The following is a 576716-nucleotide window of genomic DNA, read 5'->3' as shown; positions in this document are numbered from 1 at the left end:
CACCATGGCATATATTTTCCCTCATAACATAACAGGCAGGTAGAATTGAAAAACCTCAATTACCTTCTTAACCCCTAATGAGAGCTACTATGTTCATAATGAAAAGAGGAGTTGAGCTAGTGTATGAGCAGTTAACTAGTCTCAATATCCAAACTTATTCATTCATTGAGAAAAAAAATTATTGAGCGGTTAATTGTAGGTGCTGTTTTGGGTCCTTTGAATATAGAAAAGCTGTTTCATTTTAAAAAAAAATCTATCAGGGACTTTTATCAATTCAGAAAAAGTCCTTGTTCCTACGGAGTTTCATTCTTTCATTCTTGTGTGGAGGACCAGAGCAGCGGAAAACCAAACACATAATGTGCAAACAATATGAAGAAAAATTAAGCAGGGTAAGGAGGACAGAGATTGGCAGGGAAGGAAATGATATTGGGGTGGTAAGGCAAGATTTTTCTCCAAGAATGTGATATTTGGGCATAATGAGATGAGGGGTAAGTGTTTCTGACCTGGAAGGAGAGTTGTTAAATCTAAAGGCTGAAGAAAATAAATGGCTCCTTTTCATACTTCTTGCCATAGACTTCCAGGGTTGCTTACAGACTGTCCCAAATAGGAATATTAAATTGGAAAGTTTAGGAAGTTTTAAAGATCATAGACACCCAGAAAAGGTCTCAAAATCCTAAAACGTTATGTAACTATCAAGGTAGAAGTAAGTTCTGACGCTTATACACATCTCAGTGAAATTAAAAATATAATATGCATAAAATTTAAGTCAAGTCTAGACTCCAATCACTGATACATAAGATTAGTGCTAGCTTCTGTTACTTAGATAAACTATAAACTACTAAAAATGACACAAGTCCTTTTATCACCTTTGTAAAGGAGGACATGTTGAATCTGATGGAAATTTCTTTGATGACTGAAAAGCTTGCAGGACCTTGGATTCTCACTTGGCTTGCACTATCTGCAGCAGTATAAGGTATAGAAAAATTGCACTGAATTTACACCCAAAGCAAGATGTGAGTTGGAAGTTTGAGGCTAAAACTCTAAAATAAAGCCATTTTTTAATAAAATTAATTCAGTAAATTTTCCAAATTGTATTCTCGGGGTCTAAGATTACTCAGCTTCTAGTGAGTCAATTCCATTATATAACAATTATTTTATTGCTAATCTGGGAACTATGTCTGGTCACTTATGATGGAGCATGATAATGTGAGAAAAAAGAATGTATTCATGCTTGTGTACAAACATGCTGTACAGTAGAAAATTGACAGAACACTGTAAACCAGCTATAATGGAAAAAAATAAAAACCATTATATAAAAAAACGCAATTATTCGAAGTTATAATTTTCATTTCTTTCATTTCAAACTTTAGTAATTATAAAAAAAATCACACCAATTTAGCTTAAAATGTGAAAAATTGGGGTGGCTCAATATTTTACACATGTTCTATTTTCCACTTCACTTTCACAGCACCGAAATCACATACTGCCTCTTTGTCTTACGGTGTAAGTAGAATGGTGAAAGTTAAATGTTCTCAGTGCAGAGCTATCATCTGTGAAACTTCCTTCCCCAGGAGATGCTGCCTTGGTGTTTCATCTAGAAAAGCCTCTCCAGAACATCTATTTGGTAGCTTTGTTTATCCCTAACTAAAATAGTGAGAAATTAAATTTATTCCAATAAAATAAAAACCACTTACTTGCCTCACTGCTATCACTATAAATTTCTTAACAGATTTTTATTCTTTTCTGGATCCCCATACTTTAAAGAAGTGTCTGATGTGCTTACCCCCAAAATTGAATTCAACTAAGCCAGAACGAAATACCCAGAAACACATATTATCCCTACCTCTTAAGTCTCCATTGTTTGCCCCTGACATGATTTGGGCCAAACTTTATCCAACAGCTTTTGTCTTACTGTATATAACCCCGTGTTCACTATTTTTATGTCAATAAAAAAAAAATAATGAAAGTAGTAAAACATGTCTTAAATCTCAATATCCCTTAGCTATTGCTCCCCAAACTGTCTCTGTTTTTAACCTATCTTGATTTCAGGGATATAGCAAAAATTAAATGCATGCCTGTCTATAACTTAAAGCTCATGCTCTCCACTATATTCTCTTGATTAAGCTTCATTTATGAAAAAATAAAACAGTTTATGTTGCATTTAGGTGATTTTCCAGAATAACAATTTTTGATATCAACTTGTTCACAAGCTAAAAAACAAAAAAATATGTATTTTATCTGGAATTGAATTGCACTGGTCTTGATCATTGCAGGTATGTGTTTTTAAAAGATGGTTTTCATATATTCTTTTTTTCTGTTGTATTCTTGTAATATGCAAGACATTATTGTCCACATATGAACTAAAACACACCAGAAAGAAGATTTATTCACCTAACTTTGAAGTTTTAAACAATTAGCTCACCTTTGGAATTTTAAAAAAAAATATTAATTCCTCTATTCAGTAATATTTTCACAATGCTTTAGAACTATTTAACAGTGACCACCATTATTTTTGATGCTAAATTCTTGTATTAGCAGAAAATTAGGGGTTTGTTGATTTTGTTTAAGGCTGTGCTTTTTTTTTCTTTCTTTTTTTTTTTTAGCTGTACCCAAAGCATGAAAAACAATGCCAGTTCCTAATTAATTTAATTTTCTACTTATATCCACACACATCTCTTTGTGTAAGATCTCCACATCTCTTTGCCTCATCCTGGCTATCTGGCAGTCCTCAAAACTATGTTCTGCAAAGACTCCATTGTGTTATCAAATCCCAACAAGCATTTTTCAAGGAATAGAGTCACAGTTACGCTACTGCCCCAAAAGTGGAAGGAAGAAGTACATCAGACATTTAAAATGTCAGCAGCAGAATTCTCCTTCCCTTTGTGTGGGATTGAATCATCACTGTCAGTATTCCACAACCTCTCTTAAATAGGTTTATACATCCACATCCTTTGCCATGACATCTTAATTCTCCCACTGGAGGCAGAGTGTGTTTCTCCACTCTGCTGATGTTGGAAATGTTATCATGGAATCGTGCAATGTGGAAGAAGGGAGGATGTTCTGGTTCCACAGAAAACATCAATACCTCTACTTATCTCCATTCACTCCAATAATTCATTGTGCTAAGAGTTAAGTCTCAGATAGTCTGGTCCAGAAGAAAGTATATGGAGCTGACCTATCCCAAATTTAGTCTGGAGACACAATGACCAGCATCCCAAAGGAAGGCTGCAAATAACTCTCAGGACTAGAATGAAGAAAAATGAATGCTTATTGTTATAAATCACTGAGTTTGGGTATTTTTATCATGCAGCATTATTGCAGCTATCACCAACTAATACAGATAGTGTGTCCACATTAAGAGAGAAAAAGAAAGGAACAAAATGCTTCCCAGAAAAAAATATCTAATAAAGCGATATATTAATTTGAGTAGCCAGTCATTTTGACCATGACAATAATGGCATTTTTCTTTAGGTTCCAATGGATGATCTCTTTTAAAAGATCCAAATAAAAAGAACTGATAAAGGTTTGACTGAAATATCTTTCTGAACATAAAATGAAGTGCTGAATTACAGACTTATTTATGAATAAACATGTGAAGTTAATAATATCTCATTCTCCAGCATGTATAATTATAATTTATAAGGTCCTTGAAAATATAAATTAAGATAGATATGCTTGATTGGAAGAATCTGAAAACTTCGTTTGTGTTTGCCTTGTACCACAATGAATACCTAGGAATTAAGCGATGCCCCATTCCAACCTGACTAGAAAAACATGCTTTCTCAAAACTTGTGTGACCTCTAAAATTGTAATTTTCCCATCTCTTTTGATCCTTTGCTTCTCTTCTATACACAAAACCTTGGCAAGACTGAGTGGGATCGATAGAAGGAAAATCATTGGGATTGGGAGATCCCAAAACTTTCCTGCTTCTTCTAGGGGGTGCCTGACTATTCTTCTCTAACTTTTATTACAACTTCCCAGAAAAGAGAGAGAGAGTTGTTTTTTGTTTTTTGTTTTCTGAGAGAAATTTGTTCTATTTTTCTCCTTAAAACCAACTGCAATCATACATACATTATCTTTGGGTTCTGTGAAAAAAACATGGTATCCTTAAATTGAACTTCCCCTTTCACTTACAAAATATGGTCAGTATTTTAAATTGTACTCCCGCTGCTTGAAAATAAGTAATGGAGAAACTGGTTCCAGGAGTGGGGATTGCAATTCACAAGCTCAAAATTATGAACCTGGCTGAAGTAAAATTAAATAGGAAGCACCCAGAACTGGAGCCAGTCATCTTTATGAGAGAGAACTTATCATTTAAACTCTATTCTTCAGTTTCTCAGGAATTAAACTACAACCTCTAGAAGATTTAGTAGAAAATGCCAGAATACCTGAGTAAGTATTAATTTTCTATATGTATTTTGATACTATTTAAGTGCACAAAATTCTTGACTGTTAAAAGCTCATTGTAGGGAGTTCCCATTATGGCTCAGCAGGTTAAGGACCCTACTAGTATCCATGAGGATGCAGGTTTGACCCCTGGCCTCTCTCAGTGGGTTAAGGATCCAGAATTGCTGCAAGCTGTGGCATATGTGGCTTGGATCTGGCATTGCTGTGGCCGTGGTACAGGCCAGCAACTGCAGCTCTGATTCAACCCCTAGCCTGGGAACTTTCATATGCCACAGGTGAGGCCATTAAAAAACAAAAAACAAACAAACAAACAAAAAAAAACCTTTGTTGTAGACTGTACTTTTAATCAATAATAAATAAATCTTATCTTTACATTTAATGCATTTTTACTTCAACTATATTTTATCTAATATGAATACTGTGACTCTAGTTTCTTTGTTCACATTTGTGCAATATTATTTTACCCATTCTTTTAATTTTCCTGTTCTAATTTTTGTATTGATTTTGTGATTAGTAACTCAATGCTACTTGGGTTAATATGGGACAAGCACATAACTATCAAAGTCAGTCTTCATAAAAACTGAAAGGGGATAGCAGAAGAACTGTATATGTCTCTTAAGAAAAAAACTATTTCTGCCACAGTCAAAGATCTAAGCCCTGATGAAGTTTAAATATTTAAATAATAAAAAGCCTCACTGAAAGCTGTCAGTCTCATACTCTATTGTACTCTAAAGCCAGAGCACCAATTTGGAAATGTGCAGAGACAGACTACCTAAAATGTGCCCCCAAAGTGACCAAGTTACAATAGGAAATGCAACACCCAAAGGCAGATTAGGAAAAAGTGTCTTCCATACAGTCTATACCAACCTATGGTTTCCTATCTAAGCTCTGAGGCAGGAACCAATATTGTGAGAACTGGAAGAATTCACCAGCCTGGTTCTAGGAATTAGAAGTCACACAGATGTGCAGTTTTCATGGTGGTCTAGAAAGCAATGACTCCACTGGCTAATAAAGTCCCAGCAAGGTGAAAGTAAGGGTCAGTCACTTATGGCTTGGAGAGCAGCCTCAGGCTCACTGAATAGAGAGTGCACTTGATTGGAAACAAACTCGCCTTCATTCACAATCATGCCCACTCACCTTCAGGCACAATCATGCCCACTCATAGTCGATAGACTACACAGACAGCATGAGAAATCCTAACACAAAACCATCTCAGGACTGACCTTCAAAAGCACTGAGAGAAGAAAATCCTCCCAGCAGACAGAATTGAAGCAGCTAGTTTGACTCACCCAGCTGCCACCACACCTAGTGTTTGGCAGTAGGCAAAAATCTCTTGACAGGCTTTGCAGCACGTTGCAGTTGAAGGAATGGCAGCATGGCAGATAGCTCCCAGGGTTAAGAGATATAGAAAAATCCATCAGGGTACATTACTTATCCAGGAAACTCAGAGTTTTCAGGAAGACTGTTCCATTCCAAAAGGTATGTTTTCCCCAAACTCCAAAAATACTTCAAGAATTATATTACAGTCTTGTGGTAATGCTATATTTCATCTAAATTTTTCTGAATAATGTTACAAAATGTCAATATTTTCACATTATTAGTCATCATTACCCACAGCAGCTTGCTTCTTTGAGCCTCCTCACCTCTCTTTGTCTCATTTATAATACTTTAATTGCATCAAAGGACATCACTAGGGTTTTTATATTTGTATACATGCTTGACACATCTGCTAATTATTTCAAATTTTGTTTAGTCTTTTGGTTCCACAAGAGAGGTGGAATCATAAGCAATATTTAACTTATAAATCTTAAGTATTCAGTCAAGCACAATTTCTCTGTGGCAGACATTACCTAGCCTAATTTCTTTTCCTTTTTTTTTTTTAATCAGAAACCTCTTCCATCACTATTTTATATCTTGGCCAAAGTGGGAAATTGAGGTATCATTAGCTCAAATTTCAACATCTTCCTAGAATACCCCTGACATGAGAAAGGGCTTGGCTGAGAATCTGGCATCCCGATTCAGCTGTCACTCTATATAAGTAGGTTCTAAATCTTACACAAAAGATTTGATGTGTTCATCAGAAAAAGGAGTGGGAGTTCCTGTCGTGGCCCAGTGGAAACGAATCTGACTAGCATCCATGAGGATGCAGGTTCTATCCCCGGTCTAGCTCAGTGGGTTGAGGATCTGGCAATGCCGTGACCTGTGGTGTAGGTCATAGATGCAGTTCAGATCTGGCATTGCTGTGGCTATGTGGTAGGCCATAGGCTACAGTTCTGATTCGACCCCTAGCCTGGGAACCTCCATATGCCATGGGTGCGGCCCTAAACAGACCAAAAAAAAAAAAAGAAAGAAAAGAAAAAGGAGTGAAAGCTGGGGAATTAGTCCTATCTGCATGTGCTCATGTTGAGTCAGTGCTGCTTCCAGGACCAAGGGGCACTGAACACAAGGAATAGTACTTCTATGACAAGTAAGGATGGTACTGATGGGCTTGAACCAGATGTTTAATCTTTTATATCTATCTGAGGAAGAGTATTCTATATAAAAGTACTATTTTCTTTAACCTCAGAGGGCAGATGACATTCCTATTAAACTTTTAATGCTCTTTTTTCAGTGTCTATGATACATATGAAAAGAGTTTCTTTTCACAGTGTGGCAATGAGAGTAGAAATACTTGTACAAAACAGTGAGAAATTGGTCCTAGACCAGGCTTGTGTCCAGCAAATGGGTAGTGAGGTCCATAGTTTAAAATTATTGTGATGGAATTTCCCATTGTGGCTCAGCGGGTTAAGAACTTGACATAGTGTCCATGAGGATGCATGTTCAATTCTTGGCCTCATTCAGTGGGTTAAGGATCCAACCTGGGGCATAGGTCACAGATGTGGCTCAGATATGGTGTTGCTGTGGCTGTGGCATATGCTGGCAGCTGCAGCTCTGATTCAACCCTTACCTAGCCTGGACACTTCCATATGTTGTAGGTGCAGTCGTAAAAAACATAAGTAAAATAAAACAAAAAAACTATGATGGAAGAATGTTTGAAGTCTGTACCATAGAGAGGGGAATCACAGGGCATTGGTGGTGTTCAAGTCTAGGTAGAGTGAACCTGAGGTTCAAATGCAGATGAAGATGCAGGTGTGGTTCTCTTGGAAAGAAAGTGAGCTTGTTGATGGCAGATTACAATTCATTAGATTATGGAAGTGGATCCCGGGGATGGGTGGGGGAAATCATAAGAGAGCAAAAAATGTGGAGTTTTTAGAAGATCAACAATGGGTGATATAGAATTGAGATATTCCACCTAAAGGTAAAATTAGAATAGAAATATTACCGAAAAGGCAAAGCATCATAAGGGACTGTGTAATACAAGGAAGAACAGAGGGTCTATGGTACAACATACAGGATTTCCATGAGAAAAGTTAGTCAGAGGGCAGCCAAAAGGAGAGATGGCAATAGGAGGGCAGGGTGAGATTAATTACAAATCAGAACAGAGTTAAGATCCTCTCCTTGAAAGGTGAGCTCGACTATTTTGTTTTTACAGATAATTATTCCTAGTGAGACTTGAGATCCAAGTTCTTCCAGGCAGGCACTTATTCTAAAAGGGAAATACTAAAAATTTTACTAAGCCAGATCTTTCCTGATGCCTTCCTCTATTTCGTCAGGTGTACACAGTTTGAAGGGAATAAAGGCACCCTCAGCCAAGGGAGATGGAGGAAATGCGGCTGTTCCTGGTGCAGGGCTTGCTGACTGCAGAACAACTGGGCCAATTCTGTGTGTCACAGAATTACAGTGATTCTGGTAGGAGATTTTCACGGCCTCATAAGAACTTAATAGTAATCAAAGAGGTTTTCCTTCATCTGTTAAATAGAAAAAGTAGGGGGCTGAGAAGACACGGGAAATCTTTCACCTGAGTGTTAGATGGGAACACTAACCATTAGCAGGCTAGTCCTGCTGGACCAGTTCATTAACCATGACTGCTTTGTTCCTTCCAGAATGTTTTGCAGCCCTGATGAGCTTGTCTTTGAATGCCTCCCTGGAGGGGGGAGGACTTAGTGTTGAGAACACAGCAGGCTAAGCCTGTGTTCTAAGGAGAGTGTACAGTTGCTAATAAAGTGTTTGGATTTTTCTTTTCTTCTTTTCAGGTGCCGAAAGCTCTGGTGACCCTGATGTGCTGCTTGAATATTTTGATCTCTGTCTAAATCTATGCAGTTTTTGTGCATCTAAAAATAGGTTCTTCAAGAGAATGTATTACTTAATATGTATTCAGAGAAAGTAGAGGGAAAAGGAGGGCATTATATCAAAAAAGTTAAAAGTAAGTGGATCTGCAATGACCTTATGCCCAAAAGATAGAGAATCATAAGATCTAAAAGCACTGAATAAGACCTCAAGAGTCCAACTTTCCATCTTATTCAAATCACCATCTCAGAAGCTAGCCTCCTCTTGAACATACAGAATCACAAAGGAGGGCCCATCGTCTAAGAAAAATAAAATTCTTGGCTGTTCCCAATTATTCCATCTTCTAACAACTGGTCTCAATTCTGCCATCGGTGGACTGTTAACATAAGTCTAAATCCTCAGCCATATCTATTTATTGAATTTTGGAAAACACCATGTTTTCTGTCAATTTTTGTTCGGTCCAAATATTCCAAAATCTTTTTGCATTTGTTATATGGTTTGAAGTCTTAAAAACTTTGTGCTAGCCTACTATTTAAGATTAGTTAGCATATTAGTTAACACCTTAGTTACAAGTGACTGAAATCCAATGGAAACTAGTCAGGCAAAGGGGAAAATACAACACTGGGAGGTTTCAGAAAATGCAACAATTTTGAATCAGTTATCTTCTAGACATTCTTTTGACAGTAAAGATTCTTTTTAAGGAGTTTGAGGTGTGCTCAGTAGGTAAGAACCTGACACAGTATCCGTGAGGATGCTGGTTCGATGCCTGGTCTTTCTCGGTGGGCTAAGGATCCAGTGTTGCCACAAGCTGCAGCCTAGGTCACGGCTGTGGCTCTGATCCAGTGTTACTGCTGTGGCTGTGGTGTAGGCCAACAGCTGCAGCTCTGATTGAAGCCCTAGGCTGGGAGCTTCCATATGCTGCAGGTGAGGTCTTAAAAAGGAAGAAAAAAAAAAGATTCTTTTTAAAATATGATGAAAATAGCCTTAGTGATTTCTGACCAGTTCAAACTAAAGCCTACTTGTTAAGTCCTCTTTTCTAACCTGTGTCTCTTTACTAATGCAGCAGTTCTCAGCGCGGGCAGTGCAGCTGTAGATGGTGCTTTCCATGGAGAGGCATCCATCCTCTCATGCCCTGGGTGTACTGCCAGCAGTAGTGGGTAGGGACTGCCGATACTAAATCCCTCGCCAAACAAAGACTGTTCTGTATTTAGGAAAAGTTATCCTTCCCAAAATACTAACAGCAGGACCAAGGAGAAACACTGTCAATGGAGCCAAAGTTTTTGGAGTTTGGATTTTGACAACAGTCAGAGTTTTTTGTCATTTCACATGAAGCTTCACTGAGTCAAAGCTCTGTATCTTCTAAATTTTGCATTCGGATTTTTTAATCAAAGTGCAGGTCTCATTTACTTTACTTTACTTTTTTTTTGCTTTTTAGGACCGCACTGGTGACATATGGAGGTTCCCAGGCAAGGGGTCCAGTCGGAATTGTAGCTGCTGGCCTATTCCACAGCCACAGCAACCTCAGCTCCAAGCCGGGTCTGTGACCTAAACCACAGCTCACAGCAATGCCGGATCTGTAGCCCACTGAGAGAGGCCAGGGATCAAACCTGCGTCCTCATGGATTCTGGTCAGATTCGTTTCCACTGAGCCACGATAGGATCTCCTTTATACTTTATTTTAATTCACTCTTAATTTTGTTCATCATGTGTTCCAAGCTATTATTTATTATTATTGTTACATTTAAATGTTTTATTACTACTTATGGCTGTCCCTGCAGCACATGAAAGTTCCTGAATCTGAGCTGCAGCTGCAAACCATGCAGGAGCTGCAGCAATACCAGATCCTTTAACCACTGCTCCAGGATGGGGATCAAACTGTGCCTCCGAAGTAACCCAAGCCGGCGCAGTAGGATACTTAAGCCACTGCACCAGAGCAGGAACTCTTCAATTATTTTTATGTATGTATGTATGTATGTATGTATGTATTGTCCTTTTAAGGTCGCACCTGCAGCATATGGAGGTTCCTAGGCTAGGGCTCAAATCAGATTTGTAGCTGCTGGCCATACCACAGCCACAGCAACACCAGATCTAAGCCACATCTGTGGCCCACACCAGAGCTCATGGCAACACCGGATCCTTAACCCACTGAGAGAGCCCAGGGATTGAACCTTCATCTTCATGGATGCTGGTCAGATTCATTTCCGCTGAGCCAAGACAGGAATTCCCCCTTTTTTTTTTAATTTTTAATTTTGAGCAAGTCATACCCCTAGGCACTGTAAAGTCCAGGCTATATCATGGGCTGAAACAGACAGGCATAGGATGAAGAACTGACTCCACCATGTTTAAGATGAATGATTGAAGACAGACTAACCATTCAAATCATGCTTCTGCCAAGTGTGGAGCTAATGGTTAGCTCATTATTTGGTTGTACAAATAAAATGAGAGAGCCTGGGATAAAAATGTTCAGTGCATGGTGGCAGTAGTTATACTGGTAGTAATTATTGTGAAAATTAACAAATTTGATATAAATGCCTTATATAAGCTCGCCACAATATTGATAAAAATATTATCATATACCTGTACTCTGCCTTCAGCTTAGGAGGCCTCCACTTAAAACAATCTTTGCCCATTGAGCACCATCCCCAGAAGACTCACTTAACATGACAAGCAGCTGTTGTGTTGTCAATTATTTTTAGCATCTTAGGTCATAAATTGTCCCTGTGTATGTTTCTTGAGCTTCAGTTCCTTCTAAATCATACCCTGCCATTTCTAGTCTTAAAATAATCCTCTAACTAGAGAAGGAACAAAATCTGTTTCAAGTAATCCAGGATTCACTATTTTTCCAATGGAAAGCTAATTAGGAGAGTAAAGTTGGAAGTTTAAAAAAAAAAAATCATTCTGTTCCAGCATATAGTTTAAAGTATTCACAGAAATCCTAAAATTTAGGCATAATTATAAACTCTTCAAATGCAATCTTCAAATGCAATCATTTACATTCCCACATCAAAGTTTATTGACTAGGCAATTATCTGTGGATCCAAATAAATGATTAAATTCACCAAGCCCTGAGGCAGCATAGATCATTGCTAGAGCACATGGTTCTCCTTTAGCTTAGGATCTAAATGAAAGAGACATATGTTAAATATGTTTAGGGGGCGGGGGAAAGAAGAGACTTGTAAATGTTGCTCAGATTTAAGGAAAAATTAAATAAAGAAAACATTTAAAGATCCAAGCATATCTCTGTGTCTTGACTTGGCATCTTGGAACCAATGAGAGACTTAATTTGGAAAAAAGCCCTATGAACTTAGACTAGTGACAGGTTCCTTAACCCTCTCATGGATAGAAATGCTGCTCATGCAGCAATAATTACTTCTTTGAGGAATGCTTCACCAGGGTTATATAGGAATAAGTGTTGTTTCCTATGTCCTGAGACCATGGTATTACAGAAGTGTGCCATGTAAATATCACTCATTAGACTAGTGGAGAGTATGGCCTGAAACAGAGTGGAGGATGTGGAGCTGGCTGCCCTGCCGTATTGCATGTAGGTACACATGCATCCTGTCCCCAGAGGAAGGCACTGACAGCAGCCCAGACCCTGCATCTTTCTAGGAAATTGAATGCCCAAGAGTTATGAGGGCTTTCAGGTGATTCCATCATCTGCTCCTTTCCATAACAGTGTTACCCTCATCATTTAAATTTTGCAGAAATCTGGAATTCCCGGGAGGTTCAGCAGGTTAACGACCTGGCATTGTCACTGCTGTGGCTTAGGTCACTCCTATGGTATGGGTTTGATTCCTGGCCTGGGAATTTCTGCCCGTACATATTAACAGTATTTGAAATAGTAATTGTAGTAACAACTGCACATAGTGTTTTAAAGTTTCCTGAGTATTTACATGTATTGTGTTAAATGCCCATAAAAACAATACCATTATTAATAGTGACTTTTTACTGTCAAACATTCTGTTAGGTACTTGGGTATATGTAAGTTGATTAAAGTATATTTTATTTTCACATTTTGTAAATGAAAAACTAAAAATGTGAGACCTAAAACAACTTGCCCAAGATGACAGAGCAAATAAGCATCAGGCTTAGCCAGAGCTCAAATCCAAATTTCCTGGCTCCAAAGCACATGTGCAATGGAATATGAGTGTGAGTAGAAATTTGACCTATTATGAACTTTATGTTTGATCACCTTCCTCAACCACGAGGAAAAGTATTAGAAATTATCATAAGAAAAATATAAAAGGGGGGGGTTCCTGTCCTGGCTCAACGAAAAACCAATCTGACTAGTATCCATGAGGACACAGGTTTGGTCTCTGGCATCACTCAGGGGGCTAAGGATCTGGTGTTGCCATGAACTGTGGTGTAGGTTGCAGATGCGGCTCGGATCTCACATTCCTGTGGCTGTGGTGTAGGCTGGCAGCTATAGCTCTGATTCCACCCCTAGCCTGGAAACCTCCATATGCCACAGGAGAGGCCCTAAAAAGACCAAAAAAAAAAAAAAAAGAATAAGAAGAAAATAAATTATCATAAGCCTGAAAAATAGCTTATACCACTGAAATGTTGTAGGAAATGTTTAAAATTCAACAGTGGCACGGGCCCTGAAATTTCAGTTTCGGCTGCACAGGCTTTAGTTGGGAAATCTCTATTCAGGACTGGAAGCTGTAACATTCTGAGTCAGGCTAACTGTCCACATGTGGAGCCAACCCAGAACCATGCACCCCCCACCCCCACCCACCCCATGCTCTCTGCACAAAAGGTTAGGAATGAAATATTTTTAAACATCATTTCCTTTATGATGTTAAATCACAGATTGTCGTACTAACAAGCAACCAAATGCATAGCATGTTACTAGTGTAGATTTTAAATACTTCAACATGTAAACATCAGAATATAACTACTATCTAATGAATTTGGGTTGTTTTCACCTTTTATTGGTCAAAAAGCACACGAGATGCTCCAATACTGGAAACCATGATTTGAGCTCCATAGTTATTTTCATGGATTGGGATAACTTCCTAACAAGGTCAAGGAACTGGTTTAATCATGGCATAATCATTGCAAAATTAAAATGTTGATTAACAAAACATCTAGCCGAAGAGAAGTTACATGCATTGCATTCACGATCTGCACTGAACTGTCTCACTGACAGGTTATTTGAACAAAGATTTTAAGGAGCATTCTAACATCAAAGAAGGCTTAAAAAAAATGAAATAATATTTAGACAAATACCTGGCCTGACCTGGCATGAAAATTAAGCAGGGATAGAGTAGTTACACAGACTGTGCCTTCTATAATCTGACTATGGCTGGCTTCAAACTGCATCTGTATGTTGATGGCAAAGTTAGAGGGAGAAGACAGAGTAACTGCAAGCTTGGCTTTTCTTTTCTAATAACCTTTGCTCTGCACTAGGATGCCTGACTTCTGTGGTGGTGGTAGGGCTTTATATTTTACAGAGTGAGATCATTTAAAAAATACTGTTATGCAGGCAATTAAGATTAAAGTCAACTTCCCCTTCACACTCCCTAGTAATAGGCTTCTGTAACCAAAAGATAAGAACTTGAGAAATGGCTCACTGGGACAGGCCAATGGGCCTGGAGTCCAGGACTCCGTTTCTGACAGTGATGGCAAAGGGTTTTATAGGGGATTGCATGGCTACCCTCCATGACATTAGCCTGGAGAAGCAGGAGATGGATATTAAGAACACGTGATGACCTTTACTCATCTGTTATGAGCCTGACATCTAAGGATTTATCAAAATTGTTTGTGAACTTCTACAGTTTTTGGCCTCTGATGCCTTTGTTGTATTAGGCAGCCTTGGACCAGAAGAGAAACATCCTTTGTTTTAGTCCAAACTCATTCGCCTACCAGGTGAATGGACTTGGCAAATCTTCACTTCTCTCAGACTGATTTTTTTTCATCTGTAAAAAAGCAACAATGACTGTCCTGCCTATGTCATCAAATTTCAAACAGTGATTCTAAAGAAAGGACAAATGAGACAATTAACATGAGCATGCAAAGATCCCAATGTAAATAGTAATGTTCTAATTACCGTACTGGATCCAAAAGCTTGTCCCCAAAGGCTGACTATTGACTACCTGGAGGAAATTATTGGCATCTGAAATTCGGAGTTCTCACTAGGCTGCTCCTCTTTCAGATCATAAAGAATGCAAAATGAGGAGTTCCCTGGTGGCCTAGTGGGTTAAGGTTCTAGCTCCATCACTGCTGTGGTAAGGATTTGATTCCTAGCCCTGGGCCTTCTGCATGACAAGGGTGTGGCCAAAAAAATGCCAAATAAGAGCAGCACGGTGTTTATTCTTGAAACAGACAATGGTTAATTTATATCACCCAGGGAAGTGTCCTTTAATCCTTGCCTTTAGTTTCTAAAATTAAAAATAATCTGTTTGAAAACAATGATTACTCTCTATGTCCACAGGCTGCTCTTCTGATGATAAGTAATTTTTACATTGTTTTATATATACCTACACGTACTGCTGTTTTTAAAAACAGATTTTTTTTTTTTACTTTTTAGGGCTGCACCCATGGCAAATGGAAGTTCCCAGGCTAGGGTTCGAATCAGAACTATAGCTGCTACCCCACACCACAGCCACAGTAAGTGGGATCTGAGCCACGTCTACGACCTATACCACAGCTCATGGCAATGCCAGATCCTTAACCCACTGAACAAGGCCAGGGATTGAACCTGCTTCCTCATGGATATTATTCAGATTCATTTTTGCTGAACCACAACAGGAACTCTGAACTCAATTTTTTTTTTTAATATTCACAAACTTCTTCTTCCCTCACATGTTTATTCACCACTCAAAAATTCCAGTAACTGAGTATCAGATCCTTCCCAAAACCATGTCATTTTTCTACAAAGTGAACATAAGAACTTTACCATTAAAAAAAAAAAAAAGACATCTAAGGAAAGAACAAATCAACTTGTGAGAAAGAAGGAAAAAAAGGGGTAGAAGGAGCCCCTTAAAGAGAAATATGTGATTTGATCGATTTCCAAAAGATTCACAATGATTCATGTCATTAAACAAATTTTAAGAAATTCAAATATATTGAACCAGTCAACATGTATTTTTGCCTTCCTCAAAGCAGTTCCCAATTTGTAATTTTCTATCAGTTATCCACACTCTACTATTTCTGACATGTGCTGACCTTTCCATATTAATATGTTCTTACTAGATTTACAATTTTGCTAATACAGCTGTCAGGAGAGTGTTGTTTGGAGATGTGAGGATGGAGAGGTCAGCAGTTTCGGTAACATCCTTTTTAGTAAGATCATGAATTTATAAAGACGGTACAGAACTGGAGACAACTCTCCCAGATCATTTAAACTGGGATATGTGATAGGAGACAGTGAAACACTGCAAATAAGGTATCTGAAAGAGCAGATTTAAAGAAAAGGGGAAATTAACAATTCCTGAAAAGATGAAGCCTTTTCTCCTTCAAAAAGTAGTTCATTTTGAAAAAAGTGAACTCCAGAAATTTGCTTTGTTAGTCTTTACCTTTACCAAGACCGTCACTCTTTTCTAAGTCAAGTACAGTATTTTGCCCCAGGTGACTTACTCTGTAATTCCACTTTGCTAGTGATCATCCCTCTCTACTTTCTTTGAAACATTTATGAAGTAAACTCAGAAAGATAACAGGAGAATTCCTTTGAAACCCACACAGTACCTACCATGTTTTAAGTTCCCTTCTATTAAGTCACCCTGTGTGATGAGTTGACACAGGATATCTGAGACAATTAGATTTAAAACATGCCAACTGTGTTTTCTCATTTTGTCATCATTATCCAAGGAGCATTTGGCATCATCGTTTTGGTTTCTTCATTCATTTTAGGACCAAGTCACAAGAACAACCTTATTTGTTTTTAATTGTCCTGCCCAGTCCCTAAAATATCTGTAATTGTTTTACATTTGAATCAAATTTATTAACAGACATATGGTTATAACAGAGAAAGCACTCCAGCTGGTGAAGCCCTAAGCTAAAGCCCACAATAATTTGATCATTTGCAAATCATTGTCACTTGAATGTTTTCTTAGTACAGCTTAATTATGACTCAACCCGGCCCAGAGTACAATGCACTTCCTGGGAAAAGAAGAAATTGAGAGCTCTCAGTACAAATAGGGCAAGTTTTGTTATTCATGTACATCTCTCTTGCACAGCTAAACATCTGCTAATAAATGTGTTTCTAGTCTCAGTGATAGCTTTTGCCTTCATCACTCAAACCTGGCATAAAATTTACGTCAACTGAGAATTCACGTTATTTACTCATTGCTAACTATTACGATCCCATTAAAATTTTAGCCTATAATACCCTCTGGAAAATTAGAGATGTTTATAAAAATAAATGCACAAATAAGACAGAGAGACGTTTTGCCTTTTTTTTTTCCCCAGAAGCTCTTTGACAGGTGGTCACCTTGAAATTATGCTACAATAATACAGTCGATTTTTTTTTTAAAATGATCTTGATACAGAAGGTAATCAAGAGCTCTTGGGAGCCACCTCTGCACTTTTCCAAGCAATCTTTTCTCCAGTTTAAATGTGTTCATACAAATCCTAAATGACATAGAAAGCAATTTTTCCCTTCAAACTATGTAGATCAGTCATAGCATTATAATTAAATGTCACAGAATGGCAAATAATTATCTTACTTAAATAGTTAATATAGGAAAAACCCACTAATATCAGTCCTGAATATGTAAACACAATGCTTGTAAATCTATTGATTCACTTAAAATTAAAAGCAGATTCGATTTCCATGGTTCTGCCTGCCACTGACAAATCAAAGTTGAGAACTGATACTTGACTAGAGGTCACCAAGTCCAATGATTTTGGAGTTCCCACTATGGTGCAGCAGGTTAAGGATCCAAATTGTCTCTGCAGCAGTGTGTATTTGATCCCTGGCCCGGTGCAGTGAGTAAAGGATCCAGTGTTCCACAGTTTGTGGCCTAGGTCACAGCTGCAGCTTGGATTCCATCCTTAACTTAGGAACTTCTGTACGTAGCAGGTATGCCCAAGAAAAGTTAAAATAACAAACAAATAAACAAAAAACAAGCCAAATCATTTTTAACACCATTTTAACCTACCCCTACTTAGATAAATATTCAAACATAAAAACCTCATAGTCTCTACTTGGTAAAAAAAAAAATATCAGGATCAACTTTTTTCCATGTGAGTGACTCGTAAATGTATCATTAGTAACAGCCTCCTTGCTATGGCCTGTCTTTCTCCTCCAACTGTTTCCTACTATCTTGGAAGATTCTTGGAATTTACTCTAACGCAGGACCTGTCCACCTCTTCCAAGGCATCAGGGCTAAACTAAGCTCATGGCACACTCCTGGCAGAAAAAAAAAAAAAAAACAAAACTTGCACAGTTTCTATCTTTCAGAATGTTCCTTCATTCTTCAAACCTGCTGAAAAATTCAGTAATTGTGATTCATCATAGTACCACACTGTCAAATCCTTAGCATCCTTTCCCCCTTGGCTGCACTAGAGAACATTATCATCCAACTCTCTTGCTCAGGGTGGTTGCTTTATTCCCCTAGAGCGTACACTTCTAGGAAGAAATAGGGAGTTTGAGAGCAAGTCCCTAAAGTCTTCATAACCAATTCTCCTCTGACAGGGCCTAGGGCCCTTCAGCAAACTTGATGCACTCATGCTGCCAGGGGCAGCCAATGTAAATTCAGGGCAGGTAGGTCAATTAGACAACAGGGCCCCAGTGAAAGGATATGGCACAAACTGCCCATTTCTGTCCATTCTTCTGCTCTTGATGCCTCTGTATTCATTGGGACAAAGGATCAGCAAATAAAAACTGAAAGGACACAAACGAAAATATTACTCAGAACAACAACAACAACAAAAGACCACATTTCCCGTTAGTCATTCCTGTTGAAAACTTTGTATCAATCCACTGGGAAGGAAAGATAGGAAGTTAAAACCTGAACCACACTCTTAGGAACATGTACAATGTGTGTGTTACAGGTATATTAAACAAGCAAGACTCCTGGGTATAAGAGAAAAACAATGTGGTCCTTTTTCTCTCAATAACTCTCTAAAATGTATTTAGTGAGAAAACTTTCTTACCCGCTCCTGGATGAAAATTCCCTTGGTCCTGAAATTTTTTGATCAATCTTAGGTAAAAAGAAGTCCTATGATTTAATCACAATTTAATTTCAATGCAGTTATTTAAATATCTAGCCTTAAAATCAGGAGAAATTCTAAACTTGGTATGAAGTGAAATCTTTCCTGTGGTGCTCTACCGGGATCTAATTCAAGCAGTAGGTCCAGGAAGAGGGTTATTGTTCTTCTCTCTTCCCTTCCTTGTACTTCAACCCTCTCCTTACCTCACCCATCCGAGTGTCTGATCACATTCCATCAGGGCAAATGCAGAGCGAGGAGAGGTAAAAGCAGAAAAATTCCTGCTTGATGGGTATTTTGTTAAGTTGACTTTGTGCTCCCCAGACTTGGTGTGTATTTAAAGTTGACTGCGTCTTTGATGGGTTTTTCAGAGAAAATCTCTTACCTGTAGTCTCTTCAGTACAGTTAAGGCAAGTTACTCAGTTTGGTCTATTAGAAATTCTGTATAATTTTGTCTTTTTTCTTAAGGTTTCTTTGTTCCTATGGGTAGCCCTCCCAGACAGGATACCGTAAACACTATGCTGTCTGTCTGCCTCTCTCTCCCTCTCTCTGTCTGTCTCTCTCCTTCGAGTGTGCATGTGCATGTGTCTGGATGGCTGGCTGGAAAGGCCCCTATTATGCACAAAAAGCACACACATACTATTACTTTAAACAAACCAGGGGAGGACAAGCCAGCTCTTCACAGAAGCTAGCTTTATCATCACTCCCACCTCCAGAGCAACTAACCAGGCCATGCCTTCCAAGCAGGAGACAAACACTGATCCACTGGGATGGCCTCATTGCAGGAGATACATATAAATTACTCCAAGAAATCCCAGTCAAGTCTTCTTACTAGACTTGAGTTGAGCAGAAGTCACAGTGCAGCTCTTACAGGAAAAAAAAAAAATCCTCCTCTTGTCTTTTTCCTTACTCTCCAAAATCCCAATCTTTTTATACTCTTGTATCTGGTTCTGTGTCAGGGTCCCCAGCACAGCCTTCATGCTTCTGTGACTCATTCATATGACTCATACATCTCTGAAAGGGTGTTATAATCTTGGTTATAATTTCTTAACATAAAAGGAGAGAGATCCAGATCATTGAAATGAAAAGGCATGTAGACAAAGTCCAGGAGAAAATTGGTATAAGCCTCCAATGTCCCCTCCCAGTAGACTTGCTTGGGAACAAGCTTAATACTCCCAGCAATGATATGTGACAACACATGGGAAATACTGACAACTAGAGAACTCATTCAAGACTTAGCATCCAGAGATTTTATTAAACATGTATGGGCATAACTGGCCCTAGCTACTCAGTCTCTGATGCCCACTTTGAGGGTTCAGATTGACCCAGTGTGACCCAGAGCCTCAGACACACAGAAACAAGCATTTACTGATCACTTTGTTAGCACAAACTATCCGGTCAGATAGATGCAGCATGGCCCAAAGCCTGAGGCACGCTGTCCTTCTATTAGTCAGGATCATCCAAGGGTTCAGAGATTATATTCCCAAGAGCAGGGGAAGGGCAAATTCTCCTGAAGAAAGGCTTTTCTTTGAAATGTGCATAGTTTGAGAAACCCCAGCCTACTGAGTTAACCCTTTAGTTCACATGTCCTCATTCAGATGGAAAATCAGTAAGATGGGCTACTGACTCCTTCCTTTCATTCAAACTTGAGGAAATTAGAGAAACCAGAGAAAATCATAGATCATAATAATCGACAACAACAAATTTTGCAAAGCAAAAACTCTAAAGAACCTGAATTCTGCCATAAAGTTACCATAAATTAGTAGAGATGTAGATTTAAGAGGTGGATGAAAGAAGAGGAGAGGACTCAAAGTCAGAGCCGTGGGTGGCCAGAGGAAGCAGTGAGAATATACATTGGAAGAAATGTTTTTATTCAGCCCTTCCCTCTCCCCACATTGCAAACTGCATTGACTCTTCATTCTTGATGCCAGGAGGAATGGTCCAAGCTACAGCCTCAGATGTATAAAATCTAGTAGCACCAGAGCCCTGCTGAAGTGGGGATTAAAGCAAGATGGATGATGATTAAGTAGCTGCTTTCTGAGTAAATCAAGAAAATGAAGACTGAGAATTGGCCCCTGATTTTAACAATGATAGTAATAAATCAGATCCAGAACCGTTATAGATAAGTTCTGTCAATCTTTGAAGGACCAAAAAACCCCTGCTTAATATGCACCATTCCAGAGAGCTGTAAAATAAGATAATTCCCCTAAAAGTCTATGTGAATTCCATCCTAGAAAGAAAAGTGTAGGCAAATCTCCCTTCCCAAACTAGCTGAAAAAAAATCCTATAATAAAATTAGTAAACTACATCTACCAATTATTTTTAAAATTACAAGAAGGCAGAATTTATCAAAGGGATACAAGAAAGGTTAATGACATGAAACTTATTCACCATATTAATAAAGGAGAAAAATAAAAAGCTTATAATAATCTCTATAGATGCCCAACATTTTGATAAAATTCAACACCCTTTAATGATTAAAAATAGCAAACTAGGAATAGAATGGAATTTCTTTAATCTGAAAAAGGTTATCAAAAGCCTGCAGCAACTTTTATTCTTAATGGTACATCATTATATGCATACATAACAAGTACAAGGATAAGCACAACTCTTTGGATGCAATCACCAAATGATTTCATTTTGCTTTACAATCATCTCTTGGCCCTTGACTCTTTTATGTGAGTATTAGATTCCATTTTTTCAGTTAGACTTTTTTTTTTTAATTCACATTAGGCATTTTAAACAAAATTGCCTCAAATGTGTAGCTGTGTTTGTTCAAAATCTGCTGCCTCTGCACAGGGACAGAGCAATCAAACTTAATTGGGTGCCCTTCAAGTAAGGAGTCTCAGTTTCTTATAGCCCACCAGTGAGTCCCAATGGTTTTCAAATAAGATAAGAGGTTCATCATCCTGGTGTTGGACCCAGTTCTGGGGTTCCTAACATAGGGCCTGCTCTCTCACCCCTTAAGGATGATTTCCAAGCCTATGATATACCCATTCTCTTCTTGATCACCTGTTAGGGGTGTGGGTGCTGACTAGATCGATTCTTCTCAACTCCCTATCAGACTCCATTTGATTCTTTCTTTACAGTGTTGGTTACAAAGAGCAGTTCTGCAGCCTTCAGGTCATCCACAGTGAGAGTTTCTCTATATGTTGTTATATATTTGATGTGTTTGTGGATAGAGGTGAACTCAGGGTCTTCCTACTCTGCCATCTTTTTCTTTTTCAGCTATGCCCACATCATATAGAAGTTCCTTAGGCCAGGGATTGACTTAGAACTGTAGCTGGAACCTGCACCATAGCTGTAGCAATGCCAGACTCCTTAACCCACTGAGCCACAGAGGAAACACCCTTACTCTGTCATCTTGATTTCATCTCAAACTACATTTCTTTTCAATGAAGCTACAAAATTCAAAGATATTCCATTTTTTTCTTTCTCAGCAGAAAAGTAGCTGCTAAGATACTAAAAATGCCAGGCAGATTTTTTATATATATATATATATAGTTTAATGGAGCTAGAGAAACCAACATTTGTATTCAAGACCAGTCAAAAAGGAGTGGCCATAATAAATATTCCAAGCCTTCAGTTGAGACTTCTGAAATGGGCAGATTAAGGTGATATGCTCATATTTTGCTTGCTTTCTAGACGAAGGCTGAACAATCTCTGAATGAGCATAACATCATCCAGAGCCTCTACACTGTTTCATGCTCATTGTCCAGCATACACTAAAAGGTGGCCATGCGTGCTAGAAAATAGAAGAAAATTATTAAAGCCAAGAGAAAATATGAAATTAAAATATATCCATAGATTATCTAGATATTGTGTTCATCAGAAAGGAAGTATAAAATAATTGTGAATGAGATAATAGAGAAAATTTGGAGACTTTTGCCAGAAAACTAGAATGTGTAGAAGAAGAAAATAAAAACCTCAAAAGTAATTGAATGAAACTAACACTTAAATAGGTGGATTTAATAGCATATTAGATATAGAAGAATGTATGATTTATAAATTCAAAGGAAGATGAGTAAATATTGAAATACAGCCAGCTTTAAGCATTTTTTACCATTAATACATAACATAAATCTTTAATAGGTGCTCTCTTCACATTTGAATGATAGACATGTTTTTAACTTTTTGAAAATTTTATTTGGACAGTGTTTGGAAGCTCCACCGAGATGCTCAAGTGGATTATCCCATGAAGTAAGCCGCCCAGACTATCTGATGTAGTTGAGAGTAAGGGGAATATAAAAATGGATGTGAATGAAGGGAGATAATATGTATCACTATGGCCTTGGGACCGATGCAGCAATGGAGGTTGTTGCTTGTCCTATTAATTGTGCTTTTAAGGATGCCCAGAAATTGTAATTAGCAGGAACTTGGAGAGCTGAAACAGGATGGGATAAATTTAATGTAAGAAGCAAGTGCATATATGTAATTCAAGGCTTAGACTATGGAAGTTACTATTGATGACTTGCCCTTACATGCTTGGATTCTTTTAACCAGGTTGATGTGCCCATCATCCAGATGCTATGAGTGCCACTGCTAACAGCAAACACCTGCAAACTTCTCAGGAGGATTATCACCTCACCAAAAGTGCCTGAAAGCTACGACTGCCTTCCTCTAAGGGAGATCATATTTAACCCCTGATTGCTGTAAGAAGGTACAGAAGTCCTGCACAATCTCCAGTCTCTTGACTTAGGTATGTGTGAATGGACTTTTGTTTGTTTGTTTTATGCTCCAGAACTTCCCAAATGATTAGGTTCATGCTGGATTTCACCTAATTTCCTCATTCTCTAAAGGGATCTCCTTATAAATTACTTGCACAAGAATATAGCATAACTCATTTTATTGTGCTTTGCTTTATTGCACTTCACAGATACCCCATTTTTTACAAAGTTTGTGGCAACCCTCACAGATACCCCATTTTTTACAAAGTTTGTGGCAACCCTGCATTAAGCAATTCTATCAGCCACTTTCCCCACAGCATTCTCCTACTTTGTGTCTCTGTGTCAAATTTTAGTAATTCTCACAATATTTAAAAGTTTTTCATTGTTATTGTATATGACATGGTGATCTGTGGTCACTGATCTTTGATGTTTCTATTGCAAAAATATTATGACTCGCTGAAGCCTCAGATGATAGCATTTTTAGCAATAAAATATTTTTATTAAAGTATGAACACTTCTTTTAGAAGTAATGCTTTTGCACACTTAGTGCAAACATAATTTTTTACATGCACTGAGAAACCAAAAATTTCATGTGATTCACTTTATTTCAGTGGTCTGGAACTAAACCTGTATGACCTCCAAGGTTTGCCTGTACTAATATCAAAATCTGCTTAAGATTCTGGTGATACCAATTAAAGAAAAATAGAAATGGCAGACATTAACATCATAAAAGAAAAAGAAGATATTAGTCAGTTCTAGTAACCATTATAAAGATAGCAAGACAATAATACAAACAACTCTTTATCAATATGTTTGAAAATTTAGATGAAATGCACATGTTCTTCAAAAAAATTACTAATAAAATGAACATTAAAAGAATAGAAAATATGAATAATCTTATATCTATAAGAAAATTAAATTTTTCACTGAAAACTTTCTCACAATGTAAGCCTCATGGTTGGTTATATGGCTTTATAGGAGAACTTATTCGAACATTTAAGGAAGGATACCAACCTTAGAAAAACAGTACCAGAAAATAGAAAGATAGAAATATGGTCTTAATAACAAAACCTGGTAAGGACACAATAAGAAAATATAGCGATAGTCCAATACTTTTTATGAAAATAAATACAAAATCATAAAGAAAATAATAACAAATTGGAACTAGAGATAAGCAAGATTTATAACACAGCACTAGGAAAATTGCTTCACTCAAGAATTTAAGGTTATTTAATACTTATTAGTAAATCAGTGTCATTCACCACAGTAACCAAATAAAGGTAAAAATCATATAATTACCTCAAAGGTAAAGAAAAAAAAGAATATTTATTATAAAAATTATTAATAAACTGAAGATAGAAAGAATGCTTCCCAACCTAATAAGAGAAACCACTAAAAATGTATCTATACAAAAAAGAAAACAATAATGATAGAAATTGAGGAAGATCTAAATAAATATCTATACTATAATCATAGTTTAAAAGATTTAATATTTAAACATGTAAATAGCTTTAATTAAAATAGCCAAGACATGGAAACAACCCAAATGTCCATCAACAGATGACTGGATTCAGAAGATGTGGTATATATACACAATGGAATACTACTCAGCCATAAAAAAGAATGACATAACAATTTGCAGCAACATGGATGGAATTAGAGACTCTCATACTGAGTGAAATAAGTCAGAAAGACAAAGACAAATACCATATGATATCACTTATAACTAGAGTCTAATATACAGCACAAATGAACATTTCCACAGAGAGGAAAATCATGGACTTGGAGAATAGACTTGCAGCTGCCTGGGGGGAGAGGGAGGGAGTGGGAGGGATCAGGAGCATGGGGTTATGGGATGTAAATTATTGCTCTTAGAATGGATTTACAATGAGCTCCTGCTGTGTAGCATTGATAACTATGTCTAGATATTTATATCGCCATAGAACAAAGGGAGGAAAAAAAATGTATACATGTAAGTGTAACTTGGTCCCCATGCTGTACAGCATAAAAAAATAAAAAAATTTAAAAAAAAGAAAATAGGAATTCCCATCATGGCTCAGCAGTAATATACCCAACTAGTATTCATGAGGACACAGGTTCAATCCCTGGCCTTGCTCAGTGGGTTAAGAATCCATCATTGCTGTGAGCTATGGTGTAGGCTGCAGATGTGGCTCTGATTTATGGGACTGTCATGCAGGCCATCAGCAACAGTTCCAATTTGACTCCTAGCCTGGGAACTTCCATATGCTATGAGTACAGCCCTAAAAAATGAAAAAAGGAAAAAAGAAAAAAGAAAATATACTTCCAGACATCGAGTGATAAAACTATACAAATCAAAATAGGGTGGAATTCACACAAGGGTGGATAAATTGAGCAGTTTTCAATTCAGAAATAAACCCACGTATACACAGTTGCCTGAGGGAAGGAATAATCTTTTCAATATTTAGTTATGGGACACTGGACTATTACCAAATAATAGTAAATGAGTAACTATATTACATTGACTCTATAATCTTTTTTTCTTTTTGTTGTTTTATATTCAGGGTCTATTTGGGGGGGCCATGCCTGTGGCATGCAGAAATTTCTGGCCCAGGGATCAAACTCATGCCACAGCAATGACCACAGCAGTGACAATGTTGTATCCTTAACCCACTGATCCACCAAGGAACTCCTATCTAAGTGTCTATTTTTATTCATTGTTTTTTTCCTCCTGTTTCTGTATTGGATATCCTTGCTTCTTCATATGTCTAGTAAGTCTTTATTGTATTCTGGACATAGTGAATATATATTGTTGAGAATCTGGGTTAAGTTGTCTTCCTTTCAAGAGTGACTTGTTTTGATAGGCAGTTAATTATTTGGTGACTTTGTTTTGAGGAAGTTTAATTTTAGGCTCTGTTAGACTGAATCTACATCAGGGTTTCTCAACCTTGGCACCATGACATATTGTACCAAGTACTTGTTGTGAGGAATTGTTTTGTACATTTTAGGATGTTTAGTAGTTTCCATGAACTTCGTCCACTTCAGCCCGATAGTGCATATCTTCCAACTGTGACAATCAGAAAAGTCTCTATGCATTGCCAGTTGTCCCTTGAAGGGCAACATTCCACCAGTTGAACTACTGGTCTAGAAAGGCCCTCACTCTGAGGCTACAGTAGCCCTATTCCTAGAACGTGGACTTTTTGAAGTATCTTTTTAATGTCCTGAGTGATCAATGCTTCTCTATTCTGCTTAGTTGCAATTCCAGCTCCTCACATCCTGCCCCAACCCCTCTGAGTCGATTTTTCAAAACCTAATAGAATTTCATCCTCTATATATTTAGCCTTGTGTTTAGCCAAAGGCCTAAGAAGATGTTCCTCCTCTGAAAAACTGCTTTTACTCTGGTACCCTGCCCATTCCATTTAGGCCTCCTTAGCTTGATCCCTGCTGTCTGTTTGGGCTCAGTTTCTCTTTGCCACAGTTTGAGAACACCCCTCACAGAAAAACAAAAAACAAAAAACAGGACAATTACAAAGTCTGTCTTGTAAGTTTCTTACTTTTAAGGATCAGCACTCTCAGCTATCTGTTGTCAAATATCTGAAAACTAATACTTCTTGTATGTTGTCCAGTTTTAGGCTTTATTAAAGCAATATAAGTCCCATATTTGATATTTCATCATGATTAGAACCAGAAGTCTCTGATTATATAGACAGAGAAAAATAAATAAATCCTGATACCTAATTCATAGCATTCATAAAAATCAATTACTGATGGATTATGGATTTAAAAATGAAAACTAAAATAATAAAATTTCCAGAAGAAAATAGGAGTGGGCAATGATCTGTATATGTAAACCAAAACACATGCTCAAGAACTTCAGCATTATTGGTAGTATTTCCAAACTGTAAGCTTCTCAAATTTTGACCAACAGTAAATTAATTGTGGTTTATTTATCTAAAAGTGATGAAAAATCATAACATAGTCAAAAATATGCACAAGTTTTACAAGAAAGTAGGCACATCTATGCTATATACATATTATATATCCCATTTATTTAAAGTTGATAAACAGACAAAAGCATGTACGTAGTAATAAAAATAAATATGGTGACTGAAGCAATTACCTTTTGAAAAATAAAAACTAGAAGAGAACATGAGGGTTGCTTTTGGAGTGCTGGTAATATAACTTGGTGTGGATGGTGAGTACACAAACTTAGCTTTGCCAAGACTCACCAATATCTACAAATAAATTTATGCACTTTGTACCTCATAAAATCATAACAAATATTAAAACGAATAAGGAAACAAGACAAAGAGTCATTCTTGGTCCATATCTTCTTCTAAGTCCAGGCCATCATCTTATTCCCTAGCATCCCAACTTTGCTTTTGATATTTAGAGCTATTCCTTCATTTCTTTTCTTTCCCTTTCTTCCTTCCTTCTTTCCTTCCTCTCTTTCTTTCTCTCTTTCCCTCTTTCTTTCTCTTTCTTTCTCTTTTTCTTTCCTTCTTTCTTTCTTCCTTCCTTCCTTCCTTCCTTCCTTCCTTTCTTTCTTTCTTTCTTTCTTTCTTTCTTTCTTTCTTTCTTTCTTTCTTTCTTTCTTTCTTTCCCTTTCTATTTTTTTTTTAGGACTGCACCCCATAGCATATGGAAGTTCCCAGGCTAAGGGTTGAATCAGCACTATAGCCACCAGCCTACACCACAGCCATGACAACATGGGATCCAAGCCATGTCTGCAACCTACACCACAGCTTATGGCAATGCTGGATCCTTAACCCACTGACAGAGACCAGGGATCAAACCTGCATCCTCATGGATACTAGTTGTGTTTTTTACCACTGAGCCACTGAACTCCAAATTTCTTACTAGATAATCCACACATTATATGGACTATATGTTTACCAGGACTTTAAAAAAATATGTGTTAATGGAATGGCTCATTCTTGCCTGGTAGTCCGTTATTTCTGGAACATAAACTGCTTGTGGGACTGTACATTAGTTTGACAGTTGCATCAAAACCTGACAAAGATTCTCCTCATTCATTTTTCACATCTCCTTTTATAATCCCACTTAGGATTTGTCTTGTACATTGAGTAATTATTTGATTATGCATCCTGGTATGCATATTATCAAAACAAAGCAAGTTATGCTAGTGACAACCACATTATCAAGACAAAAATAAATTCTGAATACAGCCTAAGTGTCCAGCAATAGCATATCAGTTAAATAAATTATGATATATACTTAAAGTCAATGACTAGACTAACATTAAAGTGATGATGTTGAGTTATATGCAGTGACATGATTTTTCATGAAATAGTGTTAGGAAAGAGAGCACTGAGCATCATGTATTGTAACAGTTCCATTTCATAGAAAAAGATAGAGATAAATATTAATGAAAGATGCATATAAAAAAGCTGACAATAGTACTTTTGGGTAGTATACATTTGAGAAATGTTCTTAGTTTTCTTATTTTGCATATTTTTGCCTTGTAATTTTTATGCAATGAATAAGACACAAATGTTTTTATAACCAAGAGTTAAGTGCTAATGTGCTGATTTATTTTTTAAGGGAAAATATTTTAAAAATAAATATATTAAGGGTAAGAATACAATAAAATGATTCCATAGTCCCAAATCCTAAAGAGCCATATGTAATATCTGAATGCCATACCCACCAAACTCACTAAGTTTGGGGAGTTCCCGCTGTGGCACAATGGCATTGGTAGTGTCTCTGAAACATGAGGACAAAGATTTGATCCCTGACTGGCACAGTGGGTTAAAGGATCTGGTATTGCTGCAGCTGTGGCCTAGGTTACAACTGTGGCTAAGATCTGATCCCAGGCCTGAGAACCTCATATGCCACGGGGAAGCCAAAAAAGGGGAAAAAAAAAAACCCAGTAAGTTTGGCTTCTGCACTATCATGACAAAATAAGTATGTGAAAGAATATAAACTGTTTCATAGTCAATTGAGTTATATTAACATCAGTAAAAGTTTATCTTACGACTATTCTTATTGTTTTCAATTTAAACACAAACTTTCGCTACGATTCCATGCTGTGTGTTTCCATTGTTTTAAATTTTGCCACTGTTTCGGAAAATATAAATTTTCCCACTGTAAATTAGAAGTTAACTAACAACTTGGAAGTTTTGTGACGGCGGCCTCAGTGCCTAGTATATACTATTTTCTCCCAAGTTTTATACAGATGAGGAAGTAGTAAAATATAAATTGGTGAATTTATTTCATCAAAAGCATGAGGTGATTAAAGAGTAATTCATGAAGATAATTAAAAACTAAAAAATATCAAAAAGTCTTTTTTCTTTCTTTCTTTCTTTTTTTTTTTTTTTTGTCTTTTTGCCTTTTCTAGGGCCGCTCCCGTGGCATATGGAGGTTCCCAGACTAGGGGTCCAATTGGAGCTGTAGCTGCCAGCCTACACCACAGCCACAGCAATGCAGGATCTGAGCCGTGTCTGAGAACTACACCACAGCTCACAACAATGCTGGATCCTTAACCCACTGAGTGAGGCCAGGGATGGAACCCGCAACTTCATGGTCCCTAGTCCGGTTCGTTAACCACTGAGCCACGACAGGAACTCCAAAAAAGAGTCTTTTTCATCAGACCTAGTAGGAATTTACAAACTTGGATAGATAGGAATTTTATTAAATTATCTCAAGTGCAAGTGTTAGGAGGTCACAGTGGGAAGAAGGGTAATTCTCTATATTATTTGAAGGATATGCACACACAGCACACACACAAAGTCTACTTATTTATGTACAATTAGGACTCCAGTGGCTTTTTTAGTGAATGCAAAATAAAGAATTTTTTTTTAAATTTCTAAATCACCTTCACTTTCATGAAATATAAAGAATAGTGGGGACTTTAAGTCCATTGTATGCAGCTATCTATTCATTATCACTGGCTTTACTCAGATAGGTCCTTGCATCCTTTCAAAATTGAAAAAACCACAACAACAAAAACAAACAAACAAACAAACAAACAAGCAAAAAAACCTGGTCTAGAGGCCATTCTCTATATAATAAAGCTAGGAGATATTTAAAGTATCTTCCAAACCTGAGAGTCTACAATCTTTGGAAAAGCAGAAGACATAGATAGTACATTAGTGTATAGGTAAACCTTTTGGCCTAGATGACCAGTGTGGTGTCATTTCATCTCCCTGTAGAAGGATGTGCTGCTCTTTTTAATTTGTCCTTGGGTTGCTATACATCTGTGCTCTGTAGGGCATTGCTGGCAGAGAACCACCAAGGAGGAGAACTCACTAACAGCTTGAAGATCTGAATTCCTTATGGAACTCTTAGACTGGGAGTGGTTTCTGTGAATTATTAGATACAATGGGCTTTACCATAAGCTCTCAGGTAGTTGCAGAACTACAAAGGTGTCTATTTTTAAAAACACAAATTTTATTACCATCCATATACCCCAACTTCCATGTGCTTAACTTTTGATGATGCTTAAAATCTCTATAAGTCATACTGTCGTGGATTTGTCCAAACACACATTGTTTCCAATATCCAAGTCTTATGTGTCTTCTTAAATAGAGCTATGGAGAAAGAAATGAAATGAGATTGGGCTGACAACATATCCAATAACCTCTCTTATTATTGTCTGCAGCACTGTGAAGGCCGTTCAAATAAAATTAGAAGATCTGGCAGCCCCTGGAAATATTAGCATAAGGCTAACATTAGGGCAAATTTTCTATGAACCCGAAATACTCCTCTCCTCCTTCAATAATTGGAATACAGACACTGATTAGGAAATATCTTTCAGTTATCAAATTCAAGAAAAATATAATTTTTGTCAAGAAATCAAGAAAGCAATATTTTTCTTGCACCAAACATAGATGAAAATACCCAATATTCTGAGAAAGCAATCATGATTAGCTATTCGATCAGACTTAGCTCAACCTCCATCCAGAATCCCAGCTTCATACACAGAAAATAAGAAAATAACAAATAAATACATTTCATTTTCTCTTTAGAAAGCAAAGAAATGGAAGAATTTACCACTGAAATGTTTTTCTAACTACTCAAATTGCATTTGAATTTAGTTTTACAAAACATATTTTAAAACTTTAGATTTTTTAATAGTTTTTATTCGGGGGGAGGGGGAACGTTGTTTTGTTTCATAGCAATTACTACCATAGTCCTGTAGCAGAGATTAAAGTAGGACCAATATCTGGGGTTTATGGTCATGTTACCTTTAATCAAATTTCAATAATGGGAGTTCCCTTTGTGGCTCAGTGGTTAACAAACCCAACTAGTATTCATAAGGACGCGAGTTTGATAACTGGCCTTGCTCAGTGGGTTAAGGAGCCTACCTTGCTGTGAGCTGTGGTGTAGTTTTCAGATGTGGCTTGGGTCCCACGTTGCTGTGGCTGCAGTGTAGGCCAGCAGCTGCAGCTCCAATTCAACCCCTAGCCTGGGAAACTCCATATGCTGTGGGTAGAGCCTGCATATGGTAAAAGACCAAAAGAAAAGAAAAAAATTTCAGTAATGTTTGAGAGAATTCAGGTCTAATTCTAATTCACACCAATCACCTTTCCTGTATGTTGTGGAATCCTAGAAAGAAGTTAGAACATGTGGACTTTTTTAGCCCAGAATACTCAGTTGAGAGATACAAGGACTCACCCTAAATACAGAAGAACTAGAGTGAGTGACTAGGGATGTGCTTCATTGTAATTCATACAACACACACTCTGGCATTAAAAAATTAGGAAGTACTCACAGATGACTTTCTAGGAGCAGATGTAGCACTTCCATAATTCTTTTACTCACCATGCAACTTCCCAGACATTGGCTCGTAAATCTGATCAACTCCTTTCTTATGCCACAGGCCTTTGTACTCCTAACAAACCGCACTTGACCTGGAGACACTGGAGTAATCCTTTTTACAGTTCACATTATTTTAATAGTATAACAGTCAAAAATCTTCACAAGCAGGAGCGCCACATTTTGTGACTTATAATTTTTTCTTTATATGACAAGACTACCTAAAGAAAAACTGCTTAAGAAAAATGTAAAGGTTATTCCCGCATAGCTAAGAAAAAGAAAATAAGTTGGGTGTTTGAAATTAAACCATTCTTCGCTCTCTTTTATCTATCGCCAACACTACTTTTATAAAAGACCATGCTATTCCCCAAGGTTTGTATAAAACAAATAGCACAACTTTTTCTTTTCTCTCTCTCCCCCTTACCTCTTTTCTCTATTTTCTCCTCAAAATGGAAGCATTTTTATGCAGAGACCGTGGTTTTAGAAGTAGAACAATGGCTAGGAATTTAGAGTCTCAAACACTCTGCACTGGGAATTCCCTTAGTGTCTCAGCAGTTAACCAGCTAGGATCCATGAAGATGCAGGTTTGATCCCTGGCCTCACTCAGTGGGTTAAGAATCCAGCGTTGCCATGAGCTGTGGTGTAGCTCCATCCCCAGCTGCTCCCAATCAACCCCTAGCCTGGGAACTTCTGGATGCCACGGGTTCAGCCCTAAAAAAATACTCCGCACTGTTATAGCTGTGAGATTTTCCTTGGGTTCCTTAGTATCTGTGTCACTCAGTCTCTACCTTTAAATTTGGAATTACAATGCTTATTCTTACTTAGTTTACCAAAATATGGTGAGGACTAAATAGGGTTAAAGAGTTTGGGAAATACAGTTGCTGCATAAATCAAGATATGATATTTTGGAATAATTACTATAGCACATCAACTTATCATTGACAGCTAATAAATCATTTAGCACGTTAGTAACAAAAACTACTAATTATGCTAAGTGAACAGCGTCCTGATATAATTCTGTACTTTATTCCTGGTAACTCATTTAACATAGATGGTCTCTCCTTCTCCCACTCAGTGCTTTGCCAGCATTTTCTTTAATCTTATCAGATCTCTTTGATTTAATTGAGAAGTCACTCTAGAAGAATGTCATTTTTCTTGCATCTCTTCAACAAAGTAATATAATTAAGATTATGCAAAACAGAAAAGATTCCCTGAGTGCCAGGCAAGAGTGAAGGCCTGTGAAATCCCAAAATTAGGAATAGCTGTAGTCAACATAAATAATTGACATTTAGATGACCTAATTAAAATAAATTACATCTCTGTAGGGGAAAGTTATGATTTTTAACACAGGATAGTCTTAAGAAATAATAGCAAAATATCTGAGATAGCTGTGTCTTATATTTCCTAAAAAATCATGAAAAAATTGGCTTTATTCTTGACAAAATAATACTCAATGTGTGGGAAAATTGTGGAAATTGGAATTTTATCAGAAAGAGAATATTTGTAACTACTATTGAGGCAAAATAGCATTGCAGTTGAACGGGACAACTGTAGAGCCAGACAACACAGTACTTGCTCATGTCTGCAAATTCCTTAATCTCTGTGCCTCAATTTCTTTGTCTGAAAAATGGGAACACCCTGGAGTTTTTGTGATAATTAATTCATTTAATGCAGGTAAAATATCTTGAAGGGTGCTTAAAATACTAGAAGATTTTGATAAACCTTCAATTTGTGGTAATTTTCAATTTTTTTTAACATGACCATGTACATTGATGATAATAGGATAATCCAGAAGCATTATAAAAATAAAATGGACAACTTACCTTAATATTTTTCCAATTAATCTACTTTTAGACTTTTTTAAGAACAAAATTATATTTTTTCACAGGAACATTACACTCTTATTCTAGGAGGACTTTATTACCTCTTTTTACTCATGAAGTAATACATTTTTAGACAAACTCCCTCAGACATTTGGAAATGTGCTCTCATTTTGAAAATGTATCAGTTATGCTCTAATGCTCTAACAGCTTTGAATTTTGCTCATTGTGTCAAATTGCCTTTAATACAAAAAAAAAATAGAATTATAGATGTTGACACCATAGGGGAAAAGCACTTTCAAATTCTTTTTAGAAGGAATTTAGTCAACTCACATTAATGGAACGATACCTACCATATCTCCTGATGAGTGTATTTTTTAAAGCAAAGAACCTGCTGATAAAACTTTGTTAAAATTTTATCAGAATCCTATTTCAAGTGTCCGTACCAAAAGCACTTCTGTGTGATAGAGTATCTGCAAAATGGTGAATTAAAATGATTATCTGTGGGTTATTTTCAAATGTTTCTTTTTCTTGTTGAGAGCAGAAGGTCATTTTGAGTGAAAACATGCCAAAGTCAACTTTCTCTATTGCAAAATGTAAGATGAAAAGCAGATTGTCTTCAGAAAGCATCAAATCTCTACAGCATGGTGATTAAGAACAACTTTTTAAAATTGTACTGCCTGAGCTCAAAACACAATGCTGATTATTAGCTGTGTGACCTTATAAGAATTATATAATGCCTCGGTGCCTCAGGTTCCTCATTTGTAAAATCAGGAACATAAAAGTATTTACCAAAAGGAATTGTTGTGAGGATAAATGAGATGACACATGTGAATATTTGGGATAGTGCATGGCACTCAAAAGCTTTGTCTTTGTCATCGTAAGTATGCACATTTTCTTATCAGTAGCTGGTATATGTGTATTAAATAGTACTACAGAGGAGTTCCCTTGTGGCTCAGTGAGTTAAGGATCCCACGTTGTCACTGTGGTGGCTCAGATTGCTGCTGCGGTGGGGTTCAATCCCTGGCGCAGGAACTTCCGCATGCTATGGGTGTAGCCCCCCAAATAAATAAATAAACAAATAAATAAATGGTATTATAGAAATCAATCCAGCAATGCAACAAGTTACAGCATTTTCGGAGTGTTCTCTTCGTATAGAATTCCTCTTAATTGTATATTTGGAAACACTGGTATAAAAACTTTAAAAAAAAAAACCATCTACATTAAATACTGATTAATACAAGATTATAGAAAGAGTACCCAGAACAAATGAATAACAAACATGGTATATTTGAATTATGTTTAAAGGTTTAAGTTTTTCCAAAATCCCTTTCTTACTAGAATGTTTATTATTTTAAAAATCACAGCCAAGAGAAAGAGAAATGGGTGGGGACACAAACATAGGCAGGTTAGGTTTCCTGAAAGCCAAGGCTACTGTCCAATCAGAGCGGACAGCTTTACTATTAATGCCTTGACCCTTATTTATTTACTCCCCCTACAAGAATGTTGCTCTACTTTTAAAAATAAATAGAAATAGCTAAAATTAACTCAACTTTATAAGTCAACTATATTCCAATACAATTAAAAATATATATAAAATAGTAATATCTATCACTTTGTTGGCAACTATTAAATATTAAACTATTCTAAGTGCTGCAAAGATTATTTCAAATTCTCTCAACAATCCTCTGCAATGGTAAAGAAAGTTCATAAGAAGTCAGATGTAAAAAGAACATGTAATTCATTTTTCATAATTAATTGCGAGAACATCCCTCACCTGGTTAGCATAAAAAACTAAATGCCCAATTGAAATGTAATCCAATCTGATTATATGAACAGCTGTTTTAGGGCCTGGTCTCTTGCCGGGGTAAAGTGTTCACTCCCCCAGTCTTTTCTCACAGAGAAGGAGTGTGTGGATGATTCGACCTTGCCGTTTTCGGGGGTGGTAGAATGCCCTGACTTTGTGCTAGTCACTGGGTCTACACTGGTGTTATCTACTGGATTCTGAGGCAATGCTTCCTGTCACTTGTTAAATATAAAGGCTTCAATCTGTGGCTAGTGCATTCATGATTCTTTATTTGGAGCTTGGTAACACTCCTGGAGCAGCCTGAATTAGCTCTCCTGATTGTGGACCCATAGACCCCCACCGCCCCCCATATCCTGTGGTCCACCCAGACTCTAGTGAAGGATAGGTGCAGGCATGTGGAGAGCCCACTGGCTTTCAGTCAGCATGCACCCCACACAGGGGCTGCAAGTCTAGGGAAGGCCAACCAGATTCTCTCCAGCCTGATCACAACATCTCACTCTTTGAAGAGGATTGGGTTGCTTGATGTTAATCCTTCTAGAATCCCAAAGAGAGAATGAGGAGAGAGATATTTCCAAGCCAGATACATCCAGGAACTTATCTAATATGGGTCCTCACCAAGCCCAAAGAAATCATATTGATCCATCCCATCCTCTTACACTCTCTCTCCCATTTCTTTTCCTCTTTCCGTAATCCTTCAGGACCGAAAGCTTCTACTTTTCTTTTTCTGTATTACTCTATACTACAGAACAGCAAACACTATGGCTTTGTTATTAAAAGCAGAAAAGCCATTTTTTTCTACACTCTGAAGGAACACTTTGACCTGGGTCTCCTCCAGGTTTGGTTAATGAGATAAGAGTGAATAAAAGGGTGAGATTTCTAAAGGAATACGTCTGCTCTCTCCACAAAGCCCAGGTCTCAAGCATATGGTTTTGATGGGGGCTAAAGTACCAGTCTCTCCTGCTTAATGTTGAGAAGCTGAAATTTTAATCTAAAAATTAAAATTAATTTCTGACACAATGCTATCCACTTTTACACTTGTAACATTTATTATTAATCCCAGAAGACTGAGGCACAAAGGAGCTAAATCACTAGCACTGGTCAAATTCCCACTTTCCCTAACTGCATAGATGCTTCATTTGCCTTCATTAATAAGATGCTGACACCTTGGCTGAACGCTTAGTTCTCTTTCCTTTGCAGAAACACCCCACAATCTTTGCACACCACATTTCCTGGTAAAACTTGAACAGCATTCCTCCTGATGAGCTGATGAACTTTCTTTCTAACTTTCTATAAATATGACGTAAAATGCAAACCTAAAACATCATTAAATACAGTATGTCTTCATGTCTCCAAGTTAGATTGAAAGCATAATTAAATATGGAGTCAAATTAAAATGGAACCTAATGCTATAATGTTTAAGGACAAAACCTTATCCCAAGGAATACAGAAAATAACTTTTTTAAGTTGAATTTTGTATTAAAGTATCATTGATTTAAAAATAAACTAAAACTTTGAAATAACTCTCGCAGTCCAAATTCATTCAGTTAACAAATTTTTTTGGACTTCCCATTTTGTCTCAGGCGTATTTTAGGCATGGGAATTATGGCTCTGAACAAAACAGACTTCCTCATAGCACGAGATCTACATAGATTCTGAAATGAACCCAACCCATGGGAGCATGGGAGGTGGATAATTAACCACATAACTATAAAATATTTCACATGGCGGTAAGTTCTATGGGGAAAAATAAACAGGATGAGATAGCTGTGGCAGGGTGTCTACTTTACATACAGCATTGGCAAAGGCCTTTCTATAGTTACATTTAAGCAAAGCTGTGAAGGAAGAGGTGATGAATGCAGGTTTCCAGGGAAAGTCTGTTGTTTTAGGTACAGAGTACCCCAGGGCACATACCTGAGTGGGGAAGATGAGAGATGGGTTCCAGGAAGAGCACAGGCACCATGGTAGCTGGAACATGGGGTACCAGGAGAAGAATTATGGCCTGTGAAGGGCAGGGGCATGAAAAGTAGATGATGTAATGCCTTTAGAGACATCACCTTTCATTTCATGAAAGGTACAATGCCCCCAGAAGGTTTTGAGAAGAGTGGAATCCACTGACTTGAGCTGCTAGGTGAAGACAGTATCAATGGTGGGAGAGCAGCAGTGAAATCAGGAAGAGCTGTGAGGAGATGATTGCAATTGCCCAAGAGAAGGATGATCACAATCATATGAAAGATGATCATGAAACTAAGCAACCTCAAGCTTGAGAGTCATACAAGAAATAGCAGAATCTATTAAAAGGCATTTTCTGTGGCTCTTTTTTCACCAAACACTTTACGGATATACAGTTTTAAAATACCATGTTTCTTTTTATCCCCTTGGAAAATAAATTTTATTCAAGCATAGGACTTAAGACCTTAGGCTCACAACACTGTCAAAGGTGTAAATCATTCCTGCATCACTTCCTATCCATTTGACCTTGGACAGGGTATGTTTTCTCTGAACCTAGGTTTTCTTATCAGCAAACTGTCAATAGTAATGAATAGGGTTTTCGAAAGTGTTAAATGTGGCAATGCTTGTGACATTATTTAGAAGATGCTTGAATTTTAGCTCTTATTACACCCTCCCTTATATTTTGATATTTGGAAAATATGGCAATGTCACCTGAAAAAAAATGCACAACCTAAAAATTGAGAGTTATGTGTTATTCTGCAAACAGACTGAGGATGTAAGCTCAGGAGGCAGCCTCTCAGAGCACTCTGAGGGACTGTTCCAAAAAAGTAAGTGAGGTGCTAGGCAACATAGGAATTTTTGCAAAAAAAAAAATAAATAAAGGCAGTAGGACCATCAAAACGTTTCTGTTAGTTAAAGAAAAACCAGATATCTCAAACTAATGAACTTTAGCACTTCCCTAGTATGAGAAAATCCAAGAGTCTGGGCTCACTGAAATCATTCCTTTGATATGCACCTTAACAATATAAAGCCAATCTTCTGCTTTTTCCATCCTGAATTCCCTCAGGGTGCACGTGTGGGTGGCAATAGTGGCTGAGAGCTTGGTGGCTGCAACATTCTTTGTTTACTGATATGGCAAGCAACTTTCTTTGTCCACAGTAATATAGAGAAAACAAAAAAGATCAGGAAAGATACCACCCAGAGAAATGTCTTGTGATTCCATTAATGTATCAGCATAACCTGAATGTGAACAAAATTAATATATTTTATTTTCTTTACAGGTTTCAGGGTCTTTTTGGCAACAGAGCTCTTTTCTTGCAATCAATTTCTGAATATATATTTATTAATTACTACACATACACACACACAAACGTACGTAAAGTAAGAGGCAAAAAAAAAAAAAAAGGTATATAGATTTGCCACAGCCAGTGAGGCTTTGCTTTGTTCCAAAAGTAGTAAAAAAAAACTGATTTAAAGTGAATGGGGATTAAACGTAGACACAGCCTAGGCTAAATAAAATACAAAAATGAATTCTTCTCAAGGTGCTATTCATTCAAATAGAGGATTTGAAATTCGATCAAATGCCAATGCAAAGGCACATAATGCTTGAATGACATTAATTAGTTGAATATTGAGTCCAGGAGCAAGTGAGGCTCATCCATTGAATATGTACATAAGATTTTCCTATCAAGGAGAACCACAGAAAAAAAATATCTAGAGCGGCTTGCTCCTCTTATTTACATTCTGGTTCCTATTAACATTTTCCTGAGAAAGAATTTCATGCAAATACAAGCCTTCCAACTTAATAGCAAACTGATAATAAAGCCAGCCAGCACTTTCTTTTGTGAGAAAATGCCTTTAAAAAGCATCTGAACCATGAAAGTATTTAAGAGACTATGATTTTAACCAGACTATGTTTTAAGACATCAACTGAAAAGGATTTCAAATATCCCCTTATATGCTTAATTCCAGAGAACTTTATAGTTCCTAGCTTAATTCTACTCTTTGACAAATACTAAATTCACATCTCTTAAGCTTTCATCAATTCTTTTATTAGCTTTGTCCGTTTTCAACATTTTTTTCTTTTTTCCAGTTTATGTAATATGAGATCAAGAAATTTTACTCTGATTTCCACCTTTTTTTTGCCCAAATGAATATTATGCATCTAACCAGGTAGCCAATTTAACAGCTTTGACAGCACAAGCCTCCTAGGCTTTTTTAAACAAAGTTATCTTCACCATTCAAAGTTAAGAATGCATAAGCATTTTCAACATATTTGGATATAAACATGTTTTCTATACTAAACAGGTATTTACCTTGAAAGTTCACAATAAAATACTATTATTGCTACTTTCTTGCATATATTGCATTCGATCATTTAAGAAATCCACCCTTTTTTTGAGCGTCAGAAACCCTTCACAGACAAATCAACAAAAGGCCAGAAGAGAATCAGTATAGCAGGAAATAACCTGGAAATTCAAAGACCATGCCCTCTAGTACCTTTTTGACTATTAACTTATCATCTGACCTTTTGTTAGTCACTCATCCTTGCATAGCCTCCTTCCTGAAGTTTGTAAAAATGAGAGTGGGAACATTGTGGTGACTGCCCAAAGGGACCGGGTAGAAAAAACACTGGTACAGGGGTTGTAAAATACCTTGCAGGCCATAAAATGCTTGATAATAAAGCAGTTACAGAGCCCCATGGTTTAATATAAACATAGTTTTTCGGCTAAACTAAGTACTCACAAAAGCAACTAAGATCAAACAGGGAAATATGCTAAGCTCCTGATCATAATTAAAAGGGTTTATTTGTTTGAATTGATTTTATGGACTGATGGGTAAGTGTCTGTACAAACTATGTGATTAAATGTGTAGAATATTCCAGTCATCACATGGTACTCTAAAAAAGAAAGGCCAATCAAGTAGGCTGAAATCAGAAGCTAGAAGGCATATCATTACACAGTCCCACGGGTGTGTTCCCTTTAAATGAGTTTGTATGTGTGTATTTTGTCTAATAGTACTGTTTTATAGTAAACAATTGGAAGTAGAGAAAATCATTTTGATGTATTTTTTTACCCACCCTCACTGAATAGGTTTATTATGCCATTTTTCTTTTGAAATTCTAATTTCATTTACTTAATGCTAACATTTATTTCAAAGAATCTCCCCCCCCAATTATGATTTTACTCAGGAAGTTAATGACAACTAGATGTTGCCTGACATAATTTATGAAATATTCAGAAATATCTTAATCATTTCCTACTTTTTCCTTTTTGTTCCTCAGAAAATAAATACAAATAGAGGATAGAGCTTGTCATCTCTCACAGAAGAGCTATGGTCTTGGTCTTAGAATCACTTGGTAACTTATTATTAAATACTTTTTTTAAAAAGGTATAAGCTACGTGGAGTTCCCATTGTGGCTCAGGGGATTAAGAAGCCAACTAGAATCCATGAGAATATGTGTTCAATCCCTGGCCTTGGTCAGTGGGTTAAGGATCCAGGGTTGCTACAAGGTGCGGTGTAGGTCACAGATGAGGCTTGGATCCAGTGTTGCTGTGGCTATGAGGTAGGCCTCAACTGCAGCTCTAATTCAGCTCCTAGCTGAGGAATGTCTATATGCCATAGGTGCAAAAAGAAAAAAAAAGTATAAGCCACCTAAAGAACAGTAAGTCCTCAATCAGGAGAGAGAAGACACATTAACTCAACTAATATATAAAGAAACCTTAATATGTATTACTAGCATGTATTAAGTGAGTATTTTTACTAGAAATGATACCTGCCCTATCTATCTCAAAGTGCCATGAAAATCTCAATATGACAATTTATGGGAAAATGCTTTGTAAATTATTAAGTACCACAGGAATTATGGTAATTAAGTTATTATTAATACTATCGATATTATTATAGTATTTGTATCCATAGTATTATATTATTAATACTGTTTGTTAGATACAAAGTCAGATTTTTACAGATTAAATAATAGATTTCTGGCACGAGACAAAGTAGGGGAGAAAATGAGGTATTTAGAAATGGAATAAGCCAAGGGTAGGCCTTGTGACGTTATCAGATTTTCCAAGAGCAACTAAGGTTTTCTGGTGTTGTGGTATATAAACAGTGCGAGGAATGTGAGGCTGTGAGAAATTAATCTGAGAGAAGTGACATTGGCTAGATGGCAGAATAGGAAATTTCAGCCCATGTGTCCCCACAGAAACACCAATTTAACAACCAGCCATGGAAGAAAGAGTGTGCTTAAGAATATCGAAAGGGCGACTGGGGGAGGTAATAAGAGAACCGCTCACCTCCCTTCTGAACTGTGTAGATGATTATGCCTTTCTCTTCTCTCTACTCCTTCTTCCCCCAGCTGAAGTTGCAGAAAAGAGCCCTGAAATTATCCACACCAATTATATTGTGTGGAGCAGCCTCTGAGTCTGTTTTGGCTATGGAGGAAGTGGAGAAATGGAGAAAAAATACAATCTGTGCATACTATCTTGGAAGCAAAGCAATATTAATCTTGTATTTATTTATTCATCCTCTCATTCATTAAATAAATGTCTGTTGAGAACTTATCTCATGCTAAGTGCTCTGCACAATGGAGGATATAAAAAGAAATAAAACCTGATCCTGGCCCTTGAGGAATTTAGAGTCTAGAAGAGAAGTATTCATATTAGATTTGCTTCTAAATACTTCAAATCTGAAAGATAAGAGAATCTGAGAACTTTAATAATAGAAAGCCCAGAAGAGTAAGTTATGCCTTCAAATAATTTTGTCTATATTTATTCTAATCATAAAATATAAAATATGTCAAGATAACTTGTTCTATGTGTATGAAAGAATTTCTGTTTAAATAGCATCAATGTCAAGCACTGGTTGGCCGGTTGGTTGGCTGGTTGGATGAAATGACCTTCAAACCTCTTCTTGGTCCAATCAAATATACTCTTAAGTAAGTCCCCCATGACAAGATACTCAGTCCATTTCCAAAAAGTTAAAAATTATCCTTCACACTGAATGAAAGCATACATTTTTTTCATGCTATTATTTTGAATCAAATAATCCATAACTAATGACCTGCTGATTTCTATGTATTTTTTTATTCCAAACTTTAATTCTTTGTTTGTTTGTTTGTTTTTGCTTTTTTGCTTTTTAGCACCACACATGTGGCATATGGAAGTTCCCAGGCTAAGGGCTGAATTGGAGCTGCAGCTGTTGGCCTACAGCACAGCTACAGCTATGCCAGATCCAAGCTTCATCTGGAACCTACACCACAGCTCATGACAACACCAGATCCTTAACCCACTGATCAAGGCCAGTGACTGAATCTACATTCTCATGGATACTAGTCAGGTACCACTGAGCCATATCAGGAACTCCCAAGCTTTAATTCTTTTATTTAGAAGTGCTCCTTCCAGGATCCTAGACTAGAGGTTTCAAACTTTGCCTTTAAATAAAAGAATCTCTTCCCTTTCTGTCCTCTAGCATCATTTAAAAAGAAATCAATTTAAAGTCTTTTGATATTTAATTTCTCATTAATTTTCAATACCTCACTATAACTGTATGTATGATATTCAAATGCACAGTCTTCAACTGAACTTTTTAAAATCCTTTTGGCTAGTCAAACTTAAAAAAAAAAATCAAAAGCTTTAGAAATGTCTGCAAAGCCATTTACATATCATTTAATCATTGTTTTCAATTTTCTGGGATTTTTTTCCACCCTTTTCATCCTTATGTCCTTCTCTTTTCAACTATACATGAAGTTTAATCACCTGGAGATGGAGCAAGTTAAGTTTGTTGTTTTTTGTTTGTTTGTTTGTTTGTTTGTTTTCAATTTGCTCCTTTCACATGTTTGGCAGAATCTAACAATACATAATAATGCACCAAACATTCCACCCAGCAATACTCAACATTTGCCAATTTCAAGATAGTTGAACTAACCCATTGTTTTCCATATGATCAGTGAAGAGCAGGTTTAAGTGAAATATTTTATTTAAAAGAAAACAGGGCAAAAAGCCAAAAATAAAAACAAAAACAATAAAAGAAAACAGGGGAGTTCCCATCATGGAGCATCAGAAACTAATCCAACTAGTAACCATGAGGTTGCTGGTTCAATCCCCGGCCTTGCTCAGTGGGTTAGGGATCTGGTGTTGCTGTGAGCTGTGGTGTAGGTCGCAGACGAGGCTCAGATCTGGCATTGCTGTGGCTCTGACATAGGCCAGCAGCAGCAGCAGCTCTGATTAGACCCCTAGCCTGGGAACCTCCATATGCCTCGGGTGCAGCCCTAAAAAGTCAAAAGACAAAAAAAAAAAAAAAAGAAAAAAAAAGAAAAAAAAAGAAAAGAAAACAGGAGGACGTGCCAAGGTACAATAATTCCATGTATAGTTCTATGTTAGACATATGCACTTGGAGAGCAAATGTGCCCTTTCCTTGGCCAAAACATCATTAAAGAAATACAAAACATACCAAACACTGTCAGCCCTAGTACTTGCACTAACATGGACACAAACAAGAAAACAAAATTTACAAACAAGCATAATTTTCAACTGCCATTGTTGAGATTGTCCATCTGAGCTCTGGATGCTGAAAATCAAGATTAATATTAAAAGAATATTGTTAACAAAGGCTAAATGTCAACCCTTAAACCATTTCCTTTTTTATGTCTTTCTGTTGCAATTGTAAATTCTGTCACTCTGAAAGTAGATGATTCATTGCAATTGTGAGGCCGTTTTCATCTGAACAATCAACAATAATGATGTGTTGTGAATAATACAGCTGAAATTGTTTTGGTGTGAATTCTTAGCAAGATATTTTTGCCATGTTCCAAGTTTCAAAGGGATGGTGCTATTGTGCAGATTATACTGCTTTTCTGCAAACTTTCTTGAAGGATGGAGACTATTTGAGTATCACCATACTTAAGTTTATTAATCAGCCCGAAACACAATTCTCTCCCCTTTGTGTGGAAAGTAGAGTATTAATTCAATGTATTATATCAAATGAAAGCAGTTCCTCAGAGGAGGGTATTTAAACTGTATGTAGCGCCACAGCTGAACTACATGCCAATTATATGTCTAAAGTTTTTGCATAAGAACATCTCTCAAAGAATAGATATAGAACAGTGTAAAGACTCTGTAGTAAGTGTCAGGGAATCAGATTTTAGCCTCAGCTTTACTAATGTCTAGTTGCACAACCTTTGATATGTCAAGTCCTTTATGAATTTCTTTTTTGATCTGATCGAACGCAACTAACGTAGTGGTTCTCAAGTTGGCTGGATATTAAGATACTTGGAAAGATTTTTTAAAATGTAGATGCCCCCAACCTTCCTGAGACAAGTTAAATCAAAATCTCTGAAGATGGGGCTGAAGCATTAATATTTTCTTAAGCTCCCCGCGGAATTGTAATATGCATCCAACAATCACTTCCAACCCTAAAATGCTCTGACATTTTATAAACCTTGCCATTTGAGAACCTCAGCATGTGTTTCAAATGAGTTCAGAGGAGAGAATTTCCAGTGTTAGGTGTTGGTGTTTGTTCTATCAGTTGCATTCATAATGTAGGCTGACAAGGAAAAAAAAAAAAAAAACCAAGAAAAAAAATGAACAGGGAAGGTAGACAGGCCATGCAAACGAGAGCTCAATTACAGAAGAGCTGTCTCCAGGAGACCAAAGTCATGCTCTTTAACATTCTAAGTGATTGGTTTGTGCAGTGAACCAAATCTGAGCAGTTCCAATGTTTGAAAATGTAATGACTTAAATAGAAATACTAATATACCCTTCAAGGTCATGAAACAGTTCCTCGGCCTTAGGAAACGTGTAACTTCTGTGAGCTCATGTAGGTCAATTTGACGGACCTCTTATAACCTTAAGATTCATCTTGCTCTTCCCTCTGCATTAAAATATGTTAATACCAGCTTTGGAATCAAATTGATTCATTTTTAAAAATCTGCCTTTTTGAAATTTCTTTTTCATTTGCAGAATTACCAAGCAGTTGTTCAAAATCCCTGTATTTTTTTAACTGAATGAAATTAAGCAAAGGACCAAAGTATGAAAAGGTCATCAAAACAAGACTTAAAAGAAATTTGAGAATAGATATACATTGCTAATGAAAGGCTACAATTTAATTTAAAGGGAGTCCTGAAAATGTGTAATGGTTAAGGATTGAGTTTCAACACTCAGCCAGTGTTTAAAGAGTTTTTGGCTATCTCTAACCAAATTAGTGACAGTGGGAAAGGGTGAGGAAAATCCCATGAAGAATTTGCTCATCTATAGTTTTTTTTTTTTTTTTTTTTAGGGCCACACCCACAGCATATGTAAATTCTCAGGCTAGGGGTCAAATTGGAGCTGTAGCTGCCAGCCTATGCCACAGCCACAGCAACACCAAATTTGAGTTGCTTATGCGACCTACATGACAGCTCACAGCAGTGCCAGATCCCGGACCCACTGAACAAGGCCAGGTATCATATCCACATCCTCATGGATCCTAGTCAGGTTCACTTCTGCTGCACCACAGTGGGAACTCCAATAGTTCTTTTATCTTTTCAATTAGAAGGTTGAGCTGTTGAATATTAGTATAAGTGTGATACGTAAAATGTGGTTAACATTGCATCTAACACACAACTTCTAAAATAGATTATGGATCTACAAAACATTATAGATCTATGGATCAGAACTAGTGAAGTTAACATTAATCCAATTCCAAGTACCTATTGCTAAATTATGGCCATACTCACCATTTCAGAACCAACACCCTCTTTAGGAAAAAAATACTCTATACACCCTTTTACCTTCCAAGTAACATACTTGATCTTCAACTATAATTTTTAAATAAATTTAGAATAATGGAATATATGTTAGCATACATTCATAACTATACTATATTCCTATTTACATACTCCACTTAATTATAATGAGTAAGTTAGGATCAAGGAGAGCAAGATAAGAAGGTCAGGAAAAATGGAAGAGCAAAGGTAGAGGTAGACTCTAAGCTAGTAACAGATCAGTCTTATATGTGTAAGAGCACAGATAAGTGGGGAAAAAAAACTTAATTGTAGTATAGATAACATGCCAAGGTAAATTATACTCTATCAATGTTGACTGAAAACGAGGATGTATGATATTCTTGTGAAAAAGCTATCTAGAAATATACTTTCAACACAATTCACTATGTGATGGCACAAGATAGGGGGCCAATGAAGTGCCACTGGAAACATATTTCTCATCTTGGAGAAAACATGTCCAAAAATGCATTCAGTCTGTGCTACTCAAAAATTCTCAGAGACAGTATCATTCTCTAGGTAAATGGGTAATTGAAGAGGGACAAGAAATCTAAACAAGTAACAAAAAAGGCTGTACAGAAATTATGAGTAAATCTCTGGGGACAATTTCAGAGTAAGACTGAAAAAAATATTATAGATTAAATAAATTCAATACGTACTTTTCATGACAGATTTCTTAAACTTGTGTGAAAAAAACATTTTCAACTCTTAAGTAGCTTTAAAATAATTTTCAGCAGTGTGGTTCTATTAATTTCATAGTAGTTGGTTCTAAGTCTTTAAAAGAATTCTTATATTCCACCTCTTATATTTTACCAAATAGTTTCGCTGCTTTTGCTGAAACTGCGCCATTAATCTGGAATCTGTTCGAATTTGTGTGTTGTTAAACAGAAGCAATATCTGTCAGTGATTTAACTTATTTTTAAAGACATGGATATGAAAGTCTAAACCAGTTCCAAATCCTTTCATAATTAGACTAATTAAATTGTACTTTAGTCTAAAAGTTGTGTTTTAGCCCAATTAACTCTTTTTGCATATCTTAGCTAGCATGTTCCACAATCATTTCAAATGGATTAATCATCCAATTTGGTGTTATATAGTTCATTCAGAACTTCAAATCTAACTACCATATCTTATTTATTAATAAATATGAGAGTAATCTATTCCCAGTTAACATCTTTAATATGGAATGTGTTGCAGGAAAGACAGACACTTTGAAAATTCTCAGCAGCAAAGTCATTTTTAAATATGTTTATTGATGGATCCCATGACTGGTTCATTTTAATAAAATTGATCTAGTTCTGATGCAGCTTAAAGTGACGAAGTGTATATGAAAAATATGTCCCTTCCATTCACAATCTTTCAATCTTGATCTTTATTTTTCTGTTGGTAGAGTTTTAAAAAATGAAACAGGATTAAATAGTAAACAGGATCTGTTTTTATGTATATTCTTTGAGAAGTATCTTACTTTCCTGTCTAGGCTAAGAGTTTCAAACACTTATTGGAGTGTATTCTGTATGAAGTAATCAATCACTCAAAGATTTATTATTAATTTTGTTATTAACACTGTTAAAACATTCATTGATTTGTGGAGTTTTTCATAAAAATTCTCAGGGACTACATGTAGTTCATGAATAATGCAATGAATTGCTAAAACACCTGGTGCAATTTTTTAAGTTCTCTATAAACCGACATTGCCAACGACTCATAGCTGGCAGTCCCATCTGTAGCAGAAGCAATGACCCCAAAAGAGGGATTATCTTTTTTCTGTAAAGTAATTTTTTAAGGATTTCAAATATGGACAAGCCCTTCATATTTATTATCAGTAATTTTAAAAATAACATTTCCTCTATGATTTTTTCATTCCATATGAATCTTTTAAATGCAGGTGGTAAAGCCTCATTATCCAAAGGACATTTCATCCACTTGTAATGAAAATTCATTTTGACTACAGTTCATCTCACAGCTAATTTTTGCCATCTTTTGCCATCTCATCAATTATTCGTCAAACAGTATCTGCTCAGTGGAAGAGAAAAATTATTTCCCTCAGATTTCTTTGGTCAGCATACCAAAACATGTTGTGTAGTTGGTAAAAATAATTTTTCCTCACAACTGTGAAGTGGACCACTTGCGATCATGTATACACATGTATGAAGCAAGCAGAGAATTATATTTTTATCAGAAGAATTTTTAAATCATTTCAGAGACAATGTTGGTTTTTTTTTTCAGCTTTTCCTTTAAATCTTGGAAATATGAACTATGCTTGCTAACTTCGTCAACATTCCTCTTTGCAAATCTTTTTTTTTTTTTTTTTTTTTTTAATTTTAACAGGCTGATTGCTTTGTTGGACAATCCTGTGTAGGCAGAGTATACACTGGTTCCTTTGCAGATCAGTTTATAATATCTAAATTTAAACTTATATTTAATATTTTTAAATGAGTTAAATAAACACATTAAAAGATGTAATATTACTGTGAATGTAAAGACACAAGCCAGTGAATATAGATGTGATGTATTGTTCCCAGCACTGAAGCATCTAGCTTCCTGGTGCTGCCTCTAAATTCCTGCATCACCTCCAATCATTGTGACAATAAAAATTACCCATACATTTTCCAAAAATCTTTAGGGTACAGCAGTCTTCCAATTACAAACCAATGCCCTAGACCTTGTTTACCAAAAATGGCACTTTCTATAGACATCTTGTCTTCAAGCACATGACTTTCCAATTACTACCTCATATATGTCCAAGTTACTCCTTGGATATTCTAATTTTGGAAAAAGAACCCTCCAATTAGGATCTCAAATCCCCTGACCCTATCCTCTTTACTCCTTTTATCACCCCTCTCAGGTCATCTCCCCTCTGGGATTAGTTACATTACATGCTATGACCCAACAAACCCCCTCAATTCTGTTGTGATACTCCTTACTTAAATCACTACCCTGGTGAAAGCCAGCTCTCCATCCAACCAGGCAGAATGGTCTCCACTTAAATGTTTGCTCGTGAATCTTAAGGAAGGCCTTCAGGCTCTTTGGTAGCTCTACTAAATTTTCCTAGTCTATTCACTTTTATTTTTCTAGATCATTACCTTCTCTTCTTCTCGTATCTAATCTTGCAGCTTATTCTTCAAATTTGTCTGTCTGCTCAACTGCTTTGCTTCTGATTTCACTGAGATGAGAGAAGAGAGAAAGAAGAGAAATTGCACAAGCCCCCAGCAGGGAGTCTCCCCGCCTTCTTAGAGGTGCCCTCTCATGCAGCGCTGAGAACTATCCATGCTCTGGGCTCCATGTAATCTCACTAGTCGAGAATTTTGTTCCCTTTATTGTCCTTATATTCTCTTTATCATCATTTTTTTATCTCTAGATAAGATCACTTTTACTAGCATTGTAACAAACCATAACAACAATTATCTTTCTTTTAAACAAACAAAGTAAAGATCTCAACCTCACCTCCCTTCTAGTTTGGGTCCCATTTCTCTGATCCAATTTACAGCAAGTTTTTTCTTTCTTTCTTTCTTTCCTTTTCTTTCTTTCCTTCTTTCCTTCTTTCTTTCTTTCTTTCTTTCTCTCTCTCTCTCTCTCTCTTTCTTTCTTTCTTTCTTTCTTTCTTTCTTTCTTTCTTTCTTTCTTTCTCTTTCCTTCTTTCCTTCTATCTTTCTTTTTTGGTCTTTTTAGGGCCACACCTGTGACATGTGAAAGTTCCCAGGCTAGAGGTCTGATTAGAGCTGGCAGTCTATGCCACAGCCACAGCAATGCAGTATCATCTGAGACCTACACCACAGCTCATGGCAACACCAGATCTTTAACCCACTGAGCAAGGCCAGGGATCTATCCTGTGTCCCCATGAATACTAGTAGGATTTGCTTCTGTATTACTGCTGAGCCATAATGAGAACACCCTTTCTTTCTTCCTTTCTGTCTTTTTTTGACCAAGCTAATTTATTTTTTTACCTTTTTAAATACTTCACATAAACTGTAATTTTTTTTTCTTTCCGGAATATTTAAACAACTTCATTTATGCAATCAAGTATAATGCAAAATATACGGGCTTTGGAGCAAATTACCAGCCATAAGTCCTGCCTTGAATTAATATATTCTAGATCTAGTAATTCTATAGTAGCTATTCTGAATCTTTTTTGTTTTTTTTTTTAATAGTATCTATCTTCTCTTCCTCCATTCCCTCTTCTGTTTCTCTTGAGACCCCTTCAACTGGGCTTTTTCATCCTGCCGCAGGAGGCGCTCTTATCAAACTCAACAAAAATCTCTACATTGCCTAATGCAATGCTCACTTCTCATTTGTCAGCTTTCTTGACCTATAAGCAGCTATTGATATAATTTATTAGTCTCTCCAGAAACTGTTTTCGCTTTGATTCTCCCTGTTTTATCTGCCTCTGTAAACCCTCATTCTCATCTTCCTATACAAGATGTTCCTCATCTTCCCAAGCTCAAAATAGTGGATAACAGAGACTCAATCTTTGGTTTTCTCCCCTTCACCCCCTAAGTTATCTCATCTACTCCTCTGACTTTAAATGCCACTTATACTGCTACTTACTCTACATTTAAGAATCCTGCCCAACTTTCACTCCTGAACTCTTTAACTAATTGCCTATTTAATATCTCAGCTTGGATGCCTAATAAAATCTCTAATTTAGCATGTGTAAAACTGAGCTCCTCTCTAAAGAGCTATTCCTCTAGTTTTCCTTGTCTGAGCAATGACAACACCATTCTTTCAGTTGCTATGGCCAAGATATTAGAGTCATTCTTGTCACCTCTATTTCTTTCACACGTCACGTCCATTCCATTAGAAAATACTTTTGGATCAAATCTCAAATATCTGTTCAAACTGAATCAATTTTTATCACCTCTAAACATGTAGTTCATTTCATAAAACTAAAAAAAAGAAAGCTTTGCATCTCTATTTGTTCACTTTGCCTGCATTAAAGAGCACTTTGAAACTTGGTGATTTAAAATAACAGCAATTTATTATAAGTCAAAATCTGCAATCACCTGAAAGGACTTCTACTGACCTGAGCACAGTTCTGCTGGTTTCAGCTGGGCTCACCAACATCTCTGGCGTAGCCACTAAGACCAATGAATAGACAAGCCTCTGGCCCACATGATGATTTCTAATCTTCTCACAAGCTACTCTGGGTCTGCTGTGATGGCAGCTGGCAAGATTCCAAGAGAGCAGAAGCATGCAAGGCCCATTGAGACCAAGGCATGACAATCAGAAATAATATAGTATAACTTCCCTATATACTATTGGTTAAAGTAAGTCAGAAAAAGTCCACCTACATTCATTGTAAGGAAGAGCTAGTCATATTACAAAGGTGTGTGTGGATATACGGAGAGGAATGATTACCTGTTTTTGCATTCAATCTACTACACCATTTCATTTAGAAAAAAATCCCCAAATCTATCTCTGGCCAGCAAAGGTCTTTGTAATGTGGCTACTCCCTTACTTTTCCAACCTTACCTCTTATCTCTTTCTTCCTTCCTCATTGCATTCCAGCTACAATGAACATCCTTCTATCTAAGGATCTCTTTGTTGGTAGTCTTCCTCTCAACCTGGAATAGTCTTCTCCCAAATCTGCTGGGCTTTCTCCCTCTCTGTGTTTATGTCTCTGCTGCAATCAGAGAGATGTACCCTCAAACAACTATTCAGCATATCACCCACAACTCTCTACCCTCTAAAGGTGCTTTATCTTTCTTCATAGTACCTATGATTTCTTTGGTTGTAGCTTCCTGTTTGTCTTCACTAACGTGATGTCTGCATCTTGAGAGCAGGGGCTTTGTTTTATGGACACCTCATGCCATGTAACTAGGCCAGTACTGCTCACTAAAAATGTAATGCAAGACATGCCATCTAAAATTTTCTTGTAACCACATGAGAAAAAGATAAAAAGAGGTAGGGAAATTGATTTTAATATTTGGTATTTAGCGCAATATATCCAAAATATTATCATTTCAATATGTAATCAATTTTAGCAAGAGCTAAGATATTTTATCTCACATTCTTTTTTTTTTTAAGCTAAAATCTTTGAAACCCAGTGTATATTTTACCTTTATGCAAATCTCAAAGCAGATATATCCTCAATAGTTCCATGTGGTTAGTGCTATCATTTTGGACAACTTGGATCCAATTCATTGTTAGTACTCCATAAGTATTTAGTCATTATTGTTTTAACTCCAGCAGTCGCAGCTCAGGTAGGCCAAATTCAATTGAAGAAAAGCCCTGTGGCAAAACTGAAACTACTGGTTGTATAGCTTTATCAGTTTAAGGCAGATCTTATTACTTTCTTCACTTCTTTATTACATTGTCCCTGAAGCTTTTAAAGCATGTTTCCCCAACTTGATCTCAATGTTCTCTGCGCTTTCTCTACTTTTCTTTGCTCTTTCTCTACTTTTCTTGATCTCATTGCTCTTAACTCTTTTAAGTCAAGAGTAAAACATTCAAGACCACTGAGACAGAGGTAGTAGATCAACAAGAAAAGAAATACAACACACAATACCTCAAGTCAGTTCTTCCCCTTGTTTCTCTATGCGCAAAAATAATATTTTTTTTCCTTTGGCATTTCAGTTACTTGTTTTGGCCAGATGCTTTTTAAAAAATCAATACTAGTCTCCTTCCTCATTCCCTTTCCATTGTAAGATTCCTGTGATCCAAAATCTTGTCATAGACAGTGATCCCTGAGCCATATTCACACCAGCAACTAACAAACACAAGTTTCCTGTCTCCAAGCAATTACACTTGCCATTCAGTCTGCCTCCTTCTCTCAATCCAGCTTCACCTTTCAGATGTCAGATTAAATAAGACTTCCTCAGAGAAATCTAAATTAGACCACCCTCCCTGTCATTTCGTGCTCATATTGCTCACCTTCCTTCACAGGACTTACCATAATGATAAATCCATAATCATTTGAGTAATTATACTTGAGGCACAGAACCATGCTGCATCTCTGTTATAGTTACTGTTGCAAAGCAGGTGTTCACAAGTACTGAGTAACGAATGTAATAGGTAAATAAATGTGTTGGTTAAATACAAGAGAATGGGAAAATTTAGAACTTGAAAATACTGTTAATGTCAGTGAATGCTCAGCCCTTCATTTAAGATAACAATTCTAATGGTGACATTGGAACAATTTTAAATAAATGAGTGAACGAATGGATATGAATGAGCAGCTAGTATGCATGTCTCTGTGTGCACACACATACATACACAGAGGTGAATACATTTACTTGGCTGCTTATTTGTACTTAAAAGTTTACTAACTTTTGAGTAAGTATAATACAAGTGAGGAAAATGCCACAGGGCAGAGTGTAGGGCACCATGAGAAAGCTGAGCAGATGGCCAGGGGACCTGGCCATGCCTCATTATTAAGCAATTGTGTAACCTTCAGGCACTTTGGACCTTAAGTTCATTCTTTGTAAAATGACTTAACTGGCTTTAATCTCTCTGAGCCCTATTTTATCAATTCAAAAATGTACTTTCCCCCCACATTTTAACCTCTCTGAAATCAAGATGCATCTTACAATCAATGGCATTTTACATCCCTGTCAAGTGTGGTTCTGAGTGACATAAGCAAAATAAAAATGTTCCCTTGATACCTTCTGGGAAGATCAAGAAAGCACAAATACTGAAGCATTTTTAGAGTCACTGAAATACAGGGACCTTGAGCCACAAAATTCAGTGATTCTCACTTATTGCTTTTACTACCAATTTCCTAACATTTTAAATTAAAAAAAAATAAACATGTATAGAATAGTATTTCTTGCTTGGATCACTGACTTGATCCCTGTTAATCATTTTGTAAAATACACAGGATGTTTAGGCTTATAACAGAGAGAAGTCTTTACAGTGTGTTTTCATACATGGCTCATGGAAATACCACTCAAACATACATATACACCTGAAGACATTCTAGTCCAGTTGAATAGTCCTCAACCTAGAGTCCTTCAAAGAAGAAGCTTCATTTCCATACTCGGTGCCATCAGCATTCACACCATGAAAACCTAGACATAAATGGTTTGCCGCTTTTCTCATGCATTCACACCAAGGTGGATTTTTTTTTTATTTTTTGTAAATCTGGCACCATGTATTTATTCAAACCATCGTGGTATATCTTAGTAAATACACACTATGTTTATCGGGCCCCTTCCCCCACCTCAGAAGCATTTGGGAGGTCTTCCACCGCTTTATTATTTCCTCTTTAATTATTTTGTATCTCAACATTCTGCACACAGTCAATTTCAGTTAATTACCCTAGGAAACAGTCTAGGAGAAAAGAGAAAAACAAAGACAACAACCAAAAAAAAAAACAAAAAAAACAACCCGTGGATGTATATATTCTCCCAGACCCAGAATTTTACACACAGAGCCAACATCTGGACACATCTGGACATACCACTCCCCTCCCCCGCCCTCACCACAGAGACTTTCTTCATTGGGCTTTTTTATTGCTTTGTCTTAACAGTTAATGTTTTTCTATAAACCATAGTGAATTCCTCTTCTTGGGTTAAAAATAGCACAATATTTAATCTCCCTTTTTATTCCTGGCGTCAGTTTATTTTAAAACATATTGATTAAATGTCAAGTCTTCCCTTCAAGCTGGCTCTTTGCTCATTTTTGTTATGCAGCTACTATTATTTAAGTAGAGGTGTTTGCACTTAGAGCCAACTGGAGGCAGCGTGAGCAGCGGAGATTGTGCATTAGGGAGAACAGCTGATGGATTACAAATCTCTGTATTTCAGCAACAGAAATGAATTTGAATCCATCAATTTTATTCCCTTATGCCAAATTGAGGAAGTTGAGTTTATGCAGATCTGTCAAAATATTACATTAAACACCTAGATGAACGAGTTAAATTAATTTAATTTTTCAGTTTGCCTTGATTGGGTTAGGCTAGTTCTATGCACAAAGCAAAAACTCCCAGGGAAATTGAGCCTCACCAGAGAAGCAGCTCTGCTCAGCTGAATGGTCAGACAAAGTGTTAGAAACCAGTGACAAGGGAAGAGAAGCGAGGTGCCTGGACTTTCCTTGTGACACCCATGCCTGTCTTTTACTTAACACCTATCTGATGTCCCCAAAGAAAGTAACCAGAGCAGTGAATAAAATTAAGATGAAAAAAGGCCACTGAGCTTGCAATGCAGAGCAGATCAGTCAGGGCGACCAAAATGAAAGAGAAAAGAGAACAATAATCCTGCTGTGTGGTTATATAGCACCTTTCATGGAAACAATGTGAGAATTCTCTATTTTTGCAGGCCAGCTCCCCAGAGGGCTTTGAAAGCAATTCAGGAGGGAAATAAAAGGATTGCAGAACAGATTTCAGGCTTGAATGATAAAATGGACATTCTGCAAGACAGATTTTACTGAATTGATAACTGGATGATTGAGGCTGTCACACATAAATAAATTGAAAAGGAGTAAAATCAAAAAGAAAGCAGAAAATTTTGAAAGGATATAAAAGTACAAAGAAAACCCAATGACCTTGAAAGAAGGTCAGAGAACCAGCCTCTATATTCAGAGACAGTCAAGAGGATTCAAACCTGGAAACCTGGGGGCTATGGCAGGTATGATCAGTACTAAAATCCTAGATCTATACATTTCTGACCCAGTGAAGTGCTAACACTACACAGCTGACAAGGGTTAATCAGTAATCAAACCATGGAATAAGTAAGTTGATTTAAGCAATAGTCACCCTGAGTCTCATCTTCTATTTTTAATCTTTTCTTTTATGGAAGATGGGCCTCTGGATGGACCACTACGGAGCCATCCAGCAGGATCTGGGCTTCTCCTGGAGTTTTTCCCAGATGTCTAATTTGGGAAACCTTGAATTCTATAGGATATGCATCCAATGACCTATATCTCATTCCCAAAGGATGAACAGACAGATGCCAGCTGGGCCAGCTCTGTGGGTCACAATTTGGATCCTAAAAGAAGATGGAGAATCAGTTACAGCAAAAGGATCTAGAAAGGGAGAGGGTTCCTCTGGAGGTCCTCTCTCCTTGTGCTGTTAGAAAATGTCCATAGGAAATGTCCTTTTCAACTTACTCTCCAATCACTGAAGACGCTGCTAGATAATGGTCAGGGCATTCTTGTCTCAAAGACATTTAGTGAGGGAAAGGAGTTGGAGGATTCCAGGTGAGATATCCAAAGCTGTTGCTTTCCATGGGCAAAGGGACATGCCTCCATGTGACCTCAAGTCTTGGGGTGCCTTCTTCCTAGAAGAGGTGTCTGCCTTCCTTCCAGTATACAGGAGAGTCCTGGAGAGGCTGTCTTACCATGTAGGTCAGCTTTCCAGAAGGCATGCCATATACCCTTTCTCTAAGACACCAGTGAGAAGGAAACACAATAATATCCAGAAGAAAATGCCAGTACCTTCACATCTTCAGCTTCTCCTGTTTTTCTGCAAATTCAAAGATCAATGGATCAAAGTGCCACATTACATTTGCAAGCATGAGCTGTAAGGTTTAAGCTGTTTGACCTTAAGGTTCAGAATGATTGTCACATTGAGGGAAGAACCACAGGCAAATTTTCAGAACAGGTTTCTATATAGCGCTACCTGGTAGAAAGCCATAATTTGTTAGTGCTGGTGATATCTTATGCTTTCCCTATAAAGGTGGTCTCTGAGCATCATCTGAAACTGGATTTCTTTCTGTGATGGGAATATGAAAGACACGTTTGTATATCTATGTACAGACACACAGGTTGTCATTTTGCGTTTGGAATGTACTATTACTCAATAATAACAAAATTATAGTATTGCAGTGAAATTTCTACAACAGAATTTTAGGGTTGATTACAGTAAAGAATATGTGGCCTAAGTGAAAAATAAAAACATGGTATTTAGAAAAAGAATATTGGGCATAGCTCAAAAAAGATGCAGTTCAAATCTTAATCCTACCAGTAAGCTTGGCTATCATCCTTAAATTCTCTTGCTTCATCTTCCTTTCTGAAATGAAGATATCTATATCCACCTGCCATATAGCAAGCATTCAATAAGTCATAGCCTCTATTCTCATCAAGAAACAGCACAATGTATAACAAAGAGTAGGGGATTTCCAAAGGAAGGAACTGATTTAAAGTCCAGTTAGATACTTGTTAGCTGAATAACTTTGGGAAATATTCTTAGCAGCTATGACACTCTGTTGCCTCACATGTCAAATGGGCATAATGATGATCATTTCATAGGCTTCTTGCAAGTAATAAGCAAGATGAGATAAGGAAAATTCTTACCTGAGATAGAGTAGCTGCTCAAGGAATGTCAATTCCCTTGGTCCCTTACCATGCAACCAAATCTACTTTTGCCTAGGTTTGTTTTTCACCAATTAAAAAATGAAAAGCTTTTCTAACCAGATACCCAGAAAACCTTCCTTTAATTACTCCTAAAGTAGCTATGGTATGCAATCTGAATGGTCAATTACATAAAAAGTCATTTTGTGAATAGCAACTTCCAGACTACTCCGGAAATTTCTGTCACTTATGAATCATTCTTTTCTTCTAACTGCTTGTTTGTTCACCTCTGTCCAACTTTGATAAATTATCTGCTAAGTTTAAAGTGTGATCTAGAAGCTGGAGTCAAAAGGAAGGGAAAATTTTATCCAATTAACGTGCTAACCCCTTAAAGTAAGAAGCTTGCTAACAGCATTTCCCATCCCTGCTTCATAAAGCCTCTATTGTGTTGACTTCTCTGCCAATAACTCCCGTTAATTCCTCTTTCATCCATTTATAGGATTTACATTGTCCTGTGCTAAACCAAGTACTGATGCCAAAAGGGAGACGGCCAGTGGAGGATTCATGCCCAAAGATCCTCATTGCCCATTTCTTGAGAATCTCCCAGCAGCCTGGCCAGGGGAGAACACAATTTCACCAGCAGCTGCAGTGGTAGTTCACGGCCCTGTGAGAATGTGACATCTCACTCTTTCATTCAGAATGCTTCTCTGCTCTCAGCTACTCTTAGATTTCAGTTTGCCTGCCTCTGGGACTCAGATGCTTTCATAGAATTGATGCAAACCCCTGGGAAATTTATTTGTCCTCTGATATCATCCATGCTAATGCTCCCCTCCATTAGCTCAGATAATCAAGAGTTGACTATACATAGAGCTGTGGGGGATTACAAAAGCACTTAAAATCTAATGAGAGAGAGTGGAAAAATAGTGAAGGAGATTTTCTTTCTTTTTTTTTTTTTTAAAGAAAGAGCAGAAAGCAAGCTACAAATATATACATAAATCAACTTAAAATGGCCCAGTGAAACACAGAATTAAGGAGAAATAACTGGCATAAATACCACTAAGACTGGGTCAGTATCCCAGTGTCACCAGAGGACAGCAAGACAGAACATTATGAAAGTAGGTCAGGGTTTAGAAAAAAGGTTCTAGGGCATTTGAGGGAAGGAAATTCAGGTGACTGTCATTCTCATTGACTCCAATCACTCTGGGGTTAGTTCCTTATATTAAAAAAAAAAGGGTTTTAGACAGTGACATCTTGACTCCATATGAAAACCAAAGTACAAAGCAGTTAATATTGATAGTAGCTCAGCCATCATGTATTATGAGCAGTTACATTGAAGAATATTAAGGGACAGTGCCAGTTTCACAACATAAGTACACAGACCCATACCATTTTGATAGTATGGGTCCCCAGAAATGTAAGAATAGCCCCCACTGTTCTTGGTGGTTAAAGCATTTCCTAGCAGATGGGAAGAAATCACAGGCCCGCCAACATCAAGAAAGAGGGATTTGGTAAATTCCAATTTCCCTTTCAATATGTGTTATTTTTTAACAGGAAAGAGCACTGAAGTGGTTCATTGCAAATTAAAATAATGGTGCCCATGACAGTAGTGGTTATATGACCACAGAATTAGCGTGTTGTTCAGATTCCAGGTGAATTTTTGTGATAAGCAACTTCATAAATACTATTTTCTCCTTCCCCAGTCATGGATACCAGCCAGTTCACATTCACTGGGAGGGTTGTAAAGCACACCTTCATAATCCCTTTCGATATTGCCAAAAAAGTATATATCTGCCTATTTTCATAAAGTCATTCACCCAAGATTTAGCAGAAGTAAACTTAATGCCTGATAAGCAGGTGTGGCACTGTGGCAATGACCTAATTACTAGAATCACAGGAAGGTGATGATGGCTTATATATGGTATCAAACCATTCGCAACAAAATTCTCAGGCTTTGGTGGTTCCATGGTAGAATTCTTGCCTGTCATTTGCAACAAAATCAAAATGCCGCTAAGAATCATTGAAGTCTGGTGATTCACTACAGAGAATGAAAATATTCAGATAAGGCTAAAAAAAATAAAGAAAGAAGCAGTTGGTCTTAGATGAGGCACCTCACCTATAAAAGGAGGCACTAAACTTATAGGATTCTCTGGATTTAGGAAAATACAAATCTGAAAGGTCCGTCAGAGTCCTATCAGAGCATGGATAAGAAAATTAATTTCTAGAAAAAACTAATTTCATTGGCATATTTCCTCCAGGATAGTTTAAGTAAATTCTCCCATAGTCCAAACTCATTAGGCAAAAGGGGGCATCAAGGAAGAGGAGTAGGGTGATCTATCTGAATTATCAGAGGTCATTCCTTGTCTTTCGACCTACACAAAGAGATGTTTTCCTTAAGAAAAGGAGACTAGAGTATTCCTTCTGTGCCCTCATTCCTCAGTAAATTTCAAGTGGTAGGAAGAGTCAGAGGCTCCAACACAGAGAAAAATGTGGTTAAATAACAGAGTCTACCTGTAAGCACTGGTCTGAGACAAAGCTGGAGAAATAGGTAGAGATAATTAGTGGATTTGGCAAATACAGATGAGAGGTGAAGAAAGAGCAAAGACATATGTGTCATGTACTTATAAACTTGCTCCAAAGGAGTATAATCCTTTAATAAACTTCACCCCAGAAGACCACTGTTGTGAAAAGAGGAAAGTCTGTGTTAGCCACGTTGATCCTATTGGCAGTGATCCTCCCAAAGTAGCCTTCATTGCCCAGTCATCAACGGAAGACTTAGGATGACCTCCCTAGCTGACTGGCCGTCTATAAGAATATGTCCACAGAAGGAAGGCTGAGAACTCTTAAGCAACTGCTTTGGTGGGAAGAGGGTAAATAACTGCAATGTTGTGAGCTGAGGAGAGTAAACTGCATTAGCACGTGCACTTCAATAGCCTCAAGAGCCAAAGATAAACCACAGGAGGTCTGGAGGTAAAACACTGGATCTTCTCAGAGCACAAGATGTTATTTTCCTGGGATTTTTTTCCCCCACTAAATATGGATTTATTATTATTTTTTTTAAGGATACTGGTATAGAGTTGCCTAGTATGAATGGTACTTTTTGTGTTCAGACTATTTAAAATGCTTCTGAATTTTTAAAATTAAATTCCGTGGTCTGGTTTAATCCTCTAACCCTCCAACCTTTGAAAGATACTTGATTTGTTTCCTTTTTTTGGCTATCATTAATAATACTTCTATGAACACCTGTATATAAGTCTTTTTATGAATATACGCTTTTCTTTCTCTGGAGTAAATATTACACAGTGAAAATGCTGAGCAATGTGACAGTTGTATTTTAAGTTTTATAAGAAACTGCCAAACTTTTTTCCCAACTGTCCATCCCATTTTACACTACCACCAACAAAGTGAGTGATACAGCTTTTCTGTGTCCTCATCAGTATATTCTACTTTAGCCATTCTTATAGGTGTATAGTAATATTTTATGGTTATAATTTGCTTTCTGTAATTATTAATGACCTTCAATCTTTTTTCATGTGTTATTTGCCATCTGTATTTCCTCTTGGAAAAAAAAAATACAAAAAGTCCTGGAAAATCAAAGAGGAGGGAATACTTCCTAATGTGTTTATAATTTCAGGTTTCTTCTAATAACAAAACCAGGGAGAGACACAATGCAAGAAAATGACAGACCAATATCCCTATGAACATAGAGACAAAAATCCTCAACAAAATATCAGCAAATCAAATCCAGTAATATATAAAAAGAATAATAGATTACAACCAAGTAGGGTTCATTTGAAGAATGCAAGCCTGGTCCAGCATTAGAAAATCAATTTAAATAATTCACTAGATTAGCAGACTAATGAGACTAAAGTCACATAATCATCCCACTAATGTGGAAAAAAGTTTTTGACAAAATTCAACATTGATTCATGATTAAAACAATCTCAATAAATTTCTGAATGCTTCCTCAACCTGACAGATGGATTTTGCTTAAAATTGAGAGTTGTCATTATAGTACTTAATGAAAGACTGAATGCCTTCCCCATTAGACTGAGAATAATGCAAGGATATCCTTTCTCACAACGTCACTTCAACATTATACTAAAAGTCTTAGGTAGTAGAATAAGACATGGAAAGAATAAAAGAGAAAAGAAACAGGTCTGTATTCACTAATAGCATGTCTGTTTAGAAACTCCTAGAGCATCTTTAAAAACTTCTATATCACATGAGTCAGTTTAAAATTCACAAGATACCCAGTCAATATACAAAAATCACTCATGCTTTATATATTAAGTGATGAATATTTATAAATTGAAATTCAAAAATACAATAACATTTAAAACTGCAGAGAAAAAGGATAAAATTAGGTTTAAATCTAACAAAATATGTTTTGGATAAGTATGCTGAAAACTGTAAAACATTGATGAAAGAAATCAAAGAATATTTAATAAATGGAGAGATATACAGTGTTCATGAATTGGAAGCCCAAATACTATTGATATAAATTATTTCCAAGTTTATCTACATATTCAACTCCCAGGAGGTTTGTTTTGTAGATGTTGATAATCTGAGTCTACAGCGCATATGGAAAAGCAAGAAAACTAGAAGAATCCTATTTTTTTTTTTTTTTTGGTCTTTTTAGGGCCGCACCCCTAGCATATGGAGGTAACCTGGCTAGGGGTTGAATTGGAGCTATAGCTGCTGACCTACACCACAGCTCACAGCAATGTCAGATCCTTAACCCACTGAACAGGGCCAGGGATCAAACCTGCATCCTCCTGAATACTAGTCAGATTTGTTTCTGCTGAGCCAGGATGAGAACTCCCTAAAAATTTTGAAAATGAGGAACAGAAAAAGAAGGCTAACACTACCCAATTCAAGATTTAATATGAAGTTCCAGCAATCAAGATAGTGGTGATAGGATACCTTGATAAATACATAACCAAAAGAATAGAGCCAGAAATACATCCACAGCATCATAATCAACTGATTTTTGAAAAAAAGGTATAAAAGCAATTCAGTGAAGAAAGCATAGTCTTTTCAACAATGGTGCTAGAAAAACTGTACATCTGTGCATGTAGGATAAATAATGAATTTGACCCACATTTCATTAACTCAAATGGATCACAGACCAAAATATAAAACACAAAACAATAACCTTCTAGCAGAAAATATAGGAGAAAATTTTCATGATCTCAGGTTAGGCAGAGTTTTTATGTAGTTCATAGAGCTTTTAATTAGAAAATATTCTACCAGAATGAGAAGGGAAAGCAAAATGGAATGTGAATGTCAACAAATGAATTCAACTATATTACAAATTAATAAAATATCCACACTGACTGAAATGGATCAGAAAGAAAAGAACTAACCTAAATTACTTTGGGAATCAATACTTTGACTAGAGACTGTAAGTCAACAGCACAAATAACTATAAGAAATTATTGTTTACTATATTTAGCAAATTTGTATCTCCCAGGAGTATGTATGGGTCCGTGATTCTGAAACTAATTTTTGTACATACTAGTTTGAAAAAATAAATGAGTATATTGTAGACAGTAGATAATGAGAGTTAAGTTCTTATTTTCAGAGAAAGAAGTTATAATTAAAGAATATAGGAAAACTAAAGTGAACTTGTGGTATTGGATTGGAATCAGAGATCTTAGTATGAACTCATGGTTTTACACCATACATACTGATAGACAAGGAAATAACGTGTGTAGGGAGTCTATATATCCATGCATTTCCAAGGTTTATCCACTGAGAAGGTCTAGATGCAATGAAATTTTAGTAGCAATGAGCACACTTTCCATCCAGAACTTGATTTCTAAATACCATCATCTAATTAAAGGAATCAAAATCCTTGGCAAAAATGGTTGATTCTAGGGCTGGAGCAAGAAAATGCAAGATGAGACTGGAGCATTTTTGTTATCATGAAGTAAGGAAGTAGTCAGTTTGAAAGTTCATAAAAGCCAAACTGAAACAGCTCCTGTTGACCAAAATTGGAAAATTTTGAGAAGCAAAATTAACAAAGATAGCGTTAGACTATAGCCTACAGGCTAAAATAAATACCAAGAATTTCATACTGATGTAAGTAAATATTGGCATTAATGAGTAAATGATGGTAAGTAGGAGCTCTTTCTTACAGAATATTTTAAATTAAAAATGTTAAAAGAATAAGGGAAAGTCATCATTACAAAATCATGGTAAAAATTGTTACAAACAAGATCTAAAGAGAGATGCTAAAAGTAGTGGCAAAAAAAATGGAGAACAAGTTATTTTTTAGTCTTAAATTATCTCCTCCAGGATATTTATTAATTTAAAAAAGAGAAAATAGCAGTATTAGAGGAAAATCATAGAAGACAGCACTTTAACCAGGTGATGAAGGTTAAACAGGAAATATCACCTTCCTGAACACTTTGATAGGTATGATACATATAAGAAGACCTCATTTCTGTGGTATTCTTTCCAAAAATGTCTATCTTTAATTTAATTATGAGAAAATATTAGACGAATGCAAACCAGCACTATTCAAAAGCATCGCAGTCATGAAAGATAGGAAAGACCATGGAACTTTCACAACTGGAAAAGACAAAGATGACATGAAAATAGATGCAATGTGGTATCCTGGATTGGATCCTGGAACAGAAGGAGTACATTAGTAGGAAACAGATGAAATCCAAATAAAATCCACAGCTTAGTTAAGAATACTACAGAGAAATGTTCATGTGAGAACAGAACTAGGAGAAGACACATGGTAAAATACTTCAAATTTTATGATGCTTGACTTTCACATTAAGTGGGCAACATGATTATATTATGCATTAAAAACTTACATGCTTTAAAAATACTATATTTTAAAGAGAAATAAAGGAGGGAAATGTTGAGGTTAAAGCAATAAATTAAACAGAAAATACAAATGGGTCAGAGATTCCACTTATTAAGCATTGGCTGGGGCATGAGGAAAGTCTGGATGGACTATTTCATTGGTGGGAATATATGCAATTACAGCTACTCCTGAGAACAATTTTCAGTACTGCTAAAACAGAAATGTACCTATTTCCCATACAGTCTTCTTCTAAATACATATATTAGGAGTATATTTACACATATGCACAATAAATTAGGCACAGATAGTCTCAGTGTGGTATTTGTTATAATAAAAAACTTGGTAGCAATAAATATCCACCTGAAAAGAAATACATAGTGATATATCCAAAAACAGAATGACACATCAGTTAAAAAATAAATTTGAGCTACCCATGTCCAAAAAAGAGTATTGATATGTATGACTGGGTCACTTTGCTGTACAACAGAAATTGACAGAACAATGTAAATTAACTGTAACAAAAAAATTTTAAAAAAACAAACACCATAAACAAGAATCATCAAAGTTAATTTCTTACTCAAGAGAATTATACTAATATTATGCAAGATGTTAGGAAGCTAGGTGAAGCATATATGAAAACTCTGAATTAGTTTTGCAATTCTTCTCTAAGCCTCAAATTACTTCAAAATAAAAATGTTTAAAGTTACATATTAAATTCCCTTTATAATATTAGCCTCATACTTTTAGTCCATATAACACTAATTCTCAGACTCCTTTCTTGATCCTTAGGATAGAACAATATTTTTTTATCCATTGGGATAGTACTGTCTTTTGCAAGTGGTTTATCAGTGTGATAATGATAATTCTATGTGGAAGAATTTCATTTCTTCTTCTTTTTTTTCTTTTGTTTGCTTTTTAGGGCTGCATCTGCAGCATATGGAGGTTCCCAGGCTAGGGGTCAAATCAGAGGTGTAGTGGCTGGCCTATGTCACAGCCATAGCAATGCAGGATCTGAGCCATGTCTGCAACCTACACCACAGCTCACGGCAACATGGATCCTTAACTCACTGAGCAAGGCCAGGGATTGAACCTGCATCCTCATGGATGCTAGTCAGTTTTGTTAACTGCTGAGCCATGACAGGAACTCCTCATTTCTTCTTTAAGCTTAAAATGACATTGAGGTGAACATCTTGTAAGTAAAGGTAAGAAAATAATGTGCCTGCTTCTCGCTAGTTCACCCATTTTGTGATAGAATGGAGTCTATGTAAAAGAATCCATGGGGAGGACAATCTGATTTTTCCTATGTTCTAGTGTATCACATGTGGCACAAGCTAGAAGGAAATTTAGACGTTAGGTCCAGGGTTACAGAGCTACGGAGTTGCAGTTCTTTGGTTTACTGAGCATCCCCAGGCCAAGACTTTTTTGAGCATCCTTTGTTGCATCTCACATATTAAATTTTATACAGCACATTAAGGGTTTCGGGTGGATTGTTTTAATGAAAGTTATAAAATTTGTACTTAATTTTAAATTTAGTAATTGAGGAACAGGGGGAATGTTCCTTCAATGAAATGTCTGTGTATGACATCTCAGGTGGTTTTGCCATCACCAGTGTCACTGAGAACATCACCCTGTTGGAAACTGCGATCTGAGCAGATGAAGCACCTTTCAACCTGAGTAATTACCTCCCAGGGCTACAAACCCTCTGTGTCCAACACATAACCAAGCCTTGTCATTAAAATATAAATTACCTTTCCCTTTTTGATCTATTTTAAAAGAGAATTGCAAGCCTGACAGCTGACTAGGAGGCAGGGGGTAGAAGAAATCAGAGTGGAGAAGAATGTTGGCCTGGATAGAAGCTCTGCTTTGAGGACTGGGTTAGGAAAATGTTGGGGATTAAAGAAATAGGTGGGGATGGAACAAGGAAATCAAGAAATAATTAGAGCAACACAGCTGCTTCCCATTCCTTACCCATTCTCCGTGATGAGTTTTGTAGCCCTAGTTGGCTACAGAGCAGAACAAACAAACAGTCACCATGGAATATTTTTTCCTCCAGAACATTTTCAGTACTAATCATTTCAGGATACACACATCTCAAATATTAAATTAATGGCCTTTTATCCTTTGCTGCCACCAAGATCTCCCAGTTGTATAGCAATGAGGATTGGAAAATATTGCCTGGTGGACCTCTTGGGCAAACTGAACTTCAGAAAAACAATAGCTACAACAGATGTTTCTTTCCTATGATCTGTGTTTGATCTCCTAAATAATGTTTCACTACCAGGGCCTTGGTAAAGGGTCAGGAAATGTGTATAATTCAAGGGGAAAATAGGGGAACACAGAAAAATCCAATGATACCCTGAAACAAGTGCTACAAATTCTGCTGATCAAAATATGGTTTATGTTACAGCAAATAATCGTTATTTTAAACATCTAATTTCCAAAGATACTTAAGTTTTAAGACAAAGGCATGCAGCCATTTGCAATAAAACCACACCATTTCATTTTGCAGACAATAGTAAAAGTCCTAAGACAAGACACATGCAGATGTCAAAAGTCAGGTTCTCCCGAAAGCTGTCCACTGAATTTTTCAAATCAGCTCTTGGAAATCTAGTCTATGACTTCTCCAACCTGACCTTCAGAAGTTTATTTAAGTATCCTATTTAAATAAATTTTAATTTATTCCAGGTAATTCTTTTGAGGTAAGAAAACAACCATCTAATTATTCATAATGGTATTTCACCGATTTGAAGACTGCCATTCAGTTATTTCCTCTCAAAAAATCCTCCCTTTACCCACACACACACATACACACACACACACACTTATTTCCCCCAACTTGAATAAACCTTTATTCAAAGATCCTTTTCTTTTTCTTGTGATCACTGTGAATATTGAAAACTGCAATCTCACTCTTGAAAATACTCTAAGAAAAATATTTTATTTGAATAGTTGTCTACAATGAATATGGTCAGAGAAGTTGGGCCTAAAAAGCTTGAATTGTAGTCTTCTTCCATTTTAAGTACTGTCATCTAAAATAATTCTCATCATCATAAGTCAATTCAATTGCACCTTCATTTGATATCACTCAGAAAGCTATAATCATTAAAACCTTAACTCTGAGGGGTCAGATTTCTGGAAAAAAAATCTGTGTGCCAGTGGTTTGATTTGACATACGGTGATGCCACACTTACCTTAGGAAAGGAGTACACATGGATTCAATGTGGTCTGTCATGCGAAGCATTTATACATATAAAAGATGAAATTCATTGTCCCAATTTGGAAGAATGCCAAGCCCATGAAATAAGATCTTAACCATTTTTGTATGAACCTTTCACAATCACAGAAAACATGAAGTATACATTGAAAAGTGAAATAATTTTATTTAAGACCAACAAGAGAGATACAAAGTTATTGTATATTCACTTCAGTTTAGAGTGAAGAAAATCTATCTCATACTCAAAAGTCACAGTATTAGTTGTAAAATGTGTACTAGTATTCCTTTCAAGAGCCACAGAAATGATTTACGACTAATCTATCAATTTCATTGTTGTGTATTTGCCCTTTTAATTCTAACTCCTCAAAAGAACTTATGCATTCTTTAGGTGTCACTCCAAAGCACAGTCTATTGCACTTCTAAACTATGGAACATAGTAATTCTTTAGCCATATGGCTCGTAGTATCTGAGATGAGATCCCAGGAGTGAAATTCCTTATATTCAAAATCAGTTTCCTTCTCAAACTTGAGGTATAATAAAATTTGAACTTCAACTGATGAAAGGAAATACAATTGTGAGAAAATGAATTTTTTTCAAGTAGTCAGAAATTCCCTATAAAGCAAACTCCCATAGGAATCCCTAAACTCAAAATAGGAATTACTGATTTTCAAAAATTCACCCGACTGTCTACACCTAAGTGAAAAATGGTGCTGTGTTAAAAGACGCAAATGCTTGTTAGTTAAATTTGTCATCATGTGTCACTGTTTTGTATGTGCCATCTGTTGGTTTTTTTTTTGTTGTTTTTTTTTGTTTTGTTTTTTCCTATTTTGAATTTAGGGGAAATACATTTTGAACGTGGCTAAGTTTGACAGAATGTCTCCACTTAAATTATCTTTGTTTTTTAGGGTGATTTTCTGTTTAATAGTGAATAGATAGCCTTACTCATATTTAAATAACTAAGTTTAAAGAAGGAAAAAGAGAATTTATTCACTTTTAACGTTTGATCTAAAAAAAATTTTACATGGTAGATAAAGATTACTACATTTAATAAGTTTTCCCTTAGGTGTCAATTATTTTAAATCCAGATTTCACTTTTATTTCTATAAGAATGTGATGGTTATTTAGACCATGAATACCTTTAAAGAGATCAAAAGCCTTCAGAAGACTAACGTATGAAGTAGAAATAAATTTTTCTTTTTTCAGTGTTTCTGAGAAGATTCTTTCAAATCAAAGGCAGCAAAGCCCACTACCTGTCCAGTTGTTGAAATTTTCTCTAGTCCAGTAATTGGATATTGCTTAGAGCTAAAATTTTATTGGATAAAAGCAAAGTCTAAGAATATAAATAACTCAAAATTTCAACTAATTTGAAAACCTAGTGATTTATTGCAATATGATGTGGCAGTCTATTTAAAGATCAACATTAGGGTGTTTCCATCACACATGACACCTTCAAGATACACTTTGGGAAATCCATAATTCTGGACAACTAAAGACCAACTGTGATATAAGTCAGTCAAGTTATTAAAATAAAGCATGGAAGGAAACTCTGAATGAAGACTTAGGAGCTCTGTGACTCTCTCCTAATTTCAGGGACTCTGTTTTACAAATGGAGCAATCCACATGAATTCAATCAACAAATATTTAGTCTTTGTTATTATTCTACAAAGAAAAATGGCAGAGAAATTTGTCGTAGCTTTGATTTTTAATGGAGGGTGCCTTAGTTTCCTGTGGTAGCTGTAAAACAATGACAAACTAGAAAAGCCATATACATAAAGCCATATACCTTTTATACATTTATTCCTTTGCAATTCTGGAGGCCAGAAGCTGAAATCAAAAATGCTGGATTGGAATCAAGGTGTCAGCAGGATCATGCTCCCTCCAGAGACTCTAGGAAATAATCCAGTATTCCTCCTTTAGCTTCTTGTGGTGGCTGGCATTCTTCAGCTTGTGGCTCAAAAAAACTAGATACATCACTCCAATCTATGCCTCTGTAGTGATGCTGCCTTCTCCTCCATGTTTAAATCCCACTGGACCTCTAAATTATGAGGATCCATGTAATTGCATTCAGGACAAGCCTGCATAATCTATGATAATCTCTTCATCTCAAGGTCCTTAACTTGAATGCACCTGTAAAGACCCTCTTCTCCAAAAAGGTAACATCCACAGGTTCCAGGGATCAGGATATGAATATCTTTTGGGGGCCATTTTGAGTTTACCATAGAGGAATAAATATATCCCCTAAAAATTCATAATTTCAAGATGATCTTCATCTGATTTGTGTATATGAAAAATACTCAAGCTGACACTTTTATAATTTAGAATTATCACAAGGTAGCTCATTTAGATACTCAATATAGTAAATGCAAATCTTCCTTAAGGGAATACACTGTACACAGGAGATAAAAATATCTGAATGAAAATAAGTTCCCAGGGGAAAAAAAAAAAAAAAAACAAGGAAACAGCATGATAAATAAAAATATACATAAAAAGCAAACATCAAAATCAGACTCACAAAAACTTCAATACATTAAAATCCATAAAAATATGTCCCCATAATTCCCACTTAAAAATATTGATGATTGGAGTTCCCGTCGTGGCTCAGTGGTTAACAAATCCGACTAAGAACCATGAGATTGCGGGTTCAATCCCTGGCCTTGCTCCGTGGGTTAATGATCCGGCATTGCCCTGAGCTGTGGTGTAGGTTGCAGATGCGGCTCGCATACCCTGTTGCTGTGGCTCTGGCGTAGGCCAATGGCTACAGCTCTGATTCGACCCCTAGCCTGGGAACCTCCATATGCCGAGGGAGCGGCCCTAGACAAGGCAAAAAGACAAAAAAAAAAAAAAAATATATATATATATATATATATATATATATATAGATGATTGTTTCCTAGCACTTCAAAACACAACAGCTTAGTTACAGGGGCTCAACTCAATCATTGTATTAATTTTGTAATAACACAAACATATTTTTCATGGTAGGTTTTTTGAGAACTACTCATAGTTTTATGATGAGACTTCATTCCATTAGAATTTCTAGACCCAGAATAAAATAAATATGTCTAGTATGGATAACAAAATAAAAACAGGAGTCAAAGTCATGGGGAGAAATAAGAAATTATCAAAAATGATAGAGAACTTTAAAAACTTTTAGGAAATTTTAGAATTAAGGATATAATACTTAATATACAAAAGCAACTGGATAGATTAGATTGCAGGTTAATAGAGATAACAATAATTCTTAATAAGGTATACTATGTTCCAGATATTCTTCTGAGCATTTATATTGATTGGTTAATTTAATCCTTATAACTATCCATGAAATATGTAGTATTATTTATTTCATTTTACAGTAAAAAATAAAGGAAACAGATTAAGATATCTGCTTAAATTATCAAACTACTGGGGAGCAGAACTCTAAAATATACAAACAACTTAGACAACTCAACAGCAAAAAAAGCCAGCAACCAATTGGAAAATGGGCAAAAGACCTGAATAGACATTTCTCCAAAGAAGATATATGGATACTCAACGTCCCTGATTATTAGAGAAATGCAAATCAAAACTACCACGAGATACCACCTCACACCAGTCAGAATGGCCATCATTAAGTCCACAAATAACAAATGCTGGAGCAGGTGTGGAGAAAAGGGAACCTTTCTCCACTGTTGGTGGGAATGTAAGCTTGTACAACCACTATGGAGAACAGTATGGAGGTACCTTAGAAAACTATACATAGAACTACCATATGACCCAGCAATCCCACTCCTGGGCATATATCCCAACAAAACTTTCCTTGAAATAGACACATGTGCCTGCATGTTCATTGCAGCACCATTCACAATAGCCAAGACCTGGAAACAACCCAAATGTCCATCAACAGATGATTGGATTAGGAAGAAGTGGTATATACACAGTGGAATACTACTCAGCCATGAAAAAGAACAAAATAATGCCATTTGCAGCATCATGGATTGAACTAGAGACTCTCATACTAAGTGAAGTAAGTCGGAAAGAGAAAGACAAATACTGTGTGATATCACTTATATCTGGAATCTAATATATGGCACAAATGAACCTTTCCACAGAAAGAAAATCATGGACTTGGTGAATAGACTTGTGGTTGCCAAGGGGGAGGGGGAGGGAGTGGGATGGATGGGGTTCTCGGGGTTAGTAGACACAGACTATTGCTTTGGAATGGATTAGCAATGAGATCCTACTGCATAGCACTGGGAACTATGTCTAGTCAGTTATGATGGAGCATGATAGTGGGATAAAAAGAATGTATACATGTATGTGTAACTGGGTCACTATGCTGTACAGTAGAAAATGGACAGAACACTGTAAACCAGCTATAAAGGAAAAAAAATAAAAATCATTAAATAAAAAAGAAAATTTTTCTGGTAAATGTGAACTATGGTTTTCAAACCAAACTTTCTACTCAGAATATATGATAATTCATATAACAGAAGAAATCATAGGAGAAACAAAAATCTGTTTAAATCAATCGGGAAATGTCTAAGGGAGAAAAGATTTGCAGGTCCATAAACCGGGACAAAGAGAGAGAGGTAAATTTGGATAAATATGGCTTTTGGAGCCCCTTTTAACACAAGGTAATTACAGATTCCAAAAGTGATGTACTGGGGAGTTCCCATTGTAGCACAGCAGAAACAAATCCGACTAGTATCCATGAGGATGCAGGTTCAATCCCTGGCCTCACTCAGTGGGTTAAAGATCAGGCATTGCCATGAGCTGTGGTGTAGTTTGCAGATGTGGCTTGGATTCTGTGCATTGCCGTGGCTGTGGCATAGGCCTTCAGCTACAGCTCTGATTTGACCCCTAACCTGGGAACTTCCATATGCCATAGGTGTGGCCCTAAAAAGCAAAAAAAAAAAAAGATGAACTGAAAGCTAAGAAATTGAATGAAGATTTTTTTGCAGATACATAGAAAGGAGGACAAAAATTTAATTTCCTAGAAAGCAATAAGGGGTGATTCTGTGTGAACAGGTGATTGGGGTTTTGGTGGCTTACTGAGTTTTCACTTCAAAAACAATCTCTTCACTTAGTTCATTTTTAAACATAGCAACAATTATTTAATAATATTAATGGTAATTATTTTTAAATTGTATATTTTTTAATTCTTAAAAAATAGGAAAGTTAACTTGCTTGAAAGTCATCCTCTGCACTTTAACAAGATGACTCGACAACATCAGTTATTCAGAAATTAATATGTAAATTATCACAATCCAAATAAGACTTTTAAATTTTAGTACTACAAAGTTGATTTAAAAGTTTACACTATATCTGGCATTCCCATCGTGACGCAGCGGTAATGAATCTGGTAGGAACCATGAGGTTGCAAGTTTGATTCATGGCCTCGCTCAGTGGGTTAAGGATCTGGCATTGCTGTGAGCTGTGGTGTAGGTCACAGACTCGGCTTGGATATGGCATTGCTGTGACTGTGATGTAGGCCAGCAGCAACAGCTCCAATTAGACCCCTAGCTTGGGAACCTCCATATGCCACAGGTGCAGCCCTGAAAAGACAAAAGACAAAAGACAAAAAAAAAAAAAAAAAAAAAAAAACTTTACACTTTACCCACATTGGTCTATACATTAAACTCAATTTCAATCCATATAACAGCTAAGTTTGAGGGAGATATAGATAAGGATACAAAAATTTATACAAAAAGGTGCACGTGCTAGAATAGCTGAAACGACTTTCAAAAAGAAGAATAAAGTGGCAGAAATCATTCTACCTGTTATTAAGCCCTACTATTTAGCTACAATAATCACGATAATGTGGTATTGGCAGAGGGATAGACAAATCAATGAAATCGAATAAAGACATAGTCCCATAAAAATATGCCTAAATGAATTTTGACCAAGTTACAGAACCAATTCAATTAAAAAGGAACAAATCATACTAGAACAATTGGACATCCATAGGAAAAAGTGAACCTGAACCTAAACCTCTCATGTTATACAAAAATTAACTCAGAATGAATCACGGACTTAATGATAAAATGTAAAACATTTTATAGAAAAAATACAAGAAAATCTTTAGAATTTAGGGCTAGACAAAGAGTTCTTAGACTTGACATGCAAATCAATACATTAAAGTAAAAATGATACATTAGACATCAAATCTAATTTTTTTTTTGCCTTTTGAAGTACTCTGTTAAAGGATGAGAAGACAAACTATAGACTGGGGTAAATTTTGCAAACTGCATATCTGCCAAAGGTCTAGTCTCTAGAATTTTTAAAGAACTCACAAAATTCAGCATAACAGAAAAAATAATCTAAATGGAGTATGAATATTGGTCAAGGTTCTCCAGAGAAACAGAACTGATGGGATAGATTGATTGATTACTGATTGATCTATCATAGGAATTGGCTCATGCAGTTATGGCAGTTAAGCACCATAATCTGCCTTCTGCAAGCCTGAGAGCAAGGAAAAGCAGTGGTATAATTCAGTTAAAATCTGAAGGCCTGAAAACCAGGATCTCTGATGTCTGCAAAATAATGGGAATATGGATGTCCCAGCTCCAGCAGGAAGAGCAAATCCCCCTTTTCTCTACCCTTTTGTTCTATTCAGGCCCTCAACATATTGGGTGATGCTCACCCACCTAGGTGAGAAGAATCTCACTTTAGTTTACCAATTCAAATGCTAATTTCCTCTGTAAACACAAGCAGAAATAATGTTCTACCACATATCTGGGTGTCCCATAGCCTAGTCACGTTGACACATAAAACTACTCATCATAATGAACTAAAGACATGAATAGGCATTTTATGAAAGGGATGTGCAGATGGCAAACAACATAGAAAAAGATGTTCAACATCAGCAGACACTAAGGAAATGCAAATTAAAACCATAATAAGATATCACTACCTACCTATAAGAATATATAATTTTTTTTAAAAAAGTGGCAATACCAAATTGGCAAGATGTAGAGAAACTGGTCACTCATATATTGTTAAGGGGAATGATAGAGACAGTCTAAAAAACAGTTCAGCAGTTTTTTTAAAAACCAAATATGTAACTGAAATCTTTGGCATTACCCAGATGAAATGAAAACTTATGTTTGCACAAAAACCTATATGTGAATGATCTCATCAATTTTATTCATAAATAACCAAAAATTGGCAATAAATCAGATGTCTTTCAAAAGGTGAATGGTTAATCTAATTGATGTATATCCATACCATGAAATACTACTCAGCAACAAAAAGGAGCAGCTCAGATAAATTTCTAGGTAATTAAGTTAAGAACGCTAACCTCAAAAGATTACTGCTGTATGACTGTGTCTATATAAAATTCTTGAAATTGTAAAATTACAGAGATGGAATATGTTACAGTGGTTGGAAAGCTTTAATGACTGAGTAGGAGAGGGAGGAAATCACAGCTATAAAAAGGCAACACAAGGAATCCTTGTGAAGGGACTGTTCTATACCTTGACTATATCAATGTCAATATCCTGGCTGTGAAATTGCACTATGATTTTGCAAGATAAGACCATTGGAAGAAATGAGTAAATGATACATGGGCGTTCCCTGAGTTATTTCACAAAGTTGTACATGAATCTACAGTTAGCTCCAAAAACAGTTTAATTTGAAAAAAGGAAAGAAAAGAATAGAAAAGAAAACACAGATTGGGAAAATCTTACACAGAAGAGCAGTTACAGGAAAATCAGCACTATTAGGTATTAAAACATAAAAATAAAGCCTCTATAATTAAAATAGTGTGATTCCAATGGGTAGACTCATAGACCAATGAAACAGAAGAGAAAGGCCAGAAATTAAGGCAAGTACATGTGGAACTATATTGTATGACAAAGATACTATTTCAAATCGCTCAGGAAAGGATTCAAGGGGAAAAAATGTGTTTGGGTGGCAACTGGATAGCCAGCTGGGAACTAATTCACACCATGCGTCAAAATAAATTCCAACTGGAATAGAAATCTAAATGTAAAAGCCAAATGCCAAAAACAAAAACAAAAACAAACAAGGAGTCCAAAAAACAGTCATTAAAAGTGCTATAGAAGTATGGGGACCTGTTATAACTTGGGTGTGGGAAAGTTTTTCTAACAATGATGCTATCTATCTACATCAGAATATACGTAAAAATTTTTATTTCAAAAGAGGACCTATAAATGAAGGAAGATAAGTCACAAACTACAACATCTTGTTAACAGCATGTATAACCAACAAAGTACTAGTAGTGTGTATACATAACAACAGTTAAGACAAAATGAAAAAAATGACCAAAGTCAAGAAGATGTTTTATATGGTATATAGGCATGAGAATACACAGAACTTCATTCATTTTCAGGAAAATGCAAATTCAAACTGCAACGAGCTATAATTTTATGAGATAGGCAAAACTTTGAAAAGTGCAATACCAAGTCTTGGTGGGGATACGGAGCAATAAGACTTATTCATTACCTGTGGAAGTATAAATTTGTGCAAACACTGTAAGATTATACATGTACATATTTTAGTTCCCAGCAATTTCCTTTCTATATTCCTGGGAGAACTTTTTTTTTTTTTTTTGTCCATGCCTTTTTCATGCCAAAGTTCCCTGGCCAGGGATCGAACCCATGCTACAGCAGTGACAATGCCAGATCCTTAACCTGCTAGGCCACCAGGGAATTCTGAGACAAACTATTGCATATATGTGTCAGAAGCTTATTATGGGGCTGATTAGAAAACAGTTTATTTGGCATTATTTGCGTGGCCTTTGAGGCTACATTGTTTGGTTTCCAATCCTACCTCCAACATTTCTAGATCTAACCCATGGGCATGTTACTAAAATATGCCGTGCTTCAGTTTCCTCATATTTGCAGTAGGGATACTAGTGGTTGTGTTTCCCTCATAGGTTTGTTCTGAGTATCTTATGAGTGGATGTTTGCTAAGTAACCAATATACGATGATGAGGATGGCTATGCTTGTGATGATTATATAAAGAAAATGTACTGATTGAAATAAGAAAAACTGGAAACCCCTTGACTGTTCATGGACAGAAAAGCAGAAAAATGTAACGCAGCAACAAAATGAATGACTATAGGCATCAACCTGAATTAATTACACAAGAATTCAGAGTGAAAAAAATCAGGTTACAAAAAATGCAAGCGTATTGCATGTGTAGAAAATTTTAAACATGCAAAACAAAATCATATTGCTTAGGAAGCATTTATTATCAGTACAACTCCAAAGAAAATTGTAATAAACACAATTCCATGCTAAATGATGGGGGAATAGGAGGAAAACAACAGAAATGGGAAATGATAATTGGGGGAAAAGTAGGGAAATTCAGCAGTATCGACAATATTCTCTTTCTTACCCCATGTAGTGGCTATATTTTATTCTTTATAATTACATAATTTATCCTGTTCACATTTATATTATTCACATTATTATATTATTCATATTCTTTTGTAAGTGTGGAATATTTCAAGATAAAATTATTATTAAATAAAAAAGAGTGAGTCCTTTTGTATTACCATCTTTCAGGCATATGGTTTTCTTTATTCCTTGGAAAATATATGATCACAGACTCCCTAACTTAAATGCTTTCAAGTTCAGTTCTGATAACTGCTGTGACATGGAGACATGGAACAACCAGGATGTCATTCATGAATTAAAAATAAAAAAATCCTGGATTCCCTGATGTTATCTACTGCCAAACCTTACTTTACTCATAAAATGTAGAAATTCTTTTAATCCCCATGAACATTTTGATGCTCTTCTGCATGACCTTATTTTCAATGGAACCCTTGCAATTTACAGGATTTATTCCACTGCTCAAATTCAGCTGATATTCACTAAGTGTCTACCACATGTCAAGTGCTATGCTAGCTGCCCAGGGGGGACTCCCTTGTAGAGATAATCACAGATACTGGATTCGTGGTGTTTAGAGTCCAGCCAGGAAGAGCAGCAATAAACAAGTAGTTCCAAGTTTGATGACTTGGCAAATTTCTAAGCAATACATAGCAAGGGAGTGTAGTATTTCCTCTCGTCCTAATAAGTACGGTAACATGGATCAAATGCAGGTGATCTAGTCCACTGGTTAGGCACATAGGATCTTTAGTCAGAAGATCTGCTTTCATATGTTTGCTCACTACTTCCCGCCTTTTGACTTTAAGCATTCTACCTAACATCTCTTATCTCCAGGTGCCTTATAGTACCTAGTGTGGTATAAATGCTCAAATATTTGTTGAATTCATGAATGAATGAATGAGTGAATAAATGAACAGAGGGTATTTCATACCATATGTGCAGGAATTAATATTAATTGACCATTCATTATTAATTAATAACATTATTAATTATTTATAATTAATAAAAACATAATTTTGTCAAGTCATTTGGAACTAGGTAATTATTGTTTTCCTGCAGAAGTTATGTAGCAGCAAAACAAATGTAGTTGCTGAAACTACTCACCTTTATCTTAGAGCTTTATTTTTTTCTTCTCTTTCATGCAAGAGAGTGAATTTGCAATCAGGCAAACAGGGAACAACTTTATTTTTCTCCGCTTTCTAATTCAAATATGAATCACCCTTCCCTCTCCCTTGCCCATCAAAATGACAAGGTCCCAAATTTCCCCTCTCTTCGGTTAGGGTCACCTCCTTCTTTGTCTTACATCTTCCCCCTTCCTCCCATTATGACCTTCAAGTTCATGAAAAGGATGGTAAATAAAGGAAAAGAAGCATAAAGTCATTTACTTTGTTGCTGCTGTTGTTCCTTCTCTCTTGCCTGTTGGTGCCTTCTGTTACGGTGGACTTCTAGATGACAGTTTTTTATGTTTCAGAATCCTCCTTTCCTCACCCTCCAATGTACAGGGACCCCTGCACTGGAGCTTTTGGAGCAGAGGGTGCTCTCTCCAGCTTACCACTTGGGATGTAGCATTAGCTCCTGCTTTCTCCTGTCCTACCCTATTTTTAAGGGATAAACTCATGCCATCTCAAGCTCAGCTACCTCTGCTGCATCCCCTGTGCCTCAGGAAACTTACATTTTCTTTGAAACCCCTGAAGTGAGTCAATACTTGGCTGCTCTTTTCTCTCCCGCCATCACAGACTGTTCCAGTTAGACTCTTGCCTTCAAATCTTCAGACAAGAGTTAGTCAATGGTCATTTTGCTCCCATTCCACCTCAAACTTCGTGAGATACAATTGAAGTCCCCCCTTCCCTTCTATAATGGTATTCTGATCAAATTGCATTGAATGGGCATGTGAGCACAGCAAGCTTCCAGAGAAAGACAGGCCACCTACTCTTTCTCCGCATTCCCTTGGAACCTTCTCATTTGGCTTGAAAGGAGGTGCTTAAAACCCAACCCCTCAGGCAAGAGGACAGAGGCAAAACACCCTGTCAACAAACAATTCTTTTTCCTCTTTGACTTTCCCAATGAAATCTAGCCTTCTGCTCATATACATTGGGTGGAGAACTACAGAGAAAAGGGGAGGAGGAGCCATATGACTTCCTTTTATCCATCCTTCAGGAGAGTGTGTGGATGTTCTGTTCTCTTTAAAATGCAGGGGTACTTAGCCATTGTTTGGTGCCTATAATAAGAAAAATTCCATCCCATGATATATTACTTTTACTCTCTCGCTAGGTGGAAGCAGAATGAAGGAAAATAAAAACCAGAGTCATGAAGAGATTGTTAGTAGAAGAGCCATAAATACACATAAGTCTTAGATCATGACTGAGTTTTAAACAGGAGAACTGTGAGCTCTCTATGGGGCACATCAGAAATAAATTGAGGCTGGAGTCAAGAAACCCAGTTGATCAACGGGTTAACAGGAAAAGTGACTCCAGCATAAGAATATAAGATTTTTGAAGTAAGGTACTATGCCTTTAATCTCTCTTTAATTCTCCAAGTTTAGTAAAGCACTATATGCATAGAGTAGCCTCAATACATATTTGTTAAATTAATGATTCTCATGGTAAGTTAATTTAGTTCTGGAAGAAACATCTTAACTGATCTTCAATAGATAGTTAGCAGCTTGGTTTCAAGAGTCACAGTATATAACTGGTGGCCACACCAGGCTCTCCAATATTGGATGAATTATCTTACATCTCTTGTTTCTCAGATTCCTCAACGGTACAATACTTTTATAGTAGCTTTTTATAGTAACTGCGAAATATATATTATATGCTAGGCACTGAGCCAGGTGATAGGGATCGAAAGGTTAAAATGATCCAGTCCCTGTTCTCAAGAATCTCTCTGGGTAATTGAAGAGAAAGACGAGTAAACTAAAAGTTGCCATAAGTTTACGTAGGAATAATCATCTAGTATTATGGTTTTAGAGAGAATGCATATTTAATAATCAGGGAAAGGGGAGTACAAATTCAATCTTAATGGACCAGGAGTTGTTCGGCAACCTGATGGGGTGATCCAAGAAGAGCACACGGCATATTTAAAGACCTGAAGGTGTGCTAGCATCATTGTGGCATGACTTTAAGCTGTTAGTTGTTTGTGAGACTGGAAGGTGAGATGTACGTGCAGGAAGGATAGAGGGTCAGGCCATTCCTGGAGTAGACTGGTGTTGCCTCCAAACAAATGCAGAGTTAGCAACTCTGTGTCAGAATACAGTTGAATCATGATAAAGTGTTAACATGACTAGGAAACCTCATCCACATCCTAGAGAGGGTGGCAGGAGAACAGGGTGATTTGAGGTCCTAAGAAAACATCCAAATTCTGCTTCTGCCCCCTTGTAGTCAGACAGTTTCCATAAGACCAGGGTTGAAATGGAGAGATCTGAGAACCACAGGACACAGCGAAGTAGAGGGCAGAATGGAGAGAGAAAGAACAAAAGCAAATCCAAGAAATCTAAAAGTCTAAACAAGTCTGAACCAGTAAGTAAAACAAAAGCAATCTTTTCCTACAGATCAAGGAGGTTGTAGTAGGAGAGGAAGCTAAGGGTCTGGAATGACTGCCTAGAGTCAGAACTGCTATTGACAATGGGGATGCTTTCAATAGGATGTTTAGCAGATGGGATATAAAAGATCTCATTTAGGATGGATGTAAACCACCAATTTATCTGAATGATTCAAGGAATAAAAGGAGTACAAGGGGAGAATAGCTAAAGATCTGAATCACCTACGTAGTTACATGTACTCCAAATACACATCATTGTGGATCATTTTACTAATATTTTACTTCATTTTGGTTCAGATTTTTAGTACCCAAAAGACAAATGCCCTTTGGCTAATATATAGACTCTATTGGAATGACATAGCTGCCAAAGAACCTCATAGCTAGCTTTTGTTAACGCTCATAACTTTAAGAGAAGAAAGTGCAATTTAAGGAAAGCTAGCATACTGCCCTTCAGTGGTTGACAAAACAGGCAAGGAATGTCAAGTGTATGTCGGTGCCAACACAGTACTAGCTGTGCTTTGGAATTCAACATCTTGTGCATGTCTTTGAAGCAATGGCTATTTTATTAGGGCACAAGATCATTTTCCTATGCACAGCTGGCACAGTAGAAACGCGTGAAATAACAAGAAAACATCCATGGCAACAACCCAAAACATATCAGCATCACTGAAATAGAGCCCATTGTGATTTCAGACTGTTCTCTGAGGAAGCTGTGTCTCCTGAAGAGCAGGTTTTAAAATCCTATAAGCAAATCTACTAATGGCAACAACATAGCTTCATCATCACTGAGCTAATGATATGGCCGTTGGCCTTTTCACATAGGAAAGCAGCTAAAAGCCAATTCCATGGAACATAGAATTCCCAGACACTATCTTCAATGTGTCTTTCAACACGGAATCAGCATGTGAGTCTTCATGAAGCATAGGTGCTATGTTACTTTTGTATATTTTGGAGACATGAGGAGACAGAGTGATTCATTTATGTAACAATGTATTTCATGTGCAAGTTACTGAAAGCTGATTTCACTAGGATCACTATATCCTCCCACAGCATCACAAGCTCATGAGTTTAGACAGGACAAGTATTACTCTGTTTTACAGGGGTGGAAATTATGGATTGGAGGTTACCTGCCCAAGGATAAACAGTAATCAGCAACATCAAGATTTGCTCCAAGTCCTTTGACTCCAATCTAATATTCCTTTGACTTATAAAACATCACAGAGGTAGAAAAAATATTATGTTTATGGTAGAAAAATTAAACTAATAAAATATTCTATATATTTTGAGTGTTTTATTTGTGACATTAAAATATGGTTTATAGACAATTAGTTTGCAAAATGGCAAAATCTGACATTAATTTTCCATTAAAATGACATTTGTATTGGGGAAATTTTATTAATAAAATGAAGACATTAAGTCTAATAGATTTTAACACCAGATAGAAAGTAATGACTTCATTGTTTTAAAATCACCTTAGAAATGTCATATATTTTTTACAAAGAAGAATATTGCAACTAAAGAATGGTCTCTGGAGGAAACATTTTATCTGTAGTCTTCTAAAGTAACTTAAATTTTCTCTCAGATTCCAGGTACCTCTGGGCCAAAATATAGGATGAGTCTTCTTTACTCTACAGTAAACTTCCAGAATAAAGAAAATTACAAGATACCCAGATGTCAGTATCTTGGAAATACAAATCTGAAGCTTAATAGACAAAGCAGATTTCAAACTCAGTAATAATGATAAGAGAAAGTAATACAAACAATGTTTAAGACTGTTAGGATTTATGTGAATAAATTCAACACCTAATCATCAGACGGCAGAATCTTCCACACATAAATCAGAAAGCTCTGTCACACATAGTTCTGTCATTCTAAGATGAGAATTGTCTGAAGAAATCATTCCCACCTAAAGCTGCAAGGAAAAGTCCCTCCATGAAATAGAAAAGTCATCCAGACAGTTAATATTCTTTTGAAGTTAGAGATCATGGATCTAGCCAATAGCCTTTAAACTTGGAAACTCTCAACGGCTTTAACTCTGTTAATCTCAAAAGTGAATTTCATGAGTACTTAGATTCCAAATTCAAATCCTAATTTGTTCTCTGAATTGTGCCTTACATATATGAGTATTCTACTTATAGTAGCATTACTTCCCTGTGCCATAAATGCAGAAGATGCAATACTTATTACTGAGACATAAAGGAAAAAAAGTAGGTTCCTTTACTATGGGAAAAATCATGCTATTAAGTAATTAAATATATAATAAATGACTTCATTTTCTGATCATGAAAAGTGTATCTGTGAAGGTCAATACAAAATCACTGCATGACGTAATACAAAAATCACTGGGCTTGGGTTCAGAATATCCAAGTCCCAACACTGCCATTAATTAACTGTGAGGATTTAGGCAAGAAATTTAATCTCTCTAAACTCTGGTCTTTAAGAAAAATGAGAATAGTACCTTACTTGTAGGGTTGTTACTGTAATTAAATGAAAATTCATGTAAAAAGCATGCCATGCAAATTTCAGTTAAGGATGGACCTTTCAATCAAGTGTTAATTAAACAGATAAATAGGAGAAAACCTTGAACACAACTAATTCCAAGACCTGACTTGAGAACAATAGAGGATTGACTGTAGCTAGGTCCAGTTATATTTATACCTAAAACTTGTGATTCAATAGCCATAGAAGTAATGGGAAGCTAAAGACAGTTATTTCTTCTCATTTTCCAAGTTAGATGGGGTACTGAGAAAAAGAGGAGTGGATTATATAACCTGCATTATAATTGAATAAGGACAACTCCATTCAAATGGCTTAAGTACCAATTAGGTAAATGACAAATTTAAACTGTGATTCCTTGCTTAAGGACAAAGGGAAGCTCTAAAAGCAGTGGCATGAATGAGTTCCCATTGTGGATCAGTGGACTAAGGACTGGATGTAATCACCATAAGGATGCTGTTTTGATCCCTGGCCGTGCTCATTGCATTAAGGATCTGATGTCATCTCAAGCTACAGTGTAGGTCACAGATGTAGCTCAGATCTGGTGTTGCTGTGGCTGTGGCATAGGCCTATAGCTGCAATTCCAATTCTACCCCAGCCTGGGAACTTCCATATGCCACAAGTGTGGGTGTAAAAATAAATAAATAAAAATAAAATAACTAAAAATAAAAGTAGTGGCATGAAATCCAAAGTACAGTGACTCTTTGTGTCTGACGTGCTGAAGCTCCTAAGCTATTGTTAATTGCAAGGAAAAAAATCAGATTATTAAATCTAGAAAAACAACTGCTTTTCATTGAATGTAAATGTTAGAATATATTTTATATTGTTTTTCAAATAATGTATCCCAATATCATATTGTTCTAAGGGGCATTTTCAATAAACCAAATGCAATATTAATAATTTTAAAGAATTAAAATCTCTGCTTAGGTAAATGAGGTTGGTATCTAGTAAAAAATTGAAGAAAGAAAGAGAATTTTAAACCCTTTAAGTCAGAAGTTCTTGAAGCTAGCTGTCCATTAGAATCATCTGAGGAGTTTTGTAAAAGGACCACTTTATGGTCTTCATCCCTAGAGCCTCTGATTTAATATGTGGGTAAGACCTCGGCCACGGCAGTTTTAAAAGCTCCACAGGACACTTAACATCTCTGATCTCCGCATAAGATGTGTGGCCTTAGCACAGATCCTCAAGTGTGAATGGGTTTAGACCACCAGAAGTCACTGAATAGACAGAGCAGAATTGTGACAAATAATATTTTAATTTAAAGAGACATAACATCACATCATGTCCTAATCTATAAACACTCTTACTTAGTTTCTCCAGACACTGCTTTAACAAGTAGAAAGATTAATGTTCTCTTTTCTTTTGATCTGCTAACCAAATATTACCATAAACTGTAGCTCTATACCAAGTTTGTCAAAACCATCAAAATTATCATCTGTCCTTACAAAATCTCGGCTTATGAGTTTTTTTATTTATCCAGAAGTACCTTTTGAAGAATATTTAACATAGACCAATCAGAGTGGAACCATCCTAAACGGTGTAGATTTTTCAGGGGTCAAGATGACGTTTCTGGGAGTTTCTGTGTGGCTCAGTGGTTAACGAATCCAACTAGGAACCATGAGGTTGCAGGTTCGATCCCTGGCCTCCCTCGGTGGGTTAAGGATACAGCATTAGAATGAGGTTGCAGACGCAGCTTGGATTCTGTGTTGGTGTGGCTCTGGCATAGGCCGGCGGCTACAGCTCTGATTAGACCCCTAGTCTGGGAACCTCCATATACTGCAGGAGCAGTCCAAGAAATGGCAAAAAGCCAAAAAAAAAAAAAAAGTAACGTTTCTATGGTAGTGATAGACAATTGATTGTTATTGTGCTCAGACTTTTCCAGAGCCCTTGTTCCTGCTATTAAATACTTGGCAAAATAGAGCACACAATTAGCAGTGTGTTATATAAATCTTGGTAGTTTTTTCTTTAGGCTGTTTTGCATCCTCCATTCAAGCAAATAGTCTGTAGCTTTCCATGACAAATACAAGTCCAGTTCTTTATCCTTCATAGCACAGGTACAAACCTGTTATCTGAAAACATAAGCATGACACTTCAAGCAAAGCCCACTCCATATGATTTGCTAAGTGCTATACCACACATGCTAAGAGAGACCCTAACCTACTGATTTTTACAACATTACTGGAATTCTAACTCACTAACCATTCATTTATTTAGATTATAATGTCTTCCCTCATAACAAAGTAGTTGATGAGAAAGATTAATAACTGATCTGGTCCTTAGAAAGTATTAAATTATGTCATGTCATCACATTTGCTTACAATAATAATAAAGTAATATTAAGCATATATATATATGATTTTAAACAAAATATATAGTATAGATGACAATATTATATGGCATATATAATATTTAAGACCAACATATTAGTAACTTTTATAACTTTAAAAGCCATTAATTGCCAATGGAACTTTCTACAATAATGAGAATAATGCAAATGTTCTCTTCTTATGAACTAATATGATAGTCTATGTAGTTATGTGGCTACCATATTGAACCTGAGGAGCTTCGTAAAACTACCCTATCCCACATTTGACATGCAGCTAGTGCAATTTGAGAAATTTAATTTTCAGGTTTATTTACTTTTAATTCAAGTTTGATTTTTAAGTAGCCACATATGGACAGCTAAGATTTAGACATATTTAGAGATTTTCAAATATAGAATGATGAATATTTAAATTATGTATTTAACACACAGCTTAATTTGTCAAGAAACAACCATAAAATTATAATATGCACTCATGTAATATTCATGTTAAAATGTAGGTTATGTTTGGAGTTCCTGTCTTGGGCTCAGTGGTTAACGAATCCAAATCTGACTAGGAACCATGAGGTTGCAGGTTCAATCCCTAACCTTGCTCAGTAGGTTAAGGATATAGCGTTGCCGTGACCTGTGGTGTAGGTTGCAGACATGGCTCAGATCCCACATTGCTGTGGCTCTGGCGTAGGCCGGTGGCTCCGATTGGACCTCTGGCCTGGGAACATCTATGTGCCACGGGAGCAGCCCTAGAAAAGGCAAAAAGACAAAAAAATAAAAATAAAATGTAGGTTATGTATATAAAATGAAACGTTGCTAAGTATACGTGATATATAGGTGATACATATTATTTAAAACAAGGTGTCTGAAGTTCTTGCATTTCATGGTTTAAAAGCTATCTACATTATTTTCATAATTTTGAGGCATTGTTTCTAAACCATGATTTATGTAAGAAAGATTCAACTTGATAAATCAAAGTACTCCTCAAACAATGAATTAAAAGTTTTGTGTATAATCTTATTCCCAATTTGTATAAACTGTTAAATATATTTTCTTACTTTAACATTTTTCTGTTCTTTGAATACTAGAGAAATCTTAATGTGCTATAAAGGAATTCTGATGAAATGCAAAACATATTCATATAGTAAAGAGAATCATAAAAAGAATTATTAGAGTTAATATCATCCATACACTCCTGATTAACTTATATATCAATAGCTGTCCTTAACAAGTGCTCCACTACTGGTATTAAATATTTAATTTAGGACTGACAATAAAACTGACTTAAAACTGATATACAATGGCCAAAATCATCATACTGGTTAGAAGTTCTTGGGTAAGTGATAAACTGATTGAGTTATGAATTATGCTTCTAACAATTTGTTGTTCACTCAGAGCCATTTCATATTTTCCAATTAAAAGGACACTTTTTTGTGGGGGGGGGAATCACTCTTTTTTTTTTTCTCTTTTAAGACAGTAGTTGCAAAAGTAGAATTTTTAACAGGGGAAACCCCCAGGGAGACCCTTTAAGAACAGCTAGATGTTCTCTATCCACTGGTTAGAAAATGCTGCTGCCTCCAGGTTATGATTCACTTCGTTTCCTTCCAAAGTCCCTTTAGACATGCTCTGTACAAGAGCATTACCAGAAGCTATAGTGCAATGTGCAAAGATCTGGCGCCTTCTCACCGAGACATGCACAACTTGGAAAGGCACATTCATGGCCACAGAAGATTTTCAGAAGATTAAAAAGTATCCCTTGGATCCAGTCACATTTCCTAGCATTTTTTTTTTTTCTATTGACTTTAGAGATGAAAGAGACCTGAGGGTATAATTATTTTTAGAGGTGAATCACTCATGGAACAATTCCAAGATTTATCAGGATCTCGAAACAAGTGTGATGAAACAGACAAACAAATAATAACCTTGCAAATTTCATTAATGCTATGGTTAAAAGCCACGTCATATAACTGGTGAGACATAGAATAAGAATATTTAACAAGAGCTTTGAAGTGAGGGTTTCTGGGAAAGATAATTGACTGAAAGTTTATATATATTTCCCTCTTTTCCCAATTTCAATCAAAACACTCTCCACTTGGGAGTAGGCAAAATTCCCAATTAAAAAAGACAATGGCACTATAATGTTGACTTAAAAAACTATTTTAAATATAAACCTTTTAGATAATCTTTAAATGAGAGGTAATATTATTTGCTATTCTAAGATAACAATATAAAAATGCAATCTCCATTGTATTTTTCTGTCACATTTTATTGAAATATTATTGACTTAAAATACTACATTAGATTCAGTGTACAACATAGTGATTCTATATTTTATACATTTTATACAAAATGATCAGCACAATAAATCGAGTTACCATCTGTCACCATACAAAGTTATTACGATATTATTGACTCTATTTCCTATGCTGTACATTATATCTCCCCAAATTATTTATTTTATAACTAGAAGTTTCTAAATCTTGATCTCCTTTGCCTATTTCACTCATCAGCCCACCCTCTTTCCTCTGGCGACCACCAGCATTTTCTTTGTGTATGTGAATCTGTTTCTGTTTTGTTACATTTGTTCACATGTTTTGTTTTTTAGATTCCACATATAAGTGAAATCATATTTTGTTGATAGCATCCTTCGCTGTACAAAAGCTGTCTAGTTTGATGTAGTCCATTTGTTTATTTTTGCTTTTGTTGCCCTGCTTGAAGGGATATATCCTAAAATTATTACTGAGACCAATGTCAAAGAGCATACTGCCTCTGCTTTTTTTTTAGTTTTATGGGTTTTGGTCTTACATTTAAATCATTAATCTATTTTGAGTTTATTTTTGTGCATGATGTGAGAAAGTATTTCAGTTTGGTTCTTTTGCATGTTATTGTCCCAGCACCATTTATTAAAGAGGTTGCCATTTCCCAATTGTATATTCCTGCCTCCTTTATCATAGATTGACCATATTAAGTGTGGGTTTATTTCTGGGTTTTCTATTCTATTCCATCCATCTGTTTTTGTGCCAGTACAGTACTGTTTTGATTATTGTAATTTTGCAGTACAGTTTGAAATCAGGGAATATGTTACCTCCAGCTTTGTTCTTCTTTCTCAAGATTTTTTTGGCTATTCAGAGTCTTTTGTGTTTTAATACAAATTTTAGAATTTTTGGTTCTAGGCCTGTGGAAAAAAAAATGCCCTTGGTATTTTTATAGGAATTGCATTGTATCTGTATATTGCCTTGGGTAGTATGGTCATTTTAACAATACTAATTCTTCCAATCCATGAACACAGTATATCTTTCTATTTGTTTCTATTCAATTTTTTTTCATCAGTTTCTTATCATTTTCTCAGTTCAGGTCTTTTGTATCTCCTTGGTTAGATATATTCTTAAGTGTTTTTTATTCAGTGCATTTTTGAAGTCAGTTTAAAAACTGCCATTTCAAATTCAAAAGCCCCCTCTCACTTATGAATAGTTTTAAAATGTTTTTCTTTCATTTCTCTGTATTATATCTAGAATATTACATCATTTTTAAAAATATGTGTTTATAGGTAAGCTGCAGTCTCTAAGGATAATAAAAAGGCTATTAAAATACTTTTCATAGAAACTAAATATTGTATCTGACTGAGTTGAAAATTCTGTTTTACATAATCAAGGAAAAAAGCCATTTTTATTGAGAAAAATAAAAATTTAGGTGGCTAAAGTATTGGATATAAATTGAAGAGATATTTATGTAACAATTTGTTCCTGCCCTGTGGCAGTCAGTGATGATTGGAAAATAGGAAGGCTGATTTAACGTCTCTGGTAAATTCTGGATCACAGCTGTTGTTAGGTAGGCACTTTTTTGTTTGTTTCTTTTTAGGGCCACACCCACGGCATATGGAGATTCCCAGGCTAGGGGTCGAATCGGAGCTATAGCTGCCAGCCTAGGCCACAGCCACAGCAACGTGGGATTTGCGCTGCATCTGCGACCTACACCACAGCCCACCACAATGCCAGATCCTTAACCCACTGAGTGAGGCCAGGGATCAAACCCACAACCTCAAGTTTCCTAGTCGGATTTGTTTCTGTTGTGCCACAACGGGAACTCCTGTAGCCACTTTTGATTTGCTTTTCCTACCCTTGAACAATACTGAGTTAGAAATCTTCCACAAGCCAACTATTTTCTCTTTGCTTGAAATTCTCCAGAAAAATTACTCTATAATCTCAAATAATTAAATTAGAAGGAGTATTAGAAATCATCTAGTCTGCCTACATATGTGGAAAGAGACTCAACATTTAAGGTCTTTCCCAAGAATATATGGCCTTCAGGGAGCAAAGCCATGTTTCAAACTCAAGTTCTATTTTCAGTTCTGCTGCTCTTTCCACTCCACTGGACTGTCTATTCTCATGATGACAAGCAAAGAAAAAAGTCAAAATACAGTGCAGATGACAAATATAAAATAAGTTTAATATCTCTCTCTACTTGTGTGTATGTGTGTGCTTAAGAAAAACTTTCCCAATAAAAATAAGAAAGTACCACAGAGCAAAGAAGCAAGTCTTACTGTGGCAGCCACTAATTAACTTTTTCCTCCCATACAATGTGGGACTGCTGTTTTGTTCTTTTTTTTTTTTTTTTCTGTTTCTTGATAATATGTTGGTTTATATCAACATTGGTTTCCTGTTCCATTTTGTCTTTTATATCAGTTATAAAAATCATTCACAATACTAAGGGAAGAGGCATTTCAGATCTAGCCTACATCCAATCTTCAACTTTTATGAATATTAAAATTCAATGCATTTTGCTCTAATATCAATGGGAGATTCAAATTTTATTTAAATTTTAGAATGGCTACTATTTATTGAAAACCGTATAAGACCCAGGAAGAATCTTTGAGTGTAACTTAATTATCAGCAGTAATTACACATGGAAAAAAATGCTTCCAGTTTATTTTGAGAGGTGGTTCAGCACAGCACGTGTTGCTGATTACACTCATTGTCTTTGCTTAACTGAACATAAGTGATCTCATATCTACATTTTACATTATAAAGCATCCTCAACTTAGAGTTACTGATATATTTTCTGTGCTTATATTGTCTCCATTTAAATGCTTCTCCTGGAGCATGTATTTTCATCAAATAAAAAAAATGTTTAAGCATGAGTAAATGATCAGAAGAAAAATATGGGAAATTAAGACAGCTTTTCAAATGAGTTTAAGGACTGAAATACTACCAATGCATCTCTCTTTTCTCACTCCCCCAGGCATATGTGGGATGATCCAAGGTACCTTAATGGTACTATTATAATTTAGATGCAAAAAAATGCACATACACATTATTATCCCTAATTTTTGAGTTATTGTTATATTTCATGAGTTTTTGCAAAGTAAAAACAGTACTCCAAACTTCAGAACCGCAAATATATGTTTTTTCAAATTCTTCTCATAAATAAAACATTCAAAATTTGTGCAAACACTCTCCCCCTATGAATAATTAACTCCTAATTAACTGTTTATCCTTGTTTGGGGAAGGTGAAGAAAATGTGTTTTTTTAATCAAAGAAACAATCACAGCTCTTTCACAGAAACATGAAGAAAGGCTGTGTATCTTTGATACTGAGTTAGCATTCCATGTATGTCTGACTTTTGAAAACTCCCCTTTGTGTGCTAATTGTGGTGCAGTTTTCACACCAGTCTGAGATAGGGGGTTAAAGGTTTATAGACACCGTGATATGTATAAGAATTCTTTGACACTAACAAAAAGGGAGTCAAGGAATTATTTTGCAGCACAGTGAGTTAAGGATCCGGTGTTGTCACTGAAGCTGTTTGGGTCACTGCTGTGGCACGGGGTCAGCCCCCAGCCTGGGAACTTGCATATGACATGGGCATAGCAATCCCCCCCCCCCCAAAAAAAAAGAGTAGATGAACAAAATTTTAACAAACACATAAAATAAGAGACAAGTCAAGATTGATGTAGATATTTATTTGGTAATTTTTTTTTAATTTGGGGAGCTTTTTCCCCACTCTCACATAAATATATTATTTTAAAGATATACGCATTTAAAAACAAGAGTCTATCAGTATTGACTCCACCCAGATAAGATTAATGAAAGCATGAGCTTTGCACCATTCCTCCCCCAAATTTACTTAACTGCCTTAAGAGATCTAGGGACTAATGTGGTGAATCAACTAAGTATCAGGTCAAGTTTCTGCAGTGAGGTATTCTAATAATGATGCCCATTGAGTTTGTTATAAATCCAGGCACTTGTCATTTGTGAATAACTCTCCCAGTCACATAGTAATCTCAGGCATACAGTCAAAACATCTGTTTTCAAAATAATGTAAGCTTTGCATTCCTCACTCTCTCTTCATGGGGTAGTTTCCTCCTTGTAGCTTGTTTCAGTCACATTTGGAAGAAGAGGAAGCATAATAGAAAAGTAAAATGTTTTCCTTTAAAATAAAAAGGTTGTTATCACAGACTAAATCTGAGATGGAGATCTGCATGTGAGATTTTTAACTGGGAGTGAACATTGTGAGGGAGTAATGATTAAGCAGAAGAAAAAGATGGATGGAGATGCAACTTCAAAAGAGGACTCGGTAGATTTCATGGCTTGCTGTAGAGTTGGGGTAATTCTGCAGATATGTCCCAAAGGAGCCGTGAACTATAGCCTCCAAAAAGCCCTCTTACTGCATGCAGGCTGCCTCCAGTGAAAAGGTACAGCACTGGGTGAGGCAGCTGTGTGTGGGCGGGAAAAGACTCAGCTGTGAGCCCTCAGCATACTTGTTCCCAGCAGCTGGAATCCTGAAGGACCATTTGTGTGGTGTACCTCAGAAGCCGCTACAATTAATTAGTAGAAATTTTGCAGTAGAAAATAGGTTGCCAACAGCACATAAAGGAATGATGGGTGAGTTCAAGGAGGAGTCAAGCACCTTGTTAAAAGGCTTGTGTTTTCCTTTGCACTTGGAGTCTTTACCATTCCTATCTTTGGTGATGGTGATGGAATGGGTAAGTGGAAATGTTTGAACCAATTCTGGAGCCACTGTAGCTGGCTTTCCATTCTAACTTACGCATTGACCCATAAGATTTGATCTCTAACCCAAATATTATTTAGTGGTTAATTCCCTTTGCTGTTTTTTTTTTTTTTAATCTATGGGCTTTTAATATATACAGAACCAAGAGAGATAAATTAGCAAAATATCTAAAATTGAGAGTAAGTGTGCTAAAATAAATGTTTCCTAGGAAGTACTCTACAAAAGAGATTTTTAAGAGTTAATTATTTAAGGGATGAAGAGAAATAGACATAATATTTATAGAGATAGCATTTGCATATATATACACACATACATAATGAAATATCGTAACATATCATAGTATAATAACAATAAAATTAAAACTGTAATATCCAAATAAGAAGCAGACTATCAGGAGTTTTTATTCAGCATCACACACCTAGGATATTTTGACCTGTTGTATTCAGAACAAATTATTCTCAGGAAAAAAATCACTTGTCATACCACAGAGCATACTTAAATGAGTCAATAATTATCAACTACTACACTTAAATTTAGATGAAAATTAATGTACATAAATCAAAGCATTTAGGGCCACATCCTATTTCTCTTTAGAAAGAGTTGTTTTGAATCTAAGCCTTCATCTGTTTGTGGGCTACCTAGAGAGATAATGTGGATGATTTAAAACTTATGAAAATTACATAACCCTGAGTTTCATAAATGTCACACTGGACTATGCCTGTATCTCTTCTTTGATTCCCTTCTCTGTTATCTGACCAGAAACAACTGACTTTAGCCTCCTTTCCAACTTCTTTGTTTCCCATTTTATTCATTGGATTTTGGTAGTTTCCAGATTCTTGAATGCCAGGTTTTGATTTGCTAACTATCAGGCACCTGGTGTGCCTGAAAGAAGCAAGCAGAGAGAAAATGCAATTTCCTTGGGAAGAAAGTGATACATAAATTGAGCCTGCCCTTTCTGACAAGAAAAGAATAATTGTCTTACTTTTTGAAAACACAAAGCCTATTATTGTTAGTATGGGTTGTCATATAACCTTTGGAATCAGGTGTAATGTAAATGCATTTCGATAATAAATAAACATTGTTACTATGGTTACAATATGGTTCTCTGATGAGAGACAATGTCCTAAATCAATTCTAATGAAGAAGTTCAAGGCTTACTATACCACAAGCTGCAGAAATCATTATAATGCCTCCCTCTCCTTCATACTCCTTACTCATCTGTAGCTAAAATCCAGTGGATTCTTAACCTACAATACACGTTAAAACTACTCCTTTATTTCCATCCTCACTGCTCTTGATTTAGTTGAATCTCTGTCATTTCTTACCTGGACTTTGTAGTGGTCTCCTAATGGACTTCTCCTCTTATCTCTTTCTCCTCCAAGGTAGCCCACATATAATTTGGTAAATCAGAGAGTGGATATCTTTGACTCCCTTTATTCAAAAATCTCTTAATCAGTATTTACAAAATGAAGTTCAAAATTTTGACATTTCCTCAGCTCTGTGAATTCCACTGATAGTATTCTCCCAGCCTGTCCATTCTCCTACATGCTCTCTAGCCTGATCATACGAGGAAGGTCTATGCACCCATAGCATTTTGTACCTGATTCCAAAACTGAGTATGATTTTCCTTAGCTCTACCCAAGGTTCAATTTAACACCTCTTTTCTATTAGTTCTCCCTTACATCTAAGAGCATAAACATGATGCACTTCACTGACAACTGACCACAACTCATTTACATTCTGAGTATGAATTTCATTAGTTTCTCTTGTAATAGAGCTTATAAATGCATTGGGGGCAATTCTCATTTTGTCGTAATACTTGTGTCCTTTCTCTAAGAATCTAGTACTTTGCCTTATGCGTGAGATATAATACCACAAAGTGGTAAAGTACATGGATTATAGTATTATCTTGGCTAAATGCTGAATCTCCTATTTAGCAGCATCAGTTCTTGAACACATCATATAACTTCTTTAAGCCTAAGTGTGATCCCAGTGAAATGGTTATGTTTCTTGTATCTATATTAGAAGTTGCTTATGAGGGGTTATTCAACAAATATTTGAGACACTTCTTTCATCCAAGCATAGACTGGGCTATACAGCAGAGAAAAATAACAGTTGTGCTTTCTATTAAGGATTATTGTAAAGATTAAGTGAGATAGTGCACATGATAAACATTTTTATACCTACATTTTAAGTGCTGTAAAAAGATTAGCAATAAATAATGTTGTTGCTGTAATGTTTTATTTATAAATCTTCCCCCAACATTTATTGAAAATCTATAGATGCCAGAACCTGTGATTACACTAGAAAGGGAGAAATAAGTATGTCTCTTAAACTCCAGAGCTTAAAGCATAACAGGAGAGCAAAATAGTATGTGATCAACGTGGTGCAGAGAGATGGGTGATGATGTACCGAGCACTATGAGAATACAGGGCTGGAATATAATCCGGTACCAGTGGAAGGGTGGAGGTTGGAGAAGGTGCTTGTGTCAACTCTTTATCATGTCATAGACTTTTCCCAGATGAGTAAGAATTGCATTCTAGTCTGTGCAGAGCAAGGAGGCAGGAGGGACCAGACTACAAATAAAGATTTGCATGCAATTGGATAAAACTAGGAAATATGGCAAAGGCAAGGATGTGTACAGGAGCCAGATCAGGATTAATTCTGAATGTCGTGCCCAGAAGTTTGTGCTTGAGCTTGAAATAATAAGGAACTGTGGTGAGGTGGTATCTCATGGTAGTTTTGATTGAATTTCTCTAATAATCAGGGATATTGAACATTTTTTCATGTGCTTGTTGGCCATCTGTACATCTTCCTTGGAAAAATGTCTATTCAGGTCTTTTGCCCATTTTTCAATTGGGTTGTTGGCTTCTTTACTATTATGTAACTTGCTTGTATATTCTAGATATTAAGCCCTTGTCAGTTGCATCATTTGAAACTATTTTCTCCCATTCTGTAAGTTGTCTTTTTGTTTACTGTTTGGTTTCCTTTGCTGTGTGAAAGCTTGTCAGTTTGATTAGGTCCCATTGGTTTATTTTTGTTTTTATTTCTGTTGCTTTGGGAGACTGACCTGAGAAAATATTCATAAGGCTGATGTCGGAGAATGTTTTGCCTATGTTCTCTTCCAGGAGTTTGATGGTGTCTTGTCTTATATTTAAGTCTGTAAGCCATTTTGAGTTTATTTTGGTGCATGGTGTGAGGGTGTGTTCTAGTTTCATTGCCTTGCATGCAGCTGTCCAAGTTTCCCAGCAATATTTGCTGAAAAGACTGTCTTTTTCCCATTTTATGGTCTTGCCTTATTTGTCAAAGATTAATTGACCACAGGTGTCTGGGTTTATTTCTGGGTTCTCTACTCTGTTCCATTGGTCTGTCTGTCTGTTTTGGTACCAGTACCACACTGTCTTGATGACTGTGGCATTGATATATTGCCTAAAGTATGGGAGAGTTATGCTTCCTGCTTGGTTTTTGTTCTCAGAATTGCTTTGTCAATTCTGGGTCTTTTGTGGTTCCATATAAATTTTTGGATTGTTTGTTGTAGTTCTGTGAAGAATGTCATGGGTAATTTGATAGGGATTGCATCACACCAGTCAGAATGGCCATCATTAATAAGTCCACAAATAACAAATGCTGGGGCAGGTGTGGAGAAAAGGGAATGTAAGCTGGTACAACCACTATGGAGAACAGTATGGAGATACCTTAGAAATCTATGCATAGAACTACCATATGACCCAGCAATTGCACTTTGGGGCATATATCCGGACAAAACTTTCCTTAAAAAAGACACATGCACCCGCATGTTCATTGCAGCACCATTCACAATAGCCAAGACATGGAAACAACCCAAATGTCCATTGACAGATGATTTGATTAGGAAGAAGTGGTATATATATACAATGGAATACTACTCAGACCAAAAAAAGAACAAAATAATGCCATTTGCAGCAACATGGATGGACTAAAGACTCTCATAATAAGTGAAGTAAGTCAGAAGGAGAAAGATAAATACCATATATCACATCACATATGTGGAATCTAATATATGGCACAAATGAACCTTTCCACAGAAAGAAAATCATGGACTTGAAGAACAGATGTGTGGTTGCCAAGAAGGAGGCAGGGTGGGGTGGATTAGGAGCTTGGGGTTAATAGATGCATACTATTGCCTTTGGAATGAATTAGCAATGAGATCGTACTGTGTAACACTGGGAACAATGTCTGGTCACTTATGATGGAGCATGATAATGTGAGAAAATAGAATGTGTACATGTATGGGTCACCATGCTGTACAGTAGGAAAAAAAAAAAAAACCTGTATTCGGAAATAACAATTTAAAAAATTTAAAAAAGAAATAATAAGAAACTATTGAAAAATTTGAATCAGGTTGATAATTTGCATCACTGAAAGATCACTCACTCTGGCTGTGGTGTGAAGAATGAACCCAGGAAGAAACAGCTCAAGGCACAGAAAGAAGCTGAGGTATATTATAGTAATTCTGGCAAGATGACCATTCCTGGGAGGCTTTCAATAAATGTTAGTGTATAAACCAGCAATTTTAACAATTTCCACCCTTCAAATCCAAAAGCAGAATCTCTACTATTATTTTATTATTTAGAATTGGCTCACACTACAGCTGTCTGTTCTTGAACATTTGGGATATATTCACGAAGTGCTGGCCATTGCTGAATATTTTACATGGTGATGTGAAAAGATAGAATTATAATATACAGTCCTATCCTTCCAGAAAGTGTATTATTTAGACACTGACCAAACGCAAAGGATGTAATGGAAAATATAAAAATAATAAACAAATACCTATACACATAATAAATAATAACAAATTTTGAAATGCCAGGTAGACTTGGAAATACCTATGAAGTGAGAAAGAGATTGCTATGGACTGGGCTAGTCAGAGAGGCTTCATGTGAACTGACCAAGAAGGAATTTGCTTAAGGAGATTTAACTTAAAAACCAAAAAGTAAACATTTTTCATGGTGTTCCCTGACCACGGCAAAAGAGAGAATTTGGTCTGGAGGACCACAGAAGAGTTGGAGTGGAGATAATATTAGGTAATTGCTGTTACCTTTGGCATTTTTAAGGCAGGCATTACAAAGAGCAGAGTTGGGTATTTCTTGATCAATCACCTTCATCACTTCAGAATGCCAATTAGCCCTTGTAAATGTTAATAACATAAGTCCTAAAGAACAGATGGCCGCGTGATCAGAAAACAGCTGCTGTTTTCCTATCAAACCAAAAGATGTGAGCAAGGTTTCTAAACAAGGGTCCAGCAGAGACAGTGTGGTGATGAATTTTCTGCTCCAAGCCCACGCCATATATCTTCTATCTAAAGCTGCTTAAAGGCATTTATGGGCTCTCAGGGCCATAATGGTGTTGATGATCTCCGCGGTGTGGAGTGCTGGGAGATAACAGGCAGGTCACCTTCTGCAGGCCCGCCAGCCAACTTGGGGGATAATCTCCTCAAAGCTTAGGATAAGCTCTCCCGCATCATTCAGTTCTCTGCTCTTCGGATCTTCAAGAGCTTAGGAACCCGGGCTGGAGAGACACTTAATCTAAATGCACTCCAACTTCCACACAAATGGGATCATTGCCATCAACAAAGACAAAAGGAGGATTTCCTGAGTTTCCCTGGAATGACCATTTGTGCCCCTTGCGCAGCCTGCTCTGGTGGTTTGATTTCCATCTGCTTGATCTTCTTTCATTCTTCCTCTCCCTTCCCACCCCCCATCTTCTTCCTGCGCCAGTAGGAGCAAAGCAGAAGGTGTGTCAGATGTTTTCGCAAGCAACCGATCACATTAAAAGAGTCCACTGTACACGGTTGCTTTCTGAATTATTTTTCTTTCTTTTCCTCTGCTATAAATATGCATATTTTTATTCTGCCTCATTCACATATGCTCACAGGATAAACTCTCAAATGACCATAAATATCAAATTGTTAAGTGTCTAAAGTTCCTGTATACAATTTAGTATGTGTTTGGCCAGGCAAGGAATTTAGGCTCATACTGGTAGTCCAAGAAAAGGCCAAGTCTGGCCCCTTTCTTGCTGACAGTAGAAGTCCTACAGAAGGCAATTTTAGTTTCATCCATCTGAACTCATGGCAAACTTAAGCCAAAGCAGCTGACACACTGGCTCAGGAAAAATGAACTTTCTGGAGCCAGCACAGCGGTGTCCAGAGTGAGATCACTTAACATAATCTTGTATAATTTTGGAACTTTTGCTCTCTGAAGATGGAAGGGAAAGGGTCAGGTAGCTACCCTTGAGTAGCATATGCCCGCTCCAGGTCCAAGACCAGAGGAATGATTCAGAGTAGATTGTGTTTTCACGGCCAGGGAAGCCTTCTAGCCTCTCTCCCTTCCCCAGCGACCAACAGGTCCTCCATTCCTCATATGCAGAGAGAATGGCTAATTATACACCAAAGTTAATTCCATTTCTCACTGGCCTGCAACCGGACCACATTTCCCAGTTTGGTATGGAGTTCAGCGTGGCCATGAGCCTGAGTTTTAAGTAGTGGGACAGGAACACAAGTAATGTGTATTACTTCCATGCCTGGCCTTTAACAATCTCCCATGTGCGATCTTCATATTTTTTCCTTCCATCTGCCTGATGCAAACAGTATAATGCTGTTGAGAGCCCAGTGCTGAAGATGAAAAAGATACAAACGGAAGACACCTGGGTCCCAGAATGACTCGGCTTTATTTTTTATTAGGGTAATTCTAGCACAGTTTGGTTCTAAGAGTTTTAGCTCTCCAAGGATGACCCTTACTCTAGGAATAGTTCTTACCCATAAGGTTTTTTTTTGTTTGTTTCATTTAGTTTCGTTTTGTTTGCTTTTTTGAGGGCCGCACTGGTGGCATATGGACGTTCCCCCCAGGCTAGGGGTCGAATTGGATCTACAGCTGCCAGCCTACGCCATAGCCATGGCAACGCAGGATCTGAGCCATATCTGCAACCTACACCACAGATCACGGCAACATGGGATCCCAGACCCACTGAGGGAGGCCAAGGGTCAAAACCTCATCCTAATGGATGCTAGTGGGATTTGTTTCTGCTGCACCACAACAGAAACTCCTTACACACAAGGTTTGACCTGTTTGAGTATTCAGTGAAGTCTCTCCACCCCAGCTGTGCCAGAACTCCACCATCCTCCATCACTTCACAATCCCCAGCAGCTCTGCTCAGCCCCCACCCCTGAGGGAGCCTCTCTCCATAAAATCGAGGAAGTGTCTCCTGTTCACAAGCAGCCCAATACTGGGGTGAATCCTTCAGTGAACTAGTGAACATTCACAGAGACATTTTCCTCTACCCCCACACTCCAGACAAAGCTTTCTCTTCACCTGTGCCCTGCCCAGTGCATCCCTCCAGCAACCCGTAATGACAATGTCTGCCACTTACATCTGTCACTCTGTCTGGACTCTGCCTCTTTGCACCAATATTACTCACCAAATACTCTGAATATCACTGAAGCATGTCAATTGACATTATTCTTTACTTCAACATCCCTAAAAGTAATTCATTTGTGTGATTATAGTGCTTTATTTTTTATAGAATCTATGTTTTTGCAATTTTATGTGCATCTAGGTTACTGGCAAGTTACAAAGATCACTTGAGACTGTTTATAAGTTCAGGAAAAAAAATAGCAGTTGCTTTAAAATAGCTGTTTAAACTGTGGTGAAAGCATATTATAAACAATATGTCAATTGGAAATTGCAAGAAAATGGTTTATTAAAGATGGTTCTCATAAAAGCGGGAACCTTAGTGTCATTTCCAGGAAGGACTCAACTTGAGTGTAGTGGGAAAGAAAAGAGAGATTTTTAATATTCAGAAAAGAATAAAGTCCATACGTAAAGTCTTAAAAGTTGATTAAAAAAAAACTATTGAAAATAGCCATCCTGATTGGAAATGAGACAGAATATGATTATTTATACGAATGTGTTTCTGTTAAAAATATATTATCTATCAGGTACATTTTTACAATGAATATATAGTACATAATGAATTTTTTTAATTTTTTTGTCTTTTTATGGCCACACCTGTGGCACATGGAAGTTCCCAAGCTAGAGGTCAGATTGGAGCTGTAGCTACCAGCCTACAACACAGCCACAACAATGCAGGATCTGAGCCACATCTGTGACCTACACCACAGCTCACGGCAAGGCCAGATCTCCAACCCACTGTGTGAGGCCAGGGATCAAACTTGCATCCTCAGATACTAGTCAGGTTCATTACCACTGAGCCATAACAGTAACTCCCGAAAATGATTTTTGAAAGAAGGACATGCAGTCATATATTGATACTAGATAAACCTTTACAGTGAAAAAAATAGCTAAGATGTAAAAAGTATATTAGATTTTTTGAACAAAATCTTATAGACTTTCTCCTGATAATTAAATTATTAACATTGGTAAGGTGTATAAATAGTTATTTAGACATAAACCATCAGATTGTCTGGTATATGTGGAGTTAAAAAATATATTAAACACATTGATTATGTGATGATTCAAGAAATGTATATTGATATAAGTTAACAAATGATGAAAATTAAATCAAAAATGTTAAAATCATCCTGTTTTACAGTTATTTGTCTATTCCTTTATTCTTACAATAACCAATTTCAATTAACTGATAATTTCCCATAAAACTTTTAATCTTATGTTTCAGAAATTGAACAAGATATTAGAACTCAAAAGAGGCAGATGAGCAAAGCTTGCATTTTAGGTGTTTTAAAGATTAGTTTGAGAAAACTCAGCTAAATTGTATACTTTTGATGTCTCAGCTTTTAAGTCAGTCCAGACTCTGAGCTCCGGTCTAAATGCAAGGACACTGGATACCTCCATTTCAAAGCTTTTCATTTCTCAGGATGAGGTGTTCAATTTTTGAAATGTAACATTCCAATTCCCTCATGATCAAATGGTTTTTGAAAAAGAACAGAAGCTTCTGAAACATTGTTATAACCAAAAAAATAAAAAATAAAAAGGAAAAATAACTACAAAAGAATAGATTCTTGCTTAACCAAAACTAAAAGGCGAAAGGACATATTCCAAATAGTTCCATCCAAGGACAAAACCAACAGAAAACCTTTCAGCAGGGGCAAAACATTGCAAATAAAAGAAGTGTCCCAAGCTAATGTGTCTCAAAGAGCTAATAGTTATGTAAACTTTTTAGTGTAGTTTACTGAATACACAGAAATAGAACAATCTAGCAATGGCAAATGAGCAGAGAAGGTATGAACTGTTAAATGGTTATTGTTATTCTTGCATATATGTTAATACTGAAAGGGAATAGCTAATTTCAGTTAAAACATTGCAAAATTTATAGTAAGAAAATGCTATCCAAGGTGATGTATGTGTATGTACATACACATAAATCACACACAAAAAAAATACATATGTGCTTAATTAATTAGCGTAAAGTTACTCAATTTAGAGCTCCTACATTCAGTTAGTCCTCACTCATTCAGCAAATGTTTGACCTCCTGCGAGTCAGATGCTGTGTAAGGCTTGAAGGTACCTTGATGAATGCAACATACATGATCCCTCGCCTATGGCAGCTAGTAGTCTGTTGCAGGAGATGGACAATAGTCACATAATCAAAAAGATACAGTAGGAGTTCCTGTTGTGGCTCAGTTGGTTAAGGACCTGACATAGTGTCCATGAGGATGTGGGTTCGATCCCTGGCCTCATTCAGTAGGGTAAGGATCTGGTGTTGCTGTGGCTGTGGCATAAGCTGGCAGCTGCAGCTCTGATTTAACCCCTAGCCTGGGAATTTCCATATATCACAGATGTGGCCATAAAACAGAAAAGAAAAAAAGGAAAAGAAAAAGATACAATAAATTTTCGTATAATTAAAATAAAGAATAAAAAGCATCCTCCCAAATGAGAGTTTTCATGGTTGCAAAATAAAGGTATGTATGGAAGCAACCTCTGTGTCAGCCACAGCAAGTTGAGACATTCCAGAGACTGAGTCCAAGTGCATACTCTACACAAGCAATACAAAGGAAAATAGTCACTAGCTGGGTGCATCAAATTTTCTCTGTCAGAGTATTATAACTTTAGAAATCTCTATATTTAATTATAGTACAAATGAATTTGAATTAATAGGAAAACATTTTATAAATAAGTACATGTAGTATTCCACGTGTACATATTTGGGGATCATTAAAAAGGTCACCATCATCATCATTATTATTAACATTTAAGAAATGTTAATATTAACAGTGGCAACAAATAGCAGTGTCACATTCTAGGGACCAACATTCACAGTGTCGGACCAAGAATGCATAGTAAAAAGCTCATCTTCTGAATACCGAAATATGAACATCAGATTTGGCAGAAACATCCCGTGAAACAAGTTGGCAACTCAGAATCTGCATAAGCAATAATTTCTAGTTTTTACTTGTGGGCAGATCCTAAATAATTTATATTTAATAGACAGAAAGACAATAAAGTTCATGAAAGTAATTACCATAAAAAGGCTTCCTGCTTCAATTTCTCCTTGCTCTTTGTTCTTGAGTTAATTTCATAAAGTGTTTTCTCCTCCAAAGACTAGTATCTACAGCCATTTCCTCTTTTCTTTACAGATTCTAATTCAAAGACAGAATGCTCACACAATAGTTAAGTAAATATGTGATTATTTTATTATAAATGCAAAGGATGCTTAAGGTCAAATCTTAAACACAATAGATAGATATATCCATATCTATCTATTTAATAGATAGATATATCCATATCTATCTATTTAATAGATAGATAACAGGTGCATAATATCACCTATCAGTCCCTGTTGGCACAGGTTTGTGAAGGCTTGGCTTTCACTGACACAAGAGTCTCCTTTCATCCCTGTGTGCATCACCTAATGCATGATTAAAGTGGTCTTTTCAATCTGGCTGCCAACTCCCTTGATGAGTGGTGGGTCAAGACTCTTCTTTGCAAAAAAAAAAAGACAAAGGAAGGAAGAAAGAAAGGAAAGAAAAACCCACAGGCCAAATTGGAAAACAAGTCTCCCTAAAGTTTCTAGCCATGATTCTCAAAATATCATCCTTACCAACCAACAGCATCAATGTCACAGGAGACCTTATTACAAAGGCGAATTCTCAGGTTCTACTCTAGAACCATGGAATCAGAAACTCTGCAGTGGGATCAAGCAATCTGTGTTTTAACAAACCTTCCCAGTGACTCTTGAACATACCATTCACTTATGAGAAGCACGGCTCTAGGGCTCCAAATTATTTTCTCCTATCTCCAGGCACAAAGTTGCTCACCAGCTCCCCTAACCTCCACTACAAGCTCTTCTAACAGCATTTCTCTAAAAATGGTCACCTCCTCTGTAGGCTAGTTTTATCTTTTCCTGTATCCCTATTCTTTCTGAAAGATCCAAGTTTTTTGGTACATCTACCACATTACCGGGAGAATTTCTTCTCCACTGCAGATTCATCCTGAGCCCCTTTAGAGTTGTAAAGGTACCAAAAAGATCCAAAAATACAGTGCCTTACCATAAATCATCATCATCATCATCATTCTCTTACTTATATGTCTATCAGAATCCCAGGCCATAAAGTCACTCAGGAACTCAAATCCTTTTCATCTCATGTCCCCGGTACCTCCACAGCCCTGTCCCCATCAGCACAGTTGAAGCTGGATGCAGGCACCTCCTTGTTCCCAATCAAGAGAAAGGAAAATAAAGGAAGTCCAGGGAAAGGGACTTCCTTTTAGGAAAGTGACCCCAAATTGGCCACTCACTTCCCTCACATTCAGCTCTTCACACTTTTCCTCAGGATGAGGCCAGTCAGCCCTGAGCTCAGGAAGGAGGGAGACTTGACTGGACAATCAGCAGTCAATACCTCCCCTCTGCCAACCATATACTATCCTCTCTGCACAGACAAATTGTGGCATGAATTATTATTATTATTATTATTATTGCTTTTTACAACCACACCTGCAGTATATGGAGGTTCCCAGGCTAGGGGTCAAATTGGAGCTACAGCTGGCACCTACGCCACAGTCACAGCAACATAGGATCCAAGCCATGTCTGCAACCTACACCATAGCTCACAGCAATGCCAGATCCTTAACCAACTGAACAAGGCCAGGGATCGAACTCCCAACCTCATGGTTACCAGTCAGATTTGTTTCCACTGTGCCACAACAGGAACTCCAATATTTTGAATTACAAGTTATAGGAATATGTAAAAGTTTTATAAATAAAGCATATGTGTAACATCGTGTGATTTTGTTAATTTTTGTTGATTTTTACATTCGCATGCTTGAGTTACCCAGTATTGCATTGACATGTCCATGCATTTGTGGTAGCTGTGTGGAAACAGCACACAAACATATAAATTCATCTTGCTGAGCATGGGGAAAACATTAAAAATAGAACTATTTTCAGTTTATTTAAAAGGATCTGATGAAAAATATGTTTAATAATCAATATATGCATTTATATATAACTTGAACAACAATTTAGGCATCTCATTTATTAAACTCAACTGGTTCTGAGGTTTTTATTATTTAATTAGGTTTAAGTATATCTTAGTATAATCTCTTCAAAGGAAATTGCCAAATATGCAATAACTATAAGTTATTTGATAATGTCCTTACCCAGGAGAATAAAATATTATTATAGGGTTATAATATAGTGTAGGGTTACTACTTGCATGGAATCTATGAATGTATTGATAAGTCATTTTTGATTCATTAACTCTATTGTTCGAAATATCTACAGGGGAGTGTGACCCTAATTATTTGTTTGGTATTACTTAAAAGTAAACTTTTTTTTCCTTTCTGGCCACCCCGAAGATTCTGGGGATCCCAGGCCAGGAATCAGATCTGAGCCACAGTTGTGACCTCCACCACAGCTGTGGCAAAGCTGGATCCTTAACCCACTGTGCCAGGCCAGGGATCAAACCTTCATTCCAGCACTCTAGTCATGCCACAGCGGGAACTCCCAAAAGTATAAACACATCTTATCAATGAAAGCTTCAAAGATTTCTACTTACTGAACAATACCAGTATCTTCTAGATCAGGATTCAAACTTTAACTCAGGTCCACATACACCTACAAAGATTCTCTGTTGGGTCCTAAAAACCGATGTAAGAAAACCAGTTTCCAGGTCATCAAATTTTGTATGTTCTCTTTGCAAAACTGTTCTGCCCAAAAAAAGGTCCAGACCTCAAATTCTCCTTTCCCAGTTCCCCTTTCAGAATCAAATTTCTCCATGTTCAAAATTAAAGACGTACTCCTCAGTCAGTAGCATTTTATGACCATGGGAAAACCACCAGAGTGCCAAACACAGGAATAATTTTCAGTTTCTTTAATAGAAGCACATGCTCCAATAGTTTTTATTAAGAGATGTGGTCTCAATAAATTTACTTTCTATTTTTATTATCAAATTCAGGCTGTTGTAAGGTGGGCAGTCAGAGAAGACAACCAGATTTCACAGGTGGTATGACAATCCCTTTTCTGAATATTAAAAGATTATTAAAAGTTACCCAGGTGAAATACATGTATGCATGCGTGTGTTGCAAGATGGATAAGGGAAACAGATCCAGCTAGAAACAGTAAACTGGAAGTCACTGTGTGTGATGGAATGTTCATTTGTGGATTATCAATAATTCTTCTTCTAGCCCCATCCCAGCAGTGTCTCCCACTCAAAACATGAGGATTGGGTCACCCAGATAGGAATTGTTAGGCTGAAACAATGTACCAGATTTCAGCTTTCAACCTTAAATAATTGTGAGAAGACTATAAAATAGAATAAGTTTGAAGGAATGCACAAAAAATTGAAAGAGTTCTCTCTGGTTCACACACCAAGAGCAGGAGTGTCATCCAACTTCAGTGGAGAGCATGTCTGAAGAGGAGGAGGGGAGTTAGATGTAGTGTAGGATGCCCCTTGCCCCACTCTCAAATAACCTAGGGTGATGAAAGGACATGATAATTATTTAGTCATTCTTTTTTTTTTCCCACTGTACAGCAAGGGGATCAAGTTATCCTTACATGTATACAATACAATTACATTTTTTCCCCACCCTTTGTTCTGTTGCAACATGAGTATCTAGACAAAGTTCTCAAAGCTATTCAGCAGGATCTCCTTGTAAATCTATTCTAAGTTGTGTCTGATAAGCCCAAGCTTCTGATCCCTCCCATCAGGCAGCCACAAGTCTTTTCTCCAAGTCTATGATTTTCTTTTCTGAGGAGATGTTCATTTGTGCTGGATATTAGATTCCAGTTATAAGTGATATCATATGGTCTTTGTCTTTGTCTTTCTGGCTCATTTCACTCAGGATGAGATTCTCTAGTTCCATCCATGTTGCTGCAAATGGCATTATGTCATCGTTTTTTATGGCTGAGTAGTATTCCATTGTGTATATATATCACATCTTCTGAATCCAATCATCTATTGATGGACATTTGGGTTGTTTCCATGTCCTGGCTATTGTGAATAGTGCTGCAATGAACATGCGGGTGCATGTGTCTCTTTTAAGTAGAGTTTTGTCCGGATATGTGCCCAAGAGTGGGATTGCGGGGTCACATGGAAGTTCTATGTATAGATTTCTAAGGTATCTCCAAACTGTTCTCCATAGTGGCTGTACCAGTTTACATTCCCACCAACAGTGCAGGAGGGTTCCCTTTTCTCCACAGCCCCTCCAGCACTTGTTATTTGTAGACTTCTTAATGATGACCTTTCTGACTGCTGTGAGGTGGTCTCTAATAGTAGTTTTGATTTGCATTTCTCTTATGATGAGAGATGATGAGCATTTTCTCATGTGTTTGCTGGCCATTATGTATATCTTCCTTGGAGAAATGTCTATTCAGGTCTTTTGCCCATTTTTCCATTGATTGATTGGCTTTTTTGCTGTTGGGTTGTATAAGTTGTTTATATATTCTAGAGATTAAGCCCTTGTCGGTTGCATCATTTGAAACTATTTTCTCTCATTCTGAAAGTTGTCTTTTTGTTTACTGTTTGGTTTCCTTTGCTGTGCGAAAGCTTGTCAGTTTGATTAGGTCCCATGGGTTTATTTTTGCTCTAGTTTCTATTGCTTTGGGAGACTGACCTGAGAAAATATTCATGATGTTGATGTCAGAGAGTGTTTTGCCTATGTTTTCTTCTAGGAGTTTGATGGTGTCCTGTCGTATATTTAAGTCTTTCAGCCATTTGGAGTTTATTTTGGTGCATGGTATGAGGGTGTGTTCTACTTTCATTGCTTTGCATGCAGCTGTCCAGGTTTCCCAGCAATGCTTGCTGAATAGACTTTCTTTTTCCCATTTTATGTTCTTGCCTCCCTTGTCAAAGATTAATTGACCATAGGTATCAGGGTTTATTTCTGGGTTCTCTATTCTGTTCCATTGGTCTGTCTGTCTGTTTTGATATCAGTACCACACTGTTTTGATGACTGTGGCTTTGTAGTATTTCTTGAAGACTGGGAGAGTTATGCCTCCTGCTTGGTTTTTGTTTCTCAGGATTGCTTTGTCGATTCTGGGTCTTTTGTTGTTCTTTATATTTGATTTAGTAGAATCTGACTTCAGGAAGAAGTATCTCCTTACTTTTAGAACTCTGCCCCACCAATGCACCCCTTAACACAAAGGCATGGGGAGAAGGTATAGACAAGAATAGGGTTACAGGTCCAGGAAGAAGGGTCCCAGAGAAATCCCTGCCAGAGTCTCTAACTCCTCCCTGAAGAAGTAAGCAGGGATGGAGTTCCTGTTGTGGCGCAGTGGTTAACGAATCCAACTAGGAACCATGAGGTTGTGGGTTCGATCCCTGGCCTTGCTCAGTGGGTTAAGGATCTGATGCTGCTATGAGCTGTGGTGTAGGTTGCAGAAGCAGCTCAGATCCCGCATTGCTGTGGCTCTGGCGTAGGCCGGTGGCTACAGCCCCAATTAGACCCCTAGCTTGGGAACCTCCATATGCCACGGGAGCAGCCCGAGAAATGACAAAAAGACAAAAATGAAAAAGAAAAAAAAAGTAAGCAGGGATATTGAGCTTCCCAACGGCCCTGAGGATGATGGAATTAGTGGGGAAAGAGAGACGCTATGGGACTTGCCAAGAGTACTGTGCTGCATATTGGGGAGTAAACAGTTTCCAACAGTAAGCTAAGGAGGTTGGACCACAAGTTCCAGGGACTCAAGATGGGAATGACATCAGTATCTCTAGAAAGCCAACTTGGAACACAGTGCCCCTTGGTGCCCTTTGAACAACCCCCGGGGAGGTTGTCAGGGGAGAAAACATATAGGAGATGTCTTGATTCTGACTGTATTTCATACATGAATTGTCTGTAGTGATATGGATAGAGCAATCTGCAAAGCATCCAGATTAAGTTGTCTGTCATTATGCAGAGTTCCAAGAGTCAGAAAAATCAAATTGAGTTCTTGAAATAAAGTTACATTTTTGCACATCAGAGTTTATAACTTGGATATTTATAGCTACCACACATGAAAGACCTCGGATATCAGACTGAGGAGTTTGGATTTTGTCCTGAAGGCACTGGGAAGCAATTGAAGAATTTTAAATACAAAAGTGAGAGAAGCAGATCTAAATTGTATAGAACTCAGTCAGGCAACAGTGTGGAGAATGGATTGGTGAATTAGGGGACAGAAGATGGAAAACCAGAAGAAGGAGCCCAGTGATGAGCTTTTTGACCTAAGCATTGACAGAAATAACAGAGCACAGAAATAAACTGTAACAGTGGAGATGGAAAAGGATAGGATTCATTTTGGAGTGTTTAAATGGTAGCTCTGTCCATTCAACCTCCACAGTTTGGTCACTGGGGCAAGATTCTGATCAAAATGTCTTTAGAAAACCTTCCCCATTTAAACCAGTTTGCTGTTTCTATATTGACCCCAAGAACTCCTGGATTCATGCCCATTTGTTATCACATTTCATTTTTAATTTATCTTACTTCTACTTCTTAAAAGGTGATAAGTTGCTGTCTATGGCCACTCACACAATTTCACATATAACTCCCCTATGTCCACTGGCTATATTTCAAATTAAAACTATAGAATTTAAAACAGTGCTAAGTGTGTCCTTCTTTCCTTAAAACTAACTTGGATGGTCAACAGGGACCTGCTGGATAGCCCAGGAAACTCTACTCAATATTCTGTAATAACCTATATGGGAAAAGAATCTGAAAAAAAAAAAAAGGATATGTGTAGATGCATAACTGAATTATTTTGTTGTATAGCAGAAATTATCACAATATTCTAAATCAACCATAATTCAATAAAACTTAAAAAAAAAAAAAAAAAAACCTAACTTCTTTTTTCTGTAAAAGCTTCCAGCACAATAGCATATCTGAGAACAGAATTCCTTGGTTCAAACCCAGGCTCTAAAACTTAGCCCTTATCATCTTTAGCAAGTTGGTTTATCCCTCTGTATTTCCTACTATCTGTAACATGGGGATGATACTGGTGCCCATGTCACTAGTCCATTTAAGGCACTGAGTACAGGGCCAGGAACAAAGAAAGCACACAAGGAGTGTTAATGATTGTGTGGCAAATTTGACACTCCTTATATGTATTTAAATTTTTAAGTTGCATGGAACACCATGAAGTTCCCTCACCAAAATCTGTGTTACGCTAAGACCTACTTTTAAAAGGTGACCCTCATGTTAAATCTGTGGGTTTGGAAGGACAAAGACCCACATAATCCACACATTTCTCATTGGTCTTCACTTTGTTTAGGCCATCTCCATCCAGATATCTATTCATCTTTACACCAACTCTAAAACACTTCCTAGAAGGTCAGGGTGGAAGCTGTCTTCTGTATTTTATGGGGGAGGGGGGGCTGAGTTCAAATGTAAGCATTCAATTTACAACAATAATAAAGGCGGGGTAAGAAATTGTCCAAATGGAAAGAAGACTCTTGGCAGTTGGGTTATTTCTACTGAGCAGAATGTTTATTTTTTCATAGAACAAATTAGAAGTTTTCCAGATGGTTTATCTAAAGTATTTTTCTCTCCTCCAGGCAGAGGATAAATTAGAAGTGTTCGGAAAAGGTCATTCCCACCTCTCCAAGAAGTACATTTTCATAATTAAAAGAACTAAAGTTCAACCACATATGGAGCAATCTCTACTCAACATAGGAGTTATATTTGTCTATTACAGGTGATTGTGTAATTTGAGGTTTGCCAAAAAAAAAATTTTAAGCAAATAATCACCCTTTGTGGCCATCTCTTTGTTGGAAGCACTAATCTTCATCATAACACTTAGCGAAAGAAATGCATTACACTAACATGCCAACAGCAACAAATGGAATTTTTTAATTCAATTTACTAGCTAGAAACATCTAGGTGGGCACATGATTTGTCATATAACAACACATTGTCAAGGTATTATCAGATAGAAGAAGGGTTTTGTCTCTGGTAGTGTATCTTCAGATTACGTAAACAATTTATTTCTAATTCAATCCTCCCAAGATAGTGAAGAGGGAAGAATTTAATATTGAGTTTTGTAGGAGAGATTTTATCACTTGTCAAATTAAGATAGCTACCTTTGTGGAATGGAAAATGAATCAGAAAAACAAAGCTGAGACTCCAGCAGAAATTCATCTCAGTTCTGTGATGGTTTGCAGAGGGTCCTGCTGTCTGCAATTCCACAGGACTATGGGCTCTGGAAGCTGGAAGAAGTCAGGCTCTTCACTTGCCAGACCTCTGTGGGGCCTCAAACGGACCAACTTGCTATAAGCTTCTGCCCTGCCCATGAACACACTGCAGACTTCCAGTCCTGATCATGCAGTCAGTAAAAGGATCAGGAAGTTTTTTTCCAGTAATCTAAAGTAAACATGGTGATTCCAATAGATAAGCATTGCCCTTTTCTTGATAATCACAAGGCAGTTGTAATTTTAAATTAAGAGATATCGTGGAGGCATTGTAGAGTGACGTCTTCGTCCTTCCCTTGTTTGAGGGGTTCAAGTTGCACTGGAAGCAAACCTAATTTGTGGATAGTGGAGAATTTACTTATAGTTTAAAGGAGAACCATGGCCGGTTGTGATGGAAGATGACAACCTCAATATATTTAAATCTCAGGTTCAGGGGAGTGAAGACATAGTAGCATCAACTATGGTCCCTAATAACTGTGAAACTTGCTCAATGAAATTAAGTTTCTAATGTAAGTTACATCAATGTACCAATTCATTACAGTGATAGATGAGTAGAATTATTCAGTCTACAATTAGGGAGGACTAATCTGTTTCTCATTATGAAAGTTTCCCCTCTCTCCCTTTCACAACTACATGTGGCAATTTATTGGCATTCTTTTATGATTCTCACTTTATTAAAAATAAATAATGTTATAGCTGTAACATTTAAGTCTAGAAGATCCAGGGGAATTTTAAAGACTATTATCACATCCCATGAATAAGTTTGAACATAAACTCCAAGTCAATAAATAAAACTCCAAAAGCTCCCTTGCAATATTCCAGCTAGGAGGTGATGAAATAAATTCTCTAAGAGTTATTCAGCTCTTTGAGAAAAAAAAAAAATGTACATTTTTTGCATGTGAATAAGAATCCCTTCAATGTTTTACCATCTTCCTTTGTTTCTCATTTACATTCGAAATGGGAACAATCAGTGTTTCTTAGCTGTCCAGTTTGGCGTAAGGAGAACCACTTGTTCTGTGGTTGTCCTTATGTGTGTAGGGAAGACCATCTCAGGATGCCTTTCTGAATCCAAGCACTGGACTTTCTGGGGAGGACAACACAGCTGTACACACTTACTCGGCAGCCTCCATAATGGCAGTGCGCACCCCCAAAGGTAGGGCCGTTCTTATAGTCTCTCCCCCAAAGCCATTCGGAGGAATCTTTCTTTGGGAAGATGTTTATTTTCTCAATTTTTGTATTGCTTCTATTTGATTTCTTCACTTATGGTGGGAGGGTCCAGGGGAAACACATTAGAAGGGGAAGTGGGTGGAGTGGCTTTGTCCATACCCTCCCCTAGGACCCCTGTGGCAGCTCCAACATGCACTTGTTTGAATGTGCTTTATAAACGATTTCATTTGAAGAAAGTACTCCCCAGTTGATAAAATAGACATATTAACTCCTCTACATTGAATTTTGGAATTGGATAGTTGTCAAAATTACCAGTATAATATATTATTGTCCCTAGTGAGAGGAGAAAAAGAAATCTCAACATTGAAATCTTAACATCATTATGTTCAAGTTTAAGGTGGATCACTCTATTTTTTATAGGAGTTATAAGAAAAATGTTATTTGTCTCTATTGCTTTATTAGTTGTACTTACTGCATTGTTTAGGGTAAGCTAGGTAAAATTTATACTATGCATATACTATAAAATCTATGTTACATATATATGTTGAAAGTTATATATAAATAGGTTTTAGAAAGTTTCCTTTTTTTAGAAAAGATTGCAATAATTTGCAAAAAGGCATTTCCAACAATTCAAGTTTTATCCAGAAGTATAGAGGAGGTTCTATATGAATAATTTAGTTTTAGACTATCTCCACCCAAAAAATGAGTGCTCATTAATTATCCCATCTTGTCAGAAGCTCTCTAACTATGTAACTGTTATTCTCATAAGATAGTATTTAAAAGATAGACTAATGAAGGCAAAAATAACTGTAAGAGTCCCAGAGTGTGTCCTCCAAGTTGTTCAGAAGGAGACATCTGACCTGTGGGTGTTTTCTGTGAAACAGCATGGAAAACTTAGCTGTTTAATGGCCTCATACAAATGTGGAGTAATTTTGTTAGCAAAAAAATAAGTCTATATCACATGCCAAAATATGACATCACAACCAAGGCCATGCATTTACATTGAAACAAGCTATTTTGGAGATATAGCAATAGTTTCATTATTTGTACAATATATTTGGGTTTTTTGGTGGTGGTGGTGTTTTTTGTCACTTGTTAACATACTGTAGTAAGAAAATAATAGGAGTTCCTGTTGTGGGCAGTGGTTAAGGAATCCGACTAGGAACCATGAGGTTGCGGGTTCTATCCTTGGCCTTGCTCAATGGGTTAAGGATCTGGTGTTGCCGTGAGCAGCTCAGATCCTATGTTGCTGAGGCTCTGGAGTAGGCCGGTGGCTACAGCTCCAATTAGACCCCTAGCCTGGGAACCTCCATGTTCCATGGGTGTGGCCCTAGAAAAGGCAAAAAGACAAAAAAAAAAAAAAAAAAAAAAAAAAAAAGAAGAAGAGAAAAGAAAATAATAGCAAAAGTTAAAGGAAAAATGATTGGAGGAAAATTTCAAGTTCAGCATTTAAGTGTCAGGTAAAAACTTCCCATGTTTTGTCAAGAAAAAAGCTGGACCAAATTCATTAAGCTTTAGCATTCCTTAGGAGTATAGTTTGAGAACCATGACTCTAATCTTTTTGCCACATTTTATAAAGAAAATGAACAAGCCCCAGAGAGGTGAACAACCTATTCATTGACGAGACACCTTGTTATTAGAAAAACTAGTCAGAATCTGGATCCCCAACTGCCATTCCAGCTTCCTGGATCTCTTTTTTTTCCTCTGCATCAGCTATTCCATGTGGAAACTTGGAAGAGTTTTTCTCAATTTTGTGCCCATTCTTGACTCAAGTTATATCCAGAGTTAATTTCACTAAGTACTGATATATCTGTACCAGTTTGCATGTCCCTCACTGTTAGTGCATGATAGTCTCCACATCTCACAACTGTCACTGTGGAAGAAGCCATTAAGTGTCTTCTCCAAAAATCTTCCATCTAGCCTTTTGCCTTACTAGTTTTGTCTGGATTGATGATGAATTCCAGGGGCACATTGTCCAAAGACAATTTCTCTTTGTTGGATACACACTTTCCCTGCATCCTTGCAGCTAAAGACTGGCCATGTGACATATTTGTGATCAATGAGATGCAGGAGGAACTCTTCTAGGAATTATTTCATTTTCCAGTAGAAAGAGATAGGCATGCAAGGAGACCCTCTTGGAACATCCCATCCTTTTCTCTGAATATTGTTATGTGATCACATGATGCATAGACTGCCAGCAACCTCCTTATCTCCTCAAAGTGACCACTTTACCATGAAAAGCAAAACAAAGAAGCTGAAGTAAAGAAGACGGCCTTGATGGCATGAATTTCTATACCAATATAGAGCCAGCCCTCTATACACTCATCACTAGTAAGATAGTTAGATGTCTTGGTTACTTTAACCAACATTAGATGGATATTCTGCTACTCATAAAGTAATAGAAAACAGTAACAGGTATGCTTGCAATTGTATTATTTTCTAATTAGTCATGCCAATGAATTTAAAGAGGTAACTCACTTTTTGCATTAATTTGAACACCTCTGATAATTAGTGAGGTTAAGCATCTCTGTCATACCATTATTAACCATTAAAGTTTTATGTCCTGTGAATTTACAACCATTGCCCACTTTTCTGTTGAAGAATTGCTTCAGTATTTTAACACTTATCTACTAGTTATTTGTATGCTTTGTAAAATAAATAATTAATTTTAATACTCAAATGTAATTTTTCTTATGGTATGTGCTTTGGGAGTCATCCTTAAAATGTTCTTAACCGGAGTTCCCGTCGTGGCGCAGTGGTTAACGAATCCGACTAGGAACCATGAGGTTGCGGGTTCGGTCCCTGCCCTTGCTCAGTGGGTTAACAATCCGGAGTTGCCGTGAGCTGTGGTGTAGGTTGCAGACGCGGCTCGGATCCCGTGTTGCTGTGGCTCTGGCGTAGGCCAGTGGCTACAGCTCCAATTCGACCCCTAGCCTGGGAACCTCCAATGTTGCGGGAGCGGCCCAAAGAAATGGCAAAAAGACCAAAAAAAAAAAAAAGTTCTTAACCATCCCTTAGCTACAAAGACATTCTTCTATGTTCTTATATATGTTTTAAAGCATCACCTTTCACATTAAGTATTTAATATGGAGATTGAGAGAATTGACTTTTGAATATGTTCTCAGGCAGGAATTAGACTTTATTTTTCTCTGTACAATTAGTCACTTTCTCCATATCATCTTATAAGACAGGCTATCTTTTCCTCTCTGATTAATGGTATTACCATGATCTGACAATATTACCATCTAGACAGGAGCCTTTTCTATCCCAATGGTCTAAGTAGTACCTTAATATCAGTAGAGGGTATCTACTTCTTTAATCTTAACTAATCATAATGTGTATTTTCCTTTACTAATTGCATTTATTTATTTTTATTTTATTTATTGATTTTTGTCTTTTTTTTTTTTTTTTTTTTTTTTTTTGCCTTTTCTAGGGCTCCTCCCACAGCATACGGAGGTTCCCAGGCTAGGCAATCGGAGCTGTAGCCATTGGCCCACGCCAGATCCACGGCAACGCCGGAGCTGAGCCGCATCTGCAACCTACACCACAACTCACAGCAATGCCAGACCCTTAACCCACTGAGCAAGGCCAGGGATCGAACCCGCAACCTTATGGTTCCTAGTCGAATTCGTTAACCACTGAGCCACAACAGAAACTCCTCCTTTACTAATTTTAGAATGTTTGTCAATTTTCTCAAAATTTCTACTGCAATGTTGATTATAATGACATTACATTTGTGGATTAATTTGAAAAAAGATCATCTTTATATTTTTAATTTATGTCATGTATAAAGGTAGGTTATTCTTCATTCACATAGTTTTTATTCACTTTAGTTCTATTTTCTTTGATATTTAGTTATGTCCTATTTACTTATCTCATAGTATTTAGTTTTTTGCTTCTTTTAAAGCACTTTAGTTTTTCTGTACAGTTTTCATTCATTATTTTATTACGTTATTTTTAAGCACTTTATAGTTTGATTATTTCATGAATGTATTTCATTTTTATCATATTTTCTTGCTTTCTAGTTTTGATTTAGAGGAGCATCTTAAATTGTAAATTAACCTTGAATCTAACAATTCTCCTGTATTCTCTTATTAGCTCCAATTGTTGACAAACTGTTTACACTGAGGACTCCTATAAGTAGACCATTTGCATGTGTAAATAATAACCATTTTTCTCTCTTAACTTTTTTATAGCTATTCTTTTCCTTTTTTCATTTTTGACCAGTACCTCCAGTATTAGAGTCAATAACAGCTGTTCTAGTTGATAAATTTCTTGTATATCAACATTTGACCAGTACAGAAGAGCGCTAGAAAGGAAGAGATCTCCCATTAAAATAGCTCCAAAAGATAATAAACTGGCCTGCCATAGTTGCTGGCAGAATATATAAACTCCAGGGTCAGACACACAGAACTTTGTTATCCACAACAATAGCAGACCAGAATAGTAACACAGTCAGTAGTTTCCTAAGCCTCAAATCCCACAGGGTGTCGTAAGTGCAGGGTGGAGCCGCCATACACAATCGGATGCCCCACAGAGGAGGAGCCCTGTGCTTTTATAACAAGCAGCTAGGAAGACTGCACTTTGAAGGGGCACCAGATCCATTCCTCATGGTTCCTAGTTGGATTTGTTTCCGCTGTGCCACGATGGGAACTCCCAGTTCTTGTATATATGTTTAAAATGAAATGGGCCTGTAATTCCCTTTCCATTTGCTCTAAAAACTAAGGTATTACTAGCCTTAAAAATGTGTAAATAGGAGTTCCCATTGTGGCTCAGAGGTTAATGAACCCGACTAGGAACCATGAGGTTGTGGGTTCGGTCCCTGGCCTCAATCAGTGGGTTAAGGATCTGGTGTTGCCATGAGCTGTGGTGTAGGTTGCAGATGTGGCTTGGATGCCACATTGCTGTGGCTCTGGCTTAGGCCAGCGGCTATAGCTCCAATTAGATCCCTAGCCTGGGAACCTCATATGCCAGGGGTGTGGCCCTAAAAAAGCAAAACAATGTGTAAATAGAGATTATTCTCTCTGTTTACTATTTTGTGCAGTGGTCTACCTGTCTCTTTAAAGGTAGAGCATCGCTCTATAACTATTTGGGTATGAGGATGAAGAGAGGTTTGTTGGGATTTTGTTTGCTTGTTTTGTTTTTGGATTTTGTTACTGAGGAACACTGATTACTATTTCAATACTCTTTAATAGTTATCAGTAAATTCAATTTTCATCTTTCTTCTTCTTAAACTATATATACTTTGTCTAAGTTTAGAATTTATGGAGCTGAGCATAATATTCTTTAATATCTCTTATGTTGTAGTTTTTTTCCCTTTCCAATATGTATACTTTAGGTGTTGTTATTTTTATGCTCTATTCCACTGAGTTCTGCTCTTATTTTTCATTTTCTTATTTCTTGTTTTTTGGGGGGCTTATTCTATTGCTATTTTTCTAATGTCTTATATTAAATACTTAGCTTGTTTTTATTTATTCTTCATTGTGTATTTAAAAGTATAAATTTAACTCTAAATTTAGTTGGGCCTCACAAATTCTGAAAAATAATGCCATCATTGGTGTTCAAGAATAAGTTTCATTGTTTCCTTTATGATTTTCTCTTTTACTAAAATGCTGACAGTGTTTAGTTTCTTGACATAAAGACTGTTTTTTATTTTGTTAAGTTCATGTTATTATTTATTTTTTTAATGTCATTAAAATATGTCCCCAAATCATAAACTATTAGAAGGTGTTTCTTTCTTACTGAAACTTCTTTTGTGACCTAAGAAATGGTTGACATAATATCACCTCAAATATAAAATACATTCTCTGTAGGTATAAACTTATTTATTTTAATATAGATGTTGGTAGAGATATATTTATAAGTACAAACTTAAGCAAATTAATCAAATCTCCTTTCTGCTTGATCTTTCAAATAATGATACTGTTACGTTAAAGCCTTCAAGTACAATTTTTTATTTATCTACCTCTTCCTACATTCCTGGCCTTGTTTTTTTATCTACTTTTATCTATCATTTATATATCTTATATACCCTATATCAAAGGATATATTGTTAGGTACATTTAGGTTCATGACCATTTTATTTCCTTAAACTATTGTTTCTTTTTAGAATAGAAAAGTCTAATAAATGTTCACTTTAAGATAGGAAATATATTGAAGAAAGACTATCTTCCCAAAGAAAATAAGGACCATAATATGTAGCTTTTAATAGTTTTTAAAAATATTTTTGTACTTCGCTTTTCTTTTTTTAATATAATCAATACTATTATAATATTGGGGTGTTATCACCTCCTAAGGTAATCAATACATCTGTGGAACATGACAAAGATAGAGGGATTATGAAAGTAATTTAAGAGTTAAATCCAATGCCATAGCTATCACACAGAGTTTCAAACAGTTCACAACAATCCTTTGTAACACCTTATATTCATTTCTAAGGACTATATCATCCTCCACTGTAGTTATCACTATAAAAGAATCTCACAAGTGCTCTTATCAAGGTTTCTATAGGCTTGGTCTGATGGCTTTGAACAATAGCGGCAATTTGCAATATAGTGGCTTCTCTCTCTCTCCAATACTCAGAAAAATCAAAGCATACAAAAACTATTTCTCCTGATGCATTTTAGGATCAAATGAAAGAAAAAAGGGTTTAGTCCAATCCAGGAAGACCATTTTTTACCTCACACATTTTTATTTTAAAAAAAAAAAAAGTTTCTGAGGTTTATTTCTTGGGTGTATTTTGTTATCTAAAGACAAATTAGAAAGGAGAAACTATACAAATTTTTCCATTTTAATATGTCATGACTCATATATTTAAAAACTTTAAGAAATAAATATTCTTTTTTTAGAATATGAATGAACCAAGTACATTAGATTTAGTTTTAAATCTGCTCTAATCAAATTTTTGGTTTCTATGACTTCAGAGTGTTATTTCTTCATTTCTCCCATACAAAATACTTTGAATAATTGTATAAACTTGGAACATGTATAAGTCATAAATAAGAAAATATTAGAAAATATTACTTTGTAGAATAAGATCAACTTTGTCAAACAGACTTTTCAATAAGCCTAGTAAATACCTGAGATTCCCATCATCTTATGGAACTGAATTACAGTGGCTTTTCATGAATCTGTTCTTGCTAGAATTTTGATGACCTACAAACCACAAACATGTAAACTCAGTTTAATAGACAAGATCAGGAGTTCCCGTCACGGTGCAGTGGGAATGAATCCAACTAGGAACCATGAGGTTGCAGGTTCTATCCCTGGCCTTGCTCGGTGGGTTCAGGATAAGGTGTTGCCGTGAGCTGTGGTGTAGGTCACAGACATGGCTTGGATCTGGTGTTGCTGTGGCTCTGGCAAGGCAGACAGCAACAGCTCCGATTAGACCCCTAGCCTGGGAGCATCCATATGCTGCAGGTGCGGCCCTAAAAGGACAAAAGACAAACATAAATAAATAAATAAATAAATAAACAAGCTCAGTCAATGAAAAGTTACGTATCAATAATTACTGTTCACTTATCAAAGTACCAATCTTATGCCAGCTAACAAAAAGCTGTCTGTTGCCTCCCTGTCCACAGAAACTTCACGCACTGGCAGAGTTCAAGGCATGGCTTGAACACTATGCACTCATTCTTATGTGTAGCAGGTTGATTGAGTGATAACAACCAATGCTTGCTTTTCATACTTTGTAATTCCCTTCTGCCTGGTAACACTTTTCCCCACCCTTCTACCACCACATGGCAGCAGGTAGGGCTCTCCTCTCATTTCCCACAGCATCAGAGAATGGAGGTGACAAGGAAAGGGTTTAGAGTTGAAAAAAATCTTGATCAAGCATCTTTATTGAAAGCAAAATTCATGTCATAAATAAATAATGGACATGGAAACATGGGTGATGAAAGAGTCTGGTTTCTTTTAGCTCACTACTTTGTGTTATCCTAGACTTGATTAAACTTCCATGGCCTGAAACATGAAGTGAATATTCTAAAGAAAGCCAAAGACTTGTAACCAATTTAGAAGACTGAGAAGGAGCTGTGATCACCCTCCAACATCTCAGTAAAGGGCTAATCTTTGTTAATAGGAGTGTGATATTACCAACTAAGTTTGGAGAATCTTAAGACAAAAGAGTTGATTTGGACCTGCTTCCCAACTGGAACACTGGGAGAAGGGGTAACACTTTCTCAGAAGTTTTCCATGACACCATAGTCAGAAAATTAGAGTAGCAACAGACATGCATGACATGTCAGGTGTAGAGAGAGCCTGAGGCAGTCCTCTCCGTGTCTCCTATTGCACAAAATGACTTCAGAAAGCAGCCAAAGTCTAATGTGCCCTTCAGAAGAGAACACAAGTTGAGAGTGAGAGATTGTGTGTCAACAGACCTGAAGGTATCTTGGGGAATTGACAAGGAGATGACACAGAGGAATATGGTATGAACCAGAGATAAATTAAATGGAATTGTAGGCTCGCAGGGAAATGTCAGTAAGGATAAATGTAAATAATTGAGGATCAGAGTCTGTAGCCCCTTATTCTTCAGCCCCCCTTACCAACGCTTTCTAGGTTGTAATAGGACATTAAATATCCAGCAACTTAGATGGTAAATTAAGTTGTATACTGGAGAGGAAAAAAAATAAAGAAGAGGAAAGAAAAAATAAATGAGTTTAAACCTGAAAAATACATTACTAGGAAACTCTAATCCCTGCAAAACTGGAATGTACTAATTTTTTGAGGGATAATTAGGTGAGGGCTTAAAGAGAAGCAAAGTTGAATTCTAGAAATACAACTTTTCTGCAGCTCTAAAATTTACAGACATTTAGAGAGAAGTTTTCACAGTGCTTAACATAGTGTCTCCTGCCAAAAACTATGGGAGATCTGAAATTTTAAACTTCTTTCAAGTTAGCTAACCACAGTTATGTGGATGGTCAAAGACACTAGAGTCTTAGATCAGTGATAAAAAACTGTTTACTCCTCACAACAATAAGAATGGCCAGAATATCAGCATTTTTTAGGGCCAGTTCCCTGAGCCCACTTCTTACAGGGGGGAGATAATAGGGCCAAATGACCCCAGTAGTGGGATGTATTACAAGAGAGCATCTCTGAATTTAGGGAGTCTGAATACCCTCTAATGAGCAGTAAACACACCTGTACTTTGCTCTGGAGGAAGATGTTCTATTTTCCAGGGCTGTTCACTATTAATCATCCTGAAAAAGAAGGTTCGGAACTAAGGCAATCAGTATCTCACTCACAGGATTGACAGAAACCTGGAAAGGTTTTCTCTCAACACCATACCTAGTGAGGTCTAAGTAAATATTGACCCTTACTGTAATTATTATAACTATTAGAAAGTAATGTCATATTATCTACCAATTATATCAACATTCCCTAACATACTAGATACTATTTATCTCAAAATTTCCATAAAGCATTTGATACAATCAAAATATCATATTGAGTAATTGTTTCATGGGCATAATTTTTTTTAATTGCTAAAATTGGCTGTAGAATTTTTTTTAATCTATGAAATTCAGATTTACCTTTAGGAATTGAAAATATTTACGTGATTTAGATCCTTCTTTGAACAGAGTGAAAGGGAAGTTTTGAGCTATTTCCTGCTCACTTCGATAAAAGGAAGATGGTACTCTACTTAAAAGTGTGCAGTGATTATTTTAGAATAATAACACCCCATAGTTTAATTACTGTATAGCTTTCTCAGTCTACATAGCTCATCTTTGCTGAACTTGTTGGCAAGATAGTTCTGAGTTTAACAGTTACAGAAACTACAAGTCATACTGATTTAAAATCATGCATATTGTTCTCTAATATGTCAGTGATAACTCCTAAGAGGAAGTAAAATTCTGTACCTTAGAATTTCTACATTTACACATTTGCCTGGATTCTATCCCCAACCCCCTCTTTTAGGAATTAAACCCTTTAGCAATATTCCTATAGTAAAAACTGAATTTTCTAAAAATTAGCACCTTCTTTCTCTCTCTCTTTTTTTCTTTTTCTTTTCTTTTTTTTTTTTTCCCAATTTAATTGCTACTTTACCACAAATCTCTTTAATTCCTCTTACCTGATAATACCAACTCGTGCCATCAAGGTCAAGGGTAATGAGTTCAGAGCTCGTGGAAATCATTTCTATTTTGACCAAAATTCAATTCTGGCATCAATTTCCATAGTAGGCCCAGAAAATACATGAAGAAAACTAGAAAATGAATGGTAGTATAATAGTTATATTATTTAAAAATCAAAATTGGACTTCCACACTTTGAACAATTCTGGGAAATGAAAACCTAGAGAGTGTGCCTTGAATTCTTTCAGCTGAATTTTGGGACCCCTGACGGTGGAATGCATTTGGCCTTTGATTACAGAGTTTATCTTCTGAAATAAAGCTCATGAAGTGAAGACCATTTACATTATCTCTACAGTTCAGCTTAAATTATACCTTTAATTAGATAGGATATGCAAAATTACCCTAAGAAAATGTCTTATCTTTAAAAAATATTGTGCTTTGAATGAAGGAGTAAGGCATGTGTTTTTAAAAAAAAGATCAATTCCATGACAATGAAAATTCTATTCCCCTGGATGACTAAAGCAGCTTCAAATACTGTTTCTGTAATCAATAATTAAAAACCATGACATATACATTGACATTTTTCCAAGATTTAGAGAAGACAATTGAACAATGACAATAATTTTTCCAAGTTATTATTATTCCTCAGAATAATCTTGTGGTTATTCAGGGTCACAATTCTTATCAAAAAAATTATAAGACTATAATAATGGAGGGTATAGGAGATTTAGCTAAGCTAATCATATAATGGACCATGGAAGTATTTTTTTTTAAATAATCCCAGTGTTTGCTATTTTTTTATTTTATTTTTTTGTCTTTTTGCCATTTCTTGGGCCGCTCCCATGGCATATGGAGGTTCCCAGGCTAGGGGTCGAATTGGAACCGTAGCCACTGGCCTACGCCAGAGCCACAGCAACACGGGATCCGAACCAGAGCCGCGTCTGCAACCTACACCACAGCTCACAGCAATGCCGGATCCTTAACCCACTGAGCAAGGCCAGGGATCGAACCTGCAACCTCATGGTTCTTAGTCGGATTCGTTAACCACTGCACCACAACGGGCACTCCAGTGTTTGCTATTTAATTATTATTTTAATATTGTTCTTACTCTCAAAATCCAAGTTCAGATTTTGGAAAGTATTCTACTTTTGCCTAATTGAATTTTATATTTGCATAAATAGATAACATAGGTATAGAACTTAAAGATTTTTTAAATTCCACAAAAAAAGTTTTGTCTAAACATGTGATAATTTTTTTTTTTTTTTTTTTTTTTTTTTTTTTTTTTTAGGGCTGCACCTGCAACATATGGAAGTGCCCGGGCCAGGGGTCAAATCATAGCTACACCTGCCAGCCTATACCACAGCCATAGCAACATCAGATCCAAGTCACATCTATGACCTACCCCACAGCTGACGGCAACACTGAAAACTTAACGCACTAAGCAAGGCCAGGATTGAACCCCCATCCTCATGGATGCTGGTCAGATTCATTTCTGCTGTTCCACAACAGGAACCCCCAATTTTTTTATATTAAATCTGCTGGCTAGCCATATTGGCAGAAATTGGAGACATTATATTTAAAAAGAAAAGAGAGGGAGAGAAATATTTGTTACCTAAATAATTCATTATTTTTACAAAAAGGGGCTAGCACTTTTACTCACTTGATAAGGTGTACCAAAATTAGTTACTTGATTCACATCTGAATTTCTCAAATTATGAGGCATATTAAGAAATGCAAATAGCTGGAGTTTCCATCATGGCTCAGTGGTTAACGAATCCAACTAGGACCCATGAGGTTGCAGGTTCCATCCCTGGCCTTGCTCAGTGGGTTAAGGATCTGGCATTGCTATGAGCTGTGGCGTAGGTCACAGATGCAGCTCAGATCCTGCGTTGCTATAGCTCTGATATAGGCTGGGGGCTACAGCTTAGATTAGAGCCCTAGCCTGGGAACCTCCATATGCCGCGGGTGCAGCCCTAGAAGACAAAAAAAGAAAAAGAAAAAGAAAAAGATGCAAATAGCAAGTTTAAATTTTTTATTTTAAACCTATATACATGAAACAAATATTGCACAGTGTTATGAACTGAATTGTATCCTCTCAAATTCATATTTTGAAGCCCTCTCTCCCAATACCTTAGAATGTGACTGTATTTGGAGATAAGGTCTTAGTTAATGTTAAGTGAGGTCATTGGGGCAAACCCCTATTCCAACGCATCTGACGTCCTTGTAAAGAAATGAAAAGACACCAGTAATATACACATAGGCAGAAAAGGCCATAAGAGGGACACAGTGGGAAAGCAGTCATCTACAACTCAAAGAGAGAAACCTCAGGAGAAACCAAACCTGCCAACACCTTGATATCGGACTACTAGCTTACAGGACTGTGAGAAAGGACATTTCCGTCATGTAAGCCACGTGGCCTGTAGCATTTTATTATAGAAGTCCTAGCATCCCAAGACACACTGTTTCAAGTATTTTTATTATTAAATGATAGTCTGAATTTAAGAAAAGCTATGTGCTTTAAACATCAGCAAGTTACGTGGGGACAATTTGTTTCACTATGCTCTAGTCATCATTTTCTTTTTAGCAAGAATTTACTTTTTTTCTAATGTGTTGGTTTTTGTTCTAATACAATATTTTGTTTTGTTTCTTTTTCTTTTTTAGGGCCACACCTGCAGCACATGGAAGTTCCCAGGCTAAGGGTTGAATCAGAACTGCAGCTGCTGGCCTCCGCCACAGCAATGGCAATACCAGATCTGAGCTGTATCTGTGACCTACACTGCAGCTTGAGAGAATGCTGGATCCTTAACCCACTGAGCTAAACCAGGGATCAAAACCACATTCTCACAGAGACAATGCCAGAAACTTAACCTGCCAAGCCAAAATGGGAAGTCCTGATATAATGTTTTAATATATATACATGAATGACGTTTTCATCATTACTGCTGCAACTAATGTATCTGCTACATTAGTTTTTGCACTGTATTTTAATCCAATGTACAGAACTCCTTCTGGCAGTCAATCAGTGTGGTTGGTATGCATTTTATAATGTTCCTTGGTAAATTCCATGTGGGAAATGCTGGTTTAGCATACCTAAAAGGCAGCTGCATCTTCAGCAAAAATCTATACACTACAATGTTATGCGAACAAACAATTGGCAAATAATGACAGTTAAATGTGTTTTCCTGCCTTCTCTTTGCTTTCCACTCAGCCTTACATGTGCACTTTCTAAGCAATAACTTCAGAACAGTGTTGATACAAATGTATCTTAAACTGGTTTCCCAAGAACTAAGTAGGGTTTATTCTAAGGAAGTCTGATTTACCTCACCTCACCTTTAACAGAGTAATTTATAATACTCACTTTGCTGGAGGATGTGTGTTAACTGTGTCTTCCCATCCATTGTTTTAATCACAGGTGCCCTAAAAAACTGCAATTTTATGGTCTGAAAATTTATAAAATCTTCCTTTCTGTCAACCAACAGCAAGTTCATTTTACATATGCTATACTATACAATCTGTATATTATAATACACACACATACACATGCACGGTGGATATCAATATCTTCATACCCACACCCATGTTCATTTTAGCAAGTACCATCCTCCTGCACCAGGTCCATGTATATTAACTTTCCCATATTAAACTAATCCTATCTCAGTAGCCCTTAAAAAAAGGAATTACATCAAAACCACTTCAATCCTAAAGGGTTCAGAATTGCTCTCCTTAGGAAAACTTTTCTTTTTTCAATCTCATCTAGAATTAATGTTCTCTTCCTTACACACACACACGTAGAAAGCAGTAAGTTTTCAAGAGGATTAGAAATGTATTTAGATGTCAGCTTCCAATTTAGACATAGATTTTTGGACACAGTCATATAAACTAAAGGAAACTAGAGTCACTAAAAATGCTACTTATCCCCTATTTTAATGAGACAACAAAGAATGCAACAACGATCAAATGGTCATTTCTACCATAATGAAGAGCCTTAGCACCATGGCAAACTTTTAAGATTAAGAAAATGTATTTAGATATAAGTAGATCCAAGCTCTATTGAGAGTGCCAAACATTTTTGTAACAAGGACTTCCCTGCATTTCTGCCAGGAAAATTAAAGTGTTGTCTGATTCACTACAGGGCAATTTCCAAAAATGTTCGAACTCTTTACATCTTTTAGCAAATTTTTAATCTATTCAATTGAAGTCTATACCTTGCCTAGTGATGCGAAAGATTGAGTACTAAAAATATCCCAATTTTCTCTTTGAATAAGTAACAATAACTGAGTTCTGAGTACATGCCAGATACGCATATTATTTAAACCTCTCAACATATAAAATAAAACAATTATATGAGAGGTAGCTTGTATTATCAACCCCATGTGGGAAATATGGAGGAGTACACGAGGGAAGAAAATGATTCAAAAAAGAGGCAGGGAGTTCTCATCATGGCACGGCAGAAATGAATCTGACTAGGAACCATGAAGTTGCAGATTCAATCCCTGGCCTCACTCAGTGGGTTAAGGATCTGGCATTGCTGTGAGCTGTGGTGTAGGTCAGCAGCTGTAGATCTGATTCGACCCCTGGCCTGGGAACCTCCATATTCTGTGGGTGTGGCCTTAAAAGGAAAAAAAAAATAGAGACAGGATGTGAGGGCAATCTGGCTACGGCATCTGTCACCCCATTGATCACCAGGGTTGACTCGGCTGATCCGGCTGCCTAGGAATGTGTCCCCTTCCTCCCTCGTGGCTCCATGTGTGTCCCTTCCAAAGCTGCTGCACTCAGTCAAAGAGGATGACCTTCCCCAATAGAGAAAGACCTTTCAGTCAAGGGTATATGAGTAGCTGCCTTCCCCTGCTACAACCTCCCAATAAGCTCTCAGAATAGAGGCAGTGGCACATCAACAGGGGACATGGGAGATGCAGGGGTGCTGTCTGCCTCAGTCCAATGTGCGATATATGCGATGTGATGCATTTTATACATAGACGAAGATATATATATATATATATATTATATGTATTTATATAGGTGTAAAATGAGCAGCAGCAATGTATATAGAGATAGATGACAGGTAGATAGATAAATTCATAGGTAGATAGATAGATAGATAGATAGATAGATAGATAGATGAGGGACTGCAATGCACATAGAGAATTTGAGAACAATAATAAAATCAACTAAAAGCCAGTCTGCTTTATATTATGGATATGCACTAATGGTGATTAAATATTCTCCCCAGGAAAAAAGAAAAAATGTGTTTAAAAAGTAATCTAAGCCCAGTTACTACAATCACAGTTGAGATTTAAATTAGCTTACTTTTATCACTTACTTTTTAATAAACATTGTATTCTACCTGGTGATTTTAAAGTTGAACACACTAATCATATTTGGATATGCTGTAAACCCAAGAGTGCCTTTATACAATGAGCGAAGAACATATATTACATGTTGCTGATAGCCATTCACAGCAGGCGAGTTGTTGGTCTTTTTCTGAAAGCATTCTCTCTCTTTCCCTGGGAAGCTAAGTTCCTGGTTATCTTTCCTCTTCCAATCTGTATTGCACAGTAAATAATACATACATGAAGCAGGGTTGGGGGTGGGACTGTATTATTTTTCTCTAGGATTTTGGACTATGCAAGCCATAGTCTACAAAGCACCCTTTTCCTCTGTGGGTTCCTGAAGAAGATACACACATAAGAAAAACTGGGGAAAAATAAGACCCTTCATTATTATTATTAGTTAGACCACAGCAAAATTCCTCCCAAATGTAAGAGCTCATGAGTCATGATGGAAACAGGAGGCTCAGGGTCCTATCAAATGCACAACGATAAGGTCAATGTGCCTTTTTTTCAACTATGTGTTAACTTTTCAAAGGTCCTAATAACCTTCCTCTCTGAGTTGTGGATTTAAGGGTTACAGAGATGAGAGATCTGGGGAGAGTCAACTGATCTCAAGATTAACTGTAGAGGCCACACATGGCAGAGGATGCCAGGTCCACACTAGCTGTGCCCAGTGGTGATAAAAGGCAGGGTTACTGAAGTCCTTAAGTGGAGCCTGCATGGCTACAAAGGAGACGCCTCCTGCCTCTCCCTCTCCCATTATCCTTCAGCAAGTGGGCCTCCTGAACAACCTCTGTTATCTATAGCTTGACACTCCCTAGCCATAGAGCTGATGAGTCTGTGTGAACTTATAATAAAGGCTTCTGTGCTTCTCCCAGGGTCTTTTACTTCCTTCTCCTAGCTGTGACTGTTTATACTTACCCCTGAATTATCCCCAAATGAGGTCTCCTGAATCTCTAAAGGACTAGAGAGGAAGGAACTAAGCTGCTTTTGTGACTTGTACCATATCTCTTCCTATTGATTCCACTTCTGTCTGCTCTCTTTAACTTTGTGTGTCTCTGAAGATGAGGACTGTGTCACTGAGCACACGCTGGCCTGTCTATTGCCTGGAACCAATTTCCTCATTTTCTTCAGTTCCTGTATTACAGATGCATTTTCTCACTAAGCAGATCACTCCAAGTTGGGGTACAGGATATTTTGAGGAGGATCTACACAACCTCTCTTCCCTGGTGTTGTTGCCTCCCCATTAAGATGGGAGAGAGCTCCCAGCAGACCTATTTGTCCCTAGGACACTCCCCCCACAACACTGAGCACACCTGATAGGTCCAGGGTAGGCAGCTGACCCAACCTGGCTAATCAGAGTCCCTTTCTCCTAGACTGGTGGTTGGCAGGAAGAAATTATATTCTCAGTAGGGAGTGGTCTCTAATATTTGTAGTCTATATGGGGAACTTATTTTTTTTTCACAGACACTGGAAGCACAGACAACTGGTCTTCAGGGATAGAGAGAGAGAGAGACTGAAGCAGGAATGCAGGGAGTTAAGTGAGAAAGAGAGAGAGTCCAAGCTCTGTGAGAGAGCATGTGCACCTTGACAATTACTGTGTACTCAGAAGCTGGCAGAGCCCTGGCACAGAAGTGCTCAAGAAATAGCTGTTAAACAAACACATGAACAATATGGAAAGACTCCAAACAGCTTTTCAGTCCCTGATTCCACTACCTTCCTAATCTATGAGGAACTCATTCATATAACAATAGGCTATTTCAATGAATTCAAGTGTTTTTTTTTTTCCCTTAAAGACCAAAAATATAGTTTATTCCTATATACCTACTAAGGTCACTCTCTGCTAAAAAAAAAAAAAAAAAATCACTGTGATAACATTCACAAATTTCTTTCAATTTCAAATCCATGGAACAGGCAATTTGCTCCTGTATGACTTTAAAAATTAGCACAATACATTCTCATACCTGACTTTAGCACATTTATCTATAGAGGAACCAGACTGAAAAGGTCACACACACACAAACACACACATACATGTCTTTATTACTAATGTATCCACTTGTTATTCCTTTAGAAGATAGAATGATATGTGCAGAGACAATGTGACACTATAAACCTCCCCAAACTGACAATCTATAAAATGGTGTTAAAAAGGATTAAAGATCATTTAAATGATAAAAACAATTTTTAACACTTCATGAAGCAAAGGGTCTTTTTTTAGAGAACTGAAAAATGGGGCAGGATGCAGAAAGTTTTTATAGGATAAGGAATAAAGAACAAGGGAGAGAAAAAGAGAAAATATCAGATTGGCTGGGACCACAGAGTCTGGGGCAAGAAGGCCCTGAGTGGGCTTGATGCTTGCGGATTGGCTGACTGAATATATTGTGTTTCTGATCAAGTGGAGCATTTGCAGGGGCATAAATGTTATCTAAGTTTGGGTTTGCTAGTGTGGTACCCTAGGCAGGAGCAGCATCTTGAGCCTTGAAAGTTACTTCAACAATGGGCACAGTTCTGTCCCACTTTATCTCTGATTAAATATTTAGGCCTAGATATAGAAGCAAACTAAATGTCCATCAACAAAGGAATGGATAAAGAAGATGTGGTATATCCACACAATGGAATATTACTTAGCCACAAAGAAGAATGACATAATGCCATTTGCAGCAACATGGATGGATCTGGAGATTATTATACTAAATGAGGTAATTCAGCCAGAGAAAGACAAACATGATATGCTATCACTTATATGCTAAATCTAAAAAAAAAAAAAAAATGATACAGATAAACTTATTTGCAGAACAAAAACTTATGACTACCAAAGGGGATAGGAAAGAAGGGGCTTGGACTAGGGGTTTTGGATTTGCATCTGCACACTGAGGTATATGAAACAATTGGCCAACAGGGACCTTCTGTATAGCACAGTTAACTCTACCTAATATTCTAGGATAATCTATGTGGGAAAAGAATCTGAAAGAGAATAATTGTGTGTACATGTGTAGCTGAATCCTTAGTTGTACAGCAGAAATTATCCCAATATTGTAAATTACCTATACTCAGTAAAACTTTAAAAAATGCAAAAAAATATAAAAAAGAAAAATAAATAAAAAGTAAATGTTTAGGCCCATCATCAACATTATATCCACCTTCCTTCATCTTCTTAATTATTATACATAGGCCATATTGAGTATAACTTGACAGTCTAGGACACTGGTTCTGGTCTGGAGATGATTTTAGTTCCAGGACCACACTGGTGAAGTCTTGAGGCATTTGGGTTGTCAGAACCCAGGGAGGCTAGTGGTCAGAAGTCACACATATTGCCAGGCACAGACAGCCCTTCACCACAGAATACTATCTATTCCAAATTCAATAAGGCCAAGGTTGAGAACACTTGGTCCAAGACCGCTTATCCTGAGGTCCTGGAATAGTGTTAAGCTAGCACAAGATGCACTATTTGTGACTTGAGCAGAGACAAGATGGCTAGTAAGACCCCCATAGATGGACTGAGGTGATGCAGCCATTAGCAAAGTGCTCTGACAAAATATTTAAGGCCCCAAGGAACAATATAGCTAATACTATGGTCTCCATAGAAATAATGGGAAAGGCACATGACAAACAAGTCTTAAGCCCTGACTATTTTCAGTGGTCTTTAATGGAGATTCCTGGACCAATTCCAACTGAAGCTTTGGTTCTACCTATAAAAAAAGTAACCACCACCAGAGAAAAAAGGCTGTGGGCCATACACCTCACTCACTAACTTTGCCCTCACTCAGCTGACTATACTCTCTAGCAGCAGTAGCATCTCCAAATATGAATAATAAATATGAGCATACTGGGGTTTATCCTAGCTAAAAATCAAGCAGAAATCCAGGGCAAGAGGAAATTGGTTAGAATAGAATTGTAGACAGGACCATAAGGCATGCATTCCTAAAGCGTAAGATTTCAAAAATCCTTTACCTAATTATTAATGTCATTGCATGAAAATGTGGCCAGAGACTGCAGCCTTTGTTCTCAATGAATTCCATAATGTTGTCTAGAATTCGTGCCCACAATTTAAAAATTTAGCCTACTGACTCATGTTAATGATTCCAGAGAATTTCAATTCAAACTGACAAATAGTTGGAAATAAAAGATAACAGCATTTCAATAAATAAACATAATTTTCCCTTAGTTCTAGGTTAATTTTTGGTAAATTAATGTAAACACACCTATGATTACTTCCCACACAATGTCATAACATCATTAACCCATTTTCTTATCCTGATGAATGTTTATTACTGTAATTTGACTACAAATCTAAACTAAACTAGGTCTTTCTTTGCTGGCCCTAGATCAGTTGATTTCCAAATCATAGGCCACAGGACTATTGTAACAGATCATCCAATCTATATATTTACACAAAACACAGTCTTTGGAACAATATATCGCCTGTACAATGTTTTTTCCTCTGTATGCAGTTGCTGATGTAATTAACAAAATAAATATTTTCTTCCAATTATGTCATAAACACTATTGTATTCTCAATCATTACAATTGGGAGAATTTCAATTTTTATAGCCCGGCCTTTTTTTAAAATATTTTAAAATGAGGTAACTTCCACTAAGAACTACTATGCTATGCTAGGAGAGCTGGATTTCTGTTTTTATGTTACTTGCATTTATGTAAAAAAAAAAAAAAGTCAGTTAACTGTAGGATATTTATTCCAACTCCACATTTGTTCAGTGTGGCATTCACAGTACAGCTGTCCAAATCTACCTTGGAATTCATAGTATTTTCCTTCAAGATCAAAGTTTAGTGTACTTAGCTGTGGGCTTTGTTGATCCATTCCTCTTTAACTTCGTTTGGGCCCATAATTACATCCCCAATATAGAGAAAAATGTCAAGAAAGAAACAGATTTCAATTTCAAGCTTCAGAGGAGTTCTGATAATAAAAATGTGGTGAAAATGAAGAGAAATACCTTGACTGATGTACTCTTGTTTTTAGGGACAAGGTCCTATGTGGTAGCTGCAAGAAAGGATACCTGTCAATTCTGAGATTAGGCCTTGGCCAGGGAAAGTTGTCATTTTTTTTTTTTTAAAAAAAAAAAAAAGGAGGAATGCTTTTTGATGTTGGAAAAATGTCCAGCCATGCTACTTGCTATGCAAAAACAGTGGGATTGCTTTCTGCATGCCAGAAGCAGGGCAAAGGTACAACACACCCACTGCCGGGGCCCATTAGCATCTTTTGTCATAATACATGGCAAATGGACCAGTAACTACCCACTGCCAATTAGAGTGATGATGAGCCAACCTAAAATAGGCAGGTGAGCAGACTAAGTGCCCCTGTGGTTTGCCAATTACCTAAATTATCTGCGGTAGTTTTAGTGCACAGCGACCATGAATACAAATATAAAACACACTAGTATTCAGGGGAGTTAGGCACTGCTTGGTGTCAAAAAGCAGAGAGAAAATAAGCAGGATTTTCAGAAGCTGAGTTCTAGCAATTGTGATATCCAGTGTCACCCAGATGAAATACTATCCTGCATTTTGTTTGACAATTCTGTCTCCTCCAGGAAGGGCTCCTGAAACAAAGAAGCATCAATTCTGTGTTCAATGTCACCAATCAACTGCACAAATCGTTCTCAGTGATTTCTCACTAAGTGGACATTGGAACAGATCGACAGTGCTGAAAGAAGGGTTGGTATCAGAAGACTTCAACTAAAGAAAACTACTTTTACTGAAAAAAAAAATCATTTACGGTGGATATAGAGAAATAAAAAGAAAGGCAAACAAGAGACTTGCAATTCCTGCCATTCCCTGAAATGATAAAGACCATTAAAAAAACCCCACAGTGTCCTTTGTTGCAAACCACCTAGGCACAATCATGCAGTCTGAGCAGTAGCCTTGTGAAAAGACTTCACACACACATTACTATTCATAAGGTAGATAGGTAACAAGGACTTACTGTACAGCACGGGGAAATCTACTCAATACTGCGTAGTAACCTAGATGGGAAAATAATCTGAAAAGAAATGGATATATGCGTTTGTATAACTGATTGACTTTTCTGTACACTTAAAACTAACACAATTTTGTGAGTCAACTACACTCCAATAAAATTAAAAAAAAAAAACTTCATCTTGGGACCTTTACTCTGGCAACAGCCCCACTCACGTCATCAATGGAAACCACTTTCTATTTCCCGTTGTTCTCACATTTGCAGTTTCTAGAAACAACGAAAGAGCTCAATACTATTTTAAAGGCAATGCAAGATTTTCTAAAGAAAAAAAAATGATGCTAACTTATGTGTTCGACGTTTGCCATCTGTCAGAAAATTACATGTACACTCACCTCCAAATATGGAGTTGGGTGTGAATACACAATTAGAGGCCCTTATAATCATGTTCACTTATACTTCATAATAGATGAGTCTATAGCAAATGATTTCCAAAGAACGGCGCCATGCTCAGCAGCTAAGATGTGCAGTGGCTGTGCGTAATGTTAATAGCAGCAGTCAGAAATCTGAGTTATATTGCTCTGGTACTGAACTAATATGTGATCTTTGACAAGTCACTTCATCTTTCATCTTTCTTAACTGTAACGATAGTTTATCTAAATGATAATAGCAGATAATAATACCTTGCTTGGAGTCGCGTGCATGGTAAGATGTGATTAATTGTCATGTGTGGAGCACTCTCAGATCTTTGGCTAAGATGTATTACTAAAGTGCACAGCATTAATATTATTCCCCTATTAACAATGTTTTCCTGTGTAATGGTCCAATATACCATCAGTTTAAGACACATTGGGGGATACTGTGAGGTGGAATCATAGAATGCTAAGCCTTTTACCGCTTCTTGCATACATTTGTGTTGTACAAACTGGTCTACTTTATAGAATATTCAATATAGTTACTAAATTCCACACTGACTGTTTTATTATGCTAATTGATAATCTAGTGTGCTCCAAAGATTAAAGAAAAATGAAATTAAACTGAAAAATCAAAGGGTAACAACTTTATAATGCCTCTTTAATTTAGCGAAATACAATTAAAGTCACACAGTGATAGAATTGACTGTGAATACTAAGATGACTGTAATTGACAAAGTAAATGTTACAGAGCCAAGCTGAATAAAAGCAAAGGAAAATGCCAGCAGAGTTCAGCGCCGTGGGATATCTGTGTAGGCTCACAAAGATGAACGAGAAGATGTCCGATGATGTCAACTAAAAGGAAGATTCTGAAGAAGGAAGGCATAAGTCACTGGAAAAGGTTTTTTTGAAATCCTATTAAAATGCACACATTCAAAAGTGACCAAAAAGGTGTTATTGTCTTTACTAAGAGGGAAAAACAAGATGCTAAGAAAGAGTTGGACTTGACTAAGCTTATTTGACTTACTTGATATTTATAAACACATAGGACTTGATAGTGCCTGCTTTAAATAAAAGCACACGCACCCAAGGCACATTTGTGTCCAAATGCTGACACTTGTGTACACATGAGAGGTCTGTGAATGTATGGTTTAAAAAATCCAATTGAATCAGTCACTTTAGTGAGCTTCCCTTTTAAAACCAACAGGATTGAGGCTCTTCTGTTATATAAGATCTTTTTCACATGATTACAGCTTGACTGGAGAAACAAGTATACTTACATACTGCTGGAGGAATGGTAAATTGTTTCAAAGTCTTGGGTCAGCAATGCATATCTTTAAAACACTTATAAAATCCCCCTTCTAGGAATTTAGCATTTCTAAATTCTTTTCTATTCTTGAATTCTCAGATTTTTTTCAACAAAAACCGAGAAGGGCAGTGCAACCTTCCTGAAGGGGAAAGTACTTCTGAAGAGTAAGTTTCTAACTTTTAAGTCAACACAAGTAGTATGTTTTACTCTATATCATATGCTCTGTTTTAGATATGCGTAAACTTTTCCCCAGATCTTTGAGATGAAGTTGACACATTAATATGATACGTTGTGTTGATCCTACATCTGCCTGTAACCTCAGCAACATATCACAAGCAAACATACAAATGCATAAGTAGAAATTGTGGGGGGGGGGGAACAGCATGAGATAAGTGAACAAGAAACAGTGTCAGAAAACAATGAAGAATAATTCTTATCTTAACAGAATGGGATCTTTGAGGAACAGGGTTGTGTTGAGAGTGGGGAAAGGCCAGGGAAACTGAAAGTTGATTTGAGACATTTTCTTATAAAAGTTCCCATCACGGCACCACAGAAACAAATCTGACTAAGAACCATGAGGTTTCAGATTCAATCCCTGGCCTCACTCGGTGGTTTAAGGATCCAGCATTGCTGTGAGCTATGGTGTAGGTCACGGACATGGCTCAGATCTGATGTTGCTGTGGCTGTGGCTGTGGCTGGCAGCTGTAGCTCTGATTGGACACCTGGCCTGGGAACCTCCATATACCATGGATGGGCTTCTAAAAAGCAAAAAAATAAAATAAAATAAAATAAAATAAAAGTAAAGTAAAGTTACATATTCATTCTTTTTTTTTTTTTTTTTTTTTTTGTCTTTTTTGCTATTTCTTGGGCCGCTCCCGCGGCATATGGAGGTTCCCAGGCGAGGGGTCGAATCGGAGCCACAGGCCTTCGCCAGAGCCACAACCGCAGGATCAAAGCCGCATCTGCAACCTACACCGCAGCTCATGGCAACACCAGATCGTTAACCCACTGAGCAAGGGCAGGGACCAAACCCGCAACCTCATGGTTCCTAGTTGGATTCGTTAACCACTGCGCCACGACGGGAACTCCACATATTCATTCTTAATTAGTGTATTTATTATAACGTTGTGAGGGTTTTTTTTTTTTCTTTTTGGGGCTGCAGCTGCAGCTTATGGAAGTTCCCAGGCGAGGGGTTGAATCAGAACTGCAGCTGCCAGCCTATGCCACAGCCACAGCAAAAGCAGATCTGAAGTGCATCTATGACATACACTGCAGCTCACGACAACACTGGATCCTTAACCCACTGAGCAGGACCAAGGATTAAATCACATCATCATGGATACTAGTCAGTTCATTACCGCTGAGCCACAGTGGGAACTCCAACATTGTCTTTTATGAGCATATGTCATGTTTTAGTAGAACTGACGGTACTAGCTTCCTCTATGTGATGAATTATGGATGATTTTTTAATAAACTATCTTTCTTGTGTCTTTACAATATTTGTACTACTTTTATAATTAAAAAAAGAAAAAAGCTATTAGCATTTTTGGCAGAACACAGGATGTTGTTTTTTCTTGAAACATTGAAATTTGTTCCAAAAATTCCAAATTTTCTCTCATCATTGATAAAATCTTAACATGTAGAGGTTACATGATTAAAACACAGGATGATATTTATATTTGTGAACACTAGAGTCCCAGAAGCACCTACTGTGTCTCATACTTTTGAACAACACATCTATAGCTTTCCTGAGAATCATGAAAAAAAAAATTTTTAAAGCAACATTTAGTGTCTCCTAAATGTATCAGTTGGAAATTATTTTGCTTCAAAGCGAAATTTCAGGGAGGCTGCTCCCAACAAGAGACAATAAAACATTCTAGATTCAGGACGACACTTTCATAAAGTAGCTATATATCTTCTGAACCTGTGTGCCAGAAATAGCAGGAAAAGCATTGATAATGCAAAATTCCTCCTTCACACCTAAACAAATGAATGTTCAGCATGCCTGCCAAGGACATCAAAGGGAAAATGAATTCCTACTCTCCTCATAATATTTCTAGAAGGGAATCATCATTAGTAACAGAAATAATGCATAAGAGTAGGACCATGACAGACAAGATTTATGTGCCAGTCTGTTTATATAGGTCTCTGCCCAGCTGGATTTCTTCAGAGCCTCACCTCCTTTCTAAAAGGTAATAGTGTTGCCTCAAATACCCATTCACTATGGTCCACTCAACCAGGACAACCTCAGGCCCTTTACAATATGTAAATTTGTTGGACGATGCACTACATTTTTTCCAAAAGTTTTAAGCTCTCATAAAAGTTTTAAATGTCTACTGTAATTTTCTGCTGAAGAAAAGATAAGAATGCATTCTTCTGTACATGGCATTGTACATTTGGCCAAATCGCTATCAGACTTGAGAATTTTTTAGGCATTGCTTTCTTGGTTACATTAACTAGTATATAGTCTGGCTAAATGTGGTTATTCAGATTAAATGAGAATACATATAACCTTCTGGAAATACGTTATAGCTCTGTAAAATATATTATGATGTAAAGAGTTGAAACAGCATACTAGTGAAGATATTCTTGTCTTCAATCATGGTAATGTCTTCATTTAACAAAATCTATCAACTTCCCAAGAATTCATTCTATTCTCTATTATTTTGCTATTAGTTATAACATTATTAGCACCTTGTACTGGAAATTGATGAAGGAACAATGTGTCATTTTAAGAGGCAATGAAGTGCATTTTTAAGACTAGGTACTATAGTTACTCAGCTGGACTCTTTTTTTTTCTTTCTTTCTTTCTTTCTTTTTCTTTTTTGCTTTTTAGAGCTGCACCCATGGCATATGGAAATTCCTAGCCTAGGGGTTGAAATGGAGCTGCAGCTGCTGGCCTGCACCACAGCCACAGCAATGCCAGACCTGAGCCATGTCTGTGACCTAGACCACAGCTCAGAGCAAGGTCAGATCCTTTAACCCACTGAGCATGGCCAGGGATCAAACATGCATCCTCATGGATATTAGTCAGGTTTGTTACTACTGAGCCACAATGGGAACTCCTGAACTCTTAGTCTGATTTCTCCACTAACTAAGACCATGGGTAAACTAACTGGACTCTAAATATCAATTTGCCCAGTAAGATTCTCAGAGGAATGTCACAACAATTAAGTGACATAATCCATGTAAAGCAGTTAACACAGTAATTAACATATACTAAGATCTCATATTGTAGTTATTATTAGAATTCATCTTCAAAATAGTAATTTTCCAAAAAAGAACACTGCCATCTTGCAGACTTCAGAGAAACTGCTATTAAAGAAATAGAAATAACAGTTGTATTTTTGTAACCAGAGAAATATAATTTTTGTCTTCATTGCTATATTGCCATTAATTTAGGATATTTTTACTTTTAAGAAATGTAATTACAATGATTAGATAAATTTAAGATTCTGCCTTCACACATCTGACGATTGAAAATGTCAGTTAGATTTCATTTTTGACCTAAATCTTGATAAAGAACTCTGACTAGATCTTTTAATTCCTATTAATCATTATAGAATCTTTTAGAAGCTGAGACATATCACGTTGTTTTTTAGTAAAAAGGTCCATTTTAAATAATGCACCAGATATGTAATTAAATTTTTTTAAAAGAAACTAAGCTCTGGTATCAGAAAAATATTTGGTCTCTGTCCCTGGTTCTTGGCATGGAGTTCCCAAATCCCTGGAATTTCCTAGGCAGTAAGGGTGATAGGAACATATTTTGTTCTAATGAGGGGATTCTTAGTGAATCCCTAGTTAATTTCAGGATGGAGGCTAGTCCTTAATTAGATTCTTGAAAATTTCAGCCTTACCTCCTGATCTCCAGACTGGGGGGAAGGGCTGGAGACTAAGTGAATCACTATTACAGACTGAATGCTTGTGTCATCCCAGAATTCACACATTGAAATCCTTACTGTGATAATATTAGGAGGTGGGACATTTGGGAGTTAATTCGGTCATGAGGGTGGCATCCTCAGGAATTAATTGTTGCCCTTATAAGAAGTGACATGAGAGAACTTGCCTCCTCTCTCTTACTCTCCACCTGTGAGGAAATAGCAAGGAGGCAGCCAGGCAGCAGGCTCTCATCAGACACCAGATCTGCTGGCACCTTGATCTTGGACCTTCCAGTCTTCAGAACTTTTTTTTTTTTTAATAGCAGCCCACAATGACTAAGTCAATCATGCCTACATAATGCAATATTCAAAAACTCTAAATTATTGGCTTCAGAGAGCTTTGGGGTTGAGGACCACATCTATGCATAATACAGGACAGAGGCTCCAGAGCTCGGCACCCTTCCAAACTTCATCTATCTACACTTCATCTGGCTCTTCATCTGTATCCTTTTACAATAAGCTGATAAATGTAAGTTAAGTGTTTCCCTGAGCTATTTGAGCCCGTCCAGCAAATTATCAAAACTGAAAGGTGCGGAGAGGGTTGTATAGGAACCCTTGACTTTATAGCCAAATTGGCCTGGACGGAAGTGCAGGTACCCTGGGACTTCGTACTTCAAGGGGTATCTGAAGTGAGGGCAGCTGTGTGGGACTGAGCCCTAAAGCCTGTGAAGTCAGACGTTAACCCTGAGTAATTAGCCTTAGAATTGAATTGTAAGACACCTAGCTGGTGTCAGAATTGGCTGGTGTCAGGAAGACAAAAGACCTTGATTTAGTGTCTCATGAATTTATGTGATTATTCCTTCTAGTTCTGAACAGATTGTTTTTTCCTTTAAAAAAAATGTTGCTATTTCAATAGAAAATAACAGACGTTTTGTTAATATTAAGATTATTTACATTTGCATAGTTTGGAACTGCCTTCGGAAGGCTTTTATAATCAGAAAGCTTCAAGTTTGTTGTCTTGAATTGCGAAAACTTCACCTGTAAAAATTCAAGCTTTCAACCTTAGCTACTCTACCTCTATATAGTACCTGTCTTTCACTCCATTGGGTAATTCATATCTATCTTATTGTTTAATCACTATTTAAAACCTTTTTTTTTTCCTGAAACTTTAATATAATTAACACCAGCTCAATAATGTTATTATATGATTTGAATTATGTACATATATATGTACATAATTTTTATATATTTATATATATTTTTTATATATTTATATATTTTTATAATTTTTATATGTTTATATATATATATAACATTCAAAGGGAAACACCTTTTTATTCCTTACTATAATTGTGACAGTTACATGATAGCATTCAATGACTGTGGTGACAAAATAATAAGGACAATAAAAGGTTATTTTGACTCTTTATTGCTTGATTAATTTGTAGCAGTTCTGAAAGTAAATTTCTGTATTCTAGGAATAGTAATAATAATTGAAAATCTCTATGTTCTGGAATAGTTAAATTAGAAGTGCATGAGAGGAAAAAAAAATCCATATTAAAATAAAAACTAAAACCAAAAGGTAAGTGAAGAAAAGTAAGCAAACAAAAAAATAAATAAACAATAGTTCCCTTATGGCACAGTGGATTAAAGATCCAGTACTGTCACTGCAGTGGCTTGGGTCCCTGCTTTGGCATAGTTTCAATCTCTGGCCTGGGAACTTCCACAAGCCACTGGCCAAAAAAATATTAAATACTAAAAAATAAATAAATAGGAAAAAAGTCCGATGTTAATTTGGAGACTTCCTTTACCCAAGCAAAAGACTTAACCATGGAATTTTTAGATTTTTAAAACTCCTCATAAAGCAAAACTACTGCAGCTTACTTAAATTGTTCAAATGGTAATTCTGTATTTCAAGTCTCAGGTAAAATGTTTATCTTAAAGTTACATAAAATTTAATATTTTGAAATTTTCCCTCTAATAACACTGCAATGTTTTTAATAACTATAGAATTATATTATTTAAAAATACTCATAATTATTTTTTTAAAACTTACTCTATACCAGAAAACTGTTTCTTTCCTTTCTAGTTCCTCTACAAACTTCAAATCGATAACATGCCTTCTGAAATATGGTGACCACAATGGAACATGATTATTTTGGAATTTCACTGGATCTGCAAGAATTTAGCCAACCCACTCCCTCATGTGACCTTGATCCCATTCTTCACCAAAACAGCATATTAAACTTCTAGCAGCTGCATCATTTTGTTGGGGTCAATGAAAAACACAAGTTATTTTCACTTTAACTGATTTTTGTCAAATTTCTTTCATTAGAGACTCATGGGATTGATTTTTTAACCTAAATGCATAACTTTACAATTATCTCTAATGTCTTGCTTTAGTCCATTGAGATCAATTTACATCTTAATTTTATCATCTATTGCATTTGACATAATTCCCACATTTGTTTCACATAAAAATGTGAAAAATACTATAATCTCATTCAATATTTCAAAGTTCTAATTTTATTTATTCCCACTTGAAACTTTTCAAATAATTCTTGAACATTTCAGGACTTTGTAAAAAATATTCCTCTCATTTAGCCGAATAACAAAGGCCATCTGACTCATTGGTAAGTTCTCTCCAAATCAGCACCATGCTATAATCAACAGTTTCTGAAAATGAATGTCTACAATATACAACCAAAAAAAAAAAAAAAAAAAGAATGAGGTTAGGAGGTCTTTACTTGTTCTTACTGTATCCATGACTATTTCTACTTACCATATATGTTATTCTAAGATCTCACAGACCTACCGCTTCATCCTCTGCTCTAGAATATTAACAAAAAGCAATATTAATCCTTACAGAGTGTATTATCTAGAATTCACAGCTCTATCCATTTTTAATTAGGTAATTCTTGATTACTTCTTGTCTTCTGGGAATTCTCTTTTTCCTATGATTTTCCATGAATTCTCCAAAATTATAGGCAGTGGCTTTGAGAATATATCTACAATTGTTTCAGAAACCTAAGAGATTTAATAGTCAAAGAATTGTTTAGAATATCATTGCAAAGGAATACGTAACTCATAAAATGTGGATTACCCATAACAGAATTCAGAATGATTAGAAAGTCCTTGGACAGTAGTCAGGAGACCTGTATTCTGGTCTAGGTTAGTTTTTTGAAAGTGTCATACATTATGTATTATTTTTTATGGCTATACCCATGGCATATGGAAGTTTCCAGGCCAGGGATCAAATCCAAGTTGTAGCTGCAACCTATGCCAGAGCTGTGACAATGCTGGATCCTTAATCTGCTACACCACAGTGGGAACTCCTACATTTCTTATTTTTAGATATCTGTGTCTAGCTCAGTGTCTGCATGCAGTAGATGTTTATTAAATGTTTGTTGAATAGCTAGAGTCTAATTTATCCTAATTTGGAGATAATGCATTAAAAACAGGTTAGTATTCCTTTATTATTACTTTCTATTTGTTGGGCTTTAACATCTCTGCCATGGTTGTTTTGCCCTTGGTAATAAAGATTATGCTCCTTAATTTAAGAAAGGCAAAAAAAAAAAAAAAAATAGGTCATTCAATCAATATTTTGTCTTTCAGTTTTATTGAGATATGATTGACATATATATCTGTGTAAGTTCAAGTTGTACAGCATAATAACCACATAATATTGACATACATATATTATGAAATGACAACCACAATTCAATCAATATAGTTTTACCTTCTTTCTTTATGTGCTATGTTGTAAAGAGCTGAGAAGCTGTATCTTTTCTGTATTTTATATGAAAGCATATCCAGAGATTGAGCTGGAAATAACCTCTTAAGTATTGAATGAAAAAAATAATTGGTGAATTAAAGTTGGACTTAAATCCAAATACTTTACAAAAAATTAATAAATTTTATCTTCATAGAATACCTTCACACTTTCCAGCACCTCTTGGATGAATCTTATAAAACATCTCTCCTTTTCAGTGTAAGAGAATCTTCAAAATGAATATATGTATGAACACTGTGATGGTTGGAGGGCTAGGATGCACCAAAAAAGAGTAAAAAAAGTCCTAACCAGGAATATTGTAAGCAAATATGAGTGATGAAGAAACTACTGAACTCAGTTTTAAGAGCAAAAGAGCAAACAAAGCTGGGTTTTAAGAGCAAAAGAGCAAAAGTTGACAAACTAGGAAGAGGTAGGGAGGGAAGGAGTACCAGACTGAGGAAAAGCAAGAAGAAATGATAGTCTACAATGGGTCCAGGGATTTAAGGTGGTTAGATCACTAGGAGAAAGTGAGTTGGAATCATACTTTAGGGAAAATTGCAGCCACCTTATGAAGTCTATGTAACCCACACTAATGAGTTTGGATTTTGTTTTGTTGTTTTACCTTCTAAGTAGCAGGAATGCACAGACTATCTTTAAGCAGTGAAAAGACAGCAGTATATAACATGTTAAATAAAAACCATCCAGCATTCCCATCATGGCTCAGTAGTAACAAACCTGACTAGTATCCATGAGGACACGAGTTCGATCCCTGGCCTTGTTCAGTGGGTTGAGGATCCGGGGTTGCCGTGAGCTGTAGTGTAGGTTGCAGATGAGGCTCAGAATCCCTGTTGCTGTGGTTGTGGTGTAGGCCAGAAGTTGCAGCTCCAATGTCACCCCTAGCCTGGGAAATTCCATATGCCATGCATACGGACCTAAAAATGCAAAAAACAAAAAACAAAACAAAAAAACAAACCCTAAAGCCATTTTCAAGATTCCCCTTAAGGAAGGAACTGAGTGAATGTGATAGTAAAGGAGGAGATATTGGACATTTTCTAGTTTTCTTTCCAGACTAACTTGGCAGAAAAAAATTATGAAAATAATCAGTGTATGGACCAAGGAAGAGATGGAATCTGAGGATGAAGTTTAGTTTGATTCATTGTTCATAGTGAACCCAAGACTGAAAAAGGACAAGCTCTTAAAAGTCAGATGCCAAGCCACTGGTTCCCAGTTTGAATAGAATAAGCCTGGGGTGGTAAGAGGGTGTCAAAGAGGGAGAGGCAGGGGGAAGCTGGGCTTTGAGGACTTCTTGAGAGGTGAGGGAAGTACTTTCCACTGGGATTTTTATTGTTATTGTATTGTGTATTGTATATTGTTATTGCTATTGTATTGTGTGAAATCCACAATAATTTCAGAAGCAATGAGAGAGAGCAGTGAATATTCATTCCACTGAAAATTAACTAAGGTATATAAGCTGTCACATTGTCCTCTATGGTTTAGGACTGTGGATCACAAAGATAGCATGTGTGTGTGTGTGTGTGTGTGTGTGTGTGTGTGTGTGTGTAGAAGTATTAGTAGCAGTAAAAGAAGAAGAATTGACTCAAATCAGGAATGATAATTTGCTAAAAAAAAAAAAAGATATAAATGAACTTATATACAAAACAGAAATATAACCACAGACATAGAAAACAAACTTGTGGTTACCAAAGGAGAAACAGGGGGCATAAATTATGAGTTTGGGATTAACACATACACACTATTATATATAAAATAGATAACCAACAAGGACCTATTGTACAGAGAACTATATTCAATATTTTGTAATCTATAAGGGAAAAGAATCCAAAAAAATAGATATATATGTACATATAATAGAATCACTTTGCTGTACACCTGGAACTAACACAATGCTTTAAATCACCTATAATTCAATTTAAAAAAAAAAAGAATAATGATTCACCACAATCAAGCTGCCACATAGATTCAAAAGGCAAAACGTGTCTATTTAATTGAATAGTCACTTATCAAAGACCAGGATGGGATAAAGGAAGTAAGAAATGCTGCCATCAAGGAGAGAGCCTAGGAGAGGAAGCAGACAGGCAGAAGAATCAGAGTATTAGAAGTCTAGCAGTTAATGAAGGTTTACTCTACGGCTCATATTTTGCATTCATTTATGAATGGCTGAGCACTGGTCAGGTATTATCCTGAGCACCAGGTCAGGTATTTATCCTGTTTGCCATCACATTCCAGTGCCTGGAAGAGCTCCTGGCTCACAGTATGCCCTTAGTAAATGTTTATCCTAATTGATTAGTACACCATGAAATAAGTATTATGATAACGATTTCAAAGATTAGGAAGCTGATGCTAAGAACGGTTAAGTAACTTGCTAAGGGTATGCAGCTAGTAGGAGCCAGAGTTAGGAATCCAAGACCAAGGACACTTGTATAAGATTTCCGATCTCAGTCACACACTTGCCTCCTCTTAAATAGCATTCACATATAAACACTTTGAAACTGATATGTGGGGGAAGAAAACAAAAAAAAAACAAAAAACAGGTGTGGTCTTCACTTAGTATGGGTCAATTTGTATAGCTGAAACAGAGAAAAACATTAATTGTCATTTGATCCACCTAAAATGCCAATGCCCTTAAAACGAGGGCTATTAGTAATCCAAATATGTGGTCCCCAGGATTGTGAAAAGCTTGCTTAACCAAACAGCTGGTCTCCTGAGGCAAGCTTGCTTCCAGAACTCTTTCTGGCTTGGCTGTTCTCCACTTTCATGTAAACGGCCAGCCTTTCAAGCCCCTTCAGAGCTAAACATCTAGAGCTTGTGACAGAAGTGCTGCAATCAAAAAACAACACAGACGATGTATTCAAACTCTCCCACTTTTCATATGCTCTGATCACTATGTATTAAGTGATGTTAGAGCACCCAAATGGCCTTTGAAATCTGGTCTGGACTAGGTCTACAAGACTCAGACCTATCATTTCTTTTTATTGGAAATACATAAAGCAAGATACACTGGTGTGGTAGAAGCAACCCTTTAAGTTGAGCAAGATGAAAAGTATTTTCACTTCACTTGAAATGGAAGTTTTTCTAGGGCTCAAAGACATTTGGTCAGCATTTCTGGAAATCCATAGGAAAGCTGTTAAATGTATGCTCTCTGAAAGTCTCGTATTATAAAATGAGTTATAAATTAAACCCAAAATACCAATCACATGTTGTCATCTCCCTTTCCCTTATTCTCTCATTTATTTGTTTTATTAATCTTCTTGTGTTTTTAGTGGCATTCAGAATATTTGTATAATACATCTTTCTATGATAAACATTGATTTTTAAAGAAAGAAAAATAAGTTAAATAAATGATACATGCAATAACATTTTTCTTGTTTACAATGTTAACTCAGAGAGATACATTGTTTCTAGTATTGATTTAAGGATGGATGAAAAATGTCATGGTTTTTATATTGGCCCATGGCTTTTAGTCTTATTGCCAGAATTAAGAATCCAAGGCCAATTCAAACTAAACAAGTAAACCTCAATAACAAATAAGAGTTCCCATTGTGGCTCAGTGCGTTAAGAACTCGACACAGTGTCTGAGAGGGGTACAAGTTCGATCCCTGGCCTTGATCAGTGGGTTAAGGATCTGGTGTTGCCATGAGCTGCAGCATGGGTTGCAGATGTGGTTTGGATCTGCTGTGGCTGTGGTGTAGGCCCGAAGCTCTAGCTCCAATTCAACCCCTAGCCTGGGAGCTTCTCTATGCTGCAGGTGCAGCATTAAAAAACAAAGAAACAAAAAACATATAAAGCATACTTAGAATTATAATTAATTTCACAGCAAACAATTTAACTATTTATAAAATACTAATGTTATCAGCTGTATTCCTTTTGGATCTTAACAACAGGAAGCAAGAAATTGAGTACCGATACTCATTTTACTTCAGCTGTCAAACTGCATCATTTAGTGAGTTGATGGGTATTATAAATATTGCTTCCCTCTAGCCCATTAGCGAAACTTTTTTTCTATAAGGGGTCAGATAGGAAATATTTTAGTTTTGTGGACCACATATTGTCTCTGTGTTATATTCTTCTTTTCCTTTTTTTTTTTTTTTTTAAGAATATCTTTTAAAACATTCTTATTTCCTAGACAGGGTCTGGCCAGTGGCCTGCAGTGTGTCAGTTCCTGCCTTCCTGTTCTAGCTTTATTCCCATAAGGAAAGCTCTAAACCTTTTGCTGATATTCTTAACTTGGTTGTATGGAGGAAGAAATGTTTGCTAATAAGTGAAAAAAATAAAACTTTCCCAATTCAATTGCTTCCCCCCCTCTTTACGGTGGCATACTTAGACTTGTACATTCACAACTATAGACAATTTTAAAGCCTGCTGTGTGCCAGCACAGGGCTCCCCAACCCAATCTCACAGAAAGCAAACCCTTAGTGGTATAAAGCTTCAGTTGTAATAACACATGCAAATGAAAGAGCTGGTTGTATGGTGAACTCTGGGCATGCTCTGGATCTGTTCTTGCATTTAGCAAACAGTCATCAAGGCTTGCACATCTCAGGCCCTGTGAAAGATCTAGGAAATCCAATGGACATCACATCGGGAAGGCCTGTGCCCACATAGCCCTTGAAGCAGAGAGGGGAATATAGAAATAAATGTGTGTGCAAGGGAGTAAATAAAGCCAGGTGACGCTGAGTAACAGTGTCTGGGTGAGGATCAGTTACTTCTTATAGTACAAAGTTTATAGTTTATATTATTAAGCTCAAATATAGTAATTCTGTACAGGCATACTCAATTCAGGTCAACAATATTCACTCAAACTGAGTTTCCAGATGTGAAAAAAAAGGGGGACTTTTTCATTTTGAATTAATTCATTCATTGCTTTCATTCAGGGTGCTAAATAAAAATAGAGCAGTCTGGGAAGAACATTGATTTGTTTATAATAGCAAATGTTACATTTAAAAAAATCAGCCTCTAATGTGAAATTTATCAAGAAGAAATAACGACTGCCGTGGAAGTACATAATTCTTTCTAATAATTGGATAATTCTCATAATTTTCACAGAAAGATCTTGGCAGTTTACCCCAACTATAAATAAAAATGTAATACCCTATAGATAACCTATTGAGAAAATTTCCTAAATTTTACCAAATGCATACTGCATTTACCAATGCATTATGAAGTATTAGAAATAACTGAAACAGTCCTTCAAGATAAATACAGAATAACTGATATCTCTAATTTCACATCCTGTGTTTTCACATTCTTGCTAATCCACAAAATACAATAACCTATAGTAGATCTCTCATTGTTATTGCAAATTAGCAAGCTTCTATAACATTATATTTCATTTCCTTACCCTTAAGTACAGTTAGATCATGTGACTTATTAAAACTGGCATTCATTCTAAACTGATTTATTTTGCTCTTCATGTCACTATTTTAAATGTATTTTAAATATAATTTTAATTAATCAAAATAACAAAGTAGAGCACACAGTTTTTCTACCATAAATCCTGCCTTGGGGACTTGATTGAGTTCTTGAGGTATCAAGTTATATTTCAAGAAAGTTTTGATATACCTCATAAGAGAAGAAGTTGGAGAAAAGCCATTAAGATCAGGTTTTAAAATGGGGCCTCTGCAGAGAAAGCAAAAAGGATTAAGATAATTTGACAACGAGGAACAAAAGATTGGAGCAAGCCAGGCCTTCTCAAATGCAATGAAGTTTAGAGACAAAGATTACTTAGCTTTATTAGTCACAAATTTGGATTATGGCTGTAAATGGTTGTTTGATATAAAAATGGAATGGAAGGAGAAACTAAGAAAACTAGGAAAATCTCTTTAGCTTAATGGTAATATAAAAGGGGCTCTTGTTGGCCATTTTTATATACAAAAATAGAAGATTTAATTCCTGGATTTTTAGTATATCATAGAGGTTTTCCCTTTTCCTTTCCCTTCTGTTTCCTTAAGGAGGAATTTCCCAGAGTTAGTCTTTACCGCCACTTCTCACTCATTTATGTTCATGGTAAATCTGTAGGAAGAAATTGAGCCAGCTCAGCTAGAACTTATCAGAAATGTTTCCTTGTTTTCTACTTTTATTTTTTTTCTTTTTCTTTTTGGCAGCCTGCCCATCCTTGTGAGCTGACCCTTTTCTCTCCTCAGTATCTTAGAATCACAGAGAAGGCAACGCCCCGTGGGAGGTGGCTCTTGTTCCAGCACTGTCTGTGACTGGGTGGGCAAATCAGTCTTTTCCAGGAACAAAATATTAGCCAAATTCTCCAATCCATTCTTTATCTTCTTGTGTTTCAATTGGTTCTGAACCAGTAGAAATGTTACTTAGGTGTCCCACCAAACCCTAACACTAAAGGGCGCCCCACTAGATTCAGCATCGGGAAAGCCGGGTTCCAAGGCTGATTTGATGGTTAAATTATTCTGTCACCTCAGGAAAGGGCTGCCCCAACTTTTCCAAATTTTATTTTGCTATAATGGCAACATTTGCACTGCCTTATGCCTAAGGTTTCCCACTATTGATCAATAAAAGTGACGTAAATGATGTCCCAACTCAGAAATACTTTACTAAAATTAAAAGGCATTTTATATAAATAAAACAGCTATTGTTTGCTGGCTACTTACTATGGTGGTAGTTACTCTGCCAAACATTTTATATTCACTAGCTCACTTTTAATTTTCACAACAATCCTGTGAGGTATCAGTCTTAGCTCTTTCCTACAGATAAGGTACCTGAGTTTAGGAATCAAGCAAATAGCCAAAGCTGATGCCAGGCTTTTAAAATGTAGATTTGGGATTCATCTAGGTCAGGGTCACTTTAAAATTCACTTGGTCACCTAAAAAATAACCATACATCAAAATTTCTCAGTATATATTTTATATAAAAGTTAAATGAATTAAATATTCTAACACTAATTGTATGATTTGTCTCTCAAAGCCCATTGTCATTTTCCTCTATATATTATTTTTACACACACAGGATAATATAGTTTTAAAAATTCACAGATATAAAAACTCTATATTATATACTATATATATAGTTTATAAATTATATATAGTATATATTTTATATATAATTATATAATGTACTTTTTAAAACTTTTCTGTATCATTGACATTGTCTTTAACATTAAAAACTTTTAAAACTTTAAAGTATGTATTATGACTAAATTCACAGATCAAAAACAAAGGAAAATAATTTTACCTCATAGTTTATTAAGAGTGTGTTAAAGAAATCACAATTTAGATTCAGATCACAGAAGAAAACTGACAGAAAGAAAAATTACTAATACTTTCTTATTATATCAATTTATCTTCCTGGAGTATTAAATGCCTTTGTATAAATACTTTTGTTTAAAACATAAAGACCTAGAATCCCCAAAATGACTAAATCTAGTAAAATTGTAGAGGCTATCAACTTCCAGCTTTTAGTAAATAATAATTAAATTTCGCTCATAATTTTTAGTTTTTGCAGGAGACACTAATTTTCTTAGGTACTCCAAAGTCAATGAAAATATCCCCTTAAGAATGCTAATGTTTCCTAAAGCAATTAAAACATAGTACTTGAATAATGGCAAGCTTTATGTACTCAAGAAAAGATAGAGTGACTTAGTTTATATTTCCTTTTATGTAAATCCACTCTGGATTTAAAGGTAATGTGATCTGTAATTAAAATGCCTGAAACAAGTACAGACATCATAAGTTTTACGGAGCATCAGCCTCCCAAGAATCATTACAGACCTAAAGCCAACAAATCTGCATTATCCTGCAGAAAGACCCAACATTAAAACAAAACAAAACAAAGAAAGCAAAACAAAACAAACAAGAAAAAATTCAGTACTACGTAAAGCAAACTGGAAGAGTGGAATATGACATGAAATGGCCCCCATTTTAACTGTGACACATGCTACTTGTGTGGTTGCCAAATGTTGGCCTCTCCTGTGTCAGCTTCCTTCTCTCTGCTCACTTCAAAGGGTCATGTGAGGCAACCAACGCAAACTTCTGGCAACATACAAAGAGCTCAACAAATCACAGTTATTATGTTAGTGAAATTGTAATATTATATTCATATATTTCCAAATAAGTGCTAACAAAATCTCATATTTTCCCCAGATGATAAGGAGCAATTAATAGCCTGATTATTCAGACCAAAGGCAATCTTTTCCACAAAAAGGCATTGATGTGTTTATAGCCTTCCATTTCTCCTAAGCATTTACATTGCTCTATTTATTGTATTCTAATGAAGTCTGTCCTTAAAAATAGTAAGTGGAAAAATAACACTATTAGTTCTTTTTTTTTCTTTTCTTTCCTTCTTTTATTTTTATGGCTGCACCAGTGGCATATGGAAGTTCTCAGACTAGGGGTTGAATCGGAGCCAGATCTGCCCGCCTATGCCACAGCCACAGCAATGCCAGATCTGAGCCTCATCTGTGAACTACACCACAGCTTATGGCAGTGCTGGATCCTTAACTCACTGAGCAAGACCAGAGATCGAACATGCATCCTCACGGAAATTAGCCAGGTTCGTTACCACTGAGCAACAGCAGGAACTCCAATACTATTATTTCTTAAATCTGAAGAATCAAACTTGAAAAACATGATAGGTATGAAATACTATAAAGGTAACAGTTTACTACATTACACTGAAGCATCTCTAAATGTTCATATGCTCAATAAGTATTTGCAGAGTAATATTTGTTATGATATGTTTCTAAAATGTTGTAAAGCCGGTCATTGTTGTAGAAACAATGGTTATGTTTTTCATAGACCTATATAAATCCATCCATAAATAAGGTATCTTTTATGGGCTAGTGTGAAAGATTTTGGACTTCTATGGCAATAATAAGGTTTTAAATACATACATAACACAATACCCTAAGGGAACACATTTTTGATGTATACCCATCACTGAACTGACTGTAAAAAAATAGTATCCAAATTTCAATAAAGAAATTTAAAGGCTGTTATTAGAAGGCAATATTGAATTGTTATGCCCCATTTCCCAGCACATAGGTTGTCTGATTTTACCCAGAGGGTGTTACATATTTGGGATTCTAAATCTATTTAGAATATGCTGAAGTTTACACCTACCAGACATGCTTATGTCTTTAACTAAATAAGTAAACAGTCTGTAATTCTCCCTGTAATTTTTCTGACCTGAGAAAACCATAAAGATACCTACCAATAGTTCAGGGCACAGAGGCATTTCAGAAACAGGCACTGCTTTGTAAAAATCTACAAATAAACTATCATTGAAATGACTTTTAAAAGAGCAACTGCAATATTATTTTCTACAACAGGTAGCCCTATGCTTTCTTTAGTGGTCCTTTTGAGTTTTGTTTTTGTTTTGTTTCGTTTTGTTTTCTCCACTTCCTTCTATCCCTGTCTTTCAATCGCCTGTCCACAAAATACCTACCTAGCATATTTTGAGGCATGATGATTTATGATCAGAACAGAGATGTTTATAACTCTAAATATCCAACCCACATTTTTTTTTAGTGTTTTATGTTTCTTATTTGGCATTTATAAAGAAATATCTATGACTGTTGCTTTCACAAATTCAAACAAGTACCACTGTGTGCTCTTTGTTATAGAAAAGTTCATTTAATTTACTAAGTAGCTTGTCTTAGATGCGGATTCTCTTGGAAAGTTTCTGATTTTCAAATACAGGTGAATATACGTTGTAATATTTGGGGCGCCCTCTGCTGTGCATTAATTCTCAGAGTGATAGTGATACTTTTTACAGGATAGATTGAAAATCCAGCGCACATGGAAGTGATTTGTAATCTATGAAAAGCTTTCCCTGCCCTCCTGCCACCCACCATGAAGGAACACAATAGGTAACTTAATGATTAGATAGATAGTAACAATACTAAATCCAAGTTACCCTTCAGCTTGAACATTCAGTTTGCCTGCATGTGGGCCTGTAGGGAACAGATGTTGGAAAACGATCAGAGATATATCATTTTTCAGAGAAAATCTCATGCTAGGGGAGAAAAGACATAATCTATGCAGTCAAATAAACTGTGATGCCATTGCCAGGTCTACTGATGACCACCTACTTATTAGCCATGTTACTGCGCGGACGTAGCCAGCTTTCACTTTAGTTTCACTGCCTACAAAGTAGGGATGACCATTCTTACTTTGTGGCATTGTTGGAAAGATAAAGTTTCATATATGCGTAAAGCGCCTAGCACATAAAACTTCAAGTACATTATTATCTTTCCATTATATTCCTGTCACTCATTCTTCCCTTTCTACATCACTTAATTTCAGCAATTAGTTACTGAGATTTGTGTGATAATCTAGTGGGTGCTAAGGAATGCTGCCCTCTAGTGGCTCAAAAGCTCATGAGGGCAATACCCGTATAATCCATGTACCCATGAACACAAACAAACGAGTATACACAACCAAGACCTCTTTTCTGGTAATGGTGTCACTATCACCCTTCTATTTCACACAATCTGAACCCTGACTGGCCATCAGTCATCAGACCCCATCAGATTTACTTCCTGAATATCTTTTGCATCTATTTTATTCTGCATTCACCTGCAGGCCACTGTTCCATTCTTTGTGTTCCTCTATAAGCCACTGCACTAATTTAGGCTCATAGTCATGTAACTATTTCAAGAGTTTCCCAGGTTCTCCTTCCTCAGCACTTTCTAATGCATAGTTTGCAACACTAGCTTGGTTATTATCAACAAAAAGAAATTTATTTCCTTCTTCTACCTTCTAGAATCTTTCACTTCCTCATGCAAAAGAAGCTCGTTTGTTCAAATTAGTAAAGACCTTGACCTCTTCTCACAACTCTATCTTCCACTAACTGGCCAACCCATTCCAGGTCATAATGATAATAGATGTTCCTTAAGCATGACTTGCATCCTTTTGCTTTTCCTCTATTTGTCAAGTTGGAACCGCCTTCAATCACGTCTTCTCTCTCCACAAAATATCCTCTTGTCAAATCCCATTCAAACTTTGAGATACTGAACTGCATTGTTGAAGTGAATCTTTCTTCCCCATTCTCATACCTATCTTATGACCTCTATAAATATGAGCTCTCAGAAATATGCACACATGTGCCTATATATCTCTTCCACTGAAATGTGAGATCCTGAGGGGCAGGAGATATCAGACCAGTTATGGATTTCCTCAGGCCTCAGAATTATGCTGTGCTTTTTTGCGGGATGAGAGGCTCAAATGGAACTGGGTCCAGCTTCACTCAGGCAAACTGTTCTCACCAATTTATCTGAATTTCTCTCTCATTTATTCAGATATTCCTTTTTCAGCTCTTCTGATTCATAGTCAGACACATTATCCATTGAACCACTGACCCTCCTGTTCAACACTTTAATGTAGTTCCCTATCCCTCGACTCTTTTATTTTACACAGTTTAACAGTTTCCTTTCATGAATACAGTATTTAGTCACCTTCCCATACTGACTACAGAGAAGCCACGTAATGTTATTTGCCCAATTCAGCCTTTATGAAATCCTGAACTTAGAGTAGAAATTTCATATCTTGATTGAGTGAATTGACCACAAATCAGAATATAACAGATGTGCACAAGGGGAAGGTAATGTCATCAGCTGGGACTCATAAAATCACCAACAATTTGGGTATTCCATTTAACTAGTGATGCATGGCACACTACTCCAAATCTTAGTGATGGCTTAAAACAATGCCATTTACTTTACTGGAAACTGAATTTTTTTTTTTTTAACACTTCTGTTTTACTTAGCATCAGGTGGGTGGCCTGAAGACTGGGGGCAGGAGAGAAATGAAGGCCCATTCCATTTACAAGGCTAATCAACTGGAAATTTACTTGAGGCTGTGGCCATGTAACCTAACCTTCTGGGTGCAGGCCCTAAGCCCATATCCTCTGCATTAGCTCCTCTGGAAGTACCTAGATAACAGTACCTGACATATATTTTCTGAGTTTTATAAATGTGAACTCCCCTCCCCCACCAAATGGAAGATGTTATCTACTTGATGACCACAGACACAAAGCCCCAGGCATCCTGGAGCCTAAGGATTAATAATGGTAACCCTGCAACACTGCCCTGTTATCTCATCATCAGCCAATCAGAGAATTGTGCACAAGCTTATTACTTACTCTGTGACCCTCCTTCAATACCAGGCTTTTAAAAATGCTTCAAATGTGGTTTCCAAGGGGAAGGGGGAAGGAGTGGATAGGCTGGGAGTTTGGGGTTAATAGATGAAAACTATTGCATTTGGAGTGCGTAAACAATGAGGTCCTGCTGTATAGCACAAAAAAACTATATTTAACTCCTTGTGTTGGAAATGATGGAAGATAATATGAGAAAAAGAATGTACATATATGTATAACTGTGTCACTTTGCTGTACAGCAGAAATTGACAGAACATTGTAAATCAATTATAATAAATTAAAAGAATAAAAATAAAAATGCTTTACAACTTTTGTTCAGGGAGTTTGGGCTTTTTTGAGAGCACGAACAGCCCATCTCTTTGCATGGCCCTGCAAGAAACATTTCTTTGCTCCAAACTACAGCATTTTTTTTTATTTGGCCTCACTGTCATTCAGGCACATGAGCTTATACTAACAGCCAGAACACCAATAGATGGCTTTTCCAACTGGCTTCCTCATAGCATCGTGGCCAGGTTCTGAGGTCAGGCATCCAGAGGAAGAGGTAGAAAGAGTAATGCCTTTTATGATAGCTTCAGAGTCACATAGCATCATTTCAGCTGTAGTAACAGGCCTCTCAGATTCAAAGGGGAAGACACAGAGGACCGGACTCTTGGTGGATGAATGTCAACATCCTATTGTAATGTAAGAGTTGGGAATGGGAGATATTACTGTGTAATGTTTGGAAAATACAATCTTCCATATCAAGTTTAAAGATGACATCTGCAGGTATAAACCTCCTGTCTCTTGAAAATGTTCTGCAGTGCATCAACAACCAAAAAAACCAATAACCCAATTTAAAAATGGATGAAAGACCTGAATAAACATTTCTCCAAAGAAGATATACACATAGCCAACAAGCACATGAAAAAAATGCTCAATATCATTGATTATTAGAGAAATGAAAATCAAAACTACTATGAGGTACCACCTCACACCTGCTAGAATGGCCATCTTTAAGTCCACAAAAAACAAATGCTGGAGAGGGTATGGAGAAAAGAAAGCCCTCCTTCAATGGTGGTGGGGAATGTCAATTGGTACAACCACTATGGAAAACAGCATGGAGGTACCTCAGAAAACTAAATATAAAACTACCATATGACCCAGCAATCCCACTCTTGGGCATATATCCAGACTAAACTTTCCTTGAAGAAGACACATCCACCCATATGTTCACTGCAGTGATATTCACAATAGCCAAGACATGGAAACAACCTAAATGTCTACTGACAAATGAATGGATTAAGAACATGTGGTATACATAAACAATAGACTACTACTCAGCCATAAAAAAGAACAAAATAAAACTATTTGCAGCAACATGGGTAGAACTGGAAACTCTCATACTAAGTGAAGTAAGTCAGAAAGAGAAAGACAAATATCATGTGATATCACTTATATCTGGAATCTAATATACGGCACAAATGAACCTTTCCACAGAAAAGAAACTCATGGACTTGGAGAACAGACTTGTGGTAGCCAAGGGGTAGGGGGAGGGAATGGGATGGACTAGGAGTTTGGGTTTAATAGATGCAAATTATTGCCTTTGGAATGGATAAGCAATGAGATCCTGCTATATAGCACTGGGAACTATATCTAGTCACTTATGATGGAGCATGATATAGGATAATGTGAGAAAAAGAATGTGTGTATGTGTGTGTGTGTGTGTGACTGGGTCACTTTACTATACAGTAGAAAACTGACAGAACACTGTAAACCAACTATAATGGAAAAAATAACAGTCGTTAAAAAATAAATAAAACAATGAAAAAAATGTTCTGCAGTGCATATTATGGGGTGCAGGTAGGTTATGATAACAGTGAGATGACTAGGATTACCAAAGATGTTGCCCTGCAGGGTTTACTCACGGGAGTTCAAATTAAGACATTTCATAGCTAACTATAGATACTATCAAACTCTAAGCTACTTCTTTAAATATGCAGATTCCTGGTAACCAGAGATATAAAATGCGTAGGTGTGACTTAGTGACAAGGTGTGTGACAAACACTTTCAGTTACTCTGAGGTGGCTGATTTAGGATTCACACTTTGAGAAACACTGGCTTCTTCTATAATTTCAGCACATACCATATGATACCGATAATCCATTTGTATGAGTCCCTTCGATAAGAACCAGTATTTGGAGGGGTGGGGGTGGGGGAATGGCCATGTTGGATGGAAAGCAGTATGACCAGCTGTGCCAATGCTTTACTTTCTCAGCCTTACTGTCTTGGCCTTTAGAAGCAAGATAACTGGTACTTGCCAAATGAGATGTGGGATGTGGAAAATAGTCATCATTGAATAGGGGCAATCTCTGTACATATTTCTTCATCTCAAGCTTCAAAACAATTCTGTCTGCATTTTACATAAAAGCTGAAGTTTAGAGGGATTCATTCAATCAGGAATGAGAGGGTGAGGTAGGGACCAGGATCCAAAGTTTCTTTGCCTCCAAAGGCATCTTCTCTGTCCACTCTACTTCAATCATCAGCATCAGTAGAATAAAGTCTAAAGTTGATTGCATGTCCTCCATCACTTATGTGAATACTTAAAATCAGACATCCCACAAGGATCATGAAAAGACTTTTCACCCCAACAGACTAGAGAGTCTTTGATAACACCTACCATAAATATGTTTCATCCTGAAGTCATCTGGTCTCTGCAGTGCAGCATTGAACACAGAGGTTCGCCCAAACACGCTTTGAAATGTTTTACAAGATGAAACACTCCTCTTTCTGAAAAAGATTGGCACCCCTTTTAGGTAACCCTGTTCCCACAACTGAAGATGAATCAAGTTGACCTTCTGTCCAGGCAAGAATATAAGTTTCTTTCTTAAACTTTCTCAATGTAAGAACTACTTTTCCTTCTTAACTCTTAAGTTTTTCACTTTAGCACAGAACAGAGACAGTCTGCACTGCAGGGACCTGTGAGGATTCAGTCACGAGTTAACTGTCACCCAACACAGACCAAAGGCTCTCCAAAGATGTATGATGTTGGAGGCAGGATAACGGTCATGTGAACCCTCCTTTCTCCTAGCCTCTAGGCGTTTTCCTCCCTATCAAGCTTCATCATCAGAAAGTGGAATGCCTTGGCCATTTTCTCTTATCCCCTGCAGAAAGGCCTGCTCTGAGTACAATTGAATGTAATGTTCTCAGCCTATAAAGTGAATCAATACCAGAACTGTCTATTTGAACCATATTTTTGGTTTTTGCAGGATGTTATTTAGCACTTCTTACAATAGGAACCTCATGATAAATTTCTCTGAAAATTTGGTCCCAGGAACAAATTTGTTTCTATAGACAAATGTGTTGATTTTCTTCTGACAGACAAGAAAAAAGAAAATGTGTAAACCAAGGTTTATCTTCTTGCCTTTCCTGCAAAAAAACTTAGAGCCATGTTATGTGCCCTACTATAGTAATTCCTTTACACTAAGAGCCTAATGACATTTGCTTGGTTTTCTTGCTCCTTTTGGAAAATTTCTTCTCGTCTTACTTTTTATTTGTATGACTTTTTTTTGGTTAACATTATTTGGAGTTTAAAGAGTAAATTATAAGGAATACAGAGTAAAGTAAATAAACACAGATAAAATAATTTCAAACAGTGTTCCCCCCAAACTTAAGGATTCTTGACCCTGGTATTTTGTAAATTTTCCTTCAATAAAAGTTTCAGTAGCAGGATTTTTCTGATTAGTTCTAGCATGCAGGTATTAGGAACCCAGAAAGTCTTTTTTATTCAAAATTACTCCTTTCAGCTCGTATCAACACATTAGGGAAATCATGTCATTGTCAAGTGTTTCTGTCAATCATTTGTCAGTTACCAAGATGATGGTAAATAGTGTAGTCGTGTCACATCTGGACCACTTTTAACCTCTTTATTTCTGTAGCCCAGATCACTCTGACTTTAAAATAAGGATTATACAGCTCTCTACATTTCTATAAGAGGGTACTAAGGGAACAATGCTTGAATTGTATCCAAACCTAGATTTGCATAATTTCATAGGTATTGATATAGGACTAGTACTGCTTCGTAGATTGTTAACCTAGACACACAGCCCTTTCAGTGAGTAAGAGAGCATGGCATTTAGTGAATAAAGTGGAAACCAGAAAATGTGAAAAATTATGCTGAACTATATCTGTAAAGCTAAAACTAGAAGTGAATCTGCTCATATTCCCTCCAAATCTGCAACACTATTATTGTAATGAATAATTTAGCTGCTTAGTCAGGAATTTCCTTTGTAACCAAGGCTTCATTTTAATTGGTTAGGTCCCTAAAATATTACGAATGTTTAGAAAGGTTATAATCTTCTCAACTGGGTCACTTGAAAGTATTTTACTGTTCACTTCTGTCCTATAAACATTTTCGCACAATTTGCCTGAATTGCTTTTCTTGTTTTCAGACTGTAGTCAAAGGAAAGCAAAAGCATCTTTATGGAAATATTTTCACCTTCTCCCGAACTCGTTGTCTTTATAGGACAAAGGGCTCTAATTTTTAGGTTATATGACTGTCCCCCAACTCCCCTAACACACACACACGCACACATACACACACACATTTTCAGAGTGCAATTCCTTCCTCTGATCAAGGTGCTGAAATGAATATTTGGTTGACTCTCTCTCCCACAATTACGGATCTGAGTGCTGTGGAGAATCCAACTACGATTTATAGACAAAGAACTTTACAGGGCTTCTGAGATTCTTTGTGAGGAAAAGGCAAACTGTTTGCCTGATGCTTCCAATTGCTTAACAGAGTTTTACAAAGAAACACGTTTTATAAACAGCCCTGAAATGAATACACACCACACATGTGCACACGATACATAGCAGGGCTTTGGGTTTTATACATTTTAAATAAAATATCTCCATGAGCAGTGTGTGGCCTTGGAGCCCCTTCAATGCTTTCTTCTCCTCTCCAGAAATATCAGGCCTTTATGTAACAGATGGATGAGGGGCCCTCCCTTAATAACAGACAGTTATTACCACTCAGAGAATGAAGAATGCTATTTAGTCACAAATTCTCATTAAGTGGAAATTAATTCACATTGGTAAAGGTGGTATTTAACATACATTATAATTTCCTTCCTAGTTGTATGCCACTTCCATGCGTACAGAGAATAAATGACAGGGAGGAAGTTTATTTAAAAAAAATAATTGATCACTTTTTCCAAAAAACGCTGAAGATGATCAAAGTTCTGAGATACTCATTAGACTCCACCAAAACATTTGATTAGCACAAGTAAATAAATAGCATTATATAAGCTCTAGAAACTCAAAGATTAACACCCCCCATTGCCTTTTTTTATGAGATTAAGCTGTGCTAACCGCAACCTAGCATCACTTTGTTTAGAAAAATGAAAATCTGTATTAATTGACATTAGAAATACATGCCCCAGGGATTTCATGTTGGTAATATTATAAATATAATAATAAAGTGTTTACAAAGTTCATTTTTGAATAAACTTTTATTATACAATGAAAATAGAATAAAATAAACTGTTTTCATTTTTTAAAGCCTAAAAAATGAACTGCAATCTATGGGGAGCTTGCATCTTTCAAAAAAACATAAACCCTTTTCAGTTTTACAGCTTGTCCTACATTGCAGACAGCAATACATCTCTGTCTCGTTTTTTTTCTGGGAAGCAAAACATCAATCACATATGTGTTATTCCTAAAAGTGTGAGATCAAGTTTTCAGGGCTCATCCTCTCATTTTCCCCCTTTACTGTGTGATGCTGAAGACAGTTATAAAAGTGCATTATTCTCATTTCTCTTTAGTCATTTAACTGACTGAGTAGTAGTTTGGATTAAGTAATTCTTACATTTAATGAGACAGATTTCTTTTCCAGCTCCTACTTCATGGAAATCAAGGCTTGGAACTGCCCTGGTGAACACTGTCTACCTTTTAGACACTTATGCCCTCACTCATGACTAAGACGTGACTACAGCTTGGGCAGCTTCCGAAATGTAAGGAGAGGTGTAAACAAATCCGGAGACTTCTCCATGCCTGCAAATTTAATAACAGTTATGCTGGGAAAAGGGGAGAGTTTCTGAATCAATGTTTAATGGTTCAGAATTAAAGCTATACAAATCAATTTTCCTCCTAGTGATATAAAGCCAGAAAACAGAATTATCAAGCAGATGCCTCAAAAGAAAATTTCCTTTAGGCAGTAGAACTTGCCTAGGAATTAGAAATGACAAAACATGATAGAAATCAGAGACGCTAGGAGTAGGCAGAGCTCTCCGAAGTCTGATGATGAGGGTTCACAGCTAAGGAGCACTCGCCATGGGCTGGGCGTGACAGATGTGCTTTTACAAAGATTTCTCCTTCAATACTCACAAGAGGCATGTGAGGAAAATATCATTACTGACACTATTTGTGGATGATAAAAGTAAGGCTTAGAGAGGTTAAGAGACTTCCCCGGGGCCACACAGCCACCAGGAGAAGGGTTTGATGGCTCCCAGAGGGTCCGGTTCCAGAGTCCAGGTCTTTGCTGGCTTTCTACACGAACCTCTTGTTTTTATTGAAGTAGACACAGAGAGGAACATAGAAGGGCCATCCAGCCACTCAGAGGCACAACCAGAATTAAAACCAAGGCCAGCCTGGTATGCAAAAAAAAAAAAAAAAAAAAAAAATTACTTCTTAAAGCAGGAAAAGTGAGGTAGACCCACAGACATAGAAGACAAATGTATGGTTACCAAAAGGAAAGGCAAGGAAGATAAATTAGGAGTTTGGGATTAATATAGACACACTACTATATATAAAATAGATAACAAACAAGGACCTACTGTATAGCACAACTCAATATTTTGTAATAACCTATAATGGAAAAGAATCTGAAAAAAAATACATATGTAAGTATGTATCTATCTATAGCTACATATCTGATCATTATACTCTACCCCTGAAACTAACAGGACCTTGTAAATCAACTACGCTTCAATAAATAAGGTTAATTAAAAAAAAAAAAAAAAAAAAGGAGCCAGGACAAATGACATATCTTACATGGCCCCAAAGCAGAAGTGTCCCCTATACAGGAGTTTGTGGTTTGAGTTTCCCATTTGGACTGGCCTATTCCCCCCTACTCTCTATCCTATCCCCAGCCATTTTCTTGGTATCAAGCCTCATAAAATACTCCTATGGATTACACTGGCCAAACACACCCCTGAAAGCCTGGCCTGGTGCGTGTAAATTGCCTCTCAGTGGGTGGCTATTATATTTATATTGGTTTAAACTGTTTCCATTGCCAATCCATTATGCTGGAATTCCCCCTTGCTGAGGGCAGCTGTGTTATTCTTTTCTTTGACTGAAGCCCAAGAACTATCTCTCCAACTCCTTGGGAACCAACCCTTTAAGAGTAAACATCTTGAGTTGAACTTATCCCCACAACTACTTGCTAAAGCAGGAGCTTTCCCCTCCGGCCCCAACCAGCTCATGTGCTCGTTTTTTCTAGGAGATGGAAACTGGAGTGGAGTGAGAAAGTGATGTGATGTCTATTTCTACAGAGAGTGAAAGGAACACACTGGGAATAGCACTTGTATAAGTAATTCTGCTTCTTTAGAAGGCAAAGGATTCAAGCATCACCACAAAGAGGGTCCAGATGGTTCCCGGTATGTCCACAAGAGTAGCTTTCAAGTAAAATCTAAGTTTGTCAGCCTTTTTCTGAGCAGAATCTCCAAGCAAATATTTATGGCTCTCTCCTTAAAATGAAAGTTCCTTGGTATGGCTAATTTCAAAATTAGTGACTTAAAGTTAACTAATTGAACATTAGTAATATTCATGTCTATGTATAACTGAGTGTAATAATATATATGATGTTCAATAATATGCCTTTCTATTTATATGATGATGGAATAGAATTAGGAGACAAGTTTACAAACTTTATTGTTCCCTTGAGTGCCAGGATTAAAACTACAAACTGATGGCTGTTAATGACCTCACCTACTTGTGCTATAAACTTAGACCCTTGGTCATAGGACAAAGAAGGTAATTTGGAAATATTAAATTTACTGACAGATGTGCAAAGGCAACTCCCCAAACCTTTATCTGATGCTGTGTCAGTTTCATCATTCTTAATTAAGAATTTATACCTATGAGTGATAGTTTTCGCCAGGACCAATACAAATTAAAAAATAAATTCTATCTATTAAAAAATGGGTTAAGAGATATGCTCCTCTCCCTTTTCCTTAGACCGTTTTTTCTTAGAAAACTTAAAATTGTAATTACTTTCTTCTCTCTTTGAAATTGATAAGCATATGTTCTTTTGAAAACTAGGTAGGCTCCCATCATCTTTAAGAGCCAGGAATACATTTCTTGAAGAGTCAGGAACCTCCAGGTGGATAGCAGCTCTACCTCCATCTCTCAGTCTCTTGAGAGGGAGGGTAAGAGCCTAACTTCAATGGGTATCTCCCTCCAAGTTGCAAAACTCCTTCCCCACATAAAGATAGAAGTTTTTTGTTTGTTTGTTTTTTGTTTTTTTTCCTGTGAATAAAGCCAAGTAACACAGATCATCATGCCAATGACCACATAAAGTTAGAATGAACTACGTGTGGTGAAGGAAATGTGCTGTCATGTCCTCTTAATTGAGGAATAGTTAATGTTTATCTTGAAAACAAGGATAGAATGGGTGGTATCTGCTTGGCTGTTTAAGAGGGGAGATTTATTTTTGCCTTTGCAGTCTCTTAGTGATTGCCTGTGATTGGCATCACACTCTGGTTTAATGCTTATTCAATAATAAAAGTAAATTTAAAATAAAATAATAAAAATAATAATTCAATAATGAAAGTGAATAAAATTTACTACTTTTGTGGAGAGGACTTCTTTGGGGTTGAAAGAAGACTTTGTTTTTAGTTATAGTTCCCTACCTTTGTTAAATTTTGAAGGGAGGAGGACTTTTTACATGGACTTTGGAGACCATGTGTAACAGAGCAAAATTTTCCTGATTCAGAAGACCCAAGTCCTCCTATCAAATATCCCAAGGTGCGTGTGCAAACCACACTCAGACATGAAGTGTTTGTTCTGCTTTTACTTGTATGTGTAAGGCACTTCGGGTCTATTAAATTGACATTACCTTGTTATGGCAAAGTCTCTAAAGCAAAAAAGAAAAATAAACTTTTTAAATGCTCATGAGAACAGAAGATGAATGTAAAGTTGAAAATCATGTCAAGAAAATTTTAAAGAGAAAAAAATAGTTTGTTAAATGTATGTCACATGGGAGGGGGAGGGAGTGGGAGGGATCGGGAGCTTGGGCTTATCAGACACAACCTAGAATAGATTTATAAGGAGATCCTGCTGAATAGCATTGAGAACTATGTCTAGATACTTATGTCACAACAGAAGAAAGGGTGGGGGAAAAAACTGTAACTGCAATGTATACATCTAAGGATGACCTGACCCCCTTGCTGTACAGTGGGAAAATAAAAAAAAAAATATATATATATGTCACATGTATCACAAATTGTAATAAAGTGCTCTTGGAGAAGGGTGATTTATTAGGACCTAATTTTAGTTCTTATATTTAAAGTATATGCTGGCTGTTCTCAAAATCTGATAACTATTAGAATCACATGAGTAGTCTGTTTTAATATAGTTTCACAGAATCCAACCCTGAGATTTTGCTTCAGTAGCTAAAGGGTCCCTGAATTTAGAGCACCCCAAATGATCATAGTACAGGTGACCCAGGGACTCTAAATTAAAGGAACATTGGTAGTATATGCAATAAACACATAACATTCCAAATTCCAGCTAAATAGAACTAAAACCTTCTCTCTTTTTTGAATAGCACTAAAACCTTCTCTCTTTTTTGAATAGATGAAACAAATACATAGTGAAATATTACTCTTTAAGAACTGTTCAGTTGTTACACTATTTTTATATGCTTAGTTACAAAAGGAAATACTGATAATTATGGGAATACATGCAATAAAAATTGTTACTTTGATGTGTTTCAATATTGCTAAAGTTATTTTTGGAAGCATGGTATTAATTTGCAATACCAGAAGCCAGAAAATGACGGCAAAATTACATCAAAATAAAAAATAACGATAATTTGGCCTTAAAATTCCATGCCGGAAGTTTTATAAAGTAATAGAAACGTTATTTAGGCTTGCTAGAACAGAGCAGAGACCTTGTTATCTGAAATATCAAACGGCTAAATCTTCAAAAAGTAGAGCGAGAGATTAACTGCTCTTGGAGAGGCACTTGATGGTACCTGGATGGTGCAGGAAGGAAGGATTTCCGGGAGGCAAGTTCAATGGGAATTACTTTGGAAATTTTTCCTTAGGGGCACAAAATTTAAACTTACCACACTATGGAAAGATTAGCACTGTTGAAATTGAACTCCCTTGGTGAGAGTTGGAGCAGAACAGTATCTCCTGTTAAACTTGCTGTCGAATCCTAGCTAACTCAATCTCAATTTCTTTGCTTTTTAAAGCCCCCCAAAGCTTTATAAAATGCCACTGATATACTTTCTCTTATGACACGGATCAGTACTGTCGTATAGGAAAGTATTCCTGCCTCTCTCTCCATGATATTTCCAAGATCGGCATTGCCCTCTTATAATATTTCAAATCAGTTAAGTCTTTAGTCATAGAAATCATAGGCTGCCCTATTCAAGCTTACAAAATAACAGGTCATTTCTGAACACAAAACAAAAACAAAATGCGGTGTAAATTAGAATTGGATTCTTACCTTTTTTTTTCTTTTCCATTCATTTTCTTCTCTTCATCTATTTCTATGTCATTGTTCTTCATCTGCCTCTTCTTTCTGCATTAATCTTTTATGTATTTTATTTTATATCTTTGCACAATTATCCAACATCTTTTATTTTACATACTGAGCATACTGCTTTCTTTCATTTTATTTTTTTCTTGGCTTTTTTTTTCCTATATATTTTCCAACGACGGAAGAGTTTCTTTTATACCTTATGATTTACACTTCAACTTTCTCTCCTTGATTCCACTTTATTCATTTTAACGCCTTACCCACTTCCCCTTATTTCTCTGTTATGGGCTGAATTGTCTCCTGCCCCAAAGTCCTGTGTTGAAGAGCTACCCCCAGGAACTTGGAATGTAACTATATTTGGGGATAGGATCCTCTAAAGTAAAATGAGGTCACAGGGGTGGGCCCTGGCCCAATACGACTCTTCTCCTGTGAGGAGGTTAGGACATAGCCCATAGAATGAAGGAGGACCACATGAGCACATGGCCAAAAGGCTGCCATCTACAAGCCCAGAGGAGAGGCCTCAGAGGAGACCAGACTTACCAAGGCCCTGATCTTGGACTCTAGTCTCCAGAATGGTGAGAAAATTAAGGTCTATTGTTTAAGCCACCCAGTCTGTGTGATTGTGTGATGGCAGCTCTAGAAAACCTAATATGCCCTCTGTTTCCATCTTTCCTCCCCTTTGCATAAATCAGAGCTCATCCTTGTTTTTTGAATATTCAGAGCAGCAGGCATGGCCTGGGGCTCCCTCACTTTCTTCCTTCTGCTTATTCACTTGTCTTCTCTATTAATTAACACATGAAATATTAAAAAATATTCCAAAGTGCTTTCAGTGCTCTATGTATTGTTCTGTGAGAGTTTCAACTTCCTTGTACTATAGTTTCATTCTCTGGAAAAGGGGAAGCATAAAAGTACTCATCTTCTATAACACTGTGCAAAGATTTAACTTCTTAGCCCATAAAGAGCCTAGAACAGTGTCTGGCACATATTAAGCCAAAGTAAGGGTTGGGTGGTGATGTTATCATCACTGTTTTTCCATTCCATAAGTATTCACTGAGTGCTGATCCTAGACCAGGAACTAGATTCACCAAGCTCACGGTCAAGTGAGAAAAACAAGAGAATATACAAACTAACTCACAAATAAAGAAGTACTGTCAGATTTTGATAAATGCTAGGCAATCAATTTTAAAAGTTAATGTGCTATGAAGTGACAGGGTGGCTATTTTAAATTAGGTGCTCCTTACAGAAGTGATTTTAATTCTAAAAACAAACAAAAACCAAAGAAAAACCCTGCCTTGCAAGGCCAGGTGAAGTGGAGAGAGAAGCAGTGGGACAGTTGGTGCAGACACCTAAGGTGGGCCTGAGTTTGCTGATTTTAGGGATCTGGGAGAGGCCTCCTTCTGCAGGGTAGTGGGTAAGAAGGCAGGGTGTGCTAAATGAGGTCATAGGGAGGCCCAGTTCATATTGGACTTTATGAAGCACTGAGGGTTAGAGAGGTTAAGTAACTTGCTAATGTCAGCAATGCCTACCATTTAGTACAAAGAGCATAAGAGGAGTTGGAGTTGGACTCAAGAATGGAACCCAGGGTGCAATGCCATCAGGTACCCCATCCCTGCCCCCCACACACACACATCTTGTGTCAGCATTGTTCCAATCTTAGGAAGTACTACGAGGAAACATACTCAACAAGTGGGTCAAAGTATATATGCAAGGATGATGTTTGTACTAGGAAATAATTTGGGGGAACAAAAGGGACATTTGGAGTAGGCAGTCTGTTTAATGTGTTGTCTGCCATTGAAAGAAGGTAATCCATCCATGCCTTTAGTAAGTATTAATTCCTTACCTCTGGAGGAGTTAGCTACTGGAGTATCTTCCCACTGCACAAAAATCCCCCTACTTGAACTTCATCTCTCTCTCCCAATCCACATTGATAGGCCACCAACACCTTTCCAAATATTTAGTCCTTCAACAAAGCTATATTGTGTGACTTTGTTGTAGATGCTAGTGACACAAAGCACCAACAGCCCTGTGTTTTTACTATGAGTCTGGTGGTGCTATGAATATTTTAGAATATGGCCTTAGTTGAGCATATGCAAGCTCTATTGTGTTTACACCTAGGAGTGGAATTCCTGGGCATAGAGTATGCCTACGTTTAACTTTAATATACTAGGTCAGTGCTGTGGGATGGAAATATCATGCAAGTCACAAATATAATTTTAAATTTTCAGTAGTTATATTAAAGAAGTAAAAAGTCACAGATAAAATTAATTTGAGTAACATTTTATTTCATTCAATATACATCCAAAGTCTTCTCATTTTGACACACAGAGTTAATATTTAAACACATTAATGAAATATTTTACATTACTCTTTCACACTGTTTCAAAAATCTAACATATATACAGTACATCTCAATTTAGATCAACCACAATTCAATGCACATGAAATTAGTGGCTACTGTATTGGATGGTGCAGTTTTGGAGGAAGGGATTTTGGTGTCTATCATAACTACTGGGTGAAAAAGAAAATTTTACATTGACTTCAACACTTGCCTAGAATGTAATAAAACTGAATGATGTGTTTCACCACAATTGGTTTTAACTAGTTGAACTGATAAACTGCTGAGAACTTAGAGTGACCCAGAAATGCCAAGCCCTCACTGGACCTAAATAAAGCCTTTTTTTCTGATCAATGACCACGTTTCCAGAACTAGGTATGGTTCACTATGAGTAGAGGATAACACAGGTGACATGGCATGGTACAAGATAACGCAGCAGACATAAGCAGGGTTCTGATGGTTGTATAAACAATAGAATCTTTATCATTCAGGTCAGTAATTTTTAAATGTTTTGAGTGCACATGGATCACCTGGGAAGCTTGTTATAAGTGCAAATTCCAAATTCTGGAATATACATTTTTGACAGTGATTCTGATGCAGGAGGTCCAAAGCCCATACTAAGAAACATAATATCATATTTTGAGGAAACCCAAGGAACTTTTGAAGCCAATAAAGATATTCAAGTTTTGGTTTTTTTTAAGATCTCTCTTGTAGAAACACTCTGCATGGATTTCAAGAGATGAGACTGGAAGAAAGAAGAACCAAAATGAAGCTGCTGCAATTGTTCAGTTAAGAAATAATAAAAGACAGAAGTAGGGTCCTTTTGGCTGGAGATAAGAGAGGCTGCATTCAAGAGATATTAGGACTATTTGAATGGAGAGTGCTCTGGAAAACAAAGTCGGGAGAGAAACATGGGGGCGTCTGACTGCAGTTACTAAACAGATCATTGTGTTTTTCTCTGTGAAGATAAGAAATACAAAAGCAGAAGTGGAGATGAATGTTTGTCCATTCCAATACAGAACAGGCATGCACTATTTGAACAGGCTTTCTGGTCAGTTTCTCTCAACCCATCGGCCATTTCTATTAGCAGTGGTCATAATGTGAACCATTGTGATAGTAGAAGCAGACTGATAAAATGGAAATATCAAGAGCCACTCTTGCCTCAGAGATATTTAATACTCTAACCCATGAAATAGCCTCAAAAACCTATGTTTAATACCTGTAAGTTAAAAAAAATTTTTTAATCAGAATAACTGTGTAATGCTTTTTTCCTCAAGTTTCTATAGAACTCAAAAGATACTGGATTCCTCTGAGGGAATGGCCACCAGAGAGACTTCAAACAAAGAAAATTCAAGTTAAGTAGTCAGAGGATCACAACGTTATATCCCACCTGGGCTTAAGAAGATACACTTTAGATTTATCAGGGATTAATAAAAAGGACACTGAAGCCAGAAAAAAACTCCTTGCAGGGTCAGTCAGAGCTCTTGATAGCATGGGATGGAGTCTTAGTCAGGTCTTAGTCCTCTCTAGAAAGTTCCCAATAAAAGAACCTTACTAGATCTTGTTAATTAGAGATTTCTCTCCCGGATGGATGCTGTTGGACTAATAAAGTCAAGATTCTGACATTCAGAATGAGAAAATTAGAGAAGCAGCCCTTTAACAAGTTATATGTGTGTGCACTGCACATTATGATAGCCTGTATTTCAATAATAGATTACACCAATTCGATGGCTTTTGTTGAATTAAATTGCTTTCTTCTCTCCAACACTTCAAAGTGTATATAATAAAGCCTTTCCATACACTTGCAGAGAATAACTGGGAACAGTATGTCTGAACTGTCTCTCTCTGTGAGCTTTCTATTTCTTGCTTGGATGGGAACTGAAACCAAACTTCTGTGGTGCTAGAGCTCAGGTTTTTCCATGATTGCAAGAGCTTCCTCCCAGAGCAATTGTTTTACAATCCCTTGTTTTCCTAATATGGCTATTATTTCTTCTTGAATCTAAGTTGTGTTCACCATAGGATTCAGAACTGAAAAATACTTGAAAAATATGCAATCAGTTCAAGGACAATGGACTAGGATAGACCATTTACTCTGTCTGGATTCCAGATACCTACCCAAATCCTTTCTTAAGGATTCTCCAATACATGACATTAAAACAAAAAGGAGAGATTTCTCTAATGCACACTGGGAATCAAAGAAGTGAAGCTTTATAACTTGGTGCGATGCAGAACAAGTGAGAATGGTGGCAGCAACAACAGCCCTTTCTGTAGCAACACTGATGCCTCTGAGATTTTGTCAATCAGTTATGGTTTCAGGGACCAGCAGCGATAGGACACATGTTCAATGAGACACAGTGGGAGGGAAATAAAATGGTGATTCTCTCTGCATACCCCTTCCTAGGCTTCTGTACTGGTCTTTCTCCTCTCTCCAACCTCTAAACAATAAAGAACAGGTGGCTTTAGTCTTTAGAGCTTCTCCAATCTATCCATACTCATTCCATAGATGATAATATTTGGTTTATGATCTCTATCATGCCATACCCCAGTGTTGCTCCAATTTATACATCCAGCCTATATTTCTCCTTAGATCTCCTGATTTGCATACCCAAACAGCTGTTTGGTCTTATCATCTGGCTAACAGGTATTTCAAACCTAACATATCCAAAATTAGATTTTGATTTTCCTTCTAAATCTCCTCTTTCCTTCTCCAAAATGGCAACTCTGTCCTTTGAGTTGTCCACTCCAAATATCTTAGAGTCGCCATTGATTTTTTTCTCTTGTCCCACACCATACCCAATCCATCAGCAAATCCCAGTAGTTTTTATGCTCAAAATATTTCCAATATCCAGTTCATATCCTCTGCTACCACTTGGTCCCCAAACCCATCATGTCTACCATGGACTGCATTAGCTTCCTCACAGGTCTTCCAGATTCTAACATTGCCATCTTGTCGTCCTGAGTGCAGCCCCACCACACTCTTGTCTCCTGCTCACACTGTCCTCTCTGTGTACACCAACCCCATGCTCATCCTGCCCCCTCCAACTCAAGGGTTGAGACCTAGCCACTCCCTCTGTTTAGAGCACACTTCTGAACAGTATTTGCATGACTTTGTGTCCCCATATTTCTCAATCTCTGTTCTAAAGGCACAGGATGGAAGTAGTCTCTTGAGCAAAGCAGCCCTCCTCCCACTCTTCCTTTACCTTCTTTCCTCCATCATTCTGTCACTGGCTGACTTACTGAAGACACATTTAGTTGTTTAACTGCGTATTGTCTGTTTCCCCCAGTGGAATGAAAACCCCAGGAGGTCAGACTTTGGTTTTTTCATTGCTTATCTCCAAGGCCTCAAACAATGCTTAGAATACTGTGAACTGTAAATATATATATGGAAAGAATGATCTGTGGACATAGTTGGGTGTTCACAGGTCTGGTTGATCATCAGTTGATGTGAGGAGCTAAAGACAAACATATTCCTGGGCCCAGTCACAAACCTAGGAATTCAAAATTTCTGGGAGTGATGTCTTAAAATCTAATTTTTAGATAGCTCCCAGGATATTATGATACTCTTTAAGATTTCAAACCATGACACCTAAAAACTAGCTCTCAGAGTTCCTGGGAAATAACCTCTGAGAAGTCCTGAAACTACTTGGGAGGAATTTGAGGGAGCTAAGAAACCTCAGGCTAGCTCCTTTTGTCTTTCTCAACAGACACTAGGGTCACCCACAGCCCAAAGGAAAATGTTGATAAGCTCCTGATTTGTACTTACACAGAGGCAGAGGGTAAGGGAAGGCTTGGTCTGAACAACCCTAAAGATAAAAATCTATGGGCCATATGCCATTTGGATCAAGGTGCAGTAATTGCTACTGGGTGTGTGATGGATAGAACCTTGGAACAGAAGTCAGGACACCCAGCTTCTGGACACAGATCTGTCTCTAATTGGAGGCATTGGAATTGTGACCTGGAGTACATGCTGGACTAGGTCTGGGCCTCAATTCTCTTTTGTAAACTCTGGTCCTCTGACTCCAAGGGCCTACTGCATCCATGGCATGGTCTCAGCCCTTCAAAAACTTAACAGAAGTGCCCAGAAGTACTCTTCTCTCCTGAAAATGACAAGAAGCATGTCTGGGTAGGTAGAATGGGTGAGGGCAAGAACAAAGGGACAGGAGAATCTTGTGGATAACTTAAGCCAACTGACGTGGAATGGGATTTGGAATCTAAAAAAAGAAACAAATGCTCACTCCTCCATGCTCAGCCTCAATGATCTGGGATATAAATAGAGAGGGGAAAGTCCACATCCATGAAATGCTTTGCTGTCACTTGGCCATGAATTTGATTAGGCCTATTACATTAGAAGAGGACCGGATGATGTCCTTATCTGAGGCGGGAAGAGTATTCAGCTTGAGAGTGTCTTAAGTACTGTAATTATAACACCAGTTTACTTGAATCCTGAAAATATCTTTCTCCTTGCTTACCCAGCCTGCACTGAAAATGACTTGACTTTCTTTCCCCCAAGTGGGCTGGATGAGCAGAAGTGCACTTCCACAGCGCTCCTCTGGGGTGGTAATGTGGACAAATGTATGCAGCGAGCTTCTTTACAGGAAGATTAAGTGAAGGGGAAAGTTTAACACAGAGGTTCAGCAGTTCTGCTAGGATCTCACTTGCAAAGAGCCATGGGGGGAAAAAAAATTACGTCGGAGGGAATGGGGTGATGCTTGCTGTTTGCTATAGGGCATCTCAGAAGCAGCAAAGAAAACCACAGACCAGGCCAAGGATTGCTGTGTCTTAACGAGCTTCCCTGGGGGAACGTGGCCCCCAAGATTATCTGAGAACTGGATGAAAAATGGCAAGCACATGACACTCCTTCATAGGTATGGAGTGTTTTGCATATTTAAAGCTCTTTAATGCTTCCCTCAGGAGCCTTGTGAGATAAGAGGGGGAGTGATTATATCCTCAGTTTGTGAAAGGGAGAATCAAAGCTGAGGGGTCAAGCAATTTGCACAGAAAATAATTGGAGTCAGGGTCCAACCAACATGAGGCCTCAGGGATTCCTGGTACTGAAGCCAGAACTTGGAAAAATGAGGCCCAGAGCCTGGGTCTGAAAAGCATATATCAAAGAAAGCAAGGACCCAAGCACAGCCTCGTAATTAAAAGTGATTGGACAAAATCCAGTCATGGTGTAGAAGAATGCAGGCAGTTTTATAACTGAAATGACAAATAAGTGGCACTTCACTGAAAAATCAAATTAATTTCCTAGAGCTCATTTCTGGAGGCATATCAGCATTTGATGGACATCAGTATGCACTGATAAGAAAAGAGAGATGAAAAATCAAGAAACCTCTGATACCCGAGTTTGTCTCTAAAGAATTGTCTCAACAGTTCAAAAGGAGCTCAAGTTAACTTGAATTAATAAAAGCTTAGCTCTAAATCTCCCCTCCTCCATATCTAGCCTTTTTGTTTCTTCCATTTAATTCTTTTTTTTTCCTTCAGGGTTGTTGGCAAAAAGAAGGAAATATGAAAAAAAATTAAGGTATATCATCTTTAACTCAAAGACTACAAGAAATTTTGCAGAATATATACCAGGCACTCCTGTTGCTTGTTATGATAGAACCTCATCCACGAACCAGGATGTCTTTATTCATGCTTCCTTTGGTTCTTGGTGTAATATATGTATCTCTGGCAACTGATGAGGGTGTGAAGAAGAAGGGCTCAGAGGTCAAAGTGCATATGTCCAATTAAATTATGTCATTAGGCAGAAAAGTCATTTTTGTTTTTTTTTTTTTGTTAATGTCTGCATATGCATGATTTAGAAGTTCCCAGGGTTGAATCAGAGCTGCAGCTGAGGCCTATGCCACAGCCACAGCAACACAAGATCCCAGCCACATCTGCAACCTACACTGTAGCTTATGGCTACACTGGATCCTTAACCCACTGAAGGAGGTCAGGGATGGAACCGACAACCTCACAGAGACAATGTAGGGTTCAAACCCTCAGAGCCAAAACAGGAACTCCCTAGGCAGGTAAGTCTCAGTATTCATAACTATTACGTAGAGACAATACTTCAAAGGCTTGTTGTTTCATTGTTTCTCTGAAAAGTATAAGGAATAATGTATATACGTTGTATATATATATAACATAATAATGGATAGGAAGCAAATATACTACAAAGGTTAACTTTACAGGAGAGCATTTTGGCCTCTTCCTTCTAACAAAGTATGCAAACTTTGTGACTTAAAACAGTGAAAATGTACTATCTTACAATCTGATAGGTTAAAAGTCCAACATAGCTCTGTCTCACTGGACTAAAATCAAGGTGTTGACAGGGCTGCCTCTCTTTCTGGTAACTCTAGTGGAATTCATTTCCTTGACTCCATCATCCAAGCCAGTAATGTTCCATCTCTGTGTCTTTCTTCTATAGTCACATCTCCTTCTGACCCTCTTCCAACTTCCTCTTTCAGTTTAAGGACATTTATATTACATTGGACCCACCTAGATAATCCAGAATACTCTACCCATCTCAACTCAGCTCCCTCTCACTGTTAGCAGCAATGGCAGGTAGAATAATGGCCTTCCAAAAGATAGCCATGCCCTAATCCTTGGAACGTGTAAATAGTAACTTCCATGGCAAAAAAAGGTCTGTATAAATGTGATTAAATTAAGGATCTGGAAATGAGAGATTATCCTGGGTTATCAGTGTAGCCTCTACATACCATCAAAAGTACCTTTATTAAAGTGGGACAGAAGCAGATGACACACACAGCTGAGGCTATGTCTCCAGATCTGTGAGATGATCAACTTCTCTTATTTAAAGCCACCAAGGTTATGATAACTTGTTATAGCAGCTACAGGAAACTGATACAGCAACAGTGATTCCATCTGCCACCTTAACTCTCCTTTGTCATAATCTCAGGTTTGAGGGATTAGGACATGGACAACTTTGGGGGACAATCATTCTGCCTGCTATATCCTTTAACTCATCAGTTCCATAAATACACCCTCTTCTACTAACACATTGTATAGTGACCCTTGCCTTTATTTATTTATTTTTAGGACTTCCTTTCTCTTCCTTTCTTCCTCTCTTCCTTTCTTCCTTTCTTTCTTCCTCTCTTCCTCTCTCTCTTTCTTTCTTTCTTTCTTTCTTTCTTTCTTTCTTTCTTTCTTTCTTTCTTTCTTTCTTTCTTTCTTTCTTTCTTTCTTTCTTTCTTTCTTTTTTTGGCTGCCCTGTGGCATATGGAGTTTCTGGGCCATGGATCAGATCTGACCCACAGTTGCAACCGTCACTGCAGCTGTGGCAATGCAGGATCATTTAACCCCCTCTACTGGACCAAAGATTGAACCTGCATCCTGGTGGTCCAGAGATGCCATCCATCCCATTGTGTCATAGTGGGAATTCCTAGCTCTTGCCTTTAAGTTCTATAGTTTAGTGCTTGAGAATGTTGCTTCTAGTCTATATGCATTTCAACTCTTACTAGCTATGTGACCCTGATAAGCCACTTAGTTTAGTTTTCTTATCAATAAAGAAGAGATAATATAGTACCATCTTATGGGATGGTAAGCTGATTAAATAATATAATGCATGTGAAGTTCTTAGACTACTGTTTTGCATATAATAATCATTCAACAATGCACATAATATTATTATCATCGTTTTCATTAGCATTATCAACATTCAGGTGGTATGACAGTTATGACTGTTTTCTATTAACAAGTAATAGAAATAGTGGCTTAAAACAATAATAATTTGTTATTTTATAATCATATGTGTTATCAATTTGGGCTCAACTTGTTTGGACAATTCTTCTGCTGGTCTCATTTGAGCTCACTCAGGTGACAGCACCCAGCTCAGAAAGCTGCGTATTGCCACAGTTGGCAGCTGACACAATGCCCACAAGGCATTACAGCCTCATGGAGACTGGCCCAGCTTCCTTGCATCTTGAGGCCAAGGCTCAAAACTTCCAGTTGTCATGTCTGCTACATTCTGTTGGTCAAGTAAATTCCAATGATAGCCTGAATTCAAGAGTGGCCAGATAGATACTACCTCTGGATGGGAGGAATAAAAAAGTCACTTTTCATAGGGGTGTACAGAGAGTGATGGGAAGAATTTGTGGCCATTTCTTACAATCTATTATAGTGATGTTGGGAAGATTAGCTTGGATCTGAAATTTTGCAAATGTGTGAACTTGGGAAAATCTCATAACCTCTGGTACAATAACAGTATCTGAGGACCTATTATATGCCAAACATTGTACTGAAAACTGGAGGTATTAAGAAAGCCAGAGACATGCTCCTTCTTCTAAAGAAAATAGTTTATAAAATTAGGGTAATATGTATCTTAAAGGATTGGTGTGAGGATAACACAGGTAATGCACATGAAATGTCTAGTACAGTGCTTTATAGTACCCAGGCACATAGTAGGTACTCAGTAAATAACAGTGATCATTATTATTTAATTTTCACAAGAATATCCAGATTTCAATTATAAATAGGTATGGGAAGACACCTTATCTGTGGTCTATTCAGTCTACCATAGCAAAATACCATAGACTGGATGGCTTAAAAAAACAAATATTTATTTCTTACAGTTCTGGAGGCTGTGATGCTCAAGATTAAGGTACAAGCAAGGTAGGCTTCACTCTAAGGTCTCTTTTCTTGGCTTGTAGGTGGCTGCTATCTTGCTGTGTGATCATTTGGCTTCTTCATGGAGAGAAAGCTCTCTACTCTCTCTTCCTATAAGAACACTAATCCCATCAGGTGGGCCCCACCCTCATGACCTGGTATAACCCTAATTACACACCAAAATCTCCACCTCCACATACCATCACACTGAAGGTTAGAGCTCCCACATATGAACATGGGGGTGGGTTGGGGTGGAAAAGGCAAGCATTCAGTCCTTAACACCTAAAGTCATTCATCTTTCAGGCCCAGAGGATAAAAACTTGGGATGTATGCTCTCTAGTGGCCTGGAATTGATTTTACAGCACTGAATCAGAGCCATCTTTTAAGTAAACATTTACAATCAAACTCAAAGTGTGCATTCAATCTCAGATTTGTTCTATAAATACAATCATATGCATAGGGTGCAATTACCAGAGCTATAAACACAAAATGCACTAATTCACTCTTCAACAAGGACAGGTGTTTAAATGCCTTTCACTGTCCAGGGAGTGGCAAAGCCTGGATAATAACTTCAGCCTCAGACACAGCTTATTTTTTTGTTCAAAGGCTTATTGCAAATCCTGGGTGTCAGAATCAGGCAGTATAAAGAGAGAATGAGACTGAGAGTCCGACCACCTGGCTTACAGACCCAGCATTAGCACTAACAAGCTCCGTGACCTAAAGTAAGCTATCTAGCCTCTCACAGCCTCAGTCTCTTAGCACACAGTAAACGGAGGGATTGGCTCAGTGTTTCTCCACCATGCGACCTGGTGCCCTGGTGCCCTGGGGTAACACAGACCTGCAGCCTGGGAGAAGGCATGGACACCTGGAGAGCCCTCCACACCCCTATCAGCCCAGGGCCCCTCCTTCATCTGAGCCTAAGTCATTTGAAGAAAGGATCCACCATAGGAAAAATGGCAAAAGCTTGGAGGTCAGTGGGCTAGTTCAGAGAGTTCCAAGCTTTAATATGCTTTCAAAGTAACTGAGAGTCTGGTTGAAATTCAGATTCGGATTCACTATGTCTGGGGTGGTATGTTTCTAAGAATCTCCGGGATGCTGCTGCTGCTGCTGCCCATCCCTGGACTGTGCTCTATCTAGTAAGAGACCAGCTTACACTATGAATCTTTAAGTCCAAATTTGTTAGTTACCAAAGAAAAACATTTCTAGGGCAGGTGCCTGAGTATCACATGAAAAAGGCAAATGAAGCTCTGTAATCTTAGGGCTATTCCAAAAGATCTCATATCCAAAAAGCTTCATCTCCATGAAGAGCAGGTCTGAAATTACATTTGGAGGGATGCATACACCAGGACTGACTTAGGTGAAGTTTGTGGTTGCCTCCACCTTTATGTGGAATCCAAAGCAAATCTCTTCAAGGGTCCAGTGCGATTCTATTACCTTTTCCATTGTTCTTTTCATTTTCTCACTCCTCTGCACTGCCTGTTTCCAGGTGAGATGGGAAATAGAAAGACCAAAATACCAATAATAAGAAAGGATTTTCTAGCAGTATTTGCAGTCCAGCTGGAATTGGGAAGTAACAAAAAAAATCTCACAAGCAAAGCAAATCTTGAGGCCATCCAATTTGGCAGAGCCCGGAGCAACTGACTAAGAATCTAATGGGGGGAGGATATCTAACATTTCAGCCCCCTAAAGGCTCCCCATCATTCATTTCAATACCGGAAATGTCCAGTCCCCACAGCTCTGATTCCCCCACAAGTTGGGTAATTAGCTTGCTGTCTGCCCCGTCAGGGAACTAGTCTTAACACTATTATGTTCAAAGGCACACACCTCCCTGATGAACCGTATTATTAGAGGTTGCAAAGATAATCCAGAGATGAATAGTCTGCAAAGCCACATGAAAACTGCAAAGATGAATTCAATTACATTCCAGAGACTAAGGAATAAATTGGAAATGAGGCGATTTCTTATTCAAGAAGACTTCCTCCCAGTTCTCTCGGAATGTAAACATGCGGCTCTCTGCAGAGGATGGGGTCACCCACTGCCTGGGGAAAGCAGCTTGAATTTTATTACCTTGGTGATCCCTGGCAACATACACACTTCAGGAGGCACAAACCCTGCTCCCCTTTACTTTGTCTCATGTGCTGGTTCCCAGCTCTCATAACATTTTAATTAAATTTGAGCTTGTCTTTCTCTCTCACCTTACTCTTTGCATCAAAGGAGAGGCTTTTCACATGCTGCCTGACTGGGGTCCTTGCAATTCTTCTGTTCCAAAGGCAGGCTGCTTTGCCATACAAGGAGAGCAGCAATTAAATCAAAGCAGAGGTAACCTGCAGCTTCTCAGAGAGATAGCTGCACGTAACTTCAATGTGACTTATAGAGAAAGGCAATGAATTCTATAATGCAAATTTACATACAGGTCAAATAAGAAATGGCTTTGCATTTGATAGTACACTGGGTATTAGGTAGTTGTCACACAATAAATAATTCATCTTGCATCGTCACTTGCTATGTAAATGATAGTCTATGTATATTAACGCATTTAGCACTTAGAATAAAATGGACAGCTGGGGCCAAATGAATCTCTCTCTGGACATATTACCATTACTGTTCCCCAGTGAGTTTAACTCTTCACTTTTGAGGATGGTAATGAGGATATTAATTGAATGGAGCATGGGATTCATTGAGATTCATTTTGATGAAATCAGGGTTACACAAAAACAAGGGAATAATTTTAGTACATCTTGATGGCATTGACTTGGGCACAGTCTGGGTTAATGGTCATGACTCACAAATCAATCTGGTTGGGCTTCAGTTGGAATTCAGGAACATGATCAAGGTTGGCTGTTTTCAAGTAGCAAACTCTATTTACATTCATTTTCTTTAAATGCCATTTTGCCCCTTAAAAAACACATTTAACCTTCTAACCATTCAACCGGATTTCTTTGTTTCTTCCAAAGCAGCTACTCATGGATCTTCTACATTAACATGTACTGTCTATTTGGATGCCAAACCCATGGAAAGGAGAAGTCATTTTCTCACTTTGCTTCATAATCATTAAAAAAGTCATTTCCCTGATGTCTGAATTGTCAAATCTTTGTCAAATTCCAGCCAAAAAACATGTTCCTTACTGGTTGTTAGGCAACATCCTTCACTATAGGTCTATTTATGTTGGACTCAGGTGTGTTTTAGGAAGTTATCTGAACCCTGTTTAGTACCAGGATTTAGATAATTGATGGACTTAGGTGTCCCAATGGGAGAAAAAGCCTAGGAAGAATACATGGGAGGAGAGATGGCCCCTAATGAAGTACTCACCATATGAAAGCATCTGGGCAGTGGAAGCCATACTCAGCCCTAAGACCAAACACGGAAGAAAGGAAGACTGGTGGTTTGTAGGAGCTGTGTCAGTTATGGTTCAGCCAGAGAAGCAGAACACCATAAGATCCATATGAATGTGAACAAGGAAAGAGCCATTGTGGGGACTGGCTACTCAAATACTGACATCTGACTGGCAAGTAGAAAAGAAAAATCTTCAGGTAGAAACCAGAGGAAAACAAGCTGAAGCCTGTTATCCATTCATGTCAGGAAGAAAGATCGAAGGGAAAAGAAGATTCAACTGCTATTTGGAGTCTCAGGACTCAGAGAAGGTCTAAGCCCTCTTTAAGATCCTTCCAGCCAAGTCAATCAGGCCCACCAAGAATAATATCCCTTCTGATCCATTAAGATAACTGATTCATGACTATAACCATAGTTACAGAGTCCCTTTCCAGCAGCACCTAGATTAGAGTTTGATTGACACAGAAATGAAAGTTTATGTCAACACATGGCCATGGCCTCCCTCCAATTCGCAGCCTACTCTACCCAGAAACGTGCTGGAAACAGTTCTGGGGACTATAATTCAGCCTAGCCAAACTGACACCTCTAAGCATGATCACAGAGCTAATACCAAAACTTGTCTAGAAACATCAACCCTGAAAATGTGTGTCTTCTACTGGGGAGAATTTGGTAGTTATAGAAAGGAAAGAGTTGTGCTACCAAGTGCTATAACTCTTTGGAACTCAAGTAGATTTGCAGCAGAACTTTCTCCTGTACTTACTTGTTGAGCGTTCTATAAGAGGGAATTTTCCTTCCAACCCGGTAAAATTAATGCCAAGAGGTGGGTATCACATGGCTCTAGTTCTGCTGCAATTACTTGGACTCCAGCTCACACAGAAGTGGTCGTAGCAAGAGCAGCAATAACAGCAGAAACAGGAAATGCTTTGTTTTTTTTAAAAAAAGTTTTATTGAAGTACAGTTAATTTACAAGGCTATGATAATTTCTGCTATACAACAAAGTGACCCAGTTATACATATACACATATCCATTCTCTCTCAGATTCTTTTTCCACATAGATTATCACAGAATATTTGGTAGAGTTCTCTGTGTTGTACTTCAGGTACCCATTGGCTGATTGTTCCATATACCTCAGTGTGCATATGCCAAACCCAAACTCCCAATCCATCCCTCCTAACCCCCCACATCTGTCCCCTTTGGTAACCATAAGTTTTTCAGTCTGTGAGTCTGTTTCTGTTCTGAAAATAGTTCATTTGTATCCTTTTTTTTTTTTTTTAAGATTCCACATATAGGTGATATCATATGATGTTTGTCATTCACTGTCTGATTAAATTCACTTAGTATGATAGTTTCTATGCCCATGTTTCTGCAAATGGCATTATTTCATTCTTTTTTTATGTTGGAGTAATATTCCTTTGTATATATGCATCACATCTTCTTTATCCATTCCTCCATTGAAGGGCATTTAGGTTGCTTCCATGTCTTGGCTATTTTAAGTAATGCTGCACTGAACATTGGGGTACATGTATCTTTTCAACTTATGGTTTTCTCTGGATAAATGCCTGGTGGGATCGCTGGATCATATGGTAGTTCTACTTTCAGTTTTTTGAGGAACCTCCATACTGTTCTCCACAGTGGTTGCACCAACCCTCTCCACCAACAGTGTAAGAGGGTTCCCTTTTCTCCACACCCTGTCCAGCATTTAGTATTTGTCTCCAGTGTTTAGACTTTTTGATGATGGCCATTCTGGCTGAAAACGCTTTGAGGTACCACTTTACACTGGAAATGCTTTGCTTTGAAATGGCTTTTCTGCACAGCTGACAACATTAGAGAACCCAGCTTCTGGGGCAGGCAGGTGATAATGATGGATTTAAGAACATATGTTAACATATATGGAATAGCAAGGAAACACTTGCTAGAGTAGGAACCATAAAAAGCTGGACATTCTGGAGTTGATTACATGAGGAATTGGAGCCATTACAACTTGAGTAGTGATGTACCTGAGATTACAGTTGTTTTATCTAGCTACTGACATCTTGGGTACTGATATAGCAGCTGCATATTCATATTTATATACCAAATATCCATAGAATGTTCTAGGGCACTGGGTCACTATTGTAGAGTGTACGAAGCCAGGGCCCAGTGTAATGCCTGGAAGGCCAAAGGACAAGCAATCAGAATCATATTATCAGGGTGGGGTTGAAAACAGACTCTGAGGAGAGGTAGACAAAGGAAACTGGATGTGTAAAAGGAAAATGGTAATGTAATCAAACCAAATGCAGAAGTAAATAAGTGGGAATGTAGAAGCCACTCAATGGCCAATAAGCTAGAACCTGAAGGTCACAGAAACCTTGCTACATCTGCAAACATCTCCATTTTCCCATCTGATTTGGCTACAAAATAAGTCCTGTCTTTCCTGGTCCACCTGGTTCCCTTATAGGCTTCTAACCGCAGGTCATCATAAACCCCAGGTGTTCCTCATGTAAAGGGAAATTGAAAGTTCTTAGAGGAAATTTCAGAGACAAACAAGGGATAATATAATAATCCCAACAGGGAAGTAATTAACTCTAACTTGTCATCACTTGGGAAAAAAAAAAAAAAAACAAAAACTACCATTTGGCTAATTTTAGTTGGTGATGTAACCCTTAAAAAAAAAAAGAAAACTTAAATATCAGCATAATGCTGCCCCTCAACCTCTTTCTATGGAAAGTTATATTCTAGTTAATCACACATGTAAAACACTAACAATATAAATATATAATTGAAAAAATAATGGATTACTATATTATTAAGATGGAAAAAAGAAATCCAGAATACTTTGAATTTGTTGGGTGGAAAGTAGACAGGAGAAATGGAAAACCCCAAACACAGAAATAGGAAAGAGGTTTTTACTACAATGGGGGTTATGAGGATTCCTTCCAGAATTTAAGAAATTTGTGTATACAACATAGGCAGGATATATGGTAGTGTTCATATTTTCATATAAAAAAATATATATGTATCTGTAACTAATGTGTATTTGTTTTGCTTCTGGCACCTCACACCAGAGCTGTCAGGGGAGTGGGAAAAGAGGATGCAACAGCTGTAGTCACAAAACAGACTGAGATGGGGCGGGGGGAGAAATGGAGGGTCGGTGAGTGAACAGAGAGGAGATTGAGAAAAAGAAAGAGCAGAAAAAGTCAAAATATAAGGAGAGTCCTATAGAGGACATAAAGAAAAGGATGAAATAAAAAGATGGGAGAGAGGAAAACAGGAAAGATAGAAGAGTCACAACAGAACACGGTTGAAAATGTTTCAAGAGAGCCCCACTGTAAGAATGGATTGTTCTCTACAGCTGAGGCACAAGCCAGAGTCTAACAAAGAAGAAAGAAAGAGTAATAAGGAGGAGAGAAACAAAATGTACCAGAATCATGTACATACATACACCGAACCATAGGTCTTAATGAAAAAAGGGGGCCGGGGGCTACTTACTGACCTCCTAAGACCTTTGATCTAATTAGAAAGAAGCCAAAGAAAGTTTTGTAAGCAGCTTGAATAAAGAAAAAGGATGCATTTTAGACTTAAAAAGTTGTACTCCTGCAACCCTTCTCCCCTCTAGCGGAAAAGAGGAGCCACCCGCATGCAATCCCTAAGAAGCCCTTGCTGCTCCTTCTCGGAGTTCTTACTCCACCAAGTGTTGTCCATTTCTTGACTCTGCCACCTCCTCTCTCTATCAGCTCCTTCCTTTCAACAGCCAAAACTCACTCCATCAATTTGTTCCCCATTTCCCCACAGCTGCTCCAGCTATTGCCATATCCATCTACCCTTTAGGAGGAGATCAAAGAGTTCTTTCAAAAGCACATCCAATCATGCTATTCTTTCAAAACTCTTCCAAGCCTTGCCATTGTATTCTCAATATCGTCAATGTTTGATCTACAAAGTGTTGCCTGATCGGGCCCCTACCTACTCTGTCATCCACTATGCTTTAGCCATATGGTCCTTCTTTAAGCTCCTTGAAAACCCAGTGCCCAGTTCAGTCCTACCTGGAGCTGTTCCTCCCTCTGCCTGAAAGTGTTGCCTAGACTTTCATATACCATCCTTTGACTTAAATGGCGCATCCTCAAAGAGGTCTTCCCTTTGACTAGAAAAGAAATTATGCTAAATCACAGTGCCCTCTCCTATTATGACTCTTAAAATAGACTTTTTGCACATAGATAGTGGTTGAATGTCTGTCTCTCCCATCAGAGTGCAAGGAAAGTCACTGTACATTTTACTTATCTCAGTATCTACATAAATAAATACACTGTGCAGCCTAAAAGCAGGTCTTATAAGTGCAGGAGTAGTTTCTATTCTTTTGTCTAAAGGTTTTTAATGTTGTGGAGCATAGCAATACCTGGAAAATTCATCATCTTTGTCAAATGTATTCTGTAAAGAGCCAGAAAACAAATATTTGAGGTTTTGCAGGTAATAAGGTCTCTGTTGCAACTCTTCAGCCTCGCCCACAGGGTGAAAGCAGTCATAGATAATAGGTAAGTGAAAGAGCATAGCTGTGTTTCAGCAAAACATTATTTCAGACCCTGAAATTTGAATTTCGCATGTCATGAAATATTCTTTTTGGAGTCTTTTTAAAATTAAAAAAATGTAAAAACTATTTTTAGCTTGGGTATCATACAAAAACAGGCAGAGGGCTGGATTTGGCTTGTGGGCTGTAGTTTGTCAACCCTGATCAGTGTTATAACCGTTTGTCATCTGGTCGTCTTCTTTCCCTTCTCAACCTCTTTTCATTGTAAAAATAACCAAATGACAATAACAACAGTACCAAATACTGCTTCCTAGAGAGAGAAAATAATCTGATCATGCTATGAATACACATTCACACACCCTGCTTAAATTCCTTCAAGGGCTCTCCATTTCTCATAGATTAAAGTCAGAACTTCTCAACAGGTCCTAGAAGGTTCCCGGAAATGCTGGCTGCCCCATACGGCCACTCTGTGCCTCTGCTGTATCGGATGTCTCACATTGCCCTCATCCAGTTCACTCAGCTCCCAGCCTCCACGAGGCTGCCCACAGTTTCCTCCCTGCCCTTCCCTAGTGATCACTACCTTTTAGGAGAAACTTCTTTGCAAGTGTGATGCCAGCTGCCTATTCCACGTGCCCTGGAGCCTGTCCTTCCCTCATATGGAAGACACTTTAGGTGGCCTCAGAGACACTGCCTCCCACCTCTCCTGACCCTCCTCTCATCTGGAAGGGCTCAACTTCCACCAAAGGGATAGAAACTTACCTCCTAATGATGATTTTTTTTTTTTAACCAAACTTATTTTGTGTTTTTTTTTTTTTTTTTTTTTTTTTTTTGCCATTGTTAAAGATACTTATCCTGTGTTGCTATGGCTCTGGCATAGGCCAGCGGCTACACCTCTGATTAGATCCCTAGCCTGGGAACTCCATATGCCGCAGGAGCGGCCCTAGAAAAGGCAAAAAGACAAAAAAAAAAAAAAAAAAAAAAAAAGATACTTTTTTCCTCCATTTCTAATTGTGCATTGGTATTATATAGAAATGGGACTGTTCTTCGATTATTGTATGTTGAGTTGAGTTCAGGCCTTTTTTGGCTCCACATCCAGATTCCCCCATCCTCAACACCCACCATCTTCTTGGCAACAGGAACAGGGTCTGGGAACTGTATTACTGGTTGTCATCTGTAGCCTGGCTCTAAGTGACCTGCCTCTTCTTGTAGTCTTCCTCTCACAAAATAAGGATTGAAGCATCTGTTCTCTCATCTTTCCCAGGAATGTTAAAGATGAGTGACTAAGGCAGCCAGAGCCTCAGTGAGCCAACATTAGTAGTCTGATGTGGTTGAGACCCCAATCATTTTATTCCTAATCCAGTTATTGTCATCTAATTGCTGGATTCTGGCCACATGATCTGATTGTGGCCAATGAGATTTGTTAAGAAAAACTTCTTGCAGTTTTGTTGATCTTTGTTTATAATCCTTAGCTTGAAACATGAGATAATAACACATAGCATAGATATAGTGATTTTCAATTTTTAGGATAGCACGTATAATTTGGGCTTCAGAATAACTATGAGAGACAAGGAGAAAAGGAAATCTTGTTGTTATTTTAAAATTTAAAAAGTGCCTTAAAACATCAGATGTTTTTCACCAAATACTTAAAGCAGTAAGTAATAGAATTAAAGCCCATCTTCTGGCTTCTAGCCTAGGGCCTTAGCTGGTCCCTCACTCTACTAATATTGACTCTCAATGACATAAACTAGAAATTCATCTTTACTTATTAAATGTGACAACAGTGTATTGTGGCCCATATGAAAACATTAGCTGACACTCGCTTATTTATATAAAAAAGTAAAAGCTTATTTAAGAGTAAAAAATATAAAAGTAAAGCTATTGATAATAGAATACTACAAATAGTAGTATATTAGAATAGAATATAGAATATTCTGCATGATTGTCTTGGTTCAGGAATTACCATTTACCGAGTAGCTTATTAACAATGGAAATGTATTTCTCACAGTTCTAGAGCCAGGGGTTCTGGTGAGAGTACTCTACAAGGGTTCCAGATGGCTGGCTTCTCATGGGTTCCTCAGATGGCTGAGTGGGAGGGTGAGAAGAAGGAAGCTCTTTTGTGACTCTAATTCAATTTGTAACGGTTTCAGCCTTACGACCTTATCTAATGGACTGTCATCAAATCAGAGAGTAGCATTTCAAAATACAGATTTGGGGAGACACAAACATTCAGTCCTTAGGAATAGTTGAAAGACACTATGAATTAAAAAGCTAGAAAAGGAGTTCCTGTTGGGGTTCAGAGGGTTAAGAACCTGACATAGTCTTCATGACTATGTGGACTTGATCCCTGGCCTTGCTCAGTGGGTTAAGAATCTGGCATTGCCACAAGCTGCTGCATAGGTTGCAGATGTGGCTTAGATATGGCATTACTGTGGCTGTGGTGTAGGCCAGCAGTAGCAGCTCCAATTTGACCCCTAACTGGGGAATTTCCATGTGCCTCAGGTAAGAAGAAAAAGCAAAACAAAACAACAACAACAACAGAAAATGGGAAAAAGTGTTTCTGAAACATTCAAATGTGGAGACATAAATTTTGGTAAGTTAGAAAGTCCAGAGAAAAATTTTGCCATTAGGAGGGACTTGGCTAATGAGATAATGAATGTAAAATCAATTGGAGAATCAAATTTTAGTCTTTGTCTCAATGCAGATGTTATTACTGTGTGTGTATGTGTGTGTGTGTTCACATGTGTATAAATGTGTGTGTGTCTTAAACTCTGAGGAGGCCCACTTTAAAACTGTGGTGTATACAGTAGGGGTCCATGTAGGGTCCCTCTTCAAGGCTTTGATAGGCCTCTCCTATCTCTACTGCTGGCTCACAGCTGAATTGCCCTCTACAGTCAGAGACCTTCCTCCCCCAGAGCCACAAGCCCTCTCCTGTGGTACTTGGTGACTTATGACTGTTATATGCTAGGATACAAAAGTCCAGCTCTTTAGCCTAAAGTTTTAAGGTCATCCAAGCTCCAGAGCTTCCTCTAGAACATTGTCTAAGTTGCAATCAAATCCTAGAGTCAGGAAGTTCTAGCTTCCTCACTTGCTTAAAAGGGTATCTTCCAGGAGTACTTCCCAATAAGCCTTTGGTAAACAACTCTCCCTCTCAGAGTGTGTTTCCAGGAATACCAATCTAAGGCAAAGGTTAATTCTGAAAAAGGAGAGCATGTGTGTATACTTTATCCACTTGGTTGAAATGTTTATTTCTCAGGAGATGAATAAAACGGTCTGAGGGAACCACTAAACTTACCTTGTTGTTGAAGTAAAAGGCATGAAAACAAAGAAAATCTAATATTCCATCAGATATTTTCAACGGTGATTTTTGAATACAGAAAAAAAGCAAATATACCTTTTCTTCTGAAAGTTCATAATAATAATAGTCCCTATTAAGAACAAAATATTTTCAATGAAAATGAAACAAAGTAGCCTCACAGAGAGCTGTGATGAACTTATAGAATATCTGTTGCACTAGAACAAGAGTTGGGAATCACACAATAAAGAGACATAAAATTAATCTAGAAAGGCTTAAAGTATCTAAGATATGCAAAAGAGTGATAAAAGAAATTAAAATTCTGGGGTGAGGTTTAACTTTTCCTACTAAGCTTCTAGGCTTGGAAACATTTCAATATTTATTTTACCAGCTCCTTCTCCTCCTACATGTATGCAGCTCCTGAACCTCAATAGGTCCTTATAAAAGATAGAAGGAAAAGGGAATGAAGGAAGGTAAGAAGGAAGGAAGGGGTTAATGAAAGAGAGAAAAGGAATAAATGCCATAATTTGAAAAGACAACGATGAGAGAGCAACATTACTGGGTCCTATTTTTTTTTTTTTTAATTTAGGAGAATAATACTTGCTATGATAAATAGTGCTAAAAAGAAACTGAAATCCGGGAGTTCCCCCTGTGGCTCAGTGGTATTAAATCCGACTAGTATCCATGAGGATGTGAGCTCGATCCTGGCCTCACTCAGTGGGTTAAGGATCTGGCGTTTGCCATGAGCTGTGGTATAGGTCACTGACATGGCTCGGATCCAGCATTGCTGTGGCTGAGGCATAGGCCAGCCGCTGTAGCTCCAATCAACCCCTAGCCTGAGAATTTCCGTATGCTGCAGGTGTGGCCCTGAAAAGCAAAAAGAAACTGAAATCCAATAGAGGCAGCATAATGGAAAAAATCATGTTTTATTTTTTGAGACGTTCAGAACTAAGTCATAGATTTATGACTTTAAGCAAGTTGTATAAGAATATTTTATAAATATTTTTAGGGATGACAGCGATTATAAAAATGATAAAATACAAAACTATTTACATCAATCACAGTATTGTTAACTCTATATTTAGCTAGCTATCATCTGTCATCTATTCACCTGTCCATCCATTCTGTTCACTGCTTAAACTCCCTCTGCACCCCTCCCATCCCTGTTCTAGAATCTATTGAAATAATGTCTATCCATCAAGATAAATCTTTGCCTTTGCTGATATCTTCTACCTAATATGCTATCTTTCTACTTTTACTTAAATGTTCATTTTTACTCACTTTATAGTACTATTGTTTTACTTTAACTTTCAAATCCACATCTTTCTCATTTTGCATCCTCAAGCATTTAGGAAAGGCCCATGCACATACCGGTGTCCCAAGAAATATTTGTTCATTATGTAAACAAGAAAAAATAATGTACTATATATCCCAGCTACATTCAGAGGGTTAAATTCTCTCAAATTTATATAAGAAATTCACTAGAGATTGTGATGCATTCTAAGGACCAGCTCATACTTATCTAAAAAAAAAGTTTCAAGATATATTCTTAAAATAATAATGCCTAAAATTTTCCTGAAGACTATGAGTGAGAAAAAAAATATATTCTCTTTTTAATAAAGATCAGATGGTTTTGTACTCGAAGGTCATATGCAAACTAAAGTTATTAAATATCTATCATCCTGGAAGAATGATTGATTTTCTTATTTCTGTTCACACTGGTACTATAAAGCTTTGTTATTTATTAAGACTATAAACAGTAATTAGTACTCAAAAGTTTAAGTAGGGGGGTATGTGCTTCTCTTCCACAAAACATAAGACTTATAAAGTCAAACTGCTTATAAAATACAAACAGTTATTGGCTGACTTTGTGGGCTTTTTAGTTAATGATCAACTTAGGAATTAAAAGAAATAATACATTAATTTAATAATTGTCCATTGATGAGCCATCATTAGCTAGTTAGGAGTCCGCAGAGACTTAAAGATCAAGAGCTCAGTTTTTAGTTCACCAGAAAAAAACGATGTTCTAAGTGATAGCTTGATGACCTATAAGAGTTAATGCATTTCCTAAGTAAGCACTTTAGACCATTGTTAGTGGTAGAAACAGCACTGCGTACAGCTAGCAGACCATAAAAATTTTAAAGATGTATGTCTTACTTGAAGCACTAAAGTTTAAGTGAGGATGTATTTGAACTGGGACAAGGAAGCTGTCCTTTAAAAACAATATTAAGCATGAAATTGTCAATATGAGATGCCTAAACACTGCCAGTACAAAACTGAGACCCCAAATCAACTTCATGCTGAAATATCCAGCCCAGAAGAGCGATTTCTCAGGCAGTGATGCATCTTCACAACAGGATTTAGGAGCATAGGTCAGCACTCTGAATTATACTAACCAGCAATGGGAACAGACTCCAGGATAATCTAAGGGCAAACATCTCAGCGAAATAATTACTCTGAACTTTTCACATGTATGAAATCCAAATAAAAGCCATAAAATACACATCACATAAAGATGGCTGATGGTGGTGAAACAGAACAGTATGAAGTCAGTGTAGCTCATGTCACACCATTCTAAGACCCAAGGACCTAGCCCATTAGGGACTGAGCCAATATTTCCATCCCCTGTTTAGACTTTTTGCTCTATGTAACTAGTATATTTTCCCATTCATTTCTTGCTTTGCTGGCAAAGTGCAACTTTCATTTATGTACTCCTTTGATCTATCGAAGTTTTGGGTTTTAGATAGATGGTTTTTCCCTTGCTTTATTTTCTTTCCCTTTTTTTTTTCCTTTTTCATTTACTGTGTTTTTATTAGTGTGGGTAAAATTTTATCTCCACTTCCTGGCTCCTGTTTTTTATTTCCTCATTTCTAGGGTGTGCACTCTCTTCCTCAATAGCTCACTCTTCCAATATCTTCTGAAGGCAGTTCTTATCCATATAGTCTCACTGAAGTCTTGTGATAATGTTTTATTAAATGTTACATTGTGTCTGAAATTCCCCTCAGCAGGTAGCCCAGAATCATTACCAGTCTGCATATTTTCTCTACCGAGATGATAATGATAAATACAAAGCCTCAGTTGGAGGTTTACCACTCATTACTTAATCCACAAGCCCCCTGCGGCTATATTTTGGTGTCTTCAAATGCCCACCCAAGGGTTGTACAAAAGCCTAGAGCTAAAATACATAAATAGTTTTTAAAAGGTCCTATTATACAACATAAGCTTTTTGCTTTAGAGAGATTATTATCTAATGATCAAGAAGCCCAGAGTAACCCCAGGTTTTGAAAAAATGTGCACACCACTAAGTGTCCCATCTAAGTATTTTGAAAACTCTTCCTCAAATATTTTTCTTGTTTTGACTGAGAACCAATTGAAATAGTTCAAATCGCCATTTAGTGATATGTTTAGATAAGGGCAGGAAACTATCTCCAAACATCCTAAACTCTGCAAGTTGAGCCGGCCGAACATTATTCAAGTCGTAACAAGGACTGCACACCAGGCACAAAAGGCCAAAGGGCTAGAACATCACCCTAAGCAAAAGGATGGAAAAAACACCAAAGTGTATGAGAGTGAGCCATTTATATTCTTAACGGCACTTGGAGCCTCTAAGCTGCAAAGTAACGTAAATCCGCTTCTCATCATACGCGGACTTGCCAGATTTGCTTTTGTTAAAGAAAAAAATATATATGTGATGGGTAGCTGGGTTTTGAGATCAAAATGAAAAAGTGAGAGAGTGGAACCCAGATGTGCTGCGAGGCCCCAGTTCTCCCTCCCCAGAGATGCCAAGGGAGGGTTTAAGGACAGCAATTGCCAAGCCAGAAATTTAATCAACTGAGAATTGAAAAACAAATGCTTCCTCCATTTAAATTCCATTTCAGGCAATGGAAAGGAGGTTTCAAAAACCACTTTTTTTGGAAGACAAAGCTTTAATTTCCAAGTGAAATATGCATGCTCATTGAGATATAGTTTGCACTGGGAGTCCTGGGGAAGTCCTGGGCGATGACCATTCCATACAGATTGGAAGTGACCTGGGATGGGCAAGGATCAGCTTGTAGGAATTAACACTTGTGAAACCTGTGTTCAACAGTCTCAAAGTGTGGATAAAACTGTGCTCAGGGTCACGTATGCCATAAAGAAGGATAAAGCGTAGTGCCTGTCCCCAAGGAAACAATGAGGAAAAGGGAAGAATTTCTTGGAGAGAAAAGGAGAGTTAGATGTAACTATGACACAAAATAAAAGAAACAAGTGCTCCAAGATGAGTAAAGTCTCCTTTCGTTGGAGTGACCAAGAAAAGCCTAATGAATGAAAGAAATGGCATTTTTTTGGAATGGGAAAGCATGACTAAGAGGTGTGTTTAAAGTTCCTTATAGCAAAAGAAGTACACATTTGTGGTAGGAACTTGAGAGAATATAAAGAGGCAAAAAGAAGTCAAAAACCCTGATGCAAGTACAACCACTGTTACCATTTTGGTGTACATGCTCAAAATAACTTACATGTTATTTTAAACATTCTACCATTAGGACTGATAAGATGGATATTATTGACATAGAAATACATTCACTATTGTTAAGTGAAGATATACGATTGAATAGGTTATTTATACATTCATACCTAAAAACATATACACTGAATCATATATGCTGTGGTAGAATAAAAATTGTTTTATTCTAAAATTAGCTATGTATTTTTTTTACCCTTTTAATATTACCTTAAGAAGGAGAGCTTTTAAATGCATTTTTAACTTAATAAAATATTTAAGTTTTTATATCTTAGTCAGTTAAATATAACAAAAATCAATATGATAATATCTGTTTAATTGTCACCAAGTCAGTGAGCATATTCAACCACTTAGGACAAATGTGGCTTACAACTTCAAGCAAACAAGAGTCCTCCACAGCAAACATTCTTACAGTTGTGGTTTCAGAGAATAAACATATGTAGTCTCAAGGTTGCAAGCCAACAATTCTTGAGGAAAAAAAAAAAACTATTAAAGCAGAACTATGAATTTTACAGTGAAGCCCTTTGTCCTTTGTGATAAACAGGAAGAAACTTAACTTTATGGTGACAAGATACAGGAAAAGTATAGATTTAACTTAATATTTATGGTAATGGAATGCAAATATTCTTTAACCTTCTTCCTTATCTTTTTAAACAAAGGGTAATAGCCAAGTCACTACTTCGCATTCTCAGAGACTGATGATGTAAACACATTATTAAAGCCAAAGTTTTCCACTAAGCACCATTTGAAAATTACCACATATAGTTTCAACTATAATTTTAATCAAGACTGAATCAAAGTATTTGGGGCTTTATAATTTTCTATTTCCATAATGCATACTGTTGGATAAAATGGTGTTTTAGTTAACCATATAGCAAAAATATCCATTTCTACTAAGAATTAATACAGCATTACTTTAATGGGTACATTACAGTCCATTCAAAGACTAAGTCATATTTTAATTAACAATTATTATTGGACATTATAAATTTTTTCCAATTTTGTATTAATGTGAATAATGCTTTTGTGACTTCTATTATGAAATAGCTTCTACATACATGCACATATATTTGTGCATTTTCTCATAACTGTCGTAATCACTAAAGAGGGGAAACTTTAGAATAAGGTATGCCCACTTTAAAGTTATCCCTGAGTATTGCCCAAATAGCATCCTAAAATTGTGTATATCTGTTCATTGTTACCATTTTTCAAAATTATTTCTTAACTTTTGGACAGAAAGTGGCATTCAATTTTGTTTCTATCTTTTATTTTAAAAAAAATTTTTGGTCTTTTTAGGCCAAACCTGGAACATATGGAAAGTCCCAGGCTACGGGTTGAATCAGAGCTGTAGCCACTGGCTATGCCACAGCCATAGCAATGAAGAATCTGAGCCATGTCTGCAACCTATACCACAGTTCATGGCAATGCCAGATCCTTTAACCCACTAAGAGAGGTCAGGGATCAAACCTACATCCTCATGGATACTAGTCAGGTTTGTTACCACTGAGCCACAATGGGAACTCCCAATTTTGTTTTTAATTGTGTTTTTTTCTAGTGAGGTTTTCTGTTATCTTTGAAGTTATATATGGGCCATATTTTGGGTCAATTACTCATGCATGTTATTTGCCCGTATTAGTTGATTGGATTAGTTTCCCATATTCAGAGTCTCTCCCTAAGGTGCTTCTTCTTGTGGGAGGTGTGAGCAACCCACCAGTAAATTCAGGTATGGCTACATGAATTGCTCTGCAAAAAAACTGGAGTAGAAGTGACATGCCTCTTGTCTGAAATTTTAAGAATTAGCTCTTCATTTACATTTTCTCTTTCCTTCTGCCACTAGACAGATCTCCTAGAGAGTAATGGAGACTGTGGAGAGGCACTTTTGTGGAGAACCTACTCCTTCCTGAGAAGAACCACAACTGTCCCGTAATGAAGATATAATAGGAATGAGAACTAGATTTTTATTGTTGTGAGACACAGCAGTGTTTTGGAGTCACTTGTTTCCTTAGCATAAACAGTGCCTTCGTGAGTAATTGAAACACTTGGACCAAAAGCAAGAAGTAATAGCAAAAAGAAACCCCAATATGTGACATCCGTGTCAGGGTTGACAAGTGCTCATGAAATAAATGATTATCAGAGCCTGATGGATAGTGGGTCCACATCATGAAATGGAAAAATCTTCAGTCCTAACTCGGAAGTCAGATGGTGAACCAAAGGGGAGTGTTACTTGAACTTGGGGAGCAGAATGTTATCAGCATGCCTTGGTTACTATTTTGTTCATTCAGCTTGGCATTTGTAAAAGGAAATGAATTATTAAAAGAATTTACCTCTTTTCCACAGAGAAAAGCAAGTCTAGAAACACTGAGATTATGATGCTGGAAGATGCAAGTTTCCATCACCAACTAGGGAAAGATAAAACCCAGAAAGCCTTTGAGTGACAATGGATAATTAAAACTGGGCCTCACAGCAAGGCCCACATCAACACTGTTGAAACTGAATTGATTTTAATACCCAGTAAATTCAGGTAAAAGAGGTTAGAGGTATGGCTTTCCCAAATTCCAGCCTTATAAATTCAAGGTACCCATAATTAAGTGTGGAGAGTCAAGTCCTGAAAACATTATAGATATAAGTCTTGGAACATTATACTAAGTAAAAGCAAGTAAACAAGAAGCTAACTCTGTTTTTAAATTGAAGTGCCAAAATTGCAACCAACCTGGCATCAAAGAGATTATGAATATTTTAGAATTAAAATAACTCTACGACACTTACTAGATTGAGAAAGCTTAACATGTTCTATACAGCAAAGGAAATAATCAACAGAATAAAAAGAACCTATGAAATGAGAGAAAATATTTACAGTTAAACTCTAAAATATGTAAGGATTCATGCAGTTCAATAACAAAAAATGCCCTAGTAATCAGATTTTAAAATAGGCTAAGGACTTGAATAGACAGACATTTCTCTAAATATGATATATCAATGGCAAATAAGTATATTGAAAAAATGCTCATTGTCACTAAGATTCAGGAAAATTCAAGTCGAAACCACAGTAAGAGATCATCTCACAATGTCATGATGGCTCTTATTAATATAAAAACTAAAAACAAGTGTTAGTAAGGATGTAGAGAAATTGGGATCTGTTCACACTTTTGGTCGGAATGCAAAATGGTGCAGCCATTATGGAAGACAGTAGGAAGTTCCTCAAAAAATTAAAACTAGAACTACCATATGACTCAGCTATTCCCTCTTCAGAGTGTAAATAATTAAATCAGGATCTCAAAGAGATAATCCACACCCTTGTGTTCACTGCAGAGCTACTCACAATAGCTGAGATGTGGAAACAAATGTCCATAAACAGCTGAATGGATAAAGAAAATGTGGTCTATGCCATACAAGAGATACTATTCTGCCTTTACAAAAAAAAGGGAAGTCTGTAACCTGCAGCAACATGGATGGACTTTAGGGGCATTCTGCTAAGTGCAATAAGCCAGAGACAGAAGGACAAGTACTGCATAATTCTACTAATATGTGATATATGTAATAATTATGTTCATAAACTTGAAGACTGGAATGGTGGTTTTAAGGGCCTGGGTTAACTTGTGGTGGTGATGGGGGATTGGGAATCATTAATCAACTGAAACAGGTAAAAAGATTTACTTAAGTAAGATAAATAAGCTCTAAACATCTGGTGTACAGCATTGTTTCTACAGTCAAAAATAATGGCTTATACTTAAATTCTGCTAAGAGGTTGACTCTCGTGTGAAGGGCTACTGCAAAAACATTTTTTTTTTTTTTTTGGCCATTCCTGCAGCATGTGGAAGTTCTTGGGCCAGGGATCTAACCCAGGCCACAGTAGTAGCTCAAGCCACTGTGGGTAACAATGCCAGGTCCTTAACCCACTGCGCCACAAGAGAGCTCCCCTACAAATTTTTTTTTTAAATTAATAGTACAAAAAATTGTTCTCTGTAACCTCTATATAGAAATAGTTAAGGAGGAAAAGAGAAAAGGTAGAAACTCCTAGAGAAAAGAATCAAGGGCCACAGTGAACAATGAGTTGCTACATTCCTCATTCACAACATAGGGGAAATTGCAACATCTGTCCTATGGCATTTCAGTTTTGCTGTGTCCCTCCTTTTGTCTCATTTATCATCAGGAACATTACTGTGGGCAAGCCCTAGTGCTGCTCTATCAGAGTGTGTATGTGGAGGATAATGGGGGGCATAAAATTCGTATTTTGTTTTCACATTATCTGTTTAAGAGGAAGCGTCTTCAGACCTGATACAGGGAAAATCTGGGATCTCTTAGCTAAATGAAAATCTGGGATCTCTTAGCTAACTGAAATTTAAACCCATTGTTGTAATTGGATGAGTGCTGCCGTGGTCTCCTTTGAGTGGGGGTGGCAGATTAAATTACAGTTCACTCATAGCTGGTGCCCATCCAGAGAGTATCTCTCCTTATTGGCAGATTATAAACTTTCATTCTCTGAAAGTCAGGGATGGTCATATGATTTGCTTTAACCAATGGAATTTGACTAGAAGTAATATGTGCTACTTCCAAACAAGGTTTAATAGGAGATCATGAATCAGAATCACTTTTCCTTTGCTACAGAAGCATCAAACTTCCAGAAGGGTTGCTCTATTAGCCTAGATGCTGTAGAGAACACTATGTGGAGAAGCAACCCTACTACCTCATGACAAACATGAAGCATTAGTGAGAAATAAACCTTTGTGGTATTTGTTACTTCAGTGTAACCTAGCCTATCCTGATTATTACACCTGTATTATCCTTCGGTCAATTTATGATATATTTTTGTTAACTGACATATATATATATTTGTGTATATATATATATGGCAGTTTTCCATGACCAATAATGGTTTCTTTTTGTCACTATTATTTTTAGATATTAGCCTAAAAAAGTGTTTTCTTTTTTAACTTAAAAAATATTTTCTTTTCATGTCATTCAATATCTCCAGTTTTTTTTCATTCTCCCCTTTGTGTGTGTGTGTGTGTGTGTGTGTGTGTGAGAGAGAGAGAGAGAGAGAGAGAGATAAAGATACAAAGACAGACAGAGAAACAGAGGAAGTAAAATTGATAACTTTTACTTCACTGCCAAAGCGTATATAAAAGGTACAAATATTACCCCTAAAATTCTGCAGTCATTCCAAAAATATGTCTTCCATTCTTCTAGGATTTAGCCTGATGAGAAATAAAATGCTAGTTTATTTGTTTATTCAATTGTCTACCCCAACTAATTTGAAATGATACCATGATAATGTACTATGTTTCTACTTAATTTGAGTCCAGTTAAGTAGAAATCAAGGTTCTAGATTTACTATTCTTTTACTTTTAGTGACTGTGAACTTATGTACATTTTTACATTGTGTAAAGCCAGACACCCTCACTATGCCTATTATTGCTGTTTTTCAAAGTTGTATTGACCATTTTCATCCATTTACTCTTATACATTAACCTAATAATTATTTTTGTCAAGTCCCCTCCAAAATTTGTCAAGAGAATGATTTCCTAAACAATTTTTAAATTGAGAGAAGTGACATCTCTAAATATTGAGACTTCATGTTAAGGAAGATGGATGTCCCTTTACTAACTCAAGTCATCATTTATTTTCTTCTGTAGTAGAATTTTCTGCTCTTATGCCCTTGGAAAATTATAAAATGTTATCCTAATTGGGATAAATTTTTTTATTTTTTAAATTTTTTCCTTGTTTTGAATTTTTTTTCAACTAAATCTTTTGGATTTTTCAATTGGGCAATTACATAATTTAAAAATAATGATATTTTGCATTTATTCCTAAAACTGATTATTTTACTTTAATTACATAACTAGAAATTCCTAAATAATGCTGAATAACAGAGGACATCCTTGTTGTGTTTGTGATTTTAATAGTAAAACTCCTTATGTTGTAGTTTTTCAAATAACAGGGAGTGTTGGTTTCTTAGTGAAATTCCTTTTATATTAAATAACTCTCTCTTGAGCCTTAGTGTATTCTGCTTTTATCAGAAGTAGATATTAGAAGTCTCATCATTTGAGAGGATTATAACATGTTTATATTATCAATCAATTAGTTGATTAATTAATTTAATTAGGATATATTCTAATATCTTTGACTTTTAGGAATAAGTTCGATTGTATATAGTACATAATTAGTTTAATGCCCTACTGGTTTCAATTTGCTACATTTTATTCAGGAATTTTTCATTTTGTTAGCCTGTAAGCTCCATGAAGACTAGGATCATATGCTGTATCCCTACTACTATTTATAATTAATGAAAGGATGACTAAATATTGCTAAGTAAGATTGCCCTTTTTATGTGTTTTTTTCTTCAGCCTTTTTGACAATCTCTACAAGCCCTAAAAAGAAAATCTCCACTTTCCTGATTTAATTGGAGAACATATGTTCTGAATGCTCAAAATAGTTCCCCTCTTTTGGACTGCTAACTTTTTTTCTTTTCTTTTTAGGGCCACACCTGCAGATTATGGAAGTTCCCAGGCTAGGGATCAAATCGGAGCTGCAGCTGCTGGCCTACGCCAGAGCCACAGCAGTGCCAGAGCCATGTCGTGACCTATACCACAGTTCATGGCAACACCGGATCCTTAACCCACTGAGCAGGACCAGGGGTTGAACTGCGTCCTCATGAATACAAGTCAGGTTCGTTACCTACCGCTGAGTCACAGTAGGAACTCCCGGACTGCTAAGTTTTTTAATATGCTGACTTATTTTTCTCTGCTTGCTCATTCTTATGGGAATGGATATGATCATTTTGGGTATGTAAAATAAGCAAAAAAAATGAGAAGAAATTATTTAAGGCATATTGTGATTTTTCCTTGCTTAGATAGAAATCTGGTATTTCCTACATGGTGAGGATGGAGTTGTAAACAGTAGGAGGTGTCTGAAAGGTATGGAGTTCCCCGTCATTTAAAACAAGTTTATCCATTTGTCTCTCTTCCTGAGCTGGAGCCAGCTGGATGTGGAAACCCTCCCCAGGGGCAGCAAGGCAGGACTAACACGGCAGGACCTTACTCAAATCCACCCTTCATTACCCACATACAGCCCACTCTCTTCATTTTAGTTTTGAAAATCATAAGGGGCATTGGATGGAATCACCCTCGTTTTGATTTGGAGACTCTGGGGAGAGGTCCTTATAGGTATGAAAAGAAGAATTCTTTGCAGTAAACAATAGCTAACGTATTGGAGGAGAGGTGTGGATTCTAGAGTTGATTGGTATTAGAGCATTATTTGGTACTTTAGCACTGTGTAAAGAGCCATTAATTTTCCTTTACATTTCAGATGTACTAGTGGTAAGGAGCATGGTTGGCTAAAGAGGAAATAATACCAGTTAGTGGAAATGGCATTTTAAGAAATACTTATTTCTCATAATCGAATTATATGATCAGAGACCCGGACATTTCTGGGTGGAAGAATAATCACGTTTAATGAACAGCATTGTGATAAATGCTTTTGCAGATAGTATCTTATTCATTCTTAGTTTAACTCAATTAAAAATCTATTGAATAAACTTTATAGTCTACATATAACAGAGAAGGTAACTGAAACTCAGAGGATTAAGTGTTGTTCAAGAAAACATAGTTAAAATTAGCAGAGCCGGGATCAAAATTCAAACAGAGATTGACCAACTCCAAATTCAGTTCTGAAACTGAAGTGCAAATATATTTAGTAGTAATCAACTCCAGGATGACATGAGATGGCTGTGTATAAATGAAACTGTATATGTCTTAACTGAGACCAACCTGTATAAATGGCATCAACAGGTCCTGACTGTCCCCCAATTCTATCAGAGTCATGTGAGATTACCTATATCACAGAAGTAATGTGATTGATCAAGAATCTTTTGCACTTTTTAATATAAATTACATTCTGTGATTTTTCACAATGTAATTGCTTCTGTGTGTAGTTCTTTTTCATGCTAAATTTCACATTCCCTTGATGTGGTCAGTTCCTAAGAATTCAAATCAGTCGAATTCAAATGGGATTACATTTCTTTCATCTAAATAATTTATCTTAAAAAAATGGATGTGAAGAGAGTGGCTTAGAAATGGAAAGCATTGGATACACAGAATCTGCTCTTGGTTTCCAGGAGTATGAAGGAAATTGGACAATAAATCAATTTTTATGGATGCTATTGACTTGCAACATTTGCTGCTTTTAAAAATTAATAGCTGAAATAATGAACATTCAAAAAAACCCTCTCTACTGTCAGTTTGATTAATTCTTTGATATGAAGTACAGGTGACAGATGCAATATTTGAAACTAGATTTTCTGCAGTCTAATCAGAGGAAATCTAGATAGAGACCACAGTGGCCAATACAGTTTTTTAATTTTTTTTTTCCAGTTAATTTGTTCAAAAGAGCCCTTTGCATAGACATGCTCTATCCAATAAAATGAAAGTTTAATTATTTGTACAAATATTATTGTAAATGCACAATAGTGTCTCCACAGTCCAAGTGTCATCATTTTATATTAATATTGCATTACAGTAAAACTGGTAATAAAGTGCTGCTCTAAAGAAATTGTGCATGGGATTTTTAACACGGTGCTCAGCCAGGAAACGAGTTTATTAAAGTTACTGAATTATGTAGTGGAAAAAATGGAGTTACTAAAGTCCTACCCATGGAAACTGAAACAAAACTGAGACAATGAAATGGTTACAAGAAATTAGAAGCCAAATTTTGTGATATATTTTTTTAACACTAATGTGAAATCCATTCAGCTGTCTATAAGCCAGACACATTTATCCAAATTAATTTCCAGTAAATTCACATAAGCATATGAAAACAAATGCTAACATAAGGCAGAAAGATACATAGCAGAACAGCCAACCCAGTTATGACTGTAGAAATAAAAATCCTTACAGATTTCCCCTTGAGGATCTTAAACAGTCTTGAAAGCAGAAGGAAAAGACTTAAGTAGTATGCAGTCTTCATTTGGATCTTAGCAAAAGGGCACTTGTCATTCATGTACCATTGCATAAATTTGAATGGCTTACATATCATTTTCTAACCACCCCCACCCCCTGAACTTACACCGAAGTTGTTATTTTAAAAGACAGCATCATTAGAGTATCTAGGTGAATGTATATTTTATTAAAGTTATGTTACTTTGTCATTTGGTCTTTGTGAGTATAAAGCATAGTGTAGAACATGGCTTTGGAATCAGTCTATCCTTGGTTGGTTTCAAAATCCTGCCATTTGCTGTGTGAGTCTGCACAAGTTAATTAACTTATCTGAGCTTCTCCCATTCTTGGAGGGCTGATGCAGAAAATAAATGAAGTATCCCTATAAAGTCGTTAGCAGATGGTCTAGCTTCAAATGCATACAGTAAATATTATTATCATAATGTTTTTATTTTAATGTGATTTGTATCTACATAACATGACAATAAACCCAGAAACATAAGCTGGCAGATTAACAAACCACAAAGGAAAACTTCCTTGAGAATGAAACTGGGTTGATGTGGTGAAGCATTTAAGAAAAAGTGGTTGTAAAGATGAAATGTTGTAAACTAGAAATTCATGAAGAACTTCCCCAGTCCACCCCAGTTAGAGTGTCCATCAAAACTAAAGACTTTATTTATAGACCCATTAAGTCCTATGTGACTTCTTTAATTCTTAGCCTATTTAAACATGATGCAAATGTCAAAGCACACTATAAATTTAAGTGTACTTTTGTTAGTAAATTATTTTTGTTTCAGATCATCATTTATGGCAAGATTTACCTACTAAAAGTACAACAGAAGTGGAATGTACATTCCATTCCATGACTCAATTGTAAATAGAACAGAAAGTTCCAGTCACAAGAGAAAAAATGAAATAAAGCTGCTACAAACTTGAAAGCCAAAGCTTGTCTGTCATATACACATGATGGGCATACGACCTGAATACCAGATATTGTTAAATGATTATAAAACAATGAATCAGACTGTATTTCCTCAGAACTTTCAAATCAATATTGTTTGGTGTTAGATGTTGATAAAATAAGGGTCTACAAACAGTACTTCATATTCCATATCTAAAGTAGGCAGCCTATGATTAATTGGATAGAAAAACTAGGAAACATTAAGAAACAAATAAAGCTCAAATGACTGAGGTTTAATAGAATAAAAATATATGCAACATATTTTAAACTGTTAATATACAATTCAAAGATTATTAGAGGACAATAAACACAAATCATTTAATCTTTGGCAAGTTCAAATAATTTAGTGTAGGTTTACAGAAATCATTTCACTAGTCTTAAAATGGTAGACTGTCAAATTTGATTTTAATTTGCAATCCAAAATGCTTTCCTTAAAACAGAATTATCATTATAGAGCAGTATCAATACTTTAACTTTTCAATTTACAAGTTCAATAAAATATGTTTAACATTTAATGAAGTAATAATATCAGAAAAGATACGCTTTGATGATAATAAATTCCTAGAATATGTATGCATTATTTTTAATTTTGAATTAAATTTTAAAATGACTATAAACTCTGTACTAATGTGTCAAGGGTCTCCAAGACCACTCTCAGACTTGATGATTTGCTAGAAGTTCTCACAGAACTCAGAAACTCTATTATGCTCATGGTTATAGTTTATTACAGAGAAAAGATACAGATTAAAATCAGCAGAGAAAAAAGGCATGTAGGCTGGAATCCAGGAGAAACCACCCATGAGTTTCCAGTTGTCTTCTTCTAGTTGAATTGCATGGATAGCTCTTAATTCCCCCAGCAATGAAGTATGAAATGTAAATATTACTACCAAAGAGGGAAGCTCACTTGAACTGTGGTGTCCAGAGATTTTACTGAACGTTAGTTATGCAGGCACAGAGCACCCCCTTGACTGAACTTGGATATACCAGTCTTAAGTCCTTCTAGATGTCAAGCTGATACAGCATGGCCCAGGATCCCAGGTGAAAAAAAAGAGATATTCACCAGAAATCACATTGTGAGCAGAAACTATCTGATATGACCCAAGGATCAAAGTATAGAAATACACTCTTCAAAAACTTAGAGGTAATCTCACAGAAGCTGGTCTGTAAAATGGGGGTACCAGCCACAAGGCAGGGGCCATCCCAAGACACATGGGATCAGAAGAGAAAACATGAGGAATGATTCTCTCCAAAGAAAAAGTAGTGCATGCAGAGGAACCAAGCTCTTATCAAATTTCTTAGAACCCAGCCCACAGCTGAGATCCCAGAACTATTCACTGAGTTGAGTCCAGAACCAGCATCAGGTTGGAGTAGGATTCTCTTGACAAGTGACCCCATCACAGTGACCATGACTCTAAGTATAGTATATGGTATTTAATATTGTGCTTCCTAAAGTAAGTAAATAGATAGCAGTTTTAGACAATTTGGTGAATTATGGGCTTAGGGGGGAGTCAGTATCTGATAAAGAATTTGTTAAAACTTAGACTTTGTATTTCCTCTGCTTTTGTTCTGTTCTTTTTTCTAAGTTTGCCCAAGAAATGTCCATGTTTATTCAGAATAAATTGCTTATTATGAGCATGCAAGGATGTCAGGTCCTAATACTTGAGCCTTGAATGTTAACTTATTTGAAAAAAACAAAAACGGATCTTTGCAGATGAGATTAAAGATCATAACATGAGATGTGTTGAGGGTTGTATTGTGTCCCACCAAAATTCATACATTGAAGTGTTAACCTCACCAACATCTCAGAACATGAACTTATTTGGAAATATATGTGTTGCTGATGCAGTTAGTTGAAATGAGGTCACACTGGAGAAGGGTGGGCTCTAATCCAATATGACTGGCATTCTTATCAAAAGGGAAAATTTGGAGACAGACATGCAAGGAGAACACGATGTGAGGACAAAGGCAGAAATCATGATGATATGTCTATAAGCCAAGGAACACCAAAGATTGCCAGCAAAACACCAGAACTAGGAGAGAGGTATGGAACAGATTCTCCCTCCTGGTCCTCTGAAGGAATCAATCCTGCCAATATCTCAACCTTGCAGTCTCCAGAACCACTATATGTCCAGGTGGACTCTAAATACAATCATATGTGTTCTTATAAGAGAGAGGTATGGGGAGATGGATATAGAAGAAGAGAAAACACAGCCAGAAGAAGGGCTGATGTGACCACAGAGGCAGAGACAGTTGTAATGTGGCCACAAGCCAAGGAATGCTGGCATCCACCCAGAGCTGGAAAAGGCAAGGAAGGGATTCTCAGCAAATCAAAAACACCTTTATTTCAATCCAGTGATACTTATTTTGGACTTCCACCCTCCAGGATTATGAGAGAATACATTTCTGTTGTTTTAAGCCACCAAGTTTATGGTCATTTTTCACAGTAGGCATGGGAAACCAATACATTATATATTAGTTATAATGTGTTAACATAAGACCTGTGTATCTTTTTGTGTTTTCTGGAATAGAACCTCTGAATTTAGCTGTAAGAAAGGGCATTCCAAGGCACTCTGGTGTGGGTGGCTTATGTTTCATCTCCACTGTCAAATTCATATGTACATATTTAAGAAACTTTGTAAAATACAGGAATCAAATTACAGTAGTTATGAAGTTAGAGATTTTAAGGATGTTTTATCCTATGACACTAATATAAAATATTTTGAATGACCTTATTATATTCAGTTACTATAAAGACGTAAACATTTAGACAAAAAATAAGTCACGATCACTGGGAAACAGCATGAATAGCTAAACACAAGTTACACAAGACAAAACATGTATTTTCTTTGCTAGCATTAGCAGCTAATAAGTGCTGAGAAATAGGATGGGTCTAGAATGTCTAGATTAAGACCTTTGAATAAAGTCGGGGGATAGGTTGGGGGTTAAATGGTAACAAGGTAAAGGTAAATACATGTAGAGTGTAAGTGGATCTATTATTAGTTAACACTACCCGAAAGAAGGCTGTATACCAATACCAAGGTGAAAAGAGATTTTGGTAACGTGAGAAGGCATTTCCAGGGCACTTTCTATGGGCCAAATACTATTCTAAACCCTCTGGTTTTCAAACATTATTTGTTCTCTCCACCTTTTCAGAATTTCTCCTTGGCCAACATTTTCCTGCTGCAACTCACCCTTTCTCCTCTTTCCCTCTCTTCTACTTCCTCTGCAATCCAGCATTCCTGCTCATTTCTCTTTCTTTTTGCAGCACCTACAGCATGCAGAAGTTCCTGGGCCAGGTATTGAACACACACCTCATCCCACAGCAGTGGCCTGAGCCACAGCAGTGACAATGATGGATCCTTAACCCACTGAGCCACCAGAGAAATCCCCTGTTCATTTCTTAGGTAGATTTAGCGATAACTACCTTCAGTTCTTTTCTGTTCAGTATAATATCTATTGAGCATTTAAAATATTGCTGGTTCAAACAAGATTGTTGTAAATACAAAATATGTATTAGATTTTGAAGATAATATTAAACAGCGTTAAATAGCTCACCAACAATTTTTTTTTTTTTTATGTTGGGCACATGTTGAAAGGATAGCATTTTTTTTGGATATATTATGTAAAGTACACTATGAAGATAATTTTATCCAATTAATGTGGCTACTAAACATTCTAAATGACAGATGTGGCTCCTATTTGTGGCTTGAATTATAATTCTGTAAGACAGCATTGCTCTAGATGAAAGCTTAGGGCCTTGGCTTTGTAGCATAGGCAAGAAATTTTGCTAAACAAAAGTTAATCTACCTGTGCCACTACTTCAGGGCTAAAAGTGGGGTATAGGCAATTATGGTTTAATATAACAATTAGTTTTTTCTTCTATCCAATGACCAAAAACTACTTTGTCAGTTTACAGAACTTGTTAGACATAGCTGTGTGAATGTCCAGAGTAGCCCATCCTCCTGCTTCACATTCTTTGCAATCATGTTCTTTGAAGTTAATCTTCCCCACCCCTGGACAAAATCTCAAGCAACTCCCAAAGCTTTTCTGGTTCCTCTCAGAAAGAATAACAATCTCATTGCAAAAATTTTTAAATCTCATCAACTCTAACTGTACAGTTTAATCCATTATACAATTTAAATTCTCTTTCCCCAGCTGGGGCCTGCCTCAGCTGTGTATCCTGCAAAGAGCAAGGAGAGTGTGCCTGGCATCTAAATTCTCAACACCATCCTCCCCACTGCTGTCCCTCCAAAGCAAAGAGTCAAGAGAGGAGAGGTGGCAGGGGAGAAACTCCCAAATACCACCTGCCTGCTATTGTCAGCACATGGCTTCAGGGCCCCGTGGGCAGTGGAAGGACAGCTGTTTTTTCTCTCCTGGCCTTATTGTTGTATGCCTCTGAGAACCTCCTGGTGCAGACTTCCAGCCTTGGAGTTCATCTCCCTTTGGCAGAGGGCACATCTGCTTCCAGAGAACTTTATCCCTCTCTCTTATTACCTTGTGGTCTGCCCTAGGTTTTAGAGTATCTCCATATCTCTAGATTCCAAGGAACATAATGCCTGCTCTCCAAGTGATTTGCTTCACACACTCCCTCTTTTGTCTTGAGATGGTATATAGTCCCCTAACTTTTTCCATAAGCAGCTGGAAAGGGGCACTATCCCAGCACTCCAACAACCCATTCCAAGAGAATTTAAGTCTGTATTAGTCAGGGTAGACTAAAGTGATTACAAATAGAATACAAGATTTCAGTAGCTTAAAAAGAAATTTATCTAGCTCTCCCATACCAGTACTTGGTGGGATATAAACAAATGGCTGGCTTTGTGTCATTCAGACTCTTTCTGTCTTCAGCTATACTAGCCTCTAGGGCACCATGATTATCTGCATCCAGACTGAAGAAAAGAGGAGAATATGGTGAGATACATCCAGTCTCTCAGAAGTGTAGCCCAGAAGGGGCAAGGATCTCTTCTGATGACCTTCTATTGGCCATCTATAGCTGTGAGAGAGCCTGAAGAATGCACTCCAGCTGTGGAAGAAAAACCCGTGATAAAGACTGGGAGAAATACTTTCACAGTGCCTTACAGCATGTCCCCCTTTCAGGGATCCTGCAAGGATACTTATACCTGTGCTGATACTGGTTTGTTTTTGTTTTTTTTTCCTCAGAATTTTGAGCCTTGGTAGAAGCTAAGACAAAGTGTATCCTTGTAACATTTAATAATCATTCATTGAACACTCATTCTATACCATGCCCTTTCTATTTGCCTCATTTATTCCTACAATACTTTGACATAGGTATTAGGCTCAGAGAGTTTATTTGACTTATTTTAACATAATTAAAAACAGAACAAAAAAGAGCTGAATATGAAACTCCATTTTTCTTGCTCTTATGATAAACTGCCTCTTGGCTACCCCCTTTCATCTTCACATTTTATAATATTTGTCTATTTTTGGCACTTTTAATTTTCCTTTTACATGCCGACATTGGAGATATAAATAAGAGGGATAAATATATGTACACATATACGCAGTATTTATATGCAGCATATGCAGTATACTGATTACAATTAAAGGAACATAGAAACAATCACTCTTTGAAAACTGAGATTTTTTGATAGGGAAAATTGTTTTTCAAAATTATCTACTATGCATGGACTGTATCTAAAATTTTATTATCAAGAGAGAAATAGGTAAAAGGAAAAGCATTATTCTGGAAATAATAATTTGTCAATTAAAATACATCCAATTACATCTGTACTGAAAAAAAATCTGATCACACAATGTCTAATATATTCAAACATTTATGAAGTCTTTTAGGGAAAAAATTACTACCGCTGTAGAATGATGTTTGACTTGCAAGGGAATATTAGTTAGGGTTCAGTTATAAAGTAATTAGAAGGGCTGAGGGAACAGATTCTATCCTGAGCTTCAAGGAACAACTTCTAGGGCTTCCAGAGCTGCTACCTCTGACAGGATCCCTACAAAGAATGGTTGCTAAGGGGCCGCCACAATCACTGCTTCTAAGACAACACCCCCTCCCTTGTGCCTCCTCCCGCCACACCCATGGATTTACAGGATGAGCATCCGGAAATTTGCTGCAGCTGGTACCAAACCCTCCACAAAGACACTTGTCAGCAGAAAGAGCAGAAGTAGTGCAAGTACGATCTCTGCTTCAGGACACTAGTATCTTCACGTTTATGATGGGTCCTCTGCCTAGTGAAAACTCCATTATGTTCAGAAGGGGGACTATAAAGAAGCCTGGCTTTAGCCTTCAGCCGCCATTGAACCAAGTTGCAAGGAGTGGGAATAAAGGTGGATAAGCATGCTGTATATCTCATGGGTGGGGAGAAGGGAGACATGGGAAACCAGCAGGTTTTACAATAAAAATTGGCTTGAATATCATTTTCACATGGAAGAAGAAGGATTTTTTTGGCTGAATATTTTACAAGAAGGCACTGGTATTCTGACGGCATGTTCTCAATGTACACTCTTCAGATGAAAATATTATTCCTATTCAGAAAAATCTTGACATGATAAATAAGGAGCTAGCTGATGACTTCAATTACAGCTGTGTTCACAAGGACCCTTGAACAGGTCATGCTACAATGCATTATTTTTTCCATTTAAAATAAAATAATTAATTGTATTCATTTGGGAATTGTTTTGTTTGGATGAAGAATATGATTTTATTCAGGAAGTGTATTTCCCTTCATTTAAATATGTGTTAAGCACTGACATACATCTTTTAATCTTCACAACAACTTTCAGAGGTAGGAAATAAAAGTCCTGTCCTGTAGTTAAGAAATTGAAGTTCAGAAAGGTTAAGTGATCTGCCCAAAGTCATATTGCTGGGAAAGAAGTCCACCTGGTTCTCCTGACTTCTCTTTAATATTAGGAGATTGTCACATACTCTGTGCTGTCCCATGTATTTAATAACTGCTCAAATGCTCATACATTTTCTTTGTGCCTGCGTTCTTTGCTGGCCTTCCATATAGACAGTTGCACATATATATAATCTTCATGGGTTGACATCTCAGCTGGTAATGCTAGCTACTAAGTCAGGCAGCGTTCTGCCATTCCATTAAGAAGACAGTTGGAGGGAGATCCTGCCATGGCTCAGCAGAAGCAAATCCGACTAGTATCCATGAGGGTGCGGGTTTGATCCCTGGCCTTGCTCAGTGGGTTAAGGATCCAGCATTGCTGTGAGCTGCAGTGTAGGTGGCAGATGCAGCTCAGATCCGCCTTGCTGTGGCTGTGGTGCAGGCTGGCAGCTGTAGCTCCAATTCGATCCGTTGCCTGGGAACTTCCATATGCCACAGGTAGACAGTTGGAGAGGGTGGTAGCAAGAAAAGAGCTGAGACAGGGTATCCTTAGTTGTAGTATAATCAAATTGAAAGCTGATATCCATGAAAACAAAAGCTACCCATATAAGAGTTGGAAAAGGAGTGAAGGAGTGGAGAGAAGGAAATAAACCTTCACTGGAGCCACTACAGCTGGCATCAACAGAAATTCTGTCATGGTGGCTAGGAAAGGAAGAAATGAAATGGAGCAAGGGAGAAAAGGATTCTATGTAGAATAAGGCTGCCATTTATATCTAAGTAGATGCATAAGCCAGTTAGATGAGTAATTTTGCTTACAATGTGCTTGTCAAACAGTAGAGAAAGTCAATAATGGGAAAGATGATTAAATCATGTGTTGGAATCTTTAGAGATTAATAATAATAAATAGCAAAAATATATATCATGTCTCAAGTTACACATGTAATTACAGTTTTAATAAAAATGTATTTATGTAAATTCATGTACAAACCACTTTGTATTAAGATAAGATGGAGAACTGTATCCTAAATGAAGCATAATTCAGCTGATTTTTAAGATGCTTAAGTAGCATTCAGAGTAAAAGTAATGTGTCAAAAAAAGAAGTAATGTGTCATCAAACATAAAGATATTTTAAAGTATTTTATAATTATTATGTAGATATATTGATAATAATTTTGGTGAAATTATGGGTCTTTATTTAAGTCACTTCTAAATCAACCAAAATAATCCAATCAGAATACATGGAGATCTAATCAGCAACTTTATTTTGGAAAAAAAAAAGATTTCTGGGAACTTTCAATTTTTGCAATACACCTAGTATCTCCTGTAATAAGAAAACAGAAGTGTAGATTATACCAGTGTGATAGTATAAACTTTTCTATCCACAAGGAAAAAAATCTCTTCACATTCAATACTCCCCATGTAGAAAGATTTGATCATTCGTGCCTTTGTATTTTTGTTCAGCATTATTAATGCAAATAAAATTATATTACTACACTAAGCCAGTCTATCTGCATACAAAGCCCAAGGCAGCTACTTGTAGGCTATATTCACTAAGAGGTAATATGAAACACTCTAGAAGAGTTTAACTCTTGATAGTGCACTGGGAATTTGTTTTTTAAAAAATTGAAGGACTATCCATTTTTTTATTTTTTTTTATGGCCTCACCCATGGCCTATGGAAGTTCCTGAATCTGAGCCACAGCAATGCAGGTGCAGCTAGATCTCTGAGGAGGCATGGGTTCAATTCCCCACCCAGTACAGTGGGTTAAAAGATCCTGTGCCACTACAGTTAGATTCTTAACCAGTGTGCCACAGGGGGAACTCAAGAAGCTATCCATTTTTATCATGAGACAATGAATCACTGAAAATTTTTTTTATGACACTGATAGTTTGGATATTTTTCAATGAAGCTTTAATAAAGCTATCATTCTATTGAAAATAATTTTTCTCTTTAAATAATTTATAATCATAAGTAATATCAATCATTATTTCAAAATTAGCATCATGTCTGATATCAGAATAGTCAAATATATTTTCTAATAACTATCTTTTTTACTAGGCCTTGCTTTTACTGGTTTACCCACTATTTGATAACTTTAGTCAGCTAATTTTATTAGGGGAAACTAGTGAGTCCATATAGCTATATATCAACAGAGGAATTTCTGGTTTTGAACTGAAAACTAACCAAGACATAAACTGAAAAATTACGGACAGCAATTCTGTCTGTAGGGGGTTATTATTGCATCCCTAAAGGTCTCATCTGTATGACAGCAATATCTTCTCAAACCATAATGAAACTCAGTGTAAATCTCTTCAGGGTCATGTTTAACAGTCTCTGCCTATGGAAATCATAAGATTATCTGCAACACTGCTCAGTTTCTTTCTGTTTCTAGCCGAATTAATTCTGCTCTATTGCACAGTTGAACATCTGAGTGATTTCTAAAACAATAAATATGATGATCCTTAGGCTCAGAGAGGCTAGTTTAACTTTCCCGAAACTTAGAAAAATAGTGTATATTAATCATGAGAGTAAAAATTCACTAGATATTTATTGAAATGAAAGAACAGCTTAACATATTTACAAATCCAACTGTATACCTTGCTGACTCAGAGCCTGGGTTAGCAATGTTTAATAAATAAGAAGGCCAAAAAGCTAGCCAATATTACTCAGCACTAAAAAAGGAATGAAATAATGCCATTGGTAGCAATGTGGATGGACCTGGCGATCATCATACTAAGTGAAGTAAGTCAGACAAAAACAAATACCATACAATATCACTTATATGTGGAATCTGAAAAAAAAAGATACAGACGAATTTATTTATAAAACAGAAACACACTTACAGGCATAAAAAACAAACTTAGAGTTTCCAAAGGGGAAAGGGGATTGGATGACTTGGGAATTTTGGATTAACATATACATACTACTATATATAAAGTAGATAAGCAACAAGGACCTACTGAATAGCATAGGGAACTGTATTCAATATATATATATATATATATATTTTTTTTTTTTTAATTTTTTGGCTGTCCCCAGGGCATGCAGAAGTTCCTGGGCAAGAGTTTGTATCTGAGCCACAGTAGTGACAACACTGGATCCTTAACTGCTAGGCCACCGGAGAGCTCCTATACTTAATATCTTGTAATATCCTATAATGGAAAATAATCTGAAAAAAATGTATGTGTGTGTGTATATATATATATATATATATATGTATGTATGTATGAATACACATGTATATATGTATAACTGAAACACTTTGTTGTACACCGGAAACACTGGAAATCAACTATACTTCAATAAAAATAAAGCAGATTTTTTAAAATGTCTAGCTGTCTACCAAGCTTTCTTGGCCTTTATTCTTGGGTATCATAATACTAGTTGATAAGAAAGTGGAAACTACATTTACACAAATAATGAAGTAGTTAAAGAAGTAAATAGGAGTTCCCGTCGTGGCACAGTGGTTAACGAATCTGACTAGGAACGATGAGATTGTGAGTTTGATCCCTGGCCTTGCTCAGTGGGTTAAGGATCCAGCATTGCAGTGAGCTGTGGTGTAAGTTGCCGATGCGGCTCAGACCCCGCATTGCTGTGGCTCTGGTGTAGGCCGGTGGCTACAGCTCTGATTCGACCCCTAGCCTGGTAACCTCCATATGCTGCGGGAGCAGCCCAAGAAATGGCAAAAAGACAAAAAAAAAAAAAAAAAAAAAAAAAAAAAAAAAAAGAAGCAAATAAAAGAGGAAAGACATATATTTTTCTCCTTGAAACAATATACAAACAGTTTTGGAATAGAGAAATATTGGCATAAGAAAGCTTCAGGTCTTCTTCTTTTACTTACTCTAATAAACATATCATATTCAGACAGTCATACCAGGTAGCATGTAGAGAACTACATACATTTGCTTAAAAGTGATTAATTGAGGTATAGCATATGTATCAGGAAATACATACATATACATAAATACACATACTCTCAAAATATATTCAACTAAGTAATAAAACAAATCCATATTATTTTTAGTTGATAACTACATAACTATGAGTAAAACTATCAATAGGACCACCATGGAATAAGAAATATAGGTTAGGAGTTCCCGTCGTAGCACAGTGGTTAACAAATCCGATTAGGAACCATGAGGTTGCGGGTTCGGTCCCTGCCCTTGCTCAGTGGGTTAACGATCCGGCGTTGCCGTGAGCTGTGGTGTAGGTTGCAGACGCGGCTCGGATCCCGCGTTGCTGTGGCTCTGGTGTAGGCCAGTGGCTACAGCTCCGATTCGACCCCTAGCCTGGGAACCTTCATATGCCGCGGGAGCAGCCCAAGAAATTGCAAAAAGACAAAAAAAAAAAAAAAGAAATATAGGTTAGAATTTGTTTTATAGTCACTGATAAATTACTTAAGTGAAAAATTACAAATAATAAAAATAACTTGCATGACAAGTGAGAGAATTTTGTTCGTATTCCATGTCGCCTAATTGGATCTATTATTCATGAAGTACTCTAGATGGGCAGAAGTGCGGACTGAAGGTATTTACGGAGAGACAAGGTACAGGTCATCAGGTAGCTCATGCTACAGTGGTGACTCAAGTTATGCTGCTCCTCCACTCAATATGTGCTCAGCTAATATCTATTTCCTCACCACAAGACTCAAAATAATACTACCAGTCTTTTCCAGCAGATGGTCTGAGAATAAACAGATGAAATGTTCACTAAGAAATGTCAAAAAGTTAAATCTATAGTAATGTAATTATCCTATAATAAACTCACAGCTACAGTCAAGTTGGAGAAAACTAATAGTTTTTTAACGGATTTATTATTCATGTTTAACATAACATCTAAATTCTCACAGAAAACTGTTTCAAAACATTTTAACTTTCTTTTGATTATTTATCTGATTTTTCCTAAGCCTTCTGATATTTCTGGTCACATTGAATTTACAGAGAAAGTAGTAGAGATTGATGACCTTGAACAGAAAGGTCAAGGGAATCCAGAGGAAGAGGTCCAAACGTGTAGCCCACATTCATATTTATGCTCTGACATCATTTGTATTGTGGTAAGCAAGTTTTAAATTGGTCAGAGTTAGTCTTCTTGTCTGCAAAATAGGAGTGACAGCAGCTACTTCGAGTCATTGTGGTAAACTAGACCAGGTACCCAATAAGCTCTTGGCTGCATCATATTTGGGAGTTGAATTTGAAGATAATCCAACATAGTCAAGGCAATAGCATAGTCGAGGTCAGTGAGTATAGTCAAGGGTTTGAATATCTTGTCCTAAAGGGTCCTGTTTAGCATTCATATGTGGGGAGCCTGGAAAATATCTCACTAGTCTCTTTCCCCTTCTCTATTGAATCTGTGATAAATTTTTAATTTATAAAGTTTATGATAGGAATTCTCACTGTGGCACAGATGGTTAAGAACTTGATCGCAACAGCTTGGGTAGCTGAGGAGGGTTCAATCCCCAGCCTGGCACAGTGGATTGAGAGATCAGGCATTGCAGCAGCTACAGCATAAGTCACAGCTCTAGCTTGGATTTGACCCCTGGCCCAGGAACTTCATATGCTGTGGGTGCAGCCCTTAAAAAAAAAAAAAAAAGTCTATGGTAAACATGGTAAATCCAAATCAAACTGTAACTAAGTTATCATTTCACAGAACACTTCACATTTACATTAACTTCTCATCTGGCAAAGCATCCTAGTTAGACAGCTATGTCTAAGCATAACTCTCCCGTAACCAGAGGAAAATGAAGCATGAAAAGTCTGGTCCAGCAGCTTTTATATTTGCTTATCAAAGAGTTGATTCAGAATTGAATCACTTTTCATCCACATGAACTCTCTGGCCAGTGCTAGTCTCAGATTAATTTGCAAACATTCAAATTCATATTTTACATGTTGTTGTCACTGTAACAGTTGATCTAAAATTATTAATTTATGTACAAAAGTATGAAAGTCTTGAAGGTGCAGATTGTATCTTGTGTGTGCGTGTGTTTGTGTGTGTGTGTGTGTAGGCATACTTTCCCCCCATTCCAATTCTATGAAAGAATAAATAGGAAGATATAGGTCAATTTATTTTTTATTTTGGAAAAAATGGTCAATATGAGGACTGATAATGTCTCAAAGAAAAAAAAAGTCCTCTGCCCCAAACCTTAAATTTTCTTACCTGGACCATAAGAGCCTCTCAACTGCTGTATTTTCCTACAATCTCCATATGAGTATCCGTACCCTCTGCACCTTCCATGAACTACACATATTCATTGATTTCAGGAATGTCCAGACTCATACGCCAACACTCTTTGCAGTCATACTAAGGCTGTGAGCCCTGCCAAGGCAGAGACAAGTTTCTACTTAGTCGTTCTTTGACTACCTGTCCTAACACTGACTGAATGCACACCTGCATGAAGTCAGCCCTGGTTGGGCCATGTGTCCACATACTTCTTATACTTTCCTCAGTGTGAAATATCTTTAATTTCTTCTCCAACTAGAAAACTCTTACGTAAATGTTTCTTTCTGGCCGTGCCTGAGGCACATAGAAGTTCCCAGGCCAGGGATCAAACCCGTGCCACGGCAGTGACCTGAGTCGCTGCAGTGACAACGCCTGGTCCTCAACTTGCTGTACCACAAGGGAACTTCATATACTCTAAGTCAACTTCTATACCTCCTCTTCCAAGGAACTTTCCTAAAATCCTTGCACATTTAGTGCAGACTTGATCCCTACTCTTTTGTGCACTCATTGTATTTTCCACTTATCCTCATTACAATTTCTATTTATATATGTCATAATATTTTCAATTACTTCAGTACTTCTCACAAGCCAGTCATTGTACTATGGACAACTGGTGAGACATGAGGGAGGAACAGTCAGAATATAAGTGAGCCATAAAAGGCACTTTGTATAACCCACTTTGAAATCAGAGAGGAAACAAAATTTACCTTAACCTGTATCTCTCTCTCTTCTTCTCCTTTCTTCTCCCCCTGCCTCCATCTCCCTCTCTCTCCCTGGATATAAATATACATATACACACATATTTCTTTTGGTCTGCCTGAACAGTGCAGGGCCTAAACAGAGCCTTCTAATGAAATATAAATCCCTCGTTCTGGGATTTGAGTTGTGTTAAATAATTATAGCAGATATATCTCACCTTTCCTGGAGAGGAGTCTGATTTATGGATGTTAAACATTAGAAAGGATACAGAACTGTAGCAAATGCCCTTGATGCTAAGATGCCAGGAGCTCCAATTAACGACTCTCCTAGGGGGAGTGGGTAAGTGCTCTGTGATACACCCAAATATATCAAGTCTATACACAGGCAAGATCATCAGATTAGGCCATCAAACTGGATGCACATTCCCCCTTTATAGGCTCACTTTTCTTTCCCATTATAACATTCTAGTTTTTACAGTGGAGTGTAGTAGAAGGTGAATATGGAAATAGACCTTGGAAAATGGGTCAATGGGACAAAGTGTTTTAACCTGTAAAATACCTTGTCACAATTACTTATCTGAACATTATCTGAGCTATCACATTGCATGGTCCTATGTTACTGGCAAACATCCTACAGCCTCTGATACATCCTAAGATTATCTAAATCACAGACATCTCCAGGGGACAGAGAGTTCTAAAAGATACTCATCTTTGCCTTCATTCCATGAAACGTGTATTATGTTCTCTTCATTTTATTGATTGAAAAACCTGCGATGATGAGAGATTAGGGTGGATTACCTAATTTGGTGTGTTAGTAATAGAATCAAAATTTCAACACATGTCTGTTTAGTTCAAAACCTGCCTTCCTTTCCACTTTTAATTATTCGTTCAATAAATGTATATTGTGTTCTGACATGTCTCAAACACCAGTAGAGCCTGAGAATGTAATAGGGAACTCTCACTCACTGTCCCTCCCCTTATGGAGAGTTTATAATTGAGTGTGAAATATAAACAATAAATAGGTTTTGAAAACATTGCAATATTAAAAATTGGTCTATGAAGGAAAAAAATAAAGCCAATTGCTAAGATTAAAAAAACAGTGCAGATCCTAATTTACCTGGTATGGACAGGAAAGACCTCTATAAGGTATTATTTAAACTGAGATCCAAGTAATAAAATAGAATGGGACAGAGGAAGAACATCACAGGCAAGGGAAATAAATATATATCTATATATAGAGAGAGAGAGAGAAAGAGAGAGAGAAATATATATTAAAATGTGTAAATTATATATATATTAAATATATAATTAAATATATAAATAAATATATATATATTGAGAAAAAAATTATATATAGTGAGGAAAGAAGAACTTGATAGGTTGTAGGACCAGAGGAAGACCAGTGTGGCTTGGGCATAGTTAATGCCATGAAAAGCAGCAGGAAATGATTCTGGAGAAGAAGTAGGGACCTGGATCACAGGTGGCCTTGTAGGCTGCAATATTAGAGCCCCAGTTCACATCCTCAGGGCCACTGCTTCTCAAACTCTTATATGCATATCAATCATCTGAAGATCTTATTAAATAGTCCATCCTGTTCCCCCAGTTCTGGGGTGCAGCTGAGATTCTGTATATCAAACAAACTCCTAAATGACGCAGGTGCTGCAGGACTGGCAGGCACATTGAGTAGTAAGGCTCTTGGGCCCACTGTTTACTTGTGGCACCCTGGGAACCAGGAAGCCATTGTTTGTTTGTTTGTTTGTTTGTTTGTTTTTCTGTCTTTTTGTCTTTTTAGGGCAGCACCCACTGCATATGGAAGTTCCCAGGCGAGGGGTCAAATAAGAGGAGTAGCTGCTGGCCTACACCACAGCAACAGCAAAGCCAGATCTGAGCCTCGTCTGTGACGTATACCACAGCTCATGGCAACACTGGATCCTTAACCCACTGAGTGAGGCCAGGGACAGAACCCACATCCTCATGGATACTAGTTAGGTTCATTACCACTGAGCCATGACAGGAACTCCCCAGGCAACCATTCTGATGCATGCACAAACCTGGAAGTGTGAGGGCATTAAAACTCCTTGGGAAAGCACTTAACCAATGGATACAGAAGTTAATGTGTTCAATTCTCTCCTCTCACAACCCTAAAAGGTGTTCTCTATAGGGCTCCTCAGAGCATCCAAGTGGGACAGAGCCCCAGTCACCCACTGTGGTAATGAGCTCAGTGGCAAAGCTTTGTTTTATCTGTCCTTCCTCTGTTGCACCCTTCCCAGACCCCCACGCTTCTCTGGGATCCCTGCCCAAAGTAAAATCCCTGTATGCAAGGCTTTATCTCAATCTCTGCTTCCTTGGAAAAACAAGCTAGGATATCACTGTCCTCTTAAATGATGCCAAGAGCACCCATTTAGATCCTTGATTAACTTGTAACATCTTTTAAGAGAAGGATGCAGTCTTATCTTTGTCTACCCCACAATGAGAAGCAGACCCAATACCTGCAGCAGCTCAAAAAATGTTGCACGATTCAAAATGATATATTCTAACATTTAAATTCGATATGGATTTCTGTTAACTGTTCCAAGAAGATTACAATACAGCAATATAAGAGGAGTAGCATAGTTGTGTAGCTTAGAGCAGGACTCTGGGGTCAGATCGCTTGGGTTCAAATGTCTGTTTTGCTGCCTTCTCACTGTGCAAAATTAAGTGAGGGACATATTTTCCTGTGCCATAGTTTCTTCATATGTAAAATAAGGATGATGACAATGGCACCTATCTCATGGGTTTTATGAAGATATATGAGTTAGTATCTTTTTTTCTTACCACCTAGCTTTGTTAATTTTAATATTTTTGCCATATATGCTTCAGTTTTTAAAAAACAAATAAAACATCTCAGATACTCAGAAATAAAAAGGAAGGAACCACTGATAACACACAACAACTTACATGAATCCTCAAGGAATTATGCTGATTGAACAGCCAGTCAAAAAAGTTACATACTATATGATTCGAATATACAGAGTGTATGATTTACATACATTCTTTTTTTTTTCAGTGTATGATTTATATACATTCTTTTTTTTTTTTTTTTTTCAGCCGCATTCATACAGGGACTGAATCTACGTGTCTCAAGCCACGGCAGTAACAGTGCCAGATCCATAAACTACCACCAGGGAATGAATTAATACCTTTAAAGCACTCAAAACAATGCTTGACCCATCACAAATCTCATACACGTGTTCATTAAATAAAATTAAATGTATATGTTAAGGAACTCAAAAGAAGTGGCTTTTTGATTAATATTAATGTATAAAAATCAGCTAAGATGGGAGTTTGCCTTTGCAGCTCAGCAGGTTAAGAACCCAACATAGTGTCTGTGAGGATTCCAGTTAGATCACTGGCCTCACTCAGTGGGTTAAGGATCTGGCTTTGTTGCAAGCTGCGGATCCACTATTGTCATGGCTGCGGTGTAAATCCTAGGTACAGCTCTGATTTCACCCCTAGCTCAGGAACTTCCATATGCCACTGGTGCGAGCCTATAAAAAGAAAAAAAAAAAAAATCAATCAAGGCCCTTGCTAAAAACAGATTCCTATGACTAAGATAGATTTTGTGGAAATGGGATGAGGATTCTGTACTTTTAGCAAATGGCCTCAGTAATTCTGTGTATAATCAAATTTGGAAACCATTGGTTGACTACCTTTCTACCTAATGAGGGTTTTTCAAGTTCTATGGAATCAAGGTATCGAGATATGCATGCATTTTATAAGTTAAAGAAAAAACGTGAATTAAATTTTATGATCTATCATTTTTCTACTTCATTCATTGATTTACTCATTTATCCATTAATGTACTCCTCGATCACTATATCTTTATTGAGTGATTTTTTTTTTTTTTTTTTAGTTTTTTGTTGTTTGTTGTTGCTTTTCAGGGCCGCGCCTATGGCATTTGGAAGTTCTCAGGCTAGGGGTCAAATTGGAACTGCAGCTGCTGGCCTATGCCATAACCACAGCCACAGCAATGCAGCCGTGTCTGAAATCTACACCACAGCTCACAGCAACCCAGATCCTTTAACCTACTGAACGAGGCCAGGGATTGAATCTGCATCCTCATGGATACTAGCTGAGTTCATAACCCACTGAGCCACAATGAAAACTCCTTTATTGAGTGTTTATTATTTATTATTGTTTACTGTGGTTATTGTTTATTATTTATTATTAACTGTTTAAGTTATTAAATTACTTGTTCTCAAGGAATTTGCAGTTTTGTTGATGCTTACTGAAATCCTATAGACCAGGTAATTCAGGTATGATTAGTTTAGAGTTTGATTTGTATGTTCAGAGAGGTTGATCAATTTGCCCAAGATCACACAGCTTGTACAGTGGCAGTACTAGGGTAAGAATCCTGAGTTTCTAACTCCAGATTCTCTATTATTTTTGTTATATCATGCTATATATCACATTATATTTTAGAAACAATAAATAAACATATGAGTTTTTCTAGATTTACATTCAAAACATTAAATACAAATGTTAAATCCAAAATATACTTTCTATGTTCATGAAGAGTTTTTAGCTTTGGAAAGTGCCTCGATGCGTCCCAGAATATAAAATACAAACATAGTTTGGATATACAAACAGTTTCATTTTTTAATGGCCACAAATGGCCTGTTAAACAAACTTCAGTTTGTTAGGTAAACAAACAATTACCTAATTAGCTGGAAGTTTAAACATGGACTAATTCATTAATCTATACATTGTTGAGTCAGTTTTGACCAGCCTACATTGTCTTAGGCTGTATTTATGTATATGTGGGCATAAGGGAATGTTTGGGACTTGGGCAAATTCAAGTTTGAGACTGGAGATTCCCTCTACCCTCAACCACCTCTAGGAGTCAGTGGTAACATAGCTACCTAGCTCAAGATCAAGAGAAGGATCACTACGGCACAATGACAGGCATTTATTACATGGGAGGCAAATTCCTAGGAATTTGGTCCTTTTGTTTCTAAATTCTTTCCTAATTTTTATAATCATTATCACTCTTAGAAACCCTGTGACTGTCTTATACAATTTTGTATACATCTGTCAGCTCCTAAATATGCCACTCTTTAACTTACATCATTAAAAATTCACACATCAGAGCATTACATTTACATACATATAAAAATTAATATTAATACCGTAAGGCACCTGGAGACTAACAGAGGAGATAAAAAAAACTTTCTGTGTAGAATTTTCAAATGCTAATTGTTTTCAAGTGAAAAAAAATCTACTGGTTAAGTAGAAGAAATACACCTTGCTTGTGACTATTTTTAAACTTTTTCTCCATTTAGTTTTCCAGCTTGAAGATATAGAAACATGTTACCTGTTTTACGGTGATATCAGTTGACAAGAACTTTGATCTGAATATCAGGTCTTCCTACCACCCCATTCATGTCCTCTCACCAATGAGCAATGATTTTATTTTTGGCATTTTGAACACCTTGTGGGCTGGGACAAGAAAAGAAGAAGCTGTTCATTCCCTCCACTCCCCCAAAAAAGTCGGAATTGGAAGCAGGCTCAGTAGAATTTAATGACTGGGAAAGCAAACAGACTGAATCCATCTTTTCATTCACTTGCCTAGCTTCAATTACTCTAATTGGGTTCCAAGTGTCCTAAGTATGTTTGAGTAGTGACTGCCAGTTTCTCCGAATCCTCTTCTTTTGAGGTGGCCTAGGTATTTCCAAGCCTGGCCGTCAGTTGTGGGCTCTGTTCAGAACATGCAGACAGCAGACCCATGAAGAGGCTCTGCTTGGTTTCTCACCTCTGGCTGCAAACTCATTCACAGAAAGGGAGACAGTACTAAAAACAGTGGGAGCAGGGAGGTCTAAAAAAAATTCACAAAATGACATTTAAGCTGGATGATGATGGTCACAAAAACTAAGGAAGATCTGTACACAGTTGTTTAGAGACTGATACTCCTTATGATAGGAAAGATTTTCCTACTTCACCCAGTGATTGCTTTCTAGCTACTCCGAAGTTGTAGTAAATGACCTTTCGATGGAGTAAAACACTCCACTCTTCTTTTTGAAAAGAGTTGTTTTTAATCTGTTAAAAAAGATGGCTCTTGTAGTTTTATGTAAAATAAGGCCACTGCTCTGTCACTATAAACTTGATTCACATGAGCTTTTTTATGGGTCTACATGTTCATAGTCAAGGAGCAAAACCTATTTGGTGGGAGGCACTGACATTTTGATTGTAGGAAGAAGGAAATAGCAATAATTTCTCAGAAGCTGGGCAGATTATAAAAGAGATATAGGAAACACGACCCAGGCTGATACTGTAACACCTTTAAAACACAGATGGTTGGCAGCACTCTGATAAGATGTCCCCCCACTGAATAAAAGTACAAAGAGTGAATAAATCAAATGCCCACCATTGCAAACCAGCAAGCACATGGAACCATTTTCCCTGAGTTCTGTTTTTTGTTCTGTATGGACACAAATTACATACCTCAGGCAAGATGAAGACGCTGTTTGTTGTAAGCCCCCCAAACCCCCTAACCTTTTCAAATTCAATAAGGTGTTTCATGATAAAAGCTCTCCAGTTAGAAATATACAAATTGCCTGAGGCATCAAATAATTGTTCTGACCAGCTGCACACTTGCTCTATCCTTGAACTTTGACTTTTGAAAAAAGTAGGATATACGGATTCTAGAAAGTAAATGTAACAGCAGTTAAATACCCCCAAAGTCATCTCCGAAGGTGTTGTCAAGGTAAGTCTAGAGCACAGGCATAAAAATGATGGACATATTTAGTCTTTAAAATAAGAGAGACCAAGAATCTAACAATAATTATGTGTCAAGACTATAGAATAGTATCATCCACTGAAATGTTCTAAAAAATATCATTATAGATCCTTCCAGTGTCTTTGGAGAGCATTATTATCTGTAGTCCTCACTTTATCAGATAGCCCAAATTAAAAAAAAAAAAAAGCAATCAATATGTCATAGCAGTTAAGAGCATGTTTTGGAAGTCAAACAGGCCTAGACCAAGTTCTAGTGCTACTATCAATTGTATGAACAAGAACAACTTAATAAATTAGAAAATTATGGAATCTGAGGAAATTGTGAGAATCCCCAAAGTTGTAGCCATTCAGAAATGTGGGTGGCTTAGGGATACTCAGAACTGTAGCTAGTGCCTGAAGCAAAGGAAGTGTTAATAAGAGGACTTTGTCCTTAACCTATGGTGTCTGTGCTAACTCTAGGGAGTTAGCATCAGAATCGAAGTACATTATTATCTGGTTGGTATTAGATCAAATATCTCAATAAGATTAAATTCCTAAAAGTTCTAAAGAAAAATTATTTGAATGGAGAAAACTATGGATCTGTAAATAATAGTTGTGAAAGTAAAAAAGAAATTAATTTTTTACATTATATTTACCTTTCTAGAAAACAAAATTTGCATGAATAATGAATCTGAGAAGCAGGTGAGTTATATTCTACAATTTGTATGACTAAGAACTTGGAGGATTTCCAAAATATGGCAAAACATATATCTCTTCTCTCAATAGAAAAAGAAAGAATATGTCACCCTGAAAGTGAAAAGAAACAATAAATCATGAAATAAATACAGCTCAACATTTACCATGGCCAGGCTTTACTTAGTTAACAAAGTTTAAGAGAGGAGAATCCATTTGAAGCTGAACTTGACACCTGATATAGTGTACTACATAGGATTTGTGCCACCCAAGATTAGTAAAATAGGAATATGATCATACATATGAACTCACACACACACACACACACATTTGGAATTTTGGTTAATAATATTTTTGTAATCGTAATGCTGTAAAAGCTACTTATTAGTTTCCTTTTTTTAGACCAACCAATATATATGCAGTACTTAATGTTGGCAGCATACTAGAATTGCTTGAGCATCTTATGAAAAATAGTAATTCACAGGCTCAGCACTAGAGATCCTGATTTAATTGGTCTGGGGTGAGGCTTGGCATCAACATTTACTTTAAAAGCAATAGATGATTAACATGCAGCCGAGAGTTTAGAACCACTGCAATAACAACATGAGAGACTTAATTATACAGAATGAAGTGTATAGGTTATAAACCTTGATGAAGTAAAACAACAACAACAAAAACATTGTTGTTGAGAGGATAAAGAATAGTGATGATCAGAGGGTAAGTTTACTAGTACTCAACATGGAAAGAGTCAATAGCATCTATTTAACGTAGATAAAGAAATGGAAGTTTAAGAACATTAATTAAAGTTGTGAAGATAACCACAGAAGTATTTAGACAACAACCATGGACTAATTAGGAAGATCTCTAAGTGATAGGGTAGTAAAGGAGGTAGGAGATAGACTATCTAAAATCAATTAGTCAAGAAATTGAAGCAGGATACCTGCACCCTCATGTTCACAGCAGCATTATTTACAATGGCCAAAATATGGAACCAACATAAGTGCCCATCAGTCACTACACAGATAAAGAAAGACGTGTATATACATAACAAAACATTATTAAGCCATTAAAAAAAAAAGGAAATCATGCCATCTGATACATGGATAGACCCTGAGGGTATTTGCTAAGTGAAATAAGTCAGAAAGAGAAAACAAATACTGTATGGTATCATTCATACATGGAATCTAAAAAAATAAACAACAGCTGGAAAAAAAAATACCCCTGTAGAAAACAGACTGATAGTTTCCAGAGGTAGGGGGTGGAGGATGGACAAAACCAAGTGAAGATGGTCAAAAAGCACAAACTTCCAGTTATAAGATAAATAAGTTCTGGGAATGTTATGTACGGCATGGTGACTATAGCTAACAATACTGTATATATATTTGAAAGTTGTTAAGTGAGCAATCCTAAGAGTTCTGATTCTGCCCCCCCCCCACACTCACACACAAATCTATAACTGTGTGGTGAGGGATGTGAACTAAACCTAATGTGGTAACCATTTTGTAATATATACATATTTCAAATCATTACATCGGATACCTAAAACTAATACAGTGTTATATGTCAATTAGTTCTCAATTAAAAAAAGAGGCATAAACACTTCAGAATTATGTTTGTGTTCCACAGAACAGCTAAATACATAATAAAAAATGTGGCCACCCCTAGAAAATGATCCTGGGAAGAGGTGAATTTTTGCTTTTAATTTTGTATCTTCAGTGAGGTGCAATATTTTTAAACTAGTTCATCCTCTGCATTTAAAATTATTTTATTAAAAGAGTGTTTCTCAAAGCTACTATCCAACTTTACGATTAAAGGCTATATGAAAATTCTGTAATACAAAAGAGGGAAAAAGTCAGGCACAGTATTATATCAATCTTTTCTTTTGAAAGCAAAGGTCAGAGTTTAACCATTACATTGTTCTTTGTTAACTCATCAAATACATGACACTCAGTTATTTAGTCAACTTGAATCAAGAAATATATACTATATTTTATTGCACTTTTTCCAACTCATTCTAAATAAGCTACTAGATACTTTTTTTTTGCTTGTTAAGTGAAACAGAAAGGCATTTTACTAAAACCATCAAATTTTCATAAAGGTTTTTTTTTAAGAAATCAATATTATTTAAATTGCCTACTCATGATATACAATTTCTATAGGTCAAGTCCAAGGAAATTAACATTTTTTCCTAAACTGAGATATTATCAGTTGTTCATTCTTCCTCTTTTAGTCATTATGATCTAAAAATACAATTTGTCTTTAAAAAGAAAAAAAAAAATTCTGTGATGTGTCTTTGAGTTGACAAGTACTGAAGAGTACTGAGCACACAGTAGATCTCAAGGCATATGGATTAGAGTCCTTTCAAACCAGACAGTCCTCAAGGTTATAGCAAGTAGCTCACATCTGAAATGGCATAAATTCTAACCTGATTTGTTTTTAAAGTATTATCTTTCCTGGCCATTATTTTTATTATTAATAATAGCAACCTATGTTTACATAGTGTATTATGAAGTGTTCACCAGGAACTTTGAAATATACTTTCTTAGATAAGCTCACAAATAGTATATAAAATTGATATTATATCCATATTTTAGAAATGATGAAACAGACTGAGCAGAATAATTTTCTAAAATTCTGCAGCTTTCAATGAGAAAACAGGATTCTCAGCCAGTTCTGCCTCTCTTCCCCAGCTCATGTTTCTTTTCCAAATTCAATGGCTTGAGAGAAATCACTTGTTTCGCAATTCTGGTGTATAGGTCATTGGGTAGTTTAACCAGAAGAAGAAAGACTGTGTTATCTGTCCTCATTAAGCATTTACGACCTAGAAGAGAGCTATATTCTCACAAATGTTGCATCTCAGAATGATTTGGAAAGGAAAATGACAATTTAACCTCCTATTTATGCAGGAATATTCAACTTTCTTAGATTAACTATAAGGTGATTTTTGCCTTACCACATTTAGAAATACATTTCAGTGCAAAAAGTATAATTGTTAAGCAGTGACAATAAACAAAGTATTTAGTTAAATATGTGTTTTATGGAAAATTGGTTATGTTTAGTCCTGTTGCTTCATAGGCTTCCACCCATTGAGGCTGAGTCATCCAGTGACTGGGTGATCACAATTTCAAGGCTGAAGTGCAAAACGAGCATTAAAAATTATTTCAGCTGCAATGGTTGTGCTAACCAAAGCTCTTCTTTGCAAGAGCCCGAATTTATGAGAAATATGTTCCAGACACTTCCTTTTATATATCAAGAACCAGAGGCTGGCAACCTAAGAGAACAATGTTTCTCTAATAATATGGATTAAAGAAGATACTAGATGCAAAGTATTTGCAGCTTTATCTGATCTTTGAGGAGGTAAAAAATCTTTTCTGGGATGGGTTGAAGGCGAAACTGTTAGGAAGAGGTGATGGGAGAGAAAAGGAATCAAGAGTTGTGATTTGTGATGTGACGGGGGCCTCTTTTTGCTCCTCTTCTTTGATGTGAAATCACAGAATAGTGATGGAATGGAAAAATAAGATCAACTCCCAGGACAGAGATGGCTTTTTCCCAACTGCTCCTCGATGGGGAGCAACTCACTTGTGTCAACAAAACCCAACACAGAGGCCCGACTAACACAAGGACATAAACATACTCTGCTAAGTGGAGACAAAAGACAAGTTAAACCAGCAGCCACACCCGTGGTTTCCAGAGGTTTCCAGGCTAGGGGTCTAATCAGAGATGTAGCTCCCAGCCTACGCCAGAGCCACAGCAACACGGGATCCAAGCCGCATCTGCGACCTACACCACAGCTCAGGGCAATGCTGGATCCTCAGAGACAAAGACAGTATTTAGCCTCATCTGCCCTGTGGGTGAAAGAGAAGGAAGAAGCCTGCATTCAAATATGGACATAGGAGTTCCGGCAGTGGCTCAGTGATTAATGAATCCGACTAGGAACCATAAGGTTTCAGATTCGATCTCTGGCCTTGCTTAGTGGGTTGAAGATCCAGCATTGCCGTGGGCTGTGGCGTAGGCCAGTGGCTATAGCTTCAATTAGACCCCTAGCCTGGGAACCTCCATATGCTGTGAGTGTGGCCTTAGAAAAGAAAAAAAAATTAAATCAAATATTGACCTAAAAAGTTGAAGGTACAGGATTAATAATAAATAGTGATTAGACAGCAGTTTGAATTGAGTACTAGAAAATAAAGTCACATTTCTCTACATCTCAATGTGGAAATTACAACCAGGATAACTTTATCAATGGGATGATACCATAAAAAGTGGGTAGATACTAAACAGAAGTCTATCTAAAAAGAATAATCAATATTCAATTGTTTTAAACAAACTGGGGTATGAAACATCAAATGCAGAATTTATATATGAGGAAGTCAAAAGTATCTGTGTGTAAACCAATGAAAGGCAACAGAGAAAGTAGGAGTATGCATCTCCTACTCCAATTTCTTGTTCGAATTTATTACATTCTCATGCATAAGCTATATCACATAAATAGCTTAGTAATTCTGATTTGTTAATGGTTTTTGGTTTAACAGTGATGTTTGTTTATTTTATAACCCAATTCTGAATACTTTTCTTTTTGAGAGTTCAAGAGCTGAAAGATCAAGTGAGTCACAACATTCGAGAAAGTACCTCTATCCAGCAATGTTCCAGCTCCTCTCCCTTTAGCTCATTTGGCAATAGCCATACCTGCCTTGTGGTTCTTTAAAAAGACTCCTGCCTTCGTGCTGGCTCTTCTTTCTGCTGCCTGGAATGCTCTTGCCATAAAGGTCCACATGAATCCTTTCCCACATCTCCTGCAAACCCTTCCTTGCTCAGATGCATGACACTCTGCTCAGCTGCCACCCACCCCAAGTCTACTCTACTTTTCTGTTTTTAATACCATTCATTACCTTCTAAATATTATGTAATTACCTATGCATTACTGGTTTACCAGGCACTTGATGTCACCCACACTTGAATATAAGCTCCAAAAGGGCAGAGAACTTTATCTTCTTTATTCATTGATAAACCTCAAACGCCTAGAAGAGTCCTTTGCACTCAGAGAAGACAATAAGATAAACACTGAAAGAAAGTGTTAACATTTCACACCCAACCTCAAATGTTTCTTATAAATCATTTCATCTTTGGAATATAGCCCATCACATAAAAAATTAGAGATAATCTCTCAAGTTCTAAAGACCAAAGGGACCACGTGGGTTCAATGACTCTCCTAATTTCCAGACTGGTTCTTTCACACCTACCCCGAGCCCTCACTTTGGAACATGTGTTCCAGGAGTCTTTGCTCTCAATCTCAATCCATGTAATGTTTTTCCTTGAGAAAGTGCTTTTGTGCACATAACCCCATCCTCTTAGTATATCACTTGCACAGACTAGGAGCACTTGCACCAGAAATTAATACAATGTCCCAAGATTCCTAAGCCTCTTAAGCTCTCTTGTCCATTTCATTTCACACCTTTTAAAATGTTCACATCCCCACCCCCACCTTGGTCTCTTGATTGATGGTCCATCACTCCGCAAAAACCAATCCTCTCTGATCCACACCTTGGATGACAAGATTGTTCCCTTCACCCGACTATTTGTACTCCTCTGTCAGGGCCTTTCTCCTCTATTTTTTATGAAGGAGTTCATGGCAGATATGTCCATGTTTGTGTGCCAACAGGGGTCATCCACATCCCCTATCTCTTTGTCCACAGGAACTTCAAAATCAGTCTTTTATTAAAGCCTAACCCTAACAGCTAATAAAAGACACATTCATGACTAAAGAATTAATTTTGTTTATCTCCCACCCCATGTAGCAAGTTTTTAAAATGTTAGTAGTTACAAACTACTGCATTTGGAGTGGACAAGCAATGAGATTCTGCTGTATAGCACAGGGAACTATGTCTAGTCACTTGTGATGGAACATGATGGAGGATAATGTGAGAAAAAGAATGTGTATATATATGTGTGTGTATACACACACACACACATATATGACTGGGTCACTTTGCTGTATGGCAGAAATTGACAGAACATTGTAAATCAACTACAATAGAAAAAATAAAAATCTTACAAAAAATAAAATGATTTCAGCAAAACAATTTTCAAAATGTCATTAATTACATTTAAAATTCAAATGCTTTAAATCTCGACTCATAGGAAAAATGTTATGTCAGTCTAAGAACTCTGCCCATTTCTCTTGTCTATAGCCAGTGAAAACTGCAAACTTTTAAAAAATTCTGAATTCTAACTTTTCAGACACTTAAATATAGTCTCCATTCTAACTTCCCTTCTGTGCCCTCAATAATCTCACTTCTGGGACCTTTCCCCTTCAGTCTGGTTTTTCAGCTGTTTAATAATCCTTCTAATTTCCCTTGACCCTGCACTAGAGTTGCATCATGGTCATTTCAATTTTGCAGCTCCTCTCCAGCCACTTCTGGAGGCAGAAAAGTAATTTTTTTTTCCACAAGAATGCAATATACCAGATATCTACATTAAAGTGCAGCATATATAAAACATTTTTTAAAAGAAAATGTCTGAATGGCCTCGATGATAAGAACAGAGAAGATATCCTGACACCTCACTTTGTAGATTCTAAAATATGAAGAGAGTTAAATGAAATGAATTAAGTCATTTAGGTATATATACATGCATACATTCACACACACGCATGCATCACATGCATTAAGAGGAAGGAAGGAAGGAAAAAAGAGGAAGGAGAGCTGCGTTGCATTCTTCATTGCAATATGATATCCTCATGCTATCCGTGGTGAGGAATTTTTTTTTTTTTTTTTTTTTTTTTAATGAATGAGTGGGATGAAGAGAGAGCAGGGCTTTGGAGTTGTAATTTATTTCTGAGACAGAAGGATAATTGTGCTCTCCAGCTCCGTAAATCTCAGTCTTAGTTGAGTTATAGGCAAGTACTGACAGGGCAAACTGAATAGTTGAATGCAGGCAGTATAAATGATAAGAAAGACATTTGAATAAGAAACTATTAAGTTCAAAGATTTGAGAAAACTAACATGGCAGTGTGCTGGCTCAAACATACAATCAGATCCGTGAGCTTCCACAAAACACAATTTCTTGGTTGTTACTTGACTATTTTTCATACTGATGGATGTTTTGCCCTTGGGGTGCACTGCTTTGCACATAAAGAATGATTCTGTTTTGTTCCCATTAGTTTGAAAGACAAGACAGTGACACTGTATAGAACAGAGTCCAGTATGAACACTATATTCAGAACAAACCCACTTTCAAAAGCCCTATTCTGATGATAAAGGAACAGAGATGATATTTTTTGTGTCTGAATTTGTGATCCCAGCAGTATGAGGGGAAAGACATTGAACGTGTCCCCTGAATAACAATGAAGTATCGGAAAGCAATGACATTCTAATCACTGCTTCAAATGTCAGTGCAAGGATGCTGTGGGTAGCGCCCTGGTACATAAGTTAATGGCTTTACTGTAAAACCACAAGGGAGCAATTAATGGAAAGCTCACACTAACCTTCATGAATTCCATTGCTCAAGTGTCTAGAGAAAAGGTCTAATTATAGTTCTAACCTTTCCCAATGGGCCATGAATGACTCTCCAAATAGAAGATATTGTGTAAGAAAATCTATGTTGAAGACATGGAATTGACATGTAATTGAATTTCCTAGTCCAATGCACTCATAGTAGAACAACAAATCATACTGGTAACTCGATTTAAAACAGTTTCTCATTAAAACAAAAATAATAAACTCTGTGAAAAGATAGATGACTGAGAAAAATGGAGTAGTCATATACATACAACTTCATGTGAAAGATAGTTTGTATATAGTATCAGAATATTACACTATATCTTAATTAGAGCATAACCATTTGAAAGTGAAATATTACATTTGAAAGAAAACTAGGACCAACAGGGAATGTGATACTTAGCAGCCCATTAAGCAATATGATTAAAGGGAACTTGGCTAGCCAAGTATTTTCATTTCACAAAAAATTCAGTAACTGGAAACAGAATAAAAATGTTGGCTTATAACAAAGAAAAAATTAAAAGTCCAATATCACTTTTGGGTAGGCACATATTTCAAGATGATGGTACATTTATTTGTTGTTTGTTCTAGGTAATATACCTCTTGCAATGTGTAAATTGATATTTCTATAAAGTCGAGAGACCCTGCTCATTTAAAAACTATTCATTGGGTTCTTTGTGCAAGACAGCTGTATTAAGGATTACAAAATCACACCTTGAAGACATAGACAATATAGGAAGAGACTTAAGATAGTACTAAACTAATGTATAAAGCAAAGAGGTAATGGGAACTCTATGAGTGTCTGGCCAATCTAGTGACAGCTGATACAGAGAGGAAATTCTGTGAGTCAAGAGGACAATGGGGGTGTTCAGAGAAGCTTCCTGGAGAAGCTGGGGCTGACAGCCTTGCTGGGTATTCAGTGAGGAGGAGGCTATTCCCTGTGGTCCTTACTTATATTCTTTTCCTTGGATATGAGAGGGAAGAATTTTTTTTACTCTGTATTTCCTCAAAGTAAAGGCTATCAACCCTACAACAGCTTAAAAGGCCCTATATGGTCAGTTCTTCTTCCTCTCCTTTCTCCCCTTTCTCGCCCTCTCCATCCAGCCCCCACTACCTTCTCTCTGAATGCTTTCCTCTTTGCTCACTCTGCTTCAGCCACATTGGCTTCATCCACAAACACTCCAGAAACTCAGACACCGCCACTGCCCCAGGACATTTGCACAGCTTTTCATGATGCCTGCCTGGACTGTTTCACACTGCCTAGACTATTCTCCCACCAGATACAAACACTGCCACTCCCTGCACTTTCTCAGTACATTTTCTAACCATACTATTTAAAGTTGCAACAAGCACTGTGGCTACTGCCCCACACCCAACCCCCTCACCCTAATCAAACTTTTCTTTTTTCATACTACTTATTACTTTCTAACATGCACGTATATACATGTATATATACTTGTTTACAACATACACACACATATATATATATATATATACACAAACACCTATTTATATATGCATACACTGGAATTATTGTTAACTTAAGCTTTACACAAATATTTGTACATTGATATATGCCAAATCCTTGGAACAACTTCTGGCACATGATAGAGGCTCAGTAAATACTTGTTGAATTGAACACTTGAAAGTAGTTTCCAATAGGTAAATTTTAAATTGTATATCCATTTTTCTGATAGAAATTGATGAATAGTGTATTTTCCAAATTTAGAAAACAATCTCTTTTCATTCAGATAATCTGGAGTTATAGCCATCTGTTTTTAAATTTGTTTTAATCTCAATTTGTCTTTTTTTTTCCTGCTGAAAAATGTTAATGTGATTGTGGTTATTTTAAAATGTATTATTTTATGAGATTAACAGGAAATGGCAGATGGATAAATACTTGAAATACTTTCTTTGTTTTATTTTAAATTCCTAAAGTCACTTTATAAATATGAGCCATGTCTGATAATTTGGGGACTGAGGCTGTTTTAAGAATAATTTTTAAAACCAATAACATAGATTTTTTTCTAAATTCCTCGTTAAATTTTAACAATATAATTATATTTAAAAAACAATGTTATACTGATATTATCAATGTAGTTTTACAAAATTTTATTTACACTTTCATTACAGGTCTATAATAACTTTAGCTTGTAAAATGTTTAGGCAGAAATAACAAAATTTTTGACTTTTTTCTCTTCTAGATTATGCATACATAGGTATATGTATTCCTGGAAATATACTCATTTACTTTTTCTTGATTTCATAGATATCAGCTGTACTTCACCCAATAGGGAATACTTGTGATGAGTAGTATAATAATCATGGGCAGATAACCTTAAACCAAGTGTCATCATGTTTAAACACTAAGGAAACAAAATTTCTAATGTAAAATCAGTGATTGTGTTGTTTCACCAATAAAAAACAACAATGAGAAGTGTTACAATGCTTTGTGTTCCAACTATTCAAAATATTGTTGGATGACAGTTGTGGTCAAATAAATTCATTTTAGATAATAATGCTGTTTATTTTACATAGTGTTTTAATGAAGATGGCTAGTTCACTTGCCTTTTACATGGAACATAGAAATAAGAAATTAAACTCAGTTCTAATTTTTCATTTACTACTTTACAAATATTTATTAATCACCTATTATGTTTCAAATGATAATTAAAGCAGGCTGAGAATTAGAATACTGGAAAAGAGGTTGACTTTATGACAGAATTTTTAACACTACAGAAAGACATTATGGGTAAATATAAAATAATATCCTATGTCCTTCATGAGCTCATAATCCATTTAAGGATATAAAATTTATCCATAAAAATGATAATGCAAGGTAGTAATAATGAATAATATAATAAGAAAAAAAATCAAGGCTTTCACTGAAAGTAAATCACAAACTTATTATGGGTGATGCTGTATGTGGTTCTCTCTGTTCTGTTCTACTGATCCATGTGTCACTCTTCACACCAACAGAACCCTGTTTTTGTTGAGTTCTCCAATTTTGTTTCTCTTTTTCAAAATTAATTTAACTCTTCTAGTCCCTTTGCCTTTCCACATAAATTTTAGAATCATTCTGTAAATTTCTGCAATAGAGATTTTGATTGGGATTGTAATAGACCAGTTTGGGGGAAATTTCACAGCTAATAAGACCGAGTTTCAATTGATGAACTCTCCATTTATTTGTCTTCTTTAATTTCTTTCAGCAGTGTTTGTAACATTCAGTGTACAGGCTTTGAACAAATTATGCTAAACTTCTAATTTAATTTAATTTAAATACTTCATATTTTTTATGATATTGCAAATGGTATTTTAAATTTCAATTTATGATTATTATTTACAATTAGAAATTTAGTATATTGAAATACCATTGACTTGTTTAATATATATGACCCTTGTATCCTGCAACTTTATAAAATCCTTTCCTTGTTCTGATAACATTTTTGTAGATTCTTTGATATTTTCTATACATTTTGTGTAAGTTGCCATAATTCCTTCCTTAAATTTTTGGGAAAATTCCCCAATGATATTATTTGGACCCAAAGTTGATTTGCAGGAGACAATTTGACTACATATTCAGTTTTCTTTATAGGTTTAGGACTATTCAGTTTACCTGTTTCCTGAGTGAGTTTTAATAGTTTGTGTTTTTAAATAAATTTTTCCATTACACACGAGTTATTGAATTTATGGGCATCAATTTTGTCATAATATTCATTTATTATTATTATTACTATCTGTGAGATCTATAGTGATATCCTCTCATTAATTCCTGATGTTAGTAATTTGTGTCTTCTTTGATTTACCCTAGCTTGCCTTCAAGTAATAATCTATTTAAGTAAGAACCTACAACAGTATCTTTCCATTTTGACCTTTTTATCTTATGTGCTCACACATTTTACTTCTACATATGTTGAAATTTCACTGTTTTTACTTTAGTAATATTTTTTTAGTCTTTGAAGAGATTAAAAAGAAAAAATACCTTTCTTTTTTATCTGTCTTTTACCATTTCTTTTATCATTACTCTATATTTTTTGCATAGATCAAAGTTATTTTTCTTATATTTCTTCTACCTGAAGAAGTCCCTTTAATATACCCTGTAGTATATGTCTGCTGATAAAGCATTTTCTCAGCTTTTGTTTGTTTGAAATTTTTCCTTGACTTTTTTTATTTTTAATAGTGATTTTTATTTTTTCTATTATAGCTGGTTTACAGTGTTCTACCAATTTTCTTTCTTTTTTCTTTTTAGGGCCGCACCCACGGCATATGGAGGTTCCCAGGCTAGGGGTCCAGTTGGAGCTGTAGCCACCTGCCTATGTATGCCACAGCCACAGCAATGGCAGATCTGAGACCTGAGCAACCTACACTACAGTTCATGGCAATGCCAGATCCTTAACCCACTGAGCAAGGCCAGGGATCCACCCGCAACCTCATGTTTCTTGGTCGGATTTGTTTCCACTGCACCATGATGAGAATTGTACAGCAAGATGACCCAGACACATATACATGTATACATTCTTTTTTCTCACATTATCATGCTCCATCATAAGTGACTAGATATAGTTCTCAGTGCTATACAGCAGGATCTCATTGCTTGTATCCATTCCAAAGGCAATAGTTTGCATCTATTAACCCCAAATTCCCAATCCATCCTACTCCCTCCCCCTCCCTGACTTTTGAAAGATATTTTCATGAATATAAAATTCTAGGAAGAGAGGTTTTGAGTTTTTATTTTTACTGTATTAAAGATGTTGTACCATTATTTTCTGTGATGCGAATATTCTGTTGTGAAATCTATTCTCATTCTTTTCTTTCTTTTTTTGGGAGGTATCTTGTTTCCCCTAGCTGCTTTTATCTCTTTAACTTTGGTTTTCAATGCTGTATTAGTTTGCTAGGGCTGCCATAACAAAGTACCACAGACTGGATGGCTTAAACAACAAACGTGTATTTTCTCACAGTTTTGGAGGATATAATTCAAGATCAAGCTATCAGCAGGGTTCATTCACTCTGGGGACCTTGAGATTGTCTGTTCTAGGCCTTTATCCTTGGTTTGCAGATGGCAGTCTTCCCATTGTGTCTTTACATTGATTTTCTTCTGTATGTATGTTCAAATTTCCTCTTCTTATAGGGATACGAGTCATATTGGACTAGTGTTTTTTGCCCCCAAATGATCTCATTTTAACTTTTTCTTTCTATAAAGACTCTGTTTCCAAATGGTGTCACATTTTGAGGCTGGGGGCTAGGACTTCAGCATGTGAATTTGGGGGGAGGAGCATAATTTAGCCCACAACAAACACTCTGACTAAAATGCCTAAGTATGCCTAAGAACTCTAAGTTCTTCAGATCTGTGAGTCACTGTCTTTCATTAATTTGGGTGAATTATTGGCCATTTTCTCTTTTAATATTTCTTTTGTCCTAATTTCTCTCTTACTCGATGATCCCAGTTTCCTTTTCACTAGATCATTTTGCATATTCCAACAGCTTTTTTTTAAAACTCTTTTTCCCCTGTTGTTCCAGTTAGCCTAATTTCCATTGATGTTTCTTAAAGTTTGCTGATTTTTCCCTTCTCTGTGTTTAGTCAGTGGATAAGCTCATTGAAGGAATTCTTCATTTCTGACATTGCATTTTTCATTTCTAGCCCTTCTACTTGACAATTATAGTTTGCATCTGTCTGCAATAATAATATCCCATCTCTTCATGTATACCTTTTCCACTAGATATTTTAAAATATTAATCATAGTTATTCTAAAGTCTCTGAATGTTCTAATATCTGAACCATCTCTGGGCCTGGTTCTGTTGATTGATTTATTTCTTGACACTTTTTTTTTTTTCTTCTGCTTGCTTCTTTACATGCCTCAAAATTTTTGAATGAATGCTATACAACAGAACACAATGGACTGAGGCAAATAGTATTTACACCCAGAAACATGCATGCATTTCTTCTGTCAGGCTGTTAATGTGGGGAGGGGGAGGCTGAATAGTTGAATCAAACTAGTAAATAGTAGTGCTAAGTTTGGGTTTTTTTGTTGCCATGGTTGCATTCAATGCAATTCAGATGTCAAATTTCTCCACACATGGACTCTTGCTACCTTGGAATTAGACCAAGGGGAACATTTCTCAGTGTTCCTGCTCCATCCTAAACTTGCTGCAGTCCCTGCACACCTGCAGAGCATAAAGATTGTCTCTTCGTGTTCTGTCTCTCCTATAGCCCTACACTGATTTTCCTCCTTTCTCAGTTCAAGTGTCCTGGTGGAAGCTAAGGACGATTTACAATTCTACTTTTTCAGTGTCAGTCTTGAGCATGTCCTGTGCACTTGCACTTTAGAGACAGAACTTTCTCAGCTTTCCTCACCTTCCTCATTTATGCCAAAATGCTTTCAATTGTTGGGAAGCCTCAGCATGAGTAACTTTCCTTCTTCCTCTTCCAGAGGCAGTAGAACTATAATGTACATGTGTGTAAGACCCTGGGCATGAATGGGTTCACTTCCCCACATTCAATGGCAGATAGCTTTCACTTTTCCCCTTCCATCAGCAGCACCCAGCTTTTTTTTTTTTTTTTTTTTTTTTAGTTTCTATTTCTTACTTTCTTATTTATTTATTTATTTATTTATTTTTTTGTCTTTTTTGTCTTTTTTTGTTATTGCTGTTGTTGTTCTTGTTGCTATTTCTTGGGCCGCTCCCACGGCTTATGGAGGTTCCCAGGCTAGGGGTCCAATCGGAGCTGTAGCCACCGGCCTATGCCAGAGCCACAGCAACGCAGGATCCGAGCCGCGTCTGCAACCTACACCACAGCTCACGGCAACGCCGGATCGTTAACCCACTGAGCAAGGGCAGGGACCGAACCCGCAACCTCATGGTTCCTAGTCGGATTCGTTAACCACTGCGCCACGACGGGAACTCCAGCACCCAGCTTTTGATCACTAGGGAAAGCAGAAGAGTTCCCTGCCTCCTGCCTAGCAGCAGTCAGCTTTTGCCTCAAGTAAGAGAAGGTGCAGAAAGCAAGTGGATTCCATGCATGTCCACCAGTGTTGACCACACTAGATAGTACTACCACCTACACCACCAAAGGGGCTCCTCTGAGGTCTTCTGCCCTGCTTCTGACCCTTCTAATAAGTATCCCATGAAAGTCTATGGAAAAGAATGGTGAAGAACTCCAGACACTTCTTGTGTCTGGAGCTCCCACAGATTCAAACTATCACACACCACACTCAACCTTTTAAATTTCATTGAGATTTCAGTTGTTTCTTCTGACCTTTCTCACATGGATTCCATTTCTTCCTTCTGTGGTGCCAAATATTAAAATTTGTGTATCCTATTTTCCAAGGGTTTTGTGGAACTCAGTTCACCTAGTTTATTGTCTTACAACCTCAACTGTATGGTGAGGCTCAAAAAAAAAGGATGATTCTGCACATACTCTAGTTTTTTCTTCTCATTGTTAGAGGGGAAATTACATCTTCTGTGGTTCTTTACATCCTAAAGAGAAGTCAGATTTGTGCTCAGATTTTAAAGGAACACTGACATATAACTCATCCAGAAGAGATGAATGAAAAACAGCAGGAAATTCCCTTGTGGTTCAGCTGGTTAATGAACTGATATTCCTGCAGCTGTGGCAAAGGTCATAAATGGAGTGCAGGTTTGATTCCTGCCTCAGAAACTTCTGCATGCCACAGGTGCAGCCAAGACAAAAACGGTAGTAAAAAACAGACATTCTTCTACTTCCCTCTAGAAAAAGTGCTGTCTCCAGGTCAAGCCATCGAAATAGTCTTCAGCTAAGTCTCCAATTCCCATTTGTACTCCCTGATCCAATTTGCAAATGGAAGTCAAAATAATGTGTTTTTTAAATGTATATTAGAGCATGCCCTTGTACCACTTAAGATTCCTCAATGGATTCCTTTGAACATCAGATAAAATGTAAAATCCTTATCATGATCTATGTGGGCTTGTCTCATCTTTCAATGGCCCCTGCTTGAACTTCCCTCTTCTTACTTTCCTTCCATTCTTTCCTTCTGTGTCTGTGTTACCTTGGTTCCTTTCCTCTCTTAAGACTCTCCCTTGATCTTTTGCCTTTTCTCAGAAACACTACAACCTGCTATCATGTAGCCCCAACATACACATGTGCATGCATACACATGTGCACACACATACTCTCACACAATAGGCTTCATATGACTATTTGTCACTCTTCTCATTCTCATACTTCACATCTCAGCTGAAAGCCAGGGAGGAACTTTCTACCTATATTTTCTCTCTGCCAATATTATTTTGCATCTTTACACATTGTTCCCTGATAACACTTACCAAAATGTATTTGTACGACACTTTGCTTGTTAGCTTTTTCACTCCTTCTGTGACATTCCCACAGAAGGAATTTCCCTTCTGTGGAAATTTTCAGGAGAACACAAACCATTTATATCTTGTTGACCAGAGCCTACATTGCACCTAGGACAATGCTTTCATTAAATATATTTTAAGTGTACTAAAAAGTGTGCTACTGATCATTACATAATATCATAGAGTGTATCTTATTTTAAGTAATCCAAATAAATTATTGTATTATTTTACATTAAATATTGGCTATAAAATATCTACATTAATGTAACAATGTAAATGCTAGCAAAGCTAGACAAAGCTTCAACCAAATGATAGGATAGATTCTAAAAAGCTAATGCCTTAGAAACCAGGTAAACTGGCACTGGATTACCCTGAGTTTCCAGCCATTTCTTAAAAGATAGAAAATATTTCTGAAAAGAAATATGCAGGTGAATGTAATTTTCTGGGAAAAAAATATCCAGGGATATAAATGAAAGTCAGTTTGCAACCTCCTATTTCATAAGAGTCTGTTCTTCAGGGATTTTTTTCAACTTCATTTTGCAACATCAAGGAGCTCAGTTATTTTGAGTAAGCATATGTACTTTTAAGTGGTTATTCAAACTGAATTGGCTGAGTCTTTTCGGGTCTAGTGCTCACTAAATGTTATGTAGAACCAGAAAGAAATGGATAGTAAAATTGCAGGGACTCACCAAATTATAACATTTTATTCTACCGTGAGCAAGAAAATAGCATTGAGTGTATTTATGTAAGGGAGAGTGGTGTCTTAGAATATATAAGTCATCCACCTGCCTGAAGTATGCTCAGGAATATATTGAAAACTTGGTTTAGTTCCTGTTGACATACCATGTAGTGGAAGATTAAAATAATATTGATCAACACCTCTAAACAAGGTTGCTCATTAAATTGGCCTAGTGGCCTTAAAGGATTTTATAACTGCAATTTATTCCATGGCACCATTTTAAACTTTTCCAATAAAGAGAATTATACATATATATATAATATACACTTTTTGTCTTTTTAGGGCCTCACCAGAGGCATATGGAGGTTCCCAGGCTAGGGATCGAATTGGAGCTGCAGGTGCTGGCCTACACCACAGTCACAGCAATGCCAGATCTGAGGTGTGTCTGTGACCAACACCACAGCTCACTGCAACGCTGGATCCCCAACCCACTGAGCGAGGCCAGGCATCAAACCCACTTCCTCATGGATCCAAGCCGGGTTGGTTACCTCTGAGCCACAACAGGAATTCCAAGAGAATTATTTTTAGAACAGCCACCTTCAAAACACCTTAGAACTTTATTTTCTGTTAAGCTATGAGTAAACATGTAAAATTTTATCTTCAAAGGACTCTTTCTTTATAAAAAGCTGAAAAGAATGGTTAAGAAGACCTGTACCTTAAGAGGACTAAGTTCTGTGACCAGATAACATAATATGAGGCAAATCCCACCCACCCATGGCCTAGTTTAGACTTAACTATTTATATCATACATTAAACATAAAATATATAAAAAGTTTAGGTGGTATTTATCTGGAATGCAATATTTCTGAATATTAAAATGAGACAGCAGCAGATAATAGGCACTTTCATAGAGAATTAATAATTGTAATAATCCTTTTGCCTTAAAACATATCACAAGTAACAACAACAACAAAAAAGCTCTGTTTAATACTATCTGTTTTATGGTCACATCTGTGACATATGGAAACCCTCAAGCCAGGGATTGAATCCAAGCTGCAGATGTGACTTATGCCATAGCTGTAGCAATGCTAGATCCTTAACTGACTTTGCTGGGCCGAGGACTGAACTTGCACCTCCACAGTGACCCAAGCCACTGCAGTTGGGTTCTTAACCCAGTGCACCACAGAAGGAACTCCAAAACCAGCTCTATTTAAGAAATAGATAAAAGGACCTGAATATATATTTCTCCAAAGAAAATATACAAACAGACAGGAAGCAAAAGAAAAAATTCTCAACATCACTAATCATTAGGGATTCAAATCAAAACCACAATGAGACACCACCCGATACCCATTAGGGAGTCTCCTGTCAAAAGAACAAAAAGAAAATAAAAAGAAAACAGAAAACGATAAATGTTGGCAAGAATACAAAGAAATAGGGACTCTTGTGCACAGTTGGTAGAATGTTAACTTCTGAGTAGACACCTAAAAACATGGAAAGCAGAGTCTGAAAGAAATATTTGCACCCACATTCATAGCAGCATTTTTCACAATAGCTAAAAGGTGAAAGCTACAAAAGCAGCTATTAGTGAATGAATGAATAAATGAAATGTGGTGGTATATCCACAAAGTGGAATATTGTTCAGTTTTAGAAGGAAAGAAATTCTGATACATGATACACTGTGGATGAACTTTGAGGACATCATACTAAGTGATATAAGCAAGTCACAGAAGGACAAACATTGTAGATTCCACTTATGTGAGGTACCTAGAATAGTCAAATTTATTTGTAGAAACAGAAATGAGAATGGTGGTTGCCAGGGGGTGGGTGGGGAGAGGTGTGAGGAATCACTATTCATTCGATACAGAGCTTCAGTTTTGCAAGATAGAAAAGAGTTCTATAGATAGATGGTGGTGATAGCACAGCAATATGAATGTATTTATTGACACCCAACTATACTCTTCAAATGGTTAAGATTGTAAATTTTATGTTATATGCATTTTAATACAATTTAAAAAAATTAACATGCAAAAATATATATCAATATCATTTTGAGTATAATCTCTTCAAGCTTATCTAAATTTTAAGATGATGTCCCTTTTATTCACCACACACATTAGGCATTCAATAAATGATCTCCAATCAATTTGAAAACTAAATGGATGGCATATGACCCTCCCAGGAATTGTATCACTTGCTATCACTGGTACTTAAATAGAAAATGTTGATATTATTATCATACCCAGTAGCTCAATATCATCAAGTCCTTTCAGAGACACAGAAAGATAATTTTCTATATTGTTGCTTCTCTGTCTCAAGCAATAATGCACAAATAAAGACAGGCAAGCAAAGACAAGCCTGATTCCTGTGGTAACCCACATTTAGAATTAAGATGATGGCCAGGATGTGACCTTCCAAATGAGTGATCCATAAATAATAGTGTCACACAGTAAATCTACCAATTTAAGCTTGTCAGGACCTTCAGAAATCAAGCTACAAGTTAAACATCTGAGGGGGGGGCAACTAAAAAGAGATATACAGGGAAGGATAAGATAATTGTAATAAGAAAGGAAAGTATCAGGAAAGCAGAAAGTTAACAGAGATTATAGAACTAATATTTAGAGAGCATTTAAGTTCTGGGATGATCTAGGCATGTTTCCATATGTCATCCCATTTCATCCTCACAAGAACCCTGCTAATTATAATTGCCACTTTTGTAAATAAGAAAACTGAGATTCAGAGAAGTTAAAAGAAAAAGATAAGTTTTAGATGACAAATTCAGGAACTGAACACGTTTTAATGTAAAGTAGTATTGTTCCCCAATTATGTGAACAGCCACACTTCACAGGTGGTGGTCAGAGAGCTAAAAGGACTTTGAAGATTTAAAATCCTATGAAAGAAGGATTTTTAAATATGCAATCAATGTTTCAAAGCAGTAAGTGCCTTCCATTTGTACCTGTGCTCAATGACCATAAAAAAAATAATAATAATAAGAGCTGAATATGTGCATACAGGAGGGAGCACGCCAGCAGCAGCCAGGAAGCTATATTCTCCACCTGTGTACAAGTAGAAATTACAGCCCGAGCCTTTTCGTAGAAAGGTGTTACAGAGTAACTCAATCGTTAAACATTTTTAAAAATGTGGTCCCTAAAATCTATAAGGTTACCCAATGATTCCTTTTACAGAAAGATTTTGGCTCTTCTTCAATTGTTCATGCATTCTGCATTCACATTTTCTCCTCTCTTCCTTCTTTGCTTTCCACTTTTCTTTTACAAAGGTAACAACCTCACCTTTATAGAAATCCAGTGACTTTTCCTTACAGAGAGGCAGCAGCAGGCAGCAGGAGTCCTTACCACCAAGAGAGAGGTGGACATTTTGTATGTCAAACGGGCTGGTGGGAAAGGCCCCTAGAGCATTAGAAGATGAACGAGGCCTCTCTGAGTGCACTGCCTTGCTTCACAGCAGCTTCCAGAGGAAGCATTCATTTCCTTCCGGGGCACTGCCACAGAGCACACTTGCAGAACATTCTTAAGTGTTCAACTCGAATCTCAGTCTTACGGCAAGTCTGTCTCAGGAGTGGAGAGATGAGTTTAGGCCATGAAAAGCATAAAACTGACTTTGACCTATTTCCCACTCACATCTCCTCCTTGTCCTTATTTGTCTTTTTTGAAGTGGAAAATAAAGGGAAGGGACAACAGTGGAACTACTACATGATAGCTTGGAGAAAGAAGGCTTTTCAGGGGAGAGGTGCTATAGTCAGACGAGGCAGAAAATGTGAGCCTTGGAGCCTGCAACACAAGCTGGCCTTCCATCCTACCCAGCCCCTCTCTTGACCTTTTGGCTGGATGGAGGGATATATGGATTTTCCAAACCACCAGCCGTTTACTTGGCAGCATTTCAGGATGATAACTGGGAGGACATTGTATGCTGTTTTCCTGCTTCATAATGACATAATGATTTGATTTGAGACAAATTCTGGATTTTCACAGAATCTTGTAGAGTTTTAAAATTTAATAGTTTAGGCTATAGGTGTGATAGACACAGACAATGTATAGCTTTTAAAGGTAAATTGATGAGAGGGGATTAAGATGGCGGAATAGAAGGACTGGAGCTCAACTTCTCTCCTAAAAACAACAAAATTCACAACTAAAGACTGAGCAATCTCCACCCAAATGGACTGGAAACACATACCCTACTCCAGAAGAAAAAGAGGAGGCCACATCCACAGGTAGGAGGGGTGATGTCGTGATATAAACAACCCCATACCTCCCGGGTGGGAAGCTCCACAGACTGAAAACTAACTGGCTCACAGAGACTCACCTACAGGAGTGAGAGTTCTGAGCCCAACATCAAACTCTCACATGCTGGGATCTGTCACTGGGAGAAAGAGCCCCTGGAGCATCTGGCATTGAAGGCCAGCGAGCTTGTGTGCAGGAGCTCCACAGGACTGGGGGAAACGGAGACCCCATTCTTAAAAGGCACACACAGACTTTCACGTGCACTAGGTCCCAGGGCAGAGTGAGGTCTCCATAGGAACCTAGGTCAAACCTGACTGCAGTTCTTGGAGGACATCATGGGAAAACAGGGGTGAATGTGGCTTGTTGTGAGGGAAGGACATTGAAGGAAAAGCTCTCAGGAATATTCAGCAGTTGCCTTTCTCTGGAGGTGGCCATTTTGGGAAAATCTGGCCCCACCAGATTTTTAGTGCTGAGAAGCCCCAGGGCAAACAACAACCCAGGTGGGATCACAGCCCCACCCCTCAGTAAACAGGCTACCTAAAGAGCCTCAGGCACACAGCTGCTTCTAACCCCATCCAGAGACTAAGCCCCACCCACCAAAAGGATTAGAATTGGCTCCACCTACCAGTGGGCAGGCATCAGCCCCTCCCATCAGGAAGCCTACAGCAAGCCCCCCCATACCGACTTCAGCCACAAGGGGGGCAGACACCAGAAGTAAGAGAGGCTACAGCTCTATTATCTATAAAAAGGTCACCACACCAAAAACCTATAAAAATGAAAAGACAGAGAACTATAACTCAGATGAGGGAGAAAGGATAAACCCCAGAAAATCAGTTAAGCAATGAGGAGATTCTCAGCCTCCAGGAAAAAGACTTTAGACTGTCGATGCTGAAGGTGATGCAAGACATTGGAAATAAACTGGAGGCAAAGATGGATAACTTACAGGAAACACTAACCAAAGAGATACAAAATATAAAACTTAAACAAGAAGAGATGCAACATACAATAACTGAAATAAAAAATTCACTAGAAGCAGCTAACAGAAGAATACAGGAGGCAGAAGAACGAATAAGCGAATAAGCAAGGTGGAGGACAGATTAGAAGAAATTACAGATGCAGAACAGAAAAGAGAAAAAAGATTGAAAAAAAATGAAGAGAGTCACAGAGAACTCTGGGACAATGTTAAACGCACCAACATCCGTATTATAGGGGTGCCAGAAGGAGAAGAGAGAGAGAAGGGGACAGAAAAAATATTCCAAGAGATAATCACCGAAAATTTCCCTAACATGGGAAAAGAACCACTCACTCAAATCCAGGAGGCACAACAAGTACCATATAAAATAAACCCAAGGAGGAACACACCGAGACATAATAATCAAACTGACCAAAATTAAAGACAAAGAGAAAATCTTGAAAGCAGCTAGGGAAAAGAAACAAGTAACATACAAGGGAACCCCAATAAGGTTATTGGCAGATTTTTCAGCAGAAACTCTGCAGTCCAGAAGGAAGTGGCATGATATACTTCACAGTGATGACAGGAAAAAAACCTCCAACCAAGATTACTCCACCCAGCAAGGCTCTCATTCAGATTTGAAGGAGAAATCAAAACCTTCTCAGATAAGCAAAAGCTGAGAGAATTCAGCAACACTAAACCAGCCTTACAACAAATACTAAAGGAACTTCTCTAGGCAGGAAAGAAAAGATCAGCAACAGGAAACAAAAATTCCACAAATGACAAGGCTCACCAGTAAAGGTACATATACAGTAAAGATATGAAATCACCCATGCACAATTATACCATCAAAATCAGAAATCATGAGAAGAGGTGGGTACAAATGCAGGACACCGGAGATGAACTTGCAGTTAAGAGAACGACAACTTAAAACAATCTCATATACATATAGACTCTTATATCAAAACTTCAGAATAACTGCAAACCAAAAATCTACAATTGATACACAAACAAGGAATCTTTGGAGAAGAAATATATCTCATAGTAAATAAGTGCATAATCCACCATGAAGGGGGTCATTTGACATCATTCTTGGAATGCTGAAGTCTTCTTAGATCTGATTCTGATTTCCTCTCCATCAAAGAACTTATGATAATTATAATTAAATAATGCCACTGTATAATTAAATAATACAGTTCTACAATTGTATTATTAATAACCATTTCTCTCCATGGTACAATGTAAGGTCTATAATGTCTTGTTTATCACATCACCTAGAATGGTGTAATGCCTTTATTGAAGAATCAATGAGATGGAACAAATTGTGAGGACATCTTTATATAGTTACACTGTTTTTTAACCAACTTATGCATTTTATATTTTACTTATTTTCAGAGGGTGTATTATTTTTGTTATGTTTACCAGTTAAGTTATTATTTTTACTATGCTATATAAAATATTTAATGGTATATAAGGCTTTCTTCTTTATAAATTTTAGTTGCATAATATAAAAATTTATTATAATGCTAATTTTTAAAGAAAAATTGAAATGTAATAGATAAAACTAAGTAGTAAAGATGAAAGCCATAAAATTGGGATAAAGTATAGAATAAATTTCCTATTTGTCTCAGCATATTTTCCATTCCACTTCTCCAGTGGGAGTCACTTAATCTGTTTCTTAAGATCCATGTTATAATAATCTGTGTGAATGTAATTGTGTGTAAATGTATGTATTTTATTCTGTAAAAAAATAAAAAAAAATAAGCCAGGCGAACCAGAAAAAAAATAAATAAATAAAATAAAGGTAAATTGATAAGTTTTCCCACATCTGCAAAACAGGAACATCATTTGTCCTGGTCAAATGTGGTTGTCACAGGATCTAAGATAAAATTCTTATCATTTTTATATATAATTATATATTTATGATTTTGTTTGGGTTACTTAAATTATAAATTACTATAGCAATTTAGATATATAGTATGCAAATTTGTTTTCTATAGCTGCCGTAACAAATAATTACAAATTTAGTGGCTTAAAACAACAGAAATGTATTATTTCATAGTTCTATAGGTTAGAAAGCCAACACATCTCATGAAGCTAAGATCAAGGTACTGTGTTCCTTTCAGGAGGCCCAAGGGGAGGATCTATTCTATTGCCTTTTCCAGCTTTTAGAGGCAACCTGACTTGAGGAATTTTCATTTTCAAGGGCATTTTCTAAGTCAGCAACCAGTCCCTCACATGACAGTCTCCATGGTTCTCTCTTCTGCCTCTTCTACTTTTAAGGAGTTATGTGATTAAATATAGCCCACCCAACTAATACAAGATAATCTCCCCAACTCGAGGTCAGCTGATTAGCAACCTTAATTGTATCTGCAACCAAGAATGCCCTTTTGCCATGTGAAGGACCATTCACAGATTCTGGGGATTAGGCTATGGACCACATTTGCAGACAGAGGGCATTATTCTGTCAACCATGGTATCTGATTATTTATAGCAGAATGTGATAGTTTATTTTGACTCTCCTAGGTCTACTATACTGTTTAGGTATCTAAGGTAAGGGTTAAATAACATATGACACATAGGATTATGTTTTTTATATATTATTCTATAATAGATATTTGAATTATGGAAAATTATTTGTTCATTTCTCTAGTTAAAATAATTTATCCTCATCTTATAAAAGAGAATAAGAGAAAGAGAAATAAGTAGAAGCCTTAAATGATCAGTTTCAAAGGGCTGAATGCTCCCTGACTGAAATCACTGCCAGAGAGTAAACCAGCTGTCATGCAATTTGGGACAAATCGCAACTTCACTCCACTTGCCAAAACTGAGCTCCAGGACAATCCCACCAAGACCAAAGCCTGAAATTCGCCCCAGGCTTTCGCAGGAAAGTAGACCCAAAATTTGTGTTTCGTGAGCCCTGAGACTCCCAGATCAGATTTGGCCTCCAGAATGTGGTGATGCTTTCGTGTCACTTTTTATACACTGGGCACTAAGGAGAGTGACACATTTTCCAAACAGCTACCATGTGCCAGGTACTTCTCACAGGAGTTACATAGTCTATTGCTATTAATACAAATATTGCTATATTTCATTTGCATAATTTGGAGTACATAATTTTGTCCTTTCCACAGCCCTCAAGATAGATATTTTTGTCATTGTAAAAGGAAAGAGATCGAGGTTCAGTGAATAGTGAAACTGGCATTTAACTACTGGCCCTTTTGATCTCAAAGGTCATAGTATTTTCCTTATATCACATTGCGTCTCCAATCCAAAATCATGACACACTGGTAAAAACAGAAAACTAAGAAAGGACTTACTTATAAATTTAAACTGCACTGAATGTAACTTTAGAATAACAGTTAACTTCAAATAATACAGTTCTCAAGTTTATGTAATTGGAAATTTCCATGGTAATCTCAAGAGTTAATTTCATTTTACTTCAGGTCTCTAAGAAGATGGGTGGGGTAAGCCAAATAACAGTCTCCCCCAAATGTCCATGACAATCCCTGGGACCTGTAAATACATTATGTCATATGGCAAGGGAAAATTAAGATAACAGATCTAAGTACATTTGCTAATTGGCTAACCATATAGAGATTACACTGGATTATCTGAGTGTACACAGTGTAATCACAAGTGGCTTTCAGTGGGGAAGAGAGAGGCAGAAGTGCCAGAACTAGAGAAAGACGACTGGCCATTGTCAGCTTCGAAGATGAAAGGGATTCATAAACTAAGTTACCAGGGCATTCTCTAGAAACTGAAAAAGGCTTGAAAACAGAGCTTCCCCTAGACCCTCCAGAAAGGAATGCAGCCCTGTTGACACTTTGATTTTAACCCAGTGAACCTATTTAGGACTTTTAACCTCCTAAACTATAAGATACTAAATTTGTGTTGTTTTAAGCCACTAAAAGTTTGTGGTAAACGAACCTGACTAGCAGGCATGAGGATGCAGGTTCGATCCCTGGCCTCGCTCAGTGGGTTAGGGATCTGGCATTGCGGTGAGCTGTGGTTTAGGTCACAGACATGGCTCAGATCCCACGTTGCTGTGGCTGTGTCATAGGCCAGAGGCAGAAGCTCCAATTGGACGGACTCCTAGCCTGGGAACCTCCATATGTCACAGGTATAGCCCTAAAAGACAAAAAAATAAAAATTAAAATTAAAAATAAAAAACCTAATACAGTAGGTATCAATTAAACCCACTCATGGACAAAAGAATCAGGCACCATAAAGGGGCTTTGAAGTCTCGTTCACTAATTGTAATGCCCAAAAGTTCATTTGTGAAGGAGAAAATGGCATCGATGTGGTGGTTCTAGATCTAGTAGAGAAAGAAGAAAGAAGTAGATGGACATCAGTTGGACTCCTTGGGATTTTTTAAAAAATAATATTATTTTAAATAAAATCATTTAATAACTTGTTTAGGGCTTTTTAAAATTATGCCAAAACCTCAAAGGAAAATATAATTTTCTTTACATTCTGCATAATTAAATAGGAAGAGATGAATACTTGAAAATGATAAGACCAGTGCTCTAACCCCTGAGTTACAGGGCCTCATAAAATAAAACAAATTTAAAGCTGACTCTTCCAACTTCAGTATTTCATTTACTTTCTAGATCCTCCAGTTTTTATGCTCTTATCTAACAGAAATAACTCGGCTAGATGTTGACAATATAAGGCTGGACCATATTGCCCAATAAACTGTAAAGCAAAAATCCATTTCATGGTCTTTCTCCCTATACTTCTCTATAAAGGTATATTTTCTCTTTTCAGGGATATCTTGAATTTTTTTTTTCTTAGCCACACCTGCAGCATGCAAAAGTTCCTGGGCCAGGGATCGAACCCATGCCACAGCAGTGACAATGCTGGATGGATCCTTAACCCGTTGTAACACAAAAGAACTCTATATATTTTTTTAAATTATCTTAAAGATGAATTATTTCATGAAACATCTTTATTCCTTTAAATAGAAAAATAATAGCTAAGCGTTAAGTGTTCGATACCCAGCCCAGCACATTGGGTTAAGGATCCCATTGTGACGTAGGTCACAGATGTCGCTCAGATTCTATCCCTGGCCCAGGCACTTCCATATGCTGTGGGTCTGGCCAAAAACAGGGGAAAAAAAGAAAAAAAAGAAAAGCTGAGCAATGCTTACTCTAAAATATTAGAAGAGAGAGAGACACTACAGATTGCCTTTATCTCAATAGTACCATTAGTGGAATTAAGTCATTGTAAGGCAGGAGAGCCTAAATTCTAAGATTCAACAATTAAAATGGGGGTTCATATTGTGATAAATCATTGGTGAAAAAAAAAAAAACTGAAGATAGAGAAGGATGGGCAGTTTTAAAACAAAAGAAGAGTTCATAAAAATGGGGGGAAATAACTTCCCTATGGAGATGTATCTGGCAGTACTAACAAATATCTCCACAGCCCTGATTTCCCTTGTGGTTTTTTCTGAGCGCTAGGGCTGGGCAGCCAAACCAAAATGGATGGCAATAATTAGATTCTGATGAGTGAAGGGCCCACATGAGGGCCAATGTTTCTGGAGGAGTTAATGAAAGGAGAGGAAATCGCCAGGTTTCACAAGGATGTAAAATGGATGCAGAGCCTCCAAGTGTATTTTAAATGACTGGCTTCTTCCCACTCACCTAAGAGCACATTTAGAGGGGGGATATCTTGCACACAGAAAATGGATCACAACTGGAGAATTTTAATATGTGCACACTTCCAGTAGTAAGATTCAGGGTCACCCAGAGCTATTATTCAAAGTCAGTATCAGACCATTTAATTTTCTGCTTCAGTTCCCTTCTGCTTCTCCCCCTCCAACCCCAGCCTAATGGCCACACACCATCCCCTCTTTTTGTTGTCCTTCTGCCTCTTCTAAGCGCTGTTTGTACTCTGAATGGAATTTTATGACTGATGTCTCCAGGTACTGTATCTACTCTCCTTAAGGAAACCCTAGTTGTAGTGAGTGCTAATAGCTCAACAAGTATTTTATAACACTTACAAAGAAAATGTGTAGAGTGGACATGGACTTACTTAGCACTCAGCTTGGTAAATAGAAAATGGGACAGCACCAGTACAGTTAAGGCTGTAAATGATTTGTGGTGACTTTCACATTAGCTGGCTTTTCTCTTTTGTCCTTTACCGGATCCCAAATTGCAAAAATCCCCAGAATCCGTTTTAAGTTAATTCCGAAAGCCAAGTCTGCTACAAATTGTATACTGGCAGGTGAAAAATGTAAGTGGGAAAATGCTGCCAGGGGCTATAGTGTGCCAATGCGTTAATCCTCTTGGACAAAAGGCACAGTAAACCATTTGAAGACACACCCATTTGCCTTTAACTGCCTGGAGCAGTTTACTTTTTGCTTCTTTTGATACTTGTATCCTGATCCTTTCTAAACTTCACCATTTCCTCTCACCCTCTTCCATTTCCAGGTTGAGAGACTTCATTTTTTTTTTCCTTTCATTTCCTTTGTTTTCCCACTGATTCCATTTCTGAATTAGCATTTGTGTCTAAGGATGAAACTTGCTGGGTTGAAGGTGAACAGACACAGGTATACTCCGTAACTGAACTAATAATACAGCAGCTGTTTTTTCTATTAGCCAAGCAGCTGTCACGTGCTCAGTTCATCCTGGTGGGAAAACTAATAAACCTTAGAAAAGAGAGAGAGAGAATGAAAAGGAAAAAAAAAAAAAAAAAAAAGAGAGAGAGAAAATGAACATGCTTTTGAGCTACTGTTCCGGGGAAGAGATGGAATAAAGGATGGTTGAGTATCAAAGAATTGTGTGTTTAGACTGTGAAATCTGGTAGCCCTCCATTTCAAGGACAATGTGACACCTGAAAGGAAACTGGTTGTGTGCTCCTCAAATGCACACACACTTTCAGAATTCTAAACTTTTGGGGAGCTTTCAGTCCTGTGAGCAGTTCATTAGCTTTTCAACTGCAAACGACTGATCCATTTCAACACACACATCACGAAAGAACATGACTTTGAAGTAAGTAGCTAATCCCATGATATATCTATCATTTCGTATCAAATGAAACTCAGCTAAGGACAAGCATTCAAGTACAGGTGTCAATTAATAAAGGATGAATTGAGATTGTGAGTCCCACAGTCAAGATTTATTGAAACAATGACATTAATAGTAATTAAATTAAGAGAGCTTAGGTTACTTATATTTTTTTATAAGACATTAGAGTCATCCTTTAACACTATATTATTTTCCTAGCAACAGTAGGGTATTGCAATGTATGCTTGGATCACAGCAGTTATTTATCACAATACACATCGTAATAATTATTATCAAGAATTATAATTATCCGAGTAATAGCTACCATGTGAATACCTAATGAGTGACCAATGTTTTATTTACCCCTCACAAAAACCTAATGAAGTTGGTGTCCCCACTCCCATTTTAGAAAAGAAGGAACAGTAGTTCAAAACGCTGAAATAACTGGGATTCAGTCACAAAGATAGTGAGTGGCAGAGCTGGGATTTCAGCCTGATTCCATGAGATTCAAAAACTCATGCTTCCTCCTTTCTGCTACTGAACTTCCTAAGATGACACTGTTATGGGTTTAATTGTGGCATCCCCCAAAAATAAATGTTGGAGTATTAACTCTCAGTTCTTCAGAATGTAACCTTATTTGAAGACAGGGTCTTCATCGAGATAATCAAGCTAAGATGAAGTCATTAGCATGGGCTCTAATACAGTATGACTGGTGTCCTTATAAAATGGGGAGAATTGGACACAGAGATATGCACACAGGAACATTGTTTCCATTTTTATAACCTCCTACTGCCACGGCTGCCAACCTACCAGCGTCCACATCCACACCGCCAGGTTTCTCTCCCGCTATTGTGAACAATCTCCCCATAACTCATCTAAAGCAAAATCTATGGTTCCTCTTATGGTGCAACCCATCATATCTTGCCCACTCAAATATGTTACTCCAGCAATTCCCTTTTAACTGAAGACTCATCCATGTTTCTCTCTTTATGGGATCATTCCTACCATCAATCAAACATAAAATAATCCTTCCTTCTAAAAGGATCCACATGCTGTCTCATTATTCTGATCCACTTTATAGTTTTCTTCAAAAGTGTTGCTTATACTATCTCTAATCCCATTCTTTCTATTTGCTTTGAAATTCATTCCAGTCTTTCTTATTACTCTAAACAGCCCTTGTTGGAGTTCCCTGATGGCTCAGTGGGTTAAGGATTTGGCCTTATCACTGCTGAGGCTTCCTTCTTGTAACACTTTCTCCACTTGGCTTCCAGAACTTCATCCTTGTTTGTGCTCTACCTATCTCCCTGGCTGCCCTTTGAATATTGAAAAGTCATGTCTAAATTTTCATTCTCTTAACGCTGTTTATTTCCTACTCACTCCTTGATAAGTTGTCTTAGTTTTATAACTTTAAATCCTTCTATATGGTGGTATCTCCCAAATGCATATTTCTAGTTGAGACCACCTCTAGACTCCAAATTCATATATTCGACTGCTTACTTGACATTTCCAGCTGAAAATAAAATTGGAATCTCAAATTTCACATGTCCAAAATGAATTCCTGATTCTCATCATCCACCCCTGCTTCCAAAAAAAAAAAAAAAAGCAGGCAAAGGAGCCTTTCCTCTTCCATAAACTCCATCTCAATAAATGGCAAGCCCATTCTTCCTATACCTTAGGCCAGAGAGGAGTCCTTTTTTTTTTTTTTTCTTTCTCTCATCTTCTGTTTAGCAAATCTTACTGATTCTACTTTTAAGATGTATGCAGAGCACTTCTCACCATGGCTAATTCCACCACACTGATCTAAGCCACCCATATCTTTCACCCATCTGTATTATTCGAATAGCTTCTTAACCATTTTCCTTAATTCCTTTCTATTCTGAAAGGAGCAGACAGAGCAATGTAGTAAATACAAGTCACATCGTGATCCCTCTCTACTGACTATCCCACATTGCCTTCAGATCTCACTGACATGAAAATTCGCCAAACATAGGTCAACCAGACCTTACATGCTCTGCACACGTGGTTCTCCCTTCTCCCTTTCTAACCTCATTGTCCACTATCCCAGTTACTCCACTCTGACTGTACAGCTTGATTTGGAATCTGTGACCAGGAGCTCCCCAAGTATGCTCCTGCAACAAGGCATTTGCTTTTGCTAATTCTTCAGTCTGGATCTCTTTTCCCCAGATGCCTACATGGCATGCCCCTGAATTTCTTTCAGGTTTCTGTTCAAATGTCACCTTATCAGTGAAGCTTCTTTGGACCTCCCTAGGCAAACATCAATCCGCACCCATGACTGTGCTACCCATATCCATTCTCCCGCCTTCTCCTTCCCTGCAGCACTTATTTTTCTTACCTGATATACCATGTATTTTTATACATTCCCTCAACAAGCAAAAACCATGTCTTTTTCCTTAATTCCTAGTTTCCATGGCAACTGTGTGACACAATGACAACAGCTATATTCTTCAACAAACTTTGACGGAAGCTCTATGATGAAATTCACGACTCACACCTTTCTTTTTAATTTAGACCACGGTTCTGAAAACAGTGGATATTGGGAGTAGGAACCAGGAAATTTCAATAGTAAGTAGAAATAAGCAGAGAATTTACTACAAGGTAGAATTAACAGATCAATAATTAAGCAAAGTATTGAAAATTCAGCTTTAAAAATTGTGTTGATTGTATAAAGAAAAGTTCTCCTCTCTTTTTTCATAATGAATTCTATCAGCAAAATAAAAATTTTAAATAGAATCTAATTTTACAATACTAGGAGTCTTCTTCTAGAACAAATTACAATCTATGAAAATCCAAATTTGCTCTACAGATAAACAAAGGTGTTACTATTAATACTGCAATATATTTCATGTTTTCCTTCCCAGAGTTACTTAAAGAGTGAACTCACTTGAATGAAAATGGTTTTATTTGTAAAAAATATTTTTAATACAGAAACACACCTATTGTGTAACATTAAATTGCTGCAATGATTGTCACTGTAAGAATATGATTCACGTTCGGAGTTCCCGTCATGGCGCAGTGGTTAATGAATCCGACTAGGAACCATGAGGTTAAGGGTTCGGTCCCTGGCCTTGCTCAGTGGGTTAAGGATCCAGCGTTGCCATGGGCTGTGGTGTAGGTCGAAGACTCGGCTCAATCCCACGCTGCTGTGGCTGTGGTGTAGGCCGGTGGCTACAGCTCAGATTAGACCCCTAGCCTGGGAAACTCCATATGCCGTGGGGAGCAGCCCTAGAAAAGGCAAAAAAAGACAAAATAAATAAATAAATAAATAAAAATATGATTCACATTAATAAAATATTACACAGAAATTCAAAGTGAAGTATTTCTTATACAAAACAAAAACTAAATTTAAATATTAAATTTGACCTAAAACTAAGTGAAAAAAAAATTAAATAGAAACTTACACGTTTGCTAACTAGTAATTACTGAGATTCACTGTATAGATTTTTCTGTGTACTATATTGTCTTCTAACATGCAGTCAGCTACCAAGTCTTCTTGTTCTATTTTCTAATTGTCTATTAAAGCCAAAAAAAAAAAAAAAGCATGGAGTTCCCATCTGGGCTCAGTCGAAACAAATCTGACTGGTATCCATGAGGAAGCAGGTTCAATCCACGGCCTTACTCAGTGGGTTAAAGATCCAGCGTTGTTGTGAGCTGTACTGTAAGTGACAGGTGCAGCTGGGATCTGGTGTTGCTGTGGCTGTGCTGTAGGCTGGCAGCTATAGCTCTGATTCAACCCCGAGCCTGGGAATCTCCATATACCACAGGTGCGGCCCTAAAAAGACAAAAAAAGACCAAAAACAAAAAACAAAAAAAACCTCTTACAGGAATTTTCTTTCTATAAAAATAGATTATGTTCATTGTATAAAACTGAAAACACATAGGCTAACACTTTTTGTGTTTCTATAGACAAATAAATATTTTAAAATGAAATAAAGATCCAACCCCATAAATGAAATATTTCTAGGCATGTGTACCAGCCATTTATGATGGTTGCACTGCCTCTGATGGTGCTTCCAAAGGTAAGGCTCACCCACCCATTCCACCCCACACACTTTCTTTTGACATCCATTGATAGGTGCAAGGGCAACAATTATTAAGGGAGGGAGAACTTATGGGGTAATCAGCTGAATTATATTCATTTTTAAAAGAAACAAAACAGACAACAAAATCTTTTTTTTTTTTTTTGCAGCTTTAGGAAGCATATTTAGGAAGCATAGTGTGAAATATTTTACATTTTAATTCTATTTAAATGAGACACATTCTTTAGCAACTGATTTTAAGAGTGATTCAGAGTGGTTCAACAATCAGATGATACATTCATTCATTCCACTTATTTAGTGAGTGTCTTCTATTTGCCAGGCACATTGCTAGGCTCTGTGGTTACAGCAGAAGATGTCCAGGAGCCCTGGGAAACACCATGGAGGTGCAATGCCACCTGATGAGCATTATAAGCAGAGAGCTAAGAATGCACATATCCAGGCTTAAAGGGATGGGGAAAGATTCAGGGATAACCTTGTAGGAATCCTATTCTGATAGAATCATCCCTAATTTCTGAGATGAAATGCAAAATAAAATGCCCCTTTTATGTTTTGAGTAGACTCTGATAGTTGTATAATATTTATCTCTAAGGTCCACTGTAGGTATCTGTTATCTCTAAGTTCTGTAGGAGAAATAAAGTCAAGTGTTAGGAGGTTTCAGAGGAGAGAGAAGTAGAGAGAAGGCAATATCCAAATTCGGGATGTGCTTGGCAGAATTTACAAGCAACAATGGGACAGGATACTACCTGAAAAGTAACGATCTGAGAAAAGATTTATGGCATTTAGTAGTGGAGCACAGTATCTGAGCAGCACACAGTTTCCTCTCTAAGCAAACAAGATGTGTTTAGGGGAATTGTGAGGCAGAATATGTGAAAGTGCATTATGGATCCGTATTCAAAATGGTCTTCAATCAGGCTTGAACTTGATTTCATGAGCAGTGAAGATTGATTAAACAGAAGTAAATGCTGAAAGATTTTCTTTAGAAAATACGGATCTAAACATATATGGCTAAGTCACAAATTTTTATTTTTCCCAGTAGAAGTGATTAGTGAGTTTGCTTGTCAACTAGGTGCTTTTTATAGGAGTTTACTGGGAGAAATCTCTGACCTCAAGAAGCTTATAGTTAGGGAACAAGCTACAAATACACAGATGATTTAAGAACAAGAGTTAAAAATATGCAGCATTTCTATACAGATACAAATCACTCTATAGCTGATTGGCAAGGATATTAAATGTCCCTAAATATTACTTTTAGGAGAAACCATCTAGAAGGCCTTCAACATACTAATAGTCCGAATCTTGCTGTATATCCTAAATTGTTCTAGGAATTTATTGATTACAAGAAATACAAAACAACTTTAGATAATTTAATGCCCATCTTAATTTACTTTCCTAAGTCAATTGATCAAAAAAGAGTGGGGAACTAATGTTTTTATTTTCAGATTTCTAATGTTTGACTGAAGTTTAACTTAAGTTATTTAATATAATCCTTATGATAACAAGGTAGGTATACCATATCACTTTTCTTTTCAAACTGAGGTCCAGAGTAGTTAAGCAATGAAGTGCACAAAGGAAGAGGAAAGGTTCAAAACCAGGCCCACCTCCCAAGGCCTTCTCTCTCTGTGACACTGATGTTTGCAGTGGCAGATAAATGGAGATTTGATTTTAGCTGATGTAACGTAAGGCCCCTAGCAACCTCAGCCACTTGGCTCTAAAGTCTCCTCTTTTATAGCAACACTATTTAACGTGAGTACAACGCTAACTACATTTCCCAGCCCATCGAAAAAGCAAATTTTATAGTTTTAACTCACATTAGAAACAATACAAGTTATGGCATATTAAGAACAGAGTAAAGCCCCTATTTGGTCTTCACATGTTTTAAGTGTCACTTTTGGGTTTAGATTATCTGCCAAAGGATTTATTGTGAATTCCCAAATGTAACTGTATTTCAACAGTTTTGAGTTTCCTATATTTTAAGCCTGTTTAGTTTGATGCTATTTGTGGAACAGCCTTCCTTTTTAAAACATAACAATCTGTCTTCAATTTTATCATGTGGCTACTTATCAGAGCTATTTTAAGAATGTTATTATTTAACTTCTTATGTACATTTTATTCTAAAGAGTGCCTCCCAAATTTTTCTTCCATTTGCAAATTTCCTCTTATTTAGACAAAAAAAATTCAAAATTTAGTGAACGTCACTATCATTTTAGTAGAGCTTATTCCCCCCCCGCCTTTTTTTTTTGTCTTTTTGCCTTTTCTAGGGCTGCACCCACAGCATGTGGAGGTTCCCAGGCTAGGGGTCTAATCAGAGCTGTTGCCGCCAGCCAACAGTGACGCGGGATCCGAGCTGTGGGATCTGAGCTGCATCTGCGACCTACACCACAGCTCACGGCAACGCCAGATCCTTAACCCACTGAGCAAGGCCAGGGATCGAACCCACAACCTCATGGTTCCTAGTGGGATTCGCTACCCACTGCGCCACAATGGGAACTCCTAGTAGAGAATATTCTTGCATGTAAAAATTAAGGTGGGTGGTTATGGGGGCCTAGATTTAATTTTTCACTTGTTAGACATTTAAGATGCATGAAGTATACATATGATAATTTACTATGGAGGGTAAAATGAAATAGATTTTTCTTGGAGGCTTCTTTTTTTATATATCCCCAAAGCAACTCAGGTAGCTTGTGCTCTGACTTTCAGACAATTATAACAATGGCATTATGCATACAAAGGCAAACGTAAAGACAATAAACATTCATTAAAAGTGTTATTTCTTCAAAGTTTCCCCTTTTGGTAAAATCAAATGTGCTATAAAAACAAAAATATTTCTATAAGGCTAAATAGGCTGGAAACCCCATTCTGAGGCTCTCTGGTGTCTTCAACCTACTCTCGTCACCCACAGAAAATAGTTCTTAGTTTTCAAGGTTACAGTAAAGATTAGAGGTAATATCTGTAAAGCATCTGGCACAAAAACTAGCTCATGGCAGGTATTCATGTAGCATCTGCTATGACTCTTTCTATTTGCGTTCTGGATGTTATGATGGAATGGTAGGTCCTGATGCACCAACTTGGGTCCATAATAAAGAGGCATTTATTTTCACTGTTCAGTTTTATAATGGCCTGTTCAGATCAGCAGGACAGCTACTTTCCTGATGCCTTCATGCCATGCAAGCACAAGTGCAGGTGCACACGCCACCACCAGTACCCAGAGGCCCCTGGGGTAGATCCAAGCACTTGGCCCCAGATTACTCATCATCCAGAGGATGCTAGTTAGTCATGCTCATTTACCAATAGGTGCATTTTCCCCCATGGCTGCTGCTGTTGCCAGCACATAGAAACCATGTTCCAGGATGGCTGAACACCTGCAACAGCTGGCCTGGGGTAAAGAACAAGGGCGAGGCCAGAGCAAGCCTTTCATCAGAACTTCACTGAGTCAAAGGGAGGGCTAGGGCAAGGACATTGCTGGGGTCTCAAAGGGCACATGCTCATGATAAGTAGTCAAAGAGAGGCAGTATAATTCCGCCTCCAACAGTGCCTGACCAAGGATAACCGCATATTTGATAAAATAAAAGCCAGTCATTTTACCCATTTGTACTGTGGCTTCTTAAATGATAATGTTCAGAAAGAAATATGGATTTTCTTATCAATGGACGTGGTTGAAAAAGCAAGGACTCTGGACCCAGCCTCGGGTTGGGACCTGGCACAGTGACATTGGCTGCATGATCCAGGACGGATAGCTCGAGCTCTCTAAACCTCATTCTGCTCATGTGTAAAATGAGCACAATATGTCTTTTTATATATAACAAATATAATGCCTGGTACATGGTAAGTATTCCATAAATAGTAGCTCTTACAATGTATTGTTATATTCTTTCCAGGCAGCAGTTTTGTCTTCTGAAAAATGACTATAATAATATCTATGTGAGGCTTGTTTTGAGAATTAGAAATAGCATGTATAAAGTACCTGGCAAATAGTTGAAGCTCAAATAATGGCAAAAATTCATACTTGGGGGCTGGAGGAGGAAAGATTTAAATAGTGATGAAAAGAAATTGAACATTCTATCTGATTTTCTGTGGCTTCAGTCCTCTAGAATATAGAGCAAGGCTGTCCAGCATAAATATACTGCAAGAATCACATGTAATTTTAAATTGTTTTAATAGTTTCATTAAAAAGGAAAGAAAAATGTGAAAATAAATTTAATTATTTAATTAATATATCTAAAATATTCATTTTAGTAATAATCAACATAAAATATTATTAATGAGTAGTTTTACCTTCTTTTCCCAAACAATTTATCAAAACCTAGTATACACTTTACACATACAGAACACTTCAGTTCAGACTAGCTACACAGCAAGTTCTTAACGTGCTACTGGCTACCATATTCAAGAGCATAGATACTGTCACCTGACATTCATCAAAATATTCAGCTTTAACAGTTATAGACTCACAGACATAGAGAACAGACTTGTGGTTGTTGGGGAGGGGAGGAGTTGAAGGGATGGACTGGGAATTTAGGGTTAGTAGATGCAAACTACTATATATAGAATGGATAAACGATGAGGTCCTACTGTATAGCACAGGGAACTATATTCAAAATCCTGTGATTAAACCATAATGGAAAAGAACACAAAAAAAGAATATATATAGATATATAATATATATATATATCTGAATCACTTTGCTGTATAGTAGAAATCAACATAACATTGTTAATCAACTACACCTCAAAAAAAATTTTTTTTAATTCATTTCTAGAACCAACCATGTCCTTAGACAGGATGAATTTGCAAATGCAGGTTAAATGTCTCAAATATTTAGAACAGTTAATCTCTTGTTATATTGGTTCTACTTTGTCTCCAGTTCCACCAATTGACTTTTGTTCAGATTCTACCTTGAACTTCAGTCTCCTAAGGATGGCAGGCTTTGGCAGAGCAGGAGACAAGAAAGCCAAAATATATTTTCACTGCTGGATCCACCCACCAACTTCTAATCCTGTTCACTGTAAGGCAATTGCCTGTATGCTCTATATACCTCCATCCTTTGTAAGAGCCCACCTCCAAGATGTTTCCTAAAAGATAAGCATCATATCCTACTCCATAACAGAGTCCTACAATAATAAAATAGTCAGCAGGCACAATGCAAAAAAAGGCTATAATAAAATTGCAAAAATGATGGCAGCAGCAGTGTGGTTTTAAGTCTTCAGAAGAGATTTCCATCAGATCTTCTGTAAACTGAATAGCCACAGTCTTTCTTGGGACATAGACAAACCAGAATGTGTGATAAAGGCTTAAAAATCATGGTATGAGAAATACAATAATTGTGGGTGTATGGGCAAACTACTGGAAAGGTATATATATATATATATATATATCCAAAGAGGTTGAGAATGGCTCCACACCTAGTGCCACCATTCCCATAAACTCTACAGTGAATGGCATCTGCCAGTGTTGTGCAGTGCACAACCAGTACACTTGTCACTGGCCATCCTCTGAGGATTTAGAAAATTAAAATGTTTTACATAGCAAGGTAAAAATTTATTTTGGGGGGAAGAGGAGTATTACAAAATAAAAAAGTGACAGAATTAACTCAGAGACTTGTCAGTGGTAATTTGAAAAATGATGACTTGGATAGTGGCCTCTGTGGAGTGACAAGATGTAGAATAATGGTTTCCTGGAGAGAAGAAAAGAAATACAGAGTTGAAATGGAGATGGACTAAAAGCAGGAAATTTGAGGTTAGAAGACTGGGCTAAATATAAATCCTTCCATTATCCTCAAGGACATTGTGGGGGATGCAAGGTTTCTCAAGTCGTGCAAGATGTGGATTTGAGTGTATTCTATTTAAATATTAAATACCCAGTTCCTTGAGCAGACTAGAGACTTACACAGATCATCTCTGTCTAAAAACAGATTACTTGACCATACTTTGGTTGACCATTAGCCATGCAGACTTAGTAAATATCTGCAGAAAAAATGGAATATGGTCTAAACTAGCAATTGATCCTAAACTTGGATGTTTATCAGAATTACCTAGAAAATTTATTAAAATTAAATTTATCGGCCTTAACCATGGAGATTTTGACACTGTAGGTGTGGGTTAAAGCCCTAAAATTGGTACTTTTAACAAGAGTTCCAAGTATTTATGATTCAGTAGTTCCATTTTGAAAGATGGGCCACGGTGCAATTCCAGATACTTCCACTGATGAGGTTCCATGTCTCTGACCAGAAATCCAATCACTCCAGACAACACTGAGAGCCTTGATGTAACCTGCGATGCTTAAAAGACAGGCTGAGAGAATCAACTGCCTTAGTCCCTTCTAGGAGATGACTAAAGTGTCTTCACTCATTTGTTGTTAAAACCAATGTGAGAACCCAGGAATTTTCTCTAGCTGGCCTCTAGAGTAGAAGTCAGATGAGATTCAAAGTCAGGGTCTTAAAAACTGAGTAAAAAAATATATGGTTACATAATAAAAATTTTCCATTGTCCATTTACTGATTAATAATGGAACAGCCTATGTTTGAATATGTCTACTGGTAAGAGAGCAAAAGCAGTGGAGTTTCACATTCATTTATGTTTTACTTTTTCTTGCTCCTCAAGAATAGTAAAAGTCAAATATGATAGAAAAAAAAAAAAAAAACCTCTCAGCTATTTCTACAACTTTGTAGAGTGAAAGATGGAAAAACACATTTTTATTTATGCCTACTTATCCCTCTGAGCTTAAACTAATCCTGAAGGGTTTGAGCAAAGAGCCAGCCACACTAACGTGCTAGACCAACAGGTGACTTTAATTTACTTGCTATAAATTGTTGAGGGAAACCTATGCTAAGTCTGTTCTCATTAATTCATCCACAATCTCCTTTCCTGGAGTGAAAGTTGCTGATTGCACAGATATGATTCAGAATGAAAGGCTGAATTAAGAAAAATATGGAATGTTGGCCTTTTATGGACACTATTGGGAGGCTCTCCCATTGGATCCAATACATCAAAAATCCTCCAGTTTACAGAAACCATAAAATAATGCTGGGGGAAATTAACATGGTTTCCGACATTTGGTCCAATGGAAAAAATAAATAAATAAATAAATAAGATGTATTTGTTCTTTTTTGAATAGTTTAAAATAACTAAACTTTATTCTGAAATCTCCAACACTTAGAACATGAGGAAACTGCCTCGTGTTGTGAAATGGGCTTCAACAACAATATGTTGCTACTGAGCTGTCCAGTTCCACCAATCTCAGCTAACAGGAATTCATTCCATAAACATTTATCTCCTGGTATATTCAAGACACTGCATTATTTAGTGTTGGGGACAAGAATGAATGTGATATGGTCCCTCTCAGGTTAAAGGACCCCAAAAGAGGTTAGTCCTGAAGAAAACTCACAGAAAATTTCAAAACTTTGAAGTATTCTGTCTCCACTAGATCTCCCGTGTGTGGCTTAATCTTTCTTCTCACTCTATTTTCTACAGTATCATACAGAGAGTAGTCTTAGGTGTATTTGCTGCCTCAGTTAGGGATGTAAAACCCATCCTAATGGACAGGACAACTTTAAGGTATTGAGAGGCATAAAGCTTCAGAGCTTATTAGGAAAAAATGGAATGCTAAATAGAAGATCAGAGTTAGCCACAGGACAGACGCATGCTGATGCTGTCCCAAGTTCCTAAGTCTAGGATCTATCCCACAGGGGCCTAATTTCCCACTTCCATTTCTCTTTGCCTCATTGGAAGAAGCAGTACTGCAGTTATGAACAAGCACTAGAATATTAGAGAGACAGTTCAAACCTTGGCTTTGCTTCTAATAATTATACTATATTAGTCAAGGGCTCACCTGTAAAATGAAGTTATTAATAACTACTCAATATGTGAGAACTTAATGAAATAATGACAAAAGTGTCTTCAGAGACTCTGGTACTTAATCTGTGGTTAATGCCTGGTAGCTAGTCTTATTACAAGTAAGACTACCATGCCCCATGGTAACTTTACCATGTTTTTACCATGCTTATGCCAACCTGTTCCTACCATGCCCCATGGTAACTGCTCAAACTTGAATCAAGAGCTTTGGCTTCCATCTTTGCCCAGGTGTCTGTGATCTTAATCATTGCTCTGGAGATTTTTTGATCCCAACACTAGTCACGAAGCTGCATCTTTTGTGTAAACCCTGCTGAAATGATAACCACATAGAGTGCCCTGCTCATCAAAGTAGCCTGTGCTCCCATGAAAATTACAACCTAGGAGATATAAGAGGTTTAGAATTAGAAAAGAAATGAGTTGGCAAGCCCAGCTCAGATGGTCTTCTTGGAGGCAGTGGCATGTAAACTTGGCTCCCACATGGCTGAGTTAAGAGAAATGTACATCCAGACTCCCCAGGTAGTAAGATCACTAAAAGTGCTGAAGCATAAACATGTGAAACATGTCTGAAGTGATAGGAAGGACTGTGTTTGGTTCAGAACAGTCTTTGGAAAATGGCCCCTAATCCTTTATTGAAAATCTCTGGAGTCAGATACATTTGAAATTCAGGATTTTCCAGATTTTAAAAAAGGAATGCAGTTCACATACTTATACCAAAACTCACCCATAGGTTCTGAGCAGCACCTAGGAATCAAATACAATAGTATTTCTACATCAAACGTGCAAATATTTGTGTACAGTAATATACATAAAAGACATAAATAGCCTCATGTCAGTTCAGATCAGCTTTTGCTGCCAAATGAGTTATAAACAGTCAATGTTCATAAATTTGAGACTTCTGAATTGCTGAGGCTACAGAGGGAGATGCATCCTGAAAGATGAGTTGGGAACATATTATAAGAAGTATGAATACCTGGCAGGGGAGTCAGCTTTCATCAGAAGCTGATAGGACAGCCTTACAAATAACTTTACACGTTCAATTTTTAGTCATTTTTAATGTCTTTTTTGAAAACATAATCATTGTTTCTACCATATCTCATTACATGAGGTTTTTTTCTCTCAGCTTTTACTTTAATACAATAATACATTAATCCATCAATCAAGTCCCTTTTCTTGTTCTTCTATGACATGCAACAGAGCTATTCTAAACTGTAACTTAACTATAACTCTTTTTATTACTATTTTAATTTCCATATAGCAAAACTGATTCCTTTTGGTGTACAATTTTATGTGTTTTAGCACCTGTAGAGACTGGTATAATCATGACCACAACAAAGGTACAGAACAGTACTATCACCCCCACAACTTAATTGCACATCATCAGGAATGGTGTGAGGGATCCACCATCTTGCCTCCGCATAGCCCTCTACAACACAGGAAAATTGTGTCTGTGGATTACAACTAGAATCAATAACTGTTGTTGGCCAAAATACATGTGACCCCAGCTCCTTTATTGTAATGGGTCCTGTTTCCTGAAGGATGCTGTTCACTAGGCCATCTGTTTTCCACAAGTTAATGTAAACTAATTTTTTTCAAAAGGTACTCAATGTATTAGATTACCTCAGATTTTTTTGAAATACAAATGCAATTCTATTCAGGTGGAACTTCGTGTGTGTGTGTGTATGTGTGTGTGTGTGTGTGTGTTTAATATACACACTTTCCCCCATCAGACCTCCATAAGTATGTGTTGTTTAGCTTCAGAACCAGCCTCTACATTGGAACAAGTTATTTATATTCAACTCATGCTGTTAAAAAAGTACTGTGGGCCTTTACGATCAGTGGATGCTTAATCTACACCTTCAACTGTCGAATAACTGGTACTTTTATTGTAGCTACGTAACTGATGTGTGATTGTTCTGTGGGTCTGGAGGTAAGAGAGAAAAACTCAGACATGAAAATACTGAGCTGCTTAATGCTATGCTCTAGTGGCTCAAGTCTCCCCACTGCATAGAAATCAAACGAAGATTCTTATTTGTTTGCCCCTCAACTCATTGTGCTCCAGTCTCAGGCATGTCAGCTCCAAAACTGCTCTACCTGACTGCTCCATTTTGGTGGTTCTTTTACTTCATCCCACAAAGCCACATCTTAGAAAATTACTTAAATATAAACTTTAGAAATGAAGGTACCCAGCTCAACCTTGTGAAGTTTCTGGAAATAACACAAACAAACCAAACAAAAATATAACTCATATAACTCAGACGTAACTCAGAACCTCCAGCCCAAAAAAAAAAAGTGTGAGAATTTGGGAAGATTAAACACTTTTCTCCTTTTTACAAACATGTTCAAGCTTCAGAGTATTCTTTTTCCTTTTCTGCTGTAGTTAAAAATAACTCAAGGAAGAAAACATTCAGTGAATTTTTTGCATTTCTGTGGGAGGGTATGTGAAGGAGTCCTTTCAAGGAAGGACAGCTGAAGGGGAGGCACAGGGTTTGAATGAACTTATCTCCTGGTAGGTTGACAGGGCTTTATTCCCCTTGAGCAGGACGAAATGACACTAGAATTCAGTAGAACTCTATTCTCCACCAGTAGAGTTCTTGTCAGAGATTTTATGTTAGCAAAAAGAACAAATATTTTATAGGCTGTGAAATTATCCAGTTTTACCTCTTACAAGGCAGCTGGGAGAGGAGTTTACAGGTGGAGAGGATATCATAAATGAATACTGGACGGGAAACATCACAATTAATTCAATAATTGTTTTTTATGAAGTGCTTGCTGAAATGACTGCTAGATTAAATGAGCCCCAGTAGTGCAGTAGAGTTAGCAATGTCCTCTCTAACAGGGGGAAGAATGTAAATCTTATAACAGTTTACAGATGTTTTTATTGAATATCTCTAATCCAAAAGTTCTGACAAAAATAAGGCCACCCTGGAACTGTACAATGGAGCTCTCTGCATGGCAACAGTCTCCTACAAGTAGCAAATCCTCATTAATCCCTTTGGAATTCATTGTCATGACACTAATCGTGTGGAACTCATTGGGTATTAATATAAATGTTGTATGTGGCTCTATGGGAATCCAGAACAAAACTCCTCAAGTAGCCTGTATCCATTGTCCCGAACGACTGCATAACAAAAAAATTGGGTTGCAGCCTAAGTACCCGGGTATATTGTAAATAAATGTTACTCAATATAACATCTCTGATTGAATACAATACAGAATAAATGTATATCAATGGGGGTGTGACAGGTGAGCACGGAATGATTAGCAATTCACTGTTTTTCAGTAAGAGCTAATGGACTCAAGTAAACAAAATAATTTCGCACTAATTCCAAATCAAGTCCCTTGTTATTCTGTCCCCCTTTGTGAGGCAACAAGAATAATACTCCTGGCAAAGATGAATAAGCAACAAAGGTTTTCTGCAGTGAAAACCCAGGGAGTGCGAAGCAAGAGACATGCCTTGCCTCTTCAGTGGTCAAACTTACCATGACTCCTAGACCTGTCAGTGACTGGGGGTGATCTTTTTTGAGATCTGCTATGATAGCCCCTTCCCAGTGGTTCCCTTACATTGTAGAGATTTGTATTTCTCCCCCTTGGGGTACTGTGAGCTCCCCTGCCATGGTAGAGTTGCTCGGGGCTACTTGGGAGGAAAGTGTTCAAGAAAAGGAGAGCAGTCACAGATAGAAATATGGAAAAAGGAGGCAACTTTCACCCATGTGTGTCCAGTAGGAGCAGTATCTCAGAAAAGCCATCATCAGCTGCATCTCTTTTGAGATGGCTTGATTGAAAATTGCAATTGCGTTATGGTCTATTTTCATATTTGCATAGCTATTGCAATTAACAGTGACAGTATCCTAGCCACTCTCTGTGGGGAAAAAAAAAAAAATCAAATGCCCACCATGCCAAAATAAGGGACATTCAGTTGGTGACATCATCCCTGCTAAAGAGAATTCTATGTACTCCCAGATTTAATGTAAATAAATTTTGACTGGAGTGATAGATCTAGTCTACACTAAGCATCTTGACCAAGGCACTGCTCACATTTACAAGTTCATCCTCTTTCTTAGTATGAAGTAGACAAGTATTATATCAGAGAGTTCCAACAGGACTGTGTATACTGAAAGTATGAGTCACAGAAGACAGGCCGGAAACACTCTATTAGATTGATAAAATGAACAGAAATCTCTGGGTGGACGTATTTGCACTGCACCCACAATATTATTCTTGGTTTGCTAGGAAGAAAGCAATTTATTCTGTCACTTTCTGGGGACTTAGAGCTAATTGGCCTTTCATAGTTATGTGATTCTGCAAATGAGCATAAAAGTGAAAGCTGACAAAAATTCAAACAGGAAATCTGAATCTGCCTATTTTCATAAGTATCTTATAATGGTTTGTAGAAAAGGACGAGGTTTTGATTAGAATAGCAAATTTCTTCATGCAAAGGGAAGTGCTCCAAATTACCCATCACTTTAACAAACAGAAAGATTGCTCTTCATTCAGCCTCCTGAGTGAAAAAAAAAACCAAAAAAACCCCATGAATGTTCTTTCCTGAATCCCACCCCTGCCAACCCCCTCCCATCCATCCATTGTGGTCCGTCAGCATTGTCATCAGTGGGCGTTCCTCAGACGATATGACCTCTCAGAGCTCACCAGCTCTTTGTGGCACTTCCCACCCCAATCCACTAGAAAGAACATGCATAATACATCACATCTGAAAGACAACGAGACAGTGTGTCTACAAATGCAGTGGCAGGAGAAAAGAAAGAGAAAGAAAAATAACCGAAACCGCCACACAACCTTAACAGAAAAGAAGCTGGAAAAGATTAAGTTCAACGCATTAAAAAAAAAAAAAAAAAAAAGTTTTCAAAGCCTGAAAAGCATTTTAAGGTATTTTCAGTGTCTGGCACAGAGGACAGAATGGACATCATTGAAGGGAAACTGAAGAGAAGCAAACCCGGGCAAACGTGAAGCACCATTATTCGGGCACAAAATAAGCAGGGCATGTTTGCTGAGGCCCACAGACCTGAGTTGTTCATGAAATTGAGTCCAACCTAGGCCACAAGCTGGTTTGCCTTTCAGACTTTTGGGTTCGGAGTAAATTTCTCCTCTCTTCACTTCTCTTTCTTTCCCCTTTCTCTCTCTTAAAGACCAACCTCCTCTCTCCTTAGCTACCCAAGTGACAAAATTTACAGGAAAAGCTGCAGGTCAAGCAGACCCATCTGGGATTTACACTACGTGGTTATGCATTTTGCAGAACGTGGCAGGCACTGGGTAAAAACTTATGTTTCAAAAAAAGCAGCTCTCCTGACTGCCAGTCCTTTTTGCCATATTGAGGCACTAAAGCTCCTTTTTATTTTTTTTTTACCTGAGCTTGAGCTTTCAAAGTTATTTTCCACTCTGATGATTACAGACAGCTCGACAGACAAAGAAAAAAGGATTTAAAATAGGCAGTCACTACTAATATGTACTTTGCTCTTTTTGACCAGGAAAAAGAAGCCCAGGCGTCATATTGCCATTTCTTAATCATCAATGTCAAAAAAAAAAAAAAAAAACCCAAAAAACAAAAACCTCTTCAGGAAATACGGACATAAAAATGCATTTTTACTGATGAGAGATCAGAAAAAAGTGACAAATCTTGCTCACAAACAGTGCCCTGTGTTCCTACAGGAAAATGGAGGATTAGAACAAAAGAGAGGGATGGTGAGGGGTGAAATTCCAAATCTGTACTAAGTGTAACATAAAAATAAAGATAAGAAATGTGTTCAGAATAAGTATGCTGCGGCAGAATGCATATTCTGAGAACTGATTTGACAGTCAATTCCTTCCCTTGCAGACCTTCAGTCTGTCAGTTCCTCTGTGTTCTAAGAAATCTACTGTGTTAGTTTCCATCGTCATATTTTAAATTGCTGATCGGCTAGTTCCCTTCCTTCCTTTTTCTTTCTTTCTTGCTTGCTTTCTTTCTTTCCTTCCTTTCTTCTTTCTTTCTTTCTTTCCATCTTTCTTTCTCTCTTTTTCTTTCTTTTCTTCACTTTACATCAAGCTTGTTGTAATCAAACATCTAAAAATTCCCCCCAAAAGTTAAAATGCATTCTATGTTATCTTATTTCAGAACATTGTAGGGGACAGTTCACCTGGGGCAAAGACGAAGTGCCCTTGGTATCAAAATTCAGCAGTGAAAAGGAAAATAATAACAGTGAATTCTAGGGTCATATGTGGTGAACAACTTTCAATATTATTCATCTCAAAATCATGTCATGTACTTTTTAGTTAAAAAAAAAATGTTTTTAACTGTGACTTTAAAATACCAATGGCTACTGTTTGTTGAAAGCCTACCTCATGATAAATAGAACACTGTGCGTTTTATAGAAATAATTTCTGCTAATTATAGGGATGCTGCAGAGTCTCTGCATCTCTTGTCTTATCTTTGTTTACACAAAGGGAAACTGAGGCTTGTGAAGATTGTCTCTGGGCTGAGGCCATCCCACTAGTGACTGGTGGTTGGCATTGACACCCAAGGTTCTCTAGGTCCTAAACTGACACTCCTTGTCTTTCCCCAAATCATATCATCTTCCTTTAGTTAGCATCCCAGGAACTAACTAGTATATCTAATGGATTTATTCCTTATAGAATAAGTCACAGAAGTTTCCAGTAATTGACCTGAAATGTCCCATACATGAGTCCGCAAAGAACCAGAAGGCAGGATAGACGTGCTGGACCGCAGTCTGAAAACAGCCATAAAAGTTTTATCCAAGACTCACAGCATTGGCCTCGGACATGTATGGGAGCATGAGGTGAGCCATCTGTCAGTTAGGAACTTAACTTCTAAAAGGTAAAACCTAGCCTAAAACCGATATGAAAAAATAGCCTAGATAAAATAATGCCTAATATAGGTGGCCTGGTCAGAGAATAAGAAGATTCATACATTTATAAACATTTATAACACATCTTAAAGCACAAAAAAAACACTGTTTCTAATCCTCCATGTTTGATGTCATTCTAAACTCTATTACACACTTCCCCAGCTTGATAATCATAGTTTATCGTAGATCATTTTTCATTCCCTTGATGACATGAGATCCTGACTCTGCATGTCAATCACTGCCCTCTGCTCCCACAGCACAGGGCTTCCAGGAGTTACACAGAGTCCTGGAGGTCCACCTCCTTGGATACCACGTGGTTCCTGGTGTCAGGACGTCTAAGGTTCCTATACCCATGCATCCTTCCTCCCTATCAATGGTCCTCCCTTGCTACTCTCATTGTGACTTTGCTAAATCTAATCTGCTCTTTCCCCGGTGTGACATGCAAGACCTGTCATGATTGTATTTCTAGCTTGTTTGTTCAGCTTTATCTCCTAGTTTTTTCCCCTCCCATTAGTGCCATTCTCTATAATTACATTCCCGAAACTCGGAAGTCTATTTAGTTTCTAAAAGCAAATATATGTTGTTGCACACTTCTACTGCTCTACATTGAATGTCTTTTTCTTTACTTATGCAATTAAAAAAATAACTAACATTTCTTGTCATTCTTTGGAGTGAATCTAGAAATAAGAATCTTCAGGGAGACTTCCTGACACCATTTCCTGAGTCCAGGGTAGAAATCATCAGGCTTGTTTCTCGGCCACCCTGGCACTGGGTGTATTTCTAGCTATACTGCATTGATTAGAAGGTTATTTTCTTTATTTATAAACATGTTCTCTCTACTAAACTATAAGCTCTTCAAAGTTTTTAGCCACTTTTGCATGCCCAGCACATAACTTACGGTGTATTTTATAGTAGGTGCTCAATAAATATCTGCATGCCTAAGAATTGTGCTTTTGGTTTTTACACCTAAGAATGTGTGCCTCTTCTCTGCAGTCAAGCAAGTGAGTGCTGGGAGATTTGCCCTAGCAATGCAGGTCAAACCTCTACATGAAGAATATGTGGTTATTTGTAATGAATTACACATGGCAGAAAACAAATACATCACAATAGTCTTTCAGTACAAGGAGAAATTTCATGAAATAGAGTGTCTTCATGAAACAGGGAAAGCTTCAGGGAAGAAGGGAAACTTGAATTGGCCCCTCTCAGATGAGGTACATAGATATCTGACGCAGCCCTGGTAGCAAATGGCTTGTTTATGGGACTTATGTAAGGTGAATCACTCTGAATCTCTGTAAAGATGTTATATTGCCTTGTTGGTCTATTAAAGTGTCTACCATAATGTTAAAGCTTCCTTGATTTCAGCTGAGTCCCTCGGATTTACTGAGAGGCAGGTGCAGAGCCACCAACCTTGCTCAGAGATAAGCTAAAGCAGAGGTATAAACAAAATCAGCTGTGGAAGGAAAACAATGTTGGGGTCATTTGCAAAAGCTGAGATCTTCTACCCCTAATGCCCAGGGGAGGGGAGAGAAGCACTCCAATTCCGATTCTTTCTTCCCCAGTAGCTCCCCTGCACCTGGTGGCAAGATTGGAATGCTGGCATATGACTCCTTATGCACCTTAAAAATGGCCAACAGTTAATGTCAGACTGGGTTCTCTGAACTTGGCCTTGATGTCTTGCCAAACTCTCAATCTCTGATCAATGTACATCTCTTACTAAACTGCATTATGTTTTTAGAAATTGAATGCTTCCATTTACTTTTCTCAGTAAATTTTCTCTTGACCCCAGATTTCACAATATGATAAAATAAGCTGGTTCCCATTATCAAAAAGTTTAAGAAATATATGAGGAAGAAGTAGAAAGGTTGTGTTTTCTTTATCTAACCTTGACTCCAGCTTTCTTCCCTGATACAATTTTCTGTTATAATATGCAGCATTTGAAGAAGACTTTCATGACACAGAAATTTCAAGAAAAAAAAATTTTTTTTCAAGAAAAGCAGTTCATCAAAAAGGACAGTTAGAAAGTCCACCACGGTAAGTTATAAATGAATTCCCACCAGTAAAGGTACAAAGAAACCACTTATGTAAAACACAAGCCAGAAGCAGGAGACCTTGGAATTGCATGTTACAATACTCAGAGCAATTTGTTTTATGTATGTATGCCAATGTGTCACACACAGTGAACCACACTTCCAAGTGATCCATTTCATAAAGCCATTCTCTTTAGGACTGTAATGCCTCCTTCTTTTAATCTTTGCATAAGAAGATCTCCTCAGTATTAAAAGGCAGGACCTGATCTAACATTTTGTTTACTTTATCTCATTTTAGTGATACATAAGCACTGCGCTACCAACTTGCAGTGGCTTTCATTTGGAACAAACTGCAGGATGTTCTTATTTTAAGCCTCTCACCTTCAAATTCTTCTCCTACATTTCTTTCGCTTTGCTTTTCCGAGGGAACGACTCTCCACGCCTTCTTGATCAAGACAGACAACCTAATGGCTGAGTGGGCTTTAATTTCTACGCTTCTGGCATTCAAACCTGATTTGCATTGTCATATGGAATTATTTGGTATTCATTATAAAACACTATTTCTTTCTCTCTTTTTTGTTTCCCTTTTCCAGACAACCAACCGCTGGGAAATTATTGTCAAAGTCTTAAAATGATTTCTCAATGATTGCTTGTTAGAACAATCCAATTTCTTTCTCAGTCCTGGTCTCTCTTCAGCTCCCTTCTAGAGATGCATGAGTTCCACAGTGCCTGCAGTGTACATAGCCGACCCACTCCAAACTCGGGTCTCCACTTCTCTCTGTAGTGGCACTTTAGGGGGTGTCTCAGGGAGCAAACAGGAGGTGGGGAGGCCAGTGTAAAAAGTCAAAAGTAAAAGAGAAAGGCTGTGAATTTAAAAAGAAAAAGGAAGATGATTTTTCACAGAGTTTGTTTATTTGTTGATAAGGATTTACTGGGAACACTAAGTTCAATCTCTGCTGAGCGCCTACTCTGTGCAAAAGCATATGATGTTGGTGAATAGAAGGAATCAAATGGCACTCTTGCCTTCAAGATACTCACAGTGTAGTCAGAGGGATGGTTGTGTGATCAACCAGCCATAATTCACGGCTGACAGTTAAGAGCTGTACATATGAAAGGGGCTGAAAGTGAAGGGGCTGTACATATGAAAGAGGCTGAAATGGTGGGTGGGGGGGGGACAAGGGCTTGCAGTAATTCATTCTGACTGTGGGGCAAAGATGGAGGGAGATGTTGGACTGGTCCCATTTCAATAGGTGGAAGAGTTGAGGAAGGGAGAGAAGTGGACAAATCATAAGGAGAGGGAAGAAAATAATGTGGGGGTGAAAGAGGAATGGGAATAGGAAAAAAGGGAATAAAACAGCAAGGAATAGGGCCAGATTTAATTTCCATAGAATTAACCTGTGAAGTACCTCTAACCCAGGAGGCTATGAATCTAAGGACTTTCTTTTAAGTGCCAAAGGCATAAACTCATCTATTTAATTAAAAAATATACATGTATTGCATTCTGAGTAATTCCCCAGAGGACAATTGTTTCTTTTACAGTTAAAGTTTTTGTTTAAAGCCTCCCATCCCCCACTCCCTTGCTCTCCCTGGGAGCCTACACCTCCCTCACAGGTACTCACTGCTATGCAATTATTGTCAACTGGGATGCGGATATGACCCTTCCAAGATCTCACATTTGTTTTTTGGGTACTGAAATAGAAACACATTAACCTAGATATACCCGAGCCCTCCAGCAGGTACTTTATAATCAGAAAGAAAGATTAAAAAAAAAAAAAAAAACTCAAAAGGCAATTTCTTCAATGATTCCCCAAATCTTCACAATGGCAAATGATTTGACAGGATAATTCAATAGATCTTAATATCTTATAAGATAGTGAAAATATTCAAAATAAAACAGAGCGTTTCAATTCCAAGTCAATGCACCATCCTCTTTCAATAAGCGTTTCCAGTATCAGAATATTCTCTCCTATAGCACTAAGGCAAGGTGCTTAGTCTTTCTCCTAGCTATATTAAGAAGAAAACAGATGTTGGTGTCCTGCAGATTGAAACAAAATAAGCTCTTTTTAGCTTGCCACAGTCAGGGCTGCAAGCGAAAGTTGAATACTTTATCACAGTTTTGCTTCTGAGTAAAGAAGCTTGAATATATTAATTAAAGCAATACAATAGTTTATTCAAATAAGATTAAAGTGCTCTAAATATGTTTCTTTTGCTTTCAGTGAAAAAAATTAAAGGGATATATGCTCATTTTTAATCCATTTTTACCTAGTTTCATACTTCTAGTTCTTTCTACTTTTAAGTACATGGGATAGCCTCAGATAATAAATACCAAATGGAATACGATGAATTCAAAATAAAGGCATTACATAAGTATGAAAGCAAAGCATGCTAAAGATTCAATGGGTGGGAAAAAGAAAGGAAGTTAGGAAACTGCTGAAACCCTGCAAATACCAATACTTGGTAGTTGAGAAATACGTTTTTAAAATCTTTGGGGTGGTACTAAGTAAAATTAATAAGAAGTTTCAAAACCAGCTACAACTCATATTTTCCTTTCCTCTAATTCTAAAAACAGAAATGGATAATCTTGGGACACAGAGTAATGTGATCTATAATCTGCTCTTGGGCCCAAAGAACTTTATACCTGGAGACACTGTGTCCACAATCAGAACCATAACATTATTAAATACTGTGACCAATGGTTCATTCCAGGTAGGTTTCCTCACATCCAAGTGACCAGAATTTGAACCTGTTTTGGTGGCTAAAGGCAAAGTATCTCATTATAAATAAAGAATGAAGTTCAAATCTCATGTAAAACTTTCTTAATATCTATTTTTGCACTGAATATTAAATACAATTCAGCATACTTTCATGAATACCTATGACTTATGGTTGCAGAAACATGTGTATATAATTGTTCTGTTTTTATAGGCACTTTGAATGCATGCACCATAATTCTTTACACATTTTGTGTACATATGAGTAAGTAACCCAAAAACTCAATGCATATATTTCTAAAGGTTGACAAAGGTGTGATGAAAGCTTTATTCTGATCTGCCCTTACTGTTATTTACTGCTTTGTGCAAACCATAAAACTGTTCTTATAACTAACAGCTAGATCTGCTAAAATGATCTTACCCTAGGAATTATACAAACACAACTTGCAAGTTATTTTTATATCAAATCAACTCCGGTTTGAAATGGTTTACCCCAATTACTAACAGCCGTGCTATGCTCACATAAAAGGATTGCTATCCCACAAACGTGCTGCCGTGTGTTTTTTCCTGGAAAGCTCAAAATAGGATCTGTCAGGTATATCCGTTAGCGTAACAAACATGTCACCCAGATTTGCATTGGGAATTAAAACATTCTGTAGCCTGACAAAAGGCTGTGTGTTTTTAGCAACCGTGACGAGAAGAAGGCATTGCAATATCTAGACACTGTGAGTTAAAAGTCCCTCATCGGACAGATCGAAAAAGCACTCTAATCCCATGATGGAGCTTCCCAGAGTGGCAAGCCATGCCGCAGAGAACTGGGCTGCATTCCCACCCCAGTCACGGGCAAGTTTAATTCTATCTCCTGCAAACCCGACATCATCTTTTATTCTTGCATTTACACACCACTTATATTGAAACCACGGATATAGGAAAACGCATGTGTAGTGGTAGAAATGTCATTGATATTAAAAACCCAGCCCACATTTTTTCCAATGTCAAACAATAGTATTTATAAAGTAATACCACGATCACTATGATAATCAAACAATAATATTAATCAGCTTATAGGACAATACCACACATCTTATCTCCATTAAATTGACAGAACACTGTAAACCAACTATAATGGAAAAAAATGAAAATCATTTAAAAATTTAAAAAATAAAAATAAAAACCACTGAAAAATTAAAAAAAAAGAAAGAGAGAGAGAGACTAGCATGACTAGCTTAAAATGAGGAACAAGGCTAAGAATTAATTTCTCTACCTGTACAATATATTCTTCGTGATCTGCCTTAAATAATTGCAGTATATTAGCCCATTTCTTAGTTTCAAAAGAATGCCCAGCAAATAATTCTAAAAATATTTTGCACACTTCAAAAAGGATCAGAACCTATTTTAATCACAGATATGTGATAACCAAAAGGAATTCTCTTTTGCATTAAATAGCAGAAATACTGTAATTTACACAGTTTTGTTTGAAATGCCACAGGCTTTTCTTGTTTTTCAGGTCATTAATGGAAAACAGACATCAACTTATTAGCAGTTTCATAAAGTCAGTCTTTGAGAAATATTTCCCATCACTTAACTCCGTGTGTAATTCGGTCATGTCATTAGTTCCACAAGGAAGGCTTTTCTGTAAGAAAGATGTGACAGAAACCGAATAAAGTGCTCATCACCAATGGATAGAATTTAACTTGTACAAATAAAAAACAGATTGCCCAGCAAATGTTCTAATAATTTTACATTTTAAAATACAATGTCCCTTAAAGTTATTTATTAAAAGGGTTCTTTTTATTGGGTAAGCATAACTGACATGCTAGATTCAACTCTGGTACAGTTTCTCCCTAAATATCTCTACACCAGCATGAATGAAGGGCAATGAACCACATTCATCATAAAGATATATTCGTATTCAGATTCTTCAGTTTCTATAAGAAAACAAAACCAATACAAATCATGAAGTGACAGAGGCTACCACTCTCAAACTACAATTTAGCACTTGTGGGGGGCCATGTTATTATACAAGACTATGATTTTCATGTATTCCTTCCTAGTGCCTACTGCTATGTTTAACAGTGCTTACTGATGTGTTTAATAGTGTGTATTGATATGCTAAGGACACAAATACATCCTTAAAAATCAGAAGCCAGACATATTCACATTCTACACCAACAAGCAAAAACGGAATGCATTCTTCATGCCAGACACTTACCTTCGTGTATTTAATTCTCACCTTCAACCCTGGGGGCTGACCTTCATTATCACATTTCCAGATGAGTAAAGAGAGACCAGAGAAGTTAAGTAACACATCCAAGTCACAGAGCTAATCGTGTTAGAGATAGAATTGGAAAACGTATCTGACAAATGATATTACCAGTGCTTGTTCTCAATGTGATAACTAATTCTCTTCATTAGCCTCTTCCAAAATATAAGTAATGTGAAAGGTGGTTTTACAAATTAATGTTCTTTGGTATCCTATGAAAATTTTTTTCTTCTGTCTACTTCTTACTTAAAATATGAAACCTAAAAATCAACTCCTAGACACTATGGTCTTAAGAGCCCTCATCAAGATATGTGTGACTCAGTGCTGCCCCCTATGGGTGGAGGAAGGGGATCCAAACACACCTGTGCCCTATTTTGCCCAAGGAAGCTCTGTTTTGTAATTGGTCTTCCCAGGGTGAAATTCATACTCAATCACTGTTTGTATAAGCCATCACCCCAAATGCCATCAGTATATTTTCATTATTTTCTATAACAGAGTTTAGGAATTTAGAAATTCATTATTAAACATTTTCTTTTCTTTCTGATTTCCAGTTTTCTTCATGGAAGTTTCCAGGCTTGGGGTCAAATCAGAGCTGCAGCTGCTAGCCTGTGCTATAGCCATGCTGGATCTGAGCTGCAACCGAGACCTACACCACAGCTCAGGCACCACCAGATTCTTAACCCACGGAGCAGGGCCAAGGATCAAACCCACATCCTCATGAATTCTAGTCAGGGTTCATTACTGCTGAGCCACAACAGGAACTCCCAGTTCAACACTCTCATTGATGAGAGTTACCATGCTGATGGGTCTTTGAAGGAGGAGGGGTTCTCAGGATCTTTATGGAAAAAGATGATTGGAAAGGTGAGTAGAGAACTGCCATTCCAGAGGAAAGAATGATCAGAGAGGTGTTAAGAGCTAGGGAACCTGGGATAGCATGCTTTCTTTATCACTTTTCCTTACACAGGGGACATCCTGTGTGTGTCAGGAAGACAGGAAAGGAGATTGTGCAACTGAATAATAAGGTAAAGGTGAAATATTTGGTGGCACACTAACTTCTCTTACCATTTACTTCCTTAAAGATTTTGTAAATGACTAAAATGATGGGGTTTAGAGTACATAGCCAGTATTCAGTAATACAGATAAGAAACTACTTACAAAAAGCATGCTTTGGCCTTTTAAAAATTCTACCTAAATCCTCTCACAGATAAATAGTAAATTGTTGTACCAGTTTAAATATAACCTCAGTCTGAATTTCATTTTGCTTCCTAGCTCTGTGAACTTGATCCAGCAATTTGCCTTCTGGGAGTTTTGATTTTTTTTTTTTCCATCTCTGATACAGAAATCATTCCTAGAATAGGATTCTGTAAGGATTAAATGAAGTAAGGTGTATAAAGACTTTATTTGGCACGGGGTCTGGCATTTTATGAGTTCTTAATAATTGGTGAATGACTAACTGTTTTTGGTTACTGGCTGGTTTTCTTGCTCTCTAACAAACATAATATGTCCAAAATGCCTGCAAAAAATCTGACTATACAGAATTTTTAAATTATATTAGCACTTTATAGCTTGATTCCTAGTTTTCTTTCCTCAAGTGACCTTTCTCATCATTTACATGGCAGTCTTATTTTTAATAAATGCAACAGCAAACTGCCGTCTAAAAGCTCTTAGAGCTGATGAATGGAACCAAAGCGTATGTTTTCCTAATGTTAGCACACAATCACTCTTGCTTAAAATTGATCTCTTCCATTTCAAACTTTGTTTGAGAGGCATCAAAGGCTATCATGTTAGGCCAAGATTGTGGACTAATCATACATTCCATTCTTGAGAAAGCCCTACTATGAAAGAAAAATCACTAGGATTTTTATAAGACAATTACAACAAATTTCTTTCTGCCTTTTTCCTTCCCCAGTGAAAATGAGAAAACAATATCATGATGAAAAGAAAAGAGGCAGGATTCATAGATAGACAGGCTCTGAAGAACAAAAGACAGCTAACAGTGAGAGATAATTCAAATAGTGGGAATTGATGTTCTTTTTTGGCTGTCCTATTAAATACTTTTTTTCTTTTTTTCACATTTCAATTGTACCAAATATGAAAAGCCCACATACAAAAGAAACAATAAACTGCTTGTTAATCTAATAACAGAATGCCAAGAACAGAAAACCTACCCTACCACAAAGTGTAATTGAGATTGCCTACAACACAGACAGTTTGTGATCAAAACCTTGGGGGAAAAAAAGCCTTCAATAGAAATGATGTTTCTACTGCGAGCTCATGGTCACAGCAAGGCTACAAGACCAGGGACATAAAGACCTATTAATTGTATCTCCTAGGGGTCACCAAACATCTCTGTTTGCCTATGAGAGTCCAGATTTATACCATTTATCTGGTGTAATTATTAATAGAGTTCCTTTAGCTCCAAAAGTGTCCCGGCTTGGACAATAAATTATATAGGTGCCCTTGGCTTACCCCCACTCCTTTTCAATTCCTTCACCTTTCCAAAAAAACCAAAAAGCAAAAAACTCAGGGCAAGCTATTTTAACTCTTCAGGGTATGTGAAAGAGAAGAAAAAAGTTATCTGTTTCTGAAGCTCCGCTATTCATTTGACTACCTTTCATTTTCTTAAATAAAGCAAGGAAGATTTTGAGTCTGAATTAACTTTGACATGGTCCCATTCATCCATGAAATATTTGGGGACAGAATTACCCTATCTTCCCCCACCACCCTCTCTCCCTTATGAATTTCTGCCTTACTCTAAGCCACAGTGTTGGGTTCACTTATTACATTCTATTTGAAATTTTCACGGAATTACACCTCACATGAGGACTCCTAAATATAATTGCTGTTTCTTCAAAAAAAAAAAAAAATCAGATGTTCAATGTAAGTTATATAGCCAAGAATAGTAGTTCATATCAGCTACAAGAAAGGCTGAGCACCTTACAGCAAGAGCCCCTTAATCAAAAAGCAATCTTTTGGGATGAGTTAGTAGTACTTTGCCTCTGGCGCTAACCAGATCCCCTACTTTCATTGTATATTTCCACAGGAGTCTAATGATGAAATACATTACATCTTCTCACAGGTGAAGTAGAAATACTCTTAAAGAGTTACCTTCCGAGAGTCACATGGTCCTTCTAGAAACAGGAAGAGGAGGTCAGCTGCAATAACAGCATCCAAACCAACAATGTATTTGCAACTAAAGCTTTGATGGTGAGGGGGATTTCCCCCTTTCATAGGAACATTCATGGGAAACTCAGAATGTGCAACATTGCAAAGAGAAACAAAACGTTTTTGTTTTTGTTTTTTCATGGGTTGGGGCTAGGATATGAATCTTTGTTTAAATATAAAAAGCTTACCTTTTAGTCCAGAAGATGTCCTTGACTTTTACCCAGCAATGCTTCAGAACTGCAAGGAAAAAAATGGGATTCATTTGAGGAAAAATATTCTGGTATTGGAGAATGAAGATGTACATGCACCCAGTGGGTTTTATCTGCTCTAGATCTATAAAGACGCAAGCATCAGATCATGGGTAAGACTATAGGTAGAGGCGGGTCTTGATCATTTGCACACAGAGGGCATGGATTGCATTTAATCAAATTATTTTATTTTCATAAATGTATAAAAATATAATGCACACTATAGGCAGATACAAATAAAATATGTTTTCTCTCTTTTCCCTTCCTTACGTAAACACAGAAGGCATACGTCATTTTGTAGCACCTGCAGAAAATATAGTATATCTCTTCCCCAAATAATGTTCTCATGACCCCCCCCAACATGGCGGGGACCCCACGAATAGGACAGCAGGTAATATCTTAGATTTGCTGTGACTTCAAAACAGCTGTAGCTTCCTTTGTGTTCTGCAAGTAGCCTCAAGTCAGACAGGTAAAAACAAATCATGAATCAGGGTGAAAGGCTATAAATATGTCATATTTGTTTTTTCTGCTGCTTTTGTGTTTTGTTTTGTTTTGTTTTTAACCTTCACTGATTTGGGGGAAGTAATTAAGTGTTTTGGCATAAAAGACCTCCTGCTGGGTGATAGGCTACATGGGAAAGGGAAATTAGACAAAAGGTATTGAGTAATAACCACAAATGACTTTATAGCCCATTCTGTTTGAATGTCAATAGAACTCAGAAGCAAGATTTGCAGAAGATAATCAGCAATGACTCCCCCAAGGATAATCAGGAATTGTCTATAATTAGCCATTTGTAAACTCTTACCTGCCACAATGATTTCTTACTTTGGTGGGAAAAAAAAAAAATGGCATAGTGATCTAAAAGCTCAAAAGTATGAATGGCAGAAATTCTCAACTATGAAAGGCATTTGCTATCTTTCCAAAATTTATCAGCATTGAATTAATTTGGCAGATTCTTAATAACTTTGCCCAGTGATGAAGTATGCATTACGTAGCACTACATGTATTACTATAAGCTGCTTCGAAGCTTTTGAGGAATGAAAGGATGGTGATAAAATAAATAAATGTAACAATATTGTTTAAATAATGGTTGTATAAGGAAAAATAATATTGAAAATAAATGAAGTATAAAAAAATAACTTGAACTACAGCAAAAATATATAGTCTGTCATGCTGTGCTTTGCACAAGATGAAGGCTGTGTTTGGATGTGTTTCTTTAATAGTGAAAGAGTCACCTAGGAGAATGCATTGAAAGGGAAGCCAATAAGAAACAATAATTGTTTTATACAATATTAATTCAGTTACAATGACTTTCCCCCATATACCCAGACTAATGAGCTTAATCAAACAAGGAGCTGCTGAAAATGAACTAATGGGTTTGAAATTATAAAACTCTGCCTTCCAAATTCAGATATAGATTTCTTTAAAGGGACTTTATTTAAATTCCAAATTATAATCCATCAGGAAAAGTGTTTTGGTCTATCAGAAATCAAATTCCTAAGGGAGATTGCAACTGTATATTATCAAAGTAAATGATAGCTAAAAAAATTCAGTCAGTGACGGATTTTTTTAAAATGCAGTCACTTCACCCACATGATATTTACTACGTTACAATTCCCCCTCACGCTAGGCATTGGAAAACCCTGAATAAGCAACCTTGATGGCTATTAAGATACTATGCTAAAGAAAAATATTTCCCAATGGGCGGTACTAAAAAGGTAGCCCACAGAGTAAGAAAAGTATCAACACGAAAAATAATAAAAAGACAGCAACTGTTTCCAGGTTAGATGTTCTTATTTAGTAGCAAAAACATGGCTGAGCTACAAGGATCTATTCCTTGAAAATCCAAGGGTTTAAGCTGGTGAAGGATATAATTCCAAATTTTATTCAGTGCAATTGGACAAACACCTATTGTGCATCTAAAACATGCCAGTTTGTATTCAGAGGACTGAAAAGAGATCAATTCTAAAATGAGAGGAGTCACTCAAGCCAAGGGTTCTAGGTACTTGGAAATAGAAATCATTAAGGTCAAAATATATAAATAAATAGACCTAGAGATTATCATACTAAGTGAAGTTATAGACAGTGAAAGACAACATCATATGATATCACTTATGTGTGGAATCTAAAAAAAAAAATACAAATGAACTTATTTACAGAATAGAAACAGACTCACAGACTTTGAAAACAAGCATATGGTTACCAAAGGGGGACAGGTCAGGGGGTAGACTGGGGGTTTGGGATTGGCATATGCACACTGAAGTATAAGGAATGATTGGCCAAAGGGGGGCCTGTCGTGTAGCACAGGGAGCTCTACCCAATATTCTGTGATAATTTATGTGGGAAAAGAATCTGAAAAAGAATGGAGGTGTGTATATGCAAAACTGAATCACTTTGTTGTATAGCAGAAAATCATCATAACATTGTAAATCAACTGTAATCAATAAAACTTTAAAAAGTGAAAAAAGTATATAAATAAATATTTTGTTAAAAAGTAATCACCAATGTTTAATTGCAGGCCATCTTTGAGCACTAAATTAAAATAGCATTGGTAAACACTGAAATATTCTAAATGACAGACTATTTTGAAGCTTCACCAAAGACCAGACCCTCCCTAGCAAAAAGTTAAACCTCCAGAGGAGCAATCCTCTTAGCTAGCAGGTATCATTCTTTCTCAGCACCTCACAAGGAGCATGGCTGGCCACAATTCCATGCACCCTTTGTTTTTTTCATGAAGTTAAAGCAGATTTGCATCAGTTGGTTTGCACAGTGACCCAAGGAGGGGAAAAGACCCAACACCAATGGGTGTCGTACAGACGTTCCACTGAGAAGCTACTCCCTTTGGGCAAAAACATAGTATTTAAGAAGCTGAGTCAGGGAACCTGGAATGGTGGTTAAGTTAGGGAGGGATGGTTCTCTGCTCTCCACATCAACTTTGTACCCTGCCATCCTGTACTTTTTCTATTTTTTCTTCTTACACTTTTTTATTTTATTGTAAGCTGTGCTCTCTGGAGGATTCCCATGTGTCAGAGCAGATCTGGAGGACTGGCTCACAAAGCTGCTAGTTTTATTTGTATGAGAGACTAAGATACAGTGTTGAGAATGAATTATCCTTAGAAAGAGAGCCTCACCCAAGCACTGTCCAAAGACAATGCTTCAGGGCCAAAAGTGAGGCTTTTAGTTATTGATTTTTCTCCTGACTACAGCAGAAGGGGATTCCACTGATCAGATACCTCTAGATCCCAAAGAGAGAATACCTAACTGGAAAACTAAGAGAGTGATTTCCATGGGGAAAAAGAACCAATAGACAGCTTTTCTGACAGTGGGATAGGGAATAGCCTACTGCATGAACAGGGGTGAAAAGCCATAATTTAGAATCAGCAATATGGCAGAATCAAGTCTGGAAGAAAGTGATGGGATCAGCAATCGGTTCAACTCAGCAACTTTTATTCAGCCCCCACTCCTGTGCTAGGTCAGTGTCAGCCCCTTGTAGACCAGAGATGGTGGCTTCGGTCTCAGAGATAACAGCACTGGCACAGGAGACATGGCCACATCAACAGCTCAGGTGTCTGCTTCTCTGTTAGCAGGATTGAGAGAAGACACAGCCCAGAGAGCCAAGAGTAGAACAAGAGAGGAGAGAAATTGCAAACACAAAGTACCCACTGGGAAGCTCCTGGATGACAGGAGACAGGAAATTAGGAGCCCCCCATTAAAAGAACATGTCTTATAGAGAACAGACCTGTGGCTGCCAAGGAAGAGGGGGTGGGGGAGGAATGGATTGGGAGCTTGGGATTAGCAGGTGCAAACTAGTCTATAGGATGAATAAATAACAAGGTCCTACTGTATAGCACAGGGAACTACATTCAGTATCCTGTGATAAACCATAATGGAAAAGAACATGAAAAAGAACATACATATGTGTAACTGAATTGCATTGCTATACAGCAGAAATTAACACAGCATTGTAAATCAACTATACTTTAATAAAATAAAATTTTAAAATAAGTATATATCTTACTCACCTCTAAGGAGCCTTGCTTACTCTCCTTTGTCTGGGTTAGATTTGCTTCCCATATGGTTTAATAAAGCCTGGCACATCCCTTCCCATAATCTAGTTGTTAATTATTTAACATATGTGTTTGCCTGCCCTGCTGGGCTCTGACTTGCTTATCCATTCTAGGGGTGGTGTGTGGAGTTAGATACATGCCCATGCTTAGCACAGTGATTGCTCTATAGTAATCAGACAAGGTTTGTTGAGTGAATCAGTGACTTAAGCAAAACCTCAACTGGCCTCAGAAAATATCTCTACTTAACACAAGGATGTAGTTCATATCCTTTTGTATCTTTAGCAACCATGATCTCTCAGATTTCCCTGTGGAGAAAGTGGGACTCGGGATGAGGAAAAAAGGAGAAGATTAGGAGAAACCCAACATTGTATCTTTTTTGGTTTTGCCAATTTTTCTTTTAAATCAAAATTTTCATCCTTTTTGTCCAAGTATGTAAGGGGAGGGAAGAAATCCTACAGGATGTTAGTATGGAGAGAGTATCAGTAGAGATACAAGAAGGTGCATGAAAGGGCCAACGCTGGCCAGCTGGCCTCCCTGACAGCCCACAGCCTGTGGTTTGTTGTTCTTCTCTGGTTTGTGAGAGAGATAGTTGCTTTAATATTCGGAGAATTTTCTCTAGGTAAATATTTATTCTAGATTTGGAAAGCAATTAAGCATCACCACATTCTCATGAACACGTTTTCGCCTCTTTAAAATAAACATTCTCACACAAGGCTGCAGGAAGCCCCCATTAGACTGACTTTGGTTCCCTCACAGACCACTAACCAAATATATGATCCATGTCATTTTTTTAAACTGCACCATGTTAAATTATTTGGCAGAATCACATCAGACATCAAGAGTGTGTCTCTGTCTCATTAGGAATGATAATAATTATACATCTGCCCACAGTGATAAATCACCTCATCCAACGTGGAGGGAGGGTAGGTCTGCCTAAACTATATGAGACATTCAGCTTTGCTGAATGTTTTGTGATTCAGAAACTAAACAACATGGCATATCACTTAAGTTCTGGGGAAAGAGGCGAATCAGGCAGCAACAGAAAATCTTGGCCTAGGATGTTACATTTGGGGGACAAGGACAGCAGAGAGCTTGTGGGGTATGGAGGTGGGGCTCCTAAGGAAAGACTGTGCAAATAACAGCAATTCATCAAAGACTGTGACTTCTACAGCGTAGTTTCTTTAAACACACTCACATAGGGAGTTAATGGCAGCCTTAGTGCAATTTTGCCAAATACGAAGATAACAGAGTATAACCAAAAGAACTTCTGACTTAGACAGACTGAAATCTCAGCCCATGCCTGGACTTCCGGCCAATTGAATTGGGGCAGCTTCCTCCACACCCTGACCCTCAGTCACCACACCTGTAAAGTGGAATTGATGTTAGTACTGTACCATGTAGTTATGAAATTTTAGTCAAATGCAGTATGTGAAAAAAAAATACTTAGAAATATGAAGACTTGCACAAATGTTCGAGTTAATTCATTTATGTTACTACCTCATTCTAAATAGATTTTCATGTAGGTTTTAAGGCAGCTAAATCAGCGTATATAACATGCTTGTCACTTGGCAGACAAAAGACCTGGACAGTTGACTCCATTTTTCATGTTTTATATTTCATGTTTCATCCAGATGTTTTGGCCCTCTGAAGCCAGAATAATTTTTTTTGGCCCCGATGTGTTTCATTGCTGTTAGGACTGCCAGAACTCTGGCTGACTGCAATAAGTCACATTAGCTCTTATCTTTTTCAGTTCAATTAATGTTCCCATTGAAAACTCAAGGGGGAATTAGAAATTTCTCCTTCAGGGAATTCTACCCTTGTGTGAGGTGTGGTAACGATGGAGTGCAGTGGTGACAGAGTGTTACTTCAGAGTAGCTGTCCCAAATAATGAAGAAATGGATCAAGCACCGCAGAAAAAGCAGTGAATCAACTACAGATGGGAAGAGGGGCTTGGTAAAAATATTAAAATCTCGGGAGGAAAGAGAAAAAGATTTGAATCTAAGTTCATCGACAAATGTGCATATAAAGTAACTGTCCTTCATCCTAGAACACTGAGCTGCTAAAATCTTGGTTTCTGTGGCTAAAAGCTCCATATGCACATTTGAAAGCTATGTTTTGGTGGGTGGCTTCCAGTTGCTTTTTACATTCTGCTGTCACCTGGGAGCCCACCTCTTCACCTCCTAGGGTGCAAGGCCACATTTGCTCACAGGGCAAACCCAGAAGCCACGTTCTGTTGGTTGCTGTTTCCCGGCCTTCTGTAGCTGTTCCACTCTCCCTTTGGAATGCTTTGTTCTGGGAATTCTTAGAATTTCATACCTGCCTCCCACGATTTGCACTTTGCCCCACCTTAAGGGCAAAGTAGGAGCTCAGTGTTTATTTGCTGACCAATTAACAAATAAATGAGTGAAAAAAAAAATCTGCTAACATCAAATAAGGCTCAGCCCTAGTATTTAAGTTAGCGTGACTTCTGAACGAGTAGATCTCAATGAAGGGGTGGCCTCTCCTGCATTTTCAGTGGTAATATTTAATATGCTTTCCTACCTAAAAACAACTCAGTGCATATAAAACTTAATAAAAATTAGGCTTTGGGGCAAGTCATCCCTTTGTCATTTTCTCCTTTGATAATCTAACAGCATCTTAACCTATGGCAGTGGGGTTACAGTGCTTATTCAGCTGGAGCCCTGATCCTAGACCAGCCCAGTTCCCAGGAAAGAACGAGACCTTACTTCAAAGTTACTTTGGAATGGGTTTCAGCTAACTACTGGTTATTACATTTTAAAATAATGACATGTGACAATTACATGAAATGTAAATTGTAGCATCCATAAAGTTTTAATTGGAACAAAGCCACACCCATTTATTTATGTATCCTATCTATGGCTACTTCCTTGCCATACACACAAATCTGAATACTGAGTTGCAGTGGTGGAATCCTAAAATATTTAATGTCTGACTCTTTACAGAAAAAGGTCACTAGTCCCTGCTCTAGAATATGGCTATAGTTCAATGTAACATGGTGCACAGACATGTTTGTTTCCTAATTATGTGTGCAGACAAAGTTCACTTCTGTCTATATGAGGTTATTTCAGGAGTCCTAGTTTTTGAATAACCTCTGTGATAACAGAAAGGCTATGATTACAGATTCCTTTCTTTTTTCTTTGGAGGAAATACTATGAGGCCCATCTCTATCTCATGTGTCGCTTTTGTGGAAATTACACAGGCATCCTCTGTGGGCAGTAAATTAGTAAAAGCAATCCATGCCCCCAGGCAAATCCAAGCCTGTCCATAGTGCAGGGCTGGGTGAACTAGGTGCAAGATGGATTTAATTCTCCACTGATGCCTTGGCTGGGAGCTTGGGGACACGGCCAAAGAGCTGCTTGGGGACAGAGTATAAAGAGACATGAGCAGAGCCCTGAGTATCATAGGAACCATATTAGACAATCTCAGCACATCCAATGTGACTTGAGTGTGCCACTACCTTGTAAACGTGCTTGTTATATACTCTTTCAAAAGGATTTTGATGGAGAACTTGTGGAGGGAGCATGAATATGAAAGGGGCTTCAAATTCCAGGGTCAAGACAGGTTGTGGATGGAATTCAGGAGAAAAACTTGTCACCTTCTCTCATCTTGCCAAGGGCCAACTACTGCTGACTATCCAGATACACTGAGTCCATCCTCCCAAACACACTAGCTCTTCCTGTGTTTTCTGAGAACTGAGATCTTTTAGAAATCACCACTAAGGCAAGGTGTTATGAATATGTGATTTGATCTTTCAGTTCAGCCACGTGGCTTACTAGGCAAGTAACCGCTATGCAGACCTTTGCAGAAGAACCTGGTGAGAATTGTCATTTCAGTCTATTATAGGGGAGCAGGACTCGCCCTCCCACTAGTGAGTGAAAATAAGAAAGTTAGCAGGTCAAAAGATTATCATAATATGGAGCCTTTCAAATCACAGTGGGGACTTCAGATCTGGCCATTTGCTTGCCACTCAATCAAGAGCAAACCAGTTCTCATTGTCCAAAATAGGACTGGCTTTCTCCCTTAGCCCTGAAACAAAAACATGGTGCTTGGCGGAATGTCCAGAACAGCACCTCCCAGCCTGGCTCTGGACAGCATGCTTCCACCACATTTAGTCAAGTTTGGATAAACTCCTTTATTTCCATAAACAAACAGCTCATTGATGTTAATGAAAAGAATGCCTGATCCAGGCAAAATAAAAGCAATTTCCGTCTCTCTCATGACTTCTGGTTGCTGGTCTGCTGTTCATATCTCCTTTTTCCCCCTCAGAGCCAAATAAACCTCTGTGGGTTACAACTGGCAAAGCACAGAAAAAAAGCAGTTATAATACACGAGTGGTCAATGAGGCAGCCTTTAAGGAAAAACACTGCTGATAAGATAAACAGCTTGTGATGTCCTTAATTATAATATTTCATACTCATTTAGCCATCTCCACATCACAGAGCTAACAAAGTGGATTTCAAACAGGAAATAAGACTCCTTCCCACCAGCCCAGAGGCCTAATTATAAAATAGCAACCTACTTTTTCTGTAGTGGATACAGGGCTTTTTTTTTTTTTCTCCTCCAACAGAATTTATTGAGCTCATTACCAGGCTGCTTATGAAGTGATTTGAAATGAGGCAACATTAAAGCATTCCACAAATCCCTTGTACTTAGTCATCCTGACACTTTATTTGAACTCAGAGCATTGATATGGAATAACTGCCGAAGCCCTACACTTCTGACTCTATTATCTGACAGGAGGTCTGGAATCCAAAAAAAAAATGATATATCATCAAACTTTCCTAATCATCACAATAATTTGTCGGAAAGAACCAGGTACAATTCAGGCAACACCAGAGGGGCTTGGCAGCTAGAAACAAGGCAAGTGCAGCATGTGTTAGCCTTACAGGAAAAGAGCCACATTAATCAGGCCGCGAAAGGACCCAAGGCAGTGTATGTATGTGTGTATTTTAAGAAAAATTGACAGATAGGCTTCAAAGCAGCAAAAGCACTGAACTCCCCACATGCTATTAGTCTGACTCTAACTTCTGTTCTCTTGTAATCCAAGAGGCAGTTGTAGACCGACCCTCCCTGGGTTATCACAGAGGCTAATACAGCAGAGTTAAAAACTGTATCTGCCAAAGTTTCAAAGAGGGGGAATAAAATCTGTGAAGGACACAAAAGTCTATGGAAGTTGCCTGTCTGTTATGTGAAAATGGTGCTCATTTTTGCTTTTTAGCTCCTCATTCCCTAACTTACTGAACCAGTAATGAATCAGAATCCAAAGAAATGGTTCCTGTTGAAGAAGAATTGTGTTTTATATCTCACTGGGTCCTATATGTATCCTGATGTGCAATCTGCCTTTGAAAAATGTCTGTTTTTAAGGAGAAGATTCATGGAGGAGAGGGGATGGGTGTGCATGGACACACATGTGCATGTCTGTGTGTGTGGAGGGGAAAAATCCAGCTGGTAAGAATAATGAATCCCAAATGCTGTTCTTGCCTTAGAATGAGGCTATGTCTTTTCAGCTATAGCTACCAGTGATGCTTACTGTATTTCTTATCACAATCCACAATCCAATAGCCATAGTCACAGGTTAAATGCAGCTGTACAAGGAAGCAGTACAAGAAATTCCCAAGCAATAAGAAGAACTTCTGGTTTTTCTAGGTTAGGCCTTAAAACAGTGCTACAGCATGATACCAAGTTCTAGGGGAGTCCCATTTGAATGGAATACCAGAACATACAATATCTCCTGTTATCCATGAGACCTTTAACCTTGACAGTTAAAATTCCAAACCAAATCTATGACCTCTGAACTAAATACATGTCCTTCAAATGACTTCCCTTAGGAACATCATTCACCAACATCTTTGAAGAAAGTATGAATGAAGGTAGGGTACCAGATATAACATTTTCCTCAGGAAAGAAACCTGCCACTAGGCACAGTCCTCACTATGCATATGAATACTGAATATTTACTACATGCATGGCTTGGAACTAAGCTCTGTAGAAGGATTATTTTTTAAGTATATCCTATGCATAATTCATATCCAGAAGAACTTCTTTTAACTCAAAGCTCTAGAATTGGAAGAAACAAAAATGGGATTTAACATCTTCCATAGATAAATTCCAAGAGGATCATCCTCCGTCATGTGTGTACCACCGATATATAAACATGTGTATCACCAATAATTCTGAGACACTCTTCTGGGATTAAAGAAGTCTCCCTTCCCTGGGTTTGTTTCCTGAAGCTCTTCTCATTCAACCTTTAAACACTTTAGTCTCATAAGTCTTAAAATACTCAACTTTAATGATCTATTTCTACTCATCTTCATTCATCCAATAGCACAACACACCTCAGCATCATTTAGTGCTTCTATTCCTCTAAGAACTCGGATTATCTACCATGTCTCTGAATCAGTCACTCGTACCAGACTTACTACTTGGATTCTTTGCTCTTTTTTCCTCCCAATTTACCATATCTTATTCTGCTTTTTATTAATTCCCTACTTAGGCTCAACCCCATGGAAGCTATATCAAACATAAAGTAATTTGAGACTGTCTCGTATAGTGATCAGGAACACTGGTTCTGGAAACAGGGTGCCTGGCTGTAAACTCGGTCTCCTCCACTACCAATTAGCTGTGTGAGATCTGGGGCAAGTGACTTGATTTCTCTGTCTTGGTTTCTCCATCCTTGGAAGGTAACAAATACTTCAGTGTGCCAGACACTGTGAGACAGTAAGCATTAACTATTGAAGCTGTGGAAGAATTTAAGTAGAAAAGTGATACAATAAGATGTATCCTAGCTTCTTCTCTGACCAGCTATGTGATCTTCAGCTAACATTAATCTCTCTATGCCTCAGTTTTCTCAACTTTAAAATGGAGAAAATAGGAGTAGCTCCCTCATAGGATGGCTGAGAAGATTGAATGAGATAATAGTAAGCTACAAATAAATTTTAGCTATTCGGGATAACATATGACCAAAGTATAATCTCTTGTGCTGTTGTAAATATTGTAGAAAAGCAGTCTACATTCCCTAATTTTAATTGTCCCCAATACATTAATTGAACACTCAGAGTCTTGTTTTCATCATTCATTCATTTACAGATTCATTTAAATGGCTCATTTACTTCATTCATCACCAGGTGATGTTGATACAGTGAAGAAGATAAACACTATTTCTATCCTCTCCCACTTACCAATTATGTCAAAATTGGCATTTCTAAGGATTATTCACAGCCCCTTCCTTCTTGAGCACTGATAAAGCATTAAAAATTATTGAAACCCATTTTCATGAAAATATAAAGTTGTCCCATTCCTTGGTATCCATGACACCATATTATTTGGCATCTTTTATTTATCTAACCCTGCCTTCTGACCCCTTTCTGGAGCCTCAGTTTCTCACAGCCTCTTAATATGAGGATATATATATTCCTCTGTCCCTACAGCATTTTCTCATCAAAGTCCCCTATTCTCAGGGGTCCTATTGTTCCTTCTTTGCACATCACTCCTTGTTCTCTAACCACTTTTCCTCTGATCTCTTTCCTGATATCATTTAGTATTTCTTAGTGTCTGCTTGTTGGCACCAACGGGATGTTCTGACAAGTCCTCCAAGCCAACATATGCTAAGTTAGTTTTGCATCTGTTATAGACACCAAATACCATCTTCTGGATTTCCTAATTTTTGTGTCATATACCTGAGATTGAACCCTCAACATCATATTGTCATTCTTTCTTTACTTAACCCACCCTCCTCATTTTTTATCCCATTCCATAGAGTCTATCTCTACAGAATATTTTGCATACCCCCCTGTCTTTGTGAGAAAAATATGACAGTCTATCCCAGTTCAGACTCTTCTTTACCTTTCACTTGCACTACTGTGCTAGTCTTCTAAATATCCCCATACCACACACTTCAGTCTTTTGGTTCATCACATAGGATACTGCAAGATCCAACTCCCTCAAGCTCTACCTGGATTGTGCATTGCCTTTTCTGAAAACTTTAAGGGTTCTTCATTGCTTAACAAAGTAACAACACTTGTAAGCCTGATATTTAAAGCCCTCTCTATTCTCGCCACACACTACCTTCAAAAATAAGGTCTTGGAGTTCTTGTTGTGGCTCAGCAGTAACAAAACCAACTAGTATGCATGAGGATGGAGGTTTGATCCCTGGCCTCGCTCAGGGGGTTAAGGATCCAGCATTGCTGTGAGCTGTGGTGTAGGTCGCAGAGGCCACTTGGATCGGACATTGCTGAGGCTGTGGTGTAGGCCAGCAGCTGCAGCTGTGATTAGACCCCTAGCCTGGGAATGCCTCTATATGCCATGGGTGTGGCTATAAAAAAAAAAAAAGAGAGAGAAACAAAAGAAAAATAAAGTCTACATTTATATAACTCTCAGAGTTTGAGAAGCATTTTGTACCTATATCTTTTTTAATCTAATACTCATAAAATGTCTTACATTGTAGATATTATTACAACATAAAAGCCCTGTTATTAATAAATCATAAAAGCCCTACAGATGGGAAAACTAAAGATCAAAGAGATTTGAGTTCTTGTGTTAGATAAGCATTTCTGAACATAGGCAGATTTGATGAGAGGATTTCGACCTAATAGAGCAATCAACACACCTTACTCTTGCTAATAATAATAATAATCATAATAATAATCCATCTCATTATTCTCCTTTGTGAAGCACAAAATAAGGATCACTAGAAACCAAGGAAAGACATTGATTAAAAGGAATTAAAAGTCAGTAACCCTAGGTTTAGGTTTGGACTCCTTATTAATTTCCTAAGTCCACTAACAATTGTATGCTTTATTATATTTGTCTGCAAGACAGTCTTATAATTCCTGAAACGCATTTGCTTCACGAAGAAATAATGAAGAGTAATGGAATTACAACCATTTAAAGTATTTAATTCTAAAGCATGTAGTTATCTTCTTTCATATGAGGCATCAAAGCATTTTATAATCATTAGGCATCTGTATCATCCCTATTTCTACAGATAGGCAAGTTCCATGTGAAGTACTTTCTTTAAGGTTCTGTACCATGCCATTCATTGTCAGATGAAGACTCAGAACCCTGAACCCCAACACCCAAGTAATATTTTTTTTCAGAGTAATCTATAGAATGCCCTTGCTTGAGAGAAAAAAAAGGGTTCTTCATAATATCAACTGTGTTTACATTCCTAAGTAAAGCAACCATATATTTCAAATGGCAAAGAACTCATAGAGTCAACAGCTCAAGACACCTGAATGCAGTTTTAAGAATAATTATAATAAATTTTTAGACTTTCTATTGTAACTAGATATTTTAGCACTCAAATCTGTATTTCTCAGAATTCATTGTTTTCCAAAAGAAAGCAAGAGAAAGAAAAAGAAAAGATGGAAGAAAGAAAAAAGAAAGATGAAAGAAAAAATTAAAAGAAGGAAAACAGCTTTGAGAACTGGATGGTGAATGATTGTCATGGTAACATACAATGTGCCATCATCACCTGCTCATCACTAGAACAGGCAGTGGGTAGAATTCTCAGCTTTGTGGTCAACAGAGCCAAGCAAAGGAAATTTGAAGAAGCCATGAAAGGCACTACAGCAACTCCTTTTAGGATCAACTGATTGTGTTCTAGTTAAACACTCTATAAAAACTTTTTCAGCTCAGGAAAAAAACAGGCTCAGGAAAATAACTCCCAGCTGTTTTCTCCTGATAACTTAAGTGAAGTAGAAGAAAACCATACTTGTGTCCTCTAGGAATTCTTGAGCCCCTACTACTACAACTAGCTCTACTCTAAATATGGAACTTAAAAAAATCACTTTCAGTTCAGAAGTATTCTGAACATGTTGAGTTCTTTGTGTATAAAAGTATAATCCCTTACAAAGACTCAAAGTGGCCTACAGTTAGTCACAATTTTAAAAACAAAAGAGCAACCCAGAACAATAAGGGAAACCAAACTTAAAATGAATTAACGATAAAGTTCACTCAAAATTAGTACAACAAAAAAAAGAAGTTAGCAGAGGGATATATATACATGATTTATTGAGATCTGGGTTTGCATGCAGCTTATCACCAAGCATTACTTACTGCAATTACCATATAGATCAATCACATGCTTTCATTTCATTGAGAGGGGAAACATACTCATGACTTATAGTATGGTACTTAGTAAACACTTAACACTTCTAGATTTTATTCCCTTTATCCACTTCTTTCCAAAATATAAAGTAAATGTCAGTTCATGACTCCAAATTTTGCTTTTTAAATATAATCTAATAAATTTTGAATCCCCACATATGGAGATTAATCCTTTTTCCCACCTTTTCTCCTTTATTTAGTTACTTCTCCTTTATTAGGCCATCCACCACCAGTATGAGCCAGATATATGTCAAAGTGTTTCTTTTTCTGGTTAGTTGAAGAATAGGAATATTAATTCAATGTACAACCTGAACCATTCATTGAAAGAACTCATGGAAACTATTTTTCAGATCTCAAGATTAAAGAAAACAAATTGTTTCTAAAGAATCATATAATTCTTCAGTTGTGAAAACTAGTTCATTGCCCAATTCCAGATATGGGTCTGCCAACATTTACAGTGAAAACGCATATTTTAAAAAATAAGAATGTTCTGATAGAAACATTATTCCAGTTTGACACAATAGCTAACAAGACTTCAGTCCAACTGTGACATTCTTTACTACAGCTGAAAGAAAATATGTTTGCATTCAAAATAGTCTCTTTGTTGTTCACAGTTATAACATAAACTCAGAATGCATTTTCTATTACTATACTTTAGTCCCTGAAGTTTTTTTTTTTTTTTTTTTTTTTTAACTAAGAGAAGTCAGAGCTCTGAATATAAATTTTGGCTTTCAGTACATGAGTTTCTTCTGTCTGGTAATAGAGAATCATTCTTGAGACAGAAGCAACATCCATCAAACAGACATAGTTAGGAGTGGGTGTTTCACTGAAGTCCAGCAGTTACAGTGTACTGCTGAAGTATAATATTATTTGATAAAACATAAACTTGTTTCAGCAGTTAATCTGAGCTTTTCATAAGTTTAAACATTTATCATACATAGTTTATTAAATAGAAATGCTTTTTGTTTAATTAATGTGTTAAGATCTTGAACATTATTAATACACACACGGTTTTTTCTTAATTTATAAAAATATTATTGGAAAACTATATATATTGGATAATAACCTAAGAAAATATTAGAAATTTTAATTCCAATTTTAGAAAAAATTTTAAAGTGTGAACTACATTGCTAAGAGCTAAGAAATGTGGAATGATAGAATGGGTATCAATTGAGCTATTAGGTCTTTTTTAAAAAAAAAATCAATGGATTAAAAATCCATCTACACAGACAGGCCATCAGCAGGATTAATGTGGTGACATGTTCTTCTGGCAAGGAATCAACAGCTGGGTGAACAAAGACAGATCCTTGGGTAGCTCAATGTCACTGCAAAGATGTCGAGATACGCAGATGTGTCTAGCATTATGGAATCATGTGTTTTTCTGTCCCAACTGCCATGTACATTCTCAACTTACTGGGAGTCAGCACAAGGGAAAATGCTTAGCCACTATAGTTTTTATAAAACATAGAAGTAGGAAGAGTGAAAAAGAGATGGCGAGTTTAGCTATGTCATAGAATAAGGAGGTAGAATGATAAATGCAAAGGCAATTTTTATTTCTGACAGTGATAAATCACACATGGCATAGACTCTGTCCAGAATTACTGTGGGGCCTGAATCAGTGACCCATTCACTGTCTTCCTATAGGAATAAAGATCACTTTCTCTCTTTTTATCTTCGTTGCCCAGACTTATCTTTCTGAAAGTTTTAAATTCTAACAACCACTCATGGTCTACTGGAGTCCCTTATTCTTTCCCAAGTCTCAGTCTTTCCACAATTAGTCTGGGAAATTGTCAGAAGTATTGCTCAAACTAATTCAGACAGCCTTCTCATCACACCAGGCCCAGTTCTCTGAAGAGTCTGCATGGAGAGGCCACAAGCCAAAGCCTCTCTGTCTGCAAAAAGAGCTCTGCAGCCACCTCTCCCTCCATACACCACCCAGGCTTCCCACACATACTGTCAAGAGGAGCCTGGGAGGTGAGAGGCAGGCAAGAGAAAGGAAAAATTGTTCTTTCCATGAGTCAGAATTTATTTGTCTATGACATCAAGCTTTTGAACACTAGGCACCAAAAACCTGAGGTGTTTTTTTGTTGTGGTTTTTGGTTTTTGAGTTTGTTTGTTTTTTGTCTTTTTAGGGCCAACCCCGTGGCCTATGGAGGTTCCCATGCTAGGGGATGAATCAGAGCTGTAGCCACCACCCTACACCAGAGTCACAGCAATACCGTATCCTTAACCCACTGAGTGAGGCCAGGGTTCGAACATGCATCCTCATAGATACTAGTCAGATTCATTTCTACTGAGCCATGACAGGAACTGCAATCCTGAGATTATTGATGGAAACCACAATGTCAGCATCACTGGCTACATAATGCCATCATCTGGGGCACTGAAGCATCTGCCTTTATTCTTTGTCACCACCTTCCCCTACACCATCAAGAACTTAATTGCACTTAGCCAAATTCACTTTTCCAGCTTGCAGAAGTACAGAAAAATGCTCTTATTGTGGGAGGGAGGACCATTAGAGAGAAGGGCTCATTCTTATACTCAACTGGTAGCACACTTTTATTAGCACACTAAGGGGTGCTTCTTAAGGAACCCATATAGAGCTGATCTTTTGTTCACTTACAGTATGGAAACTTCAGTACAACTTTAAATCCAGTGGAGAAAAGAGTAAGTGGCCTTGCAGAAGAGAAGCACTACTGCAGATTGGTTAGGAAGGTCTTTGAAGTTAGGCAGATCTGTGCTCCAATTCTACCTGTGCATGCTCTTGGGTATGTTACCTATCTTCATCTCTGAGATGAAAAGAATGGAATCAAATTCACTGAAGGATTTTATTAAATGAATATAATAAAGTGTTTAGCTTTCCTTCTGATAGCTATTGTCAATCAAAGGAGATCAGAAAGAAGTGTAGTGCTTCTGCCAGGGTTCAGTTAAAGCATTTCCAGTGGAAATGGATGTTGAGTGAGTTATCATTAATTAGCTAGGCATTTTCTTTCCTGAAATATGTATATCCTTTCTGAGTATATGGAATACGGGCTTAAGTCAAATCAGATCAGACCATGTAATTCAGGTCATCTGAATTTCATTGCCTGTCATTTCCAATCACGCTTCATAGTAGGTGCTGGGAGAAGAGCCTCGTCCTCGGGCAACATGCAATTCTGAGATCACTGAAATGCTGAGCCCTGCGATCTTGCTCACATAGCCTGGCTCTTCCTTAGAGACAGATTATTTGATACTTGTAGAGCTGATGCCTGGATTTAATGTTAATACAAAGTACAAGAGCCTTTTGTCCTCCATCAACTAAATTTATGGGTCCTGCCCTTTCCCCCCATACATTTAAAAAATGGGAACACAGAGCTAAGAAAAGGAGAGGAAACTAAATTTAAACCTTAATCATGGTCTCCATACAGTCTGTTTCTATATCTACTGTTAGCTTTTACATTTGTTCTCTGATGCAAGACTACAATCTTTCTACTTTCTCTCCACCTTTGAAAGAATTATGGAGACAAAGACTCCTTCGCTTGCATGTACCGCCAACTCCCTTTCCATGTGGTCTGCACAGGGCCCAGACTGCTGACAGGCTCTGTGTACAGACTCTGCTATGTTTATTTTGACATTCTCTCAAGGGCCAAGAGAAACAGCGGGGTGATTACAACATCTCTCCCTTCCCACTCTCCCACGCCCAAAAGGCAGCTCTAAATTTTTCACGATAACATCTCCATCAGCTGAGAATGTTTTTGTGGGTTTTTTGAAAACAAGATTTCTTCCACTTCTTTCCTCATATAATGTTTCTATTTTGAAATCTAGGATTCCGACCTTATCATTCTTCAAGAGCAGGAAATCTCCCCCAAACTCCTCTTTCCTCTGAGCTTGGCACAAAAATCCAATGACTCCACTATATTTATTACTAGCCTTTAATGTGTTTTAAATGTTAATGAAATAACAGCCCTCTCTAAATCTAGTATTTCAGACTAGTTTCTCGGGATTGGCAGAATTTGCCAGCTTTGTCAGAGAACATGACCAAATTAGGATAGACCTAGGACCTAGAATTATTGATTCTTTCAACAGCAAATATATGCAGGTCCTATTGCTTATAAATAAGCTTCAAATAAGACAGGGCAAGAGGTTGTAAAAAGTGGAAAGCAGGAAATGCATGTGACTGAGTTGAGAAACAAAACACACAAGACTAAATACCTTGCCCAGAGTTTAGCTCGGTGATAATTTCATAGTCCTGTATTCACTGAGGATTTTGTTTAATGTATTTGTTTATTTGTTTTGGCAAAGACAATCATTCTGAAAACCTCAGAAATTAAAAACAAAAGCTTTTCTTTAACCAGTATGAAGAAGATATTATCATTTCTCTTCACATTTTATTTCTTTATTCCTTAATCAACCCATTTTATATATCTCAGGCAATAAACCTAACATTGCTTTGGGAACAGTATTTTGCATTTTAATGTTTTAATATATCAGTTGGGCAGTGTTATAAATAGACCTTTTATTCTTGGTATCAGGGGATCAATCATGATTACCTGCTTAAAAAAAGAAAAACAGAAAGAAGTGGTACAGATAACATTTCAAAAGGAGTTTGTGGCAAAGTGTATGTTGGTTTTAGCAGAAATTCATGTTTACAAGTGAGGGTCATGAAAAAGGAAAAGCTTACATACACAAATTCCTGAAATGACTTTTGTCATTATTGCATGTTTCACGACTGACATTATCTGGAAAAATTCGGTCATCCTCATTGTCTTCGTAAGCTGTGAAGTTTCAGTCATATGGTGTGTATTGATGGCCCCTCCCCTCAGATACCTTGACAGTAATAAAAGACATGGCTTTTGCACAAGTAACTTTGCATTCAAAGAATCTCCTACAGATGATTCAAAGAAACTTAGTACCTTGTGGATGACAGTTTAATGACCCCAGACTTTACACAATTTTTCCTTCTCTCAAAGAGAAAATTGGGCACAAAACATAGGGCCCAGGTCAGGCAAAGGCAATTTAAGGGAGGCAAATTGTCAGTTATGGCCTTAGCTCTTCAAAGGTTCAAAATATGAGGGAATTAATATTTAGAGGCTTCATGCTATTGGAAGAGCCAAGTGAAGCTTAATTATTGACTGAAAGGGAAGTATAAGGTAATACTCTGTTAATAGAATTCACAAGATCAGTGACAGCTCCAAGGAAGGAAGTGGCCAAACTTCATTGCATTTGGCTGTATTACCATGTGCCAGGATCACCTATTATTGCAGGAAAACAGACTTTCACAGGACAGAGGAATTTATGTGCTAAAAGAACTGCATGCCTAGAGGACATAGATAGCAAAGTTTGTCAAAGTCCAGCCCATTTTTCAGATCATGAGTGCAAGTGATGAGGGGCGCAAAAAAAGAAAGAAAAGAGTAGACACGGGCTAAATGTTGGGGAATAGAAACACTAGAATACTCAAAGCAATAAATTAAGGACCATGTACCACATATATTAAATTGGGTGAACAAAGTATAGCCCAAAGGCCAAATATAGCCTTTGCCTCTTTTATAAATAAAGTCGTAATAGAGCTCAGCCTGGCTTTTTGATTTGTTTTGTTTTGTTTTTTGTTTGTTTGTTTTTTTCCTGTGTTATCTCTGGCTGTATTCACACAACAGCAGAGTTGGAACACATGGCCTGTGAAGGCTAAAATGTTTGCTCTCTGAACTTTTATACAAAAAAATCCCTGACCCCTGAACTAAATGAAAGTGGATAAATGGCTAAGGTTGATACAGAAAGTGATGAGTTACTCCATCCAGAGCCATAAAACAAAAGGAAAAAAAAAAATACCCTGTCTAGTCAGCAGGATACATGGAGGTGTCATTGGATGATAAAGATGATTCCCCAAGAATCATGCCAGGCTACACCCTCAAGAGTTGGAACAAAGACATTGCAGGACGAGAAAGAAAAGCCTATTCCCCAGGAAGTCATCCAATACAAACATACAGTTCATTTCACAAACGTTTGTTGAGCCCTTACTGTTCTAGACCCTGGGCTGAGTAGTCTCTAGGGATCTGAGTACCTCTGACGGATTTCTGATTCTGCAGAGCTGGGGGGACACCTGCAGGGTGGATTGAAATGGAACATGAATTTGGCCAGGCCACTTCTCCAACATGTTAGGGATTAATGCAAAGAACATCCTTCACCCTTCTGCCAAAAGTCTTTGTTCTTGCCACCATCAGAAACAAAGCATTGGCTCAGTGAGGCTTTCACCATGAGGGGCATCATGTAAACAAAAAATCTAGATTTTCCTTTCTAAAATTTTATGGTCAAAAAATGCCAAGAGAAAAGGTTTTCAATGAGTGATTTTTAGACAACCAATTTCTCAGTGAAACTCATAATTTTATTCTTGCCCTTATAATACAGCTCTCTAGTTTTATGTTTTCTTTACCCTCTAATACAGAGAGAAATAATGAGAATCTGGAAGACAAGATGGAGAGGGAATGATAAGGCTTTGTGATATCCCATAAACTCATTATTGGGCTGAAAAATTGCTTTTTAAACAGTGGATTATCTTTGATATCCCATGCACTAAATCTACCTTATTATTATGCTTTAATGGCAATTCAGCTGGTAGAATTACAGAGGTTCTAGAATAGGTCTCTGCTGTTTACCAATCATCTTGGAAGTACCAACTCATACTACTGCTGCAATAATTTCCCCCTCAAATTCCATTTTCATTTACTACTTCCCTGAAAACACATGATGGATCTGTGTTGTCTTTTAAATTAAATGTCAAAACCTCAGCCTTACTTAATACAATCTGTACTAATCAGCCTCTTCCTGTCCTCTGATTCAATCTCATACCATGTACCCCTGTGTTTTGTTTAAGACAATGGCCAGTCATACCCTGGGTAGAGTCAGCTCTGCCTTTTTTTTTTTTTTTTTTTTTTTTTTTTAGGGCTGCGCTTGCAGCATATGAAAGTTTCCAGGCTAGGGGTTGACCTAGAGCTGTAGCTGTTGGCCTAAACCACAGCCATAGCAATGCCAGATCCAAGCCATGTCTGCAACCTACACCACAGCTCACAGCAATGCCAGATCCTTAACCCACTGATCAAGGCCAGGGATCAAACCCATGTCCTTATAAATGCTAATCAGGTTCATCATTGCTGAGCCATGATAGGAACTCGCAGCTCTGCCTCTTGATCTTTGAATTGCCCTGCATGCTTTTCAGCTTCTCTTCTAAGGGTTATTCTTCACTCCTTCAGAATCTGGCTTAACACTAATTTCTTTCAAGAACCTTGTCATACTCTGCAATTGTCTTTGTCGAAATGCCCTGATTTTCCTCTTTTCTACTTGAGGATATATATACATATTCACATGCATATATAAAATATGTATATAGGTATATGAGTGTGTATATGTGTATACATATATATGTATGTGTGTATATATGTGTGTGTGTATATATATTCCCTGATTATCTTACTCTCCCGAAATATATTGCAACACCCAAAGTGCAAGAGCCCAAACACTCATAATGCCCACCTATCACTGTGGCATCCAGAACAAGGGCCTACAAATCACAACCTGACCAACTGCCAGACAGGGTAGCCCACGCTGTATCATTTCACCATTTCCCATTCTCCTGAGTGTATTTTCTGTCTGTGTCTCATATTTTGTCTCTTTAATGTTTGGTTGTGCTCTCTCGCAGTCCTCACACATTGCTGAAAATGAGACATGGATATGAAATCATTATCATAGGGGCACTTTAGGCATTTTGCTGCAGGAATTTTGATTTAAACAATTTTTTGTGCCCGCATGTGCCGTTTTGTCTCATCATCCATCATGTTTGATAGTAAGTCATTGCCTCTGCCTTGTCCTGATTTGCACAAGAGCCTGGTAAGATATTCTCAGCCTGATAGAGATATTCAGGGTCTTGAAATAAATAGGTTCCATCAATATTGGTGATTGCAGACTAATTCAGATGTGTTTTCCTGCAAAATATAGCAGGCTTTGTTTGAACCTCATGTCAGATTATCCACGTTAGTGTTGATCCCCGGCAGAGACAGGCATTGGCTTCTCAAAATATCTTTTAGCTATTACCTATAAATGCTTGAAAGAATTCACAAATGCAGATACCTTGTTATGCATGCTGCTTTCCGAAACCGCCTCTGAGACACCAGATGGCACAGCGAGAGCTGTACAAGTGACAGATGATAAAGTGTATCAAGCCACATAAATTAACCTCATCATGGCCATAGTATTAGATGCCACAGGGAAAATCAGGAAGACCGAGGAGCAACTGCACTATATTACCCACAGGGATGAATTTACAATCCATCTGGGGTCTCTCATCTGAGGAGGCAGAAACCCCAGATGGCCTGTGAATTTTGAACATTTGTGTATGCAGGGGTTGTTTAATCTTTCTGGAAATGAACTGACACTCTGGTCACAAAGATGCTTTAGCCAGCACCAAAGCCATGTTTCACTCAGCTCGGACAACCTCTAAATATCATTAAAGGGAATACCCCCAGGCTTCCCACACGCCATGATGGTTCCAGGCCAAAAGGGTGAGGAAGGGACCTGTTTCCTGGATGTGCTTCAAGCCCAAGCTAATGAGGCTGTGCTTTGTGATGCTACTAAACTTCGTAAAGACACCAAGAGGCACCCTAGGGAACATAACAACTGCCCACAGCTGAGTTATAAGAGTATGAAAGCATTCACAACCAACTGGAGAAAGTAGAGACAATTGTTGAAGGGTCCTCTCTCTCAAGCCTGTAAACTGGAATTTAGGTCTATACCGGCACCACTACTAGAAGGTTAACTGCTTCCACTGAGCAGTTCTAGAAAGTAGCAACTGCTACAAAATCATGCTTGCACTAGGAGTAGAAAACAGTGCTTAAAAATGGATTGGTTGGATGGCAGAAAAGAAATAGGTAAGTTGTTCATAGGAATCAGTGCAGAGATGACCTGGGAGGAGACGAGGGCACATTATGTTGAACAGGTGCTGTCCAGAGAGCCTGCATCTGGAAAGAAGTCTGTGTGGGGAAAGCAGAAATTCAGACCCTAGCAGCCTGCAAGAGGAAGGCTGGCACCAGGCTTTAGAAACTAAGTACCAGAATAATCCTTGGAACTACAGAGAGCCAGTCCCAGCAGCTTGTACTAGGAGAGTGATCGGAGTGGTAAGGAAACTGGGATTACATAAAACCACTGATGCCAGAAGGAGAGAGGGAGCCTGAGAACACAGTTGCATGATCCAGGCACAAAGTAGGACTACAGCCTGGGTGGGACTGAGGCAGGAGACTGGCAGCCAGAGGCCAGGACTTCTGAGGAAAATACTTCAGGCCAGAATTGGCCTTGGGACAAGAATTCAAGTCAACTCCTCTGGAATGCTCCTTTCACCGCCCACATTCACTTTGACTCCCCTCATTACCCCTTCCATAGAAATTGGTGCTCACCCTGGCCCTGCCATTAATTGTCTCTGTGTCTTTTTTCTCCAGCATCTGTGACTCCTTGAAGGAAGGGACCTGAATTTGTACTCTAAGTGTCTGGCACATGTAAACACACAAGAAATAAATTGTTGATTCAATGGATGATCAGGGACTGATGCAAATTCCCCAAGCCAGGATCAAAGCAGCAGGGCCACCTGCGAGGCTGGAGGACCATGTGGAGCTATGGCGGCCACCTTGGGCCCATTGCTTGTTCTGTAAGCAAGTTTCACTGAAACACAGCCACACTTGCCTGTTTACTTATTTGGGGGAATCACAGCAGATTTGAGCAGCCGGGGCAGAGATCAGATGGCCCACGAAGTCTGATAGATTTACCATGTGGCCCTTTAAGGAGAAGTTTAGTGACTTCTGACCTGTGGAACTTGTGAAAATATCCCTGAGATTATGATTCAGAATGGGATGCAGGCACGATTGCTAGTGTGTATGTTTTTAGGAGTGTGTATGTGTTTGTGGGTGTGTTTGGGTGTTTTCAGGTGAGTGTGTTTTTAAAAGCACTACCAAAAATTTTCTGATGTACAGAATTCACAGAAGAGAGATACCCAATACCAACCTAGATAGAACTACTTTTAGTAAAAGTTGGAGGTTTAAATAAAGTAATAGCATTCTAGGGACATTAAAGTGCCCTCCTACACTCAAATAAAGCTCCTACTGACCTGGTCACTGTGTCTGACCTTCCAATAAGGATTATTTTGTGCTAAAAGGCAGATGTTTTATTTCTTGGGGACATTGTATATGAAATCATTCCTATTTAGTAGAAAATATCTTTTCAAAAAATTAACTTTGCAGGAGTTCCCTGGTGGTTCAGTGGGTTAAGGATCTGGTGTTGTCACTGCCATGGCTCAGGTCACTGCTGTGGTGCAGGTTCAATCCCTGGCCCAGGAACTTCCACATGGAGTGGGCATGGTAAAAACAAAATTAACTTTGGTTATTCCCTAGGGCCAAGGAAGACTTGAAGTTATAAGAAGTGAGTACAGGAAGTGGATTCAGAAAGAAATTGAGCATAAGGTGCTGCTGGAGGGCTGCTTAGTAGGGGTCCTGGTGCCAAAGGAGATAAAGAAAGTGAATGAAAGGACAGAATCTTCTGCAGCATGAATTGCCCAGGGCCACCCCACGGTTTGAAGTAGTTGTTTGCTCCCTTGTTGCTGTTTTACGGCTGTTGTTATTCTAATCCATTAAAAAAATCTTCTCCTGGATTCCATCCTCAAAGTATATCTCAAATCTGCCCCCTTTTTTCTGTCTACATTGAGGCATGCCCATCTGCCCACTCACCTGGGCTCCAAGCCATTAGCATTTCCCTGATAGGCCTAAAGTGTTGCTTTCCCTGACAGACCTCCTCCCAGATACATCAGCCTGCTAACTGTTCTCCCTGCTTTATCCCTTCTGCCTTCAAACCACTGAGCCTGCAGCCTGGGTGATTTTTCTAAACAAAATTGATACCATGTTTCTCCTTTGCTTAAAATCTCCCCTGGACTTCCCATCATGCTAGGAATAAAATCCAAACTCTTTCTCCAAGCTCAATGAGACTGGGTACTGACAAAGGTCACACAGCTAATTTGAGAGGGAGACCTGTTTAGATATTAAACAACCAACTGGTTTCCAGCAGGGGACCAAGAGATACTTTGCTGTGCTGGCCAGGAATCCATTTGCTCCTGGCACCTGCACCCTTACCTCCCTCTCTTCTCTCCACGCCTGTGCCTATCCCGGTACCAGCTCCTGACTCTGGTCTTCGCTAGTCTGCTCAAACAGATCCTGCCTGGCTGTGGTGTCAGAGATGGGAGGGAAGTAGATCAAACGGAAAACATAAAGAGAAAGAAACATTTCTTCATGCTTATAAGAGCAAAAGTCAAGAGTGAAGACTACAGATCCCAAAATGGATGGTGACATAGGCAGGATTTTGCTGAAACGTGAAAGACAGACCTTGGTGTGTATGTATATACATATACATATATTTCCACAAGTTTCTTCTTATCTACACGTATATGTCCATTTAAATTTTTAATATCCACCCATGTCAATTCCATGACCATGATTTGGGTCACATAACTGTGCAAGTCTGACCACAAGAAGTCAAAGCCCATCCCAGCTTGACACAAGGGAGGCCAGTGCTCCATCACATGGCCTGGCTCAAGCTCTCTACCCAGCAGGAGAAGTGTGCACTGAACAAACCATCTGAATCAGATCCTTTCTTGAGAATTTAAGATACAGAAAGATAAGACATAACACAGAACAGGAAGGCAAGAGGAATAGAAAGACTCTTAAAGAGAAGGTAGTAAGCATGAGCCATGTTAGAGCAAGAACAGAGAAGAAGATAATCAGGCTCAAGAATAACAGCTTCTGAGGGATTGTGAATGAAGCTCCAGTTCTCAGGAGGCTTGTTTGTTACAAGGCTGTGCACACTTTCTTTTATTTCTGTTACAATACACAAACATTGCTGCATTACTGGAAGTCACCTGATGGTTAGCTCTGTTCCTTGAACAATCCTAACTAAGATAGAATTCCGTAATATCCTATAACTCATTTCTTAGACATTTCACATGACTTTTCTGCAGGAGGTCTGACATGTTTTATAGGTACCTCTTCTTCCTGTGCCCTTGATGGGAAAAATGATTCAGAATATAAGTAAGCAAATTTCCAAGCATAAATAAATCATCAGCAAACAAAAATATTAAAGTTCCCATTGGTTTTACTTTGCAATGTCTCTGATGTTTACTGTAATATTTACAGCTATTTTAAATCAATAAGTCTTGTGTGGTTTCTACTATTAAGAGACACAAACCACAAAGATGAACAAGGGATGGATTAAGATTTCCAACTTAAAGTTAGCTGCCAGGTTACTTACTTGATACTTTTATGTCTTACCATCTAATGAGCAAGTTGCATCCCTCCCTGCCTCGGTCTGTTCAAGTTGCTATAATATACCACAAACAAAGTGACTGAAACAACAGAAATGTGGATGTGTTTTATCACAGTTCTGGAACCTGCAAGTCCAAGGGAAGGGTGTCAGAAGGGTTACTGTCTGGTGAGAGCTTTCCCTTGGGTCGCAGGTGGCTGCCTCTCTGTGTGTGCAAGGAGAGCTAGCTCTCTGGTTTCTCTTCTTATAAGGACACTAATCCTATGGGACTAGGGCCCCATCTTTCTGACATTATTTGGCCTTAGCTGACTTCTTAGAGGTCTCATCCCTAAATACAGCCACACCAGGAATGAGGACTTTGACGTAAGATTTTGGTAGGGATGCATAATTCGGTCCATAGCACTAACTACAAGAATGGAGGGGTAATATCTTTTTCTAAGATACTTTATATTTTATGCCTTTTGTGAAAACAATAACTTAAAAAATAGGATATTAGAGTGATTTTTAAGTAAGTGCTCCATTATTAGTACTTTAAAAGTTAAGCAACTTATAAAAAACAGAGTTCCAACAACTCTCAAAATACATTTCCACCAAGAGATCTTTTTAGCATTAATACAGTGAAGATTCTTTTTCATGGAGGTAACCTTGGACTAATATGACTGCTCTAAAAATAAGAGAGTCAGAGGTTTTGCTTTAGTCAGACCTTTTCTGAGTGCTCTGAAACCTGCTGCCTTTACTCAGCTGGACATTTTCTCAATGCCAAGATTATGTCAGGAGTTTTCATGTAAATTCTGGAATTTTCATCACAGATTTAATGTGCTAAACCCCATTCTGGCTGGTGCCTCTAGTTGTGTGTCTTCATATTCACAGAGAAAATCTTGGATTCCTCTTTCCTCAAACAGAGAAAGACAAAATGCTTTTCATTCCTTATAGAAGATAACAGATTTGTCCCATTCATTTCCAAGTGATTTTTTCCATCCCAGTTAAGGCATATTTATCTTATTTGCTTGCTGTTTTTTTTTTTCTCAAGTTCAAAATGTAAGCAAATAAGAGTCATAGGGAATTTAGATACTTAATTTGTTATAAAATAATAGTTTATGTAACTTCCAACTTACTCACAGGAGACAACCAGAAATATCTACTATTGAAACCATCAGTAAAATAACCTTAAGCCTGTCACCTAAACAAACACAGGCCTTTCCCATATGCCTATCCCATCTACAATTTCTAGTAAATGATCACACAGCATAAATCAATTTTGAACTTTGCCATTTTTGTTTTTTCTCACCTCCTCTCCTATTCTGATTTCTAAGTTGGTCTGACAACAAACCTTACTCCTTTTGTAGAAACGCACTATCCTAACAGGACCTCTTACTTGTTATGAAAAATGTATTTAACATTCTGGGAGATATTTCCGTACTCTGAGATGAGAGAAATTCATCAATCAGACTTCTATATCAGTCATGATAAAGATCTCTTTCACCAATCACTTAGTAAGACAGGTATCATTACCCATTTACCTATCAGAAAAATAAGAGACAGATTTGAACCAGCTAACTTTTCCCAAGTCTCACAGCTACTAAGGGCCAAAATCTAGGTGATGACAAGATTACACTGCCATAGCCAAGGCTCTTCTCATTAAATTGTAGTTATTTTCATTTAAAATTCAAAAGGATTCATTTCTGGGTTCTCTATTCTGTTCCATTGGTCTGTATGTCTGTTTTGGTACCAGTACCACATTGTCTTGATGACTGTGGCTTTGTAATATTGCCTGAAGTCTAGGAGAGTTATGCCTCCTGCTTGGTTCTTGTTTCTCAGAATTGCTTTGGCAATTCTGGGTCTTTTGTGGTTCCATATAAATTTTTGTATTGTTTGTTCTAGATATGTGAAAAATGTCATGGGTAATTTGATAGGGATTGCTTTGAATGTGCATATTGCTTTTGGTAGTATGGTCATTTTTACAATATTAATTTTTCCAACCCAGGAGCATGGAATATCTTTCCATTTCTTTACATCTTCTTTAAATTCTTTGATTAATGTTTTATTGTTCTTGGCATATAAGTCCTTTACTTCCTAGGTCAGGTGTATTCCCAGGTATTTGATTTTAAAATACCTGGGGTGCAGTTTTAAAAGGTATTGTATTTCTGTATTCGTTTTCTGACATTTCATTGTTAGTTGAATGCAACCAATTTCTGAATGTTAATGTTATATCCTGCTACTTTGCTGAATTTGTTGATCACTTCAAGCAGTTTTTGGGTTGAGTCCTTAGGGTTTTCCATGTATAGTATCATGTCATCTGCATATAGTGACAGTTTTACCTCTTTTCTTATTTGGCTGCCTTTATTTCTTTTGTTTGTCTGATTGCTGTGGCTAGGACTTCCAGTACTATGTTGAATAACAGTGGTGAGCATGGGCATCCTTGTCTTGTTCCAGATTTTGGTGGGAAGTCTTTCAGCTTTTCTCCATTGAGTATTATATTTGCTGTGGGTTTGTCGTAAGTGGCTTTTGTTATGTTAAGGCATAGTCCCTCTATACCCATTTTGGTAAGAGTTTTGATCATGAACTTGTGCTGTACCTTGTCAAATGTTTCTTCTGTATCTATTGAGATGATCATGTGGTTTTTGACTTTTCTTTTGTTAATGTGGTGTATGATGTTGATTGATTTGTGTATGTTGAACCATCCTTGTGAACCCAGACACCTATGGTCAATTAATCTCTGACAAAGGAGGCGAGAACATAAAATGGGAAAAAGACAGTCTTTTCAGCAAATATTGTTGGGAAACCTGGACAGCTGCATGTAAATCCATGAAAGTAGAACACACCCTCACACCATGCACAAAAATAAACTTATAATGGCTTAAAGACTTAAACATAAGACAAGACACCATCAAACTCCTGGAACAGAACATAGGCAAAACATTCTCTGACATCAACCTTATGAATATTTTCTCAGGTCAGTCTCCCAAAGCAACAGAAATAAAAGCAAAAATAAACAAAGGAAACCTAATCAAACTGACAAGCTTTGGAACAGCAAAGGAAACCATAAAAAAAAAAAAGACAACTTACAGAATGGGAGAAAATAGTTTCAAATGATGCAACTGACAAGGGCTTAATCTCTAAAATATACAAGCAATTTATACAACTCAACAGCAAAAAAGCCAACAACCCAATTGAAAAATGGGCAAAAAACTTGAATAGACATTTTTCCAAGGAAGATGTACAGATGGCCAAGAAGCACATGAAAAAAGGCTCAAAATCTCTTATTATTAGAGAAATGCAAATCAAAACTATCATGAGATACCACCTCACACCAGTCAGAATGGCCATCATTAATAAGTCCACAAATAACAAATGCTGGAGGGGGTATGGGGAAAAGGGAACCCTCCTGCATTGTTGGTGGGAATGTAAGCTGGTACAACCACTATGGAGAACAGTATGGTGGTATCTTAGAAACTATACATAGAACTACCATATGACCCCACAATCCCACTCCTGGGCATATATCCAGACAAAACTCAACTTAAAAAAGACACATGCACCCGCATGTTCATTGCAGCACTAGTCACAATAGCCAAGACATGGAAATAACCCAAATGTCCAATGATAGATGATTGATTAGGAAGATGGGGTATATATACACAATGGAATACTACTCAGCCATAAAAAAAGAACAACGTAATGTCATTTGCAGCAACATGGATGGAACTAGACTCTCATACTGAGTGAAGTAAGTCATAATTAGAAAGACAAATACCATACAATATTACTCATATCTGGAATCTAATATGGCACAAATGAATCTTTCCACAGAAAAGAAAATCATAGACTTGGAGAATAGACTTGTGATTGCCAAGGGGAAGGGGAAGGGAGTGAGGTGGATTGGGAGCTTGGGGTTTAAAGGATGCAAACTATTGCCTTTGGAATGGATTAGCGATGAGATCCTGCTGTGTAACACTGGGAGCTATGTCTAGTCACTTACGATGGAGCATGATAATGTAAGACAATAGAATGTATACATGCATGTGTAACTGGGTCACCAAGCTGTACAGAAGAAAAAATTTGTATTGGGGAAATAACAATTAAAAATAAATTAATTTAAAAAAATAAAAAATTAAAATTAAAAAATAGAATAAAATTCAAAAGGAAAAAATCAACAATTTTCTTAAAAAACTTGTAAAGTACTTATTCAATAATATCCCTAGACAATTAGCAAACATTCCCTTCTCTGCCACCCTCTTTTTTTATTGATGTATATTGATTTACAATATAATATTAGTTTCAGACGTACAACATAGCAATTTAAATTTTTATGCAATATACTGAAATTAATTTTTTTTATAAAATATTGGCTATATTCCCTTACTTTACAATATATCCTAGAAACTTATTTCTTTTATACATAGTAGTTTTTACCTTTTAATCCTCTACCCCATCTTGCTATTCTAGCCATGCCTTTCCCCACTGGTAAATGCTAGCTTGTTTCTATATCTGTGAGTTTATTTTTAGATTCTACTTATAAGTGATAACATACAGTATTTGCTTTGCTTTGTCTTATTTCATTAAGCATAATGCCATATTGTTGCAAATGGTAAAGTTCATTATTTTTTATGGTAATATTCCACCACACACACATGTGCGTACACATGGGCGCGTGCGCACACACACCCCAGAGCTTCTTTACCTATTCTTCCGCTGATAGATTCCATCCATATCTTGGCTATTGTAAATAGTGGTATTATTAACATTTCGGTGCCTATTTTTTTTTAATTAGTGTTATCATTTTCTTTGGATATATACCCGGTAGTGGAATTGCTGGATCATATGGTAGCTCTATCTTTATTTTTTTGAAGAACCTCCATACTGTTTTCCATAGTGGCTGCACCAATTTACATACCCACCAATAGTTCATGATTTCTTGTATGGTTTCTGGTCTTACATTTACATCTTTATCCATTTTGATTTTATTTTTATATACTGTGTGAGAAAATGTTCTAATTTCATTCTTTTAAATGTAGTTGTCCAGTTTCCCTAGCACCACTTATTAAAGAGACTGTCTGTCTCTCCATTGTACATTTTTGCCTTCTTTGTCATAAATTCATTGACCATAAGTGTGTGGGTTTATTTCTGGGCTCTCTATTCTGTTTCACTGATATATGTGATTGTCTTTGTGCCAGTATTACACTGTTTTAATTACTCTTGCTTTGTAGAATATCTTGAAGTCAGGGAGTACAATATTTCCATCTTTGTTCTTTATTTTCAAGTTTGCTTTGGCTATCCAGGATATTTTGTGGTTCCATATACATTTTAGAATTATTTAGAATTATTTTTTCTAGTTCTGTGAAAAATGCCATGGATATTTTGATAGGGATTACATTAAATTTATAGGTTGTTTGGGGTATTATAGACATTTTACAATAATAATTCTTCCTATCCATGATCAAGGGATACATTTTCATTTCTATCACCTTCAATTTCCTTCATTAATATTTTCTGGCTTTCCAAGTATAGGTCTTTCACCTCCTTGGAAAGGTTCCTTTCTAGGTATTTTGCTCTTTTTTATGTGATTTTAAATGATACTGTTTTCTTGCTTTCTCTTTCTGATAGTTTATTATTAGTGTATAGAAAAGAAATTAATATATTAGTCTTGTATATTAACCTTGTATCCTGCAACTTTACTGAATTCATTTATTGGTTCTAGTTTTTTGGCTGAGACCATAAGGTTTTCTGTACAGTATTTAGGTCATCTGCAAACTGTGAGTTTTACTTTGCCTCTTGAAATTTGCATTTTTTTATTAACATTTATTGTCTGATTTTTGTAGCTAGGACTTACAATACTGTATTAAATAGAAGTGGCCAGAGCTTACATCCTTGTCACGTTCTTGATTTTAGACTAAAGCTTTCCGTTCTTACCACTGAAAATGTTAGTCGTGGGTGTTTTATAACTGGCCTTTATTATATTGAGATACATTTTCTCTATACCAACTTTGAGGATAGTTATTATCATGAATGGATGTTGAATTTTGTCAGATGCTTTTTATGCATCTATTGTGATGATCATGTGATTTTCATCCTTCACGTTGTTAATGTGGTGTATCACATTGATTGGTTTGTAGAAATGGAATAATCCTTGCTCCTGGGAATAAATCCCTCTTGATTATGTTATATGATCTTGTTTATATATTATTGAATTTGGTTTGATAATTTTTTGTTAAAGATTTTTGCATCTATATTCATCAGCAATATTGGCTGGTAATTTTTCTAGTGTCTGGTTTTGATATCAGGGGTTTGGTGTCCTCATAGAATGAATTTGAGAGTGTTCCCACCTCTTCAATTTTTCGAAATCGTTTGAGAAAGATAGATATTAGCTCTTTATATGTTTGGTAGAATTCCCCTGTGAAGCCATATCCAGTCCCGGAATTTTGTTTGCTGGGAGGTTTTTTTTTTTTTAAATTACTGATTAAATTACACTACAAGGTATTTGTCAATTCAGATTGCATATTTCTTCCTGATTCAGTTTTAGAAGATTATATGTTTCTAGAAATTTATCCATTTCTTCTAGGTTGTCCAATTTGTTGGCATGTAACTGTTCATAGTATTCACTTGTGATTTTTTTGTACCTCTACAATATAAGTTGTATTTTCTCCTTTTTCATCTCATATTTTGTTTATTTGGATCCTATCCTGGAGAAAGTTCCTCATGCACTTGAAAAGAATGCACATTCTGCTGTGTCTGGATGAAATATCCTATAAATACCTATTAAGTCCAACTGGTCTAATGTGTCTTTTAAGTCCACTGTTCCTTATTGATTTTCTCTCTGGATGACCTGTCCATTGATGTAAGTGTAGTGTTAAAATCCCCTACTATCATTATTGTCAATTTCTTCCTTTATGACTGTTAATATTTGTTTTTTTTTATATTCTCCTGTGTCACCTGGTCTTCTGTTTATTCTTTCCAGGTGTTTTTTTTGTTTGTTTGTTTGTTTTTAATTTCAGATATTGCATTCTTCAGCTCTGACTTTTTCTTAATATTTTCAAGTTCCTTGCTAGAATTCTCACTATGTTCATCTACTCTTTCCAAAGTTCAGTTAGCAGAACTATTTATCCAGTAAATTATTTATCACTGTTTCATTAGGCTTTTTTGAGGGGATGGAGGATTCTTGTTCTTTTATTTGAAACATACTTCACTGTCTCCTCCTTTTGTGTAGCTTTCTCTGTCTCTATGAAACTAGGTGAAAGTTATTTATCCTGGTCTTGAAGGGATGTAATTGTGTGGAAGTGTCCCTATACCATCTGCATGTGCCCAGTGGCTGGATCTGAAATGATTGTGGGTCACATCTTCCCTTGGGAAGTTGCCGGCAGCTATCACCTTGATGGGAGGCAGGGCTGGAGATGGAGAGGCTCAATCCAGAGACAGGTATGAGCCAGGATTTCTCCTGTGGTAAATGGCAGTCATCTCTTTATAGGAGATGAGAGCAGGGCCCAAGATGCTGGAGCAGACACCCTGAGATTCAGGTCCAAGCCAACTCTATTCTCCTTAAATGTATGTACTCTCCTTGGCAATAGCCCTAGTGGAGAACGGTGCAAAAGCAAGAAAGGCTTTGAAGTGGGCACATGGTTCAAGCTGAGGTAGGTGCTAGGTCAGTCCCGGGAAGCCTATCAGTGGCCCACGCAGTTTTCAATCTGCAACCTCTGCGTATGTGATAGTAGTGGCTGCTTTTGCCCTGTTCAGAGACAGGATCAGGTCCAAACTTGGTCCATTTTGTCTAAGTATGTGTACTTTCTTGTCTTTGGCAGCCTTTGTCCTAGTGGAGAGCAGTGCCAGAGCAAGAACGGCTGGAGAAGACATCTGGGGTGAGCTGGAGCATACTTTGGGGCAGTCATGGAAACTGACTGGAGACTCAGATAATTTTCAATCTAATTCCTTTGTGCTGTTCCTGGGAGTGCACAAGCATGTCCATGCACTCTTCATAAGCGGAGTCTTGGTTTCTTAGATCCCTCCAGGAGGTCCCTGGTTTTCAAACGAGCTAAGGAGGCTCATCTTCCTAGTGTCAGACCCCAGGGCTGGGCTAACTAACGTTTAATTCAAATCCCCCACTCTCCAGGGAGGATATCTGAGCCTGTGATATCCCCCTCCTTTTCTGTGTCCCTGGCCAGGGGCAAGGGTCCCAATCCGACTGCTTCTCCTCCCTTCCGGCCCAACTCCATGTGGATCTTTCTTTACATCCTTGGTTCTGAAAGAGTCTGCAAGTTACCAGGTGGTTTTCAGCTAGAGTTGCTCCACATGTAGATGTATTTTTAATGTGTTCATGAGGAGAGATGAGTTTGGGGTCCTCCCACTCTAGCATCTTGATCTCCCTCTTCCTCTGCCACCCAAATTTAAGGGAAAGTATCACAAATATGCCTCATCTCTGGTCAGGCCTTTTTGATTGCAAGCATCAGAAACAATCTTAAGTCACCTCCAGCAGCAGCAGTTTATTTTCAGGATATTTGCAAATAGATAAAGCCTTTCTCCAGTCTCTGAAAGTTTAAGAATTGGCGTGCATTTCTCTGGCTGGAGGGATGTAGCCACTGGAGAACAAGAACCTTCACTCTATGCCAGCTCTGCCTTCCCCTCACCATGGCTTCTCTCTTTCTTCTATATACTCCACATGTGTCTTATATCTTATGTGTTTTGCTTTTTCATAATTTTGGCTCCCTTAAGACTTAGCTATACACATGACCTAGAGTAATAGGCTACATAATGGCCCCACGAGATGCCCAAGTCCTAATCCATGGAAACCATGAAAGTTACTTTACTTGGCAAAAGAGACTTGCAGATGTGATTAGGCCAAGGATTTTTAGATGGGGAGATTACCCTGGATTATCCAGGTGGGCCAAATATAATCATAAGGATCTTTATAAGTGGGTGATAGGTGATCAGAGAGACAGGAGATTGTCTTGACTTGATTGCCTGGAAGCAGGGAGAGATTTAAAGATATTACAGTCCTGGCCTCAAAGACTGGGGAAGGGGCAATGAATCAAGGAATCCAGGTATGCAGCTCTAGAACCTGGAAAAGGCAAGGAAATGGATTCTCCAATAGAGCCTCCAGAGGGAGCATGTTTCTGCAGACATCTTGGTTTGGGCTCAGTGAAACTCATTTTGGACTTCTGACTTCCCAACTGTGAGGATAAATTTGTGTTGTATTAAGCCACCATGTTTGTTATAATTTGTTTTCAACAATAATAGGAAACCAATACACTTAGATTTTTTTCACCTGTCTATTGCTATATAGAACAGTTTAGCCTCCATTCCCTTGCTAATGAGCTCCTTGCCCTGGTGTTCCCTAGTTTAAATTTCAGAAGAGACGTTCTTACAACTAATATAGTTCGTTGTACATGTGTGTCTGTGTAGACAGTTATGCCAGGTATCATCAGGGTGGCTGGCCAGATATCAGGTGTCATCAGAGGTGGCTTGCCAGACTAAGAATTGGCTGGGCTTGAGTAAAATGACCATACATAAGCTCTGCTGAGAGGACAAGGCCATGTGATACAAAACATTATTGTTTAACTAATTCTCTTTCAACAGGAGCTAAGGGTGGAGTTTGGCCATATAGAAAGGGGCTGAGGCAGGGCAAAGCATTCCTTTGCAACTCAATTTTTATTAAAAAAATTAATAACTTGTTAGCTGATTTAATTTGAAAAGACGTGTTCACTGAGATAAAATCCCTGGAAGAGACAGGTTCTAGAATTCCTGGCTGGTTTTTAGCCTACAACCCCTTCTCCTTGAATGGAAAGCCTGAAAGCCATGATTTTCTAGAAAGCCCACATTTCTAGAGCAAGCGTCCAGTTCACAGTTGTAGTTGTGAGGCAGCCTCAGGTCTGAGAGCAAGCTGGAGGCTTAAGCTCACAAGCTGGCTGCATTTCTCAAACAAAGCTGCAGCCTGAGTGTCCTTAGGGGGCAGAAATACTGGAGGGTTCTAAAACACAGTCCCTCCACAGGAGTTAAATCATGTGCCAGTTCAGGGATTCACTTCTGGAGGGAGAAACCTGATTTATTTCATGAGTAAGTAAAAACTGCTTTTATTTTTATTTATCAAAATATTTAGAGCAAAAGAAATGTTCTTGGAAGGTCACAGGGGAGACTTTTCTTTTTCTAAATCTAAAAGACAGGCTCTCCGTTTCTCTTCTTGCTTCTTTTTCATTCAAGATCACACTAGAAATATTTCCTTTTTTTGGGTAATATTTAACATTATATAACTGGTCAGTCTCTGTGGTGGAAAAGTAGGAAGTGTGTATTATAGAGGTCTGTCGATCTAATTTTTAAGAGAGTTATTCCTTTTATTATTTCCAATTGAATAACTAATAAAGTTGGTAGAACCAAATGATCACCATTTCCTCACTTATTAGTCATTATATTCTTTAAGAAAACATTTCCCTGAAGGATAGAATAGCAAATAATTTAACTTAATCCAAAAGATGTGTTCCTGCTATATTCTTTTTTACAATGATTTTGAAGAACTGCATTTTAAAAGTATATCAGGGTAAATTTCTAATGGGACAATCAAGTGAACATACAAGATAATTTAGATATACACACATTTCTGGAAAAATGCCCAATCGAACCGGGGCATCAAGAATATATTTACATATATTGCATCTAAAACTATCTAAATATATACATTCAGTATATTTATGTGCTGTGTTGTATATACTTCTGCATAAATGTATATTTCTGTATAATAATGTCTGTAAAATAATCTTTCAGATTTAAATTACATGTATATATCCAGAAATAAATACTAAGATAATATTTATGATATGATCATCTGTCTAAAATTTGGTCTTTAACTATAAATTTAACAGAACATATTTTTTCATTTTAGCTCACTCAGTGGTGAATTTCTTACACATATAATGGTGGTATAGTACGATGGTGATAAAAAAATCAAGATAATTTACAAATTGCAACTTTTTAAATCCCTTCAAATTTTTTCTCTCAAAAAGGTATTTTTTTAACTGTAGCTTCTTACTAGTAAACATTTAAGTTTCAACTCTTATCATTTCTCAGGGATAAAAGTGAGGTTAAAAGAGAGCCAGTAAAATTTGGTTGCAGATTCTTCTCTTTAATATTTTGGAAAAGTGGTATAAGTATATAAATTTAAAAATGATTTACTTTTAATTTTTGAGTGATCAAATGATTTTTTTTTTTCTGACTTCTTAAAGAAGATTTACCCTCCTGCTGTGTTCTTCTTGGTAACTCTGAATTACAATTTCTGAATACACAGTAGTTAGTTTGAGAGGACCCGGGAATATGATCAGCCAAGAGAAATAAAAAATCTGCATACTGGGAATTAATTGTTCCCATGGTCACAGAATAGATATGACAGTCTCACTCATTTGTACCATATTTCTGTTTCCCCAGTGATATGCCTACAGATACGTATTTATAAATACATCCTATTTACGGCAGTTGTAAAGATAACAACTTAATGCTGTAAAATAACAAAATGCAGCTCATATAAGCCATTACTTCCATTTCAGCTAATAACCAACTTCTGCCCCAAAGCAAGTTGCTTATTCCTTTATAGCCCTATCCTTTCCAGTGCTTTCTTCACAGCTTTCAAATATCCCTGTCTGCTAAGATTTTATTTAACATTTTTTTTACAATTTATATTATGAAGGAAATAGAACAGTTGTACAGAATATGCTTTTTCAAACTACATAACTCACTCCATCTAGACATGCACACATACATACACTCACAAACACAAGCACATACACACCGTCTTCCCCACACTATATCCCAGGGACAAATGCCTCTCCACTCTGAATCACCATTTAAAGGGTGGCTGCTATTAATGAAGAAGAAAAATTGCTGACATCTCAATAAGATATTGCATTATGCAAAGAGAATCTTGAAGAAAGAAATCCTCAATGGCCTTGGGATACAGAAAATAATATTCAATGACTTCAAGATTAAGAAAAATATTCAGTAGGAGACTAGTTCACAAAAGCCCAAGCATAAAATATGAGCAATAATTACCAAGATGATGAATTTGAAAGCATCCTGGAGAAGGTTTTAAAACCATCTGTAGAAGGGCTACCAAGTAATATTAATTTGGTTAAAGAAAATGACAAGACAGAATATGGCTAAAGAGAATGAAAAGACAGAGAGGTGATCAAGACGGTGGAGTAGAAAGACCCGGAACTCACCTCTTCTCACAGATACACCAAAATTACTGCTACTTATGGGACAACTGTCTGTGAAAACAGCCTGAAGATTAGCAGAAAACAATTTCCACAACTAAAGACAGAAAGAAGGAACCTTATAGTTCCTGTTGTGGCTCAGCAGAAACAAATCTGACCAGCATCCATGAGGATGCAGGTTCGATCCTTGGCCTCGCTGAGTGGGTTAAGGAGCGGCATTGCCCCAAGCGGTGGTAAGGTCACGAGACACAGCTTGGATCTCACTTGGCTGTGGCTGTGGCCAGCAGCTACAGCTCCAATTTGACCACTAGCCTGGGGACCTCCATATGCCTGGGTGCACAAAAAAAAAAAAAAAAAAAAAGAAGTAACTTCAGCAAGATTGGCAGGAAGGGCAGAGATACGAGATACGACGTGGTCAGGATTCACCCAACCTAGATCAGCAAACCACCAACAGGAGCAAATACCACAGTGGTAGAGGTCCTCCTCAAGAGGCAGAGGGCCCAAGTCCCACATCAGACTCCCCAGCCTGGGGGTCCTTCACCAGGAAAATGAGTTCTCAGAACATGTGACCTTGGAAACCAGTGAATCTTATGCTCAGCAGAGCAAGAGGGCTCCAGGAAACAGAGATGCTGTTCTTAAAGCATACACACAACATGTCAGACACTCCCAGTCCCGGTACAGAGGTGGTAGTTTGTATAAAGACCCTGGGTTGGATCCATGTGCTGATTTTGGAGAGCCTCCTGGAAAGGCAGGAGGCCATGGGGACTTGTCCTGTGGACAGATGCTGGTGGAAGTCATTCAAGGGAGCTCATTGTACCAGGATAACACTGGTTCTGGCAAGCACCATTTTGGAGTCCTCTCCCTAACCTACTAGTGCTGAGGACTGCAATCCATCTGCTGGCTGGACTGTACCAGCCCCTCATTCCCCTAAGCCACACAGCATCTTCCAATGGGCTAACACCCACCCTGAGGTCCACCATATGGCACAGACAGCCATGTAGGGACCCAACTTCATCCTCCAGGAGTCTGGCAGCCTCGCATCCTCCCAGGCCATGCAGCCTACTACACAGGAAGCCACCTTACCTTCCAGTAGACCTGCAGCCACCACATGGAGCACAGCCTTGCAGCCAACAAGACCAGGGCCCAGGCCCACCTATCAGCATGCCCACAATATTTGGCCTTGACACAAAAGAAGGGCACATACAGGACATATAGGGAGCAGCCCTAGAGCATATAGCTCAGGTGACCAGAAGGCAACAAGCTGCTATGCTCTATAGGAAATCTTCATAAGGCCACTTCTCCAACATCAAGAATCATAACTGACTTAAACAGAGAACTGGGCACAATGAGGAGACAAAGGAATATATTTCAAATAAAGGAATAAGACATAACCTCAGAAAAAGAACTGAACAACTAAATGAAGTGGAGATAAGCAATCTCCTCAATAAAGAGTTCAAGGTAATGTTTATAAAGATGCTTACCCCCAGCACAGTGGGTTAAGGATCCAGCATTGCCACAGCTATGGTGTAGGTCACAGCTGTGGCTCAGATTTGGTCCTTGGCCTGGGAACTTCCACATGCCACAGGCATGCCTGAAAAGAAAAGAAAAAAGACAACAAATAATAAATATTTGTGGGGATGTGGAGAAAAGGGAACCCTCATGAACTGTTGGTAGGAATGTTAATTGGTGCAGCCTATATGGAAAAGAGTATGGAGATTCCACAAAAAAATTAAAAATAGAACTACCATATGATCTAGCAATTCCACTCCTAGGTATTTATCTGAAGATACTGAAAACACTAATTCAAAAGTATATATTCACCCTTATAATCATTGCAGCATTATTTACAACAGACAGGATATGGAGACAATCTAAGTGTCCATCAATAGAGGAATGGATGAAGAAGAGGTGGTACATATATACTATGGAATATTACTCAAACATAAAAAAGAATGAAATTTTGCCACTTGCAACAACATGGATGGATCTAGAAAGTATTATGTTTAGTGAAATAAGACAGAGAAAGATAAATACTGTATGATTTAATTTACATGTGGAGTCCAGAAAAGCAAAACAAACAAACAAACAAAATTAAAACTGTGTCATAGATACAGAGAACAAATCGGCGTTTGACAAAGGGGAGGGAGTGGAGGTTCAAAAAGGAGAAGGGGATTAAGAGGTACAAACCTCCAGTTATAAAATAAATAAGTCACAGGGATGTAATAAACAGCAAAGGAGTATGTCAATTATTTTATAATAGTGTTGTATAGGGACGGATGGTTACTAAGCTCATGATGATCATTTCATGATTTATACAAATGTCAAATCACTAGGTAGTGCACTTGAAACTAGCATATCATTTATCAACTATACTTCAATTTAAAAATTGTAATAAGTTTTAAGAAGAAAACTGAAAAATTGATATTTGAATATGCTTATTTAAAAATACATTAACCTGATTAGTAATGTTTAGAAAGTGCTACAGAGGAGAAAAAAGGATGTTAGCACATGTCTGAAAAAATAGAATAAACCAAATTAATACATCTCAAACATGCCTTTGTGGTTATGGGAAAAAGGCAAAAATATACATAAATGATATCTTCAAGATTAGAGGAAAGAAAATAAGTTGATTTGTAATAAAGTGGTTAGAGTTTATAAATTACAATAGTAGATTTCAAAGGAGAAAATATCTTTGTTACAAGTTTCTTGGTGTCTTATCCCTCTGGTCTCTTAAAGTTAAAAGACCATTATCATAAGTTCACTGAAAAAGTCTTATCAGCGTGAAATTCTGTTGTTTTAAATCCCTGCCATCACCACTGAAATAAATATTTATCACAATAAATACTTTAGCATAAGAAGTCTATTGTAGAAAAAAATTTCCATACAAAGAAAAGGTTCTTAGTAATTTTTGTTTGGGCATAAGTTTGCAATAATTCCTCTAGAAATGCAACAAATGTCTTTTAATTTAAAATTCTTTTAAAATGTCGATTACCTCTTTTAAAATGTCAATACAGGGAGTTTCCTGGTGGCACAGTGGGTTAAGGACCCTGTGTTTTCACTGCTGTGGTGTGGGTTCAATTCCTGATCTGGGAACTTCTGCATGCCACAAGTATGGCCAAAAAGAAAAGCATGTCAGTCCTTAAAGAAAAGTATCTAATTGTGAAATGTTTATGTTAAAGACCAAGAGGAATGATTTGACTCTGAAATCTTTAAAATTTCATTTATAACAAATTCATATCATTTCACTTAACTATCCTTCATTCTTCCCATTTCCAGAAGGCCTCCTCTAATTACTAAAACCACTGACTTTGCACCCAAAAATTTCCACATGAAAAAAGGTGTGGAAGTGTCTATACACCATTTAGAGAAATATTTAAAACTAACTCTTTTTCGCAACCAAGTAAGAAAACCAGAGCTTTTATTTCAGGCCCACAATTTACAGTACTTAGTTTGTCTTCAGCTTGGAGAGCCGCAGATCCTTTTCTTGAAACAAGAATTAGTCTAAGGAAAAGAATCTTAATATGGAGAAAACCATTGAAAGGCCTCACCCTGGGAGTGAAAGTCAGCTCCTAGGGAGGAACACAGTCTGGCTGTTACTTTCCCTCCTAATCTGCTAAATGCCAAGATCAGACTTGTTCATATGAGATAATTGGAATACCAAGATTGCTTTCTTTTTTTTTCCCCTAGGGGATGGTGTGAGAGGCCGAAAACTCTTGGCCTCAGCAATGCTCTGCAGGAACAGTACAGTCCTTGGGAGGAACACTCATCTCTCTGGGTGGAGCAGCAGCAGATCTAAAGATGTGCCATCTGCTCAGATGTGACCAAATGAGATTCTGTAGACGTGATGTTGAAACCGGGACAGATAAGATGACAACAAGTAAGGGCTGCGAGCTCACCCTGAAGAAGATGGAATGTTTTATGCAAATCTATTTTAACACATTGCTCAGTTGTGACCTTCCCATCTGATACAATGGTTCACAGATGGGCTCCAGAGGGAATATCATCAGGCTTTTGGATGGATGATGGCTATCACTGTGACACCTTGGAGAGACTGAGGATGTAAACCAGTTCAAGGGCAGAGTGTCTCCAGACTTCCATTGCTCAAGTACATATTGTCAGGAAAAGAGCAAGATAACTGAAAGTTCCTAATATTTTAAATAATTGTGACCTCGGGGCTCATTCTTTCATTGTGTAATAATGAGACATTTAAAGTTTTACTAGTGTAACAATTAACAGTTGGTTCTCCTTGAATGGTTACCAGACTGTTGAGTGTTAATTTCATAAATCTCTTACTTATTTCCCAATTATTTCCAACCTTTGAAAAAAATCATTCACTAATAATTTAGCTACATTTTTTTTCTACTGTCACCAATTAGTATTGCAGATATAAAAAATAAAAAATACATATCAAGAAAGTCCAGAGGTTAATCATATGTTATATATACATAAGGCAAGAGCTAAGCTAGTGCCAGGCAGCAATTCTTCGGCACTTGGAATGAGTTTTAGTTGTAAGGTAGTTGGATAATTAAATACTAACAGACAGTGGAAGTAAATTAGCAAGCTTAGAAAAAGAGCCAAAAGAGCACATGGCTCTACAATGAAGGAAGACCCATTGACATGTGGGAAATAAAGGGGGAAGATCTCATGGGAATGACTTTACCTGAAGGAGCCAAAAGGAGAAAAAGACACGTTACAGAATATGAATTCTCTTTTGCCTATCTCCCATTTCCTTGACTATGAAGTATTTTCTCTATATAAAGGATACAAGAAAGACCCTGTTGTTGGCAAATTTCATTGTCTAACAGAAGAGAAGGGAGAACATTTCACCAGAACTGTCTCACTCCCTCGAACGATCTCCATCTATATTTATATATTCCTATTCCTTATGGAATAGAAACCGTGTTAGTGGAAATAATGTTTTCTTTGGGTTGGTTTGATTTAGTTCAGGTTGTTCTACTTTATTAATATTCTTTTAGTTTAGATTTAGTTTAATAGCAGGAGCATATATGAAACAGAAGCAGAAAAATTGTATTTTCCTCAATAATGGAATTTCTGAAATGTACAGCTATGAGTGGACTTCTTAAGCCTGGACAAAGTATGTTGAGACCGTTTAAGTATAACATTGCAAAGAGTCTCACCTGCCTAGTTACTAATACTGTTAAGTTGCCTCTTTGGGCTGCTAAATTAGGAGACCTGATTAAGTATATGGCAAATATTGCTGTTGTCAGTCATGGAGTCCCCACCTTCACTCCCAACACACACACACACACACCTCTCTCTCTCTCACACACACACACATACACACAGCATCTTCATCTTTTGGACTCTAGTAAAATGCTAACATGTTAACTATTAAGTAAGGGCAGAATGGGAGTTCCCATTGGGGCTTAGCAGAAATGAATCTGACTTATATCCATGAGGATGCAGGTTTGATCCCTGGCCTCTCTCAGTGGGTTAAGGATCCAGTGTTTCTGTGAGCTATGGTGTAGGTTGCAGATGTGGCTCAGATCTGGCATTGCTGTGGCTGTGGTATAGGCCAGCAGCTGCAGCTCCAATTCAAAACCTAAGCTGGGAACTTCCATATGCCATGAGTGTGGCCCTAATTAGACAAAAAAAAAAAAAAAAAAAACCTATTAAGTAAGGGCAGAATCAATTCATATCTTAGTAATACAATTTAGTTTCATAAATAATAACTAGAAATAGAAGCAGATTCCTCAAAATGTATTTTCCCATAGTTCTATAACATAAAGGATAATTAATTTCTAGTGCATATCAGAAGACCAATAATCACAAACTTGTCTTTTTTCCTCCCTGTAGGTTGGTTTAAGAGTAAATATAGCATTGACCATTTAAATAGCAAAGGATTTGGAGGTCAATCCATTGGGATCACTGAATGAGGAATTAAAATCAAAATTAATCATTTAACCAGAGAAACATGAAACAATGAAAGTGTCTTGAGTATAAGCAGAGGAATTCAAAGAGCCCAGGAAGAAGGGAAGGAATGGAAACCACAATGCTGGTTAGGATTGAATTCGCTAAAAAAAAACAAACCTTCAAGAGAGTGAGTCCCTTCTCTATGCTCAGCTCTCTGTTCAGTTCTCTGCTGGGGAAATTAGTGTGGGTAACTCACAGGCAAAACACTTTCTCTAGAGATTTTTAATTTAAAAAAAAAAATTTACAGTGGTTAGATAGTGGCATGACAGTTGCTGGTATAAGAACTAAGTGACCCCCATAAAGCTGATCCTGGGACCAAGATTCTCATGCCTCCCAAAGAACTTGAAGCAATTCCAGAAGGACCCATAAATACAGAAAAAATCCAAAACAAAAACAGGTGGTCTGTGTGATTAACCTTTCCTATATTGTTTCTGAGGAGGAAAATAAATAAAAGGAAATATTCTTAACAAGTACACAGTTCTTCTTAAGCCATGAAAATAGGTATTATAAGTAATACCAAGAATTAATATTTGCTAAGCCCTTTCGAGGTGCCAGGCACTGTTATGCCCTTTCCATGGATAATCATTTTAATGCTCACAACAAGACTATTAGGAAGATAGATCATTCAGGATCTAGTCAGGAGACAGAAACCACATTCTGTATTTTAACAGAGAGAATTTCATAAGAAGAATCACTAACTAGGAATTGAAGAACTGAAAAGAGAGAAAGGGAGCAGGGAAGTGGTCATTACCAGAAGCAGCTATTATCTCACTAAGGCTTGGGGAACAGAGGATAAGCTTGCAATTATTAAAATTAAAAGCTTGAAATAATGCCATTTGTATGTAGCAAAATGGATGGACCTAAAAATTATCATACTAAGTGAAGTAAGTCGGACAGAAAAGGACAGATACCATATGATATCACTTATACATGGAATCTAAAAAAATGACACATGTATCCCAATGTACATGGCAGCACTATTTATAATAGCCAAGACATGGAAACAATGTAAATGTCCATCAACAGAGAAATGGATAAAGAAGATGTTGTACATACATGCAATGGAATATTACTCAGCTATAAAAAGAACCAAATAATGCCATTTGCAGCAATAATAATGCCATTTGATGGACTTAGAGATTATTGTACTAAGTCAGACAAAGACAAATACAGATACTAATTACATGTGGACTCTAATAAAATGATACAAAAGAACTTATTTATAAAACAGAAACAAAATCACAGATGTTGAAATCAAACCTATAGTTACCATAGGGAAACCTGTAGCAGAGAAGAATAAATTAGGAGGATGGGAATAATATATACACTGTATTGTATAAAATAGACTACTAACAAGGACTACTTTATAGCACAGGGAAATCTATTCAATAGTTTGTAATCACCTACATGGAAAAAAGGAATGGATATATGTATATGTATAACTGATTCACTTTGCTGTACACCTGAAACTAATACAATCCTGTAAGTTATCTATATTCTAATAAAATGGAAAACAAATTAAAAAATAAAAAAATTAAAATGATACAAATTAACTTACTTATAAAACAGACTCACAAACTTTGAAAACAAGCTTATAGCTACCAAATGGGACAGGTGTGGGGGAGGTACAGACTGGGGGTTTGGGATTGGCATATGCACACTACTGTATATGGAATGGATGGTCAACTGGAACCTGCAGTATGGTGCAAGGAACTCTATTCAATATTATGTGATAACCTATGGGGAAAAAAGGAATATGTGTATATGCATAACGAAATCACTTTGTTGTACAGCGGAAATTAATACACCATTGTAAATCAACTGTACTTGAATAATTTTTTTTTTTTTAATCATGAGAAAGACAAAAAAAAAAAATCTTGGAGGAGTGTCCTTGTGTAGAAAAAACTGAGACTTCTGGGGAGGAGGATAATGCTTAGCCAGTGCTAGCGCTTCTGATGAGGCTCAATGAAACTGTTTCTGCCTGTGCTGGAAAAACTTAAATATAAATATAAATCCCTGAAGTGCCTACAAATAATCTGTGACATGGGTTGCAATAGCTATAGCCTACTGATATTACACAGAACAACTGCATTGGAAATACCTCCCTAAAGTTACCCTTTTTTACTTGTCTATCATGCCCAGATTCTTCCCGCCTCTAGTTCAGGACCATTTAAGAATGTTTAGCCACAATACAGAGAACAACAGATAGAATTTTTGTATTTTCAAACATATTAAATTCCTACCATGTGCCACAAGGTTCTAAAGGCAGAAAGACGAGATTCCTTCCTTCACTGACCTTATGATCTGACAAGCTTAAGGAAGAAAGCCAGTGAGCAAGTTTTTATAATATGATATGATATGAAGAGGAAGCGACAGACCACGAGGTCATCTGACAATTGTTCCTCTGGCCAGGGTTGAGATGGGATGGCTATGGGATGGGAAGCTCTCTTAGAGCAGGTGGCTTCTGAGTTGAGTTTGGGAATAAATACATAAATGAGTCAAGTAAATAAATACAGTGCAGGACATGATCAGAGCTGGGCAAAAACAGTATAGGTGTGTTCAAAGTGATAGAACTTTGTTATATTACTTGCTATTATCAGAAAAGGAACATTGGAAAGACAACATCATACGCTTGGAAACTGCGAGTAGTTTAGTACTGCTAGAGTGAAATGCCAGCCTGGGGCAGAGGGAAGGAAGTCTACAGGAGGAGATAGCTAAATAGGTAGCATTCAGGTTAAAAAAAAGTTTATATGTTTAGCTAAAGAGTTTGGGCTTTCTCCCCTGAAGTGCATAGACATGATGGTTTATTAGTTAGCAGTGAAAAGAGGTGAATCACTAAAACATGCTACAATATGAAGGAACCTCAAAAAACTTTGCTATGTGAAAAGACCAGAATATTCTCTCATTTCATTTATATGAAATTTCAGGGAAAGACAAATCTGAGACAGACAACAGATCAATGGTTGCTTGGGGTTAGGGTTCAGAATGAGAATGAATGCAAATAGCACTAGAGATGGAAGGCAGACCAGAATTCTTGGTCCAAAGTCAGATAAATGAGGATGCACAGCATAAAACAAGGGTGGGTGAAGTGGAGTGGATCCAGTAGCTAGATTGTTTTCTCTGATACCAGGCAGGATCCTGTAGGGTGGCACAGTAGAGGACAGTGTCTCAAAGCCAGGTTTACACTCTCAGGGTCTTTTGAACATGTCAGCTTTGAGAAACACCCACATATAAGGAAAACAAGACTCTTTAGATTCAAAAAGACTGAGGTTCAAGTTCAGATATGGCTATGCCTGAGCTGTTTTTATTATCATAGTAAGTGAAGTTAGATAGTGAAAGACAAATATCATATATCACTTATATATAGAATATTTAAAAAATGATACAAATGGACTTGTTTGAGAACAGAAACAGACTCACAGACTTTGAAAACAAACTTATGGTTACCAAAGGAAATGGGTGTCAGGGGTGGGATGGACTGGGAGTTTGGGACTGGCATATGCACGCTGGGGTATATGGAATTATTGGCCAATGCAGACCTGCTGTATAGCACAAGGAACTCTACCCAATAGTCTGTGATGGTCTTTAAAGGAAAAAGAATCTGAAATAGAATGGATGTATGTATATGTATAATTGAATCACTCTGTTGTACAGCAAAAATTATTACAACATTGTAAATCAAATATACTTCAGTAAAACTTTAAAAAAATGAAAAAAAAAGTTACTTTACCTTTCTGTGCCTCAGTTATTAATTTATAGATGGCAATAATCATTCTATCCCATTCAGGAATTTATTATGAATAAATCATCACATAGGTGATATAGTATAGATTGTGTTTTAGGTTGTACATAAAGTACAAAGTATAGATGATGTTTTCGGTTGTACATTAAGTTTCTGTGCCATTAACTTACATTAACTTCTCAGGCCTCAGGTTTCTAATCTATAAATGGTCCCAGCAACACAGGAGTTCCTTTCCAGTCCTGACATTCTAGACCATTCTGCCAGATCATCAGCAAAATATTAGGTTTGCCAGAATGTTTTGTCTGTGCAAGGTTCTCACAGAAGGGATTGCCCAAAAAGGCTGAACAGAATGGCTCTTTCATTCAACACAGGCTTATCTAGAATCTATACCCATTTATGTAGTGTCTGTGTCAGGAGTAGATTCAGCCTAGAGAAGGGAACACACTTGCATGCTCCAGCCTGGAACTCCAAATGCTCAGAGAAGATGGAAAGCAGGAATCCCCTGCAAGTGAACAGTTCTAGAGTGATGTTCTAGTCAACATGCTCCTTGACTCAGGGTCAAGTACACACATGCATCACCAAATCCTATTCAGGCAAGCATTGTATCTTCTCAAAAAAAACTCAGATATATCCCCACTTACTGAGTCTCCACCCTTCCTGCCACATCACGCTACCCCCCCCCCCAAAAAAAAAAATATCTGGCCTTTGTTAGCTAGCTCCATTAACACAAGTTACTTCACAGGCTACACCAGGAAGGTGGTAGGGGAGAGTTTGAATGGAACTGATTAATTCTTTACTTAATCAGGCACTATCTTTCCAACTGACCTTTTCCTATTCTCATTACTCTAGTTCCTTTTAAGAATGAATTCGTTCTGTGGAACAATTAGCTTTCTCTTCTGTCTTGTTATATTTAAGTGACTCTGTTTTATAACAATGCTCTAAGAAAGATGGTCCTCCCCATCCTTTGGTAAACTAAAGATGAGAAAATGGATTAAGTTTCTGAATACAGAATAGTCACAGCACAAATTACAGCTGTCCAAACTCTTTCCTCTTACCTGACATACATGCAGAGAATATTCTGCAGCATATTCGTGACATTCTGCAGCATTTCTTGGGTCTTAAAGAGGATAGTAGGCTCATTCTGAGGCAACCATTATTCTCTGATGAAAAGCTCGCATGACCTCTACCTCAGGTGTTAGAAAACTTATCTATTTCTTACCTTCAAAAGAGTTAGCCAGCTTTGGAAGCTAGCAAGTAAGAAGTTAAAATGTATTCCATTAAAAAAATAGTTTTAGGGGCAAAAATTATCTCTTTTCTTTCTGAACTGACCCACCTTGTTAGAATGAGAACACATCAGAGGCTGAGACTTGAAGACCAGCCATTTAAATCCAGGAGAAATTGAAGGTCTGTGAGAAGTGTGGCCTTGGAGGTGTAAGTTTAAAGCAAATCTGCATAAGTGCTGCATAATTGATAATGAACCATTTACTGGTCTTGCAAAAAGCACTAATGAAATAGCTGCTTTCTGCTGCATTGACTATTCAGCTACTGTTAATTTAACTTTTAAACTTTACTCACCAATAGCACCTAATTATTTGGGGGAGTTGGTCAAAACACCCTTGCAATACTAGGGGCCAACCTATGCAAAATGATTAGCTTGGCAGCTAGTGACTCTCTAGGACCTCCAGTATCTACTTTTCATGACTGTTTTTTTCTTCATGTACTAGGATCTTCATGTTCTTTTTCTTTGTCAAAATCTGCTTTTAGGAACAGACCTGAAAAATTCAATTTTGCTAAGATGCTTATAATTAATAAGAGCTTCAATATCCTACCTTTCTAAGGGTATTTTTGTCTTAAAAACTATAATCTTAGACCACAATGGTAGTTGTTAAAGAGTAGGAAATATCAGAATCACATGTGGAACTATGACAATGCATACTTTCACTGAGCCTTCAGCTCAGTGATTATGATTCCAGAGGTTTTACCTGCAGCCTGGGGAACTCTGTGTGTGTGTGTGTGTGTGTGTGTGTGTGTACGTGTGCATGCATGCACACACACAGGTACTCAAAAATCTCCAAAAGTGATCTGACACAATCCCTCAGTGGTCAAATATACAGGCTAAAGTAATGAAGGTCCAATGGTAAATTCACAATCACTAATCAGTGGTTGGGGTAACTTTTGTTAGGCAATGGATTATAGAACCTAGCAATTATAGAACTACTTCTTCTATGTGTATGTTAGACTAACTTGCTAGATAAAAGAATAGAGAAAAAGATTTAAGATAGACACTCTCCAAGTAGTTCATGCCACATTTATCAGAATTTTCCAGGGTGATGTATAAATTGCAATTTCAAGATGCACTTTAGGCAAATAAAGTCAAAGAACCACTGACACAGGAATTAATGGTTTTCTCAATAATTATTCTTTTATGGTTATTACAAAGAAAGTATAAATATACAATGGTCATCCAAAGATAATCTATTATTAACATTTTTCATGTATTTCTTCTGCATCTTTTTTATGCAGTATATATAATCTTATATCTATTGTTGTGTTAATACTGTTTTAGAAGCCTTTTTCCATATCATTGGAAAGCTTGCAAAAAATATAATTTTAATGGATATGAATTCTTCCATTATATAAATTGAATGGATTTCACTAAGTTAAAATCCCCATTGTGGACATTTAAGTTGGTTCCCAATTTTTCCTATTAAAAATAAATAATAATGTAATGGATATATTTATATATACACATTTGCTTTTCCTCTAAATCCTAGGAGAAGAACTGCTTTAAGAGAGGTCTTGCTAAATGTTGAATGTTTATCCTTGAGCTGAAGCAGTATTGTGACCTGCTCTTCATAGTCATAGTATCAGTAAATTATGTTAGCAGTTACCTTAAGAGTTAAAGTGACTGGAATGGAATGAGGATCTTCTGGAAAGATAAACTATAGTATTTTCAATTCCAAACAACTTATTGTGGCCTTAATGATAGTCCTGCAGGACTGGAGCCCAGGAGAGTGACACTGTCCTGGTTTCTGGAACTGTGAGGTTTCCTAGAGTGCAAGACTTTCAGTGTTAAACCCAGGAAATTCTGGGCAAGCAGGGATAATTGCTCACCCTAGTCATCATCTAAATTTGGAGCTTATAAAATATCAGTGGGAATTATAGCTGAGTTTGGCATGAACATCATATGGCATGATATGAGTATTCATCATTATACTTTTCTTAAACATTTTTCCTACTGGAAAACTGAAGAGAATCAGGTATAAATGCTCACATTTTATAAATAATAGAACTATACAGATGCGTTGAAAGAATTGAATTAGGACCAGCTCAGGCAGCAACATCACCTGCTCTATTGCCAAGCCCACCAAGAATCCATATTGCAGTAATAATGCTTCTTGAAAAGACAAGCTTCTTTTACTTGGCTGTATCTTATTAGGTATAACTATTAGGAAGAGCTTACTAATGTGCCTCTCCTCCTTACTGGCCTGCTGGATTTTCAACTCATTTAAAATCAAATTCTTCACTTTTCGTCTGCTCTTCATATTACTAAAAATTCATTAAGGCTAGGCAATGAGGTAGATATCTAACTTTAAAAAAATAAAATAATTAACTAGTAGGGCGACAGAATTACTTCACTGACTCTATCTACTTTCCCTAATGCCCAGTGCAATGCCTTATTTCAATTAAGTGTGATGGTTAGAATAGGGGTAAGTGTTCACTTACACTCTGCTTAACACTCCAAAACATTAACGAGAACATTACCTCTTCAGAGTGAATAATGACTGGTATGTCAAAGCCCAGGTACCATATTCATATATAATACCAGTCTTTACCCCTGACTTTACTTTCATGCTTCAAGACTGTGAGATCACACAGTTGGGGCAAGATGTTGATCATGAAAATGATATGAATTTTCAATTGTGAAAAGAACAGAAATATATATTCAATTCCAGTTCCCTTGACTTTCTTCAGAATTGAATCTGTAACTTATGAGTAGCTTTCTTTCATGTGACTTTTTGAAGCAAAAGTGCACATTTAGAAACTTAAATAATGCACAATGAATTCTGGTTTAGATTATTGCCTTACTATGTCCATTCTTTACTTGGAGAAACCTGAATGTTTGACTTTGAAATTTAATTAGTTCATTCATTTATTAAATAGTAATTGATCACCAAACCTATCAATCCAGTGATAGAACAATAAATAAAATCATCTCTCCTTCAAAGAGCTTACAGTCTTGGGTGTGGGGGTGGGGCAGGGAACATATGATCAATAAGTAATTTTAAGAGCACCAAAGAAAAACAAATCAGGGTAAGAGGCTACCACTTAGCCTAACAAGGGAAGCTTCATTGAGGTGGTGACCCTTCAGCAAAACTGAATGACATAAGGGAGCGAGCGGCTAAGTATCAGTATAAGGCGAAGGGTAGGATAAAAGCAAAGCCCATAAGAAGGGACCAAACTGCAATTAAAAAGAAGAGAGCCATCAGGAAGTTTAAGAGCAGAGAAATGGTATGGTCTAATCTGTGTCACTCAAAGGAACATCCCTCAGCCTTCTGGGGCAGACTAGGGCCTTTCAGAATCAGGATGGGGGTGGAGCAAATGGAACTGACACAAATACCCACATACCCTTCATTGCCACTTTGAAAGTGTCACTGCTCATGATTGTGTTAGCTATATGTGCAGGTCTGACTATAAATCCAGTGTTTCATTGCTTTGTGTTCCTTTGAGCTCTATTTCACTAATTTTCCTACCCATCTTTCTTTTTGTGGAGTTTGCTAGCACAGTGCTCCAAATAGTGTAGTGTTATATAGAAATAGACTGTGTGGTTCTCACTCTCTCCTCAGATGCCTGATGCTGTTCACAGTAAGCGGCACCCACCATAATTACCACTGCCATAATCACCACCTCTGATTATTTTGTCTATTTTTTGTCCCTCACTATTTTATCACACGTTTGATTCTCTTGAATTCCATCCATTTTTGAGAGATAGAGAGCTCCAAGGAGTTGACATTCATTCAAGTTCCAGATTGTTCGTAGGCTTATGTCTGAACAGATCTTCCTTCCACCCTCACAGTTATGTCTCCTGCTATGAAACAAGATAACCACAAACTTAGCAGCCTAAAACAACACACAGTGAGGTATGAGTCTGGGCAAAGACTAGCTGGATCATCTCATCTTACAATCAAGTTGTCAATTGGGGTTGCCATTTCATGGGAGGTTCAGCTAGGGGAGGGTTGGCTTTCCAGCTCACACAGGCCATTGGCAGAATATGTTTGCTTACAGTTATAGGAGAGACAGTTTCAGTTTCTTGTTGGCTGCAACCAGAGATCATCCTCTGCTCCTAAAGTTTTCTTGTCATACTGGATTTCCCAACAGGGCTGCTTGGTTTCTCAAAACCAACCAAGAGAAAGAAACTCCAATAAGACAGTCTTAAAGTATAGCGTAATTAGGCAATCATGTGCAGCTTGCCACTTTGACCATATTCTAGGGTTCAGAAGCAAGTCACAGATCCTACCATTCTGAAGGGGAAGGCACCATACAAGGTGGGAACACAGAAATCAGGGAGCACGGTGGCCACACTTAGTGTCTGTCCACTACACTAGGTATAGCGTTCTAGGCTAAACATAATTTTTTCTCAGAACTTTGTAGTCATTGCTTCACTCCCTTTTAATATCCACTGTTGCTACTGTGATTTTTATTTCCATTTTCATATATATAAATGTACTATTTCAGGTCTACCTATCCCCTGGCTTGAGAAGCATCTAGGATCATCATTTTATAGCTATTTTTCTAAAACTCTGTAACATCTCAAGAATGATAATGATAATAATAATAATACCTGTAGGATGCTTATAAGTGTTAAATAATAAATTTATCTATGAATTACTTAGAACATTGTGTATACATGATAATAAACAGAACTTCTTTGTTTAATCCATTTATTTTGGCTTTTCATCTCCTACATTTTCTCCTCTTTTATCATCTAAGAGATAACTAGTTTGTTTCAATAAAATAGAGGTGTTCTTGAATGTACAATTAAATGAGGCTAAAATTTTGGGATTAGGATCAGTTATCATTGTCCTGAAAGTATATGTTCTAGACAAAATACTCAACAATAAATATACTCTGATCAGCCGTCTTAAAAATGCATTTTGATGGTCACAAGGGTAAAAATGTCAATGTTTCAGTACTAGTCACCATGAACACTGAAAAAAAAAAAAAAAAAAAAAAGAGAACCAGCTTAGTGGTGAACAGCATAGTATTTGAGTCACATAGACTGGGTCTAAAAATTGTCCTACCATAGACCAGCTGTGTCACACATCAGTAAAGGAAATGCTAGTTGTTATAGCAAATAGACCTCAAAAAGCAAAAATAAAGACATTTATGTCCCACCCACACAACAGTCCAAGGAAAATGTTCCTGCTTGTTAGGTGCATGGCTTTCCATCGTGAGGTCTCAAAAAGCTCAGGATTTTGATGTCAACTGTACCAGACTGCTGAAATGGGAAGGAGTGTATAGAGGGTCAAACTTACTTTTTTCCTTATTTTTATGGCTGCACCTGTGATATATAGAAGTTCCTGGGCTAGGGGTCAAATCAGACATGCATCTTGTGGCAAAGCTGGATCCTTAACCCACTGAGCAAGGCCAGGGATCAAACCCATATCCTCATGGACACCATGTCAGGTTCTTAACATGCTTAGCCACAGTAGGAACCCCCAAACCTACTTTTAAACTAGATAGATGGAACAAGTCAATTCTACTCTTGTTCCATAAACTAGAACTGAGTCACGTGTCTACATCTCACTGCAAGGAAAGCTGAGAAGAGAAAAATACCTCTTTTGCCTCCCTAAGTTGGTATTTCTAGAACAACTAAGAATTTCTGCCATGGTGACTGGACAAGCTTCTTAATTTTTATAGCATCAACTTTGTTATTTGAAGTAACACTAGTTATAGTAAAAATAGTTCTTATTCCTTTGGGTTACCATGAGGCATAAATGTGCCTGGTTTGGGTAAAGTGCCCTAAAAAAAGTAGCTATTATTTTCATATTATTTCAAAGTTAATATTCTAATGACATTAGAAGAGTATCTGAAATTTGTTTGTAAAGAGAGAAGATTTTTAAAATGTCTTAATATGCTACTATTTTGGCTGTATAATCTGGATTTTGTCATGGTTCCCTTCACTGTCACCAATAAAACATTTATCAAATTAGAGGTCACTTGTTAATTTGCTTCTATGTTTTAAAGGAGTGAACCATTCACTATGAGATTCTCCAAGTTATTTACAAAAATACAGAAAAGTCCTAAAAAAATGGATATATTGACATAGTACCAAGTTTTTACTACTTGAAATAAGAATCTTATGAATTGAGGCAGTGAAAATTGGTTTTAGGAGTTCCCATTGTGGCTCAGCAGGTAAAGAACTGACCAGTATCCATTAGGGTGCGAGTTCAGTCCCTGGCCTTGCTCAATTAGTTAGAGATCCAGTGTTACCTTGAGCCATGGTGCAAGTCACAGATGCTGTGGCATAGGCCAACAGCTGCAGCTTCGATTCAGTCCCTAGCCTGGCAACTTCCATATACCTTGGGTGCAGCCTTAAAAAAAAAAAAAATGAATGAATGAATGCATAAATAAATAAATAAATAAATTTAAAAACAGAAAACTGTTTTTTTACATTGATTCTCATTTTAATGTGAAACTTTGTGGTAGAAGTCACAAAACATCTAGCTTAAAAGGATATTATCATCTCATCTTGCCATTTTTTAACTAAGGCTTGCATGTCCCTTTACAACGTCCCTGGAACTCTCATCCAGTTTAGGTCTGAGCACCATTGCCTCCCAAGGACACATGGCCACTCCAGGATGTTTCTGACTATAGGAAAGTGCCTCCTTATAATGAATCAAAACCCAGCAGCCTGGTTGTATCTGTACACGAGATGAAGTTTCACCCTTTGTAGTTTAAAGACAGCAGTAGTTTTTACGTAATATTGTATTCAGTTTAAATGCTTCCAAATCCTTCCATATTTCTCATACTAGAAAGCTCTGAATGCCTCTTCATCATCATATATGAACTTACTCCTGTTTGACATAAACCTTTTAAAATCCATTCCTCAGGGCAGATATAATTCTCTGTAGTTGTCTGACTAGCATAGCATAGTGTACATTCCCTCAGTGTAAGGCTACATTTCAAATATTGCTAGGTGAATCCACAGTAATATTTTACTTCATCAGTCATATGAAGTAATGCTAGCAGAGGCTCCATGACTCTGCTCCATAATTTCATCAAGGACAAAATTTAGAAGACCAAACATTTAGAAAAAAAGAAAGAAGTAATAAGTCAGTTATTTGAGAATTGTGTTTATGATATTATGACTCAAAATGGCATATTCAAAAAAAAAAAAAGATCTAGGAAACACACACACTCTTCCATTAAGAAATTTAGGAAATTGGAGTTCCCACTGTGACTCAGTGGTGAGAAGTGCAACTAGTATCCATGATCCCAGTCTCGCTCAGTGGATTAAGGATCTGTCACTGCCACAAGCTGTATAGGTCATAGGCACTGCTCGATCTGGTGTTGCTGTGGCTGTGGTGTAGGCTGGCAGCTGTGGCTTCAATTTAACCCCTCATCTGAGAACTTCCATATGCCACCAATGCAGCCCTAAAAAGACAAAAAAAAAAAAAGAAAGAAAGAAAGAAATTTAGGAAATAATGTATATTACACTTACTTCTTACAAACTTCCAAGTTTCACTGAATATTAAACACATTGAGCAAATTTTAACTTTGTTAAAACTTATTTGACAGTGAGACCCCTTTGAGGTATTTAATGTCAATTAATATCTCAGAAAAGTTCTTTCACAGAAAACTGTTCACAACACTGGTGCACTCAGTACCAGCATTAATACGGACAGAGGGGCTAGATATTCTAAATTCTCCACCCACCCATTTCCTGCTTCCATTTATTTAAGATCACCTCACCCAGATACCCATCTATAGATCAATGAAAATAGTCTAATTCAGATTTTCCTTACTTGTCAAGAGGACATCTTGTGTAGCATAGCTCAGAAAGAGTACCAAAGATTTTATATGCCTTATCTAGTATTTCCCTCCTTACTCATTCACAGAAGAAAATCGAAATTTTCTGACCCAAATTGCCTTTACATATTTCTTTTGGATTATCACTGTGTGTTGTATCATATGGGGCTGTTAAATGAATGTGTGGAAATTGTGATTTCATAAACTCATTTTAAAAGCTAGTTCTCTTAATATTTTCTGACAGAGAAAAGAAAAGCAGATAATGAAGCTTACTTTTGTTCCAAATATGAACATGAATTTCTTTTAAAGCAAACATACCACAATAGAAAGAAAAGACTAATTCACAGAATCCTGGATAATTATACATAAATACTGAGTGGAAATTCCACTGCCTCCACCCCTGAAATCTGAAAGTTCCTTACATTTCCCTCATACTCCCTTCACACACAGAAATTACATTTCCTTTACCTCTCAGACTCAGAGAGCCCCACCGACCCATGCCCACAATACCTCTGTTTATTTATGATACTGAACAGGCTAAGATGAAAAACACTGCACCCTTTATGCTATGGATGGCTGATCTTTGATCTTTACCCCCTAAGAAAGTCCTTCTGCAAATTCTTCTGAAGGCATTTCCATGACCTACTGAGCTCCCATATCATTCTATTTTTAAACACTTTGCTAAATTCCTTCATTTTTAATAAAATGTAACTGTTTCCACTTTGGACCACTGAAGGGCCAAAAGTTCTTCTCAGGTTCTTCCTGTTCTCACATCTGATTTCACATAAAAGTAAGACAAGTTAAATGGATGAGAGCAGTAAAATTCCACGATACTCAGAGGAATAATGCCTCAGGCAGATTGAACTTAGAGGACAGTGTTGGACATATGGTGTTTGCTAATCAGAATAGTTTGGGTCAGGGAATGGGGTTGTGAATCTATGGATAAGGATCTGCTTTTGTAAAGAGAGGAGCCTCGTTTTTCTCATTCTGGTATCTCCATCACCTAGTCTCTAGTATTGAGCAAAACAGGCACTTGGTAAATGTTTGTGGAACAGAATTGCCTGTGTCGTAAAAGTAATTACAGAGCTGAATGACAGAAACGTGCCAAGGATATGACTGAGGAGTGTCAGGGATGCCTTCAGTTGGAAATCACAAAAGACACTAGATCTCTTTTTAAAAATACCAGTCACATCCTCCTACTAAAAATATTTACCACTTATTCCACAATGTTTTAAAAAGTGTTTTATAGAGAGTTCTAAAAATGTTTTATACAGAGTTTACATTTACTCCTCACAAGAACCTTGAAAGGTAAATATCATTACTATTACCCCTGGGAGATAGTGAAATTCAGGTTAAGGATGTTGCCCATAGTCCTAGAGCCAGGATTAAGCAAAGCCCTGCCTGACTCCCAAGCTGAGGACCTTTTCACAGCCCTGTGCCAATTTATTGTTTTCTTGTAGCATCATATGACATTTCTTTTATCTGGAATTCGAGCCATTTCCAGAAAAGCAGCATTTTCAACCCATGCTCCAAATCTCTCCACCTAACTGTACAAATGAATGACTTCAAAATACAGGGCTAGGTTGTTCTGAATTATTGTCACGGAGAATGTCTGCTATTTAATAGAACTGAATACTCAGAAATGGTTCAGCAGCCACCAAGTGAAAAACAAGGTGGAGAAACTGCCTCAGAAATGAGGAAGTGTGCAATTTCTAGCTCGGAAAATGCCTTTTTAAAAAAAAATCCTGTATAAACACACCCTTTGCCTTCCTCACTGGATAGGCATTAGTTGGGGATAAGAATTCTTTCTTCAGTCTAGCCATTTCTATTAAAATACTGAGAATTTTTTCCCCTGTCTACTTTACTTCATATACCAACTCCATAATCAGTTCCATTTAATGCCTCTCTGATTCTGTAACAACAAGTAAAAAGCGAGCTATTTATTTGTAAACATATATGTATTTTGTTCTAAGAGTAATCACCATATTTACATATTCATTAGAATTGGCACTTTATGTGAAACGGGGACAGTAGCTAATGGCATAATTTTAACTTTGTGGATGGCCAGTTTTGTATAAACAAAATGATATTATTAACATTGAGTCCATAGAGAAATCTAAGTAAGAGAAAGAAAACATAGACATATTTCCTTTAAAAGTCTCTAAGAAAATAAACTAATGAGCAATGTCAAAAAGCAAATATTCCAAAATTTTAAATCAAAGAAATATTCTAAATTTATCCTTTAAAAATAAGAGCTGATTTTTAGGGAGAGAAAAAGTAAGCAAATCTCTAGAAAATCTAATTAATAAAAGAAGAACAGAAGTGAAAATTAAATTACTAAAGGGCTACAGTTATATAGAGAGAATTATAAATCATAAGAGACTCCTCCATACAAAAGTTTAAAAATTGGATTAAATTTAAATTCCAAGGAAAATAAGTGTAACCAATACTTCAGGATGTAGAAGTCTCAAGAGAAAAAAACTAAAAAATTAAGACTTTTTTTTAAAGTGGTTTTAGGTTTACAAATTAAGAAGAAGTTACAGAAAGTTCCTTTGCACACCCTACCCCCACACATGCATAGCCTCCCTCATTCTCAACATCACTCACCATTTTTCACCAAGAATGAATTTATATTGGCACATCATAATCACCCAAGGTCCATAGTTTATCTTAGCGCTCAGTCTTAGTATTTTACATTCTGTGGGTTTGAACGAAAATAAAATCTATCATTATAATATCATACAAGAGTGTTTTCACTGCCTTAAAAATCCTCTCTGCCCTACCTATTCATCTCTCCACCCTACCACCCTTGGAAGCCACTGATCTTTTTATTGTATCCATAGTTTTGCCTTTTCCAGAATGTCACATAGTTGGAATCATACAGTATGCAGGCTTTTCACGCTTCTTTCACTTAGTAATATGAATTGAAGTTTCCTCCATGTCTTTTCAAGGACTGTAAGTTTATTTCTTTTTAGCACTGAATAACATTTTATTGTCCTGGTGGACAACAGTTGATGCATTAATCCACTAAAAGACATTTTGGTTGCTTCCAAGTTTTGGCAATTATGAATAAAGTTGCTATATACATCTGTTTACAGGTTTTTGTATGGATGGAAGTTTTCAAATGATTTAGGTAAATACTAAAGAGCACGACTCCTGGATTATATGGTAAGAGTATGTTTCGTTTTCTAAAAAACTTCTAAACTGCCTTCCAAAGTGTTTATACAATTTTGCATTCTCACCAGTAATATTTGAGAGTTCCTGTTGCTTCACACTTTCCCATTATTTGGTGTTGTCAATTTTCTGGATTTTTGGCTATTCTAATTGGTGTGCAGTGTTATTTTATTTTTATTTTAATTTGCATTTCTCTGAAAGCATATCATATAGCACATCTTTTCATGTACTTATTTGCTATCTTATATCTTCTTTGGTATGGTGTCTGTTAAGAATTTTGACCCATTCTTTTTTTTTTTTTTTGTCTTTTTGTCTTTTTGTCTGTCTTTTTAGGGCTGCACCTGCTGTATATGGAGGTTCCCAGGGTAGGGAATGAATCAGAGCTGTAGCCTCTGGCCTATGCCAGAGCCACAGAAATGCCAGATCTGAGCCACATCTGTGACCTAAACCACAGCTCACAGCAACACCGGATCCTTAACCAACTGAGTGAGGCCAGGAATCAAACCCACAACCTCATGGTTCCTAGGTGGATTCGTTTCCTCTGCACCACAATGAGAACTCTAAGAATTCTTTGTATATTTTGCATAATAGTCTTTTATCAGATGTGTATTTTGCAAATATCTTTCCTAGTCTATGCCTTGTCTTCTAATATTCTTGACATTGTCTTTTACAGAGCAAAAGTTTTTAATTTTTATCAAGTGCAGCTTGTGAAGTATTTATTTTATAAATTGCACGTTTAGTGGTTTATAAAAAAAGGCATCTCCACACCCAAGATCATTTAGGTTTTCTATGTTACCTCCTAGGAGTTTTATAGTTTTGCCCTTTAAATTTAAGTCTATGATCCATTCTGAGTTAATTCTTATGAAGGTATAAAATCTGTATATAGATTCATTGTTTTGCATGTAGATGTTCCAGCACTATTTGTTAAAGAGACAATCTTTACACCATTTTATTTCCTTTGCTCTTGTCAAAGATAAGTTGACTATATTTATGTGGATCTATTTCTGATCTCTCCATTCTGTTCAATTGATCTATTTGTTTATTCTTTCACTAATATCACACTGGCTTGATTAGTAGCTTTATGGTAAGTCTTGAAGCTCAGATAGTGTCTGTCCTTCAACTTTGTGCTTATTCAATATTGTGCTGGCTAATCTGGGTCTTTTGTTTCTTCACATAAATTTTATTTTTATTTTTTTTTTAATTTTTTTTTTTATTTTTGCTTTTTAGGGCTGCACCTGCAGCATATGGAAGTTCCCAGGCTAGGGGTGGAATCAGAGCTATGGCTGCCAGCTTACATCACAGCCACAGCAACATGGGATCCAAGCTGCAACTGCAACCTACAGCACAGTTCACTGCAATGCTGGATCCTTAACTCACTGAGTAAGGCTAGGGACCAAACCTGAATCCTCATGGGTCCTAGTCGGATTTGTTACCACTGAGCCATGATGGGAACTCCTTTATATAAAATTTAGATTGGTTTGTCAATATCTATAAAAAAACTAGCTGGGATTTTAATGTGGATTGTATTGAATCTATAGATTAAACTTGAGAAGAACTGACATCTTGACAATATTGAGTCTTCCTATCCATGAACATGGAATATCTCTCCATTGATTTTTGTTTTCATTTTTAAAGTTTTATTGAAGTGTAGTTGATTTACATTGTTGTGATGACTTCTGCCATATGACAAACTGATTCAGTTGTACATGTACATATATTTCAGATTCTTTTTCCACACAGATTATCACAGAATATTGGGTAGAGTTCTCTGTGCTATACAGCAGGTTCCTGTTGGCCAATCATTCCATATACTTTAGTGTGCATATGCCAGTATCTCCCCTTTTATTTAGTTCTTCATTAATTTAATTCATCAAAAATTTTTAGTTTTCTTTATATAGATATGGTATATATTTTGTTAGATTTGTACCTAAATATTTTTATTTTTATTATGAATTGCTGTCGTATTTTGTCAAATGCTTTTTCTGCATCTCTGGTTATGATCATGTGATTTTTCTTATTTATCCTGTTGACATAATGGAGAACATTAATTGGTTTTCAAAGTTTTAGCTAGCCTTGCATACCTGTGATAAATCTTACTTGGTTGTGTTGTATAATTCTTTTTATACTTTTTAAAATCAATTTGCTAATATTACCCTGAGGATTTATCTATGCTTATAAAAGAAATTTATCTGTGTAGTCTGTAGTTATATTTATTTTGTAATGTCTTTTTCTGGCTTTGGTATTAGGGTTAATACTGGCCTGAAAGGATGAATTAGGAAGTATCTCCTCTGCTTCTATTCTCTGAAAGATATTATAAAAAATTAGTATAATTTACTCCTCAAATGTCTGGTAGAATCCACCAGTGAACCCATTGGGGCCAGGTGCTTTCTGTTTTGGAAAGTTATTAATTATTGACTCATTATTTTTAATAGATACAAGCATATTTGGATTGTCTATTTCTTCTTGTGTGACTTTTAGTAGGTTGTATCTTTTAAGGAATTGGTCCATTTCATTAAGGTTTTCAAATTACCATTTTCTCTCCTTTTTTAGTATATTAGCATACTTCCTTCTTTACTTTTTTTCAGTGATTGCCCTACAGTTTTCAATATACATTTATAACTAATCCAAATCTACTTCATATTACATTATACCACTTCAAATGTAGTGTGAGTACTTTATAATAACAAAATAATCTAATTCCTACTTCCATTTCTTGTATCTTTCCTGTCATTTATTTCATTTAGATATAATCCAATGTAAGCATATAAACATAAGAAATATACATAAATATATAATCAAATAAATTGTTTATTAGAGCCCATAGCATATTTATCATAGTTGTTTTAAATTCTCATCCTGATAATTCCAAATCCCTGCCACATCTGCTTCTGAGGCTCTGCCCTAATTGTGGTGGTTTTTGTTTTGTTTTGTTTTTTTACATTTTGGCATGCATTATAATTTCTTTCTTGATATCTTAACATAATACAATGGGTGAAAGAAACTACTGTAAATAGGCTTTTAGTAACATGGTGGTGAGGTATGTGGGGAAGCGAAGCATTCTATAATTCTCTGATTATGTATCAGTCTTTTAGTGAGTCTATGCCTCTGAACTGTGAACTTCACAAGTATTTCTAGGATTTTTTTCCCTCTTCCTTTAGGTGGGACAGGATGGCTAGAGAGCTTTAGGCCACATTTCTTTAATTATCTTCATATATTTCTAGATTTTTCAGTTTTCAAAAATGAACAAGCACTACACTGTTAGTAGGAATATAAATTACTGCAGCCACTATGGAGGAAGTATGAATGCTCCTTAAAAACCTAAAAATAGAGCTGCCATATGATCCTGCAATCCAACTCCTGGGCATATATCTAGAGAAAACTATAATTTTAAAAGATTCATGCAACCAAGTGTGCATTGCAGCTCTATTTGCAATAGCCAAGATATGGCAGTAAACCAAATGTCCATCATCAGATGAGTAGATAAAGAAGTTATGAGATTGTGAGACACACACACACACACACACACACATATAATATACATATATGCACGTAAATAATGGAATTTTACTCAGTCATAAAAAATAATGCCATTTGCAGCAACATGGATGGATCTACAGATTATCATACTGTGTGAAATAAGCCAGAGAAAGACAAATACAATATGATATTATTTACATGTGGAATCTAAAAAAGATACAAATGAACTTATTTACAAAACAGAAATAGACCCAAGGACATAGAAAACAAACTTATGGTTACCAAAAGGAAAGGGAGAAGGGGGGTATAAATTATGGGATTAACATATACACACTACTATATATAAAGCAGATAACCAGCAAGAATCTACTGTATAGCACAGGGAACTACACTCAGTATTTTGTAATAGCATATAAGGAAGAAGAATCTGGAAAAGAATATATATATATATAAAACAACAAATATATATATATAACTATAGAATATATATATAAGTGAATATATATATAACTAAGAGACTATATATATAACTGAATATATACATACAACTAAAAGAAAATATATAACTGAATATAAAAATATATATAACTGAATATATATTATATAACTGAATCACTGTGCTGTACACCTAATAAAAGGTAAATAAATAAAAAATAAATTAAAATTTTAGAAACAAACATGCACTGCATATACTCATTTAACCATTTTTTGGAGTGCCTGGTATGTGCCAAGTAGACTACTGAGGGCAGAGATTGGAGTTGGACTTGGGAATTCTAGGCAGGGGGTGAAATGGTAGATCATAAACAATTAAGCATGATAAACAATTATATAGCTTAGAAAGTGATAAATTCCATTAAAAAATGAAGAAAAGAGGTGGTAACCCTAAATAAAAAGCATTCTTAAAAACAAAGAGAGCAGAGGTGATGTGGAAGCACTGTGTCCTCCTTTGCCACCACCTGGTCATATAGTTTCCATTCCTAAGTGCCACTGACCTTTCATACAAAATGACCTTTCTGTAGATTCTGGCCATTGCGCTTTTTGATGAGCCCTTAAAGCCCTCATGAGTCAAATGGAGCCTCTCACTCTATGATAATAATTGGCCTCAAACAGCTTTATCAATAGCCCTTCCAGCCATTAGAACAGACACTGACATCTATTTTCCAAAAGCCTTACAGTTTTCATGGAAATTTCATTACCTAAGGCATAGATTTGCTTGAAACTCCTGCTACGATAGCTGGAGCAAAGCTGCCTCATGCCCTTCAGGAAGGCTGGAGCTCGGGGTCTGATCCTGGTTGGAACGGTTAACAACCCTGTGAGTTGTGGCTGCCAGCTGGTTGCAACTTAACTTGCTGTGAACAGGGGTTATTAAATGACTCATTTAAACCTGAGCCAAACACCAAATAAATGGATAATGTATTCAAATGGGCTGGAGGAGAGGAATGGATGATATGTTTGCTTCCATCTCAGTAATTAGGTTGATCAGGTCTTAGGTAAACAAGGCAGTTATCGTGTGTGCAGGCTTCAGGAAACAACAGCACACCTTCTTTGCAGAGCATGGAAGAGAGGTGCTGTTATGTTTCATTTCACTGAAGCCTATCACACGGAATCTGATAGTCTTTGCCATGACAGCCACAAAATACATAGGTTTGGGGAAATTGGGTTAAGCAAATTGTTTCATGATCATACTTTTACTGAGAATTGACAGAACGTCCTCTTCAGGATCTGCCTGAAGAAAATCCAACTGAAAATATTTTTAAATGTTTACTATCAGTATCAGATGAAAAAATAAAATAAAATAAAATAAAACTGAGGATTAACTTCATTGTTGCCCTTGCTGAAACCATTTTTTTTTCAAGTAGTTTCAAGTACATTTGCAACCCTCAGAGAGGCCGGGTCCAGGCTGGCAGTCTTTGAAGGTTTTGCAGTCGACAAGGTCCTCATATGCATGAAGATGTCTTGTTTCTGGTAAACTCTATTTTGGAAAAAAAAAAAAATCACTGACTTTACTTTGAAGACTTTGCATCAGTCTCTGGAGGCAAACAGGGCAGCAGTCCAGAATTTTCTTGGCCGTCAGCACAAAGGAGGCTACACATCAGTAACAAGGAGAAACGGCAAACTTCAGCAAAAACAAAGACCTGTCCTGGTTTTAAAAGAAAGACAGAAAGAAAGAAAACAGGACATATGATCACCTAAGTTAGCTGCCAAGTATATGAAGGAGCTCCAAAAAGAGTTCAGTGTTCATTGTAAAAGAGAAACCATAATTACTGCTAGGAAATCTGGAGTGATAAGTTCATAGAGCTGCTGAGCACTAATTGCGGGTGGGCAGTGGAGGGGACGGCTTTGAGTGAGAACCTGCCTAGAGTAACAGCCTCGTTCTTTCAAGATCAAACCTTCTTTTTGTGAACTCTGCACGATGGGATACCAAGTGGTACTGATGCCAGGGCTTCCCAGAAGCATGGAAACGGGAAGAAAGCCTTCTGTAGGTGTCAGATATCTCAGAAATGGTGTGTTCCATTTGGATTTCCTCTAATGATTTGTGTTGACTGGAAAAGAAGACGAAATGGCGATGCCCTGGTTGCACAGGCACTGATCACAATGAGAGCAGACCTGCCCAGGGGGGAGAACTGGTTCCTGAACATGTACCGCAGGTGTGGAAAATCCTTATGCTCCGGACCGGGTGATACATCAACTTCCCAAACATACTATCTGGTCCAACAATTAGGCAATAAAAAGCCACTCTGTATTTTACATTTCTGTTGCATTTTTATTGCTTCTGTCTCATTGCTCTTGGGATAAGAGAGGCTTCTGAGAGCCATCTTTACAACCTTTGTTTTTTTTGTGTTTTTTTTTTTTTAATGGTCCAAATGTTTGATGTAAGTCAAAGGCATGTTTCACTCTTGTTCACAAAAGATCATTCATTTCACTGGATATTGGAGACCTCCTTTAGCCTGCTCTTCACTTAACATGAAGAAAGCTAAAAAGAGAATGCTACCCTGAGTCCTATTTCTTTTTTGCAGTTATGCAGCAAGAAAACCTATATGAAGTATTATTATTATTATTATTATTATTATTATTATTATTATTATTACTGTTATATATTGTAAGAGTATTTTAGGAGTTAGACCATTCTAATTTACGTCACTAATAGAATAAATCATTTTAGATTTCTTTATGCCTAAGTGGCCTCATCTTATCCTATACAAAATCATGTCAAAGGAGAAGTTGGCAATCTCTGAGAACTGAAGAAAAAAAAAAATCTAAAATGTGAATCCATGACTCAGAAAGAACCCAGATCATCTCATTCTTTGAAATAGGACAGTTTGAGCAACCTTAGAAATAGCTGATTGTCTCTATTCTGATAACTTAAAGAATCACTGGTGGAACTGTTGAAGAAATTAAGAATGAGCATGATTAAATTACAGAAGCCAGGGCTCAACAGAGAAAAAAACTGTCACTTGCATCCTTGAGAAGGTTGCTTGGTACACAAAATCAAAGATAATCAAGAAATAAGGGATTGTCATGGATACAGCATGGCTCAACTCATAACATGTCACTGCTCTGAATGTGACACAGCAAAGAAAGGAGAGTAAAAACTATAAAAACCATCATCATTTATTGTTGTCTTTTTATAATCACAATTCTTAAACTGCCCAACGAAAGGTACACTTGTTCAGGAAAAAAAATGGCTATTGTCCTGTTTTAGATATTTTATAAATTCCATTTACATTTTGCTCAAAGCAGTTTGTGTTCAAATCAAACACAGTTACTGTGCACAGGGTCCTAGCTCTGGCATCTTACAGAGGGCAGAGTAGGTCCCTCCCTGTGGTCAGGGACATGGGCCCCGCTAAGCACATATGCTTTAGCTTTTAAGCTTTCAGTTAGGCACCTGGTAGGAAGGGCTACCATTCACTACAACAGGACCAGGAGAAGAGCAGCACATTTGGGAGAGAAGTTATGACTGACTTTGTGTTGCCCTTGAGACATTCATGAAGAGATGTCCAGCACACAGTCAGAACTGCAAGGGGGGAGCGGGCTGTTCTGGCCCCCTCTGACCACTATAATTTCTCTTCCGAAGCCTGTTCTCTCACCCCCCTAATCAGGACCCACCCAAGAAAAATAATTCCATACCATTAATTGTGAGCATTCCATGTAACCTATACTTCAAGGCAGACCAGTTAAAACCTAGCCTGTAATTGCTGAAAAAAAAATCTTTTTTATATGATCCACTTAAACATAAGAAACTTAATATTATTTAGATTATAATACTGCAAAATTGGTCTCTTAAAACGATTCTCCATGTGGTATTTCGTCAATTAACAGAAAAATCAACAATCAAATCAGGAATCACCAGCAAAATGTCCTATTATATTCAAAATGACAACTGTTTCAGATACATACATTAGAAGAGCCTAGTTATTTCTCTCTCTCTTTCTTCCTTTGGCTCTCTCTCCCCCTTCCTCTTCCCTGTGCATCTATGGCCATCTATATAGCTATTTATTTTATTTTTTCTGATTTTTATTTTTTCCATTATACTTGATTTACAGTGTTCCATCAATTTATACTGTATAGCAAAGTGACCCAGTCATATTTATATATACATACGCTTTTTTTCACATCATCCTCCATCATGTTCCATCGCAGGTGACTAGATATATCTATCTCCCTGTGCTATGTAGCAGGATTTCATTGCTCACCTACTCCAAATGCAATAGTTTGCATCTATTAACCCCAAACTCCCAGCCAATCCCACTCCCTCCCTCTCCCCCTTGGAAACCACAAGTCTGTTCTTCCAGTCCATGAGTTTCTTTTCTGTGGAAATGTTCATTTGTGCTGTATATTAGATTTCAGATATAAGTGATATCACATGGTATTTGTCTTTATCTTTCTGACTTACTTCACTCAGTATGAGAGTCTCTAGTTCCATCAATGTTGCTGCAAATGGCATTATTTTGTTCTTTTTTATGGCTGAATAGTATTCCATTGTGTATATGTAACATATCTTCTTAATCCATTCGTCAATGGACATTTAGGTTGTTTCCATGTCTTGGCTATTATCAATAGCACTTCTATGAATATAGGGGTGCATACATCTTTTTCAATGAAAGTTTTGTCTGGATATATGCCCAAGAGTGATATATCTGGGTCATATGGTAGTTCTATATTTAGTTTTCTGAGGTACCTCCATACTGTCTTCCATAGTGGTTGTACCAATTTACATTCCCACCAACAGTGAAGGAGGGTTCCATTTTCTCCACATCCTCTCCAGCCTTTGTTGTTTATTTACTTTTTAATGATGGTCACTCTAACTGGTGTGATGTGGTACCTCATTGTTGTTTTGATTTGATTTTCTCTAATAATTAGTGATGTTGAGCATTTTTTTTTTTGTATGCCTGTTGGAAATCTGTATATCTTCTTGTAAGAAATGTCTATTCAGGTCTTTTGCTCATTTTTCAATTGGGTTTTTAGGTTTTTGCTGTTGAGCTGTATAGTTTATTTGTATATTTTGGAGATTAAGTCCTTGTCACTTGCATCATTTGAAACTATTTCTCCCATTCTGTAAGTTATCTTTTTTTTTATGGTTTCCTTTGCTGTGCAAAAGCTTATAAGTTTGATTAGTTCACATTGGTTTATTTTTTCTTTTATTTCTGTTGCCTTGGGAGTCCAATCTAAGAAAACACTTGCTTTGGTTGATGGAGAATGTTTTGCCTATGTTCCCTTCTAGGAGTTTGATAGTGTCTCATCTTACATTTAAGTCTTTAAGCCATTTTGAGTTTATTTTTGTACATGGTATGAGGGTATGTTACAGTTTCATTGATTTACAGTTTTCCCAGCACCACTTGCTGAAAAGACTTTTTCCCATTTTATATTCTTGCCTCCTTTGTCAAAGATTAATTGACCATAGGTGTCTGGGTTTATTTCTGGTTTCTCTATTCTGTTCCATTGGTCTGTATGTCTGCTTTGGTACCATGCTATCTTGATTACTGTAGCTTTGTAATATTGCCTTAAGTCTGGGAGAATTAAGCCTCCTGCTTGGTTTTTGTTCCTCAGGATTACTTTGGCAATTCTGGGACTTTTATGGTTCCATGTAAATTTTTGGATTGTTTGTTCCAGTTCTTTGTAAAATATCATGGCTAATTCAACATGGATTGCATTTAATCTGTAGATTGCTTTGGGTAGCATGGCCATTTTAACAATATAAATTCTTCCAATCCAGGAGCATGGAATATCTTTCCATTTCTTTGAATCCTATTTAATTTCCTTGATTAATGTTTTATAGTTCTCAGCATATAAGTCTTTCACCTACTTGGTCAGGTTTATTCCTAGGTATTTAATTTTTGGGGTGCAATTTTAAAAGGTATTGTATTTTATATTTTTTTTCTAATATTTCATTGTTAGTATACAGAAATGCAACTGATTTCTGAATGTTAATCTTGTACCTGCTACTTTTCTGAAAACATTGATCAGTTTGAATAGTTTTTGTGTGAAGTCCTTAGGGTTTTCTATATATAGTATCATGTCATCTGCATACACTGACAATTTTACCTGTTTGCTTCCAATTTGGATACTTTTTATTTCTTTTGTTTGTCTGATTGCTGTGGCTAGAGCTTCCAATACTATCTATCTATAAATGATATAGATAGATTTTATATCTATCTGTAAACAATTGATGACATTCAAATTATTTTCACAAATTCTATTATTCTATGAAATCAATCACATGCTTTGTGTCTTATTTATTAAACTTTTAAAAATGCTAAGTTGGGAAGAGAGACATAGCTTCCTTTAAAGCAGAACTTAAAATGACAGGTGAATTTACATAGTAGCCCTAGGAAGTTGAAGCCAGCAAATTTTTATTGTGATTGAATTAAACTTTTTTGTTAAGACTGTTTTTATTTTGTAACAAAATTCCTTATTGAGTTCCATGGAATGACCTGTAATTTCACTTTCTGGATGAGAAGAGCTCAGCTTTTAATATTAACATGCAAAATATGCAGCACAAAGCACTCTCTATATATAATATAAGCAAATTTGAGCTATAACAAAGACTTCATTATGTAGGCTGATTTTAGAGGATTTTAGCTCCAGGGGACATTAGAGATTTTGGTACATTTAAGCTATGTGGCATCACTGTCCTCAAACTTAATTTTCCAAGAATCATAGATCTGAAAGGAATTCACTAATTCACTTTTTCTAATTAGAGCCGGACTCCATTCCTTTGTTGTAGACATTTATATTTAATTATATGAATAGTTGATAAACACACCATTTCAAAGTACTACAGAATGAATCATTTATTTCTCACTTGCTCTCCCAGAATCTAACTTTATCATAGTATTATTTTCCAAACACACAAACTCCATTTAGTATTGTGGTATCACTGTGATAGAGTCCAAGTTCAAAGGGCCCCTCTACAGAACCACACATATGCATATCTTTCTTTGTATTTTAGAAGACTCCAGGGCAGTTGTATACAACAAAGTAACAAAACAAAACCCTGAAAGCCCTGCTAGTGCATGGTTCTTTGAGGTACATAATTCCCCCGGACTTGGTCCAGTCTCCTTATAAATTGTCCAGCCCTTGAAACTTGCATCCACTCCCTTGGGTCTCCACCTCTGGCTCTGTTATGTAGTTTCACACTCTTTACTCTTGAAAAACTTCCCCTGACATTCAGCCCAAATGTTCTTTAGTCTCACTCACAATTAATACTCCCCAGGACTGACCTTTGTTGGAAGTACAATAAACCATTCCTTTCTCTCCTGAGTGCTAACACTCTTTACACCCTGTGATTCCTCCCCTAACTTTTAGATGTCAGTGAAAATATTAAAGTGCACTCAAGATACACATTTCATTGCAGCTCAGCTCTTTGATGATAACAGTTCTTAACCTTCAGAAACCTATTCGATCATTGATCCATTTGTTCAACAAATATTTTTTGAGCACCTACTGTGTACTCAGCATTGTGCTAAGCACTGAACCTCAGGGACATGAGCCTGTCACCTACCTTCATTTTCGCTATTCAAAATCCACTATTGTTATCTGCCACTTCACTCCTAGTAGTTAGTCCATCATGAATATTGTTTTTCTTTTGCTGAAAGCTTGATATTGTCTTCATGTAATGAGTGTTGTATCTCAAATTATGAATGAAAACTAGACCATTTAATTCATTTGATGCAACTCTAGGCCATTCAGAATATTTTATTCCAGAGGTCAGAGATGCCTTTTGTTCTTTGGCCTGACTGTGAACTGCTGCATTCTTTACTCCTAACACATGAAGACAATTGTTTGGTATAGACTGCTTTATGAGGAAACAGAAACTCAGAAAGAAATTCTTTTTAAAATCATCACCTTAATTTCTGTTAATGCATTTATAAGAGATGTAATTAAAGCCCTTAAAATGTATTCTTTCGGAGTTCCCGTTGTGGCGCAGTGGTTGACGAGTCCGACTGGGAACCATGAGGTTGCGGGTTCGGTCCCTGCCCTTGCTCGGTGGGTTGGCGATCCGGCATTGCCGTGAGCTGTGGTGTAGGTTGCAGACGTGGCTCGGATCCCACGTTGCTGTGGCTCTGGCGTAGGCCAGTGGCTGCAGCTCCGATTCGACCCCTAGCCTGGGAACCTCCATATGCCTCGGGAGGGGCCCAAGAAATAGCAACAACAACAACAACAACAGTAACAACAAAAAGACAAAATAAATAAATAAATAAATAAAATGTATTCTTTAGGAGTTTCCACTGTAACTCAGTGGTGATGAACCCAACTAGTATAGCATCCATGAGGATGAGGGTTCAATCTCTGGCCTCGTTCAGTCCGTTAAGGATCTGGCATTGCCATGAGCTGTGGTGTAGGTCTCAGATGTTGCTGCGGCTGTGGCTGTGGTGTAGGCTGGCAGCTGCAGCTCCAATTGGACCCTTACCCTGGGAAGTTCCATGTGCTGCAGGTGTGGCCCTGAAAATCAAAAAGAAAAAAAAGTATTTTTTAAACTCAATTTCTCAAAACGAAAAAAAGCCTCCCCCCCCCCAAAAAAAACAGAGAATGACTCAAAATAAGAGGACACCATCCAGGTGCTCTTACCAATACACTTTTTCAATGTATCATTTTCTCTGCTGCTTCTAGTTTCTTCCTTTCATTAGTTCTAAAGTCACCTTGGGAAAGGAGATTTTGAACTCACATCTTTTCCCAAGAGTAACGCCTTCAGTTTTTCTCTTGACCCCAAATTCCTTGTCCTCTGTGACCCTGACCATAAGTATCCCTTCTCCTATAGTTCTAACCTCACTAAAAATATTTCATCAATTTTGCTGACCTCACTATCCTCTCTTCTCCCAAATTGCTGCCCCCTTTTGGTCCCTTTGATCAGGTGGCAGCCCCCACCTACCAAGTACCTAGAGGAAAGCTTCTGTATCATCTTTACCTATTTCCTTTCCTTATTACATCATCATGGAGTTGTATAGATCTGAACTGTCACATCTCTCTTAGTTTGGGGCCAATGTTCAAGTTGAGGACTTAAATATGCAGTCAGATATAAGGCGGACTTGGGTACAAACAAGGAGTTTTAATTATCGCATGAACAAGGGAGGCCTAGAAGGGTTTTAGGCATGGAAGTAAAATGATGACAGCTCACATTTACTGAAATCCAATGCTATGTGTATAGACCAGGTTTTACATAACTGGATTTCAATTATTCCTCCTAATGTTAGTAACTGTTCCTTTAAAAAAAAAAAAATCAGTGTTTCATGATCAAATAAGCTAGGAAATTCTAGGTTAAAAACTGATTTCTTTTTTCTTTTTAAACTATGGCAAAATACACATCACAGAAAACTTACCATCTCAATCATTTTAAGTGTACAGTTCTGTCTATGAATTTGATTATTCTAGGTGCCTCGTATAAGTGGGATTGTACAGAGTTTATTCTTTTGCGACTGGCTCATATAACTGAGTATAGCATTATCGAGTTTCATCCATGTTGTAGCATGTATTAAGATTTCCTTCTTTTTTAAAGCCAAATAATGTTTTATTGTATATATTTACCACAGTTTACCCACTCATTTACCAATAAAAACTTGGGTTGCTTCTACATTTTATCTACTGTGAATAAACCTGCTATGAAAATTGGTGTACAAATATCTAGGCCCTTACTTTCAATTTTTTCAAATATGTATCCAAGAGTGGAATTGCTCAGTCATGTAGTATTTCTAAATTTAATTTTCTGAGGAAATGCCATACTACAAACAGGTGTCTCGATTGTAGGATTTTTTAATAGACAACCAAGCCTGTGATCTTCCAGGAGGGAAGCTTATTAGGGGAATTGTTTCTCCAACTTTATTTGACTATGAAGGCTTTTCATCTTGCAAGTAAAACTTCATGGAGGAATGCAATTGAGAAAATAAAAAAACCTAATCTTATCAAAATATAAAGTATTAGTGTGTTTGCCCTCCAGAAGCCCACAAAACTTCTCCTCATCCTTACACAGAGATATCGTCTCACTGTTTGAAACAAATACATATCCTATGAGAAATTTACACACGGTCTGAATTTACTCAATGCTGAGAGAAAGGTTTTCATTCAGAATTGGTAATATGCAAATGTAATTGAAACAGAGAGATAGAAGGGGACAAAAAGACAAATAAGAGAAATGTAAAGGAAAAGAATAGAGTAAATATTTGTAAGGCACTAAGTACACCTTGCTCACATAGTAAGCACTATATTTGTGCTTATTAAGTAAAGAAAGAAAAACCACTTATGTGAAAATATTTTTAAAACAGAAATAGGGTACATGTAGTTTAGGCTCCTGCACATCAGGGTTAGGGAGGGCCACTTGCTTTCCATGCGTGAAGAGGCAGGAGAAGAATGAGTGAAGTTGAAGACCATTCCTTGTACCTATTGGCACTTGGTAGCATTGAAGCTGTTTTAAATGAATATCCACAGTGTCTGGAAAGCTAAAATATTTCATTCATGGTTCTGTAGATTTTTACTAGTGTGTAGGAAGATTAAAACAGGGAAAGGAAATGTTGGAATTTTAATTAGGGACTTCATCCCCCTCAATATGGAAGGAATTAATGTTGCATCAGTAACAAGATTATGTATTTCTATTGTAACTTGTACTGACCTAAAAGCAACCATCTGAGTTATAATTCTTTCTGTCATCTGTACACAAATTCACTTGTTTTGGCTCATTAATCAAAACCATCTGGTAATATAAAACAAATTGGACAATTAAAGAAATGCTACACACTCATAAGCATTAAGAACAGAGCTAGTGCTACCTGAAGACGTCCCATCCCCTCTGCAGTGTGTTAGGGAATCTGCCAGTGAGAATCAAGCAGGCTGTTCTTTACTAGCACCATCATCACAACACCTAATCACACAAGTGGTGTTCCATTTCCATAGCAGGGTAAAAGAAATGGTGCCAGGTATCAGCTTCAGACACTGGTGTAGTCATTTCCTACAAAAATGACTGTTAACACCTCTTGCATTTCTCTCTACACACAAGCATTTACCAATTTCAGACCATATCTAGGTCCTTGATACTTAATTATCAGTTAAAAAAAAAGTCAGTCCTCTGCAAAGGAACATTTGGATATTCACAACTAAGACACACAGAAGATTCATATAATGTTATATAAAACTTCCCACACATGTTATCAATTATTTGAAATATATTTATAAGAAAACATACTGCAAATAAAATCCTGTGAAAGGAAACATGTTTTCTGAGTAACTACATTTGTTCCCTTAAAATATGGCCAAGTGATGCTAAATTATCAAATGGACTAATGGGCAAGATTGACATTGTTTTCACAAAAGCAATATTCTAGGAGACAGCAAACGAATTCCATAAAGTGAGTCGGTCTAAATCCATGTGCAGTAGCAGGAAGGCAGACAAAGCCTGGGATCAGAGGAATCAAGATGGCTAGATCAGGGAAACAAATGAGAAACTGATATTGTCTCCTAATGTTAAATCTTATTTTTCATAAAAGTCATGACATTAAGCTGTTGACTCTTAAGCTGCCACATCAACTGAGGTTCCTCTTGTTTCAAGCCTTCACATCAAAATTCTTGTTCTTTAAGAAATAACAGAAGGACTTGCAGGTTTCTATAAGGGTTTCCAAATCAGCGCCCTAGCAAGCCATGCATGGAACATGTTAAAAGTCTCATCACTGAAATGAGCAAAATCAAATTTTCTGGATATAAAAAATATGACATATACAGAAAGTCAAGATTCCTTTACTGTGCTAGTAACTGAACTATCTTTAATAGTATATTAAAAAGAATTTATTTAATTCATTTATCCACAAAATATTTATTGATCACCTACTATGTACCAAATGCTAGTTCAGATGCTAGAGCCACAGCACTGGGGAAACAATACAACAGACTAAAATCATTGTACTCATAAATACTAGGGGAGCAAAGGGAGACACGAGAGAATATACAAGATTAACTACATGGATAATATGTGCAATAATGACAGATGATGGGAAAATAAATGGAAAAACAGAAAATGTGAGAAGAGTTGCAATGTTAAATTGAATGGCCAGGAAAATAGCATACACAAAGACCCTGGGGTCAAAACTTGTTGGTGTGTTCAAATACTAGCAAGAAGGCACAGTGGTTGGAGCTGAGTAAGGGGAGAGAAGATGAAGTGAGAAATGGGGGCAGGGTGGGGAGTAGGGAGCAGATCTAACCAGGCCAGCCATATTAGCCTCTGTATCTTCACTCCAGCCTCCTGCACAGCTTCCCAGGACACCTCTCATACCCAACTCAATGTAAATTATGACCCTGGACTTTTGACACCTGTGGTCCCACCAGCCATACTCTTCTGCCAATTGTAAGGTCTCCATATTTCTGCATTTTCCAGTTGCTGGAAATAGCTACTGAGATCCTGTACAACTGTGGAAGCACTTTGAAGAGTGTAAAATGTAAGTGAAATATCACTTCTAACTCAGAAAGGGACAGAGTTTATAGCCTAGCCTGAAACTGCCCTTATCAAGCATAGTACCTGGGTCATAGAAAGGCCACCCTTGATCATCTGTGCTTTAATTTAAATCTTAATGTGATTATCAATGTCAAATTCTTTCATTGTTATTTTACCTGCACATCAATATAACCAATTTAAATCCCCAAGTATCTTCTCTTGAAATTGGAAAATGCCTCTTTGATGTGGAACACCATCAACAGGTGATTAAACCAGCCAATTTGGTCGATGGAGATAAGCAATTAAAGTTGAGACTTTCCTCTAGCACAGCTGTGGAAATATCCTGTGTTAGTAAGGTCACATGAGAGACCCATACTCTTCTGCTAATACTCATGGCCGCAGTAAATAGGTTGAAGAGTCATCTTGCTCTGGCTCTTTTCCAACCCAGTGATGAATCCGTTTATCAAAATACTGTCAGGTAAATGTTGTAAGACCTTGACCGGGGTATTCCTTAAACTTTAAGAGATGGAACACTTTGTAATGTATTTTCAAATTGAAATTTACTTATCCTCTTAGCACCCCAAGAAGGTTTATGAACCAAATGCATGCTAAGAAATATTTTGAAAAGACCTAGTGAAGGCTTAGATGGAAAGCATCAACGCAGTGGATTGCAGTATACTCCCAATTCTATCTAAAATAGGTTTTCAAAATTTAAAGTTTGGGGTCTTATTTACTCAGGAATAAAAAAGTAAAGCTGAAGTACTGGAAATGGGATGCAGTAAAACTCTAGGATTTCATCCAACTATTGCTTGGAAATGAAAATTCCCTAATGGGAATAGGTCTTTGAAATGGGACATCTGGGTTTTACTAAGTGGGTAATTAAAAGTTTGAAATCTTGCCTGGAAAATGGGACAAAAGCTCAAATTACCAAGATAGGTGAGACATTCCCCACTGCCTTTATCATAGGAATGGCAGGGGTCCAGGCTCTAACAAAGCAAGGCAGAGAATGTGTGGAGCCTTAAACCACCCAAGGATAAAGAAGACTTTGAAATCTGATTTCTAGGGGATATTTGTCAGAAAGCATGCTGTACTTCCCACGGCTAACGAAACAGCCTATGTTCCAAGTCCAGCTCGGACTGACTAATGCTCAGCCAGGTGGATCATCAATCTAAAACATCCTCTACTCTTTTCTGACCCATGATCAAGACCTGGGGCTTCCAGGGGCATGGTCAGGGACCAGCTCAGAATGAAAGAGGCCATCTATATGTTCCCCTGGTAGAGTCCTAAGGCATATAGAGGCACCACAGACTCAGATTCAAGTAGAAGCAGTCTGACTATACTTTATTCTGAGATTAGATAAGGTTACAGGGTACAATATTGAAACTAAACAAGAATCTGATTAAATGTTGACCATAGGAGGTCTTCTCAAACCAGCTTGTAAAGGACTTATCCCCATAGTTCATATAACTTGCTTACTTCTTCTGTGACATTTTTGTTTAAAGAACATCTAGCTGGGTTAAGGGATCAGCCATAATAGACACAGAAGAACACTCCAGAAAAATTGCTACTGTATCACCATGGTTCAGGATGTGCCTCATAGTAGTGACATTCTACTCAGCAGGTAATGCCATCCAGGGGGACAGTTTATAATATCATCTGACAGCGAGCATTAGTATCTTTAGGTCTTTGCATCACAATTCTCTAGGAAGTCATGAAGAATCATGGTTCAAAGCTTGAAATATTTCACTCCTCACACAATTTTGTAAAATAGTAGGAAAAGTGTAAAGTATAATATTATGGTAGAAATGTGAGCACCATGCCATTGCTAAGAAAATGTTGAGTTAGTAAGTGTAAATTAGTTTACCTTGGCACCAAAAGTAAGAATTTCCTAAGGCTAAGTGCTAATGCCCACCATTAGAGCTTCACAATTAGAATTTAGAAGTGTTTGGCATTCATCGTAATGTTGCAGATCTTCTAGGAAAGAAATATTTTTGACCTTCAAGTCTATTTCAGTCTGAAGGTAAATTCTGACAATGGATTACTCTTCTCACCAGACACTGAAAGGGATAGATGCAACTTAAAAGAATCTATTAGAAAACAAGGGAAGAGGGATTCCAAGTTTGATCTTGTCCCCTCTAATGTTTGTGATGTTGAACCACACGCTAACGTTCTCTGGGATTCAGTTTTTCTTCATACAGGAAAAATCATGTAGCTATTTTGTTCAACCATGTTAAAATCTTGATTAGAAGTTGTTCTATATTTTATAACAGGCAGTCAAATGAACAAACCATATATCACTGGGCCAAGGCCACAATGCCCTCTTCAACCATTGGCCTAATTTTGCCTGATGCCCTAATCCTGCTTTTTAGGCCAGAAGATCCTGGAGGTTAGAAAAGCAAGACCAGGAGTTCCCATCGTGGCTCAGTGGTTAATGAATCCAACTAGGAACCATGAGGTTGCGGGTTCGATCCCTGGCCTTGCTCAGTGTGTTAAGGATCTGGCATTGCCGTGAGCTGTGGTATAGGTTGCAGACACGGCTCAGATCCCGCGTTGCTGTGGCTCTGGCGTAGGCCGGTGGCTACGGCTCAGATTAGACCCCTAGCCTGGGAAATCTCCATATGCTTTGGGAACAGCCCTAAAAAAAGGCAAAAAAAAAGACACACACACACAAAAAAAGCAAGGCTAGACATCTATTTGCTTACTTTCACATTTATCAGAACCCAATGGGATTTGTCAGTTGATACAAATGGTACCTCACTGAACCATCTTTGAACTCAGGCTCTGGCCAGGAGCAAATGGAGGGCAGGACAATAGAAAAGCAGCCTATCCACCCACTTTCCAGCTGTGGGTATGGATAGCTGGGGACAAACATCTGGAGTCTGCTGGGCCCCAACTCCCACAGGGGAGGAGATTGCCATAAACTTCCCCCTCATCAGTAATCCCAGCCAGTACTGTGTCCTCAAACCTCATGTCCATCTCATTACCCCACTATCACCACTATCTCCCCTGCCCCTAATCCCATCATTCATTGTCCCTCTGGTCATCTCTTTAAAGAGTCCAAGAGTTCCTGTCATGACTCAGAGGGTAAAGAACTGTCCCTGAGGATTAGGGTTCAATCCCAGACCTCACTCAGTGGGTTAAGGATCCAGCATTGTTGCAAGATGCAACTTGGATTCTGAGTTGCTATGGCTGTGGCGTAGGCCTCAGCTGCAGCTCAGATTCGACTCCCTAGCCTGGAAACTTCCATATGGTACAGGCATGGTTGTAAAAAGAGAAAAGGAGTGCAACATCACAAGACTGTAAGAGCAGAGAGGCTGGTAACCTTGGACTCAGAGGTGTGGGCTGGACCAAAATAATATTCATCTGTCCTCTTTGCACTAATTTTAACTCATTTACTGCTATGGCTACACATGCCATAAACATAGGACAAAGGAGAAAATGAGGGAAGGAGGAGTAGAAATGAGAACTTACAGATTCAAACTGAAGTATTTTGGTGTCATACTTTCACCACCACTTCAGGTGGATATTAAGGAGAAAATCTTACTAAGATGCTAGATTAAAAACTGTGACCCATCAAAGTCCAATCCTTTGCTTATTCTGACTTTTTGCCTGAATAAATCAATATGTAGCTTTTGTATCCAGTTGCACAACTCCTGCATAATCTCTCAGATTCTGGATTTCTTCAAAATCCTTATTACTAAAATGATTAATTTTGTAATAGAATAAAAGTGGCAGTACTCTCCCCTCCACTGAAGGTATCAAAGATAAGAAAATCATTTTTACTTTTAAGGAAAGTAACCAACACATAACTTTTTAACAGATGCTAACACTTAACCTAACTAGACCCTGAGCATAACATCTTGAAATAAATATTCTGATAAATAAAACAATATGATATATGGAAAACTTATAAAAACTCAATAGACATAAAAATAATTTGTCTCATAAAGCTCATTGCTGGGATCTGGATATCTTCGAGGGTTTAAAAACTTCAGAACTGAACCAAGGTACAAAATGCAAGGAAAGTACAAATAAACCCTCTGAAATGTTTTAGTTTTTTTTTTTTTTCCATATATGACTGATATAAGGACTAAATGAAATAATCACGACATGTCAAAGCACAAAACGTGGCTCCAGCATGCACACGTAATCTAAATGAGAACAGGATCTCTGAGTCCCCCATGATTCTACTCAGAAATTCCTGGTGAACCATGGCTGTAATCACTCCAACCCCTATTCTGGACACAGTGGTATAAATGCTGAAGGTTCATATGGTGCTTTGTGAGTTTACCTCATCATTTAAAGTCCCTGAGGAAATTCAAAAGCTAGAACCCCCTTCTTGAACTCACAGATCGGTGGCTTTGGCTTTTTCTCTGCTTTTATTCAAGAGAAATTCCCAAAGAAACCCATGGCGCTCTGCTTGTGCTGCCGGCAGCCTGTGTAACTGGGAGAAGTGTGATGTCTGTAAAGAATCCCTGAGGAGTTTCCTCGGAAGAGTTTGCCTAAGTTCACAAATTCTCCCTTGTACTTCTGTAAATATCAGGAAGAGGTAAATATGAAGAAAGAAAAAAAGTCACCAGCATAGCAAAAGGATGTTAATGAGGAAAAATAGACTAGAATTAAGAAGAGAGAAGTTTCAGCCTAAATATCAAGGGAAAAAGAACTTCCTGATAATAAACTCACTGGATTAGAGTACTGAATGATTTTTAAAAGACAATGATTTCAAACCCATTTAAAACCACATAACTATGAAAAAAATACAAAAGATTTTTTAACAGGCCAAGCCTCCATCAGCTCCTAGAGGAGAATGTGATCAGACATATTTTTATAATTTAGCATTTTCTGAGATGTTCTTTGACACTAAAAATACCCACTATTTACATAGTTCTTACATAGTTCTTTTTTTTTTTTTTTTTTTTTTTTTTTTTTTTATTAAATTTTATTTTCCCACTGTACAGCAAGGGGGTCAGGTTATCCTTACATGTATACATTACAATTACAGTTTTTCCCCCACCATTTCTTCTGTTGCAACATGAGTATCTAGACATAGTTCTCAATGCTATTCAGCGGGATCTCCTTGTAAATCTATTCTACGTTGTGACTGATAAGCCCAAGCTCCCGATCCCTCCCACTCCCTCCCCCTCCCATCAGGCAACCACAAGTCTCTTCTCCAAGTCCATGATTGATTTTCTTTTCTGAGGAGATGTTCATTTGTGCTGGATATTAGATTCCAGTTATAAGTGATGTCATATGGTATTTGTCTTTGTCTTTCTGGCTCATTTCACTCAGTATGAGATTCTCTAGTTCCATCCATGTTGCTGCAAATGGCATGATGTCATCCTTTTTTATGGCTGAGTAGTATTCCATCGTGTATATATACCACATCTTCCGAATCCAATCCTCTGTCGATGGACATTTGGATTGTTTCCATGTCCTGGCTATTGTGAATAGGGCTGCAATGAACATGCGGGTGCATGTGTCTCTTTTAAGTAGAGCTTTGTCCGGATAGATGCCCAAGAGTGGGATTGCAGGGTCATATGGAAGGTCTATGTATAGATTTCTAAGGTATCTCCAAACTGTTCTCCATAGTGGCTGTACCAGTTTACATTCCCACCAACAGTGCAGGAGGGTTCCCTTTTCTCCACAGCCCCTCCAGCACTTGTTATTTGTGGATTTATTAATGATGGCCATTCTGACTGGTGTGAGGTGGTATCTCATGGTAGTTTTGATTTGCATTTCTCTTATAATCAGCGATGTTGAGCATTTTTTCATGTGTTTGTTGGCCATCTGTATATCTTCCTTGGAGAAATGTCTATTCAGGTCTTTTGCCCATTTTTCCATTGATTGATTGGTTTTTTTGCTGTTGAGTTGTATAAGTTGCTTGTATATTCTAGAGATTAAGCCCTTGTCAGTTGCATCATTTGAAACTATTTTCTCCCATTCTGTAAGTTGTCTTTTTGTTTTCTTTTGGGTTTCCTTTGCTGTGCAAAAGCTTTTCAGTTTGATGAGGTCCCATGGGTTTATTTTTGCTCTAGTTTCTATTGCTTTGGGAGACTGACCTGAGAAAATATTCATGATGTTGATGTCAGAGAGTGTTTTGCCTATGTTTTCTTCTAGGAGTTTGATGGTGTCCTGTCGTATATTTAAGTCTTTCAGCCATTTGGAGTTTATTTTTGTGCATGGTGTGAGGGTGTGTTCTAGTTTCATTGCTTTGCATACAGCTGTCCAGGTTTCCCAGCAATGCTTGCTGAATAGACTTTCGTTTTCCCATTTGATGTTCTTGCCTCCCTTGTCAAAGATTAATTGACCATAGGTGTCAGGGTTAATTTCCAGATTCTCTATTCTGTTCCATTGGTCTGTCTGTCTGTTTTGATACCAGTACCACACTGTTTTGATGACTGTGGCTTTGTAGTATTTCTTGAAGTCTGGGAGAGTTATGCCTCCTGCTTGGTTTTTGTTTCTCAGGATTGCTTTGGCGATTCTGGGTCTTTTGTTGTTCCATATAAATGTTTGGATTGTTTGTTCTAGTTCTGTGAAAAATGTCATGGGTAATTTGATAGGGATTGCATTGAATCTGTAGATTGCTTTGGGTAGGATGGCCATTTTCACAATATTGATTTTTCCAATCCAGGAACATGGAATATCTTTCCATTTCTTTACATCTTCTTTGATTTCTTTGATTAAGGTTTTATAGTTCTCGGCATATAGGTCCTTTACCTCTTTGGTTAGGTGTATTCCGAGGTATTTGATTTTGTGAGGTACAATTTTAAAAGGTATCGTATTTTTGTATTCCTTTTCTAATGCTTCATTGCTGGTATACAGAAATGCAACTGACTTCTGAATGTTAATCTTATATCCTGCCACTTTGCTGAATTTATTAATCAGTTCAAGGAGTTTTGGGGTTGAGTCCTTAGGGTTTTCTAGGTATAGAATCATGTCATCTGCATACAGTGACAGTTTGATCTCTTCTCTTCCTATATGGATGCCTTTGATTTCTTTTGTTTGTCTAATTGCTGTGGCTAAGACTTCCAAAACTATGTTGAAGAGCAGTGGTGAGAGTGGGCATCCCTGTCTTGTTCCAGATTTGAGTGAGAAGGCTTTCAGTTTTTCCCCATTGAGGATTATATTTGCTGTGGGTTTATCATAAATGGCTTTGATTATATTCAGGAATGTTCCCTCTATACCCACTTTGGCGAGGGTCTTGATCATGAATGGATGTTGAACTTTGTCAAATGCTTTTTCTGCATCTATTGAGATGATCATATGATTTTTGACTTTTTTTTTGTTAATGTGGTGTATGATGTTGATTGATTTGCGTATGTTGAACCATCCTTGTGAACCTGGGATGAACCCAACCTGGTCATGGTGTATAATTTTTTTGATATGTTGTTGGATTCGGTTGGCTAAGATTTTGTTGAGAAGTTTTGCATCTATATTCATCAATGATATTGGGCGATAGTTTTCTTTTTTGGTGGTATCTCTGCCTGGTTTTGGAATGAGGGTGATGGTGGCCTCATAGAATGTCTTTGGGAGTATTCCTTCTTCTTCAACCTTTTGAAAGAGTTTAAGGAGGATGGGCACCAATTCCTCTTTATATGTTTGATAGAATTCACCTGTGAAGCCATCTGGTCCTGGGCTTTTATTTGTAGGGAGTGATTTTATGACCTCTTCAATTTCATTTCTAGTGATTGGTCTGTTCAGTTGGTCTGTTTCTGCTTGACTCAGTTTTGGCAGGCTGTAAGATTCTAGAAAATTGTCCATTTCTTCCAGATTGTCAAACTTATTGCCATATAGTTGTTCATAGTATTCTCTTATGGTTTTTTGTATTTCTGCTGTATCCGTTGTGATTTCTCCTTTTTCATTTATAATTTTGGTGATTTGGGTTCTTTCTCTCCTCTTTTTAGTGAGTCTGGCCAGGGGTTTATCAATTTTGTTCACCTTTTCAAAGAACCAGCTCTTGGTTTTATTAATTTTCTCTATTGTTTTTTGAGTCTCTATTTTATTGATTTCTTCTTTGATCTTTACAATTTCCTTCCTTCTGCTGACTTTAGGACTTCTTTGTTCTTCTTTTTCTAATTCATTTAGGTGGAGGGTTAAGTTGTCAATTTGGGATCTTTCTTCTTTTTTGAGAAAGGCCTGGATTGCTATAAATTTCCCTCTGAGCACTGCTTTCGCAGCATCCCATAGATTTTGAGAGGTTGTGTCTTCATTATCATTTGTTTCAAGATAGTTTTTAATTTCCTTCTTGATTTCCTCATTGACCCATTGGTTTTTTAGTAGCATGTTGTTTAGTCTCCATGGAGTAGGTTTTTTCTCTTTGCTTTTCCCATGGTTGATTTCTAATTTCATGGCATTGTGGTCAGAGAAGATACTTGAGATAATTTCTATGCTCCTAAATTTATTGAGATTCGCTTTATGTCCCAATATGTGGTCGATTCTTGAGAATGTTCCATGAGCATTTGAGAAGAATGTGTATTCTGATTTTTTTGGATGTAGTGTCCTGAAGATATCAATTAAGTCTAACTTTTCTATTGTTTCCTTTAGGATCTCTGTTGCTTTATTGGTTTTCTGTCTAGAGGATCTGTCCATTGATGTGAGGGGGGTATTTAGGTCTCCTACTATGATTGTATTCTCATCAATATCTCCCTTTATGTCTGTTAATATTTGTTGTATGTATCTGGGTGCTCCTATGTTTGGGGCATATATGTTGATGATAGTAACATCCTCTCCTTGGATGGATCCCTTAATCATTAAATAGTGTCCTTCTTTGTCTTTCTTTATGTCTTTTGTTTTAAAGTCTATTTTGTCTGATATGAGCGTTGCAACTCCTGCTTTTCTGTCATGTCTATTGGCATGAAATACTTTTCCCCAGCCTTTCACTTTCAATCTATATGTATCTTTTGTCCTAAGGTGAGTTTCTTGTAGGCAGCATATTGAAGGTTTTTGCCGTTTTATCCACTCAGCCATTCTGTGTCTTTTGATTGGGGCATTCAGTCCATTGACATTTAAGGTGATAATTGATAGATGATTATTTATTGCCATTTGATCCTCGTGTTCCAGTTGATTCTATGGTTCTCCATTCTTCTTTTTTTTTTTTTTTTTTTGGTTGGATGGTCTCCTGTTATTATCTGCTTGAGTGTATTTTTTTTTTTTCATTTTTTGCAAATGCAATATTTGGTTTTGGCTTGTGGTTGCCCTGTTTTTTAAGTATGCTAACCCCTTCCCATAATTGTGTGTTGTAGCCTGATGGTCCTGTAAGTTCAAACACTTCATTATTATATTAAAATTAAGAAGAGAGACATACATACAAACAAAAAGGATTATTTACCTCCTAACATCCCTTGCCCACATTTTATGGTTTTGATGACTCTTTTATTTTTTTCCTTTTTAATTTTATTTTGTTTGAAGCATGTTCATGATTAAATCTGTATGCTGGCTTATTTGAGTGACTGCTCTCTGATTGTATCTTCCTCAGTCCTAGTTCTTCCTCTTCTTCTTCTTCTTCTTTTTTTTTTTTTTTTCTTTTCTTTTTTCTTCCCTTTCCTTCCTTTCTTTTTGGTTTAGAGAAGCCCTTTCAATATTTCCTTTAACCTGGGCTTTGTGTTGCTGTATTCTTTAAGTTTTTGTTTGTTGGGAAAAATTTTTATTTCCCCTTCTATTTTAAATGATATTCTTGCTGGATAAAGTATTCTAGGTTGCATATTTTTTCCTTTGAGCACTTTAAATATCTCTTGCCATTCCCTCCTGGCCTGTAGTGTTTCTGTAGAGAAATCAGCTGATATTCTTATGGGGGTTCCCTTGTAGGTAACATTCTGTTTTTCTCTTGCTGCCTTTAGGATCCTCTCTTTATCACTAACTTTTGCCATTTTTATTATGATGTGTCTTGGTGTGGGTCTGTTTGGGTTCAGTTTGTTTGGGGCCCTCTGTGCTTCTTGTATCTTGAATCCAGTATCCTTTAGATTTGGGAAGTTTCCAGCGATAATTTCTTCAAATATATTTTCCATTCCTTTATCTTTTTCTACTCCTTCTGGAATTCCTATTATGCGTAGATTGGCCCGTTTTATATTATCCCATAGGTCTCTTATATTGCTTTCCAGTTTTTTGATTCGGTTTTCTGTCTGTTGACCCGATTGAGTGATTTCCATTATTCTATCTTCCATATCACTGATTCGTTCTTCTGCATTATTCATTCTGGTTTTTACTGCCCCTAGTTCAGTTTGCATCTCTGCAAATGAATGTTCTAGTTTTTCTTGGCTCCTCCTTATATTTTCTAGCTCCTTTCTGAGGGTATCTGCATTGCTGTTCATATCTTCTCTTAATTCCTTCAGTATTTTCACTATTTCTCTTTTGAACTCCAGGTCTGTCAGACTGCAGAGATCAGTTTCATTGTTGACTGTTTTAGGTGAGTTCTCCTGTTGGTTTGACTGGGGGTGGTTTCTCAGCTTCTTCATCTTGCTTGTTGTCTTCTTTCTCCTGAGGGAGTTGTACTCTCCGTTATCGGGTAGTGTTTGCCTTGTCACTGCCCTGGAATATTTCCTGAGGGCTGTCGTTGTTGGTCAATCTTTTTTTGAGGCAGTGTGGCTTTTCTGGAGTGTTGATGGGACTAACAGTGTTTCTTTGAAGCAAAGGAGGACTTCCTGAGGGCAGACAGGACTGGGAGGTCCACCCCACGATGGTAGCAGATTTCACTTGGTTCTCAGCACCCCCTGGGGTCTTGGGCGGGTAGCAGGGCCCTTGGAGACTCAAGAGGTTCCTCCCCAGGGCAGCCCGACTCAGAAAGACCGTCTGAGATCTTTTCCCGATTCCGCCAGGCTTGTTGCAGCTTTTCTGGGCTGCAGGGGGTCCTGCCTGGAGCTGGCAGTCCTATGCAGCTGGTCCACTAGGTCTCAGCACCCCTTGGGGTCTTGGGCGGGTAGCAGGGCCTTTGGAGGCTCAAGAGGCTCCTCCCCAGAACAGCCCGACTCAGAAAGACCGTCTGAGATCTTTTCCCAAGTCGGCCAGGCTTGTTGCAGCTTTTCTGGGCTGCAGGGGGTCCTGCCTGGAGCTGGCAGTCCTATGCAGCTGGTCCACTAGGTCTCAGCACCCCCTGGGGTCTTGGGCGGGTAGCAGGGCCCTTGGAGGCTCAAGAGGCTCCTCCCCAGGACAGCCTGACTCAGAAAGACCGTCTGAGATCTTTTCCCAAGTCGGCCAGGCTTGTTGCAGCTTTTCTGGGCTGCAGGGGGTCCTGCCTGGAGCTGGCAGTCCTATGCAGCTGGTCCACTAGGTCTCAGCACCCCTTGGGGTCTTGGGCGGGTAGCAGGGCCTTTGGAGACTCAAGAGGCTCCTCCCCAGAACAGCCCGACTCAGAAAGACCGTCTGAGATCTTTTCCCAAGTCGGCCAGGCTTGTTGCAGCTTTTCTGGGCTGCAGGGGGTCCTGCCTGGAGCTGGCAGTCCTATGCAGCTGGTCCACTAGGTCTCAGCACCCCCTGGGGTCTTGGGCGGGTAGCAGGGCCCTTGGAGACTCAAGAGGCTCCTCCCCAGGACAGCCTGACTCAGAAAGACCGTCTGAGATCTTTTCCCAAGTCGGCCAGGCTTGTTGCAGCTTTTCTGGGCTGCAGGGGGTCCTGCCTGGAGCTGGCAGTCCTATGCAGCTGGTCCACTAGGTCTCAGCACCCCCTGGGGTCTTGGGCGGGTAGCAGGGCCCTTGGAGGCTCAAGAGGCTCCTCCCCAGGGCAGCCCGATTCAGAAAGACCGTTTGAGAACTTTTCCCGATTCGGCCAGGCTTGTTGCAGCTTTTCTGGGCTGCAGGGGGTCCTGCCTGGAGCTGGCAGTCCTATGCAGCTGGTCCACTAGGTCTCAGCACCCCCTGGGGTCTTGGGCGGGTAGCAGGGCCCTTGGAGACTCAAGAGGCTCCTCCCCAGAACAGCCCGACTCAGAAAGACCGTCTGAGATCTTTTCCCGATTCGGCCAGGCTTGTTGCAGCTTTTCTGGGCTGCAGGGGGTCCTGCCTGGAGCTGGCAGTCCTATGCAGCTGGTCCACTAGGTCTCAGCACCCCCTGGGGTCTTGGGCGTGTAGCAAGGCCCTTGGAGACTCAAGAGGCTCCTCCCCGGGGGAGCCCGTCTCAGAAAAACCGTCGGAGAATTAGGTCGATCTATTCACGGCGTGGCTAGGCTTGTTCTAGCTTTTCTGGGCTGCAGGCCTTTTCTAGGGGGCTGGTGGTGTTTGGTGCTGCTCTGTGGAAGTGTAGCCCCTCCAAAGGGCAAGCAGGCCTGTGCAGGGAGAGCCCCTGCGGTGGTAGGTTTCAGGCAATTGTTGAGGCCAGCCCTCCTGGATGGCAGGCAGCCCCAGGTTCGGCGAGAGCGTAGGGAGTGGCGGGGGTGGGGGGAGGGAATGCACTGGGAAGCACAGCTTTCTGCTAGCTAGCAGGCCTGTAAGCTTGTTGTGGCGTGGGGGGTATTCTATGGGGACCCACCCCTTCTTCTCTCCCCTCCCCAGCACGGGCGCAGACCAGGCTCTTCTCCCAGGTTCCCTCTGAGGCGGCTTTCCACTTCCCCGCCCCTAGAGTATTGCTCCCTTCCTCTGCGACAGCTTTGTTTTCTAGTCTCCCAGGCAGTCTCTGCCCCGTCAAATGGTTTAGAGACCTCCCAAGCAGTTTCCGCTCTTCCCCGCCCCCCTAGCCCGGGGACTAATCTCTGGAGCCGAGGTCTCGGTGCCCAGCCCCCCCCCCCAGGCGTCCCCCGGCCCTTTCTTGGGGACTAACCTTCGGAGGCGAGGTCTCGGTGCCCAGCCCCAACCCAGGCGTCCCCCAGCCCCCTCTCGGGGACCAACCTTCAGAGCTGAGGTCTCGGTGCCCAGCCCCCACCCAGGCGTCCCCCGGCCCTTTCCCGGGGACTAACCTCTGGAGCCGAGGATTCGGTGCCCAGCCCCCACCCAGGCGTCTCAATTTTTGGTGACTGTGCCCGTAGTTCAGATGGTCCGTTGGGTTCTTGATCGTTTTTCCGTACTCCGACTTACTGCTACACTCTTCTCTGCATCTGGAGATTCCTCCGGTTCGTTTGATCTTTCCCCCGGTAGGAGACTTTCCAGGGTGCGGGATCCCTTTCTCCTCCGCAGTTCCCTTTCGGGAGCGCCCGTCCCGCTCGGATTCACCTTCTCTCACTCTCCTCTTTTCTCCCGTTCTGCCCAATAATGTCACGAATTTCTTGCCGTTATTGGAGTTTAGGTTCCTCTGCCAGCGATTGGTTGTTGTTCTGTGCGAGTCATTTCTTCTGTAGATGTGCTTTTTTTGTTGTGTTTGTGGGAGAGGGCGAGCGTGTCCCCCTACTCCTCCGCCATCTTGTCCTCTCTCCTCCATAGTTCTTACATAGTTCTTAATGTGTCTGAAGTGCTAGTCTTTAAGTACTTCAGACACATTAACATATGTTATCCTTCCAATAACCCTATGAAGTAATTACTATCATTATGCCCATTTTTATAGATGAGGAAACTGAGACACCCAGAAGCTGAGTAACTTGCCCAATGGTTGAACAGTAGAAAGATTAAAACTGGGGATATGGTGCCAACATGAGTATTCTCATGTAGAGATCTGCATAACAATATCTTGACTTAAAATGTCAAGTTATTATAAAGCTAATTCATTCGTCAGTAATTGCTATCATTTTCTATGGTCAAATGAGACAAAATTATGAAATAGGTGAAATTTATCTACTTTCTACCATTTTTTGTCCTTCTTCTGAGCCCAGTCCCTCCTAAGGGAATGCTTCCCAGGACCCCTGGAAACTAGGATCCTCCTATTTTTTAACTTTTCCTCCCAACAAACTCTGCAGTCAGTTGTAAAAATAATAAACATATTCCAATGAAGGGCAAGTGACCAGAGCCTCCTAGTAAATAGTACTCAATCTACTGAATGACTATTGAAAGGTAAGGCATTGCTTCTTTCCAAAGTATCGTAATGACTTTCTAGCACCAAAAGTTCTAGCATTCGGCAGCTGATGGGCTTAAAACCTTTACATTGGTCTTGGCATAAGTGAAATAATGACTTTAGAGTTATGTAGTACAGTTTTGCAAAGCTAATGTTTCTTGCCCATGCTCAAGTCGGTTGTAATTAGGGAGAGAGAAGCAGGGAGAGAGAGGGCGAGCACATGGATGGTATTACCAAATATGAAAACAAAGGTTAATGTACCCTTTGATGGGAAGGAATGGGGGGAGTGGAGGCAGTGTCTGGGACAGGGGTTGGAAAGAGTGAAAAAAGACAATTCGACACCCTGGAATTTCAACACCTCAGTGTTCCACAAAAACCAAGAGCCAGCTCAGGGGAGAACAGCTGCCGGCTGCTTCCAAGAGAAGGAGAATCATTCTTCCAATGAGAAAATAGTGATGAAGGATCATTAGACTGGGGATAAAACTGAATTTCTATAATGCCAACATCAGGCTCATTTTTAAAATATTCCCTCAACAGTTTTATGTGCAGTGGAAGAAAGCGAATCGGGAATGCGCTCCCTCAGAATTAAAAGCATAATGGAAAAAATAGCTCCATTAAGCATGTGCCTAATTTAAAACACAGAAGTTCTGTTAGGTTGAACCATATAAGGGTGCCATTTTTGTAAACCAAAAATGGTCAAACAGAGGTAATTTTGTACAGTTCGACCTAGAAAAGTAGGTCATAGCAATCATTATGTGGCTGTAAGTCACAGTAATACCAATATGTGTAAGTTGTGTTTGTTATAGAGTGACTTTCATATGGTCACACAGCTGGCAAGTGGAAAGTTTTGTGACTAGCAAAGTCTCCCTTTTAATAGACCATAAGTGCCTTCCCTAAAGCATTCATTCAGTCAACAAACACGTTTTCACCTTTATGTGCCATGCACTGTGCTGAGGGTCATTTTTCCATGTGGGGGAATCATCTGCTGTTTCTTGCCCAACTGCTGGCGCCCAAGAGCAGTCAACTGGGAAGCCCTGAGTCTGCCCAGTGTGAATCAGATCAAAATTGTAGTGGTGATAGGAAATGTAAAGGGAAGTTGCAAATCTGATAAGGACATTGGTCTGCTTTTTCAGGGAAACAAATGCTCATTTTAGAGCCGATGGCAAGTGGAGAAAGGGGGGCAGTCTGGGCAGACACAGCTCTAGAGAAACCCACCCACTACTGCCTTGCAGTCTGAGCTTTTCTGCCTAAAAAAAGTCCTGTAAAGCAAGGGTGGAAACAATCCTTTCCAGGGCCATGGGATGTGGACCAGCAGCAGCATCTCTCTGGTGTTTGTTAGGCATACACATTCCCAGGCCCCACACCAGAACCTCTGATTCAGAAACTCAAGGGTGGAGGAACACTGTTTTGGGGAAAATGAGAGAGGCTGCCAGGGGTTAAGAAGGTTAAGGTAGTGTAGGACCCTCACAGGGGAGCATAAGAATGCAGGCTGTCCAGTCAGAAACACAAATCCTGCCAAATTTTCTATTTTCATATGGAAACATGAAGTTTCCTGTCAGTGAGCATTTAGTCAATGAAAAATAAAAATACAAAAAAGCAACAGCTAACATCCACTGAATGCTGCTTATGTCCCAGGTTCATTACTAGGTACCTCACATAAGTTTCATTTACTCCACAAAACAGCCTTATTGTGAAGGAAGTATTTAACAGCTATAAAAACCCATGAGAAGTGAAATAACTGATAGGATAAATAACTTCCTGTTTTCCATGCATCTAGCAAGTCACAGACCTAATTCCAGGTGAGCCAGTCTGATTGCACTCACTCTGCTGTATTTCACAGGACATCCTAAGGCATCACAGATCTCATTCCCAGTATGAAAACATGCCCATTATCCATACATTTTTCGATCAAAATACTGTAGCTCCCACAACAATGCGAGAGGAAAGGAGGAGGTATATGCTCTCTTCGCTGACTTCCATCCACTCAAACCAAATACTTTTTATTTTAGGGAGAAAAGGCATCCACTGGAGAACAAAGGATGTAGCGCCACCTAGTGGATAAAGGTCCCCATTTATCTCAAGAGGCCTTTCAGTTGTGCAAAAAGCACTGTAATGAAAATAGAAACTACTCCTGACAAATCACTGCAAAGCTAGTAAGCCCAGCAAGAAACGGAGACTCGGTTCAAGAAGCGGGCTCAGCTGTGTTCCTCTTAGGTCATGACCTTCTCCTGTGAGCTGTCTGTGCCACAGCCCGCTTTGTAGGAACACATAAAGGGACACGCCCAGCTAGGTACCTTGTTCTCCCCCTTCACTGTGCCCAGATTTCTGTATTTACGTGGAGAAGGGCCACTGACTTCTCTGGATCCTGCTCTAGGAATCGCAAAGAAGGATTATGTTTGTAAAAAGAAAAGACTGATTCTGCTTAACTACAGGAACCGCAATTAGGCTTTATCGAATAAGACACACCTTTCATTGTCTGCACACTTTCCTGAGATAAAGGAGCCCAAGGGGGTAGGTGAAGAAATGGGACACAGGCTAGTGAAGCAATTTGCCTTAGTTCGTTTAGTGACAGGAAGATCAAAATGACAGATTTTGCCAGGCTTAATCTGACTCTCCATCCAGATCCATCAAGAAAGTGAGCCTTGCCTCTAGCATATGCTTCAGAGGGTCTCCAGATTATTCAAGAAAAATTTTAACTTCCTGCGATTTTGTGATCAACCCCAAACAGATAAAATTCCAATCTGCTTTTCCAAGCCACTGACAGCAGCAGCATTTTCCAAAGCGTAGGAAATATTTGCTATATGGCAATAGAGCTCTGTATTTATTCAACCTTAGGAGACACAGGATTAAAAAACAAACAAGCCTGTTGACTGAATCCAGATCTTTCCACATTGTTTAGATGATAGTCCATTCCTTTTCCTCAGTTATCTAGCCAAGGACCTGCTCTTTCTTTTTTGGCAGAGCACCCATTAGGACACAATGGGTGGGACACACATGGAAATGCATGTGGGCCCTAACCTAAAAATGTGCTTATCACAAACCCTGCTCTCCTATGAGCACAGCCCAAAATGAGGCACCCAAACAAGCTGCTGGGGTCAGTGTGCAAACTTCAGTAACCAGTAGTTCAGCTATCCAAACTAACGTGTCTTTGAGGAAAACTAAATATCCATTGTAATGTTCCAATGTAATTACAGGTAGTTTCTTATTAGTGGCCAGCTCCACTGGCCCAGGGAAATGAGATCTCTATCCTGCCTTTGTAGATAAGAAAGAACAACCTCTTACTTCATCTCCTTCCTAGCACATGTCTCTAAGTCCGAGGGCACTGCCCTTTGCTCCCCCTCCAGAGTTCTGCAGGGTCTGATTCTTCCCTTCAGCAATTAAGGATGCACTCGGTAGCCGGGCAGACAGGCTCTGGGAATTCAAGGAGACAGAAGGCTCACTCTCTGCTCTAAAGGAGCCTAGATTCTTATCTTTGGGATTGCTCTTATCTGCTCAGCTGCTGGCTTGATTCTCTGACTCTAAGGACTGAGGATCATTAGATGCTTTTCCCAAAAGGCCCTGCAGTGGCTCTGCCCCAGATCTTCCTGTGGTTTCCCAGCACACCTGCAATTGTCACCTCTGCCCCTGCTTTTTAAACTGACCAGGGCTGGGGCCTCTATTAGAGCTGCACTTAGAGATTTTTGCTTATGTTTTCCATCATGTCTCCTCATCACAGCTTCTGTCTCCTAGAAATGGCAAAGACTGCTTCTATTGCTTTTGCACTTTGTGTAAAAATAAGTACGAGAGAGAGACAGAGAGCTAGAAGCCCCAGTCACCTGCATGCTGCCAGCTATCTCTTCAGTTCTGGAAAGCCAGAAAACAAAGAAGCTGTCACCTAGTCACTCTGAACACTCTGAACAGGCTTCAAGGACCGAAGTATAGTCCTAACTGTAGCCCGAGGCAGTGACCTCACAGCCTTTCCATGCCCAACTCAGCCAACCACCAGCAGCACTGGAGACCCCCTTTCAATAACAGGCTTTATGCTCATCTTTGCAGCTCTCCTTCTCTCCACCCAGCACCCTGACAGGATTTCCTTTTATCACTCTAATTTGACAAAAAAACTGTGCCTCTTTCAAAATCATGCCCAGGAGAGGAGGAAAGAAGTTCTCTTCTTACTTTCCTCTTTTCTGAGTGGCATCATCTTTTTTTTTTTTTCCCTGGGTTGTTAATGCAATTGTGAGCTTATGCAGCAGCAGAACTGCCATTCATAACCTCACTTCTGGGGAAACAGCCATGCCTGGAGCACAAATTCAGGCACCCAGGGAAAGACATCCATTCAGTGATTGAAGGGATAAGTCCAAGGGTCACCCTGGCTTCTGATATATAAACTTTCAAAATGGAAGTTTATGAGTTGGGGACTTCTTATATTTAGACATTGACAGAATGATCCACTAAACCCATTGAAAATAAAAGACTGAGGGCTCTCTGAAAGTAAACTTTTTATATAAGACAGCAGATATGAGATGGGTGAAGGAGAGGCAAACTACTGTTTCCCGGCAGAGGACACAGAAGCTAACCTCTGACATCCTGAGTGACTACCAGGTCCCTTATAAGGCTTAGCCCTTCTCTGTGTCCAGATAACAGGAAGTGCCAGCCTCACACCTTGCTTTGCCTTGAAAGGAGGCTGACTCCACCTTAGATCACCTGGGGGGAAAAAATCTCCAATGATTGGCCAATGGGTATCTGCCTTATAGCCCAGAGAACTCTACCCAATATTCTGTGATGATCTATGTGGGAAAAGGATCCAAAAGAGAATGGATATGTATACAGGTATAACTGAATCACCTTGTCATAGCAGAAATTATCACAGCATTGTAAATCAACTATACTTGAGTAAAACTTTAAAAAATGGAAAAAAAAAAATCCAAGGGGAAATTAGGAACTTACACTTCATTTTTTTTTTCTTTCCTACCATCCATGTAAACAGAGATGAACCACCCTTCAGTGAGTGTCAACAGTTCGTTGTTCTTAAGAATAAATACTAATTTTTTTTGTCCTTTTAGGGCCATACCCATAGCGTATGGAATTTCCCAGGCTAGGGATAGAATTGGAGCTACAGCTGCCAGCCTATACCACAGCAATAGCAATGCAGGATCCGAGCATGTCTGCAACCTACACTACAATTCACAGCAACCCCAAATCCTTAACCCACTGAGCAAGGCCAGGAATTGAACTCGAGTTCTAATGGATACCAGTTGGATTCATTACCAGTGAGCCACCATGGGAACTCCTAAATACTAAATTCTTTAACAGGGTCTTTAATACTTCCTACTGGCCTCCCAAGCTAAAAGTCATATCACTCCTCATGCCAGCTCTGCTGCTTCTCTTTCATACCATCCTGGTGCCATGCTACATCCTGCTTCAAGAACTTTGCACAGCCATACCCTCTGCCGGGAATTCACTTATTCCTCCAAAATTTTCCATAGCTCCTCTCACTGAGTGAATGCCTATCCACCCATCAGTGCCCAGCTCAAATGTCTCTTCCTTCCTTACCAACTCCTTTCCCAACCTTTGACCTTGGTTGGGCTTCCCCACCCCGACACTTGCTATAGACTTTCATAGTCCTCTTTGCTTCCCAGTATTTTTCGTGATGAAAAGTGAATAATTTATTGAGTAATTGGCCACTTCATGCCAGCCTCCCCCTATCCTACCAGCAGAAAGAATTGCAGATAGAGGCAGCCAAATTGTGTAATGAAGGAACTGCAGAGTTTTAGAACAAATTTGAAAGAAACCTCCCTTAGGTCATAGCTTCTACAGAGTGGCAATACCTCACAGAATCAAGTATACAAGCTCTAGAGTCAGAATGCCTGGACTGTCATCTCAGCTCTGCCATTTATCAACTCTGTGACATAGGGAAATTTGCATAACCTCTCTTGTTCAGACTCCTTCTTTGTAAAAATGAACTATTTACACTATGTAACCTCTTAGCTCTGCTATTTGTTTTTGGCTTAGGGTTTATTTTTAAGCTTTGGATCAGATGCTAGGCCGAGGACATGAGTACAAGTTTTCTTAAACTAAACTTGTACTCTTACTGAGCCAGAGAGAGTTGTCTGTCCATGGCCTGGGTTATGGGATTTCATTTCATTACCTTAAAATAAGTGTTGGTGGGCACTGAGCTCTCAATGACCAGTCAATGCTCTGTATAAAGCTGATGTCTATGGATTAAGATCCTTGACAATGTTTGGGCAAGTTATTACTATTTTCATTGCCAAAGCTATGACCACAAAATAATCTTCACAGAGTAGAAAATATGGATTTTTTAGCAAAAAAAAAAAAAAATATTTTGGAGTTGTCTTGTCTGCCTTTTCCTTCTCTGATGTTTCTTTTCTCCCCCCAACTCAGGAACTTGGATCACATAAATCATCATTCACAATGATAGAGTTTCCAAAGTGCTCATTTGGTATGAGATGTGTGTGTGTGTATGTGTAAGTGTGTGTATAATCCTTACCTTATTTTTCCCTGATAATTTTTTTTACCAGAAAGCACCACCACTCTATTGAGAGCACCACTCAACATAATCATAATTAGAAGGATCCAATTTCTGACATTGCAAACACCCAAACTTCAATTTCTTCCTAAATTTAAATACTCAAATGTCTTCATCCACCCAAAACACACAATATGAATTGAAAAAGGACAGGGAGCCATCTACCCAAAACACACAATACTAAGTGAAAGAGGACAGGGAGCATGATCATGGCTCGCATTATTATTTTTCCTAAGAGGTTGTTTTCAGCACAATCTAATGGGGGCAGGCTGCTCCGCTATAAGGAATATTGTTCTCACCACCTAGCACTGGTCTTTCCTGCACTTATAAAACATAAAGATATGCATGCATATGTAGAATAAAATACAACAGGCTACATAATTAGATCAATAGAAAAGCAGGGAGACAGAACCGAAGTTTTTGTTAAGTGCCCAGCCCAGCTGTTCTAAATTGGCCACTATAGGATCGATGAAAGTGTGACACCATTTCATCTCCCCATGGCTACAAGGAATAAATTGATGTGATGATTCAGGATAGCCCATGGTCTCTAGCATCTTCAGTCCATAAAGTCCACTAGCCTGCATCCCTTCTCACTGAATGCACACTTTTCCAGCTGCTCATGGCACTCCAGTAGAAGGGCAGGAACAAAGACTGGGCACATATTTGCTAATCAAAATTGGCTTAAGTCCAAGTTTGGTACCTGAATGATATGTTTTCTCCAGTGAATGATTCCACCTGATATTACTGCAAAATAACATTTGATTGTATTTGTTTCTATTTTTCTACCATAGATTTTAAATGATTTTCCTTACATTACATCCCCAAGTTCATGAGATAATTTATTACCTGATATCTACAAAGTGACTCCATTTACTATTATTATAACCATGTCACTCTTCCAAAGCTTCACTCTGGAATATTATGACAAAATAGCAAGAACATAATTTTAACACTCATAAAAATTATTACCATGCAGCTGTGCAAGTATTTCTTTCCTGTGCTGAGGTCCACAATCAATTCTATTTGTGCATACTACACAAAGAGAGTAATAATTTAACACCCCTTGATTTTTTTCCTTTTCCTGAAATCTATTCAGGAGGTAGTAAAAGGCCTCAAAAACCTAAGCTTTGTGCCAAATATCTGCAACAGTCCTCCTACAAAAACGCGAACGAAATAATTAAGAAGCTGCTTAAGCAACCATTTGCCACAAACCAGATTGAGGGATTTGAAATATGTACAAATATTTTTAAATAACCCCCCAAAGGGGAAATTCGTACTAATAAGTGAGGGCTGAGGCAGCTCCTGCTGCCAGCTTTGCATCCTGGGAGGACATATGAGTAAATATAAACAGGTTCCAACATTTTTTATCTTCCCTAAGGTATCTGCAAGAAAAACTCTGATTTTAACTGCTACAAATCTGGGGCAGAGCCTTTTCTAATAAGATTTCATAATCTTCACAGCACAATACTCTCTATGTTAGAGCAATCCCACGACTCATAATTCCCCAGCAGTTAGTGTGCCAGGGTGAACTTCTGAGTCTCAGATAACATTACGGCTGTGGTTTATGCCCTGATTGATAACATAGTCTATGGAGGCAACCTGTCCCAGAGAAAGTATCCAAAAAGCTTTGCATAGTGTTTACGATACAGATAACCTCCCGGCTGACAAGTACAGAGGAAAACCTTTGATGGATGAAAGAGGCTATAAGATCCTGTGCACCCAGATAGCTCTGGTGAATTTCTCGTCTATCACTCTTTAGACAATTATAGCACTCGAGTCATTTTATTTGGTCACAAACGCTTAACTGATTTTTATAGCAATATGTTTTGGAGAGAGTGTTTGATAAATATAATGAAATCATTTTATGCTTGATCCCAGGGGACAGCCCAGGGAAATGCTGTTAAAAGACAATATTTCTTTGTTATACATCATATTAGGCTTGTACTGTTACTGGAATCTGAGTCGGACTGGAATGTTTAAGAGCCTCCTTGACCAATATATCCTCCATATCTAATTCCTTGCTGCTCAAAGTTTGGCCCATTGACCCCAGCACCAGCACCCAGAGAGCTGGTTAGAAATGAAGAATTCCAGGTTCCACCCCACACTTACTGATCTGAATCTGAATGGTAACCAGATCCCTGGGTGTTCCTAGGAACATTAAAGTTTGAAAAGCACTGGTCTGTTGCATCTTAGAACAAGTTGTAGCAGTAGAAGGGAAAGGGATGTGGCCACCATGTAACCAGGTTCTTTTACATCTCTTCCTTCTAGCATTCTTCCACATGTTTAGCCTTGATTAGCAGTCTTGGATTACAATTGAAATGGCTCAAGTGGGTCATGAATTACTTGTAAAATAGTAATGCCGCAGGAGGGTCATGCAAAAAAGGAAGAGAAGGCCCTTATAAAGAACATGATAAAACAATACTGATGGTTTAGGTTGAAAATTCTTAAATTGATTCAGAGTAGCTTAATGCAGAACTCTACACCCTCTGAAATCTCTCAGCTCCTCAAGTGTACCTTACCTATGTTCATAACTTTGATTTACCATGCTTCATTCCTTTCCTAATAGGCTTCACTAGTCTCTTAGAGAACACACAACTAACAGAATAAATTATGACACAAAAAGACTAATAGGACATAATTAAAGAAAAGAGAAAAAACAAAACAGAGAAAAAAGAAAATATTATTTGGACCCTGACGTCTGATACGCTTGTGAAGTTTCTGCTTACGGAGAATTCGAGATCATGCACCCTCTTTAGAGATTAATCATGATTTGGAGAGGCTCTTAGCTGATTGAACTGAACATTTAGTTTTTGAGCTGCCAAAAGGACTTCTTTATACAAGTTTAAAAGATCAATAACCAGTACAAATAACATGCTGACGATCTACCTCTCCTAAAAACCAAGGTGAAGTGTCATGTGCAGAATGCTGGAGATCAAATTGACCAGCACCATGCAGCCTGATGTTTCCAGAAAATTCCTCAAAAGAGAGAAGCCTTTACTGAGGAAGGAGTCTTTAACCCCCAAGTGGCAGGTTTCTAGAAGAGAAACTACTAAACTGTTCCATTGTTGGCTGAAGGGACTATTCAACTTGACTCTTTCTTTGTAATAGCAAGAGAGTCTAAAACATCAGCTTTCATGTTTTGCAGGAAATGAAAAATAATAGAACTGAATTATTTTATTTTTGAAGTTCTTGGGTCAATAAAGAACAGCTCTGGGGTCCTATCACAGTTTTGCATTCTACCAGGCCAGCTGGCAGTCAAGCTGAATACAGCACAGTGCTTTCATAAATGGATAGAAATGTCTAACATGAATGATAGAGCTCAAACCTATTCAAAGCTATTATATTAACATGCCAAAGATCCTTTAGCCAAACTAGGTCATGGGGGCACAGCAAAACCCACCAAAAAAATGTTATTTATTGTTGTTTTTGGATTTTTTCCCCTTTAGCATTGCTGAACTTGATGAAATTGAAAAACATCTAAGATACAGCTTTATGATGTTTACACTTCACAATGCACCATCACATACTCTTTCATTTAATACCAGAGCATCTCTGTGAGAAATATATTAACATTCCTGTGTTATAAATGAAGAAACTCAATTCCCAGAGCTCTGCCCAACATCTCATGGGTAACAGGTGAAGGAGATGCTGTTTCCTTAATAGGGGTCAACACTACACTTAATTTAGAAGGAGATATGTCAACAGCATCTCCCTAGTCCCACAAGGAGAAATTCAAATTTTGCAGAAAAATAAAGAAATGAATAATAAATAAAGAATTCAAGCCTTCATGCAGTGTCATTTTCTAGCATAATATCACTTAAAGAGTTTTATTCCCTTATTTTAAAGTACAATTCCTCTCTCTACTTTTTCAAGACCTATTCATCACTCAGAATCCAACGCAAGTCCTTCCTCCTCCTTGAAGCCTTCCTTGCATGTCAGCCAGAAGTAAATATTCTTTCCCTCAAACTTAGATGGCAGGAATACTTACTAGACATGGATAGTGATATTCTGTCCTACGTGCTTGTTGCTCATGTCCTTGGCTAGCCTTGTCTATTTCAAGGGTAGGTTCTGAAGTGCAAGAGCTGTTATCTTGTGGATGAAACAACATAGCCTCCCGTGGAAGTCAAGGACTATGGAGTCAGCCATGTCCACATTCAAATCCCAGCATCTCCCCTTCAGAGCTATGGAGCTTTCCTTGCACCTCCCTGAGACTAATTAATATCATAATGTTTCTCATTTTCACTAAAGCATCTCCAGTTATCAGCATGATAATATATAAGTGCCAAATAGCCAAAAGCTTGAAACTTAGGCAGGAGCAGCTAACTTGCTCTCAAGAATGTGGTTGTTTACCATACTAGCCCAAAGAGCCATATTCCAGATGTGGCTACTGCATTTCCTTTTCCTACTAAGATCTTCAATCACAGCAGACCTCTTGCTAGTTTACATACTCATCTTGTGCCATCATTATCCAGTAAAAGAACCTAAATGTTTAGCATAAGCATGTAGGCTTAGGTCACTTTGCCTCACTTTTTTTTTTTTTTTTTTTTTTTTTTTTTATTTTCCCACTGTACAGCAAGGGGGTCAGGTTATCCTTACATGTATACATTGCAATTACAGTTTTTCCCCCACCCATTCTTCTGTTGCAACATGAGTATCTAGACATAGTTCTCAATGCTATTCAGCGGGATCTCCTTGTAAATCTATTCTAGGTTGTGTCTGATAAGCCCAAGCTCCCGATCCCTCCCACTCCCTCCCCCTCCCATCAGGCAGCCACAAGTCTCTTCTCCAAGTCCATGATTTTCTTTTCTGAGGAGATGTTCATTTGTGCTGGATGGCCAACAAACACATGAAAAAATGCTCAACATCGCTGATTATAAGAGAAATGCAAATCAAAACTACCATGAGATATCAGCTCACACCAGTCAGAATGGCCATCATTAATAAATCCACAAATAACAAGTGCTGGAGGGGCTGTGGAGAAAAGGGAACCCTCCTGTACTGCTGGTGGGAATGTAAACTGGTACAGCCACTATGGAGAACAGTTTGGAGATACCTTAGAAATCTATACATAGAACTGCCATATGACCCTGCAATCCCACTCTTGGGCATCTATCCGGACAAAGCTCTACTTAAAAGAGACACTTGCACCCACATGTTCATTGCAGCACTATTCACAATAGCCAGGACATGGAAACAATCCAAATGTCCATCGACAGATGATTGGATTTAATCTCTAAGCAATGATAAGAATGCTTGCCTTTCAGAGGCGTTGTGTGGATGCAACTGAGATATTAAGTTTAAACAATTAGCAGCTCATTCAGTAGAGCCCATTCACTCTCTTTCTACTAGATAACTAGTCTGATTAACTTGCTTCCCTGTCCATTCAGAAAGTGGAAGCAGCACACACCAACTTCTGCCCACACAACCACCACATCCTCTGCATTGGAACACCCAGAGTCTAGCTTCCAACCTGTTACTCTGGTGATGGGTCCATGCTCCCATCTAATGCAAGTCTTTTGCATATTCTCCAGACCCCAACCCCTCTCATCTACACAGTTAAATCATTGCAACGACCACCCTTCTCTCTCCTTAATCATCATTTTTTTCCCTCCTTATAGGATAGTTTCCATTACAGGTAAACAAGCCAAAATTTCCCATTGTGGTGGCTTTGATTCCAATGAATAGTAATTTTAAAAACTTTTACAAGATTCCACATCCAACTCTAGCTACATCTCCATTTCATGTTCTCATCTATAATGAAAATCCTTAAAAGAATTATCTGTACTCCTTGTCTCTAACCCTTTATCTCCTCATCTAGAGGCCATTCGATCAGGCTTTCTCTCTAGCAAATGGCTCTCCTCCAGGTTTTCTATGGTGTCCTCAGTGCTAAATAGTTAATTCTCATTCTCAGGGATTTGAGTTACCAAGAACATATGATAGAGTTGGTCACTTGATATTTCTTCTTTTAATTTCCATCTTTACTGAGGTATAATTGACAATAAAAATTGTATTTATTTAGAAGTTCACATTGTGGCTCAGCCGGTTAAGAACCCACCATAGTGTCCATGAATATGCAGGTTCAATCCCTACCTTTATCCAGTGGGCTAAGGATCCAGCATTGCTGCAAACTGTGGCATAGATGTGGCTCGGATCTGGCATTGCTGTGGTCATGGCATAGGCTTGTAGCTGCAGCTCTGATTTGATCTCTAGCTGGAGAATTCTATATGCCACAGGTGTAGCATAAAAAGAAAAAAAAAACTGTATATATTTAATGTGTACAGAGTGAAGTTTAGACATATTTACCATAAACTAATTAATGTATTTATCACGTGACATAATTTCTTTTTAGGAGGCAGGGGAAAGAATTAGGATCTTCCTTCTTAGCACATTTCTAGAGTACAATTCAGTATAAATAACTATAGAAACCATGCTGTACATTAGCTCTCCAGAACTTATTCATCCTGCATAAGTAAAACTTTGAAGCTTTGGACCAACACGTCCCCATAGCCCCCATTTTGCAGTCCCTGGTAACTACCATTCTACTCTCTCCTTCTGAGGGTTTGATCTTCCCATTCTTTATTCCCTTGGCTTCAGAGTTGCCACACATTCAAGAGTGTCCTTCTACCTCACTGGTCACTCCTCCTCCAGGGTCTCAGTTGATTCTTCCTCATTTCCTAGACCTTCCAATGTTAGAGTAGCCTGGATTCAGGCCCCACAACTCTCCCCTATCTTCACTCACTCCCTAGGTGGTCTCATCCTATCTCCTCTTTCAAACAGACCTTGATATACAGAATGGACAAGTTCCCTAAAGTACATTTCCAGGCAGAACTTTTCCCTTGAATCTAGGCTCATTTCTTCCATCTGCCTTGGCATCTTCTCTTGGATGCCTAGTAAGTATCTCAAGATCAGCATGCATAAAAGTCAAATTCCTCATCATCTTTCCTAGCCTCTGTTAGTACAAGTAACTCCATCCTCCTGCTACACAAGCCAAAAGAATTTGGAGTCATCCTTGACATTTCTTTCTCTCACACCCTATATTCAACCCATCAACCAGTCCTACTGACTTTTATTTTCTTGATCTGGATCACTATCTTCCAATCATTAACTCTATGCTAGGTTACCATAAAGTCTTTTGACTGGTTTCTCTGCTTCCTCCCTGGCCTCCACAGAATCATTTCTCTACACAGGAGGCAAGGTCATCTAGTTAAAAGCTAAATCCGACCTTGTCATGGCTCTGTTCAGAAAGCCAGAATTCTTGCAGTGATCCATGAGGGCCTATAATCTGGCCCTTCCACCCCTTTGTCCAGTTTCTTCGACCTCCTCTCCCCTCATTCACCTCTTTGATATTGCACTGACCCCTTTGCTGTTCTTACAAGCTCAGAAGAGTCTTCCCTTGGTACCTTCATGCTGGCTCTTCCCTCTGCCTGAAAATGTCTCCTCTCAGATTTCCTCATGGCTTTCCTCCTCACTATGTCAAAAATGATCATTTTATTCATTACATGACCATGGAGGCCTTCACTAATTCTCCTGTATCAAAACTTCCCAACATTCTGCATCCCCTTTCCTTTGTTTCTCCAAAGCTTTTATCATGATCTGACATAGGATAACTTACTCACTTATGTTTCTCCTCATTAAGGATATAAACTTTATGGAGTTTCCCCACTACATTCCTGGTACATAGTAGGTGCACAAAAAATGTTTATTGAGTGAATGAAAAGCAACTACTCCCTTTTATCATTGCCATTGCCATTATCACCTCTGTCCCTGAAGGCCACACCCGGGGCCTTCCCCTGGAGAAGTATGTGGTGGTCCATTGCCGATGGCATGCATCATGGATAAACAGTGATAAACATAAATCTTCTAAGTGCCCGTAGATTTATAAACCCATGATTTACACAGAAGTCAGTCCAGAGTACAATTTTTAGCAGTAAGAGGCCTCTTTCTATGCATTTAAAAATTATTGAGGATTTGTATGGTTACGATTTGTAATCCCAAGAGAGGACAGTACTATATACTGAGCAACATGTGAGAAAAACTTGCTTTTCTCTTCCTTTTAGATGATTTGTAACAGCTACTTGGTTGCCAAATGGTGAAATTGAAATTTTTGGCCCTAAAATATAATTATCTAATATGATGGCATCTTTTTTTATATTGTTTCTTTTTTTTAATGGCTGCACCAGCAGCATATGGAAATTCCTTGTCTGAGTCGCAGCTGCAACCTACACAGCAGCTGAGGCAACACCAGATCCTTTAATCCACTGTGCTGCACTGGAGATTGAACCCAGGCATCTGCAGTGACCCATGCCACTGCAGTCAGATTCTTAACCCACTGTGCCACAGCAGGAACCCCTTTTTTATATTGTTCTTAACAAAAAATATAGTGCATACAAAAAAATAGTTAATAGTCTCTCTGTTCTGACTCCCATTTGATTGCTTCCTGCCATGAGAGACCAAATGTGAGAGAGAATACAAAATTTTCACCATCAATCAACAGTTGTTTCAGTCAGGATTTACTGGGCCACAACCCTTTTCTAGCCATATTATGTCATCCTCCACATTTGCTTCATTTTCATAAAGTCCTATTAGTAAATTCTTCGTGATCCCAAGTAACATAACGATTAAGCACATAATAATTGTAAATTGAAAATCTACATATGGGATTAGCTCAATTACTCATTTTGTGAATAATTCAAGTCCCCAGAGAAACTTGCATTCCATTGCTGTGTTATTTATTCTGGAATTGTAAATACAGCAAGACTTTATTCATAGGGGCTACAGCAATTTGGAATCTGAAGAAATTCAGACAAGGTGAACACTGAAGGTTATCCTTGATTAGGATGTTCTTCTTAATAGGTTGAATAGATTAATTTTGTAACGAAACATAAAAGAGAAAAATACTTCAGAATAAACAACCTTGCAGAACTCTAGGAAATACTAGAGATCAGATTTTTGTTTTGCTTTTTATTATTTTTTTAATTTATTTATTTTTTTGTCTTTTTGCCATTTCTTGGGCTGCTCCCGTGGCATATGAAGTTTCCCAGGCTACGGGTCAAATCGGAGCTGTACCCACTGGCCTACGCCAGAGCCACAGCAACGTGGGATCCAAGCCGAGTCTGCAACCTACACCACAGCTCAGGGCAGTGCCGGATCCTTAACTCACTGAGCAAGGCCAGGGACCAAACCCTCAACCTTATGGTTCCTAGTCGGATTCATTAACCACTGCACCACGACGGGAACTCCCCTTGTTTTGCTTTTTAAAGGTAAGAAGTACTTAAATGTGCATTCTATCACTTCAGTTTCATATCCTAAAGTATCTAATCTAGAAGCAGGATCCTATCAGTCTGAATCTGATTCAATAGTTCCCTCAACTTTTTGATTTTATTATTTTAGGCTATAAGCACTTCCATTCAGCACTAACCCTATAGCTTACATTAAGTTATAATTATTACATTAGTTGTAGTGGTAGTTTATAGGTAATAAACTGAATCACCATTAAAATAAGTCCTGAAGTAATTCCTCTGTGGCTCAGCACATTAAGGACCCAGTGTTGTCACTGCTGTGGCTCGGGTTGCTGCTACCAGGGTTCAATCCCTGGCCTGGGAATTTCCACATGCCAAAAAAAAAATAAAAAGCACATCCTGAAATTTAACATGCTTGCTATTTTACCCTTGTTCTTCCCCATCTAGTCTGAGTCAGTAGGGTTTTTTTTGTACCTAAGAATGTTTTATATGACAGGAAACATTTTAAAGATCACTAACATTCTTTGAATAAGACCATTTAGGTGCAATTTACCTTTGATGAAATTTTGTTTTCAATTTAAAGTAAGCATATTTTAGCGAATTTGCTTTTTTGTCTTTGAGACATCAAGTTGTTTGCTCAGTTACCTTTGTTAATACAAAATTAATTACATTCTACGTTTACATGAAAGTTGCATGTTTTATATTTTACTGCAAGAATCACTGACTATATATACATATATATGTATAAATTCAATACTCAGTGTGTGTTCAACAGACTTCCAAAACTGGTAACAAACTTGTAAGGCATTACTTTAACATTCTTGTGTCAAAAAAAAATGTTGCAAAATATTTCTCCTTATTGACACTGAACATTTATTAATTCACTATTATGGGCTTGTTTGTTGTCATTACTTGAAATGCCTCGAGGAGCCATCAGACCCACAGATCAAATAATTCAGGCACAAATCATGTGAATTAAAACTATCTCAGCAGACACAATGTTCACATGTGGGACAAAAATACTATTTTGCACCTGATGGTCAACAAACTAGCAGTTTGCTTTCCAGAAGGGAAGGGAATTTCCGTGACAAGGGTCTTCTGAAACCTTCTGCGTCTGCTTCCCTGAGATTCAAAAATGGCCTTGTATGTTCTCTCAGAGCCTCAAGGCTTGAAAGTCATCCAAAAGCTAGAGACCAATCTAAAGTAGATTGGCTTATACCCAAATTTAATGAAACTTCCTTAGAGGAAACTGATTTCCCTCATTATCCTTTATGTAGATAATATGTGGAATTAATTCTCCTTCACTAAGTTATCATTACATGGAGCAGACAAACACAGATATAATGTTATTAAAAGCAATGGAACGAGGTCATCCACTGTTAACTTTAATGGTTTGTATCCTCTCAAGTGTCCCAGAGAAATGCCTCCGTCTCACTGCTTCGGCAGATTAAAGGTCAGGGCTAAGGTTACCAAATTTCATGCTCACTAGAGAAGGATCTGCACTCTCTCAGGCCTTACTCCCTTGGAGCTCGGAATGAAGCTGGCCTAGGAGCAGATGTAACTGTTCTAAAGACTTCTTTCTAACTGTGACAGTAATAGAAATGGGAATGTATTTCTACATATTTATTTTGCAAATAAATTACAAAATACCATTTTATTTTTACAATGAAATTATAAAAGGACATATATGAGATATTTAATATTTGTTAAAGATTTTTCCTTTCTGGGTCTTGGAAGTGGCATTTCTTTGTTAATATTCAACAATCATCCTTACATGCTTATTAATATTCAGAGTGAGTAAAGGCTGAGCAGGTAACACCTTTACATTTTAAGCATCAATCTTGTTGTTCATTTTGCTGAAATAAAACCTAATCAACCTTTCTTTGCTGCAAAAAAAGCTTTTACTAAGCATCTTTTGGCTGTGTAAAAAAGAGAATTCCAGAACTGTAAGTGCAATGGAAAGAATATATACTTATACATTCATATATTCATATATACACACTTACAAATATATAACATAAAATTGTGTTATATGCTTATAAGTAAAATATGTAACAGACCTTCACAGAAATATGTACTTACCCTTATTTAATTTTCATTCATTCAACAAGCATTTATTAAACCTCTGCTATGTGTTAGGAATGATGTGATACTGAGAATATAAAGCAAACATATAAGGTGTATGTTCTTTAGAAGCTAATGACTGAGGAGGGAAAGCAGACAAATAAATATCAATAACTATAATTATATGAGAACTGCTCAACACAAAAATAAGTTGTTGGCATAAGAAAGTTAAGAAGAAAAGCAAGATTTCTGAACAAAACATAGTAACAGGGACCAAATTTACCTTTCTATTTGAAAGAACTAAAACACCAGACAAAATATGTAAAATCATGGTTGTCAATACATTGGAAATAAAGGGACACAACCTCCAAAAAACATGAAACAAATGAAGGGACCTTTATCATTGCCCCAGCTTATTCTCTGAGAAAGTTCCCAGGATGCGACACAGGGAGAGCAAATTCAGGCAGAGTCCAGTGAATGTTCAGAGATGAGGAGAAAGAGCTAAGACGCCTGATGTTTGCAGGGCAGGATCCTGAAGAGGAGAGAGGTGCACAGAAAGAGAATCCCCAAAATGTGCAAACAGTCTCCACTGTAGCAAGTAGTGCCTTTATAATGACCCTCCCGAGTTGGACACCAACAAAAGTCCATCCTGTATTTATTTAATTTTTTGTCTTTTTAGGGCCACACCAGGGGTATGTGGAGGTTCCCAGGCTAGGGGTTGAATTGGAGCTGCAGCAGCTGGCCTACACTACCGCCACAGCAATGCCAGATCCGAGCCATGTCTGCAACCTATACCACAGCTCACTGCAATGCCGGATCCTTAACCCACTGAGCAAGGCCAGGGATCCAACCTACATCCTCTTGAATGCTAGTCAGATTCATTTCCACTGAGCCATGATGGGAACTCCAGGGTCTATCCTTTAGATGTCACTCGCACCAACAGAAAGTGATGGAGTTTGGTTCAAAAGCAAAGCAGAGCTTTATTTTTCATCAAAAAATGGAGAGGTGCAAGCTCATGCTCTAGAGCACAAGCTTTTCCTGCAAGGCTATCATGGAGGCTGCATTATAGGGCTCTTGTCAGCAGAGAGGGGGCAGAGTTCGGCAGGTTGGGGACAGCATCTCTGCACATGGCCTGTGCAGCCATTTTGCTCTAGGAGCTCTGGTCTGAAGTGCTAGGTATGAGGCCTCTGCCTGCAGTTGTATCCTATGAGCAAGTGAAAATAGACTAAGCACCAAGGAAAAAAATAAAGGTTAGACTTTATTACCCAGATCCTATTTTTGCTCCCAGAAATTGCTAATGGTCTTTGCTGCTGTCACAATTATGTCAGGAAACTACCTCAAACCAGGGAAAGAACTATCCAGAAGGATTAAAGGTGATAGTACCAAGGAATCATAAAGGACCAAGAAACATGCCTGTCCTCAGTAACTAAAACGGGAAATTTTATAATTCCTTGGCATAAGTTAAAGAACTAAGAAGAGTACCACCTCAAGAGTGGGGAAAAAGGAACATGGTTTAGTCTCACATAACAAAGCTTTAAAAAGACCCAAAAGGTTCCAACTATTACCAAGTACTTTAACCACATTTGAATACAAAGTTCAAGAATATCTTTTGAGAAATATAACAATACCCAGCAATCACAATACCTGGTATCTACAAGAAATTGTCAAGTATGCAGAGAAGGAAAATACAATCTATAATGAGAAGAAAAAATATTGACCAATCAAAACTAGTCCAAATATGATACAGATGGCATTAAAAAGTTATTATAGGAACCCTCCTGCACTGCTGGTGGGAATGTAAACTGGTACAGCCACTATGGAGAACAGTTTGGAGATACCTTAGAAATCTATACATAGAACTTCCATATGACCCCACAATCCCACTCTTGGGCATCTATCTGGACAAAATTCTACTTAAAAGAGACACGTGCACCCACATGTTCATTGCAGCACTATTCGCAATAGCCAGGACATGGAAACAACCCAAATGTCCATCAACAGATGATTGGATTCGGAAGATGTGGTATATATACACAATGGAATACTACTCAGCCATAAAAAAGAATGACATAATGCCATTTGCAGCAACATGGATGGAACTAGAGAATCTCATCCTGAGTGAAATGAGCCAGAAAGACAAAGACAAATATCATATGCTATCACTTATAACTGGAATCTAATATCCAGCACAAATGAACATCTCCTCAGAAAAGAAAATCATGGACTTGGAGAAGAGACTTGTGGATGCCTGATGGGAGGGGGAGGGAGTGGGAGGGATCAGGAGCTTGGGCTTATCAGACACAACTTAGAATAGATTTACAAGGAGATCCTGCTGAATAGCATTGAGAACTTTGTCTAGATACTCATGTTGCAACAGAAGAAAGGGTGGGGGAAAAAATGTAATTGTAATGTATACATGTAAGGATAACCTGACCCCCTTGCTGTACAGTGGGAAAATAAAAAAAAAAGTTATTATAACTTGATTCTATGTAATTCAAAAGGCTTTTCTAGAAGTAAAAATTAAAACGTCTGCTTTGTAAAATACACAGTATGGAAATATGACAGATGACAATTCAGAAGAAAAGATCGTAAACTTGAAGATATTGTAATTGAAACTATCCAAAATTAGATACTCAGAGAAGGCTGATAAAAAAAATGAACAAAGGATTAATGAAATATGAGACAGTTTTAAGTGGCTAAGTATAAGAGCAATTAGAGTTCCTGAAAGGGAAAGTGTAGGAAAAAAAATATTTGAAAAAAATAGTGGCTTAGGATTTTCTACTGTGGCTCAGCAGTAATGAACCCAACTAGTAACCATGAGGATGCAGGCCCCATCCCTGGCCTCACTCAGTGGATTAAGGATCTGGCATTGTCATGAGCTGTGTTGTAGTTTGCAGATGTGGCTCAGATCTGGCATTGCTGTGGCATAGGCTGGCAGCTATAGCTCTGATTCATTCCCTAGCCTGGGAATTTCCATATGCCACAGGTGTGGTCCTAAAAACCAAAAAAAAAAAAAAAAAAAAAAAAAAAAGGCTTGAAATTCTCCAAACTTGATGAAGTTGTAGCACATAGCAAAGAAGCTCAACACTCTATGCATAAAATATATGTAAGTAAAACTAGAACATGGCACATATAAGCCAATTACTTCAAACCAGTGTTAAGGAAATGTTAGAAGCTGCTAGAAGAAAAAAAAATATGCAGAAGTATAGACACATGGATGAAGCAGATTTGTTGTAAATAATGAAAGCAAGCAGACACTAGAAAAACATCTTTAAAATATTGAATGAAAAAAATAATCTTAGAATTCTCTATCCTATGAGGGTATTTTTCAAAAATAAAGGTAAGTTAAAGACTTTTTTAAAAATGAAGACTTTAATTTTTAGAGTAGTTTTGGGTTCCCAGTAAAACTGAGAAAAGTACAGTGATTTCCCATATACTTCTTGACCCCACACATGTATAACCTCCCCTGTTATCAATATCCCCCGCAAGAGTGGTACTTGAGATACAACCAATGAGCTACTTTGATACGTCATAATCGCTCAGCGTCCATGGTTTACATTACCACTCACTCTTGGAATTGTACATTGTATAGATTTTAAAAAGTTAATAATAGCATGTATTCGTCATTGCATATTACACACAGTCTTTTCATTGCCCTAAAAATCCTCAGTGTTCTGCTCATTTACCCTTCCTCTCCTATTTCCAACACCTGGCAACTACTCATCTTTTTACTGTTTAGGACTTTTTCAGACATGCAAAAGATGAAAGAATTTATTACAAGCAAAGCAGAATGGCAGTAAGTGTTGAAGGAAGTTCTTCAAACAGAAGGAAAGTGATACCATATAGAGACCTAGATTTACACAAAAAAATAAGAAGCATTGGAAATGATAAATACATGGGCAAATATAAATATTACTTAAATATCCCTGAAAGGTATTTTTAAAGTAAAAATAAAAACATGTTTTGTGGGATTTGCAATATACATAAGGTAAAATATATCGCATTAATAGTACAGGATATATACTGAAAGCACAAAAAGAAGAACTTAAATGTCAAAGCAAAGAGTTATAGTTAATAAACCAACAAAGGATGCAAAATGGAATCATAAAAAATGCTCAATCAAAATAGAGGAAAAAGTGAATAAGAATACACGAGACAAATAGAAAACATTTAGCAAGGTAGAATATTTAAACTAAGCCATATCAATAGTAATCTTAAATATAAATAATCCAAACACTTCAATTAAAAGGCAAAGATTGTAAAATTGGATAAAAGATTAAAACAACTACATGCTGCCTAACAAGAAACTAATGTTAAATATAAATACCCAAGTAGGTTAAAAGTAAAAAGATGAGGGGGGAAAACGTCCCATGCCAACACTAATCAAAGGAAAGTACCAGTAGGTATCTTGATATTAGGCAAAATAAAACATAGAAGATGGCAGAAACAGAAGGCATCACATTACAATGATTTAAAAAAATCAAGAAAATATAACAATCTTTAACATTCATACACCTACTAACAGAGTTTTAAAATACATGAAGCAAAATATGAAACTGCAAGGAAAAATAGACAAAATCCACAATTACAGTCAACAATTTTTCACCCCTAACTCAATAACAGGAACAAACAGAAAATCTGTAAATATAAAGAATGCTAGAGTAACAATATCAACCAATCTGATGTAATTAAAACTTAAAGAATGAAAACTGCCCCCCAAAACAGCAGTAAACACATTGTCTTTAAGTGAACATGAAACATTCTAAAACACACAGCAAATCCTAATAATTTTAAGAACCAAGTCATTGCAAAATCTGTTCTCTAACAGTAATATAATTAAATTAGAAATAAATACCAGAAAAATATCTGAGAAGTTTCCAAGTATTTGGAGATCATATTACATATTTCTTGGTATCAAAGAGAAATAAAAAAGAAAAGTATACTGTACTGAATGAGAATGAAGACACAACATATCAAAACTTGTGCTAAAATAGTACCTTAGAAGGAAATTTATGGCACCAAGCTCCACCTTAGCATTCTCTAAAGAAACTAGAAAAAAAAAGAGAGAAATTAAATTCAAATTGAGCAGAAAAAGGAAATAATAAACAGTACTAAATAAAATAGAAAACAGAAAAGCAATAGAAAAATTTATAAAGCCAAAGCTTATTTTTTGAGATCAATAAAATTGATAAATTTCTAGCCATAGTGATAAGAAAATAAAAGAAGTTCAATTTACCAATATCAGGAAAAAGAGGTAAAATTAATGCTAATTCTACAACTATTACAAATATAACCATGTAATGTCATAAAATTTTATGTAGATAAATTTGATTTAGATTATGTATGCCTTGAAAAATACAACTACCAAAGCTCATGCAGGAAGAAATAGATAAAGCAAACAGTCTGCCATCTATTAAATAAGTTGAATTATTCATGAAAAATCTTCCCACAAAGAAAACTCCAGGTACCCATATCACTGGTGAATTATGCCAAGCGGTTAAAAAATAATACAAATCCTATACTCTTACAAAAAAATGAAAAAGGAGAATATTCTAACTCATTCTATTTGGCCAACATTACTCTCATACCAAAACCAGATAAAGCTACTACAAGAAAAGAAAATTATGCCTCTATATAGAGATGAAAAAATATTCATAAAACTTAAGCAAATTCAATCCAAAGATTTATGAAAAGGATATTATATAAGTAATGCAAGGTTGTTTTCTCATTTGAAAATTGATGTCATTCACTGGGTTGACAAACTAAAAAGGAAAAACAATATGATCATCTCTGTAGATCAGAGAAAGTTTTTGACAAAATTCAAAATCCAACATCTATTCCTGATACTAAACAAAAATGGAATTTTTTAAATCAAATTGGCAATTAGAAAGGAACATCTTCAGCCTAATAAAGAGGTTCCATATAAAAAACCTAAAGATAATATCACACTTAATTGTGAAAGAAATATTTTCTCTCTAATATCAGGAACCAGACAAGAATGTCCTTCATCACCATTTCTATTTAATATTGTGCTAGAGATCATACCTAGTCTAAGTAAGACAAAGAAACAAAAGTCTTCCACACTGGAAAGGAAGAATACAACTGGCTTTATTCACAGATGACATAACATTTACTTGGAAAATCCTATGCAATCTACGAAAAAAATTACAGTACTAAAAAGTAAGTTTAACAGGTTGTAGGATACAAGACCAGTATAAAAAAGTCAGCCATCTTTCTCCATAGTGCTAACAAGAAGTGGTAGATGGAGTGTTCCCATCATAGTTTAGCAGTAACGAACCTGACTAGCATCCATGAGGACACAGTTTCAATCCCTGGCCTTACTTAGTGGGTTAAGGATCCATCATTGCCATGAGCTGTGGTGTAGGTGGCAGACGCAGCTCGGATCACGCGTTGCTGTGGCTGTGGCGTAGGCTGGCAGCTACAGCTCCAATTTGACCCCGAGCCTGGGAATTCCATATGCTGTCGGTGTGGGCCAAAAAAGACAAACAAACAACAAAAAAAAAGAAGTATATGGTATCAAAAAGACAATGCCATTTATAATAGGAAAAATAATTTTAAACACTGAGATAAACCTGGCATAGGATATACATCTCTACGTCAAAAACTATTAAAACATTGCTGAGATAGCATGAAGACTCAAATAAGTGGAGAGATATACCATATCCATGACTGACAAAATGATCTAAAATTCATACAAGAATGCAAAGGACCTAGAATAACCAAACCATCTGGAAAAAGAACATACTTGGAGGACTACAAGTATGACTTTAAGACATTATAAAACTATAGTAACAAAGACAGTGGACTACTGGCATTCAGACAGACAAGTAGGTAAATGGAACAGAATGGAGAGTACAGAAATGGGTCCACACAACCATTGTGAGCTGGGTTTTATTAAAGAGGCAAAGACAATTTAGTGAAGAAACGACCCACTACTCAATAAATGATGCTGGAACAATCAGATATCTATATATGAATGATGAACTTTGATCAACACTCACATTATTGACCTTAATCTAACATTTGAAACAATTTATTTTGAAGTAGTTTTTAACAAATTATATATACAGGTAAGAAAAAACAGGCATTTCACTTCTAGGCATTTACCAAAAGGAATAAATGCAAATGTCCATATAAAGACACCTATGACTATTTATAGCTGCTTTATTTGCAATTGCCCCAAACTGAAAACAACCCAAATATCTATTAAGACGTAAATGTATTAAAGGATTGTAATATATCCATGAAATGGAATATTACTAATCAATAAAAGGTAATGAACAGTTAATATACACATGAACCTGTCTTAAAATAATTAAGCTAAGTAAAAGAAGACCAAAAATGTACATAATGAATATTTACATGAATTTATATGAAATTCCAGAAAATGCAAAGCAACCAATAGTAACAGAAAGCTAGCCACTGATTACCCACGAAGATGGAGCAAGGAAAGGAAGGAATGACGTGAAGAAACTTTTGCTGATGATGAATATGTTCACTGTCTAATTGTGGTGGTGGTTTCCTAAATTTATAAAGGTTCAAACTTATCAAAATGTAAACTTTAAGCATGTGTAGCTTATCGTATGTCAATTACACCTCAACAAAGCTGCTAAAAAGAGAGAAGGATTTTGTAAATTCAAAATTTTAAGGTAAGATGTAGATTAGAAACAAATCCCAAAGTGAGGCAAGGAGAAGTCACTTTCTGACCTTTCTTAGAACACACACACACACACACACACACACACACACACACACACACACACACAACTAGAGAGAGAGGTACTCAAGAAGGAAGTGGTTTTTAAAACACCCAAGGGCTCAGATATGTCTTTTAGAATATAGTGGAGAAAATCAAGCCGTTTGACATTTTTCAGGCACTGATGATCAGAATAATGTAAAGGCATGTTAAAACCAGCCATAAGAGGAGTTCCCGTCCTGGCTCACTGGTTAACGAACCCAGCTAGTACCCAACTAGTACCCATGAAGACATGGGTTTGATCCCTGGCCTTGCTCAGTGGGTTAAGGATCTGGTGTTGCAGTGAGCTGTGGTGCAGGTTGCAGACGTGGCTTGGATCTGGCATTGCTGTGGCTGTGGTGTAGGCCAGCAGCGACAAATCTGACTCGACCCCCAGGCTGGGAACTTCCATATGCCACAGGTGCAGCCCTAAAAAGACAAAAGCAAAAAAAAGTCAGCCATAAGAATTAAATAGAGGTTATAGAAGAGACATAGACAAGGTCTGAAAAGTTTGATGAAAGCAATGGGATTAGGGAATGTGAGTCCAGAGTTTTAAGAGGGAAGTAGAACCCATGGATGGTTTTCTGCGATGTGGATACCCAAGTGTGTTTGAAGCTGAGGGCAAGCAGCTTGTGGAGAGGCAAACAGGAAGGCTTAAGAAAGGAAGGAAGGAAAGAACAGAAGAAGCAAAGTTCTAAATTGACAGATTGGTATGAAATTAAGAGCAAAAATGGGAGTTTCTACTGTGGCTCAATGGGTTAAGGATCTGGCGTGGTCACTGCAGCAGCTCAGGCCCTAGCCCAGGAACTTCCACATGAGGTAGGCACAGCCACAAAGAAAACATAAAGAGGAAAAACGGATTGGGACATATCAAAAAAGAGGAAACTCTTGTCTTTCGCTGAGAAGGGAAAGAAAAAAATAATAAAATAGATACAGGTAGAAATACTGGGCAAATGCGATAGAGGAAAAGAATTTGTAAAGAGGGGTGTCTATATATTGAGAGTTCCTATCTATTCAATGAAAAATAAGGTCAAGGTAATTAGCTAAGTTGTACCAGGAGCTTTAGAGGAGGGTTAGAAATTTAGAGTAGTTACTGTAAGATCATTCAGAAGTAAGTAAAATGTTGGCAGGTAATACTGAAGGCTCAACCAAGTTTCAAAAGCACAAATTATTATAGAGCCAACAAATAAAGAGATATGATTTTCTTTATTCAAAGAAAACAAATGGTTCTTTTGACCAAGGGTTGGAGGTTAGCCAGTGAGTGCAGCCAAAGGCCAAGAGGGAACAGAACTGTGGTTGCTTAGTAAATGGTTTCCTCGGTTCTGACGCATCCATCCACTTATTTAAAAAAATATTTCCTTAGGATCTCGTAGACCTGTGTTGTGGAGCATGCAAGAACAATTATCTTCAATGAAGGTTAACAGTATATAATCAGTAGGAGAATAAATACATTTATTGATTCCTGTTCTTTGCTATGGACATTAGCCCGCAATTGAATCAGGGCATCTTAGAGCCGGAAGAGATTCTAAGGGTCATAAAGTTCAACATCATCATTTTATTGATGAGGAAACAGACATAGAAAAGTCTGGGGATTTTTTTCAAAGGTAATAAGAAGTAGAACAAAATCCTTTGGCTCTCAATAAGTACATAGCCACTCAACAAACTTGTTTTTCAGACTTCATAATCAACATTAAAGGCACTATATTAGATATTATACCTGGAAACACCAAACGATGTTCATTATTATGGAGAATAATTTTGGTTAGAGAACTCTGCTGTAATGCTAAGTATAAAAATATACGGAGTATAGAAATAAATGGCAGTGGCCACATTACCCACTATCTCCAAAGAACTTGAGTTAAGTAAATTTTAAACTTGAGATAATACCATATTAGACAATATTTATTCTTAGCATACTCCAGCTCTAATCCTATTATTTTACATTTACAACTGAAAGTATAATTCAGTTTATAAAATAATAAAGCTATTTTACTGCCTATATTTTCCCAATATATAACTAATTTCCTCATTATAAGGTAAGTGCCACATAAGGATAAGGACTTTGGTGAGCTGGTGTTAAAAAAAATCTATGGATATCTCCAATCTCTATGGAGATTTATCAAATTAATTAATGAAACATATTAAGACAAGAGACTTGGATTAACAAGGCAGGTTAATCATCCAGATCTATAATTGCCCACATTCTTGCCCCAACTTCATCCCATCTGCCTCTGAGCTGTATGAAAATCAGGACCAGTTTCCTCATTTTTTAATTCATGAGTTTACTCAGCTTGGTTTTTAGGTGGTACTTAGTTGTCCACCTGCCAATTCCTTTCATACAACTTTCTCTACTAAAAAAGATGAGTACTTCCACATTTTATTTATTTAAAAGTTGAGAGAGATAATAAATTTTTAAAATATTTTTCAGTTTTATTGAGGTATAATTACAAGTGAAACTATACATTATGGTGAGAAACACTTGGTTTGAATTTTATTTCTGTTATTAATCAACAGCATGGTCTAAGCAATTTGCTTGACTCACATCTATTCTATATCCACTTTCTTGCTAATGTCACCAGTAGCTACCCAATTGTCCAAACAGTGACAGGGTGGCTTAAACAAATTTTATTTCTCGTAATTATGGATCCTGAGAATCTCAAGAGCAAGACTCTGGCAGATTTGGTGTCTGGTAAGAGCTTGTTTCCTGTCTCATAGACAGTCACCGTCTTGCTGTGTCCTCACATGGTAAATGGGGAGAGGGAGCTCTCTGGGTCTCTTTTGTGAGGATACCAATCCCATGCATGAGGGCACTACCCTCATGATTTGATCACTTTCAAAGGCCCCTACCTCCAAATACCATCACATTAGGGATTATATTTCAACATATGAATTTGTGGAAACACAGACATTTGGTCTATGGCATCACTTCAACTTCCCGTTCCTTCTCCTCTATTCTCCATGTTGTCTAACAGCACTATCTAGTTACCCAAACAGGGTTGGTCCTAGATGCCTCTATTTCCCTCACCTTATATATTCAAGCAATGACTTCATCTTTGTTTTCCACCTATTAATTTTTTTATATCTTCCCTTCTTCTATGTGCACTGGTACCCAGGTTAGACTAATCTCTTCTTCCAGTGCCCCCTATAACTAAGACTTCCACCCATCTTGTTCATTCAATCCTTTCTCCACTTAGCTTTCAGTGATCTCATTAAAATGAAAATATAATTTCAATATTTTCCTGCATAAAACTCTTTTATTCCTCCATAACTAGCTAACTACATTTTACTACTACAGGAGTCCAGGTATAATTAATAGTGCCTCCTTTATATATATATAGTAGGTTACATATATTATGTGTAATCACCCTACCCATACCCCCAAAGGATAAAGTCCAAATGCATTATCTATTATATGCAAAGGATTTTTGTGACATAAACCTTATTACCCCTTTAGTCTCATCTCATTACCTTCCCTCTGTTCCAGTCACATTGAATTACTTGCTACTTCTGCACATGTTCACCTCTTATGTATTTTTGTGGCGAAAGCCATGTCCATTCCTCTCTTAAGATAAATCGAAGATTTTCTGTGATGACTCGCCTGAGCTCTATGACATTTCTGGGAATAATAGACGACTCTTTCTTGTGCATTTGATTCTTTTACAACAGCACTTAAGGTCTTTCTTCCTTTCTTTTGACTGTCTTTATGAAGCTGGGATTCTTTAGAGGTCAGGAGATATATCTTATTCACCTTTAGTTTCTCAACATAGCACAGTTCCTGGCACATAGAAAGTGCTTAATAAATGTTGAAAGAGCAGATGATTGGATTAATGAATATGTCAGAAAGTTCTAATGGATAAGAGAAGAGAAAGGAACAGAATTTTAAGGTCAAGGCAGTGAGTCAACATGCCAACCCATGTAGGCTTATTTCACCCCCTGTGTCTGAGCTTTAATCTCCCAATTCAAATTCCGTTATGTATAGAAATCTTTGGCTTTGAAAAATTACCACCAGTAAAGCTGCCCTCTGGCACTACTGGATCACACAACGGGAGAGCAGGGAACAAGCTGCCTGCAGGATTTTTTTTTTTTCAAATTCAATTTTCAATTAAAACAGTAGGGAATTTCCATTTAAATAATTTTTGCTTTGTTAGAAGCTTGCAACCTGGAATGAGTCAATCTCAAAAAATAAATAAATACCATCAATAATTTGAATTAGGAAGCTTCACTTCCACCCACATAAATTTACTTTTTCCTCTAGGAGAAATTCATGGTTTCCTTTATCAATAGCTTAGCTTACTATTTCAAAACTTTATAGGACTTATTCCAGGAAGATCTCTGATTCCTTAAATCCATGTCAGAGAATCTTCTAAGCTGGACTGGTCTTTAGTGATGCCTGAAACAACCTCTTCATTTTCACAGATGAAAAACTGAAATCTATAGAATGTAAGTACCCTGGATCACACTTTCTATGAAGACAGACCTTTCACCTCTTACCTGGTTCCCTTCATTACCCCCATTATATTAGAGTCAAATAAAACCTATTCAAATGATGCATGATAAATTTCACCCCCAAACACCATTTAACCCCTCCATTATTGGAAATCTTTCATCACCAGACATTTTCTCAATGTTCCAACAGTCATTTTCCAAGAGGGTGGCTTGGAAAAAAAAAAAAATCACATCCTTTACCATGAGTATTTCTGCATCCTGGTCCCCTCCTCCATGCAATCCTCTCTAAAAGAGCAGCACTTCCTGCTTCATTCCCATCTAAGAACTGTATTGACAAATGAGAAATGACTCAAAGAAATTTACAGTCCTTTGGTCTATAAGGCACTGTGCTTTATATGAAATATTTGCCATTTTTTAACCCCGCCTCTCTGGATTCTACCACCCTTATCCCCCTTTTAAGTGATAATTATAGTAATGACCTCACCATCAGGTATTTCTTGGGAATTAATGATCAACTGAGGTTAATGGCCCACAGAATAGCCATGGTCCATCAACTCCACCCAGCCTGTCGTTAGTCCCCAGGAAATGCCCTGCTTCCCAAAATTGTTATTGCTTAATTTAGACTCTTTTCATTCTCATCAAGCCTTACAATATTGCTACATCTACCAAGAAGCTTTGTGTTTTATTTTATTAGTCCATGTCCTAATGGTTCAGCAAGAATAGTTCCCCTAACTAGAATGTACCTTATTAAAACTTACCTTAAAAGCTATTAAACTTCTCTAGACATTTTAATATTTTACACATGACTTTTAAATCAACAAATGGGATAAGGTACTGTATCCTTAAGATCATAACCCCCAACTCATCCTTCAAATCCCCCTAAGCCCTCTGTTCTCTTCACCACACAGAATAAATCTAATCACTTTATATATTTTTTACAAGTTACTCTCCCCATTTAAAGTGGTTTTAAACTCTAAATTGTGTCATAAGTTGTCTACAACACTAAAGTTACATGTCCCTTACAAGCAGTTTCTGACATTATATAGCCCAGAGCACTGCCACCTCTTTTACTTGCTGTACAATTCACTGCAATGCTTCATTTCATTCAGAGATGCACAAAGCTTGGCTGGCCCTCTTTCTGGTTCATTTCCTTCTTCAGTTTGATGAATGGAGCTACAGCAGAGCTAAGAGAGGTAGGAGAGTAAGGCATAGATAGAGAGAGAGGTCTAGGGGTAACATGTAAATATCCAGGCCTCTTTCAGCACCAGAGTCAATTTCAAAAACTACAAGTGGGTTCCTATTATGAAAAAAATATATTGTCCATAAATAGTGTTTAATAAAAATGGAGGGAAATGATACAAATACCATCACATTTTCAGATGAGTATAAAGCACAACAAGGAAAAGCTGGGGGAGGGGGAAGGCAGAGACTTATGATTCTTCTTAATTCTATAATAATTCTCTTAGTACAAGTAGAATAAAAAATAGTAAGGGTTCAATAAAAAGTATAGTAGGACATATTTAGGCAAAAAGAGACCAGGAGATATGAGCTTCAGTCTTACATCTGCTGGTCATTAGGTTATATGACCATTGAACAGTTATTCTCTCTGGATCTCAGCTTCCTCATTTAGAAAATAAGGTATTGAATGAGATAATGTCCTCATTTCTTTTCAACAGCAACATTTCATGATTCTTTGAATCATGATGAACTGTTTCAATAATCATCAGTCAGAACTTAGTTATATTTGACATGGATTTTTTTTTCAAAATAATTATTTTCTTCTACTTCAAGCTCATACCTATACTTATACATTTACTCATTCATCAAATATTGGAAGACATACTATTTGAACACATATTAAGCCAGGTAAGCAGGGTATAATACAGTGGTGTTTAAAAGGATAAAGGTACACGGGAGGCAGTATGTGACCCTTGCTCCTATACCAAGTAGCTTACAATCTAATGGGGGAAACAGAAAATGATAGTAATGATGACAAATAGAGATAAGGATGAATTAAAGAGGGTAAAAAAATAAGGAATAAAATGGACTTGGAGTAGAAAGTAGTAGATAAGGGAGGCTAGAAGAAATTGGTTGTGTATTTAAGTCTAAAGTAGCCAGAGTCACCAGAAAAACGAGGTAAGGTTGTCAGGCTAAGTCAAGTTGGACATCATAACTCAGAGTAAGGAGTTTGAGTCTTATCTGAAGTAGAATAAGGAACTTGGAGATTTTAATAAGTTATTGTTAACTAGAACATTCACTGTTGACCTTTCCAAAAAGAATATAAAAATGGTTTTATTCCACCAGGACGTTAGTAGTAGAAAATATTTCAATTAACCAAGTTTGAACATAAATTTTTAAAATTACTTTTAAAAAATATATGAGTATCTAAGTTAGGTAAATAGCTATAATACTTAGTGGAGTTATCTTCTATGTCAAATTTCTACATAGACAAAGAAACAAAACTGCTGTTTTTACCTCCAAAATGTGAAATAATTCTATGATATACTTCACAATTATTTGCAAAGTGTTCAGAATTCAGTATAAGTAGAGTGGATTTACCAAGGGAGAAGGGACTTTATCTGTACAGTTGTGCAACGAGTAGAATGTTCAAAGACAAAGCTAAGAGCCAAGAACCATTGAGGACATTACTGAAGAAAGGAGGAGACTATGTTTGGGCAGTCAGATCTCACTAGTGACAGCAATAAATGAGCTTACTTTGGGTTTCAGAACTGTTTGGCATGCTCCAATCTGCTACGTGAGATACAATCTTCAAAGGGAATTGGTAAAAGCCTCAGCTTTGAGGACTTTTAAACTCAGACGGATAATACATTAGGAAGGATTTTCAAGGAATCAGTTCTGCACTGGGAAGAAACTAACTCCATGACGTGTTTCATCCTTATACTTTTCTACTGTTCAATAAAATTTTAAAGAATAGGGGAGGGGGGAGGTATTCAGAATTCTTTTTATCTTCACATATACACAGTTTTTTTTTTCAAGGATAACTATACTAGTACAACTAATAAAAGTAAAAATATAATGTATTATACACTGCAATTTTAGATGTACAGTGGGTAAGATGGCATCAAAGAAATGGATGCAATTTTCACTTGACTGGATCTTAAAGAGTTGAGTTTTTAGTGAGACTTGCTCCAAATTATTTAGCTTTTCTGTAGCTTGAATTTTCAAATGCAAAAATGGAAGGACTAGGGGTAGATCTCTGTACAGCATGTTTACATATTAATCAATTTTTAATCTATATTTATAACATTTATAAACATATCACATGTTTATAACATAAATAAGTAATAAATGCATGAATTAATAATAAATACATTCATACCATTCAATCAAAACCCTTTCATTAGCAAACTGGAATTGGTTTCAGAAAAAAGGGAATATATTAGTTTTCAAAACTGAAAAACAGTAAACTCAAGCACAATTAGATCTAGTAGCTCAAATGACATTTTCCTAAGAAAACTACATGGATATAGGTTTTAGGGTAGGGGTGAGGTAGTGCCAGGCCAAGGGGGAAGACAAAGACGTACTGGTTAAGGAAAAACTACGAAATTAACTTCACATTCAAATATAAATGGGTTGATACAGATTAGGTTCAATTGCTAGTGATAGTGATAAAGTGCAAGTTCACCAAAACTCCTTTATATACGGCAACAGCATTAAAAAAAAAAAAAAAAAAAAAAGCAAAAACTGCTTAAAAGTAGCTTCTTCATCTTCCACAAATGATTTGAATGGAAAGAAGATGGCTGTGAAGTCAGACAGTTCTGGATTGAGGTAACAGTTTCACCACTTACTAACTTTGAGCTCTTGGAGGATTGATCTAGTCTCACTGACCCCACTGACCCCTAAATTGTCAAATTGGGTATAATCAACTTGCAGGAGAATTTAACTGAGTTAAAATAGGAGAAAATATAGACTGTATTACCTGACAGATAATGAGCTCGTCATTAATAGTCACTTCTTCTCCATTTTCAATTAAATTCTTCATTCCTGAATACAACTTGGCCAATTACTCTCTGAGATTACCTTTGAAAAAATCTGTGCTTCTGTTATCCTTGGATGGGATTGTTTGCTGCTCACAGCATATAAAAGAAGGAACTAAAATGTTGAGTTCCACATGTTTAGCCCAAATCTCCCTTTGATAAATTGTTATGCGCAAAAGAAAAAAAAGTATTAAAGTTAAAACCTTCAAAAGGAACCCAATAATTAAAAAAGCCCTTTAGGAGTTCCCATTGTGGATCTCAGGTTAAGACCTGACATTGTCTCTGTGAGGATGCAGGTTTGATCCCTGGCTTCACTCAGTGGGTTAAGGATCTGGCATTGCCACAGCAGTGCGGGTTGCAGATGTGGCTAGGATCCAGTGTTGCTATGGCTGTGGAGTAGTCCCCAGCTGTAGCTCCAATTCCACCCCCAGCCTAGGAACTTCCACATGCTTCAGGTACAGCCATAAAAAGCAAAAAAAAAAAAAAAAGCTCTTAAAAAGAATTTTAATATTAGAACATGTCTATGTTAATCATGGACATATTATTGTTCATATATATATATGTATATATATATATACATAAAATAAAGCATATATTTGATTATGAACTACAACTGGTCATAGTTTGGCATCTAGAACAAAAATCCAAATTAAGAAAATAAAAATAAAGAATCTAAAGAGAAATAATATAGCCTACTTCTTTAAAAATACAAACACATATAAAACACAAACAAAAATGCTCACCTAATTTTTTAAATCACTGCATTTTTGTCTTCCTTAATTGATATAATTCTAAAAATAAAATATATGCAATTTACTAAAGTAAATTAAGCCTGGTTAATATATATTTTATCTTTCAGGAATCATCTGAAGAAAGGTTTATGGCTAAGATAATCAATAAAGGTTGAATTTACTGGAAAAACTAATTTTAAAGTAGGTCAGGAATTCCTTCAAAGTAGTAGATGCACTTAAAAACATCCAACCTGTCAACTGCAAATTGAGTAACAGTGTTGATCCTGCAAATTTTTTTCACTGTCACTGTGAAGTAAACTGAAATGAACCAAGAAAATGATCAGGGCTATGAAAACTATAAATTGCCTTTAGGATTTATATTTTTCCCATCCTTCTAAAAGTAGCATTTAATAAAATAATCTGGTCCTTACTCCAATTCAATCATAACAGAAGAGAGATTCCCAAACCCAATATGCTATTATTTCTTTACTGAGTTTTAAGCACATTTCACCCGAAGAACCAGAGTCTTGTTATCAGCAAAGGTAGTTATCCATAAGTCCAATAGGTATTACAAATTTTTGAGGGAAAGTAGAAATGACCTGCAGTTCTCCCTCCTAAGCCTCTTGTATGGACAACCCATAAAATGACAAGAATCCCTGGGAATTTGCTTGACCTGAGTTTGTGGGGGTTTGCCTGTTGTTTTGTCTCTTGATGGAGAAGAGCAGACAGGGAGCTGGTATTTGTTGAGCACTTACTCTATGCCACACACTTTATAAACATTATGACATTTTATACTCAAACAACCTGAGCTAGTAGAAGTTCATATTATTCTTTTTTTTTTTTTTTTTTTTTTTTGATTTTTAGGGCCACACCTGCAGCATATGGACATTCCCAGGCTAGGGGTCGAATGGGAGCTGCAGCTGCATCATAGCAACATGGATCTGAGCCATGTCCTCAACCTACACCACAGCTCATGGTGACATCAGATCCTTCACCCACTGAGCAAGGGCAGTGATTGGACCCGCATCCTCATGGATACTAGTTGGGTTTGTAACCCCCTGAGCCACAAAAGGAACTCGGAAGTCCATATTCTCACTTTACATTTGAGAAATTTGTGACCCCATAGACAATCCATCTAGAAAGTGGCAGAAACTGACTCAGGCAGGGCTTGGATCTGTTGGCTCCTGTCTTCCCAATAAAGCAGTTTAACAACACAACTTGGCCAGTGGAGAAGGCTAGGGGCAGCTAGGAATAAGATACACTCTGCCGGGAAGATGTGAAAGATCTTCATGTCAAAGACAGGGTAATTATTTCAGCAAACAGCCTAAAGGAATGAGCTGGCATAAGCCAAGGTTATAAGAGCTTTAGTTTAGCAAAGCAAACGTTCAATTCTTCACGAAATCTTCTTGTCTGCTCTCTCATGTATCCATAGCCACCACAGATAGCAAATCTCAACTTGTGATTGCTGAGATATTTCAGTGAGCAAATATTTACAAACATTTTATCTCAGACGTGCAGCTAAAGAAATAACACACATCAGATTTCATTTTGGCAGGTCTCTTTTCTCTGGCCAGTACCGCAGTCAATACAGTGGTGATAATAACATCTCCCACTTGTGGAGAGCTTACTAGGCATTATGCTAAGGGCATTTAAGCTTTGCATTAATGAATCTTCAACAACTTTTTGAGGTAAGAACTATTATTACTCCTTCTAAAGGTGTAGGCAATGTGGCTTAAAAGGTTAAGCAGCCCAGCTGAGGCCCCACAGCTGGTGAGTGGCAGTGTGGGGACAGGAAATGGAGTCTAACACCAAAATTCATGAACATTGGTGCTCTGTGTCCCCATCCCTACTTGGTACCCTCTCCTCCTTGACCTTCCCCTCTCACAAAGGTGAGTTTTTATTCAGGCTTCAGAGTAGGCATCACAGCAATTATAGTTAGAACATTTTCTCAAATGTATATAGTAATTATTTTCTATAATTTATCAATTGTATGTAATTTATACAAAAAAAATTCTTCTTTCTGCATGTCCTTTTATTGAAATCAGTTTCTCTCCTTTTACCACCTCTCCAGGCCCTACATAGTCCAAAATGTGTTCATCATATTAAAAAGGTGTGTTAAACCCAAAGGTTAGATGGGAGTTTCATTCCCAGGCTCTCTTAGGCAATGTGATTCAGAAACAAAAGGAACCACTCATGAGAGAGACAGAAATCTTTTCCTATTCGTTTTCTTCATTTATCTCCTTTGTAATATTTTCCAATCCCTTTGTTAAAGGAGTGTCTTAGTATCTTTCCCCCTTTTATTACTTTAGCAGTTTCTCATTTATTTTCAGTCTTCTCTCGTTATCAGCGTTTTTTTCCTATCTTAAAAACAGTTATGAGTTTTCTGTCCCTCTAGACTTTATAAGATTGTAAAAATATGACTCTATGGAGACTTTGCTTTATTCAATTTTTTACTCAGCTTGCATGTCTGAATCAAATCGTTCCAGTGTTAATTGATTGGAAATAGTAGTTTACTTGTTCACAACTAGAAATAAAATGTGATGGGTTTGACCTTGTTCCTAAGAACATATATCACAAAATCCTTCTTGGGAATTTCATTTTTTTTTTTTAAGAGAAGGTAAAAATGGAAGCAAACAGATGAGTTTTGTTGGTGTGTCATTTCCATGGATGGGTATCAGAAAGTGGAGTACATCTACCTGTTTTCACAGAGGCTCTGGACACCACGGTTCTGTGTTATGAATCTCTAAAGCAATGGAAGAAGTTGGCCCCTACAAGTCTCCCTTAGAAATCTTGTACTTTCATAGTCCGTCTGTGTCTACACCAGTCGAAGTATCCACTAACACATCCCCACAGCATTTTAAAATCAAAATATTGTGTGACTTCAGAGCATTTAAGTGACAATTTTTAAAGCATATAACTTAGATAAAGAAAATACAACATTTGTTAGTGATAGGAAGTTTTCTTGTTTTTCCTGTCAGTCATCCTGATGACTTGAATTACTAACAGGACGACTTCCTTTTAACTACTGAAAATATCATCTCTAATTTGGGTTTAAAGGAGTTTCTAAATGACTTGTATTTCCTATTCACATGTGGAGAGTAAATACTCTAATGAAGAAAGTCATGTTTCGATGATATGACGTCCTTGAGTATTATTATTATTATTATTATTTTTTTTTTTACCGAGTGAAATAGAGGACAATCAGTTATATCTCAGACACTCCTTCTCCTGTGGGACTGAAAACACTTAGTGGCCAAAGTGAAAAACTATTATCGGTGGGAGGTTTCCAGTCATATCTTAGATATAAATCAACCAGAAAGCCTCAGGAAACAAGACCAGAGTATTAGCTCATAGTTTGTAATCATCTGGCCGCAGGTCCTAATATAGAGCTTCTGGAAAGTTAAATATGGACAGAAGGTAGTTTTAGTTGTGGCAGACCCCAGCTGGGAAAGAAGGAAGCTTCTATTATTGTCATGGATAAGCTGATATTTCTGTCACTTTTGCCAGCTACAAAATCCACGCTAAATCCTTGCTGTATAGAACAGTCATGTTTTTAGGATTACTAGGGGAAGATCAGAGCCCTAAGTAGTCACTAATTGGATTCCAAGCAGATGATCTGATATCATGACTGTAGAATACCAACAAAGAGGGAAAAAGTGAAATCTATCTGCCCTTTTTTCTCATGAACAAGAGTTTCCATTTTTCAGGACCTGGAACAATAATAACAAATGACATTTTTTTTTTAATAAGAGGGTGATTGATAGCACCTTTAAACCTCTTTTACAGGCCCCTGGGATTTTTTTGTCCCCAAATGTTCTGAACCCAAATAATGGTTCTGAACACCATCCTGCATGATGTTAAGAGTCTGCTATTTTGCTAAATCCTCCTCTGCACTTGGGGCCTTCTTAGATATTCAAGAAACAATGAGTGAAGCAGAAAGGCATACTGTTCTATACAAAGTAATGGTACAACGAACAGTTTTCTGAGAAATAATAAAAAGTAGATTTTAAGGGCAATTTCTATGTCATCCTCACTGTGCTGCTTAAATCACTCTCCACCCCATCTCTAGGCGGGGCAACTTGCTCCCTGAGCTCCTGGGAAGTAGCATACATTTCCCTATTACAAATCACACATACCACAGTGGAGTAAAGGGAGATTACGTTTATGACTCTCTTCCTCTAAGACCCTTCAGAGCACACGGCATGTTCTTCTGCTTCATAGCCTTGACATCTACCACAACTCTTAGCACATCAGCAATGATCAATATATGTTTATTATTTTTTCTCTGAAAGGAACTCCTAAGAGAGTCAGAAGTTTAGCTGATAAAACAACTGTAGCCAAGTGCAGTTTGTGATAGACCTAAGTTACTTCAAATGTGGTCTGCCTATAGACTAAAATATCATAAATATCTCCCCTTTATTGCTAGAAGACTCTTGGGGGCAAGTTTGTGCAGTGACTCTGGTCTTTCACCTTCATAGGGGAGTCAGAACATTATGAGTGACTGTAGTTATTGATCAATTACTTAGTATGAGAAATAAAGAGCAAGAGAAAGAAACTCTTTTAAGTCACTTATCAGTACTGCGAGGTTGATGTTGAATATGAGAGAAAATAGACTGAAAAAATAAAAGGACTTACTGGGAAAGTTAGCCATTCTCATGTAACTGAGCCTCTTAGTAACATATTTTTAACAACTAAAACTGTCACATTTTAAAATATATTCTTGCTATTTGAAAATCTGAAAGTCTCTGTTGTTGATTTATATCTCATAGAAAAATGTGATTCAGGTCTATTTCCTCAACATCTGCATTTTAGATTTTGTTAAGGCAAGAAACAAAATGTTTATGCACAGAATTATGTTACATGGTCCCATCTCATCCTTTACTTGGTCACAGACAAGTTTGCTCCCAGCCCCTCGCCACTTGAGCATAAATACTCTAGGTCATTAAGTTATTAATGTTTTATATGGTCTCAGAACCTTTACTTCAGAAAAAATCTTATCATAATCATTAAAAACAAAAAATTGCCCACATGGCTCCACTTTGCTAGGCTGCTGCTAGGGCTCAAGGCAGAGTTGAAAGCTGTTGTCCTAAAGATAAAGTTGATTCCTACAAGAAATGAGGCTCTTAGAAAATCTTCAGGTAAATAAACATCAAGCCCTGTCTTACAGACATTTATACCTAAAGCAAATAACTGGAAAAAGTTCATTCACTCTAATTAGTTTATTTAAATAACTCCTATATTTCTCTGATAATGAAAATCGACATTGGTTCTCTTGTGTCTACAAAAGGTAAAAATGAGAAAATCAAGCAGTGATTGAAAATTAATGTGTTCAATTATTCCTCTCATTTTGATCCTTCTAATTTTGTTTGATTTCCTGGGATTGTCACCGTGATACAGTCTCACTGTGCTAAATAAAAATACACCAAAACTCAATGTCAGGATACATAAATAGTAATGCTATAGCAAATATTAACGCACAATTTATATTTCACTTTATAGTTTACAAATTTCTTTCGCATGATATTTAATCCTTATGCAATCCTTAGTGGCAAGCACCCAATTTTTCAGATAAAGAAACTAAGGTTGTTTGGTGTGGCTGACCATAAAACAGCCAGTTATATAGACTCAGGATTAAATTTTTAATTTCCAGAAAGATAAGTGCTTTTCCACTACATATTATTAAAGAAAAAATTTCAAAGGGGTAAAATTACAACCTTCAGAAAACATAAAATGAACATATGCCCAAGGTTTACTATAACTTGTTAATTAATGAAGTAACCAGTAAGATGTTAAAACCAGTCCAAAGATCATTTAAGAATCTAGATCTACAGAAGTAACTTAACAGGTTGCTGAGTTAGATAATTAATGTCCAACATGGCCAAAACCCCAAATTTTGGGGTGATATATCTCATCACACCAAAAGCATTTACAACTCTACCAAAAAAAAAAAAAAAACCTGCAGCTCAGCTCTGTTCTGAAAGAATACCCAGTATTCTCTTCTGCCTATTTCTACATTTCAGATAATTTTTCTGACAGTATATTATAGCTACTTTACAACAGACAGAAGAAAACTTAAAGACACATTGCTAGGAATTTTCAAATAATGGGGAATTGGCTATGAAACTTTGAGAAATTATAGCACAGTGCAAACTTGGCCTTAAGGCATTAGGAATAGTAGCTATTAATTTTCAGTGAGGGAATCAAGAGTGTCTGCCTAAAAGGAAGAATTGCAAATAATGCTAGGCTTGGAAAATAACTGCTACAGCCATAAACCAAAAGTTTGTCTTTAAGAATCCATTTTCATTTACTACTTTACAGGGTTCAAGCTCTGTGCCAAGAGAAGAGAGTGTTCAAACAAAAAGAGCTAGAGTCCCTGCCTGCCTTCCAGGAGGTCCCTGTACAGATGGGCAATTAGTTCTTCAGCAGTATCTGGTTCTAATTGTTAGAGGGTGAGGAGCTCCTTTTGGGAGAAAAGATGGAGGGATTAGGAAAGGCTTCCTGAAGGAAGTGAGCTCTTGAGCATTGGTTTGAAGGAAACATAGAAGTTATCTGGGAGAGGGGAAGGGTGTTCTATGGGGAAGAGATGCATAGCCTTTTGAAGTGGTCCCAGTTAATTAGCAAGAGGAGAGGGTGAGGTGAGAAACGAGAAGTGAAGTTGGGGAGCCATCAGGAGGAAGACAAGTTAGGGGGGTTCTCTGCCCTGTTGAGAAGACCCCTTCATCTTGCAGGAGGAAGAGGCTCTTGTAGGATTTTAAACTGAAAAATAAAATGGGTCTCTGGTGGCCAGATGAAGAATGAACTTAAAGGGAAAGGATGGGAACAGAAACGGGAAGACCAGTTAGGAGACTGATGCGGTTATGAAATTGGAAAATGATAACAAAAGTCAGAAAAATGATCCGAGACAGTGATAACAGGTAAGAGGAAGATGTTACTTTGCCTGGAAACGCTCACCCAACTAGTGACTAGCTTTCTTTCAGCTTACTCTGTTTCCCTCTTAGACAAGAGGAAATGTTTTTCTGCTGCATGGAGTGGCTTAGCTGGGAGAGAACCCAGGCCAGTCCCCTGGGAGTCCACAGAAGGGGGTACCAGGGTTCCCTCAGATGCCCTTGCAGCCCTGAGAGTCCCCTGCTCTTGGACAGCACCTGCCCCACACCCTCACTGCTCAGCTCTCTGCAGCTCCAGCTCCTGGATCTAAAGCCACAGACTTGTATTTCTTTTCTTCACTTTTTAGGTCTCACACTCTGGGCTCCATCAATGACTTCTGAGAGGAAGCACTAGTTCGTAAAACAGCCATACATTTCCACACTGCAGAAAAACGAACTTAAGCAGTTTTATTCAGCCGTTTCTTCGTGATTACCCATTTCTGTCTCAGGGCCAAAACAGTTTAATCGGCTTTGAAATCCACATAAAACTCCCAAGCCCTTGCTAGGTACTTAGTTTTGAAGGTAAGGGAGCCCAGGAGAAACATGCTGCTTTAGATACCTAAGAAGAGAAAAGGAAAGCTCCTTTCCCTACCCAAATCCACCAGCTCTCTCCGCCTTAGTTCTTCCTCAAACTTTTTTCTGTCTTGACATCCCCAAGGAAAATGCAAGTGTTAGCTTGATTGTTGTTTTGTTTTCGGTTTTCTTTTCATTCTTCTCATTTTTTTTCTAATTCTTTTTATGGTACTTAAACAACTCAACAAGAGTTACTCACATGTCTCTTGACATTCTGAGTTGAGTTGTGCTGAAATGAAATCACACAGACCCAGCTGAAATGCAGAAACATCCCATGGGTACTGAAAACCTCAAAGATGCTTTCTAATTTTGTATCCTTCAAGGCTTGAGACCTTTAATTAAGAAAGGATATAAATATAACAAATGTAGAAGAATTCCCTGAAGTTTAAGATAGGGACCCCAAGATTATGCCAGGGATAAAAACTGTGCCTTGAAAATTCTTGATTGACTCCACTAATGAGAGCCTGAGATTTCTCCCTCATAACCCTGTGTCTGTCTTCCGATTAATTTCCTTCCCATCCTTAATCTTCAGTGCATGACACTTTAACCACTAAGCTTATTATTCTAAAAGTAGAATTCTAGCTGTGCCATCTTAGCCCATATATATGTGAAGATCTCATTTCTACACGATTTCCTTAGGTGTTTAAATGTTAATATCAGACCCGTACAAAATGTCATAAACAACCACACTAACAGATAAGTAATTTTTCATCCAGCTCAATTTCCTAACTCCTATATGCGAAAGGACTTTCACATATTTTCCCACTCTGAACCCTCACTGGAATTGATAAATGTCCTTTTATGGGAACAGAGAGGAAACTTACTGTTTCCATCTGAGAGGAGGAATGGTTCTCCAGCTATACAAACTGATCAAAGGCGCTTATGCCACCCCCACCTTGGGCTGTGCCTTGTCTGCAAATTTTTATGACAACTCCTAAGATAAAAATAAATTATGGAGGATTTTTATCAAGACTCTAGGTTAAGAAATTCATTATGCCACAGGAACACGGCAGGAGTCAGGCATCAAGACAAAATCAGAGGGGACAATTTAGGTTCAGTAATAAGATGAGATTTATGTTTCAATTCTTTCTCTCTCTTGGCAGCATTAGGCAAATGGATACACAGGAAGACATTTCAGTTCCCATAAAACCTTTACTAGGAGAATGAGACATCATAACACCTCACTGAAGTCTATTGAAAGCACAGCACTTGCAGTCATGGATGTGGCTGCCTTAGTGCCTCCGATTTTCCTAAAATTATAATGTGCCGCCTACTTTTACCACCTGCTGGAAATACTGCCATGCTTCCCGGGCACACCACTCCCTCCCTCACTAGCAGAAGACTCAAGTGGCTGTAATGCAAGATGAGTTTGGCTCCTTGCCAGGGTGCCCAGGAGCACACAATCAATAGGAACAACACACCGACCTTGGATTTCTCCTCTAGCAGTCTTCTAAATAGTGGTCCTTACCTCACCTCACTCCCCTCCCACAAAATAAACCAAAAAACCCTGTAAGTTGTGCATACAATTTTGGAGGTCACATTGCTAAATAAATTTCTCACACACAAAAAAACTCCATAGCTTCTTACAGGACACCCTAAAAATTTTTCTCTTTCTCAACATTGTAAAATTTGAACTCTGCTGTTCAAGTACAAAACAGAAAACATTTCATAATCACTTCACAAGTCTGGGAAAGCATAAACACAAGAGAATGATATTGTGCTGTCAAGAGTTTTTAAATGCTGACTCTAAATAGGTTACAGTGAGCTATTTACACTTTCTTGTGTGTTGTGCAAGGATCCTTGAAATTGCCCTGCTTAATTATGTGACGACTTCTTTAAGATGGTCAGAAATTATCACACATCTCTACCTTATCCTCTTACTGATCACAACGAAATAGAGAAAAAGATGGAACATGTGTAAATTGAAAAATATTTTGGTTGTATATTGCTTAACATAACACATTTGCTGCTATGTATCATTAATGCAACAAATCCATCCTTGTCATCTCAGGACCTCTGGATCACTCTTCATCCATTCAGGTCTCTGTTCTCAGCTCATGGTTGTAGTCCCTCCCTCCAACTCCAGCATTATCTTACAGGTGAGATGCAATATGCACAAGATGGCTCATAAATAAATTGGCTTCTTGGTTCCTTGCTTCTCCATCTCCAGGGATATTCTCTTTCACTTAAACGATGCCCTCCACTTTAAGATCATAGTAGACCCTGACCTCCACTTTTTAAATGGTAAATGTAGACAACCCATCCTCTCACCACAGCTTTATAACACTCTAGCATTCTTATACATCAGTACAAATAAATTCTTCTTCGAGCTTTCCAAACCACAGTCTGATCTTTTCTCTCCATCTTTAACTTTTTCCTACAGGATTCCTTTTTTTTTCCAGGTTAGCCTGGTCCACCACCCCCAAAATGCTGCTTACTGTATCATCAACTTCCTTTTCCTATTGCCTTTCTGTTCACCTACTTGGTAAAATCCACAAAATTCAGTGTCTGCCAAATGAGGCAGATTGGTTGCCAATATTAAATAACAGTCACCAATCTCAATTGGGAACTCACCAGTGTCCAGATATTACGTCATATTTCTCTGGTTAGCAATCTCTCCAATTTTCCACCAAAGCTATTTCAAGCATTCTGGAATGGAGAAGATGGTGCTTGCCTGAGAAGCAGATATTGGGATTATTGTCACTGAGATGGTAAGTGAATCCACAGATGCAGCTGCCAGGGAATGTGACCATGGAGAGGGAGTTTCATTGGGAAAGTGAATAGAGATGCCAGATCTCATCAGGTTGTAGCCTAAGAAGGGCTAAGGGGTTGGTGAAATGCATAAACATTTCTGACAAGAAGTTTGGCCAAGAAGAGAGATTCAGGAATGCTAATGGGAGAGGAAAATGGACTTGAGTTAGAGGGTTGGTTACTCAAAATCTACCGTTTAAGTATTTAAGGACTGGAAAGTCTGCAGGAACCATCTGAAATTTCCTCCCCAGAGAAAGAACTAGTCCATAGAGCTTAATTGAAATGGGCAGTGGTAGGGAATTTCCATCGTGGCTTAGTGGTAACAAACCCAACTAGTATCCATAAGGATGTGGGTTTGATCCCTGGCTTCGTTCAGTGGGTTAAGGATCCAGCATTGCCATGAGCTAGTGAAGTAGGTTGCAGACGTGGCTCAGATCTGGCGTGTTGCTGTGGCTGTGGTGTAGGCCAGCAGCTGTAGCTCCAAATAGACCCCTAGCAAGTTCCTCTGGGAACTTCCATATGCTACACCTGCAGCCCTAGGGGAATAAATAAAAAAGTGGGGAGGGGGGCAGTGGTTGGAAAATCCGTAGTGTTTTCTCTGTGCATCCATCAAGTCCTGCTTGTCCAAAAAGGCTTTACACTATAAATCCTTCCATCCTATTGCTGTAAGCATAGGCTCAAACTCTTTAAAGTGGCTTAAAGCCCCTTGCTGACCTGGCACTGGCCTATCTCTCCCCTGGGAAGTCACCACTTTTCCCCAGACACATGCCCCAGCCATAAGGACCACATCCTAATTCTTCAGCGTTTGTCCCTCTCTCCCTCACCTCCACAGTTTTTAACACAAAGTTCCATCTTCCAGGAACTATATCTCCACTATTTTCCTGGTCAACACATACCCTGCCTCTCATTGTATAATTGCTTCCTCAAAGAAAGCCTTTCCTGCTTCCAAAATCAAGGTGAAGGGCCCTGTCCCTCCACTTGCTCGAAGCATCCTGCACTTCCCTGTCATGCCTTCTTTCACACAGTATCTTGCAGCTGTATCTGCCTGTCTCTTCTGCTGCACACAGGAATGTGTGAATATCTGCCTTATTACCATCATATCTCAAGAATAAAGTACACTGCTTGGCATATAGTTGCTCAATAAAAAATACATTCCCCAATGACAAATTGACAGAGTTTAATGAAAAGTTAAAGCATTTATTTAATCATGTAATTTTATTCAATATTAACTGAGATTCTTAGAAATATTTTACATATTACTATTGTGGCTTAAACACTTTTAATAGATTTTAACACTTCTTACCCTACTTTAATCTTTTTATAACAATTTTTATATTCTAACATACTATATAAGTTATTTATTCATTATGATGATTATCAGAGCTCCTTCTCTAAGAATGTAAGTTTCCTAAGGGCAGACCCTTTTATTTCACTCATTGATGCAACCTCATATTATCATGCTGGAATATGACTAAATAAAGGAATGAATGAAATGTTTCTACATGTTTTTTCATTAATTAAGAATTTTTAAAGATTTTTTACCCTATGTCTGAAAGTAGGTAAAATAGCTTATGTATTCAAACAAGGTGCAACCTAACTCATTTTTACTTAAAATAAATTCAGTCCATTATGCTAAGTGGAAATAAGTAAGAAAGATAAATATTGCATGATATAACTTATATATGGAATCTAAAAAAATACAAGCTAGTGAATATAACATAAAAGAACTATCACAGAGATATAGAGAACAAACTGGTTATCAGTTGTTGGGAGGCAAAAAATAGGGGTAAAAGAGTGGGAGGTACAAACTACTGGGTTTGGATGTATTGTACAACCCAGGGAATAGAGCCAATATTTTGAAATAACTATAAATGGTAAGTAACATTTAAAATTGCATAAAAATAATTTTAACTTAAAAAAGAGCTATTAAAAATAAAAATTAATTAATTAAATTTAGTCCACTCAAAAATAGCAGAGCTTATATTTCTAGTAATTACGTTTGTGAATATTACAAATGGAGACCATGGATTTAGCACAAATTTTTTTCAGTAGTTAAAGTAGAAAACCTGAAGTATTACATCGTTTTTATTTCCCTGACAACAAAAAGGATAGAACTTTCATCCGCAGAGTCAAAACTGCTCTTGCAACTGTTCTCATATAGGAATTTATGGCAACACTCCTTGTGCAGAGTACACAGAGCCTCACAATGGATAATATCAAAAAATTACATTTTTTCACCAAAGACATAAATAAAATGGGCAAAAGGACAAATCTCACATCAACAGAGGGCATATCATTTTATCATAACTCAGCAGAGGCATTTTTGTAAAAGTCTGATGAAATAGTCTAGACACGCTGCTTTTGATAGTCTAAAAACACAGAGAAAGATAATCTTTGTTGATTAAAATGAGAATAGAGACAAATTAACATTCTATCATAGAAGCGTAAGAGAAATGTTAAAACAGTGAGGGCTTACACTTTAAACAAATAATTTTATTATACTGAGAAAGCAAAATCTCTTCATTGTTCAAAATTTGATAAGTAAAATTATGTATATGCACAAATCACACAAAATTGTACCACTCCAAGATAACTTATTATGGTTAATACACTTCCATATCAACCCAACACACACACACACACACACACACACAAAACCAATCAACTATATTTTATGTGAAATCATAGCTGTCATGGAAGTTTATGATTCACCTTATATTTACATAATTATATGTATTATATATTAATTGAAATAAGATCTTAATATCCACAATGTTTTAAATTTGGTTTTCTCCCTAATTATAAATATACTATAACCACCATTCACTTCAGGTGGTTTACAATTCATTGAATCCATGAATGTGGAACCACAGATATGTAGGAACCATGAATATGGAGCCCTGACTATAAAGTTATACTCAGATTTTCAAGTGTGTGGAGGGTCAGCACCCCTAACCCCTATGCTGTTTAATATATTATACAAAATATATAGTTTAACTTTCTCACACTTCATTACTAGTGACTCATTGTGACCTCAAAGTTCTACCCTATATAGCATAGAACAATGTAACCTGAGCCTGAAAATGTTTCAGATTTGTTTAATCCAACTGTCCCCTTCATTCAAAGAGGTAAAAACTCATCAGTAGGTCTTTGTTATTACTTCGTGATTTTAGCACAACCTGCAAAATACTTCTCTGAATGACTAGACGAGTTAATCTGCTGACTAATATGGTCTAATGTTAAAAATAAAGTATGCTTTCAGCCTAAAGGAGAATGCTTCTTTTAAGGAATCTCTTTGGGATAATTGTGTATTTTTACCTACCCAATATCCTCTATATATCAAATTTCCTTTTATTCCTATTGCATCAAACTATGGTAGGAAATTTAAATCCACAGCTCTAATTTGGCACAAAATATTAGGTGAGTCTATATCCATTCTTTCCAAAAACATAATCCAAGAGCATAAAGCAGCAGACGCAGGTCCCTGAATTGTTTCAATAAAAGGTTTGAAAAGATGGACTTCCCGTGTGGCTCACAACAATAAAAGCTTTGAAAAGAGCAGCAGTAAGATGCTGTTTGGTTCATGCAATTTGAAATAATATCTTATGGGACCATTTTTGCTTGTTAAGATTTCAGCAGCAGTATTTAGAGATATATATCATATATCATATCATACAAAAATAAATAAAACATTAAAATATTGTGGTTCTACAATCTGGTGACACAGGTGACATCTGTTGTGTCAATAATTAATGACAATTTGGTGAACACTGAAACATCCTTGAGCTAGTCTAATAACTTAATCAATAAGATGAAATAGGGAACATTAGTGATCAACATATCTGCGTCTGAATCTAAATTTTCTTCATACAAATGATTATTTTGAGAAATCCTAGCTGTGTAATTTAGGCTATTGGGAAAAAAGGTATAATGCATTTCTAAACAATGTTTAATAAAATGATTGGTCTATCCATCTGTGATAATCAAGTATCTTCATTTTATAGATGAGAAATGCTTTGATTTGTATGAATTTTGAAGGAATTAATTTGAGCCAATCATTTAGCAAGGAAAAAAAGCTGACTCCTAACATCAGTCAGCTCAGGTGGCCATAGCAAAATACCAAAAATTGTGTGGCCTAAAAAATAAAAATTTATTTTCTCACAGTTTGGAGGCTGAAACCCAGGATCAGGATCACAGTGTGGTCAGGTTTTAGAGAAAACTCTCTTTCTGACCAGCAGAAGCTATGACCTCACATGGCCTTTCCTAGGGGAGTACAAGCAAAGAAAGAGAAACATTTTCTTCTTTTTATAAGGTCATCAATTCTATTGGGTTAGCACCCTGACCTTATGACTTCATTAACCTTAATTACCTCCTGGAAAGCTCTTTCTATAAATATAGTCATATTAGGGGGTAGGGCTTCAACATAGGGATTTGGGGAGAAACAATTCAGTTCATAGCATTCCTCGAAATAGTCTTTGAAGATTCTAATAGAAATGTATTTTCTTACAGTGCTTAAATTTTTATTTTGGTAAAGCAAAAATGTTGGGTCAATGAAATCACTAGTTCCCTGGGTGGAAAAATTTCTAGTACCTAAGAAATATGGAAGTTATTTTAGAGACTGATTTTTCTTTTATTTTTTTTTCTTTTTTCAGCCACACCCACAGCATATGGAAGCTCCCATGCCAGGGATTGAATTCGAGCCATCATAGAGACAATGCCGGCTCCTTAACTCACTGGGCCAATATTTTGAACCAAATATTGGCTGAAAGGGATAGAGATTTGAGTTTCAATAATCTTTCTTAATATGATCCATTAAACATTCATTTAACAGGTGTATATTGAGTTCCAAAAACTTTTTAGTATATTTCCTAGACAAAGTAGACACAAACCTCTGCCCTGATTAGCTTACTTTCTAGTAAGGGACAATAAATGTTCAATACACATAAAAATAATTATTTTAATATATTTTAGGAGGTATGTACTACAGAAAAAAAGAGAGCAGGGTAAGAGAGCATTTTAGGGGTATAATTTTAAATAGAGTAGGCAGAGTAGAACTCTTTGAGAGGATAACAATTGTATAACATTTAAAGAATATGAAGGAGTTACACATGTGGAGATCTGGAAGGATCTCCATTTTTCAAGGCAGATGGAAGGAACCATAAGTGAAAATGTCCTAAAATATCAGCCAGTCTGTCATATAAGGTGAGGAAGATAAACTAGGAGATTATGAGAGAAATAGAAATTGAGAGAGAATGGTGGTTCAGCCTAGGATACCAGCTGTGGAAAAGGTTACAGTGGTTGGATTCTAGATCTATTTAGTAGATAAAGCAAACAGAATTTGCTGAAAAACTGTATGTTAGGTGCTAGGGAAAGAAAAGTTTTAAAGATGAATTCAAGCTTTGGGGTCTCAGCACCTGTGGCAATGGAGTATCCATCAGCTGAAGCAAGGTAAGGCAGGTCTGGGGAAGAACATCACATGTCAATATGATATGATATAAAAAAAAAATAAATCCAAATCAACCTCGGTTAAATTTAAAACCAAAGCACAAATATATCCACCAATTAAAATATATTAAAAGACTCTTAGAATAGAAATAATTTTAGAGGAATGACTACTTAAGAATAGAAATTAAAAAAAAAGTTACCAAAGGAAAAAAAAAAGAATAGAAATAATATTAGAGGAATGAATGCTTAATAAACATTTAAGACTCCAAAGATTTATTACATTTCACCGAATGTTAGCCACCTTTGATTTCTGATACACTGTTACTTTATTTGCCACTATAAAAGAAAATTTTGACAATTAAATTATAATACAATATTGTAAGACATGCCAATTTTAGAATGTGATATTATAATTAGTATGATGATATGATATCGGTAACTGAGTGCAGTGTTAGATGTCTGTGATACAAAAAGGAACAAAATGTGGCCCCTGAAGAGTATTTCCATGTTTGTTGGTTTAATTGATTACATTTTTTAAATAAGTATGCTAACAAGTGTGGGATATCTGTATTGATTTCTGATGTCTTTGCTAAACTAAAAGAAATGTTACTAGATGAAATTTTATAAAAACTATATTATCTAGATATCTGGTTCTGCAATTTTTCTTGAGATGGAAAATGTAGAGAAAAGAAGACAACGATAAACTTCTGGAATAAGAGTTGAATGCCAAGGGTATGGATATCATCAAGGGCCCAAGCAATGCAAAGGAATACATCTTGAAAGCAGAAGCAAATTTGTTTTCTTCCAGAGAGAGAGAGAGAGGAGTGGGGGAAGGAGAGATAGACAGAGAGCAGATGAGAACAGGGAGAAAGTACAGAAGAGATGGCTGGATACTTCAGAGAGGGAAGGATGGGAAGAAATTCCCACGTGCTAGGAAAGTGGCCATGGTAGACAGAATAATGCCTTCCACCTCTCCAAAAAGATATCCAAACTCCGATCCAGGTAGTCTATGAATATGTTGGATTGCAGGGCAAAGGAGGGTTAAAGTTGCAAATGGAATTAAGGTTGCTAATCAGCTGAACTTGAGATGGAGACATAACCTTGATTATCCAGTTGGGCACAATATAATCATAAGGGAAGTTAGAAAGAGGGAGGCAGTAGAGTCGGGGTTAAAGTGATGCCATTTGAGAAAAACTCGGCTAGCTATTGCTGGCTTTGAAGGTGTAAGTGGGCTATTGGTGAAAGCAGCCTCTAGAAGTGAGAACAGACAAAAAAACATATTCTCACTTTGAGCTTCCAGAAAAGAATATAGCCCTGCCAGCACCTTGATTTTATCCCAGTGAGACCCATTTTGGACTCCTGATCACCAGAACTGTAATATGTTGTCTTACAATAAGTTGATAAGGTTGTTGAAATTTGTTGCAGCAGCAATAGGAAATCAATACAGTGGCTACAGGGCATCTAATGACAGAGATGGATATGTCATCCATTCCCACCATTCATATAGAGAGTTTATTCCTCCACACTCTTACATCTAGGTTGGCCTGCAGCTCTTGGATGGATAGACTATGCCAAAAGTAATATTACCCTAGTTCCAGACTTAGATTTTATGAGGGATTGACAAATTCTACCTGGTTCTCTTCTAATGCTCTCTCTTGAAAGACTCCCTCTCAGATACTAGTCACCAAACTGTGAAAAGTCCAAGCCACAGGAGAGCCACTCATAAATGTTCTAGTTAACAGCTTCAGGTAAACACTTAACCAACAGCCAGCATCAACTCTTCGCCCAGGTGAGTGAGTAAACTTAACTAACCATTCCCATGGAGTAATAGATAAAGCACCTTAGCTGACACTTCATTGCAACCACATGAAAGACCCCAAGCAAAAAAACTCCCAGCTGATCCCAGTCAATCCACAGAACTGTGGGAAATAATAAATCATATTTTCAGCCACTAAATTGTGAGGTAGTCAGCAGGAACAGATGTTTATTTTTCAATTTGAGGTTGTTTATATTGCTACACTATAACTTTCACCTGGTTCCCTACCAAAAAAAAAATGTTCAGGAATATCTACTCTCTTCATGTGTGTATATATGTGTGTATGTGTTAGGATGAGGGGTTTTTTGGTTAGTGAAAATGCAGAAATTGGAAAGGGGACTGGATTCTATACCTAGATTAGGGGGAAACATATAAACACATATGGAAACAGAGTAGTGGTAACCATGAAAACATAAGGTCACGAGGGAATTTTTATGAAACGTAATTGTTTAACTTCCATATGATGTGGTATTAGACACTTGAGTCATTCTCAAATAGCAGGGAGTCATAAAATTTTTAAAATAAGAGGCAATAACAGATAAATTTGTCCTATCTACGACTTTATCTTATTCATCTAAATGACTTCATTGCCTAAAACCATGTCTAGCACATGATAGGTGGTCATAAATGTTTACTGGTTGTTCAGCAGAGAGTTAAGAAAGAAGATAATATAAAGAACCCTTCAATTCTTAAGTCTCTATAAACTGACAATAGAATTTGAGATACTCTCAGTTAACATTTTTCCTCCCTATCACAAAATATTGCCACTACAAGAATGAGACTGGGCAACAGAATGAAAGTCAGTGTGAGTGGGAAATGTAACTTACTAACAATCTGTTAGTAAAGATAAAGGATATGGAGACTGATGATTAGATAATCAATACATTGACACTGCAGTCTAAAGTATACATCTACATCAATTTTCTTCTAAATTTATTAATAAAACTCCCATTTCTCCTAAAAGAATTCAATGATAAAGTAAATTTAAAGGGTACTTTACTACTTGGCTCAGGAAAATACCCTAAAGATAGTGCATTCAGATTAACTTTAGATTAATAATTGACAGAACCATGCTGTCATTCAAAGTTTTCAGACTAAGCAGCTAATTGTTATCTCTTTAGATATGCACATATGCACACATACATATTGTTTATTTATCCCTTCCTCTGTCCAAAATAGAGTTGAGACCATTGACAACATTATTTATTCAATAAAAAAATATAGAACCAGGAAGAAGAAAAATAAAACAAACTACCCATCACATAGTGAACAGATATTGAGGTCCTGAACCTCAAATTTGCTTGCTTTCCTAACTTAAGTCAGGAGAAGAAGATACAGATCTCTTTATCAGAAAACATTATGAGGATATTCTCAAAGACTCTCAAATTGATTACAAATAGCTAAGGGATTGTTGCATAATGTATTTGATAAGTCTATATATTATAGATTTGTAAGAAGGTGGATCAATACTGAAATGAATAAGTTCGCAGTCCATTCAACACAAAGACTCTGGCCTAGGCAGAAGATAAATAGACATGAGGAATGGTCTTCATGTGGCAAATCTTATTTAGCAAAGCATTTGTCATGGAGATATGTGTCAGGAATGTTGCTACACTGGGGGAGTCCAATGGCATAACAGAAGGCTGTGTGCTCAATTCTATTCTGTTGAACAATTTTTGTTAAGAACATTGATAATATTTGAAAATCATATATAACTAGAATGTCGGTTAATATCTTACATAAAATTGGGGCTACGAGAAAAAAAAATTTAGCACATTGAACTAATGAGCTCTTTTTGTTTGAAGGACTTAACTAATGGCCATGTAAGCGTCCTCACACAAATGCAGAGGTCAGGAGAAGGATAAGGAGAATTGGGATCCACACGGGACCATTTGCTCCTCCACCCAACATAAAGCAATAGTTCACTGGGTCCCAAGAATATATCTGAGTCAACTAACAGAGCCACATGCAGCCAGAGAGAGAAAAGTGACAAGGCCTCAAAGATGTAGAGGAAGAATCTACATGTGTAGAAGAAAAGAGTTCAATAGAGGCTAAACTTTGTGCTTTTTAAAGTACAAAGACTATCTGCACTAATAACTGCAGACTAATGTCTTAGTGCTGAACAAGCAAGCAGATTGAAAAATTTCTCTTCCACTGTGAGAAGGCATAGAGCCAGTGATTAGAGTAGGCCCTAGAGCAGGGAGAAGGGCATTCTTGCATTTTCCTCTTAACCAATGAAGAAGTAAATATGTCTATGATTAAGTAGGAATATGGCTGACCATTTCCAGGAAGGAGCCCATGGGGAGACTTGGTCCTTCTTTACGCAGGCATTTTTCAACACTACCCTTTTTCTTTCTTTCTTTCTTTTTTTTCCAAATAATCACCCATGTTTTTATTTTAGATTTGATGTAGGTTCTTTCCTTGTTTCTGCTGCCCTTTTTCCCTCTCCCAGAACAGAAAAAGACAACTCATTAATTCCATTCCTGAGTATCTCATTAATTCCATTAATTCCCTTCCTGCGTCTGTACAATCTTAGTTAGTTACAATATAGTATTCTCAAAAAAAATCCCAAGACCGGAGTTTTGAATCTTGTTTAAAATTTTAATGAAATATATAGCCTTTTTCTATAAACAAAAGTATGCCTGGAATTTTAAGGGTTTTCAGATGCCACTAAACCCCCTCAAGAATCCCATGGACATTCACTTTGTGTAATGAGCAGGGAGAGAAGAAATTCAACAACCAGCATCTAGTCCAACCAGCTTGTAGCCTGAATAACCAGAGTCAACACTACCCTTTTTCAAGGCCTACACTGCCCTTCTGTCCTTTTGAGGATAGTGCGATGGGTGGTCTAGCAAGGATGATGGACCAAATGTCGAAATAGAAACCTTTTACAATATTAACATAAACCCAAGACAAAGTGAACAGAGCAGAGAAAAGCCATAAACACATTTTACCTGAATAATAGCTGGAACTGAAGATGTTGAGCCTATGGAAAAGAAGGTACATAGAGACCAAAACTTCCTATAATATTTAATAAATTGTGAAGTAAAAAGTCAGATTAAATGTGTTCTAGGAGACCCAGAGGGTTAAACTATGTCTTCCAGACAAAGGTTATAAGAAAATGAGCTTTAACTTTATGAAATGTAACAGTGCTATAATGATGCCATCACTCACTTAGGAGATCTGCCATAGTGTCAGTACTACAGGAATTGCTGGAACAAAACCATATTGAAGACAACACTCCTGTCCTACCAGCACATTCTTATGTGGGAGACAAGCAAGAAAAGAAAGTATAAGTAGTTATTATTGTAAAGGATGTGACCAGGGAGATGTAAGAACCTGTAACTGAAAGAGGTCTGTCTTGGTTAGGAGGGCCAAAAACCTTTCACTGAGAAGAACATAGAATCAGCCATCTCTAAGAGCTAAGGGAAATCAGAACAGTGAGGATGAAGGGCCAGAAAATGAGGAGCTTGGCTTGTCCAAGGCACAGGGAAAAGTCCACATAGCTCAAGCAGAGTGAATAAAGGGTAAGAATGCTGAGAGATGCAGTCAGAGCCAGATCCTGCAGGACCTTATGGGCTATGATGAGGATTTTTGAATTTTATCCCGAGAGCATTGGGATGCCTCTGATGAGCTTCAAGTGGAGAGGTGAAATAATCAGACTGTGTAATAGGAAAAGAATAACAGAAGACCAGCAGGAATATTGGAGACCATAAATAACTGTAAATGACTTTCTTGTCTAGACACAAAAGGAAAAAAATGAATGAAGATAACAGAGTCAGTAGGAAATAGAAGAGAAACATGGCAGCTGTCCACAAAAATAATTAATTCCCATCTGGTGGAACTAACAAGGGTTCTGCGACACAGATACAAAAGAAAGAACCAAGGAAAGCAATTACTGATAATGGCCAGGGCACATGAAAGGGGGCTGAGGAATGGGACATTTCCTGGGGTGAATTAGAATACCTTTTCATTCAGCTCTATCCCTGAGGTAGACTGGTGGGAGAGGCTCAGCTCTGGGGAAATAGTGAACTACTCTTCATCCCAAAGAAGAAATGGCCAACACCATGCTGGGAAGAGAGGGTAGTCTGTATGTTCAGTCATGCCCTAGAAATACCGGGAACCCAAGCAGTGAGTCCAGAGTATCCCACTGATTCATGCCTGTGTGGGAAAGAAAGAAAACACTGATAGTTGCTGCTTTGGGGGCCAAGTTGATTGTAGGAGATGGGAGTGGAATGTTATGGACTGAATGTTTTTTTCTCCCCCAAATTCATATGTTAAAGCCCTAACCCCAAAAGGATGGCATTTTGAGATGAGGCCTTTGGGAGGAAACCTAAATTAGATGAGGTTTTTAGCGGGTAATTAGGGTGAGATGGGATTAATGCCTTTAGAAGAAGAACACCAGAGAACTTGCTTGCTTGCTCGCTCTCTCACTCTCCATGCTCAAAGAAAAGGTCATGAGAGTACAGAGCAAGAAGGCAGCCACATGCAACCCAAGGACAGATCTCTCACCAGGAACCCATCCTGCTGGCACCCTGATCTCAGACTTCCAGCCTTTAGAACTGTGAGAAAATAAACTTCTATTGTTTAAGCCATCTTCCCTAAGGGCCATCCTTTGGACCTCAGAATCTTTGAATTCTTTGTGTGGTTGATAGATAATCATAACTCATTGTGGAAGCCAAATGTGGTTCCTGAAACACACTTTTGACCAGAGGACTCAGTATTGACGTCAGCCCCAGTACTGATATTGATAGAAGTTGATAAGAATAAATATTTCTGTTTACTACTCAGAATAATCTAAGCTAGCAGAGTAGAGATAAAATGAACTGGATGGAGTTTATGCCATTGGAAGTATCAATGAAAAAGCACAAAGGGGGCCAACTAGAATCAGAAGGCCATAGGGTACACATACCTATAAGCTCAGAGAATTCCAAGAAATATAAGAAAGCTAAACACTTTTTATTCCAGAGTCTTTCCCTAGGATTTATGCAAATGAGCACAATTCTTGTCTAATTCTTTATGATCTGGAAGGTAGCCTGAGAGTCAACCTGTGTGGCCAGAAACTTCCCAAGTACTGGTGATGTTAGAACATCAATGACCCAGAGGAAATATGAGACAGAGATACTGAAAACTATGATACCCTAGCTGGAGAATTACCCTGAATTTTTACTTATCATTTATCTTGTAGCTATACAGAGGGGCAAATCATGCTACCAGCAGTGTCTCACATCTATCTGGTTGATGTGTTTGTTTGGGTAGCAGTCTGTGGGTGGTGGGCTAAGGGCATGTAACTTAGTTATCTGAAAGCTTTCCTCATTCATGTGAGAACTGCAATTGCCTCAGCATCGCATGAGTCACTATTTATATTTACAATTACATTGATACTGCAGTAGCTCTTTGAGATAAGTTGAATACTTATCCCTACTTTACAGATGAGGAGACTTCTACTCTTTTTCTTTCTTTTTCTTTTTGGCTGCCCCAAGGCATATGGAAGCTCCCAGTCCAGGGATTGAACTTGGGCCTCAGCTGCGACCCATACCACAGCTGTGGAAATGCCTGATCCTTAATCCACTGTGCCAGGGCAGGGGATTAAACCCCAATCCTTGCAGCAGCCCGAGTTGTAGCAAAGACAATGATGATCTCACTGTGCTACAAAGGGAACTCCTAACACTGCTACTTTTGACTTAACTTCTACCTTGTACTGTCTCTGGGTTGTCACAACTTTTTAGGAGATTCTTAGAAGTAGAATGGTCTCATGTACCTCATAGTACTCTGGATTCTTGTAGAAAGCATCTGCCTGGCAGTTTGGGACTATCCAACAGTGAATGGTCCCAGAAACCAGAGTTCCAAAGAATGATACTCAATGCCTCTGCAAGAAAAGTGAGCATCTAGGCTGCTAAACTCAAACTGAGCTGTGGCAATGGAGCAAGATAGGAAGAGACTCACTTGCTAACTGCAAAACCAGGGAGGGTGATTGATCCAGGGGGTAGCATCCATGAACAAATTCAAAACAAGGGCAAAGGTTTTCTTCAATAAGACAAACGTCAGAAAGTAGGACCACTGTTATATCCCTAAGTAAAATTCTAACTTTGCATTTAGTGTTTCCTCAGACTCAGCTTTTCTGGAGGGTGCTGGGGGGTTGGGGGGTGGCAGGATAGTGGGGGCGGTTTAGCCAAATTCAACAAGACACTGAACTGATCTCTTGGGGAAAGTGAAACCCCGTGGCAACTTTCTGTGTAGAAATTCTCTACAAAAATTTTGAAGTTCTTTCACTGTGACTTTCCTAAAGACTTTGTTCCATGTAAACTGCAGATTGCTTTGCTTTGTTTTGCTCTGCTCATTTCTTCCTAAACTTTGTCTGCTAATACTTATTTGCCAGTTAAAATGAACTGAATAAAACTGAATTAAGGAGTGAAATTGGAGGAGTAGGCTTCTTTATTTTCCACATGAGAGAGAAGACCTAGATCACTTTATTGAGGTCTCTCGGAAAGATAGCTATAGACATGAGTTTTTAGTATCCCCAGCACCACACCACATCTTACTTTACCTTAGGCAATACATCAAAGGACTGTCAACAATATCCTCAAAATCCCTCCCCTACAGACACATACGCTTGGAGATTCACTCTTATCACCTACTCCTACCTACTCTTTGCATCATGATCACAAGGCTTTGGGGGGAAGAGTTAAAAGTATCTATCTCTTCATTAAGTTCCTTTCAAAGTGCTTAGGGACCAGCAACAGAAGGAAACAGCCCAGATAATAGTTCCCCTGGAACTTCTTTTTGATCTAAGCTGTCCCCTTAATAGCATACCACTGATAAGTATACGCATCTTGCATCTTCCACCCCCTAGATAGTCCACGGAGGCCCATCAACCACCCCAGGTAGCAGGTTAGTTCCAGATGGGATCTCCAGGGAACTATCTGGAGAAAAAAATAAATCTAGCCTCCCCTATTTGAGACTAAAGAAAAATTATCGAACACAATAAAATTGGTTAAGATGTGTGACACAATACTCTGGAGTATATTCATTTTAGAAACCATGTAAGGAATAAAATGAATTAAGAATTATATTATTAATAACTATTGTATAATAATAAATTAATGGACTAGAAGCTCAGTACCTTAAGTTAATTAATATGAATGTTCCAGTAACAGTACACCAGGAAAACACACAAAATGTAGATGATGCTGTCCTTATATGAATGAGTCATAAAGCAAAGAGCACCACTGAGCTTTCTAGTTACTTATATTAATTTTGGATATTAGCAATTACAAGTTGTGCATGCAAAATTCCATAAAAATGCAAAGCTACCATGAAATAGAATTAACAGGGAGCTTTAGAAATTCATTAAATTGAACTTTAGTCGCAGCGTCACTTTTTTTGGCTAATACAGGAATATATGTCTGTGCATACACTATTTATGATACCATTTGAGACTTACATAAAATATAAGTTGAGAGAATGTGTTGCCTTCAATAATTTACAAAGGTAGAAAATAACAGCAAGGGGAATTGAGAACAAACCTCGCCTTTTCTCATACTGTAATATACAGATATTGCATCTGTGGCTTCCAATAACAGATTCTTAATTTGAGCCCAGACAAGCCTTGCACCGTGCAGAGATTAAAGAGATATTTGAGGGAGGAAGTAGAGATGCTGTTTCTGGTGCATAACCATGTTTGCAAACCTGTTCATCAAATCCGGGCGCTTGATAACTTGATAATTAAATTTACAAATGATTGGAAATATTTGCCACAGAAAGATTTAAAGTCATTCCTGAAATCCTAATGACAGCTCTAGCAATATGTGTATGCCTCTTGAGGGCCCACTGAGGATAGATGGCATTAAAAATATAATTGGTTTTAAAGCACATTAGATTAAATTTTTTCCTGTGATTCATTCTCTCTTCTTTGTATTCACCTTTCAGGTCATTGCCTGCTTCCTGAAAAAGGTATCCATAACTCAAATGAACTACCATATGAATTTGCTTATTTTTGTTAAAGCTGGCCAGTTCCAAAATGTTCCATTTCCATTTAAAATGATGTGTTTTGAAATGAAAAGATTGAATTTTGAATTAAATAATACCTAGAAAAGGCCATCAACAGTATTTGAAATCTGACAAAAGGCACATTGTCAATAAATAAATAAGTAAATAAATAGAAAGCAACTGGAAAGTTAGTTGAGGTCACTATAAATTTTTCCAAAAAAATTAATCTACTAGGTCTATTTTTAGCTCTTTCACGCAGTTTCATACCAGACCTAACACTGTACAATTACAACAAATAAATGCATTCTGGTTGAAAGAGAAGTTTTAAAATGATGCATGAACTTTCAGTTGCATTAAGTGAGTTTCTAACAGAATTTCCAAGCCCCTGTTGTTGAAAAAAAATGTCAATTTTGCAATTTTTGGTGGCTGTAGCTAGCAAAACCCCATGGGGTGTTCTTTTGAATGCACACATTAAAATGGGGTCAAGGGTCTTAGGAATAAATTGGTTGGCAAACAATATCAATGGTGCCCTGGTCTGACCTTGTATATAATTGTTTTCATGACAGAGCTGAAGAACAGCAACATGGTTAATCTGTGCATGTTTATTTCTAAACATCCAGGAGCCTTAAGGGTTAATATGATTTACAAACATTCACTAAAGGTTATTAAAATTGTTGTACAAAGTTGATGGAAAGGTGTTATTGGTTTTGCAATAAAAAATGACTTTCATGGAACAGTTTACACATAATTTTTTATTAGATTTTACTTCCCATCCTCCTCTTCACCCCTTCAGAGTCTCACAGTTGATAACAGTTGATTATTTGTGCTGTCTAGTGGCATTCTTTATTTTTTATTTGTATAGTACCATGGATGTGGATAGTACTTTCTAGGACTTAAATTATAAATGAGGTAGCTCTCTGCCCTAGATAGCTCCAAGGCTCCTGCCTTCATAAAGGACACCAGGAGGAAAGCAGTCCATTTGCCCTCAGAATAATATGATCATGGTAACTGTCCAAATTTAGAGATTTGAATGATACTGGAACTTTCATACTTCTCCAGATTACTCCAGGCAGCCAAAGAGATGTTGTTTGAAAATGCATCAAATGAATTGCTAACCTTTTTTCCCCTGAAAATAGAACCATCACTTTAGAAAAAATCCCGTAGCCAACAGCAGACCTAGATAGAATAGCACAGAAGTCTAGCAAAGACTACATGTAGATATAAAAAGGAGAGGAAAAAAAGGAACAAAGAAAACGAACAGAAGGCAACAGATTATCACCATCACAAAACATTTATTAAACACAGCATCAGGCAAGGTACAACATAGATACGGTTCCTGCCCACTGGGAATTTAACATCCAAGATGTCACTCAAGGGAAAACCTAAGCAAAAACAGAAAAAAAGTTTTTCAAGAGTGAACTTATGCAGAGAAAGATGTGAAGAAAACATAAAATGAAGAACTAGCAGAAAAGATAGGTTTAAAACAGTTCAATTCAAACACTATTATGAAATATGACTATAAAGTTATGATCATACGTATCTAATATAATCGATAGAAGGCAGTCTCATTACTACAGTATGTTTTATTTCACACTACTTAATACTAAAGCATGAGCCAGAAAGAAGTATCCAATTTAAACCATGTCTGGTCTTCAGGGAAAATAAGGCCACATGATTCTGATTCATGATTTAGCAAGTGCTGGTGAAAGCATAATATATCTTTTAAGTAAATGAAAGACTCCAAAATGAATATGCTTCATGATTTACTACACGGAACTCTAGATGTATTTTTCACTTTAGGTAAATTTTAGTAGTTCACATTCTCTCTCACTCAATGCATAGTATTTCAGACACAAAGAAATATCCAGCATATTTCTATCATTAGAACTCAGTGCAAAATCTCAGAATACTATAGTTTGTAATCAGAAAATAGCTTTAAATTTTAATTTATATTCTAGTTTATTTTTTCTTTAGGAATAAAAACAAGAAACTGTAATGAGATTCAACTTAAGCTAACATTTTGAACCCTAAATATGTGCCATAAAATTATAAGTGCTTCCAGAGTAAGAGCAAATCCTATGGAATTTTTGTCACTGTGAGAAACAGCCAAGTAAACTATAATTAAGTAGAAGAAAGAAGAAAAAGCTGAGAGAACAACAGTATCAAGGATTCCTCCTGTCCTTACTCAAGGGAAAACTAAAGAAAATAGCCTTATATCTGGGAAATATTTTTTAAATAAGCAAAAATTTTAAGTAGAAATATGATTTTAAAATAAATGCATGAAGTTACATTTGCTCCATTCTTCTCTGAGAACTCATCTTAAAGCAGGAAGAGGAAGAAGAGAGGAAAATATAAACCACTGCTCCTAGTGAAACTGAGATGCCTGAAGCTCTGGATCATAAAAAAGGAGATGCTCTAACAAAAGTATTAAAGTTCAAGGATGTGGGAAGACCAGGAGAAAGGATGTTTGTGGCTACAAATATTGGGGGGGGGGATAGCCAAATAAAATCGAAAAGAGTGGCATCATACCTTGAAGTTCAAAACAATGCAAAGCAAAAACCAAAATTCAATAACTTATTTACAACAATGGAATAGATTTGGGGGATTAAAAGCAGTGCTTCACTCGAAATGATTTGACCTAAAATCTTGAGAAAATGGAGAGTGGAGCAAGCTCAGTCTGAGGGAAAAGATTTTGCAATGTGAACAGACTTGGAATGAATATCATATTGCTCTATCTCTTCACACACACACGCACAAACACTAATCACAAGCAGAGTTCCAGCAAGTCTTGACTCCCCCCAACTTGAAATTCCAAAAGTCAAAGAAAAACTTATATAGTCCAAATAAGAAGTGATTAAAAAGGAATCAGCAAAAAAGGCCTGTAAAACAATGCCATAAGGAAAAAAATTGAGGGGAGACCTTGGGGATACAGATGACTGATGAAAAAGGCTCACCAAAAAAAAAAAAAAAAAAACCTAAACAAAGATACAGTAATGAGCAAATGAAAAATGTATCACCCTAAACTTTCAAAATAATGAAACAGTTTGCTTTATAAAAGAATACAGAGAAGAAATATAAGTAATCAGGAAGGAAATTTTAATTTTATTTTCCTAGAAAAAGAAGATGAAGCCCTTTGGGGTGGAGGGAGAAGTGTGGATAAATGTAACCACAAATATCTGACTAGAAGCAGCACAAGCAAAACTCAAAATTGTTAAATGGATGACTGGAACACAAGCAAGACTCGAAATTGATGAAATGGATGATAGGAGGAAAGACTGAAGTACCAAACAAAGTGAAGTGAAAATAAACAGAGTCCAATGGCATTTGGAACGAAAATTACAGAAGATGGGCAAAGAGCACTAAAACACAAGTACTAGGTGTTGGTAAATAAAAGGACCAAAATGACAGAACAAAATAAATATTTAAGGATATAATTCAAGAAATTTTTCAAAAATAAAAAGGAATGAGAATATATAAAATGCAAAGGCACACTGTATCCTGGAAAAAGAAAAACTGATTTAGATCAAGTGAAACACACATCTTAATAAAATTACTGAATTTCAAAGATGGGAAAATCCTTTGTCAGACAAGAAAAAAAAAAAAAATCAAGACATAAAAAGTGTTAAAAAAAAATCTGACTCGCATTAGATTTTTCCCTAACAGTACTAAATGAAAGCAGGCAACTTCTGTGACATATTCAAAAAAAGAAAGTTTGGGAGTTCCTATTGTGGTTCAGAGGTAACAAACTCAGCTAGTGTCTATGAAGATACAGGTTCAATTCCTGGCCTTTCTCAGTGGGTTACGGATCCGGCATTGTGTGAGCTGTGGTGTAGGCTGGCAGCTATAGCTACAATTTGACTCCTAGCCTGGGAACTTCCATATGCCATACTTGTGGCCCTAAAAAGCAAAATGATAGATAGATAGATAGATAGATAGATAGATAGATAGATAGATAGATAGATAGAGAAAAAATTTTAAAAATAAAAAAGTTTGACTTATAACTAATTCCTAGGGAAATAGTTTTTAAAATAAAATGAAAAGACACAAGTATTTACAAACATGCTTTTGAAAATGAAATTAAATAGAAAATAAATTTCAGCCAACAAAGTGATAAATGGAAAAACTGTCAAAATGTCTGGCAGTTAGCAATGAATTCATTTAAGGGTAAGACTAAGATCAAAACAAATGTGAGGACTATGGCTGAAGAAGAGAATAAAAATGTAATGTATCCTGACGAAGCACAAATGAGAAGACAAAGGGGAAATTAGGACTTTTAGAGCTGGGGGAGGGCAAGACGTTTCAGTTGATAAATCAAAGAATAAGTTGAATAAATCAAATAAGAGAGCTATACATTTATTTGAAGTTATGAAGAAAAACACTGAAAAAGGAAAAAAATGAAAAGAAATGAGTTCTGTCATTATTCAGACAGCATAACATAAAATATGACAACAAACCTAACACAAAACACATATATTTTATATAAAAATGCAAATGAGATAAACTCTCTCATTAAAATAAACTTTCAGATCAGACTAGAAAGCAAATCCCAATTACATGCTATATTAGAGAGAAATACCCAAAACAAAGTGACTCCAAAAAATGATAAAACTAATAAAGAAATCCATAAGCTGACTGGAACTGACTATAAACACACACACAGACACACAGACACACACCCACACATGCACACGTGCACATATACACACAGAGTGAACAGATAAATCACTAAATTTCTAGTCAAGAAAAAAAGTGAGAACATGCAAATATGTAAAATAAGAAATAATTATACAAAAGTAACCCCAAACACAAGAAAAAAAAAGAATCTTAAAATATTAATGGCTTAGTTGTTATAAATAAATTTAAAAACCAGGAAAAAAAATTATTTCCTGGAAAACATAAATTAGGAAAACATCACAGAAGAGAAAGTCTTTACTAGAAATAGAAAACAATACTAAAGCCCAATACATCCCTAGTGTACTGGGCCCAGACAGATTCACAGGAAAGATCAGAGCAGCAGATTTAAAATGACCCAGGGCATAAAATAAAAATGAAAATTTCCAAAATTATTTTAGAAGAAAAGACTTAGAGAATTTTTCAAATCAATCTTGCTTCCAGGTAAGGTTATAAAAGTATTCAATAAAATGTTCACAAACAATACAACAGGATATAAAAAACAATTCTCCATGACAAGTTGTGGTTTATTTTGGGAATACACAGACGCTTGGTATTAAATTTATTTTCTTTAAAAACGGGTTTAAAATGAAAACTTATACTATTTATTTATGGAAGATTAGCATCTAATAAATTCAGCATTTAATCTTGGTAAGACAAAAATTCTCAATAAAATAGGGATAGCTATACATTTTCTAATAATATAATATGTATTATAGTATGATAATATCAGTCAAGCATTATGTTTTATAGGGAAACATTGAAAGCTTTATCATTTAAGTCAGAAACAGATATCTCTTATTTTCAATATTATTTAATATTGGTCTGGAGTTAACTAGCCAAAGCAATTAGATAATATACATAAGAGGGATAAGAATTAGAAAGGAATATATAAAATCATAATTATTTACAGATGATATTCTTAGTCTGGATACTTAAGAAAATCAATTCTATTGTAAAATATAAAATAATTCAATGAAGGGGTAGCATGGCAAAAATAATAATAATCAGTAGACTATAACCTTCGTATTTAAGACAACGATCATTTAAAAGATGCATTAGGAGAAATGATTTTCATAGCAACTAAAAAGATGAAATTCACAAAGACTACTAATTCATGCCCCCCACCCCAGTATTCACTCCCCCCTTCTATTTGTATAACAGAACTCCCTGAGTTTTAATTATATAGATGTTTGCCCACCTGGACACTCCACGACCCAGGCTTTCTTGCAGCTAAGTATGTTATATGCCTATTTTGGAGGCCAATAAGAGTGTATAAAAGTAATATGATCGTCTCCTTAGAGGCTCTAAACCTTTTTCTTTCCCCTTCCAATAGTCATAAAAGTGGATGTAATGCTAGTAAACTGACTTTCACCATAAGAACAAAAGTAACACCCTATAGCATAGTGGAACAATAAGAGAAAAGCAATCTCTGAATGACCTTGAGCACAGAACCACTCAGCTCTGAAATGTTATGGAAAATAAGCTTGTTTTAATTTTTTTGTTCCTTTGTTTTTTATAATAGCACCCGAGTCCATACCATAACTAACACCCCCAAACAGGTGAAAGTTATATACGCTCTATATGGGGAAATTTTTAAAGTACTATTAAGTAGCAGAAAAATCTTGATTAATTGGAGAGTAGAAAGTCACACATTGTTTTAGATAAGAAGACAACATCTCAAACATATCAGCTTTTATCTGGTTGATCTATACATTTAACACAATCTCAACAAAAATGTCAATGCATTTCTTTTGCAAAAAAGAGATACCGAAATGGAAAAATTAATAAGTAAAATTCTCCATGTTAATCCTGCAAAAAGAATATAGAAAGAAATCTAGAACTATTTGATAATAAGACATATATCTTTTGCTGCTACATGAATAGGACAGATCAGTAGATCAGAATACAAATTTCATAGCAGGTTTCAGCAGTAACTTTCTAGCTATATGAGAAAAAATTAAATTGGACTCATGTCTCACAGCTTAAACAAAGACAAATTCCAGGTGATTAAAGCTTGTTAAAAAGTTTTTAAATGAAGTCCTCAAAATATTTAGAGAAACCATTTTTTTTGGCCATGCCCACAGCCTGAAGAAGCCCCCAGGCCAGGGACTGAACATGCACCACAACCATGACAGCACTGGATCCCTAACACACTGAGCCACCAGGCAACTCTGAGAAAATATTTTTTTTAATAAGCCAAGATTGGGAAAGGATTTGTTAAATAAAACTTAAAAGCCAGATGCCATAAAAGAAAAAAATGTTAAATTTTACTGCATTCAAAAAATATAAAATATAAAAGCACCATAAATAATCAAATGACAAAAGCAAATATGGCCAGTATTTGTAATTCATGTTCACAGAGGCTAATTTTCTACTACAAAAAATAATTCCTATAAATCGATTAGAAAAATACCAACAACTCTTTAGGGAAAACATAGGCAAATACTCAGTTTAATAAAAAGGAAAATGCAAATGACTCATTTATGAAAATGTGCTAGTCTTCTCAATGTGATAAATAAAATAAAAATTGCAATGAATAATTGCTGATTTCAGGTGTGAGGCAGAAAATAGCTGAGATGTAGCTAGGACATCTGGTTCTGCCAGAAAGCAACGAATCAAGGACTTTAATCTATGCGCCATGGCAGAAGGACACAAGAGGAACTACCTTTTGGCCAAAATGTAACAATTTGAGCTTGAAAGAGAATAATGAATGCAAATGAGTGAAGCACATAAAATACCCAGGAGGTCTTACTGACTATCTCCTCAGTGAGATAGAGGGAGAGAGAGAGAACCTAAAATTTAAACAAAACTAATAGAATACCATCGGAAATAACTAGGGCCCCAAATCCTTTTTCCAAAAATTGTCAGTTAAAATGAAATAAATCATTCTGCCTTTCTTCTATGAAGTATACCTCAGGGAAATTTATTAGCCCTAATTGGTGGGGAAAGTTTCTTTATTGAAGAGCCCTAACTAAAGACTTGGGGAAGGAAAGGCAGAATTTTTAAAATCATCATCCTGCAATTCGTCATAAAATAAATTATTCAAGCAATGATCACATGGATGAAGCCATTTGATAAAGTGTAAAGGAGAAGCTTTACAAAGGAGGGATGTGACCTTTGTCCATTGGTTATTGGTCTGATCATCAAAGAAAGTAGCAAAAGAAGCTCCCTCTGCTTCTTATTTGATGCAGTATGAAGCATTGCCAACGTGTTAAGCCCAAATCTAATTATGTGTTGGGTGTGAATTTTTCTCTACAGGGAAAAACCAGATGAACACCACAAGGATGCAAACAGACAAATTTAGAATGCAGAGCTCTGCATAGGACAACTGATCCAGTTTCCATAAGTCAATGTCAGGGAGTCAAAAGGAAAGGATACTGTTCTAATTCGAAAGCGAGGAGAAACGTAATGGCTGGAACTTACATAGATAAAACAACAAACCAATTATAAAAGGACACTTTTTTCTCACTTTTGATGATATATCATCTAATTAATAATAAAAAGAAATGACTTTTTATTAGATGCTATGGAGCAATAAATATTCATTAGGTATGATTATGACACTGTGGTTATACAATAGAATGACCACATGTTTCAGAGATGCTTGCTAAAGTATAAAATGAAATTAAATGATGTTTGAATCTTTTTAAAATATTTTGGCAATGAAAAAAGGGGAAAACACAGGACAGGAACATCACTGAAACAAATGTGGCAAAATCTTGATAACAGTTGAATATGACTGATGGTTATATGAAGGTTCATTCTTCCTATATTTATTTATCATGAGGTCCATTTTTTCTTTTTTGTCTTTTTGCCTTTTCTAGGGCCACTCCCACGGCATATGGAGGTTCCCAGGCTAGGGGTCGAATCGGAGTCGAATCGGAGCTGTAGCCTCCGGCCCATGCCAGAACCACAGCAACGTGGGATCCGAGCCACGTCGGCAACCTACACCACAGCTCACAGCAACGCTGGATCCTTAATCCACTGAGCAAGGGCAGGGACCGAACCCGCAACCTCATGGTTCCTAGTCGGATTCGTTAACCACTGCGCCACGACGGGAACTCCAGGTCCATTTTTTAATCTATCAGTTTGAATTTAAATCTGTGTAAGGAAAAATTACTCACAAATACTGCTTCAGGGAGGGTAAACCCATAAATCCTATGTGGAGAATATGGCTGTATTTGTCAAAAGTTAAAATGAACATACACAATATATATACTCTTGGGTATATATTCTGAACAAATAATCTTATGTATATAAAGTGACATTCATTGAAACATTGTCTGTAATTGATTTAAAACAACGTTAAGGTTCATGACTAAAGGCTAATCAAAGTATTGTGCAGTCAACAAAACACTCTGCCACCATTAAAGAAAGAGGAGAGAAAAATAACAGACAAGATAATCTCAGTACTAAATATTTTAAAAGTGATTAAAATCATTTTGAAGTCATTTTAAGAGCATGGATAAATTTCCAGAAAGTAGGAAAATCTCTAAGACTAGAAAAAAGCAGAAATAAAAAGTCCAGGGCTGTAAGCTGAAGCCATTGGCTGCTCTGAGATACCTTGGGATCCTAGCTGAGCTAGAACATAGTTTCTCAGCCTCTGATTAGTGAGTAGTCTCATTCCGAACCAGGTTATTCTTTGTTGTAACTGTCCTGTGCCTCAACCAGTTATAATAACCAAAAAGTCTCTGGATTTTGCTAATGAATTCTGTGAGGGCAAAGTTACTCCCAACTGAGGATTACTGATCTAGACTATCAGTACTAAGAGGATCCTGGAGGAGAAAAGTATGAAGACTCCCCCACACCCCAATAAAGCAGGAAGCCATGGAAAGGAGGAATAAAAATAAAATCTAATCAATAGAAAAAGACAGCAAGGAATATTATCTATCTTTGGCCATAGTTGTTCTGTTCACAAGGTCCAAAGAAATAAAGTACAAGTTAATATTTTAACTAAAAGTAGACATATTTTGGCAGTAGCAACTGACAAGTAAAAACACCCTCAGGAAGAAAGTAACAGAAATGCAATCTTCAAATAATTCCCACTGTTAAAGTTCCAGTAAACAGAAGCTCAGAGAAAAAAAAAAAAATATATATATATATATATACACATATCTTTAAATATTGGCCAATTTATCCCCACAAACAACAGTGCTTTTCTTCTCTATGTACCAATATAATATTGCAACTTCCTAGAAGCACGAAGGGAACTGAATGGAAGAAAAAGAAAATGAAATATTGTAACTTTGGAATATATGTAAGTATCTTAGCATCAAGTAATTGTCCAACATAACACAGAAAAACAAAATCAAAGTAGGTCATCATAAAGATTTCTCAGGCTTTTCAAATTGGTTATATTATCAAGGAGATTTGTCTTCTAAAGCAATTAACAATACTTTTTAACTTTGAATTTGGGATATTCTATGTTTCAAAGTATGGTATTAATAAATGACTACTTTATTGACTCATTTAAGAGAAGTGTCACTAAACTTACATTATCCATCTTAGCTGCACACGAAAAAAGGGGTTTTTGGCAAGTACTGATACAACTGTGTAGGAGGGAGATTAATGGAGAGCAAATTGGAGAGTAATTAATCAAGCTGCATAAGAAAGTGAAAAGAAGAAACAAAGACGCAAGGTTTGACAGGAAAATTCTAAGCTCTTTGTACTTGGCACCAATCAAAAAAAGAGGCATAATAGGACTGAAAAGTTCATGAATATGCTCCAATTAGTCTGTATGTGCACTGAAATGCTTTTTAGTTTGGTTCATTTAAATCTGAAATTCCCTTCCCCATTGATGTCAGCTAGTTAGCCAAGATGGTGCATTACTGTTATGATCACTGCAGCGCACATAATTTAGATTTATCTCTTTGGGGACTCAGCTCCACCCCCTGCTAGCTAATATGCTCACCATGTTTAATGATGCAAAAAATTTCCCTGAGTACAGGTTATTTATCTTTATCAGGGGCTGCGTTTGGCTGGCTGTCTGTTATCAGCCAGAATATTTGTTCCTAAATGTTTAGTTCTCATCCATATTCCAGGGCAATCCTGAGGCCCATATGATCACTCAGATTGTAAGGAAAGTGTCTTGGTTCTTCAGATATACCTTAGTAATACTAATTTGTGAATTTGCAACTGCTAAAATTATGATTCAGCCTATGAACCCTAAAATCATTATCATAAAATACAAAATCAATCCAAAATTTGGGAAAGGATTTTCTTTGGGGAAGCTTGAGGGAGTTTGTAATAAACAATAAAGAATACAAATACGTAACAAGGAAATCAGTTATAAAGGATTTTTAAGTAATGATGTTGCCAAAATCATAACCTGAGAAGAAAAACTGGGGGATGAATAAGCAAGTCCAAAGAAAAAGAAGAGTCAAAAACCAGTGATCATCATCATCATCTCCCCAAAATTAAATGAAGAAAATGAAATCAAGGGTCCTTTACAAAATAGTGAACAAGCACAAGTAGCTTCTTCCCTCCCCTGAACCAAACACAGACACCAAGATGCACAGGATCAAGGGGGATGGTGGTGGTTCTAAGAATATATTTTAAGATGATAAGAAAACACTAGGAAGATAGAAGATTTTGAAGTACGAGAGCCTATAAGCACTTTGAGGAACAGTCTGAGTGTGAGGGGGAATTTCTTAGTAAGCTCTTTTTTTCCCCTCAAATGGTTTGGGTAGATCACTGCACCCCCATTTTGCATGTAAAGCAGACACAAAGCAATGTCAGCAGCCTACTCCAGACTAGGTGGTACGGCAACATCAGGTGTAGCTGGCTAAGTTAGAGGGTGGATAACATTTGCAGGCACTCAGGCCCTATCCCCCTTCACATCACGACTTCTACATAATTCAAATAAATAGCAATGTCAATAGGAAGGTTAAAGAAAATTCCCTGAAACCCAGAGAGGCCTAATGGAGTAGGTCAAAAGGGTGGCCTAGCTCTACTATAAAGGCAATGTTCTTTGCCCAAGGCAAGTCCCACCCACCCCCATATTCCTAAACTCACAAGTAGGAAAATTTGGCAAGTTTCTGGGCTTTAGCATTCCCCATCCCTGTCTGCAAAGGAAAATACATATTACCAGCCAAAGTTACTACTAATCTCCAGAGACCAAGAACTGTGGGGGAAAATAAAGATCACTGAGAAGACCAATCACTATTTTTTTTTAAAAAAAAAAAGGACAATTAACTGAACAAACTCTATTAGACAAAGCTGAATTAATATTCTAAAAAGAAGGAATGTCAAATTAATAAAAAAAGATGTCTTCAAAAAGATAAGGGGTAATATATTTACATGAAGAATGAAAAGCAATTATAAAGAGGAACCAATACGATATACTGGAGGTGAAAAATATAACAACTGACAGAAAGAACTTAGTAAGTGGATTGAAGAGCAGAAAAGTTACATAAAAAGAATGAATATAAGCAGGTCTTTCTTTATAGACTTTTACCTATAAGGCAGGTCAAAGAACACTCTCAGGAAGTATCAGAAGGGAATTAAATATGAAAAATAAAATTTAAAACATTTTTGAGAGGTATAGAAGATAGAAGGTGAAGTATCAACATACATTTAACAGCAGTTTTAAAGAAAAGAAATATATACGGGAAAGAAAATATTTGAAGAAAATAACGATGGATAATTTTCCATAATTAAAAGAAAATAGAAAACCTCAAATAAAAGGACTCAGGGTAGTCATCAAAATGAGAGAAAAGATAAAGAACTATTCTGACACAATATAGTAAAATTTAGTAATTTCAAAGACAGGAAATAATTATAAAAGTCTCCTGAGTGCAGTTGACCTTAAAAGAAGAATAATCAGAATGATTTATGGCTTCATAGAGAAATATTGGATACATAAAACAAATGTTTCCAAAATTAAAGGAACAGAACTTTGAACCTGAAATTTTATGTATTGCTAAGATTTTATTTAAAATTGAAAATTAAGTAAAGATATTCTCATCCACACAAGGTCTCAGAACATTTGCCTTGAAAACGAATTAAAAAAAAAAAAAGAAAAACTTCTTGGTGATAGTAAGAAAATGAAATAAATCCAAGAATACCACAAGAGATGTTGGAAGTAAGGATGAGTAAATAATGTAGCAAACTTTCTTATTATTTAAATAAGCAATGAAACTGCTTTCAAAGGAATTAAAATGATAAGCAAATATCTTCTAAATCCCAAGCCAAAAATGGTTTTACAAGAGTCTTGTATGCTATAAATAATCTCTGTGTTATGCTATTGTTCCAGATACAAACAGAAAGCTTTAAAAACGTTAATACAAGCTTTATTTCAAAACTGTGTAGATAATAAAATAGTTCTTATGAGCATAGAAGGAAAAACTCTAAGCTAATTATCTAACATAATCAAAAATGTATATTAAAATTATACATCATGGTCAGACATGGCTTATTCCAGTAACTCAAGGATGGTTTGATATCAACAATTATAAAAAATACAATTGCTCACATGAAGGGACTAAAAATTGGACTGAAAAATGTGATTATTTTAAAAATTAATAAGTATTAAACTATAGCATATATCATATATAAACTACATTTATGATACATTAGGGGAAAAAATGAACTTTTTAACTTGGAAAAAGTAACATGTACAACTTATAGCAAACATCATAAACTTTTCTCCAAACATTTTATCCAAATAAAATGGAGAAAATTTAATTTCTTCCTTTAAGTTAGAACAAGATGATTATTTCAAACATCAATTCCCAAGTATTCTAAAGAGATAAAAATTATCATTATTTTCAGATAATCTTACTTTCTACATTAGGAATTCTATGGAAGTAACAGTTGCCAGATAAAATTCAATGAGATTCAATATTATTAATTTATACCAACTATAATCAAATAGAAAAATTAGATATAATTCACAATATGAACAAAACTACCAAATAGCTAGGCATTATCCTAACAACAACAACAAAAATACCCATGACCTTTAGAAGGAAACTTTGAAAATGCAAAAGACCCAAAGAAAAGAGAGATACATTAATTATGTTCATGAACAGGATGCAAATTCTACATGAATTAACCTATAAAATCAATACTAATTAAACTGCATATGAAATTTGTAAAAGCACAACAAATTATTAAAATTTTCTTGGGATTGTAGATGCGGCTTGGATCCCGCATTGCTGTGGCTCTGGCGTAGGCCGGCAACTACAGCTCTGATTGGACCCCTAGCCTGGGAACCTCCATATGCCACAGGAGCTGCCCAAAAAAATGGCAAAAAAAAGAAAAAAAAATTCATGGGAAATAAAGATCCATGAATAACAGGGTCAGTTCTGAAAAAGAAAAGATGAAGAATGCACCTAACAAGCAATAATTTCTAGAGCCTAAAGAATTAATTTTTTAAATAATAACAGTGTAATATAAAGACAAGTTCATACAAATAGAAAAAATTAAAGAAAGCTTGAAAAAAAAAACTCATGTAAATATGGAAACTAAAAGGTAACACCACAAATCAAGGAAAGGTGGTTTAATAAATAGCACTGAAGCAATGCAGAGTAGTTATGCTGCAAGCCACATGGGAAATAAAAGCAAAAATAAACCAGTGGGACCTCATCAAACTGAAAAGCTTTTGCACAGCAAAGGAAACCAAAAAGAAAACAAAAAGACAACTTACAGAATGGGAGAAAACAATTTCAAATGATGCAACTGACAGGGGCTTAATCTCTAGAATATACAAGCAACTTATACAACTCAGCAGCAAAAAAGCCAACAATCCAATGGAAAAATGGGCAAAAGACCTGAATAGACATTTCTCCAAGAAAGAGATACAGATGGCCAACAAGCACATGAAAAAATGCTCAACATCCCTGATTACAGAGAAATGCAAATCAAAACTACCATGAGATACCACCTCACACCAATCAGGATAGCCATCATTAATAAGTCCACAAATAGGAGTTCCCGTCGTGGCGCAGTGGTTAACGAATCCGACTAGGAACCATGAGGTTGCGGGTTCGGTCCCTGCCCTTGCTCAGTGGCTTAACGATCCGGCGTTGCCGTGAGCTGTGGTGTAGGTTGCAGACGCGGCTCGGATCCCACGTTGCTGTGGCTCTGGCATAGGCCGGGGGCTACAGCTCCGATTCAGCCCCTAGCCTGGGAACCTCCATATGCCGTGGGAGCGGCCCAAGAAATAGCAACAACAACAACAACAACAAAAAAGACAAAAGACAAAAAAAAAAAAAAAATAAGTCCACAAATAATGAGTGCTGGAGGGGTTGTGGAGAGAAGGAAACCCTCCTGCACTGTTGGTGGGAATGTAAGCTGGTACAGCCACTATGAAGACCAGTATGGAGGTACCTTAGAAAACTATACATAGAACTACCATATGATCCAGCAATCCCACTCTTGGGCATATATCCAGACAAAACTTTCCTTAAAAAACACTCATGCACCCCCATGTTCATTGAAGCTGTATTCACAATAGCCAAGACATGGAAACAACCCAAATGTCCATAGACAGATGATTGGGTTAGGAAGAAGTGGTATACGTACACAATGGAATACTACTCAGCCATAAAAAAGAATGCAATAATGCCATTTGCAGCCACATGGATGGAACTAGAGACTCCCATAGAAAGAGAAAGACAAATAGCATATCTGGTATCTAATATACAGCACAAATGAACCTTTCCACAGAAAAGAAAATCATGGACTTGGAGAATAGACTTGTGGTTGCCTGGGGGGAGGGGGGGGGGAGGGATTGGGAATTTGGGGTTAACAGATGCAAACTATTGCTCTTGGAATGGATTAGCAATGAGATCCTGCTGTGTAGCACTGAGAACTACGTCTAGATACAACGCAGCATGACAACGGGAGAAAAAATTATGTATACATATTTGTGTAACTGGGTCCCTGTGCTCTACAGTGCATAAAAAAAATAAAAAGCAAAGGAAATATAAAAAATAAGTAAATAAAAAAACAAAAATAAGTAAATAAATATCACTGTGAAAACTGACTTAATATGGAGAAAAAATAAAGCTGGATCCCTATCTCACTCTCTATATAATGGAACACCTGATGGATTAAATAAACAAATGTGAAAGGTAAAACTTTCTTGAGAGTATGTTATTTAGAATAAAGATAAAACTTATAAAGGCAAAAAGATAAGACACTTACTTGTTCTGTGACTTTTTTTAACAAGACACCAAATTTATAAAACATAAGGTGAAAAATCAAATGATTTGACAACATCAAGATTAAAGATTTTTTTCTTTAACAAAACATCACCAAGTTACAAAATGAGATATCTTGGATATTCTTGGAAAAACAAAAGATTAATATCTAAAAATACATAAAGAACTACTGTAAATTAACAAAAGGAAGGTAGGGAATCTAATAAAAAACAAAAACAAGACCAAAGATATAAATGAGAAGATATGGAAGGAGAAACCCATATATCTAAAATATATATAAAGAGATACTATAATCAGATATACAATTAACATAAGCAAAAAACACTTTACATAAGATAATGCAAAATATTTGGCAAGCATTTGGAGAAACAGGTATCCTCTCTCACTGCTGGTGTGGATATTCTCAGAAGAAGCTTTGCAGTGAGATATGTATGATAAGTATGTGATAATCCATTTATATCCCAGAGAAAGAGACTGTCCATGGCCAACTTATTTATTGGAATAAGGAGTTGGAGTCAATGAATATGACTGTCATTACAAGGAATAAGTTGGTAAGGTATGGTAGTTGCATGTGATGGGATGTGAAATGAATAGTTTTACAAGGTTTCTGATCACTCAGCATGTTCCGAAAACACTTCCTATGTCTGGAGGATTTTCTCACCATCTGAGTCCCATCTCCCCAAGGTAGAAATCACAAACTTGCTTTCTCAACATTCTTTTCAGCTAGGTTCCGGCATGTGACCAGATGCCCTGATAATGAGCTGCACCTGCATAAGACTATGATTCAAAGGAGAGTGAAATGAAGAAAAGGGCATTGAGAACAATCCTTGTAAAGCATGGTAAGGTGTCATGGCGACACATGCCAATTTCAGGGGCAACATTGGCAGAGACTCAAAGACAACATCCCAAGCCCACAGCAGTGAGCTGTGAAGCCCATGCAAGTTTCTGGGTCAAACACAGCCTCCACTGGGCACACAGGATTGTAATTGGGACATTATTACTAGGTAGGTAACCTCTGAACTGTTACTGAGTCTGTTACTCCAAGAAACCAGTGAATTCCTTTTGGTTAAAGAAGTGAGAGTGGATTCTGTTCACAGGTAGGAACCTGATGATATAGTATTCCATGCAGCAGACAGAAGTACAGCAGTGCTTTGACAAAAAGTGTTAATTAACAAAGAAAAACTACAAGATATATTTTAAACAATATAGACATTTCCTGTGTCAGACATCTTTTGTGCCTCGCCTCATTTCCTTTTCTCCTAATTTGTATTCCTGTACTTTGCCTCAACTGCACTGCCTGTCTTTCACTTTCTTCCCTAGGGTACATGGTGCCTATGAAAAGCCTACTCAGTCATTATGATGCATGTGCAAATACAGCCCAGGGCAAAGCGTGACCAATGGTGTAAAGCAACAGGTGGACAAATTCTCCCCTCTCCACCTTTGGGGTAGACAAGTTTGAGGCACCTTCTACATGGCTCTTTAAAAGATCCCTTGCAGGATCCAGCCCCACTTCCCCACAGTGATAAGCATCCTAATAACATCCCTTTTACCCGTCCTTCACCCTTGTTCTTTAGGATTGGTTACCAAAATTAACTCTGCCTAAGTAAGCCCTTATCTTAGGTTGCAGTTTCGGGGGAAATACAGGCTGTGATACAATAACATATAAACATTTAAAAATGAAGGCACACAATGTTATTCCATGTTAAAAAATATATTTCAAAGATGTACAGCAGACTCATTAGAATGGGTCCCTAGGTGGAGAGAAACTGGAAATAAATGTCATGAACCAAGAGCAAACAAAACAGAATGATGGAAGAAGGCTTGTGCCGGGTACTGAGAAGAGTAAACAATTTGGTACCTGGACCCAAGTTCAGAAAGAAAGGAATGTAGGGAGAGAAGAATAGAAGCAGGGATTAAGGAACTATTTTGTTAGGCCCCATTTTTACCCTAGACCACCGAGAGAGCCACCTGATGTGCACAACTGCTCAAGGGATCCCTTATCGTACATGATGTTCCTCTGAGTTTGAACTCTGATGTCTGGACTCTCTCTCTGTCTGTCTACACACACACACACACACGCACACACACACTATCCTCAATTACTTTTCCCTGTATGGGCACACCTTGTCTCAGTGTTTCCATGACCCATCAAGCCCCCAATAAACAGACAAATCACCTTACGTCCTGAGATAGCCCATATTACCCCAGAAATGGAGGGGTACTGAAGGAGCAGCACATAGTTAAGAATTCACACTACACACTTACATACTTCAGGGCATTAAGTCATGTATTAGAAAGCTCTATCCACCTATCCTCAAACAATGAGATTTGGTAGCATTTTTTTTTTAATGAACCATGCTTACAAAATAACCATGATTTTTTTTTTTGCTATATTACAAACAAAATTCTTTATTATAAAACTTTTCAGGGAGAAATTCAAACTGGTTGTGATTCTTTAAAATGTTAAGCTCATGAAAAATAAGGGAAGATTGAGAAATAGTTACAGATTAGAAGAGACCAAAGAAACATGAAGACTTAATGCAATGTCGTTTGTTGAATTGGGTCCTGGTACTACTGGCCTGATATCAACTGGCCTGATACTACTGTTTTTCCTCATCTCTTATAATAACTCACAGAATGAAACACCTTCTTCTACTTGGGATTTCCTCCCTACTGCCCTCTACATTCTCCCAACCTAGCATCAAGGGTCCCCAGTCCCCATTAATTTCTTTCTTGCAGTCAAAATTTTCCACTTTTTTCAATCACAGCTCAAATTCCATCTCTTCTACAATACTTCCTCTGATAAACACCACCCATGATTTTTATTAGAGCCCAAAATTCAAAAAGCAATTCAAATCCTCAACACGCATTCTATTATTTAATTGATTATATATTATCTTTCACTTGTCTCTAGATATTTCTTGAAGTTATCTCTTGATGTACAAAGCATATTTTGAAATCCTTGAAGCCAGAGTTATCTCTTAGTTTTTGTTAGGTGTGCGGGTGCATGAGTATGTGTTTTAATCTTCTACCACACCTAATCTATTACCAGCTGTGCAATCACCATTTAATGAATTGTTTTCTTCACCACATCATTGCTGGGAAACTTAGCTCATCTGGATTGATATTTGTGAAGGGATTAACTGATAAAAGATGAAAAAGAAGTATAGGTTTTAATAAAGTGCTTATGGGCATTTGATAAAAACAAACTTATATCCAAAATCTGATGAAAAAACTTGAATGAAGCAATTTCCACAAGAAGCTATTAATCTGCTAACACACTGAGAAATACAGATCACACTGAAATGGACCTTAGTTATGTACTCCCTGATTCCACTATTTAGATAATGTACAGTCATTCAAATCAGCAGCTGAACTCTGGCATATGTTTCACACACAAGTGTAATGAGACATTAGTCCAGTGGAACATGTAATATTAAAGAGGATTAAGGAATGCTGAGAAGCACTTGCTTAGTTACACTGTTACATACCAAATGGCCTCCAACAGGACTGTCCAAAGGAAAGTTTACTTTTTTCCAGAGTAACTTATCCCATCAACTCATGCATTGTGCCCACTTTAACTTTTCTTCTGACTGCCACCACAGAGTAAAACACAGACCATTACAACATCCAACCTTTTTCTAGGAAACTTTCATCTAACTCCCCAAAGGTTTATGTTTCTTTCAGAAATGTGCACAAAAGGAAAGCTTGGATGGCTAGATTCTTGCCTTGTTATGTAAAATTATCTTGTCTCAACTTATAACACATCTATAACCAGTATATTTATATATGAGACACTGGCATATATGCTGCCAAAGCAAGTACAAGACACTCTGATTCCACATTAAATAAGCTTTGTTTTAGTGAAGGTGAAAAAAATTAGATACTTTGCATAACTTATATATTAACATACTAGGAAAAAATAGTTGTTTGGAGATTCTGCAAAAAGAAATATTAAGCAAAGTTTATAAATGTGCATATGTTCGCGGATAAGAAAAAAAGACAAGCCTTTAGATTTTTGTGGGGCATTTATTACTCTATTTAAGGCAATTCCTACATATATATCTCGGAAAATATCTCAGTTCATTAACATGATTAGATGCTGGCTACAGGCAGTGGTCTATCATAAGGATTGCTGGCCACTGACTGGTTTCTGCCTCATCTTCCTTTGATACAGTCAGCAGAACAGCCTGTCTTGTGACCTTCTCCACACCAACTAGAAAACACTCCATTCACTTTGACAAAGGGTTAAAAAAACCCATAAAATTCCCTTCTTGATATACATGGTGATTATGACTATGGTGCTATCAGGCTCCACATGATGTATTCCTTCTAAATTGAGTCTATAAGTCAGCAGAGCAATGCCACTTGCATCAACAGACACATTTTAGATGGCTGCTTAACATGCCAACATACAAAAAGCAGATGACTTCATGTAAAAATACAGATTTCTGATTTCTTTTGAAAAATTATAGCATCTGTCAAAACTTGATCATATCCCATGTATCAGTGACCAGGAGGGACGCCTTGCATTAGACACTGGGCAGTCCCCAGGGCCACAGCCCACTCCATTAGCTCTGTCACCCTCACATCGAGGTTGAGTTTCAGTTGCCAGTTGCCACTGAGTTTGTGACATGGTTTTTGTTATGTCTAATGAACTTGACCCACTACATTCAGTGACTGGCACCTGAAGGCATTTTTTGCTTATGACTATGCCTATGACCAAACTATCTCTGAAAGTCAGGGACTCAGTCATTGGATTATAAACATCAAGTGGGCAGGGTCAAGAAAGTCTACTTTGATCACCACGGTATTTCAGCACTTGTACAGTGCTTGGATATGTGCAAAATAGACTTTGGATGAATAAACCTGGGAACAGGGATAATGTGTTCTCTCTAATTTTTTGAAATCTCATTCCTGCCCAGGGTTACTTAAGTACTACCATCACAGTATCTTTGCCCTAATGTGTTAGGGGTGGAGTTGTGCCCCCGCCCCAATATTCCTGTGTTGAAGTGCTAATCCTCAGTACCTTAGAATAAGATCTTATTTGTAGGTAGCACCTTTATAGAGGTGGTTATTTAAAATGAGGGTACTGGCCAGGGGTTTGTCAATTTTGTTCACCTTTTCAAAGAACCAGCTCTTGGTTTTATTAATTTTCTCTATTGTTTTTTGTCTCTATTTTATTGATTTCTTCTTTGATCTTTATAATTTCCTTCCTTCTGCTGACTTTAGGACTTTTTTGTTCTTCTTTTTCTAATTCATTTAGGTGGAGGGTTAAGTTGTCCATTTGGGATCTTTCTTCTTTTTGGAGAAAGGCCTGGATTGCTATAAATTTCCCTCTGAGCACTGCTTTCACAGCATCCCATAGATTTTGAGAGGTTGTGTCTTCATTATCATTTGTTTCAAGGTAGTTTTTAATTTCCTTCTTGCTTTCCTCATTGACCCATTGGTTTTTCAGTAGCATGTTGTTTAGTCTCCATGTAGTAGGTTTTTTCTCTTTCCTTTTCCCATGGTTGATTTCTAATTTCATGGCATTATGGTCAGAGAAGATACTTGAGATAATTTCTACGCTCCTAAATTTATTGAGATTCGCTTTGTGTCCCAATATGTGGTTGATTCTTGAGAATGTTCCATGAGCATTTGAGAAGAATGTGTATTCTGATTTTTTTGGATGTAGTGTCCTGAAAATATCAATTAAGTCTAACTTTTCTATTGTTTCCTTTAGGATCTCTGTTGCTTTATTGGTTTTCTGTCTAGAGGATCTGTCCATTGATGTGAGGGGGATATTAAGGTCTCCTACTATGATTGTCTTCTCATCAATATCTCCCTTTATGTCTGTTAATATTTGTTTTATGTATCTGGGTGCTCCTATATTTGGGGCATATATGTTGATGATAGCTGAAAGCCTTCTCACTCAAATCTGGAACAAGACAGGGATGCCCACTCTCACCACTGCTCTTCAACATAGTTTTGGAAGTCCTAGCCACAGCAATTAGACAAACAAAAGAAATAAAAGGCATCCATATAGGAAGAGAAGAGATCAAACTGTCACTGTATGCAGATGACATTATACTATACATAGAAAACCCTAAGGACTCAACCCCAAAACTCCTTGAACTGATTAATAAATTCAGCAAAGTAGCAGGATACAAGATTAACATGCAGAAGTCAGTTGCATTTCTGTATACCAGCAATGAAACATTAGAAAAGGAATACAAAAATACGATACCTTTTAAAATTGTACCTCACAAAATCAAATACCTCGGAATACACCTGACCAAAGAGGTAAAGGACCTATATGCCGAGAACTATAAAACTTTAATCAAAGAAATCAAAGAAGATGTAAAGAAATGGAAAGATATTCCATGTTCCTGGATTGGGAAAATCAATATTGTAAAAATGGCCATACTACCCAAAGCAATCTACAGATTCAATGCAATCCCTATCAAATTACCCATGACATTTTTCACAGAACTAGAACAAACAATCCAAACATTTATTTGGAACAACAAAAGACCCAGAATCGCCAAAGCAATCCTGAGAAACAAAAACCAAGCAGGAGGCATAACTCTCCCAGACTTCAAGAAATACTACAAAGCCACAGTCATCAAAACAGTGTGGTATTGGTACCAAAACAGACAGACAGACCAATGGAACAGAATAGAGAATCCGGAAATAAACCCTGACACCTATGGTCAATTAATCTTTGACAAGGGAGGCAAGAACATCAAATGGGAAAAGGAAAGTCTATTCAGCAAGCATTGCTGGGAAACCTGGACAGCTGCATGCAAAGCAATGAAACTAGAACACACCCTCACACCATGCACAAAAATAAACTCCAAATGGCTGAAAGACTTAAATATACGACAGGACACCATCAAACTCCTAGAAGAAAACATAGGCAAAACACTCTCTGACATCAACATTATGAATATTTTCTCAGGTCAGTCTCCCAAAGCAGTAGAAATTAGAGCAAAAATAAACCCATGGGACCTCATCAAACTGAAAAGCTTTTGCACAAAAAAGAAACCAAAAAGAATACAAAAAGACAACTTACAGAATGGGAGAAAATAGTTTCAAATGATGCAACTGACAAGGGCTTAATCTCTAGAATATATAAGCAACTTATACAACTCAACAGCAAAAAAGCCAATCAATGAATGGAAAAATGGGCAAAAGACCTGAATAGACATTTCTCCAAAGAAGATATACAGATGGCCAACAAACACATAAAAAATGCTCAACATCGCTGATTATTAGAGAAACGCAAATCAAAACTACCATGAGATACCACCTCACCCCAGTCAGAATGGCCATCATTAATAAATCCACAAGTAACAAGTGCTGGAGGGGCTGTGGAGAAAAGGGAACCCTCCTGCACTGCTGGTGGGAATGTAAACTGGTACAGCCACTATGGAGAACAGTTTGGAGATACCTTAGAAATCTATACATAGAACTGCCATATGAGCCCGCAATCCCACTCTTGGGCACATATCCAGACAAAGCTCTACTTAAAAGAGACACATGCACTCGCATGTTCATTGCAGCACTATTCACAATAGCCAGGACATGGAAACAACCCAAATGTCCATCGACAGATGTTTGGATTCGGAAGATGTGGTATATATACACGATGGAATACTACTCAGCCATAAAAAACGATGACATAATGCCATTTGCAGCAACATGGATGGAACTAGAGAATCTCATACTGAGTGAAATGAGCCAGAAAGACAAAGACAAATACCATATGATATCACTTATAACTGGAATCTAATATCCAGCACAAATGAACATCTCCTCAGAAAAGAAAATCATGGACTTGGAGAAGAGACTTGTGGTTGCCTGATGGGAGGGGGAGGGAGTGGGAGGGATCGGGAGCTTGGGCTTATCAGACACAACTTAGAATAGATTTACAAGGAGATCCTGCTGAATAGCATTGAGAACTATGTCTAGATACTCATGTTGCAACAGAAGAAAGGGTGGGGGAAAAACTGTAATTGTAAAGTATACATGTAAGGATAACCTGACCCCCTTGCTGTACAGTGGGAAAATAAAAAAAAAATTAAAAAAATTAAAATAAAATAAAATAAAATGAGGGTACTGGGATGGGCTTTAATCCAATATGACTAACATCCTTATAAAAAGGGGAAATTTAGAGACAGACATGATGATAGGGAGATCACCATGTGAAGAAGAAGGTGGAGATCTCAGTAATGCTTCTACAAGGCAAGGAATGCCAGTGATTGCCAGCAAACCACCAGAAGTTAGGGTTGGAATGTGAAACAGATTCTTCCTCACAGCCTTTAGAAGGAACCAACTCAATCAATACCTTGATCCTGGACTTCTAGTCTCCTAAACTGTTGGAGACTAAATTTCTGTGGTTTAAACTACCCAGTTTGTAGTCCTCTGTTATGGCAGCCCCAGCAGACTAAAATATAAAGGGACTAAATCTTCACCCCAGTCTTGGTTTACTTCTCACCTCCCTGCAAGATCTCACATCTCTATGCTATAGAGTTACCAGGTCACTCTCTTTCCCTGTATTATTCAATACATGAGAAAACCAGTTTGTTTGAAATCTCATTATCAAGATTTTGTCATATTTCCAGTCAATGCCTAAGTCTGGTATTGCAGAATTCTTATAAATTCTTGAGACCTTGAGGGATATATATATTCCATACACACACACAGACACACACACACACAAACACACGCACGTATGCCTGGAGGGCTGAATTCAGTGTTCATAGGTAGGTATGCTCTGTGGATGTGTTTCCAGAGGAGTAAAGTGGATGATAACGTTGCATTGTGGGCTAGTGAAAGGCAAATCTGCATATACCTCTGAGCATTTTTGTTTATTTATCAAAATACATTTAATATAAATGGGCTGAGGAGACTAGATAATTACAGTATAATCTTGGGAGAGTTTTGTAACATTTCTGGCCTTTTTGAATTTTTATTAATCATTTGGGCTTTTAAATTTTAGCATAATTTTTGTCTTCAAATTATATGACAACTTTAGGAATATTAAGATTTTGCTTTTGTCTCTAAACGAAATGTTCAAAAGCAAATGGTCATAAATGAATGTATCATTCGTTTATGAATAAATGATATTTTTGAATAGTAAGCTATTATCCTTTCTCCCCAGTTTTATCGGTTTTTAGCAATGTTACATACCGGCTAAGATTTATTTTTCAGACAATGATTACTCCTTCAACTATTTAGTCATGCTTCTATGTCTCCTTTAAATTTCAGCAGCTACCACAAAGCTTCTTTCTTTTAAAAATATGCTATAAGAATGAAGAAATGGTTAAAGTTTGGGGAAGTAAACATTAAGGCTTTAAGTGCTATTTTAACATTAGAATGAGGAAAGAATGGAGAGCCATAATTGGCAGAATCATCTTCATTAATCACAGCCATTACTCTACCATTTGTCCTAAACATCCAATTCAGAATTAGAAAGCATTTTTTGCTTATTTCAACTAATCACTTTATAAAGGTCAGGCATGTCTCAGTGGTTGATCATTGTCAATGTAAAAACAATGATAGAACTATTTTTTCACTTTGATCTTTGAACAGGTAAAATAAACATCATCAGCCATGTTTTTAAGTCACCAAATAGTGGTGAAAATATTCCATTTTTAATCATATTCCTGTTTCTGCCATTCAATAGACTAATAAATGTCTTCCAAGATTATTGGCACCTGGATGTAGGTTTGAGCCATGGGAGTGAAAAATAAGGAAAAAAATATATGTGCCATAATTGGTTTGAATACATCAGTTTTTCAAATCAACCTAAATGGTTCTAGGTGAAACCTAAGTAATAGTTTTCCCAAATTTGACAAGCCTAATATGACAAAATGAAAACTGAAAGTCAGTATAAAATTCTGTGCCTCTTAGTTAAGTGAATGACATGCAAATTATAACTAAACCCCAGATATCTTGAATCTATTATTATATAGTCAAAATCTCAGGCATAATAGTTTTACAAGGCTGGAAGCAGAGCAAGGATTCAATGAATCAGTGAGCCTGAAGATAAAAAGATAATCACCTTAAAGTGACTCTCAGATGCTTCCCTGGGAAATGAACAACTGAAGTATCATCTGGAAAGATTGCGAAAGTTAAAAGAGAGGAATACTTGAAAGACAAAGACACATATTCTGGTTTTTGGCCTCTTAATCTTAAGAAAGTTATAACTTATTCAGGGGGACACAGTCATTAGTAAAATATGGACTTAGATCAACAAGAAAATTTAGAAGCTTGCAAATGAAGATAACCAGTTTCTATATATAGATATTCTATATAGAAAATAAGGATACTTCAAAGATCATATCTTACAATGTGGCCCAAACATTCTGAAAGACATGAGTGATAATGGGATGGTGGCTGTCACCTTAGGATGCTGCTAAGGACCCCTGAAGAACATCAACCAGAGTCTAGAAACAGTAGCAAATGAGAACTCTGAAACGACACTTACTTTAAAAGGGATTTCTATCTTTTTTGGGAAAAATAATGTACAGCAGCATTTTCCAAATGTGTAGAGGTGGAAAAATAAAAAGTTCAGCTAAAATGTTTAGACCATTGTGGGAATAGGCTCACTTTAATATGCTTTTCAATTCTGAACACATTGGCAGTGCTCAAAACACATTACAAAAGTAATAACATGATAATGGAGTTGGGAATCCTGTAAAGGTTACATAGAATTCAATTTATAAATCAAAATGCCTAAAAATCAAACTTGGGCCAACTGCCTAAAGGTATTGGATTTTCACTACATTGAATAAGACAAGGATCTCATAACCATGAAAATAAACAGTGACCAGTATGCCCAGGGCCTAATTTTAAACTATTTAGACCCTCTTAACTTTTCTTTCTTATGCATTGTAAAACATTTTTTTCCTGCAATTTTCACTGAAATGCAATCTGAGAGGCTAGAAGACCTGAGAATTTGATAGTAAGACATTTTCCAATGTGAGGATCCACACTGATAAGGATAGCTTATAAAAACAGAGATGGCTTTTGTTGAATCATATGATTCCAATATAAACATCAACTGTGAAATTAAATAAAAACAAACAAGCAAATAACAACATTGAAATTGTTAGTTTTAAATCCAGTTGAATTGTTTTATTTAAATTATTTTAAATGTCTTAAATATTATTCTTGTGGAGAGTGATTTGTCTCCTTTAATAGCATATGGTTTAGGAGTTGGTAAGGATCAAATCTGGGTGGTGGGGCTGTTTGACAAAAAAAAAAAAAAATCAGCATGTGAAATAAGGAGTTTAAAGTGAAGCATTCGCAAAATGAAAAAGGGAATTGAAAATAACTTTAAGGACAGGGAAACACAGTCTCACTGCTAGGGAAGGAATATTCTAGTCCATGAATGAGAGCTGTCCTTCTTTCCTCTTTTGATGGATAGAAAGACAGGGACACTGAGGCAGAGGAGAAAGGAAGTCTACCTTCTACACTGCTAGAAAGTGGGAAAAAGAAAAGGCATACAACTTCAAGGTTAAATACAAGCTGCTACAAAAACTTTTGAAGTTCAATCTTATCTAGAATTTTGTAGTGATCTTGGGATGCATACACACAAAAATAAATAAATAGAAGGAAATTTAAAGAGAAATATAAATAGTATGTCTAAAATGTATTCAGGTTTAGAGTACTTGCTCATGGCAGAAAATCATCCTTCGATTTAATCTAATTATATGCAACTGGTGCAGTGCTATCCCCAAATTTATAATATGAAATATAGAATTCATATCACGGGCATGATTATCAATGGAAATAAACAAAATCCTGAAGTAGGATGCATGGCTGTTTCGCAATTCCCCTTATATACATTTGATACAAGTTTGTAAATGTTGTTATTTCCTATGATAATGAGGTAAGTAAAAATAATTACCAAAAGTTTAAGAAAAAATGTATATATGTGGAGCACACAGACCAGGCACCATTCTCAAGACTTTGCACCTAGTGGCTCATTTAGTCCCCTCAATAAACGCAGTAGGTAGGTCTTAGTATTATCTCTAATTTGTAGACAAGGAAATAAAGGAGAGAAATATAAATTCAAAAATTATATCCATTGAAGTAATGCTTTCAGGAAAATAAGAAATATGACTTAATTAAGCAATAGAATATCTATAGTTCAGTCTGCACAATAATAGTAATAATTTAAGAATTACTTGTTTTGGAGTTCCCATTGTGGCACAGTGGAAAGGAATCTGACTAGGAACCATGAGGTTGTGGGTTCGATCCCTAGCCTTGCTCAGTGGGTTAAGGATCTGGCATTGCCGTGATCTGTAGTATGGAACACAGATGCGGCTTGGATCCACTGTTGCTGTGGCATAGGCCAGCAGCTGTAGGTCCAATTTGGCTCCTAGACTGGGAACCTCCATATTCTACGGGTATGGCCCTAAAAAGCAAAAAAAAAAAAAAGAATTACTTGTTTAAACAATAACTGATAATATTTAGAGGCAAAGTTATCAAATAGACTTAGGAAGTTCTTGCATTTAATAACTTTTTTCATTTTTAAAGTTTTGCACTTTCTTTGAAAAGAGAGCTTCAATAAGTAAAATAAATCAGGGCTGGAAAGACAAATATTATATGATCTCATTTATATGTGAAATCTAATATAAACAAACGAACAAGATCATAGATCCAGAGAACAGACTGACTATTGGGGCAGAGCTGGAGGGGGCAAAATGGGCAAATTATAAGATGAAAAGATACAAATTTCCAGCTATAAAGGATATAATGAATATCATGGTGACTATAGTTAATAATACTGTACTGTATATTTGAAAGTTGCTAAGAGAATAGATCTTAAAAGTTCTCATCACAAGAAAAATTCTATAACTATATATTGTGATATATTATAACTAGACTTGCTGTGGTGATCATTGCACAATCTGTACAAATATTGAATCATTATGTTGTACACTTAAAACTAATATAATTTTGTATGTCAATTATACCTCAATAAAAATTTTTTTAAAGGGAAGAGAGAAAAGAGAGCTTTAACTTTTATATTAAAAAGATGCTGACCAGGAATATCATTACTCAGAATCTCAAATTCAGTCTCAGGTCTTAGTACTCAGGCTGAGGACTCCACGCTAGTCCTCAGAGCTCACCTTGTCCTCACTGAAGCCAAAGTATCTCCAAAGAAATAAACAGATTCTAGAATGTGTGTTTTACAAATCAAACTAAAAAGTTCTAAAGTATTATAGCAAGTCAAATTTTAAAATACATTTATTCCCAAGAGAACTCAGGCAAGTGAATTTCATGCTCATAAGATGCTAATAAGATACATAGCAAAGTCTATGGAAAATAGTGAGTCAAGACATTTTGAAAGTAAAATGCAGACAGAAAAGGTTGTCCAGGATATCCAGATTATATCTAGCATAGTGCTTTGTACACTTGAATCACTTAAATATTTATTGCATCAAATACATGCATGAATAAAGAAGAATGAAAACCAAGTCCCATTTTCTAGGCAGGAAATGTACAAGTCATTCTGAGAAATTACTTTCCCACCAAAATATCATTATCAAAATATCTGGGGAGCAAGATGACTAATGTCAACAACAACCAAAATCACAACAAAAATGAACAGAAGACCTGCTCCCCTGGGAACTAGGCTCAGCTACTGTATAGAAAGAGAGATATTAGGACTTCTAGTTGATGCTGCTGGAATTAGGTATGCTGAGTATATATGAGTAACTGCTTTAATTACTGGTCAACCTGGTTCTGATTATTTTTCTAGAATTGAAAAAGAAAGTAACCTTTTTTAGTCACAATCTTATATACCATATTTCTAAAATGTGCTTTATGCTAGGATACTAACCTATTTAAAAAAAAAGGCACCCTCACTTTCTAAAAACACACTGTGAAAGAAACTAAAAAAGTATTGTAATAATTCATTCGGTTCACCAAAGGAATAATCACAGACAGCTTTAGAAATTTTTCATCTTTATGTGATGCAGTTTGGGCATGTACAATTACAAGAGCGTTTCAAAGAACAGTGATTTGTATGTGTACATGGATGGCAAAACATAGGTATTATGTCATTGACCTCTCCTCTTACATATTTTTGTATTCTCCAAAATTTCTTTATTGGGTACATTTAAATTTTACAATGAAACATGAATATATAAACTGTATGTGTATCTATATAGATAAATTAATAGACAGATTTTAGAAGGCAAAACCTTAGATGGTTGACATCTCTCCTAGAAGAGATTTTGACCTCTCTGCACATTCCTATTAGTATACTTTGTAAATTATGTATTCATGATTTGTGTACATGATTTATTTAAATTGTTATGTGTGTATTACTCAATATTATTATGAGTATGTTATAAAACTTACTTTTGATTGAAATTAGAAAAATAGGATAAAAATAAACATTAGTGGAAGTTCAAATGCTTTTTTCCCTTAACCCCAATGCATTATTGTATCTACCACAAGGTGACACATATACTACTTTGAGCTTGCCTGCATTAGACTGAAAAACGAAATAAAATTAAAAAGAAACAAAGTAAGAAAGAAGGATTATGAAAGAAAGGGTATGATACTGTTACCTTGGAATTTTCAAGACAAAATTTATAACTATTAGAAAGTGAGCTAGAACATGTGTGTGTGTGTGTGTGTGTGTGTGTGTGTGTGTGTGTATACTGACCTAGATTTTTGCCCTAGTCTAAAAATATGTTATTACATTTCAAGGAGAAGAAGCTGAGGTAGCATTAGTTTTATTGAAAATATCCCTAAAGATATAGCATTTTTTTTTCAAAACTGCAGATTGCTTGCTTATTGCCTGGGTTTTGGAATGTATGACATTGACCCTTTTAATTTTATTCTTTCCATTTTATATTTCTATAATTGCTGCCTTACTCTCCTTCAATCTGTTACTTTGAGGTTTTGATTTACATGCCAACAAAACACAACTCATGAAGTGAACACAGAGATCCTCTATCATACTTCCTCCCTAGAGAGTTAGCTGCTCAAGGTTATGCAGCTAAGTGATAGTAAATTTGGGACTAACACTCAGGTTCTCTGCCTGTAATACAGTGTTCTTTAGAACACTACTACACAAGTCTTTCACTTTGAGTTTTTCAAAAATACACATGCATATACATGTATATAAAATGTGTGATGTTACCTCAGTCTAGTTAATCTATTCTAATTGAAAGTCTCTGAAGTTATTATTTCATAAACACTGTTATGTTCTGGTTCATATAAAGCCAGTAACTTAAAAAATAAGTCCTTAATGCCAAACTTCCTGGGACTAACTTTCCCCTTACTCTTTGAGACAGTGTGTGGAACACATGGAAATACTGCGTTTTGATAAACTATTTACTCTGGTTTTCTTCTTTCTATAACTATTTCTGGTTTATTTCATTTATGCATAGAAGTTATCTTCCGAGAGGTCAGGTACACACACACTCAGAAAACATGGATGAAACCTTTGGTTTTTACTCAGGGTCAAAGTATAGAGCTTTAAGTAATAGAAATTCTATTAAATGATAATGATTAATTTGAAAACTCTTGTTTAAAATCAAGACATGTTACAGAGAGCATATTAATGGCCATCAGCATCATCCATTTAAATGATTTATCTGAATTAAAATTTCACTAACAATTGCTTTACTATTTTTGTAACTCAGAGATTGAACTTAAAGCCAATTATTTGATAAGTTTATAGGAAAATTCAATAGGGTGTTTAAGAGGAAATATACTGTAAATAGAAGACAAAAATGTGTGTACAGGATTTTATGTGTCATTAGTTAATTCAACCAACATTGTCGGTGGTGTTTTCTTCCCTACTTTTCGCTCAGAACTGGGTAAGGCTCATGTGGTAACTGGCAAGGATATAGAGACAGAGCCACAACAAACTATAAATGCAGTAACAGAGATGCAAAGAAGACAGTGCTGTTTTTTTTTTTAGGTCTCTGAGAATGAGGTGACAGTTGCCATGTGCAGCCCAGAAGAATACTCTAGGTCTAGAGACAGCATACACAAATGTCACAAAATCATAAAGCAACTTTAGGTTACAGATATAGAGAGATATTCAGAGCACATGGAATGTGGGAAATGAAAACCTCAGTTGTGGGAGGAGAGAACTGGGAACTTGTTTGTGGCTGGCAGAAGACCATGACTTTTAAACTACAGAAGGGTGACTTTTATACTACAGGGATCCTGTGGAGGTGTGCATACAGCAAACCAGTTATAGCTGTGTGTAAATCTATTCTATCCAGAATCATTCAGATGTAGGGAGAGGGGCAGGACCAGGAAATGTAGCCTTCTTTGCTTCCTATAAATCTCTATTCTAGCTAAGGTGAAAACAAAGAATAAAAATGTGCCAGTTAAAGATAATTTGGTTTTGTCTGGCATAAAAAATGCCACACATTTGAACTAATTAAAGTTTAAACTCCCTGTCAAGGCTGATTCCCCCCTTGAGGGTTCTCTTCTCTGTTCTGGGTTTGCCTCAGGTAGCAGGACACTGGAGCTTTGCAGGGAGGCAGTCAGACAGGTTTGCAGGGAGTGTATCTTCTTCTGAATACTTTCCAACCTTCTCTGGGAGGTTGTGTTGATATGCACTGAGGTGTGGCCTCTCCTGGTCTTCCTGGGCACATGCCCCTGATAACCTCATCCCAGCCCATCCTATACCTGATATACTGTGCCCTATACTGCCCACACAGGGGTGGATGGGAAGTTCTTGGTCTCCTGCCACCACACTTGGACCCTGGGTAACTAAGAGGTCTATCTCAACCCATGTGTCTTAATAGCTTCCTCCTCCATCCTTACTGGCAGCAGCCCGATGCTGGACAGAGATCTTCTTCAAGAGACCTAGAAAAGCAGGTCACGAATTCCAACTCTTTCTGATTCTTCAAGACTCATCTGGGTTGTTCTGTAATATTTGCATCTCAAGAGTTGCAACCATGAGGTAAGACCCTGGACACTCAAATCTCAAACCCTCCCCATCCCTTTTCCTCCCCAGATTGTTCTCTCAGTTCTGTAGTATAAAATGTGGAGTCAATATGCCAATGTCAGAAGCTTCTTTGTCCCAGTAAAACACAATGCACAGTCATTCATTTAAGTGAGTTGGGAGACACAACCAAAAGTGAAACAGCCATCTGCTCCTATAGACAGGTAAAATTCTATGATGCTGTTTGGTCTGGCTGGACAAATGTAAGTGTGTTTAGGCCAAATCTATAAAGGGATATTTGAGAATTTAGAAAATACTTTGATGACTCAACAAAGTCAGGCTTTCAAATTAAAAAAAAGTTTTACACAAGATGAAAAATGTCTGTTGATTTAAGATACACTTGTAATTATAGGAAGACACTAGGAAGTAGGTAGGCCAGGAAGGGAGAGGTAGTTGTGAGCTGTTAATGAAGCATGTGAGAGGACGGGACCCACACAAAGACATGCATAGCAAAGTTAAGGTCAGAGGCAGGATCTGAGTGATATTTAAAACATAGAATTGGCAGGAATTGGTGACCACTTGGATGTGGAAATGTGGGGTAAAAGAAAGAACTGAGGATTAATTGAGGCTTCTAACTTGGACAACCTGGTAGGTAACAATACCACCAGTCTTAAGACATACAGGGCTGATGGATGGATTGGGGAAGCAGAGTAAAACAGGTTTAAATTCAGTCAGTCAGGGGTTAGGATTAGGGTAGTCATAACTGGGGCTCTGACACTTAACCAATAAACATATGCTGTATGAAGGAACAAGTAGATCCCTAGATATGAAACAATCAGCACTCCCGTATTGAAAGTTACTTTCTCTTTGTTCTCCAAGTAAAATAGAATGCAACACCGTTTACTTAAGCGAATTATGGGACTGCTACAAAAGTGAAACAGTAATCTAGGCCTACAAAAGAAAAAGCAGGAGTTCCCGTCCTGGCTCAGTGGAAATGAATCAGACTAGTATCCATGAGGATGTGGGTTCAATCCCTGGCCTCACTCAGTGGGTTAAGGATCCGGTGTTGCCATGAGCTATGGTGTAGGTAACAGACACAGCTCGGATCTGCAGTTGCTGTGGCTGTGTCGTATGCCAGCAACTACAGTTCCGATTCAACCCCTAGCCTGGGAACCTCCATATGCCTCGGGAGAAGTCCTAAAAAGCAAAAAAAGAAAAGAGGAAAAAAAAAGAAAAGCAGCAAAAAATGAAGTTATGCAGATATTTCCAAAAGCCTGAACTTGGACAGTTGAATGCTAATTAATTTATCTTTTCTATGGCATTCTAATATGCATTCTATTGCATTCTAACTCAAGAAATGCTTCAGGAGTTCCCGTGGTGGCGCAGTGGTTAATGAATCCGACTAGGAACCATGAGGTTGCGGGTTCGGTCCCTGCCCTTGCTCAGTGGGTTAACGATCCGGCATTGCCGTGAGCTGTGGTGTAGGTTGCAGACGCGGCTCGGATCCCGCGTTGCTGTGGCTCTGGCATAGGCGGCAGCTACAGCTCCGATTTGACCCCTAGCCTGGGAACCTCCATATGCCGCGGGAGCGGCCCAAGAAATAGCAAAAAAGACAAAAAAAAAAAAAAAAAAAAAGAAATGCTTCATAGGGAGTTACCAAAAATAAAACTAAATAATAGGCTATTCATGTTAATAATTTACCCTCAACAGCCTAAAAATCCAAATCATCATAATTTAAAGCAATTCATTATAATTTGCCAAAAATCTTTGAATAAGAACCTAAAACCTAAAAATGAAAGTGAGGATGAGTTAACATTAGCTGGAAAACAAAAACAAACAAACAAACAAATTAGCACTAGGTTTTATTTAGTCTTTTTGTGAAAATATGGGTGTAATATGACAGGGACCTGAAGCAAAAGAGTTAAGATGAAAGCAGCAATATCACACCAGGAAAAAAACCCACAGCATTTCTCTCCTGCCTGACACTATAGTCCCATCATTCATTTCCTATCCCCAGGACTCATTAATGAATGAAATGGAGATACCCAAAGGATACAGTGAAATTCTTCAGCAGAAATTAAATGGAGAAAATGACAAGTTATGGATCCCACATTCTTTCTAGGAGGACATTAGGGTTCCCAGAGCAACCCTGGACACAGCCAGCCTTGCAATTTTTAGAAATGCCTTAAGAAAGCCAATGGTTAAAAATCAGGTTTTGAGATCATATTTTAATTCTTTTATGCTTACTAGAAATAATGAAAAATTACATGTATCTGATCTATTTTTGCAAAATTATGGATCAAGGAATTGGAAAGGAGAGGTCTGAAATTGGACAATAATTGATTCTGTCTATCATAGTTTAAGAAAATGTGGCTCCTTTCAAAGATAGGTACCTTGCAGTTTGTGTCTGAGACAGCCTCCAAAGAGAGAAATTAGAATCAACTGAGTCTAAGTAACAACATAGGCCTGCCCTAGCCCAGACAGAGCTCACAGGGGGCAGCTCAGGTTGTGGCCTCATAAGCAGGAAAGATGCTGTAGTGGTTTGCTGTGGCTGCCATAACAAATTACCACCAACCGGGTAACTTGAAACGATAGAACTTTATTCTTTCACAGTGCTGGAGGGAAGAATCTGAAATCAACGTATTAGCAGGGCCCCTTCTTCCTGAGGGTCCGAGGGAGCATTCGTCCATTCCAAGCCTCACCTCTAGCTTCTGATGGCTGCCATCCATCCTAGTCTCCCCGGCCTGGTAGGTACATCACTCCAGTTCCTGCTTCCGCTTCACCTTGCCTTCTCTGTGTCTGTGTGTTTCCTTTTCTTCTTTTCTAAGGACACTCTCATCAAATTTAGAGTCCACACTAATCCAAGATGATCTCATGTCAGTCCTTACCTTAATTATAACTGCAAAGATCCTACTTCTGAGGTTCCAGATGAACATGCATTTTCAGGGAACACTACTTAGCCCAATAAGATGCTTACCAGAAAGAAAAGACAAAACCAAGAGAAGAAACTTAAAGGACCACTAAAGAAATGATGAACAACTTAGAGTCAGCAACAGATCATTACCAAAACATGTCAACACCAAGACTTCCATATCAAACCCCTCCTAAAAGTAGAAGTAGTAGTAGAAATAGAGGAGGTGTACCTTAGGAAACCACTGGGACCTCAATGGCTTAAACCCTAACGAAATGATGCAGAGACATTAAAGATTGGAGGAAAAGATATTATAACCAACTTAAATGGAACAGATGCACATATGGAGGCAAAGTGGATTTTTAAAAACTTTTCTGTTATAATTTAGTCCATTTCTTCATGCTGACAAATAAATTAACTGGTATTGAAGTTATAATTTAACATTTCATTATTAAATACACACATACTGTTTTCCCAGGAATTATCCATTTTTTTTTGAATTACTAAAGTTTCCCATACCTAAATTACTCTGTGTGGGGTCTCCAGGCTTCACAAATTAGTAGGTATAAGAAATTTTCAGAAAAGAAACTTCCCAGATACTGCTGGAATTTTACTAAAAATTCAATCAGGCAGAATGGACAAGCAATGCAGTCCTATTGTATAGCATAGGGAACTGTATCCAGTCTCTTGGGATAGAACATGATGGGAGATAAGTAAGGGAATGGCTATATTTGTACAACTGGCTCAATTTGCTGTACAGCAGAAATTGGCACAACACTGTAAATCAACTGTACTCTAATAATTTTTTTTAAAAAATAAATCAGACTAGACTATCATTTTGTATATTTAGGTTGAGACTTCTACATACTTGAGGAGGCTATAACTTGTAACCTAACATCCTTTAGAAAATTCATTTATTCAACCAATAGTTGCTTGCCAGTATTTGTTGAACACCTATTTTCTTTTTTTTTTTTCTTGCCCATGCCCACGGCATGTGGAAATTCCCAGGCCAGGGATCAAACTGGCACCACAGCATTGTTCCAAGCCACAGTGGTAACAATGCTGGATCCTCAACCACTAGGCCACCTGGGAACTCTGAACAGATATTTTCTACTAGAGAAAGTTCTAGGAAATAGTTATTTCAGTGACCAAAATAAATGAAGGCCCTGTGCTCAAAGTGTCTATTATCTAAATAGAATAAACATGTAAATAAATACATGTATCAGTTAGACAGCAGGAAATCCTACGAAGGAAATATGGCAGTGTAGTGAAAGACAGACTGAAATGCAGGGTGAAGTTTGGAACTAGTATTAGTTGATCTGAGAAGTAAAGGATGCAAAGATCTGGAGAAAAAGCACTGCAGACACAGAGTACAAGTTCAGGGTCCCCAGGTGGCAGAGAGCTGATGAGCTCTGTGCAGGGAATACCCTTAGAGATGACCAAGGGCCCACAGGTAAGTCTGTCCTCAGGTTCACAGAAACCAATCTGCTCAGAAATGAAAGTGAAACTGGCTTCACAGAGGAGCAGGGTTGGTATTATGAACCCTAAGAGAAAGACACAAGACACACTGGTCCACAGGCTCCTCCAAAATAGAAGAAATCAAAACACTGCAGTGATTCAAGTCTTCCGGTCTAGCAAGTGTTGCTCAAGCCGAGTACTTAGTGCAAAGACACATAACTTCAGTAGCTGCTGTTGGAAGGCAAGATAAGCTTCTAAACAAAGAGGCTCGCTGAGACATTGCTGGGATGGCCAGCTACCCCCATGAAGTGTGAGCTGAGGCCTATTTGAGATCAGAGGGAATCTCCAAGCCCAAATGCAGAGTCAGCAAAGCTGTATTTCTAAGCATTTGGTCCCTGGGTGCTAAGTCAGAGACTAACTGTGGCTATTATTTTTATTAATTGCTATGTCCCACAGACTGAGGAAAATATTCTAGCATCACTGATATCAATTAAGATTGTTACAAGTCTACATATATACAAATATTCCTCTCTGTGTGAAGATATTCAGTTCATGGGTATAGACTGTTAGAATGTGGATATTGGTTTCAGACAAGGAGGAACGCTGAGTCAAATCTATCTGTTCCTGAGTTTTACATAGGAAGACATCAGATAGCAAGTGATATCTATAATTATATTACTGGATACTGTATGACAAGTCAACTGTTTCCATATTTGACACTTTTTTACCACATAAGATTCTTCATTGGCATAATTTTATTAGAGATTTTTAATTAAAATACAGTCAATTTGGAGTTCCTGTCCTGGCACAGTGGTTAACGAATCTGATTAGGAACCATGAGGTTGCGGGTTCAGTCCCTACCCTTGCTTAGTGGGTTAACGATCCGGCCTTGCCTTGAGCTGTGGTGTAGGTTGCAGACGCAGCTCGGATCCCGCGTTGCTGTGGCTCTGGTGTAGGCTGGCGGCTACAGCTCCGATTCGACCCCTAGCCTTGGAACCTCCATATGCCGCGGGAGCCTCCCAAGAAATAGCAAAAAGACAACAACAAAAAAAATACAGTCAATTTACAATGCTGTGTTATTTTCTGGCATACAGCATATAGTTATTACTCTAGTATAATTCTAGTAATTCTAGTAACTTTCTCTAGTTGATTCTCATTGCTCCAAGTAAAATTACTTATTTCCTGTTCATCCATTGATCTGACATTGATTCCCAAATGTCAGTTAATATATTTCCTCTCCAACACATGTACCCATTTTGATAGCAGGACCTACATGTCTGAGTTCCCAAGCCAAGCCCCATAGTTCATGGGATAATCCTCTAGTTTTCATCTCCAGTCTAAGTATCTACTCTAATAAATCTATTTTCTAGTTCTTTCCTATGGCTTGAATCACATCCAACTCTTGCCAGCTTCCTGAGTTAGAATCCTGAGACATTTCATTAATTCCATATAGTCCAAAGTTTAGAGCTGAGTATCCAGCAATGATGGCCCATCTAGTCTTTAAACATCACATATCTAGGTCCATACTTTTATACATAACTCACCAGTTGGGACCACTAATAGCTCTTATAGTACTCATGAATGCTGACTCTTTTCCTGACTGTCCCTAGAGATTGCTAAGCCCTCAGGGACTCTATGCCTTGCCTATGTGACTAAACATCCTCTTTGATTTCCCACATTTGGGACAAACATACCTGTCCTCACTCTATTGTCTATTGTTAATCCATTCATATCTGTGTTATCAAAAAGAAAATTGTGGGCAAAACGATAGCCAAAGAAACTCCTGCATCCATCCCCTCATTTCTTCAAGAACTTAGATTATACTTTATTTGTAAATTGTCATCCTAGATTTGTCATTGCACAATGGGATGTAAATCTATTCAATTATGACTGACAAACACCATAGATTTCTCTGGACCTTGGCTCTGCTGTGACGTCATTCCTTCTTGAACGCCATAGTCAAAATGAATGTGCTGCTACATCAGTTCATAGGCCATCAAAAGGAGCAGTTGGTCGAATTATTCAAATCCAACATGTTGGAAAAAGGCCACACATCAAAAAAATTAACCATAAAGTGAAATATTTTAATTTAAATTATATTATCCCTCACTCTCTCTTTTCCTCTGTAAGTGCGCTGCTAACTGATGCTATAACTTATTTCAGCTCCTTTCCTAGTAAAGTGTAACATATCCATCATGCTGAAACACTTAAGTTACAGGCAGTTTACTCACATTAGATCTCATTAGCAATTACACTAGTGTTCAAAATACATTACTTCATTTGTCTCATAGCCCATATAGTTTTTTACATAATGAATTAGACCAATTAGTCTCACATGACAGAAGGAAATCTTAAATAACACTGTCCTTACTTCAAGACAAGCTTGACTGAAATGCAATGAAAGAAACTATAAAATTAATAGCAAAAGGAATTAGGGAGAGGACAAGATGGCGGAGGAGTAGGGGGACACGCTCGCCCTCTCCCACAAACACAACAAAAAAAGCACATCTACAGAAGAAATGACTCGCACAGAACAGCAACCAATCGCTGGCAGAGGAACCTAAACTCCAATAATGGCAAGAAGTTCGTGACATTATTGGGCAGAACGGGAGAAAAGAGGAGAGTGAGAGAAGGTGAATCCGAGCGGGACGGGCGCTCCCGAAAGGGAACTGCGGAGGAGAAAGGGATCCTGCACCCTGGAAAGTCACCTACCAGGTGAAAGATCAAATGAACCGGAGGAATCCCCAGATGCAGAGAAGAGTGTAGCAGTAAGTCGGAGTACGGAAAAACGGATCAAGAACCCAACGGACCATCTGAACTACGGGCACAGTCACCAAAAATTGAGACGCCTGGGTGGGGGCTGGGCACCGAATCCTCGGCTCCAGAGGTTAGTCCCCGGGAAAGGGCCGGGGGACGCCTGGGTGGGGGCTGGGCACCGAGACCTCGCCTCTGAAGGTTGGTCCCCGAGAGGGGGCCGGGGGACGCCTGGGTGGGGGCTGGGTACCGAGACCTCACCTCCGAAGGTTAGTCCCCAAGAAAGGGCCGGGGGACGCCTGGGTGGGGGCTGGGCACCGAGACCTCGGCTCCAGAGATTAGTCCCCCGGCTAGGGGGGCGGGGCAGAGCGGAAACTGCTTGGGAGGTCTCTAAACCATTTGACGGGGCAGAGACTGCCTGGGAGACTAGAAAACAAACCTGTCGCAGAGGAAGGGAGCAATACTCTAGGGGCGGGGAAGTGGAAAGCCGCCTCAGAGGGAACCTGGGAGAAGAGCCTGGTCTGCGCCCGTGCTGGGGAGCAGAGAGAAGAAGGGGTGGGTTCCCATAGAATACCCCCCACGCCACAGCAAGCTTACAGGCCCGCTAGCTAGCAGAAAGCTGTGCTTCCCAGTGCATTCCCTCCCCCCACCCCCGCCACCCCCTACGCTCTCGCGGAACCTGGGGCTGCCTGCCATCCAGGAGGGCTGGCCTCAACAATTGCCTGAAGCCTACCAACGCAGGGGCTCTCCCTGCACAGGCCTGCTTGCCCTTTGGAGGGGCTACACTTCCACAGAGCAGCACCAAACACCACCAGCCCCCGAGAAAAGGCCTGCAGCCCAGTAAAGCTAGAACAAGCCTAGCCAGGCCGTGAATAGATCGACCTAATTCTCCGACGGTTTTTCTGAGACGGGCTCCCCGGGGGAGGAGCCTCTTGGGTCTCCAAGGGCCTTGCTACCCGCCCAAGACCCCAGGGGGTGCTAAGACCTAGTGGACCAGCTGCATAGGACTGCCAGCTCCAGGCAGGACCCCCTGCAGCCCAGAAAAGCTGCAACAAGCCTGGCCGACTTAGGAAAAGATCTCAGACGGTCTTTCTGAGTCGGGCTGCCCTGGGGAGGAGCCTCTTGAGTCTCCAAGGACCCTGCTACCCGCCCAAGACCCCAAGGGGTGCTGAGACCTAGTGGACCAGCTGCATAGGACTGCCAGCTCCAGGCAGGACCCCCTGCAGCCCAGAAAAGCTGCAACAAGCCTGGCCGAGTCGGGAAAAGATCTCAGACGGTCTTTCTGAGTCGGGCTGCCCTGGGGAGGAGCCTCTTGAGTCTCCAAGGGCCCTGCTACCCGCCCAAGACCCCAGGGGGTGCTGAGAACCAAGTGAAATCTGCTACCATCGTGGTGTGGACCTCCCAGTCCTGTCTGCCCTCAGGTAGCCCTCCTTTGCTTCAAAGAAACACTGTTAGTTCCATCAACACTCCAGAAAAGCCACACTGCCTCAAAAAAGATTGACCAACAACGACAGCCCTCAGGAAATATTCCACGGCAGTGACAAGGCAAACACTACCCGATAACGGAGAGTACAACTCCCTCAGGAGAAAGAAGACAACAAGCAAGATGAAGAAGCTGAGAAACCACCCCCAGTCAAACCAACAGGAGAACTCACCTAAAACAGTCAACAATGAAACAGATCTCTGCAGTCAGACAGACCTAGAATTCAAAAGAGAAATACTGAAAATACTGAAGGAATTAAGAGAAGATATGAACAGTAATGCAGATACCCTCAGAAAGGAGCTAGAAAATATAAGGAGGAGCCAAGAAAAACTAGAACATTCATTTGCAGAGATGCAAACTGAACTAGGGGCAGTAAAAACCAGAATGAATAATGCAGAAGAACGAATCAGTGATGTGGAAGATAGAATAATGGAAATCACTCAATCTGGTCAACAGACAGAAAACCGAATCAAAAAACTGGAAAGCAATATAAGAGACCTATGGGATAATATAAAACGGGCCAATCTACGCATAATAGGAATTCCAGAAGGAGTAGAAAAAGATAAGGGAATGGAAAATATATTTGAAGAAATTATCGCTGGAAACTTCCCAAATCTAAAGGATACTGGATTCAAGATACAAGAAGCACAGAGGGCCCCAAACAAACTGAACCCAAACAGACCCACACCAAGACACATCATAATAAAAATGGCAAAAGTTAGTGATAAAGAGAGGATCCTAAAGGCAGCAAGAGAAAAACAGAATGTTACCTACAAGGGAACCCCCATAAGAATATCAGCTGATTTCTCTACAGAAACACTACAGGCCAGGAGGGAATGGCAAGAGATATTTAAAGTGCTCAAAGGAAAAAATATGCAACCTAGAATACTTTATCCAGCAAGAATATCATTTAAAATAGAAGGGGAAATAAAAATTTTTCCCAACAAACAAAAACTTAAAGAATACAGCAATACAAAACCCAGGTTAAAGGAAATATTGAAAGGGCTTCTCTAAACCAAAAAGAAAGGAAGGAAAGGGAAGAAAAAAAAGAAAAAAAAAAAAAAAGAAGAAGAAGAAGAGGAAGAACTAGGACTGAGGAAACCGTAATCAGAGAGCAGTCACTCAAATAAGCCAGCATACAGATTTAATCATGAACATGCTTCAAACAAAATAAAATTAAAAAGAAAAAAATAAAAGAGTCATCAAAACCATAAAATGTGGGCAAGGGATGTTAGGAGGTAAATAATCCTTTTTGTTTGTATGTATGTCTCTCTTCTTAATTTTAATATAATAATGAAGTGTTTGAACTTACAGGACCATCAGGCTAAAACACACAATTATGGGAAGGGGTTAGCATACTTAAAAAACAGGGCAACCACAAGCAAAAACCAAATATTGCATTTGCAAAAAATGAAAAAAAAAATACACTCAAGCAGATAATAACAGGAGACCATCCAACCAAAAAAAAAAAAAAAAAAAAGAATGGAGAACCATAGAATCAACTGGAACACGAGGATCAAATGGCAATAAATAATCATCTATCAATTATCACCTTAAATGTCAATGGACTGAATGCCCCAATCAAAAGACACAGAATGGCTGAGTGGATAAAAAGGCGAAAACCTTCAATATGCTGCCTATAAGAAACTCACCTTAGGACAAAAGATACATATAGATTGAAAGTGAAAGGCTGGGGAAAAGTATTTCATGCCAATAGACATGACAGAAAAGCAGGAGTTGCAACGCTCATATCAGACAAAATAGACTTTAAAACAAAAGACATAAAGAAAGACAAAGAAGGACACTATTTAATGATTAAGGGATCCATCCAAGGAGAGGATGTTACTATCATCAACATATATGCCCCAAACATAGGAGCACCCAGATACATACAACAAATATTAACAGACATAAAGGGAGATATTGATGAGAAGACAATCATAGTAGGAGACCTAAATACCCCCCTCACATCAATGGACAGATCCTCTAGACAGAAAACCAATAAAGCAACAGAGATCCTAAAGGAAACAATAGAAAAGTTAGACTTAATTGATATTTTCAGGACACTACATCCAAAAAAAGCAGAATACACATTCTTCTCAAATGCTCATGGAACATTCTCAAGAATAGACCACATATTGGGACATAAAGCGAATCTCAATAAATTTAGGAGCATAGAAATTATCTCAAGTATCTTCTCTGACCACAATGCCATGAAATTAGAAATCAACCATGGGAAAAGCAAAGAGAAAAAACCTACTCCATGGAGACTAAACAACATGCTACTAAAAAACCAATGGGTCAATGAGGAAATCAAGAAGGAAATTAAAAACTACCTTGAAACAAATGATAATGAAGACACAACCTCTCAAAATCTATGGGATGCTGCGAAAACAGTGCTCAGAGGGAAATTTATAGCAATCCAGGCCTTTCTCAAAAAAGAAGAAAGATCCCAAATTGACAACTTAACCCTCCACCTAAATGAATTAGAAAAAGAAGAACAAAAAAGTCCTAAAGTCAGCAGAAGGAAGGAAATTATAAAGATCAAAGAAGAAATCAATAAAATAGAGACTCAAAAAACAATAGAGAAAATTAATAAAACCAAGAGCTGATTCTTTGAAAAGGTGAACAAAATTGATAAACCCCTGGCCAGACTCACTCAAAAGAGGAGAGAAAGAACCCAAATCACCAAAATTATAAATGAAAAAGGAGAAATCACAACGGATACAGCAGAAATACAAAAAACCATAAGAGAATACTATGAACAACTATATGGCAATAAGTTTGACAATCTGGAAGAAATGGACAATTTTCTAGAATCTTACAGCCTGCCAAAACTGAATCAAGCAGAAACAGACCAACTGAACAGACCGATCACTAGAAATGAAATTGAAGAGGTCATAAAATCACTCCCTACAAATAAAAGTCCAGGACCAGATGGCTTCACAGGTGAATTCTATCAAACATATAAAGAGGAATTGGTGCCCATCCTCCTTAAACTCTTTCAAAAGGTTGAAGAAGAAGGAATACTCCCAAAGACATTCTATGAGGCCACCATCACCCTCATTCCAAAACCAGGCAGAGATACCACCAAAAAAGAAAACTATCGCCCAATATCATTGATGAATATAGATGCAAAAATTCTCAACAAAATCTTAGCCAACCGAATCCAACAACATACCAAAAAAATTATACACCATGACCAGGTTGGGTTCATCCCAGGTTCACAAGGATGGTTCAACATACGCAAATCAATCAACATCATACACCACATTAACAAAAAAAAAGTCAAAAATCATATGATCATCTCAATAGACGCAGAAAAAGCATTTGACAAAGTTCAACATCCATTCATGATCAAGACCCTCGCCAAAGTGGGTATAGAGGGAACATTCCTGAATATAATCAAAGCCATTTATGAGAAACCCACAGCAAATATAATCCTCAATGGGGAAAAACTGAAAGCCTTCTCACTCAAATCTGGAACAAGACAGGGATGCCCACTCTCACCACTGCTCTTCAACATCGTTTTGGAAGTCCTAGCCACAGCAATTAGACAAACAAAAGAAATCAAAGGCATCCATATAGGAAGAGAAGAGATCAAACTGTCAATGTATGCAGATGACATGATTCTATACCTAGAAAACCCTAAGGACTCAACCCCAAAACTCCTTGAACTGATTAATAAATTCAGCAAAGTGGCAGGATATAAGATTAACATTCAGAAGTCAGTTGCATTTCTGTATACCAGCAATGAAACATTAGAAAAGGAATACAAAAATACGATACCTTTTAAAATTGTACCACACAAAATCAAATACCTCGGAATACACCTGACCAAAGAGGTAATGGACCTATACGCCGAGAACTATAAAACCTTAATCAAAGAAATCAAAGAAGATGTAAAGAAATGGAAAGATATTCCATGTTCCTGGTTTGGGAAAATCAATATTGTGAAAATGGCCATCCTACCCAAAGCAATCTACAGATTCAATGCAATCCCTATCAAATTACCCATGACATTGTTCACAGAACTAGAACAAACAATCCAAACATTTATATGGAACAACAAAAGACCCAGAATCGCCAAAGCAATCCTGAGAAACAAAAACCAAGCAGGAGGCATAACTCTCCCAGACTTCAAGAAATACTACAAAGCCACAGTCCTCAAAACAGTGTGGTACTGGTATCAAAACAGACAGACAGACCAATGGAACAGAATAGAGAACCCGGAAATAAACCCTGACACCTATGGTCAATTAATCTTTGACAAGGGAGGCAAGAACATAAAATGGGAAAAAGAAAGTCTATTCAGCAAGCATTGCTGGGAAACCTGGACAGCTGCATGCAAAGCAATGAAACTAGAACACACCCTCACACCATGCACAAAAATAAACTCCAAATGGCTGAAAGACTTAAATATACGACAGGACACCATCAAACTCCTAGAAGAAAACATAGGCAAAACACTCTCTGACATCAACATCATGAATATTTTCTCAGGTCAGTCTCCCAAAGCAGTAGAAATTAGAGCAAAAATAAACCCATGGGACCTCATCAAACTGAAAAGCTTTTGCACAGCAAAGGAAACCCAAAAGAAAACAAAAAGACAACTTACAGAATGGGAGAAAATAGTTTCAAATGATGCAACTGACAAGGGCTTAATCTCTAGAATATATAAGCAACTTATACAACTCAACAGCAAAAAAACCAATCAATCAATGGAAAAATGGGCAAAAGACCTGAATAGACATTTCTCCAAAGAAGATATACAGATGGCCAACAAACACATGAAAAAATGCTCCACATCGCTGATTATAAGAGAAATGCAAATCAAAACTACCATGAGATACCACCTCACACCAGTCAGAATGGCCATCATTAATAAATCCACAAATAACAAGTGCTGGAGGGGCTGTGGAGAAAAGGGAACCCTCCTGCACTGTTGGTGGGAATGTAAACTGGTACAGCCACTATGGAGAACAGTTTGGAGATACCTTAGAAATCTATACATAGACCTTCCATATGACCCTGCAATCCCACTCTTGGGCATCTATCCGGACAAAGCTCTACTTAAAAGAGACACATGCACCCGCATGTTCATTGCAGCCCTATTCACAATAGCCAGGACATGGAAACAATCCAAATGTCCATCGACAGAGGATTGGATTCGGAAGATGTGGTATATATACACGATGGAATACTACTCAGCCATAAAAAAGGATGACATCATGCCATTTGCAGCAACATGGATGGAACTAGAGAATCTCATACTGAGTGAAATGAGCCAGAAAGACAAAGACAAATACCATATGATATCACTTATAACTGGAATCTAATATCCAGCACAAATGAACATCTCCTCAGAAAAGAAAATCATGGACTTGGAGAAGAGACTTGTGGTTGCCTGATGGGAGGGGGAGGGAGTGGGAGGGATTGGGAGCTTGGGCTTATCAGTCACAACCTAGAATAGATTTACAAGGAGATCCCGCTGAATAGCATTGAGAACTATGTCTAGATACTCATGTTGCAACAGAAGAAATGGTGGGGGAAAAACTGTAATGGTAATGTATACATGTAAGGATAACCTGACCCCCTTGCTGTACAGTGGGAAAATAAAATTAAAAAAAAAAAAAAAAAAAAGGAATTAGATAACCAGACTTCAGGCTAAATGTTTATGGTTGGGGTTAGGCATTGGAGAAAAAAAAAAAGTGGCAAAAGAAAGGACAATGCCTCCCTCTGTTTTTTGCAAGACATAAATTCATTATTTGCATAGCAAAGATCCATGTTTAAATGTCCAAACTAACTTGTTTATAGACTTTTCAATTGAGACCATTATTGTTCTTTGGGAAAAACCTGGCTGATTGTAATCAGCCAAGAAATGTACAGCTATTGCACTGATCAATAGCTAGAGATTTGGGGAAGCACAAAACAAGCCCTCTATCCACATGTTTATTTTACCTAAACAAGTTCTTAGTGCCCCTCATATTCCCTTCAAATAACTCTTTCCAACATTGAATCCAATTTCCTATCTTCCATTAGAATCTCTTTCTTCAAATTTCAGATACAATCCTAAAACACACAGGGTTGATAGCTGTTACCGAATCAAGGTACATTTTAACCTGAGGAGGCAAATTCTAAAGACACTCTCAAACACTCCATCCATGTATCCAGTGACCCTATAAGGAGACACTGTCTTGTTACTATCAGTATAGTAATTATCTGCCTTCTTTGTAGATCATAATTACTTTCCTCATTGTTCAATCAAAAATTGTCGTGCACTGAAATGACTGTAGGCTGGTTGACTCGTTTGAAGTGCCCCCAGTCCTCCATTTATGGACATAATAAATTGTGTCACCTACGGAGTCAACAAAAGATACAAATCTGATAGTAGACTGGTTCCTGAAAATACACTCAGGAACCTAGAGGCAAAATTTGACCCAATAATTCCTCTCTAATCAAGGTGACTCTTAATATGTCTTTTTAAATGTCATAGTAGTTAGAGAAAATTTACCACTGAAGGGGGAAGTAAAACAAGGTTTCTGGGTCAATAGGGAAAGAGGTTTTCATAGAGAAATGAATTTTCCTCTTCCTTCTAAACCAAGGATCCTTTTCAAAAGAAGTATCCTTTAGAGAAAATAAATCACCAAGATAGTAGAATTAGTCTTTTGAATGTGCCTGATTGGAAAGCTCATTTCCCTACCATTTTCTTCTGCTTTTACAAAAATATTTCACATACAAAAAGTTATCTACCAGACTTCACTAACACATGTGCCTTATGTTCAAATTACATCTTTTAAACTGGCATAGTCAAAAAAAAAATTAGGCTTTTGAAAATGCTCATTGCTGGCAGTTTGGAAAATATTGACTCCCAGTATTTGTCATTCAGAGCTGAAGTCAGAGAGTCAAGAACTTGCCAAGTTAACCTTTCTTTTTCTCAACTCCCAGAGTTCCATAAAAGTTCTCATTATACCCGGTGGGCAACTCAGGGAATCATGTCCCACTAAGTTAGGACAAAATAGAAATGTTAATTCAGAATTCACATCCTTAAGAGACCTTCAATATTGCCTTAAAAGCTCAAAAATGACCCAATTTTACCAGTGAAAAATGCAGTATGTCCTCTACACAGGTGGTTGGAAACTGATTTCAATTAGTCTTTATTAATGAACTCTTGATATTTATCCCTCTGCTAGTCACATTTGGAAATCTCTAGAACTTCATGAAATAGCCCCTCTCTCAAAGACTTTGCAGTCTAGGCAGGAAAGCATTTATGCATGCAAAACAAATCAAAAATTATATCAGAGATTATAACCAAAAATGACAACTAACACTATTAAGGAGAGAAAAGATCAAACTGGAACAAAGAAGATGGGAAAGATGGCACTGAGTATCCTTAGTGTGGGAAGGATTTGGCTATTTGGATATGGTTCAGGGCTCCCATATGTTCTCTCCAGAGAATTTTTAACTTTGCCTAATTGATCTCCAAGCAGAACTCAGTCCTTCTCATGTTTAAGAACCTCCCTGGCACAAAGAGGCCTGTGGCTCCCATCTGCCCTCAATAAGCAACTCACACTAGGTGGCCCAGATTCGTACAATGAGGCTCTCTTGAAGAAGTGGACAGGGCTGCTTTCTGCCAGCCAGAATCCAATGATCATTACATATAGTAAGTCTGAATTACTACTCTCAGACTTTTTCTAACATTTATTCTAGTATTAGGTTCCTAATTGCAAAGTCCCATTGGCTTCCCCACTTTCTTGGGTGGCAGTCAAAAGCACATCAAAGCAGATGAGTCCTTGATGATCGCTCAAATTCATGGCCTCCCTATGCAGTTTCTCAGCATCACCTGGTACGCATGGACAGCACAGGCCATATAATTCATTTAAATTTCTCTGATGTATTAATATGCTGACTTTACAAGTATCCTCTCCTGTCATTTCCAAGCCCAGTGGATTTGTAGTGATACGTCTATGTCATTAGGGTTTCATTATTATGAATTGAGGCCTCCACAAAGACACTTCTTCAGTCTTTCCTAGAGTTTAATCATTCAGTCCTCTGGTCCCATGTGTAGCTCATACCTAGGAAAAGCCTTTACCTCTAACTTAAGCTAGATAAGAATAATTGGAATAATAATATTGGACACTTACTGCATGATAATTATGTGCCAGTTGCTGCATCATGATATTTATGTACAATAGCTCATTTAATCCTCAAAATCATGCTTCAGAGTTACCCTTGTAACTCTATTGTATGGATAGTAACCAAGGCTCAAAAAGTTTAAATGACTTACCCAAGGCCACTTAAATTGGCTGCACCATGGATTTCTAATTTGTTTCTGATGCTGGAGCTAGCCTAAGCATAGGGTACTGTTTAGGGATGAAAATTAAATCTCACTTGTTTTTCTTTTGCAAAAGTATGCCTCCTAGGTTTCTGTCTGTCAGAAAGCACCATAAGACACTGAAGAGAGAATGTTTTTTTTGTTCCATATACTCTGAGGACTGCGGAAAGGCCTCCTTCAAAATCAATTAAGACTAAAGATTAGCCTCAAACCCATGATTTTTCAGAATGCCCTTAGTATCAAGCAGTTCCTTATCAGAAAGCAGGATTAGAAGCTGTGATTTCAAATCTAAGCGGTTATTGTTTTCCTACTGCCTCACACAGCTGTCACATTACTTTAAAACACTTTTCTTCCCGAATTACTTAGAATAGTGAAAAAGTTATAAGGTATTATCACAAAAAAATTCCAAACTTTTGTAGGCTCAACATAGTCATCATTCATCTAACAGTTCTTGGGATTGGGGGGGGGTGCATTCTGGTTAGCAAGTTGGTTTTCTCCATAGGGCAAGTGAGAAACCAAGGGTCCTATAGATCTATCTCATGGTTTTAGCTTCCTCTAGAATTCCAGGGTCTTCTGCTTCCAACTAGTAAAGGAAATGAGAAGGACAAGACATTCTAGCACCAAAATGGAAGTGACAACTACTTTCACTCTTATTTCTTAGGTGAAACCAGTCATGGAGCTGCACCTGGATGCAATAAGGTCTGGGAAATATATTCCCTGCAGGCATCTTCTTTCCAGCAAAAATACCACTCCCTGGAAGGAAGACCATACATTTTTGGTGGAGAGTTAACCATCTCTGCCACATTTTTTTTGACTACATACCTCTTAAAATAAGCTCCAGTTTCAAAAATCTACTGGCCAGCTGAATTTAGAAGGCTTCTAAGCTGCCCCCAACTTCAAAATATGAGTGGAATAGATTAGATTATTTTTCCCAACATTTTGCTCCCTCCCTTAAAAGACATCCTTTGCCATTTGTCTATGAATTGTCTTCCACTATGGGAAGAGAACACTTCCCAAGCCATGTATGCTGGCCATGACAAAATGACTTGCTTTGGCCAGTGAATGTAGGTGAAAGTGCTCGGTGTCGGTTCTGTGGTAAGTTGTTAAGAAACATAATTTATCTGCTCATCCTTTTGTTTCTTTGCCATCCACTATGAGAATAACAGGCCACAAGCTGTCACTCTTCCCATACAAGTACTTATGTGGAGTAATCTTGAATCCAACCTGCAGTCTGAAACCAAGCCCAGCTGATTTCAGCCAAACTCTACAAAATCTGGAGCAAGAAAAATAAGTGCTTGTTTTGTAAGCCATGAAGGTTTGGGACCTTGTTTGTTAGGTAGAATTACTTCAGCAAGAGTTGACCAATATAATGACATGTGATCATCCTATGACTATAAGTAATTAACACTTCCAGGAGTGTATCTGTGGGCAAAATGTCCAGCTTGGATTTTAAGGAAAGCAAAGATTTGACATCCACCCCCCCTCCCCCCAAAAAAGGTGTTTCCACTGATATACCTAGGAGAACTTCATTCTTTTTAAGAGTTCCAGGAAAGTATTTTATTGTCTTTTATTATGAAGGGAGAACAGTTCATCTCTAGGAATAGAACCCATACGAAAGAGGTGGAAACACAAATTGCAGAATCTACATTTTAGATCAAGATAGTATAACATTCTTCCAGCCAGTGAGGAGGACAACTACGGGGAAATAAAACTTTTGAGGACTTCTCAGTGTTTCTGAGCCATGAAAATATACAAGCCATAAAAACAGAGAATTTTTGCTCTCATTTTTCATAGAAGCATTTTCACAAGCATAACAATTAGATCTGTAGCCATATGTTTACCTAATTCATCTGATTCAAAGACTAATAAAACTTCTTTTGTCTCCCCCAAGCCAATAAGTTACATCCCAGGATAGGCATCTAGGTTACAACTGAAGATGTTGAAGAGATTACATGTCAGAGCAATGAGGCTATAATCTGAAGACATCTCTAGGTATGGGATCCGTAGGGCTAACTGACTCCTGGAGAGATTTTATTAGCATACCAAATGGTTGGAGGTAGGACTATGAATACTACATAGGCCCATTACCATCCAAGGAAATCCTTCTAGGAGAAGAAGGGACAACTGCCTCCTTACCTTCAATCCTCACCTACGGAGTGTCTGGCTAATCGCATAGGACATTTGACCTGATTTTCATCATTGTGCCCCAGGGATAAGGCCTGAGGGCAAGAGGGCTCACATACTCACTATTTTCTATGAGGTAATTCATAAGAAATCAGTCTCTGATCTACAGCATTTCAGGTACACACTCAGGATAAAAGTAATAAAGATGGATTTTAAAACCAAACTAAACCAAAGGTAGAACTAAATAACCTTTGTCAATTTTGTAACTTTTAATTTTTGTGAGGTTCTGCTAACTTTGGCCTTATTCTCAGGGCAACTAACACTAAGTATCTGATTTTTGTCTGCAGAGTCCTGAGCAGGAGACAAGCACAGACTGGACATGAACTGAATTTCATATCACAACAGCCAGCAAGGAAGCAAAGTGTCCTGCCAGTCACCAGTGCATGAGCTTAGAAGCCCATTATTCAGCCTCTAGCAAGCCTTCAGATGACTACCTCCTGGACCAATAGTTTGGCTGCAACTTTGTGAGAGAGCCTGAGCCAAAACCACCCAGCTAAGCTATTTCTGGACTCCCAACCCTCAAAAGGTGTGTAATACACACTTGTTTGTATTTTTGTTGTTGTTTTTAGTTTGGGTTTTTTTTTTTCCTGCACCTACAGCATGTGGACGTTCCCAGGGCAGGAACTAAATCCATCCACAGCTGTGACAGTGCAAGATCCTTAACCCACTAAGCCACCAGGGAACACCACACACCTGTTTTTAATCACTAGGTTTGGGGTTAATTTGTTTTGCAGACTAGATAACTAATATACACATGGAAAATATTTTTGTGGTGTATATGACACAGATAGAGCTCAATAAATGTTAGCTTTCTCCTAGTTAATTAAGACTATTCTACTTATCTCCCAATCAGGATGCTTTTTTCGCTTGCACCCTCTCCCTCCTCCATCCCATATACCATCTCAGAAGTCCCTGAAGGCAAGAAAAGAATATATCAGAGGTGGTATTTGAAAACATAATGACTCAGAATATTCTAAACTAACAAAAGAGATCACACCACGGATCCAAGAAGCCCAAGAAATTCCAAGCAGGATAAACAGAAGTAGGATTCATATCTATACACATCACAGTGAAGCTACAGAAAGCTGAAGCCAAACAGAAGTTCTTAGAAGCATCCAGAGAAGAAAATCACCTCCCAATATGTGATTATTTCATTGTTGACTTGTTCTGTAGCAACAATGGAAGCCATAAGAGAATGGATTCATATCTGTCTCTGTTCACCCAAAATTCTACACTAATTGAAAATATCCTTCAAGAATAAAAGCAAAATAAAGATATTTTCAAACAAACTAAATACCAAAGGAGCAAACTACCACTATATTTCAACTACAGGAAATTCCAGTGGGTGAACTTCAGGTACAAGGAAATTGAGCCCAGATATAGGTTTTGAGAAGCAAGAAGGAATAAAAAGGAAAAAAAAAGTTGTAATATTTAGGAAATTCTTTGAACAATGAGTGTTTGAAAAATGTGCCCTGTGGATATAAAAGATACAATTAAAATATACACACTGCTTATATTTAGGTTGGAAGAATATAAGTGAAATTAAAGTAGTTGAAGTTGTTTTGTTTTACCTACAATTAAATTTAGACATTGGGAAGTTAAGGAGACATATGATAATTTCCGAGTCATCACTAAAAGAAAAACAATGCATACATTTTGAAATATTATGGGAAGAAATGCAAAGATAAAAAATCAGTTTGAAAGACAAAACATTCAACAGCAAGTATGATAAAAGGAGAGCACAAAATAAAATGTTGGATTTAAACCTCTAAATACAAGTAGTTATACAAAACACACATGCACTAAGTGCTGTACCTAAAAGAGTATGATTTCAGACTGGAAAAAAAAAAACTGCAATTGAACTGCATGCCCTTTATAATTTACAAATCCAAGACATAAAATCCAGAAAGCTTGAAAGTAAAAAGATAAAAGTTATAGAACATAAATACCACTTAAAAATAAAACTGGTGTAGCTATAGTAATATTTAAAAATAGATATGCACAAGACTTTATTAGAGATAGGGAGGGCCAGTTCATACAGATAAAAAATTTTATTCACCCAAAATATATAACAACTTTTACTTTTTGTGCACCTAATATGCATTTATCAGAATGCACAAAGTAAAAGAGAATTTCAAAGAAGAGACAAATTCCCATTCATGATGGCAGATTTTACTATTTCTCGTTCAGTAACTGATAGAATAGGGGTAAAAAAAATCTTAACTAGTGGATATATTTAGAACCTTGCACTTAACAGCTGCATTGTGCACATCTTTTTAACCACACATGGAACATTTACAAAAAGGAAGCATAACCCAGATCACAGGGTTAAGTTCCAACAGCTTTCAAAGGATTGAAATAATACACAGTATGTTCTCTAACCAAAGTGGAATTACTTTAGAATAAAAACAAAAAATGGAGTTCCCACCATGGTGCAGTGGATTAAGAATCCAACTGCAGCCTCTTGGGTTGCTGCAAAGGTGCAGGTTCAATGACCTCCTTCCAAAGGCAGTGCTGCATTGCCGCAGCTGTGGTATAGGTCTCAGCTGTGGCTCAAATTCAATCCGTGGTCCAGGAACTTCCATATGTTGCAGGTGTGTCCATAAAATAAAAATAATTTTTTAAAATAATAAGAAGAAACCCAAAGACCATTATACATGAAAATATATTGAAATAAACTAACTTCCAAGTAGGTCAAAGAAGAAATCACAAAAGAATTTATGATTTTAGATCTGAAGTGAATGATAACACATTAATATCACATATCAAACTAGTGTGATGTAGTTAAAGCAGTACTTAGGAAAAAATGTTGATTACATGTGTTTATTAGGTTTTTTTTTTAAGTTTCAAAACTAATGAAGTAAACATCCATATAAAGAGTTAAGAGAAACTCAACGGAAGTAGAAAGAGTTGATAAAGAAACAAGGATAATATAAAAATTAATAAAATAGACAAATATTTAATAGGTTAAAAAGATCTAAAAGTTGGTTCTTTGAAAACATTAAAGGAAGCACAAATAACAATTAACAGGAGTGAAAAAGGAGACAACACATTTCTACAAATTTCCTTTTAAAATAAGCTATTATGAACAACTCAATGCCAATAGATTTAAGTGAAATGGATGACTATTTAGAAAAAATGATTTTGCAAAATAGACTTAAAATATAAAATATTAGCAGTTACATAATTATTTAAAACATTGAATCAATATTCAAAAACTTTTTCACAAAGAAAACTACAGGCCAAGCTTACTTTTTGGGCAATTTCTACTAAATATTCAAAAACCAATAAATTCTAATATTACCTAAACTCATCCAGGAAGAAATATGTGGGGATGGAAGGAAACGCTCTCTCAATTCGCTTAATGACACCGGCATAATCTTGATAACAAAACCTGCACAGAAAGCACAAGAAAAATGTACAGGCCAATCACTTATGAACATAGATCTAAAACTTCTAAATATGATAATAGCAAATAAAATCCATCATATATAAAATAGATAACGCATTGTGACTAAGCCAGATTTATTCAAGGGATTTAAGTTTGGATTTACCTTTTGAAACCTAATCAAAATAATTCACCATATTAACAGATTAAAAAGGGCAAAAATCATAGTATGACAATCTCAATAGAGGAATAAAAATAATTTGATATAATAAAAACTAAGTATTTACAATTAAAATTTTTAAATGAAGTGACCAGGAGTCAACCTAACAGAGATATGAGACTCTCTGAGGGAAAAAATACACACAAATTTATTGGAAGATATTAAAGAAGACCTAAATGTATCAGGAAATACATCATCTTTGGGAGTTAGAAAAAAAAATATTATAAAAATGATCATTGTCCCCAGTGATCCTTAGTTTCAAGGTAATCCCAATTAAAAAGCTGGCCATTTTTTAACTCTTTTGCAGAAAAGGAGAAATGACTACTAAAATTAATATCAAAAAAAAAGGGTCAAGAAGATCCAAGACAACAATTGAATAAGAAAAACAAATAGGGAAAGCTTACCAGCTTTCAAAATTCATTGTAAAGTGGCACAAATAGAGGGGGGAAAAGCAAATGAAACAAGATAAAAAGCCCAGAAACAACCATAAGTGTATGGACACTTGTTTTATTTATTTGTTTATTTATTTATTTTTAGGGCCACACCCATGGCTTATGGAGGTTCCCAGGCTAGGGGTCTAATACATAGCTGCTGGCCTATGCCACAGCTATAGCAATGCCAGATCCAAGCTGCGCTGCAACCCACACCACAGCTCACAGCAACATCAGATCCTTAACACACTGAGTAGGCCAAGGATTGAACCTGAGTGAGTCCTCATGGATACTAGTCAGATTCGTTTCTTCTGAGCCATGATGGAAACTCCTGGACACTTGTTTTAAAAGAGGCTTTTTGCTGATGAGCAATGTGGATAAAATGGACTTTTAAATAAATGGCATTGGGACAATTTGATGTCCAATGTCCATGTGGGAAAAAGACAGGAAATATACAAATAAATTTCAAGTGTATTAAAGACTTAAACATTAAATGAAAAGCTATTAAGCTTTTATATGATGGAAAAGAATATTTACATGACATCAGTGTAGGGAAAAATTACCCAAGCAAGTCACAAAAAAGCACTATGCAAAAGAATAAAACTAAAAAATTTACATTAAATTATAACTTCCATCATCAGAAGACATCACAAAAAGAGGGAATATGAATATAGAAAGAAGAAAAAAAAGCATACAGTGGAATTTAAACACATACACAATTTTGAAATGATCAAAAGACAAAAAAAAAAAAAAAGACATTTTTTAAAAAGGAGATCCAAATGGCTAATAAACATAACTTGACCTCACTGGTAGCCAGGGAAACATAAATTGAAACTCTGGCTTATGTCCAAAAATGTTCGTAGTAGCATTGTTCTCAGAACTTCAAATTGAAAATATCTAAACACACACTAGCAATAGAGTGGATAAATATGGCACACCAAAATGTAATATTAGGAGCTCCTCTAAAACAGTAAAAATAAATAAACTATGGCTATAGACAACATGGATGGATCTCATAAACATTAAATTAAGAAGGAAGATAGTAGAATTCAGATTCTATGATTTAACTCAATAAAATTTAATAAATACATAAAAGTAAATGTACTTTGCATACATATTTTCATGCATATTTACAATACATGACAAAAATATAAAGAAAGACATGGAAGTGATTATCGCACAATTCAGAATGAGTAGTAATTACCTTCAGGGGAAGGAAAGAGAGTTTTACTAATAAAGGAATGCATAGAGGATATTTTTGGTCTTAGAGGTAGTGTTATATTTCTTGACATTGGCCATGGAAACATTCATGTTCCCTTTCTATCATTTATTAAACTATTCAAAAGAAAATATTTTTAAAACTTAAATGAAAAAGACTATCCTACTCTTATTTGTTTTTCCCTAGGGGGTAAATTCTAAAAGCTATGCTATTACTCTTTAGAATTTCCATACAGGATGGCCATATATGTAATATATAGCATGCCAGTGGATTTCTTACAGAGATAAGAAAGGAGATTAAAGTGGTGATTGTATCAACAGATTCATTCAGGCACTAAAAATGTATTTGTAAAAACCCATATACTCTTTGGATAAGTAATCATGATTTTGCAGCATTTAAAATTTCCTCCGAGGTAGTTCAGTGATGTGGAACTGAATCATTAGCCAGTCCTTCAATGTGTAGCTTCCCTTACCTGTGAAGAGAGGCAGAAAATGAAGTGTTTGGAATAGAACAGAAAATTCTCGTTGGCTGAATGCTGAAAGAATGGCACAAATGGCTATTTCTGAGATTCAAATATCTCTTAAAGAAGTCCCCTGAGGGATGTGGTAACCCCTACTTCTCACAAGGTTGATGACTGTTATCTGGAGATCTTTAATAAGCACAGCTGGTGAGCAATGGAACATAAAAGTATAAAAAGCACAGAGATCATTCTAAGAACAGATATGCTTGGAGAAGTCATTCTCCTGCCCTTGCTTAAAACCCTCTTTTCATTACATTTCTACCTACCTTTTCTGTTAACATATACTTATTTCTCACTTAATACTGGCCTTTCTTTTATCTGTATTTTGGGCAATGAAAATGATGATTAAGAACTGAGGAAGAGAAGGATGTCAAATGATACTGACCAAAGAGTTCTGATTCCAGCAAAGATCGAGTACCAGGGACCACATATACCCATCAAATTAAATAACTGCAAAACAGGATAATGATTTCACGCTGTAGTCTATAAGGAGTGCAAGAATATGATTCCTGAGGGAACGAAAAAAAAGTGAGCCCTGCTATGGTCCCAGTTTACTGCCTAGAGAGCGTCCAAGCCATGGTGCAGAGAGAACTATAAACAAAATTCAGTTGTTCATTGAATTAAGGAGACAGAGATTACTTTCTGGAAAGCCCATTGAGCTAGAATGAGAAGGGTAAAGTAGGCAGAAGGAGGGAGCTGGACAGAGAGAAGGCTGGGAGTTTGAAGGAGGGTGTCTCCAAGACTTTGGCTGAGCCCTGCTTTGCCTATGCATGAGAAAACCCACCTGAAGCCAGGGAAGAATACACCAGAAAAGAGTAGTTAAACAATATGTGGAACTTGCCCAGGGTTATGAGTAGTTTTGTTCTCACCTACCAGAGTGATAAGACATGAGGCAGTAGATAAAATGCTCAGATAGTATTACCTTACTATTATGGCTAAATTAGTACCAGATCAAAGTCTGCTCAGGATCTGCTATATAAAAGCTTAAAAGGAAGCCAAAAATGATCCTGCTGAGTCCGTGTAACTTATCTGCACACCAGAATAAACACCACTGATATTTAAAGAATGTAATAAAATCCAACAACCAACAAGTATAAAATTCACAATGAATGCTATCCAATCAATATTCATAATAGCTGGCATTCAAAGAATTGTAATATTCTTGATATATTATCATATATGCAAAGAAGCAATAAAATATGACCATAACCAGAAAAAAATAATCAATAGAAACAGATACAGAAATCACAGAGAGGACAAAACTAGCAGACACTGTTGTCAAAACAATTGTTATAAATATATTCCAAAAGTTAAAGATTGAGGAAAACATGAATATAATTAGGAGACAAATAGAAGATATTTTTTAGAGACACAAAATTCTTGAAGATGGAAAATACAGCATCTAACATTAAAAATACACTCAATAGAATTAATAGCAGATTAGATACTACAGTAGAAAAGATCAATGAACTTGAAATCATAGCAATGAAAATTTGCTCAAAATGAAAATATAAAAAGAAAAAAAAGTTTACAAAGTGAACACATCAGGGACCTGTGTAAAAAATATCAAGCTGTCTAAAGCAAGAAATTGAAGTCACAGAGAGAGACAGAAAAATACTTGAAAATTAATGGCTGAATATTTTTTGAATTTGATGAAATCTCTAAACCTATTGATCTAAGAATCTTAACAAACCACAAAGTTAATCTAAGGATTTAATTGGAAAATGAAATAAAGGTGAATATTTATATAATATGAGGACTAAGAAATAAATCTTTTAAACTATGCAAAAGAAGAGCATACGAAGGAGGAAAAAAAATCACATTTTCCTCCTCATATAATAAAGCAACAATGTCTACATGATCAAATATTCCTAAAAGAAAATGAGATTAATAAACTGCAAAGAATAATTCAAATCCTTATGACAGAGAGAAAATATCTTTAATAAATGTTTGTCTTATTTTTTACAAAATCATATCTTGAGATAAAAGAGTATGGCAAAGTGATTTATTAGTAAGTGTTTCCAGAGGAATAAAAATGTCAGTAGGACGGACAGGAAAGGAAGCCAAGCAAGATTACTTGCAGAGGGTTACCTGGGCTCATTCATGCTGAAGACTCTAGCCACGGTTCAGATCATACTGGAGTCGTCCCCCCCTCAGGGTTTGAAGAAGCTGCAATATTTTTATCCTTGCTCTTGTCAGTCAGTCAGAAAGACACTATCTTTCACCCCCTCATAAACATCCATCCCTTAAAGTACATAAGCAAAGTTACTTCTGAAAGCCTGGGTGCAGCCTGTCTGCAACCAGTTGGATCAGTGTAATGTGCTCATTGTTGTCAGGACTAAAAACACATTCAAAGCCAGTGTCTACAAAAATTAGCACACAAAAAGGTGTATACTGGTGGGGCACCAATGTTTTCTGATACAGTGTTCTTTAAGTTAAATGAAAACAACAGAGTTCTTTTAGATAAACAAGCAATTCACAAAAACAAGCAGAAATAATCAATGAACCTAACAAAATATGTTGATCCTTACAAGTAATCAAAGAAATACGTTTAAAAGACTAAGGAAATAGCACGTTACACTGATCCAACTGGTTGCATTTTAAAAGACAGATAATACTCTGAGGGGAAAATAGATTCTTATTGAATGCTAGTAAGAATATGGATTGAGGTAAACTTAGAGCAGGTAATACAGAAATACACTTTAAACGATGTATTCCATTAAGCCAGAATTTCCATTTCCAGGATCCTGTCCTAAGCAAATAATTGCACATGTGGACAAAGACGTGTGGAAATGTATGCTGAGAAAAATATAATTTACTCTAAGAAAAAGTTGAGAGGACCCAGAATTTCTCAATTTGGAGGTTTGTTTTTTAAAATGAAAAATGGATCCTTATAATAGAAAATCAATGTGGCCATTAAAATGATGGTATTGACCGGTGTTCGTTTAAAAAAAAAAAAACAGCATTAACTAATTTTATCATATGCAAACACACAAACACAAGCACATACACATTCACCCTGAACTGCTTCTAGAATTCTTCTGGCTCAACTACATTTTGTCTAGTCTAGAACCATACTCTCAGCAGTTTCCCTAATCTTTGGGTCACATTATTTAATTAGAAGACAATTTGAAAATCATCCAGAATTATGTGATATTTAGGTGGTGGGATGAATGGATTGGGGGTTTGAGACCAACAAATGCACACTGTGGTATATGGAATGGCTGGCCAACAGGGACCTGCTGTATAGCACAGGGAACTCTGCAACATTCTGTGATAACCTATGTGGGAAAAGAATCTGAAAAAGAATAAATGTGTGTATCTGTATAACTGAATCCACTTTGCTGTACAGCAGAAATGATCACAACATTGTAAATCAACTATACTTCAGTAAAAGTTTTAAAAATAAAAATATATTCATAATTAGTTACAATTATTGTCTTAAGACATTTAGAACATCCTTGAATAAACAGTGATTTGGCAAAAATACTTATTGCTAATCCCAAGATTTCTTCTGCTGTAAATGAGGTCAAGTTTCTCCAGCATTTATCTCCTAATTTTGACTGATTCTTTGGACCCACAGCCACCACACTGAACTGACAGCATCCAACAGCAGAAAGCGAACTGCCTCTGCTGGGAGACAAGTCCATTGCTTGCTCTGGGGCCTCCTTCCAATTCCATGAAGTGGGGCATTGTGGAAACACACCAAAAGAGCACGCATCACATTTGCTTCTCCTAAAATAACCATCCTTCAGCTTCTTCAATCATGGCTTTTACTACCTCCCACCTCCCAGCACCTGAAATCCCTGGTTCATCAAAGGCCTTTCTAAATTGAAACCCAGGATGCACTAAGCATGGCTGGAAACACTTGGTATCTGACTTTTCTTGACCTGCAATAGAGAATAGAGTCCAAAAGTGTATGAATTCTTAGAGCAATAGTGCCTCTGTTGATGTTTTGAATATATATTTATGAAAATCACAATATTTTTTTTCTTTTTCTTTTCTTTTTAGGGCTGCACCAATGGCATATGTAAGCTCCCGGGCTAGGGATCAAATCTGAGCTGCAGCTGCCAGCCACGGCCACAGCAACATGTGATCCAAGGTGAGTCTGTGACCTACACCACAGCTCATGACAACACTGGATCCTTAACACACTGAGTGGGGCCAGGGATCAAACTGGCATTCTCATGGATACTAGTCGGGTTCATTACCGCTGAGCCACAATGGAAACTCCAATCACAAAGTATTGTATACGAACTGCTATCAAGTCAAAGCTAGCCACACACTTCATGAAACTGGCTTAAGATATTTATCTCCTATTACATTTCTTTTTTTCCTGAGTCTAACAATATCATTTTAACTCTTAGTCCTATAGTTCAGTATATTCACTTTGCAGTTATTTATAATCATAAATTTCAGAAACAAGTACTCTTTGCTTCCTCCTTAGAGTGTATCATATAGTATAGTATGGGAGAGCACAGTATAGTACAGTTTATTAAATATTGAGGCTGGAAGAAATCAAGAACAGAGCCCTGGGTCAAAACATATTGATATGAGAGTGACCACACTGTGAAAGAAAGGAAAACAGAGGCTTTGGAATGCTGATGGGAGCATGGATTCCAAGTACCCATTAAAAAACAAAACAAAACAGAAACAGGTTACCTGAAATTATTTAACACAACTAAAGCTAACTTTACCTAAAGCTAAATTTTAACCAGAATTTATTTTTGTAATTTTCTAGTACATTCAGAAAATAATAATAGGTGGGACCACCTGAAAATTTACAGATTTAATATATTTCAGTAATTGTCTTGTCTCTTACAACAAGGAAGAGTGTGGTTCCTTGTACGAAAAGCAGTGGAAAAACTTCTGCTGTGGAGTCAGTTTTCCAGAGTTTCTATTTTAGCTCTGATATTTACTGTGTAATTTCAAGTAAGTTATTTAACCACTCTGTCTTGGTATGAATCTATAACAATGCTAACCTATCTGTAAGATTAGATCATCAGAGCTAGTATTTATCACATATTTATTATGTACCAGAAACTGCTCTGAGATCTTTAAACATTTCGATTCATTTAGTGATCACAGAAGATATGCTCATTTCACAAACAAGGACTATGAGACACAAAGAGGTTAATTAACTTGCCTAAGTTTACACATTAGATCCCAGATTTAAACCCGGTCTGGATCCAAGACACGTGTTTTTATTCACTACACTCTTCTGCTTCTCTGTAGGGTAAAAAATAGTGTGTACCTCAAAGGGTTGTTGGGAGAATTACAAAAAATATTACAAGGAAAATACTTGGAATAGTTAGACTTCAAATGTGTACCTATCGTTATTGTTTTAAAATCAGACATCTGTCTCTAAAAGCATATTCCCCACACACCTTTCAAGATATTTTCAATGCATCACAGGACAGCTTATCATTTTAAAATACTACATCAATTTGAACAGTTTCAAAATGATAATTCATTTCAAATATGTTTTAAGGCTAGTGTCCCTGGTAACTTGCAACACGCACATGTACTAATCCATATAGCACACATCAACTTAGCATCTAAATATAATTTTCACAATTAGAATTAATTTGAAATGCATTTGGAGAGTTCAACATTTAAAGAAATCCCAAGATAAACGTTTCTCAGAAAAAATAGTTATTTTGAAATGAGAACAATTTACCTTACTTGCCCAAATAAATATATTCTTAGTAGGCTTAGGGCAGACCAAAACTAGAATTGTGTCAAAAGAGGAAGGTAGACACATCCTGAACTATTGGCTACCTGATGGGAGAGTGACTGTGTCACATGACCATGAGCAAGCAGCCAGTTACCTATTCTGTGGAAGAACCTAAGAGAAAAGAAAAATTGCAATACAACAACTAGCCAATGCTCTGTGCTTCTGCAAAATGTAAAAATAAAGAGAGCAAGAAGGAGAGAAAATACAGTCCCCTGGGTTTGTCATTGTGTCATCTGCTAGCAAGTGTGAGGATTTCTTTGCTAGGGAGCTGTCTGAGCCGGTAAGATACTCAAAGGCACAAGAAGTATAACACCATTTCCTTTACAAAGAAGAGGACTGAAACACTGACCAGCATAACCAATAGGCTTAGTCAGTCCAAGTACAGCAGGGAGAAGAAGCCAGAGAAAGGAAGCCAAGAAGGAGGTTTATGAGTCCCTGAACAAGGACAATAAATCCTTCAGCACGTGGGTGTCAAGGCCTCAGTCTGTGCACCAGATGCAGCCTGATGGATGGGTTTATGGGTCCCAAAAGGCAAATAGAGATTGTTCTGCTTTTGGCCCCACACATAGGTGAGACAGAGCTCTAATGTTTTCCCCCTGGGGCCTTCTGCAATGTATTGCATGTGTCCCACTCAGTATTTCCATTTCTTTGCCTTTCATTTGTAGCTCTGAAACAATATCCTTAGATCCTCTGCATATAAGGAGCATTTTTACTGTCCCTAGACTGCCAGGACATCCCATGCTTGAAATTAATTAAAAAATATGTAATATCTCCATTAATTCAACTCACTCGAAAAATAGTGATATCCTCTCCTTGCTCTCATAACATTCAGAATCAACTTAGCCCACTTTGGATCTTCTTTGAAATCCCTTACAAAAAAGACAGTTTTCACCTGTACAGATCCATGCAATGTTAGAGTGTGGCTCAGGCAAACTTCCTGTTTGCTCATCAATGGATATAAAGCAGGGTTGTATTTTGGGCAAGAGGTCCCAGAAGTAAAGTATTGACATTTATCATAGATGGTCAGCCCAGAGATGTGTTTTGAAGAACGAGAGAGAAGAATGAGTTTAGCTGTGATTCCAAAGAGCTAAAATAGTGTTACAAGTGTGATCTGAATGGATAGAATTAGGATGTAAGATAAGAGGAGGTGTTAAAAAAAACAACAACACTGCCTTGAGGAGCACTGAGCTCCTAGCCTTGGGTAGTGCAAGTGCCTGACCTTAGGCCTTTGATTGACAAAGCATACATTTCAAAGACATTCTTTTTTTAATAATTTATTTATATATTTTTTTTCTACTGTACAGCATGGTGACCCAGTTACACTTACATGTATACATTCATTTTTCTCATATTACATGTTCCATCATAAGTGACTAGACATAGTTCCCAGTGCTAAACAGCAAGATCCCATTGCTAAACCATCTCGAAGGCAACATTCTGCATCTATTTTACCCCTTGAATAACCACACTGCCAGCTATGGCACAGCTACCAGTAAACAAGCTAGATAAGGAACAAAGCTGCCCCCTCCATGCGGTTTCCTTTATAGAAAGTCATGAGAACCAAGATAATTGACCACTTCAATGATCCTGCTTCTCCCTTCTGACTCCCTAGTTCCTGCTCTTCCTTTTAAACTCACCAATAAAGAAAGAACAGCTCTGAGAAATCCTAGATACCCCACACTGGGACACTGATAAAAGCAGAGACCCAGGTCCTGCCTCCCCCCTTTCTCTCTACTCCAACCTTGCTGTGTGACTTGGACATGTGGTATACCCTCCAGGACTTGTGAGAAAGTTCTTGTTCTTCAGTCTCCCAATGTTGTTGCTGAAGTGTGTCTTGCAATCAAACTAAAAACCACAAGGGCCAGTCCAGCCACAGCATCAGTTCTGGTGGGGGAAATGTCTGTGGTACTTGCCACAAGTAACACAGGCCAGGGTGATGTGACAGCATTCCTAATCAAATGCATCACTATTGATAGACTGAGAAAAACACAACGCCAGACATGTCCTAGACAGAGCAGTGCCCTCATGAGACCATACTATCCAGTCATCTTTCAAAAAGACCAGACATTCTGCTGACCTTTATGGTTGCTAGTCCCTCTTCCTGGAATACCCTTCAATGAAATATTTGCATATTTTTCTCCCTTTTCCATCCATGACCATGTTATATTTATCTCAGGAATTCAAAGATATTTATACAAAAATAATCTACTAGTGAAATATGCTATATTGACAAATTAAAGTAGAAACAAACTAAATGATTAACTCAGCAGTGGCAAACTTTTTTTTTACAAAATTCAAGATTCATTATTTAAGACAGAATTATTAGAAATAATAGTGCATTCATTCTAGTGGAAGGAAATTTCCTTAACCTGATCAAAGGTAACAGTCAAAAATCTGCAACAATCAGAAGTCTGTGACCAAATTAATATTGACTTCAGACAAAAGAAAGCCTTCTATTCTGATTTCTATTTTACACTGATCTATATATTAAAGGTGATTCAATAAGATAAGAAATGAAAGTTCAAATATTGAGAAGAGAGACAAAAAACATAATTAACTCCATAGAAAATCAAGAAGACCTACAAATAAATTATTAAGGCTTTTAAAGCATAAAGAATCCCTATATGCCAGTATAAACAAAATAAAAATTTAAGTGGAAAAAGAAGCCCCTCATTTATAATAGTAATAAAAGCTTTTAGCTGCTTCATAATAAACCTAAGAAATGAGACTCAAGAATTTTATGGAAAAAATTATGAAATATGAGAAAAATATGAGTGAAGTACATAAAATATGACCTAAATAAATAAAGCACTATCACATGGTAATGGATGAGAAGACTTAAATTGTAAAGTTATTGGTTCTCCCCCAAATTAATCTATATAATCAATGTTATTCAATTTAATAATCCTTCAGAATTTTTCATGGAACTTGACACATTAAAGCGCAAGATGTCAAGAATAGCTAAGATCAAGAATTAATATTGTTAAAATGGCCATACTACCCAAAACAACCTACAGATTTAATGTGATCCCTATCAAATTAACCATGACACTTTTCACAGAACTAGAGCAAAAAAATCCAAAAATTCATGTGGAACCATAAAACCATAAAAAACCCATAAAACCAAAATTGGCAAAGCAATCCTGGGGGGAGGGGGGAAGCAGGAGATATAACTCTTCCAGACTTTGGACAATACTACAAAGCTGCAATAATCAAGACAGTGTGGTATTGGTACAAAAACAGATACACAGATCAATGGAACCGAATAAAGAGCCCAGAAATAAACCCAGAAACCTATGGTTGATCAATCTTCAACAAAGGAGGCAAGAATATAAAATGGGGAAAAGACAGTCTGTTCACTAAGTAGCACTGGGAAAGTTGGACAGCTGCATGTAATTCAATGAAGGTGAGTTACTTCAACTCATCTTCACACATGCACCAAAAGAAACTCGAAATGGCTCAAAAACTTAAACATAGGACTTGACATCATAAAATTCCTAGAAGAGAACATGGGCAAAACATTCTCTGACATAAACCATACAAATTGTTTCTTAGGTCAGTCTCCCAGGGCAATAAAAATAAAAACAAAAATAAACAAATGGAACCTAATCAAACTCAAACATTTTCCATAGTAAAGGAAACCATAAAAAAAGAAAAGAAAAGAAAGAAAATGAAAAGACAACTACTGGAATGGGAGAAAAGAGATGTAACAATGCAACTGACTAGGGCTTAATCTCCAAAATATACAAACAACTCAAAAAAACAACCCAATTGAAAAATGGGCAGAGGATCTAAATAGACATTTCTCCAAAGGAGACATATGGATGGCCAGCAGGCACATCAAAAAATGCTCAACCTCATTAATTATTAGTGAAATGCAAATAAAAACTACAATGAGGTACCACCTCACACTGGTCAGAATGGACATCATTAATAAGTTTATAAATAACAAATGCTAGAGAGGGTGTGGAGAAAAGAAAATCCTCCTACACTGCCGATGGGCACTGAAACCACTATGGAACACAGAATGGAGGTTCCTCAGAAAACTAAAAATAGAACTACCATATGATCTATCAATTCCACCCCTGGGTTATATCCAGATGAAAGTATAATTCAAAAAGGTATATTGTCCATATGTTCATAGCAGCACTGTGACAATATCCAAGACATGGAAACAACCTAAATGTCCATAGACAGGTGAATGGATTAAGAAGTGGTACATACATACAATGGAATACTACTCAGCCACAAAAAAAGACCAAAATAATGCCATTTGCAGCAACATGAAGGCAACTAGAGATTAGTATACTAAGTGAAGTAAGTCAGAAAGAGAAAGAAAAATACCATATGATAGCACTTATATGTGGAATCTAAAATATGGCACAAATGAACCTGTTTACAAAACAGAGATAGACATGGACATAGAGAACAGACTTGTGGCAGCCACGGGGGAGGAGAGAAATGGACTAAGAGTTTGAGGTTAGCATATGCAAACCATCACATTTGGAATGGATAAACAAGGTCCTACTGTATAGCACAGGGAACTATATCCAATCTCCTAGGATAGACCATGATGGAAAATAATATTTTAAAAAGAACATGTGTGTGTGTGTGTGTGTGTGTTTGTGTGTGTGTGTATGCCTGGGTCACTTTTCCATACAGAAGAAACTGGCACATTATAAATCAACTATAATTTAAAATTTTAAAAATTAGCTAAGATCATTTTTTAAAGGAACAAAGTGGGAAAACTACTTCTAACAGATACTAAGATACATTTTGAAGCTATTTTGCAATATTGTACTGATGCAAAGATATACACATTGATGAGTAAAATAAGAAATCCTGGCATTTATGGCTATTTTTAATATGACGTAATTGGCCTAAGACATCTATGAAAAAAATAAAACACGCTGCTCAAAGAATGTTGCTGTAATAATTGGTTATCTATATAAAAAAATAGAAGCCCACACTCTACACCATAAATAAAATAAATCCCAGCTGAAGCAGAGATTTATATAAAAGATCAATACTTTCACAATTTTCAAAGAAAATGTAGACATACAACTTTACCAATGTGGTACAGGTAATTTTAGGGCAGATTTCCTGGATAAGATGATAAGAAGCCTGAGCCATAAAGGAAAGAACTGATACTTTGAACTAATTATAAAATTTAAAAATTTTTCACCTAAGATAGCATAATCAAAGTGAAAAGATAAGTCATGGATTTGAAGCAACCTATATAAAAACATAGGTAATTATTCAAAACTATGGATAAGGAAATCAATAAGCAACAACAACAACAAACCTGGTAGAAAAATAAGCAAAAGACAGAAACAGAAGAGGACTCTCAAATGGCCAATAAATACAAGAGAAAGGCTCTCAGCCCACTTGATAATAAAATGTAAACAATGACACGCCATTCACTCCCTTTTCACACCCACCAGATTGGTAAAGATGTTAAAGTTGGCAAGGATGAGGAGCAATGGAAATTCTCATGCACTGACATTAGGAGCATGAATTGGCCCAAATGTTTGGAGAGCAATTTGGCAATATCGAATAAATCTGTTGGCATTCATACTCTATAAGCCAGGAATTCTTCTTCTGAGTATTTATGTTGAGATATTTTCACACATTGTAATCAAGGCAATGAGTGTAAAAGTGCTCATTTTCTTATTATTTGTACTTTTCATTGGAAGGTAGTAATTATCCTCAACAAGAGAATGGATAAATGTATTATGGCATATGCAGGCAATGGTATATGATACAGCAGTTAAAATGAGAAATGGGAATTCCCTTTGTGGTGCAGCGGAAACGAATCTGACTAGGAGCCATGAGGTTGCAGGTTTGATCCCTGGCCTCGATCAGTGGGTTAAGGATCTGGCATTGCTGTGAGCTGTGGTGTAGGCTGCAGATGCGGCTGGGATCCTGCGTTACTATGGCCAGCAGCTGTAGTTCCGATTCACCCCCTAGCCTGAGAACCTCCATATGCTGTGGGTGCAGCCCTAAAAAGCAAAAAAAAAAAAAAAGAGAGAGAGAGAGAAATGATACAGAAATTGAAATAATCTATCAAAATATATCAACCTCAAAAACATGTTAATAATAATAGCAAATAGAGTGTTTACAACGTGCCTTGTGTTGTTCTAAGTGCCTTACGTACATTAATTTTCTTTACATTTGTATTTAATATCCACCACAAATCTGAGATTGATATTATTACAGTACCATTTCATAGATGAGGAAACTGAGGCATAGAAAAGAGCAGTGAGTTCCCTGAAACCAAACAGCTCATTAGTGCCAAAGGGGGTTTTCAGTTCAGTCTAGCTCTTAATTTCATTACTCTATACCTTCTGAATTTTTTTCAAAATTGTACTTTATGAAACTATATTTCTTTTAAAAACTGTAAAGCCATATCATAGACTATTCAAAAAAATACAGATGTTACAGGATTATAAAAACATCTATAGTTTACCATAACGATATTTTATAAAAACTTATAAATACCACATTCGAAGCATTTCACTCTAGCATTTACCCCTGATTCAAATCTCTCCCATGTAAAGAAACATGAGGTCATTGGCTGAAGTTGAAGACCTCACAATGTACTTTCTGCTCCAGTTCACTCCCCTAAGGCAGTGAACAGCTGTGGTCGGTACAGCAGTCACTTTCAGCCTCAGTGTCACGGCAGCCATAGTCGAGCGGTCTTTGATATGTCTGAGACTATAGCAGGAGTGTTTGAAGAGACTGAGAGTGGAGAGAGGTGGGGGTCAAGAAAGAGAAGCCAATACCACCCCTTCTCATATCCCGCTTCAATCCCCCCGTCCCAGCTTTAAATGGGTTTTTGCAGTCGAAACCACCAGTTTGGGCTTCACCACAGGTTCAGCCTACAATGGGGACACTTCAAAGACTTCAAAGGTAGGAGACACAGTACTGTATCTGGAGTGAAACCAAAAATGTGGGATTTAGCAAAGCTTTCGGAGGGTGGTTCAAGGGCTTGAAGTGATTTCCACTTAAATACAGTGTAACTGAGTGAACAAAAAGAGAATCAAAAATAATAGGCCCGAGGAAGAAAAAAAATCTCATTTTTCTCTTTTGTTAATGCTATAGAAATATCAATCCTGAGGGCTTGGTGAGATTTTATAAAGCCTGATCCATGAATCTGAGCCTTACTTTCAGCAGCAAAATTCAGGAAGCTCTACTTTTATGCTTTTCTACCCAGTTCCATTTTTAAATATTTGATAGGTAAAAAGAAAGGAAAGAAAAATTTAATAGGAGATGACTCCATACCAAGCTGTATGCTAGATGCTTTCATCTACTACATTTCATCTCATACTCATAACAATGCCTTGAAGTAGTATGATTATTTCCCATTTACAAATGAGTAAACTGAGGTTTCCAGTAGCTAAACCAACTCGTTCCATTAAGGCACAGAACTGAATTCGATGCAACTTTTTTGAAGCTGCAAAATGCATGCCTTTCCACCATACCACTTGGCTTTATGATAATTAAGTAGGAAAATGGCCTGACCTAAATAAGCCAAAATACCATAATTGCTCCTAGTTAAAAAATGCTCATTTTTAAATTTATATACAAGCTAAAAATGCTTTTTGGATCTCCTGAAAAACTCACTGGGGGTGGATATTGTTTGATTTTGGTTTCCTGTGATATGCTTAGTGGTTTCATAAGGTTTTAACTAGTGCCCATCAATAGTAATGGTGTGTGTTGCAATGGGTCCTGGGGGGCTCTGAGTCCATTCTCTAAAGGTCTTCTGGCTTCTAGTGTTTGGGTTCTAAACAATTAGGAAAACTAGACATGGTTACAGTAAGTGCTTTTCTAATTGAAAAATATAGGGTTTTTAAAACCAATTTCTCTACAAACTGCCCTGGCAAAATGAATATTGTTTAATTTTCATTTTGAATTAAAGACTTGGAAACCTGAGTAATATAGAGGCTAATGATAAACTGAGCTGAGCAGAGGTTCCTCTGAGAGCCATAGCGATGTATTAAAACAAGAATTATTTTGTACACTGTGCTGTACTTCAACATTGGATCCTCAGCAGACTGCAAAATCACTTCCCAGATAATGAAATTATAAAAGAATTTTAATTTCATGTTAGAACTTGTATTACAAATTATTAGGAAAAGAAACAGGGGAAACATAATTTTCAAGCAAATTCCTCCTGTGGATCACCAAACTGGATGGACTTTCTGCTGAGAAGACTTGTGAAAAGTGTCATCGGAGGCAGCAGAAATACTTTAAACTTCAAAACACAAATTCTGTTTGAGGGCAATGTGAATGTATTTAAATGTCAAGGACATTTCAGGGCTGTGATTCAATAGCACTGAAAAGGATGGTTTTCAAAATTCTGCTAGAGGAACATCACACAATTTCCAGTATCAAGGATGCCTTACTAAAAGGGCCCACTGGACCAAGGGCAAAGTGTCCTTCCCTGGAGTGAGCACGCAGGCCCAGCCAACCCTAAGATCACACTGATGCATCTGTGGGGCTGAAACTGACAACCGCATTTCCATGGAGGTAATGAGCTATCCCAACCCGAGACCGTGGCTGATTACTCTGTATAGACTTGGTATTTGGTCCGTATGAAATAACATACATTAAAGCATCCTCAGTTTAGTGAAGCAAAGGGAATTTCCTCAAAAGCCTATAGCAATAGGAACCAACTCTACAGTAGAAGAATGTTTAGGAGTTGTTTTCTTGGAAACTCCCCCATCCTTAGAGCTTGGAATTCATTTTACCCCCACATTTCAACCCCACTGAGGAAACTAGGTGTTCTCTAGGAATTCCTTAGCACCATAACAAGTCGTGAAAACCCCTTCTAGTAGGTAGTATGATTTTCACTGGCCCAAATGGAGAAGAGGCTGTCAGAATCCCAAGATGATCCCAGCCTGTCACAAATGTCCTTTCTATAACAAGACATAAACCACATTCTGGGTGTCACATACATTTCATCAAAATAGTCATAAAACTCATTAAATTAAAACAATGTGGGTCACAAATAAATATCTCTGCTAAGTAATATATTATTGAAACATCATAATAAATATCAGTAATATATTGAACATCAAATGTTTCAACTGAGAACACACACATATATACTCATTGATATATGTGTGTATACATGCTTGTGTTACACATGTACCATATGTGTGTATGTTGAATTTGGCATAATTTGAAAGTTTTGGAAAGTATTTGAGAAGGCAAAGCAACAAGATAATAAATGAACTTTCATTGACAAGTATTTTTTTCATTCATTAGCCCAAAGAGATATATTCTACACAATGATATCCAGCATTTTTGTCTAGAAAACAAATTTAAAACTGAGTTATCTCATTGTAAACCTGACTTTAAATTCCTTAAATAAATCTGCTCAAAGCTAAAATCTGTCCTAGACTGAAAAACAAGTAGATACATGAAGATAAAAGCAAGGGTCATGCGTGTAGCTTCATGTCGGCAAATGCACCTACCTTGGATCCCATGTTTAAATACCAGCAATGCAACTGTGTCTCTAAAATCAGTTATTTTATTCTAATTTTAGTTTCAGGTTCTAACCATCTCTAACATACTATCACATAATGTGCAATCTGCTGGAGATTCCCACCAAACTCTAGTGATAAGGAAAAGGAACACTATGCTCCCTGAGTTTCCTTCTTGCTGCTTTGTGGCTGACAGAGTGCAGTGTGTCTTAGTGAAAAGCCTCATAGCTCCCAAAGCATGAAGAGATTCCTATGAAAGATGGAAAAGTTAAGCAGAGAGTTAACAGCTGGGTTCTGGAACCAGAGCAACTTCAGCCCCACCACCTGGGACCTGAGAGACTTCATGCAAGTTACTTAACCTAAGCTACGACTTCCTTTACCTCCAAAATAAGGACAACATGGTGCTCACCTCATGGGGCTGTGAGTTAAAAAGACAATAGTACTTATAAATCTCTTAGGTTCACATTGCCTGGCATATAGTAATCATACAAATACTGACTTCTTGCTTTTGTTTTCATCATTAATTATTATTGCAAACATATCTATTAAAACATACATGAACTTGCAGCACCCGGTTAGTTAACTAGATGAAAAAAAAAAAAAAAAAAACAAGCACACAGATGGTAGTGTAATCTTTTGAGACCTTTTGTTTCATTCTCAGTAAATTCGCTCTTTTTCTGGTCAGAGAATTCCTTTGTGTATTGGCAAAAAAATCCCTGGACCACTCTCTGGTGGTCTTTTAGTTTCAAAAGCTTAAACTCATAAGAGGGATTTCTCAAAGATTTTCCAAGATCAGGCAGGAAACTGAAAATAGTAGAATCTGTGTCCTCCTTCTCCAGGGGCCCTAGGATGGTGTTAGGACCTGAGTGCAATTGTTTCACAGCAACCCAAGAAAAGCTGCGGTGGGCTTCCCAGGTTCAGCAAAGATTTCCAGGAGCCAAGCTTGGCCTAGAATATGTACAATGACTGTCTTTGAGAACCATGAGGATATCAGGTTGACCAAGGTGGGATGAAAACTAAAGGGCTTTCCTTAAATATTTTGCTATATAGAAAATTCTGGGCTTTCTTATCAACCTACTCAGAAGGGAGAGACCTAGTGATGAATGGGACCACTTTTGTGAAGTGGGCACTCAAGAGAACACTTTCTCAGTTATTGGAAAAACAATTTGACAATTTATTACAATTATGTGTGTACACACACATATATACACAATATACATGTATAAATACACATGTATTTATTAATAAAATGTGTTCTAAATTTGATAATTCTAACAGAAGATGGAATTCCTAGAGACTAAAGCAGAGATGACAGTGATAATGGCATATCTATTCTTTACAATATTCGTACAAACCAGAATTAAATTGATCTAACTTCCAATAAATTTCTCCCCTTCACATTACTGCATTTAAAAATATCATATCTCAGAGGGCTCAGCAAGTCGATTGCTTATTGACTTTCCAGTGGGTCCATATAGTGTAATGAGTCTTTATATCTCTATTTTTAAATTACTTATTGGATTTTTAAGATTAAACAAAGCATATGAGAAAAATTACAGCATTGGAAATTGGGAGAGTTGGTCAAATGAGTACATTATTATTCTATCAAAACTATATTTAAACTTTTCCAAATGAATATTAAAACACTACAAAGGATGCTTTTAAAAAGGTTTTTACAACAAGCAATTCTTTATAAATTGACTATCTTTTTACAATTTTAGTTACTACAATATGAACTTCTATCCCCATGTAAAAGTCTAATGGCTTTCTCTAGATTAGGTAATAAAGTCAATTTGCAATTTGAATGAATTTGTGTTCTTCTATAAGGGCTATAATGAGACTTTCCCAAAAAACTTAAAAAAATAGCAGAAAAAAAAGTCAAAACCTTCGACTATAATACAGTGCAATCAGAGTATTATTATAGAGGCAAAACTGACAGTGGCATTCCTCTGTTTAAAATACTTCTAAGGTTTCCTGTTATTCTTAGGCTAGAGATGGGTATTTTAAATAGAACCTATTAAGTTCCAGCTTTGCCTGAGCCCAGCTTACTGTGGCAGCCTTGGCACAGGCACTGTCCGATTTGCTGTCTCCACATGCTGTTTCCTTACCTACAACACTCATCTCTTGCCACCAGCCTTCCTCACCTGACCAGCTCTTTCCCATCCCTTCTTCTAACCTCTATATTCTTCTACTTTCTATATTCTTCTATAGAGTCCTGAATTCTTCCATAACACTTGTTTTCTATGTAATCAGTTCCACATTTGTTGCCCCTAAGGATTGTATTGAGCCTTAGCAGTAAGCTCCAACAATGCAGAAGCTTATCTGTCAAAGGAGTAACTGATTTCAGTAAGACCCTGAGTCCAGCCTCCCCACTCCAACAGTGGTAAAGCCCTCCCCTCCACCACCACAGAGAAACAGAAAAAAAGTTAGTTCCCTTCTCACAATGAGGTAAGGGGAATCTCACTCCTCACCATGGTGATTGTCCATGACTTAGAAACGCACTATTTTTCGTCCATAAATATCAAATACTACATTTGTTTGGGGAAGGTTTTCTTTTAACCCAAACAGCTTAGATAAACAACAATTAGCAAATCATATATCTTGTAAAGGTCTGGTATGCAGAATATACATAGAACACTTAAAAAGCAACAATAAAAAACACAAAAAGCCCAATTTAAAAATAGGCAAAGGATTTGAATAGACCTTTTTCCAAAGCAGATATTCAAATGGTCAATAGCAAGCATATGAAAATATGCTCGACATCATTATTCACTAGGGAAATGCAATCAAAACCACAATGAGATATTACTTCTCACACCACGAAGATGGTTACAATCAAAGGACAATCACAAATGCTGTTGAGGATGTGAAGAAATTGGAACCCTCATCCATCACCAGTGGGAACATGAAGTGGTGCAGCTGTTTCAGAAAACAATTTGTCAGTTTCTTAAAAAGTTAAATATGGAAGTGTGTTAGGGGCTAAACTGTGTCGCCCCCAAATTCACATGCTGAAGTCCTAGCTCCCACACCCCTGTACCTCTGAATGTAATAGCATTTGGAGGTGGGGCCTTTAAAGAAGTAATTAAGGTAAAATGAAGTCATATGTCTGGGTTTTAATCCAACATAGCTGGTGCTCTTATAAGAAGAGGAGATTAGGATTCAGACAGAGAGACACCAGACATGTGTGCATATGGGAAGACAACCAAGTGAAGACGGAGAGAAGGCTGTCGTCTGGAAGCCAAGGAGAGAGCCCTCAGGAGAAACCAAATCTACCCATACCTCAATTTTTGGACCTGGGGCCTCCAGAACTATGAAAAAAAAAAAAATTCTATTATTTACTAAAAAAAAAAACCAAAAAAAAACCATTAATGTTTAAGAATTTTCTTCCATCCCCTACATTATTTTCTTGATAAAAAAAATTCCCTTGGAAAACAATAGTTCTGAAGGGTGTAAAAGCATCAGGTAGAATACACAGAGCAGGGCAGAAAGAATATGATGAAAAGCTATAGGAACACTAGTTAGAATCCTAGTCCAAAGCCTTTTTTGGGGTAACCAAAAAATCACCTCTATAGAAATTTTAGAACCAAGGAATCTATATTTGCCAGAACAAATGGCCCAGAACTTGAAAAAAACTACATAAATCAGAATATAATCAGTTTTCACTTTACCTATTTATTGCTTCTGATGAAATTCTCTTACCAAGTCCTACTGAATTTGCCATTATCTGCCATGCCTGAAGTAAAATGATTTTTAAAATTCCCTAAATGATATTTGAAACGCATTTTAAGTTTAGGGTCTATTTGGTTAGTATTCTATATTCCACTTTAGGTACAATGGTAGACAATTATGTATTTATTTCCATGGCTTTCTTTACTTATTTGGCACAGTTTAGTTCAAATTGTACTTGTAAAACCTAAGATAGACAAATGTTTAGGTCACATTTATTCTGGTCTTTTAAACTGCTCTGTTGTAGCTGTACAATAAAACTGGAAAAGACGTGGTTTGAGTTGCTATGAGGATTTCTATTCATTTGCGCCAAATTCCACATTATATTTATCTCCTTGCTATCATTCAAATACAGACTTGATTCATTTTAAAAAATCGTCTTTGTGCTACCCTATGAGTCCATTCTTCTGGCTATATAAAATTAACTTCAATTCCCTTTGCTTTTGTCTCAAAAGTTTTTTTGTTTCTTTATATTCTCTCCTTGTGTTTCTTCTATGGCTCAGTGAATGGGGGGAAAACACACAAGAATTCAGTGGATAAATTCTGAGTCTCAGGTCCTCAGGGAACCTATCTCTGCCTCAGGTTCCTTAGACCAAGCAAGAAAAATGCTCTACGAGGTGGATGTTTCTACACTATGTGAAAGGGTCTCTTTTCTCTTAGCCTTAAATTAGAGGATTATGAAAGTCAAGTTAATTTTCATTCAGCCTTATCTTTTTGGAGTGGAACATTTCAAATTTAAAATGATTTTCCTTTCCATAAGCCTCAAATGAATTATATTTCAATGTGTTCAAGTAAGTAAGTTGAAAACGGTAAAGTGACAATGGATTTTGCCAAAAGACAGCAGAGGTTTATGGGCTCCAGCGGAGACCCACGTTTGGGTCCTGTCATAGGGTGACTTCATCTGTCATGAGAACCACAACTGCTGCCAGTTTGGTAACTCACATCCACTATGCCTGAGGGTAGCAGTAACCCAATGTCATGGCTCGGCTTTCCTGGTTTTGTCTGATACAGCTGTCCAGAGATGGCTCACAGGAACTCTAGTGAGGAAACTCCCCAGTTCCCATTACTCAGGTCACCATGGGGGAAAATGCATAGGTGCATTTTCTTTTTTCTTTTGTTTAAAGTCAAACATTTATATCAGCATTTTAAAAAACTGAAGTATAGTTTATGGGTACATTTTCTTAAATGAGATATAATTATGTTTAAAAGGTATTTTAAGGGAGTTCTGTTGTGGCACAGCGGGAAACGAATCCGACTAGGAACCATGAGGTTGCGGGTTCCATCCCTGGCCTTGCTCAGTGGGTTAAGGATCTGGCACTGCTGTGAGCTGTGGTGTAGGTCACAGACACAGCTCAGATCTGGTGCTGCTGTGGCTGTGGCATAGGCCGGCGGCTACAGCTCCAATGAGACCCCTAGCCTGGGAACCTCCATGTGCCGTTGGTGTGGCCCTTAAAAATGACAAAAAGACCAAAAATAAATAAATAAATAAATAAATAAAAGGTATTTTAAATCATACGAAATGAACATATTTTTTTCAAAAGTGCCTACTCTGTGTTGGAAGGACCCATGCTCAGGGGCAGCAGGGGTTTAACCGGACCTCTCCTTTCATCAACAGCCTTCTGTAGAAGAGGCGCTTGGGCTGAGTGATGGCCATGGCACAGCATGAAGCCATCCAGAAAATCTACAAACTTGGGGCTTGGAAACAGAGGATTCCACCCCCTACCAGAAAAAGGAGCTCAAGGAGCAGTTTTTTCTTTTTATGCTTAGAGTTCAAAAAACATCACTCCCAAAGAGTGAGAGGGATTTTTATAAACCCTCTCCTCCCATAGCTGCTTTGGTGAACAAGCAGAAAGGGTCTGAGAGAGATGTTCTCAGGGTTTGGGGTCTATGATAAGGAGATGTATTTTAAGGACTTTCATCTGAACAAAACCCACTCTAGTTTGTATATGTCTGGCATTTCAACTGGCAGCCTAAAGTATCGTACATATTTCTTAGGAGAGTAGTTTCAGGAATCTGAAGGGTTTGTAGACTTAACAAAATATGCACAATCTAAAAGGTGAGAGTTCAGTTTTATTGGGGGCAAAATAAGTATATAGCCTGGGAGGCAGCATTTCAGACAGCTCTGATAAACCATTCCGAAGAGATAAGGAAGAAGATCAGTATACATGTGATTTTGGTTAAAAGGGAGGTACATGCAACCATGCACACATTTTACAAAAGGTTGATGCTAATCTCATGAAGGTTACTAGTCACAAGGAGCAGACATTAACCATGAAAGATTTTAATACTCTTCTAGATATAAGGAGATGCAAGGCTTGGGTTCATAAAATCTTCTCTTGAAAATATCTATCAAAAAAAAAAAAAAAAAAAAGGAGTTCCTGTCATGGTGCAGCAGAAATGAATCCAACTAGGAACTATGACATTGCGGGTTTGATTCCCAGCCTTGCTCAGTGGGTTAAGGATCCAGCGTTGCAGTGAGTTGTGGTGTAGGTCACAGATGCAGCTTGGATCTGGCGTTGCTGTGGCTGTGTACGTGTAGGCCAGTGGCTACAGCTCTGATTAGATCCCTAGCTTGGGAACCTCCATATGCTGCAGGTGCGGCCCTAAAAAGACTATATATATATAACTATCTGAAGTTCTACTGTGTCAGTTTTCCCAGAGGACAGAGTGCCTCAAACCTGACCTGCACCCTGAGCTCTTTCAGGGGTGTGGGGGGTCAGCAGCTGCAGGGACTCATGATTCAATCCTTGTAGAGGCAGATGGCAAGTGCCCATCTCCAGTTCACAGACTAAATAGAAGAGATGAGGGAAAAATGGAAGTGAACGTCAGGAGTCAGGCCTGCCCATGAAGCTTCAGTAGATCAAAAAGTTGCCTAACATAAATGTAAGATATGAAAAGGAGCTAGGGATTTTGGATCCAGGAGATGATTAAGCTAATTAAGATAAAATTCAATATATTTGGAGGCTAGGATGTTAAAATCCATGCAGAGGTTATTTTTGGTTTCTCCTTGCTCCTTGTATTATTTCCGTGCTCAACTATGTTTGTTTCATGGAGGGGGTTCATTAGTCATACGCTATATTCATTAAAACTTTGAGGATGAGAAGCCTAATCATAGACCTTGACTACACTGGGTCTAGACCTCTTAAAATACAGCACAACATCACCATCTAGTGTCCAAAACCTGAAACTAATGTCAGATGTCACTGACCTATAAAATCACAAAGGAGCCTCAGGGAAAGCTAGGAAATTCAATAGGTAAGGAAACTGAAATTCTAAGAGCTTAAGTGATTTTTTTTTTTTTTTTTTTTTTTTTTGCTTATGCTCACAGAGCTATGAGAAAACAGATCTCTTGACAGGCAGCCCAATCCTGGTCATCCAAACCTAATTCAGTGACAAATGAACGTGTAACAGCCACTTAATATTCCTACGTTCTCAACAACATCCTGGAACGTGCTAAAGGAAAAAAACAACAAAAAAAGATCCTCTTTTGTTTTCATCTTTACCTCTAATTTACAGGAGCTGCCCTCAAGTTAGAATATTTAGATGATAGTTGGAATGTTATCAAATGTGGACAACCTGCTAAAAGGAACTGAAATAAATATAGATGTAATTAAATAAGCATCCAACTCATCCTGGCACATAGTAAAACAACAGAAGCATTAGGCAAGGGCAAGTTATTTCCCAAAGGGCTCTTTAGTAGCCTAGAAGATTCAGTACCTCAATATCAAAGGAAATGGGTACCCTACTCACATTTAACATTTTGCTTACAAGTAAAAATAATTTTTTAAATATTTGTTTCTATTCGCTAGCTGTTCTAGTTCATCTAAACCTTCAAAAGATAGATCATAATAGGAATGCACAACAATGACTATGATGATTTCGATGATAACTTTCATTATATTGTTAATTTCCTCTAATTTCACATTTTAGCCCCCAAGAGCCTGGTTTGCAGACACCACAGCTCTATCATCTATGAACCTACATGTAGCAGCTTATTTCTTTGTCAGTGACTTTAAGAGACTGTAGGTGAGGTTGGAGAAATGGTGGGAAAGCAAGCACTGGGATGGAGTTCTCTTTTCCTTCCCATTCATAGATTGAGCATCAAACAGATTAACTCTTAAATCTCCACCCCTGATTATACCAAAGACTTTCATTCTCCTTCCTTTTGGCTGCTCCTGGGTTATCAATACCCAGTATTCAGTACAGAACTCCCTGCCATCAGAGCCCTAGCTTAGCGGGAGTCCTGTCAGGGCCTATACTGCCCTTCCTGCCCCACTTCCACGCTTGCCTGAGGGTTACAAGGTTTTAATCAAAGGCATAAAGCCAGAAAGTCTCAAGAAGGGGTGGGGAGCTTATCAGAATCACCTAGGGAGATTTTCCTAATTATAGCCCAGCACACACCTCCTCTTCCTTACAGAGGGAGTGTTTCATAACCCTCAGGTATGTTGGGGAGGGAAAGAAAGAAGTTGAAACCCATTGGCTTCAAGCTAGGAGAGAGGTGAGGTTAATCTTCTTTTGATTCAGATTGAAAATACTTCAAAAGAGGGAAATGAAACCTTGTCTCCTAAGGATGAAACTATAATAAAACCTTAATTAATTTGGACCCCATTAATTCAAAATGTGTGATAATTAGAAAAATGGTTAGGTTAAAGTTTACCTTTCCTCTAGCTGGGGAAAAAGTGGCTGAAGATTACTTTCCAGTACCTAGGAAAAATGAATTTGCTAAGCAAATTAATACTTCCAAGGAGAAAAACATTTAACTCATGTAGTTTTCATACAATTCACATACTTTTAACACATCAACAAGTGTTCCCGTAATTATAAATAATCTCTAGTCATTAGAGTGGCCTCCCCCAAGGACCTTTTGTAGGCATCATTCAAGGCATCAAGTTATCTATTGGAAGTAATGTAATTAAGTTTCTTTACCAACTTTACACAAGTCGGACAGATCTTCCTCCCGGTTAGACCAAATTGGTATGGTTTTACTGGATCCACTAAGAAACTCAGAAGGCAACCCTAGCATCTCTCACTGCTTGTACAATTTAGTCATCAAATGGTATATAACTATGTTCAGGTCTTTATGTCAGCAAAGAGCAAGACAACACTTTTCTAAAAAGCGAGAATTAAAGATGAGAGGAGCCCAGCTTGGCAGTAAATACCTATGACTGGTTCAGTATCCATTTTAGCTTAAAAATATTATCAATGTTTCCCAAAGATCTTTTTGGTTCCATGCCTTGTGAAAAGGTGTTATTTGGGATGGGGGTTACGGGAAAGGAAGAGGGAGCAAAGATCTGTGGTCAAAACATTTTGGGAAATGATGGTTTAGACAAGATGGTCAGGTTGCTATACTATAGATCTTTTAAGAGCTTTTCCTAAGCAAATGGCTGATGTCTACTTTCAAGAGAGTGGTGCAATACTTCCTAAAGTTACTTTAAGAGGAAATCTTTTCCTCATCAAACAACCTGGGAACATTATCCCAATGCTCCATGAACAGTCTTTGGGAATCACTAAACCAGTTGTGGAACAATTAATGATTATCTTCAGAATTCCAATAGTTAACCAAAGATTTTCTGTGGCCTAATTATTTCAACTCAGCAAACAAATAATAAAATGTTATACCCTGTATTATTATATTCATCCACCCTATTCCAATTGAGTTTCTTACAATTGCTAGCTGTACCCTGAGGCTTTATGAACTGAAGTTCCTGTGGTTTGATTTAAAATATTTTAATTAAGTGAAGCTTTCTGCCCCAAGGCTTTCTAAAGCAATTTTCAAAACTTCACAAACAAATATGATACCAATGGTGTTACCATTGACAAACCACAACCATTTCCAAGCCTTTATTTCTTGCTTTGTTTTTTACCATGCATGGAAGTATTTTATTTCAAATGACAACAATAAAGCACAGAATTAGGCAATGTAGGACTAAATTTCTGTGCCCTTGGCGTGGTAAAAAATACAAAGCTCACCACAAAATAGCTTCAGCCACTGAAGAAGTCATCTAACACAGGGTGGTGGTGCCTGTATCTGACTTAGGACTAGGGTCATCAGTGTTTTCCTGGGGAGAGTTATTTCTGATTTCCTTTCAAGATGCTGTGTTTTCACTTTAGGAGTGTACATATGCATTGTTATGTGGCTTTTGGAGGGACTCAACTAGGGTTTGAGGGGATATTACAACAGAGTTTCTCAAATTGTTGTTCTAGGACCAGTAGCTTCAGCATCACTGTAAACAGAAATGCAAATTCTAAAGCATCAGTTTTGGAGTTTATAAAGACCTAAATTTCATGCTACTTAATCTTTCTAAGCCTTAGTGTCTTGTCTATAGAGTGATTTTTTTTTTAAATAATATGACCTTCCTCACAGAGTTGCTTCAAAGAGAAGAAAAATGAGACGATATCTTTGAAATACCTTCTATGGTGCCCAGCAGTACTCGCTTGAAGACAAAAACAATTAAGTAACCTATGGGCCCACTATTTAGAGGAGAAAGGAAAACTTGATTTAGGGAGAAAATAAATCTTCTATCTTTCCCCTACAAAGTTCATTCTTAGATGACTTGTCCAGGCACCCTAATATGCTGTGAAACTTTTTCAAATGTGCCCCCAAATTTTGTCCAGTTTATGAAACTGGTCCCTAAGTTTGGTGTATATACTTTCACTACAGTGGCTGGCTGACCGGACAGGTTGGTAAGCCAGTCACGTGGTTTGATAAGAGCAGAACTACAACTTGCTCTGAGTCAGGTAAGAGACAGCAGGTTTTTGCCCAAGAGAGTTCATATTGACTGAACCAGATAAGAAGTTGGCCTCCAGAGCTTAAGAGAGGGCTATCCGGACAGGGAACCTTGCCAGGTGCTGAGGAGCAAGGAGACCGTATGATAAGGAGCATTCATAAGAGCCAGGAGCTGTGACCTCTCCACTGTTTTTTTCTTCAACCTTTAGAATATTCCATGAAGGAGGTCCTATTCTTCTCCATTTTAGAGATGCAGAGCCTGGTGATTCGAGTCAATAAGCAATGGGTCCGAGGTCACAGAGTCTAGCATCTAGACCTCCCTCTGACTCCTCACCACTTCCCCCACCCCAGCTCTCAGTCCCTGGGGTGCGCCTATAGACACTGCACCATTATTGTTAAACTGTAACAGTGATTGTGTCGAAATTATTGCTGAATTGCTTCTTAGTTTTGTTTTCAGCTTTTCAATTCCTTCCATTACACCACTAAAATTTCTAATATCCCAAAGTGTGCCAAGAACACAGAAAGGATGATAAACACCAGGCTAGGTTTTAATGATAAGTTTCTACTCAGATATTCTACCCCTCTGCCTTGCCTTTAGAAACCACATTGCAAAGCGTCCGACCTCCTTTGATCCTGTCTTCCACTAAAATGAGTTTCTCTAGAGCGGGTTTAAAACTCATATTTGTATTCTACCGCGAATGCCTACAGTGACCCAGAGTCGCATTTCCTGCCTTCCCCTTTGGAATTCTCCCTGTGGCTTCTGTTTCCTGCTTCCCCAGTCTGAATTCTTAATTGGCCTTACCTCCCCCTCATCACCTCTGGCCCTGCTGGTTACCAGTCCCTGGGGAAGAGCCTTACTTGTAAGCGTGCAGGGAGGGCTCTCCTTCCATTTTCTGGAATAACTCAGGGACTGCAGCCTGCGCGCCAGGAATCAATTGAACCTACACAGCTTAGCACTTGTGCAGCTTTTCGACCCCCCACCTGCTTTTCCAATATCATCTTATCAGTTCCCTTCTGATCCAATCCATTACATGAAACTGAAGTATACTTCATTTATTAGCTGCTCTTTTAAAATTCTGTTAAGACTCGGGGAACGGAAAAAGGCGGAATGATAAACGCTCAAAAATGGAAATTTTGGTCATTTTGGGAAAGGGGTGTTGAAGTCTGGGTACTTGAGGGGTTTCATTATATACTTCAAAGTAAAATTAACACCATTTCTGGGTTTTATTCATGCCTTTTGAAATACATATCCACGCTAGCAACATCCCGTCTCTTACTCTTAGTAAACTCGTATTTAAGACTGATTGATCCTCTTATCTTTCACTAAGACTTCTTGGCCTTTGAAGAGCATTTCCTGTATCATTAAGATTTTGATTTCCAGTTCTTGAAACAGACAACAAACACCACTTTTCTAGTTTTATGGGACAGTTGGGCCCTTGTCATTAGCAAACACTTCAGGTTTCTGAACTGACATTTTGTTCAAGAGGCTATCAGAAAAGCTAATTATGCTACATCTCTTTACTTTAGAGTTGATGGCCTTGGTAGAGCAGCTCCAATATTCAGAACTTTGCAAGTCTGGTTGGGGCGTTCTCAGGCAAAGGCAATCCCTATAACACAGCCTCCAGAGTTTAACTATGCCACTCAATGGTATTGCTGCCCCGGAGTCCATTTTGTGTATGGCCAAGTGACCTGCAGGGGCTTTAAACAGACACCAGTCACCTCATGGAAGCCCTAGATAAAGCTCACAGAGTCACAAGTAAATGTTAAGTTCCTAGTACGCCTTCCCCAACAGCCCTTGTAATCAGTCAACAGTGTCCCACACCACTCAGGGGATTCCCCTTGGGCACCCCTTATGCAGGACCCCCAAGGAGCTTAGCAAAACCCTACTTAGTCAGGCCTTAGCCCAGGAATCCCAAAGCACTGTGCCAACAGACCCTAAAAAAGGCATGTGCTCCAGGTCCAGCCCCTCTCTCTGCCTACACTCTGCCTTGACTTCCTCGGTTCCCAGAAGTGTTCAGTGTCCTTCCTCCAGGACCCGTGAGTAATAAACATCTCTATCTCAGTCTCTCTACTGGTCTTCCCTTGCACCATGCCTCATCATCCAGCACTCTGTGTGCCACTTAACACAAGTTAATTTAACAAAGCCGTAACATACAATGACATGATTGGAATGGCCAAGGTTTCTGGGACACTTCTCTGTCTTTACCAAAAAAATGCCCTCAGAATTTTCCTGCATAAACAATAAGAGAGATAAAGACAAGGTAAAGAGGGCAGGTTTTTGTAATTATCTCCCCATTACTTTAATTAAAAAGTAGAAAAGAGCAAATATTCTCAAAAGTAATTTTTTTTCTGGTACACCTAATTGTTGGCTTTCAAAAAAAAAAAAAATCTAGCACACACATTATTAGTTCTAGGAACTTACTCTGAAGCAACAGAATGGAGGCACTTGGTTTTAGGAGATTATTTGTCTTAATTTTGAAATCCATCTTGCACATCATCACTGAGGATTTAGAGAATGCTAACCCCCGCCAGTTCTTGACCCGGAAGACGTATGAGATCTCTTCATGCTGTAGCTAATGTCATATCCTATGTGTTGAAAAGTATTTCTGACACTTCCATAAAGTTAATCACAAAATCCTAGTTCCTCCAGCAAAGCATTAACTGAAGACCTCAAACATTTGGCAATTAGGCACCAGCTGCCTTTCTGATGTGTCCTCCTGCTGAACCTCCCTCGTACATCTTAAAAAGGAAGACTCCAGCATCTTAATCCTAACTTCATGTCACCATTCAAAATATTACCAGGTCCATATTTTCTTCATAATCTTCAGACACAAAAGTGGTATTTTCTGCCTAAGCTGGAGATAGGGAGAGAAAGACAAAGCTCTCCCTCTGTCCACAGTTCAGGCTAATGAAGTTTTCAATCATCTGTAGCCACCTTCCTGGACAAAACCAGCCAGACCTTTCATTTCTTTATCTACCATGACCTCAAACCAGAGTGCCATGCATTATTTTCCCTATGAGTCATGGAATCTTTCTTCTTCATCTCATGCTCACAGTACCTTCTCGTTAACTGAAGGGCAGCCCCTACAAGGCAAGTAGGTGACAGCATCCCTGAGAAAGAAAGAATGAGGAAAACTACAGTCTGAAAAACAAATCAATAGATACTTTTAATGTTCAATTCATGTGCTAAAAGAAACACAAAGTTCACTCAAGTTATGACCTTTCTCCTCCTAGGATTTCCATTTCAGGACTTTCAGTTGTGACTGTTATTTTTGTTCTCAGTAAATGTTACGTTGGTCCATCAGGGAAAGGTGAAACTCAGGACTTCAGATGTGAATTAATTGTTGATTCACGTTTAATTATGTCCTTAAATTGCTACCTGGTAGATATATTTATAGTGCTGTTTATTTCTGTAAAGGAAGTAACAACATAAGTAGCCTAAGAATGTAAAAGTAGAAAAAGCAATCTGTAATCAAACATTTTGTAACCTCTCAGCCAGCCACAAGCCAAGAGAAAATGTGGCTTTCAGTTGTAGAAAAAAAAAGTTGAGAGACATGTTGGAGACCGTGGTGGGCATTTTGAGGCACTGAAAGTTGTGTCAGAATCTAACAATAAGCTACCTGGCAGCAGCAATGGATCTGTGAGCAACCCCTTCTCCCAGTTTCTTCAGTGTATACCCACAATTGGCCATTTACCCCAGAGGAAGATAAAGTAATCGCTTTTACAATTTTAAAAAGTGAATTATTTTGAAAACTTATTACAATAACTTGGGGCTCATTCAGGGGTCTCCTGGTTTCCATTTCTATTGATTTCTCTTCACTGACCAAGGAAGGTACAGTGAAGTTTCATCCATCAGCTAAAGTGGTACACTTTGATTGGGTGCCTGTGAATTCATACCTATTTAATTATGTTTCATGTACAATCCCCTGCCTCCTGTTAATGTCATCTTGCTTGCTTTTAACAGGAAAGAAACAAAGGAAGGAAGGAAGAGAGGGACAGAGAAAGGAAGGAAGAAAGAAAGGAAGAAAGAAAAAGAAAAACCAGAAAAAGCCAAAGCACCTGTAATTTTTGGCATTTTAAATGTTTGTTCTCATTGACAATTCTTTCACAAATAAATGACTTTGTTTTAAAAGAAGGCTTTATTTTTTAGCATATATTCACTTGGTTTTGCAGACTAGGATCCTGTTACCATTGAGGAACTGTTCTGGGACAATGGTTTTTCATGAGCTCCAGGAAAAAGATAACATTGTTATCCTCTTTTTTTATTGTTTTAAGATTTGCATGAAATATTTTACTTGAACATTTTCCCCCATAAGATTCCTTTCTCTGGTGTTCCTTCATTATTAAGCAATTCTCAATCTTGCACATGGAAAAAGCATTTGCCAGATTTTCAGAGTTAGCAATCAGACATTCTGATTGCAAAAAAGCACAATTAGTACTATTTTATATGAAACCATTTGGATTTGTACCTGGTAAGATTATTTTCACTCATCATTTTATTTCTTTAGTCTCTTATATACAGTATCATTCAAACCATTTCTGGATTAATTAATTGATTAATGAATGCATTCAGGTCCTTGATTCATCAAAAATTATTTTGACCTTTTTATAGAATATGGAATTTCTGTGTGTCATTGTTTTTTTTCAAAGAGCCTTTCACTTCCCCAGACATCTGTATACTTAAAGAACTCTTAATATCATCAAAGAATAGATAGACTTTGGATTTAAATTCTAGCTTATCCATTGACTGGTTTTGTGATACTGGAAGTGAAAAACAGAAATAGTAACACTTACAGAGTGAGCTTGTTCTCAGAGCCAGAAATAATGTGCTTTAAATGCCTGTCACACAGCAGGCACTCTATATGTTGAAATCAGTATTGTTTCTGTACTAGAAAAAAAGTTCAAGAAATATTGAGCATCTACCACACTCCCCAACTCCTTCTGAATAAAATTTCAGTAAACGGTTTCTTAGGTACGACCCTTGGTTTCTAAGACCCATTATCCCCACTAGATGCCTGAATCAAGGTTATCATTTGAATCAAGGCAGCAGTACAGGGGTTGGCCAGCGGCCTGCATTGTTACCTCGAGTGAGAAAATTACTCAATAGAAAGACAATAATAATAGTGACAACTAATTAGTCCTGTCAGATCATCTCTGGGAGTTTGAGTATAAGATACCAGAGATCAGGTACGGTGCAGAGCAGACATGAAGGAATGTATGGAGAGGAAGTGGTGTGCAGACACCCACAAAGACCCAACACCAGAGGGGCAGTCAGGAATGTGATAGGAGAAGATAGCTTCAGTAGAAGAGGCAGAAAGAAGCTGACTCTTGGCAATGATGGAGCAATGGAAAAACCCACTCCAAGACGTGGCTCCAGGGGTTGCTATTGCTTCCCTAAACAGCTAGATCTCTCCTAGATAATCAGCTGTGAACAGCCAAATGCCAGTGCTTCTTTATTTCTCCTAATAGTTATCCCCTGTAGTAAATTCCTTCCCCTCTGTGTCCTGTGCCCTGTGACCAACCTGAGCATGACTAATGCCGTGATGGAGAGCTGAAGGTAGGAGAAGCCAGGGGGAGGGGCTGACTCGTGGGAGAGCACCCCGCTTCTTCCTTGGCTCTTTCCCTTTGTCTCCATTCTTTCATTTCCACCACTCGACTGATCCTAGTGTTGAAAAGGACCTTAAAGATAACTTATGCTAATTATCCACAGGGACCTCTGTTGTTCAATTCCCCCCTTAATTGCCCTTCCTACCTGTACTCCCATTTGCTCCTTTGGAAACTGTACCTGTCTTCCTTCAGGAAGGATGGTGACTACAACTGCCCTGATTCTTCTCTCAAGCTGCTGAATGGGTCTCTGGAAAGAAAGTCCTCCTACCAGCCTGTGCTCTTCTCTTCCTTCTTTGCCCAAGAAGCGAACACCTTTTAAGTTCAGTTAATACGATTCATCCTCAAAGACTTTACATCTTAAGAGGAGAGGCTAAGGTCAGAGGAACAACTGGCTTTTATTTTTTCCTTTTAATTTATAACATCCCTCCTCTGTACTCAACTCAGTTCTGACCACCCTCCTTCCTTCTACAGTTTGCAACTGGTTTTCCCACTCTCTGTTGTCTCTTGCCCCAGGGCATCACAGGGCTCATTCCATCCAGGTCTCTAGGATCTTCCCCATTATTTTGTTCCCTTACTATGTTTCCTGTAAGACCCTGTTTCCTGTAAGATTACTGTTCTCAGTGCTCATCATTATACCAGGTGTTTATTAGTTTAGTATCTGTTTCCCCCAATGACACAGAAGCCCTGCAAGATCAGGGTCTTTGTTTATTCTCTGTGATGTCCCAGTTCCTAGCTCCTGTAGATACTCAATATTTAAATAAAGCAAGATTTTCTTCATTTTGGTGATGGTGTCTGGGCTGCACAATAGAGTGGTTAGGCTAACTAGACCTTTTAAAGTTAACTGGGTTTTCTCTGTTCCAAACCTGGTCCATTACACTGTCGTAGCAACTCCGAGCTCTCTCAGATCATTTAGATGCATTCTCTTCTTGCATAAGTTTCCTAGGATGTTTAATTTTGCTTTTAATGAATGAATTCTAGTTTATGTCTTTATTAATGTTTGAATTTCCTGTAACGCATTTTTGCTTAACCCTGAGTAGACACTAAAAGGAACTGGAAACTCACTGTCCCACAACTCTCTTAGAAAATCCTTTCCTTCTATTACAGGTTCTAATTTTGCCCTCTGAGGGAAAAGTAAACCAATTTAATGCCTCTTCTACTGACAAAAATAAGTAAGATTAAAGTAATCAACCAAAAAAAGATAGTATGAATGGTCAGTGCTATTATCCTGTAAGTAGTTATTTGCATTCCAAAAGAGGCATTTATTAATCCAAATGAACTTAGAGTTTCTGAATGAACATTGGATGATGAGGGGACAATTTTTTTAGTTTAGGTTCTTGTTCTGCTTCTTAGCTGCTCCTATTTCTGATCTTTTCCCAACATTTTCCTTTCTCTCTATTAGGACAACAAAAAGAAAGAGAAGAGAAAGAAAACTTTAAAAAAAAAAAAAAGAAGGGAAAAAGGGTAAGTACTAAAGTGGCACAAACATCATCTAGTAAATTACACACACATCCCTCCCCACCTCTTCCTTTACCATGAGCCTGTCTACACACTGTCATGATGGATTATATACTGCACCTTGTCTAAATCAGGACAGCTTGGCTAAGTGTGAACTTATGTAATTAACACACATTTTTTAAAGAATAATTTGGAGTTCCCATTGTGGCAAAGCAGAAATGAATCTGACAAGCATCCATGAGGATGCAGCTTCCATCCCTGGCCTCTCTCAGTGGTTTAAGGATCCAGCATTGTCATGAGCTGTGGTGTAGGTAGCCAACACGGCCCAGATCCGACGTTGCTGTGGCTGTGGTGTGGGCCAGCAGCTACAGCTCTGATTCAATCCCTACCCTGGGAACCTCCATATGCCATGGGTGCAGCCCTAAAAAGCAAAAAAAAAAAAAAGAAAATAATAATAATAATAATAATTTATTTTTATTTATTCGTTTTTTTGGTTGTGCAAACACATGGAAATATGGAAGTTCCTGGACCAGGGATCAAACCCACGCCTCAGAAGTGACTATACCAGATCCTTAACCCACTAAGCCACCAGGGAATTCCTAAAACACTTTATTAAATAAAATATCTTCTACTTCCTAGAAGACACAGAACTTTGAAATTTTTAAATCAAAAGAAAATTGATTGTGTTTTAGCTGAGAAGAACAAGACATAAATAGAAAAGTTAAGCTGATTTCAGAATGTAAAATGAGACAAGAAACAGAGAAGCTTGCAACAGAAAACACAGTTCAAGACAGACCAGTGAGAAGTCTCCAAAGTAAAATAGGACTAGGTTTTATAATACTGTATTTACTGTTCCTTGTGTAGTTTGCACCAGGGTTACCTTTACATCTGTGATAAAGTGGTTTAGACTGTACTAAAGAAAACCAACCTCAGAGCATGTGGCTGCTGTGATGATTTACTAACCTAGAAAGGTAAAGGAAAACAAAAGGTCCATGTTCCCAAGGCCACAGCATGAGAGAGAACCCCAACAGAGCTTGCAGAGTCAATTGTCATCAGAACTGAGTTTCCTCTTTCCTTTCAGAACCAAGCTCCGCATTGCTTCACATCTCCCTAGCATCCATTGCCCTGGCTATCTCTTACTTAAACTCTGCTCCACTACCCTGCTTCCTATCAGACATCAATCAGCCCTACTGCCGCTGCATCCACTCCTCTTATTTCCTTCAACAAAACTATGCTAATATGTATTCTCTTATTCAAATAATTCCTAAAACCAATTGCATGGATTTTTTTTTTTTTGGTCTTTTTTTTTTTTTAGGGCCACACCCGTGGCATATGGATGGTCCCCAGCCTAGGGGTCGAATCAGAGCTTTAGCTGCCGGCCTACACCACAGCCACAGCAATGCCAGATCCGAGCTGCGTCTGTGATCTACATACACCACAGTTCACAGCAATGCCAGATCCTTAAACCACTGAGCGAGGCCAGGGATGGAACTTGCATCCTCATGGATATTAGTCAGGTTCATTATCACTGAGCCACACATGGAATTATTGGCTAGCCCACTTAGACACCATTTTACTGTTTTGCTAACAATAGAATAGAGAAAGGAGCAATAATGCAACAAAGCATTGCACAGAACTTGTAAGAAAACTTATTCTCACATGAATATGTCTCTCACATCTACACCCTTTTTCTACTTCCTAAGCTATGGTCCAGTTCAGACTTTTGTCACCTCTAAATTAGACAACTGACAATTCTAATGTAACCTCCTAAATGTCCCTCACTTTCAACACCAATATCCTCCAATCATCTCTCACAATACTAGGCAAACTTTCTAAAATACAGGTGGAGAATATGAATCCCAGCCCAGGGATGCAGATATGAAATTTTATATTGAAAAACTTCTGAAAACTGAATAGGTATTTTCATACTTCAAGATTTAGAAAAAGACTTATCAAAGAAGTAAATTTTTAAAAACCAATAAAAAACCAGTTTGGCTGTGGTTTATAGTGGACATAAATAAACAAAGCTGTATTATGCTAATGCCTTTACAACTATTCTAAGGTATCATGATGTCTTGCATTCTACTTTTTTCAATCCCAATATTCATATTTTCTGCATTATAATCCTACTTATGATGTTCACATATGATACAGTGAACTTTCAGAAAGTTCAGGTCAAAAATTACTTTTTTTCCCCAAAAACCAATTCAGTAGCTAGAAAAATGAGAGTAAAACATCAATTTTGATTTTAATTTTGGCACCTAAATTGTTTTGGAGCAGAGGTAGCGATATTCTTGATATCCACCAACTTTTTAAGCAGAATGTAAGACAGGAACTTGTAGCAGTCATCTTTACCACCACATGGTAGAGACCCCATCTGAGAATGAAGCCTTCACCAAGAAAAGCAAAGCCTAGAGAGGGACATAACAGGTTTTTGCTTAGATTACCAGAATGCTAAATCTAGCCATGCTGGAAACCAACTTATTATCTAAACACTTCAAGTGAAACAGGCAATACAATGTTTTTTAGCAAGAATGAGCTCAGTGTCTAGCACTGTAACCTAAAGAATCATGACTAATACATAAATCTATTCTTTATAAGATATCAAAGTGAGAAAGTAAATATAAAAAAAAAGGAAGGTGTGGTCAACCTCCTATGGAAAATATACACACATTAATATTGGAGATTCACTAGTCTCTTTCATTGTAGAAGTTGTAGAAGATTCTTCATCTAATCCTTGCATCATGACCCAACTCCTCTTCTAATAGAACTTACCGATACCCTCCAGAAAATCCAGACCATGCTTCATATACCCTTGATGAACTGAGTTACAGGACTGCCTCCCAGTCACAGTGGGTTTTACCAGGAGTGGGCACCATACTCAAATTGGCTGATCCATTTCTCTCTCCTGAAAAAAACTGCTATTGCCTAGTATCTTGTGATGCTTAGACTAAAAGGACATAACTTGGTGTGGACATTTTAAACACATTCTCATTTAAAAAAAAATAATAAACCAAATCAACAAGGATAATACAGCTTGCAAAGCTAACAAAGAATGAAGCTAAATATCTAATATGTACCAAAGAGACAGTCTCTTAAGGCCTGGCTACTTTATTTACCCTTGTAATCATTCAATGTATCCCCCACCCCTTGCAGCTTGAGCTAGTTTGGATGGGTGTCAGCTACCTGCAACCAAACAATCTCTCTCTGAAAAATAGCCCATATAGTATACACGAAATAACTTGAGATCCTTTAAATAAAAAAGCTAAATCAATTCAAAACTTGAATAAATGTGGTTCCAACTTTTAAGATTCAATTTGTGGTTTGGGTGACCTATCTTTAAGAGAAAATCCACAAAGGTAAATCCTCTTGTGTATGCACTGTTTGCAGGTTGTCCATTTCAGGTCCTTAGGGTTAGCTGTTTGGACATTGATGGAAACCATGGAATAATTCAATATCGGCAGGGGAAATGAGAAACAGGTATAGGGACCATATTTTTAAAGCATGATCTCAGAAGTACTTATAGGTACTTGTCACTAGAGTGATCCTTCTAAAACCCTAAACTGATTATGCCATTCCTCCTTCAAATCCTCTTTATAACGACTCCATTCCCTTTCTTATAAAATGCAAACTTACAGATGTCTACCTACATCTCCCATTCCATGTCCCGCTCAATTCTTCATGCATACCTTACTAGCACACCTCAAAGTCTTTGAACACAGTATCCCTGACTCTAGCATAAAATCAGCACACTCTTCTGAGGCCTAGTGGCACCGCCAGAAGCTGCTCTTTCATGTACAAAGTTTATGTGAAATATTCATGTTTGATTGCATAGATTTGTGCCTTCTATTCAGTAATATGTCCCTATTTGTTTTGAGATGTATTTCCCCAGGATGAGTTTTAAGATTGCCTCACTTTTTTCTTGATTCCTATTGTCTATTAGAGTGGCCAGCACAGATTTATATGTTCAATAAGTATTTGTGAAATGAGTAAACAATAAACTCTAATTGGATGAAAACTATCTATTTTGTACCCTTATACATCTCTGGCACAGAAGGCATACAACAGCTTGAGAAGCAGGGCTCTGGTCATTCTGAACTGATTGTCATCTCCTAACTCATCCCAACACACTCTTCAAAATACAATTAACAGTCATCTTCTGGAAGGCTTTCCTCCGATGCTCAAGGGAGGGGTGCTTCTCCTGTGCTCCATAGGCAGTTCTATTCTGAAATTTATTTTATTGTATTATAATTATCTCTCTGCTTTGCTGTCCTCACCACAAGATTGGAAACTCCTGGAGGCAGTGATTCATGCTTTGTTCCCTTTAGGAGCACCAGCTCCTGGCCTGGGGTAGGGTTAAATGATCATTGAAAGAATTGTTGAAAGAATAATGATTGAATGATCCAGATTGCCTGGAAGAGACAATATGCCTGCCATCATTATTGGTCTTTGCAGGTAGCAAAGAAATGAGCATAGTTAGAAATTGTAAAACCTGGGATATTCCTCTGGCCAAAACAGCATCTACTACCTCTCCTTAATAAAAAACTGAATGGATGATGAATTTAAAACCAGAAACACTTTAAATGCAGAATCCAATTTTTTAATAGTGTTTGCACCAAGATCTACTATACACTATTTCCACCACCTCAGTGGTTAAGTAGTCATGAACTACAAGAACAAAAGCACATTTCTCTCCCTAATCCTTTTCTTCAGCTCTAGGGTCTGATACTCAAAAAAGCCTAGTTACCTCTGCCAGAATCTATACCGGATGGTGAAGGGATTTCAAACTTTATTCTTAGCAAAACCAAGCAGTTAAATATGTTAGAAAATTAAACACTAATGAATTTGTCTGACAGCCCAAATATTTATCTTTTGCTTTAGAAACACCAAAGGGGAAAATAGAAGTTTATGCAGTGTGGGTCACGGGCACGTAGAATAAACAGCCAATCTCCAGTGCAGTCTGTACCCTACTCAATGTTAGGAAACCCTTCCAACATTACTGTGTCCTTTATAATCTATAACACTTTGGGGAATCTGGAAATTGTTTTGCTGCCAAAGCATAGTGGGGGAAGGAGGGAAAATATGCCAGCTCCTCTTAAAGCAAGCACAAAAGTGCCATTCTCTCATCCAGCAAAACAATAAGATTAGCTCTTTTATCACTAATTTTTCACTCTCCTCTCCAACTCTGTAAACACGGCATGGATGACTTTGCTCCTTATCAGCAGCAAACTGAATCTGCCTTTGTTGAAGCACCGTCAATCAGCAGGCTTTCTGTGCATATGCTCAATGATATACCCAACTGAAAAAAGGCAGACTTTCGTTTTCTCAGCAACATCAGGGAAAAAAAAAAAAGAATGGAAAACGAAAAGGACTCTTCTGTACAGTGTAACCTAGAGTTCACTTACTCTGCCAGACAGAATGAGATTAAAAACCAATGAAGGTCAAAGCTATTAACATTTGGATCAGAGGGCGTTTTGCCTGTTAGGATCTAGTTAGACTGGGCCTTTGTAATTGCCCAGTTTGTTTCCAACATGTCATGTAAACACTAACATTAGCTAAAGCCTGGGTGGTCTCAAGCTCCACACAGGCAGCTCAAAGACCAGCTTTATCTTTGATTAGCAGCAAAAACACGTAATTCTTTATATACCAATTTGAATAGCCAATGAACCTCTTCAGATTTTTGCTGGTACCACTTGATTGTGACATTTCCAAATGGACAGTAATTTGATTTCCCTTTAGAACTCTTCTGCTGTACACTTTTTTAAGTTTATGATTGACAGCTTCCTTGCACACTAGGCAATTTTGAGGGCCAGAACATTAGGCTTAACAAAGAATGCCCTTGATCATCAGGAGAGACTAAGGAAATTTGAGTGCTAGTCCAGAAGATAACCTTTTTGATTAAATTACTGTCAATATACCATGAAACAGCTTCCTCCTCAGACTCTGGCAGTAACTCTCCTCTTTACTCGTATGCTTCGTAAAAGTTGTAGCTTTGTGAGCTACAACTCTGAGCATTTTCTAGACTAAATTCACCACCCTCTATTCACTTTGCCCTTACCTGTTCCAAGCAGAAAAGGCACAGGAAAACTGTAATTTTGAAAGCATGCCCAAACCCTTCGAAAATATTTCTGTCAATATTGGTGCATATAAAGGAAGCGCTTCAACTTTTCTTACCTCCACCCGCACATACCTTGGTCTTCAAATCCCAAATCCTTCTGAAGACTTCCCTGACTACACCAAACATCGGGGGTAGTCCAACCTATGTAAAGTATGATTTACGTGTAGACTAGTATAGTTTTCTATGTCAGTGTCTTAACTAAAATTATGTGTTAATTCCCACCTCTCCTGCTAGTCTCTGAGCTTACGAAGGGCAGACTCTGTCATCCATGTTTTTAATCACCAGCATCCAGTGCCTGAGACTGACCCACTGAATGAATGAATCCTTAGAAGGGCAGAGACAATTTCAAAAAGAGGACTGCTTTTTTTACTTATTTAAATTAGGGATATGAGGCTGCATGTATTAGTTATAAGAATGTTATGACCATTCTTAATAAAATCTTATATTAAGTTTACTAAGTCATTTGAGAATTCTAAAAATTTCATAGAGTCTACTCACCCTCTAGGTTATTTTTTTAATTGAATGTTCTTTGTTGCCTTATTCTTACTACCTTGCTTTGGTTAGGTGGATTAACTGTAATGAGATTAAACCCCCCAAAAAATTAGCTTAAAAAGTAGGGATTCTCAAACATCTCAACCCAGCCTGAGGAGAACTTCAAAGGCAGACATCTACATCTCCGTTCCAGTTTTCACTTTTGCTTGTCAAGTGCCTGTTCCACATTCTTCTCCACCTCTATCTAGTACACCACTGCCACCTCAACCTTGTGGCTTCAGCAGTTGAGTCTACATAGTATCGCAGACCCAGAACTCAGAGCAATCGGAATTGTTCTATGCATGTCTCCGATCTGGATTTGGGAGATGGAAAAACTAGTTGGCCCAGCATATTTATGTTTCTGCCTCTGGTCCATTTATTTATGACCAAAGTCACAGACATACACATTGCCCCCCTATCAGGACTATGGGTAGGACATGCTCTCTGAGAAGGGGATGGAAGAAAGCAAACAAAAAAAGACATTTCCATTACATGTATTTCTGAATGCTTCTACCATGCACAAAAATATCTGAATTCATTGTTATTATTTATAAGTCCAGCCAATATTTATTGAGCATACCTTGCAAAGTTCTAAGATGTCCATATACAAAGATGACTTGCTAACTCAGTGCAAAAGAAAGACATAGTTACTTATGACAGAGCATGATAATGGGAGAAAAAAAAGTATGTATACATGTATGTGTAACTGGGTCCCCATGCTATACAGTGGGGAAAAAAAATTGTGTTGGGGAAATGAAAATTTTAAAAAATCCATCTATAAAATAAGTAAAAATGATTCAAAATTAGGAAAAAAAAGAAATACATAGTTCAATGTATTTGAACTTCAATGGGAAGACAGGCATGGAAAGAGGTAATTAAAATATACTGTGATGTGATACAGAGTATGGCAAGCTTTTCAACAATTCGTGTTGGACCATTTAGACATTCATATGCAGAAGAATAAACTTTGACCTAAACCTCACATTTCATATAAAAATTAACTCCAAATGGATCACAGGCCTAAATGAATAATGTAAAATTATAAAAAGTTTGGACAAAAATATGAGAAAAGCATGACCTAGAACTAGGCAAAGTGGCCTTATATATGAAACCAAAAGCATGATCCATAAGAGAAAAAATGATAAATTAAACTTTCACTCTGCAGAAGATACTCCTAAGAGAGTAAAATTACAAGTTACAGAGTGGGGAAAAATATATTTGCAAAGTATGACTTAAAAAAAGAATTTTAAAGAAGATATAAGATTTAGAAAGGAGGAAACAAAACTGTCACTAATCACAAATAATAAAATTATCTTCTTATCTACCTTTTAAAACATATTTTAAATTCTGTTTCTAATGTCACAGATACCTGGGCCATGTCTCAGCATGTTCCTATTGCCTGTATTTTGTCTTGGTTTTCATTCATTGGATTCTATATCCTGACATCCCTGATCAGTTTTTATTGAATATTGGACATGGTGAATGCAAAACTGGAGAATATTTGAATGATGTTTCATTCTCTAAGGAAGATACAGATTTCTTCTGGCTGGCAGACTTGGGGCCAATCACCTTGATTCAATTAGGAAGTGAGATCTTTCAAGGGTAAGTTCAGTTTTATGAGTTTGTTCTTAATACTAAGGTGTTTAATAAATATTCCAGAAATCTTAACTGAAAACATGAAATCTTAACTGGTAGAAGTCACCTCTAAAACCATCTGGACCTTATTTTTTTTGTGGAACATGGAACTAACACAAATCTCAATGATATAAAGGATTGTTTAAAGCTTACTTTTTCATCTGATGTGAGTTTTTAATACATAATTTGTATTTTCCTAGGAATTTTCCCATAAACTATGCTTTCAGATTTATTAAAAATAATAAAATTGTATTTAGTATTCTAACAGTGTCTTATCGCTTCTGTAGCTGGTTTCCTATTTCATTCCATATACATGTATACCTTCTCTCTGGCTTTTTTTTTTTTTTTTTAATCTCGATCAAATTTACCAGAGATTGTATGCCTTATTCCTTAGTATTTTCAAAAGACAAATTTTGACTCATTTTGCTCTATGGCTTTCCATTTCATTTTTTTAACCTACTTCTATCATTTTTATCATTCTACTTTCTCTAAATATTTTACTGGAATTAATTTTTACCTTCTAACACTGGCAACTTAGCTCATTAACTTTTTGTTTTTTTGGCCACACAAACCTGTGCCAACTAAAAATGTGTTTCAAGGAATATTTATAGCTTTAAATACTTAACATCAGTTAACAGGAGGAAAAGCAGCTAAAAGTTAATAGCTTAGTTCTAAGCTATTATTGCCCATTATTTTATGTATACTTTGTTAACGTTATTTTTTATTTTAATTCCACAAATTATTTCTGATTTTTGTTTGTTATTATTATTTGTTATTGTTTTAGTAAACTCTACTTGATTAATCTAAAAATGTCTTTGCTGGGAATTCCTTCATGGCTCAGTGATTAACGAATCTGACTGGGAACCATGAGGTTTCCGGTTTGATCCCTGGCCTCGCTCAATGGGTTAAGGATCCGGTGTTGCCCTGAGCTGTGGTGTAAGTCACAGACGTAGTTCGGGCTCATTGCTGGGGCTCTGGCATAGGCCAGCAGCTACAGCTCCGGTTAGACCCCAAGGCTGGGAACTTCCATGTGCCGCAAGAGAGGCCCTGGAAAAGGCAAAAAGACAAAAAATTTTAAAAATTAAAAAATAGAAATATCTTTGCCTTTATGTTTGAAAGATATTTTGCTTTATATAAAATTTTAGGTTTACAGTTGTTTTCCCTCAGCATTTTTAGACATTATTTCAGTTGTTTTAGCTCCACTTTTGTTTATTGAGAAATCTTCCTTAATTCTGTCTTTGCTTTGTAGGGGACTACTTTTTTCTCCAGCTGTTTTTAATATCTTCTATTTGTCTTCATTATTCTGCAGTTACACTGTGGAGATCTAGATGCGGATTTCTTTTTATTTATTCTGTTATAAAGCGTGCTTCTTGCATAAATAGACTTATATCTCTTACTAGACATTATCTTTTCAAATATTTACTTTTTCCCATTCTCTCTCTGTTCTTCAGGGAGTCCAATTAGATATGTTAAACCATATTTCCTCCATTTTTAAGAAATTTTTTCATTTTCTTATTTCTCTATGATAGATTCTGCATACTTTCTTCCCCCACCTATCTAAGTTCTAAGTCTTTCCTCAGCTTTCTCTTATCTATTGGTAGACTTACCCATTTTTTCTTAATTTTGATGACTGTAACTTTTTCAGAATTTCTTTTTGGTGTTTTTGCAAATTTATATGATCATGTTAGATAACTGTAAACTTCTGGGTTTTTTATTTCAAAATGATCTTTTATTTATTTAAAATATTTAATAAATAATTATTTTATTATCTGTATCTAAATGCTTAAATATTAATAGTCTTTGTAAAGTAAGTGTTGTTTCTTTTTCTACTGAAACTGCTGTTAGTGGATGGTTTTCCTTATATTTGGGTTTTTTTTTTCCTTTTTTTTTTTTTTTTGGTCTTTTTAGTGCTGCACCCGAGGCATATGAAAGCCAGAGCCACAGCAATGCAGGATCTGAGCTTCATCTGTGACCTGCAACACTGGATCCTTAACCCACTGAGCGAGGCCAGGGATCAAACCTGTGTCCTCATGGATCCTAATCAGATTCATTTCCACTGAGCCACCATGGGAACTCCTATATTTGCTAATATTTAATTGCAAATTTATATTTGGCTAAATTTAATCTCTATGACTCCTGAAGGATATGTTTCTCTCAGGAATTTCACATTTGCTTCTTTTTGGTGTCTGGGGATGCTATCACACTTAGACTACTCTATTGAATTGCTTCAAGTGGGGACTCTTTTGTCTATGAGGTAGCATAAATTCAAATTCCTAATTTACACGAACATGAATATAGACAAATAGATTTCTTAATCAGTTATCTTCATAGGCTGGTGCACATTTTGCTGCCCATCCTTTCATAGAACTATAGATTCTTTATGTTTCCAAAGCTTATATATGTGTCCCAGGTGGACTCATCTACCCGACTCATATCTCCTACTATGAATATTTCTATACATGATCCTTTTAATTTCTTGTGATTTGTATTTTATTAATGTTGATACTATGTTATTTAGTACATACATCTTCATTGTGAATTCACTCTATAAAATATACTTCATGTTGTTTAATGCTTTTTGCTTTAAATTAAGTGCAATCTAATATTAAGATTTTAATCATTCTTTCTTTTTTCAGTATTTACTTATGATGCTTTTTGTTATCCTTTAATATTCAGTCATTCTTACTCACTTGGTATTCCTTGTATCCAGACCCAGTTGGATTTTAGCCAACTACTCTTGAATCTTTTTCTCTCTGCTGAAAGAAAGAAATCTCTAAGATGATTATTTTTTCTTTTAGTATTTGATATAGGAGAAAGAACATACCCTGAATCTGGAAATAAATGAGTTTTTGTATTGATCTTCCTCAAATTAACTTTCTGATTTTTGAAACTTCTATGAAACATCTGGTTACATCTTACCAACTGTTAGATTAGAAAAATAATACTTTCCCCGTTTAACATCCAGGTCTTTTGAAATAGAAATACAGAGAGGTTACCATGTTTCAAAACTGTACATATAGGATACAATAACTTTTAAAATACATTTTATCTTTCCTTGTTAACTTAATTGGGAAGAGTCCAATTTAATCTTTGTAAATTAATGGTCGTCATTGAAACACTTCAGTAACTTGCACATTTTATTACATCATAAACCATGGTAGAAAAGCTGAGACCACTGCTCTGAACTACCAGAAAGTATGATCGCTTTGAATACAAGAGGTACATACAATGTACTCGTGAGCCATGCAATGTACTCATTACAAAATAATTTGTGAGTTAATTCCATGATACTGATTAAATTGGGACAACTACATTTGAGATATTTCTAATTCCAGACACTAACTCTGATTTCTGCTTTTGGAAGATTTATCTGTATTATCTGAGGATTTAAAAATGTTGTTTTGCCTCCTGATTCCTATAATTTCTCTTTTATGCCTCTGATTTCTTTTACAATGTTCTCATGATTCATGGCCTCCATCTTAAGTCTCTATTATTCTTTGCCTCACAAACATATTGGGCTTGTTTTATGCTTCTGCCTAGAGAATAGTGTATGACTGAGTGTGGCTTCTGGTATACTTCCCAGGTCATTTACCCCAAATTTATTTTAGCCTTTATTTCAATTCTATAGTCCACTGTCATTGTTTTACTCAATAAAGAAGATGGAGCTCATGAAATTTATTGACCAAGAAGTAAATTTGAAAATACTGACCCATGGGAAGATTGTATTACTTTCTCATTATCCCTTCCCTAAGAATATCTGTGGCCAAGAATTTCAGGATAAATATTAAAGGTGTAAATTACAATTTGGCCAACCAGATTTATCAGATCTAACACTGAAAAGATGTTAGAAAGATGACCATATATTTGAAAACCTCTAAGCCTGTTATAAACTATGTTTTAATAGATAGGAACTGTCTAATTTAACCTGCCTTTCTTATACTAGGCCAAAGAAGACAAGGTAAGAATTCAGAAATAAGTCTGGAGTGTTTCCAGTCAATGCTTTTTCCTCCCATGAAATGTAGAAATTTTCTTCTTTCAAACTGGAAACATTTCTATCAGATTTTCTGTCAACTTTTAAACAAAGTTTCAGGTTAACAATTGAGGGAATTCTGTGTGATCATAAAGTACTCAAGTTACAAATATTAGACCTAAAATATCCTTGGATGTCATTTAGCCTAATCTTCTACATGGTAAATGAGGTAAATGATTAATAATAAAGACGTATGTTTGAGGTTACACTTCTAAAGAAATTTTATAAAGAATACACTTCATAAGTATGTGAGTAAGGGTTTAGCTATCTTAATCTCTATTATCTGTTCCATACCTAGTTTAATTTTCCTAGTCCACAAAAAAAGCCAAAGTCAGTAGAAATTGTAAGAGTAAACAAAGGAGCCATCATCCAAGAAACCTGATCACAACTTTAATCCCCCAAACCACTATAGACTTGGATCACAGATGTTTTTAGTACTTCCAGGGAGGTTGTGCCTAACACATTTCTCTAAAGCTGATAATGGCATGAGCCCATAGTTTAAAGGAAAAAAATCTAAAATAAATCATGTTATAGGCATTAAGGGCAAACAACATTCTTTTAAAATGAGGCAAATTTTAATTGGACTCCTGAATCTCTTTTCAACAACACCATTAGTAAGTCATCATTCTTTCAGATGACAGAAAAATGTTCATGTTGGTGAACCCTTGGCACCTTGGTTCCCATGTTTCTGTTCAAGGTTAAAGTTGCTTGATGAATTCCAGAAGCTATATACAGCAATCTATATCTACAATACGACAGAAGAAGCATACAATGATGGCTATTCATAGTAATGCTGTTAAAAACTGTTTTTGTCATTTCTGCTGTTAACTTACAAAGTGGTTCTCTGCATTTTGTGGATCCTCATGAGTCAACCACTTCTGTCTTAAATCTTTTCCTTAGAATCATTTTGAAAGAAGTTTTTAAAAAGAAGATAAGAGCAAGAGAAATTTCTATTTATTTTGGAGCCTTAAACAACATTGTGAAAGGAGTGACTAACACCTTATAAACTTGTGACCTGGCTTTTTTTGGGGGGAGGGGTCTTCTTACTTTCCTCTATCTTTCCCTTGTTATTTTCTCCTTTTTTAGTACAGTCTTATCTAATATTCTCCCAGGAAACATACCCCTCTTCTCCGTTCATTAAACATGCTCTTTGAGAAGGATCTGGTATGCCATTTACCCTGAAGTATAAAAAGCAGATAAGGTTTAGTGTACATTGCCTCCTAAGGGCATTTGGTTATTTCAGAAAAAGAAAAGCAACCCTATTAAGTATAATCTAAATGACTAAAATTCTCTTTATGGGATGCCAGATATCAGATAATATTATCTGATAATAGCTCTTCAGATAGTACTATTTAATAGATGTATTTTTCTCAGAAGATGTAAAGTGATATTTCAGTACCACAGAATATAATTGCTTGTTACTAGATCAACAACACTGAGAGATGAAAGTTATATATTAGTATGTAAAAGGGATCAAATGACAAAAAAAAAAGGTTCTCTTCAGTTCTGAATCTAAAAAAAGCCTTAACAACAACTACAAAAACAGCTTATGAAATATCATCGTTCTCTGGAATCAACATTCAGTCTCACCTTTTTTCTTCTAAAATGAATAGTCTCAAGAAATGTCTATAATGGATGGGCTCTGAGATGAGGTCAAGAACAAGGCCACATGCACTGTTCCCATTCCTGGCTGTGAACTGTGCTATATATTCACATGCACCTCTCCCCACAGAGGTCTGAGGTAAAATAGCCTATATTTTGATATGGTACTTTGGGATATAAAGCAAGTATGGAAAATACAACCAAAGATATTTAGCTCAATAAATTAGTTCTTCTCTGAATTCTCCCTTAAGATGTAAAAAAAATATATTAAATATGCTTTATGTTTTCAAAAGCCTTACTTTGCTGACTCTAAATAATAACTGTATGCATTGTTTCTTATGGAACTTTTATACCAGAATTTATAAATAATTTCCCAATGCTAATTCATTAATCCTTGAACACCCCATGGTGCTGGTGGGGAGAAGAGTGTGGGTTGTAAGAAACACATGATAAATGTGCTCTCCTGGAGTGGTTAAATTTCCCAGGACTGATTGCATTTTTTGCCTTGAATCATAAAATAGAGTGTGAGTCCTACTTGAACCAAGAGTAGGAACAAGAATAGCCCCTTATTGCTAGCTTTGAACAAGTCACTTTGATCCCTGTGTCTGAGCTATACACATATCTGAAAGAGCAGAGTTTTGTAAAATACATCCAAATTTCATCAGGCTTTGATGTGTTCAGATGAACTAAATTATTGCAAAGGCACGTGGCCGCTGGAGGTATTCTCAAATGGCTACCAAAACTTCATATGAAAATGTGTATGGAGATTACACATATCCATTGTAACATAAAATGATGAGTGGGAAGAGATAGTGAGTACCAGAAAAAAAGATCAATATACAGAAATTCTAGCATTCCCAAACCCCAGTACAATGCAAGCTATATAGTTTGCCATAATTTGGCAGGTACAAAATGAAAATGTTGAGTCCCCTGTTCAGATTGCAGGAAAAAAAGCTTTTCCTTTTCTTTGGCAGTCTCTTGGCTTATCATCATGTTTTCCATTGGCTATGAAGTTGTACTCCCTTGGGCATGGGGATAGTCCTGTGCAGCGTGCTGATCCTCAGAAGCACCCCAGGTCCCTGGCCCAGCAACTTGTTGCTCAAGGTTCAAGTGCAGACCCTCCCACATCCAGGCCCCACCTGGGGAGAAAGGCGGCAGCAGCAGCTGTGCAGGGATGCTGAAGCAGCAGATCAATAAAAGGCAAGGCAGGCATGCACACTGTGAGCCATTTAAGCCCTAGGAGCATGCTCCATTTCCTCATCATATTTCACCTATATAACACAACTTCAGAGGTAAAAGTATTAAGAATTTGAAGACTTCCACCACAGAGCATTAAAACCTATTTCCACTGAGCCACTGCACTAGTTACTTGTCCATGAAGCCAGCCCAGCACTAGAAGTTATTAATTCAAAAGCTAAAAGGAAAAGAATAATATTCTGAACAAAAACATAACTTTGAGTTACCAGCAACTAACTCTCTAACCAAAGGTACATGGAGAAAATTGTGAAATGCTATAGAAAGAAATAAATTAGGACCTGAATAAGCAGAGATGTACTATATTAATGAATGAGAAGACCGTTAGGAAGACATTCCATCTTCTCCCTTTTGGGGTAGAACTAGGCAAATTGATTTTTTTTAATTCATATGGAAGAGAAAAGGCTGATAGTATCAAAGTTAATTCAGATAAAAAACAAAAGGAGAGAGGGATTTCCATATCAGATTTCAAGACAAAGTTTTATTCATGCAGAGAAACAATGGTAGATCAATGAAACAAAAACCTGTATAGAAACTCAGTATGTAACAAGATGGCATTACAATTCAGTAGGAATTATGCAACAAAAAGTGATAAACAAAGCAATTTTTGTCTACATAAGTATTAATTTTGATTCTTACCTCATGCCATTCATTTAAACAAATTCCAGCTATTCAATAGTCTATTCTCTTACCACTTAGTTTGGGGTAAAGTTGGCTATACTCACTGTCTCAATTCTCTGTTTCGAGTTGGGATAAGGGAATAGAAAGATAGAGAGAGTACTGGATCAAGAGCCAAGTCATCAAAACTAAAAAAATTAAAATTCTCTATTGCCATAAAAAATACAGGAGAGTAAAGTTACGATAGTGTATAAAATGATTTTTTAAATCAACACACAAAAAGACACTATTCACTGGGGGGGAAATCGTTAAGATTGGCAACTTCAAATTTTAAAATCAGAAAGTTAAGACTCAGACTCGGGTAGATATTTTCAAAGTGTCTAATTAATAAAAGTTCAGAATTCAGAACATGTAAAGAACTCCTATGCATAGATTCAAAATATGAAAAACAACAAAGAGAAAAATGGGCAAATGAGATGAAGAGGCAATACACAGAAAAGGAAGCCCATATTGCCAAGAACTATTTTTAAGATACTTAAATTCACTCCTAATCAAGGGATGCAAATTTAAACAATAATGACATACCATTTCACACCAAAAAGTCCGAAGAAGTAAAAGAAATGTTGGCAAGAATGTAAGTAGACATGGATTCTATATCCGCAGAGATAAGACTGTAAATTGGCATTAAGTACTTTGGCCATCAACTTGATGGTATCCAATAAAACTAAAAATGTATATGCCCTCTGACCTATGTATTCTACTTGTATTTCAATTACAGTCATTGCGTGAGGGAACTAGAACTCATGTACTAGAATACGTATTTCAGCTTTGATTATAGACAGCAAAAAGTGGAATCTCGAGTTCCCATCATGGCTCAGCGGTTAACGAATCCGACTAGCAACCATGAGGTTGTGGGTTGGATCCCTGGCCTTGCTCAGTGGGTTAAGGATCCAGTGTCCGTGAGCTGTGGTGTAGGTTGCAGACAAGGCTCGGATCCCGCGTTGCTGTGGCTCTGGTGTAGGCCTGCAGCTACAGCTCCAATAAGACCCCTAGCCTGGAAACCTCCATATGCCACGGGAGCAACCCAAGAAATGGCAAAAAGACCAAAAAAAAAAAAAAAAGGTGGAATCTACTCCTATACTGCCTTTTACCCTTTTGATGATGTTTTCTTTATTCCACTTTGTCTCAACCTCAGAAGGTAACATTTTCTACTTCCATTATTTGAATAGTTGGGCTCAAATTTTTAATGTGCTTGCTCAAATTAGAAAAGTTTTTAGTAAATTAGCACTTAAATTCTCCTCCTGAACAACTCAAAGATCTTAGAACTTTTATCTCTGATCTCCTAGACTCATCTTCCATGTACTTTTGCTAGAATTTTAGGTTTGCCTTGTTTTCAGCTTATCCTACAGTCCTTTTCATTTTCCATATTTTTTGCAAGTGTTATCCAATTTCTTTGTTCATAATTATTTATTGAAATATCCACTTATCCCTTCCTTGTATCCATAATTTCTTAGTTTTTATATACAACTTTTTTTTTCTGACATTTAGTGTTGCCGATCAGAATCTACCAGTCTAATGATCATTCCTTTGTTAAAAAAAAAAAAATCTTTGGCCACCTTTTCTTTTCATTTTGGTTTTTACTTTATTGGTGCACTGCTCATTTATGATAGAGCTAAAAGAATATTTTGTTCTTATGTATCTCGTTCATGACTTGATGTGCTCCACTAGCTTTAGTGTGGACTCATACCTTCATTCAAGCTAAGAAAATCCTCAGCCCTAATGTCTTCAACTGCTTCCTCTCCCTCATTTTCTCTAGTATTTCCTTTGTAAACAAGTACAAGATCTCCAACCCATCAGAAAGATATGCCACAACCAGTTGGCACAGTTGCCCTCCATAAACCACCAGTAGTACATCCAGACTGATATGAGAAGCAGTGAACATCCCTGTTTAAAACTGGGGCCCAGATTCCTCGCAACACGCAGCTGCCAGGGCTTCAGCTCCAGTCTTTAGAGATCCCATATGGTGTAAACTGTTTGAGGTTCAGCTATTGCCCACTGCTCTCACTTTACATTTCCCCCTGCTGTGTCTATCATCTGTGAATATCCCACTATATGTTCCAAAATTAGTTAGGAAATCAAAATTATTTCAGTATATTTTAAAAGCACGTGTATGTGCTGGATGAACAGAAGAATGTGTCCTTCTATTCTTCATGCATTCTATCAGAAGGATTTATACCAAATTGCTAATATGTACAAATTTTAAGAACCAGATAGAAAAAGCTAATTAGAATTGTGTGCTCTAAGGTATGAATACCTTATGTTTTGTTGCTGAGAAGCCTTAACCATCTGAATGATCCCTGAGTATTTTTCTTGGTTTTCATCACTGTATATTAATAAAAGACCCAAGAACCTTTACATTATCCTTGGGATAGGGGAGCATGGAAAGTATTTTCCCCAACTCAGGGTCCTTGGTATTTCCAAGATCCAGTCTCCCATTCCTGCTTCATCAGGTTGTCAGGAATGCCCTGGGTCTGGCCAGAAGGGGAGGAAATTATTAGATTTGCATTCCTTTGAAAGGCCAGGAGTGGACCTCACAGGACAAGGCTACAGTACTAGTAGGAGTACAGGCAGGGGCCACAGGAGTGACATGGGTAGGGGCTACTGGGGGTAGGGGAGTATCAGGCTGGCTATAATTAAATTTGGGAAATTAACTGTGAATATTACATAGCAGTTCACATCTATTTTATTAAAGTATCTCTTCCCATGTGAACTGAACTCTCACTGTCTGAGCTCAGAAACCAGAAAGATTCAGTTAAGGAGGAAGAAGTACAGATCCACCAACACAAAGCAGTTTGCCCATGTCACATGACAAGGAAATGACGGAGGCTATCCCAGAACCCAGAGTTTATCATTTTTAACCTCATTATACATATAGTAGACAAGGCCTCCTGATTTAGCTCTGAGCAAACACTCCCATTGCTGAATCACTGTTGTCTTCTCTTGTGAAGGAGATATAAGCTCATTTATCCATTTCTCCATTCATTTTCCATACCTCTCTGTTTTCTCCTTGGATGTACACAAATTATTATAGAAAAGTTTAAAGCTAATTCTAAAGTATTGTACTTTTAAGTTTCTCTCTTGCATATACAAAATAGATCTAAAAATCCCTTACCATAAAAATTATTCTCCGGAGTTCCTGTCATGGCACAGTGGTTAACGAATCCGACTAGGAACCATGAGGTTGAGGGTTCGATCCCTGGCCTTGCTCAGTGGGTTAAGGATCCAGCATTACCGTGAGGTCGCAGATGCGGCTCGAATCCCATGTTGCTGTAGCTCTGGCGTAGGCCGGTGGCTACAGCTCTGATTAGACCCCTAGCCTGGGAACCTCCATATGCCATGGGAGTGGCCCTAGAAATGGCAAAAAAAAAAAGACAAAAATTATTTTCCAATAATAATCCTAGCTAGCTAGAGATTTTTTTTAGACCTTAAAGTGCAGAAATCATGTGTTAAAAGAGCTATATGTGAGTGAAAAGTAGTTGGCTATTTACACAGTGTGATCTAAGAGGCAAAAATGCTACCACTGATGGCTAAGCAAGAAGGTGCCCTTTCCTACATGGAACCACACAAAAAGAAAACGGAAAGGATGTGCCAGGCCTCTGTCAAGAAAGGTGGAGGAAAGTAGAGCAGTATCTCCACTGATACAGAGCAAATAGGAGAGAGGAGATTTAATCATAGGAATGAGCTCATGTGGTTAGAAAGGCCAAGACACTTCACGATCTGCTGTCTACAAGCTGGAGAACTAGAAAAGCCAACAGTGTGATTCAATCCAAATCCAAAGGCCCAAGAACTAGATGGCTGAGGCGGTAAGTCTCTGTTTAAAGACTTGAGAGCCAGGAGTGCTGACATCCAAGGGCGGAAGATGGGTGTCCCAGCTCAAGCAAAGAGAGCAAATTTACCCTTCTTCTGCCTTTCATTCTATTCAAGCCCTCAATAGATTGAATGATACCCACTGGCACTGGGTAGAATGAACCTTCTTTACTCAGTCTATGGATTCAAATGCTAATCTCCTACAGAGACACCCTCACAGACTCACAGAGAAATAAGATTTACCAGCTATCTAGACTTCCCTGAGCCCAGTGAGCTGACATAAAATTGACTATCAAAAGCAGTATTCAGTAAGTCCCACTATAGGGCAGGTACTGTACTCAGCCCTTTCCTGCTAGCTTATATAATCCTACAACCATGTTCCAGTCTGACAGATGGGGCAAGAGGCAACAGGTAGTCTGAGATAATTAACATGCCCAACACTGCACAGAAGGAACATGGCAGAGTAAGAGCATAAACTAATGGAGGACTAAATCCAAAGCTACACACAAACACACAATACACACTCTTATTCAGCAGAGTTCTTGGGGTTTAACCTTCTCACAGTATCCAATTATCCCCATTTGGTTTATCAGATAAGGGTAGTCCTGTCATGTAAGGCAGAGAATCTGGAGTTCAAGGATCAAGGTCACTGTGGAGGCCCAGGTCACTGCTATGGTGCAGGTTTGATCCTCTGCCAGGAACTTCCACTTGCCCCCCCCACCCAAAAAAAAAGAAAGAGAGAGAGCAAGAATCAGATCTCAGGGGGCTCAGATGGAGGGTAGGTCAGTTTAAACAGAGGAGATTGGCCAAAGGGGCCCACAGGGCAGCGGGACCTGAGAACCTGGAGGCAGGAGGAGCCTAAACACAGATTTTGCCTTTTTCTAGGTTTCACCTCCAGTCTTTTCTGTACTTGCTACTTCCATCCACTTTTTTCTCCAGCTCCTCTAGCACTTCTAAATCCATCCCTGTGCCTCATAGCTTCAAGTTCCAGACAGTGAAATCTTCGAGGCTCATACCTACAACTCTTTAAAAAGTTCAACAACCACAAACTCTCAAAATGAATTTGAGCCTTTTATTTCTTCTTATATGCACTCTTTCTGTTTGGATCATCCAAAGAAATGAAAGAAAACAAAATCAATCCTATTTCATGTTTGGATTTCAGCAAAGTGTGAGAATTATTTGAGCCATTTCCTTGTCCTATATAGGGAAATATGTTTTCCATGATATGGTTGGCTAGAAACACATAGGTAAAATAAAATCTTCAAACTACTTCCCCTCGATCCAGAAATGATGAGCAATTTGACATCCTGTATCCCCCCGACTGCAAACCAGAAACCTCTCTGTCAGAAGCTATTCTTGCAATATTATACCTCTAATGTTGTGGGAAGTTGTTTGAGGCAAAAGGCAGCCGTAATAATGGGATTGTGTTTCAAAAAAAGAGCTAGCTGTAAGGCCATGCTGTAAATGAAAAGCATCATAAAAGGAACATTACCACTCTTAAAAAACAGTGAGACTGCTCAAATAACTCATTGCAGGCTATTTTTATAGTCCCCTAATTCTGTTTTTAAAATCAAATGCAAGTCTAAAAAATAGCTCACTCCAAGTTGGGGAGAAAGCCAGACCACTTCAGTATATGAAGAATCTCAAATCTTACCTACTAAAATTCATTCATTCCTTCACCATTCATTCAAAGAAGCACGTACTAAGCACCAGTTAAATCTGAAGTACTGAATTAGATGGTGAGGAGTACTTTCCACCCAGCATTTTACAGTCAAGCAGGGGCAATAAGACCTGTACATATACAACTAATAGAAAATACAATAAGCTAAATAGCCTAAGAGAAAAATAAGCAAGCGTGTGAGAAGTTGAGAAAAATCAATTTTGGCTCTGGGGATTCTGGAAGACTTCATGGAGGAAGCGGCATTTAGGTTCAGCTTTGGAGGATGGAGACAGAAAACACCCTTGGTAGAAGGACAGTGTGTGAAAAGGCAGAGGCACAGAGTGCACTCATGGAAAGGTGAACAATTCCATTCAACTGGAATCTTAAAGAAATGTGGGAGAAAAGCCCAAAAGGCAGACTAGGGCACCATCATGAGTAGTCTACCACATTAGGGCTAGCTGTGTGGCCTGGTGCCCAATGGATCTGCTGATCAGAAAGTAGACCAGGAAGTGTTAGTTGGCTGCTGTGAGTCTCTTGATTTTGGGGGGAAGACTGGAAAGGGACTCAGAGATCTGATATAGTCAAAGAATAGCCAGGAAAAGATTCTCTCTTTGCCTTGGTTATTATGATGCTCAGTGTTAAGGCTCCTGTGAAGAACGAGGAGCCCTGGCATTTATTTTGTGTGCCGCCTTCATTTATGGTTTCATCTTAGTTTTCTTAGTCTCCTTTTCTTTGGTTCCTAGATCCTCACATAAAAAAATATATTTCCTGTTAGTGTGTTTTTATTATAAAACAGTGATCAAACAAACATATGCAACATAGAGATACAAATGAAGGACAAAGTAGAGAAAGGGAGAGTGTACCCCCAAATGAATTCATTTTCCAGAAGCTCTTCAATTACACCATCTACATTTTATTCTCTGACAATCAGTGACTAACAAGTTCTATGATTTCTATAGCTAGAAATGTTTTCCATTGATAATTTTGTAAAGCCCTTGCTCTATAAGTACAAGTGACACTATTTTATATAGTAACATGTCTTTAAAATAAGAAAATGAGATCTCTTGAAATGGAATTGGTAAGCAAACAGGGGAAAACACTTTTGCCCAGTGTCAAAGCAACAGGTGAATCTGCTTCTGCCGTGCACCCAAATTAACGCTCATGGCAGTGCTATGATGCACCATCTCAGAGCAAAACATGCCAAATCAGAGTAATCTGCCATGTCCAAATATGACATGACCATGATAGTAATAGTGATATTGGGTAATGAAGCATGTATCCTAGGACATAAATGACCTAGGCATCGCCAGACGACTAGCCATTCACAACTCAAGGGGGTGAATATTTAATTTTCATTAAGGTATAAATCTGAAGACTAAGCATACAGTCCATTAATGTATGACCCATGAATACTTTCTACTCATCTCAATATTGCTCTAGTTGTAAACTCGCAAACGTCAAGGACTGTATCTGTGCGATTGTATGCATGCGGAAGCATGTTAAAAGTAAATAGCAAACCAGTGGCCAGAGGCTTGCTTAAGTCTAGTTAAAACATTTGTAACCATCTGAAGCAGTAAGAATGAACATAACAAGGAATTCCCTTATGCTGCAGCAGGTTAAAGAACTGGCACAGTCACTGCAGTGGCTCAGGTCACTGTTGTGGCGTGGGTTCAATCCCTGGCCTGGGGACTTCCGCATGCCACTGGCATGGCAAAAAAAGAAAAAAAAAAAAAAGGAATGACTATAAGAAGTAGGAGGAAGCAGAACTGGAATTTCTCCAGTCCTATAAAATATTTGCTGTGTGCACTGGGAAGAGATAGTGGGTTACACCATGGTAGGTTGGCTGCTTTACCTAATGGACAATATCTTAGCAGATGTTGAAACGGACATGATTGTAAAATTCATGCCTGCACTCTGTGTGAGAGAGAGAGAGCATGGGAGGAGTGGGGTGTGACTTCTGTACCACCCTGGCCAGGGAGCCAAAGCAAATTCTTAATTTTAAATATAAATGCACTTCCTTGAGAGGCTTTCTAGTATTTAGCTTGGCCCATACATATTCTCCAGCCAATGCCTCCCTCCCAAAAAAAAAGTAAGAGAAAAAATAATCAAGGCAGGAAGCTTTCAAATTCCACCTGCATTAACATACCAGAGCATAATAGCTTTGAAACCATTTCTGCTTAATGAACACCCACATTTGCATTTCAAGAGCACCTCAGGGTGCAATAAAGTCAATACAGCATAGATAATTTTGAAGTCAACCCTTCTCCCTCTCTAAAAGGTCCTTTAACTATAAAAACCAATTTTAATAAAAAGACATCTGTACTCAAGATCCTCCACTACGCAATACACTTCAACATAACATAAAAGTTTTGGCCCAAAGACCAACTTTAAGGAATTTACAGTAGATTAAGGTCATTATTAGTCATGACTGTGTACAGAAAATTGTGTTCTCACAGCTTTTCCAACACGAGGTCAAAACAGGAAACAAATTCTGAAGGTTAATTCCTTAGCTGTCCATCTATCTTGGTGACTGCATGAAGGATGGGGTTGAAAATGATGGCCTTCTCATGATCCACTAAAGAGGCTGCCAAATGTGTTGAAGAGAAAGCTACATAAGGAACACTTTGGGACAGAAGCAATAAGATTAAGTTACAATACTCTAAAGCAAACTCCAGAAATGTCTCTGGTGATAGCAGGAGATAGGAAAAATAGGGTCACCCATCCCCCTGTGCCCAAGACCTAGACTGTCAGCACAACAACAGTGAGGATGCTCACGAAGAGTGGAAATTATAAAACACATATTTATATCAGATATTGAATTCATAATTTATATGAATACCATTTATAAGGTATACTATAAAGTTAACTTACACCCAGAGTTATCCTTTTGCATTTTTAAAATATCACTTTTTTGGAGAGGCCTTCCTTGACCACCCTATCCAAAGTTAGCTCCTCCCTTCAGTCTTCATTCCTTTAACCTGTTTCGCTTTTCTTCATCGCACTTATCTCTTACTGATGTTTTTACATTTTTTTTGTTGATTATGTGGCCTCCAACTGTAATAGAGAAGAACAAATTGGACTCCATATTGGATCCATTTCTTTCACTTTAACCTGTGTATTCTATTGCTTTTGCTAGAAGTTAAGAATGTTGCCTATAGCCTGACATATACAGGATAACCCCTTGTCAAGGCTCTAACCTTTAAAGGTGTAACACTTTTCCATTCATGTAGAGATAAAAAGCTGCAGAAGAGAAATAACATTTGTTTTGTTGGAGGTTTATAAAGACATTGTGACCAGACCTATGTGGACATCTGCAAAAACAAAGGATTTCTGCACCAAGAAGTTTGAGACAACCAGCTGTATTCCTTCCCCTCTTAGTATAAAAGGCTGAAATCTAATTTGGGAAGAGGGATACTAGTCCACCATCTTCTCAGTCTGGAGGCTTTTCAAATAAAGTAAGCCATTCCTTGTCCCAACAGCTCATCTCTCAATTTACTGGTCTGTCATGCAAGGAGCAATAGGAGCTTGGACTAGGTAACATAGCTAATTTGTAAGTTTCAGAATAGTGAGGGTCCACAGCGACTATAACAGTGCCTGGCACATAATAGGCTCTTACTATATACTTGTTAAGTGAGTGAATAAATGAAGAGACTAGAACAGGTATTAGATCAATAAGTCTCTATCCCCTCACCTCCCACTGTGAAGTCCTCCAACCATGAGCACCCGGGGAGCAGGTAGTGGAGTGCCTGCCTACTAACAAGCATTGAGTAACTCAGGAACTATCGGGGGTGAGGGACCGGGGGGAGGGGAGGTATACAGGTTTCCTATTACTACTGTGGCAAATTACCATAAATTCAGTGGCTTAAAAGAGTACAAATTTATTGTCTTACAATTCTGCAGATCAGAAGTCTGAGACAGGCTAAAATCAAGGTCCTGACAGAGCTGCATTTTTTCCTGTAGGCTCTGAGTTAAATCTCTTTCCCTGCCTTTTCCATCTTCTAAAGGTTATCTGTGTCCCTTAGCTGGGGGCCCCTTTCCTCTGTCTTCAAAGCCAGCAATGGCAGGGCAAGTCCCTCTCACAGGGAATCACTCTGACCTTGCTTCTGTCGTCTCTTTTCTCTGATTCACTTAAGCCTCCCTCTTCTACTTTTAATGACCCTGGTGATTATTTCAGATCCACCTGGATAATCCAGGATAATTTTCTCATCTCAAGATAAGATGATTAGCAACTTTTTTTTTTAATGCCACACCCACATCACATGGAAGTTCCCAGGCTAGGGGTCAAATTGGAGCTACAGCTGCTGGCCTATGCCACAGCCACAGCAACGCCAGATCCAAGCTGCATCTGCAACCTACACCACAGCTGACAGCAACACCAGATACCTGACCCACTGAGCAAGGCTAGGGATGAAACCACCTCCTCATGGGTACTAGTCAGATTCATTTCTGCTGGAGAACTCCTGATAAGCAACTTTAGTTCCATCTGCAACCTTGGGTCTCCCTTGCCATGTAACATATATATTCACAAGTTCTGGCGATTAGATGTAGAAACCTTTGGGGGCTGTTTTTTTGATGGGTTAGTGGGTGAGCATGTGAGTGAGTATTCCCATGAACTAGTGAGCAGACTATTCTGAGTGGCACAGTGGTTAGGCAGGCTCTGTAAAGCTAACAAGATTTTCTAAAATCTACAAAGATTTTTTTTACCTGAAGAGAAGGGACATGGGTAATCCCTGGAACCACTTTTGATCAGATGAGTGAGATATTGAAAGCTGAGTTTATGGAAAATGAATTAGGTAATGGAGTGCTGGGTGCTTCAGAGAAAGAAGAGGATGGAGGCTGTAAAATCACAGAGGAGACAGGTGTGAAGAGGTTTGGATATTTGAGATAAGGGACTGAATTAGGGAGAAGAAGGAGTAAATGAAAGAGACCCTTCAGAAAATGACTAAAGGATAATGAGGAACAAAAAAGAAACATGAGTACAAGATGGTGCATTTAACCATTAATAAAGAGTAATGAAGAAATCAAGAAGTAGGACATGGAGCCAGTGTTCAGATATGAAAAGCATGAGCCTGAGGTGACAAGACCCCTACGTAGAAATGTTTAGTTTCTATCCAATCAGAGTTTAGGTAAGAAGACAGGACAGGAAATCATCCCCATAGATTAGGAAGTGAATGACAACCCCAAGAGGTTAGGTGGCAATAAAGGAGCTTCCTGGCCTAACTTCAGCCAAGACCCCCAAGTTTCTTTTACCCAAAATGAATCTCACTTGCATTCAAAACTCCATGGTCCTTCACCTTTTCCTTTCTGTAGCTCAGATCATCTCTCACAGACACCTGAGGCCAATTCCTAATGAACAGTCGCCTGTGCTCTGATTTCTGGTGCTCAGCCATATCTTGGTATCTCCCTGGACTCCAGCCAAGCTCAATTGGGAGTATGAGTTACTAATTTCTTTTCTTAATATCTGACAGCTGCCACAGATGTTCCTGGGCCCATGTTAAAACTCCTCGTGTTTGAATCCTTGCTGGTTCTCACATCTGTAGAATGCCTTCTTCTTGACTCCCTAAAATTTTTGGAGATTTTGCCCATTTCTATTCCTGGTACTTCATCCCTGGGAATCAGTCTTCCCACTATTTACCTGTGCCTTGATTCTATTAACTTCTATCTTCTATGTATGGAGGTAAATAATTCAGCTCTCCAAATGCATGTAATGAAACTCCCAATTGGTATGCAGAAGCACACTGATGTGCCCAGCTGGGTCACAAGTAAGCCAAGAGATTGATGTCCTCAGCCCACGCTCTAGTCACCTTCAAACTTCAGCAGCCTCATCTGGAAACCCCATGGGCTGCACAATTATTATCATCTTCTGCAAGTGTCGCACTTGTAAAACAAAAAATTGGAAAGCACTGATCTACAGTTAAGATTGTGGAGCAGATGAAGAGCAGAAAGAGCAAAGAGGAAAGAAAGAACCAGGAAAATGGAGTGTCATGGAGGCCAAAGGAGAAGGACATTTCAAGAAAGAGGGCAGGCAGCAGTGTCAATTGCAGCAGAGTGGCCAAGAAGAATGAGAACAGGAAAAGGCCACTGGGTCTATAATTGTATAAGTTCATTTTTCATGTCAAGCAAACAGTAGATTCAAAAAGGAAGTGTAGAACTAAAGGGAGCTAGAAAAAAGGTCAACTTGATGCCTGAAGAAGTAAAAGAATGTTAAAAGGAATCAGGAATGCTTTACTAGTAAGACCTAAAAATATGCTAGAAAATGTAAGGCTATCTTCAACCAGCAATAACATAACTGACAGAAATCATTTACATAACTGAGGCAGCTTATTAAGCCAACCATAACTGTCAACATTTGCTTAAGTATCTCAAAACAAAAAGGAATGAGAGGCAAGAGCTTAAGATAAATGAAAATTAATCCAATTCACAATCAAATGGAAATGCCATGAGCCCAAAGAACATTTGTGTGGGGGATTTAAGACCCTAAATTTAACAGACGGAAATTAAGTACCATAGCATTCAACAGTTTGAAATGAAGAATATCCTTTTAATGGAATATTTTAATTTCATTTTTTTTTAAGTAACAAAGCTTCCTTAACTTGCTCAGTCTCCAGAGAAGCAAGTATTTCTTGTGCTATTAAGATAAGCTTTGTGTTGGAGTAGGAGGGAAATGGAGTCCCTGCCCACCCACTTCCCATCCCCATCCAGCCTTTCAACATGAACTGTTTCTTGCTTATAAATGGAGGCTTGCAATTGCAGCTTGTACAAGCAGCCAGGCAAGCATGAGTGAGATCTAGTGTCTTCAAAAAAGAGCCAGCTCATATTTGCAACCTCCACTTCAGTACAGAGAAGCATTTTGCCAATCCTCAACACCCAGCTGCCTGTCTCTCTGTTGGGAGGCAGAATAAGAGAGTGGTGGAGTAAGGGCTTTGCATTCAGATAGAACTGAGCTCAAATACTGGCTCCAAAACTTTCTGTGGCCTTGGGCAGGTTACTTAACCTCCTAGACCTTGACTTAACACTTTTAATATCTACCTTAGTTGCTTTGGGAATTAATGTATGTGAAAGGCTTGGCACTCAGTTATTTAAGCCAGTTCCCTTCCCTCTCCTTTACCCTAGTGCATTCTCGGCTCCCCCCAAAAGCATCCTCCTGCCCTCTGCTGCCCTGACCTCTGTCTTCCTCAGCCCCACCCCAGGTGGTATGGGCTCTCTATGCCATCTCCCATTGGGCCCTAGTTCACATTTCAACCAAAGACCTATGAATATCTGGTACCCTGGGGGAGTTAAGTATCAATAGACACAAAACACCAGGAAAAGGAGAACAATGAAATTCCATAAAGAGCAATGCCCATTTAACCAGAATTGCTAGAATGGAATGGATGTCACCCTGTGATTAGCTGGGCAGTTTTCAGCTACCTGAATAAACTGGTCAGAAAAATAGAAATGTAGTATTTTATGATTTGGAAAGCTACTCTGGCTAGCTTATATCTATCTCCACAGTTACTGCACTAAGTAATTGCACAAACATATTGAAACTTCAAAAGTCCCCAGTAAACTTGAAGGGAAAAAATGTCTGATATACATAGCATCCTCATACAGCTTTCCACCCTCACCTAAATTCAAACGCTCAAAGAATTGATCTAATACTTGATTACCTAAACACAAATAAAAAACATGAAAAATATTAACTCATTTTTTTCATCTTCTTCCATATTATATTTATTACTGAAAGTCTCCTAACTGAAATAATGGAAATATAACAAGTAAAACTGTGAGAAGAAAATGTGACTGGGTCAATTCCAACATGGACATAGCAAAACTGCTTTGTCAGGCATGATCAACCAAGGAAACCAAGTTTTTTGTAATGTTTAGGTTCTTGCTTGCTTTAAGGAAATTTGACACAATATATTCAAAAAACACCTTAAATAAGTAGTAAGTAGCTCAAACTGCAAAAAATTGATGAAAGAGAATGTACTTTGAATCCCATTCCCAAACCCAAATTCTTTGAACCATTTCAGTAATTTAGTTAAGAAATTTAGGAGTTCCCATTGTGGTGCAGTGGTTAATGAATCCAACTAGGAACCATGAGGTTTCAGGTTCGATCCCTGCCCTTGCTCAGTGGGTTAAGGATCTGGCGTTGCCGTGAGCTGTGGTGTGGGTCGCAGATGCGACTGGGATCCTGTGTTGCTGTGGCTCTGGCGTAGGCTGGTGGCTACAGCTCCGATTCGACCCCTAGCCTGGGAACCTTCATATGCCGCAGGGGCGGCTCAAGAAATGGCAAAAAGACAAAAAAAAAAAAAAAAGAAAGAAAAGAAATGTATTGGCCCAGACAGAAGGGCCATCATCAAAAAGTCTACAAACAATAAATCCCAGAGGGGGTATGGAGAAAAGGGAACCCTATTACACTGTTGGTAGGAATGTAAATTGGTACAACCACTATGTAATACAGTATGGAGATTCCCTGGAAAACCAAAAATAGAATTACCATTTGATCCAGCAATCCCACTCCTGGGCATCTAACCAGAGAAAACCATGGCTCTAAAAGATACATGTAACTCCAATGTTCATTGCAGCACTATATGCAATAGCTAAGACATGGAAACAACCTAAATGTCTATCAACAGAGGAGTGGATAAAGAAGATGTGGTACGTATACACAATGGAATATTACTCAGCCATTAAAAGGAAAAAAAGTAACACCGTTTGCAGCAACATGGATGGACCTAGAAATTATCATGGTAAGTGAAGTTATTCAGACAGTGAGACACCAACACCATATGCTATCACTTAGATGTAAAGTCTAAAAAAAGGACATCATGAACTTCTTTGCAGAACAGATACTGACTCACAGATTTTGAAAACTTGTTTCCAAATGAGACATGTTGGGGGTGGAGGGGGATGGGCTAGGAGTTTGGGAGGGAAATGCTATAAAATTGGATTGTGGTGATTGTTGTACAACTATAAATGTAAAAAAATTCATTGAGTAATTTTTAAAAAAAGAACCATAAAAAAAGAATTAAATTTAAAAAAAATTATGGCTATAAACTAACATTCTCAAGTCCAGTTAACACAGTGCAAGACATAACTATGATTGATGGCTATTTGGTAACATAAAGATCTTTCCTAGAGAGAACATATTTTTCTACAGTAGCCTCTTAGATTATCTAGATAAGGTTGTGATGACAGGTTCAAAAGATTTATAACCTTATCTTACAAATAAAAATAAGACAGAATTATGGAAAAAGAAAATAAAAGTTGGGAGGGAATCTAGAGTTGAACCTCTACTTTTTATAGACAAGGAGACTAGACTTCAAATTTGCTCAAGTAACACAGCCAGTTATTTGTGAAATCACAGCTAACAAGTGATCTACTGGCACTCGGTCCAGGCTGTGGCTATGTCCCGTTGTTGTTGCCACATGGCTCAGGCCAGCAACTGACAATCCAGTGCTCTGCTGAGTCTGCTGGCTCAGTACAGCCTGTGTAGGGCTGCAGTTGTAACTCATTAGTCTATACCAAGTCTGACCTGCCTTGTTAATCTGTCATATTAAGCAGTCACTATGGCTTTTCACAAATACACCAACCAATTTAAGGCAGAATCATAATAGCAAAGTCCTTGTTGATTATAAAATTTTAAAGTGTTATGTGTACGTTATTTAAAAACCAAATTGTACAGGATGCTGTAAAAAAAAGAGAGAGAGAAAGTTTTCTGCTTTGCTCCCCACTCTGAGTGCCACTATACTTTGGAATCACAGTTTAGTCATTGGTAGTCACAAATATGTTAAACATCTCTCATGATTTCTTAATGATAGACATTAACTTTTGACTCAATCATATTAAAGCTGAGAAAAGTAGCTCAATTATACTTTCTCTTCTGTCTCTCCCCATTAGCTTTTATTAGTTAGATTATTTTTAGTCCTTCTACTGCCTAACTTGATAGCATTAAATAATATAGCTAACACTGAATATATTGTTCCATCACCTTTAAATTACACATCTTGACCTTCCATTATGTTAGATGAAGAAATTAGAACTCCTCTCCTCCACATCTCTCTACCACCCATCCCCAGCTCCTGAACTTCTCTCAGTTCCACCATTACTTTCATATTGTCAGGATTTATAACAGTCATCTTTTGCTCTATAATGATAATTTAATGTTCAACATTTTGTCTATAGGTTGATCCTAAAAAGCAAAATCCAGTAAAAGCAATATTTAAATACTATGATGATGACTAATTTTACTATGGAATCAGGTTTTGTCATTAGACCTGAAGAGAAGGAAACACATCTTATACACCCCTAAATTTCAAGACAGAATGATGCAAGTATAAGCATTTAATACCAGCCACTTCAGTCTACCAAGAGTGCTAGCATTACAGCCCACGAAAGAACCACTTCTTTTCAGTAATCATCAGCTTGTGACCAAAAAAACCCTGTTTTTATTACCTCAGTATATTCGCATGTTCAGCAAACATGTTAAATTCACCTAACCACAGCCAAATCTAGCAGTATCTTGGATTTTGCATTAACAAATTAATGTTTATAACAAAACCGACAATGAGAGGTAGTTCTATATTACACAAAGGGCTTGGAGCTTCAAGTCCAAATCTGCATTTGCTAAATAAATTGCTTTGAAAACCAGCAGTCTATTCCCTGAGCCTCAGTTTCCTCATCTAAAAAAAATGAGAGTATGCCCCCATCGCATAGGCTCATTGTGAGGATTAAGTTAGAGAATGTGCATGAAAAAGCACCACACATCCTAAACTGCTATGCAAATACAAGGTATTGCTGTTATTAATACGGAGCACAGGGTGCTGCTTCCCAAGAAATTGAAATGCAGTGCAGACGCCTAACATCAAATTAAGACTATTTGGAGATAAAAGAATCAAAATACTATGTGCACAAATTGGTATTATATCCCAGGAAGGAATTTAAAACTGCTCAACCAGACATTAAGAAACCCGCTGATTTAGATAACTTATTCAATACATCAATAACTTTATGCAAGACACAGACTCAGCAAGGAGCCCCGCTCCTCCCTGCCCATTATCAAGGACAGTGGTTGTAAGAACTACCAAATGGAGCATTTCATTGGTCAAAGGAGGATAAAATAAAAGTGAGTTTTAAGGTTTTGTGTTATGGACCTACACCTGAGCCCAGGTCAGTCATAAGAAATGAACTCAGATATCACTTCAAGTTTCTTCAAAGGGAATTTTTAAATGTCCAGGAACCTCAGTTGGTTAAAACACACTTCAGTCCCACTCTTTGGATAGTCTTCCCAAATGTTAATAACAACTCCTTTTATCAATCTCAATACATTCAACACACAATTCTCTAGTGTTATTAGAGTATCATTCCAGTTCAAAAGCTGTGGAGACCAAAGAGTCAAATCAAAGAACCCAAAGGATATAAAAGGGAATCTAGGATTATCCATGGCACAGGTTACCTCATCATATTCCACTAAGAACCCCAAGTTCCAAGCCAAGAGGATATCCAGAGTATCATTCCCCAAACCTAGGAAAAAAAGAAGGTTTAACCTAAGGGCTCCTTGTCAGTGTTCAGAGTTGCTCCTTCCATGTTTGCCTTTTCTTAAGGTTAATACAGACAACCCTGGAGAGAGAAATCATTAAGCAGTTTCTGGAATCTGCTGAGACCAAAATATGCCTGAGAAACATCTGCATATCAATGAGCCAGTTGCCATCCAGTGCAGGACAGTGGGAATCATCAGAGCTGCAGACTGGCTGAACTCTGGTCTTCTCCACTCATATTAAGAGGCTGTCTCTTTTACCCTTTATGGCAACTGGATTTTTCCTCAGCTGTTGATGAGAAGAATCTCTGTCTTTATTGAGCAGATATTTCCCTCAAGTGTTGCTCTCCTTAATGGCAATTTTACCCTATTATGTGTATTTCCCAGGGAGCCAGGGAATGTTAATGAGTGTCAAGCCCACATTTCTCTCTGTGGCTGGATTTCCAAATGTGGTTGGAGCAGTGGACTGCTGCAAGCACGCATGCTAATCAGGCTCCATCTGCACAGGAGGCTGCTTGCAGAAACAGACAATTATTTTGCTCCATGCAGGGCTGCTTGGGGAGGGGGAGCAGCTGCAGAGAAGTAAATTCCCAGGGCTTACGATGATTAGGGGCCCCCCAAAGTACACTTAAGTCTTTGAAATAAACACCAAAAAAAAAGTTTCCAGAAAGCATGAAAAGAAAATCTTACTCTTCGGGTCCCTTCACCATTTATTTCAAAGGCTTTTCCATCAGAAGAAATATTTCTCTCCAACTGATTCAGGGACAAGGGCCCAGGCATGGGGAGCTACCCCACTGTGCACTCAGTAGTAGGTAGGTAGGTTTCCCTTTCAACTAAATGAAGAAGTTCTGGAACAGGAGGCTGCAGACAATGCAACGCCATTGACACTCCGGAGCAGAGAATATTAAATATCTCTCCCGTTGAGTAATCGTTTCTCTACTGTGGTGTGCCCAAGGGGAGAAGTCATAAATGAATTACTGATCATCAGAGGAATGTTGAATTTACAAACTACCAGACATATTCTCTGGTGGCCTCGGTTCCACAGATGGACAAATTTATGGCTCTTTAGGCACTGAGAAACTCTATCCCAAGTAATCATTCGACATCATTATTTTGAAGTTGAGAAAATATTAGATGACTTAGTTTCTCGTGTTTCACCCTAAGCCTTGAAATACATTTTGGGGAGTGGAACACAGGCACCCCACCAGAAAGCAGGGATCATGAAGGCAATCTGATAACTGAAATGGTGAATTACCTAGAGAGCTGTGCATTTCACCGCATCAATAGATGTTTAACCAACAGGATAGAACAATCGTCACATCATCCCTTCACCCTCAGAAGTCCTGAATATACTACTCTAGGTGTATATTCTGAAGAGAAGACTAGACCAAGGGGCAGAATTTGGGCTTCAGTTTGGACACTTCTAAAAGCTCAGCATGGGCTGCATATAGGAGACCTCCTGGAAGGTCAGGGGCTTGGCCATTCCTCTTTCAGTGAGGCATCTGCTCTGGAAAAGCCAGGGGAGAGCTAGAGCAAAGGAGAGACTGCCTTGGGTTCTGGTGCTTTCTGGGCACCTCATGCATTCATGGAACAAGGCAAAATCCCCACAGGGCACGGCTCAGGCTCTTGCTGCTGCTCCAAAAAGGAATGGCATCCTCAATCTGCTCCACTCTGAACCACATCTCTGGAGGGGCGCAGGGCCAGAGTAATAGCTCACTGGTTAGCTTAGGGCAGAAAGGAAGGGAGCAGGGGGGTCTCCTCCAACAGCTGGTTACCTGGCATCAGCAAACAGATTCATTTCTGAAATCCACTCAGTGTCAGGAAAGACTTTCCTGCCAAAGAACCTGCCAAGCCTTCTCCTGAGTGATTGTGGAGTAAGCTGATGAAATTGGCAGTGTTAGATTCACCTCCTCTACAACAACAGGCCTCTTGGCTCCACACACACACACACACACACACACACACACACAATTCAGATAAAGGGTGAAAAAAGATCTACCCACTAACCAGGGAGGAGGAGGGGGAGAGACTGGAAGACAACCAATACCTGTAACCCATCTGCCTTGAAATAGGAACAAAAAGAAATTAAGGTAAGAATTTGTCCTCCTAAGAAAACCAACAAATGGGGAAAAGAATCCAATTTGCTTATCCAGATAGAAATGTATTGCTCAAATGTTTAGTCTGGAGCTGGGTCAAATATTCTGAGATATTCAGAGAGGGATGTGATTGCCTAGAGCAAAGCTCTTTGCATGCCATAGAGATAACTCAGCCACAGGAAACCCTGGCCATCTGACACCATTGATGTTTATCTTAATCTTGAACCCATGGATTCACCTGGCTGTATCCTAACTTCACTTCTATGCTCTAACCTTAATCTTGTGTGATGGTGGAGGAAATCCTCAATCATGGGAAAAAACAATGTTTTAATGAGCTAGACTAGGAAGGAGACAAAACTTTCGTGGCCCTAATGCAAAATTTTCTGTCTTTTCATACGAACTGCACCCTGTCAAAGTTTAAAAATGTCTTCCCATTTGTTATTCTATTTAATCCCCATCATAACACTCAAAGGCAGGTCTTTTTTGTTTATTTGTTTTTGTTTTGTTTTTTGTTTTTGTTTTTTTGTCTTTTTGCCTTTTCTAGGGCTGCTCCCGTGGCATATGGTGGGTCCCAGGCTAGGGGTCTAATCGGAGCTACAGCTGTTGGCCTACACCAGAGCCACATCAAGGCAGGATCCAAGTCACATCTACGACCTACATTACAGCTCATGGCAATGCCAGATCCTTAACCCACTGAGAAAGGCCAGGGATCGAACCCACAAACTCATGGTTCCTTGTGGGATTCATTAACCACTGCACCAAAGGCAGGTCTTATACTTGTGGGGCATAGACTGCAAGTTCCATTTCTCGGGTGTGAAAAAATGAGGCATGGAAAACATAAGTGAGTTGCCCAAGATCACCCAGCTTCCTAGTGACAGAGATGACATCAGAACCTAGAACACAATGCCCGTGCCCAGGCTCCCTCTGCTTTTACATTATCAATACAATAGATACATCCTCAATGTGTAATTGTCCCTATAAGCAATAAAAGCGATGGAACAAGCTAAATATCAGGCTCCTTATGGTTCTGATTTTTACATTATTTTGCTTTACGTTATTTTACCCACAAACAAAAATAATAATAATAAAAGGAAACAAGCTGGAGGCTAGAGCCACCTCCTCTGTGGCAATATTACAAAAGCCATTTGAAATGTGCCTTTTCTGCATGTAGACTTGGAAGCCACAATTGATCATGGAATAGTTCATGAGGTGCGAGGGAGATGGCACAGGATAAAGCCCAATTAGGACAGCATTAGTTTGGGGTAAGGCACTTTTGATTATGAACTGGTATACTGATCTTGCTTGCTCCCTTGTGCAGAAGATCCTCTCCTGTCCTGTCTTGCCTCACACATTGGCAATTTTCTCCCTTTCGTCCCTGGAGGAGCAAGACCACTCTGTGCTCCCTGATTGCACAGCCGAGGAGTGCAGCCACCATACGGTCCTCTGGCCTTACTCTTTCCCTCACACATGCCATTAGGCCTCGCTGGAAGGATATTCAGCGTAGTTTCCAAGTCTCTTCCTGGCCATTGAATTTTCAAAGTTCAGGCTCCACAGATAAATGGACAGTTCTCCTTACCCATCTCAGTCTAGCAGAATCTCTTACCCCTGCTTTGAAGTAAGAGAAGAGAGCAGAGAAGAAACTGTAAAAACTCAGCTTTGATGAACGCTGTTATTGACTAATGGTGCCCCCTCCTCACCAAACTTCACATGTTGAAGTCCTAAATGCCAGTACTTTAGAATGTGAATGCATTTGGAGATACATTCTTTAAAGTGATGATAAATACCAAATTGTTACCAGAAATTAGGTTCTTGTCTCATCACAGAAAGAATTCAGAGACAGGGAAGTCAAGAAATGAAGGATTTATTGTGCGTTCCCATCATGGCGCAGTGGAAACGAATCCATCTAGGAACCATGAGGTCACAGATTCCATCCCTGGCCTCGATCAATGGGTTAAGGATCCAGTGTTGCCATGAGCTGTGGTGTAGGTCATAGATGCGGCTTGGATCTGGCGTTGCTGTGGCTCTGGTGTAGGCTGGCAGCAACAGCTCCAATTAGACCCCTAGCCTGGGAACCTCCACATGCTGCAGGTGCGAAACCTAAAAAGCCAAAAAAAAAAAGAAAATAAAGAAAGAAAAGAAAAGAAATAAAGGATTTATTAAGCAATGGTACACTCTCAAGGGGAGAGACAGTGGGCTGACTCAGGTAAGTAGCTGCCCTGAGTTTTTTTGGCAGGCTGGTTATGTGGGGCATAGAGATGAAGGGGCAAAATATCCATTGGGGAGAGAGAGGTTTGGGGATCTTATTCCCTGATTTTCATCCCAGCTCTACCTTCCTAATGGGAGGAGGGATTTTGTCATTATTTAGCCTTGATCACAAGACTTATGGCCTCATGAATGATGGGTACTTCTATCTACAAGGCTAATTTTATTGTAATAAGGCATAAGGAGCAAAATGGATTTATATTATATTGTATTGTATTAGGATGCCAGGGATTCCTGCATTTTTCCCACCTTTCTTTGTCTCCAGGACACTTAACACCCCAAAATGTGTAGCTTCCTGTCAAAATGGAGGTTCCTGCCTTTCTTTGTCTGCCCAAGGACCCCAGTTCCTTACAAGATGTGTGGTCTCCTGCCATTTGGCCCGTGCCCCAATTTCTTTACTCATATCTAACTGCCTATCTTAACAAAATGAGTTCAATGGGGTGGGCCATAATCCAGTCTAACTGGTGTCTTTATAATAAGAGAAGACTCAAAACACAGACCCACACAGAAGAAAGACCATGTGAAGAGAGAGAGAAAGGACATCATCTTCAAACCAAGGAGAGAGGGCTCAAGAGAAACCACTCCTATTGAATTTTGGTCTTGGACTTCTAGCCTCTAGAACCATGGGAAAATACATTTCTGTTGTTTAAGCCACCTGGTCTGCAGTAGCTTTGTTAGGGATTTGAATACAAGCCCCAAAGAAGGGACCCCAGGCCTTCCTTCCAGGCAGATCATTAGCCCAGGCTCTTGAGTAAGAGATGCCCTTCAACAAGTGGCTTTGCCTTTCTGTATCTCTATTTCTTCATCCCAAAAATATGGATAATAATAATTAGTACTTACTCCAAAGTGTTATGAGAATTAATAAAGATAGTTCCTTTCGTGGCTCAGTGGTTAAAGAATCCAACCAGGAACCATGAGGTTGCGGGTTCGATCCCTGGCCTCACTCAGTGGATTAAGGATCCAGCATTTCCATGAGCTGTGGTGTAGGTCGCAGACATGGCTCAGATCTCATGTTGCTGCGGCTGTGGCATAGGCTGGTGGCTGCAGCTCTGATTATCCCCCTAGCCTGGGAACCTCCACATGCCATGGGTGCAGCCACAGAAAAGACAAAAAAAAAATTTTTTTTTAATTAAACAAAAGGATAGCAAATATAAAGAACCACCCACATAGCAAACACATAAGGATCCTTTGCTGTAATTATGACTCAGAAAGAAGACCAGACCTTCAACCTTCATGTGACTCCTTGAGGTACCCACATTCAGTAAAGTCTCAGTAAATGATGGACTAGATATTCCTGGAATGAATAGTTTCAAAGAAGAGAAATTAAAACATAATATTCATGAAAAATAGCTGTTTCATGTAACTACCTGAAAAGACAATGTTTTGAATCACTGACCACCTAGCTGTTAAAACAGATACAAATAAAACACAGGTTATAGGTTAATATCAACGGGAGTCATTCATTTAAAATAAAGGAAATGGGGCCCTAACAATGTTCATATTTCATATATCTTTAGTTACTGATACATACTCAATATATCATGTAAAATAAAGCACGTTTAGACTCAGAAACAAAAAATATATATCATTATCCAGCAAATGCTACAACCTCAGAGAGGAAAATAAGAAGCAAGGGACTGCGTTTTATTTTGCATTAATAGATGACATTTCCTGCCTCAGGAAAGTTCAAAGCTATGGTGCTGTTTTATTGTTTAGGTTTCATGCGTGTGTGTGTGTGTGTGTGTGTGTGTGTGTGTGTGTGTATGTGTGTGTGTGTGTGTGTGTGTTACCTTGTTTCTCCATAAGCATTATGGTTGGATGTAATGATTGTGAGTAAAGTTAATTCTTAGAAAGGAGCAGTCTTGCCTTATACATATTAATAAATGCTTTCTTTGAGAAGCAGTGACAGCCCTTGATACATTTTGACGAAAATGAAAGGGGAAAAAAACTCAGCACCACTATTAAGAACACCCCTGAGGTGATGGAGAGCCACATCTTTGATACATCAGCTCTTGGTCTCAATGCACACACTTATTAACTCACCTGTGCACCAAGAATTAGAATGAGCTCCTTCTCTAGACACATATTCTTAACAGCGGTCCCAACAGACATCCTGGAACCAAAAGCAGGGCTTCCATGTGGGCTGTGGTGTAATTTTCTCACAGTCTCACAGTACAGTTTGTACCGACAGCATCTCTCAGCAGATTAGAGACAGGCAGCATGGAAGTGATCGTTAAAAAGCTCAGCAAGGCCAAAAGGGTGGAAAAAATATCTCAGCTCCAAGCAAAACACTGTCCTTTACTAAGAGAAGGGCATGAGGTTGTGCCTTCCAAATTATTGCCTCAAAGATACCAAACTATCTGAAATAGATACACAGAGACAAATGAGTGCCAACTCCAGATATCCACATTTATATGACTACTGTGCCTTTTCCTCTGAGAGACTCAGAGTGCTTTGCAAACACTGTCTCATTAATCCCCTCCAACTCCCTGAGAGGAAGGTGGGTGATGGCAGGTATTATTAGGCCACTGCAGTTAGGGAAGCAGGAGCACAAAGAAACCCAACCATGTGCTGAAAAGGTTTCAAGAATGAAATGTTTCGACTCTCAGGACAAAAGCATCCACTGTAGCAGGATGATTATTTAGAAGAAATATGAAAAAAAGAAAGGGGATGCAAATTAATCCAAGTATTTTATCTTCCCTTTGCTGTTTTTCATGAGTGTATTGTCAAGATCCTTAGAATCAGAAGAAAGGGACACCACAGTGATGAGAGCTAATTGCAGGAACACTGGAAAGAGGAAGGCAGTCTGGGGAACTGTTGTTGGCTGTGAGAGCATGAGGGGTCCCAGGGTTTCTGACTATAAGGGACTGGGGAGCCAGGGGGATGGAGGCACAGCAGGATTCACAGCAATCACCTGGCTCAAGAAGCCTGTTTGCTCTTTGTTTACCTAATAGCACTCATGTTTTCCAAAAAAGAGTGATCATAATAATAATAGCCAACTCTACTGATTAGCTATAGCTGGGTAGGAAACCACATAAACTTTGGTGCCTTTAAACAATGATCATTTATTATCACTCATACATCTGTGCTGAAGGCTAGCTGATCTGGGCTGGGTTCTCTGAGCAGCTCTGCTTCAGGCTACAAGATCTGGGGTAGCCCCACTTCTCACTGTAGATCTGTGCAGCTTTGTTCTTTGAGTCTCTCATCCTCCTTGAAAGCTAGCTGGCACATATTCCTTCCAGGGTGGTGGTCAAGAGGAAGGCAGAAACACACAAAACTACTAAAGCCTAAGGTCAGAACTGACAGAGTCAATTTCACCCATGTGCCTTTGACTAAAGTGAATCATGTGGCCAAGCCTAAATTTAAGGAGTTGGCTATGCACTGACCCCAGGTTGAGGCCAAAACAGGGTATGGATGCAAGGAGGGCTAAAGAAATTTGGGGCTAATAATTTTATCTACCTCATTATTATCATCAAATATATAATGTGTAAATACGTAATTTGGGCTGCACCCTGCTTCATGACCAAAGAAAGGGCCCAGAGTCAGCAACAGAGGCATCAGTGGTTTAATAGACAGGGGAGCTTCCATGTGTGAAGCAAGGTCCTGGAACAACACCCCAATGTGTGCAGGATTTGGTGGCAGTCTTCACTGGGGGGTGGAAGGGAGGGGAGATTACTGGTTATGAGGGAACTGATTTCAAGTTGGCTCATAGGTTGCCAGGGAAACTAGCACAGGGGCTTGCCCCTCACAGCCCTCTGATGAGAACAATCACTAGCTGGGGCAAGTCTGTAGGAAGGTCAGTCATGCGGGTAGGGTGTAGATGAAGCAGGCAGTGGTTGAATAGGGGACATACAGGGAGCAAGAGGACAGCCACCTTGAGGGGCCTGACCATACGACATACCATAAACTAATAGTGTGCTCAGTCCTTTCCTGCACTAACTCATTCACTTAACTCTCACAACATGCCATGAGATAGATAACATTATGCATCTTCTGGAGACAAGGAGACTGGAGCTTAGAGAGGTTTAAAAAGGCATAGACGCCAATCATCCTATAATGGAATGTCTCTTAGAGCAGAGTTCATGTGGAAACCCATCCTGAGGCATGCATCTGAGATGACCAGCTTCTATGCGGCTGCCTTTAACCGTGTCAATCAGCTGTGGCTAGCATAGTAAGAGTGAAACTGCTCCGACTATAAGGTTTGAGTCATCACCCCTTTGCAGAAGAGAGTCTTTGGAGCTGATATTCTCAGATGAGAGCTATGTAATAGGATTCACGACCTGTTCAGGAAAATGAAATTCCTTAATGTTTATCAATGTTCCGAAGAGCAGCATCTAGCCAAATAAAAAAGATATAAAACATCTATAGCTACATTAAGAGGCTTTGACCAGAGTTGCCCTCAGAGAATCCTCTGGACAAGAAAAGCTAATACATAAGAACTAAAAGAGACCAAACATATATATATATATATATGCATATATATATATATATATATATATATATATGCAAGTACTTAATTAGGATATCAGAGTTTTCAATAGAATTATTTAAAATGAACACAACAATTTTCTGCCCTCTCCTACCCTTACCTTAGCTACATGAAAAAAACACACAAGCATGGGCACACAGAGTCACACACACCCCAAGAACAAAGGCAAACTGTCTACCTGGGTGAAAGTGAGGAGTCTAATGTCTCTAATTTGAAAAGGTGTCAAGTGTCTATGGCCATACCACCCCGTACATGCCCAATCTCATCTGAAAATGTGTCAAGAAACATTTTTCAAACAGGTCCTATATGCCACAGAATTAACCTACATTACCCTATTTAATCCTAACAATTTAATGAGGTATCTGCAGTCCCATTTTAGAGAAAAGTAAACTGAGGATTGAAAGAAAGATATAAGTTCCCCAGGGTCTCGCTTTAAGAAGAGGTGGAGCCAAGAGTTACACCCTAATACAAACGTTTCAGAGCATGTGTTGTTTCCAACGGTTTGAGTAGTATTGGTTATTAGAGATGAGCCCTATTTTTAGTGAAACAAGACTTCAGTAGAAGTCTCTTCAAACACCAGCCTTGTATTACACTGTTTTGAGGAATGAGAAAAGGCTAGGATTGCCCTTATATTGGAGCTGGGTAAAGAGTGACTGACCGCTTTAGTAGCAGAAAATATAAGATAAAGAAGGGTCATGATCTGAGGTTGAAAATGGAGTATGGGATGAAAGCAGTTACCTCAGGAATATAACTGACCCTTCCCACCCCATATCCCTGGCCTGCCTCACTGGAAGTCCTCAGATTTTTAAAATAGTGTTATACCTCCTGTAGCTGCATGTGGAACAGGGACTCTAGTCATTTTAATGGGACATTTAGTAAAATATTTGGACCCTAAGATATGGATGACTTGAGTATATTTACGTGCCCTTGGAAATAACTTGAAATTCTTCAAGCCCATGAGTCTCTATAATCATCTGACAAGTTTAAGGAAATGAGAACCTAATATTTGTACATGTTGAGGAAGCAAACTACTCCATCTCAAAGCCAGCGTGTGCTTCCACTCACTTCTCTATCCTAGAGGTTCAAGAGTAAAGCATTATAAATAGTAGTATCTCTTATAATAACTGGAAAGCTTAAATCAATGGGATCTTATTTCTTAGAGATGTTCAAATAATTTTAATAAGATATAACTTAGCCAGTATAGAAAAAAAGTCAAATATTAGGCTTCAAAAACTTTAATGCCAGTCATTGGCTCATTAATGACCAAAGAGAGGAAACAGCAAAAAAAAAAAAAAAAAAAAATGCTGGAGAAAGAATTAACCCATTCATTCTGTACCACCACTGCAGCATCACTGCAAGTTTACTTATATTATAGAACATCTCCTCAGAACAAGATGTGATCCTCGCCCTGAAGAAGCTTAAAATCAAGTGGTGTCTCTTCATAGCTGCAGGCCAGTTCACTCTCATGATGGCAGATTCATTGGCAGTTTCTGGGGGCAATGCACAAACTTTCAAAACCCAGGCCTAAAGTTCCACGTGCCTTTAAGAATCAATCTCCCATTAATCTTCACACGGATGATCACTTTCCAGATCTATAAGGCATTAAAACCTGAAACTCTTTTTTTTTTTTTTTTTTTTTTTTTGGCCATTTCTTGAGCCGCTCCCGCGGCATATGGAGGATCCCAGGCTAGGGGTCGAATCGGAGCTGTAGCCACCGGCTTACACCAGAGCCACAGCAACTCAAGATCCGAGCCGCATCTGTGACCTACACCACAGCTCACTGCAATGCCGGATCCTTAACCCACTGAGCAAGGGCAGGGATCGAACCCGCAACCTCATGGTTTCTAGTCGGATTCGTTAACCACTGCGCCACGACGGGAACTCCTAAAACCTGAAACTCTTCAAAACTGTGAAAAGAGCTGGGTAAGATGAACAGTGAGGGGGGAAAAAAAAACTGAAAGGAAAGAAAGTAGTAACTGCATTTGCAATTCGTAAAGCTAAAAAGTACCCCTTCACCGTGAGAAGCCTGTGGCAGATATGAACTTCCAACCTTTAGTTTTCTACTTCATTTTAAAAGCTTAATTGGAAGTTCTAACACGTCTTAAGTTAAAAGTAGTCATAAGAAGTACTATTAAAATTCATGGGTCTTTTTAAAGAGTATTGCTCACTTATAGTGATATGGCCACCGTGAAATGTGATTTGCCAGGCCAGATGCCCCAGCCGTGATAGAGGCCATATCTTCCTTCAAATAAGCTCACCTAACACTGCTCACATTTTACTTCACTGCTGTTGAACAGGGTCCTTCACTTCATTTAATTAAAGCCCGAGGCACCAAATAATCTATTTTAAAACTAATTCTATAACTAATTTACTTTAAGTAGGTATTATTGAAGAATTCAATCCTTACTTGCAGCAGTTCTTAACTTTTTAGTGTAATGAACTTTAACACAAATTGTATGGCACCTAGAACCCATGACTTGACACTTGTAAGCAGGTGCCCAGACTTAGCAGCCTGCTTTAAAAAAAAAAAAAAAAAAAAAAAGTCCTAGTCATTCTCTCCAAAGGAATTAAACAAATGAAGCAAGTCTGAGTAGGCAGATCCACTGTGTAACTTGCTAAATCCACCCAAAGCTATGAATTGTTATAAAACCACTGGCAATTATCATCATTTGTCATGTTCATCTTACAGTAAAGGAAATGGTATTGGATGATTAATTATATAGATTTTTATGCACTTAAGTGGGACTGGAAAGAATAAAATGAGAACTTCAAAAGGCCCAACAACTTTTGAGAGAAAGCACTCTTGCAGGATTCTGAGACTGGGAAAAAAATAGTCCTTGGAACCAGTATATCTGAACAGGTATTTTATCTAAGATTTAATGTTCCATATAGTTGTGAACCAGACTAACAGCAAGATGTTTAGCGCTAGGAATATTATATTGATTGAATGAGCCATATCATATAAATACATTTGGTTCCTCAATTTTAAAATGACATCAGATGCTTTTTGATTTTTAAAGCCACTACAGGCTCAAAATATAACTCTTTTTTCATAGTCATTTTATTTTTTCCTATCCCCTACTAAAATTTCTAAGAACAGAAAAACCCAATCAAATTGTGAGGAGAAATGGTCTCAAGGTCTAAGACTTTCTAGCACAGAAATCCAGATGCACCTTACTCACTAAATCAGAGCAAGAGCCATGAGATATGTACACTGGACAGCAGCTTCCCTAAGTGACTCACACCATGAACTCAGGCAGAATTCAGGGACAATGAATTAGAGGCTAAGAGCATACGTAAGAAGTGGTTGGCTCAAAGAGAGTGTTCAGGGAATGATAATATACAGAGCTGAGCCTAAGGTTCAGGTGTTAAATATGCTTGACAATGTTTCCCTTTTTTTTTTTTTTTTTTTTTTTTTTTTTTTTTTTTTTTTTTGGCTTTTTGCCTTTTTGCCTTTTTGCCTTTTCTAGGGCCTCACTCACAGCATATGGAGGTTGCCAGGCTAGGGATCTAATCCGAGCTGTAGCCGCTGGCCTACACCACAGCCACAGCAACACCAGATCCGAGCCACGTCTGCGACTACCTCAGAGCTCACGGTGATGCCAGATCCTTAATCCAGTGAGCAAGGCCAAGGACTGAACCTGCAACTTCATGGTTCCTAGTCGGATTCGTTAACAACTGCACCATGACAGGAACTCTGACAATGTTTCTTTATAGGAAAATTGGGAAAACTAATCTTGTTTTTCACAAAGATGTAAACAAGGATGGCTATGGGAAGGCCTGAAGCTGGCAAGGAACAGTGCAGTCTCCCAACTAGTCTGGAAGAAAATAAAATGATGAGCTTAACAAGATATTTCAAAGTGATAGGAATGGATTTGATCTAAACAAGGGAGCAAAGGCCACTGTGGAGACAGAGGGAAGGGCATTTTCATGCTGAAGGAGAACTAAATACTTGCATCTTTTCTATCTGAAAAAAAAAAAAAAAAACCTACACAGTTATGCATGGGATCTTAAAAAAAAATCAATACTTCAGTATTGCAACATTCCACATTTCTTGCAGGATCAGCAGAATTGCTCTAGATGTTATATCTTCTTTCCAGGTATAGGATGATATATGGCTAAGAAAAAGTGAATCTTAGTGATTAAAAGGGGCTTCGTCAAAAATAATAATAATAACCTTCCTCTCTGTTACATAGCAACTGTATGCAACAATTAACAATGTGTTTGGATTTCTTAATATGCTGTAATGGCAAATGTTTTGACTCTGTTTAAATCATTATAATTGTTGTATTACATGATCATTCTAGTTTTAAATAACTACCAGGATAACCTTTTCTACAAGAGATTTTTTTTTCTTTTTCAGTTTCAAAAAGATCAAGACATTGGTTTCAAGATCAAAACAAAGGAATTTTTATGTATTTATTTTATTTAGAACTTCTTGTGGCAAGGGTTCTATTATATTCCCAAAGATGACCACTTTTTAAAAAGCAACTAGGGTGTAAAGAGTATAGTTCAAAATCAACCACTTAGCCTCACAAAAGATAGGAAAAAAAAAAATGACCCAAGGAGTTCCCACTGTGACACAGAGGGTTAAGGATCTGGCATTGCTGCAGCTGTGGTATAGATTGTAGCTGTGGCTCAGATTTGATCCCTGGCCCAGGAACTTCCATATGCTGTAAGTGTGGGGGGTGGGAGGAAGATCTCAAAACTATAGCATATTTAAGTCTCCTAAGGGAGAGTATCTTGAAATCTCATTTGGGACAAATTCTAGAAGCAGTTGTTAAGGATATTATGGTTCTCATGTTTCCACAGGGCATGAGATATAACTCTCTATCAGAGAAACCAGGACTGTTCAAATGAACCTCCACTGCTGTGTCTAAATAGTTGAAATAAAGAAGAAAAGAAACCTGTGCGCTATTTGACCCTGTCAGGCAAAAGAAGATTCATAAGCCTATTATTTTATAAATGCAAGAAAGTGCACAAGAGTATAACTCATCTTCCAAATCCCATTTATTAAAGTTAAGTGAAATCTTTTCTTTATAGATCTTTTGCTCAAAATATTTTCCTTTCAATTTTTATGAATAGTCATTAGTTTTCATATTTTAACATATTGAGATATATTTGGTGGTAGTTTACTAAATAGCATGATTTATTTCACAGGTGGGGAATGCACATTTGTTAAATGTATTCATGGATTTTTCTCTTCTAAGGAACTATATATTTTCCCTCTGCAGAAAATATACAGAAAGTCTCATCACGCAGAAAATCTCTTTCTTACTCAACACACATCTTCCAGGGACTAGAGGATGCCAGAGCGTCTCAGACAGATAAATCTCTGGGATTCAAATGCCCTGTTTCTTCAAAACTAGGTCGTTTGGGGCTACCAATTAAAATTGCCTTAGAAATTATAAGATAATTTTCCTGCATACAGAATGAAATGTTGGTGATCAGGAACATGTCTCAACCCTTGCATTGCCTACTCATAAAGTAAAACTGAAACATGGGAGAATCATATAAAAAATGCAAATCAGAATCTTTTCTTCCATTTAAGGAAACACATAGCTGTCTCTCAATGAATTAAAGACATAGGTGGTGCCAATCATCTAAAATAAAATTTAAGCCCAAACTATTTATCCTTGACTCTATAATATTATATATAGATACTTACATAGTCTGATGTACATTTATATCAAAATTAAATTCACGGTTTTATAAAGTGAGATAATATTGTGGAATATTAATAAATTATTTTCTCTCCCACCAACTTTCCTATTAAAACAGCTTTTTAATTCTGTGTCCCCTGCCTCAGGGGAGGGATACAGTGAAAAATAAAGGACTCTTTCTGATTTGGTTTCCAGAAGCATTAACCCAGTTAAGAGATTATACCAGGTACCAAAAGCTAGAGGAATATTTCACTTGGGTTGGAGACAAGGAGGAGAAGAAAGAAACAAAGGTTTGGGATTCTTGGGGAAAGGAAAAGATCTGAGGATCCATGTAGCTAAGAATAAGACACATCTTAGCAAAGGGCTTCCAGAGGGGCTGTGCGTGCCCAAGAGCCAAGTGGAAGCAGAAGAGTCATCTTCAGCTGCCCACTCTTCACTGGTAGGAGCATCATTCCCTAAGGAGGCCCAGAGGTCAGCAGTTGTTCAGGGTCCTTCCGCACTAAGGGCGAAGGATGGCCCCTCATGAGCAGCTGATCCTGGTTTGGCACTGCCCAGCAGAAATAATGCCTCTGTGTTCCCTGGATGTGGCTCATCCCCTGTCTCATTCACTCTGGGCAAAGAGCCACCAGCTGATAACATCCCCTAGCCCTAAGAGAAGGGCACGGAGCCCAAATGTCTAATGGAGTGGGACAGCACACCTCTTCTGAGCCACTCTGGAGACAGACAGCAATTATCCACACCCCTTCATAGGTGTTTTAGTTTGGCTATGTTAAAATTTATTTGTAGCAAATATTCTAAGTTCTGGAGACCACACCTTGCCCCTACTCCCATGTAGGGAGCTGGCTGTGTTAAGGAAGGACATTGACTGAAGACTTAACTTTCCACAGATAATCCCCAAGGCACAAAATGCCATGTGAAGAATGAAGCTCACAATGTGACCTTGTGGAACATCCTTATAAACAAACGCAGCAACCTATCCTGGGGCCATCACACTAAAGTAAAGGATGAGAGGAAGAGGACTAAGATGCAGCCTTAGCTGTGCACCGCACACCCTTGGTCTTAAAGCGTCTTTCCTCATCACAGCTGGACTCCCCTTCCCCCTCCCCCTGCCATATTTCTTCGGTATATCTAGTATGGCATTGCTCTGTGGCATATGCACCTCTGCAGTGAACAGGCTAAAGTTTCTCTAACTGAACATCTCTCAAGGAGGAAAAAAGAAATGATAAGGGGATGTATTCTTCACATAGGACATAAAAAATAGTATCGCTGACCTTACCTTTGAAGGCCTGGTCTTCAGAGATTTTACAGCCTATTCATAAAAACAAATACTTCATTACTGAGAGAGATGACACCCACACAATCACACTTATATTGCACATAGTCCATTTGTCTTCTGGCAAGTTCCCCACACTGAATTATTTAGTTTTCATCATTTTTGATTTTGTAAAGGTTAGATGTTAGGTGCTGATAGTGATATTAGAGAGGACGAAGAAATCAATCGTAAAGTCATTCTGAAGCAGAATGAGAAAAGCAGTTTGTCAAAGTTGGCCCAGTAAGTGCCACATTTCCTCCAACCCTTAAAGCTTTCGACTCAAAAATTACAAATGTATCAACATTTACCCCCACAGCACTGTCTTTGGGAATTCTGTGGGATCTTTCTAAGGAAGGAGTCACAGCAATAGCCAGCCCATGTGTTCACTCTTGTTCACTAATTCACTCATTTTCTTATCACTCATATATTGAGTAATTACATGTGTCTAGAAGGTCCACAGAGAGATGAATGCTTGAGCTGTGGCTTTAAGATCAAGCCAGAGAGTTCCCTAGTGGCCTAGCAGGTTAGGGATCTGGCCTTACCACTGTGGCTCAGGTCACTGCTGTGGCATGGATTTGATCTGATTCCCAGTCCAGAAACCTCCACATGCCACAGACAAGGCCAAAAAGAAAAAAAAAAAAAAGTATTTGCCAGGTGGCCAGTGGGAGAAGGGGAAGGATTCCAGAAAGAGAGAGAAGCATCTACAAAGGAACAAGGCACACAGCAGGGCATGATAGGTAAACTCCAAGTGCTTCAGGGCTGACAGACCAGAGAGTGCCAGGGTTAGGGACCAGAGGGAGATGTGGCTGGAAATGATAGAGAAGCCAGATCACAAAGAGCCTTTTATGCTATGCAAAGAAATTAGCAATATCCCTGAGGCCGCAGTGGGGCAAGGTTTGAGCCAGGCAGAACTATTAGAGAGCTAATGCTGACAATAACAGAAAGAATATGTATTAAAAATCTGACTCTGAAAAATTCCAGAAACAAACTAAATGCTGATTTTTCACTTCACACCACATGATCATAATTTCAGGCTTTGCTCTGGCTCCTATCCATATAGGATGTGACCTTCCTATAAATTTAGGATGTCCACTCTATAAATTTTTAACTTGAATGTTAGTGTGGGGCACAACTGACACTTCTCCTTAACAACCAAATTGCTAACTTGGAAACTTATAAAGGCATCCAAGAAAATTAATCAAGAAAACTCTGAAACGAACCATAGAGTTCACCAAAGAATGAATCTGTACAAAAACCAACCAGAAGTATCTTGCAAATCTATAGGGTAATTCTGGAACCATCTTCATGCCTCTCTCAGGGCAGGGTTGGGGGTGGCGTGGGGGGGGGGGGCGTTGATGAATTCCCTGTCAAGTAAAGAATTTCAAGCAGGGAAGTGTTCACTTCTCTTTCCAGTAGGCTTCCAGATCTCAAAGGAAAACTGCCTGCAGCCCCCTCTGTACCTGGTGTTGCATCACTGCCTCATGCTCTTCTGCATCCAGAGCCCATAGGCATCCCATGTCATCCAGGTGACAGGCCCCTTCATTGTATTGATGCTGATGACCCTTGGTCTCTTTCTGGATAATTGTTTCAAGACATAACATGAAGTTAAAGTTTAAACCAACAACATTTCTAGAATGTTAGCTCTTTCTGTTGTATTAATGAAAGGATTCATGCAAATGCTAGGAAGTAAGGGCGCATAACTCTTGCCCTAAAAGTTCAATATGAAATGTGCCTGCTACAAATGCCAGCTCCTCTCTTGCATCTGTGTATTAGGAGGGGGTCTTAAATGAGCCTTCTGGCTTTTGCTTGGAAGAGAGCAAATTCTGCTCTGAGCTTCAACTAAGAGGGTTTTCCTCCTATTTCCTGAACACCTCTACCATATTTTCCTCCATTGGCACCCTCTTAACTCCTACCACCAACCACAACTATTGAGCCATTTAGGTCCAATACCACAGCCTTCATGTTCCCTATCTGTAAAATGGATAAAACAGAATTCATGTCTAGCTGCTAGCACTAATATCACTATCTTAAGGTAAATAACACAGGAAGCCAAGAATTTCCTTATTTATGGTGAACAAAACCAGATGTTTTGTCACCAACAGTCACCAAAAAAGACTTCTCTATTAAGCTCCAAGTTCTAAATCTGGCCTCTAATTATTTGATTAGCAAAAAAGCAGAATTAAAGGATGAATGAAATTAGGACATTGACCCAACCCTTAGATATGTTATAAACTGTTAAGAACAAACACCCAACTTCCCACCATCTGAGCAAAACAGGCACAACTTTTGGCAGTCTCTTTAAACCTCCTGGGGGAGGGACACAGGGCAAGCAGAAAGCCTTAATCACAGATGCCAACCCTGAAGATGCATTTGATAGCAAAGGCTCTCCCCTTCATGCATGCGTTAGTGTGGCAGCTAGAAGAGAAGCAGATTTTTCCTGTGGGCGGAAACCATATGCTTCAGTGTAACAAGCAGAGATAAAATTCAACTCTGTCGCAGCCCGCTCTGTTCAACTCCCTTTCCAGCCTCCTCATTTCAGACAAGTTCCCAGGTATGAACTGCTTGCAGACCCTTCTTTGCCCCTAGAGCTTGGTTTTGAAATGGAGAGAGGTTACGGAGGCCTGTCTCCACTCAGGTTGATGGATCCGTAGAGTGGTTATTTAAATGGGCTGCTGTTCCAGGCTTGTCTGGAATGTCTGTAAAGCATATGACAGAATTCTCCATCTCTCCTGAATTTCCTTTTTTCGGTCAGTTATGAAGAGACAAGCATTTTTTAAAAGAATAAATCACACAGCAAATGCTTTTGTGAGACCTGTCTCTAAACTCCAAGTCTGTGCGGAAAGCCAGGTAGAAAAGGCTGTCTCGCTGACAAGCAGTCATTATTTGGAGGAGCATTCATGTCACCAGACAGGAGTTATAAGCTGATGATTGAGAAGCAATGTTCTTGATACAGTTTACTTTCCTAGAATAAGTGTTCTAATTAACTCAGGGGGAAATTATTTCAGATCTTTGACTCAAAATTCAGTCTTCCTCCAGTTCATTTGGCTTCACATTAATCTGCCTGAGGACAAACTCCTTGACCAACTACTTGAGACCAGTAAAGAGGAAATGGGTACTGGCAGGCAGCCCTTCTCTATTAAAAGTCAGACCTGACTGTTCCCTTTTCCTGAGGCAACAGTGATTCCTTTCAGAGGCGTCACCAAGAGCCCAGACAGGGTTCTTCTTCAAAAGGTCAGGTATGGGATCAGGATATGCCTTTAAAAAATATGCTTTTCAGGCAAAGCATTCCGTCTTAGGGGTTGCCATGCAAAAAGCCAGTTTGAATATCACATCATTACAAAATCTCCCCATAGCTGCGTCAATTGCTCCAGGCTCTGAACCTTAATTTTGTCTATCTTTTACATCAAACTAAGGATAAAATTTTAGAAAGACGATTCTCAGTAATTTGTATTGACTTACTGAATTTAAAACCCACAAAATAGAGCAAATATTTGTTTTCCTTTTACTTATTCAAGGGATAAATACTCTTTTGTTTTTGTTTTTGTTTTTTAGCATTTGGGCAATTCAGGCATAGTTAATAAATGAATGGAATAAAAACAGATTGTGCTTCTCCTAAGCCTCTACCTCCCAAATAATCTGAAGTTTGTAGCAAAACAGCAGTGTCCCCTGGCTCCCAGGACACACCACTGAGTCCATGAGGTACAGACTCAGCATGCAAGAACTAGGTACATTTCACAGGGCATGTGCCAAACAGAATCACTCAAAGTAAAGTGTCCTAAAATGGAGCAAGCTGAAGAGTTAAAAGAACAATGAATATACAGAATTATTGTGCAGCTAACAGGAGGCCTGGCAGCCTGCCCCCAGACCTCAAGCTATCTCCTGAACTTCCTGAAATGCCGCCATTAAACATTCATGACTTCAAATTAGCAAATCTTTCTAATGGAAAATATTTTTCAGTGATTTTCATTATTTGGGGATCCTAGAATGTTCTGAGAATCAAATGAAAGCTGTGAGTCCTTCTACAGAACAAGGCATATGGAATATAGAATCTTGCATAGAATTTTAGGGGTTCATAAAGGCCAGGTTAAGAAATCCAACTCCAGCTGTCAGCTGATGTAATCAGGTATTTTCTCTCAATATGTAACTGAGATAAGTACATTGATAGAGAAGAGGAGTCGGAGGTCTGGGGCTGATGGAGGAATGAGGGCCATAAGCGCACACGGAGCAAAGGACAGGTGCTCAGGAGGAGGAATGGGAAACAAAGAAACTCTCCTCACACATCTTAGAACCAACTGTGCACACATGTGACGTGCTTTTTAAAGAGTTCTGTTGTTGTCATGATTACAATGACATTATATTTATAGTTATTTTTCAGATGATGACATTAAAACAAAGAGAGGGTTTCTGCCCCGGCACACTGTGAATCTTTGGCAGGACAGCATTTATATTCCCTGGTTGTTTAACTACATCACAAGCAGTCAGGAGGTGATCCTAGAAATCAGAGCTGGACAAGGAATATGTGTGAAGTAATTGCGGCAAGTGCCAACAGTTTGTGCACCTTAACAGGGACAGTGTAATCGAGAGGGAGGAGAGTGGACATCTTCATCACGCTTCATTTTTCTAATGAGTCTGTCAGAGTAGTAGCAGAAAGGGCAGTAATAGTAGCAGCACATGTGCTGAATTTTACCTGTGAAGAGAGGCTTCTAGGAGTACAACAAAACATCATGTTGTGTGTTTGAGGATAAATTACCAAAGGGTCAGAAATCCTGTTCTTTCTATTTTTTTTTTTTTTTTTTTGGAAGCAAAAAGATTACCTTGAAAGACATTTAAAATCAGAGAACTTGGACAAAAGCTAAAATTTCCCTGTAAGTTAGGCCCAAGAACTGACATGACAGCATTAACCCTTATCATTAAACTCAGGTCATCCCTGTTATCGAATTGTCTAAGTGTACCAGAAGCTTCTTTTTTTTCCTTTAAAGATTTAGGCTTTTAAAAAGAATTTTACAAGTTCAGAGCACAGAGCACTGCAACTCTGCCAACTTGTGATATGTTCCACCTTCCCCCGGCCAGTGGAGACTGAGAACTTTTCAAGACAGAATGGGTTCAATATGTGAAGAGAAAATGAAAGAAAAAAATCTAAAGAGGCTCAGAGCAGCAGCTGCCCTCCCTGAGAACTGTTGCTTGGGAATTCGGCAGAGAAGGAGATGCATGTGC

At 37.4% G+C, this 576716-nt stretch overlaps 1 protein-coding gene and 2 long non-coding RNA genes across 3 annotated transcripts; 1 reads left to right on the top strand and 2 right to left on the bottom strand.

The window, feature by feature from the left end:
• Positions 1–274595: 274595 nt before the first annotated feature.
• On the bottom strand, positions 274596–371611 carry LOC106508895 (uncharacterized). Its single transcript, XM_084960377.1, has 4 exons — positions 371120–371611; positions 281249–281337; positions 281004–281026; positions 274596–277265 (listed from the first exon to the last, which is right to left on the bottom strand). The coding sequence occupies exons 1-3, from the start codon at positions 371609–371611 to the stop codon at positions 281014–281016; spliced, it is 594 nt and encodes a 197-aa protein (XP_084816503.1). The 3' UTR covers positions 274596–277265; positions 281004–281013.
• On the bottom strand, positions 278378–562392 carry LOC146406111 (uncharacterized). The gene is made up of 6 exons (XR_014805995.1): positions 562082–562392; positions 513716–513762; positions 487631–487720; positions 395005–395056; positions 384795–384924; positions 278378–281297 (listed from the first exon to the last, which is right to left on the bottom strand). It is a non-coding gene; the product is annotated as an uncharacterized LOC146406111 (long non-coding RNA).
• On the top strand, positions 317645–326056 carry LOC146406112 (uncharacterized). The gene is made up of 2 exons (XR_014805997.1): positions 317645–317862; positions 323694–326056. It is a non-coding gene; the product is annotated as an uncharacterized LOC146406112 (long non-coding RNA).
• Positions 562393–576716: the final 14324 nt, after the last annotated feature.

This window comes from Sus scrofa, chromosome 1 (assembly GCF_054392235.1).
Source record: "Sus scrofa isolate SSC_HxYL_T2T_F1_AM1 chromosome 1, Sscrofa_HxYL_maternal_Yorkshire_Landrace_v2.0, whole genome shotgun sequence".
Taxonomy (NCBI): Eukaryota; Metazoa; Chordata; class Mammalia; order Artiodactyla; family Suidae; genus Sus; species Sus scrofa.
The sequence above is the reverse complement of the archived record's forward strand: the minus strand, read 5'-3'. Positions and strand labels throughout refer to the sequence as shown.

Coding starts and splice junctions, on each gene's coding strand:
- LOC106508895 (XM_084960377.1), bottom strand. CDS start 371,611: ATGGAGGAGAGAGGACAAGATGGCGGAGGAGTAGGGGGACACGCTCGC. Junction 281,338..371,119: donor AAGGGCCGGGGGACGCCTGG/GTGGGGGCTGGG, acceptor CTCCAATACCAG/AATATTTTTCCTCAAATGAA.